General features: G+C 44.1%; 15 protein-coding genes and 1 non-coding gene across 32 annotated transcripts; 8 read left to right on the forward strand and 8 right to left on the reverse strand.

The window, feature by feature from the left end:
- Window positions 1-13284: 13284 nt before the first annotated feature.
- THUMPD3 (THUMP domain containing 3) lies at window positions 13285-23436 on the forward strand. 6 transcript variants are annotated; one of them, XM_054035343.1, is made up of 10 exons: window positions 13285-13303; window positions 13972-14302; window positions 15234-15311; window positions 15907-16419; window positions 17784-17914; window positions 18322-18391; window positions 18811-18926; window positions 19106-19216; window positions 20097-20220; window positions 21902-23436. In XM_054035343.1, exons 2-10 carry the CDS (start codon window positions 14045-14047, stop codon window positions 22031-22033), a joined length of 1533 nt encoding a protein of 510 aa, XP_053891318.1. In that variant the 5' UTR covers window positions 13285-13303; window positions 13972-14044; the 3' UTR covers window positions 22034-23436. The 6 variants fall into 6 exon arrangements, with proteins under 6 accessions (XP_053891318.1, XP_053891314.1, XP_053891315.1 ...); XM_054035339.1 differs by lacking the exon at window positions 13285-13303 and adding an exon at window positions 13310-13483; XM_054035340.1 differs by lacking the exon at window positions 13285-13303 and adding an exon at window positions 13310-13377.
- On the reverse strand, window positions 23437-102231 carry LOC128840852 (uncharacterized). Its single transcript, XM_054035337.1, has 15 exons — window positions 102166-102231; window positions 50312-50681; window positions 48687-48766; window positions 47849-47966; window positions 44827-44990; window positions 42939-43012; window positions 41382-41458; window positions 40744-40827; window positions 37170-37240; window positions 36577-36654; window positions 31756-31816; window positions 31572-31662; window positions 30513-30592; window positions 29141-29275; window positions 23437-24835 (listed from the first exon to the last, which is right to left on the reverse strand). Exons 2-15 carry the CDS (start codon window positions 50672-50674, stop codon window positions 24662-24664), a joined length of 1650 nt encoding a protein of 549 aa, XP_053891312.1. The 5' UTR covers window positions 50675-50681; window positions 102166-102231; the 3' UTR covers window positions 23437-24661.
- VHL (von Hippel-Lindau tumor suppressor) lies at window positions 55119-60066 on the forward strand. The gene is made up of 3 exons (XM_054035345.1): window positions 55119-55398; window positions 56199-56321; window positions 56847-60066. The coding sequence occupies exons 1-3, from the start codon at window positions 55206-55208 to the stop codon at window positions 57002-57004; spliced, it is 474 nt and encodes a 157-aa protein (XP_053891320.1). The 5' UTR covers window positions 55119-55205; the 3' UTR covers window positions 57005-60066.
- Window positions 73901-110657, forward strand: IRAK2 (interleukin 1 receptor associated kinase 2). Of its 2 annotated transcripts, XM_054035335.1 has the most exons (13): window positions 73901-74245; window positions 77836-78015; window positions 93209-93370; window positions 93825-93931; window positions 96274-96468; window positions 96860-96924; window positions 97447-97561; window positions 99990-100099; window positions 102175-102370; window positions 103731-103793; window positions 105912-106112; window positions 106258-106762; window positions 107184-110657. In XM_054035335.1, exons 1-13 carry the CDS (start codon window positions 74116-74118, stop codon window positions 107306-107308), a joined length of 2154 nt encoding a protein of 717 aa, XP_053891310.1. In that variant the 5' UTR covers window positions 73901-74115; the 3' UTR covers window positions 107309-110657. The 2 variants fall into 2 exon arrangements, with proteins under 2 accessions (XP_053891310.1, XP_053891311.1); XM_054035336.1 differs by lacking the exon at window positions 93209-93370.
- Window positions 110658-113311: 2654 nt separating this feature from the next.
- Window positions 113312-128251, forward strand: TATDN2 (TatD DNase domain containing 2). Of its 2 annotated transcripts, XM_054033699.1 has the most exons (7): window positions 113312-113406; window positions 113806-114247; window positions 116724-117215; window positions 120872-121783; window positions 122664-122791; window positions 124340-124523; window positions 125514-128251. In XM_054033699.1, exons 2-7 carry the CDS (start codon window positions 113819-113821, stop codon window positions 125652-125654), a joined length of 2286 nt encoding a protein of 761 aa, XP_053889674.1. In that variant the 5' UTR covers window positions 113312-113406; window positions 113806-113818; the 3' UTR covers window positions 125655-128251. The 2 variants fall into 2 exon arrangements, with proteins under 2 accessions (XP_053889674.1, XP_053889675.1); XM_054033700.1 differs by lacking the exons at window positions 113312-113406; window positions 113806-114247 and adding an exon at window positions 114283-114348.
- On the reverse strand, window positions 127490-131982 carry GHRL (ghrelin and obestatin prepropeptide). Of its 2 annotated transcripts, none has more exons than XM_054033703.1 (5): window positions 131855-131982; window positions 131492-131635; window positions 130926-131036; window positions 130248-130326; window positions 127490-127886 (listed from the first exon to the last, which is right to left on the reverse strand). In XM_054033703.1, the coding sequence occupies exons 2-5, from the start codon at window positions 131612-131614 to the stop codon at window positions 127840-127842; spliced, it is 360 nt and encodes a 119-aa protein (XP_053889678.1). In that variant the 5' UTR covers window positions 131615-131635; window positions 131855-131982; the 3' UTR covers window positions 127490-127839. The 2 variants fall into 2 exon arrangements, with proteins under 2 accessions (XP_053889678.1, XP_053889677.1); XM_054033702.1 differs by having other exon boundaries at window positions 130248-130356; window positions 131855-131978.
- A 5022-nt stretch (window positions 131983-137004) lies between these two features.
- Window positions 137005-147889, reverse strand: SEC13 (SEC13 homolog, nuclear pore and COPII coat complex component). The gene is made up of 9 exons (XM_054033701.1): window positions 147615-147889; window positions 145604-145648; window positions 144425-144540; window positions 143041-143192; window positions 141533-141666; window positions 140766-140899; window positions 140055-140175; window positions 138978-139124; window positions 137005-137862 (listed from the first exon to the last, which is right to left on the reverse strand). The coding sequence occupies exons 1-9, from the start codon at window positions 147615-147617 to the stop codon at window positions 137752-137754; spliced, it is 963 nt and encodes a 320-aa protein (XP_053889676.1). The 5' UTR covers window positions 147618-147889; the 3' UTR covers window positions 137005-137751.
- Window positions 147890-153001: 5112 nt separating this feature from the next.
- Window positions 153002-185814, forward strand: LOC128840001 (cullin-associated NEDD8-dissociated protein 1-like). The gene is made up of 15 exons (XM_054033419.1): window positions 153002-153232; window positions 156871-157014; window positions 163208-163362; window positions 164870-164993; window positions 165641-165897; window positions 166743-166848; window positions 167648-167799; window positions 169791-170083; window positions 173479-173620; window positions 175004-176506; window positions 178573-178668; window positions 179420-179589; window positions 179823-179987; window positions 182785-182892; window positions 184248-185814. The coding sequence occupies exons 1-15, from the start codon at window positions 153165-153167 to the stop codon at window positions 184473-184475; spliced, it is 3711 nt and encodes a 1236-aa protein (XP_053889394.1). The 5' UTR covers window positions 153002-153164; the 3' UTR covers window positions 184476-185814.
- Window positions 185815-186954: 1140 nt separating this feature from the next.
- RPL32 (ribosomal protein L32) lies at window positions 186955-191533 on the reverse strand. 2 transcript variants are annotated; one of them, XM_054033420.1, is made up of 4 exons: window positions 191426-191533; window positions 189957-190057; window positions 189476-189657; window positions 186955-187141 (listed from the first exon to the last, which is right to left on the reverse strand). In XM_054033420.1, the coding sequence occupies exons 2-4, from the start codon at window positions 190050-190052 to the stop codon at window positions 187012-187014; spliced, it is 408 nt and encodes a 135-aa protein (XP_053889395.1). In that variant the 5' UTR covers window positions 190053-190057; window positions 191426-191533; the 3' UTR covers window positions 186955-187011. The 2 variants fall into 2 exon arrangements, with proteins under 2 accessions (XP_053889395.1, XP_053889396.1); XM_054033421.1 differs by lacking the exon at window positions 191426-191533 and adding an exon at window positions 190647-190756.
- Window positions 190124-190263, reverse strand: LOC128841377 (small nucleolar RNA SNORA7). Its single transcript, XR_008445818.1, has one exon. It is a non-coding gene; the product is annotated as a small nucleolar RNA SNORA7 (small nucleolar RNA).
- A 4679-nt stretch (window positions 191534-196212) lies between the features above and the next one.
- On the reverse strand, window positions 196213-208320 carry EFCAB12 (EF-hand calcium binding domain 12). 3 transcript variants are annotated; one of them, XM_054034006.1, is made up of 10 exons: window positions 208237-208320; window positions 207385-207460; window positions 206614-207139; window positions 204563-204757; window positions 203218-203380; window positions 201056-201285; window positions 199545-199758; window positions 198809-198974; window positions 197472-197567; window positions 196213-196573 (listed from the first exon to the last, which is right to left on the reverse strand). In XM_054034006.1, the coding sequence occupies exons 3-10, from the start codon at window positions 207124-207126 to the stop codon at window positions 196327-196329; spliced, it is 1824 nt and encodes a 607-aa protein (XP_053889981.1). In that variant the 5' UTR covers window positions 207127-207139; window positions 207385-207460; window positions 208237-208320; the 3' UTR covers window positions 196213-196326. The 3 variants fall into 3 exon arrangements, with proteins under 3 accessions (XP_053889981.1, XP_053889980.1, XP_053889982.1); XM_054034005.1 differs by having other exon boundaries at window positions 207378-207460; XM_054034007.1 differs by lacking the exon at window positions 207385-207460 and having other exon boundaries at window positions 208237-208315.
- A 3148-nt stretch (window positions 208321-211468) lies between these two features.
- MBD4 (methyl-CpG binding domain 4, DNA glycosylase) lies at window positions 211469-220534 on the reverse strand. 3 transcript variants are annotated; one of them, XM_054034010.1, is made up of 8 exons: window positions 220455-220534; window positions 218412-218672; window positions 216620-217509; window positions 215643-215717; window positions 214686-214820; window positions 214203-214352; window positions 213593-213696; window positions 211469-211787 (listed from the first exon to the last, which is right to left on the reverse strand). In XM_054034010.1, exons 2-8 carry the CDS (start codon window positions 218657-218659, stop codon window positions 211710-211712), a joined length of 1680 nt encoding a protein of 559 aa, XP_053889985.1. In that variant the 5' UTR covers window positions 218660-218672; window positions 220455-220534; the 3' UTR covers window positions 211469-211709. The 3 variants fall into 3 exon arrangements, with proteins under 3 accessions (XP_053889985.1, XP_053889983.1, XP_053889984.1); XM_054034008.1 differs by lacking the exon at window positions 220455-220534 and adding an exon at window positions 220345-220436; XM_054034009.1 differs by lacking the exon at window positions 220455-220534 and adding an exon at window positions 220137-220314.
- Window positions 220439-269690, forward strand: IFT122 (intraflagellar transport 122). Of its 4 annotated transcripts, none has more exons than XM_054034001.1 (29): window positions 220439-220749; window positions 223165-223231; window positions 223970-224054; window positions 224582-224660; window positions 225685-225761; window positions 226250-226316; window positions 228303-228449; window positions 231218-231293; window positions 232269-232460; window positions 235617-235755; window positions 236424-236626; window positions 237123-237260; window positions 239354-239518; window positions 240406-240603; window positions 241955-242095; window positions 244765-244818; window positions 248404-248565; window positions 251536-251702; window positions 252629-252800; window positions 256949-257051; window positions 258345-258485; window positions 259515-259612; window positions 260210-260310; window positions 261571-261736; window positions 263794-263905; window positions 264933-265061; window positions 266349-266428; window positions 268175-268339; window positions 269104-269690. In XM_054034001.1, exons 1-29 carry the CDS (start codon window positions 220439-220441, stop codon window positions 269191-269193), a joined length of 3825 nt encoding a protein of 1274 aa, XP_053889976.1. In that variant the 3' UTR covers window positions 269194-269690. The 4 variants fall into 4 exon arrangements, 3 of the variants coding, with proteins under 3 accessions (XP_053889976.1, XP_053889977.1, XP_053889979.1); XM_054034004.1 differs by lacking the exon at window positions 220439-220749 and adding an exon at window positions 221356-221432; XM_054034002.1 differs by lacking the exon at window positions 232269-232460.
- A 6912-nt stretch (window positions 269691-276602) lies between these two features.
- RHO (rhodopsin) lies at window positions 276603-282273 on the forward strand. The gene is made up of 5 exons (XM_054036134.1): window positions 276603-276963; window positions 278222-278390; window positions 278546-278711; window positions 280850-281089; window positions 282151-282273. Exons 1-5 carry the CDS (start codon window positions 276603-276605, stop codon window positions 282271-282273), a joined length of 1059 nt encoding a protein of 352 aa, XP_053892109.1.
- Window positions 282274-288959: 6686 nt separating this feature from the next.
- Window positions 288960-295604, forward strand: LOC128841180 (protein B4). Its single transcript, XM_054035976.1, has 5 exons — window positions 288960-289022; window positions 291546-291829; window positions 292541-292679; window positions 294454-294512; window positions 294894-295604. The coding sequence occupies exons 1-5, from the start codon at window positions 289007-289009 to the stop codon at window positions 295356-295358; spliced, it is 963 nt and encodes a 320-aa protein (XP_053891951.1). The 5' UTR covers window positions 288960-289006; the 3' UTR covers window positions 295359-295604.
- Window positions 295605-302695: 7091 nt separating this feature from the next.
- Window positions 302696-442357, reverse strand: PLXND1 (plexin D1). The gene is made up of 36 exons (XM_054034801.1): window positions 437498-442357; window positions 408292-408468; window positions 404502-404633; window positions 402202-402302; window positions 401266-401395; window positions 398988-399162; window positions 397363-397471; window positions 395389-395491; window positions 385279-385383; window positions 382208-382297; window positions 380871-380964; window positions 377449-377612; window positions 375222-375373; window positions 373869-373968; window positions 370191-370330; window positions 368224-368391; window positions 365433-365523; window positions 364728-365003; window positions 363536-363685; window positions 355663-355777; window positions 354500-354607; window positions 353470-353582; window positions 352086-352193; window positions 350968-351098; window positions 349804-350002; window positions 339746-339892; window positions 337329-337485; window positions 335755-335858; window positions 334094-334157; window positions 331066-331100; window positions 328801-328905; window positions 327104-327267; window positions 325479-325626; window positions 313985-314125; window positions 307078-307152; window positions 302696-305546 (listed from the first exon to the last, which is right to left on the reverse strand). The coding sequence occupies exons 1-36, from the start codon at window positions 438818-438820 to the stop codon at window positions 305430-305432; spliced, it is 5811 nt and encodes a 1936-aa protein (XP_053890776.1). The 5' UTR covers window positions 438821-442357; the 3' UTR covers window positions 302696-305429.
- Between the last annotated feature and the right edge of the window lie 38607 nt (window positions 442358-480964).

The following is a 480964-nucleotide window of genomic DNA, read 5'->3' on the forward strand; positions in this document are numbered from 1 at the left end:
GCACTGATTGCTTTTAGCCCTTTGCAAGGGCCAGGTTTCCACACAAGTAGCCCATAGGGGCCCCATGCTTTGCAGCCCTCTGCTGATTGGGCTGGTCTGAAAACTGTTGAATCCATACCCCATCAGGGGAACCAGAGAGAAAGAAAATCCAGAACCAGATCCTACAATTTAGTGCCATTTCCTCAAGTCTAATAAGGAGCATATTCTCTTATAAAATATAACTATGATAACAATCCTGCCTTAGCACCGGGTGGGACTGGACTAGATGACTTACAGAGGTCCCTTCCAGCCCTACATTACTATGAGTCTATTATTCTAATCTCCCAAAATACTGCAATAATGCAACTACAAGCTAGAGCATTTGGGACCATTACCTAGTATAGAATACTGATGTATTTTTTTAAATAGGAGTTAAGACTGGGAATCATCCGTCTGGGAGGGCCAATATAATAATGATTAACTAAGGGACAGTTCATAACAGATTAGAACACATGCAAAATAAAGAGGCATCACGGAGCAATCTCTAATTAGCCTCATCTGGAAGAATATGCCTACTAGCTTGGCAGCTGAGAAAATCATGTCCCTAGCCCAGACGGTTTTAAGCCCTGTAACACCAAGCACCGTGTGGAATTTATACTACACATCACAGTTATACTGAGCTGAACTGTGCTGCTTACACCTGAACTCAGCCCTTGTTTTGTGGTCATGGACCCTAACCTGCAATGAGCTTGGCATGAGCAAAGCTCTCAATGCACGATGAGGGCTCACATTTTCAATTTACAAGAGGAAACCTGATTTCATCTCTTAATACGTAGTCTATTTCATCAGGGAGCTGCCGTGTGGAGAATATCCTCCACCTGAACCTGCTGCCTGATCAGGAAAGGTGCTTTTGAGCCAAAACCCATGTTATTTTAGTTTATCTGAAAAAACAAAAATTTAAATGACTTCAATGGCTGCATCCGTGCTATCTAAACTCCATTAGGCATCTCCTGCCATACCAGGGCATTGAAGAATGGAACTACAAGGATCCAGTAGAATATATGGAGGCAGAAATCACTGTGGAAAAAGCAAATCTGTCACAAACAATAAAAAGAAGTTTTCAATTATGTCAGTCTCTTTACAAAACTTTGTAGCCTTGTCTACATACAGAAGTTGCAGCATCATGGTACTGACCAGTGTCAGAGACAAGGTACTGGGCTAGACAGACCTTAAACCTGTCCCCAATTAACTTAACCTAAATCAACATATGCCAGGTTTGTATCAATGGAAGAGTGACCACACAGTCATTTGCACCAGTGAATCTATTTTACAGCACACTTTTCATTAAAGTGATGCAATTTTGCGTGTAGTCAAGCCCTGAGCTAATTGTGGACCATGATTTTGGACAAACATAGCTCTTTTCCTGCTTGCTAAACATCTGCGAACAGATTGCAGTTTCCTTTCATTTATTCCTTATTTGACAATTCTCTTTTTAAATATTTTACTTTCTGGATTGCTTGTGAATATTCAAAATGTGAGCTCTGTTGGTTAGTTATGACTGGTCAGATAAATCACATGGTATTGTTTCTGTTCCTCAACTGGAGGAGCTCAAACTATCAGTATGCAAATTCCAATTTTGGCTTCCTCATGTACTTGCTTTTGAAATTTGCTTTCTGTACACAGGTTTGCTTGTAAAGCTTGATCAACTACATGAAGAGAAAGCAAAGCCTAAAGGGGCACAAATGCAGCCAAAGGAAATTATTGTAAAAATTCAAATATTTTTGAAATTATTTTTAACATTTTTACCCAGCTTTAATATTAGAAACATCACATTCTTCCTCAATCTGAAGATTTAATGCACCTTGAAAGGTCAGATTCTGCTCTATAATCCCAGGTGGCCCCATCGGCTCCAGTAGAGTTTCACTTGTATAAGTGAGAATATTAGTTCCACTGAAATTCACTGAACTACTGGCGGGCAGCGATCGAGCCAGCAGGGATCAATTTGGGGATCAATTTATCGCGTCGACTAGACACGATAAATCGATCCCCGAGCGCTCTCCTATCGACTCCTGTACTCCAGCTCGTGGGAGGCACAGGCGGAGTCAACGGGGGCGCAGCAGCAGTCGACTCACCGCGGTGAAGACACCACGCTAAGTCAATCTAAGTACCTCGACTTCAGCTACCCTGTTTCCCCGAAAATAAGACAGTGTCTTATATTAATTTTTGCTCCCAAAGATGCGCTAGGTCTTATTTTCAGGGGATGTCTTATTTTTCAGAAATGAAAAATGCCTTATTATCGGTGGATGCCTTATTATCGGGGAGGTCTTATTATCGGGGGGATGCCTTATATTACAACGAGAGGCAAAACTGTAAGTAGGCCTTATTTTCGGAAGATGTCTTATTTTCGGGGAAACAGGGTACGTTATTCACATAGCTGAAGTTGCATAACTTAGATCGATCCCCTCCCACCCCCGTCCAGTGTAGACCAGGCCTGAGATGTTCTTTCCACTTCACTATGGCACAGATTAAGCAAGGTCCTTGAATAACTTTAATAATTTCAATGGGGCTACTCATATGCTTAAAGCTACGCATGTGCTTAGGTTCCTTGTTGAACTAGGGCCTATAAGCAGAGTTTTTCTATAACCAAAATAGATGATAATGACTAGCTTCCCAGCACAGAGCTGTATAAAATGCATTGCTGAATTTGATCACTGTGATATTTTTAGATTTTGTCTTTTCAATTCTTGCATATGAACTTTTTATTCCATTTTCTCCTTAACATACATATTGACTTTCCAGAAACACTCTGCGCATTGTTCTGCATCACTTGCCATACATGTTACTTTTCAGGAGGTGCTCTGATAGTGGCTCAGTTGTTTGTGTGCAATTCTCTCGTGGGTGGGGAAGGACAGAAAGATCATTGTCATATTTTAAGAAACAGTGCTAGTAGTAATTTGTTGTTATGGCAACAATTTCTTACTTTAAAGTGCTCAGTATTACTCCTTGCTCACGTAGCTAACAGCTTCAGTTCCTACCTCTTCTCTGATTCAAACAGGGATTTGTCAGGGTTGCTATGACTTAGTTGGTCTCCTAATTCTATTTATTCTCTGCAGTAAGGTAACCCTTATGTTTGTCAATCATCCCAAATTAATTCCTCTTCTGATCTGTTTCTAAATAATAAAATAATATTATGTGTTTATCCAGCACCTTTCATTCAACATCTCAAAGCGCTTTAAAAATAGCTAATTCATTCTCTATGAGAGTACTAAATTTATTATTCTCATTGCACAGTGGGGGAAGCTGAAGCCAAGTAATTTAACCAAGGTCATACAGTGAGTCGTTGGCAAGGCTGTGACTAAAACTCAGGAGTCCTGACTCCCAGCCCTGTGCACTAATTACTAGATTCACTGGAATGCCAGAAATAGGCTGTGATGCTCTGTACCTCGGGAGAACACCCAGCACCCCCATTTCATCCTTGTAAAATGATTATGTGGTATCCAATGCAAAGTTTGTCATGTTGGGTGTCTTCGGAAGGCTCATGATGCACTGACCATTGTTATAGTGATGTTATAGTAATTGTTGTTACAGTAATATTATAGGTTATAATTTTATGTATATATTTATGTGTCTTCATGGCTTAAAATAAGCCCAGGAAAAAACTCTCCAAAAGCAGAGAGGCAGTTCACACCTCATCAGGGCATGTATGGGACAAACCCAGCCCAGCCTCACAGAAATAAAGAACCCTGGCCTAGGCAGCAACAAAATGATCTGTTGGACTCTTGAGTGAGTCACCCCCCTTCCTTTGGTCAGTTTGGGACTGTGATGAGGTAATGCTCACCTGATGCTGAAGGGGGCGGGGCAAAACCAAGAGGGAAGAAAGACCATGATAAAAGGGAGAGACGTTTGCCATGCTCTTCCTCTCTCTTCCACCTATATCTACAGACACCACGCCAAGCGACTGAAGCGCTGATCAAAGGGGAGAGCCTGGCTGAAGAGCAACCAGCCAGCCCGTGGTGAGAAGCATCTAAGTTTGTAAGGGCATTGAAAGTGTTAAGATCAGCTTAGAATGCATTTTGCTTTTATTTCAAATTTGACCAGATCTGACTTGTTATGCTTTGACTTATAATCACTTAAAATTTATCTTTGTAGTTAATACATTTGTTTAGTCTACCTGAAGCAGTGCGTTTGGTTTGAAGCATGTCAAAGACTCCCCTTGGGATAACAAGCCTGGTACATATCAATTTCTTTGTTAAATTGATGAACTCATATAAGCTTGCAGCATCCAGCGGGCATAACTGGACACTGCAACACAGAGGCTCCTAGGGTGTCTGGGACCGGAGATATTGGCTAGTGTCTTTTGGTTGCAAGTAGCTGGGAGCAGTTTATATGCCATAGGCTGTGTGTGAACAGCCCAGGAGTGGGGGTTCTCACAGCAGAGCAGGGTAAGGCTGGCTCCCAGAGTCAAGGATTGGAGTGACCTAGCAGATCACCGGTCCTGATAACACCAGGGGAACATCACACAGGCATAAGTTCTAGACATCCCTGATAATAAGCCTGCCTGCTGTACAGTCCAATGCTTTCTTTGCTGAAGTGAGTTTACTCTGACATACCAGAGTGTTGGCACTACAGTGAAAAGCTGCTCCAAGAGTATACTGAGCTCTGCCAGCCCTTTCACCATTGGCACAGAGAGAAAGCTGTTCATGCAAGCTGTTTGATTCACAATGGTTTGCAAATACACAGTCATTTGGATCAAACAGTTACAATCCATACTAAAAGCAATTGCACAGTCCAACATTTTTTGCAAATATTTGGTTTATTACAGTCCATCTTGTCATAACATAGCACATTATTTTCACATTGTTCCAAAGCCAACAATGGGACCTTTTCTGCTTGCTTTTTACTTTAGAAATTCGGTTCTGTCTAGCCTGGAAGACCCTACAATGACCGGTGAAATAGTGATATGATGACATCACAGGAGTCAAAAGAGTGAAAGCAGAATCATTGAGAGGGGAAGAAATGTTTAGTCAGACTACTGTATTTAACATTCTTTGTTTTTTGTTTGCTTGTTTTTAAACATCTATTTAAGGTTACTGACTAACTGTTTGGAGAAAGGATGTCTTTTAAAAGATTCATCACCCCAATCCCTTCAATTAAAGTGTGAGATTAGATGATCTTTTGACAAATATAATGGGTCCCCCATCAAAACTAGAGAAGCCAAGAATATCCCTGATATTTTTCATGTTTAAAAAAAACAAGCAAAAAACCAAAACAAAGAAAAATGTTTCAGGTCTTCTTTATCCATCCTAAAGAAACCCAAATGGTCACAAGACCAATTTTTTTAAATAATTTGCCAAATACCTTTAAATTACTTCACCAAGGACATGCAACAAGTCAGTAGCAGAGCTGGGAGTAGAGCCCCAATATACTACTTTCAGGACCACCAGATCACAAGACTATCTTTTCTCCCTTAAACCAAGTTCCAAAATGGGACCCTCATTTTAGGGTAGTGGGAAGAGCCCACCTGTTATTTTCTCATGAGGGTATTAGAAAGCATATCTAGGTTGTGGAATCTCCATCATTGGAGATTTTTAAGAGCAGGTTAGACAAACACCTGTCAGGGACAGTTTAGATCAGTGTTGGGCAACCTGCATCAAGAGTTCCCTCTAGGTACAGGAGGGGCAGGCATAGGGGGAATCCAGAAACCATGCCAGCCACACACCTGTGCTCATGACTCCATGGAGGGGCCACTGACCGATGTCCCCAGGGGGCCACAGAACCAGGATGGATGACAATCCTGGAAACAGAAGTCCTGTATTTACCCACAGAACAGATAGAGCATAGAATCATAGAACTGGAAGGGACCTCGAGAGGTCATCTAGTCCAGTCCCCTGCACTCAAGGCAGAACTAAGTATTATCTAGACCATCCCTGACAGGTGTTTGTCCAACCTGCTCTTAAAAATCCCCAATGATTGAGATTCCACAACATCCCTAGGCAATTTATTCCAGTGCTTAACCACTCTGACAGTTAGGAAGCATGATCTAGGTTTGTTTGTCTTTTAATCTTTTCTACCGTGTTCATCACCACTGGGCTGGTGTTAAGTAGTTTATCCAGGAGAGGCTGCACAACACGAATCAGATGTTTTATGCCAGGTGAACTGGATCTGTCCTTTTGGAAGATACCCTTCAGCAATAACAGACTGGGCTCTTAGCAAGACTGAATTTCTCTTCTCTTTTCACCCTTGACTCCTTAAAGCAGTGGTGGGCCACCTGTGGCCCGTGCCACTTCCCGCAGCTCCCACTGGCCAGGAATGGCAAACCGCGGCCACTGGGAGCTGCAGGTGGCCGTGCAAATGTAAACAAATGGTCTGGCGGCCTGTGATCTAAGTCCCCCTTTTTGTAAATGGACTGTTCAGTGCAACAAAAATAAGTCTACTCACAGGACAGTAGGCTGGGAACTTGCTGCTTTATTTAACTGCATCACAACTGGGGAGGGGAACTCCCACTGACTAAAACAGGAAATAAGGGAGCATGGCTACATCCCATAATACTCTGGGTAACCCAGTTAATACTGTCATGACTAAATCACTGGGGATTTTTTTTTTTTTTTAACCCTGGAACTTCCATCCTGCCTGTTTTTTTTATTCTTTGTCCCATGTCATTAGTAGTTTTGTGAACTCTGTGGCCCATTCCCTTCACCTGAGGGGGACAGGCCTTTTGTTGTGTTGGTTGCCTCTGCTCACCAACCCACAACTCAAATAGATTAGTACTAATTTAACACACAAACCCCTGATAACAAAAGGGGGGGGGGGGAATAAATAAATAGGACAGCGGGTTTTTGTCTGAAAATACGAGATTCTCAGAGGCTATCTTTAAATCCAATGGTATTACCAGCACTGGGATGCAATTATCAGAAACCACGTCTACATATGTATGTTAGCCAACGTATATGTGCTAAAATATAATCCAAGTCAAAAGCAAATACACTGCAAAACAAAGTACAAATAAAATATTTCTTTGCTCCATGGCCAAAAAAAAAGGACAATACCAGTTAAGAGACCTTTTCCATCCTAGTTCTGTACTCAGTTGTACCCATTGCAATTCCATCGATGTAACTGAGGTAGCATAAGTGAGGGGAGAATTGGTCTTATGTTCGGTAAGGTACCATATAGATCCAGTTCTCTATTATTGTATTAAGTTTATACCTAATTTCTACACATGTAAGACTGCCCTCTGGTGGAGGAATTAACTTTACTCTCATGATAAATATCTTCGGGGGAAAACAATTATTTACTGAGCACTATTTACAGTCCAAAGCATCAAACTGAAATAGCTGATTGACTTTTTGAGGTAATATTTCCCAAGGCAATCAAAGAAGATCCTTTCACTCCAGTGCTTGTAATGATTTTGTCATAAATGTAGAGCTATTTTTAAAAAACTGTTCTAAGGAAAGGAATGGAGAAAAAGAGTGGTGGAAAGGCTAATGTATTTACAGCAAGGTCTTGTGTGAGCTATTGCATATTGTTGGAAACATTTTAATAGATTACGGTTTTAAAAAATATAATCCCCCTTATTGCCAAGTTGCACAGAAATGCCAACAAAGGGCCAATTTACAGATCTGAAAGCTATAGCAACCCTGCCCACATAGCTAAGGAGAGATATACTAGTAGAATAGAATTTGTTTTGGAGCAAAACCAAACAGTGAGAAAATACAGTTGCTATTATTATACGGTACATTGCTAATCACATCAAACACTCACACTGCACTAAACCCACAGACAGGCAAAATTCCCACTGACAAAAATAGGCCTGATTCTTCATTGCCCCCTTCCCCTTGTGAAGTAATTTACATCAATATAAAGGTAACGTCAAACACTGTCTTTCTGATTTGGTAGCACTTCTACAACCACTTTCCACAGGCATAACTGACTACACAAGGTGCAGGGCACTACAGAACCAGGCCCTATGCCTGTAGTAGTGCTGAACTTTTGAGTAACCCGTGAATAATAAAGTTCCTTCCTTATTACACAATGTAAATAATATACAGTATTTTGTGATATATCTGGAACATGAAATGCTCTTAATTTTCTGGTCATCCCTAATAGAGCACAGATAGTTCACTGTTTACATGCAGAGCACAGTTTCACCCATGTGGGTCTTTGGCAGCTGTACAGGCAAATAACCAGCTCATTTCCATTTTCTGAAATGAGGAAGATGCTTTCTAGGGTGACTAGAACAGAATTGTAGCATAATGCTGAACACAAACTATACCTAGCAGGAGAGAATACTGACTATTGCTTCATTAAATGTGTTACTTGGGGTTTACAAGCAAGAAAGTTCCAGGCCAGCTTCAAAAAGACAAATTGCAAAGCTAAATTGTCTAATTTACTGAGTGGGTTCTGTGAAATATTAACATGCTTATATTATACTGGAGGTTTGGAGAAGAGGGAACTTCTTGCGATTGAAGATTTTGGTTGCATTTGGTATCCTCCTCAATCAAAATGGAATAAACCCAACTACTTCACCAGTTCTCTTATTTTCATCCAGTTGCATAACTGGAATATAAGAATTGCCATAGCAGACCAGATCAGTGGTCCATCCAGTCAAAATGTTTCAGAGAATAGTGCAAGAAACCTCGCAGTGGACAATTATGGAATAACCTGACCATAGAGAAAGGGTACGTCTATACTTACCTCCGGGTCCGGCGGTAAGCAATCGATCTTCTGGGTTCGATTTATCACGTCTTGTCTAGACGTGATAAATCGATCCCGGAAGTGCTCGCCGTCAATGCCGGTACTCCTGCTCCGCGAGAGGAGTACGCGGAGTCGACGGGGGAGCCTGCCTGCCGCGTCTGGACCCGCGGTAAATTCGAACTACGGTACTTCGACTTCAGCTACGTTATTCACGTAGCTGAAGTTGCGTATCTTAGTTCGAAGTGGGGGGTTAGTGTGGACCAGGCCAAAGTTTCTTCCTAATCACCATCTATTAGTGACTAATTTATGCTCTAAAGTATGAGGGTTTATATCCCTTCTAAAAATAAAATGATTTTATCTAATGTAACTGTGCATGTTCTCATTAACCAAATAAACATCTAATCAGTTTTCAAATCCTACTCTTGGCTTAAATTATATCCTGAAGTCAAGTCAAGTGATGTTGCCTGTACTCAGCAATTCTGAACATCGGGTCCTAAGTGTCTCAGGCTGGGGCACCCAAAATCAGTGGCCACTTTTGAAAATTTGGCAGCGTAGTTTGTAAACCATTTTCAAATGCGGAATGGAAAGCACTCTAGCAGCATAAAATATTCTAATATAATTTTTCATTTCAAGTTTGGGAGTGGGGGTGTGTGGGCTCTGGGCGGAAGTTTGGGTGCAGGCTCTGGGCTGGGGCAAGGGGTTGGGATATGGGGTGGGGCTGAGGGGTGGTGCTTACCTCGGGTGGTGCGGCTCCCAAAGCGACCAGCACACACCCCCCTCCGGCAGCGGCTCCTAGGCGGGGGGATCAGGGGGTCTCCGTGCGCTGCTGCCCACAGGTGCCACCCCGCAGCTCCCATTGGCCACAGTTCCCAGACAATGGGAGCTGCGGAGGCGACGCTCGGGGTGGGGGCAGCACACAGAGACACACAATCTCCCCCCAGGGGCCGCAGGGACGTGCCAGTCACTTCTGGGAGCGAAGCAGCGCGGAGGGAGGCAGAGCAGGCAGGGATAGTGCTAGCTGTTGCATATTGGGGCCTCCATTGGTCAGCCGAATTCTGACCTTGTCAAGTATTATCTGGCAACAATTCTTCACTGAGTCCTCCATCCAGACACACTTCTCTTGTTCTGAGCCAGCTGCTCTCTTGAAGCCAGGTCTCCTACTCTCTCCACATATAGCTTGAGACTGAGAGTCTCAAGGGTTTGGGGCATCCTTTAATGGACTGAGCTAAAGGATTGTAGACAGCAGGCAGTGCAGTAACAGCTGTAATAGGAACAACTGATCAGTCACTTGAGCATGCAGTGATACATGGCCAGAGGGGGATGAGGAGAAAATGCATTACAGGGAGACGGATCAAATCTCTATCCAAGTGGGAACAAGGACAAATGGAAGAGGTTTCTATTCCCTATCTTCTCCCAGAAGATGGGAAGAAGAGGGTGGATAGTGAATAGGCCAGCAACAACAGCTGTCCTGCAGGCTGCCAGCACCTCTGCCACTGGGTGAATACTGAAGGACACCCCCATTTCCCCATGCACTTTCGGGTCAAATATTACACCAGTGGTCCACAAACATGTTGGATAAAGATTGCCAGGGAAATGAGAAATTAAATACCACTGTACTTTCCAATAGTTCTTTCAAGAGAACTCACCCCTCTTCATGACCCCCCAACATTCAGCACTGCAGAGACATTCCCTTGCAGGAGGGGGGCAGAACGAAAATTTGAAAAGGGTGTATTTGCATATGAGTCACCAAATGCAGGGGCTTAAAAAAAAGTGACGTTTCATTTATTTGCTGCAATCATAACAAGGTAGAAATGAAATTATCTCCTTAAACCATTTCAATGTTAAGTGGCCAAATAAATCAATTAAATTAATTAGAGACTGGTTTGGGGGAACAAGATAAATGTCAGATGGCTAAATCTTGACAAGGTTTCTCTGCAGAATAAATCAAACTGCCCTGCAGATTGAGCAATATAGTTGGCAGAAATGCATCCACAGTAGTATATAGTACTGTAGCACTAGTTTGTCCATATGATAATATCAAGTTGTGATGTGCAAAGAACAGGAAGGCAGGAATAAGATTAAACTGAAGAGGGCTAACAGTAAGTGGACTTCTACAATAAATTATCTGAATGGGAAAAGATCCCGCTCTCCTGGTCATGCAGTTAAATTCTCTCAAACTTACTTCTGTGTTCTCTTTCTACCTTGCCTCTCCACTTATAATAAATTGGAAGCCACCTAGGACCTGACTATTGTCACTATGCAGCACACTATGGAGACAGACAGACAGACACGCTCACATACACTCTTTATTTGTATTGTGGTAGCACCTAGGAGATTCAGGCTAGGTCTACACTACCCGCCTGAATCGGCGGGTAGAAATCGATCTCTCAGGGATCGAATTATCGCGTCTCGTTGGGACGTGACAATCAATCCCCGAATCGATGCTCTTACTCCACCAGCGGAGGTGGGAGTAAGCACCGTCGACGGGGAGCCGCGGAGGTCGATTTTGCCGCCGTCTTCACAGCGGGGTAAGTCGGCTCCGATATGTCGAATTCAGCTACGCTATTCGCGTAGCTGAATTTGCGTATCTTAAATCGACTCCCACTCCCCCGTAGTGAAGACCTGCCCTCAGTCATGAATCAGGCATTGTACAAAAACGTAAGAGATGGACTCTGCCCCAAGGAGTTTACTATTACTCCCAACACACCCTCAGTAACATGATCAGCAGTCACTTGGATTTACTTTAAAAAATAAGAAAAACTTGTACATTTTTTATTTTTAAAAAATGCTGTGTGTGTTTAACTTGCATTGAGTTGGAAGACTGGCGCCAGGATCCCATCCCCCATAAATGAACAATGAATTGACTAGAGAGAGTAGCATGCAGGACTATTGTGCTGGGGGGAAAAAGTTTAAAATCTAGTTCTATAAATCTGACAAATACTCAATTAAGCAATGTACTGTCTTCATAAAAATGTAAAAACCTGCTATAATGCTAAATATTGAAAGAAACTTGCCTCTCATCCATCTCTGAACTGATTTAATAACTGAGGTGACTAACAGTAGCAGGATTCTCACATGGCTCTGATGGAGGCTTACCATCTCCCTACCTCTACTATTGTGGCTGACACTATCACTAGGAAGGAATTTAGCCTACCTGTTTGTCTGATGGGGGCAGGATATTCATTTAAGTTTTTTTTTTAATGATATGGATAATCTTAAACTGTTGCCACTCAGATTGGCAGCTCCTTCTCAGACTTGACTATTAACATGTCTTCAAAGCCTATCTTTTTCTAATGCTTAGCACTAGCACAGCACTTTTATTCCTAGATAGGGTGACTAGATGTCCCAACAAAATCGGGACAGTCCAGATATTTAACCCTTTGTCCCGATCAATGTATGATCGGGACGCCATTTGTCCCGATATTCAGGTAAGGAGGTGAGCAGGAGGGAGGCGCCGACTCTGTGGGTGCTCCAGGGTTGGAGCACCCACGGGAAAAAATCGCGGCCAAGCTCCTCCTTCCTCCTCTTCCTCCCCTCAGCACACCACGTCCCCTGTCCTCCCCCCCTCCAGGCTTCCTGCTGCCTAACAGCTGTTTGGTGGCACTTAGCGTTTTCCAGGAGGGAGAGGGGAGGAGCAGGTACGCGGCACGCTCAGGGGAGGAGGCAAAGAGGCAGGGGCAGGGACTTGGGGGAAGGGGGTGGAATGGGGGCGGGGCGAGGGCGGTGCAGGGGCAGAAAGAGGCAGGGGGTGGGTGAGCACCCACCCAGCAGAGGGGAAGTCGGCATCATAGGGGTCAGGGGCAGGCAGGTGGGTGAAGAGGTGAGCGGTGGGTGGGGCACTGAGGAGGGACGCAGTAAGCCAGCAGGGGGCCGGAGATGAGGAAAAGCACAGTGGGGAGGGGGGAGCTGAGTGGGGAGGGGTAGGAGCCTGGGAGGAGCAGGGGTGGACTGTGAGCGGGGCTGATGGCACCCCAATGTGTCCCGCTATTTTAGTGCGGTGATCTGGTCACCCTACCCCTAGATCTACCAACACTACATACAAGTGGGTTTCCATAGCCATGCTTGGCTGATAGGGACACTGAGTCACAGAAGACTCACGAGCCCCGTTTGCACAAAAGCGCTGGGTGCCCAATACTACTGAACATCTGGCTCCCAAGCAAAGGCGGCCATTGATTTCAACAGGCGTTTTGATCAGGCCCCAGAATAACTTCTTGTATCCCCTGGGACAAGTCTACAGCAGAGCTAGGACGACAACCCCTGGGGTCTGCTGAGTCCCAGCTCACGTCCGAACTAGGAGGGGCCCGGCCCGGAGCGCGGCTCCGCGGGGAAGTCCCCCTCGGGACCCCGCTCTAGCGCCCATCCATCTACTCGATTAGCCCCAAGGCCACGTCTGCCGCGGGCCCTGCAATTCCAAGACGCGCTGAGCCGACCGGCAGGGCAGGCTCAGGAGCAAACACCCTTCAAGCCTGGTGGGCCGCCTGGTTGCCATAACAACGGGCCACAACCGAGCCCTGCGCGTGAGCGTGCAACTAGGCGCCTGCGTCGCACGCACTCACGTCGGGGAAGCAGAGGGAGACTGACCCGGAAGTGCTTGGCGGCACTTGACTTCCCGGAACCGGAAGTAGCGTTGCAGGTTCCTCAGGCGCTGCGTGCGCGGTAGTGCGCGTTGCCGCCGGGAACTAAGACGTGCGGTGCCTGGCTACCGGTGTCGGTGTCTCCCCCTCCAGCACTGGGGCGGCCAGAGCTGCGTCCTTGGCAGGCAGCTCGGCCGGGGGGGGGCAGGAGAGCAGCGTCCCCTGGGAGCGGGTTGGGGGTGAGCGGCCCTAGGGAAAGTGGGGAGCCCGGGAGGGGGAACCCCCCAGGACAGGCCGGGCGGCAGAGGGGCCCAGGCGGCACGGGACACTCGGTGAAGCCGGGTCCCGCCCGGTCTCTGAGGTGAAGTTTCTGTGAGGGGCTACCCGCCAGGCCGCGCGCTGCTCTCAGCCCCGTGGGGCGGGAAAGGGGGGAGCGCGTCCCGCCCCCTCCCAAAGAGCCCGGGGGGTGGGAGGCGGGGAGATCCCCCAGCTGCCCGGGCAGCATTACCCTCAACAAGCGGCTTCAAAGAGTGCTGGCTGTTGGTAGGAGTGTTCCCCTTGCATGGTGAAGGCCTTAGCTTAGTCCAGGCTCAAAATACATACGGTTTGACAGCTGGGTGACCCGGCTTAAAACACACTGGTATTTATTCAGCCCCTCCTCGCCCAGATGAGTAGCATTACAAGTTGACTCCTCTATGTCATGCTTAGGCCATGTTTTTCTTTGCAGAACTGCTACTGCCGCTACATTACAATCGTTCGGTACATAATAGACCCGCACGGGGGTCTGAAGTGCTGTCAAAATGTCAGATACTGAAGAGGCTTCTGACACCTTAGCTGAAGTGAACCTCGATGATACCCATAAACCTTTAACTGAAAATTTAGAAAGTGATCCCACCTCAAGCCTGAAAGATATCGTGGTCACTATTGGAGCTACTGTCCCAACTGGCTTTGAGTTGACAGCAGCAGATGAAGTGAAAGAGAAATTAGGATCACAGTCCAGAATAAGCAAGGACCGAGGGAAAATCTATTTTGAAATTTCAGTAGAGAAACTTTCACAGGTTTGCATGTTTTGTTCCTTGGGTAATTTTTCTAGTTTAGGAGTTTATTAGTATTCTTTTCTTACTCTTCAGGCTGGGGCTGGCCTTCTGTCCCCCCTAAAATACACATTTATCCTTGGATGTACAGGCATGTTCTAAATGGTCAATTAGTGATTTTCTGTATATGGATTGAATATTATGAATGCTAACAATTGAGTGTTCATTCTTCAGAGGTAGTGCTGGAGTCATTTCTAATGTTATGATCCTCTTCAATTAATGATATATACTGCTTTTCATCCTTTTTCACCCTTACTAATTCAGTATATTCAGCAAATATTTCACCTGCAGCTGAAATGCAGCCACCCCTGGACTCAAACATGACTTCTATTAAACTGCAAACTACACAACTTGTAGATTTTTAAAAAAATATCATAGATATCCTATTATTTCTATTCCCTTGACCGTTGTGACTAAACATGAAATGAATTTTTAAAAATATAAATTTGTCCCCCCCATCATTATCAAAACATTCTAGTATTAAAATCTACCAATTAATATATATTTGAATACAAATTTATTTAAAAACCCTTCCCTCCTTTACTTACAGTTCAAGAACTAAGTTCACATTTTTTTTTCTTCCACAACAGTAAATGAAGTCAGAAGCAAGTACCCTGAAACAGTGCAAGGAGTTTTTCTCCCTGTTCTAACTTACGTTTTTGTGATGATCACATGTGGTGCTGAAAAGGAGCTATGTGCACACAAACAATAGTAGTGGAAAAAGAATTACAGAAACTAAAAATATGTTGCGTTTTTACAATATTAAAGCATCAAATATCCAGCCTCAAAATAGTTGCACTGCTGTACCTTAAGTCTAGATATAACCAGACCAAGTTTTAATTACAGACATTTACATATGGCTACTAACATTACCATTGTTTGTAATTTATTTTAGGTTCATCGTTTAAGATCAGTGGATAATTTATTTGTTGTTGTTCAGGAGTTTACAGATTATCAGTTTAAAGAAACTAAGGTAAGCTGTCTTTGTACCCAGATCTTCAGATAGTTGTGATTATTTTTTAAATAAATGAAAATAAAAAATAAACATTCAGTTCTTCATAAGGAAATTCCTGGATGAGGATTTTTTTTTCCATGTAAGAATAGATTTAAAATTGTTTAGACTTGGGGGCTGGGATCATTTTTATTTTGTATGCCATATACTTTCTAGGTTCCTCTTAAATGTTTGTTCAAATGAAAGAACCACCCGGTAGTCTAGCACTATTCCATATTAGTTGCATATTTTGCTCAGGCAAAGTCCAGGATTGGAGTAGATGGGGTGTTGCGGGTCAGATTGAGGTGCATTATCAAAATTGACTATAGAAAATCCTTTAAATAATGACTTCTTAGTCCTTTAAATAATAATAATATGCATTCCTTTTCATCACTAAATCTCAAAGTGCTTTACAGGGGGAGGTAAGTCTCATTATCCCCTTTTCACCGATGAGGAAACAGACACGGGGGGGTGAGATGTGACTTACCCCAGGTCACCCAGTAGTATTTGAAAGTTGCCTATAAAATTTGCCAAAACACATTATTGAATATTCTGGTCGTCCTGTGATCTTGTATAGGAAGATGCTCTAAAGGATTTGGAGGACCTGGCTAAAAAACTGCCCTGGACTGACCCTTTGAAAGTATGGAAGTTAAATACCAGCCTAAAGAAGAGAAAGACAAAACATAAAAAACAAAATCAACAGAATTGTGCAAGCAAAGAAAAGCTGTATGATGATGGAGGAAAGGACAGAGCAAATCAAAAAGATGCTGATAAAGAGTTGCTTGACCACGCACAAAATACCCCAAGCTTGAAATCTGCTGAACAGAACACAGAAAAGACACAGGAAATGATCCTAGCAGATGACCAATCAGATGGCAAAGATGAATTCCTGACTATAACTGGAAATGAAAACCAAGCTGGCGACTGCAAGAAAGGTGAAGTAGAAGCTCAGGTGCTGAAATTCCGTGTTACATGCAATAGAGCAGGTGACAAACATTGTTTTACATCGAATGATGCAGCAAGAGATTTTGGTGGAGCTGTGCAAGATTACTTCCAGTGGAAGGCTGACATGACCAACTTTGATGTCGAGGTACAATGCACCAGTATTTTTCAATAATATTCACATATATTTACACCTATAAATGAGTTGCTGCTTTACTTCAGAGCCTTCATGTATCTTTGCTTAAGCCAATATGTTTATATGACACTTCCGCTCCAGGGGAGAAAGTTGTTTCATAGTAGAAGCAATGACATAAATTTGATTTCTTAGAATAAAATTAATCACAGTTTATAAATACCCACATAGATAACATAAATTTGATAGTGAGCTCTTCAGTCTACCGGGCAAAGGTATAATAAGATCCAATAGCTGGAAGTTGAAGCTAGATAAATTCAGACTGGAAATAAGGTGTAAATTTTTAATAGTGTAATTAACCGTTGTACCAATTTATGAGGATTGTGGTGTATTCTCAATCACTGGCAATTTTTAAATCAAAATTGGATGCTTTTCTAAAAGAGCTACTCTAGTTCAAACAGGAATTAATTCAGGGAAGTCCTATGGCCCGTGTTAGCAGGAAAGCAGTCCAGATGATCACAGTAGTCCTTTCTGGCCTTAGAATCTATGAATCATATGTGCATGAACCAGCTGGACAGGAAAAAATATTCATATCAGGTACTGAGTAGTTATTGTCAACTTGTGGTTTCTCATTATGGGAAGTTGGAGACTTGGAAATTAGGTTCAATCTTAAATGAACATTAATAAATAATGGAGATCTCCCATCTCCTAGAACTGGAAGGGACCTTGAAAGGTCATTGAGTCCAGCCCCCTGCCTTCACTAGCAGGGCCAAGTACTAATTTTGCCCCAGATCCCCAAGTGGCCCCATCAAGGATTGAACTCACAACCCTGGGTTTAGCAGGCCAATGCTCAAACCACTGAGCTATCCCTCCCCCCATTTTTTGTGTGTATGGGCCAGAGTGAGGGAGAGACCTGAAATGAAGCATTTATGTTGGCTCAGTATCCTTGAATACAATTCTCAGTGTTCCCTACTGGTTAGGGTACGCTACTGGAACCAGAAGAACTGGTTTTTAATTGTTGATTTGCCACTAATACATGGTGACCTTGGGCAAGTCACTTACCCAATATCTGCTTCATAGCCTCATTTTATTATTTACTTACTTCAGAGGAGCATTTAGCTTAATGCTGAGTGCTTTGAAATCTTGGATTTAAAAAAGAAAATGTATGTGCAATAATAATGAGCTTTAGACAGACCCCAAAATATTATTAATGAACTTGAACACTCACACAGCACTTTTCTTCCAAGATCTCAAAACTCTTAATAAACATTACTACTACTTGGAAAGAATCCTGTAAGACTAAAGCACAGTGTAAATATTTAAGTACACTATTTAAAATTTCTGTTACTCCTACATAGTAGTTGTTAACTTTATCCTAGGTTCTCTTGAACATTCACAATAATGAAGTAGTGGTGGGCATTGCATTAACTGAAGAGAGTCTTCACAGAAGAAATATTACACATTTTGGACCCACAACTCTTCGATCCACCCTTGCTTATGGTATGCTCAGGTCAGTGCAGTCACTTAGTTGTGTATTATTTTTAATTGCCATGTAATGTTGTTCTAGAAACTAAGCTACTTGATTCTTTTCTGAAAAGTCCTTTTTAATTATTAACAAACAGCGTTCAAACATCATGAACATTTTGTAATGATTTATAATTGCTATAATTTTGCAGCCCAGGGAAAAAAGTGTGCATTGACCATAGCCTGTGCTCGTAACACTTTGTTAATGGCATCCTTATATGTCACTGTATATAAAGTTAACTAAACATTGTTTCCAAGTGGTTACTAACATTTCCTTACTGTATGGGAATACTATAATTTGAAGAATTTAAGAAGTTCTCCAGTTTATCTTGTCTGTAGAAACTTTTGCATCTGTTAAAACTTTCCTTTAATATAGTTTCTTCTGTTCTTCAGGCTCTGTGATCCTCAGCCAACTGACATTATAATTGATCCAATGAGTGGAACGGGGGCTATACCAATAGAGGTAATACTTCTTTTGTTCTTTATTTAAATTAGGAAAGTGGCCTAAACAGTGACATAACTTAATCCTGTATATTTTAAATGACTCAAATACATGCTGGGTAGCTTACTGATACTCAGCAAGTGAAGCAGCCAAACATCAAAGATCTCCTCAACTTTCAAACTACTACAAATATACTTACTTTTAGTGGCTTCACCTTCCTCATGCAAGCTGCAGAGGGAAGAAACTAAATCCCAGAGTATTGTCAGGTTATTGAAAATGCATGATATATAAAATGGATATATTACAAGGAATATTGAAGCTGAAAGTTGACTGTTACTGCTTTATTCTGCCATTTACAGGTAGGTTGCTGTTTCTTTGGCTCATTTTAAGTCACCAATTCCAGCATAACAGATTTTAATCAATTTTTTTTCCATTTTCAGGGGGCTACTGAGTGGCCTAGCTGTTATCATATTGCAGGTGATAACAATCCACAGGCTGTGAAAAGAGCAGCAAATAATATCTGTTCTTTGTTGAAGAAAAATCAGAATAAAGAAAGGTAAGAAGTGTACGTGGATTTGTGGCAAGCTGGTTGTATAAAGAAATCCCTTTCTCATGGATTTGTTTCATTTTGTTTTTAATATATTCCTGTTTGACATAATACCATGGGTATTTTTTATTTGAAAAACCTTTTTGAAGTAATAAATCATGCCTGATATTGAATGCCTTTATTTGCAGTGGTACTTCCTGGGGCATACCCATCGATACCATTCAGTGGGATATCTGCAATCTCCCCTTGAGGACCAGCTCTGTGGATGTTATTGTAACAGACATGCCATTTGGAAAGAGGTGCAAATCATCATTTTGAAATAGTTTTTAAGGTTACTATATTTGACTGAACCATGCAGCAGCATTTCCTATTGCTACTATCACTAAAGGTCTGCTAGAATTTTCAGGCTCTCAGACTCTGCCATAATTCTTGTCAGTACTTTTATAGGCTTCAACAACTTCAAAACACTTCACAAATTCTGAAAATTCACTTTACTTTGAAACATGGTATACAATGTTTAATCCAAGCATTTCTAATTTTCAGACTAATCCGTGTAGCAGTTTTAAGATACAGATTACAAAAGCTTCTGCCAGTTTCATGGTGGCTTTTATATCATTGTGTTTTTGGAGGGTTTCATAGAACACCTTGACTCCTAATAAATATATTCAGGAAATATTGATAAAAGCCCTTATTTCATTAAAGTGCATACAGTTACAAGACATTCAGAATCACTTTTTAATTCAAGTAATGTATTGGAACCTTCCATGAAATAGCAGCAACTTATGTATTGCAGTGATTTGTCTGAGAGCCAGACCTGCTTATTAATTCAAGGACCTAGATTTGGGAAGAGTGGTTGGGATGGAGAGAGGATTGCAAGTCACTTGTAGTTGTTAGATGTTTGTAACTTAACCATGTTGCTGTTGCTATAGCTTTTAGAGAAAGCTGCCTTACTACTAGAAAAGGCACTTGAGTGCTTTTTCTATGAGGTAATTTAATTACTTGATAAACTAACTGATGCAGTGGAGCATTAGTAATATGTCCTTTTATTGGAAGTAAAGGTGGAAAGGAAAAGGAAAAATGATCGAACTAACCCATGCAAGAAAGACTAACTGAAAATGAACTGTTTTCAACTGCTCTGCAGCAGCCTGCTCACTGTACAAGTCGAAATTTTCGTTCTAGGATAGGATCTAAAAAGAAGAACTGGGATCTCTACCCAGCTTGCCTTTTGGAGATGAGTCGCATCTGCAGGCCTGGGACAGGGAGAGCTGTACTACTTACCCAAGACAGGAAATGTTTTGCCAAGGTATAGAATCACAGATGGTTCTTAGGCGTTTTTTAATGATTTTTTTTTTAATTCTTACAAACCCCCTCAAAGACAGAGAAAAGTCAACTTATGCATCAGGCCTAAAATTGTGTTCAAAATTAACTGATATTCAAATTTAAAATGTTCTTTCTAAACAGGATGCTAGACTCTCTTCTGCAGTAGTCACCTTACAGATTCACCTCCCTTTCTAAGGAATAGATTTCTGCTGTTTAAGTTTTAGAAGTGATTAGACCTAAATTAAAAGGATGAACTAAATAAAAAACATGTAAAAGTCATGCTTCTGACAGTACACCTCTACCCTGATATAACGCGGCCGGTAAAGCAGCACTCCGGGGGCCAGGGCTGTGCACTCCGGCGGATCAAAGCAAGTTGGATATAACGCGGTTTCACCTATAACGCGGTAAGATTTTTTGGCTCCCGAGGACAGCGTTATATCGGGGTAGATGTGTATATTGTCTGTATAGAAACTGTTGATACACCATGTCATCCAGGGCAAATCTGAATCATTACTACAAATTTAGAGAAATTTACCTTTCAAATTTGACTTCCTTTTCTATTGTCTTTCAGATTTCTAGGCATGTTACAAAAACTAAAAGCACACACATGCTAACTGAAATATCTTCAGACACTCTTGGGGAAAAAAATAATACACCCCACTATATCTCCCAGCTCCCTTAAAAAAATCAGCCCAATTCCAAAACTAACTGATTCTCTTCATATATTTGTCCTTTGCTCCTTCCACTCAAAAAGCCTAGGAAAACTGTCTTGCAGGTCACTGAAGCCTAATGGGTGAAGTGAATTACTAAAACATAACATATGCCACACTGTTCAACTGTGAATAGGTCAGAAAAGTAATTTAAGTGCAACTACTTACACATTCAGGATCCCCAAGTGTTTGACCTGTACATCCCAAAAGTGAAGGAGAATATAATAAACTTACACACAAAATGATAATAAGAACATTAAGGTAGCAGAGTCAAGCACGTAAGTTAGGAAATATGGGAATTAAAATTGCTCGTGCAACCTTAATTCAACCCCCTTGCATATGTGCATTATGATAGTCTTGATGCACATCATATAGGAAGTCCATGGCAGAGCCAGGAATAGAACACAGCTTTTCTAGACCTGTATCTTAACACAAGAAAACTTGCTTTCTCTTCTTGCATGCTTCTACCTAATTCACTGTCCATCCTGTGTACAGAAAGAGGCAAGGGTTCTGTACAAAAACAGTATGTGATCATATCAGAGTATCAGTGCACACACCCAAGGCACTAAATGAAGGTTGCATGGGCAACTTTAATTCTAGCATTTCCTAATTTTGCAACATTAATATTTTTACATTTCAAAGTTCCTGCTCCAATGCATGGAAAGTACTAAAATAAATGTTTGGCAGATTTTTTAACATTGGTGCAGCTATCACTTCCCCTAGCCTCAGTCTTGGAAATAGAATAATTTTCACTGAAGCTTTAAAAAAAAAAAAAAAATCACTCAAGGAAGAATGAAAATTGCCTAGAAAATTTCAGCTTTCAATTATTAAAGTTTGGCAAAAATTAGTCTCTGAACACAGAGGCTCATAATGGAAATTGTTAGACAACCTTATTCATAAGCTTCAGCTCCACCTATACTAATTTTCACTTTTTTTTTTTTTTCTTCATTGTAGGCCTTGTCAAAAATGGGACACTTGTGGCAAAAGGGTCATACAGTCTGGGTGAATGTAGGGGGACTTCATGCTGCAGTTTATCTTCTGAAACGTACCTTGGAAAGAGCAGGAGAGAAAAGATCATACTGGTAACCCACCTGTCAGCAAACATACCAAGCAGCATCCACTTGCCTGAATTTCTTGGAAAGCTGTTTGCTAGAGTGTATGCCGTAGATTTCTGTTGAGAATACTGGTCCAAGAATCAGCTTGAAAAGCGTCATTTCCACTGTGTACTCTGGAACCTTTTTATTTTATTTGAAACCAAGTAGAAAAAAAGCAAATCCACCAACAGAATTACTAATTCTTTCCTGTGTATATGAATCTGCTTTACCATGTTTGTGACATTTTTCACTTAAATGTACATGTTTTCATATTCACACGGGAACTAGCAGGGTAACTTTGCAAAATGGTAGAATGTGTGTGAAGATCTTAAACTGCTGATGTATAAGACTACTGAAGACTGTCTTCTTGGCTGTCTTTAGTTAGAGGAGTTTTTTGGTAATAGTGTTGCTTTATGGAAAGATTTTTTTCCAATGGAGAGATGTCTCCTTTTTGTTTCATTAGTTAATAGCATTGCCAAAATGTAATAAGACTAACACAAAGTAGTGCCTCCATTTATGTTTTGCTAGAAATGGCATCTGCTTTGCACTACAGTACCTTGATACTGCTGCCTCTGTTCTCACCTGCTACCTCAACTAAGTGCTAATTCAGTAAATGTTTACGTATTATGTATCCCTGCTGTAGGTGGGGTAGAGAAATGTAAAAAGGGGCCTTAGCAAAGTGTTTGTTTAATTTAAAAAATTGTGAAATACTGTAGCACTCTTCATATACTACTGCATATTTCTTATGTTTGGGTGGACAGATTTAGACTAGAACATGATGGCTGAGATACATTTGAATTCAACAGGCTGACTAAAAGATGCTTTAGCTGTGCCACCACCTCAACGGGAATGTGGTAACAGTTGGAGGAATGCAAGCTCTAAAAGTGATTTTTTTGTCCCTACTGTAAATGTACAGTAAGTGTTTCTCAAGGCTGCCATCCCTCTTGTACTGGGGTAAAATGATAGTTACCAGTTTGTCAATCATCTTCTTCAAAGAGTTCATGCCATCCTTCACTGCTGAAAGTCTTTAAGGGTGGAAGAGTAAATATTCAAGTTCTAGATGTTTTGGATAAGAGTTAGGTTCTTTAGGATTTTCCTGGCTTAGTTACATTCATTCACCATTTCTTGTTCTGTAGTAGACTTTCATGCAGCCCTTAATACCTACTGAACAAGACTCTTCATATAGGAAATAAAGCACCACCAACATTACAATTCTAATAAAAAGGGTATTCTATCCCTCTAGAATTCCTTTGCTCTTACGAGCACGTTTGTCCCATGGCAATGTAACATTCAGCCACAGGACACGGATGTTTTGTTGTTCCTCAAAAGTTCTTTGTTGCACTGAGCTTTTATTTTATGATTTTACCTGAATATAATAAAAAGTCTTAACACAGATTAGCTTGCATTTGTTGTAGTTTTATTTGCTATCATTCGCTGTAACAAAGAACAAGCTTAAAGTAACTTTAAATATTTCAAATGCAGAAGATGCATTTTTATCAGTTTTCTTAACAAAAGATTCAAATAAAATCAGTAACGTACCACTCATCCCTTCTCTCCTAGACTGAACCATCAAGTGAGGATATTTTCTTGAAAATATACACACTAACACCTGAGGAGGAAAGCAGTCCTCACAGATTTGAGTCCAAGGATAGAAAACAGGCATTTTACAATATTTTAAATACATAATTATAAAAACAGTTGCCAATGAAAGTGAATCAATTTGTTTTAAGTAAACAAGTAACTGGAGGTGGGAATATACTTCTGATTCAATTAAGTTACATACACTAAAGCATGATTTTGTCATGTTTGAAAATGTAAAACAATCACCTAACAGTAAAAGAAATAAGTACAATTGAAAAGGTTAATTAAGGCAGTTTATTTTAAAAATAAAACCCAGGGTGGCGACAACACATGATAGCAGCTTCTTTGCTGTTTTTTCAAGGCTGTCAGCCTGTTCGTTCATATAGACTATAGAATTCCACAACTTTGGATTCAACTTCTAAGTGTATAAAATAGTATTTTACTGCTTTTCACTACAGCAAATTCTGCATTTTTCATGCACTATTTTCTCCAGCAGCAAATATTCTGACCCTTTCCTGATTTCTGTCCCGGATGGAATAATAGCCTTTTTGTACAAAGGACACCACACAAGTCTAACTATGCTATTGTTAGCATCAGCAATAAACAGTGTCATTTATAATCCAATCAATCATACTTAATTGATGGTGCATACCATCAGTAGATAACAGCCGCAATGACACTCCCAGTCAGGGTGTATTAATTATCTAGAAGAAACTTACTTCATGCTCCTTCACCTGTTGATAAAATTGGGTAGAAGAATGGTACAGATACCAATCATTCAAAAACAGATGATGTCTGTCAGAGGGCGTTAACATGAAGGAAAGAGCATTTTAATGATTTAAGAAATACAGGGAAAGACAGTTCCCTGAAAGTTTTCACCATTGTAGCCTACCCTAAAAATGAAGAAACTACAGGCTTGATTTAATAACACCGCCATCTTTCCCAAGATTTTGGCATCTGGAGATGGACCTTTTTGCCGCTTTAGTGGGTACTGACTGGTATCTTATAGCTTCACTGTTGACAGAAATTTGTGCACACGTCAGTTCTTACACCATGGGTAAAGCCCTTTACTCATATAGGAATGTTGAAGCAGTTTGCGTTTCAATTCAATCTGTTGAACTGTGCTCTTTAAAGCGGCTTTGCGAAAAATCTGCCATTGTATCTCCTGCTGCAGCTGTTCCTTTAGCTCTGCCTCACTGGGATAGGAACGTTCCTGTGGCAAAGACATTAGGCCCAAATCAAAATCTCTCAGGCACAATGCATGGTGAAAACCTCCTCCCCATCTTCCTTTATGAAAATGATTCATTTCCATTGAGTGTATAGTGAAAAAATTCATATGAATTCACTAAATTCAACAAAAAAATTCAGATGAGACTTTGACTTGTAGTTGCGTCAGAAGCCAAACTTTAGAAGTCAAAACACTTATGAAAAACATTAAATATTCCACTAATGAGTATTTCAATCTGCATGTTCGATTGTAACAGTTATTTGTGGTGTTAGTTACATAAGCTAACCAATCAGGGTACCAAAAACAAGCCCACAAGACTTGTTATATAATGAGCTAACCACCAGCAAGTTTGAGTGTTTGCTATGAGCTAGTCTGACAGCAAAAATGTTGTAGAAATTTGATCAAATAGGCAAAATTCACCAAATATGTAAATTGAATATTCTGTCATCTAATTTTTTTCCATTATAAACTTATATGCTGAAGAATCTATAAATAAGGTAAAGTTTTGCTCTGAAACAGTTTTCTTCAGTGAAACATTACAAGTTCTTAAATATATATAGCCCTAGATGTAGGGTCCACATATAGCTTTTGTATTTTACTATCACTGACCTCTCGTTTTGGCTGTTTTGAAATCAGCTACTACAACTTTATAGCTTTTGCAAAATGCACATTTTAACCCCATGCATACTCAAGATGCTTAAATATTCTATTTATGTAGAGCACCTTTCATCTGAAAGCTTTTACAAATCATATATTACAGCTGACTGCTCCCATAAGAAATGCTGCAGATCATATTGTACTACGCTAGCAGGAGGGGAAATATGGTCAAGGACAAAGGAGCAATCTCATGGTGTCATTCTATATAGACTATTATACTGTGCTCATCATCATCATATCCGAGCACCTTCCAGTACTGCATTAAGCAATGTGACTAACATCTATCATGTCCGCTCATGCTCCCAGGTGGAGAACCACGTGAAGTGTCTTGGTTTGGTTGATTGGGGGGGGGTAAGTTGTGCCATGGGATCTCTAATGTTAACAGACAGCAGATAGTGATCTGTTTTAAACAAGATACTACATGGAATCAGTTTATCCACCACAGAAAAATGAAAAGGTGTGTTGACTATGCTTTCTCTTGGCATTTTAATACCTGAGCTTTAGACTATAATGCCACTCACTTAGATTTAAAAGACTGAGTGACTGAAATGCTGTTAAAGACTGAGACAGAAATCAAACAAAAACCCTAAAGATGTATTTACAATCCCTCAGAGCAGTTGGTCAGTGTCTAACACCAGTTTGACTAGATCTTATTTCCAATCCATATTGAAGTATTAGCTGATTTTCTAAAACAGACGACCATGCAACTTGTACAAGGAACAGCTACGAGTGCTAAATGAGCAGCATAACTGCTGGGACAACATTTTCAAAATCAGGTGCACAAAGAGTCTCCTGAATCCATATTCAGGTGCCTAACTAAGTGGGATGATTTTCAGAGGTGCTGTGTATCCTGCAGCTCCCAGTGAAGGCGCCCATTGTTTTAAAGGCTACAGAGTTAAAAAATAATGAGCACCCTCCCTAGTAGCTGCAGAAAGGAAGAATGACCTAGTGGTTAGGGCACTAGCCTTGGAGTTAGGAGACCTGGGTTCCAGTCCCTGCAACATCACAGACTTACTGTGTGACCTAGGGCAAGCCAGTTAGCCTCTCTGTGCCTCAGTTCCCCATCAGTAAAACGGGCATCATAGCACTTCCCTTCCTTAGAGGGCTATTACGAAAGTAATATATACTAAAGATTGGGATGTTTCCTAATACTATGGTATTGTGGGCCATATAAATACCTAAGATAGAGCAGATAGATTATATGAAAAAAAAAACATTTTATACTAAGAAAAACACCTTCAAAAAATGAAGAAATTATCAATTGCACCCAGTTCTGCTACACAAGCAGATATAACTATCATATGCATCATAGCAATCGGCCTAGCCTTTGAGTTTCTCCTTTTCATGTTAGTACAGAAAAAAAATTGAATAAGTTAAACTTCCTGTAGTTAAGAGTAACTACAATTTTGAGTTCTGTAACTGAGAAAAAGATAAGGCCAAAACCCTGTTCTTAACTTAAAGGTTTGCTACAAACTGCTGCCCAAGCAACAGTTTCGTTTCACAAAAGTAGGTACAACTGCCAGTTACAACACTGTGTGAATGAATGCTGCCAGAACTTGTGTCACTTACCGAAGCTTCCTGGAGCAAATGAAAAAGGTGGGCTGCCGTCCATGTAACATTAGAGCCTGTCTGCTACCAAAATGCCTTGAAGATGGGAGGAAATTCCCAAGTTCTAAAATAGCCCAACGTAGCTACCTTTTCCCACAAGCTCATGTTTACCAGGAAACTGCCATCAGCTCAAACACCCAGTGTTCTTCCCGAGTCTAAATCCAGAATGGGGCTCCTTGCATGCAGAAGGTAAAACCATGGTTTTTTGTTACTACATTGTTGAAGATAATAATAATAGGCCAACACCAGATACTGGCATGTCACAATAACCATCCACTTTTCATAACAAAACTAGGCAGGTTTATGGTACCTAAACAGCCCTTGTGGAAAACTCATTTAAAAAGGAAAAACTCAAACCAGACCTGACCGCATGTTACATAATGGAAGATGCTTACACTCTTTTTTGGCAATTCTTCAATTAAAAAAATTTCAAAAACAGACTTCAATGAGAAACTGCAGAACTGGAATTAATTTGCAAACTGGACACCATCAAATTAGGCCTGAATAAAGACTGGGAGTGGATGGGTCACTACAAAAAGTAATTCTCCCTCTACGGATATTCGCACCTTCTTGTCAACTGTTGGAAATGGGCAACGTCCACCTTGATTGCATTGGCCCCCCACTTGGTAAGGCAACTCCCATCTTTTCATGTGCTGTATATATATATACTGCTTACTTTATTTTTCACTACATGCATCTGACGAAGTGTATTTTAGCCCACGAAAGCTTATGCACAAATAAATTTGTTAGTCTCTAAGGTGCCACAAGGACTCCTCGTTGTTTTTGCTGATACAGACGAACACGGCTACCCCTCTGAAACCTGACACTCTACAGTGCCCCATCCTTTGGATTTATTTTTATGGGACAAAAAATAATCTAGAGCGCATGATTTTGCTTACTCATTCAACAAGGCCATCTTCACCCTACTGGTGAAAATTGGAGCTATCCTGTCTCCTAGAACTGGAAGGGACCTTGAAAAGTCATCGAGTCCAGCCCCCTGCCTTCACTAGCAGGACCAAGTACTGATTTTGCCCCAGATCCCTAAGTGGCCCCCTCAAGGATTAAACTCACAACCCTGGGTTTAGCAGGCCAGTGCTCAAACCACTGAGCTATCCCTCAAAACACTGTGTGCTTATAAATCAAGGCTTTGGAAGTGACATTCTGTGCTGTTTGCTAAGACTCCCAGAACTCACAGATCCGCTGCTCATGGGAGAGGAGGTTATGGTAGGTGGACCCTCTGGATCCTAGGCTGCAACAGGAGGCCTGTCTAGGTTATGGCATTCCCCAGGATCTCTGTAGTGGTTAGTGCTGTGGGCCTCTAAGCCAGCAAGAATAATGAGGGGGTCCTCAGGAGGCAGCCTTATGCTGAATACCACAGTGCCTGTGAAGGGCAATCCTTCCCCAGCTTGAAGCAGCTTTTAGGGCCCCTCTTACCCAGCATAAAGGGGTCAAAGGATGGGGGCAGGGTGATAAGGATACCTCCCTAGGAGAAAATTGTACTTGTGGTTTATGATCATGTCGATTGGCTGACAGGGTAAGCACCCTGGCGGGCCGGGACAGTTTGTTTACCTGCCGCTTCGGCAGGTTCTGCCGATCGCGGCTCCCACTGGCCGCAGTTCGCCGTCCCAGGCCAATGGGAGCAGCGGAAAGCGGCGCGGGCAAGGGATGTGCTGGCCGCAGCTTCCCACCGCCCCCATTGGCCTGGAACGGCGAACCGTGGCCACTGGGAGCCGCGATCGGCCGAACCTGCTGATGCGGCAGGTAAACAAACCGGCCCGGCCCGCCAGGGTGCTTACCCTGGCGAGCTGCATGCCAGAGGTTGTCAACCACTGAAGTAACTACTGCTATGTTCTGAATTACTTCTTTCTACCTCCTCAGATTTTTTGAAAGCACATTCATGATTTCAATGCCTAACATTATTCCACAACATGTGCAATTGTGCAAACAGTACAAGGTATGCAGATGCAAAGCTAATCCAATTTAGCAAGGATGGGTAGTCATAAAAACAAATAAATGTATACTTACTTTTTTTCGCAGCCTCTGCAGAAGATCTTTGGAGGCATGATGCAGGTAAAACTTCTTTGAGATCTTAAGACACTCCGCTCCATTGCTAACTACACACAAATTTGGCTGATCCTCAAAAAGAAAGTCTAACAGTCCCTTAAAGGTAAGAAAATTGAAATGAGCCAGACTTGTTCAAACCCACAATCCCAGCCTCTTGCCCCTATCCACTTTCAGCACCAGCCATGCTCATTACAATCTGTCCACTCAAATTCTCCTACCATTGCTGCAGTTCATCCTGATTACTGGTGGGCCATGTTGTCTTTTTATTTGTAACAATATTTTATTATATTGGATTAGGAGCCCAGAAGGCTTTGGCCAGAGGGTGCCAATATATTAATAAATGCATCGGGTGAAATTCAGGTCCCAATCAAGTCAATGGGAGTTTTGTCATTGACTTCAGTGGGGCCAGGATTTTATCCCTTCAGATCGTCTATCCTCCAAGACATGATGCAGTTGTCTAACCTTATAAGAGCTTGTGTCACCTCTGCAGTATGGTGTATACAGAAATGTCATATAGAAGTGCATTTCGCTAGAACACGTGTCTGAATGAACAGGAGAATCTGCCACCAGCTTAACATAATAAATCTAAGAAACATAGAAATCAGATATCTAGTATGTTACCGAATCTGCTCCCACCCACTGAAAGATTGTTCCCTACAATTGGTAGTGTTTTCTCAAGCTCAGTTTTAAATGTTTTAACAGTGCTATCTTGAATAAGAATTGAATTGCCATTATGTCACACCTATATAGTTGGAGAAATAATTCAAGGGAAACATTTTTTGCCATTACTTTGACAACATCTACACAATTATAATCTTGGACTGTCCAAAGTTCTAGTTCAATTACAGAGGCATAGTACCATCCACAATACAAATTTTAACCACGTTGTAACATGGTCAGGGAACAAAAGTGTTGTAACCACACCCCCTGACTCAGATATATTTAGAGTAGACAGGCCTTTGTTAAAAATTACTTAGAAGAAAATGAACCTTGACAAGAACCATATTCTATAAATTTAAATCCTATTTGTAAATGTCCCAGCTCAGAAGGATCAGAGATAAAATAAAGTAACAACAAGATTTCCTAACATTTTGAAAGACTGCTAAGGATGATTCAGAGGTATATCCCTGTGATTGCAGCTCATGTAGACATACCTAAGCTAGCTTTAATTTTGTTATCTTGAGTACCGGAGCAGTGAATCTGCGGCAGCACATCGTGAATGTTGTAAACCATGGATGGACAAAACGGCACCAGTGAGTGTAAACTGCGTCAGAGGCATTTTTTAATGGCAGCCAAGGCGGCAGGCATTTTTCTTTCAGTATGGAATACTCACAAACACAGATCCCTGCAGCAAGGTGTCTATGGCAATGATCACAGGAGTCTCTGTCCTGCTTGTCAACAAAGATTTGTGAACTGATTAAAAAAAAAAATCAAGAAAAAATTTACTTATTTAATTAGAATATATATGTACAAAATCTGCATTTTTATCTTCTTTGGTTTTTAAACTACTTATTTATAATGAATGTAAATACATATAAATTATTATAGCTGTCCCAGGCTCACGCTCAGCATCTTTCCACCTCCCGCAATGCGGGGGCTGAACTGGCCCCCAGTGTAAACCAGAGTAACCATAAGGCTGCTTTAACTTGCAATGGCTGTGGAGCTTATTAGCTGTTAGGACAATGGCTAATCTCCAGGAAAATGTCACCTAGGGATTTAGGTGGTGCTGTGTCGGGGTTTAGGCCAGGATTCTAAAATGGAGCAAAACCTGCCTCCCAGAGCAAGTCAAGACAACACTGGCTAAAATGCCAACAGCCTCCCTACACTAGAGTGCTTTCTGCTAAGAAAAAAGAGTCTAACATAGATAAGATCCAAGAGTTTTAGCTGAGCGGGACTGGAAAAGTGAAAGTCCACTGGGTAGCAGTGAAGCACTTCAGAACTTTCACTCTAAGACGAGACTCGCTATAACCAGGTTTCCTATATACAGGTACCACTGCATTGTGTATATACCCTCCTCTCTGAAGTCTGCATGAGTGCAAAGGTAATGTAGGCCATGTCTATACACAAAAGTTGTACCACTTTAACTACATCGGTATAGTGTGGATGCCGTTATACCAGTATGGCTTATTCTCATACAGGAAAGAAAATAAGCTTTATACTGGTACAACTGCATCCACACTAGGGGTTGCACAGTAAAACTATTTCATTACACACACACAAAAAATCACATATACCCCTAACAAAAATAGTTATACTGGTACAAAAATGGTACGCAGACCATCCTTAGTATGGGAACTGAGATTGCTAATGTTTACAAGCATGCCTAGAGGAGAATTCAATGGCTTATCTAACAATCTTGCTGAATATCATTAGGGTGTTTTGTCATACTCACTGCCAGCTTCAGCTTGCATTATTCTGTTCGTGGGTGCTCTGTTGCTTAGGCAAGAGTCATCTTTAAAAATCTTCAGTACAGAACAACTTCCCTTTAAGTACACGAAAGGTAATTTAAAAATAACCATCACCCAACAGCACCTCCCCAGATCTTCAAGCTCCATGCTAGCTTTGCAGATACTCACTTCTTTCACAATGTAAATCCATTCAGTCACATTACTGTTTCTCAGAATGACAGTTCCTCTTCTACAATAAAAACAGAAGGAAATTAACAGATATAGAAAAGGCATGAGATTCCTAAGATTTCTTGTGAGAGTCCAAATTAAGGCTATTTTCCATGAGCACTACATACATTCCCATTAAAAGGTCCATCGAGTTTAATGTCATGTTTTAAAAGAGTTCTTATAGGGTGACCAGACAGCAAATGTGAAAAATCAGGACAGGGGTGGGGAATAATAGGAGCCTATATAAGAAAAAGACCCAAAAAGCGGGACTGTCCCTATAAAATCGGGACATCTGGTCACCCTAAGTTCTTACCTGTTTCAGTAAGGCTGAAATAATTTTTTTAAAATCTTCTTGTTTTTAGGTCTTTTGTTTACTTTCTGTATTTCACTCTGTGATGGGTTGGATCACAGAAACCCCCTTGGGAGCTGCCACCTGATGTGCCAAGACTACTTCTATCCCTGTTTTCCCTGCCAGCTCAGGACTCCAGCACCCTGTCTTGCTGAGCCAGACACTCCCGTCTGCTCCAACACAGACCCAGGGTCTGAATTACTTGCCCCAAAGCTGCAGGTTTACCTGAAAACAGCTCACAGAAGTGTGCTTGTCTTTAGCACTCCGATGCCCAACTCCCAATGGGGTCTAAACCCAAATAAATCTGTTTTACCCTGTATAAAGCTTATGCAGGATAAACTCAAATTGTTCACCCTCTATAACACTGATAGAGAGATATGCACAATTGTTTACTCCCCCAGGTATTAATACATACCCTGAGTTTAATTAATAAGTAAAAGGTGATTTTATTAAATACAGAAAGTAGGATTTAAGTGGTTCCAAGTAGTAACAGACAGAACAAAGTAAGTCACCAAGCAAAATAAAATAAAATGTGCAAATCTATGTCTAAACAAACTAAATACAGATAATCTCACCCTTAGAGATGCTTCAGTAAGTTTTTTCCTCAGACTGAACACCTTCCAGGCCTGAGCACAATTCTTTCCCCTGGTACAGCTCTTGTTCCAGCTTAGGTGGTAGCTAGGAGATTCTTCATGATGGCTCTCTCTCCTGTCCCTTTGTTCTGTTCCCATCCCTTTATATATCTTTTGCATAAGGCGGGAACCCTTTGTCCCTCTGGGTTTCCACCCCCGCTCACTGGAAAAGCACCAATTCAGGTGACATGATCACATGTCACTGCAAGACTTCATTACCCACTTGCCAGCACACTCATATACACGAAGACTCACAGGTAAAACACAACCATCTGCAGACAATGGTCCTGGTTAATGGGAGTCATCAAGATTCCAAACCATCATTAATGGCCCATACTTTGCATAATTACAATAGGCCCTCAGAGTTATATTTTATATTTCTAGTTTTAGATACAAGAGTGGTACATTTATACAAATAGGATGATCACACTCAGTAGATTATAAGATTTGTAATGATACCTTACAAGAGACCTTTTGCATGAAGCATATCCCAGTTACATTATATTCACTTATTATCATATTTTTATAAAACCATATAGACTGCACAACGTCACACACGCATCTTAATCCAGGGAGCTAGTTTGTTCTGATTATCATGCATTTCATTTTTCAGGTCTCTAGCATGCACTAGCATGACACGGCTATGTTTGGATGTCCAGTACTGCAGCAGTATAGTTAAATTTTATTGTAAGCTGTTTTGTTTGATTTTTGTGTTGGTTTGTTTCATGAACACATTTGTGTTAATACTGGACCAAATCCTAGAGGCCTTACTCAGTCAAAACAATTGTGGACTTCAATGGGAGATGGCCTGAGTAAAAACACAGGATTTGATCCAGAGCTCACTGATGTCAACAGGAGTCTTTCTATTGACTCCAACAGGCTTTAGGATCAGGCTCTCAGAGAACACTAGTTATTTCAGTTGACCCTTTAGATTCTGAAAAGCTTTTTTATTGTTAATTGTTTATTGTTAATGTTCATCCTGAACTACCCAACAGCTGCAAACGTTAAAGTATTTCCTTATTACTCCAAATCTACAATGTAGTCAGCAGACTCTGATGCTGTTCCTGAAGTGCTGCAGCTTTGTCAGGTTCAGCTGTCGTTTAGCCTTTATGGCAACTTAAGGGCGCTCCGCAAAAGAAGCCAAAAAGTGATGAATTGAGTTACTTCTTGTAGGCCAGAAAGTCTCCCCACAACCTAGGTTGTTCTGAAAGTGGGGAGAGTCCTTCCCTGATCTGGAGAAGTCCAGTGAACACACATACTGGAGAATAAATATATGACTCATTTTACATCACTTGTGCTACTGCTTTTGCCATGTCCATCTGTTAAATTTGCCTGATAATATCATCAAACATTCCTGTGAGGATGGCTGAGATTTCAGGGTCAGGTATTTGGAGGAATGAGCTATTTTATTAAAATAACACTTTTGAACTCTTTCACAAAGTACTCAGCATGGTTTGTACCTACAAAATGAGGAGCCACCAAAATCAATTTTCCAATGTTATAGACAATTAACTAATATGCAGTTGGCAATTAACATTAAATCTCAGAGTTGTCAGGCCCAATGCAGGGTTTGATCCAATGCCCACTGAAGTCAACAGAAAGACTCACTGACTTCAGTGGTCATTTGATATGAGCCTGTGACAGTCTGTATTCCTATGTCCACCTCTTTTTCAAGACTATGATAAATTTTGTACAAACTATGCCTTGTAAGTTATCATTTGAAAACTCATGATTTACTGACCTTTATTGTCCTAGTAAAATGTGTGGGGCAATATTGTATGTAAAGTTAAAAGATTCTCCTGTATGATGTTACTAAGACATATTCCAAATCTGGGGAAGCAGTCATAAAACAGTTCCTCAGAGACAAAAGGCTAACCAACACTTCAGTCAGGTGTCAACAAAATCAAATGGACTATTACCTGTTTAAGCGGCCATTCTTTGGCAGGAAAAAAAGTGTAGCGAGTAATTTAGATCTTTGCAAACACTGGAGGTTCCCATCCTCACAGACTTTGTCTCCTGAACCCCAGCTGGAGACAATTCTCAAAGGAGAGGAAAAAGTATAAAGAATGGAGAACAGAAACCCCAAATCCTCACTCCCTTCATTGCTACTCAGAGCATTGACAATGTGTGAAGGAAAAAGGAAGCATTATTGGACTGAAGGGGGATCCTGGCAGAAAGGAATTCAGTCAGTAAGACTTCTAAAACATGGTGAGACATACTTTTGCTTTGAAATCATTTAGCTTGTTTAAAGCAACAAAGAGTCCTGTGGCACCTTAAAGACTAACGGATGTATTGGAGCATAAGCTTTCGTGGGTGAATGCCCACTGCATCTGACGAAGATTCAGATTCAGACTAACACGGCTACCCCTCTGATACTTAGCTTGTTTAGTTAGGTACTAGTTGTGTTTTACCTTTTATTTCTTTGTAACCACTTCTAACTTTTATTTCTCATTATTTCAGCTTCGAAGAGGCGACTAAGGAGGGATATGATAGAGGTCTATAAAATCATGAGTGGTATAGAGAAAGTAAATAAGGAAGTGTTATTTACTCCTTCTCATAATACAAGAACAAGGGGCCACCAAATGAAATTAATAGGTAGCAGGTTTGAAACAAACACAAGAAAGTATTTTTTCACGCAACGCACTGTCAACCTGTGGAACTCCTTGCCAGAGGGTGTTGTGAAGGCCAATACTATAACAGGGTTCAAAAGGGAGCTAAAGAGATTCATGGAAGATAGCCATTGATGGACCTATTAGCCAGGATGAGCAGGAATGGTGTCCCTAGCCTCTGTTTGCCAGAAGCTGAGATTGGGTGACACTTGATGATAACCTGTCTGTTCATTCCCTTTGGGGCACCTGCCATTGGCCACTGTCAGAGGACAGGATACTGGGCATTTGGTCTGACCCAGTATGGCCGTTCTTATGGTCTTATGTTCTTATTACTTGTGAACACTTAAAAACCAATCTTTCTGTTGTTAATAAACCTGTTTCATTGTTTTATCAAGACCAGTGTGCTTGGATTGAAGTGTTTGGGAAACTCCATTTGAGATAACTGGATTTGTGCATATCATTTTCTATTAAAATGACAGACTTTATATGAGCCTGTGTTGTCCAGGAGAAGGCTGGGTAATACAAGCCGCACATTTCTGCGGGAAAGTCTGGGACTGGGAATTTGCTGGTGTTGCTCTGCAGTGTAATACAGGAGGGGCTGGTCATAGCACTCATACAGTATGGCTGGGAGTGATTTACATGCTGGAAGCTGTGTGAGAGCAGAGCAAGAGTGCTTACTCTCACAGCAACCGTGTAAAAGGCACCCCAGGTTGGAGAACTGAGGGGTCAGAGCTGTTCAACGGTCCAGATTGCACCCTGGGAAATGTCAGAGCCTTATCTGTGGAGAGACTAATATTAACATAATAATAAATTCTAGTTTTGCCAAAGATTTTTAGTGAGCACTCTATGTTCATCCTTATTTAGATACCAATTCTGCAACCACATCTGTCTTAGCTGACCCTGCATCATGCAGATCTCAGTTCTGCAGGTGCAAAAGGATCGGCCAAAGCAGATCCAACTGCAGGATCAGGGCCTCAAACTAAATTCCTAGGGTCTAGGAACAGGTCTTCGGTGGTCCCAGTCCTGAAAACATGTGCTACTGGGCATGGTGCTTACTACTATGAATAACCCCACTGCCAGAGTACTCATTTGTAAAACACAATGGAAACTTACAGCACAATCTAAATGTTTTATAATAATGTTAATTCCACTGGATAGTGCTGGTTTTCTACACTGAATAAACTTTTCTTACCTGTAGTGACAGACAATGCATTTTCCAGGATTGTCTTCCAGCAGATTGATGGGCCAACCTTTAAAACAGTGCAGACTTCTAAGCAAATCAGAGAAAGAAATTGTGAGGACCATCCCATCTATTGAAGTCAAATAGCATCTGTAATGTTAAAAGTTCACTGTACTCCTGTTCATTTTATGGAGGGATCAGTAAGACGAATATATTGTTAAATTAAAAACTCTCAAACTATGCCAGAAAGTTAGTATGCCATTGTAATAAAAGAGAGAGGACATTTAGTGGACAGTAAATGATTCATTATTACTAAAGATAATAGTACTTCTAATAATGCCTTCAACATGAAGATCTCCAATGTGGCAAATCAGCAAGATTCACAACAATCCTGAGAAGAGTTATTGTGCCTATCTGCATATGGAGAAACTGAGACACACAGAGTAGTTAATTGACTTGCTCATGGAAACAATGTGAAAGAGGAGATAAACAGTAACAGGTCAAAAGGACTACAGTACTTTTCTGGTGATGAACCCTCCCCCAGTTAACAACACGGTTGATTCACAGATGTGGTAATTGAAAAGTCTGAAGTTCTTCCATCCTACCTCAGAAACCGCATCTGCTCAGGATCTCCAAACACTTTTTTCCCACCGGACAGGAAAATCTTGATAAAATCCTTTAAGAAAAGAAAAGAACCAGTTAAAAAATATTTTAAAAACAGAAAAACCTCCCATTCGCCTATTCATAATCAAACTCTTTCTTCTCTTATCTTAAAGTGTTTCCCTAAGCACTTAAAGGATGAGAATGGTAGACAGCAATGTTACAAGGAACAGAACTAGGGCCCCAGAAGGAAGACAGTTTAACCAACATTTCCTTTGCAGAAGGCTCCCCCTCCTTCCTTTATGGGCTTTTCCTCCCCTCACCCACACCTCCTTCGAGAAGCACACATTTCTGTAGCTCCCGAGGAAATATGACCTGGCACCTTGGCTGTATTATACGTGACATTATCATTCACTGCTTATTTTATATGTAGGATTTTCTATGGCACTTGTCATGGCAGTATCTGAGCATCTCACAAATATTAATGTCTTAACCTCATAGCCTCCCTGCAAAGTAAGGAAGTGTTATTATCCTGAAACTGAAGCACACAGATTAAGGCTGGGATTGGCACCCAATTCCTACTGGAATTCATTAGGATTTGGGTGCTTCATTCCCTTAGGCTCCTTTGAAAATCTCCCAGTTTATGTGACTTGTCTGAGACATCAGAGTGAGTCTGTGGCAGACCTAGGAAGAGAACCAAATGTCCTGATTCTCACTCTAGTATCTTAAGCACAATAATTACAAGACTATCCTTCTTTCCTGCTCTGATTTACAATACAGTGACTGCTCCAAAGGGCAGCATTATCTATAGCTATTCCCCAGTACAGTTCATGAGTTCTTTGAACTTGACTGACCATAACACAACAGTCAGAGACATCTTATAGCAAAGTCCAACATTGCGTTTCCCACTACCTACACTCCTCCCACCCTTCTTCCCACTTTTGATGCCACCCCAGACGCCTTGCTCTCTGGATTTAAATCCCTCTTGAATGCTCATGTCTTCCATGAGGTTTTTCCAACAATAATCAACCAAGGACAGAAGAACAAAACACTTTTTAAAAGTGAAGTTATCTACCATTCTAATCCAAAAGATGGCACCTTCATCTGGTCTAGTCTATGCACCTAGACTAGACGGTCAATCTATGATTTAGATTAGAAACTCTTCAGGGCAAGGACCTGTTTTTCCCAATGTATGTACAGTACCACAATGCCAATATTTTCTGCATATGCAATAAATTATTATCTGCTTTGTGGTGAAGCAGAGAAACAGTCCACCATCATGGAAGGGGTTAAAGAGAGCCTTTGGGCCCAGCTAGCCCTGGCCCGTTATACCTGCAGCCAATGCCAGGCTGGTGGGGAGAGAAGGAGGGAGTGTGGCTCAGTCCAGGGCTGACTGGCAAAGAGGTATGACCTAGTTGCCTCCATACCTGAGGGAAGGATCACTAGCCTGTCAGCCAAGGCAGCCACCAGGAACTGTCTTCCTGGCCAAAAGGGATGAAGGAGGCGGCCTACGAGCACCCGGCCTAAAAGGAACCCAGGTGACTGAAGCACAGAGACCTTGTGAGGGTTCCAAACTTACAGCTGCCCCACCCAGAGGAACCTTGGACTGCAGCAGGATGCTGCCCAAGGTCCAGCAGGGGGCACTTCTAAAGACAAGCCATCACAGGAACTTGGATTGTAGGGCCATGTTGCAAACTGAAGGGGCAACAGTAGAAAGGAGCCTAGGGCAGTGGACGTAGACTCCCCTCTGGGAGCTCCGCTACTCCGGGGTTGACTTACACAGGGTTCTGGGCTGGGACCTGGTAGAGTGGGAGGGTCTGGGTTCTCCTACTCCCCTGCCTTAAAGACTGAGTCACATTGACCACAGAAGCAGGGAGCAGGAAGTTAAGCACTCTAACCACTAAGCCAGTGGTCCCCAAACTTTACACAATTGTGCCCCGCCCCCCCCCCTTCCCCTGTCCACACACCCCCAAGCCAGGGCCAGAAGCAGAGATGCGGCTTCTGGGGAGGGAAGTGTGGACAGAGGTAAGGGGGCCGCTGCCAGGGGCCAAGGCTGGGGGCGGGGCTGGGAGCACAGCTGCAACCAGGGGGCTGAGGCTGGGGGGCAGGGCTGAGGCCAGGGCCCGTACTGGAGCTGCAGCCGGGATTGGGGGCAAGTCTGGAGCCGGAAAAGGAGCTTTGGCCAGGGCCTGAGACTGGGGCTGGGGCCGGAGCAGAAGACGTGGCCAGGCCGTGGTCGGGTGCCAAGGCTGTGGGGGTTAGAGGGGGGGCAGTAGTGGAGCTGTGGCTGGGGGCGGGCCTGGGGCCAGAGCGGGGCTGGATGGCGCTCTCTTCTCCTCCCTCCCAATGGGAGTTGGCCCGGGCCCTGCCGCGCCCTCCCCCCCCCCCCCACATTCCTCCGCGCCCCTTTAGGGGGACGCGTCCCACAGTTTGGGGACCACTGCACTAGGCCGACTAGTCCTTCAAGCCTCCTGTTACATGCTTACTTATGGATATCACAGCCTATATTTTTAGAAAAAAATTCTTGTGTATATGCATACCCAATACGTGCACGCAGTCACCGCCACTGTACTCAAGAACTGCGCACACACAAACAACTAAGGACATATGTGACCAGTTAATTTGATGTACAGTCAAGATAACTTTATTTTAATCTACCTCATGCTCCATTTTCAGATGTGGATAAGTAGCAAGCGCTTGGTTCAGATTCACCCTTGATGTAACTCCACTGAAGTCACTGCAGTTACACCAGAGATTAATTTGGCCCACTGTGTTTTAAAGTTTCTGCATCTTGTTGATGTATAGCAGAACTACAGGTGGATACATCTTCAAAGGTTTGGAGGGGAGAATCTCCCAGTTGTTGAACTATCAGAATCTGGTGACTCTCATGGAATTTCTAGCACTTCCGGTTTCCAGTCAAGCCAGGAATACCATAAGAACAACTCCCCTGGTGGTGTTTTGGCTTTGCCATGAGCCTCTTCCATTCCCAGCCAAAATCCAGAAGTGAAATAGTGCACAAGAATGGCAAAAAGAAATGTCATTCAAACTGTTCCAATCTTCCAAAAAAGGATGGGTCTAAATTCTGAACCAAGAACCTACGGAATTCTTACTTTATGCAAACTGGTTCTGTCATCGCTGCATAAAAATGGTTTGTTGACCTCACATTGTGTTAGCATTCACATGATCCACTGTGTGATCCCGTGAATCTGACACACACAACACCAATGTAAAGCATCTGATTATATAACATAAGGTGAGCATTCTCCACTTTTACCCCAGGCAGTTTTATAGTAGGGGTGTAGCAACTTGATCATCCATCAAATGCAGATGGAACAAATTTTTGAAGGATGATATGTAAGAACAGCCATCAGTGGTTTTTTGCTGCACATCAAATTATATTTATACAGCAGTGTCTGAAGAAAGAAGGCCAAATTCTGACCCTTGATTATGCGCACACAACAGTGCTGCAACTCAGTAGGGGTAGCCTGGCTGTAACTGTGGGCAGAATTTGGCCCAATGTGCTTACATATGTTTGACTATTAACCATTTTTATTTGTCATAAATGTAAGAAATATTTACCTCTCGGTCAATACAGAGAAACTCAGCTGGTTCCTGAATAATAACAGTTGTCTGCCAGTAGTCACCATTTATAATCTCTCTATCCTGAAAAATAATAATTAAAAGGGTGGAATGAGGAGAGGAAAAGTGTATAATTTTAAAATATCAATTCAATTTTTAATCATTCTTTAATTTCAAATCTTCTCTCTCCCCTACGTCTATATTTAATTAGGCAACAGAGAATATGTTTTGTGGTATTGAAAATAAATCAGCAGATAATAAGAAGTCACACATTATAAAAAGTCATCTTATTTATACAGGACTCTATATCCCACAAGACAGATCTCTCTCCACCGCTGAAACACAGCTGGAGTGCAGAAAAATAGCCAACTGGTGCACAGAATGCAACACTACAGTGCTAGCAAGTAGAAATGTTGCCCAAGGACACTTGGACAAACCTCAACTCTCAGGAAAAGTATGTGGAATTTTTAATTACCACAAGTGTTCAGGATTTCAATTTTGTGTCTCTTCTGTGACACACACACAGTAAATTGCATGAAACTCAATTTATCTACCTACCTTGCAAAAATAACAGGTTAACTCAACCCTATCTTGCTGTTGATGTATTTCAACACCTAGTGTACTGCTTGGTAACTCACCCCAAATGCATCCCCTCGACTAAAGAACCAGGCAGGCTTTACTTGGCCACTGACATCATTCCTCTTGATAACTGTTGCTACAAGGTAAACATCACCACAAATTAGCTGTTAACTTGTAAATCAAATAGGAGCTTATTGTGCAAACAAGTAAGCATTTTTTCTAGACCCCTTGTGAATGTGATGTGAGGCTCTTTAAGTATGGAAAATATATGTATCATTATCCTGCTTGTTGTGAGCTTCAACGTGATATTTTCAAGCAGTTTGAATCCAAAATGTATGTTTTGCAAAAAACAAAAAAAAACAAAAAATAGGGAGCGGAAGGTAGGTTTACAAAACATGACAAATGATAGGGACATAGTGTTACTGTTTGCTTGTAAACTTTACATGATCACACAGACTCTCACTCTTTTGAAGGGTACAAAAGGTCTGGAATATTTCTTGTAGTGCAGACTGGTATTAAGAGCTTAAAGAATTATTTACGTAACACAGGCATTTCCTGGACACTACCAAATATGCAGCTGAGAAGAGTCTAAAGTGCGTGGCAACATGTTTCAGATGGCACAACATGTTGCCCAGGAGACAGGAACCTAAACTCAGATCCTCTGAGATGTGTACTGATCTGATACAAAATTCCTCCTGGAACTACAGTTTTTATAAACACAAATAATACTTTGAAATATGCAAGGTACACATCTGTTTCATTGTTTCTACTAGGTGTGAGCAAATTATCAGTAGATGCAGAAGATATGCTGCATAACTACTCACATTACAGTGTGAGGAAATAGATGTATTTAAAACATGACTAGTGCTCTACTCCTTCCATTAACACATGCACCTGCACTCAAACGCACAATTTCTGTCAGGTTTAGTGAATGTTAACGTATGTGTAAATAGGGGAGAACAGACCCTCAGGACAAATTACTGGATCCCTAATTCCAGCTAATGTGGCAAAACTTTCCTGCCAGGAGGCCAAATCTTGTGAGAAACAGAGCACCATGGTGCTCAGCATCTCGCAAGATCAGGCTCAGTGTGCTGCAATTTGGAATTCAAAGGAACAGAGCCATAAGTTTTCAAGAGACAGAATAAAATAAATGTAAACAAAAAAACCTGTTTGAAATTCTAATGAATTACACTGAAGATTAAGTTTAAATCCTTCTCTCTGTCAGACATGAGAATTCTGGAGGAATTATCTTTGGGCAACATGTGTCTAATTTTTGGTTTTCTTTAACAAAATACTGATGCCTTATCTATGTTTGAAAGAGGCAAGGAAGCTTAGTATCACTGCTGATCAAAGGTCTCTAGCCACCAGTGCAGCAATTCCTGACTGAAGTCAGAAAACAAAGCTTTCCCTACATAAGGTTATTGCGCTATCTGCCAACTCCACTGAAGTTCATTTTAAAATGCTGTAAAACATTCAAAAGGCCTCTTGTAAAGAGTCTTAAGTAGAGGAAACACTGTACACCCTTCACATAAATAAACTGAACCTTAATTTAATTTGGCTCCCTTTGGCACAGCAATAAATATCACTTCTGATTTTTTTAATAAACTACTACCTACCAGATCCTGAGAGACAGATATAGAAGGAGTGTGGTATGTAGCCCTGTTGGATCATCACTTGGCAGGATTCATACCTAGAAAGGACAGATTCCCTGAACAATAAAGAGTTTAACAGTGCTGCTATAGTTCCAAGCTGTTCTGAACATCTTGACTCTTCAAAGACTTAAGTTCATTGCTAAATCACAGACCCACATCATCATCTCCTTTTGTTTTACATACTGTGGTCTACTGGAAAGAGCACTGGCTGGTGACTCAGAAGACCTGGATTCTATTCCCAGCTCTGCTACTGGCCTGCTAGGTGACCTTGGATAAGTCACATCACTTCTCCGTGCCTCAGTTTCCCATCACTACATTGATTATAACCTCCTTTGAGATCTATGGATATAAGAGCTATATACTACAATTATTATTACTAGGATTCCCACTTTTGCTAACACTGGTGGAGCTGCAGCCATGGCAGGAAAAGTGCTAATATAAGTAAGGCCTGGTTGGGAGATGTAACATATGTTTTATTTCCAAATTCCTGCCCCCAAAAGGGCAGATTTTCATCTATACTGTCACACAAACACACTGGATAGTATAAATGCTTGTACATAGAAGCTCAAGGTGTGAAATGTGAATGCAGTTTTGGATCCTGATTTGAATATACCAAAAGTTCAGGGCTGTTGTAATAATTGGGCCTAAATATTTACCGTAATTGTGAGCTCAACAGTGAAAAGAGAGTGAAAGTTCATAAAATGTCACAGTAACCTATAAGAACACATATGGAATGGAAAAGGTTCAAAGGCAAGACAGAAAGACTTTGAATTAGTCCAAACAAAAAGGACTAGTGATATAATGCAACGACTGTGTTAAGATCATGCTTGGTAAACAAGAAAAGTCTGAGAACAAAAATCAATGACCCAAAATTGGTGTGTTGGAAATTAGGCCTAATTGGTGGACAAAATTGGTGGCTATTCCACCCATCATTACCTTTTGGAGTCCTTAAAGAAAGAGACTGCAGGGAGAAAAATTGGCTACTGGTGCAAGCTTTACCATCATGGCTGCCATTCCCACTGTCTTCTGACACCCCAGGCCTTCGTCATCCTGATCCTGAGAGATTTCCAGACCAGGCCAGAGAGAGGGACCCATCTGACACTGACACTTCCACCAGCTCTGGCTGAATCCCAAACACTACCTGGGGGGTCAGACAAAAAAAAATGCCTTCCCCACCCCTTGTGTGTTTTCCTTCCCTACCTTATTTCTTCTCTTTCCTATCTTTGTTATTTCTTTCTCTCCCCTTTTGTGTCTGTCTGTCTTGTTTTGCCTTCTTAGTAAACTGGATTGGACTTTAACAGCAACAACACCACTCCAGCCCTCCTTAACTAACGTCTCTTTTCTCCCAAAAAAAACAGTTATTACCACCTTTGATACCATCTAAATGACTATCAAATGGGGAAGGGTCTTTTAAAAACCCTCTCCACCTAAAGTGAAAGGGAACAAAAATGTTAAAATTAAAGCCTTACTTAATACTTTACATTTCAAATGCTTGGCTGTATTTCCTCCTTTTCTGTATCTTTGTGGTAGTGTAAATCATGCTGTCTGTGACACCTTGGTGCTTGTCACTGGCACATGACATATTAGTCATGGTAAAGACTCTATATAAGACCACAAGTTATCGTAAAAATAAAACCAGTTTAGCAATTTTCTTGCCTTTATTCAACATCAGCACTATAGTGTTTATTGTCCTACACAAACTGGTTAGATGTGTCAGCCCATACAGTAACTCATACTATTGTTGCCTCTGATCTGTTGCCCGAAACACTGACCTGTTTTGCCTGTATAGCAGAGCTGACTATGACTTTACCAATTCAATCTCTCTCCCCATAGGATTTATCCTCCTTATTACCTTGAATACCATCCAGCCTTTGCCACCTCCTTCTGAATCATTGTGGAGTAATTTCCAAAGGCCTTCACGGGCTGCAGGGTGATTAGTATGTAGCTGATGTCCTTCTCACTTCGCTCCTGAGGACACTGATGAAGAATATGTATGGCACGCTCAGAGATCCTTGACTTTAAGAAGGGAAAGTCAATTATTATAAAGCAACCAGTACGGTTCCTCTCTACATAGATGCTGTTTGGTATCAACAAATTGCTACATTACAGTCAGGTCCAGAGTATTGTGGTAATAATAATAATAATAAGAATACCTAGTTCTTATATAGTACTTTTCATCAGTAGGTCTCTAAGTGCTTTACAAAGAAGATTAGTAGTTGTATCCCCAATTTACAGACTGGGCAACTGAGGCATGGGGAGGTGAAGTGACTTGCCCACGAGCACCCAGCAGGCCAGTGGCAGGGCCAGGAATAGAATCTAGGTCTCCTGAGCTGTGCTCCAATGGTAAATTGATAGATTAAGGATATTTTATATTCATTAGTGCAGTGGTTCTCAAAGTCGGTCCGCTACTTGTTCAGGGAAAGCCCCTGGTGGGCCGGGCCGGTTTGTTTACCTGCCGCGTCCGCAGGTTCGGATGATCGTGGCTCCCACTGGCCGTGGTTCGCCGCTCCAGGCCAATGGGGGCTGCAGGAAGGGCGGCCAGCACATCCCTCAGCTCGCGCCGCTTCCCGCAGACCCCATTGGCCTGGAGCGGCGAACCGCAGCCAATGGAAGCCGCTATCAGCCGAACCTGCGGACGCAGCAGGTAAACAAACTGGTCCGGCCCGCCAGGGGCTTTCCCTGAACAAGCGGCGGACCGCTTTTGAGAACCACTGCATTAGCGGACCATTATTTGATAGTATTATTTTCAAGACAAGTTTGTGAGCAATGAAGATTCGCAAGACTGATTAAACTTCATCAATGCTTGAGTGTGATAGTCATTAACTTCAATGTCAATCACACTTCTCTTCTGCTATCTGCAGAATATCTCATTTTAATCAACCAGTTTCAACACATTAATTCATTCTATAGGCTTCAACCAATTAAGTTAAAGGGAGTGCTTAAGAGCATATAGACATTGCATCAGTGTATGCAACTCCCATTCATGTTAATGTGAATTGCATACACAGAGGGAAGAAAAGGACTCAGAATTGTGACAACAGTAGGAGTTGCAAGCCTGGATCAAAGGCTGCAAATGGTCGTAACTGCATGAACCTAGGAATCAAACACGCCATCTCTCATGAAGAACCAGGTGAAATGTATGGCCTGTTAATTAGTAAGTGACTATAAAGCCAACTAATTATTTTAGACTTATCATTAGGGGTATGAGCACAGGTTCTGGGATTTGTAATAGCTTTTATTTCCCCTCCTCCGGGATTTGGTAATGCTTCAAAAAGCCATTTACAGAGCAGCAATAATACATAATCTCATCTTCTTGAAGGATTTCATTTCCTGGATAGTGAAGATACCCTGAGAACACTAGAGCTTGCATTATTATGGACACACAAATGGTTCCCTAAAGGGGGAAAAAAGCTTATTAAAAACAAACACAAATACTATGTGACTTGGGTTTACTAACTAACTAAATACATACTTAGGTTCACCCATACAGCTGTGAAATCTGAAGCACAATTCTAAATAACAAACCTTGCAAATAATCTACGCCATGCTTCACATTCAAGACCAGATTTTTCAGGCAGTTTTGGCACATAGGCACAGATCCTCAAAGGCATGTTTACATGTGCAATCATGATAACTTCACACCTGGCTGGAGTAAATGCATCAAAAATGAGGCACATTTGACACAATTAAACTGACTCTGGCCTTTACGGATTTGTTCAGATGGTATTTTAGCCATTTAAGAGTGAATTTCCAAAAGAAAAGTTGTTCATCTGCCTCACACTGAATATAAAAATGCACTTTTTAGGAATCTTTTTATCCTCCTCAGAAAAGCTCAAATGGTTCACAGTTCACTATAGCATACATCAGATTTGCAGCATAAATTAAAGCACATTTGACAATTTCCGATCTACATGTGTAGTATATGCCACTGCACATTGCAGGTAGGAAAGAGCACTGGTACGGAAGCAGGAATGCCAGAAAACTTATTTTCCAAGTTTCATGCAAAAAGAATGAAAATGTAAATGGCAAAAAAGATGAGCAGGTACAATAAAACTGATGAAACAGCTTTATACTTGTTGATATAAAGTGCCTGCATCAAGGCTCCCAGCCAGAATAGAGAGACTGACTGAACTGTAATTCAATTGCAACTGTTTGATTAAAACACTGATGAGGATTCAGCCACCTTGGATTTTACACATAAGAACTAGTTTCTACCATACTGTTCCTAACACTGCTTATGGTCTCAGTAAAAGGGACGACTGAAGCTCAAATGCAAGATAAACAATTCACAACAAATTTGCAATTGAACCTTTTTGATTAGGAGTATAAGATCCAGTCTACACTGGAAATTTTGCTTGTATAAGCAAAATATGCTATTCCAGCAAAAGCACTTTTATACTGGAATAACTGCATCTCCACTAGTACCAGCTCAGCACTAGAAACAGTTTGCTGGTATAGCTACCAGGCAACCCCTTCTAGTGCAGACATCTTATACTGCAAAAAAAACTCAAAACTGCTTTTCCAGTATAGCTTATACTAGTTCCATGACCAAATAAGCTATACCGGCAAAAGCACTTTTATGTCAGTATAACTGCATCTACATATACGTTTTTATCAGTATAGAAATGCTGTAAAGAAATCGAACCCCTCACCAACTAACAAAAAAAGCAAACATTTCTAGTGTGATCTGGCCTAAAATCAGTTTCTTAATAGCCCTAGGACCATATGTTTTTGTCAAGGCATTACATTCAAATTAACAGACCCTGAGATCACCCTTGTGTCAGTACATATGCAACTGATTTTGTTGGCTTCACTGATAATTATTTAGGCTGGATAACTTGGACCTAGAAGTGGTAACTCTGCTCTCCCCCTACCTGTTTTTTAGTCCTGAACAGTGTCACATCAAAGAGGATCTCTTCCTTAGACTGTTCCATATGGTTTGATTGGGATTTCCATCTCTTGACTCTCTCAATCCCATAGTTGAGGTTGGCTCTAACCAAAAAGACACACACTTGTTAGTGTAAAATCTTTCAGCTAACTAAAGACAATTTGAAGGCTTACAATTCTTGTCCACATCCAAACACCTAAGCGTGGGTCTACGAATTACCAAGTGTATGAAAGTATGGAGATTACGCTTATTAATTGTGTCTTAAATGACCAATTCAAATGGCTAACACTTTTCTAACACTAGGCCCAGCCTGCAAACCCATACACATAGCCTCCAATAGTTTTGTTACTGTCAATGGGCCAACCTGCATAAGTGAGTGTTTGAAAGATTGAGCCCTGGGTTATTTTTGTAACTGTGGCATCTCATCACTATACAAAACAAAAACGTCTCCTTTTCTAACTTGGCTGTAATTTTTGGAGCTGTAAATCTTCTGATCATTTACATATAAATATAGTAAACTAAATTCAGACAAATATGCAAAGAGGTTATGACGACTCATGAAGGTAATACCCAATAAGCTCTGGAAGATCCATAGACAGTAACTAAATAGCAACACATCCATATTCTATGCTGTCACATAACTTTCATTTACCTGCTCCAAAGTTAACCCAAAATTTCAGACTATAAGTGTACATGATGTATAATTGAAACAGAAGTGTTTACGTACTAAGTACAAGGTGCTCAGATACCATGGTAATGGACGTGATATAAAAGCCTAAGTAGAATAGAATAAAATGTATTACAAACAAATATTCATTACTCACAGTAGGTGGTGCTCTCTGTAAAGTAAGCAAAGCATAACAATGCTTTTAGCAGCTTTCTGAAATCTGAACAGAAGATTTGGCTGAAAGAAAAAAATAACCAATAGCCAGTTACTCTTGTTACCAGTTCCAGTGATTGTTAGTTACACAATAAGTATCATTACAAAAATCTTAGGGCTGAAGAATGCTTTTCATACTTGAAGCTCCTTATTAAAGCAATTCAGATAAAGGACTCACGTTTCAATGCAAAAGTGCATTTATTTTCCCTGTTATACTGTAAGTTGAAGTGTCAGAACTGCAGATCTACAAAACTGTACTATGACTCATTGTCCCTTCTCAAGTCTTTTATAGAAATCTAGAAATTACAATCCCATATAGCCTGACAGCCTGTTTCTGACCAATATCAGATGCTTCAGAGAAAACCTTGATAATGCGCGTAACCAGGCAATACTGTCCATGAGGAAAATTCCTCTTTACCCCAGTCCTGTAATCAGTTTATGCCCTGAAGTATGAGGGCTGATTGCCCTTGAAATGTTATCCTAGTTTGAAAATCCCCTACTCCTTTTGGGAGAAATCTGCATTCCTAAAGGCATGAAAGGTCATAAGCACAATCATGGTTCTACTGCACAAGAAAGTGGGGAATTGGCAAGGACACAGAGAAACTGTGCAGGGAGGTTCAGCACTATTGTTGTGTCCGTTTTCTGCAAAGCAATGCCGTGGGGGCACTTTGAGTGGCCAGTAGGTGAATAACATAGATCCACTGGTCAAACACTTCAGCAAGGGTACAGAGAAGCCACAGTACCTACTACCACAGCCTCTGTTGAATAAAACTTTGAAACACCTCATTAAAAACACCAAAAATCGTTTGTCTAAGGACTAGATTTTCTTTTCATCCTGCCCTCATTCTTTACTACTTAGGAAGTTTACGTGGAAATAGGATGTTGGTTTCTTGAGTCCTTCTGCCCCTGCTGCGTATTCCTCACCCTGTGACATTATAACTGGGTCCACAGCTCCCAACTGAAATGTCATAAGCGGAAGATTATGGACCAGATTCTCCTTTCATACACACCAGTGTAAATCAGGAATAGCTCCATTAAAGTCAATAGTCACATTAGTGTGAGATCAGAATCAGTTCTCCATTGAGTGAGGAATGAGTGACGGCAGCAGCAGCAGACGACTGGATAGAAGCAAAAAGCCCTCCTTCATGCAGCCATTCCTTTTAACAGAAGACAGAGAAAAGTGAAATACTGGATATATTTCTCTAACAAGAAGTTAGTTCTCAGTTTTCCACATGGTTTCAGTCTACAGTTAAAAGGTCAGATTTTTATCAAGATCAACTTCTGGCAGTTTTACATAAGGCTCAACATTAGATGCCCTGACATGAAAGCCTCTTTAATTTATATCACACAATTTTCACCATTGTATTGATAAAATCTTCTGTCAGTTTTTGTGCAAAAAAAAAAATCTATTTTTGCTTACATATATACAAAATTGCTTCCTTAGTACAAAGATAAGGGCCAAATTTATTCCTGGTGGAAGCCCATTGATGTTTATAATAGAGTTATATCGAGGTTAAATTTTTTCCTATCAGTCAGTCCCATATAAAACTATATCCTGCTAGTCCTCACCTGAAAGCATGCCTGGTCTTCCTGGGCAGAGTACATGACCTCCTGCAGAGATTGGGAAAGTGCCCATCTGCTGTCTCCTTTGCCTTTAGGAATTCTGAATTTTTTCCCCAGTTTTGCTTTTGTCAGTTTCACCCTTTCCAGAGCCAGTGGTCCTGTGAGATTTCCCCTTTGGAGGATTCTATCAGTGACTCTGGATCCATGCAGATGTTTCCCTGGGGGAAGGCAGCCACACACAGTAGGATTCGGACCAGAGATGAGCTTTCTTCTGTGATTCCTCCTGTTTCTCCCATTTGCAGAATCCTCCCCCAGAGCCTGGAGTGAGGCTAGGATGCTGGCTTTCCTTGTCTCTGTGTCTAGTAGCATCTCGCTGCTGGAAATAAAAGACACAAATGCACACCAATAGCCTACTGAAAAATTATCTAGTTTTAAGAGTTTAGTTGCAACAAAAGTCCCTGCATTTTTTGTGTGTGTGTGTGTGTTTGTTTGGGGGGAGAAGAGGGACAAAAATATAGGCCAAAAAATATGCAAAGTCTCCTCCACTAAGGAAATTAATACAATAAATATTCCTTCTCCCTCAACAGTAAATAAAGAGATTAGTGATAAAGACAATAGCAAAAGAGAGAATGAGTCTCATAAATAAATAAAAACTGCGACCAAATTTCCAAACGCTAAATCCTAAATGTGAGAGGTCCAAATTGAAATAAGTTAGCTAATAAATGTTGCAAAGGGAACTGTCAAATGTAGCTAATAAGATCCTGCCTCACTGATCTACTGGGAGAGATGTGGAAGGAGAGCTAGAAATAAAGCATGCCTCTTTCAGTTACTAATCCGTGCTCCATTGCCCAGTTAACTCATACAGACAACAGACACAGCCGGTCTTAAAAAGCTCTGATTTACATTGTCCAATAAGGAGGGGAGAAAGGCGGATCTTCAGAAGTTTTGTTTCTGTTGCTTTGAAAGTTACAGCTTAGTATCCAGGGAAATGCAGCTGACAGGGATGTGATATATGGACCTTCCGAGAAGGACCCACTCCCTCACGGGAGAGTACAGCACAGTGCATTTGGAAATAGAACTTTGAAGACTTCTGTCCACCACATGCATCAATTACAACACACACTCATTCATGCCCACACAGATTTCCTTACACAATAGAATTTTCATACATAACCACATACACACATCTACCCACTCCTACACACACATCCTTTCATTCACTTGTTTCATACACCATATGTACACCTATCAGACACATAGAACCATCCAAAGTAAACACCACACGTGCACTCCCAGACACCTCACATTTACTAAAACTTAGTCATCCCATAAAGCACAAATATACATTCAGAATTTCTCAGAAGTGCTTCCCTTATGGAGCTCTGCTGTCAGCAGCGGCTCCAGGCACCCGCGCTCCAAGCGCGTGCCTGGGACGGCAAGCTGAGGGGGGTACCCTGCCGGTCTCTGTAAGGGTGGCAGTCAGGCAACCTTCGGTGGCTTGCCCACGGGAGGTCCGCTTGTGCCGCGGATTCGGCAGCGGGTACGCCAAAGCCACAGGACCAGCGGTCCTCCCGCAGGTATGCCGCCGAATCCACAGGACTGGGGATCTCTCACAGGCAAGCCGCCGAAGGCAGCCTGCCTGCCGTGCTTGGGGTGGCAAAAAAAACTAGAGCCGCTCCTGTCTGCTGTAATCAAAACAGGTGGTGTCCTGTAATTTTGATAGTGAATTTTTATTTGTAAAACTATTAAAATATTACTTTAGGTAGAGGGCCTGATTGTTCTCTAGAGCAGTGGCTCTCAACTTTTCCAGACTTCTGTACACCATTCAGGAGGCTGATTTGTCTTGCGTACCCCAAATTCAATTCACTTAAAAACTACTTGCTTACAAAATCACACACAAAAATACAAAATTGTCACAGCACACTAGTACTGAAAAAATTACTTACTTTCTCGTTTTTGCCATATAATTATAATATAAATCAATTGGAATATAAATATTGTACTTACATTTCATTATATAGTATATAGAGCAGTATAAATAAGTCACTGTCTGTATGAAATTGTAGTTTGTCCTGACTTAGTGCTTTTTATGTAGCCTGTTGTAAAACTAGGCAAATATCTAGATGAGTCGATGTACCCATGGAAGACCTCTGCATACCCCTGGCTGAGAACCACTGCTATACAGACTAATTATTTTTATCGTTTCCATTCAAAAAGCATGTATGATGCTCCTCCCCTTTTCTCTCTCTCACAGACATTTCTTGATATTACAAGGAATAGCTCTCTAAACTCCAGGGATCCTGAGGGGAAAAAATATACTATGCAACTATGTAATTAAAAGCTACCATAATGAAGATGCACAAGGGGCAATTAAAATTGCACAGAAACCTAAATTTCCTAACTTTCAAGGGTTTCACTTTGCAATGTAAATAATATTCGGTGTAAATAACACCGATTTGTAATGTCATTTCATACATCCTTTCCAATACTTAGCAATCATTTCAACAAGGCTTTTCCAAATTGCAGTTGACACCACAGTGATAAAGAAAATTTCCACTGTACAATTTGAATGTTAATTTGCTTTTTAGCAAGACAAGGTGGGTAAGGTCTTTTATTGAACCAACATCAGTTGGGGAGAGAGAAAAGCTTTTGATTTATACAGAGCTCTTCATCAGGTCTGGGAAAGGTACTCTTAATGGCCACAGCTAAATAGAAGATGGAACATGTTCCCAGACCTGAAGAGCTCTGTGTAGGGGGAAAGCTTGTCTCTCTTACCAACAGAAGTTGGTCCAATAAGAGATATTACCTAACCCACCTAGCTTCTCTAATATCCTGAGACCAACAGGGCTACAAGAACACTGCATACAACAGTGTTGCTTTTTGGCAGACTATAGGGGACATGCTACTGTTACAAATCTATTGTAAGTGGTCAGTTTCATAGCACTAGTCAAACCTAATGATCCAAAGTAACAAGTATAGAATCATAACAGGAGTCTCGCAATGAAATTAAGGCCTAGTTTTTTTAAAGTCTTGCAAAAGACACATCCAGCTACTACATCCACAAACACCCAGAGGATGAACACCCATGAAATGAGCATTTAAATTACACCTAGGGACACCTAGCTTTGCAAAAGCACCCTAAGTTTTGGTGGTTTGGGAGACCACAGAAAAGGGGCACCTCTATAGTACTCAAGACCCAAACTGCACAGCACAGGGCTTTTTGGCTCCAGGTAGGGTGACCAGACGTCCCAATTTTATAGGGACAGTCCCAATTTTTGGGTCTTTTTCTTATATAGGCTCCTATTACCTCCCACCCCATCCCAATTTTTCACACTTGCTGTCTGGTCACTCTTGCTCCAGTGCTGCTCGGGGGGGGGGGAGCAAGTGGGGCAATTTGCCCCAGGCCCTGCAGGGGCCCCCACAAGAATATAGTATTCTATAGTATTGCAACTTTTTTTTATGGAAGGGGCCCCAAAATTGCTTTGCCCCAGGCACCCTGAATTAGTGTTATCATACGTCCGTTTTTTCCCGGACATGTCCGGCTTTTTGGTAATCAAACCCCCGTCCGGGGGGAATTGCCAAAAAGCCGAACATGTCCGGGAAAAATACCGGCCGGGCACTTCCCCTCCCGGGCTCCAGCTGCTCTGCTCGTCCCCTCACTCTTTGGCTCTGTTTAAGAGCCGAGCTGGCAGAGCGCTCCAGCTTCGGGCAGCCCCCTTGCCTCCAGACCCCAGCTGCCGGCCGGGCACTTCCCCTCCCAGGCTCCAGCTGCTCTGCTCCGGCGGCGCAGGATCCAGAGGCATGGGGGCTGCCCAAAGCCGGTAGCGCTCGGGCAGCTTGGCTCTTAAACAGAGCCGAAGAGTCAGGGGAGGAACAGAGCAGCAGGGGCCCGGGAGGGGAAGTGCCCGGCTGGCGACGCAGGGTCCGGAGGCACGGGGGCTGCCCGAGCGCTACCGGCTTCACGGTTTACCGGGCAGCCTCCAGACCCTGCACCCCTGGCTGGGCGCTTCCCCTCACGGGCTCCAGATGCGCTGGGGAAGCGCCCAGCTGGGGGCGCAGGGTTTGGGGGCTGCCCAGCAAACCGTGAAGCCGGTAGCACTCAGGCAGCCCTTTTCGCGTGGCTGGGAGGGAGGAAGGGGAGTTAGGGCGGGGACTTTGGGGAAGGGGTGGAGTTAGGGTGGGGCCAGGGGTGGGAAAGGGGCGGGGCCAGAACCCTGTGGAGTGTCCTCTTTTTTTATTTTTTAAATATGGTAACCCTACCCTGAATCCTCTAGGCGACCCTATTTGGCTCACAACCAGCCCTGCTGAATGGCACCCGGAACCAGCTTGGGGCCGGTGCCACGCTGGATGGAGCACACCCCTCAGCCTAACACGTCAGCAGCCAAAGGGCAGGTGGAAATGCTGAATATGGAGCCACCCCCTCCCCGCGCCTCCCATCCTCGAGCTGGGGAGGATCAGATCATGTGCTACGGTCTGATCCGCCTCAGCCCCTGGCCCGCGCTCAGCCTCTGCCTGCCCCGCCCTCGTTCCCCCCGGAGCGCGCCGCCCCTCCCCTGAGGGACACAGTAACACCCTCCCCGCCCACACCACACCCTCAAACAACGCCTCAAAATGGCAGCGGCCCGCCCCGTAACTAGCCAGGCCGCGGAGCAGCTGACTACACTGCCCCACACACCCCTCCGCCGCCAGGCGGCGCAGACGCAGTAAAGTTAGAGTACAAGTGCACTCCATCCCCCCCGAGCAATGGCCGACAGGCCGCGCATGCGGGTTGGAGTCGGTTTTCCGCCCAAGCACTTCCCCACAGAGTAATGGCGCCAGTGTCCTGCCGCGCATGGGCAGGAAGCACCCGTAGGCCTCCTCGCACCCCCGGGTCTGTGGTGGTTGGCGCGTCGGCTCGGAGATGCCACAGGAGCTGGCGGCGGAACAGCGGGGACGGCTCCTGCGCTCTCTGAACACACGGGAGCCCTCTCACGTGATCTTTTGTAATCGGAGCCCCCGGGTGGTCATCCCCATCTGGCTGGACTTCGAGGGCCAGCCACAGCCCTACCCGGTCCTGCAGCCGGGCACCGGCCGGAGGATGTACAGCTACCTCGGTGGGGACGGGCGGGGGGGTGCACATCTTCCAGGGGAGGGGTACATTCACACCTGCCAGCGTGGGGGGGGGGTGCACAGCTACCAGGGGAGGGTACATTCACACCTGCCGGGGGGTGTGTGTGTGTGCACAGCTACCAGGGTGGGAATGGGCACAGGCTGCACTACTAGGGTGGGATGGGCGGGGGTGCACAGCTACCTAGCTGGGGATGGGTGGGGGAGAGCATAGCTGCCAGGGTGGGGATGGGTGGCGGGGTGCACAGTTACCACAGTGGAGATGGGCACGGGGTGGACCTACCAGTGTGGGGATGGGTAGGGGGTGCGTGCCCACCAGGGTGGGGACGAGCGAGGGGGCATGTGCCCCCCAGGGTGAGGATGGACGCGGGGGTTTCTTGAAGCAGGGGGGTGAAACTGATGTGCAAAGGTGAACCTTGGATGGATTTATAGCCGTGGATGTCAATAAAGTATCTGATTCAAAACAGCAGGTATTACCCACCCTGCCTGTCCTGTGGCCACTGTTTTGAAGTCCAAAGGGTCCATGGCTGCCTGCGTGTGTTTATTTAAGGAACTGGCAACAGTGTTCGCTCCTGGGAAATCCCTAGTGGACTTCAGTTCAGACATCTATTTGAAAGCCACTGGCAGGCACACAAGCCACAAGAAGAATTGAAATAGTTACTAATTCCAGAGCTCAATTTCATTTTAAAATAAATTACCTTCCTCATATTTATCTACAATATAGATAACATTAAAAACAATTTGAAACATAGCTCCTTTGTTATATTTAATCTCTGTTTTGTTATAGAACATCTTTGGCTGTTCAGAGATGCAGAAACAGATGATGGACTTCTTGTCAATCAGACAGAGCTGTTTGTGCCTTCTCGCAATGTGAATGGCCAGCCCATATTTGCAAATATCACACTTCCAGGTACAATTATAAAAAGAGTTAAATCTGCTAGAATTTAAGGGGAAATTGATGAGCTAAGATCAGAGACCTTATTCTACTTTGGTACAAGGGAGGGTGTGAATGAATCAGATATTCAAGCAATTAATAAAAACTTTATATCTAAAATTGAAAACAAGGGATTTCTAAAGCAACATCATTGATTTCTCTTGAGTACAGCTATTTACAGGGTTTTGACATTATTTAAGTCTCCCTGCTCTCTGCATTTCTAATGTATCTTATGATATATTTCATGATCCATTGGATAGGGTACATAACTGCGAGTCAGAAGATCTGAATTCTGCTTCTCTCTGCCAGTGACTCTGTGATAGACCTAACCTTACTGAGTCTCATTCTCTCCATTTTGGGAAAAGTAATACCTACCTCACAGAAGTATTGCAGGCTAAATTCATGAATGTTTGTGAGATACGTTTGACATATTTGGCTGCAGAGTGCTAGAGAAGCTCAAATAATATTACATAAATATTAATCTTCTCTCTCTCTTTGCAGTATTCAGTCTGAAAGAGAGGTGTCTTCAGGTTATTCGCAGTCTGGTAAAACCAGTGGACTACAGGAGATTGGATATTGTTCGGTCATTATATGAAGATCTGGAAGATCATCCCGACATTAGGAAGGATCTTCAACGGCTGTCTCTGGAAAGAAGTTAAATGATAAGGAATGGTGTCCCTGATTTAAAGTGAACATCATTCATTCCAGACTCTTAAGTGGGGAAGAAAACTCTACTGGGAAACTACTGTGTGTAAGTGATGTTAACCACATTGAAACACATTTCAAGAGCTGAGTAGGTGTCAGGATTTCATGCTTTGGAAGGTGCCTGCTCTCATTTGGTTTCAATATATAAAATTTATTAGGATGGCAAGAGCAAGATTCAAGAGATCAAATAGTATGTAACATATACCAAGTTTATGATGTTTCAGTTTAAACATAGTAGACTCAATACTGCATGCAATTAAACCTATGCAATGCTATTGACATCAGTGGCCTTGTATAGGTGGAACTAAGGACAGAATCTTGCTCTTTGACTGTTTCAGAACAAATGTAACAAAAGGCGTTTCTGATATAGAGATATAACACTGGCTGCCCACGATCATTCTCTTTTGGAGGGTATAAATACAGACAATTTCCTTATCATTAGAAAGAATGCTACATCAAGGATGAAATTGAACTAGCTGCTTGAATGATCAGGAGCCAAACACAGCACTTGTAGAAGTGTGTATAACTCCATTGACTTCAGGGGATTTTGACCTCCTTACATAAGGACTAAATTTGCTCCTATCTTGCTCTTAGGGAACCTGATCCAAAGCCCACTAAAGTCAATGGAAAGTCTGTGTGTATAGGCATAAGGAGTTTTCTGCCCCTGCTCTCTGCATTTGTGTATCTGCATCAGGGTTATCAGAATCTAGCACACGGGTCGGCACATCCCTCACCTGCGCCGCTTCCCGCCGCCCCCATTGGCCTGGGACAGCGAACCGCGGAGAGTGGGGGCTGCAATCGGCCGAACCTCAGCAGGTAAATAAACTGGCCCGGCCCGCTAGGGTGCTTACCCTGGCGAGCCGCGTGCCAAACATTGCCGACCCCGATCTAGCACGTAGGGTTGAACAATATTTCTAGGTTAAAACACTTTTTGAAAGGTCACTTGCTGGATGTTTTTCCCTCTCCTGTTGCTGGACCTTTTTATTAACTTATGTGGACCTCTATGCATCACTTTGAGTTAATGTGTCCTGGTGTGGTGAGAGATTGTTTCTGATGATGAGTTGGCAAGGTTGGAGGGTTGTTTGAAGGCCAGAAGAGGACACAGACCAGGACATGCCAACTCTAAGCAGCACGAGACCCTGTCCCAACAACAGATGCAAAACCTGCAGACCTAACGCCAATGCTACAGTAAGCAATATCTCCCTGCAACGCACCTTTTAAGAGCCAAGTGTCATACACATGCTTATCACAACATGTGGTGTACCTCATCCAGTACATCAAGTGCCCCAGCAATAACTAGGTGGGTGAAACCAGACAATCACTGTGCTCTGAATTAACTCTCACAGAGAAAATGATAAAAGACAAAAACACCATATCACCCATGAACGAACACTTTTTCACAAAGCAATCACTCCATATCTGACCTCTCAAACTTCATCCTCAAAGGAAACCCGCACAACGCCTTCAAAGGATGAGCCTTGGAACTTCCAATTCATAATTCCATTGGATACTAAAAACCCTGGACTTAACAGAGACTGGTTTTATGGCTCATTACAACAATTTGTAACTCACCTTACTGCTTGCTAATTGCCCACTTCATTTTAAGTGGTCTGCTATAGTAGGAACGAACCCCTTATGCTTAACAATCTGTCCCACCTTGTATTTAGCTCAGGCACTCTGGTTACCTCTCTGAGACCTGAGGAAAAGTTCTGTGCAGCTCAAAAGCTTGTCGCTTCCACCAACAGAATGTGATCCAGTAAAATATAAATATTACCTCACCTACTTTGTCACTCTCAAAACCTGGGACCAACATGGCTACAACAACCATGCAAATAACATATGTGCAGGAATCCATCAAAGGTGTAAATACTATGCAAGGTGAGCAGCAGATCTTTGCATAATATTTTGCCATTGTTTAATCTTGCACATTTATTTCTAATGAAACAAAATATATACATTCTAGGAAAACTGCTGTGAAACTAAATGAGTAAGAAGCCACAGTGTAAATATTTAAGTGTCTTTTCCATTTTTGTAAATATTAGTTTATTTTTTTTCTTAAAACATTGTGAATTAACTGAGTTTTGTTCTGTGCCAGAAAATGTAAATACATATTAACTTGATATTGGGTTTTATTTTTTACATGGTTTTCTTGTGTATAGTTTACATGTTTTTTTAGCCATATATTCTTGCATACTAGAAGGAACCCCTGGAGGTATTTTTAATCAACCACAAATGTACACTTTGCAAAACTACTGAAACAAAGGCACAAGAAGTTAGCTGTAGCCCACGAAAGCTTATGCTGAAATAAATTTGTTAGTCTCTAAGGTGCCACAAGTACTCCTGTTCAGTTTACAAAATGTAACTAACCCCTTCCATAGGCTGTGTCTACGATAAACTTTTCCCCCTAAAATTTCCCTCTGTTGCTACTAAGATGAAGCTCCAATGTTGGGAGCTCTAGTGTAGACAAAGTGCCAGCAGTTTCCACCATTTAAAACCACCCTCTAACGTAGTTGTGGTAAAAACACCAGTACTTTGCCTACACTAGTACTCCACTCTTGCTACCTCTGATTGCTGCTCCACTAGTAGTAGTAACAATGGGAAATACTAAAAAAAAAAAAAAGAAAGAAAAAAGTCTGATGTAGACGAGGCTATGTAGATTGGATTCAGATTCGGACACTTAGTAATTTGTCCAGGCCCTAAAACTTCCTTTTTTTTGTTTAAAGTATGGCAAATCACATACTTTTACGGCTCAATTCTACAAACACTGGGACAGACTCTTTTTATCAGTGTTGTTCTTGTGTTATTCTATATTTGTCCAATAAATGTATTTAGTGTTATAATCCACTTACAAAAACAGCCTATTTTGAACTGATTGTTTTTCTAATAACTACTAGATCTTAGGTTTGAACATGCCTTTTTGGGTTACTCCTAAGCATTCTGTATAATATGGTTTAAGTTACGTAGATTTTATGTGCTCTTGTGACTATCAGGATTATTAAAGTTTGTGTTAAAATTACTCCCATCAGTCTGTGACTAGGTGCTTTGAAATTTATGAAAAGTAATATTTTCAAGTTATAAACATTCAGTAATTCTTTGTACAGGATTGATCATAATTAAAGGGCCAGATTCACTGGTCTGCTGGAGTGGTGTAAAGCAGCAGAGCATACTGGTGCATCTGCCCCAGAAACAACAACTTAGGCTAGGTCTACACTACCGGGGGGGGGTCGACCTAAGATACGCAACTTCAGCTACGTGAATAGCGTAGCTGAAGTGGCGTATTTTAGGTCGGCTTACCTGGCTGTGAGGACGGTGGCGAGTCGACCGCTGCCGCGCCGCCGTCGACTCTGCTTCCGCCTCTTGCCGCGGTGGATTTCCGGAGTTGACGGAAGAGCCATCGGGGATCGATTTTATCGCGTCTTGACTTATCGCGTCTAGTGGATCCCCAATAGATCGATTGCTACCCGCCGATTCGGCGGGTAGTGAAGACGTGCTCTTACCAGAAAATACACACTTAGAAGCCCAATGCTCTGACTTGGGTGACCTTCTAGAAGTATCTATAAGATACCAAGGCAACTTAATTAAACTTTTAGTTAATGTTGATTCTGCTAGGCAATTGATTTTTGCAGGTTTCTTGTCTTAATTTTAAGACATGTTTCACCATGGATCAGGGCCAGCTTAGCTGTTTAGGAAAAATACCAGACCAGAATATGTAAAGTTTGATACTCTCTTCTGGAATTTTCCCTGAACAGCCACGCGGACCCTGATCCACAGTGTACCTGAAAGGAGAATTTTTGCTTTAGGTTTAAAAAAAAAAAAATAATCTGGAGGGAAGTATAGTGACAAGCAAACAAACCATGGAACCACACGTAAAATGTACTTTAAATCAGTGGGAGTTTTGCCCAAATACGGATTAGAATTGAATTTTATACAGCCACTTGCACCCCATTTTGCATCTGATTGTGCAAACTGTCAAGCACTGTCAGCAAAGCCAGTGGGCGTTGAGTGTGCATAATACCTTGCAAAGTCATAAATACTCCTAAGGCCTTGGCTACATTTGCAAATTACAGCGCTGTAAAGCCTCCCACAGCGCTGTAACTCACTCCCCGTCCACACTGGCAGGGCACTTACAGCGCTGTATCTCCCTGGGTACACCGCTGCAGGTACTCCACCTCCCCGAGAGGAATAACAGCTGCAGCTAATCACCTTGTGAAGTGGCCAATCCTCTCCATTGTTGTGACCGGCTGCAGGAATGCGGAAGTGCCGGGTTTCAAAGCTCCTACCACAGAGAAAAGCAAACAGATTGCAGCTTGCTTTGAGTGAGCGAATGAATGAGCAGGGGGACGGAAGTTTGGAACTTGCAAAATAGAGAGCTGACATGCTCCAAAAAGCACTCTTTCTCCCCCCACACTCTCTGTCACAATCCACTCCACCCACCCCTCCCCCGTTTTGAAAAGCACATTGCAGCCACATGAATGCTGGGATAGCTGCCCATAATGCACCACTCCCAACACAGCTGCAAATGTTACAAGTGTGGCCACACCACTGCGCTGGCAGCTGTCAGTGTGGACAGACTGCAGCGCTTTTCCCTACTCAGCTGCACGAAGACAGGTTTACCTCACAGCGCTGTACAGCTACAAGTGTAGCCAAGGCCTAAGGTTCTTCCACATCCAAGATGAAGGGCTTATGTAACCTTTCCACACCTAAATGAGTCCAATATCTGCCATTTCTTTCATTCCTAATGCACTGAGGGCAAGTTTACGCTACCACCTAAGTCGATATAACTTATGTCACTCAGGGGTGTGAAAAAAACACATACACCCTCCAAGAGACACAAGTTTTACGCTGTCCACATTGGCGCTATGTTGGTGGGAGAGACTCTCCTGTCGACATAGGCCTTGGCTACACTCATGGATTCACAGCGCGTGGATTCACAGCGCTGCAAGTACTCCACCTCTCCGAGGGGAATAGCTTGCAGCACTGCGAGCGAGCGTGCAGCGCTGCAGGCGCTGATTACACTGGTGCTTTACAGCGCTGCACTCGCTGCACTCGGGGTGTGTGGTTTTTCACACCCCTGAGCGCAGCGAGTGCAGCGCTGTGAATTGCCAATGTAGCCAAGGCCATAGCTTCTGCTTCTTGATAATGTGGAGTAATCATGCCAACAGGAGAGCGCTCCCCTGTTGGTATAGCACGTCTTCACCAGACACACTCCAGCAGCGCAGGCTGCACTGATGTAGTGCTGCACTGTACACTTGCCCTTATTCTTCCCATGCTTTTTGGGAAAAGTGGTTTATTCAACACATCAGTGAGTATCTGTCTCTGAGGGTTATTTTATTATTTGTATTATAGTAGCATCGAGAAAACACAACCAAGATCAGGGTCTGACTTTTAGACACTGTTGCTGGGGCTGACCGCAAGTTACCTTGGGCTGTTATTACAGCATAGTTCAAGGGCAGCTAGTAGTGAACTGCTGGGCTGGCTTGCAGCCACTTGACTGATAAACTAGTAAAGAGATAAGGAAGGCTGGAGAGTGTTGAGTGTGGGAATAGAGAGCAGCAGTGATTTCTGCCAGAGCCTGCTTGTGGGTGAATACGCCCCCTCCCTTAGAAGGAGATGGTGATAAAAACAGCTATGAGGATTGCTTTAGACGAACAGTCTCACCTGCGAAACTAGGCCTTGTGGGTGCCCAGGAGGCAATAAAACTGGTTATACTTATGCACCTGTTGTGGCTTCATTGAGTGTATCTGAGCCCTCCCCTCTGGCTTGACAATTGTACGTAAATAGAGTAAGAAACACTTTCTGCCCTGAAGAGCTTATTACATATGTAGACAAAGAAAGTATTCTTACTCCCGTTTCACAGAAGAGATTAAATTACTTGCCTAAACTCTCAAGGAGGTTATGGCAGGAACTGAAACCAGAGCACCTGAGTCCCAGTCCACTGTCTTAACCACACACCATATTTTTCCCTTGTTCTCCACAATTGTTTGTTCTTTCTTCTTGTCATCTGGATTTAAGACCTGACCTACTTTCAGCTCCCATCAATTCAGCTGATGTAACCTCATTTTCCTGTTGCCAAAGCATTGGTAATATTTTTTTCTGTTACATCATTTTTTTTTAAATGTTGACTAGTTCCTCTTCAAAATAAGAAGCATATATAAATGTATCAGATATTAATTTATAAATATATTTTTACTGACTCTTGAGTCATGTGGCAATGTCATTTTGGAGACATTCACACTATGAATGTAACAGCAGGTCTGTGTGATACTGTCTATCACTATAATGTACATGAAAATGTCTTTCAGTATATTTAATACTATCCATTGCCTGACCTAGTCATAAAAATTGAATGCTAATATTGGCATTGAAGCTTATCACATGCTCACCATACCTTCTGCGCAGCAGTTCAGAGAGTGTATCTTTTGAGTGTATCTAATTTTTCATGGCCCAGAAACATCCTGACACAAGAAAGGATTTCATATTTATCTGCTACTGGAATTGCAAGAACAGTATTTCATAACAATTCCTCTCATCAGTATGATTTCATTTTTCAGCTAAACTCATGGTTAATATCAGGGATCGGCAACCTCTGGCACATAGCCCATCAGGGAAATCCGCTGGTGCACCAGGACGGTTTGTTTACCTGCAGCGTCTGCAGGTTCGGCCGATCACAGCTTCCACTGGCCGCGGTTCGCCATTCCAGGCCAATGGGGGCTGCAGGATGCGGCGTGGGCTGAGGGATGTGCTGGCTGCTGCTTCCCGCAGCCCCCATTGGCCTGGAACAGTGAACTGTGGCCAGTGGGAGCTGCGATCTGCCGAACCTGTGGATGCTGCAGGTAAACAAACCATGCCCGTGCACCAGCGGATTTCCCTGATGGGCTGTGTGCCAAAGGTTGCCGATCCCTGGTTTATATTATTAATTAAAAGTTAAAAGTATGGTCAGGATAAAGCAGGTCTTTTTGTTTTTCCTAATAAATTATTGAAAGAAGAGTCTGCTATTTGAGGGACCCTCTTTTAGACAGTTGTTCTCAAACTTTTGTATTGGTGATCCCTTTCACACAGCAAATCTATGAGTGCGACCCCCCCCTTATAAAATAAAAACATTTTTTTTTATATTTAACACTATTATAAATGCTGGAGGCGAAGCAGGGTGTGGGGTGGAGGCTGAGCTCACAACCCCTCCAAGTAATAACCTTAAAGTCATGACCCCCAGTTTGAGAAACCCTGGATTAGATGTGTAAATGACGTCTGGGTTATGGTAATTAAAGATCCTATGATGATATGATCTGATGGAAAATCACTACACCCAATGGAATGTGGTCACGTTCTACAAAGATAAGTAAACCACTGGCATAATCTTCAAGCTTCATGGGAAAGTATTTTTTCAATTGCAGTAAGTTCATGTATATGAGAATGAGTCCTGGTCTACACTCCTAAATTATCAGAGGGGTAGCCATGTTAGTCTGAATCTGTAAAAAGCAACAGAGGGTCCTGTGGCACCTTTAAGACTATCAGAAGTATTGGGAGCATAAGCATAAGCTCCCAATACTTCTGTTAGTCTTAAAGGTGCCAAAGGACCCTCTGTTGCTTTTTACTCCTAAATTAGGTCAACATAAATCTCCTTGCGTTGACCTATTTGTGAATGTGTCTGTATTCAAATTTGTCTTTGGCTTACATTAGCGCCCCGTTACAGCGACACAGTAAAACTATTTCCCTGAATGGCATAGAGCCATGATCGACATATTGAAGTTGACACAGTGTGAGTGTAGACACCGAATGACCTCTGTCAACCCTAACAGTTCTCCAGCAGCTGTCCCACAATGTCTCATTCCCTGTGACAGTGACTGGTCGGGCCACAATTTTAAACTGCACTGCCCAGGGTTCACAGAGACTGGAAGAAACATTCCTTTTAAAATCCCCCACATGTATTTGAAATGCCTTTTCCTGATTGCCCACCTTGGCGAGCACAGCTAGCTGCTCATCCTTGCATGCAACTGCCCAATCGACCATGCTGGCTCCATGCACTAGACTCTCTCCTGCCTGAAGTAGATGTGATATTGGCTCTCTTGGGCCTGCTGGGAGAAGAGGCTGTGCCAGCACCGCTACCGACCAGCTGTAGAAACATGGACATGTTCGAACAGATTGCACAAGGGCTACAGGCAAAGTGGTATGACAGGAATCATCAGCCGTGATGCGTGAAAACAAAGGAACTTTGTCAGGTATACTGCAAGGCCATGGAACACAATAGATTTGAGGCTGAGCATCCACAGAAAAAAAATGTTGGGTGCTCAGCACCCAGCAACCACCCGCCCATCAGCTGTTAGACTTAAGTAATGCGTCCCAGCCAATTGGTGGACATCTCCCCCAGTCAGGAGCTTCATAGGAGGGATTCTTTGTGAGCTAGAGCTTTCCTAGCTCCCTTCTCCACCAGTTCAGGGGAGCGACCAGGTGGTGGCCATGGTCCGAACACAGCCTGCGGGCTTGGGTTTAAGGCCCACGAGACCTCATAGGTAGTGTGTAGCACACTGAGATACTACCCTTGGTGCACTAAACTTTACATCAACATAAGCACTCCTGGTGGTGCAAGTAACCAAGTATGCATGCACCCGAATGATATACAAACTTCAGCACCTGTATGCTGACATACCTGTATCGACCAGTTTGTAGGGTAGATATGGCCTAAGGAACTAGGGAAAGGATGTAGATAGCTCTGCAGATTGATAATTGTATATAGAGCCTCTTACCCCTCAGTTATGTAGCCTGGTTACTCGTAGGCGCCGACTTCTACTGGCGCCGCTGGGTGGCCGACCCCCCCCCCCCGCCTCTGGCCCCGCCCCAACTCCACCCCTGCCCCGCCCCCTCCCACCCCATTCCAACCCCTTCCCCAATCCGCCCCCTCCCTGCCCCTATTCCGATTCCTTCCCCAAATCTCTGCCCAGTCCCGCCTCTTCCCTGCCTCCTCCCCTGAGCGCGCCACGTTCCCGCTCTTCTCCCCTCCCTCCTGGAGCTTGCTACCCCACCAAACAGCTGTTTGGCGGTGGCAAGTGCTGGGAGGTAGGCGGAGGAGTAGGGATGCCGTGTGCTCAGGGGAGGAGGAGGAGGTGAGGTGGGGCGGGGCGCTTGGCTGCCGGTGGGGGTGCAGAGCCCCCACTAATTTTTCCTCATGGGTGCCCCAGCCCCGGAGCACCCACGGAATTGGCGCCTACGTGGTCACTAGTGAATGAAACTGTAACTCTCTGAAGGCTGTTAAGTGAAATGACTGGGTGGTTCTCAGTCCAGTTCCTAGTTCCACTTAATTTAAAACCACCATCACAATTGAAAATATTGTTGACAGTCTCCAAGAGAACGAAGATTTGAGTGGGAGTAGTTCCTGTAGGTGAGGGTGGAAGAGGCTGTGGGATGAGGTGGGGTAGAGGACGTTTCACTACTGCTCCCCATGCTGCCCCCAGTTTCTGGTGGAACAGCAGTCTAGCCTGTGGGCCTGTCAGTGGGCAATTTTCATGAGCACCAAATTTATTTTTAACAGAGGATAAAGAAATAATATGCAATAGTTTTATCCTGGTGTTAAATTAGCCCAGCAGTCTGTCATACACTGTATATCAGTTTGGTTTGATTTGGTATGGAACCAAGGGGAATACATCGTAATTTGAAATGTTGAGAGACTGAAAGACAAGGAGTTCTGTTACTAGGTTTTTTTTTACTGGCAGGGATAATTGGGTTTGAAAAAAGCGTCATGCAAACAAATGGCTCCCTAAGACTCAACAGCAAAGAACATCCCTTGAACCGGATGTTAGTCCTGTTGTCTCTGCCAAATTCCAACTCAGAAAATTACATTCTGCCTCCTGAAATTCCCCTGCTGTTTCAATTGTACTATTCTCACACATTTCCTGCCCTAGAGCTGACCTGCCAAGTTCCCACCCACTTGGAGATAAACCTCCTTGCTATGGTTTAAATTATTATAACAATGATACTTTAATGATAGTTATGATGATTGATCTTATTCTAGTGATGGATTTTACAATATGTTTCAAGGAAACATTTACATTTTTTTATTTATTCATTCGTGTATATTTAATTTCTTAATTTGGTAGTCCCACCTTGATAACCTTGCCTAACCTGTCGTGTTCAGTGTTCGGTGTGTGCTGGTACACAGCTGTCACATCTCCCCTCCCCAAGAGGTGGCAGTGTTGGGTAAAATGATTCCTGTATCAGTTAAGGGATTTGGACCCTGGGTGATGACAGGCACTATAGAAATGACAATTATTCCTACTAAATCCCCCGCAGTAACTGTCCAAGGGATTGAGAGGAGCACACAGAAATATGGAATCCTGGATAATATGCCATTATTTAACCGGAAGAGTTATCAAATATGGCCACAAAATATATAGGGAAGTATATAGTTTCAGTTTTAAAAGTGATACTTCAGCTACCTTGTCAAAACCCCTGGATGCCAAATTCCATCATAAAGGTGGCTGCATTTCATTGGTGGGCAAAAGTTTCTTCCATTGTTTCCCCTCAGTTGCCCAATGAGGCAATGAGCCCACAGATCTCTCATTCCTGGCTTCTCAGGGGTGTGAATTTTTCAACCTAAGTTATAGGTCACTGTCCTTCGACTGGAAGGGGGCTGAGTCAGTGTTTTCGCCAGGAATTGAAATTAGGGGAGGTGTTGGAATATTCAGGGAGGGTGAGGGCCGACGAGGGTTAAGACCGTGAGGGCAAAGGTCGGCTGTATGGCACCACAGTCAAAACTGAAAAATGTTTTATGATCATTTTATTAGATTTAAATCATGTTTTAAAATCATCACAAAAACTAAAGTTGGCTACTCAAGCCTACTACAAAGCACTATATCTACATCCGTCTTGGTTTCTTGTTGTAATTTTGCACTCTTTGGTGTCTTCTTGTGTGTCCATTACTTCCAATCCTTCATAATATGCTCATGATCAGGCAGAAGGTGACTTCTTTCAGAACACAAAATTCTATTCAATGAGGAAAAAGTATGCTCAACTGTAGCTGTTGTGACTGGGAGTAGCAAGAGATGAATTCCTACTTCTTTCATCCCAAGAAACATAACACAAAGATTGGGTTGAACCACTAGTGATGAGAAAGAAGTTGAAGTGAAATCTTCATTTGTTCGTCATATGATATTCCACTCTGTGTTCAAAATTCACTATTCTGTCCTGATCACATAGCAGCCCTATTGCTGGTAGTGTCTCACTCCATTCAACTGTAGGTGTTTTATAAGACAGGCATCTGTAAAAGCTACGTGGAGGTTGAGTAGAATCCAGAAATCGTTATTGTAGATTTGTAAGACTCAAGTCTGTGTACTTTTTCAGCTGGCTTAACGAGCACTTCTTGTCCTCTTCACTTAAGGAGTCAATATAAGTATCTTCTGGACTGAAGTCTTTGCTTCTTCCAGTACATTTTCAATGGATATCTCTGATTGATCCAAGGGTAGCTTCTATTGCTGGACAAAGATCTACTACTGTTGTAGCAGATGCCTGGATGACATTGTTTAAACAGTAGACTTGCAAGAGAGAGAATGACGATAGTCTTCTCTGAACTTCGTAACAAAAGTAATCCACCAGCCTCATTACTTAGATCTGTCCTATCTTGGTGGATATTTTCCAAAACCAGTGATAATAGTTGCAGTAATTTTAAGACAGCAGCCAAGAATCGCTCATGAGAAAGCCAGCAAGTTTTCCCAAGTTGGACTAATTTGAACTTCAATCCCAGTATATCTTCTATTTGTTTTCAAGACGTTCAGTCCTTTTGGACTCTTGCTGAAAAAAAAGTGTATAAAAAAGCCATTAAATTTGTCTTTTTAATATCTTTTTAAGATTCTGCAGCTTGTACTAGCGTTAGCTGGAGTAGATGGCCTCTGCAATGTGTATAGGAGAGATTAGGGTTACACTTTTCTCTGAGCAAAGCTTGTACTCCACTATGTCTTCCAGAGAAATTTGTAGCTCCGTCAAATGCACAAGCAGCCATCTGTTTGGGGTTCAATTTACAAGCATTTAACTCTTCTAAGATGTCAAAGATGCAGCTGATGTGTCTTCTATAACCTGAACATCTAGAATGCATCTACTGGTCTATCATGGACATCAAGATAACATACGCAATGACTTAATGCCTATTTGAATTGGAGTGCCATCAGCCATGTATGCACATTTTTTGAATATGGTGAGAGAGTTCTTCACTTTTTCAACTACTGAGTCTTTCACTGTTGCACCGCATGCTTCTAGAGAGTCAGCTGAGATTTTTCAGAAAGATAGCGAGCATTTGCCAGTCTTGTTCTAAATTAGTGTCCAACTTCAGGATTAACAAGGAACAGTGCACTTAACATTGGCCTCCAGTTTGTATTGTGTGGTATCTCTTACTTAAATAGAAAGTATGGTGCAACAGCCATGTTGGTTCACATAAACTGAGTTGTGTCTCCAGCATTCTTAACAGCCTCATTAAGTTCTTCTAAAATTGGCTTTGACAGTGACTGGCTTATAAGGCTTTCTGCAAGTTGAAGCAGTCCAGAGGCATGGTGTTTTGCAGCCTTTTCATATAGGTTGTCAGTATTGGCTTAGCTGATCAGTCTGGCAAACCAAGCTCCTCCACTTTTACTATATAAATCCATGATATGCCCACATCTTGAATACTGCATGCAGTTCTGGTCACCCCATCTCAAAAAAGATATATTGGAATTGGGAAAGGTACAGAAAAGGGCAACAAAAATTATTAGGGGTATGGAACAGATTCCCTATGAGGAGAGATTAAAAAGACTGGGACTTTTCAGCTTGGAAAAGAGACGACTAAGAGGGGATATGATGGAGGCTTATAAAATCTTGACTGGTGTGGAGAAAATGAATAAGGAAGTGTCATTTACCCCTTCACTTAACACAAGAACCAGCGGTCACCCAATTAAATTAATAGGCAGTAAGTTTAAAACAAACAAAAGGAAATATTTCTTCACACAATGCACAGTCACCCGTGGAACTTTTTGCCAAAGATGTTGTGAAGGACAAAATTATAACAAGTATCAGGGGGTAGCCGTGTTAGTCTGTATCTACAAAAACAACAAGGAGTCTGGTGGCACCTTAAAGACTAACAGATTTATTTGGGCATAAGCTTTCGTAGGTAAAAACCTCACTTCTTCAGATGCATAGAGTGAAAGTTACAGATGCAGGCATTATATACTGACACATGGAGAGCAGGGAGTTACTTCGCAAGTGGAGAACCAGTGTTGACAGGGCCAATTCAATCAGGGTGGATGTAGTCCACTCCCAATAATGGATGAGGAGGTGTCAATTCCAGGAGAGGAAAAGCTGCTTCTATAATGAGCCAGACACTCCCAGTCCCTATTCAAGCCCAGATTAATAGTGTTAAATTTGCAAATGAATTTTAGTTCTGCTGTTTCTCTTTGAAGTCTGTTTCTGAAGTTTTTTTGTTCAAAGATAGTGACTTTTAAATCTGTAATAGAATGACCAGGGAGATTGAAGTGTTCACTTACTGGCTTATGTATGTTACCATTCCTGATGTCCGATTTGTGTCCATTTATTCTTTTGCGGAGGGACTGTCCAGTTTGGCCAATGTACATAGCAGAGAGGCATTGCTGGCACATGATGGCATATATAACATTGGTGGATGTGCAGGTGAATGAGCCCTTGATGGTATGGCTGATGTGGTTGGGTCCTCTTATGGTGTCGCCAGAGTAGATATGGGGACAGAGTAGGCAACGAGGTTTGCTACAGGGATTGGTTCCTGGGTTGGTGTTTCTGTGGTGTGGTATGTAGTTGCTGGTGAGTATTTGGTTCAGGTTGGGGGGTTATCTGTAAGCGAGGACTGGCCTGCCTCCCAAGGTCTGTGAGAGTGAGGGATCATTTTACAGGATAGGTTGTAGATCGTGGATAATGCGCTGGAGAGGTTTAGGCTGGGGCTGTATGTGATGGCCAGTGGTGTTCTGTTATTGTCCTTGTTGGGCCTGTCCTGTAGTAGGTGATTTCTGGGTACCCGTCTTGCTCTGTCAATCTGTTTCCTCACTTCCCCAGGTGGGTATTGTAGTTTTACGAATGCTTGATAAAGATCTTGTAGGTGTTTAGTATCAGGGGGTAGCCATGTTAGTCTGTATCTACAAAAACAACAAGGAGTCTGGGGGCACCCTAAAGACTAACAGATTTATTTGGGCATAAGCTGTCGTGAGTAAAAACCTCACTTCTTCGGATGGATAGGAATGCATCCAAAGAAGTGAGGTTTTTACCCACGAAAGCTTATGCCCAAATAAATCTGTTAGTCTTTAAGGTGCCACCAGACTCCTTGTTGTTTTTGTAGGTGTTTGTCTCTGTCTGAGGGGTTGGAGCAAATTCGGTTGTATCTTAGAGTTTGGCTGTAGACAATGGATCGTGTGATGTGTCTTGGATGTAAGCTGGAGGCATGTAGGTACATATAGCGGTCAGTAGGTTTCCGGTATAGGGTAGTGTTTATGTGACCATCACTTATTTGCACTGTAGTGTCCAGGAAGTGGATCTCTTGTGTGAACTGGTCCAGGCTGAGGTTGATGGTGGGGTGGAAATTGTTGAAGTCCAGGAGGAATTCTTCAAGGGCCTCCTTTCCGTGGGTCCATATGATGAAGATGTCATCAATGTAGCACAAGTAGAGGAGGAGCACTAGGGGACGAGAGCTGAGGAAGCGTTGTTCTAAGTCAGCCATAAAAATGTTGGCATACTGTGGGGCCATGCGGGACCCATAGCAGTGCCACTGACTTGAAGGTATAAGTTGTCCCCAAATCTGAAGTGGTTGTGGGTGAGGACAAAGTCACAAAGCTCAGGCGTGCTGTGGCCTCATCAGGGATACTGTTCCTGACAGCTTGTAGTCCATCCTCATGTGGAATATTGGTGTAAAGTGCTTCTACATCCATGGTGGCCAGGATGGTGTTTTCAGGAAGAACACCAATGCATTGTAGTTTCCTCAGGAAGTCGGTGGTGTCTCGAAGATAGCTGGGAGTGCTGGTAGCGTAGGGTCTGAGGCGAGAGTCCAAATAGCCAGATAATCCTGCTGTAAGAGTGCCAATGCCAAAGAGATGATGGGGCGTCCAGGGTTGGAACTAGACAAGTTCATGGAGGTTAGGTCCATCAATGGCTATGAGCCAGGATGGGCAGGGATGCTCCGCGCTAAGAGGGCTGCGCGCCGCAGCTTTCCACCCCACCCCCAGCTCACTTCCCCCTCCTCCCCTCCCCTGAACGCTCCGCCCCCTGCTCCTCCCCCTCCCCTGCTTCCCGCGAATCAGAGGTTCGCGGGAAGTCTGAAAAGAAGCAGGGGCGGGCAGGCAGCACCAGATAAGCTGGGATGGTGGGGGGCGCGAGAAGGGCTCCGGGGAGGCGCGGCCCAGTCCGGCCCCGGTTCTGGTCGAGCGCGCCAGCCCCAGCGGCTCCGGCCCGGCTTGACTCCAGCCCGGCCCCCGCGGCATGGCTCGGCTCGGTTCCAGCCCAGCCCCAGCAGCGCGGCTCGGGTCCGTCCCGTCCCGGCCCCTGTGGTGCGGCTCCGGCCGCTGAGCGGCTCTGGGCCAGACCCAAGCCCGGCGACCCCAGCTCGATTCCTGGGGGCGGGGCTTGCTGCAAGCCCCGCCCCCAGAAATCAGGCCCCGCTCTTGCTAAAGCCGGCCCTGCTGACAGGGCGAGTGGCTGGGCAGCCCGAGCTGCCAGGGACCTGCTGCCGCCCCCTCCTGCCCCCGAACCCAGCCCACCACGCACCTCCCCGCCTCAGCCCCGCGCTGCCTGCCCTGGGCGGGGAGAGGCAGAGTCCGGCTCCGAGCGGGACAGCGGGGGATATTGCCCCGCCGGGGGACCCCTGCGGATCGGGCACCTGGGGGTCAGTGTCTGTCCTCTCAGCTCTGCCTGCAAGGGGCTGGGGAAGCAGCTGTCAGCACCTGCTCCTCTCAGCCCTTGCACCCGCCATCCCGCTCACAGCCCCTCCACTTGTACCTCCCCCCATCGCTCCTTCGCCGCACCCCTTCCCCTTGTACTCTCCCTTCACCCGCACCTCTCCCCTTGTACCCTCCCCCAGCCCTCTCCTCCCACACCTCCCCCTTCCCCTCTTCTCCCACAACCTTCCTGATACCCCCTCTCCTCCTCCACCCTCCTCCGTGAGTACATCACACCCCGCCTCTCTGCCAGTGTAGAGCTCCCAAGCGCCCCCACACCCGCTCCTCTGCCTGAACCCTCTTTACTAGATCCCCATCCCTTTCTGGGTACAAGGTTTGAGGGTTAGTCCCTATGCCTTCCATGTGCATTTGGAGCACTACAGATGGGGTTGCAGGGGACGGAGGGGGGGGGCAAGATTTATACTAAAGTGAAATAAAAATAGGAGAAACGGTTTGATCCCCACTGCAAGTGTAAACGGGGATTGCTGTGGTGAATTAGGAAGTCACGTTTGGGGGGGGGGGAGCCCAGGGCTGGGGCGGCAGGGGATGCGGGTGGAGGGGGAAAAGAGAGCCCAGGGCTGGGGTGGCAGGGGATGTGGGTGGGGGAGGGCACTGGTGGGGGGTGGAGGGGAGAGCCCAGGGCTGGGGTGGGGGGCAGCCAAACATTTTTTTGCTTGGGGCAGCAAAAAACCTAGAGCCGGTCCTGACACGGCCTGTAACTGGGAGGGGGTGTTGGGGAAATTCAGGGGTGGTCTAGGAAAATCCCTGGGCTGTGAAAATCCCTTTCAGGGAAGCTGCTTTCGCTCACACTCATAACTTAACAACGAGGCTGGAGCAGCAGCCACCCACCCCAGCGAGGAAAAACCTGCTTCACGCTTGAGGGCAGGGCGGATGACGTCACCCAGGCAGGAAGAGGCTGTGAGGCTGGCAGAGCCAAATCGCCTCTCGGGCTGTACACATCGGCCTCGGGGCCAGCGGCCGCCGCTGATAGGGGGACAGGCCGCCAATGCCAGCCCCGGGGGAAGAGGAAGCCTCTGAGGCGTGTGGGATGAGAGGCAGCGCCTCCGCGCAGAGAGGCGCCCGAGAGCGAGCCCCGCACACGCCGCGTGCCGCTGGCGGCCCAGGGAGGTGAGGCGGCGGGCGCAGCAAGTGACTGCGACGGAATGGCCCAGCAACAGCCCGCCCTGGGCAGCGCCCCGCCGCCCGCGTACATTCACACCCTGCCGGCCTGCGTGCTGGAGGACTTCTGCCAGAAGATGGACTGTCTGAACGACTACGACTGGATGCGCTTCGGTGAGAGCGGGGCGCTGCGGGGAGGAGAGCGCGGAAAGGGGAAGGGGGGGCGGGTTTGCGGACGAGGAGCGACTCAGGCCGGGGTCTAGCCAGGCAGGTGACAGGACGGACAGAGGGATGGAGACCAGCCCCGGCAGTGAACTCTCTACTTTCTGAGATGGGCTCAGGCGCCAGTCGCCCAGAGGATTCCTGACAGAGGCGCTTTTTGGTGCGCGCTAAAGACCAGCTGCTGTAGCTGGATGCGTGTGGGGCTCCGGGCTTCACCTGCGTGGAGCCATTAGCAGGATCAAGCTGTAAATAACTTAGTGGTGACTAAACCTCCAGTCTATTCAGATAAGCACAGAAATACTTCGGATATCTAGTGTGACTTCTGGAAGTCCCTCCTGGCTCCTCCACCCCAGCCAGGCTCCCAGCTCCCACAGGCTTTCCACCCTTCTCCTCTCTTGCCACTCCACTACCATTGGTTTCTACGCTATTGATTCCGTTCTCTAATCCAGTGGTTCTCAAACTTTTTGTACTGGCGACCCCTTTCACACAGCAACCCTCTGAGGGCAACCCCCCTTATAATTTAAAACCACATTTGTTTATATTGAACACTATTACATGTTGGATGCAAAGCGGGGTTGGGGGTGGAGCTGGGCTGGAGGGGCTCCGGGTGACTGCCTTGCCCGCAGGCACCAGCTTCTTCTATTCTCCAGGGTGCTCAAACCCCACTTAGCTCCAGGCCCCGCTCCCACTCCACCCCCTTCCCCCAAAGCCTCATCCCCACCCTGCCTCTTCTTGCCCCTGCTTCACCATTGCCCCTCCTCTTTCTGCCCCCAGCGCCTCCTGCACAGCCTGGAACCGCTGATTGTGGTGGGCAGGAGGTGCTTCGGGGAGGAAAGCTTAGCACCCACTGATTTTTTTCTGTGGGTGCTCCAGGGCTGGAGCACCCATGGAGTTGGCACCTATGGTCTCACGCAGGGCTGGGAGCCAGCCAGCTGACAGCCAGAGCCCCACCATACGCAGAGCTGACAGCTCACAACCCCCTTGTAATAACCTCATGACCCCCATGTAATAACCTCACCACCCCCAGTTTGAGAACCCCTGCTCTAATCCCATCAGTCCCACCCTGGCTTGGAGATTTTATGATTCCCGTTTCTTTGCCCTGTTTCTTCGTTTTTGTTTATTCACCTTGTTTGTATGCTAAATTTACCTCTGAATACGTTGATTTTCCAACAGTAGAGATGGACCTGAATCAAAACTCCAGATTCGAATAACCCTGACCTGATTCCTTTGCTACTTAGCTTTTCTCTCCTAAGTGAAATCAAAAGATATAAAATAAGCACTTTCCTTACTATTCTTATGACATTTTCTCTACTTAAATTATTGTTTATTCAGTGCATGGACCCTTGGAGAGATGGGCATACTCGGATTATCCAATTCCTGGATATTCACATTTCAAATTATCCAACATTTGTTTCTATCCCCCAAATCCACAATTTGTATTGAAAGAGAAAATCGTTTATCCCAAACCCCAAGAGTCTGAAGGTCAAAGAAGAACAGGTCTCTGCAGCTTGGAGTCTAAATTAGAGAAACACAGTGAACAATGACAGACTGAGGAGAAAGGACAAAGGGTGTAGTAATAGAGGATCATGAACTAAATTCCATCCCAGCTGTAACTCCATTGGGCCAAATTAAGGGGAAATGTGTAAGCAGAGAAATTTAAACTCCCTGACACTAATTTACCAAGTGTAAGGGAGTTTAAAGCATTATGTACACTGGGTATTTGCCCCAGCTGCAGCCATTGATGACCACAAAACAGCATAGCTGCACATAGGTGACAGTTTACATCAACCTAACTATGTAAGTGTCTACACTAAAATTTCGCTCCCACTGATGTAACTGCTTCACTATGCCAACTTAATAACTCCACCTCCAGGAGAGGCATAGAGTCAGTGTTGATGTAGTTAGGTCAGTGCAGTGTCATGTAGACATTGCGTTGTTTATGTTGACTGTTACTGGCTTTCAGAAGCTGTGTCACAATGCCCCACACTCACACTACAATCGGTACAAGCGCTCCTGGTGAGGAGGCACACCGCTGACACAAGGATCATTGTGTGGACATGCAAAAGTGATTTAATTACTGCGGGTATATGCCAAAGTAACTGAGGTCGACATAATTTTGTAGTGTAGACATACCCATAACTATGCCAGAAAACCTCCCAGTACAGATGCAGCTACACCAACAGAAAAGTGCTTCTGGGGGCATAGCTAATGTCACCTGGGGAGGCAGTTTTACTATGCTGACAAAAAAACACCTTTGGTTGACATAAACAGTGTTTGCACTAGGAGGCTCTGCCATTATAGTTATATCAGCAACACATTTGTAGTGTAGGGCATGTCTACGCTACGGGAACTATAGCGATACAGCTGCAGTGCTACCGCTGCAGTGCCTATAGTGTAGATGCTTCCTACTACGACGGAACAGGTTTTTCCAACCACCTCCCTCAGCAGTTGTAGTGAGGCCGATGGAAGAATTTTCCCATCAACCTAGCTGCATCTACACCAAGGGTTAGGTTTGTTTGACTATGGTCCTCAGGGGTGTGAATTTTTCATACCCCTGAGAGAGATAGCTAGGATAAATGTCTATCTGGGATGGTCTAGACAGTATTTGGTCCTGCCATGCGGGCAGGGGACTGGACTCGATGACCTCTCGAGGTCCCTTCCAGTCCTAGAATCTATGAATCTAGGTTGATCTAAAGTGTAATTGTAGACCAGGGTATAGACAAAGCCTAAATTACAGTAACGTTAGGCCTGGTCTATACTAAAAATTAGATCGACCTAGTTATGTTGCTCAGGGCTGGGGAAAATATCTTTTGTCAATCTACCTACCATCTCTTGGAGATGTGGATTAACCACATCAACAGAAAAACCCCTTCCATCAATGTACAAAGCGTCTACTATGGCACTACAATGACACAGCTGTAGCGCCGTAGCTGTGCCAGCTGTAGTGTAGACATACTCTTAGATTTCTTCTAGCCTCACTTAGGCCTTCTGTACACTAGAAAACTGAACCATTTTTCCAGTAGGTTTAGCTGACCCTTCACTAACTATGGTTTGTCCTTGTCTACGCTTGCCACTAAACTGTAATATAGCTCTGGTTCGACTAAACTGAATACTGAAACAGTGATGTTTCCTAGTGTGCGTAGGGCCATGGACTCACTGCTGAATTTAGCCCATTGATTTCAGTGGCATCACACCAGGAATTTAATTTGGTCTCACTTTGGTGTAAAATATCAGGGGCACTGGAAGTTACATGGAAAATGTGGAGAAATGTGCAAGGAATTTTGCCAATTTGTTTTTGCGAGTCTCTAAAAATTTAAAGAAATGTTTCCATTTTTACAAAACATTTAGAACCTCTTACTCCAGGGAACTGATTTTTTCTTGAGACTCGCATTATGATCTCCTTTATTCCTAATTTATTGTGTACCTATTTTTTCAATTGTGCAAATGTAAACTAAATGAGCATATGCAATAGGCTTGGACTTCCCCTGCTTGTATCTGTTTCTTCCATTTTTATAAAAGAAATATCCCTTCTTTACCTTTAGCCTCCAATGTGATAACTGATCAGACAGAGCTGCGGAAAATCAAGTGCATGGAGAAGACGGGAATCAGCATAACGAGAGAGCTCATGTGGTGGTGGGGAGTGAGGCTAGCAACAGTCCAACAGTTACTGGAACTTCTCCAAGCACTGCAGCTCTACCGAGCGGCACAAGTGATTCTGGACTGTGAGTAGATGATCTTTCTCCCTGAGAGAAACTTATTTTATTTTATATTAGGCAACGTAAACCCTAGCAAAATAAATCCTCTTTTTAGTTAAGAAAACCTCTCACTGGAAACCTCATTCTAAAATTCCAACTACATTGATTTTCCACCCTCACAAATCATATTAAGCAATAACATAGGAAGTGCCATACCAAAGCAGATCATTGGTCCCTCTAGTTCAATATCCTGTTTCTAACAGTGATCAGTATGAGATGACTCAGAGGAAGATGCAAGAACCTCGATGTAGAAAGCAATCTGCCCAGAGAAGTTGGCTTATACTCTGAACCACAAGAATTTATGTCTCTAGCACAGAGGTGGGCAAACTACAGCCCACGGGTCACATCCGGCCCGTGGGACTATCCTGCCCGGCCCCTGAGCTCCCGTCAGGGGAGGCTAGCCCCCGGCCCCTCCCTTGCTGTCCTCCCTTCCCCGCAGTGCGCCACGTCGCCAGTGCTCTGGCCCACCTCTCCTGCTGGGCAGCACGGCAGCATGGCTGGCTCCGGCATGGTAAGGGAGCGTGGGATCCCGGGGGGGGCAGTCAGAGGACAGGGAGCAGGGGGTGGTTGGATGGGGCAAAGGTTCGGCGGGGCGGGAGGGGGCGGTCAGGGGACAGGGAAAGATAGGCATGGGAGTACCAGGGGGCCTGTCAGGGGGCGGGGGTGTGGATAGGAGTCGGGGCAGTCAGGGGACTGAGAGCAGGGGGGTTGGCTAGGGGTGGGGTCCCTGGGGGGCGTCTAGGGGCGGGGGGTCCAGGGAGGGGTTGGTCAGGGGACAAGGAGCGGGGGGGTTGGATGGGTCGGGGTTCTGAGGGGGGCAATCAGAGGGCGGGACGTGGGAGGGGGCAGATAGGGGGCGGGGGCCAGGCTGTCTAGGGAGGCATAGACTTCCCTACCGGGCCCTCCATACAGTTTTGCAACCCTGATGTGGCCCTTGGGCCAAAAAGTTTGCCCACCCCTGCTCTAGCACATCAGAGAAAATTTAAAAAAAATGTAATGGTGTCTGTTCTAATTCTAGTAAGCTGTGGGCCTTGGTGGAATCATGTATCATTCAGTTCTACTGGCTAATGATACACAGTGTAGAAGAATGTTGCCATTGGTCAGTTTTAAATCTGCTGCCTTTAATTTTCATTGCATATCCCTTGCTTTTGTATTATGAGTAAGCATAGGCGCGGACTCCGTGGGTGCTCCAGGGCTGGAATGCTCACAGAAAAAAATTAGCGGGTGCTTAGCACCCACTGGCAGCCAAACTCCGCTCCCACAGCCCCCCACTCCCGTCCGTTGGCGGCCCTGCCAATCAACTCCTCCCCCTCCCTCCCAGCACCTCCTGCACACGGTAGAACAACTGATCCACGGGAGGTGCTGGGAGAGAGGGGGAGGAGGAGTGGGGATGTGACGCACTTGGGGGAGGGGGTGGAAAGAGGCAGGGAAGGGGTGAGGGTGGGCCTTGGGAAAGGGGTGGAGTGGGGGAGGGAAGAGGTGGGGTGAGGACTTGGGGAAGGGGGTGGAGTGGGGGCGGGGCCTGGGGCTGAGCACCCCCAGGGGAAATTAGAAGCCGGTGCCTTTGTGAGTAAGGGTTAATAGGAATTTCTGATTTATTTTTTCTATTCCATTCAGTATTTTGTCTACCTCTATTACAGTATGTCTCCTCTTAGCGCCTTCTCTCAACTAAATAGTCCTAGTCTTTTCTGTGTCACCATATGAAGGTTTTCCCAGGCCTCTAATAATTTTTATCACCCTCTGTGAACAGCCTCTGTTTCTGCTATATCACTTTAGATATAGGGTGCCTAGAATTTGAACAAAGCATTGACTTATAAAAAGGCATTATGAAATAATCCAATTCCTTTCAATACCTTATGTACCCAAGGTATGTTTGTCTTTTGACTACACAGTGAGGAGATCTTTACAGATATTAACCAGCTCATACCCATAGTGCCCATGTAAGGAACTGTCCCTGTTTTAGAGATGGGGAAACTGAGGCATGGGGAAGTTAAGTGACTTGCCCCAAATTGCACAGGGAGAAACTGAGCCAAAACAAGCTCCCAGCTTCTAATCCTGCGCTAGATCCAGCGGGCCATGTTGCCTCTCAAAGCATTTTGGTGCCCTGGTCATAGGTGAATGTCTATTCTTAGTGTTATCAGGATTTATTCTTATCTGTCCAAGGAAGAACAGACGTTATCAATTAGAGATGGGCTGAACCAAAACTCTGATCCAAACATCACTCAAGTAAATTGCAGGAATGCTCAGCAATAGGCAGAAAGCACTCAGCATTTAGTAGGACGGGCCTGAGATAACAAACTTGCCTCTTGCTGTTTCTTGATGCCAGTCAGAATGGTAACAAGACAACACTTGATTGATGGATGGCATCAAGGCTTTAACATTATACACTGGATGTCAGTTTATTTATGGCACATCAGAGGAATGTTGATCCTGTTCTTGGCAAATAATGGTGTTACTCAGCACATCCATAGTGCTTCACAAACATTGACTACACCCTAGTGAATCAGCTATGTAAGTTCCTCAGATAAACTGCCAAGGTTTCAGGTACTTGGAGTCTGAGTTAATACTGTCGTAGACAAAAATAATAGCTCTCTTGAGGAGCCTGAAACATACATGTTAAACAGCCCACAGACATTCTGTTTTAGTTGTCCCTGAAAATGCAATTTTACTCTTAAAAGTGACTAAGGGCCAAAAATCTCACCTTCCTTAATCAAGCAAAATTACCATTGGTTTCAGAGGGAGTTTTGCTCAATTAACATCATTGGGCCAATGTAAAAATGGCACCTTCTTACTTAACAGATATACCCCCGGTCTGAATTCAGGATCACATCTACTCACTGTAGGAGAAAGAAACCTTACTCTATCCACCCTGTAGAACCAATAGAGCTATGGGAAAATGAGCTGGTATCTATTCTGACATGCACATCAGTAACACAGTTGTTAACTCAGGTTCTAAACTAAGGCTTTGCTTATAGTAGCACTTTTGTCGGTCAGGGGTGTGAAAACACCCTATCCCTGACTGAAATAAGTTTCACTGACAAAAGTGCCGGTGTGGACAGCACTATGTCTCCCATGTAGCCGTTCTCTCCCACAGGCATAGAACGGCTACATGGGAGCCTTTACAGCGTAACTGCAGCGGTTCACCTGTCAGGTTTGTAGTGTAGACATAGCCTAAGTTGGCAGGTCTAGCTGTTATAAATAAAGAAGATTTTTTTCTAAATGAAGCAAATTTGATTTGGAAGTCACTGAGACAATAAATGTGGAATCACACAATAGTGTTTTTAAAGTCACTTTTCACACAGTCACACTTTAAACTCTAATTAGAAGCAGCCATTAAAACACTGTACTCCACCACCTCCCCACAAAGGAATCCTGGATCCACCTTTGTTCTTGTGCTTGCTCAGTGCAGGGTGTTCCTGGCATTTCTGAGTAATCCCATTACTGCATGTATACCATGCTGTAATGATTTCAGAGAGAAAATCAGCTATATTCTTTCCTTTGGAGAAAGCAGTTTGGAACTGGACACAAAAACCTCTCCACACTTTCTTTAATTACATGCAAGGAACAGCAATTTGCAACCTGATTTTTATCTTTTCCAGAAAAAGTCTATTACTCAGCTAGGTGTTATGTCTTTTCTGTGGCAGGGGAATTTAATTTTTACCAGGCTTTCAAAAGTTGCATTCAAAGATTTTAAGGAAATGGATTTTATTAACACCTGAGATGATGATATCACTTTTGCCCCAGGGTAGAGATATTTGGCAACCTCCAGCAAAGCCTTCTGTAAACAGCTGGATGACCTCAGTGTGACTCCTACTCACTCAGTGCAAGGGGAACTCCTTTATTTAATCTTCCTTGTAGTCTGTAAACTACAGTACAGTCTCAAAGACTGAAACCCAGCCACAGTAATCTTCAGAGCAACTACACCGCAAACCCAGATGCATGATAGATTTCTTTTGTTAGTTAAAACTGCTCTAGTATTTGAAAATGGAAAGGGATCCTGGATGAAATCTTGAGATTCTGTTTTTACTCAAAAACAACTCAGCCCTTACTCAGGCAAAACTTCCACTAGTCAAGGAAAGCTTTGTCTCAGCAAGGACCAGGTAAAATTCCTATTGATGACTACACAAGGTATAAGGTAATGGAGAAACAGCCCTCCATATGGCAATTGTCTCCAGCAGCAGCTGATTCCTGACGTACGCAGAAAACATAATAATCTCAGCTACATAGTGACACCAACCACAGTCTTTCTGGATAATGATCGTTCTTCTTGTATGTATGCATGTTACAGCATTTTCTGTAACATGCAGCAGAATCCCAAGCATCCAGCTCCCTTATTAGGTACAGCTCCTTCCTATCTGACCTCAGTCTCTTCTGATGTGAGTGGCTTTCCTCATCACACCCTGCTTCTGTGATCCTCTATCTTTGTGAAAGTTTTTGAGCTTGCTGAAAGATTTTGGGGTAAACAGGACTGTTCTGTACTCAGCAAACACCAGCAAGTCCAGGGGTTTCCCCTGTTAAAAATAGTATCTAAATAACTTCCTTCCAAGTCAACTGGGAGTAAAATCTGCTTGTAAGCTCTGCTGTAACACTTGACTAATAGAATGAATTTGTCCAATGCAGCCATTCTCATGGAAGTCAAGAGGAATCTTTCTATTGAGTTTCATGGGAGCTGGATCAGGCCTTAGAGGAAAGCAAAGCTTGAGCTGTTTGAGTGAGATTAAAGGAGGACAATGAACTAGGAGTGGCATGTAGGGGGGGAGTAGCTGACTGTGGTCATAAAAGCCAGGAAGGTTAGGCAGTGGATTACTTTAGGGCATGGCTACACTTGCAGATGTAGAGCGCTTTGAGTTAAACCAGCCTTCGTAGATCGCAGTAGGGAAAGTGCTGCAATCTGTCCACACTGACAGCTTCAAGCGCACTGGTGTGGCCACATTTGCGGCACTTGCAGCAGCATTGGGAGTGGTGCATTATGGGCAACTATCCCAGCATGCAAGTGACTGCAACATGCTTTTAAAATGGGAGGCTGGGGTGGAGTGTGATAGGGAGTGTGTTGTGTGTATGTGGGGGGAGAGAGAGTGGGTTTTTGGGGGGCTGAGAGCATGTCAGCATGCTGTCTTGTAAGTTCAGACAGCAGCAGACCTCCCCCTCCCCCCCGCCTCTCTCTCTCACACAGCATTCCCAGTAACGGCTTGCATGCCGGCTGTCAGAAATGGAGCTTTGAAAGGGCATTTCCGCATTCCTACAGGAGTTCAAAACCATGACAAGAGTGGCCACTTGACTTAAGGGGATTATGGGATGTTTCCGGAGGCCGATCAGAGTGCAGTAACGCAACACCTCGTTCCCACTGACGCCCGGGCATTGTAGCCAAGACGCAGCAAATGTTATTCCTCTCACCAAGGTGGAGTACCAGCCGCGCTGTCGCCACGGAGTCAGAGCGCTCTACGGGCCTTGCCAGTGTGGATGGGGAGTGAGCTAGTGCGCCCGGGGCTCTTTTATTGCACTGTAACTCGCAAGTGTAGCCAAGTCCTTAAAAAGAACAGTTGCTAAAGAAGTAATTAAATACACTGCCTTCCTCCCTAGAGTTGGGTTGGGGCTAATACCCAATTTGAATTCAGGTGGACGGAATTCATACCTAGCTTGAGAGCCAAAGTTCACAAATGATAATCGGTCAGCCCAAGATGTGAAGAGACATACATTTGGGGGGAGGCGGCAAACTTGGAATCCAGAATTGAATCTCATGGTTCAGGATCATTGCTGTTTTGCCATAATCACCAAAGAAAATGGTGTAATGAATGATGGTCTTGTGGTTAAGGCACTGGAGTAGAATTCCAGAGATCTGTATTCAGTCTGCAATCAGCTATACTACTGATTTCCTGTATGAGTTTGGGCAAATTGCTGCTCTGTATCTGAAAAATAGGGATGATAATAATGAATGGTTTTGTGGGGCGTGTAGTAAGACTACATTTATTTATGTTCTATCTAAGGTATTTATATGGTCTCCATCACCGTAATATCTGAGTGGCTTACAATCATTAATATATCAGGTTTCATTGTGGTAGCTGTGTTAGTCTGTATCAGCAAAAACAACGAGGAGTCCTTGTGGCAACTTAGAGACAAATTTATTTGGGCATAAGCTTTCGTGAACTAAAACCACTTCATCAGATGCGAGTGAAAAGTACAGTATAAACATTACAGCACATGAAAAGATGGGAGTTGCCTTACCAAGTGGGAGGTCAGTGCTAACGAGGCCAATTCAGTTAAGGTGGAAGTGGCCTATTCTCAACAGTTGACAAGAAGAGGTGAATATCAAGAGAGGAAAAATTACTTTTGTAGTGCTAACGAGGCCAATGCAATCAAGGTGGACGTAGCCAATTTCCAACAGTTGACAAGAAGGTGTGGGTATCAGCAGAGGGAAAATTACTTTTTGTAGTGACCCATCCACTCTCCGTCTTTATTCAGGCCTAATTTGATAGTGTCCAGTTTGCAAATTAATTCCAGTTCTTCAGTTTCTTGTTGAAGTCTGTTTTTGAAGGTTTTTGTTGTTGAAGAATTGCCACTTTTAAGTCTGTTATTGAGTATCTAGGGAGATTAAAGTGCTCTCCTACTGGTTTTTGAATGTTACAATTCTTGATGTCTGATTTGTGTCCATTTATTCTTTGCGTAGAGACTGTCTGGTTTGGCCAATATACATGTCAGAGGGGCATTGCTGGCATATATCACATTGTAGTTATCCTCACAACACCCCTGTGACATACGGATTATCATCTCCATTTAACAGATGGGAAACTGAGGCATGGAGAGACATAGGATATGTCTATACTCCAAAATAACCCTGTGGCAGCAAGTCTCAGAGCCCAGGTCTACAGACTAGGACTCATGTTATAAATAGCTATGCTGACATTCCAGCTTGGGCACTGAAGCCCAGGGAAGGGGGAGTGAGTTTCAGAGCCCAAGCATTTATGTGGCTATTTTTAGCACCACAACACAAACCCCAGTCTGTAGACCCAGGGTCTGAGACTTGCTGCAGTGGGGGTGTTTGTTTGGTTTGGTTTTATTTATTTATTTTGCTGTGTGTGGATATACCTTAAGTGACTTGCCCAAAGTAACACAGAAAGTGTTGCCATGGAGGGAACTGAACCCGGGTCTCCTGAATCCTACATTTGTGCCTTAGCCACTTGACTATCATGCCAGTCTCATCCTTCCTCTTTGTGAGGTTTTCACATCTACAGTGATGTGGGGCTACTAAGCAGATAAAGCCTTATTTTAGCAATTAAGTATGGATACATTTTTTTGAAGTGACTAAGGGTATGTCTACACAGACAACGCTTTAGCGTGACTGTGTAGTCGCAGCTCCAGTGCTGGGAGAGAGTTCTCCCAGCACTGGAATAAAACCACCTCCGCGAGGGGAATAGCTCCCAGCACTGGGAGACGCAGCTTCCAGCGCTGTAACACTATCCACAATACCGCTTTACAGGGCTGAAACTTGCATTGCTCAGGGGTGTGGTTTTTTTCATACCCTTGAGTGAAGAAAGTTTCAGCGCTGTAAGTGGCAGTGTAGACAAGGCCTAAGGCTCATTTTCAAAAGTTATAAAACATAATAAATAAGAGGAACTATATTCTCCTGCATGGCTTAATAGCTAGAAACTGATCATTTTAGTGCCAGTTTTAAAAACACTGAACTAGTTTGTCCTGTGATCTCTTGGCTCTACTGTAATTGGTCATGTGCAAGACTCAGGTTCCATTTCCAGCTGCAGCTTCTTATTCCCTACCAGGACCAGCAGAGGTTAAAAATGCTGTAAAATCAGTTGCTCTGGCCATGGAATTTCTGCAAGTCTCCAGGCCAGTGATATTCAGAGTAATTTGGCTCCTGAATCACTGAGGTCTATCTAATTCTCACAGCAAAATGACCAAGTATTATTTTATCAGTTACAATTGGTTAATAACATATCAATCAGGATGCTTTTACTAACTTAGATCAGTTAATAATTAAATCACACAGTGTTTTAATATCATGTGCTACAAAGAGCCACAGAAGACACATGAAGGAGCCACTTGTGGCTCGCGAGTCTCAGAGTATCACTGCTCTAGTCAATGAAGGAGTGGAACTGATGGCCTTTGAATGGAGACTGGTTTAGATTTTGACAGAATGATGGGGGGGGAGAAAGAGAGAGGGGAGGATCTGAGAGAAGGGGATTAATGCTGGGGAAAAAAAAAAGATCGTAAAGGGAGGATTCAGAAGAGGGGTGAGAGGACAAATCCCCAGGATAATCTGTGGCTTAGTCAATATTTAGCGGTCAATTTTTAAACGATATTGTGGCTTGATCAATATTCAATTTTGAACACTGTCCATTATAATTCAAATGTATAGAATTACAGAACTACATTATGGTGCCCAATTGGTCATATAGTTAATTTTATTTGAATATCTTATCGCCTACTCCTACACTGCAGTTAATGGCAAAACTCCCCATTGCTTTGAGGGACTGCAGGACTGGGCCCTAATCTCTCTCTCTTCCCCCCCTCCCCCCCCCAGTGTGCAGTAGTCAGACTGGTTCATGTTGTTACCTCATTGTGGGATTTCCAAAATGTGTTCAGCTGTGAGCAGAAACATGGATGGCTTGCTTTTCAGCTGCATGTCAAAGAAAAGAAAAGAAAAGCTTTGAAGTCTTTGCCCTCACTATCTATGTTTTGTGCCTGAGTAATTTATTCAGCTGAGACTCCTCAAGCAGACATGACAGGGGATAATGTGCTACTTTTTTAGTGAGCAAACAGTTTATAAAACTCAAAGGGTCTGATTCTGATCTAACTAACACCACTGTAAAACCAGTTATTTCATGGAGTTATTCGTGACTTACCTTGGTGAGATCAGAATTGGGCCCCAAAAACTGATGTCCAAAGTTATTGGCAGATTGTTACCAAAAGGATTAGAACTCCATCAGGCCTGTTTTCTGCTCTCCTGAAATGCCATTTCTGAATGTCAGGAACAATGACTCCCCTGGACTCTTATGGTTACGTCATTTTCGTAGCTTCAGTGGTAGCATGTTTGCTGGGCAGAGAGGAAGTTACAACATTCAAAAAAGGCCCTCAGAAAACCAGTATCAGTGGGGAAAGCCATTCTAATTTTAGAGCTTTTCAGTTAGTTGAAAGAGCAATAAAGAAAAAGGGAAAAAAAAAAAAAAAAACCTAACCTCATGATGCAGGGATTATGAAGTGTTGTAGCCGTGTCAGTTCCAGGATATTACAGACTGGGTAAGGTAATCTTTTATTGGACCAACTTCTGTTGCTGAGCAGGGATTGTCAATTTTAACTAGAGAAATACAGAATGTTTTTTTCTGGTGCCTAATTCCTGGTGTCACACTGAAACCCCATAAAACGTTGGTTTCATGTGGTTCTGACACAGTGCCAGAGGAAACAATGGATTAGTCTGAATTTCAGACTGAGGTGCTTGGTTTCATTCAAATCTGAAAGTGAAGAAAAACTTGGCAAGAGCCAGGCAGATTAAAACCAAAGATGTGCATCTAAAGTGAATCTGCCTAGTTTTGCAGAACTCTAGGGCCCCATCCTACTTCCACTGATGTGATAGGGCCTTTGGTTTTCATACTTATGAAGAACATAGATTATAAATGGAACATCCTGTTTCCTAGTTGTTTCAGATACAGCCGCTAAGTAAAACACAAAGATATTATCTGACTTCAAAATTAAAAAGAAGGCTGTGGTTTGTCCTGCTGATACAAACCATCTTTAAGATAAAATAACCTATTATAATGGTGTGGTAAAATAAATCTCATATTGGTGCTTCCAGGTTTTTTTATCAAAAAGAAAACAATTTTCTATTTAGTAAAATTAGTGCAAGATGCCAGATTGACACAAGTTGAGATCATGTAGTCCAGGCAGGGTATTTCCAGGTGCATTGTTCATTGCAGTTTTAAATGTCCCATGCAATGAAGTTCCAGCTACTTCCTTGGGAAAACCTTTCACATCCTAATACACCCCATTGTCAGAAAGCTTTTCCTGCTAGCTTAAATTTTCCCCTTCTTTTCTTACCTTAATTCCATCCCATTGCTCCTACATATGTCCTTGTATAAAGTAATGCCTTTTTTTCCCTTGAGGATGCTTTTATCCTTCAAATTTTTGTACTCTGATAACTTGTCCACATCTAATGTACTCTAAACAGTACTCCATGTTTTGCTCTTTGAGGCCTGATGCCCAGTTTCATCCAACCTGTACTTAGTGCAGGATCTGTTGGTGCAGTGAGCAAAGGTGTTCCCCAATTCAGCTTTTTTTGTAAGTTAGAAGAGCCTCAGGGCTGCTCTAATCTATGTCCAGCAGCTATAGCTAGAGAGGAGAGGTATCCTAATAAGGCTCCTATATCAGAGGCTGCGAGGGGGATGGCAAAGAGCGGCTGCGCTGGCTCTTCATCATATGTGGATTCTCCCTGGGCTACAGAAATTCCCAGGTAGCAAATACTGCTGTATTTCAAGTGCTTTGCACTGGTAGAGCAGCACAAATGGGCTATAATAGATTAATAAATTGGTCCTTAATTTTTCTTTATACATCAGTTCTGACTATTGATCATTTTTGTTGTTCTCTGAACTGCCTCCAATTTATATTTCTTTCTAGTAATGTGGAACAATGATTTTCTATTTAGGCTGGATCCATATAGGATCCCAAACAATGGCTTCTGAAATGAGGAGGGTCATGGGATTACACCCACACAAGGATAATATAAAAAGAACAGGAGTACTTGTGGCACATTAGAGACTAACAACTTTATTTGAGCATAAGCTTTTGTGGGTTACAGCCCACTTCATCAGATGCATAGAATGGAACATATAGTAAGAAGATATATACATACAGAAAACATGAAAAAGTGGAAGTAGCCATACCAACTGTAAGAGACTAATTAATTAAGATGAGCTATTATCAGCAGGATGAAAAAAAACTTTTGTAGTGATAATGAGGATGGCCCATTTTAGACAGTTGAGAAGAAGGTGTGAGAATACTTAACATGGGGAAATAGATTCAATATGTGTAATGACCCAGCCACTCCCAGTCTCTATTCAAACCCAAGTTAATGGTATCTAATTTGCATATTAATTCAATCTATACATCTACCAATGTAGTATATGCCATCATATGCCAGCAGTGCCCCTCTGCCATGTACATTGGTCAAACCAGACAGTCTCTAGGCAAAAGAATAAACGGACACAAATCTGACATCAGGAATCATAACATTAAAAAGTGTGAGAACACTTCAACCTCTCTGGTCACTCAGTAACAGACTTAAAGGTGGCAATTTTGCAACAGAAAAGCTTCAAAAACAGACTCCAACGAGAAACTGCTGAGCTTGAATTAATATGCAAACTAGATACGACTAACTTCGGTTTGAATAGAGACTGGGAGTGGCTGGGTCATTACACATATTGAATCTATTTCCCCATGTTAAGTATTCTCACACCTTCTTCTCAACTGTCTAAAATGGGCCATCCTGATTATCACTACAAAAGTTTTTTTTCATCCTGCTGATAATAGCTCATCTTAATTAATTAGTCTCTTACAGTTGGTATGGCTACTTCCACTTTTTCATGTTTTCTGTGTGTGTATCTTCTTACAATATGTTCCATTCTATGCATCTGATGAAGTGGGCTGTAGCCCACGAAAGCTTATGCTCATATAAATTTGTTAGTCTCTAAAGTGCCCCAAGTACTGTTCTTTTTGTGGATACAGACTAACACGGCTGCAACTCTGAAAAGGATAATATACCCACTCTAACCTGTTCCTATAAATGTAAAGGTAAAAGAAATAAATGTTCATGGATGTCTGATGTGGGATTTAAACCTCTGGGCATGGCTACACTGCACTATGAAAACTTGGGACCTTTAAATTCACACCAGCAGTGTCCCCCCAGGAGAGTTATATTGCAGCACATGAGTGCATGCTGCTACTTACAACCCCTTACTCCAAGCTGCAGGGCAGTGTAGGTATGCCCTTAGTCGTCTTGCGCACGCAGTGAGAATTATACCACAGGATCAACAAGCCACCTAAGAACCACAAACATATAGACAACCCTTTCTTGCATCCTGAGTTCTGTATAAATTAGCTCAGCCTTTACGCTCATACTGGCTTCAAAACCACAAATTTTCTGGTAGGGTTTGGGTTTTTTTTTTTTTTTTTTTCCTTGCTGACCAACTTGTATACTTCTGCTATGTGTTAGTCAGCTGTGATTTCCTGTTTTCACCTGCTGAAGTGCGTATTTTGGAAATGGAATGAGATGGAAAATATCACAAGTTGACACCCTGGTCTAGAGAACCTTTTTTTTTTTTTTATTTTTTTTTTTTTTTTATTTTTTTTTTTAAAGTGTGACCTAAACCAGGAATAACCTAACATATAACACCCTCTCAAGGCAAGTCAGATATACCAGGCTGTGGTACGTGTTTCACTGGTGATATGAGTTTGATGTTCCATGCAATCACTTCACAACAATAAGGAACCGCTGAGATACATAATAATTCTCTAAACCTACACTTTACTATTGTGATGCATTCACAGGACAAAGTGAAATAAATAATTGGCAATAAAGGATTGTGGCTCTACTCCTGCTTTCGCCAAAAACAAGTGACTTTAATGAGAGCAGGATTTTTGTATCTTTTGAAATTTGGGGGCAAGTTCTTCTTTCAGTTTCACAGGTGTTAATCTAGAATAAATCCAGTGATACACTGTCATAAATCGAGAGAGAGCAGAATTTGGTCCTCAGAGGTAAAATTTTCAAGAGCCCCTAAATGACTTAAGAGACTAAGTCTTATTTTCAAAAGTGACTTAGAACCTGATCCAAAACCCCCTGAAGCCAATGGGAGTATTTCCAGTCACTTCACTGGGCTTTGGATCAGCCCCTTGGGCATTTAATAGCTAACGCCTCATTAACAACCAATGGGACTTCAGCCCCTAGATCGCTTAGATGCCCTTGAAATTTTTACCCTGGATCTTTTGTCAGAGTAAATATTAAATCATTTCATGTTCAGTCTGTTACCCCAATATCATTTAATGGGGTTGTTTCCCCTTAAATGTGGTTTGTGAAGACACTTGTTTAATCTTAGTCTCTCATTTAAAAAAGAATAGCAATGAAGAGGTAGGCAGTGTAATCCAATACAGTAATGTCTGGGAGATGCGGGGAGAAGACTAGGGCCCTCTTCCTGGCATTGCCGCTGACTTGCTGTGTGACCTTGGGCACATCACTTCACCTTTCTCTGCCTCAGTTTCCCCCAATTGTAAAGTGGGGAAAATGACACTGATCCTCTTTTGTAAAACATGTTGGGAAGAAAGCTATATAAGAGCAAAGCATTACTATTGTTTTACACATTGTTCATAAAAACCCTGAGAGGGTTTCTTTGCACACACATTTTTGTCATGTGAGGGGGTGATCCACCCCAAATAATAATTACTATCGGCATGGCATAGTCAGTCTCTCTCTCTACATCAAGATGATGATTTACCCCTGCATCTGACTAGAAAAGTCTTTAATAGGAGGAAACCAACAGTAGTCTATAGAAATTGTTCTCAGATCCTATGAAATTTAATGAAGAATTAGTTCATAACCTAAAGAAAGACTCTATCTTATGGAATTCTAAAACTGGAGCATAATTCTCTATTCAAATCTATACAATGATTTGAAAAGACTACAAAAAAGTTATCATTTTCTATTATGTTCTATAGGACTAAGTGCACAAGGGACATATAAAGAGATGCAAAACTTAGTGCCTGGATTCCTTGGTTTTGTTCCTACCTTTGCTACTGACTGGCTGTGTGATTTTTGGGCATGTCACTGAAATTCTGTGCCTCAGTTTACCCATCCATAAAATGGCTATAACAATACACTACTACCTCACAGAGGTGCTGTGAGGTTTAACTACTGTACCTAAAGTGTTTTGAGATCCTTGGATGAAAAGTGCTATGTCCCATATGATAAGAGCAATATATTATTATTGCTAACTTATCTTTTTAAGTAACAAGTTATGCATGGTGATGACTATGAAATACATTTGTTTCAAAAATCACTTTTTATTCATCCTCAGTAATACTTAAGTCTAAATCATGTGGATAAATGCAAAGTAATGCACACTGGAAAACCTAATTCCAACTATACATGCAAAATGATGGGATCTAAATTAGCTGTTACCACTCAAGAAAGAGATCTTGAAGTCATTGTGAATAGTTCTTTGAAAACATCTGCTCAATGTGCAGAGGCAGTCAAAAAAGCTCACAGAATGTTAGGAACCATTAGAAAAGGGATAGATAATAAGATAATATCAGAATGACACAATATAAATCCATGGTATGCCCACACCTTGAATACTGTGCAGTTCTTGTCACTCTATCTCAAAAAAAGATACATTAGAACTCAAAAAGGTACAAAGAAGGGCAACAAAAATGATTGAGGGTGTGGAACAGCTTCCGAAGGAGGAGAGATTAAATAGACTGGAACCTTTGTTTGGAAAAGAGACGACTAAGGAGGGATATGATAGAGGGTTATAAAATAGTGAACGGTGTGGAGAAAGTGAGTAAGGTAGTGTTATTTACTCCTTCACATAACACAAGAATCAGGGGTCACCCAATGAAATTAATAGGCAGCAGGTTTAAAAAAACAAAAGGAAATACTTCTTCTCACAATGTACAATCAACTTGTGGAACTCATTGCCAGGGGATGTTGTGAAGGCCAAAACTACAACTGGGTTCAAAATAGAATTAGATACGTTCATGAAGAATAGGTCTATCAAAACCTATTAGCCAAGATGGTCAGGGATGCAACCCTATGGTCTGGATATTCATAGCCTCTGATGACCAGATGTCGACGACGGCATTGATCACTCGATGATTGCCTGTTTTTGTTCATTCCTTCCAAAGCAAGTGTCGGAAGACAGGATACTGGGCTAGATGGACCATTGGTGTGACCCACTATGACTGTTCTTATGTTTTTATTTAGTTAATTTAATTTAATATGTTACACTCTGACTAAGTACATTATCATTAAAAATGCTAAGTCATTTTTAGGACATTTTGTCTCCGATTAAGAGCTCATTTTCTCAGTGTAGCTGTATGGTTTATTTTATTTTATTTTTTTTAAATAATCTACAGAGGGTTTTTTTTTTTCTTATTTGTTTTGCAGGGGTATCAGTCTCTAATATTACTAATCCTGCCAGAGTGCCATTAGAGTCACCTAAACAGGAGAACATACCCTGTTATCCCACAGAAAACAAAAATAAAGCCAAAGAAAATGAGATTGGACCATCACCAGACTTACCACACTTGTGTGTGTTAGCAGTACCTAGTAAGTAAAATAACATGAGATATATTTGTTTTAATGGTAGAATGAATGTGTAGATAGGGACGATTCGCACTCCCAACACAGCATAGACACACTGTATTATGACGCAAACTCACCCTTTCCTGTGGTTTGCCTTTATTCCTGCTTATGTAACAAAGCCCTGAACTTCCTCCTGAGCTGTCTGTTCCTGATGTTTTCCTGGCAAGACCTCGTTTCTCCCTCTCTCTCTTGTCTTCAAAAGACTGAGCATTTTATATCCCTGAGCTAGAACTAAAGAGTCCCACCCTGTTAGGGTGAGTCAGAAGAACAAATCTGCACCCTTACACAATGTGCCTAGTCCTGATGGGCTGTCAACTGGTTTAGGGGACTTGAAAACAATCACAGAAACTGAACTAGTCGTACTTTTAGTATCACAAAAATAATGCATTTTCCCCATCACTGTTAATGTCATTTTCAGATCCAGTTTCTGGAGGAATCTCAGACTCACTCCCCTATCCACTACCTCCCCCAGAGGACCTTATGCACTCCCTACAATCAAATCCTCCTCATTCATCGAGTGTGAAGGTAAACCACATAGTTTAAACCCCAATTTTCTGATGACCGTGAAAATTGCCTTTCATGCCATTCTGTGTTCCTTTAATTAAAAGGAATTTGTGTGCCTCCTTCTACCTGCATAAACTGTACATCTGTTGAAAACATGGTGCCTAATTTGGATCTCACTTACTCAAGTTCTTGTTTGAAGAACTTGTGCTGACTCTGCTGACTTCAGCCTCTGAGAAGAACTGTGCTCGTTAATTCCATTGCATATTACAAAGTCTGGTATGGGAAAAGAATCCGGATGGCAACTGATTGAGAGAATTCCCAGTGTGGTTACTGATTCACAGCAGTAAAGGGGGCTTTTCACATTGTATTGTGCTGTGATCACACCAGACATGAAGTAAGGGTGGGATATTTATTTTTAGAAGTTTAAGAAAAGTTCCTAAGTGTGGTGAATTTGGGGACTCTTTTTGAGTTTAGACTTTAATCAGTATGTCCCACTAGATTCTAAAAATTTTGAAGCAGTTTACATTTTAAACCTCTAAACCTCACTGGTAATGTCCAATATAACATGATACAAGTGTTCCAGCCAGAGGAGGAGACTGCTGTACATAAATGCAATGGTTCCAAAGCTCCTTGCTGGGGAGTTAGTGTTTTGCACCTTTGTATGTTGAACAGGCTTGGGGTGTGGGAGCTGCACGCTAATATTTAAGCTATTTCTTCCTTCATACATATTGGGACTTATAATATCAAATGGAGTTGTTCATTCAGTAAAAACAAATACACAGGAGTCGCCAAACTGGAACCAATATTGGACTGGAAGAACAAAATTAAAAAAAAAAAAAAAAAGTACATCTCCATATATATATATATATATATATATATATATCATAGAACTGGAAGGGATCCCGAAAGGTCATAGAGTCCAGCCCCCTGCTTTCACTAGCAGGACCAAGTACTGATTTTGCCCCAGATCCCTAAGTGGCCCCCTCAAGGACTGAACTCACAGCCCTGAGTTTAGCAGGCCAGTGCTCAAACCACTGAGCTATCCTTTCATAATTTTGCAGTCAATGCCAGATGCTTCAGAAGTAGGTGTAAAGCTCCTATCAAGCACCTAAATACAATATTTAATGTATAACATGGAGAATATTTCTTCTTGATCCAGCTGATGATCCATTTATGCCCTGAAGCATGAGGATTGATGGTTCTTGTAACTTGACTTTTGGGTATGTCTATACTGCAATAGAAGACCTGAGCCTGGCTCGGGTCAGTTGACTGGGCTTGAGCTGTGGAGCTATAAAACTGCAGTGTAAACACTCAGGCTCGGAGATCGTATGAGTGGTGAGGGTCCCAGAGACCAGGTTCCAGCCCGAGCCCCAACGTCTATGCTGCAATTTTATAGCCCCACGAGCCCGAGTCAGCTGACGCAGGCCAGCCACAGCTGTGCCACAGATCTTTTATCGCAGTGTAGACATACCTTTAGTGTCATTCCTGATGCTATTAATTCTTTAAATAAACATCTGATCATTTTAAAAAATCCTACTTGCTAAGCTATTTATTGAGAACAAGCCAAAGTAGATGGTTAAATTGTTTATTTTATAGCTGTGTGAAACTTTAGCAATGTAACTGAAAACACTCCATAGCTGAGCTTATTTACATATCTTTGTAAACTCTAAAACTGCCCTTTCACAAAAAAGTCACAACAAGTTTAAGAATGTTTCACTTGGAAATAGGATATTTTTCAGTGAAGGACGCATTTTTGAGGCAAAGGAGTGAAATTTCTCTCTCAAATGGGCAACATTTCAATCCAAACTAAACCTCTTTTACAAGCAAAGTCTGTGCCTACAACAAAAATCACATTTTCAACTGTGTTCAATGCAAAATCCCCTATTGTGAGAAATTTTGCACAACAGCAAAACTACCAAAACTGAATTGTGAAAAACGTAGGGACTGATCATGTAGAAGAGCAGTCACAATTTCACACAACCCTGGTTTATTTTGCTATCATGGAAAAGAAATTGTGGAGTAGAAAATGAACTCAGTAGGGATGTCAACACATCACGGACAGGGCTGAAAGGAATCCTGCATGTGAATTTTCTAACTTCAGGGGATATCCATATAGGACTCACATCCTGGAGTCCTAGAAGACAAAGGGAGTTTTGCCTATGTTAGAAATACAGGACTAGTTTTTTCAGAGCCTATCCACACTACTAATTGGCCTTGGACCTGTGTTGTAATCAGGTTAGGGGGCAACTGTGTTGTAACTGGGTCCTATGACTTGGCTGTGTTTAAAAGGCCCTTAAAGTCCCTAGCAGAGAGAGAAATCCATTGTTCCAGGAAGATAAACTTGTTTTTTTTGTTATTTCTAGCCCTGTGGTTCTTCCAGTCCTCGGCAGGAAACGATTGCTGATCTCCCTAGTGGGTGCCTTTTGTGGACCCCGGGGGAAGTGATAAATGCTACCAATGGTTTCAGTGAGGAGAACCGAATTAATGAAGGTATTTTTGCTGAAGTCTACAAAGGTCAGAGACACAATGCAGTATACGTCATTAAAAGGCTCAAAGAGGCAAGTACCACCCTTCCTCCCTTTCTTCATTTATGTTTGAAGGGGAATCATTTGTTAACGTCTCCTAAACATTAACAGTTATCATTTAATACACCACAGACTAGTAATCAGATGCTGCACTATGGTATTTTTAGGAGGGTAAATGATGTCTAGTTTAAAGCAAGATCCCACAAACATTTATGCATGAGACCTTTTACCCACATGAGTAGTCCTATTGACTTCAATGGGACTACTAATGTGAGTAGTTACCTGCATGCATAATTGTTAGCAGGATAAAGTCTTTAGTTATTTATTTGCTATTCTACATATAGAAAATGTTTTGGTTCTAGTTTAAATGAAGTCCGTGCTTATGACAGTTGATTTTAGTGCTTTTTTGTGGTGTTTTTCACAGCTGGAATGTACAAGCCAGAATTCAACACAAAGATTCTTTCATACAGAAGTACAGATTTGCCTTCGGTAAGTAGCTATTTGGAAATTGGTTCTGATCACAGTGTGTCTGGGGATTAATAGATCTTTTACAAAATAACAAGAAATAATCTGATCTGTGTTAAAGGCTAAATTTTGCCCTGTACACACCGCACTGTATTGAGGATGGTGTGGATCTGTACTGACCCAGCAGAAGCTCTGGGAAGCAGCATGCCTCCATTGCCTCCAAAGTTGACCTACTTGCTGGGAGAGTGGAGCCACAGTGCCATTCCTTAAGCAGGTCCAGGGCAGCTCCTTTCTGCAGCTGAGCATCCCCTCTACTTAGTGTGGAAGGGGATGGCACTATAGCCCCACTTCCTCTCTGCTGTATTGTTAGCTTTGTGCACGCCTCAACTCAACGATGTGCAACAATTGTGATTCTGCTGTGCTCCCACGGAGAGGAGTCAGTACACAGTCTAGTTTATATGTTGTCAGTTTGATCCAGCACTGGAATTTTAAATTTTCTGTTTATTCTCATTTTACTTGCTAATATTTGTTGATATTTGGCTTCAGGTGTTGTCACATTAACATTTTACAACTAGTGGGTTTCTCACTAGAAAGTGGATATCACTGTCTGATATACCCCTACATGGATAATGGATCACTTGAAAACAGACTACAGTGTCAGGTAAGCAGAGGATTTGGGTCCTATCAAAGTACTGTATGAAAAGCATTTGTATCTCTTTGGAAAATTTTACTACGTTATTTGCGTTTTATGTAGTATTCTGCAATTTGGGAAAGATCTATATTCACATTTTCTAGGAGAATTCAACACATCCTTGCCAGTACTCAGGTGGAGAGTCTCTCTTCTTTACCTTTCCCACAGGAAGGGTAGCTTCTCTTCTTTCCTTTTCTCCCCCACCATGTGACTCATTAGCAGCAGAAAAAAGGAATATGAACAGGGGGTGAGGGATAACTCAGTGGTTTGAGCATTGGCTTACTAAATCCAGGGTTGTGAGTTCAATCCTTGAGGGGGCCACTTAGGGATCTGAGGCAAAATCAGTACTTGGTCTTGCTAGTGAAGGCAGGGGGCTGGACTCAATGACCTTTCGGGGTCCCTTCCAGTTCTATGAGATAGGTATATCTCCATATATAACATACATCAGTCACAAGTATTGGAAAGGCTGCAAGTCTTTTTACATACAAATAAATCTGTTTTCTGCCACAAGGCAGGCCATCTGTACTGAGAGTTTCTGCCATGCAGCTTCTGTCTTAAGAAAAAGGAAGCTATAAAATGTGCAGCTATACAGCACTATATGCATTAGATGTGGCAATATGTTGCTGTAAAATCAACTACAGTAACTCCTCACTTAACATTGTATGTTCCTGAAAAATGCATCTTTAAGTGAAACAATGTTAAACAAATCCAATTTTCCTAAATGCAGGGGGTTAGGTTCCAAGGAAATTTTTTTGGGGCAGACAAAAGGTATTATATACTGTACAGTGGAGGGGAGGTGCCCCTGGCTTACCCCTGGGGCTCAGGGCTGGGGGTGAAGGGTCTGGGAGGGAGTTAGGGTGTGGGAGGATGCTCAGGGTGGGGGTGCGGGGTCTGGGAGGGAGTTAGGGTGTGGGAGGATGCTCAGGGTGGGGGTGCGGGGTCTGGGAGGGAGTTAGGGTGCAGGAGGATGCTCAGGGTGGGAGTGCGGGGTCTGGGAGGGAGTTAGGGTGCGGGAGGGCACTCAGGATGGGGATGTTGGAGGAGGCTCAGGGCTGGGGCAGGCAGGAGGTGCAGAGCACTTACCTGGGGCAGCTCCTGTTTGGTGCAGGTGGCTCTGCGCAGTGTGGCACCGCCCCCATTGCCTCGATTCTGGGAGCTGTCCCCTCTTTCCCCCCCCCCCCCCGCCCCCCCCGGGCAGGCAGGGCCACCTGGAACGCAGGGGCTTTAGGGGCTGCAGGGCCCTGGGCTAAGGTGGCCCCGGGCCCTGGTCTGCAGTTCTAAAGCCCCTTCCGGAATGCAGCCCTGTGAGCACGGGCCGGAGGACTCAGGAGGGGCAGCCGCGCAGCCAGCGGCTGGAGAGAAGCGGCGCTTTCCCCTTCAAAGCGCCACTTCTCTCTAGCCGGCTTTGAAGGGGAAAACGCCGCTTCTCTCCAGCCGCTGGCTGCGCGGCTGCCCCTCCTGAGTCCTCCGGCCCGTGCTCGCAGGGCTGCATTCCGAAAGGGGCTTTAGAACTGCAGACCAGGGCCCGGGGCCACCTTAGCCCGGGGCCCTGCAGCCCCTAAGGCCTCTGCATTCCGGGTGGCCCTGCCTGCTGGGGGCGGTGGGAGGGGGCAGCTTCCCCGCTTCCCCCCTCCCTCCCTCCCTCCCTCCCTTAAAGTCCTAAGCACCGCCAAACAGTTGTTTGGCAGCGGGGGAAGTGTTGGGAAGGAGGGGGAGGAGGCAGAGAAGAGGAACTTGTGCAATGCTCCCTTGTAAAGTCAGCCAAATGACGTTACAAGGGAGCACTGCACAACTTTAAACGAGTATGTTCCCTAATGGAACAGCAACATAACTTTGAAACAACATTAAGCGGGAGGATGGTAAGTGAGGAGTTACTGTACAGTGTTCGATTGTGTCAGAGTCCTGTGTTGAAATACAGTATGACGTCAGCTGCTTTAGGGGGAACAGCTTATGAGATGCTCAAATTCTTTGTTCGAGCACTGTGCAGGGGAACCAGCAGGGCAATGGAAAGGACACTTGTGAATTCTTCAATAGGAACATAGGATTTACTGAACCAGATTGGATGAGTGTCCTGCCTCCAGCAGTGGCCAATACCTTGTGTTCCAGAGGAAAGTGATCTCTGCCTCACCTGTACCATCATCATGTAATGCATCACGCCGAGGGTGCAGTGCTGTATGTGGAGGGCGGAAGGATTCCTTCCTGGCCCCCGCATAATTGGTTTCTGCCCTGAAGCATGAGATTTGTTTACTCCATCTTGCTTCCAGTTAGGTTAGTGAGTGTTTTGCCAATGCCTACAGCGAGGGAAGGGGAAGGTCTCTTGCTTGTAAAACTAACACTGTTTTATGCTTCCTTCCATAAAAAGAAAAACATACCAACCCTCTTCCTCCTTTTCTTCCAGGTTGGTTCCATGCCATTAACATGGGAGAACCGCATCACAATTTCTATAGGACTTATCCGAGCCATTCAGTATCTCCATAACTTTGGAATTCTGCATGGGAATGTCAAGAGGTAGGGTTGCTGGCTTATCGACATATCTGCAACTCTCTGTCATTCAACTGTTTCCAGAATTTCAAAAAACAGAAATGTCTGAAAGTCTTCCAGTCTGCATATGAGCTAGGAATCATTCCTCATACACATCTGCTTCCTGTTATCTCTTGCTCTTTTGGATGTCTCCCCTCCACATTTCATTTACCTCTTCTTTTTTTTTTTTTTTTTTAATGTGGTAAAAGTATATTCTTCTGAAGTGGGTTTTTTTAGCACATTCCCTTCCATTTCCCCCCATATGTAAAATTTCAAATATTCCCCATAACATTCCAGTATTGGAGAGTTGTTTGTTCCCTGAAAGTCTTAGGGCTGTTCTGTACATGAAAGTTGTACCATCTTAACTATATCTATAGATTTAAAGTGGTACCACCATCCACCCCTCTAGTGTGCATGCAGTTATATCACTATAAAGGTGTTTATACTGGTACAGCTACTCCCATAAGGAAGGGGAATAAGTTGTATCCGTATAAGGCACTTTGTTACTGCTGTAACTGTAACCATAGAAGGGTTATACTGATTTGGCTATTTTGATTTAAAAAAAAACTAAAAAACTTACCCCATGTGATATTAAATTTGTGCATAGACCCGGCCTTACTCTTATACAAAATAATGTTTACAGCTTTGCCTTAAAATACACATTCTGTTAGTTCTTTTTAACCTTTGTGTTTCCAAGTTTGATCAGAGTTTAGGAATGCAAGTTCAAAGACAGCTGATTTTTTTTTTCCCCTCAGATTACCATAAACTCCCCATTGTGCTCAACCATCTGTTTAACTCCACTCTCCAATGTTCTTCTCCCACTGGTGTTAATGGAATCCTAGAATTCCAGGTGAAAAAGACCTAAGGGGTGACTAGATCAGTCTACAAGTACCTACTTAGGGGACAGAAATTTGATAATGGGCTCTTCAATCTAGCAGACAACGATATAATGAGATTCAATGGCTGGAAGTTGAAGCTAGACAAATTCACACTGAAAATGGAGTGCACATTTTTAACAGTGAGGGTAATTAACTGGAAACGCTTACCAAGGGTTGTGTTGATTCTCATCACAGGCAATCTTTTAAATTAAGATTGGATGTTTTTCTAAGATATGCTTCAGTACAAACAGGAATTAATTCAGGGAAGTCCATCAGCCTGTGTTATCCAGGAGGTCAGGCTTGATCACAATGGTCCCTTCTGGCCTTAGAATCTATTAATCTATTAGGTCAAAATGTACATTTGCTTGTGCCCTACAGCATGCGACCTTTCATGGTATAACCTGTGATATATGCTTTTCCTGTAATAATCAGAAAAAATGCATTTCCAATTTTGTCAGGCAATGCTTTTTGTATTCACATGCAGCTGGAAAGCAGAGTGCTCCTGTTCTTTGTGATGGCAGAAAGGTTTTAAATTACAGAAATGCTGGTCTTTTTGCTTTGTTTTATATCATGGGGCCATGTCCTGAGTTCCTTACTCAGTTCTGATGAGGCAAAACTCATTTTGAGGTCATTTGGAGTCCATTGTGGTCGCAGAATTTGGACTGAGTAAATGCTGAGAAAAGAACTCAGGATTTGCCTGACACACTGTGATCTTTCCAGAGAAAGGGGGGGCGGGGGGGAGGGAGGAACGATTTCAGATCTCTTCAACAGAGGAGTTCACTATAGTCCGTAAAACTGTTTAACTAAAAATCAAATGGGCCAAATTAATCCCTGATGACCCATGGTTTTCGAGGAACTTAGACCAGGAATGAATATGACCCTATATATTTGCTAACAAACAATAAAATGTATACAACAAAACAATGTAGAATTAGATTAGATGGGAGGAAAACACTGCTATTGTCTGACTTTATTAAAAAAAAACATTCTGGTCTATGATAGCTTTACTAAAGCTTGATTTATATCTCAATTCACTAACCTTTCAACATACAAGACTGGAATCTAAAAGAGAATTTGCATAAAGAAGCTCTTAAATTTACTTTCTAAAATCACATATTACCATAAGACTCTACATTCAGGTGTGAATGGATTGATCACTATTGGTATTTGCCTTACTTTATGCAGCTCCAATGTTTTGCTGGATGAAAACTTCACACCAAAACTTGGACATTCAGGTCTCCGACTGTATTCTGTGGAAAAAAAATCAGACTATGCTATGATGAAAACCAAAGTTTTACAAGCTTCCCTCACTTACCTGCCAGAAGATTTTGTCAGGCATGGACAGCTAACACAAAAAATTGACATCTTTAGTTGTGGAATAGTAAGTTGTCCTTTTTTTTAAAGCTTTGTTATTACAGTTTGCAGATATCGAGTTATATTCTGTGCACATAGTTTTTTCTCATATATCTGATCAAGTTTTTCTAACATAAGACACTCAGATCAGCTGGACATTTAATATCCATTCAATAATAACCAATGCAAGAAATCCAAATTCTGCCCTGAAAAGTATACATGCGACTCCCATTTGGATAACATAATTCGATGGAATGGCTATTAGGGAAAAACCCAGTTGCAGTCTACAGGGTCTTTTCTGCAGAGTTTAGTGTTTATAAATAGGAACAAAAGGAGTTTAACATCATCAGAAAAAAACTTCCCAGCTTGTGGTGTACCCAAGTCCTGTGATCCTAGCTCTGGATCCCTGATCTTCCCAAAGGTGTTCTTCCTACTTTGTTTCCCAAGAAACCAATTGATACGCCTTCATATCAACACATGTGAAAGGAGAGGAGGAAACTGTGTTGAAGTAATCCATAATGAATATAGGTTTAGGTAGTGCCTTGTATCTTGTTAGAGAGCCATCCACACATATTCAAGGTCAGAGTATGACATATAATCTCAAAAGTGTGGTTATGATCAATTCAGTACCATGTAGTATTGTTGGGTGCTCGCAGTCAGAAAAATGGATATGTGAACGTTACCACCTTATTCAGTAAAGATACCAGTTTTGTCTGTGTGTTCAAGTCATATGTGCTGACTTCGCTGAATGTTGCAGACATGGTTTTTAATCCTGTTCATCCTCCAAATCCAATACAGTGTGGGTTAGAATGAGATGGATTATACTCTGCTTTATGCAACATCTACAAAATTATCACTACATTGAGCTGCAAAATCTTTATTACTGGTTATGATGGAAGAAGCAGAAAGAGCATACCTTGGTTCTCAGTTCCCTTGTTCAATTTGCAGTATTGGACTTTGGAAAAATCATCTTTTGATTTGAAAACTCGGCAAACGTGGTATAGAAGCCATTGAGAAAGAATAAATATGATGGCCTACAACATCATTTTTTAAAATTCAAGTTGTACTTTAAATTTTCATTTTTATATAGGTTATTGTTACATCTATTCAGTGAACCCTATAGAACAGAATGACCTTCTACAGCCCCTACAGTGTAATATATAAAGATAGGGCCAAACCACAAAATTTGGATTTGGATCTGTACCTGGTTCCAAACTCTCTCAAAGGTTATTCGGATCTGGAGTGTTGGTTTGTGCCCATCTTGTCTAAGAATGTAGGAAAAATGGCTTAAAATGCTCTAACGGGTAAATATTCCTTTTGTTAAAATGTGCAATTTTTTAGAAGACGCCATCTAAATAAATTGTCTTATCTATAAAAATGTTCTCTAGGTTTTAGCAGAGATGCTGACGGGCACTAAGGCAATGGATGAAGGAAGAACCCCTATTTATCTGGTAAGGGAGAAGCAAAATAAACAATGCTGGCCTAGTGTAACCCCTGCAAACAGTGCTACTGTCATGAAATTAGTTTGAGTGCAAAACCAAATACAGAGTTGTTGCATACTGTACTCCTGGGGAAATTCTGCACAATGCAGAATTTGCGCCGAATTCCAATTTTTTTCCAACAGAATTGGGGCTGCAGAGCTTCTGGCCGCCACTAGGGGCTGATGGACTCTGCAGAGCCCAACTCGCAGTGAGCAAAGCACCCAGCCTGGCGGGGATGGAGACTCTGCATGCTCTGGGTGCCCAGCTTGATCTCATTATCCTGGGGATGGGAGAGATCCCAGGAGACCCAGCTCTGGCAAAGGGTGAGGAAGGGCAGGGCCGCACCACACCATGTCCCCTGGCAGGATAGTAAAGAAGCTTGGGGGGGGGGGGAAGGAGTGTCTGTAAAGGCTCAGGAGGTATCTGGTTGGGGGCTGCCCCGCAGCTGGGCTCTTTGGGGAGGGGGTGTGGGTGTTTAGGCTCTTGGGGTGCCCCATAGTTAGGGTCTGGGGGAAGGGGTGTGTAGATATCTGGGCTCTGGGGGTAGAGGGGTGAGGGTATCTGGGCTCCGTAGGTGCCCCGCAGCTGGGCTCTGTGGTGAGGGGTGTGCTGTGTCTGGCTTGGGGGTGGGGTGCCCCATGGCTGGGCTCGGAGGAGGGGAGTGCTAGTGTCTGGGCTAGGGGTATCCCCATGGCTGGGCTCTGGGGGGAAAGGGTGTGGGTGTCTGAGCTGGGGGTGCCCCCACCTGGGCTCTGGGGGGAGGGGAATGTGAATGTCTGGGCTCTGGGGGCCCCACGCAGCCTCTCCAGCACCCCACAGTTGGAACTGGGTTGTCATAGGGGTTTCTTTAACTCTGTACTCCAGGGGAATCTTTTTTGTTGTTGTGTGTATTGTTGACATACTTGTTGACAGGTATTTTGAAATAAATTACCAAAATAATTGAGACCGGAGTGGTTATATTGTGTTGTTTTGACAAAATATGAAGAATTTTAAAATATTGTGGGCAGAATTTTTAATTTTTTAGCGCAGAATTCCTGCAGGAGTAATACTGTCAAATTTATAACTCCTAAAGAGTTGTGTAGAGGCCAAACCTTGGTTCCATTGAAATCAGTGGCAAAACTCCAACTGACCTCAATGAGAGCAGAATGAATGCTCCAGTTTTAATATTGCTCCTGATTGTGTATGAGCTGTTTCAACATCACTAGTGTGTAGATGCCCACGTATTTAGAGGCAGCAGCTCTGTTTTGAAATTGTGACTATTCATATTCTTGAATCAGGAAGGCATGCCCTGAATAGTGAAACGTAAATAGAAGGTGAATCATAATGGACGAATGTACTGTATTTATGGCTAGTTGTATTCACAAGTATTTTGTACACAGATACATCACTGAATATGTACTTGGAGTAGTGGAAATTACTTTAACAAACTCAAAATAAATTTGGGCCAGGTTCACCTAATTGTGACAAAATGAATGCTTTTTGTGTGAATAAAAACAGACCCTGTTTATTCCCTTGCACATGTGGTACTTTCCTTTTGTGCTGTCATGCCCCTGAAACATTGAGTAAGAGGGGAAGGAAGTGAACCCTCACCTTGTCATTCAATCCTCGCTAAATGCTTCAGCAACTTTCTAATGGATTCCAAAAGTGAAGAAGATGACAAATCTCAGTGATAAGTTCATTAGCAGGGACAAGAGGTTTCTGATTTGTTGATAGATGTTTAGAAAAGGTAATTAACACACTTCGCACTGATTTTTTTTATTTTTTTATTTTTTTTTCTATCACTGGCTTGATAATATTGAGAGGCCTGCCTGGAATTGCTGGAGCCTGCATGCATACAGACCTCATGAAGCACAGATTATCAGACTCTCTGCTGTTAAAACACAGATTTCTAACATTTGAGCTAAAGGAGAATTTCCTCCAGCTTTTTATCTTTTGTAAGCCAGTCACTAGAGAGCACTAGTATGCATACACAGGGTATGGCAAGTACTCGGGGAGTGCCTTAAGTTCTTAAAGGGTTGGATAGGAATTAATAATTTTCTTTGACAAATCATTTTCATCTTCACCAGTGTATCTCTTCCTCTTGAACAGAAAGATGTAATTGCTGATGAAATCCAAACAGCAAAAGCAAGTTCATGCTCCAAGCACAAAATCTTTGAAAATCTTGCTGCCAAGGAAATATGCTGTAAATATCTAGACAGGAAGGTGGGACACTTGCCATCAGAAATTGCTGTTCTCTTTGCCACTGCCATCTGCCTTTGTCTGCGGAAAAAGAATCCTGACCTAGCAGAGGTAAGTGTTGTATGCCCTACTAGTCTTAGATACCAAGGTCTAAGCCGCAGCACCCAAATATGATTTTGTTATTTTTTTAATGTCCACCAAGGGGAAGGACTTGGGCACTGGTTAACTGCTTACCAAATGTTGTTGTTCTGAACAGGTGCATGAAATGATGAAAATGGCTGAACATAAAATAAGAGATCAGAGCCTTCTTGAAGGCAGCACTTTTTCTGGATTCTCCATTAATACCCCAGAAGAAACAGATGACGAGACAGCTAGTCACAATTATAGTTCTTCAGGTGATAGCAATGAGGACAGTGCAACAGCAAGGTCCCTGAAGTGTGCAAATTCATCCCCACCTTTACTAAGAGTCATGCCACCTGAAATGTACAATGGACAGATGTCACGGGTCCCTTGCGAATCGGATGAATCGAGTAGTTTTGTATGGGATCCTGAGGAGGGTTCTGCATATGGCCCACCTAGCAGTGGCTGTACTGATCCAGAAAATGCCACATCCTCTCATTCTGGGAGAAACGTTGAAATATGTACTGGTGGCTTCCAAGAAAAAAATGTGGCATCCAGTGAAAATAAAAAGACTTTGGAAATGGTATCTCCTGCAGAAAGAATGGTTTCTTCAACCCTTGACCCTTCATGTTCTTCACAAGGTAAATCTAGGTATTTTTTGGGAGTGAGAGGCTGAGTTAAGATCATTCAATATGTGACCATTAAATTATCATGACACAATGTCCCCAATCCTGTTACCATGACCACAAGATTTATATAAGGTGCTCAGCTATCATGGTGATAGGCAAAATATAAATGCCTAGACAGACTGATAGATCACTCCTGCAGTCTTTGAAAAACCTTCCTTTTATACATTTCAGCATATTTTGTCTCCTTGGTTATTATGTTACCAATTAATTTATAGAGGCAATTAAAATTATCTAGTTTTTCAATTTAATTTCTTGTTAGAAGTCAAATTTAAATGTATAGAATTGTTTCGCCTCTCCCAAATTATATGTAATATCAGTGTGTTAGCCAAAGGTGAATTTTTGCTAAATATTTGGGCCTTTTTCCCCCCTGCAGGATTAGCCAAAGAAACCTCTTGGGAAATAAAGATCAATGATAAAAAAAAGAAGCTTATGGAAAATATTTTACTATATGAAGAAGAAAAGTTAAACAGCTCTGAACTCTTTGAATCTCAAACATGACTGAATTATCAACAGTGGCATCTTGGAAGAAGAAATTGGGAATCTTTTTCTGGTAGCAAAATGGTAAAAGCTAAACCACACACTTCATGTAAGGTTAAGTAGTATATTTTCAACAGACATGTTAACTCTCTTTAGAGAAAAAGAATAGCCACATATCAGGTGATTCCAAGAGAATGTCTGCTACAGTGTGGATTAAAGCAGAATGCAACTTTTACACCTCTAGCCCGATATAACGCTGTCCTCGGGAGCCAAAAAATCTTACCGTGTTATAGGTGAAACCGCGTTATATCGAACTTGCTTTGATCCGCCGGAGTGTGCAGCCCTGCCTCTCTGGAGCGCTGCTTTACCGCATTATATCCGAATTCGTGTTATATCGGGTCGCGTTGTATCGGGGTAGAGGTGTATGATCAGAAAAATTAGCATTGTCCTATTTCTCCTTGCCTTACTGTGCTGAAAAAAATTAAAAATTGCCAAACTGAGACAATTGGCTTAGGGCAAGCTCTGTTTTGCACTGCACTTCATAAAGCATTTGTGTACAGTATATTTCTTTTATGACAAATTAGGATCCTGCACACGCTACAGCAGGCATTCATTACATACTAGTTGGCAGTACTCTGTAATATCCATTGCATCTAATATTCACAGGGTGATCAATGGGAACTACTTTTCACTCTTTCAAAACAAAGTAACTAAAAATGTACCTAGTTTCATATAATCTTATTCCACATTCTCGATTGTACTCCATATCCTAGAAGATGTGGTGGGTTTTTGTTTTTTAAGGAAAGTTCTCTGCTGAATTCTGTATGATTCCATCTCCAGCTGCATTGCATTGAAAACGGATGTTTGGACAATTTTACATCTCAATGATAGAACACTCTGGAACTGTACATATATGAATATGTAATATCAAACAGTTACACTGAGAGATGGTGTACACTGACTCCCTCTGTAGCCTTGAGAAAGTCATTTAATCTCTCTGTGCCTCCATTTTCTCATTTGCAAAATAGGGTTAATACCTCACTAAGCTGTTTGAGAGTTATATAGCATTTTACAAACATTAGTTAAGTGCTATTAATATGATTACTTGTTTCATACTGTAGCTTTTGTTGTAAATGTATATTTTGGATTTTGATATGATTCAATATTTTAATTTAAAACCTATTTAATTTTTTATGGAACTCTTGAGTTTGGATTTGTAAAGGGCCTGAGGCAATGATTAAAACAATCAGCTAAAGATTAATTAGTTAAAGGGCTGGATCTTGAAGCCTTTACTCACCTGAGTAGTCCTAATGAAGTAGCTGATTTCAGTGTGCCTGCTTACTTGATCAAGAGCTTCAGAATTAGGCCCAGTGTTTGTGATCACTTTGAAGAGGAAAAAAGCTAGAAATTATAATAGAAAGCATGGATGCTTCTCCTATTTATTTTCAAGAGGAAACCTCCTCAAGAACATGTGACATTCTTACTCCTTTTTTCTTTACCTTGTAACAGAGTCTTTTAATCCAGCGTAAGGAAATAAAACTTTATAATAGGGGGGAAAAAGGACCTTCGGAACCATATAGCTCAGCTTTCTGCTGTGCGTATCTGCTATTTCTGGGCCTGATGCTTCTAATATATACTTGAGGAAAATTCCCATTACAATTTGAGCAAGCAAGGAATGCAGGATTGGGCCTTGTATGTGATTCTTCCCTTTGGAATTATGGAAAGATGTAATTTTCTTAGATGTACAATAAGGTCTCCACATTCAAGTCCCTCCTGAGGACCTAGTTCTATGAAGACTTCTACAAGAAACTAGCCAACTGACAATGGTAGGAGGAACTGTGGTAGACTATCTTAAAAAAAATTGCCCTTGTCCAAATACTGCCTTACAAAGTGTGGCAAGGCCAACTGTCAACTTGCATGATCTGCTCCAGTCCACTACCTTTCAGCTGCCTAGGGTGTTGTGTATGTTTGCTTTGGTCCTTTTATTGTACAAGGCCTCATTCTTGCATTGGTAGCAGATTTCAGTGGGTGTCAGTTCAGGCATAGCAGTCAATCCACACATTAAGAACATCAGAGTGGCGATACTGGGTGAGACCAAAGGTCCATCTAGCCCGATATCCTGTCTTCCGACAATGGCCAATGCCAGGTGCCCCAGAGGGCATGAACAGAATAGGTAATCATCAAGTGATCCATCCACTGTCGCCCATTCTCAGCTTCTGGCAAACAGAGGCTAGGGACACCATCCCTACCCATCCTGGTTAATTGCCATTGATGGATCTATCCTCCAGGAACTTAACTAGTTCTTTTTTTGAACCCTGTTATAGTCTTGGCCTTCACAACATCCTCTGGCAAAGAGTTCCATAGACTGACTTTGCATTGTGTGAAAAAATACTTCCTTCTGTTTTAAACCTGCTGCCTCTTAATTTCAGTTGGTGACCCCTAGTTCTTGTGTTATGAAGAGTAAATAATACTTCCTTATTTACTTTCTCCATGCCAGTCATGATTTCATACTTCAATCATATCCCTCCTTAGTCATCTCTTTTCCAAGCTGAAAAGTCCCAGTCTTATTAATCTCTCCTCATATGGAAGCCATTCCATACCCCTAATCATTTTTGTTGCCCTTTTCTGAACTTTTTCCAATATATCTTTTTTGAGATGGAGCGACCACATCTGCAAGCAGTATTCAAGATGTGGGCGTACCATGGATTTATACAGAGGCAATATATTTTCTGTCTTATCCCTTTCTTAGTGATTCCCAACATTCTATTTGCTTTTTTGACTGCCGCCACACATTGAGTGGATGTTTTCAGAGAACTATCCACAGTGACTCTTAGAGTAGTCTAATTTAGACCCATTACCCAATGCAGTATGAGAGCTTAAGTTTTTGGGGTCAAGGACCGCGCCTTCTATTTGTACAGCGCCTAGCACACTGTGGGCACTACCAGAACCAAATAAGTTAAATTTATTATACTTATCATTTGAAAGTCACAATCTTATACCAGTTCCTCAGGTAGATACCTACACTAGTAACTGATAGAAGTTCCTGGCTATAAGTGCCTAGATAATCAAATTACTATCCATAAATATATTGTCTAGATATTTTCTGGTATTGAATTTATATTACTGGTTTAAAAATACAAAGAAAAAACGAAATGATATAGGCATTATTTTTTATAAATAATTGTCTGTTTAAGATATTCACTAACTGTTCTGCAGTAATATAACCTGGATGTATAAACCTATTATTTTATACATTGGGGTATACATTGGTTGCCTCTCTATGTAACTTGCTTAGGGTAATGTACACTGGAATTTTATTAAAATCTATATATTTTGAATATATTTTTGAATAAACTTGGGGGAAAACGTCCTTTCTGTAAGTCCTGCCTTTACTGTAAGATCTGTAGGACAGCAAAAATTGTTCCAAACCATCTATTTTGGCAACTCCTGTCTTCAGAGAGCAGCTCAAAGTATCCCCACCTGTACAGAGTGCAATTATTATTTGTTTTGTAGTAGCACCGGGGCCCCAGTAATAGATCACGGTTTCATTTTGTTAAGTGCTATGCAAACAAGGAAAGAGAGACTATGAACTGTACTAAATTTTGACACAATTGCTCCTTCATGGTGAATGTCACAGGCAGGTCACAGAATAGAAATGGAAAATAAGTGATGATTTTGGAATTAATGTCATGTAGCTAAGGACGTTACAAGGGTGCAACTGAATGGAACACTAGGGCCTGAGCATCATTCTATGCCAGTGGTTCTCAACCTTTCCAGACTACTGTACCCCTTTCAGGAGTCTTGCATCCTTCCAAGTTTCACCTCACTTAAAAATTACTTGCTTACAAAATCAGACAAGAAAATACAAAGTGTCACAGCACGCTAATACTGAAAAATTGCTTACTTTCTGTATGAAATTTTAGTTTGTACTGTCTTTGCTAGTGCTTTTTATGTAGCCTGTTGTAAAACTAGTCAACTGTCTAGAGCTGTGTTGATGTACCCCCTGAAAGACCTCTGTGTACCCCAGGGGAACACACACCTCTGATTGAGAACCACTGTTCTATGCTAATGACTGGTGATGAAGTTAAAAATTCATGGACATATTAGGCTAATTGCAGTCTCTTGTCAATATAATATGAAGCTAAAAGTAAATGTAGATGTCCACTTGAAATAGCATTTCAAATGGTTAAGCTGGGAGGGTATTTAAATATGTAATCTAAGAAGAAAGTATTACTGGCCAGCTTTCCAAAGCTACTGATTGTTCTAGACTCTCACATGCATTTTTTTGGTCTCATAGTAGGCTATTTTATCTGCCCTCTGTATACAAACATTTTGCATCTTAAAATGAAACTTTAGTGTCACAAAACATGTATCTTATAAAATTAGCTGTGTGTGTGTGTGTGTGTGTGTGTGTATGTATATATATATTAATATTTTTTATTGGGCAGTGGTGGGAGGGGGTGTATATCATACAAGCTGACATTTACTAAGCGTCAAATTTATCCTTTCCTGGCCCCAATTTGCATTAGATATTATACAAACACCATCATTTATTTTAGTAACTAGTAACAAATTCCCTAAAGTAAGAAATTGAAACACATTATAAGGCCTTACACTGAAGTGAGAATACACAGAAAACCAAAACACACATGAAGTTGAAATATGTCAACCCTTAATAAGCAAAATAGTCTACTGCTGGCTATTAGCAAGCTAAACATTTAGGACACAGTACTGCAGTGAGTACACATGTAAAATTCCCATTAAAGTCAAAAAGAATTTTGCCTGCTTAAGGATTTCAGGATCTATCCTTAAATAGTGCATTTTTAAGGAGAAAAAATAACTACAGTACCTTTAAGGGGGGGGAAAATTGGCAGTAAATGATATATTTCCTCTCAATTCTGCCATTCTTTGATCAACTTTATAGAATTCAGGGTTTTTCATATACTGCTGCCAGCCCATTCACCCCTACACGCAGCTGGCTGGAGAATCTTGTCAGATGTAGCTGCCAATGGAAAATTTTGCTCAAAACCAAAAAAGCACAAGTGTGTGTGTAATGGACAGAAAAGAATAAAGAAAAAAAGATAGAAGTGGGAGCAGGAAGAAGAGGTAATGGAATGAAGGACTGGTAAGGCAAACAGAAATTATAAAGAATTTTCAAAGATTGTAAAAGCGTTAGCCCCAGTGCTGAAAATGTATCACTTTTATTTTGTATGTTATATTGTACATCATTCTCACATAAGCAGATGCTTGGGTGAGTATAAAAATATTTGTGCAGCTTCTGAGACGATCAGGTGTCTTCTTAGTGACACATCATATTTTGCTTTGCCTGTATTATTTTGTAATAAGGTATTCAATCACTAGGAATTAATTTAATAGCGTTTGATTATCACTCCAGCAGTCACAAAGCCACATCTCCAAAACCTGACCCCAGAAACTTTGTATAATTCCACAAAGTCACACCATAGGGCTCAAGCCTGCACCATCTCACCTGTAAATATCCAGGATAAGGTGTTGCTGATACATTAGGGCGACATCCAGTACAGGGAGGAATTCTGAAAGGTGGGCTCGGCGCCTGCTGTGCAGTGCTTTTCCCATAGCTTTTGTCACTGGGCCTCGGCATATATAACCCAGTAGCTCCTTTCCTACTGAACATTTTGTAAAAGCCACACATTTATTTATTTATTATTCACCAGGAACGTGCATGATGGCCCCAGAGGATCTTGCAAAAACCCACCCTGGGAACATTCTGAGCCACGCTCGCTCTCTGTGACTGTTCGTACGAGGTGTCCAGTGCAGGGCTAAGGACGGCCCACCTTTTTTTTTGAGGCGCACAGCTCGATCCCACTCGGCAGGGCACGCGCAACCTGCACTACCGCACACACACACACACACACGGGAGCTCACCAGTGACTGTGTGCGCATGGCGCGGGTTGCAGCCCGATGCTCTTCCCCCCGCCCGCAGGGCCACCAGCACGTGACACCGCCCCGCGACAGCCCAGTTCCCGCCACTTGCTCTCCCGCGCCGACCCAGCCTGACCGGCCCCGAGCGGAGGGGCGGGGCCAGCCGGTCGTAGACCCGCCCCTCCCGACCCGCGCCCTTTTTCGCAGCCTGTCCCTAGGTGATAATAGCGTCAGGGCGGGCGCGCGCCGGGGCTCCAGCGGGCGGTAGGGGCGGGGCTGGGCTGGGCTGGGCTCACAGCGATGGCGAGGGGGCGGGTGGAGAGGAGGGGGGCGCCCCTGCTGGACCCTTCCCTGGCTCCCTCCATCCACGGCCCGCACCTGGCCCCCCGCCGGGCGCATATCCCGAGCGGCCCGCCCCCGGCCCGGCCAGCGGAGCTCCCTCAGCCGCTGAGGACTCTGCAGGGGGCTGCCCGGGGCGCGCTGCGGTGTTTGTGGGGGTGGTCGCTCGCTCACTTAGGCTCGGTCCTGGCTGCCCGTGCTGCGGGCTCGCCCCCCGTCCCCCTCCGCTCGGCTGCCCCCGTGGAGCCGGGCTAACGGCTGCTCTCTCTGCCGCCCAGGTGCCGAGCCCCGATGGAGCCCGCCAGGCGCCGCAAGGCGAAGAGCGCCTGGGACAGCTGGTCAGACGGCTCCCCCGCCAAGCACCGCAGATGCTCCAAGGACGGGCCGCCGTGTCCGTCCTCCCGCCCCGGCTCCGCCACCGCGCACCCGGCAGAGGCCGGGAGCGCTGGGAAGCCAGCGGCGGGCAGGCGGGCGCGGCCCTGGCTGTCCCCACAGCCCGTTTGCCAAGGGCTTTCTGCCGGCGAGACCTCCAGGGCCGCGCTCTCTGCACGAGGCTCCTCCCCAGAGTCAGCAGACGCAGCAGAGGGGAGCAGCAGCAGCCTGGAAGAGGGGGGTAGGGGCTCTTCCCTTCCCAGGAGAACCCTGCTCAGGAAACATCCTGGCTGGGAAATTTCCAAGGCAGACATGGTCTCCATGCCCCGGAAATCCTTGAACCGGGAGGTATGTGATAAACAGAAACGGCTGCAAACTAGAGGCAAAAGTTGACCGAAAAAAGGAGGCGCTTGACAAAGCTTTGAATGTTTTGGTGCGCTGTGAAGGAAGTATGTGTTTGCCCCCTTTGTGCAGCTCATTACCCGAGGGGGCCTTTTTCTATTGCAAACATTTTAAAAAAATGTACAGGGACAGATTCCAGGTTGAGAGGCAGATGAGTTTTTTGAGCCGCATTTCAGAAGGCGTTGAAGAAGGTAACAGTAGAGTGGCAGTGTTTTCACTTGGCCTGCCAACCACTTTTTAAAAACACCACTCCTGTTTTGCCGGGGGCTGGCGTCACACCCCAAGCGTCTTCACTTGTCTTATAATATATAGTGCTTACTATCGTGGTAAAAGTGTGTGTTGTTTTAATGTAGTGCTCAGAGTGGTAACCGTGTTAGTCTGTATCAGCAAAAACGAAAGCTTATGCCCAAATAAATTTGTTAGTCTCTAAGGTGCCACAAGTACGCCTCGTTGTTTTTGCTCTGAAGCAAAGGTCAGTGAAGAGTGAAAGTTAAAGGTTCATCCTGTTGCACAGGCAAGTTTTGGACAACTGGCTTAATTTTTCTGGCCTCTCGTACAAAGCCCTAGTAAAAGTGTGTGTGTGTGTGTATGTTTTAAGGTAACCTGCAAAGGGAGAAAATAGGTTTGTGCTATCTGTGTTTCTTCTTGATGTATAAAAAAGGTCTAAAAAGTTGGTTTGTTTTGACAGGATAGGGGTAAGGGAGAAAGATTTTTAGCCTGTTTTACCTTGGAAATATCAGGAGCATAGTAATTGCCATACAAAATCAGACAAGTGGATAATTTTATTTGGTAGCCTGTCTCCAACTTCGGCCAGTACTAGATGCTCAAAGAAAGGTGCAAAAAACCCTTAATACTGTAGTAACTTGTCCATTAATGAAGTTTCTAGTTTAATCCTTGTTAGTGGTTATTTGTGCCTTGAAGCATGAGGATTTTCTATCCATGTGTTTTTTTCTTTAATGTAGCTACATGTTTTGATTGCCCATATTGATGTCTAATCCTTGATCCTACTAAATTCTTGGCCTCAGTGATATCTTGTGGCAGTGAGTTACATTGTTTAAAAGCGCATGTACACAAGGCATAAAGTTTTGGGTTTTTTAGGTAAACTCACTTCCACTGTCCTTGTTCCCTTGTATTGTAAAACGGATTAATCAGAGTGCCCGATTTATTTTCTCGTTACCTTTCATTATTAATTCATTTTGTACAACTGTCACATGTTTCCTGTTAGTTTAATTTAGAACTGTGTAAACTTTTCAATATCTCCCCTGGAAGTTCTTTCAAATCTTGTCTTCCTGTCTCTTACAGGAAAGGTGGAAGCTCCAGAAAAGTACGTTAAGAGCTTTCTTGACCTTTAGCTGAAGGGTTAGGATGTCAAATCTTTAACAGCTCTCTTTTCCAGCTGTTTCTTAAGCCTTTGTATTCAATATAGGAGTTAACAAAGCCAAACAAAATCCTAGAGTTTTAAATGGCCTGAATAAAAATCATTTTGGTTCTCTATCGGGTTTCACTTACTTTATATCTTTAATATTATAACCCAATTAATTATTTAGTTCTCTAGAGAATTTCAGGAAAAATGAGAGAGAGACAATCTGAATTTCTAAAGCAGTAAAACTCCTTTGGTGAAAAATCCTTTAGACCTTCATTTGACCTCAAGAAGCAAAATCCTATCATTTATTTTCATTAATATGCTTTGATCCATGTTTACAGAGACTGGCTTCTGGAGCTTAACATACTGGGTTTGTTTTTATATTAGCAAAGTTTAGGCCAAAGAGAGTTGGTCTAGCTGTGCAAATCAAAATATAATTTAGGTTGCAGCATGCCTGATTCTCTTAATATTATTTGAAAAGTGTATTCTTTTAATAGGCAAAGACTCCTATGGCTTGTTTTGAGTGGGGAGAGCATAGTTCCTGCTTGGAATGGGACCAAGCTGTTCCAAACAGTATCCTAATATGGCCTCTCTTGTGCTGACTAGTCTAAAGACACCTCCTGTGACACTACTGTTAGGAGACAGTTATTTTACTACAAGGGATAAGAGTGTAGTCCTCTGGAACAATGCAGAGACTATAGCAGCCCCCAGTGGGGAGAAATGATCCCCTACTACAGGGTTTCCACATTTTCTTGAATTATAGCTGGATTGGCAGCTTGCCAGAAGCCCAAGGGTGGCATTTACTTTGCAGAAAACGAAGCAGATTCTGGCCACTCTTTTCATAAGAGGTGTGGCCATACTCCAGCACGTGCGGAGACTTTAAGGCTTTGTGGGTGGTGCTGTAAAATTTTTTAGGCTGCCCATCTCTGTCCTCTGTGCTTTAGAGGGATTCTTATCCTTTTATCCTCCCCACCCCCAACAAAGTATACATGCTTTCTGATTAGTAAAATGTTTAGTACTTATGAGCACCTACATAATGCTGTTTCCTTTTTTATATAGCTTTATAAATCCAAGGGTGGTGCAGGCTGTAACCTCACACCAAAGACTGAAGGTAAAGGTGTCTCAGAAGAACAGACTGTGGATCATAGGAAGAAGAGAATGAAGGATCAGGGATCCACAGTAATATACCTTAAAGCTCTCCAGGATGCATTTGGGAAAACATTGGGGAAAAAGGTCAGAAAGGAGGCATGTACATCAAATGGAGATCAAGATCAAAGCCCCTGTCCTAGTAAAGAGTCTTGCAAATCAGATGGCAACTCAAGAAGTATCTGTGCAGTTTCAAGGCGTGAAGAAGATCAGCGACCTCAGCTAGATTCAGACAGACAGAAAACTTCAGTAGATGAAAACAATGCTTGTGCTAGTTCAGTTAGCACTGGACAGAGTAACCCCGAAGAACAATATGTGAATTACCAAAGGCCAGATATTGCAGGACCCTCTCCAAAGCTTGTATTTGTGGACGAACACAATTCGAGTTCAGAAGAAGATTATGAGGTAAGTGTGTGTGAGGCCATGAAGTAGTGTTCCTTGACTAGGACATATCAAAACATACCATATATACTCGATCATAAGCTGGTTCGTTTATAAGCCAACCCCCCCACCCCCTCCAAGATGGATAAGTAAAATTGGAAAATTTTTATGACCCGTTCATAAGCCGACCCTATAATGCAGGGGTCAGCAAACTTTGGCTCCTGGGCCATCAGGATAAGCCGCTGGCGGGCCGAGATGGTTTGTTTACCTTGCGTCCGCAGGCATGGAGGTAAACCTAAGTAAACAAAGTGTCCCAGCCTGCCAGCTGCTTACCCTGACAGGTCAGGACAGCAACTGGTGGGGAAATGTTTTGGGGAGGAGAAGCTGGGGGTCAGGGGAGTAACCGCTGTGACCACCCCCCACATGACCCCACCCCTAGCCTGGGACCCCCACACTCTCCCCATCCCATCCCTTCCCACTTTATCTGGAGAGGGCCAGGGAAGGATGTCTTTGGCCTGGCTGGAGCTGCTTCGGAGGCTGGAGGGAGAGCAGCGTGTCCAGAAGCGGAGAGACCCTTCTGGCTGTGCTGTCTTTGTTGGGGGGAGGGGCTGTGTCCCACCTCTCCCTCTTTATACCCGTTCATAAGCCAACCCCTCGTGTGTCACTTTTTTACAAAAAAAATCGGCTTATGAACGAGTATATACGGTATTTGGAATTTTACTAGTTAAAACTTTAAATGAACAAACCAAAGTTCTTTGTATTTTTGACCAAATTGGATACACTCAAAACACAAAGCAAGGGCCCAATATTGGGGGAAAAATCTCATAGATTTCTCTACTAGATCTTGATGTCATTTGAGTAAAATTCAATGGCAGCTCTCCATTTTCCCCTACATATAAAGAATATGCATTTAGGAACACTAAATACTAGCTGCTAATTTTGAAGGATCTATTTTTTAATGTGTAGAATATATCACTGTCAATTGTACAAACAAAGTCTTAATGTGAAGCATTTTAATATCACTATTTTTTTTAAGGAAAATGGGATTCAGTATAGCTAAACACTGAAATATAGTAACTCTGAACATAAAATGGTGGTAGCAATGTGTCTCTTGTTTCACACTTGGATAATAATCCCAAGATGACTGTAGAAAGCAACACATCCCTGTCTATGCAGTGTTAGTTTTATAGCATTATATCTTACATAACTTATATGATATTACCTTTGAAGATGCAAGTCCTGTTGTAGCCACAGATGAATATTGTTGCCCTTTATCTTTGTGTTCAGTCCCTTAGAATAAGAAGAGCTAATTAACTTAAATAGAGAAGTAATATATTAGCTGCAACATTCTTAATAATCATAATTTATTAACTTAATTTGTGGATTCTTCAGAGGCTATGGTTGAAAATCTTCCCTACATTTTTTAGGCACTGCTGTACCCCTTCCTTTCAAAAAATATTTAAGGATACAATCAAAATGTGTTCCTATGCATGATTAATATAAATCAGATTTAGGATCCTTTGTTTTGTTCTGTAGGGTGCATAAGGGATACAACTACTTATACGTGCCAGTTGGGTGCTATATGAGACGGATCTCTGTAGAAATCAGAGAAGAATGGGATTTATTAAATTCTTTTTCTGATTGGGAATCAGTCTTGCCTAGTGGATAGAACGCTGGACTGGGTCTCAGAAGACTTGATTTCTATTCCCAGCTGGCTTGTGCCAGATTTAGGTGATTTCTAGCAAATTGCTTTACCTCTCTGAGCCTCCATTTCCTCATCTATAAAATTGGGATAATGATACTTGTCTCCTTTGTAAAACATTTTGAGATCTACAGTTGAAAAGCACTATATAAGAGCTAACTATTGTTATTTTTGTATATTTTGACTACAGTAAATTAGAATGAAATATTTTCTTGTAGTCACTTCTGAAATCTTAACATACAGCTTTCTGTGATGGGGAGAGACTTTGGGAATCCACTTTTCTGCTAGAACCTGGGTTATTAACCTTTTAAGGAACTTTGAGGCTCACTTTCTGTCCCAGGTATTTGAAGGGGTAGTAGGCTGAGGGTCCGAGGGTTTTTATTAGTGAGATTTCTGTGGAGGTGGGTTAGATTTAGATATGCTAGTGGCAATCTGTACATTCATTATTGGAGTGGGATGAGAAATCTACTGCTCAATTTTACATTGAAAAGTAAAATAGGCAGACTGTGGGCCAAATCCAGACCACCAGAGGCTTTTGACCAGACCACAAAACTCTGAGGGTTAGTGCAAGGAAGGGGGTCTATGGACTGGCTGCATGCTGGTGGGCTTGGGGAAGCTGTTGTATGGGGCTGACTCATAACTGGCGGGGGGGAGGCACCCCTCCCTAAATAGAGCCCTGCCAGTGCACCAAGACTCTGGGCTCCCACTACCAGCCCCAGGCACCTGCCAGGGCTCCATTTAGGGAGGGCAGGGGAACACCTGCATACCTGAGTTACTTGTCAGCCCGGGCGCCAGCTCCCCCAAGCCTGCCAGCACGTGGCCAGTCACTCTGCCCACGCTAGACCTCCTCTCCCTCGCACTAACTGCCCAAGGAGCCCCCAGAATTTCATGATCTGGTCAAAAACCTCTGGCGGTCTGTATTTGGCATGCGGTCTACCTATTGACTACCCCTGCAATAAGCCCTGTGTATATTACACAACATTGTTTTTGTTCGTTGAACAGGGGCACTTGCAGTGGGAAAAATGTTTCTCTGGAGTCCAGACCTTCACTATACCTTGATCAGGAAATTTGGACCTTGACAAAAAAATAATTGACTACCCCGATCTAGAGACTAGGATAGGCACTTGTTGTATACATCTAAATAAATACATTTTTCTTTGTGATTACCATACAATTCTGTATTCCAATCGGATTCTCCTTCCAGTCTTTCCTTCTTTATAAAAGAAACTGAATCATAGACGTTAGAGATGGAGGTGATCTGTTAGGTCATCCTGGATTGCCTGAGAAAAGAATGACAATTTCATGTAGGTCAAATTTCGGGTATAAAGTTCTGTAGGGAAAAATCCTACAAAAGCCTGTTTATCCTGTCCAGATGACCTAATCTTTTACAGCTCTGATGTCTGTGAGCTATAGTTAGTACAGATCTCTGCCCTTATACTTACCTAGCCCCTCTCTTAGCAGCTTTCCTTGCCTTACCACATATTCTGAGCTTGACATCTGAAGGATTCCTTTTAGGCCTGCTCTATAGTTAAAAAGTTTTACCAGGATAACTGTCAGTTGGTGGTGTGACTGTTATTTTTTTTATATAATTGACATTATGCTGGTAAAGCCTCCAGTGTGTAGACAGTTATATTAATAAAGTTTATTTCATTTTGCCAAACAAAAATAAGCGATACCAGTATAATTGGGTCCATGCTAAGGGGGTTTTGCCACTTAACTATGTGAGCGTAGTTAAAACAGCAAAGCTTTTAAGTGTAGACAAGGCCTTAGTCTCATGTCAGTAATTAATTTGTTCAGACAGCAACCCTGTATATTAGTTCAGTCTGAGGTTTGCATGTGCTTACTGGAACAGCTCTGGTTTTGGTAAATAATAAACAGGATACAAAGTGGAACATCTAACTCTGACACACCTACAATTTACTATTCACAAAGTTAAGATTGTTTCGGTTGTATATGTTGTTTTCCATTTGACTTGCAGTTCCAAGAGCGAGATATGCTGGAAAAGGATCCCTCCGTGGGAAGTGATTGGTCTGATGTGGACGATGTAGAATCTTTAGCTAGGTTCTCCCAGGAGGATTCAGTTCCACATCACAATAGGTCAGTTATTTTGGAGAATTCACCAGTTATAACTGATTACGTAATGTACCCTGCTCATCTCTACAATCGCCCATGGGGTGACTTTGCGAAGTGCTGGACAAGTAGTCCAAAACCACCTAATCGTTCATTTTCAAACCCCAGTGAGGATACTACTTATTTAGGTGGCTCAAGTAGCAGTCATCTTTGTGATATTTCTGTAGAATTTGCAGCATGCACTCCTTCCAATACATCGAAAGATCTAGAGTCTGCAATTGAAGGTGGACATTGGAGATCACATTCCTTTGAGTCTTCCCTGGTCTCTGAGGAGAAAAGCAGAATGTCTAGCAAGGAAGCAGAATCATATGCTCCCATTATCTCTAGAGCACGGATGTCTGATTCTTTTACTTCTGAATATGTAAACCAGGAAGCAACTATTGAACTCCCTAAACATTTACAGGAGGGTTTCATTGATACCCATTGCCACCTGGACATGCTATATTCCAAGATGTCTTTCAGGGGTACGTTTGCAAAGTTTAGAAAAGTTTACAATAGCTCCTTTCCTAAAGAATTTCAAGGCTGTATAGCTGACTTCTGTGATCCTCGGACCCTAAAGGACTTCTTGTGGGAGGATTTGTTAAAAGAAGAAATGGTTTGGGGAGCATTTGGCTGTCATCCACATTTTGCACGTTACTACACAGACCTCCATGAAAGAAATCTCTTACAGGCACTGAGGCACCCGAAAGCTATTGCGTTTGGAGAGATAGGTCTAGACTACTCTTATAAATGCTCTACTGATATCTCCAAGCAACACCAGGTAAGGAGCTAAGCTTCTAATTGTATGGTACTAATTGGAACTTTTCTTTTAGGTCTACCTATGGATTCTAAACTTTTCCTTTTCTCTGTATACAACATACTTTAGCTTTCTACCACTTTTATATTCGTTTTGGGATAGGAGAGAACCCTGAGGGTGATGTGTGAATTAGACCATTTCAGATGAAGACTTATAAATCATTCATCGAATACTCTTACTGTGTCTTCCCTCCTAACAGTTTTCCAAATTTGAATTGGAGACATTGGATAAGTAAATGAGATTGTTGGCCAGTTACAAAGCATATTAAATGTGTATTCTAGTTATTTTTTCTTGCAGCCTCTGAAATGAATATTTAGAATGCAGGAGTTCTGATATGGCAGTGATGAGCATAATACAAATACCTGGATAGTTGGCCAAAAGCACCATACAGTATTGTAGGGGAGCATCATGGACAACACTGAAAGGAAGGAGAACTCCACTCTACTTCCAGCTTTGTCACATACTTCCTTTTTAACTTAGGAAAAATCTGCACCTTCAGTTTTCCCATTTGTTAAATAAAAATATCTATTCACATTTTGGAAAGTGCTTCAAAATACGACTTTATAAACGTATGGGTGTGTGATAGTTTGATCCAAGTAACTAAAACTGAAATGAATACATTTATTGGTGTAGAAAGCTAATGCACCGATCACCATAGTGCCTGGGTGTCATCTATAACAATTCATCTGAAAACGTGAATGGATTTACAGGAAATTGGCATAAATTAGGGGATAGATTTTTCCACCCCCCCACTCACTATCACCCCATTGTAGTCCCTTTGTTTCTAGAACAGTCCTAGTGGAAATTAAGGCAGTGCTCATTTCTTATTTTACCTTTTATTCAGGTATTTGAAAAGCAGCTGCAACTAGCTGTGTCCTTAAGGAAACCCTTGGTAATACACTGCAGAGAGGCTGATGATGATCTGCTGGGGATCATGAAAAAGTTTGTGCCTAAAGACTACAAGATACACAGGTAGCTGTATTTGCTAAATTAAATTCTGTCATTCATTGCTGGAGATCATATAATTAAATCAGAAATTATACCTACATTAGTAAAATAACAAACCAGGAAATATATGAAACTGTTCAGACCAGGTGATACTTTAATTGAAAAAGAAATAGGGAGGTAGCTGGATCGTCAATGCTTAAAATTATGGAAGCTTTACTGCAGAAGTAATGTTTTGTGGCTTCTTAAAAGAATTCTTAGGATGCCTTAGGGATGGACAGGAAATGATACAGCAGAAGTTGTTCTGATATAGGGGGAGAGGGATAGCTCAGTGGTTTGAGCATTGGCCTGCTAAACCCGGGGTTGTGAGTTCAATCCTTGAGGGGTCCACTTAGGGATCTGGGGCAAATCAAATCAGTACTTGGTCCTGGTAATGAAGGCAGGGGGCTGGACTCGATGACCTTCAAGGTCCCTTCCAGTTCTAGGAGATAGGATATCTCCATTTTTATATATATGTATATATGTATATAAACTGTCTTGTTCTGAAGCTGTGAATTTGACTTATTTGGAAAGGGACATCTAGTGTCTGGAATGAGCATTGTCAATTTGAAAATAGAGGTAAAAGTACTGTTGGCTATTGCACCTATCCCTGATTCTATCTGCCAACTTGTGACTCTTACAATCACACTTTCCTAGCCGTTTTTTTAATTTTAAAATCTGTTTCCTCCCCTTACTACTCTGTAAGAGATTTACCCAAAAAGAGGAAACTGACTATAAAGGGGAAACCATTGAACTGGTTAAACACAAGTTTGTGTTTAACACACAGTGTAGATAAATCCAGGGGGAAGGAAACCATTTTCTCTAATCTCTTTTGGTTCTAGTAATTTTAGGTGTTACTCTTGTTACAGTTAAATAAAAGGCCTTCAGAAACAAGTAATTTATTTAAATAGATGGTATCCATTTGAAACAGATCAGACTTCTCTTCTGTTAAAACTTTTCAGACTTCTCTTCTGTTAAAACTTTTCAGACTTCTCTTCTGTTAAAACTTTTCAGACTTCTCTTCTGTTAAAACTTTTCTGTTTTGTTTTTTTTTATAAGAGGTCAAACCTCTCAAAATCATGAATGAAACCAGAATTGTAATGCTGGGAATATCTAAATTGCATTTTAATGTGATTCGAAGTCCCCAGATGATGCATGATCTGTAGGAATGCATTGCACACTACACAGAACTAAATGAATGATCTACACAGATATTTTTATTCTAAATTGTTGGGAAGAATTCTATCCTTGTGGCAGCAACCATGTTAAGTATCATTAGCTCCTGGTTGTTGCTTTGACTGCTGTGCTGCCTGCCCCAATCCTTGCAGTCTTTTCCCTGTCTTTTTTACAATAATCCCACCCTTCCTGACCCCTTCAGTTTTGAGTCAATCTCCATTAAATACTGAAACTTTAGACAGGATTGGGTTAATCTGAGAACTGGATTCCTTGAATTCTTATCCCCTTAGTCTGTCTCCTATTAGAAATTTGCAAAACTGTTACCTTGGAGAATGACCAAAGTTTTCTGTTTATCTTTAGGCATTGCTTTACTGGTAGTTATGATGTCATAGAGCCATTGCTAGAGCATTTTCCAAACCTTTCTGTGGGATTCACTGCACTGCTGACTTACTCATCTGCCTTTGAAGCCAGAGAGACGATAAGAAAAATTCCTTTGAACAGAATAATTGTCGAAACGGATGCTCCCTATTTCCTCCCTAAGGAGGTAAGTATGTTTCTAAAAATGCTCAAAACGTTCTTTTCTGCCCGTGCTGTTAATGTTGCTCTATCAGAAGTGTGATAGGATATCTGCAAGAAGGAATGGATTAGAACAGGGTTGGCAACCTTCGGCATGCGGCCTATCAGGGTAATCCGTTGGCAGGCCGCGAGACATTTTGTTTACATTGACCTTCCGCAGGCACGGCCCCCCGCAGCTCCAAGTGGCCGCGGTTTGTCGTTCCCGGCCAATGGGAGCTGCAGGAAATGGCAAGAGCTGCAGGGACATGCTGGCCGCTGCTTCCTGAAGCTCCCATTGGCTGGGAATGGCAAACTGCGGCCATTGGGAGTGCGGGGGACGGTGCCTGCGGACGGTCAACGTCAACAAAATGTCTCGCGGCCTGCCAGCGGATTACCCTGATAGGCTGTGTGCCGAAGGTTGCCGACCTCTGGATTAGAATATTGCATTTGTAGGCCTGTGTTTTGCTTCAAATATTCAGAAAGCACGTGGATCTGGAAGCGAGTTCTAATATGGTATGTCTGGTGAAGTGTTCCCTTTACAAAGTAGCAGTGGTCTAAGCCTCAGATTTGAAATTATAAATTGTTTAGAACCACAGGTTCAGCTCTTAGCATGGCCAACTCATCCCTTTGTTTATCTGCGGTCAACATACTTAATTCTCTACATATAGGACTTTAAAAACTGAGGTCCTTTCTGCTTTGCGTGAATGGAGAGATGTTTACTCCAATGTCTCTTGCCAATAGTTTCCCTCCTCTGTTATGTAGTTTGTTTGCTTGCTGCTGCCCTTATAAAGAGCTCTGGGATGGAGGAAACACTGGGAACATCAAATAGTATTATTGTTGAAAGACACTTTCTGAAAAATATCAGTGACCATATTTAGAGGCTTTAAGTGTTAACTCCTGACTAGTTCTGTATACTACAGAATAGGAGGAAATGACCTGCACCATTCTTAACTCTTCCCTTTCATTAATGTTTGTGCAGGTTCCCAAAAGCATTTGCCAGTATTCTCACCCAGGATTAGCCCTGCACACAGTGAGAGAGATTGCCCGTCTGAAGGATCTGCCACTCTCCCGTACCTTGGCTGTTCTAAGGCAGAACACCAATCACATGTACAATCTATAGGATGGTGCTAGCAAATGTGGAGAAGAGCGAGGTCAGGAAAGCTACTGTGAAATGGTGAAAAACCCTTCAAGTGACATCTATATTATGTCTTCTGTGGCCCCGAAATGTTATGCTGCAATCCAACTTGGAGATGATGGTTAGTGTTAAGTACTCATGACTTGCCACCCCCACTCCTCCCAAAAGAGTTACACGTTCCCTTTTAATTCTCTACTGGCCCATTGTGTCCCTGTGGCATGCCACAAGAAAGGGTGTTGAGGTCTTTGTTGGGTAAATGGTTTTTCTTGTGGAGACAAAGAGAATCTGCTGTGGAAAATATTATGGGATTTTATTCAGCTTTATTTGTATTAGCCTGTTCGAGAGTGAACAGCTTATAATTATTGAGCAGATATGGATTACTTGGGTGTAGTTAGAGCCCAAAAAGGGGATAATGATCTTGGCTTCTTAAAGCACCTAATTGCTGAGGCTATACAGAGAAGAGTATGCATCAGAGCAGAGAATTTGATGCATAACTATGCACAGAGTTCCTCATGTCACAGAATGAAAACATACCCCAAATTGTTGTGTTGTTTGTATACCCGTGCCTTTCTTTGGATAAAGTATACAGCATGTAGGTGCCAAATAAGCTTTTAAATTTTTTCAGCAAAATGTTAAAATTACCAGTGTGTTGAATGGCCTCAAAAAGACATCAGTTTTTTTGGCTACAGTGAGGTTTTAAGAGAACTGAAGTGGAGTATGAACATAGAAGCCCACTGATCCCACTTTTGATGGATCCTGTAGTATGCAATTGAATGTGGAAATCTATTCTGAATGTTCTTATATGGGGTTGTGGCCCAGCTATGTTATCATGAAGAAAAATGCCTGTGTAACAGAAATGCAAAGCACTTTGGTGAATATACGTCTCAAAATAAGCGTTTTGTAAAAGTAAGTCTAATTTTAAACTACTTCAGGGCAGTTTTAATGTCTTTCAGAGGGCAATTTGACAAATGACAATGACTTAATTTTTCTGTAATATAGGTTACTTTTAGTGTACCTTGAAACTACAGTTGAAACTTTTTTAAAGCTTATTTGTAAATAAAGATCTCTGAGAAAGAGATACTGTTAAATTGTTGTTTGGTTTATACAGAACTATGCTAATAGTTTGTAGATTTATTTTAGTTATCTGTAAAACCTAGATTATTAGATTGGGACTCTTCCATTTATCAATCGGGCAACCCCTCCAAACTAATAAATGACACTGTGAAAGTGTTCAGTTACACCTTTCCACTTTGTACGTTGTCCACATCTGTATGCTAGTATCAAGCAGGTGTTGTGGCCTCATGTTCTGCACAAAGATTTTTAAATGCATAATTTTCTAAAAGTATTACTCCAAATATTAATGTAAGTGCACATAGCCTGTCTTAAATCAACAGACTGAAAGATTTGAATGTGAAGCTGTCCAGTATTTCCACCACATAAGTGTATATCTCAGTAGGTTTGGCTATACCACCGCCCCCCGTCATGGATCACTGCCACATGTGAATTTACTAATCTTTTTGACAAAGCAATAGTTTAAAAGCTTTCATGTTCTAAAGGGTATAATTTGCTGCTCCCCTTCCTCTTTAGGACCACTAAGGAGACAATATTGTCTTTATTGAAATTAACTGCAAAATTCTCATTTACTTCAGTGGGAGCTGGATAGGGCCCTTGTAATTATGTCAACTTATGCCTTATGTAATTAACTCAGCTATTAAAAGATGACTTCATATACACATCTCTTTATCATATACATAGGTGTATAAAGGAGACTGAAATTTGCATCTAGTGCCACATGTATATAGAATCAGTTAACAAATGACTGCGGTTTCAACACTAGCTTTATTTTCTGCTGAAAGAAGCATATGGTAAATTAACAGTTTTTCACTCACTTGTTTAGAACAGGTAGCTTCAGTCACATAGTTTTGAAAGGTAAGAAAACAATTTAGATTTCAGTGTTTGACCTTGCTTGCTGTTATCTGTCTACCATACATATACTACTTGCAACCTCCTCAAAAGATCTGTTGCACAACAAAATGTCATTTTTTAAAAACTGCGAACTGTTCAGCTTCATGCATTTGTCTTTTAATACATGCTATTATCATCTGTTGCACAATGTAAAGCAAGATTTAAAGCAATCCAAGCCAATGAGTGGAACTTTGTTGTACTCTAATCAGTTTGTAACATCTTCATGTTTCAACTCATGCCAATTTCGGGTTTCTGAAAGGGAAGAGGGTAGAGATTTTAATTTTTCCTTTTTTTTGTTTTACTTTTTAATTATTTAAGAGGTATTAACAGGTTTACAAATCCTTGCCATGTAACTTTCAGAAACAAAACAATCGATGTTTTGACAGACATACAAGAATACAGTGATCAGATCTCTCTAACAGGATATTACCATATTACAGAGTGAGATTCATAACATCTGTGTTGTAGTTTCTAGAGATTTTATTGGGTGAAATCTCTGATTACTCATTTAACAGACCAGACGTCTAAAAATATTCATATTCCAAAAAAAATTAGGCGTGCTGGATTTTTGCACGTGAATGTACTCCGAGTATTGAATAAAAGGTAACCAAAAAGTATCTTTGTCCTCTGTCTGTTTTGCTGGGTATGTAATTCATGTGTTAATTTTTCCATTCGTTTTTAATATTTACATTAGAGTAGGTCCCAGAGGCTCAACCAAGATCAAATTCCTGTTGTAGTCCCTGTCAAAAAAGGTTTATTTTATGTGTTACTAAGAGGCATGTGAAAAGTGGGGGAGAGGAAGACGTATACACAGTTCTATGCATCCTTGCTGCTATTAGATAATTATAGTGGCTGACTTCTTTTAAGAGACCTGGAAGAAGTGAGGCTTGAGAAGGGATTTTGAGGAGGACAGAATAAGTGGCCGTGCTGATCCATCCATTCAAGCTTAAGGAGCCATGCAGAAAAAAGCACAAAAACATCTGTAGTGGGAATGGACAATCAGACTATCAAAACTGGCATTGCTGGCAGAGTGGAGAGGGTGAAGGGCCAACACAATAAAAGAGCAGAGAGAAGCACCAGGGCCTTGAAGGGGAGGATAAGACATTTGGTCTTGATACGGTGGAATGGAGAAACAGCAAAATAGTATCTATGGCAACTAAAATGAGTTTTGTTTGCTTTTCACTGCTAATGCATAGTTTTGGTCAGGGTGGATTTGATTTAAATCATTAGTCAGGAAGACTAGATTTAATCATGGTTTTCTACATAAAAGTGCATTCTTGTTGGGTGTTATAACCTTAATACATATTATTCACAAGTCAGAGATAGATATAGGTTTCATTTTTAGAAGGTACACACTATACATTTTTAAACAGTGATTTATTTTGAAAACTTTTCCGATTAGTTTTATAGCTATATCAGAAAATGAATGGTTGTCTGCTTATTTCTTTTACCAAAGGTACTTGAAGCAGTTATTTATGAATTCACTGGGAGGTGAACTATCTCCAGTTCAACAGGTAAATCATTAGTATTTGGAGGATTTTCTTGCCATGCTGTATTAGGAGGAGAACATCACTAGACAGACATTTAAATTGTTTTATTTAACTAAAACAACAACGTTAAGTATTCTGGATTTTTTTCTTCAACAGCAAACCTATAATATTTTAACAAAATACGCATATGTCCCTCGCTTCTCAGATTTATCTCCAAACTACTTCCTTGTCCAGATCAATTCCACCCCCAACTATCTTCTATTCGCTGAACTTTTTGAAACTTTGCACTTTTAGAGAGAGGTAAGGGATTGACTCTGTGTACACAAATTTGCAGAGGGACAAAAGAGTTGAGGTCTGTTATTTCTCACCTCTATATATTATGTATTTAAAAACATTTTTGCTGTTAACAAGCATGTTATCTCTGGAGACACAAATCCACAGTTTGAGAACTGCAAAACTAAGCATCTCTGATGGTATCTTCTAGACTGAGCACAGAGTCCCATTGGAAATATTAACCTAAATAATCTATACAGAAGCCTGTGGAACCCCATCAGATTGGGTCCCTAATCCATGAACTATTGGAACTCATTTACAAAACTTTTCTTAAACATTACATGAGTATATTGTCTCATACTATAGAATTAGAATTTATAATCCCTATTCCATGATGAGATATCTTTGAGCTACAATGTATCTTAATTAAAACTATCTTTAGATAGGTTTTTCCTCAAAAAGCATTATATATATATATAAAAAAAAATTTAAATAAAATCTGATTTTTATCCACCCTGGTTTTGGTCTCTTTCACTGCCAGAGAGATGAAGGTGTTGGCTTTTGGGAGGCATAAAAAATGCTGAGATTTTCAAAAGTAATCCATGATGTTAGGTGCTTCTATTTTTGGATTCTCAAATAAAACACTGAGGGATCCTATTTGCCTAACCTGAAAATCGGGTCCCTTTACATAGTGTCCTGTTGGACAGCCAAAGTGGCTCTTGAAATCTTGGCCTAATGTTTTATATATTAAGTTAGATAATACCCTTTACTTCCAAGAACTTTTGCTGGAACACTCTTCTCCACCCGCCTGTCCCGCACAGAGGAGTTGGGATGTGGGAGGGAGAAGTACCTTTAGTGTCCTCAGCAAGAATGTCCTCTAGGATCTTCTCCAGCACTTGTCCATACTCCTGGTACTGGTCTTCTGTTATCTTGACACCAATTTCAAAGGGAACATTAAGCTAATGAAAACACCAAACCAGAAGAGCTCAGTTTAACAGTTTCCTTAAAGAGAGTTTAATTCTTTTCTGCTATTGGGTAAACAGGCTTTGTGGACTGATTACATTGATGGGATCAGTGTTTAGCGGAGCTCTCTGAAAATGAGGAAAACTTGTTCCTGCTAAGAACCCACCTGACTTGTGATTGAAATAACTATATACACAAGGAACCGCAATTACCCAGTGTATAGCTATTGTAAACAAAACAGTACAGCAAAATATGAGATTAATGAAGAAAGTCTACAAAGTAAAATTTCATTGCACATGTATCTTGAAATGGAAGTAAATCTTCAGTAGGAGGTTGCAGTTTGACCAGTTGCAATAAATTTTAAACTGCTTTAGATTTTTTTTAAAGATTAGCTATGGTTACCATTTTCAAGTGCTTTTTCTAACTGCTTCTCAAATTGGATATCAGTATAGCTTTGATTTGTACCACCTTTGTGTATCACAGTCTATTACATTTTGTATTATGTGGTCATATACAAAACAAACCCTCTTAAAAACTCATATTACATTGACTGTAAAATACAAACCTTAATCTCTATTTCATTGTTGTCTCCTTCTGCCTGCCTTGCATCTGCATCCAAAAATCCTTCTGCAGCCCGGCGGTTTAACTTTGTATGCTTTTTTGGATCCTTTCGTTGCTGGAAAGTAACCAAAACAAAGTGTAAATACTCTATCCATAGACAAACAATTAGGCCTTGTCTACAATAGGAAAGTTAGAGCCCATAATTCACCATATGGGCAGCTTCATTAGGTGGGAGCTGTAGTGTAGACAGGGTTTTTTGTCTACGCTGTTTTCTTACCTTGCTGTAAGCAGACAACAGTGGTAAAGTCATCAAAGTCCTGTCTGTTACAACATCCCCCTTTGTTGTCACCACTGCAGAATTGTGGGTCCTAATTTTCCTACTGTGGATGCAGCCCTATTGGTTTACGTTACTCATCTGGGAATTGGGATAAATCTCTTCTTTGGCAGAACTTGTACCTTCTTAAGTTGAGGCAGTCTGTTAGGTTTTTCTGAGTATTATAAAAAATTATTTTGTCTCAAGAAGTAGTTTTGGAAGAAGAGGGAACAAAAGTAAAATATACCTAATTTTACCTGTGTGTTTTGATATTCAGGGCTTAAAAAACTAGATCCAGCCATAGTAGTCTCTGTCCAGAGAATGCAGATAAGGAGAATTCCCAGCATAGTGCTTCTGAGAAACATGAGTGTCTTGGGCATAGACTATATCAAACCTGAAAACTTAATAAAGATAGGAAAACATAATATGCTTTTTAGTAACACTTCTTTTATTTCCTTGAGTCCAGATTCAACCCCCAATTTTTCATGAACTGATTTCAGATAAATTTGTAATGTTTACTAAAGGTAGATGTATATGAGGTAGTTGGTCGCCTTACAGAGATCCAGCTTTTATAGGTGAGTTTATTACTTTAATAAGAAATAAAATTGTATGAAACTTACCTTATTTCCCTCCACAAGTAGAAAAATGTAAAACTGTAGGAGCGGGGACAGGAGAGAGGAAGTGTGTAGGAAAACAAAAAAGGCAGTCACAAAGGTTACCTACCTGAGATTTCTTGTTTATCATATGGCTGCTGCTGTAAAGCATTTATATAGTGCCTGGAGTATTTGTTTTGTGCTAAAACACCTTTTCAAATGCAATCCAACATGTATTTGGAATTCCTTGGAAACTTGCTCTGCTCATGTCATTGTGACAAAATCAACAAGTGAAAATAATGCATAGATCTGTTGCTGCATTAGATTTTCTGCGGGGTATGGTAGTGACTCTTTAAAGAAGATAAGAGCATAATTTAGAGACTTTTCCATTTACTTAAAGATTAAATAGTTGCTTTTTATTCTCCTAAGAATACTTTTACGTGTAGTTGGACTGGTATAGTTCAATGGAGTGTATCTAAGATATAGAGCAGCTATGCTTGTGACCTATAATAGAAAATGAAATTGGGAGGTGTATGTTTTGTTTTGTTTTAATTTCCCCCTAGAGTTCTTTGCCTATGTTCTACCTTATCAGATGTTGCCTTGCTTTGTTTTGCTGGAGGGCTCAAACTTGGAGGGGCTTTCAGCCCTCAGTACCTGGGGTGGAATGTGTTTCTCTTTCACTTTTGCAAAACTGGGAGGGGGATTTGGAGAGGAGAGACAATAGTAATCCAAGGCTGGGAAAAACCTCTCACTTGAAGAGAAATTGAGAAGACTGGGATTGTTTCTCCTGGAGAAAGGAGATGAATGGGACATGATAAAAGCATATGGTTTAGAGACTACAGAGCTGGAGCTGGAGTTCTATCTCCTAACACAAGAACTAGAGGACATTCAATTAAATTTAAAGGTGGAATATTCAAAACCAATAAAAGGAAATACTTTTTCAAATAATGTGTAATTAATCTGGAACTCTCTAACACAGGAAGTCATTAGGGTCAAGAATTTAATTAGATTCAATAAAGGGATTGGATATTTATATGGATAAAGAATAGGCAGAGTTGTCATAATTAGTGACAAAAAAAAATTGAAAGTGATATTAAACCTCATGCTTCAGCCCTTAAGCCAATCTCTAACCTCTAGCGATCAAGGTGACTCCTGTGTAGGGAGTAGATTATTTCCCAGATGCCTTCTGGAGGGTTCTGGTACCTGTCAGAGATAGGATACGGGACTAGGTGGACTGCTATTCTGATCCATGGTGGGTTTTCAGAAAGCCTTTGCCAAGGTCCCTTAGCAAAGGCTCTTAAGGAAACCAAGTAGTCATGGGATAGGAGAGGATGTCTTCTCATAGCTCAGTAACTGGTTAGAAACAGGAAATAAAGGGTAGGAATAAATAGTCAGTTTTCACAAGGGAAACAGTAAGGTCCCCCAAGCATCTTTGCTGGGACCAATGCCGTTCTACATATTCATTAATGAGCTCGAAAAGGGAATGAACAGTGAAGTGACAAAATTGCAGATAATACAAAATTATTTAAGATAGTTAAGTCCAAAGCTGCTGACAAAGAGTTACATGGTAATATCACAAAACTGGGTGACTAGGCAACTACATGAATTATGAAATTCAACATTGATAAATGCAAAGTAATGCACAGTGTATAAAGTAGGGATTATTTTTCTCCAATGACAGGTTCTAATTTAGTTAGTACTCAAAAAAGAAATTTTGGAGTCTCATTGGCTCATTCTCTGAAAACTTCAACAAAATGCACAGCCATGGACAAAAACACTAACAATGTTAGGAACTATGAGGAAAGGGATAGAAAATAAGGCAGAAAATATCATCATGCCACTGTATAAATCCATGGTGTCTCCATACCTTCAATACTATGTCCAGTCCTAGTCACCCCCTTTCACAAAAGATATAGTGAAACTGGAAAAGGTTCAGAGAAGGGGAACAAAGATGATCAGGGGTATCGAATGGCTTCCATATGAAGAGAGAGTAAAAAGATTAGGGCTGCTTAGAAAAGAGATGAGTAAGGGGGGATATTGTAGAGGTAGGTAAAATCAGGAATGGTGTGGAAAAAGATAAATGTTTATCCTTCCCATAATACAATAACTAGGGGTCACCTGATGAAATTAATAGGCAACAGGTTTAATACAAATGAGGAAATACTTTTTCACACAATCCTCTATCTGTGGAACTCATTGCCATGGGATGTTGTGATGGCTAAAAGTATAACAGGGTTCCAAAAAGAACTAGAAAAGTTCATAGAGGATAGGTCCAACAGGGGCTATTATCCCAGATGGTCAGGGATGCAACCCCATGCTCAGGGTGTCTAAACCTCTGACTGCCAGAAGCCAGGAGGGGAAGATGGGTGGATTGCTCCAGCTTCCTTGTTCTATACTCTCCCCCTGAAGCTCTGGTATTGGCCACTGTCAGAAACATTACTGGGCTAGGTTGCCATTGGTCTGACCTGCTATGGCAGTTTTAATGTTCTTAATTCCTATGTTCACAGAGAGACCTTTTCTCTCAAGTGTTTTGGCAGAAGCTGGAGTGAAATAGGGTGCTAAAACTTAAAAAGTTTAAACAGACTGATTAAAAACCACTTCTCTCAGGTGCTTAGGTTTTGCTTGTAATAGTCACCCCATTAATTCACCAGCAAAAAAACATGTAAAATGAGTAATGGTTTTAATATAAAACAAAAACAAACTTTCAGGCCATCACAAATAAAAGGCACAAAACTAATTTTAATGTCCTTTTCACATTCTGCTGCAGGAGGGGGAAGGTGGGAGAGGGAGGGATAAGGATAAAAAATAAAGTAATTTCATTTATTTTCAAACATTTTGATTTTCATGTTCTGGATTTTTTAATTTTGTTGTGAAGTCTTCCATAGCTAAACTTTATCATGACATTTGTCTTAGGGGAAAAAAAAATTGACAAAACCTAATTTTTTGATCATCTCTAACTAGAACCACATATACATAACTGTGTATTTTTAAAGCTGTAAGCATATAGCAGGTGTGGCCAAACCACAGCTCATGAGCCACATGCAGCTCTTTTACAGTTAAAGTGTGGCTTGCTGAGGCACCCCCCCCACACACACCCCCAATTCTCCATCTACCAGACTGGTGGGGAGCTTGGGGCTTCTGCCCTGCAACAGGGTGGTGGGGCTAGGGGCTTCTGCCTTGCAGAGGGTAGGGTCTCACGTTTTAGCCCCATTGGGGGTGGGGTGTCAGAGTGAAGTCCTGTGCCCCAGTAGGCGCTGCCCTGCAGGGCAGGTTGTGCCGGTCTTGTGGCTTTTGAACTTCTGAAGATTATCATATGCAGCTCAGAGGGTCAGTAAGTTTGATCACCCTGGCATATAGTCACAGATCTTCAAAGGTATTTAGGAATAGGAGTTAGGTGCCTAAATACCTTTGAGGAGCTGGTCCATAAATTCCCATTCAAGAAAAGTACTTAAACATGTGCTTAATTTTATCTACAATTCATAAGTTTAACCACAATCTTTGAGTTGGGGACATAATGCCTGTGCTTGCAATTCAAGATCTAGTAAGCTTTAAAACTATAAACAGTCTGGGCCCCAGCTCCCTCAGAAAGCACCTTGCCTGTTAAGTCCCATCATGGTAAGATTAACTAAGGCAAACTTGTTTTAATTTCTAAACCTGGGGTATTAGAAAATCAGAGGTGCCCTGGCATGGTCTTTCATTCTGTGCTTGTACCTGTGAGCTCTTAGGAACCTCTTCTGCCAAACTCTCTGCTTTGGATGATTCAGGACCATGAAGATTTTGTGTGGCAGCCACAGCACAAATAATAGTTTGAGACTTTGCAATTGGTAGCTTTATATTCCAGTACATTTTCACTTATAATTCGGTAAGGAGCCAGCTTCCATGGCAAGGGTCCTGAATAAGTTACTAATTATGTAAGGGGCTTGGGTAGAGAGATTAAAATGCTTTTGCAATAGGCAGGTGAGAATCCTGGTGGGGAAAGATTGATGGTAGAGGATCTAAAGTGATGGCTATGGGATAAAAAGGTTTGCTTTCTAAAAAACAAGTCCATTTGAACACCTGAGGAGTGAGGCACAGACACTGAGTGCATGTGTTTTTGCAGAGAACCAGACAACATAAAAAGGAAGAAGGTATTTTAAAATCACGTACAGGAAAAATATCACTCCAGTCAGCTTTGGGTGTAAGTCAGTGTTAGTTTAAAAATGGAAATACTCCCTTGATATAGTGTTTCTAAAAAGAGTTTATCTGTAATGTCCCAGCAAATATTGATCTTAGATAACTCGGTTTCTCCTCTTTGCCTATGCCAACAGGAATGTTACACACCTCAGTGCAGCTATGTAAGTGTGTGAAGTCCCTCTCTGCCTTGTCTTTTCAGTGCAGTTGGGAAGGAGTAGCAAAGAAAGGAGGATTATGGCTGCTATAAGCAGAAATACAGCTCAAAGACCCAGCGCAGCATCTCTTGCTGATGGAGAAAGGGTATGAAAACTGCTCAACTCTTTCATCTGAAAATATCCATAATGAAACTTGTGTGATGCTAAAATATATTTCACTCCAGGAAAGTCAGCTAGTGGTTAGGGCTTTAACCAAAGCCAAGTGAGCAAGCTTTAGTTTCTGAGTTTTCTTCTTACTGCTTTCTCCCCCAACAACCCACATTACATCAGGTGAAGACCACAGAAGATAATACTAGCAGGGTGAGACACCCAATGCTGATGGCACATTCTAGTGCAGCTAAGAGAACAAGTTTTATTCTAACTGCCTCAGTCCCCCAGTTATTAAGAACAGTACAGCATATGCCCTAAGGCACATCAGGAAGGGTCTCCAGCAGCCACCTGATGTTACTGCTGGTCACAAATCTGAGTTTTTTGGCAATAAAAGGGAGGGACAGTAGTGGAGAATGGCTAACTGGATGCTAGATAGACACTCATGGTAAAACCACTGCAAAAGATAAGCTGGGTGGCCTAATCAAAAGAGCACTCCGACTCAGGGAGCTGGGTTCTATTTCTGGCTCTGCCACTGGCCTACTGGGTGACCTTGGGCAGGTCACTTCCCCTCCTTGTGCCTCTATTTCCCTATTTGTAAAATGGTGACGATAATACTGACCTCCTTTGTAAGGAGCTTTGAGATTTGCCGAGTATGAGAGCTACATATTATTTCTCAGGAGTTAACACAGAACACCAGGGTTGTAACCAATAGGACTTTATTCCATTTTTATTTAAACCAAAAAACACCTGAGGTACAGTACACAAAAGTGTCTAAAAAAAATAGTTGAAAATTAATAGCTTTGAAGATTTGGGAAATTTTTAAATAAGAGGTTTCAACCTAATTTAAAGGCAAATTGTAAAGCAATAATACCTCTGTATGCTTCACTGCTCCTTTGCATATGAAGGTAGTCTCTGTGCTGTCCTTCATCTTACCCCCAAGTTGTTTTCAATAGATATCAGGATCTGATTCTTTTTTGGTGAAGGACTCTGGCAAATCTTTATGGTACTTGAGTGGTGAGAGCACAGCTCAAGCTGAAAGCTCTCCCAGCCCTCCTCTGAAGAAGGGGATATTGAGCCTTGGTCAGAGGCTCCTTTCCACCAGTAGAGCCACAGCTCAAGTTTCAGCACTTATCTGTCATGTCCTCAATTTAGTCAGCCAAAGTCCTCCAGCAAAAAGAACAAGTCAGACCCTGCTCATGCAGGGAAAGGGAGGTTCTGAATTCGCATCAGAAAGGAACAGCACAGGACACGGTATTTTGCTATACAGTTCATCTTCAATTTCAGAAAACTGACATTAAGGCTGATGATCAATACTGTGTTTGTAGCTTTTACCATAAATGGTTACAGGATGTTCATCAGATTTTCATAGATCTAGAAGGGTCATATAAATCATGTTAAGTGATTAATCTCCTTGCATTGCAACTAGAGTGTTATTAAATCCATCTGTCACTGTTCGTTCTGCTGACCCTCTGTAATAGCAGACACTGCTCCTTGGCCCTTATTCACATCGCTGATGCACACCCATAGTCCGTCTACTGATTCCTTCCACAAAGTGACCTGAAAACAGATCAAGAAGGAGAAGTATTAGCCTTAGTAAAATACCAGTACTCTTCCACTCCCGTCTTTTGGAGTCCACTATACCCCACATGGTCTTTCCCCACCACTGTTCTTTTCGTACGCTTTTTAAAAACCTCTCTGCATATTGCTGATTCTGGTCACCTCTTGATATGGCTCCTTAATTAGCCACATGATTGCGCCTAATGATAAAAGGTTCTTCATAATGCTCTCAACCCAGACAACTATGGACATCCTAATTCATAAGTTCTGACAGTTATAACTGCACAAGGAAGGGATGGTATGTTAATATCCTACATAAGACGCTAACTGAAGTTATATGTATAAGTCTTATTCCACCTGCCATCAAACAATACTGGACCGCAATTCTAATTATACTGCATCCCACAGAATGCTGCATTTCAATGCCCAAGAAAGGATTGACAAACTGCAGTGCTAAGTAGTTGAACAGGAGTTTGGCCTTTCTGATGAAGAGAACAGGAAAGGTAATGTACAATAAATAGGTAGCACTAGAATACTTAGGATAAGAAGGTTCCAAGATCGGAAGAAAGACTTAAAACATCTCACTTAGATTCATATGTGACTGGTAATGTGAAAAATGAAACCTAATACAAGAGACTGAATTTCCAGATCAAGGTAGTCCTCTCTGTGTGATGCTACTGCTGACCATCTCAGTTAGGTCAGGGTAGCTGGTTAACTGACCAGCAGAATCTGGACAGTGCAATTCCCTCCAGAATAAATTCTAACTACACCCCTACTCAAAGGACTGTATTTTTCAAAATACTCCAAAAAATTTAGCTCTCTAGTGTTTTAAAAATCAGGTGTTTAACTCTTTCACTGAATGAAAGCAAATCTTATTTTCAAACTGGCTTTAAAGTATTTTGTTAAGAGGACTGACTTGTACATCCAGTAGAGACAAGAATGAAGAAAGCCCTTAATGCTGGACTGTAGACTACACCAGAAGTCATGTTCTTGATATGGCTCAACTGAAAATTTGGAAAAAGTACCTAACAGTTCAGAGCTTAGGTTAGCATTGTGCTCCATCAGTTAGCTCTACTGAGATGAGCCACATGTAAAGTTCAAGCCACAGCACTCACTTTATTGTCTCCTCCTGACACAGCAAGAATGTTTGCAGTAATAGACCAGCTAACATGCCAGACTACATCATTGAACTTGTGCAGCAATTTTGGTGACCATGAATTTCCAGAGGCATCGTCGCATGTCCAGATGAACACTCTGCCATCCTGGGAAAAAGCAAAACAAGTCTGTAGAACCATTGGTGGCACATCGCAATAATGAAACAAGATTATCTGGGCTTTATAGCTGCACTCTGCTCACTTCAAAAAGCAGCTATAACATAATCTGAAAAAACAGTCATTTTATGTGCATTTGTTTAAAAACACCATGACGACAATAGTTATGGACAGTTTTTTTTTTTTTTTTTTAAAGAGGTCTAAATGAAAAATGCAGAAATATTAAAGTGCCGATCGGGTCAGAAAAGTAGCTATTGACATGTTCCACCTCAAGATTTCTGCTCTCTGAGCATTCTGGGTCACATCAGCTGAATTTTCTGCCATAAATATGTTCTTGTTACTTTTTATTCTGCCAATCTTACAATGCGAGCTGGTTCTTCTCTGGCACGTGCAGCAATGGAACTGTCCAATAAATACCAGTTGGAAAATCTTTATTACTGCTGAGGGTATAGGAACCTCAAAGGAGGACTGGACCCTCAAATCTCAGGTTGTTTGCAGGGCTAACAATTAGGGGGGAAATATTTTTATTTGTGAAATGGGCAAGTCTGATCCCAAGTCCTTAAGAGCTTTTCAGCTTAGAACCACACTTCCTGATGGGACTCCTGTACCCACTTTTCCTTACTCTATCAAATGGCTGTCTTTGCTGCACTGATCTACTCCTTCACTCTTGTCAACTATTACGTCTGTTAAGCATCTGAGCTCTTCAACTCTGTAGAAATTTCTTAAGGGAAGTAGTGGAAGCCTAGGACAGCTAAGTCCTGATGGGGCATAACATTCTAGAACAATGGATTGGCATGACGACTGGTTAGAGATGAAAAGCTATTTTATCTCTCCTACTTGATTACCTTTCATACAGCACAGCAATCTTGAAGTGGGTGGCATTGTCGGAGCCACCATGTTTCTCACGGATGAGAGTCTTACCTGTGAACAGCTGGCAATGGTACTTGTTGGCAAACCTATGGAGGGAGCCCAGGCTACATCTCGGACCCAGTCACTGTGAGCCTCCAGCTTCTGTTCTTCCTTCCACTGGCCATCTTCCTCTCTGAAGGGATTGTAAGACATATTCATGCAAAGAAAGGAGCAGCGGCAACATCCCCAACTTCTCAGCTGCTTCTGCCTTTCATCTCCCATTTTGAAAGGTATTATTTTGTAATGCATTCAATACTCCTGAGAGGGTGTCTGATTTATCCATAATGCTGGTAACATAAACATCCCTTTCTTCTCCCCCTCAGTGTAACACAGGCCTGACTTGAAGGGACAGTTGCTCTAGGGACAAGAAGAGAATTCAGTTTCCGTGGTCTGTTCACCTCTTGGCTCAACAGAGTTGAAATTATAGTCCAATAACTTCGGACACAGACAGTGAAAAATAAGTTCAAAGTATATATGCTTCTCGCTATATGCAGTAGGATTGTGTTGAGTATTAACAACCGTAATAATGCAATAGGATGCAAAAGTCATGGAACTGTTAAGAGAAAAGCTTTTAAAACATGGAAGGCAATATGGAATTGCTTAAAATATTAATTGAGATACCAACGATGGCATATAAAGTCTATTTGGTGGGGGATCAGCAAAGAAACTGTTCCCTTTTACAGGAAGAGGAAAGTCTCCAATTCAGACAGGGCGGATACTTACTTCCAAATCTTGATGAGGTTGTCACAGCCACCCGATGCAAATCTTTTGATGTAATTTGGTTTTTGGCCAGATGGCTGGTCTATAAGGCTTCCTGGTACAACTGCAGGGGCCCAGCTAACAGCGTTACAGCCGATCTGTGCAAGAAGAGAATTTCACTGTTCGATTTCTTACCCTTTAAAATTAAAGATGCTGGAGTTACACGAGATAATAGCTCTACATTCCATACTGCTCCAGGGGAGCAGGTATCCAGGGATGACTTCTGAATCTAAGTTTCCTACACAATGCTGTATTAAAATCTGATGAGTAAGCAGACCAGCTACGGTCTAACCTCAACACAACAGTTACTGAGAAGGCCAGGAGGGCGAGGGGTGGGGGAGTTTAGTGGACAAAACTACACCTTTCACATGCAAGTGGCTAGATAAACCAACTTCTGTTTTTACTAAGACAAGGTCAAAGCTGCAGCATTGTACAGCTTTAATGACTATTGTGAAAGGCAGCATCTGAAGTCACTGGGCAGAGCTAGCACTGCAATCATATCTCATTTCCATTTTATTTTACTGTCCACAATGTACAATAGCTTCCCACATATATTTTACTTTTAACAAAGACTCTGCCATGTTTCATCTTGGGAAACCTCCTCTCCTCACCAGGTGTGTGTCACTTCACCTGTTCTCTGTCTTGACTTGGAGTCTATAAGCCCTTTGGGGCAGCAACAGTGTGCCTATAGAGCAACATGCATGTTCATGGAGCTATAGAAATACACTTACAGTATGTGCATTGCTGATCTTTTTGATTTCCCACTGCCCATCGCCGGTGTAGCTCAACAATGAAATGGCCCCATCAGAGCTCCCACAGGCCAGGATCAAACCATAGTCATGTGGTGCCCAGCAGACGGAATTCACTGTCAGAAACATATTGAAGATCGGATTACTATCTGGTGACTGACTGGTATGACACTTTGGAAGCCAAGGGAAGGCACTAAGATGAAGTAAGTTACCTTTTAAAATCAGCTTAAGGGTCCTTATTGAAGATAAAAATGCTGCAGAGATTTTTTAAGAATAGTTTGAAATCCTGAGTTTCTTCTGTGACAGCTGTGACCCCAGAACAGAGCCAGGAGCTGCGTTTTAGGCATCAACATCAGATTCAGAGGAAAACAGAACAGCTATTTTGCTTTAAACCATATTTGTTTGTGCCAGGTGAGTACTTAATGGGAGCACAGCATACTACTGTGGTCTTCAGTGTTCCAAAACCCTGTTCCTTCCTACCAGGAATGGGAGTGATGCAGAGACTGTGTGTTCAGCATTGGCAGAAAAGAGTACTTGAGAGATTCTGGCCAGCACACAACAACTAGTGTGACCCCTTGCCACAAACTTCTTGTGATGATCCCTGGAGGGAGGCGATGGATGTGTGCACAGAGACCTCTTCAGCCAAAACCGCCCCCAACACCACAAAATGCATTTATCTGTAGTTTTTGTAAGTCTAGTCATATTCTGTTAATGAGCTGGAATCTTAAACCTTTAGTGTAAGCTTCAAGTCAGGCTCAGCGTTAGAAGCAAGTACTTCATGTTATCCAACAGCAGCTCAGTTGGCCCAATAAAGAGAGGTACACACCAACGACCCGATACTGCAGTCCTTACTCTAACTAAACTGACAACGCATGAAGCAGCAAGATGGGGCGCCTATATCTTTTCCACTCTTCCTCAGGAGGCTGAGCACAGCAACCCCCAGGGTCTTGTGGGTTTTTTTAAAAAAGGGAGACGATGATCCAGAAAGGCCTGCCACTCTCACAGAACAGCCTCTTTATAAAAAGCAGCACTGTAAACCAACCCCACCTATTCTGAAAGCATTCCTGCTATAGTGACCATATACCATTCTGTTTGTAGTGTGCTGTATTATACCCATCTAGCATGATCTTCCTGTAAGCTTGTTCAGTTAGGGATCCGTTGTTGCCGGACAGCTCACATAGCACACAATGCCATTCGTAGGATGTTCATGTTATATATAATTATATAATGAACTATCAAGACAGAGATTGGTCATATAAGCATTATATTGTATAACTCTTCTCCATGCCAGTTTAAGATGGTATTTTAGGAAATGGTCCTTTTTTCCCCTTATTTAATAAAAATGTTAACATTTGAAACCCCAGTCACCTTCCAACACCCAAGACGGTTAAAGAACATACACATTGTTATATGACCGATGAACAAAAAGATTAATTAAGATACAACTTGATCCCCTCTGCCCATTTGCACGGTTAGAACACTCCACGTACCCGAGGAGTCATGCCCAGTGTACTCATATGTCTTTTCCCAAGTGCCATTTTCTTCCTTCCAGACAATAACTTTCCTGTCGTAGGAACACGAGGCCAGAATATTTCCATACATGGGGTGAGCCCAGGCAACCTGCCACACAGGACCTTCATGGCTATAAGAAACAACATTAGTTGGGAGAGATAAGGAAAGCATGGCATTTGAAGAGGAGAAATCCCTTTCAATCTTGCCTTTTTCACAGCAAATTGCAAAGCAAATTTTTTTCATAAGCGACCACCAGACACCTCTGTAGTGTCAAGATGAAAGTGGGAGAGCAATGACGGGTGCAACTTGGATGCTTTGGTTAAGATAAAAACCCAAATATTCATTCACACACTAGTTACTAAGAGCGCATATTTATTTCTAGACTACCAGAGATGTCAAGGTTTCAAGTTATTTTTAACTCCACTCACAGTAATACAAGGAAAGTTTAAAGCCAGCCAGCCAGAGTAACTACTTCCCAGGAGGATCTATAGTGCACACTGCATAGTACAGGTATGAATTATTATGCACATCATTTTTTTTTTTTTTAAAACCTCACCTGTAGAATAAATATAAAATTAGAAAATTAAAGTTAGTTTAAGCTTGGTTAAAGAAATGTGTTGTAAAGAAAGGCTTAACTAGCAAATAAAAGAAAGAGTTTGAAAGAAATTAATTATAAGGCCAGAAGCAATGAAGTGCAGAGGATGTCTGGTAGGGTTGACTGCAATACGACAAACAGAATCGGTCTTATAAAGAGCCAACACAGATCTTCTCACCCCACATGCCATGTTATTTCAAAAATTAGGGCCTGTGTGAACCCAGGTGCAAAGGAGAAAACAAAACAAAAAAACGTTGGTCAACAAAAAGGAGTGGGAAGAGGTAGAGAGAGGAAAGGCTGTAAATCTTATCTGGATTAAGACTGGAAATAAGGGTGAACTGTCTCAATTTGGTTTTTAGCTGAAGTCAGTAATTGGCAATGACACCTCTTGTTTGTTAAAGGGTATAAAAAGTAAACTCAAAGGGTTCATTACTAACACCTGCCTGACCATGCTGGAGCCAACCAATATGTGTCTAAGTCCCACCAGGTTTAGCCCATTTGTAAGAATTTTGATCAAACACTTATAAACTTTTTGTTACTGTTTGGATGTGGTAAGTTGCTCATTATTTACACTTTTTAGGCATGTTTGGAGCAACTGTATAAATATCATTTGGTCTTTTGTTTTAATAAAGGAATTTATGGTTCATTAGTGTCTTGATAATATCCTGCATAAATCATAATAATTCCAATATCATCCCACCAAACACTGCCATGCCAATAATCTATTGATTAGTTACATGAGATTCTTTTTCATTTCACTTACTCACCCTCTCAGGTCAGCTATGAGGATCTGCCCTCCATTCCTTACATCAAAGATTTTTACAGATCTGTCAGAGGAGCAGGTTGCTAATCGAGTACCATAATAATCCATCTGAGCATCATGCTGGAAGATAATGGAGATTCCCATTAACATCTGCATACTCTTGCTGCATTAATAAATATTATAGATTTTATGCTTTAAAAGTAGCTGTAACAATTGTGAACTGTTTACCAAATTAGAGCAGTAGGATAAAAAGGTTAGACAGCTTATAAATTATCTTGTTCACATAAATCATTTCATTCCCCAGAGATATTTTCTTGCACTAAACACAAAAGAGTTAGCTATTAAAATACAGATATTAAAAGTATTTTACACTTCTCTCTGACTTGGGTATATCACTCCACTACAGTAAAAAGTAGTAGTGTCTAGTAGTTAGAGAAGAGACAGGAAGTTGGTACTCTGGAGTTCCAATCTCTGCCACTGACTCTGTAGCGCTGGGCAAAGTTACTTAATTTTCTTTATTTCAGCTTCCCTTTGTAAAATAAAAAAATCCTGACCTACCTAACCTGTGTACTCAGAGGCTGCATTAATCAATGTTTGTAAGTCATTTTGAGATCCTTCCATATAAAGCACCAAAGAAGTGCAGAGTTATTGAGGGAAGTCCCTGGTCTTTTGGGTAGAAGACTCATGTTCTGAAGTGCTATTATATTCCTTATCTAAGGATGCATGTACACATTAAATCTTCCTCAATTTCATTCTTCCGAGTTCTCTAAGCAACAGCCTACATTCTTAGGGTTGTTAGTTTTGTTGTTGTTGTTTGTTTCTCAGCAGTAAGTCCCTGACATCACAATGAGAGCTCTACATTGTTTCTCCTTCCTCAGCCAGCTCCACTTCTCTAGTTATCACCAAATGAAATAGGCTTAACAGCTTTCCATACTGTCTTTTGCTTTCTTTCATCCAAAGCTGTAACACATCCCCTTACCTCCCTGTGTGTACTACTCACTCACTCAAGCTGTCACTAGGAGGTGCCATAAAGATAACCTCATTGAAGTCACTAGGATTGCACGGGAGCAATGGGAGCAGCATTTTCCCCACTACTACGCTTAGAACAAATCAAAACAGTTTTGCTTTACCAAAGAAAAAATCCTCAGCTTTTATTTAAAAAAAAAAAAAAAAAAATACTTACAATCATGTCCTCATGAGAGGTGTCCACAGTGTTAATTACTGACACCTGGGGAGGGGAAATAATTTATATTTAGTGCAAATGCCAATTTGGAGACAGAAACTAACCTAGTTTAATCAGAGGCGATTTTATATTAAAATACCTAGGTAAGATGTTTTCACCTATACTTCACTAAGATATAACCCATTTCCATCCAATAAGAACTTTGTCTCAAGTCAGTCTTAGTTTATCTTTGCAAATGTTGTAGTTAAGGTGGAGAAAGTACAAATAGGCATGTTTTGTTCTGGGTTTTTGTAAGTGTGAATTTAGCACTGACTCCTCGAGAATTAAGTCCTCTCTTTTATTAATGAAAGAGATAAAGCCCAGGCTCTGGCAGTGCAAGCTTCCCCACATTACCCTACCAATATTTTTGCCTCTGTCCTGGAAGAACCACGTCTAGAGGAGGAAGGACAGATTGATCTCCCTGGCTAGTCTTTGTGTCATAGTGCCAAGAGTTTGGAAAACTGAAACCAAACTCATTTCACAGCCATGGCCTGTACAGCCATCAGCTTCTTACCCAGACTGGACATGACGTAGCAGTGCAGAAGTAAAGGATTCTACCCATCAATCCCTTGAACTGTTCAGTCTCCCTAGTAAACTTTTTGGGGATGAAGGACAAGAGGGTATCTTCACCAGACATTCAGAATGCAGGACGTCCCCACATTCTGACTTCATTCACCTGGCACTGCTCACTTCAGAATACCAAGCAGGGTCAGCCTTTTTGCATCTTGCTAACAGTCCCTTTGTAAGAAGGCAACAAGACTACTAGGTAGCAGCTAAAATAAGGGGCAGGAACACCAGAGTTTTACTCCAGTTCAGACAAACAGGCCACAAATAAGTCACTTCACCTCTCTGTACCTCATCTGTAAAATACAGTTCTCCAGTCTGTGAAACAGGGTTAATGATACCAAACATCCCTGGGGTGTAAAGTGCTATATAAGGGCATGTCTACACTTACAGTGTTGCACCAGTGCAGCTGTAGCATTTCAGTGAAGACATGACTATGCCAACAGGCGAGCTGCTACTGTTGGCATAGTTAATCCACCTAAGTGAAAGGCAGTAGCTATGTCAATGGGAGAAGCCCTCCTGGTGGCACAGGGCTGTCTACATTGGGGGTTAGGTCGGTATGACTACGTCACTCAGGGCTTGTCTACACTACGCAGCTTTTAGCGACAAGGATGGGTCGACACAGCCTTCTAGCTAAAAGTCAGCATGTGTGAATGCACTTTTGCCGACAAAATACTTCGGCAAAACTTTTGTCTTTCGCGGGGGGGAAGCTTTTTTAAGTACCCGCAAAAGATGAAAGTTTTGGCAACTGTGCAGTGTAGACAAGGCCTCAGAGATGTGGATTTTCCACACCGACATGGTTATATCAACACAACTTGGTAATGCAGATCAAGCTTTAGGTATATAGCAGGCATATATCACCTGTCAAAGACAAAGTTCAATAGGGCTGTTAAAGCTTATGTATCTTCTAAGGAGGCCCTGTAGCTTGTGGGACAGCCAAGAGCAGCAGCCGCTGGGGCTACGCTTCTGCTTCCTCTTCAAATAAAAGATTTATGTTATCTTCTCTATCCTACACTCTACTCCCTCGAATTTTGTTATTTGCGACCAATCACACAACAGGGTAAACAGGAGCACAGGGGCGTAAGGGGGCAGGGGAACTACTGAACTGGAGCAGCAAGGGGCTGCTGGGGCATGGAGACATCCCCCGGCCAGGGCCCTGCAGGTGGGAGCTCGCGAGCCTACGACAGACGAGGAAGTGAGGGGCCCGCCCTCGCTTCGGCCCAGTGTGAAAGCGGCGAGACACCCCCCGTCAAAACCCCTCCTGGGATGCGGCGAGAAGGGCCCGTCCGGGGGAAGCCCGCGGTGGATCTGCCGCCGCGCGCAGATGCGGGGAGAGTCCCGACCCCTCGAGGCCCTGGGGTCATTGTCTCCCTCCCCGGTGGAAATCAGCCGCTCGCGGGAATCTTACCATGGCGGCGGCACTACGGCTGCTCTGGCGACAGGCCGGGCCAGGCTCCTGCGGCTGCTACCGGCGGTTCTCAGACGTGGCAGCTCCCGGTCCGGCGATGAAGCCGCCCCGGTCGGGCACATGAGCCCCAGGCTCTTCTTCCCGCCACGCAAAGGTTCCGCCTGCCGCTGAGGCCCAGCTCCCCTCCACGTCCCGCTCAGTGCGGTCACTCCCCGCTGCAGGATTGGCTTCCTTAGCCACTGCCGCCTCTCAGGCCCTGCTTCACTACTGCCCAGGGCCGCCTGCAGGCAGGCTTAGCTCCAGTTCCCTAGCCTGTGGGGAGTATTCGCCTCCCCAGTATGAAGTTAATGAGACAAAGGGAGGGGGGAAGCTCATTCCTAAAACATTCCTCGCAGTGACGTAAAACTTCCCAGGGGGCCAAATAGCATGTCCTGCTGCATTTCCCATTTCTCCTTTAAAATGGACCAGCCCCCTCAGGCGGCTGTCTCTTTACCCAGATTAAGGGCTTGCCTCCTATGTTTCCCAGACACAGAAGCCAAAAACCAGACAGGTGGCAATCCTAGGACAGGTAGGGTAACCAGACAGCAAATGTGAAAAATCGGGACGGGGTGGGGGGTAATAGGAGCCTATATAAGAAAAAGACCCAAAAATCAGGACTGTCCCTATAAAATCGGGACATCTGGTCACCCTAGTTGTTCCTGATTAACTCCAGGTGTGGACACTGAATCTGGAATAAAAATGCCTCGTTCCTGTTTCACTGAACCATAGAACAGTTAATTAGGAACAACTTCACATGTGGGCAAGCCCTAAAGCGCTTGTTTTGCTGTCCTGTTCCCATTAACTCAATGTCTTTGAGAGAGCAGCACTAGTGGGTTAGAGTTGGCATGAATTAACAGGGCCCAGCCATACTCTTTGAGATAGGACAAAATCTCAACTGAAACAGTCTCAAACTTATTGGAAGTTCACATCTGGCTAAAAACATCTTTATAATCAGCTGAAACAAAACCCCAGCTCCAAATATTTCTAAACTTTGGCCAGCATGCACTAGCCTCTCTAATAGGATTACCAACTTTCTACTCGCACAAAACCGAACACCCTTGCCCTGCCCCTCCTCCGAGGCCCTGCCCTTGCCCTACTCCTTTTCCAAGGCCCTGCCCTCCACTCACACCATTCCCCCCTCCCTCTGTCACTCGCTCTCCCGACCCTCAGGCTACATCTACACTGGGGAGGGGGGGATTTAAGATACGCAAATTCAGCTACATGAATAGCGTAGCTGAATTCGACGTATCGCAGCTGACTTACCCCACTGTAGGGACGGCGGCAAAATTGACCTCTGCGGCTTCCTGTCGACGGCGCTTACTCCCACCTCCGCTGGTGGAGTAAGAGCGTCGATTCGGGACGCGATAAATCGATCCCCAAGAGGTCGATTTCTAACCGCCGATTCAGGCGGGTAGTGTAGACCTAGCCTTAGTCATTTGCTTATTTTCACTGGGCTGGCTCAGGAGGCTGGAGTGCAAGAGGGGGTGAGGATCCAGCTGGGGGTGAGGGCTCTGGAGTGGGGCCAGGGATGATGGGTTTGGGGTGTTGGAGGGTGCTCTGGGCTGGGGGGTGGAGCTAAGGGGTTCGGAGTATGGAAGGGGGCTCCAGGCTGAGGCAGGGGATTGGGGTGTGGGAGGAGGTATGGGCTCTGGGCTGGGGGTGTGAGTTCTGAGGTGGGACCAGAAATGAAGGGTTCAGGATGCAGGAGGGGGCTCTGGGATAGGACAGAGGGTTGGGGTGCAGGGGGGTGAGGGCTCCAGCTGGGGGTGTGAGCTTTGGGGTGGGGCTAGGGATGAGGGGTTTGGGGTGTAGGAGGGTGCTCCAGGCTGGGACTGAGGGGTTTGGAGGGCAGGAGGAGGATCAGGGCTGGGGCATGGGGGTGGGCTCCGGCTGGGAGTATGGGCTCTGGGGATGAGGGGTTTGGGCTGCAGGAGGGTGCTCCAGACTGGGATCGAAGGGTTTGGAGGGCAGGAGGGGGATCAGGGCTGGGGCATGGGGCTGGGCTCCGGCTGGGAGTATGGGCTCTGGGGATGAAGGGTTTGGGCTGCAGGAGGGTGCTCCAGACTGGGATCGAGGGGTTTGGAGGGCAGAAGGGGGGGCTCAGGGCTGGGGCAGGGGGTTGGGGTGCAGGCTCTAGGCAGCCCGTACCTCAAGCAGATCCCAGAAGAAGCTGGCATGTCCCCACTCCAGCTCCTCCACAGAGGTGCAGCCAGCCAGCTCTGCATGCTGCCCTGTCTGCAGGTGCAGGTTCCTGGCCAATGGGAGCAGTGGGGGTGGTGCTTGGGGCTGAGGCAGCGTGCAGTGCTCCCTGGCTGCCTCTACACAAAGCAGCCGGAGGGGGGACATGCCAGCTGTTTCCCAGGAGCCGCATGGCATGGAGGCTAGCAGGGACCCTGCCAGCCCCCTGTGCGGAACTGCCAACCAAACAGTTATCAGCCTGGTCAGTGGTGCTGATCGGAGCCATCAGGATCCCTTTTGAACCGGGTGATCTGGTCAAAAACCGGACACCTGGTCACCCTATTCTCTAATACTACTGGTTGAGAGCCATGACTATAACCAGACCCTTAACTCCCAGTTTTTAAAATAACTGTTGAAAGTTTCTTCCAGTTATTAGAACACCACAGTTTGCATCTAAAAGGTTAGCTTCTCAAAATTGCTACCTGTAAGGCCCCAATCCTGCAATGAGCTTCCAGGCAGCCACACAGAGCTCATTCAGCCACACAGAGCTCAGAGCTTACAGGAGGAAAAGTCTCCTGGATTCTAAATAAACGTAAAGTCTGCTGGTCCCTAAGACAGACTTTTACCCTTTTGCATCTCAAACCAATCAATAATTGGGATTTCTGTGACCATTGTGTGCAGAATAATTGCAAATGTGAAACCCTAGATGGTCACAGATTTGTCATGCTATAATAACTAAATTTTTAATCCTGATCCTTACTCCCAAAGGTCTCAGAGCACTGCAATAATAAGAAGGGGGAAATAATATATAATAAAATCACTTCCCTCCTATAATAAAATATAATGTTACTGGGCATCTAACACCAAAAATATATACACGGGAGAAAAATAAATGTGGGGCAAATAGTGGTCATAGCAGAAATCCTTTTGTAGGGGAGGGGGAATGTTTTGAGTTATCAGTTACAAGGAGGGAAGGTCTCTGACAGATGTGAAGGGGTAAGATGCAATTACTTAACAACTTAAGATACAACAGTGGGACCTTAAGACGATGTTATCCCTTACCCCTAGGAGACAGTGCAGTCTAGTGGAGAGGTCCATGGACTGGGAGTTAGGCATTTCTAATTCTGGCATTCGCACTGATCAATTTGGAGAATTTGGGTAAGTCATTTAATGTTTCTCTGTCTCAATTTCTCCATCTGTAAGGTGTTGAGAATGATATTTATTTTCCTCTATAAAATGCTTTCAGATCTTCAGATGAAAACTGCTATCTAAGAGCTAATATTGTACCCCACGAGCTTTAAAAGCCCCAAAGACCTATTTACATTAATCTTCAACCCTACAGACACCCAACCTGAAGACTGCAGGGCAAGTGTAACATGATTGTAGATTGCTGAAAGCAGTGCTTTTGCATTCTGGACAGCTTACTAGTGAAGATGATCTATTAGGAGGGAATTAGAGGAACTGATCTTGCTCCTTGTACAGTTCATCAAGGCCACCTGAGTGTGCTTTGCAAAGGCAATCTTCTCATCATGTACTCCCACCCATGCATCCCCAGAGCTAAGGTCACTGTCTCTGCAGTGCTCTGAGACCAGCAAAACAACAGATTGGAAAAGTGAACCTGAGTCTGTTGTGGTTTTTGTGTGTTTTAACAATGCCTAGCACAGGTCAGGCCCTGGTCCATAACTGGAATCCCTAGGCATTATCATAATACAAATAAACAATAATTATGTAGCATGTAGACTTAAAAAAAGCACAGATATTTTTGTCTAAGCTACTAACAACACCTGAGATTATAAGTGAAAAATTTTAAACTAACTTTTTTTCCACCATTAATTTTATTTACTTTTTGCATTTCACTCAGTTTGGACACTGAAAACTATTTGTAGGTTTCTCTTTCTGGTTCTCATGCAATAACACAGTGTTTGGGTTTGTCCAAGGTTTAAATCCAAACTAAAAGCTTTTAACATTTTCATGAAATGAAGACAAAAGTTTTTATTGAAATTGTTGTTTGTAAAGAAAACCTACATTGGGCCTAAAATGACCTGACATGAGGCTTTAACATGTATAGCATTAGCATTTATAAAGCTCTAAAGTTTGTCTGAGGTTGTTAATGCTGTTTTTAAATTCTTTATTTGTTGCTGAGCCTGAAAGAAGGAAGGATGGTTTGTGGATAAGGCCTGGGACCTTGTGGGTTTAATTCCCATGTTTGCCATAGACTTCCCTTGTAACTTTGGCTAAGTAATTTTGTGCCTCAATTCCACATCTGTAAAATGGACATACTAATATTTCTTTCCATCTTTGACTGTGTTGTCTTTATAGAATTCTTTGGGCCAGAACTGTCTTAGTGTAAGTAAAGTGAGTAGCAAGCTGGGACCTCTAAGTGATTATAGAATATAATAAAGAAACAATCTCCTTATGAAAACTTGAATAGATTATAATATTGTGCTAGTGTGACAGCCACCAGCTTGGCCAACCACTAGGACCTCCAGAGCTAAATGGAAAAGCTACCACAGCTTGAGCTAAAGAGCCAGGTTCTGTGGGTTGTAAGACTCATATCCTCTGCGAATTGGGCATGGAGAGGGCTGTATAATACAATTGGACCAGTAGATTACAAAGGGACATATTAAACCATCATGTACATTTTTCAGTTTTTCTTGCCTCTTCTTTGCTGTAGACCAAGGTGTTGGGGTAGACAGAATCCTTCTGTTTTCTCAGTCAGCCCTGTTCATTTAGTGATAATAGCACATAAAACAGCATGTACAGTGTCACACTTCAGCACAGTAAAGCAACCATAATTTCACCAAACTCAAGATTATGGATGCCATGAATGAAACAGGAATGCCAGCAGGAGAATGTTAATCATAAAGGAGAATGCTTCTGTTCACCTATCAATAGCTTGGCAATCGGTAGTGTTGGGAGAGGGAACGCAGAGAAAGTAATGAGTTGAGAGAGAGAGAGAGAGTGTGTGTGTGTGTGTGTGTGTGAGAGAGAGAGAGAGAGAAAGAGAGCAGCTGCTTCTGCACCTTGTCCCTATTCCGCTCCCTGCTGTAACTTGAGAGGCTACAAATAACTGTCAGCAGGTGGCGCCCTTAGCTCAGTCTCTTGGGCTCCGGGCTATTTATATCCAATGATTACAGTGCAGGGGCTCAGCTTTTCCAGCGACTTCTAAGGGGGGGTAGAGAGGAAACCCTTCCCTCCCCCCCCAGCCTCACTGTGTCCCTTCTGTCGCCATATTCTCCATGCAGATCTCCAGCAAGCAGCACGAAACTTCAACACCCCCTAAAAAATCCGGGCTATAGTAAGGGGAGCACCTTCCAGGAGCTGCAGGGCAAGATGACTAACGTGTCCTATCACATCTCTAACCTCCTGGAGAAGATGACATCCACTGACAAAGATTTTAGGTAGGATCCCAGCTGCTGCTTGAGATTAGTTTGGGGGAGATCTTGTTAATCGCAACACACTAGTTAGGGGTAGAAAGGTGTATATATGCAAACCCATACAAGGGAGAGATCTTGTTGACTGCAACTAGCTCAACCCTCCTAGAGCAGAGAGGGGTTGTTTTATTAATTGCAGCTGGTACAAAACCCTAAAAAAGAGGAGATGCCAATTGCAAAATTCCTTAAGGGTCAGCTGCAATCAGCGCAACCCCCTGCCCCCCAAAGGGTCAGGAATCTGCTGCATGTTCCGGGATTGATTAGTAAACACATGAATGCCCAAAGTAAGGGCTCCATGGGTGGTGGTGGGGAAGCAAGCTAATTTTTTTTTTTAGTTTATCTTACAAGTGGTTAGAGATTTTGCTCTTATTTTTATAGTACTCTCTCCTCTCCTCTCCCCTCCTACCCCTCCCCCCCCCCCGCCCGAAATGAGGCCTGAGAGGCACTGGACAGCAGCTAGGGGAGAAAAATCTTAATCAGCTGCTATTATCTGGGAAAATATCTGCTGTGTTTTCTGTGCTGTTCAAGAAAAATAAAAAGGCATATGAGGACTTCTTTTAAAAGAAGTTGGATGGTGGTGGTCCTTCATCGCTGGTTTATTTGTATGTGTTTGGAGGGGGGTGAAGAAACCCACTTGGAGTTCAGTGTAGGTCAGGGGTAGACAACCTATGGCATGCGTGCCGAAGGTGGCACACGAGCTGATTTTCAGTGGCACTCACTCTGCCTGGGTCCTGGACACTGGTCTGGGGGGCTCTGCATTTTAATTTAATTTTAAATGAAGCTTCTTAAACATTTTAAAAACCTTATTTACTTTACATACAACAATAGTTTAGTTATATATTAAATACTTATAGAAAGAGACCTTCTAAAAACGTTAAAATGTATTACTGGCATGCGAAACCTTAAATTAGAGTGAATAAATGAAGACTCGGCACACCACTTCTGAAAGATTGCCGACCCCTGGTGTAGGTGAAGCATCAGTCATAAGCCGGGAAAGTTGATACGGAGTAACACATGTAGTTTCTATTGGCCTGAATAAATGATTAAGTAAAAGGCTAAGATATCCTAACCTGTTAAAGAGGAACTAAGGGTCACTATTATCAGGTAGTTAGGGTCCCAAAATCAGGGCCGCCCAGAGGGGGGGGCAAGTGGGGCAATTTGCCCCGGGCCCCACAGGGGCCACCATGAGAATATAGTATTCTATAGTATTGCAACTTTTTTTTATGGAAGGGACCCCTGAAATTGCTTTGACCCAGGCCCCCTGAATCCCCTGCCCAAAATATAGATATTTTTATGTTCAAAGAAAAAACAGAAATTAATATTTTTTTAAATATGCATCTGCAACTTAAACATTGCAGCATTGTGCTAGAGAACCCTAAGTGAAACTGACTAGAAGGAAACATGCAATTTTCTCTTTTAATTGTCCAAAAGGAGAGAAATGCCTAAACAGAACAAATAGTTTAATAATGAGATAAGCGAATTAAAACAACTTCTATTTTAATAATCTCAGGGCCAAAACTATGCCCTAAGTGACTTCTGTTGGCATCAGTGGGATTTGTTCTAGAGTATCAGAGAACCGATCTTAAAATAGAATTTGATCCTAAAATATTACTAGTAGCTTATTCAGATTTTTTTAATGATTTTATTTTAATTAGAGGTTCTTTAAATTAATTGTCCTATGTATGTATCATCTTACCATCCGTGCATGCAGTTGGATTTTGAAATACCTCTTTAAGGAGTACTTCAATTTTATTAGTCATGTTTTTGTCATGTTTTATGTGCAGCATTTTGCCTTTGAAAAGTGTTTTATGAAATTTCAGTAAAGTTTAGCACATGTACCCAAGGATATGGATACAGCATTACAGGTATTTGCTGTGCTCAAATCCTTTATTTTTAAACTATATTGGCATGTTGAGGAAATATTTTGTTTCTGCCAAAATACTTCTTTAAATGGACCAAGATGCTCTACTGCTTTTATTCTTTTGGGTATATATGTTTCTGGAAAAGCAAATAAACCTTGTTAGACTTTGGAGTCAGTGGTATTAAAGGTGTTCTATAAATAAAACGTAATAGGCGTGTTTAAAATCTTTCATAGTGAATCAGCAAATTTTTTACTCTATTGGAATTCTGCAAACTGTACCTCTGCCCCCAGCCAGGATGGGTAATGTTTATGCCAGATAGGAAGGTTTGAGGTACTTTATAAAAGAGTACCTATAAAACAGTATATTGCTGTTTTTGTTTACAGCAGTATAACTTCTAGAAGAGATGTCTTTTTTTTTTTATGACAAAATAGATTTTTTTTCCCCTAATGAAGCTGATGATAGAGTAGCTTCATTAGCTCTTAGTAAGGATGTTTACATGTGTTTTCCAGCTTTGTGCAGACTTCCAATTTAAAATGGAGCTAAATAGTCCTTGCTTAATCAAAAATAAAGTCAAATATTATTTAAATTGTAGATCAGTAATTCCTCTAATTCTCTCATCTTCAATTTCAATATTAGTAGCATTGGTGGGGCTACACTGGTTCAGAAAAACACACATTTTTTCAGTATAGGAAAGGCCTCTAAGGAGGAAGTAAACAAGAGAGAAGGTTAAATTTGCTGATGATACAACCATTCAGATTTTTGAAGAATACAAGAAACTCCAGAAGGATATAAACAAACGGAATGATTAGACAGAACAATAGAAGTTTAAATATAGCCTAGATCAGTATTTCTCAATGACCGATCCATGCGGCGCCAGTCCCTGAGATCTCCCTGACACAGTTTAGGAAGGCAGTGAGCTGGTCCCTGGTATCAAAAAGGTTGAGAAACACTAGCCTAGATAACTTTAAAGTGCACTTCTAGTCTGAGGAGTGATTATGTAAAAGTGGCACTTTCTTTCTCAACAGATTTTCTCTCTGTGTAATCCGCATACTAACTGCTTGTTTGAGTGAATAAAATAAGTTTTTACCCGTCAACTTTGCAAGAGAGTGAGCTAGATTTTATTTTTGTCTCGTGCATTATCAACAGAATTGTTAGCAAAGGTATAGTTGTTGGACCACGTTCTGCCCTCAGTTTTATAATTGTGCCTCAGAGTAACTGAAGGCAGAATCTGTCTGTCAGAAGTTTTATTACTTGTAATGAAGTGTAAGCTAGAAAGAACCTATCTGGATTTTCAGACCCCAAGCTGATTTTTGCAGGACTGGCAATTAGAAAACACATTTTGTTCTAGTAACCCGAGAACATTCAATCTGAAATCATTGAGACAAAGTACATGTGAAATGCCACAATACCATTTTTTATAGTCATGTTTCAGAGTAGATTTGAGGGGAGAGAATAACTTAAAATTCTCCTGTGTCTTGGCTCACTTAGTTCTGAACTAGTTGAATTCTTTGCCACCAATTTCTTCTGCCTGAGTTCCCCTACTTGTCCAAACCGGGGTGGGGAAGGGAGGGACTACTTTCTCAACTAACTCACAGGAGGGTTGTGAGGATTAATTAGTTAGTGTTCAAGTGCTTTCCCTATTCGTGCCATGTGAATACTAAATTTTATTCTCCATACTGATCTCTGTGAAATGTATCTGTGTTTACATACCAGTCAACCTATTGTTGATGTTCCTTGTTTCAGATTTATGGCCACCAATGACCTGATGATGGAACTGCAGAAGGATTCCATAAAGCTGGATGAAGACAGTGAGAAGAAAGTTGTGAAAATGCTTTTAAAATTGCTTGAGGACAAAAACGGGGAGGTGCAGAACTTGGCTGTCAAGTGGTAAGATCCTCTGTATGGGGTAACATACACGTTATCAGCCATGAAACTCAAATAATCCAGAAAATTCTTTAGAATAGAGCCCTAGGTATACAGTGTCTTATAGCTTCCACAGTGCCAGGTTTACAATGGCGCCAGTGGCTCCATGGAGCCGGGCCCATGCTCAGAAGGGGCCATGGCCTATTCCACTTGCACTGCGTCCCAAGACCCCGCTTGTCCCCCGGTGCACCACTTGCTCCTCTCGGCCTGCCTGCTGGCTGGCTGAGGACTCCTCTACGCCCGCTGTCCCCACCCCCCTGATCCTCTCTGCTCCTGGCAGGACCCCAGTGCACCTCTGGCTCCAGGCCTGTGGGGCCCTACCTGTCTCCCCAGAGCTGAGCCGCCTGGGACTGGTGCAGAAGCCTGGCCAGGCTCAGCCTGGAGGATGTGGGGGGCTTGTCTGGGCCGCTCCAGGCAAGTGCGTCTTGAGGGAGCCCCGCCGGGGCAGGCCTTGGCCTGGCTGATCACACCACTCCTGAAGGGACAGAGCAATTCCCGTCCCCTGGACCAGCCCTGGCTGCGCTGCTGGCTCAGCCCACCAGACACAGTCACCTCCCAGCAGGGCCAGTGAGTGCAGCCGGGAGTGTGTGTGTTGGGGCAATAGGGAGTGAAGGTTCTGTGGGGGGTGCTGGGCAGTTGTGGTGGGGCTGTGGGCAGGGGTGGTGTTGTGCAGGGCGCTGTGCATTTCTGGGAAAGGTCTGGGGGGGCACTGGGCATAGTGGGTCTGGGGGGACCCTGGTCATAGGGAATCGTGGGGGGGGCGGGCGGGTGTTGGGCAGGGAGCTCTGTGGCATGGCATGGGCCCACTCCCCGAGGGGAAGGGGCATGCTGGCATCACAGGGCCACTGTGGGTCTGGCAACTGCCAGTTTGTAAATAGTGCCCTCCCGCTGGGCTGGGCGAAGCGGAGCGGGGCCGCCCCTACAATGCCCCTGGCTGGCCCCTCAGTCTGGGGACTGACCTCCCTGCGCCATGCTCCATTGCCTCCATGGGGGCCCACAAATATGTTTGATGCCAGGCCCACAAAAGGTTAATCCGGCCCTGACTTCCTTGAATCTTCCTTATGAATACTTTCTGTCTGATACAAGGCAAAGACAGTCTCTAGTTATGGTGAGAGATGTGTGGAAAGGGGTGAATTGTAGGGATGAATATATAATAGTTTTGTAGGAACAGTAGATGAAACTATTGAAAGGCTTCTATTGTAGATTTTGCCATATCTAAACTTGCATCCGTAAAATTTTATTTCTTCAGATCAAAAAAAAGTTTGTGAATGATACCAAGCTTGGAGGGGTTGCAAGTGCTTTGGAGGATAGGATTAAATGACTTCCTAGGAAGGAGTACTGCAGAAAAGGGTCTGGGGGGTCACAGTGGATCACAAGCTAAATATGAGTCAACAGTGTAACACTGTTGCAAAAAAAGAAAACATTCTGGGATGTATTAGCACAGGGCTTCTCAAACTGGGGGTTGGGACCCCTCAGGGGGTCGTCAGGTTATTACATGGGGGGGTCACGCGTTGTCAGCCTCCACCCAAAACTCCACTTTGCCTCCAACATTTATAATGGTGTTAAATATATTTAAAAGTGTTTTTAATTTATAAGGGGGGTCACACTCAGAGGCTTGCTATGTGAAAGGGGTCACCAATACAAATGTTTGAGAACCAATAATGAGCAGGAGTGTTGTAAACAAAGACAGAAGAAGTAATTATTGCACTCTACTCTGCACTGATTAGGCCTCACCTGGAGTATTGTGTCCAGTTCTGGGTGACACATTTCAGGAAAGATGTAGACAAATTGGAGAAAGTCTAGAGAAGAGCAACAAAAATGATTAAAGGTGTAGAAAACATGACCTATAAAGGACAATTGAAAAAATTGGGTTTGTTTAGTCTGGGGAAGAAAAGACTGATGGGGAACATAACGGTTTTCAAGTACATAAAAGGTTGCTTACCTGGAGGAGGGAGAAAAATCGTTCTTATTAATCTCTGAGAATAAGACAAGAAGCAATGGGCTTAAATTGCAGCAAGGGCAGTTGAGGTTGGACATTAGGAAAAACTTCCTGTCAGGGTAGTTAAGCCATGGAATAAATTGCTTAAGAAGGTTGTGGAATCTCCATTATTGGAGATTTTAAAGAGCAGGTTAGACAAACACCTGTCAGGGATGGTCTAGATCCCTGATTCTCAACCAGGGGTACATGTACCCCTGGGGGTACGCAGAGGTCTTCCATGGAGTACATCAGCTCATCTAGATATTTGCCTAGGCTACATAAAAATCACTAGCAAAGTCAGTTCAAACTAAAATTTCATACAGACCATGACTTGTTTATACTTTTCTATATACTATATCAGCAGTTCTCTGAAACTTGTGGGCAAGTTCATTTTAATGGGGTCACCAGTGTTAGACTCGCTGGTGCCCAGGGCAGAAAGCCAAAGCCTGAGACCGCCACCTGGGGCTGAAGCTGAAGCCCAAGTTTTTAAGTGAGGTGAAACTTGGGGTACACAAGACAAATCAGACTCCTGAGAGGGGTACAGTAGTCTGGAAAGGTTGAGAGCCACTGATCTAGATAATACTTAGTCCTGCCCTGAGTACAGGGGATTGGACTAGAAGATCGCTCAAAGTCCCTTCCAGTCCTACGATTCTAGGATTCTATGATCACATGGTCAGTATCTTTAACAAGAGGTTCCTTAGGATGCTGACAGTCTGGTTAGGCCCAATATCTGATCTGTGTGGTCTATATAGGGCACAGGACTGGGATTCAGGAGACCTCTCGTCTATTCCTGGGTCGTCCATAACTTTTTGTTTGATCCAGGCAAATCACTTAATTTCTGTGTTTTGGTTTCGCTATATGTAAAATAGGGATAACAGGTACTTTGAGATTCATGGACAAAAAGCGCTTACGTTAGTGCTTAATGCTTATATTACTTTTCAAACTTTTGCACTTCAGAAGAATCATTTGGATTCTAAATATCTATTTTTGCCTTGATCACGGAATTAAAAGAAAAAAGTTCCTACCAAAAAACAGGTTGCACATGAGCTCACGTGTTAACTTTAATAAATGCTATATTCTGTCAGCAGGTCTATGCCCCATTCTGTCATGGTTCTGATACACCAAAAAGGAAATAAATGTAGATTCATACAGATTTTGCACAATTAGCATCACAACAAGGAAAAATACAAGGTTTGCCAAATAGACAAGGATAAAACACTGTAGGTAAAGATACTTTTTGTTTTTAGGCTTTCAGGGGATTTTATCAGCTATGGACAGTCATAAATATTGTAACAAAATACATAACAGTGACACTTTCTAATATAAAAATTCTTAATAGTCAAATTGTTACATGATGAATTCTTAATCTAAGGGTCCCATTCCGTTGCCTTTGAAATCAAAAGGAATGTTGCTGTTGCTTCAGTGGGAACCAGATCTGGCTCCAATTGTGTATCTGAATAAACTTTAGTAAGATTGGGATATGTTGATGGAGGCCACATGGTGCTGCACAGGGTTTTGGACTCTCCGGAACAATTGGCACTCTTTCTTCATGAGCTAGATACACAACTGGCTTTGAGAAGAGTCCCAAGGAAACAGCAGTCATATGGTTTTACCATAATACAGTGCAGGATACTAAGCCTAAAATTCCAGTCCCAGTTTATATGAAGCATTCGCATTCTTGAAAACTGAGTTTGTCTTACAGGTATTATCGACAATAGCAAAAATTGTGGCAAAGTAATCTTCTTTCACTCACCACGTGCACGTAGTTATGTTTGTAGCCAATTGAGAGAATACTATTGCTGAGTGTTAAATCTTTGGGGGCTGGTCATCTATGTATTTTTACCTTGGAATAACAGCTTGTCAGCGTTTCTTTACAACCCTGTTGAGCAAGACGGCTCCCTTCCCCGGCCAGCTGCTAAATTCTGATAAGTTTTCCATATGGAAAGCACAAGATACGTATTATTCAGATTGGATGCCTTACTTTATAATAGAGGAAAGAGACCAAGTCTAGTCTCTACATGGAAGATGGTGAGCACCATCACGCAGTGTGGGGGGACCCAAGGCCCTGCACCCCCGGCTTCCTGCGATTCACCATGACTCTCAGCCAGCCAGTAAAGCAGAAGGTTTATTCAGACGACAGGAACACAGTCCAAGACAGGTCTTGCAGGCACAGACAACAGGACCCCCTCAGTTAGGTCCATCTTGGGGACCCAGGGGCATCACAGGCCCATTGGAGGGTGCAGAGCCCGGTCTGGGCTCCCTCCATTACCAGCCAACTCCTGAACCTCTCTCCAGCATCTCCTCCCCCAGCCTTTGTTCAGTTTCCCGGGCAAATGTGTCACCTGAACTCTAACCCCTTCCTGGGTTCTCATGTTACATGCTCAGGTATCCTCCCTCAAGGCCAGTTTCCCATCCCCCAGTGCAGACCATCCTAGCCACACTCCCCTGCCTTCCCAGGCCAACACTCCCCACTCAACATTCAAAGACCACATTAAGAACAGTCCCAGTTCGTCACAAGCACGATGACTCCCTCTAACATTCTGCATCTAAAATGGAATTCAAAATGGCAGCTGCTGTTCCTGCATCGGACTGGGAGACTCCTTCACATTTAAAGATGCATACACAGAAAACAGTATGACATCATCTTTCATATACCACAGATTTCTTAATTGATAAACAGGTTACACAAAGGGGCATGTTATGGATTAAGTCCCCATACTATGTGATGTGGCAGGGCCAGCCCACAGGAAATATTAGAAAATAATTGGAGAACCTGATAGTTTAGCCAGTATTCAGGCCAAACTCCGATTGAAGTCATTCCCTAAATAAAGCCTGCAGAATCTGGCTCACAGTGTTTCTCTGTAAGCAAGATGCTCTGTGAGTTACTTTCTCAGTGAGACCTGTGGAAAGTGGAAGAATGCAATTAAGGCACAGGATTGAGGGTTTCTGTTATTGATGCTGTTGCTGATTTGTGTGAGCTTGAGCAAATCACTTAAGCTATAGAAGTACAATGTATTATTACTATTAGAGTTGGGCTAAACATATTTTCTGTGAATGTTCATTTCAATAAAAAATTGAATTTTCTTTGTCTGTGTTTGCATTCCTTTGTGTTTGTATTTCCTGAATGTTCTAGCAACCAAATTTGTTAGTGGAATGTTTGTGGAAACAACTAATTGCCATGACATTGTGTAAAATATTAATGGAAGATGAATGAATTTTGAATTCAGAAACTTGAAACCTGATTTGAAGAGTTACATTCATCTGATTAGAGAACTGAGACGTTACCATGTTACTTGTCTAACTAACACAGCTCAAACTTTGAATATCAAATATTTGCAACTAACTGCTTGTAAACACCCTACTGACAGTTCTTGCACATGTAATTTGGAATAGTGGATTCATTACAGAAAATCTCATGTTGTTACCGACATAAGAGAGGAAATTCAATACTGGATTTGGTTAATCAATTCTTGCTCTTACACTGTACAGAGGCAGAGTTCTCAGCCCGCATAGCAGTGGGCAACAGGAGGTAAATTACACGTGGAAATGTTAATGTTATTTTTAGACTGGTCAGTTTTGGCACCTTTTAAAACATGACTATAGACTTTGGTGTTAAAAGAACTAACATGGCTGCCTTGTCATAATTCAGTCTATTAGCTATTAAACTGCACATTCAATTAAGATAATCTTATTTGCTATAAATAACTTGGCCTCCCCCTCCATATTTCCAATAGACTAACTGATGTTCTCCACTGTGGATCTGATAATGACTTCAATGAGTCTCTAGTGATTTAGTTGGTGGTGGTACTGCTTTGAGCAGGGGGTTGGACTGGATGACCTCCTGAGGTCTCTTCCAATCCTAATCTTCTATGATTCCATTGACTTCAGTGGGTTTTGGATCAGATGCTATCTGATGTGCTAACTAGCTAGGAATACAAAGTATGAAGAGTATAGATTTCTGACAGACCATCTGACATCAGTTTTGGATTTTAAACATGTTTCAGTAATGATGGCAGTGTTTGCAACATTAGATCTGGTGCCCCCTTTATCTTAAAGAAATCTGAAGGACTACATCTGAAATCCAACACCAACCAGATCATCCTTCCTTTTGACATGAAGTGTAGTTTCTAGAGAATGGCTTTCTTCACATTTGGTCTGTCTTCTTTTTTCCTTCTGTAGTTTGGGCCCTTTGGTCAGCAAAGTGAAAGAATATCAGGTAGAAACTATTGTGGACTCTCTGTGTACAAACATGTTATCAGACAAGGAACAACTTCGGGATATCTCCAGCATTGGTCTGAAAACAGTCATCTCAGAGCTGCCTCCAGCATCTACAGGTAAAATTCCTCCCTAAAATCTACTACAGCCTTTAGGAAGCAGAGTTCAGAACCTGAAGTTTTATGGGATTCCCTCTCCCCCTGCCCAGTGCTGTTAGTAATGGTGGGCCCAGGGCTACGGAATTACAATGTAATGAATAAAGAGTTGAAGATGGTAATAAAATTGATGATTAAAGATAGAACTTGAAACAAAACCCTAGATCTTATCACCCGCAAAATGGGGGTGCTTGAAATCTGAACCTTCATCTTCTAACGTTTGCAAATGACCCCTATCTGCATAATAGTCCGAAATCATAAACCCTGGATTCAAATGTTGCTTGGGGCCATCACTGAGAGAGACTAGACTAAAGTCTAGCAGGGCTGCTCACTGTCTGGTTCCCACAAATGGTGAATCTAATGTCTTCTGGATCTTAGCAGCACTGATACATTCACTGCCTCCATGTATAGTCTGTTTCACTGCCTGTGTCTTTTTACTATTGACAGCCTCTCCAGGCTGCCTCTTTTGCCCGGTTTCTACAGCAAAACAACATATTGAGCTGGGTTTCCAGTAAACACAATAGTAGTTCTTCAATAATATATCTCTTAAGTGCACAGAGATTTCTGCTGTCTCTTCAGCAGTTTCTGTGCTTTGATGCCATCTTTCATGCATCTGACAACTCCCCTCTCCCCACCTCCACCCCCCGCATAGCAGGAGCCAAGGCAGCATTACTATCTTTGACTTGGAGCTGGCAGTTGTATTCAATGGAATTATTTTTCATGCAGATAGCTTTCAAGCTCTGTTTACAAACTCTGCTAAATTTTAAATACTTGAGAGCCATCGTTTTAGAGACCTTTCATTGGTGTATGTCACATGAACTGAAATAGTCCTATTGTAGTAACTGGGAATAGATCACCTGAGCCTTCTTCCCAAGGGTTGGGCCTAGTACTCCATATGTGGGGACAGAAGAAGGAGGAGGGGAGACTTCATTGCTTGCTTCTTTCACTTCTGACCCCACTCCATGTGGACATTGGTGCTCGGGTGTTGGATTGGGGTGGGGAGGTGATTGGGATTGGAAAAAGTGGACCAGGTCTGCCTGCAGCACGTTCCTCTCGATGCAGAAGTTAATGATGTTCCTAGCAGCATTTACTTCTGTTCTGGGCCTGCACCCACCTCAGGGAGGTCATGGTATTGCCTGGGCAGAGGAACCAATGGGAACATTGCTTTTCAGGCAGCCATGTTACTAGGAAATGGAGGAGCCCAGGCATCACCAGGGAGAAGCAGCCTTCTCCAACATCCCAGTCTCTTTCCTCCCTTCCCCACAAGGGTAGCATTAGTTGACAATTCCACTCCCTTTGCTTTCCTTTGGTGATTTTTGACTGGGAGAGACCATTATGGCCCATAGTAACTTAGTCACCTGCTGTGGACGAGTCCACATGTATGCTGCTGTGCATTATAACCTCTGAATATCAGAGAGGACAAAGTGGTTTTGAAAACAAAAAGTTGACCAAAGGTCATCTCTGTTCTTAGGTTCCACCATGACAGCCAATGTGTGCAAAAAAATCACGGCCCAGCTAACTGGAGCCATTGGGAAACAAGAGGATGTATCTGTGCAGTTAGAGGCTCTTGACATCCTGTCAGATATGTTGAGCAGGTATGAAAGGATTTCCTCCAAGCAGCTGTGTATGGCGGGGGCTGCACAGTGTGTTTGTTTGTGATTTTTGTGCTACTTTGAGGACTAAAACATTAAAGGATTGGGATTGGTGCCAGTTGGGAAGTGTCTGGGCAGGTCTGATTACCTAGCTGAGCTAAGAGAATGTGTGTATGTCTCTTTCTACACTTGGAAGGATACTGGTAGCATTGCAGGATCATAAGGAACTTCTGGGGAGGTAGGAAGGGACGGGCAGAAAGAAGGAAAAATATATTTTGGCACGTATGACCTGGTCTCACACACTTTTTTTGGCTAGCAGTTTCTTTTATTACATAACGCAAACATAACTCAGAATGACAGCACAGTGGATAAACTTGTCAGCTGCAGTCAGAATTTTATCACCAAAATAACAGGGCCATGCAAAGGTATGTTGTCAAAATCAAACTCTTGTTTCAGGGACAGGGGGAAAATGGTCACTCCCTGTCTTAGCCAGAGCAACTTTAGATTTAATCTAGAACACACTGTTTTTGCTAGAAATGTGCTTGTCCTCATTTATGTAGCTTTCTTTTTTTGCATTTCAGTTATACCAGCTAAGAGAGCCTTCATGCTGAAGATCTAATTCCTTTTGTGTGTTGCCTCTGTCATTGCAGGTTAGGGGGGATGCTTTACACTTTTCATTCCTCTATCCTGAACTGCCTCCTTCCTCAGCTCACAAGCCCCAGATTGGCTGTGCGTAAGAGAGCCATCATTGCTCTAGGCTATCTGGTTTTGACTTGCAATGGGAATATCTTCTCAGAACTCATGGAGCACCTGCTAGCTGAACTGAAGAGGAATGAGTCTACTTCTACCACAAGAACGTACATTCAGTGTATTGCGGGTATCAGCAGGCAGGCTGGGCACCGCACAGGTAGGCCCAGTAGCTTGGAATGATATCTACAAAGACATACGCACACATGTTTTAAAGCTGCTCCTTTTTAGTTATAAAAAGAAAGATACTTATTTGGTTTTAATAATAATAATAATAATATATGGAGATATCCTATCTCCTAGAACTGGAAGGGATCCCAAAGGATCATTGAGTCCAGCCCCCTGCCTTCACTAGCAGGACCAAGTACTGATTTTGCCCCAGATCCCTAAGTGGCCCCCTCAAAGACTGATCTCACAACCCTGGGTTTAGCAGGCCAATGCTCAAACCACTGAGCTATCCCTTCCCCCACCCTCTGGTATGCTAGTAGTTAGCACTCTGCAATTCTTTGCAGGGTTCCCGCTTCTGGTTCTCAGATCTCCACCCAGACCTAAGGGGAAGGCACACTGGATCTCAGTGCTTGGCTGTGCTTCTATAGGGTCTTTCATTTCAAGGTCTTGCAGTATTTCCAAAACACTAATTAATTAATCCTCACAGCGCCCCTTTTTGGAAGCTCAGCATTATTAACCTCATTTTACACGTGACGAAATGGAGGCACAGAGTATTCGAGTGACTTGCCAGAGACACTATCTGATCTGGGATTACACCCCCAGAGTTCCTCAGACCATTAGATCATCTCTGTCTCTCCATAACACCTTTGTATGAAAACAGGGTGGTTCTTCTGTTGAAATTGTTTGGCAGGCTGTTCACGATGCATAACCAGTGAGATCCAGGTACAGAATGCTCTGCCAGGCACTGGAACTGACTGGCTGGTAACTAGGCTCTCACTTTATCAGTCAGCTCAAGGGGGGAGCAATTTTCTTTGCTGTTTACTTTGTCTCTTTCAGGAGAATATCTGGAGAAGATCATCCCATTAGTTGTTCGGTACTGTAACGTGGAGGATGATGAGCTGAGGGAATATTGCTTTCAGGCCTTCGAGTCTTTTGTGAGAAGGTGTGTGCCCTCAAGAGTAATCTGTGCTTTATTTCTGTTTTATTGCCCTTCTCTGGGAAGTGCATGTGCAAAGTGGTCTGAGGACAAACTAAGCTGAGTGGAATATTTTCCTAAATGCATTATTGTGGGAGAGAAAGATACAATATCAGTCCAGGACAAAATCCATCCCTACAAAGTTGGGCTATTCATCTAGCACCTTGAATGTACGAGGTATTTTACCAAATATGTGAGAGAATAGGTTCTTGACAAATGATATTTGTAAATGATATGGGTATCGTAAGTGGCTGTTTAATACCCACTCTGATTGAACTTCACTTACTGCAGGTTCTTGGAGGACATTTGAGTCCTTCAGGTGACTGGGAAGGAGTTGGCTCAGACTTTTGATGTCTGTAGAAGGGGTGGGAGATGGGAATGGTGCTCTTGAGAAGGGACTGCTGTGAAGCAGTCTTCATACACTAATTCTGATGAGATGGTTGGCCTTGAGGAGAAGTGTTAGAGAGGTGCCTAAGAGGGGGAGGGGGGACTGAACTTGTGGGGGGCATATATTTTTTTGTTTTAAAGGGAGAATCTCAGGTAGTGGAGAGTGAGAGTCTGAAGCTCACTTCTTGGAGTCTCACATGGGTACATGACCCTGCTTCATGCACTATGGTGAAAGGGAAATTTTACCATTGAATGCATTTCAGTAATATGTGTGTATAGTTGTGTGAAACACTTTGGGATCTTGTGGGATGAATTATGCTGATTAACTGGAAATAAGTAATTTTTATATCAATCTTAGGCTTTGTTTTTGTCTTGCTAGGTGTCCAAAGGAAATTGGCCCTCACATCCCTAGTGTGATGGGATTGTGCCTGAAGTACATAACTTATGACCCAAATTACAACTATGACAATGAGGAGGAGGAGGAAGAAGAGGAAATGATGGAAACTGAAAATGGGGAGGATGAAGAGCAAGGTACCTGCTTGTGAGGATGACTATGCTTAGCAGAACTGTTGACATAGTATCCAAGGGGTCCAGTTCTCCCCTCCCCACTCACATTATATGGCATTACTTCTTCCTCACGATGTCTGCATTGACCCAAACTAGTGCACAGCTGCTTAGTTCTGTCAGTGCTGTAATTATAATGATTTCCAAACCTGGGACTTTACTGTTGTGTCTTTCCTGATCCACGTGTCACAGGCATCTCTTTTCATGGAAGGATGGCATTTGCTAGAACTGACACCATAAACTAGCCTGGCAGAGAGCAAGACTGAAGAGATGCTGCCTCTGCTGTTGTCAGTGTATCCAGGTTCCTGGCACAGCATGCCCACAGTTCACCAGCCCTAGCACTGGTGTATCTCGATTAGCTGCTGCTCTGCCGCTGTGATTGCCCAAATTCAAAACAATCCCCCCAGAATGCCAGTGCTGGCTGTAGTCTGCTAAATGATGCTCAGACTTCCGTTTCCTGCATTTGAGTGAGGCTATTTTATATGCATACTACAAGCAGCAGGCATCAACTCTGTGTCTACACAGCAGCTGGGAGGGTACTTCCCAGCGTGGATCGACAGACAGTGCTACCTCTGCTTGTGTGCTGCAAATAGCAGTGTGACAGTGGTGGCATAGGCAGCAGCTCAGACTGGCCGCCTGAGTACATGCCCAGGAGGTCAGGTGGGATTGTATTCGGGTGGCCAGCCTCAGCCACCACTTACATTGCCGCAGCCACACTGCAATTTTTCGGTGCTAACTCAAGCAGAATAGTGCACATCTGTCTACCTGAGCTGGGAAGCATCCTCCCAGTTGCTTTGTAGACATTTCCTGGGGCTCTTGGACCCTCCCCTGATGGTTTTTTATATATCTGATGGAACTGGTGACTTTAATGCAGCTGCGTGTCTGTATTCCTGCCTGCAGGGATTGTTTAGTGCTAGCAGCTCTGTCATGTATGAAGAGGGGAGCTCCTAGTAGCCAATATACAGATTTTGAATACATCCTGCTGAGGCACGGCATACCAAACTCAGACCCAAACAGAGCAGTGTAAAATAGTGAAACTAAATATAATCCAAAAAATGAAAAAGGCCTTGCTACCTTCGGGCTGACCTTAGTTACAACTGACACCGCCTCTGATCCAGGTCTTTTTCAGTAGCTTCTTTTTAAAGGAGTGGGGTGAGGGATAGATTGAGGTGGGCGTATGGAGAGAACAAGTTTTACGCTCTAGGCCCAGGTCGCATCAGTTGTGCACGTAATACATTTCAGGTATTGAATGAGTTCGACAATGTGCCAGTTCTGTCGCTGCACAGGGTGTCATGACTCAGAGTAGGAGCTAGAATAATTCAAATGGAAAGTAAGGCACAAATGTTTAACGGTGAGGGGAGTTAACCATTGGAACAGCATCCGAAGGGATGTGATACCTTTTCAATTCAGATGCCTTTCTAAAAGAGATTCTCCTGCTCAGCCACAAGTCATGGGGTAAAATGCAGAAATTGCGAAGTTCTGTGACCTGTATTATGCATCATAATGGATTGGCCTAATGGTCACTTCTGGCCTTAAAATAAATGGAACTCGGGACCTTATCCCCCCTTCAAAACACAAGCCCTTACAACGTGAGCTAAAGTGGACTCTCCAGTAGCTGTAGTTAACATTAGTGAGACCTTCAGGCACTAGAGGTCCATGGTATCCAATACATAGTGAATCAGTCAGACATTTTATTCACCACAGGGCAGCGGTGACACATACAAGCCACTATAATGCACTGGGTTCTGATGACTGACTGTGGAAATTTTCCAGAATAACCCAAATCTGATTTTTCCCAGAAACATGTTAATTATTGGCATCTGTTTATCTTGTGTTCACTTTTGAATTCAATAGGAGGAGAAATGACATGCGAGAGGGAAAGTCGGGGGCATGTGGTGATTCTCTACTTGTGTTTCTCTTGTAATGTGGTGTGTTTTTTCCCCACTCACTGTTTCCAGAGAGTGACGATGAGTACAGTGATGACGATGACATTAGCTGGAAAGTTCGCAGGTCTGCGGCTAAGTGCCTGGAAGCCATTGTCGGTACCCGCCATGACCTCCTTCAGGATTTCTACAAGACTCTATCCCCGGTTTTGATTGGCAGATTCAAGGAAAGAGAGGAGAATGTCAAAGCCGACATCTTCTGTGCTTATATCTCTTTGCTGAAGCAAACGCAGCCTATACAGAGCTGGCTACATGCTTCAGATGCAGGAGGCAAGGAAGAGATACCCCTCACCATGCTTCAGAACCAGGTGAGTGAGAAAGTGGTAGGCCAGATTAAGTTGAACAGGAGTGAAAAGAACTGGAAGACGTGTCCTCAACAAATGTGTGCAATAGCTCTGCCAGGGAACATGGCTATCAGACAGGGCCGCCCAGAGAGGGGGGCAAGTGGGGCAATTTGCCCTGGGCCCCGCAGGGTCCCCCATGAGAGTTATTCAGGGCCCCTGGAGCGGGGTCCTTCACTCACTCCGGGGCCTCCGGAAAACTCTCGTGGGACCCAGGCCCCCGGAGCTTCTTCCACTCTGGGTCTTGGGCGGCAATTCGGCGGCGGAGGGTCCTTCCACCCCGGGACCCGCCGCCAAAGCGCTGGGTCTTCGGTGGCAATTCGGCAGCAGGGGCCCCCCGCCGCCGAAGACCCTAGGCCCCCTGAATCCTCTGGGCGGCCCTGCTATCAGAAGGATCTTGTCTCTTAGTAAGAGTAGTATAAGGAAGATGGAAAGCTTTTCCGCCCCTGCTTGTTTGAGTCTTGGATTTATAGCCACATTTCAGAAGATCTGTTGTTTTCAGGTCCTGTGTCCACTCCAGATTTTCAGTAAGGTTGTAAAATTGTTGATGTCACATAGTCTGTGTCTACACACGGAACGGTTAATGTGTTTTCCAGCCATGTGGAGGTACTCTACCACAGGCAGAACTGTAACACAATTTTCAAGCTGTAACTGAGTTCTGGTATGGTGGTCTTGTTGTGTAGATGGAATGGCCTAACTGTGTGTCTGCATAACAGGGTTAGCCAGTCCTCTTATCTCTCACGTCACTGTGTGGGAGAACATCCCAAAGTGCATTATGCCATGTGAAAATATTGACAATCCTCTGTTCATTGTGCCAAAAACAGAGCCAGAATGGGATATCTGCCCAGGTTTACCCAGAATGGGCTCATATTGTGCAGGATGGTAGGAGGGGACAGGCTCATCGGGTTGCGCCAGGAAAAATACATCTGTGTTTAATGTGTCAAATCACGCACACAAGCTGTAACCATGTACATGTCACATCCTGGTTATACCTAATGTATCCCAGTTCTGTCTGTAGCATCTACTGTAGGATACAGTTGAAATCATGCTAGTAGCTGGGCTACACTGGGTGTTGAATTCGGTTCAAGCACTGTTCCAGCTAAACTAGTTTAAGACACTGTCTGGCCAGTGCCAACAGGGTGAGACTTTTTAAAACAATTGAGTTATCTGGAATTGTACTTAAGCGTGGATGAAAGATCCATTTTACAACAGGGCTGTGTCTACATTAACTATTTTTGAGAAATCTCCCTCTAGTGCAGCTCCCCAGGTGACAGTAAGAATGGGAGTGCAAGTGGAGCTGGTGCAATGATTCAGAGCAGGTCTAGAAAACATTGTGATCAAAATGCCAAAGCCTCATCAAGAGTAGTTTCCCAGTAAAAAAAACTGGAGTAGATGAGGTCTTGGAGGAAGGGGCAAATCCCGGTGTAACCAGATTTTTAGACCAAACAAAAAACTCAATGTGCTGAAACCATTTTTAACTGTCTGCATGGTTCTACAGTTTGGCTCTGGCCACCCAACCCAGAATTATAGCACCTTTGAACCCCATGATGTCAGCTTTTTAACAGTTGTTAAACCTGGTTAATTCCATAGCGTAGATAGGACCACAATGTTTAAATGCTAGCATGCTCAGTGACAGTTTCCTTGACCATTGTAGACAGGGACCTTTCCCTCATGTGATCCGTGCTAGGAAAGCTATCTAATTGACCTACCTTCCCCACTCCCACCCTATGATTCTCAGAAAAATATCAATCCATGCCGGACAGGGAAGCCATGCTAAGAACTATTGTACCAACAGCCATTTCGACTGTGTTTCAGCAGGATGGTTAACACTAAGCTAATCATAGTGTGGCCCTCCCTTAGTGATCACCATGACTGTTGGTAGCTTACAGGAGGAAAATGTGCTGGAAGAATGTTGTTAACTCTTGAAATGTGTACTTTTAAAATTAGCCAGAGCTGTAGCATGGCGGCATGTTTATAATTGTTTTGACTCCTGTAGCAGCAACAATAAACCAAAAGAGTGTTCTGAAGTGAACCCAGGGCCACTGAGTGGGATAATCTGTGTCAGGCATACTTGCAACCGGCTGCGAAGGGGTTTGCAGACACTAGGGTACCACCTCGGTCATTGTGTAAAATCCATCGGCTTTTGTAGCAATTGCTCCAGTTAAGCAGACGTGTCAATGTTCAGGAACCCGTTGAATAAATTACTGCACAAACATATCAGATTTAGGCCATCAGAAGTCAGATAAATTTCAGATGCAATGTATAGGTGTGGCAGAGCATTAATGCTGTATCAGGCTCTGATCATTACAGGAGCCATTAGCTAGTGTTTCATAATATCTTTGTATGCTTGTGTTCTTGTAACTCTGCAGGGTACACACTTCACAGTTAATTGAACTAAATAAAAGTTAGAAGCCATGGCTTTTTTTTTTACCAATTTTGTAAATTCTGAAATACGCTAACGGGGTACTGTCAACATACTTTAGCAATGTAGGAATGACCAGACCAGACCAGGGCTCCATCTAGCCAGTATCTTGTCTCCGATAGTGGCCAGTCCCAGGTGCTTCAGAGGAAGATGAAAGAAATACTGTAGTCAGTTATTATGGAATAAGGTGCTCATGAGAAAACATCTTGCTAGCCCACATCAGTTAGCGGTTGTCTTTTACCCTGAAGCAGAAGGATTTATATCCTTTCCAAAATGTAGTTTTCTGCCCATTTAAAGTAACTGATGTAAATAAATTCAATATTTAAAAAAGAAAATATCCGTGTGGCTAATAATTTATACCTCGTCCTGTAATTGGTTCTGTGTGGATGGGCTTTGCTGGAGCTCTGCAGAGGTCCACTTGTTCAGATCTAATTGCAGGATCAGGTCCTTAAATTTCTTTCAGGATTAATATTTAACTTCTAGCCTACTCTTCACCTTTGTTCAACTCAGATAGTTGAAACTTGACTAGTCAGTTTCACTTCCGTCTCCTCGTTAGAGACGCATCCAAGCATCTAAGCAATGCTGCTGTGTTTTGAGGTTGTGGCAACTAGAGGAGAAGCTTTGCCTTAAAATATTTTCATAGAATTCAAAAGAAAAAACTTAAAATATATGAATAGAAGAGTTTAAATTGCCACCCCTTCATTCCACACTCCCTCTCTCTCTCTCTCACTCAGTCCCTAATTTACTGTCCAGAGTCTCCCTTTAATAAACCATTGAACGTATTCATTTTTGATCGCTCTCTCTTCTCACACTGAATTATTAATGTGTGTAGCTAAGCAGGGTAAACTGCTGTGCTAGCATAGCTCTGTATCGAAAAGGCCTTGGTTACCTATGAGGCTTTTTTTTTTTTTCCTTTTCGTCTTGCTTTCTAAAACTGCAGGTTCCAAACATAATCAAGGCCTTGCACAAGCAGCTCAAAGAGAAAAGCATCAAATCGAGGCAAGGGTGCTTCAGTCTCCTTACGGAACTGGCCAATGTTCTTCCTGGCTGCCTGGCAGATCACATCTCTGCGTTAATGCCTGGTAAAACTGGTTTGTTGGCTGGGAGATGGTAGGGAGCGGTTGTCTCCGTGCTATAAGGTTTCTAAATGACGTGTGTTTCTCTTTCCTGCCTTTTAAAAAATGTCTGGATGTTTATAAACACTAAAAAAGTACAAGGTCTCCTCCTGCTGCCACTGAAGTCAATTGACTTTGAGCTCAGGATTGGGGCCATAGCAGTGACATTTTCTTTCTCTTTTAATCTCATGGAACATTTTAAAAATGTTTATTGGGGGAGGGTTTTATTTGCAGGCCCACAAGTTTTTCACCCAACTTTCCCTCCCTGTAAATTAGTGAAGGGTGCACATCGAAGAATGTTGAAATACTCCTAACATTGAGGTCCTACCAAGACCTTGGGCTTGTCCTTACTGTAAATGTTTAGGGAAACTGCCTTTTCAATACCCCCTGGCCCTGATCATCCCATGACCTTCAATTCCTGTATGTTTACACAAGACAACAGAAAATATGAACAATAAATTGCGTTGGGGGTGGTAAATGGGACTCTTGGAAATACTTTACTGATGGCTCATCTGAAAAACAATTTTCAGACTAAATCATAGAAGTTAGATATGGAAAAGACCCATTAGTGCATCCAGTCTATCTCTCTGCCAATGCAGGATTATTCTCTAAAGTACATTTTGTCTAACATTTTTGGCCAGTCTAATTTTGCAAAGCCCAAGCAGTTGAGTTTCCACTCCTTTCTTTGAGATTTCCACAGCTCGACATGTCTCACTGGTAGGAGTTCCTGATGTTCAGCTAGATTTTCCCTTTTCTTAATTTAATCTTATTACTTCTAGTTATAACCCTGTGTACCACACTAACTGGATAGCTATAAAACCACCTGTCAGTATTTGTAGGGTGATCTGGGGAGGAATTATTTAAAGTGCTTGTAAAATACTTTTGTAGTTCTCCAGTGCAGCCATGTGGACTGGCTATATTCTGACTTGCCACTTAGCTGAAAGCATAAACAGCTACTGAGAGAATGCATGTGTATCAAATTATGTCTACATTAGGAGCTTTTGCCAGCAGAGCTCTGTTGGTCAGGGGTGTGATGAGGTATAATCCCTTACTGACATACTTATGCTTCTACCTGTATAGATTGTTTTTCGTGTCGGGGGTGGCTTTACTATACTGGTACAAAGCAAAGCTTTGTTGGTATAACTGTGTCCACAATAGTAGTGCTTTGTCAATATAGTATATTGGGATTCCTGTATTGGTGAAGCACTCCTAGTGTAGATATGGTTTCAATGGGGTGGAGCAAAGGAAACTGTTTGGATTTGTATCCAACTATTTTAGAATTTGTTTTTTAGTCTTCGTGAAATCATTTGAAGAAATAAGATAATATATGTTAATATCTCGCCTGAACAGGTATTATTTTCTCCTTGGCTGATAAATCCAGCTCCTCCAACATGAGGATTGATACACTGTCTTTCCTCCATGTTCTTCTCTGCAACCACCAGCCAGAAGTATTTCATCCCCATATTAAGGCACTGCTACCTCCAGTTGTGACCTGTATTGGAGACCCCTTTTATAAGATCACGTCCGAAGCTTTGCTGGTCACTCAGCAGCTTGTGAAAGTTATTCGGCCCTTGGACAAATCTTGTGCATTTGATGCCAAGCCCTATGTGAAAGACCTTTTTTCTGGTACTCTAAAGAGACTGAAAGCTGCTGATATTGATCAGGAGGTGAAAGAACGGGCTATCTCTTGCATGGGACAGATCGTCTGCAATCTTGGAGACCATTTAAGTGGTGATCTCCCGCCAACCTTGAAGATTTTTCTAGAAAGGCTCAAAAATGAAATAACCAGACTAACAACAGTCAAAGCATTAACCTTAATTGCTAGTTCTCCACTGAAGATAGACTTAAGACCTATACTAGGGGAAGGATTCCCCATTCTAGCTTCCTTCTTGAGAAAGAATCAACGTGCCTTGAAACTGAGTACTCTGACAGCTCTGGACATATTAATTAAGAACTACAGCGATAGCCTCAAGCCTGCCATGGTTGAGTCTGTGCTGACAGAGCTTCCTGCTTTAATTAGTGAGAATGATTTGCATGTTTCTCAGGTGGCTATCGTGTTCCTTACTACCTTAGCTAAGGTTTATCCATCTGCCTTATCCAAGATAAGTGGTTCAGTTCTTTCTGAACTCTTTCAGCTTGTCCACTCCCCTTTGCTACAAGGAGGAGCACTGAATGCCATCATAGACTTCTTTCAAGCTTTGGTTATAACGAAGACAGCCAACATGGGTTATGCAGAGCTGATGAAACAGCTAACAAGCCCCATATATGCAAGTCCTGGTGGGGCGTCTGTGACTTTACATAAACAAGCCTATTATTCTGTTGCAAAGTGTGTGGCAGCCCTTTCATCAGCATGTCCAAAAGAAGCCACCAGGGTCGCGAGCCAGTTTATTCAAGATGTGAAGAACCCCAAGTCCAGTGCTGCTGTTAAAATGCTAGCCTTCCTTTCGCTGGCAGAGATGGGTCGCACCATGAACCTAAGTGCTCAGAAGGAGCTCAAAACAGTAATACTGGAAGCATTTGCTTCTCCCAGCGAAGAGGTGAAATCAGCAGCTTCCTATGCTCTGGGGAACATCAGTGCTGGAAATCTTAAGGAATATCTTCCCTTTATGCTGAAAGAAATTGGAAGCCAGCCCAAGAGACAATACTTGCTACTCCATTCTCTAAAAGAAGTCATCAGCTCCTCCCCAGCAGATGGCCTCAAACCTTATGTGGAAGATATTTGGGCTCTGCTTTTCAACCATTGCGAGTGCACAGAGGAGGGGACACGAAATGTGGTTGCCGAATGCTTGGGGAAACTGGCCCTAGTGAATCCATCCCAGCTGCTGCCCAGGCTGAAAAAGCAGCTGTCATCAGGTAATGGGAAGGACGAGGATAAGAATGGTAAAAGGCCTAGGGAAATGTTTTTGTTCGCTGTGTAAACATCTTGTAGAGTCCTATCTTTTAGTATCTTAATGTAGTACAGCTGTAGTTGGAGGGAGCAAAGCCAGGCTGGAGAGAAGATCAGCGAAAGATTAATCAAAAGAAGTGTCTTTGAAGGAGTGTAGAGTTGTGTGGTGCATGGTATTAACAAGGATGTTACAAGAATAGGGGGCTGCGTGACAAGAGATTGTGTTGGAGGCAAGATTTGGACATGTGATCTGATCCAGTATGGCATTCTCTATTCCTTTATTACATTTCCCCTGAGCAGCATGTTTTCTAATCCAAACTATGTAAAGAGTAGGGCTGTCAAGCGATTAACAAAATTAATCGTGCAATTAAACAATAATAGAGTACCATTTATTTAAGTAGTTTTGGATATTTTCTACATATTCAAATATATTGATTTCACTTACAACACAGAGTACAAAGTGTACAGTGCTCACTTTATATTTATTTTTTATTTCAAATATTTGCATTGTAAAAAAAACCAGAAGTACTGTAATATTTTTCAGTTCACCTAATACAAGTACTGTAGTGCAATTGCTTTATCATGAAAGTTGAACTTACAAATGAAGAATCATGTACAAAAAAAACCTGTTTTATTTTTGAATGAAATGTAAAACTTTAGAGCCAACAAGTTCACTCAGTACTACTTCTTGTTCAGCCAATCGCTCAGCCAAACAAGTTTGTTAACATTTGCAGGAGATAATGCTGCCTGCTTCTTGTTTATAATATCACCTGAAAGAGAGAACAGGCATTCGCATGGCACTGTTGTAGCCGGCGTTGCAAGATATTTATGTGATTCATATGTCCCTTCATGCTTCAATCACCATTCCAGAGGACATGCTTCCATGCTGATAATGGGTTCTGCTAGATAACCATCCAAAGCAGTGCGGACTGACGCATGTTCATTCTCATCATCTGAGTCAGATGCCACCAGCAGAAGTTTGATTTTCTTTTTTGGTGGTTCGGGTTCTGTAGTTTCCGCATCGGAATGTTGCTCTTTTAAAGCTTCTGAAAGCATGCTCCACACCTCATTCCTCTGAAGGCACTTCAGATTCTTAAACCTTGGGTCGAGTGCTGTAGCTATCTTTAGAAATCTCACATTGGTACCTTCTTTGCGTTTTTGTCAAATCTGCAGTGAAAGTGTTCTTAAAACGAACAACATGTTGGGTCATCACCGAGACTGCTATAACATGAAATATATGGCAGAATGCGGGTAAAACAGAGCAGGAGACATACAATTCTTCCCCAAGGTGTTCAGTCACAATTTAATTAATGAATTATTTTTTTAATGAGCATCATCAGCATGGAAGCATGTCCTCTGTAATGGCGGCCGAAGCATGAAGGGGCATATGAATGTTTAGCATATCTGGCAATGTAAATACCTTGCCATGCCAGTTATAAAAGTGTCATGCGAACGCCTGTTCTCACTTTCAGGTGACATTGTAAATAAGAAGAGGGCAGCATTATTGCCCGCAAATGTAAACAAACTTGTTTGTTTTAGCGACTGGCTGAACAAGAAGTAGGACTGAGTGGACTTGTAGGCTCTAAAGCTTTACATTGTTTTGTTTTTGAGTGCAGTTATGTAACAAAAAAATCTACACTTGTAAGTTGCACTTTCACAATGAAGAGATTGCACTACAGTACTTGTTTGAGGTGAATTGAAAAAATACAATTTCTTTGCCATTTTTACAGTGCAAATATTTGTAATAAAAAATAACAATATAAAGTGAGCATTGTCTACTCTGTGTTCTATTGTAATTGAAATCAATATATTTGAAAATGTAGAAAACCATCCAAAAAGATTTAATAATTTCAATTGGTATTCTATTGTTTAACAGTATGATTAAAACTACGATTAATCATGACTAATTTTTTTAATGCGATTAATTGTTTTGAGTTAATCGCGTGAGTTAACTGCGATTAATAGACAGCCCTAGTAAAGAGCATACTGTGTAAATGTACACACATTTTTCTATGTTCCCTCTTTGTTGCAGGTTCCCCGCATGCACGAAGTACTGTAGTAACTGCAATCAAATTCACAATTTCAGATCAGCCACAGCCTATTGACTTACTTCTTAAAGGTTGCATAGGTGAGTTTCAATTCATATCGAAATCTTGTGAGCTCTGCACATGAGGTCTGGTACACTATCAATGGCCCTACTACTGCCCTATTTGTATTGCAAGTAAGATATTTTTCAAATTGATTTGAGACTAATTTAACCCCAGAGAAATGTAGATGAAAAAGATCTAGAGTCCCATGCTGCGGTTGCAGAGTGAGTGTTAGTATATGTTCTGGTCTTCCTCCTTCAGGTATGTGTGTCACTCATGAATGGAAACCATGAATTTAGTGGAGAATGAAACCCCTGTGATTCTGGCTTCACAGACAAGTGTCTTGTAAAATATTTCTTAGGTTGGACACCCATGTCTCTGCATCTGAGAGCTATCAAAGAGAAACTGCAAAAACTCTGCTTCAGAGACATCTAGGCTGAGCATCGAAAAGAAACTTCCTCTACAAAAACTAAGGCTTCCACTTGGACTCTCAGATGAAGTCACTGGTGGCTAGCATCACGTTGGTATTTCTATACCCCTGATGTAGCCTGTTGCCTCAAATAGTTTAAATCCTATCCCAGAAAAAGGAAGGGAAAATAGATCTAAATGCATCACTATGTATAAGCTTTGCTTCTAGAATTATTTTTAATAATTGTGTATAAGATTTCTTCATATCCTGGCTCCTTCAAATATCATATGTTACTCTGAGGATCAGCAGTAGATAAATCTTGAAGAAATACTAAAACATTGCATTTAATGCTGTCAAACAAATGTTATGTTATTGTCCTGCAGGTGACTTCTTAAAGACTCTTCAGGATCCTGACTTGAATGTTCGACGTGTTGCTTTAGCCATGTTTAATTCTGCTGCTCACAATAAGCCTTCTTTAATCCGAGACATGCTAAACACTGTCCTACCCCACTTATACAATGAAACGAAGATCAGAAGGGAATTGATACGGGAGGTACGTAGACTAGTGCTGCTGCTTCATGAGTTCTGTATGTCAATGTCTTGGTCAACATGGAATTGACAGGAATATGCTATGATGCTCTCATGAGCAAATAGTTGGGTGGAACCCTTGGGGCTCAGGTAGGTGGGAGAAGAACATCTAGTAGGCATTAAGTTGGTAGCCCAGATGTGGCAGTAGGGAGCCTTCCTCACTGATAGTGATCAGGTGTATCATTCTTTCCTTTTAAGGTAGAAATGGGACCGTTCAAGCACACAGTGGATGATGGCCTTGATGTGAGGAAAGCTGCCTTTGAATGCATGTACTCACTGTTGGAAAGCTGCCTTGACCGACTGGACATCTATGAATACTTGAACCACGTGGAGGATGGACTTAAGGATCATTATGACATTAGGGTAACATCCTCTCCTTATCTGTTCAAGAGTAGTGGAAGTAACTGGTTTTGATCTTATTTACTATACTGAAGGCCAGGGCTCAGATTGCACCGATGTGTGATGGTTCAGTGCCTGGCGCCCTTTTCATGCTGCTCTTGTTCTCTAGTATTTAGCCTTCCTCTTATTTTAAAAAAAGGTTACTAGCTGTTACAGTTGCTGCGCTGGCCTTGAAAACATAACCCATATGCAACTGATGTACTGATGTCTGCATCAGTTTGCAAAACCTGAAACAATGGCTCTGAAAACTGCGACATGCCACAGTCAAGGAAGAAGGCCATATTGGTTTAAAAATCTGATCTGGTTTAGAGGGGAAGTGAAAGCAGTTATGAAATGGAAGAAAAAGGAATTTGATAGTAATGCATATAAATCAGAAGCTAGGAATTGTAGAAAATGTATAAGGGAAGCAAAGGGACAGGAGAAATCTATTGCCAGCAGAGTTAAGGACAGTAAGAGAGCGTATTTTAAGTATATGAGGAACAAAAATAATTCTGACAATAGTACTGGTCCATTACTAGATGGAAATGATAGTTAATAATAATGCAGAAAAGGCAGAAGCGTTAAATATTTCTGTTCTGTATCTGAGGAAAAAAACAGATTGCCTCATCATATGATGATGGTGACACTCTTTCCCTTCCTCTAGTATCGCTGGAGGATGTTAAACAGCAGCTTCTTAAGTCAGACATTTTGAAATCTGCAGGCCCAGATAACTTGTATGCAAGAGTTTTAAAGAGCTGGCTGTGGAGCTCACTGGATGGTAATGTTGATTTTCAATAAGCCTTGGACATCGATCCTGGGCAAGATAATGGAGCAACTGATATAGAACTCAATAAAGTATTAAAGGAAAGTAATAAAATGTAATGTCAATCAACATGAATTACTGGAAAATAGAACTTGTCAAACTAACTTGATACCTTATTTTTTTTTAAGTGAGATTACAAGTTTAGTTGATAAAGGTAATTAGCATTTGTAAGGCATTCGACTTGGTACTGCATTACATTTTGATTAAAAAACTGTAACGATATAAAATTAACAATGGCTCATGTTAAATGGACTAAAAGCTGGCTAACTGATAGGTCTCAAAATATTACTGTAAACGGAATCGGCGAGTGGGTGTGTTTCCAGTAGGAGGTTCCAGAGGTGTCTGTTCTTGGCCCTACTCTGTGTAACACTTTTATCAGTGACCTGAGAGAAAGCATAAAATCATCACTGATGAAGTTTGCAGATGACATTCGGGGGAGCAGTAAATAATGAAGAGGATTGGTCACTGATTCAGAGTGATCTTGGTTGCTTGTTAAACTAGACACAAGTAAACAACATGTGTTTTAAAACAGTTACATGTAAATGTATACACCTAGGAACAAAGAATATGGGCCTTACTTATAGGGCGGGAGACCCTATCCTGGGAACAGTGACTCTGTAAAAAATTTGGAGGTCGTGGTGGATAATCAGCTGAACATGAGCTGCCAGTGTGAAGCTGTTGCTAAAAGAGCTAATGTGACCCTTGGATACATAAACAGGAATCTTGAGTAGGAGTAGAGAGGTTGTTTTATCTCTGTATTTGTCACCGGTGTGACCCGCTGCTGAAATACCATGTTCTGTTTTGGTGCCCACGATTCAAGAAGGATGCTGAAAAATTGGACAGGGTTCAGAGAACCCTGGGTTATTTATTTATATTTAGAGAAGAGCCATGAGAATGATTAAAAGATTAGAAAATCTGCCTATAGTGATACAGACTCAAGGAGTTCAATCTATTTAGTTTAACAAAGAGAGGGTTAATGGGTGACTTGATTACAGTCTATAAGTACCTACATGGGGAACAAATATTTGATAATGGGCTCTTCGATCTACAAGCGAAAGGTATCATGAGATCCAGTGGCTGAAAGTTGAAGCTAGTCAAATTCAGACTGAAAATAAGGCATACATTTTTAACAATGAGAGTAACTATTGGAACAGTTTACCAAGGGTTATGGTGGATTCTCTCACTGACCATTTTAAATCAGAATTGTATGTTTTTGTCTAAAAGAGACATGTTAGGAATTATTCTGGGGAAGTTCCGTGGCCTAGGCTATATAGGAGGTCGGAGTAGATGATCACAGTGGTCCCTTCTGGCTTTGAAATCTTTGAATTTTGTGTGGATGCAATTGCACTAGAATAAATTGTTCATACTGGTACAGCTTTTTAGAAATAAGCTATGCTTATGTAAATACTTGTGTATTGGTTCAGCTCTGTCCACATTAGTTTTACTATATGAACTTCTGAAGTTTTCAATCCTTCTATTATTCTTTTAGGGTTGGTCTACACTCAATTTACTATCACTGGCATCTCTTACAGGAAAAGCTTGTAAGAGTACTATCTTTTCCCTCTGGCCCCCTTCAAATTTGACTTCTGCTGAGGGCCAGATCCTGTAGTACTCAGTGGGGCAAAACACCCACTGACGTCAAAAGATTTTGCATGAGAGAAGGCTTAAGGGCTGCAGGATTTGGCCTCTGTTTTTAAATACTCAGAAGGGTCCTGTGTATTCTGTAATGCTTTGGAATTTGATGTATGCTTATTTTCTAGAATCTAAACCTTTCTTTTGACTAAAAGACATACTCTTTATGAGTGCAAAGAAAACCATCCGACAGAGAACAATGCAATGTGAGGCAGTGATTTGTCTGAAATTGTTGCAATAGAGTGCATGGGGACTTGATAGAAGGGTTCTGGGTTCGAGGGGGATCTGAGAGTATTTTAAATCAGTCTTTTAAAAAAAATCCTCTAGATGTTGACTTTCATCATGCTGGCTCGACTCTCCACACTGTGTCCTAATGCAGTTCTACAAAGGCTAGAGCGATTGATTGAACCCCTGCGGGCAACCTGCTCTACTAAGGTAAGATTAAATGAAAGCTTCAGTTGAGTGTCTGCGATTTTGGAAAAAAAGTCAGTACTATGCTTCTGTGTGCAATAGAGATTTTCCAAGATCCGGAAAGTCTGCAAGCACCACTGCTTTGGTACTGCAGTCTGGGTCTTAATCCCTGGTAAAAGCAAGAATTTCACATTTGTAATAAAACAAAAATTAAATGTTTCTGAAAGGTATGGGGCCTTAGACCATTTGTCAGAACTTGCTGAAAATGAGCCAATTTGAGGCCTACAATATCTAAAATATTTGTTATGGAATGGAATTTTTGTCAAGTTCTTAAAAACTAGACCTTTGCAAAAAATATTTAAAGTAATAAATGGTACTGTGGTCTTGAGGTTAAACTCAACCTACTTAAAGCATAGTTTGCTTATTTCCATACTTGCAGTAAATAGCACTCAAGATCATTTGAGTTTTGAGACTTTAATTGTGGTTCTGCTCTGAAAAAATGACTATAAAAATGTTGTGATGTTCCATGTTTATGGGCTTTGAAATATTTCTATATCAGACTTGCTCAATTACTAAATAAAAGGATGGGTTTTCAAACTGCCATCCCTGCAAAGTCACCGTGCATGTTCCAACCAGTGACATATTTTCTACACTAGGAACTAAAACAGCTCTGTTGATGTGCAAGCCACAATAGAATCCAGCTCCCTCTCCCATAGCTGTGTTGGCTTTGCAGGTGTAAAAAAAAAAAAACTAATACAAAAGCAAATTTATTTTCAGGAAAGTATTCAGCGTGCATATAGCAGGGTGATGTTTAGTTGCCATTTTAACCTAATTATAGACTTTGTGGTGAAGAGACATTAAAACCAAGCAGTGAAAAAGTAACCACAGCTGCTAGATGTCATGTAATAGTATTAACTTCACATATAGGTGGAGCAATTATAATTGAGGTCATGAATACCTAGTCACCTTGGCTGCCAATAGGAAATTTAGTTTTGTTGATTAGTTTGGTCAGGTGTATTGTACTGTACCCTAGAATTTATTATTTTAGATGTGTAACTTAAACTGATGTATCTATGTAGCACTTGCTAATGGAGATGGGTGTAGGTATCCAGGCAGAAATAGCCTTTTGTGAATACATGTACATAATTTAGCTTGTTCATAATCATCTTAATGATGAAGTACGACTACGGTGGGCATTTTCAACAATGCTCAGTGTCCGTTTAATTCTGCTCTCTCTGAATCAGTTAAGTCCATGGGGATTGCTTTTGGAAAAAAAGCAAAAATCACCATCCCACCTCTCTGACTCCCTCCCACTTCGACTGTGCATATGTTCATCCTTTTCCAGATCCCATTTAAGGGCGGTGTTTTACATTTTTTAGGTAAAAGCTGGTTCAGTGAAACAGGAATTTGAAAAGCAGGATGAACTGAAACGGTCAGCAATGAGGGCGGTAGCTGCTCTACTAACCATCCCTGAAGTAGAGAAAAGTCCAGTGATGGCTGAATTTTCTTCTCAAATCAGAGCCAATCCCGAAATGGCTTCACTCTATGAAAGCATTCAGAAGGATTCAGCTTCATTACCTACCACAGAATCAATGGACATGAATTAAAGTCCTCTCTATCCTTCCCCCATTACCCTCCTCCCCCCACAACATGTAAGTGAAATAGATGCTGCATAGGCAGGTAGAAGACTGTCTCAAAGCTAGCCTCAGCTTAAAAAAAGTTTGCTGTTTAAGAAAATGACTGCTAGTTCAGCTATGTGAGTCAGACTTCTGATTAAATAAGTTGGCAATAAGACTAAGGTTAAAAGGGCTGTGTGCTGCAGAGGGAGTGAAAAACAAGTATATTAAATTATTCAGCATGTTATTAAAGGGCTTAAGTGAGGCCATCTGAATTTACTATTACAATTCAATACTGAAAAATAGAAACTGTCTCTTGGAAGTTCCCACCTTTGTAGCATTTCTTGCACTGCCATTTTGAATAAGGACAGTAGTTTAAAGGCAACTCAGTTTTCATTTTTGCCATTACACATGCATTTCTATCCAAAATAACTTGTCTGCAGAAGGTCTTTCTATCCTTTTCACTAGACTACACTAAAATTAAGAGCAAATGTCCTGAAACTCAGAACAAGTGGCAGTACCACAGCCGTCTTCAAAATTAAGACACCCCACACTAAGATGTTTACTATAAACTACACTTGAGCAGAATTTCTTTCAAGCTCTACTGGTTTTCAGTGTAGCTAAATTCACAATTTTATTGATATTCTAATAATTTTTATAGCAGCAAAAGGCAAAGCTCACTTGATATTTCATTCTCAAGAAGTTTGACCGTACAAAGTAACTAAAATCAAGTGTCTTCCCCAATAGAATGGCATCTGTTTTAAATTATGATTTTAATCTTTCCCAAAAAGTATTTCTTTAATCTTTTTATATATGCAGCAGTCTTTTCCTGTATTAAGTTGCCAGCAGTGTTCCACTGGGTAACTATAGACTCTTGGTTGTGACTGTCAGACACCAAAGCATTGATGTATTCCAAACTGTAGTCATTAGAACTAAAGAAATACAGCTGTAGAAGAGACCTGCCTTCAGTATTCGGATATCAAATATCTAGTAAAATAGTATAAGGCAACTACTAAGTTGCATGAATGTAAATTAGCTCTTTTGCACACCATGCAAGAACTTGTCAATAGTTGTCTTGCTCAAATCCTGCCCTCCACAGGGAAAATTCTGTAACAAGAATGACAGATGGAATAATGGTAAACCAGAGAATGAAGCCATAACACTTATTACAAATCCATGTCTGTAAGCTTTCATTTCAGGTTGTTTCCTGTTTTTGACTGAGTGGTTAGTGTGAAACATTTTAACGGTCCTATTTATAGTGCAAAGTGTGAGACCTTTCCATTTGGTATGAGTGGCATCTTAGGAAAATAAAGATGTATTTTTGAAGCTGTATCTGCTCCAATATTTAATAGAAGTAAAACACATTTGGTTAACCACACCATTTCAGCTATGCTGCTCCTAGTCCGTCCCTTAAACTACTTTAGGGAGATATACTCGTGACGTTTCAGAAGACCATTACATTTTTTTATTCTTTTTCTATTAATTCTCCCACTATTGCATTCCATATGCTATGCTCCAACACTGCAAGGTGCAGGTTTCCAATTCCATAGTTATAGCACAGAATCTTTCCTTTATCTAAAGCATTAGGTATTAACTACTACCAGAGAATAAGCACCAGAGGGTCCTGTGGCACCTTTAAGACTAACAGAAGTATTGGGAGCATAAGCTTTGCTCCCAATACTTCTGTTAGTCTTAAAGGTGCCACAGGACCCTCTGGTGCTTTTTACAGATTCAGACTAACACGGCTACCCCTCAGTTACTTGCTACCAGAGAATAGTACCTGTTAACTAATGCAAGTCATCTCTACACAGTATTGAGTTGCAGCACCACTGAATTAAAAAACAAAAAACAAACAAACAACCACTCACCACACACACACCCCCCACACTTAACTACAAGAACTTGCTAAAATAGTGGGCAAATGTCCTCATCAGGAAGATTTATACTAGTCTTAACCATACAGCATGGTGTACTACTATACTTCCTAGAAGATTAGTGTTCCTTAACAGAAGTAGCAGTGGAGCAATTCAAGGGGTGCTGTACTCCCATTCCCCTTTCAGCTTCCTATGGTGAGTCTTTAAATTCAAACATGCTATATATAGTTCCCCCACACTGGAACAGGAAGTGAACAGGCAGCTTAGAAATGCTCTAGACAAAGTGTAACAGCATTCACTGTAGTAGCCCCATTAGAGGCCTCCTTTTGAATTCAATAAGCTTTCTACACTTATGCATGAAATAAGGACCTTAAGACTTACAGTAGGAAAATGAAAGCTAATTCAGTACCAGTGCAATTTCACACCATTGCAATAGTGCAGTTCCTTCCCTCCACCTTTAAGAACAGCACAGAAGGAAAACTGAGGCACTCAGTCTGCTTTTAGTCTCACTTTTTCACTAATATTTCATAGGGAGATGAAATCTTCATTGAGGTCTGGTCTGATGAAGACTTAATACAACCATTCAACACGTACCATCACATTGTGGCTTTTTTGTATTTTATTAATTACAGTTACACAGAGGAGACGACCATTTATTCGTTTTCCTCACTGCGCAGTCTGGCATTTGGATTGGTGATCTTGATCGCAAGCTGAGCTGCTCGTTCCACGATTACCTTGCGGTTCTTGGAGGAAACGTTGTGAGCAATCTCTGCACAATAAGACCTATTAAAATATTAATATGGATAAAGAATCAGTATTTCAGCAGCATAAGGCAGGCCAGTATTCAATTCACAGCCTAGGGGGGGGAAAAGTCTCCCCCTTTTAAGCAGCACAGGAATGGAAATATTGAGCTAAGCGTGCATGCATTGTGTAGGGAAAGAACAAGCAAGCAGCTCTAATGAAGTATTTTTGAAAGAAAGTTAAAATAAATATTTGAAGAATCAAATATAGTATTAGCTGGTGTCTGATGAGAATTCAGAATGTAAGCAGTTACTCCTCTGCAACACTCTTCTGGACTATTTATAACTAGGACTAAATAGGCTTAAGTTTGAATGGAAACATTAAATCTAAATTCTGAACACACCATGTTAGTTGAAAGATGAGTAGGTTTTAATCTGGTATTTTAGCAAAATCTACAAAAAAGTTTAAACAGCCCAAATATTCCACTTGCACTTCATGTCCTTTCTCCATGTCTCATCTGCCCACTGCTGTAGAAGATTAACTCTTGCAGTAGGACAGTGTGTCAAATCACAAAATATTAGTACCGGCTTCCTGCTCCCAAGTAGCAACACACTCCCCTACCCTGCTACTGAACTGTCTACTATTCTCTTCTTCAAATGCCAACTGCATTTTCCTCTCCTGACCCCACTTCTCTGCATTATTTCTAACATCCGCGGATTGAGTTACTGCTGGAATAAGGCAGCGCAGATCCAATGAAAACAGCCAGGTTGCATCCACTCATGTCAGTAGTGACTCAAGCCCTACCACTGATAGTTTCCTTGTGGGGCTCAGTTTAGTTACAGCAAAACGTAACACGTAGTTAGAAAATGCAATTCAAAATATAACAGGGACCAAATATGTTTCCTGCAATACACAAGTCATCAGATGCATTTACAAGAATAAAAGGTTACTGTTTAAAGAATTAAGTGTCATTTTATAAAGCCTCTATTAGTTACTACATATGACTATGAACTTTTGCTTGTACAATTTAGCAAATACGGTATTAAGAAAAATGCAGTCTTAAAACACATTATTCCTAAATCATTACTGGGTTTCCACCTTGTCCTTATAGCACCTAAATGTCAAGTTGATGAAAGCAAATCCATCTGCCTAGTACTATTTTCTAGGATGCTGCTGCAGCAGTTTGTAGACATGGAGGTATTCAGCACATTGTCAAATCAGACCCTGAATTTAGTGTGATATTAAGATCAATCATGATACTTAAGTTAAAGAGAGGTTGTGGAATCCCCATCAGTGGAGGTTTTAAAGAACAGATTACACAAACCAGTCAGGAAAGGCCTAGTTATACTTGGTCCTGCTCAACATTAGAGTTAAGGAGGACTACATGACATGACTTCTCCAGGGCCCTTGCGCCATACATTTTTATGGTTCTATAATGTAGTTACTCAGGAAGCCTGTATCACAAGAATAAGATCTACAAAAACCTATACAAAGCAAAGTTTAGGGTTTGTTTAATCAAAGTTCAAAATTATTTCTACCCTTTGAATGTTTGATCATAAAATGATCTGATCATAAAGGCTGAACAGGACAATGCACTGTACTTAAATAGAATGGCTAATTCTGTTCTTTTAAGCCAGGTGTTCTTAAGCTCTCTCCACCTTGGACCCCAAAACTCAAATACAACCTTGTTTTTTTACCTCAATTCCCAAAACCCTTTATGGTCACATCTCACAGTCTTTTATTGTTCCTAAAAAAACATGGTATTACAGGAACAGCAAGAAACCATGGCTTGGTTTTGAGTTGGAGGGTACAGGCTGGTCAGCAAGTTGATATTGCAGAGGGATAGGAATGCTGTACAAGGGTGGCTAGAGCAGTTGCAGGCTAGGGCTAGTTTCAGTTCATCCCCTCCCATATTCTGCTCCAGGAAGGTTCCACTTAAGAGATGTCAAGAAGTTGACTACTTTAACAAGCAGGACTGCATGTTCATCCTCTAATGCATGTCAGTAGTGTCCAAAGGCCTAGAAACATGACTGAGGCCCCAATGAGCTAAGGCCCTGAATAATGGCATGGTACTTCCTGGGCACAAAGCATGGTATAGATGGGCAAGAAGAGGGAGCAGCTCCAGCGACAGGCAAAGGCAGGAGAAAAAGAACAGAGCATCTTGGGCTTAAAATCTAGCAGATTCTAACCATTTCACTGGATCTCTCCCTCCCCTGGAAACTTCCCCTGCACTCCTGCCCCCCATCCCACCCCCCCGAGAACCTTGATTTTGATCACAAAATCACATCAGAACTGAAGTGTAAACCTGCATCACAGAATACCAGGGTTAGTTTAAGACATTTTGAATGAGTTTTAAAGAGATCTTTCCCAACTTACTTGTTACTCATCAGCAGCACCTCAAGTTCTTTGACATTGTGGACCAGAAACTTTTTGAATCCTGTGGGCAGCATGTGTTTCGTCTTTCTATTGCTACCATAACCAATGTTGGGCATCAAGATTTGGCCCTTGAACCTCCTGCGAGCTCTGTTATCGATACCTCTTGGTTTACGCCAGTTGCGCTACAGAAATGCAAGGAAATTTTAAGAATACAATTGCACAATCGTGAAGAATAAATCCAAAGATTCAGGGTGGACGTGATCTTTTTCAAACAAACATTTCTCACATCCTACAACATTACAAGCACATCTGCAAGGAACCTCTACCATGGTGTTATTACAGAAAATCCACATTTCTGATTCTCGATAATTAAAGGTACTTTTTATGTTTGACCTCATCGTAGCAACTAAATATAGTCACTTCTGAGGCTTTAAGATTTAGACACTTTTCCAATTTTTTTTTTCTCCAGTGGGATGCGTACCTTGATCTTGACATAGCGATCTGATTGATGGCGGATGAACTTCTTGGTTCTCTTCTTGACGATCTTAGGTTTCACCAGGGGTCTGAGGGCAGGCATGGTGTCTATGATAGATAAAACACGGATAAGAAAGACCACAGAACAAGATGGCAATAAGTCATCTCACTCAAACCTGTAGCAGATTGCCTTCCATTAACTAACCACTTCCAAAGCTAGTAATGGAATGGGTATTCCTCTGCAGTAGTTCTCCCTCCTGCTTCCGAAGCTGGAAGAGTACTGTAAGCTCTCCAGATGCGGTCCTGGGGAGGTCCCATTTTGCCCACACGAGTCAAAGTTATTTGGGAATAAAATGTCTTTGCAAGTTGTATCATAGAACTTGCACAAGACGTTTTTAGAAGTTTAATTCCCAAATGATCCCACCCATCCTCCCAGTTCTGTGGCTGTTGATAGACTCCTTCCAGTTTGTGCCCAAACAGCTGAGTCTAAAAAGCCATCCTTGCAACATGTACTAGTTTCCATTCCATAGAAACTAGAAAAGTAAATATAATCTTGCCCCCCACCCCCCATACCAGCTAGATCTCCAGTATCGCCTCAGCAGATGCTATTTCAGTTTGAGTTATGTGTCCATTAAAGAACGTTTTGGTTTCCCCTGTGCAATGCAATAACTCCCTCTAGCATTAACCTTTCCCTTACCTACAGCAAGGCTCCCACTTCCACTGGCCAACACAGTGGCTTATGCAACCACTTTAAATTGGGATTTCCAGTGCGATCTTGGTTGACTAGAGGTGAACGATGCTCAGATACTAGGATGTTCAGCACAGTAGTATAAAGAGATTAGATAGCGACGTCCGCGTGATCACTCGTGTGAGTAAATTACCACTCAGTAGGAGGAGGGCATTTTGGAGGATCCTAGTAGGATTCCTCCGATCACGCTCCCCTCCTCCCCCTAAGCAGGCCTCTTGCCACTGGGTTTCCAGGCGCACAGCCGAGGCGACACTGGAGCCCCTGCAGGGGTGGGGGACGATGCCCCGTTTCCCCCAGCTGCAGCCCCAGCATTCGGAGACGGGATCCGCGCCCCCCTCCCCTGGCAGCCCGAGCTGGGGGGGGAGAAAGCTCCGGTCACCCAGCGTTGGGGGCCAGGGGGTCTCCTGCTCTGCCCCCTGCTTTCCCAGAGCCGGCGAATGAATCCACCCCTTCAATCGGGGAGCCCAGAACTCGCCCCTCCCGGAGCGGCCCACCACATCCCCGAGCTCGCCTAACCCCCCTTCCCTGCATCCCGCTCCCGAATCCGGCTCGGCCGCCAGGCAACCCCCCGGCTCCGCGGCCTGGGCTCCGCCGCCACAATAACCCCCCCGCCGGGAAATACCCCGGAGCGCTGAAGGAGGGAGCCGCCAACGGGCCTTGGGAGCCGGTAGGGCCGGGCTAGCGGGTCCCCGGGCACCGATGGCGACAGATCCCGGCGCGGCACTTACCAGTTCCTAATGGCGGCCACCCTGACAGGCAGCGCCGCTGAAAGAGAGAGAACGGGCGAGCGCGCGGGCTGATGAGGTAACGCCTGAAGGTCCTGGCAGGCCAGATCTCTGATCAGGACCCAGAAAGGGGGACTCTGAACCAGCCTCCTAACCCTAGTAACTACGATGATTAGATGAAGACCAGAGAGTATTTATTTAAGAGAATAACAGATGTTAAAATGACTCGTAGTTTTTCTACAATAATAGCAACTATAATCTGCCAGGACCTGTCTCCAAGCAACTTCCGTTAATGGCATAGGCAACAGCCAGAGGAGCGAGAATGAAGCTACTTCCGCCAGTACTGATACCACTAACTGCGGGCCATCTAGTGGCAGGTTTCGGATACTGCAGTGTTGATGCCACATGGCACCCAAGGGCAGATTACTACGTTTTTGGCTGTATTAATTTATTTATTTTTTTCATTTTATTGACATTTTTTTTCCTGCGTCTTCACGGGAGATTGTCAGGTAACAAAGCTTCAAATATTAATTGTTGGTTGCATAAAATGTTGCTTTACGAAATCAATATTTTTATAATAATGTAATATTAATAAATATACCTACGGTATATAAACTCTTTACAATGTATTTTCTATTAATATTAAGGATTTTTCTTAATTTTTAGGGACGTTTCCAGATAAAATATTTCTTAAATGTCTGTTTCTTGCTAGTGTTGACAACTTTTGCTGTTTTTATCACAGGACACAAACTGTTGGTGTTTTTTCTCAAAGCTCATCTTTTAGGCAATGTTTAATTTTCTGCGTTTCACTTAGGTTTCAGTAGGGTTACCATATTTCAGCAAGCAAAAAAGAGGACGGGAGGAGCCCCGCCCTAGCCCCGCCCCTGCCCCTCCCACTTCCCGCCCCCCTCAGAACCCCCAATCCTCCCCCCCTTCCTTGTCCCCTGACTGCCCCAACCCTTATCCCCACCCCCAGACAGACCCCTGGGACTCCCATGCCCCATCCAACCACTCCCCAGCCCCTGACAGCCCCCCCCAGAACTCCCAACCCATCTAAACCCCTCTGCTCCCTGTCCCCTGACTGCTCCGATCCCTCTCCCCACTCCTGCCCCCTGACAGCCCCCCCCAGAACTCCCAACCCATCTAAACCCCTCTGCTCCCTGTCCCCTGACTGCTCCGATCCCTCTCCCCACTCCTGCCCCCTGACAGCTCCCACCCAGAACTCCCAACCCCCCACCCCGCTCCTTGTCCCCTGACTGCCCCCTCCTGGGACCCCTCCTCCTAACTGCCCTCCAGAACCCCACCCCCTACCTAAGCCTCCCTGTTACTTGTCCCCTAACTGCCCCCTCCTAAGACCCTCCCCCAACTGCCCCCCAGGACCCTACCTGTACCCTGACTGCCAAAAACCTTCTCCACACACACCCCAAAAAGCCCCCCCCCCGTCTCTTGACTGCCCCCTCCAGAACCTTCCCTGCCCCTTCTCCTGCCCCCTGGCCCCCTTACCCTGCCGCTCAGAACATGGTGTTGGGCTCTGTGCAGAGCCGGACACGTGGCTGCGCTCCCCAGCACAACACACAACCCGGTCCCTGCCCCCACACAGTGCTGCCGGAGCGGGGCACTGGGCTACAGGGGAGGAGGAGCAAACGGCTCAGCAGGCCGGCTGGCTCAGAATGCAGGGGAGGGAGGGGCGGGGAAGAGGAGCTCTACAGCTGCTCCAGAGTCCAGTCTGGCAAGCTGCAGGGGAAGGGCTCTGGCTGCCAGAGCCCCATGCGAGCGGCTGAATTTCCTGCAGCCTTCCCAGCTGTGCCTCGCTCTGCATGGGGGGGAAATCCCGGACATTTTGAGTGATTTACAAATTCCCCCCCGGACGCTATTTTTAACACAAAAAGGAGGACATGTCCGGGTAAATGCGGACGAATGGTAACCCTAGTTTCAGTCCTCCTGCAACTGGATCCAGTTGGCTCATGTAATTAGTGATATTTTTGGACAGGATGTAAAACTAATCTGGGAAGTTTTGGCTGCCCTGGTAATTAGAAAAGACCTGGCACTTATCACGAGACTAGCTCTTTGCCCTGAGGATTTAACCAAATCTAGGTACAGTAACTGCATTCTGTGTCCCTGCATTGCCCTTGCAATTCTAGTTCTTGAAATGTATCCCTTAGTTCCCTGCTTAGAAGTAGGCTTGGGAGAATTTGACAGTCACTATAGGATACCAGCAAAGGAATAAATTGGTATTTTTCTAATAATTTTACTTTAGGGTGAGGTTACCTTATATGACTGGGATTAAGTCCACATGGCTATATGAGGTTGTTTGCTGCCTCTCTTATAGGATGCACCTGGGAGATCCAGGTACCTACCCCAATAGGGCTGAACCATAAAATGAAATGAGTCAATGGATTCTAAGCAGGGACTCAAGTGGGGCTCTGTTGAGTGGATGTACTTTTAGAGAACCTTGGGACTAGAATGTTTTTAAAGCTTTCAATGATATATCAAGTCTTTGGGAACATATTTTATCTGTTTATACCTTTTCCTTCAGAATCCCATTTATACCCTTGCTAAGCTTGTTTGAGGATCCTATCATATTTTTGTAAGATCCTATCTCTATCCTCTCCTGTAGGGATATCCTAGTTCTAGAATCCAGTCTTGCAAGTACCTATGTAACTGTTTTAACTTTAAACTCCTGAGTAGACTCTGGAAGTTAATAGGACTACTCGTGTGCTTAAAATTAAGTATCTGCATAAAGGGGGCCCTAATTATGGCTTTAAGCTCTGTGTGGAGCAGGGGTTATTAGAGGAGCACAGACGGAGAACTTGTAAAGACTACCACACCAACCCGCTTTAAGGTGTATTTCAATAGTAGCAGATGATGTCTGCAAAGCACTCTAGGATCTCTTGGGATGTTATACTTTGTAATTTTCTGTTAAAATGGCAGCACACTGCTGGTCATTTGCTCCTGGTCCCACATCTCCCCAGTGATGCTGTTGATCATCAGTTAATGTTCCACTCAAGCCTGATCAGTATTATCACATGCTGGCACATTCTCTTGAATTTCACTTGGGTCGCTCAGCAATGAAGTAGGTGCATTCAACCTGCTGAGCAGACATCACCGTTAGAATTGTGAACTCTGAAAGTTTCCAATGTGACTAGTGATTTAACAGTTTGAATAAACCCATTTATTGTTTCATATGTTCAAAGGCCAGAAGGGGCCATTGTGATCATCTACTCTGACCTCTTACACAGCACAGGCCAGTGAACTTCCCCAAGATAATTCCTAGAGCAGATCTTTAAAAAATAAGTAAATAAACCCATCGTGTACATTGTATTTTTATGAATAAAGCCACAACTTAATGTAAAAAACAAACTTGATTTTTATTTTTTGAGACATTTTTGTAACTACACTTTTCTGATTGGCACCAGCTATTCACAGTACTGTGAGGTGCATAACATTCAGTGTTCTAAAGCTTTTCTATTTTCTAACTAGCCTGTTCATAAATATTTTCAAGGAAAGATCTTTATGCCTGGAACTGTCTGGTTCAATTGTATACAGCATAGCTAAAGAACCATAATCCATGTTACTGAGAGATCTCCATAAATTCCATTTGATTGCTACCTGTGCTGTGTTTTGAAGAAAGAGAATACAGTTCAAAATGAATAGCTAAAACATGCATTCCGTATAGTATGAAAACTCTGTGTCAGAACCTGCTGTTGAAAAATGTTTTAAAATAAAATTCCCTTCTCTATGAGATTGGCCTTTTTTTTTTTTTTTTTTTGCAGGGGAGGAGAAAGGTACATTTATTTATTTATATCTATATTTATATTTAAATCTTTCATCAGCCTGTTAAATTAAATTGGGGTCACTATCCCCCCATCTCTGGCTGAGCAGGTGGCGGTTAAAGATCCCATCATGCTGCTCAAAGGGGCCGGGATAAGACCAGTGTCCCAACAACCAGTGTTCCTTCTCTCATAGTCTAGTGTCCCCGAGCTGTGTGAGAATTGGCAGGTTTCAAGTGTTGGTCCATCAAGACATTTTTATCATGGAAATCAAAATCCTTCTGAACAGGTACAGTGTGGGCAGCAGGAGAGCAAGTTTCCCCTCCCCTCCCACACCCATGTGCCTTGACCCTGACCTCTACAGGTGTGACAGGTTAGTTTAGTCACCATCATGGTCCACTCACTCTTCCATCCCAAGACTGCCAATAAGTGCGGCTAGTTGTGATGGCAGTTTTTGTGACTTGGATCTATCTGCTGGTGGAAACTAGACTGAGACTTGCCAAGTGCATTTTACATGGGTCACCAAAGAGCTGGATTCGAATCACAGGAACAGAGGAATTGCCAGATTCAATCAGATCTGAGTGTAATATCCTGTCTTGGACAGTGGCTACCACCAGACGCTCCAGTGGAAAGTGCAAGAAACTCTACAATAGGTGCATGTGGAATAATCTGACCCCCAAATTAGGTTTTATCCTGATCCTTAATAGTTAGTTTTGTTTTTGTCCTGAAATATGAGGTTAATATCTCTCCCAGAATTTTTATTAGCATTAACTATTATAAGTCTAGATATTCTTGTTATCTTTATGAATGCTCCATCCCTTTTTGAATCTTTCTAAATTCTTAGCCTCAACAATGTCTTATGGTGCTGAGTTCCACAGACTAATATTATCAGTTTTGAATTTGCCACCTTTCAATTTCATTGACTGTCCCCAGGTATTATGTTATGAGTCACAAGGAACAGAAACTTGCCAATCTAGAAGTCAACTGCTCCGTCAAGACCCCCATAACTTTGGGAAGGCGTACTTTCATAGCTTTGATAGCTTTATTTTGCTTATGATGGTGGCCTAAGTCCACGGAGGTGACTGAGGGATTACAAAGCTTTCATTATGCATAGCATTACTGTCCCAGACAACATCAATACTTTTGAGTCTCAGTATTTCCATAGGTCACGTATCCCTGGTCACTCATTGGCCAGCTGCGGTGTGGGTTGTAGACACCAGGATAGACAGGTGGTGTTGGACGAACATAGCTGAACAGGGCATGCTCCTGACTAGGCTCTATCTGTGGGAGGTAAATACGCAGTTTGTCCAGAAGGTGACCTGGCCAGAAGTTATTGTCGTGAGACTTGTAGCTCAGATTAGACCACTTCGCATGCAGACGTCTGAAAAATATGAGCTAAATAATCAATAACATATTTATATAATGCCTTTCACTTAAAGAAACCAAAATGCTCAATTAATTATATTCATTGTCCAGGGATTTCTTTAGCCATCACTGAAATGTAGCCAATTGTGGGGTGGAACGTGGCAGCTGTTTAACAGGAACATGGCAGAACAGCTCAGGATAGAAAGTGGCAGAGAGCCACATACTGAAATGAAACCACAGTCATGGGCGGCGGGTATCAGAGGCTGGGGGAGGCTGTGCCTTCCCAAACAGCCTGGCATGGCCATGGCCGCGCTCCATCCTCAGCCCCCCTCCTGCAGTTCCTGGCGCTCTGCCCTGGCCTGGGCGGCCTGCCATGGGGACTCGGGGCAGCTGGCGCTGGGGCCACGCTGCCCGCCTAGCGCTTGGACCATGTCACCTGGCCGCCAGAGGCTGGGGGCGCTGCGGCCGTGCCGCCCAGCGCTCCAGGGCTGGGGCACTGCGTCTGGGCTGCCCCGTGACCCAGCGCTGGGGGTGCTCAGGGCTCCTGTGGGGAAGGGGGAAGGGAGAGGGGACTAGCCTCCCCCAATGGCCGGGTCACCGGCCACCCACGACCACAGTACAAATGCAGGCAAAATTATATTAAATTATATGTATTTATAACCCACCATATGGCCACCCATATTCTGGTACAAGTGTATCTACATATGAGGTTATACCAGTATACCTACTCTGTAAAACTATATCAGTATAACTGGTAAAACTCTCCCATACTGACAAGGCTTCAGAACTCCAGTAGCTTCTGAATAAAGCTGTGTCTGACTGGTTGTTGGGAAAGAGTGTTCTTGAAGCCAACTTAGCCATTGGTTGCCTCTGCTTCGCTATTGTATATGGAGTAAACCATTCTCTGCACAGACCTTGTTAACTGTTCATAATCCTCAAATGACATCCAGCTGCCTCTGTATGCCTTCTGCTTTCCATGTAGTTGCCCCGTAATCCCTGTACCATGCATTCTAGCAGGGAATATCAAACAGGAATCCTTTCAAACTATGAATACACTTTTTGGTAGAGATCTCAACTAACAGACTGGAAGCTCATTGGGGAAAATTCCCTTATCTTTCTACATGTCTGTAAATTATCAGGTGTATCCATGGAGCTACATAAATAATAATGCAGTGGGGAAAGATGCTGAATAAGTAATTGTACATGTGCTAGATGTTCCGTTCAGGTTTTCACCATCATCATGGTACATAAGAATACTTAACATCTGTATAGCACTTGGTAAGTTCAAGGCACTGTACAGACATCAATGAAGCAATCCTCCCAATGCCCCATGAGGTAGGTGGGTAAGTAGCACTAGCCCCTTTGTACAGATGACAACACATTGACACCAGTGCAACAGTGTCAGTGGAACTGAGAGGAGAATCTGGGTCATTCAATGTCATGATCTTATCAGAGGCTGCCCCCGAATCTATTTCATCCCAATACAGATACACACCATATTGGATGCTGTATCATATCTCGCCAGAAGGGCCAGCAAAATGGGGTTTGGGCAAAGAGGAATGAATCACAAGATGGCAGCAGGAACGTTTCCGCTAATTGGATCTGATTTCTCTCTTACTTACACCCACGTAAATAGTTGACTTCAGTGGAGTTACTCTGAGTTACACTGTTGTCAAACCAGTGACAGTAACAGGCGAATTGGGCATACTGTGTGTGACTTTCCCTTGTGTCTCATGGACACTGGATCACAGGGCCAGCAGGGGAAACTGTATGCTCCATACCTAAAGCAAACATGGTCATCTGCTATAGGGTACACATGCCCTGGAAGAGACACTTGAGCTAGTGAAGGAAAATTCCCACACCCCACCAAAATCAACAACTTTTGCCTGCTTGTCTAAAAAAAAAAAAACCCGAAGCTGCCTACTGATGTTATACCAGCATCCCTTTTAATTATTATTAATAAACTAAGACTGGGGCATCATTGTGTTAGCATTTGACATACACCAAGTCTCTGCCGCAAAGATCTTGCACTCTAAATAGACAAAGGGCAAGAAGAGAAACAAAGGAACAGAAAAGTGAAGTGATTTGCTCAAGGTCACACAGCCGATCAGTGGCAGAAATTGGAAAAGACCCTGGTCTCCTGATTTCCAGTCCAGTGTTTCCACTAGGCCATGCTGCTGCTTGGAGATAAGTCACTATAGGTTTATAGCCCACTAAGTGGTCCACTACAGTAGAAACTCTTTGAACAAACCCATTTTTGGCGTTCCTTTTTAATGCATTTCTTAATCCTTGTCTGCTTAAAAGCAGTCGTCTTTGGTGGTGACTCCCATCCATTGTTGTATAGGGACCCCCCGGCTGTCTGATCTTCCGCACATATGCTCCTTCTTTTATTATTTTGTCTCCTGGGTACAGCAGGGCTGTCAGCAAAGAACGCAATAAAAACAAAGCAGTAATAATAACTATATGGCACATGACCTGCTAAACATTTTGAATGGATTATGAGCTCAGTGAAGTGAGGGACTAACAGAAATGGTTTGAGTCTGGCGTAGTGCAGGCAGACCCTGTGCAAGCTTAATCTACAGAGCTCTCCCAGTGCTCTTCAATCCTGACCTGCAGCACTCCTGCTATTCCAATCCTGCCAGTCCATCTCTTGTCTTCACCTGCAGTATCTCTTGCTAGGCTGAGCTGGAATCTCCTAACACCGCTCTACCCTAGGAGCCTCACTGGAGCACCGCTTGCTATTCCAATCCTTCCTTAGCGCTCTCAACGTATTTTAATCCTAACCAGCAGCATCCACTGCTAGACCAATCCTGTTGCTATACACGGAACTGCAAATACACCTTATTCTTCACCCATCTACGTTAGCGTCTGTTTCCCACCCATAGGAAACCCTAAAATAAGAGCCACGCATTTGGGCTAGAGGGCAAAGCTTACCCTGAATTGTTCTGAGGTAGCACATTTACAGCAAGCCCGAGGTTTTGCTTTACCTTTTTCCAGGACCTTTTCGGTAAACGGAATGTTATATTCTTTGCATAATTTGAGACACTGCAGATAGACCATGTAGCAGGTCCTTCGATGCTGATCAATTATTTCCCCCATTTCACTCTCCATTGTAGATGGCAAGCAATGTTCATCAATGGCCTTGTTTCCAGATCTCACTAGTCGACAGCGTTCCATCCATTGTATTGGATTGACCTTGGCCTGCAAGTAAAGGGCAGGTCCCCATTAGAGTAGCTGGATAGAACATTTTCATGGCCAAAGGGCTAAATGAATCCCTGGTGTAATTCCACTCACCTCAGTGAAGTTACGCCAGGGATGACTGTGGCTCAGAAGGCACTGTTTGTGTGTACAAATGGAATTCTGTGCATGCAAAATGGGTAACTGTGTTTTCATGAGCACAGGCACTGGTTTGTGAATGAAATCCATCTTGTGTAGAGGGCCAGTACAAGGCCCAGGCACACTCATATCCCACATAAGCCACATTTCGAGTGGTGCATTAGTTGTCTACACAGCAGTGAATTGCACAAGAGTTTGCACTAGAAAACACTGTAGTTGTATTTTTCAGAGTTCTTTTGAAAAAAATGAGCCTTATAGTTTTGTTCCCCTTGCTCCTGGCATGTCTTTAGCATTAATTTCCATTACAATGTGTGCCCAGGAGATTCATCAAACCCTGGGAGGTGAGATTGTTAGTTTCAGAAGATACAAATAGCTGGGCCAATGCATCCTGATTTTTTTTTTAAGAACCTCTCCCATCAGTAGTGCTACCTAGTGGTTAGAGCACACAGTGGTGGGAGAGAGAACTCCTGAGTTCTATTCCCAACTCTGCTACTGACCCATTGTGAGTCCTGCTGCGGGATATATAGAAAAGACAGGACAAAGTACTTGCAGATATCCCATAGGGATTAATCCTGTTTTGGTGAGCAGATGGAGTAGAAAAGATGACCTTGATGGACTTTCCATTCTGGGGTATGTAAATCACTTATATTTAGCTGTGCCTCTATTCACCCCTCTGTAAGGAAGGGAATAAAATACCTATACCTCAGAGTGCTGGAGGCAAAATTAATTGTTTATAAAGGGAGAGCGGCAGATAGAAGGTGTCAAGTATCAGGGGGTAGCCGTGTTAGTCTGTATCTACAAAAACAACAAGGAGTCTGGTGGCACCTTAAAGACTAACAGATTTATTTGGGCATAAGCTTTCGTGGGTAAAAACCTTTCGTGGGGCATCCGAAGAAGTGAGGTTTTTACCCACGAAAGCTTATGCCCAAATAAATCTGTTAGTCTTTAAGGTGCCACCAGACTCCTTATTGTTTTTTTTAGATAGAAGGTGCTATATACAGAAGGGCAGAAGATTACTAATCAATAATATTCACATTAAAAGCCCTTGTTTTGGTTTGTTTTTTTCTAAACTGCTATTTCATCCTCAATCTGTCAGACACATGGGAAGGCCTGAAATGCAAAGCATAAGTAAATGAATAATTTCTCTGCAGATATGCAGTACCTTCTCCCATCGTTTCCTATCTCTGCATCTCTTCCCAATCTCCTCCATTTCCTCATAGGTTAGAGGTCTGTGATCCGGTTCGGTGTGGATAGGAGGAACTTCTAACAGTGTTAACTTTGTTCCAGGTTCACTAGGAGCTAGTGGCTGTGTCTCTTTGGTTTTGCCAGCAGCAGATGCTGGACGACTAACAGTTTTAGAAATAGCTTTTCGGGTGTGAAATCGGGGACATGCTGTAGAATCACAAGAAACGAAGACATTAACTTAGCATGTAGCAGAAAATAAACTTCTGACCTGATCAGAACTCATGAAAGAATGAACAACGGGCTTTGCTTTCTGTGCAGATTTGAGTTAGCAACAGGCTTAGACCGGAGCTCAGGATCCAGATTTGTAGCCAGACCCGCATTTTACAGCTTAACCCACCTCTAGTTTGAAATGATTCCTTACAGCGTTTTATTGAAAAGTCTTGAAAGTAACTAAAGAGTTCCTGGGTTTATGTTGACCCTCCTCCCTCCACCCCCTTTACTAATGATAACACTCAATTCACAGAGCTTTACAAAAGAGGATGTGTCATTATCCACATTTTATACATCAGGAAACTGAGATACAGAGAGGCAGACTGACTTTTACAAGTAAATCTCTGCCAGGGCCAAAATCCAGATCCCCTGATTCCCCATCTCGCCGCTGGACTATGGTACCTTCCACCTTTATTTGAGAGAGAATTTGTTTGACATTAGGTAACGTTGATCATACAGCAGTGTTTCCCAAAGTGCCCATTGCAAGGAGGACTAGATGGGGGCAGAGGGAGTGGAGAGACCAGAACTAGCTTGGGGGGTGGGGGAGGAGCAGCCGGTGGCAAGAGCTCTCCATTATTCTCCAGACGCTGACTTGCAACTTTCTGTTTGAAAAAAAGGAAGTCTCTCGCTGTTATGATTTCACCATCAAAATGTGACCCGAACATAACCAAGGCAGTGGTGTCTGCCTGAAGTAGCAGGGAGCTTGAAACAATAGCTTAGCTGCATGAGCTGCCTTGTTCGGGTCAGTGGCTGCTCGCTCAGAAGCCAAGGATGATGCTTTAAACGTCAACATCGTTAACCATTTCAAAGGCCGTAAGAAAAGAGAGGGAGGATCATATTCTGAGGACTTAAAATAAGGGGAGCCCTTTAATGACACACAGCAGAGTTGGAGAGTGGTGTGGTGTCTGATTTCATTTTCCTGAATGGAAGCTCAACTTGGAAGTGCTTGGCAAATGCTGCCTTCTGTCACATTCCTTCAGAATCAGACCTTTGTTTCCCAGCAACCGTGATAGAGAGAGGCCCGAACTGGGGGAGAACTAAATTGTAACCCTCCAAATAAGTGTTTGTAGGAAACATCTGAGCACAGGACTTGTTGTGGGGCACCCTGAGTTCTATTCCGAGCTCCAACACTGACTCACCATTGGGCCTTGGGCAAGTCACTTAACCTCTCTTTGCCTCAGTTTACTCAGCTATACAATACAAATAATGATGCTTACCCCAGTGGGATATTTGTCTTTAATCCTAATACTTTAATAATACTGTGGCCTTCTCTAGTGTCTTTCCTCTGAGGCTCTCAAAGCATTTCAGAAATACCAATTAATTGCTCTGAGGAATAAGTTAATTTTTGCAGGGTATTTTGAAGCTGTAAAGTGCTACGTATTTCTCAGCACTTTTAGGCATTTCTCCTTTCACCTCTTGACTGGTGAGACTGTAGCATAAGGTAACACGTGTACACGAACAAGCTTTCACGTAGAGATGAGCCAAGGAAGTTGGGTTTTGCAAAACCAGGGGTGGCTGGAATCTTGGGTCCATTCTATCCAAAATCCCAGAGTTTGAGTGGAAGGGCATTTGTGTCAAAGGTTCTAGTTTTCAGCCATCTGGCTGGAGGGGGCCAAGAATGTCAACCAAATTCTGGAAAGGATATTAAACTTAGGGTTTAAGCAAATCTCTATTAATGACCAGGATGAGACCTAATGTGGGGGCAGATTATCTCACATCTGCTACTGTGGGCATCTTACTCTTCATGTGAAGCATCTGCTGCTGCCCATTGTCGGAGACAGGATGTTGTACTAAATGGACCCAATGTGGCGATTCCCATGCTCCTAAGAATGAAGAATAATTTTCCTACCACGAGTTCCTTTTTCTTACCTGTTTTTGCCTCCCCAGGTTGTTTCGTCTGATCTCTCATTGTATCCAGCCATATATTTTGACATTCAACCAGATCGTCACTGGTTATAAAATTCCCACGTTTTGAAGAAGTAAGGAAGATGATCACATCTTCCAGGTCATTGTCACTGATAGGGACTTTGGCCTTTAAAAAGAAAAAAATTCAAATGTGATCATAATAAGATTGAAGGCTGCCATAAAGCCCTTGGGACCAGTTCGGAAGTTGCTCCATGTGCACTACTACCATGGTATTGAAAGATGGTGTAGCCTGCTGGCTGGAGAATCACAGAATCATAGAAATGTAGGGCTGAAGGGATCTCGAGAAATTATCAAGTCCCACTCCCTGTGCTGTGGCAGGACCATATAAACCTAGACCATCCCTGACTTTCCAGTGATGGGTTTCTACAACCTCTCTTGAACCCTATTCCAGACATTAACTATTCTTAAAGTTAGAATTTTTTCTCTAATATCAAACCTCAATCTCCCTTGCTGCAGATTAAGCCCATTACCTCTGGGAATTAAGACCCATGGATTCTACTCCCAGCTTTGCCACTGAGAGGCTGGGTGGCCTTGGACGAGTCACTTTGCATCTTTGGCCTTCAGTTTCAACATCTGTCAAATGAGTATTGTTACTAGACATATTAGAGTAACATCTAATGGCACCAACTGAGATCAAGGCTGTGTTGTGGTAGGCACTGTACACATAAATTGTAAATGACAGTCCACAGACAAAGGGAGGTAGGAGAAATTGAGGTACAAAGAGGTGAAGTGACTTACTCAAGTCACACAGCAGGCCCACAAGACAGCCAGGAATAGAACTTAGGTGTCTGGAGTCCAGTCCAGCTCCCTCCCCACTGGACCACATTGCTTCTCCATTCACACACCCCTACCTCACAGCTTGGGTTGTGAGGCTAATTAATGGTCTGTAAAGCATCTTGAGCTCCCTCAGACTGAAGGAACCTATATTATCACTGTTATGGAAACCAACAGCAGATCTGCACATAGGGCAGAATCCGAATTGGCCTGTGAGTTTCTTTTGGACAATGTGGCTGTGGGTTTCGTCCTCAGCTGGGATTCACTCTATCTCTTGGGTCATCTAAATATGCAGCTAAATTCTCTTTCCCTTCTCCCTACAGATTTTCACAGGTTGTGGAGTAAAATCTCTGAAGATTAATTCCCCATAGATCATTTCTAAAATCAGTGTAACCATGGGGAGAGGAGGACCCATTGTTGTGAGATCAGCCCTTCTCGTTGGCTTCAGGGGAGTTACACCGACAGAACTAGGGCAGAATTTCAGCCTTATATGCTTAACCTGTTTTCTGCATACCCCCTTGATAACTTTAATGAAGTCTGATCTCATGAACTGCTTCTTGTCCTTATCCGCCTTCCTGAATAAGTCCACCATCTTGAGCTTTTGTTTGTGCAGAAGGTTATGCAGGGTGATGAGGGACTGGGGATAGGGAGCGTTGATAATGGGGATGACTCTTCTTCGAGGAGGCAGGTCGTGCTTTGGCAGCAGGTTCTGGAAGAGATTGAAGAATAATCATGAGATCAGTTTCATCCTAATGAGAAATTCAATCAGGACATAGAAGTGTGAAGAGTGTAAAGTGATGGAGGATCAGCTGGTATAAATGGGTACAGCTCCTGTCAAGGCTGCTTCCCCACTCTGAACTTTAGGGTACAAATGTAGGGGCCTGCATGAAAACTTCTAAGCTTAACTACCAGCTTAGATCTGGTCCGCTGCCACCACTCCCAAAATGCTAATTCCCTTCCCTGGGTAGCCTTGAGAGACTCTTCACCAATTCCCTGGTGAATACAGATCCAAACCCCTTGGATCTTAAAACAAGGAGAAATTAACCATCCCCCTCCTTTCTCCCACCAACTCCTGGTGGATCAAGATCCAACCCCCTTGGATCTTAAAAACAAGGAAAAATCAATCAGTTTCTTAAAAAGAAGGCTTTTAATTAAAGAAAAAAGTAAAAATCATCTCTGTAAAATCAGGATGGAAAATAACTTTACAGGGTAATCAAACTTAAAGAGCCCAGAGGAATCCCCTCTAGCCTTAGGTTCAAAGTTACAGCAAACAGAGATAAACACTCTAGCAAAAAGGTACATTTACAAGTTGAGAAAACAAAGATAAAAACTAACACGCCTTGCCTGGCTGTTTACTTACAAGTTTGAAATATGAGAGACTTGTTCAGAAAGATTTGGAGAGCCTGGATTGATGTCTGGTCCCTCTCAGTCCCAAGAGCGAACAACCCCCAAAACAAAGAGCACAAACAAAAAGCCTTCCCCCCACCAAGATTTGAAAGTATCTTGTCCCCTTATTGGTCCTTTGGGTCAGATGTCAGCCAGGTTACCTGAGCTTCTTAACCCTTTACAGGTAAAAGGATTTTGGAGTCTCTGGCCAGGAGGGATTTTATAGTATTCTACACAGGAGGGCTGTTACCCTTCCCTTTATAGTTATGACAGCTCCATTGACATTAATGGAGTTATATTGATTTACACCAGTAAAAGACCTGGCCCTGGCATGTTCCATACCCCTCAAGATGACCTTATTTTGTATTCAGTCTTTCCTCACCCTGACTAGAGGCCATGTAATCCCCTCTGCCTCCATGGTCAGCGGGAACTGGAGTCCAGGAGGCTTTTCCTGGAGACCCACAAGACGGAAGTGCTGCCTCTGCAGTACTGTTCCACATTTACCCCTGTCCCCAACACCGCCCAAGTCACTCCATGAGGACTATGCATAGTGCAGGCAGTGCTGATGGAAGAGGTAGGGACTGGATGGGAGGGCCAGCAATAGACAGTTTTGAACTTCCTGGATGCCCAGAGGTTGTATTGGGGAGGAATTCAGCAGCACCAACCTACAGGGTCTTTCACCACAGGGTTTTCACTATAGTTGCTGCAAAAGCTGCATTGCCAGGGCCCAGCATCAGGGGAGCAGGGAGTTAGTACACAGAGGAACTTCAGATGGACTGCTCTGTGCCCTGTCAGCCTGCAGCTTTAAGGGATGGAATGTCCAGCTAATTCCAGGAAAGTGCAGCTGCTGCCCCAAAAGGTAGAATTTCAGAGAAACTCCTCCAATACAGCCTGGCTGAATTACCTCTTCCTATGCAGAAGTAACCAGTCTCCAGGGGAACAATCTGAATAGGTTGGTTGTATAATTGTCTCACTTTCTGTAATTTTACTGATGAGAATCTGCAAGGATACGTGACTGATACTAGCACCCATAGAAAGAGAACTTACCTGACTGCCCTCCAATCTCCCTCTGTTTAGCTACAGTTGTTAAATTCAAATGATCAGTGTAATAGTGAGGTGTGACTTCCAGGTGCGGCAGTGCAGTAATTCAAAGGGCAGAGGAATGAGGCCTACACTTACTTCAAGATTTCTGGTCGCAGCTAACTGCCTTTCAGCCTTCCTCATTGCTCTGCAGTTTTGTAAGTTTTCCAGGACTCTATCTTCTTGCTCACTGGTGCAAAGTTTTTGACTTAGCCATTTTTCAACATCCACAAGGCTATCCAGTTGAGACCGGAGCTTTCTCCTTTCCGTTATCCAAGCTTCCAGCTTTGGTAGATCATCTCCTGCCTCTGAAGGTTCTTCTGGAGTGTGGGGACAGCTTTCTACCTCAGGGGTCACTTGCCAGGCAGAAGCTTCCTCCTTTTCATCGATGGCAGTGGTCTGAATGGGTTTTGAACCATCAGAAGCTGATCTTACCATTGGAGGTGCGATAATAATGCGACGTCTGGATTTGGGTGGCCCAAATTTACTTGGTTTCACTTTAAAGAAAAACTTTGGATACAAATCTCTGAGTTTGTATTGTTTAAAACAGTGCTGTAAGACCAGTTCCGGCTTGACGCTGGTAGTGTCTTTGAGCAAATCTTCCCCAGTCATGGTGTCCCCTTAACTAAAACCAGATAAATTGTTTCAAAATTCAGTGTGTCAAACTCAATGGTGTTAATTTTACTTCGAAATATTTGTGGGATCCTTAAAAAAATGACAATGAGCTGAAATCAGATATGGCCTTCCAAAGCTAAGATGAAATAATGCATGATACAATAAAAAGGAACCTAGATGGACACTACTGTGCAGACAGTGCAGGCCTCCTTTATAATAAAATAGAAGAAATTAATCGTGACATTTACATTTCACCTTTCAGAGCACTGGACAGGGACTCAGGAGATGTGGGTTCAATTCCTGGCTCTGCCACTGACCTGCTGGATGACACCTGTAAAATGGGGATAATGATACTGAACTACTTGTAAAGCAACTTTGAGATCTATGAATGAAAAGTGCAATGTGGAAGCTTCGTATTATAACTATTTCATCACAAGAGTGGTTGAGGAGGAGTGTCAATATGAAGTTAGAAATGGGCTGGTCTTGTATTATTTGGTAGTTTTGGTCCAGTAAAAGACAGTAAAAAACACAATAATTCATCACACAACAGGCTCCTGAACTCTGGGATCTCTCTAGTCCTCATATGTGTTTATTAGTATTCACAAAGTATAGGGCATGACAGCACAACCCTGGAAGAGGCTCAGATTATGCTAATTTTCTAGTGCTTCATATTGCTTTAGAGCAAGTATAAGTGGTAGCATCCGTTTTATTTGATATGTATGCACGCGTTTCCTGCCGCCATCAGCAAAATGAAATTTGCTTCATTTTATAAAATATTTAGCCGCTACCTCAAGAACCAGACCAGCCAGTTCCGTGTTCCTAATGCCAAGCTGACAACCTCAAGATGATGCTGGAATTTTTTAAAACGCTTGACTGGAGAGCAGGCATTACTATGCTGAGGCTGGAGTGAGTGACAGCGGCTAAGGTCCCTGCTGTAGCCATCAGACCCAACGTCTCAAGCTGAACTGTCTCAGCAGAGTCAAGCCAGAGTGGACCGGTTCTTAGCGAGAAGGGGCTGCTAATGGGCGTGGCGCTGGCACCTTTCCTTCCCATGCAGCTGCAAAACAGCGGAGACTGCCAGGCTGCCAGGCCAGAGTCCTGCCCTACCTGGCGGCTCCCGGAACAGGCTGGCCAAGTCTGCACCCAGCTCTACCGCGCCGGCCCGTGGGCAGGGAGCGAGGGAAGGCGCCGTTCCCAGGGGGGGCCCACAAGGCTGCCCCGGAGCTCAGGTAGTTGCGGCTGCCCCCCTCAGGGGCACGGGACGGGAGGCAGGAGCAGGCACCCGCCCCGGCTTCTCTCACTTGCATTGTCGCTGGTGCAGAGCCTGGGAAGTGTTGCAGTTTGGAGACCATAGCAACGGCCCCGCGTCCTGGCTCCTGATTGGCCGAGGAGGGATCGGGCTGGATGTTGTGTGGGCGACAAGTCACACACTTGCTGGTCGGCCACGCGTCCATCTCCCCTGACCCCTGAGCCAGTGCCCGGGGCAGGGGCAGGGCACACAGGGGCTCCGCTGGCTGGGAACCCTCAGTTTAGCCCCCCCCCCCCATGGCCAGGGTGAAGGGACCCCTGCCTGTGGCATCCCGATTGCTGTGAGACCTCAGGTTCTACGCTCCCTGTTTGCATGTAGGTGTTTGTGTGCCTTGTTTATAATGACCGAGGAACACATAGTCAAAGGCTTTTCCCAGCAGAGGGCTTTGGCATTTTATTAATCTCTATAATGCATAGCTTCTCCGCCAAGCCCCCATGGCAGCCAAAGAGGAGGGGGCAGTCCCTGTCGTTGCAAACAGTTGTTTTCACTTCATGCTGTACTCTTCTAGGGAAGGGGAAAAACAAATCTCCAGTACATGTTAATTTAATGACCAAGTCTGAATGGGTGATTCATTCATTGCCTGGGTGAGGCCTCTCAACTGATGCTAAATCTGCTAACTTTATGGACCAAATACCTACTATAATTTTATTGTATGTATTGCTGGGCTCTGTTAGTCAGGTTTTTAAGGTCCCCATCTCCAGAACATTTGGGCACCAGAATCCCTTTGAATAGCAAACTATATTTTATTGCTATGTTGTTGTTAAGAGTTAGTTGTAACCTTTAAAACAGCCCCACATTTTTCATATTATATTCTTCTTAAAATATCCCCCACTTAAATATTAATCCTGCTTTTCTTGACATTGTACCTTCATGTAATATGAAAGTACAAGCACTCAGATATTGCAAAAACTACTCAATAAAACAATTACCAAGTATGCCACAGATGTGGAAGTCTGGAGAGGTGGTTAAAGCAGGGAACCAGGAGTGAGGAAAAAGAGGATTCCATTCTGTTGTACATTAAGGAGTCATGCTATGGCCTTGGGTAAATCATTAAGGGCTTGATTTTCTGATGTGCTGAGCATCTCAACTCCCACTGAAGTCAGTGGGAGCTGCATGTGCCCAGCACCTTTGAAAGTCAGAACATTAACCTCTCTTCATCTCATTCTTTCCATCTGTAAAATGGGTGAAAATACACACCCAGTTTGAGATGCATAGATTAAAGCTGCACTGTATGTATAGTTCATTAGGTGCTTCACAGGGTGAAGGCATTGTGGATTAGATTAAAATGCAGAGCTTCAACCCGGTCCTTGCCCCAACCTTCACATGTTGTTTACATGCTTTTGTAATTATAGATGCATCTTTAGGACCCGTTTGACTCCTTTAAATATGGCAAATATGAATTGAGAAACAAGGATTTTACAGCAGCTCAGGTGTTTAAAAAAATCTTATTGAAAAATAAGGCTCATTAACCAATATCCCACTAGGTTGGGCCCCACTGAAGTCTTGTTCTGGACCTGATTTTGTGAAGTGTTTGACTTCAGCGGGAGTTAATTAGTGTTCCGATTTCTGCAGGATCAGGCTCACAGTATGCTAAAAGAAAGGTGCTACCTGGATGGTAGCAAGAAATGCTGAAAACTAGTCGAGAGAGTTAATCGCTAGTGAGCAGTAAAAACAAAACAATTATCAAAGGAAGAGTAGTTAGCAGGTCTGTAAGAATGCGCAGGTGTCGAAGTCCTGCTCAGCATGAATACAAACCGGTAATAGTCACAAGTCAGCTGCAGGAAGCTCTTTAAAAGTTAGCAAGTTAGGGTCTGATCTGGCAAACATAACACCAAGCCTAGTGCATACTTCCATGAATAGTCCTGTTACAGTCAATGAGGTTATTCAGCAGTAAAGCAGAAGTGAACTAATCTAAAAACCTTTGGTCTTTCCTCTAACTCCAGTGAACATTGGATTAGACGAGGGGTGGGCAAACTATGGCCCGCGGGCCAGATCAAGCCCGCCAGCCATTTTAAGTCGGCCCTCGAGCTCCCGCTGGGGATTGGGGTCTGGTGCTTGCCCTGCTCCGGTGCTCCAGCCAGGGAGCAGGGTCAGGGGCCGCTCCACGCTGCTCCTGGAAGCAGCAGCATGGCCCTGCTCCTATGTGTAGGGGCAGCCAGGGGGCTCCGCTCTGCATGTTGCCTCTGCCCCAAGCGCCGCCCCCGCAGCTCCAATTGGCTGGGAGCTGCAGGGGTGGCACCTGCGGATGGGGCAGCGCACAGAGCCGCCTGGCCGCAGCTCTGCGTAGGAGCCGGAGTGGGGACATGGCCGCTGCTTCCGGGAGCCGCTTAGGGTAAGTGCTGCCTGGAGTTTGTACCCCTGAGCCTCTCCCCGCACCCCAACCCCCCGCCCCAGCCCTGATCCCCCTCCTGCCCTCCAAACCCCTCGATCCCAGCCTGGAGCACCCTCCTGCACCTCAAACGCCTCATTCCCAACCTCACCCCAGAGTCTGTACCCCCCAGCCGTAGCCTGCACCCCCAGCCGTAGCCTGCGCCCCTTCCCGCACTGTACTCCCCAGCCCGGAGCCCCCTCCTGCACCCTGAACTCCTTATTCTAGCTGCACCCAGAGCCCTCATCCCCTCCCACACCCCAACCCCAATTTTGTGAGCATTCATGGCCCACCATACAATTTCTATTCCCAGATGTGGCCTGCAGGCCAAAAAGTTTGCTCACCTCTGGATTAGACCCTAAACTAATAGCTTCTACAGGATCAGGCCCTTAGCTTGCAAAGTTAGCAGTGGGAGTTTGAGTTCTAAGGACCTGCCCTCTTCTCTTCTGGGATCATTTGACTTGATTACTCACAAGTAGTCAAACAAAGGGAGTTGGATGTTTCCGTCCCACCACTAGATAGAAGGTCAAAAGCAATACTTAAGTGGCAAAAGAAATAATTGACAACACTTGGATGTCTATGGTAAGGTAGCAGGGTGTTAGTTAGTTAGGTGAAAGTATGATATCACTTTAGTTTTTGCAGCACTGAGGAATGGCCAACTATTAAAATAACTTATTTAAAATTTATTTTAAAATATCAATGTTTATCAGCTTTTAATTACAATGATTATGTGGGTTTGAAAACATGTTAAACACAATCAAATACTGGAATTAAGCACTCAATGATCAGAACTACAAATGTGTAAAGAGAATATAGGATGTTTCCATTTCATGTGTACCTATAGCCAAGAGCAAGGTGGTAAGTACCAAAAAGTGAAGCTATATAAAAACATATCTGCATTTTTCAATTAAGACTCATTTTTTCATGGTTTTCCCAGAGCCAGGCTTGGTATGTATTTAACTTGTGATCTTGTGGATGTACCTGAAAGAGAAGGAAGGCGTTAGAACTAATGTTTGTCATAAAAACGTCTTCTATAAAAAAAATCTCTTGCAGTACTGAAATAACTGCCTGGAATATCTCCACCCCCAGCTTGGAACCTACTTTATAGTTTAGGGTTATTACAGCATGCTGATACAAAAAAAGACCTAAACATGCATGTTCCTGAAATGCGGGAATATACTGATCACGCATGAAACATCACTTGCATCAACTGAGAAGGCAAGTCACACAATAACCTTGCTAAGTGGAGTACAGCTGCTGTTTGCAACAATCTGTAAACAAGAGAAGAGCCTGGTGAGGTTTTTGGGTTGCAGTAGAGGGAGGAGAGGCAAGTCAGAGCAGATGCTATGCTCTTGCAGACAAATAAAATAGGGGGTACCCTGACACATCACAAAGACCACTACCATTACCAGGATGGGGGAAGAGAAATCTCACAACCGATCCAAGAAACGTAAAAGGAAATTAAAGGGGGTGATTGTTGTGTCAGACTGACAACTGTAATATCCTGGATAAACCTTATGGAATTAAACTAAACTTTATTGAATAAGATTTAATACCTTTTGGAGTCCATTAAAAATTAAAATGTATGGACCTTCTCTAGTAGGAGGAAGATGCTAATGTATTTCCTTCATTATCAGCCCTTTGAAGCTACTCCCTTGCAGGGCCGAATTTCCAGTTAGGCACAGTAGGCATGTAGCTAGGGGCACTGGCGTTCTAGGGGAGCCTTACCTCTCTAAAACTGTGTGTAACAGAAAGGTCAGCTGTAGGCAGGGGGCGCTGAAGATGCTGTGCCTAGGGGTGCGTAAGGTATAAATCCAGCCCTGACTCCCCTGGGAGAAGTATGCATATACTAATTCAAACTTGATTTTCCATGGATGAAACAGACAAAGTGTTTCTAGATAAATATCCTGTTTATAAACTGGCTCACAGCCTTCTTCCTGATTCAGCGAAAGGACAGGATCTCTAGTCCGTGAAGGGCCCCAATCCTCAGAGGAGCGGAAGGACTTGGCCTACTGAGGCCCTACATGATCGTGTGCTCTTTGAGCTGAAGCTGTGACGAACCTGATCACAAAAGAAATCCTTTTGATGGGGTTTGAAGGTCTACTCCAGCCAGAGCCCATGTTAGTGTTGGCGTGGTCTGTGGTAAGCCTATTAGCATGCATGTAAGTTCTTGTATGGTTTTTAATGTTTTCTCTATAGTGCTTTTAGTTTAAGAAAAAAAATAAGCTTGCATAGAACTTTGTGGTAACTTATAGCTACTGACAAACACTCTGTAATCAGTCTCTGAAGAAGAAGCAAGCAGGCGTGCTTGGGCAGCCTGCCTCTGCTGGCAATAACACAGCGAAAGGCAGGGAACTGTGCAGCCTGGAAATACTCTGGTCAGAAGAGAGAGATACGCAGGTTTCCATCCAAGACAGGCAATGGCTGGGAAGCTGGAAGCCTGAGCAGTGGGTGCCCTTGCTGGACCACTGAGGGGTAATACAGGTGCAGTTGCCCTGAACTGAGACAACTGTTGCTAGCCTTTAGGTGCCTCCTTGCACACTGAGGCACAATTGTAGGACTAGCTCTTGGGCTATTCACATCAATATGGACTTGCAGGATCAGGCCCATAAACAATACAGGCCATGAACACTTCTTACTTAAAGTTGACAGATTATTTCTACTCTATTTTATTTTTAATCCACATGATTATATAGGGCTTGATCCAAGGTCTAACGAAGTCAGTGGAACCCAATGTGTTCAATGAGCGTTGGATCAGGCCCTTAGAGAATGACAGCATCACTTACCTCCTTCCATTCATTGACACAGAATATTCTGTAGGAATCATTGCCATACTTTCCAATCCCATGCAGCTCAATAGGATACCTCCATTGCTTGGTCAGATACTCATCTAGAGAATATAACCCCATACTAACATGTAGAGAAACATGCCAGAGAAAATATCTCAAGAAAATACTGGTACTCACTGCAGAACTGGAAGAATCCTGATTTTTACATTAAAACATCCAAATCCCCAGTTTAAAGTCTTTTAAACGCTACAATTTTAACTAAATGTATTACATTAGTAACAGGTGAAAAAGGAATTATTTCTAAGAAAATCTCATTGTGGAAGACAGGTTTAAATGACTACAGAGCAAAATCTACACAGTAATGTTTTTATTTTAAACATTAAAATACAGAAAATACTGTAGTATCTCATTGCAAAACATATCAACCTTGTTGATACTAATGAGGTTTTTAATTCTGATAGTCATCTCAAACCAAGGGCCTGCTCCTCCATTACACAGGTTGTTCTATCTTTGGAACACTGAAGGAAAATCACAGAGCTGGGGTTTATAATGCCACTTTCTTACTGACAGTTTAGATCATTCTACAGACATATTCAAAAGAAGCTACCTGAAAATTTGATAATGGTCTTCGCTCTGAGTTCATAGAGGCCAAGAGGTTTAAGTAACTCTGACATCTCTTTCCAGTCTGCGGTTCTTGCTACCTCAGGGGAAGGATATTTCTCCAGAAACTCCCAGAGCACAGGTATTGCCATCTTACCTAGGCAGAGATAATATGTTGTGAACAGAAAGGCTGTACAGTGACTTCCCCTGTGTGACTATCCGAAGTGTGCATTCTGAATGTTGTTGATGAGGAAGATGCAAATTATTTAAACTTGTTTATACTAATATATCTTAGATAGTATTAGTTTATTTAATCCTTTCAATACTGTAATGAAAAACTTAGTAGCTAAGGCCCTGATCTTTCAACAACAACCATCCCTAACAGCCACATCAGATCCAAATTCAGCATTTACATAAACCGATGCAATTCACAGACCATGAAACTGGTATGTAGCAGTTAAGCTTCATATCATATCGTATATCTATTTACCTGAGGTCTTATTGAGAAATATGGTTGCAATGAGGAGCTTCCACGGATCGTGGAAGAGCGTTTCTTGGACCAAATTAAATGGAGACCGAGGAGGAGTCCATTTCCTGAAGGCCTTCCTTCTTGGTGGGCTTGGAGCTACACACACAAAGATAATATGGGAAACTTTACTGAGCAGTAAAAGATGGATTTCTCCCTCCGCCAATCTTTTAAGAGACATTGGAGCAGACTCACCCCCATGCTCCCACTAGCGCATGGAGGGAGGGTAGAGAGTTTATCACTCGTGTTATGACACTGCAGGGGCCAGTGGGGCCCTGGCACAGGCTCAGCTAGCCCCGTGAGCTGCCCTAATTTGCTCCTGTATTTCTATGGGTGCAGAATTGCCAGGACAGAAGGTCTGCCCAAGCCATACTCACCCTCGTTCCATCCCCAGAATGCCTCCTGCACCCAGGGTCACTCTGGAGATAGTACAGAACTAGCCTGACATCTGGATGTAGAGGTTCCCAGTAACTGGGGCTGTTCTCTGGGGAGAAGGGGCCTTACAGCTACCATCAATTCCCACTGCAGCAACTACGTACAGAGCAGGCAGCAGATGTGTGGGCTTCACCGCTGATACAGAATAACAGCCTTAATGGGTAAAAAGGTAGCTCATTCTCAGAGCCCATTCAATCTGCAGCTTCTCTGCTGAAATAGTCACCAAGAATGCCAGTTAATGCAAAATGTGATGGTGGTCTGTGCAATATGGACACCTGTCCGGTAGGTTTAAAGTGAGACAACAAAAATCCTCTCACGTAGGCCACAATGCAACCATCAGGTGGTCCTACCTCTCAGATTAGTAATGATCAGGTATGGATTTGAGCTACTGATATAAAAATGGAAGGCTCCATACCCCATTACTAATCTCTTGAGCCTTTCAATCCCCCCAAAACACAGCTTTCTTTCCCATAGAGAATACTATACCTTCTTTACTGTATTTACTAGAAAAATATGGACTGGTTTTCCTTCTCTCTACTTGTGTTCTTGGGACATAGTCTTCTAAAAAGAAAAAAAAATACCTGTATGTAAATGAGAATTAGTTCCACTCAGATATCTATCAATATTTCAGCATCTGTTAAAAAAAAAAAATCTTCCAATGACAAGCCCTTGAGAAAAGTAGTCATATCTCAGTGAGTCAATGGATGCTGAACAGGTATAATTGAGGGCAGAATCAATGAACTATTATACTAACCTCAGAATGAAGTTAAACAAGGTTAGTTGCATATCTTGAATCAAAACCTGGCCACCTTTGCAGTAACTTAAGAAGTTAATTGACATATGGAGAGTAGTGATCATTGCTACATTAAATCAGAGAAAGTGATGGTGTGATTTCTAATTGTGAATAAATCCACTTCCTTGGCTTGAACTGGTTGGTTCATAGCACTTAGCTACTATAATATCTGATGCTCTGTATGGTAAATATTATAAACAGATTAGACAGACTTCAAGCTAGGAGATTTAGAAAGTTCTAACCCAGGGGTAGGCAACCTATGGGACGCGTGCCGAAGGAGGCACACGAGCTGATTTTCAGTGGCACTCACACTGCTCGGGTCCTGGCCACCGGTCTGGGGGACTCTGCATTTTAATTTAATTTTAAATGAAGCTTCTTAAACATTTTAAAAACCTTATTTATTTTACATACAACAATAGTTTAGTTATATATTATAGACTTATAGAAAGAGACCTTCTAAAAATTGTAAAATGTATGACTGGCACGCGAAACCTTAAATTAGAGTGAATAAATGAAGACTCGGCACATCGCTTCTGAAAGGTTGCCGACCCCTGTTCTAACCATACCCAGTCATGGAGTAGGCAGGCCTGAAACACTCCTTTTTTGTAATTAGTTTGGAAGTATCCCTGATGGAATTTTAGAAGAGTGCTCTGCTCTGAAATGTATATACCTTGCAGAATTTTCACCGATGTAAAGCTTTTCTTGTCACAAGGCTGTGAAATGCTAATGTCTGTTTCAGTGCCAGGTTTGAAATCCTGGTTACCCGAATGCACCCAATCCTTCTCTTTTGCAAATGCACCCAATCCTTCTCTTTCTGCAATGTTCTTGTCAGATTTTGTAGCAGCTGCATCATCAGAACTCTTCTCTGCATATCCTAATAGTTCCATGGTTCTTGACTCTGTTTCTGAGAGAGCAGTTACTGGTCCAAGATGCCTCTCTGATTGTGATCCTGAAGTCATTATTTTATCCTCTGAAAGTGTGTTTGCTTTTCCAGTATCTGTGGGGTTTAAGTTCTGATTGTCTATTCTGCCTCTATCAGAAACACAAACATTTTTCTTTTGCCGGATTTTTTTGATTTGGCTGCCCTCAGCCTCTTGATTATTACATGATGCTTTTCTCTGCCTTTTATTTTGGCTGTGATCTGGATTCCTCTTTTCTGAGCCTTTTCTAGCTTTCTTAATTTGAGCCCTTCTTCCAACTGCTCCTTTTTCTTTGGCCTTTTTGCAACAGTCCTTTGGCTTAATGTCTTTAATGACCAAGTCCCCCCTGCCTTGCAGATGGATGGAAATGTTTTCTAGCTGTTTATTACTGGTCTGCAACTCCAAAACTTTAAGTTCTTCTTTACTACTTTGCACACTAAGATCTTGCGCTTTACTGTTACATTCTTTATTCTGTAATCTTGGTCCCACAGCTTCTGCACCGAATCCTTTGGCTCTTGATCGCGTTTTGCTCTGAACAGGAGCAGTAAAGTCAAAATCTTCTGGTTTAAGAACAGTCTCTCCATTTTTACTAAAATACGCCACAAGTGCACGTTTGGATCTTAACTTTGCTCCTTGAGGACTATGAAATGAAAGAAAGTTAAATGATCAGTGGTTATAGTTTTCATTCCTTGCTCTTAAAACAAAACAAACAAAACTGCACCTCACATTTCGGGGGGGGGGGGGGAAATCAGTCAAAAATGTTACTTGCATTTTCCAAAAAATAATCTAGCTCAATATTTTTTTAAAAAAGGTTGAATAAATACCTTTTAGACAAGCCTTCTATTAATATTTGATCAAAAATGTTCATACAAAGAACTAATTTGCAAGTAATAATACTTTATACTTTCATTTAAGTATATTAAAGTATTTTACAGCCTCCTGCTACCCTCATGAGCCATGTAAATATTTTTATTTACAGATTTCCATATTATTAGTATGAAGTACCAAGAAGTTAAAAGACTTGCCCTAAGTCAGATTCAAAGGCTCCTGAAATCAACAGGAGTCTATGGACTTGGAGTGGGTTTTGGATCAGTCCCAGACTAAATCTATGTGAGGACTGGAACAGAACAAGGACACTTGACTCCTAGGCTTGGTCTACACTACCCCCCCTAATTCGAACTAAGGTACGCAACTTCAGCTACGTGAATAACGTAGCTGAAGTTGAAGTACCTTAGTTCGAACTTACCTTGGTCCACACGCGGCAGGCAGGCTCCCCCGTCGACTCCGCGGTACTCCTCTCGCCGAGCTGGAGTACCGCAGTCGACGGCAAGCACTTCCGGGTTCGACTTATCGCGTCCAGACTAGACGCGATAAGTCGAACCCAGAACTTCGATTTCCAGCCGTCGAACTAGCTGGTAAGTGTAGCCAAGACCCTAGACTCTGTAACACTTACTCTCCACTAAGCAACCAGTAGAATAAGTCTATGTGACATACACTGCTTTTACTTACTATACAGATTTCAAGAGTTGCATCAAATATTACCTGATGAAATAAACATCATATTTCCCTGCAGTTTTGCCTGACTGTCGTTGCTTTGTGATCTTCTCCCATCCATCTGGAATGTTTTTGAGACATCTAGAAGCCACTTCTGACAAAGCAGCTACATCTTCTTTGCACTGGAGTGTGTTTTCTGCTATGGTCTCAGTACCTTCAATCTGTAGACCAAAATATTCTCTTGTCTCTGTCACTAATTCTTTCCCCTCTTCTTTTGTTTTCTTTCCAATTTGCATGTCACTTTTGTCACTGAAAGTAAATGTAAAATAAAAAAATGATATGAATAGTTCCAGACAGATCTATTTCTAACTATAATATTTCAAGACCTGCAGAGATTTGGGGGAAAAAAATTAACTGAAAATATGAAGGTATTAGCTGGCTTGTTGCAAATATTTGTGCACTGTTATGTGTGAGACTTTGCCTCTTGTTCATTGGGACAGTAGATGCTGGGAGAGCTATGGAAACAGCACGATCAGCCTCTCTCCCATGTGGAACAAAAATATTTGCAATCTATACTATGTTTACATATTGGACTTCAAGTTAACATGAGGAGTGCATTGTCTTGTATTTCAGCAATAACCATATAGAGGATCATAGTCTGGAATACAAATGTGTGACTTTGCATTGTATATAACAGGGATCGGCAGCCTTTGGCACGCGGCCCATCAGGGAAAGCCGCTGGTGGGCCGGGATGGTTTGTTTATCTGGAGCGTCCGCAGGTTTGGCTGATCGCAGCTCCCACTGGCCGCAGTTCACCGTTCCTGGCCGATGGGGGCTGCTGGAAGTGGCGGCCAGCACATCCCTTGGCCCATGCCACTTCCCACCACAGGGGGGAAGGATAGCTCAGTGGTTTGAGCATTGGCCTGCTAAACCCAGGGTTGTGAGTTCAATCCTTGAGAGGGCCACTTGGGGATCTGGGGCAAAATCAGTACTTGGTCCTACTAGTGAAGGCAGGGGGCTGGACTCGATGACCTTTCAAGGTTCCTTCCAGTTGTAGGAGATGGGATATCTCCATTAATTATTATAATTATTTATTATAACAAACTGTCCTGACCTGTCAGAGGCTTTCCCTGACAGGCTGAGTGCCAAAGGTTGCCGATCCCTGGTATATAATCTTGTGTCATAAACAAACCACAGTAGGATGTTAGCCTTTAAAAGTAAGCTTCCAAGTGCATTTTTCATATTCTTTCTTTGAAACATAAATGGTAATCTTAATTAGAGCCCACATAAGTAACATACGCATTACTGGCGCTGCCAGTTGGCAGGTTTTGAACTGCCCTGGCTGATGTCTGTACTGTACCGCCTTGCCAGTTTAATGTTCATATGTCTGGGGCCACTTAAGTGTTATGATTGCTAAATCAGTGCAACAGATCAGAAAATGACTCCACAGCAGTACATCTCAGAACCTTATACCTGTTCTAATCCTATCCCAGGGCCCTCAGCCAGCTGAAACCCAGCCCAGTGCTCATCAGTGGCAGCAGGGATATAACTCAGATCCTCCTGTTCCAGGTCCCACCGTTCAAGCTAAATGAGAATCTCCCGGAGTGCAGCACCACAGAGCGTATGATACATAGCTGAGCAGTTCCAGTCCCAGCTGTCAGTGGCGCTCTCTAGGCAGAAGCTTTGTGGCCAGCACCCAAGAGCCAAGCTGGCAAAGAACTAAACAGGGCCCAGAGCGACCGACATACCCACGCAGAACTGGGTTTCACATACCGCACTATGCCCCGTGACGTCGTCAGAACGTGACATCATCACGCATTGTGACATCACCGCACCCTGTCATATGACGTCATCACATGGTGGCATCACCGCACTCTGCTACAGGACCCCACGTTATGGAGGCGGACCACTCTGAGGGAACAGACCGCGGCCTAGCCCTTCTGAAAGGTCTCTTGACCTCCTGTTGCTATAGTAACTTTACCGGCCCTCTTCTTGCCCCCGTACTTCCGGAGCCGCCATACTGAAGCGCCTCCCATGTCACGTGAGGGTGTACGCCATTCCTGCCCGCACTGCGCATGCGCTTACGCATACCTAGCGCACACCCCCAGAGCTTCTCGCCAATATACGATCCCGCCAAGGGCGCGCAGAGGTTCTCCCGCAAGAACAGCCCCGACTCAGAACAGTCCGCCTCTTGCGCATGCGTATTCCAAGCACAGTCCCGCCGAGAGCTTCACGCTTGCGCAGTACTTTCCCCCCTTGCGCAAGCGCAGTGCCCATGGGAGCGTTTGTGGCGCATGCGCATTCCTGATTCAGCGTTTGAGTTTCTATCCTTTCCCTTTCCGCCTCCTCGCGTCGTACCGGTTGATTCCAAGCAAAGGGCTTTGGGGTTAGTGCGCATGCGCGTTGCCTGGGGAGGTTGGGGGAGCTTTAATCTTGTGTAAATAAACAAACAGCGGCCAGGGAAGGGGGAAAGTCAGGGCAGCGCCAGCGGTGCCGCGAGACAGCAGAGGGGGCTGAGAGAGGCAGGCAGGCAGGCAGGCAGGAACACGGGCACACACAGGCGGGGCGGGGCAAAGCAGGGCAGGCGGTGAGGGGAAGAAGCGGTAGTTAGGGGTAGATGGGACAGGGCAGGCGGTGAGGGAGGGGGTGTTAGGGGCAGGGCAGGCAGTGGGGGAGGAGGTGCTGGGGGAGAGGGTGGTGGGGAAGGGGGCAGGGCAGGCGTGAGGGAGGGGGTGGTGGGGGAGAGGGAGCAGGGAAGGCGTGAGGGAGGGGGTGTTGGGGAGAGGGGGCAGGGAAGGCGTGAGGGAGGGGGTGTTGGGGAGAGGGGGCAGGGAAGGCGTGAGGGAGGGGGTGTTGGGGAGAGGGAGCAGGGAAGGCGTGAGGGAGGGGGTGTTGGGGAGAGGGGGCAGGGAAGGCGTGAGGGAGGGGGTGTTGGGGAGAGGGAGCAGGGCAGGCGTGAGGGAGGGGGTGTTGGGGAGAGGGGGCAGGGCAGGCGGTGAGGGAGGGAGTGTTAGTAGGAGAGGGAGGGATGAGGGCCGCACTGACCTGGAGGGATAAGGCCGAGCAATGGTAAGAGGCTGAGTATGGTTTATGTTGCTATTTTCACAGCATCCCAAAGCACATTGGGCACTTTATGGGGCACATGGAAAGATGTGGTCCCAGCCTTGGGGAGCTCATGGCCTAGTAAGGAATGTGAGGGGGGGATGGCAGGGACCCATCTTTTGATTTGCCCCAGGGGAGGGTTTGGGATGAGGGTCACTGTAGTATGGGCATGCTGATAATCTGATCAGGCATGTTGCATCTTTGTCAGTCCGTTTTTATTTAATAGAAAATTTCTTATCAGTTTAAAGCCTCACAATCTGTATGAACCGGTAAGGTCTCCTGGGTTCTTATTGGGGTCAGGAGAGCAGCAGCCTGTGGTTTATAACCATGGTTATTAATGTCAATGGGAGAAACATCAAATATGAGTCCAATGGGGATGGTTTAATAAAGTAAGCATTAAATATGGAATATACAGAGTTCCCAGAATCCTGAGATGGGGGTTCCCGAGGGGTGGGAAGATGCAACTTCAGCCCTTCATTTAAGGAAAATAGATACATTGAATTCCAGGTAGTTTACTCTGTGGGTGATTTTCCAAACTATGGTTCTCTTTGCTCTTTGTGCATGTTAAAGATCACTCCACATTTTTTTTCTAAGAATACACCTCTACCTCGATATAACGCTGTCCTCGGGAGCCAAAAAATCTTACTGCATTTTAGGTGAAACCGTGTTATATCGAACTTGCTTTGATCCGCTGGAGTGCGCAGCCCCTCCCCCCCGGAGCACTGCTTTACCGCGTTATATCAGAATTCGTGTTCTATTGAGTCACGTTATATTGGGGTAGAGGTGTACTTCCGGTGTGCTTGGCCAGACTTCACCCTTTACCCTCCCTGTGGAGGCTTTGCTAAACGAATGAGTGGTTAATTTCTCCAGTGTTATATATTCAAGTGGTAGGAAGTGCTTTGGGAGAAAATGCCCTCCCACTCCCAGCCAATACTAATTAATGTATATTGGCAGCTTTTTAATGTTCTGTATCATTGTGTTCTACTGAACTGTGCTATGGTAGGATTGACCTCCTGGAAATCAACTGTATATCTCAGGAAAACTTTACTGAGGAATGAATACAGACCATTTATTTCGCCTCTCCAGCCCCTACCCCTCCCAACACCAAGTGACAGCAAGATTAAATATGGTGCCACCTTTCTATTTTGATTTTCTTCATGTCATTGAACAAGATCTGTTTTTATTATCCATATAACCATCAAAATGTATACTGTAGCTTGTATATAGTTGGTTCTCATAAACTATAGGTAATATAATGTCAATAATAATGGTTGAATAATGCAGGATTTTCCCTATTTTTTAAAATTTTCATCCACCCATGGCCCTGATCTTGCAACTGCATATGCATGGTCACAAGGATCTGTCTACAAGGATGCAGTTGCAGGTTAGTGACCTGGTCCTGCAGCTGGATCTGTGTAAGCATACTTCTGTGCCTGGACAAAGCCAATTGCAGGATGGTGGTCTGTTTGCAGAACTTCTTATTACATGTGGGGAAAGCATCATAAAGCTATTTGGCTTCTGGAATTTTCCCCAAAGTTAGATATGTTCTGAGGTGTGTAATAAATTCTATTAAATTAAATCTTGACTCCTTTTTTTATGGCATTTAAACAATGTTGGAAATAGAAAGTATGTTTTCTGGGTATTTCTTGTAATATTTAGTGTTCTGTCCTTAATTTTCCCTTTTTGTCTCATTGTCCAGTATATATGATCTTGCTTTTAAACCTGATGGAACTCAGCTGATAATTGCAGCAGGAAACAGATTGCTGGTAGGAGATTGTTTACTCCTCTCCACACCATACCATCTGAATCTAATCATAATAATATATATATTTTAAAAGACCCCAAAATATAGCTATGGAACATTATATAAACTATAGCAATATTTTTGGGGTCTTTTAAAATTTCTTACTACTCTCCCTAATGGGGACTCTTTCATGTGACCTTTTCTTCAGTTTAAAAAGATGTGGTAGAAAGAACAAGTGATAGTTTTTGATATAGGGAGGGAGTGGGATTTTTTGAAACAGGCAGGCCAAGTGGGTGTCTGAAAACAGCATATGAATTGAATGACTTTCATATAAATGATTGAGTAACCTCTATTGTCCTTACATGTAATGCCTGCTTCTCCATGCACAGAAAGAAGCAAGTATGTTCTAGTATTTTAAAAGGATGCCATCAATTTAAACTAGTCATTTTTAAAAGACAAGTTAAAAGTAGTTTCAGGTACTACACCTGTTTCAAAATCTCCCTGCCAAATTTTGTCATATAATTGTATTTTCCTTTCCTTTTTTTTTTAATTGTCTCCTTTTGCTGTGTGGACTTAAATAGGGGAAACTAACTAACTATCCATGAGAAATAGTGACATTGACAATATACAAAGTATTGTCAAATAAGCAAAGTATACAAACAATTATTTTGCTTCATATCTTGTTTAGTTCTAATTATTCTAGTCCCTGTGGAGCTTGTTGAAGGATTGTGGTCTTTACATTTTCCTTTTATTGATACAGGTGTATGATACATCTGATGGAACCTTAATTCAGCCCTTGAAAGGGCACAAGGACACAGTGTACTGTGTGGCTTATGCTAAAGATGGTAGGTGACACCTTTGGGTTTCTTAGCTTCCTTGTTTGTGTTAGTTTGTAGAAAGCATGGTAATTGGCCTCATCCCTTTCTTGTTGTAAATTTAAAATTAGGAATGTTAAGGTAGTTTTAATAATAATACTTTGCATTTAAACACTGCCTTTTATCTCAGGTCTCAAAGCACTTTACAAATATCAGCTGCAGAAGAAAATGCTGTTCTCTGGATATTACAAACATAGGCCCCAATCCTGCAGTTGATGATACGAATAGAGACCTATGCATCCCATGAACTTTAGTGGGGCTCTGTGTGAAAGCAGAGGTCTACCTGACAGCATTCCATTGAAGTCAGTAGTACTTTGTGTGGGTGCAGAAGTGCAACCATATGGAGTCAGTAGACCCATACTTACTTGATCCTGTAGAGCTCAGACATCTACAAAGTACTTCCTGTTTTCTATTTTGCTAAGATGAGTGTTTTTGGAGGAAATGTGATAATTAAATGTGTGGGTGTTTTGTTTTAAAATATTATTATTAATCCCTAGGCAAGCGTTTTGCATCTGGCTCTGCTGACAAAAGTGTAATCATTTGGACTTCAAAGTTAGAAGGCATTCTGAAATACACGTAAGTGAACCCATTCACTTGACTGCTTCCTTTAAATATATACTTTGGTTATGGACTTCTGCTGTTAATATAAGTGAGTGATGCTAGGAGAGTTGAAGGAATGTGAACTAAGGTCAGAGAAGAAACTAGTAGAGAGAGGAGAAATGATGGAGGAGAGCAGTCAAGATATAAAAAGATATTTGAGAGGGTTAGGAAAGCAGTTAAGAGAATGAGGGGGTAGTGGGAGGGCTAGATAAAGCACTGGTGTTACTCTTGTGAAGACATTGCAGGGCTGAAGGAGCACCAGAGAGCCTCTCTCACTGTGTTAAGAAGCTGCAGAAGTTCAAGAAGAACAGAGGAGTGTCAGGAGAGTTTTGGGAGTTATATTCTGCCTTTGTTTCAACAGGAGTTATGTGTACTGTATGTCCAAGACATGAGCCTGGTCTTGTAAAATAAGCCAAATTAGAATAGTTGTAGTTTGAAGCCCAATCCAAAGGTGGTTGCTAGTATTTGCCTCCACCAAAAAGTTCCATCTTTTTCTGCCCTGCTTTATTTGTGTGCATACGGAATTCTGTTGGTATTTTTCATTGGATTAATACCAGTCTTCCACAAGTCATTAAGAAATATAGATATGTAATTGCTAGTATCTTACATCTTCAAATCCTAATTCTGCTTTTTGATAAGTTTGCATGATTCTTGTTGAAGTTATTGAGAGAGATTCACGCATACATATTATGGAAAAGTTTGGTTAATAACATTTATTTCTTTCACAATGCTTCCCAAACCAATATCCGCCTATGCCCTCATACCAATGCAGCCAGTTCTTGCAATCTGATGAAGCCTCTATTTAGAGACTACGTAATTTAAAAATGTTTATTTTTAACTTAGTTTAATTACATGTTAATTTGAAATAGTGTAACTTGATCTGTTTTTATGCAATATTTGTCCTCTAAGCTTAGCTTTAAGATATCTTGTTATAAAAGATAGAAAATGTGGCATTTAAAACAAAAGATTTGTTTGAAATGTGATGATTACTTTGTTCTAGGCATAATGATTCTATACAGTGTGTTTCATACAATCCTGTTACTCACCAACTGGCATCCTGCTCCTCCAGTGATTTTGGTATGTCTTCTTCCTCTGATGTTTTTCATTGAGCTAGTAAACATTATTAAAATCAGAGAATTAAACATTACTAAGCCAGTAATGTATAGGTACAGTTTCTCCACTATGGAGTATACAGATGAAAATTTAGAAAATACCTTGTTTAGCATAATTTAATATTTTACTTTTAAAATCACTCCCCCCTCAGTTGGAAAAGGGTTATGTACTCCAGCTCCTTAAAGTGTGTTATCTTATGGTGATATGGTTTTTCAAGAGTACTGTTTTTTTTTTTTTTTTGCCCCACTTTAAGAAATATTTCATTATAGTTCTTATATTTAGATATTTACTCCCCACTCCTTCCATATATGAATAAACAGCACCTATTCAAAACATTGACCCTTCCCAACACTGAGTAAAATCCTGGCCCCTTTAAAATCAACCACCTTTTTTTTTCTAATCTAAATGCTGCTTGTAATGATGAAGAACTTAGTCGGTTTTTGTTTTTTAAGGCTTGTGGTCTCCTGAGCAGAAGTCAGTCTCCAAACATAAATCAAGCAGTAAAATCACCTGCTGTAGGTAAGTTTTAAGGACTAGACGTGTCATTCAGATTGGGTTTTTTCCTTTATGAATAAAAATATAACAATAAAGAGAAAAGTATATGTAATTAAATGTATGCAGAAGCCATGATTATGGGCATGAACAGGGCCCCGGGGTGTTTCCTGGGCAGGTCCAGCCCTTGGATTGTGTCAGGGTTGGGCGTAGCCTCACCGCCGAGTTCGTGTCCTGGGGGTCGGAGGTGCGGCAGGGTGATCTCCCACCTCCGTGCAGCCAGTTGCCTGTGCTCCCCACTTCCATGCTGGGGCTTCCACAATTATTTATTGACAAAATTTTGCAGAATTTAAAAATATTGTGTGCAGAATTTATATTTTTTTGGCACAGACTTTAATTTTTTGGCACATAATTCCCTCAGGAGTAATATTATAGAGCACTGTAAAGCATGAAAATTTATAAATATACAATCTCCTCCAAAAGCTTGCAGTCTCAGACAAGAGCATGCACTACAGCTGCAGTTCTCAAACTTTAGCAACCCGAGGACCCCCATTTTGATTTAAAATTTTCCGGGGATCCTAGGACCCCCTGCTCAGCCCTTGCCCGGCCCACTTCTCTGAGTCCCTGCCCCTTATCCGAGGCCCCGCCCCCTGCTCATTCCATCCCCACTCCCTCCGTTGCTTGCTTGTCCCCACCCTCACTCACTTTCACCCGGCTGGGGCAGGGAGTTAGGGTGCAGGAGGGTGAGCAGGCTCTTGGAGGGAGTTTGGGTGCGGGGTGCAGGTTCTGGGCTTGGGCAGGGGGTTGGGGTGCAGGAGGGGGTGAGGTGTACAGGCTCTGGCCGGGTGGCGGTTAATTCTGGCGGCTCCCGAAAGTGCACATCCCTCTGGCAGCGGCTCCTAGGCGGGGGTGGGCAGAGGGTCTCCACACGCAGCCCCTGCCTGTAGGCTCTGCCTCTGCAGCTCCCATTGGCCACAGTTCCCGACCAATGGGAGCTGTGGAGTCGGCGCTTGGGCCAGGGCCAGCACATGGAGACTCCCTGCTCCTACCGCTAGGGGGCGCAGGGATGTGCTGGCTGCTTCCGGGAGCGGCAAGGAGGCTGCCTTAGCCCTGCTGCGCTGCCAGAGTTTTAGCATGCAGGAGGCGTTGGGAGGGAAGGGGAAGAGTTGATCAGCAGGGTCCACAGACCCGTTTGAGAAATGCTGCACTATAGTTCAAGTAAGGGAAGGTGAGGAGAAAGAGATAGGAAGGATTGATGATAATGTGTTTTTAAGGAAGCATTTGAAAGGGTAGAAGGGAGGCAATTGGCAAACAGGTAAACTGTTCTACATGCAGAGGCAGCAGCATTGACAGTTTTAAGGAAGTGATGTATTTGATCCCGGGGGGGCAAAAGGATATACTCAACTGGTAAAGTCAGGGGAAATAATAAAATAATACCTAGCACTTGTGTAGTTCTTTTCATCAATAGCTCTCAAAGTACTTTACAAAGGAGGTATCATTATTTCAATTTTACTGATGGGGAAACTGAGACACAGAGCAGTGAAGTGACTTGCTTAAGGTCATGTAGCAGCCCAGTAGTGGAGCTGGGAGTAGAACACAGGTCTCCTGAGTTCCAGTCCAGTGCTCTGTATGCTAAACATCACTATTGTCTCTTCTATGTGATCACTATTCTGAATGAAGATTATACAGTGTGGTATGTGGACACACAATCTTCACAAATAATGTAGATGTGATTTTCCATCATGTGTTAGCAGGTGATATCTTTTTTGTTCTCTTTATTCTTGCACTTATTTTTCACTTAGGTATAACAAAGAGTTTCTCCCTAGGTTGCATGTTCCTGCTATAAATATGAATGTGACTGTACATTGCTGCAGGGTAAATGGCTAAATTCCAGTACTCTTTCTCCTTACTTAGAGACACATTCTAAACTATCATCTGCTGATTCAGTACACTGTACTTTTAGTAGTTTCCTTGTGTCGTGCTGCTTTTTCATTTTGTTTATTTTGTTATCAGCTGGACAAATGATGGCCAATACCTTGCTTTGGGGATGTTCAATGGCATTGTCAGCATAAGGAATAAAAATGGTGAAGAGAAAGTCAAAATAGAACATCCTGGCAGCTCTTTATCTCCAGTATGGTCAATTTGCTGGAATCCATCAAGGTAAACCTCTTACGTCCATCCCTTTTGTGCTGAATAGATAATCCTTGTTTTATTGATTCCTGACACCACAGCATGGCCAGGCCATTATCCTTCTTCCTTAAGTGGGTTTCTTCTGCACTTTACTTAGGGCTGGTCTAAACTATGGGGTGGGATCAATCTAAGTTACGCAACTTCAGCTACGTGATTAACATACCTGAAGTCGACGTACTTAGATCTAATTACCGCAGGGTGTCAATGGGAGATGCTCTCCCGTCGATTCCCCTTGCGCTTCTCGTTGAGGTGGCGTACCAGAGTCGACACTAGAGTGATAGATCTATTGCATCTATACTAGACACGATAAGTTGATGCCCACTGGATCGATCGCTGGCCATCGATCCGGCCGGTAGTGTAAACAAGCCCTCAGAGTCCTCAGGCTCTTCACTGGTGAGCACCTTTTCACATCTGTAAAAATCTGGAATTACTCCATAGAAGAAAATGGAGTTACTCTGGATTTAGACTGGTGTAAATGAGATGAGGATTAGGCCTGTTTTTTCTCCCAATCCTACTCTTCCTTCACTTTGCCGTTGCTATAGGAGTCCCTCAACGACACATCAAAATTCACATATGTTACTTCGGCTTAAAGAAAGTTTTGCCCCATCTCTTGAGGCTTATATCCCTCTGTGACTGACCCAAGAGGGCTTTCACAAACTTCGTTGGTGCAGATTTTTCTCTCTTTCCACCTTTGGTTTTCTCACTGCTATATACAGTCCAAAATGGAGTGCATTTTGACTAAGGGATGGATAATTGGCAATTTGAGTTTTAAGATCAAGTGCCCCATCTCTCTGAGATTTGTATCTGGGATAAACTGAGATTCCTGTGGGACAAGCTACACCTCTTTCTAGACATCAGCTGCCTCCTACTAGGCTGTCTGTTTTTTTAATTATAGAGTTGCACTGTTTTGATCACACTAATTCAGATGCTGGAACACACTAACGGTGGGTGCATCTCTTTGGTGGCTATATGTAGCAATTGTACTTCATGGTCTTTTTTGATAAATGGAAAAACTGGGTGCAAAATCAGCTTGGATGCCAGGAAAGGTGGTGTGGTTTTTCATTTGTGTATTTTTATGCAGTGAAGTTTATCTTAGAATAATAGATTTTGAAATGATAGTTTCACTGTAGTTATAGGGAATGTGAATGAACAATTAATATTGCAGTAGGTGGGAGAATTTCTGGAATCATAGAGCAAGTGAGGAAGAGGAGGAGTCAGTCCACAACTATTTAGAGGAAATACCAGTTTTGAAGTCCAGCACGTGCAGTAGTCAGGGTAGTGAGACAGAAGAAGAAGAACATGAGGAAGAGGAGAGCCCTAGGGACACCAGCTCGTGAGTGAAATTTCAAGGGAATAAAATTTACTGTTCTACAGACAACGTAGACATCTACATTTATGTCCCAATTTATATATGTAATTATTTATTTCTCCTCTCTGTCTTCTACCAATGAACTTCAGCCCTTACCTGAAGGAAACACTTCTAGGAATGAGAAGATATCTCAGTCTCTCGAGCCCAGAGATGCTGATGAGACTGCCAATTGCAACAGTAGTAATACTGAGCAGGAGCTTTTATGAGACTGATTTTTTTTTTCCGAGTGTCAGGCTTGTGCAGCAATATCTCAGATCGTTGAACGCATTTTATAGATTATAAAAACTCATAGTGTATGTAAGTAACAAACCAAAACAAATAATCAAAACCTAAAGAACCCCAAAACCCATAGGGCCATATTCATTGCTGGTGTGTGGGTTTCTGTTGACTAGATGGAGTTGCATCCTTTTTTTTTTTTGTGCCAGCAGTGAATTTAGTCCCACAATTTTTTAAACCATAATAAAATTTTTTACTTCCAGCCCATCCCTGCTCCCTATCAATCTTAAATACCATCTTTGCTCTCCCGCAGGCAAAGGAATGGGAGGAGGAGTGATGGTCTTTGTGTGGTGTCCTAAGGTGAACAGACTCTCAGACCAGCAGTAATAATAATACCTAGCTGTTTTATATAGTACTGTTCATCAGTAGATCTCAAAGGACTTTACAAAGGAGTATCACCCCCATTTTTCAGATGGGGAAACTAAGGCATAGAGAAGTGACTTGCCCAAGGTCACCCAGCAGGCCTGCTGCAGAGATGGGAATAGAACCCAGGTTTCCTGAGTTTGAGTCCAGGGCTCTATGCATTAGAGTACACTACCAAATTCCAGAGTTGAGACCCTTCTCAGAGAATGCTTTGCTACCAGCTTCCAAGGACAACATTTTGTTCTTGATTATATTTATGTAAATCAGGTGTATCTCCACTCAGGCCCATTGACTTTGGATTTACACCCCTGAAGCTGAGATCAGAATATGGCCACAGATATTTAAGTTCAGGGACTCTTAGCTAATCAGCCTTGGCTGATCATAGACTTTCACTGCAGTTACGAAGTGATGTATTAAGTCTTTGGAGGCAAACAATCCATGGCATAGTGATGTGTGGGGAGGAAATGGTGGACTCCCTTACACCCTCCCTTCCCCTGCCCTCCCCCCCCAAAGCTGTCTGTTCTCTGGCTGCAAAAATTCATTAATATTATAGTTCGGATGCATATGTTTGCTTTTCTCTCAGTTGTTGTGCCTTTTTAAAAAAAAATCATTATTTGCTAAATGTAGTCTGACATAGTACTTATTTTTTGTCTGTAGCTTTTATGAGTTTTGTACAGAAATCACTGTAGTGCACCACATGTCTTAATTGTCTGTTTCTTCTACATGTTAGAGATGAACACAATGACATCTTAGCTGTAGCAGACTGGGGTCAAAGGCTTTCCTTTTTTCAGCTCAGTGGCAAACAGGTAAGTTGAAGTTTAATGCTTTGGAAAGTGCATTTGTATTTACCCTCAGGAGTAGCTGAATATTTTTGACCATATTCTGTATATACATTGTGTCTTGTATAAAGCTTTTTGTTTGGCTGCTTTTGGCCATCCTCTTTTTCTGCTCCAGTGTCTCCCAACCAACAGAGACACTTCCTGTCACTTCTTCTAGTTTTGCAGACTTTTGTGACCAGGGCTGTTCCCAGCTATTCTGGGGCCCTACGCAAACCCCCCACGCGGGGTGTGTGTGTGTGTGTGTGTGTGGGGCCCCAGGCCTTTGCGGGGAGGGAGCACGGGGGCTGTCCCCAGGCCTCCATGGGTAAGGAGCGTGAGGGGCGGGGCTGGCTTGGGGGGCAGTGGGGAACCACTCACCGACGGCGTGGCTGGGTCTGGGTCTGCACTTCCTGCTGCCGGTGAGCGCAGGCTCATTCATGCTGCAGTCCTCGGGCGGGACTGAGGCAGAGCAGGGGCGGGAAGAGGCGGGGCTCGGTGGGAGCCCTGGGGAAGAGACGGAGCAGGGGCTGGAGCAGCACGCAGCTGCGCAGGGCACCAGGAACTTTTTGTATGGGTAAGGACGGCCCTGTTTGTGACAGTTTACTGGCCCAGATCCTGAGCTGCAGCTGTGGAGTCCTTGGCACAGTTCACAAGAGGGAGACTCATTACTGTTTTTTAAATCACCCTGATTCTGAGTGGACCTGTGTTGGGCTAACCTGGTTCTCAGATGCAACTTAGAGTAGCTTCTGAGGGCTATTACAACTGTCAGCTGTTGCTGGGTGTAGGGAAGTCTTTGCCACTAGCTGAAGGGATGGTGGTATCATAGGAGCCTGTATGATAGAACTTTGGCACCTGAGGATCCTTGTACACTGGGGAGATCCTCTTGCTAGTTTCCAACTACTTTTCATGACTCAGAAAACATGAAATGACCCTTTTCTTTGATCTCTGTATTTTGTCTTGTAGATTGGGAAGGGCAGGGTGCTGAATTTTGATCCCTGCTGTGTTAGCTATTTTTCCAAAGGAGAATATATATTAATGGGAGGCTCAGATAAGCAAGCCTCTCTCTACACGAAGGATGGAGTGCGTCTCGGTACCATAGGGGATCAGAGTAGCTGGGTGTGGACATGTAAAGTTAAACCAGACTCCAATTATGTGGTAAGAGGGGACATTTTATTGCTTTTCTCTTAGACCTTAGATACATATGGTAGGGCAACAATTTTCCAACTTGGGTACCTAAATGTAGGCACCCAAATCCTTACTGAGGCAGCTAAATACAAGTGGCCTAATTTTTAGATGTTGCTAAGCATATTCAACTCCCATTGAAGTTAAAAATAGTCATGGAGAAATGTATCCTGTGCTGCAAGAAGGTGATAAATGGGGATAAAGCTTACTGGTCTACGTAAGGCATCTACTGCATTTTATTTTTTAAATGGTAGTTGATTTATTTAAAAATAATTTTGATGATATATATGAAATAGGGTGACTGTAGAGGCTATGCAATAGGATGAGTGGAAGCAGATGTGCAAGTAGGCTGTCTGGTTCAGAATTTCTACTGAAGAGCCTTGTGGAGAACATGTGTGTTACCATTTGGGGCAATATATACTATAATCTGTCAGTGGCAGAACTCCTTTTGAAATCAGTAGGCCAAGAGTGGTGATTTAAAAAAAAAAAAAAGTAAGTGTCCATGTTTAAGGCTGTGATTTAGTCATGGAGGTCATGGAAGTCACGGAATCCGTGACTTCCAAAGACCTCCATGACTCCAGCCAGTGTCGGCTGGGAGCTGCAGGATCCCCTGCCGCCTGCGGAGGCAGGGGAGCCCCACAGCTCCCCATCGCCACTCTGGGCTGCCATAGGCGGCAGGGGACCGCCGCCGCTCCCGGCCATTGTGGGTTGGCACCCCTCCCCCTCCCTGCCCCCACAGGCAGTAGGGGGGACCAAGGGGTAGGGGGAATCCCCGCTGCTTTTGGACGCCACGGCAATCAAGAGAGACCACGGCCACTCCCTGCCCCTGCCTGTGGCAGGGGGGATCCCTGTTGCTCCGAGCTGCTGCAGGCATCAGGGAGGACCTGGGCAGGGGGGAATCCCCGCTGCAGGAGATGGGGGGGACCCACTGCTTCCGGCTGGCGTGGGTGGCAGAGGTGATCCCCACTGCTCCCATCCACTAGTGGTGGCAGGGGGGATTCCTGGAGCTCCTGGCCCCCACGGGAGGCAGTGGGGACTCCCACAGCTTGAAGCTGCCAGTGGAGGGGACCCCTGGAGCTCCTAGTCTCTCCCCAGACTACCCATTTTGTCATTGGGTATTTTTAGTAAAAGTCACGGACAGGTCACGGGTTTCCGTGAATTTTTCATTATTGCCTCTGACCTGTCCATGACTCTTAGTAAAAACATCCATGACAAAAACTTAGCCTTATCCATGATCATATAGGGCCTCATCCTGGATCGTTAAAGTCGATGGGAGTTTTGCCATTGAATACAGTGTGAGCAGGATCAGGGCTAAAGTTGGTATGCTATTTTGGAGAATGTAACGTAAGGGATTTAGTGTTCATTTAAATGTCATGCATTTTTATTGGGGCTGTCAAGCGATTACAAAAATTAATCGTGATTAATCACACTGTTAATAATGGAGTACCATTTATTTAAATATTTTTGGATGTTTTGTACATTTTCAAATATGTTGATTTCAATTACAACACAGAATACAAAGTGTACAATGCTCACTTTATATTTATTTTTATTACAAATATTTGCACTGCAAAAAAACAAAAGAAATAGTCTTTTTCAATTCTCCCATTACAAGTACTGTAGTTCAATCACTTTAACATGGAAGTTGAACTTACAAACGTAGAATTATGTACAAAAAAAAACCTGCATTCAAAAATAAAACAATGTAAAACTTTAGAGCCTACAAGTCCACTCAGTCCTACTTCTTGTTCAGCCAATCACTCAGACAAACAAGTTCGTTTACATTTGCAGGAGATAATGCTGCTTGCTTCTTGTTTACAGTGTCATCTGAAAGTGAGAACAGGCATTCGCATGGCACTGTTGTAGCCGGCGTCACAAGATATTTATGTTCCAGATGTGGTAGAGTCATATATCCTTTCATGCTTCAGCCACCATTCCAGAGGACATGCGTCAATGCTGATGATGGGTTCTGCTCAATAATGATCCAAACCAGTGTGGACCCATGCATGTTCATTTTCATCATCTGAGTCAGATGCCACCAGCAGGTTGATTTTCTTTTTTGATGGTTTGGGTTCAGTAGTTTCTGCATTGGAGTATTGCTCTTTGAAGTCTTCTGAAAGCATGCTCCACACCTCGTCCCTCTCAGATTTTGGAAGGCGCTTCAGATTCTTAAACCTTGGATCGAGTGCTGTAGCTATCTTTAGAAATCTCACATTAGTACCTTCTTTGCATTTTGTCAAATCTTCAGTTGAAAGTGTTCTTAAAATGAACAACATGTGCTGGATCATCATCCGAGATTGCTATAACATGAAATATATGGGAGAATGCGGATAAAACAGAGCAGGAGACATACAATCCTCCCCCAAGGAGTTCAGGCACAAATTTAATTAACGTGTTATTTTTTTTAATGAGTGTTATCAGCATGGAAGCATGTCCTCTGGAGTGGTGGCTGAAGCATGAAGGGGCATATGAATGTTTAGCATATCTGTCACATAAATACCTTGCAATGCCGGCTACAAAAGTGCCATGTGAATGCCCGTTCTCACTTTCAGGTGACATTGTAAATAAGAAGAGGGCAGCATTATCGCCCATAAATGTAAACAAACTTGTTTGTCTTAGCAATTGGCTTAGCAAGAAATAGGATTGAGTCGACTTGTACACTCTAAAGATTTACATTTTGTTTTTGAGTGCAGCTATGTAACAAAAAAACCCACTAAATTTGTAAGTTGCACATTCACGATAGAGATTGGACTAAAGTACTTGTATGAGGTGAATTGAAAAATACGTCTTTTGTTTATCATTTTTACAGTACAAATATTTGTAATAAAAAAATAATATAGTGACCACTGTACACCTTTTATTCTGTGTTGTAATTGAAATCAATATATTTGAAAACGTAAAAAAACATTGAAAAATATTTAATAAATTTCAATTAGTATTCTGTTATTTAACAGTGTGATTAAAACTGCGATTAATCGTGACTAATTTTTTGAGTTAATCGCATGAGTTAACTGCGATTAATCTACAGCCCTAATTTTTATGCGTGTTTTTTGTAGTTGCTTATAAATTATCATTGGTTGACACGTAGGTGATTGTATGAGTTTTTGAGATCTTTCTCCTTATGTTCAGGCGATAGGATGCCAGGATGGAACAATTTCCTTTTATCAGCTGATTTTCAGTACAGTCCATGGACTCTATAAAGATCGTTATGCTTACAGGGACAGCATGACTGATGTTATTGTCCAGCACCTAATTACTGAGCAAAAAGGTAGTGTCACTCTTACATTGAAGTCTTAGCTTCATTTTCATTATTATTTTTTATTAATAGCTGTTAGCATGTTCAAATGTATGGTCCCTGTCTCGTGGAACTTCCTGTCTTTGATAAACACTGATGGTAAGGTTGAGGCATACAACTCATGGGGTGAAAATGCAAACATGAAGTAGAGCAAATATCTCTGGAGGATCAGCATGGAAGGACTTAATGGAAGAAGTGGGGATTTGAAAGGTCATTAGGAGAGGGAAGAGCTATTAAAATAAAGTCTCTCTATCTGAAATCATAAGATTCTGTATAGTACATTATATCTGTAAAGGTGGTTCTTATTAACAGCATCGAAGACTTGTGCTAACATTTTCTAAGCACAATTTTTTAAAATATTCTCACCCAGTTTTCTAACAGGGAAGAGACATTGGAACATGCATCATAGTACATCATTCACAAGTAATGAATGGTAGTAACTTGTGACCTACTGCTAACCAGTAGCATGTATGGGTAGCCTATACTTGACGTGGAGCCACAGACTCGATTCTAGTAGAGTTGATTGTTCGGTGTAGAAATATTTTGTAAGGATTAAATTGTGATCATGGTTTAACATGGTATTAAATTATTTCAGTTTCACCCTGCACCTTATTATGTTTTCTTATTTTCTTTCTTTTCAGTTAGAATAAAATGCAGAGAGCTTGTAAAGAAAATTGCAATCTACAAAAACAGGTTAGCAATCCAGCTGCCAGAGAAAATCCTGATTTATGAATTATATTCAGATGACTCCTCAGACATGCATTACCGTGTGAAGGAAAAGATAGCAAAGAAATTTGAATGCAACTTGCTGGTTGTATGTTCAGATCACATTATCTTATGCCAGGTACGTACTTGAAAGTTAAACATAGTCTTGATAAGTAAGAGAAGGGTACACATGTTTGAAAGGGATGGCAGAATAAGATTAACATACTGAAAAAACTGTAATGGATTATGCAATTATGCAATTGAATGTGTACTGTAATGTAATCTCAAACCAGTTAAACAGCTGCTGTGTCTCGTTTCACTGAGGGCTATGTTTTAGTGAAATTATCTCTGTATGTAGTTTGCGTATCTGTTTATAAAGTGCTGTGGGATCTTTTGGGATGAAAGGTGCTAGAAAAAGGGTTTTTGATATTCTGCTTGATACCATCAGAAATTTTTAAAAATATATTTTGTCTGCTAGATTGATGTGACATGTATCTCACAGTCTTTTGTTTTCTATGTACATATATGTAGACGGGCATATCTGGATAGATATGAACACATTTCACTAAAGTGACATGATTTTCTTTTTACCAGTATGTAGTTTATTGTACATCACAGAATTGTTTATTTTTTAGGAGAAAAGACTACAGTGCCTCTCATTTAATGGTGTTAAAGAGCGGGAGTGGCTGATGGAGTCTCTCATTCGTTACATTAAAGTAATTGGAGGCCCTTCAGGAAGAGAAGGCCTCTTAGTAGGTCTGAAGAATGGCCAGGTGATGCTTTATGACAGACTTACCTCTTTTTAAGTACAGAAATACATAGGGCTGACTACAGAAGCAGCGAAGACTTTTATAACCTGAATTCCATGGGCCCAGGCTGAGCCTAATCCTGAATCAAAAAAACTCATTTATTTGTATCTCTCGCCTGTGGGCTCACGTTCTTTCTTTTTAGCTGCTCACTTGTAGGTTACCCTGGAAGACAAAAACATTGCTCCCCATTGCCCATGCTTTATAGGTGGGCCTCAAGAGAAGTGTATATACAGAAAATGGCTCCCTACAATTCGCTGACAACCCCGCTACAGCTGATTCCCCCAATAAGAAATGGACCTTTGGCATTTGTCATATAGCTATTTTATGATGATCACTGTCAATCAGACAAGTTTGTGCGTAATTCTACATTGAAACCATATCCAATGCAGAGAATAATACAAAAGATATTTGTATATAAAGGTGCTTAGTTTCTTTGTAAATTAAGCATACATTTAATACTTCCTTGCAGAGTACCCATTTGATGGGTTTCCACTTAATGCAGTAGAAAATCAATGGGATAGCCATGTGACCATGCAATGGTAAAATTGCCTGGCAGATGGCATTGTGACTTAAGAGCTTTCCTGAAGAGTAGTTAGTAGCTGTTATTGGGCCTCAGGGCCAGCAGAAGAATATGAGAGTGGTAAATATTGGTGTCCCACTATTTATCTGTTTAATGGGATCCCCTATCACACTTTTGAAAGTCAATGAACTTCCATCAGTCTTAATATTTTGTTTTAAAATAATGATTATATTTAAAAGAAATGGAGCAGTATAAGTAGCATATTTGGCTTTAGTTTGCTTACAAACCACACATGAAGTTATCCAAAGCCTTATATTACCAAAACTTTACATCCCACCTTCTGAATACCAGATTTATGGAAGAAGTGAGAATCTGGCAGAAACTGATACAGTAAAAATGTTATCATCATCTATTGAAGGCTGTTCAGTAGTTTAATTGCCCAAAATATACTATTATATTGTCACTGAGGCTATGCTTTTTTTCATGGAGGTTGCGGAAGTCATGGATTCCGTGACTTCCGCAAAGTCTGTGAATTCACCCCTGGCGGCCGGGAGCTGCAGGGTTCCTCTGCTGCCCACAGCGGCCAGGAGCTGCGGGGTACTCCCACCACCCAGTGGGGATACCCCACAGCTCCCTGCCACCATGGGTGGCAGGGGCCCCCTGGAGCTCTGAGCTACTGCAGGTGGCAGGGGTACCCTGGAGCTCCCAGCCATCCCGGGCAGTGGGGGGGCCCCCCACAGCTCCTGGATGCTGCTGGCGGCAGGGAGACCCCAGAGCTCGAGGGGGGACCCTGGAAATCGTGGGCAGTGGGGGGACCCTGGAGCTGCCCAGTCTGTGCAGGCAGTGTGGAGACCCCGCAGCTGAGCTCCCCATTTTATCATGGATATTTTTAGTAAAAGTCTTTGACAGGTCACGAGCTTCTGTTAATTTTTCTGTATTGCCGTGACCTGTCCGTGACTTTTACTAAAAATGTGACAAAATCTTAGCCTTAATTATCATTAGCGAATGTTTATATAGTACTATATGTGTCCTAATGTTAGTAAATTACAGTTATAAAAAATTGAATAATACCATATGTGAGTTAGTTAATGGGGAAACTGGTATCCAAACTGTAGACTGTCATACAACACAAATGACAGTTTCTTTGTAGTTCTGGAGTTACATACAGCATAGAGGCTACAAAGAGGGTGCAGCACAGCAAGTATTTAAATATTTAGGTTGTTGCCCTACATAGTCTTTGTTCTATTTATATTTATGCTCATCACCATAGTATAAGTGCATTAATGTAACTTTTACAAGTAGGTTGTCGCATATATTTTGTTTACATTAGCTTGCAAGCTAGCACACTGTAAAGAAGCAAGAGTATAAGCCTTTGAAAGCATTTTCAAGCTGCTTTAGTTCTTAGATATACTTATTTCTTCTTCATAATATGTAATCACAGTTCTGTTTTCAACAGCAGAGTTAATATCCCCTGTTCTATTGCTAATTTTGGTAACTGCAACTTTGACTGACTAACTTTGACTTCAAATATGTCCAGATTCTGAAGATATTTGTGGACAATCTTTTTGCAATTGTCCTGTTGAAGCAATCCACAGCTGTGCGCTGTCTGGATATGAGTGCATCCCGAAACAAGTTGGCAGTAGTAGATGAAAATGACACCTGCCTAGTATATGATATTCATACCAAAGAGCTGCTGTTCCAGGTAAGAAATCAAAACCTTTAAATGTTTGTAAAAAAGAGAGAAACTTCCTAGGGATTCAGAATATGATTTTTTGTTTCTTACATGTAGATAACATCCATAATAATTTATACAAATATAAATAGATCAACTGTGGAATGTTGTAGATATTAATACATTATGCTCCCTACAGAGAGTGTTGTCTGGTGGGAAGGGAGTGGGAGCCAGGAGATGTGTGTTTTTTACTCACCTCATCCATGCACTTGCTGTGTGATCTTTAGCAAGTCACTTGGGTCCATGTAATGTTCCCTTTGAATTATTGAAGTCAGTGGGGGGTCTTGCTGTTGATTTCAGTGGGAGCAGGATTAGACCCTAAATCACTTTGTGCCTCAGTTTTGCGTAATATAAAGGGATTATAATACTTCCCTCCTAGGGAAATTAACATAGTCCCTCTATGAGGCTTAATCCATTAATGTTAGTAAAGTATTTTCAGGTAGATCCTTGGATAGAAAGCATGAAGTATTATTAAGATAGGACCTATAAGATTCTTTTTATGCCAGAAAGCAGAACTAAAGATTAAATGATTCTGAGAGCTAGGAACCAGTGTCCATTTGTGGAAGGATTTTAATTTAATGTACGAGTAAAGGTGATGAGCAAGATAAATAAGAAACATATTAGACAAAATTATTGCAATTTAATAAGCATAAAGCAAGTGCTGTGAAAATGTGGCAATATTTATAACTTTTAAGTACCAGTATATTCCTAAACATAAAGAATTAGTGTAAAAAATACATACATTTATACAGGTTATAACATAATCAGTTGTCTAGCTGAAGGCCATGTATTGCTTAGGGGAAAAGATCTAATTTTGTTGCACGGTAATTTAATCACCCATATAATATGCTCATTAGGAACCCAATGCTAATAGCGTGGCTTGGAATACACAGTGTGAGGATATGCTTTGCTTTTCCGGCGGGGGTTACCTCAACATCAAAGCTAGTAACTTTCCTGTCCATCAGCAAAAACTTCAAGGCTTTGTTGTGGGATACAATGGCTCCAAGATTTTCTGTCTTCATGTTTTTTCTATGTCAGCTGTTGAAGTTCCTCAGGTAATTTTTAATCTAATTAACCCATGTTTTGTGTTTTCTGAACAATATGGTTTAAAAAAATGAAAGAATGTTTCTGAAACTTGTCTGCTTCATATTATCAGAATTAATGTAATCTAAACTCCTAGTGTATTCAGATCTGTCAACACTGTCTAGTTCCTTTTGTGTGAGCTGTGCAAAATTTAAAACTGTTGGACTCATTAACTTTAAGTGTCTGAGTTTTTCCTTCTCTTTTGCTGAAGTGCGCTCTCGTATTATCATAGTTGTCCCCCCATTTTGTTTACAAATCCATTAAATTTAAAAGTACTGAACCACAATGACAATGTGGTTCTGTACAAACTTATTTTGCCTACAGTTTCTGCACATCTTTCCCCCCCATGCGCGCGCGCATACACACACACACACACACACACACACACACTTTTTTCATGTTATTTTTCAAATGTCCATGTTCTACCCATGCCATGTACCCTCTTATTAATGACCTGCTGTTGCTCCTTTTGGATATGTTTAGGCAATATTTAAGTGGTATAAAATGTTCTAAGCTGTAGGTATACCCAGTTTGTAATGTACACCTCAACCCCGATATAACGCAACCCGGATATAACACAAATTCAGATATAATGCAGTAAAGCAGTGCTCCGGGGGGGCTGCACACTCTGGCGGATCAAAGCAAGTTCGATATAACACGGTAAGATTTTTTTGGCTCCCGAGGACAGCGTTATATCGGGATAGAGGTGTATTTGTAGATTCTGTGCCAGTCAGATGAGTGATTCTTCATGCATTATGGGAAGGACCACAAACAATGGAAGTAATATAGTTAGTGGGGTATAACTGATTTGTCCGTGGACACTAGAAATGCAGTCTGCTTTTTTCATGTTTTCATCTACTTAACAATGGTTTAAAAATGAACACCAAAACCAAAAAATGGGAGAATCAGTGTAAGCACTGGACATTATTCTGCATTTCTTGTGTTCCCAAAACTGTCATCAGCATCATTTGGAGTTGTGGATGAGTAAGGAATGCACTACATCAATACTTGTACTGAATTGGTAGGATCTCAGACCCTAGCAAACAGTGCCCTCAGGACAAAAGGGTTTGGAATTCAATTATCCTATTCTGTATTGTACTTATGTTGAAGAGGGATGACTGAATTCACAGAATAAATTACTGTATTGTCAAAACTATCATTATACCTTGCACACTCTTGTTTATAATTCAGAAAGTAGATTGGTTACATAGTGGGTTTGTAACTGTTGGGGTTGGAAAATGAGCAGATTTATCCACTAAATACATTCACTAATATATCTCAATATTTTGCTTTTGATAAATGTTTCCTAATGGAAATCCTCAGTCTGCTCCTATGTATCAATACCTGGAACGGAAAATGTTCAAAGAAGCCTATCAGATTGCTTGTTTAGGAGTAACTGACACTGACTGGAAAGAGCTGGCTATGGAGGCCTTAGAAGGTCTAGAGTTTGAAACTGCTAAAAAGGTAAAGCATTTATTTATTTGTGCAACAGGAATTTTGAAATTTCGAATTAACCCATGATTGAAGTGAAAAGTGGTATACTTACATTGTAACCTCTTCATATTTAACCTTTCTATTATATCACCAGGAGCTGTGGTTCATGTATCTAACATACTTTTTCTATTTTTTTTTAAAATGAAGTATCAGCTCAAGATCTTATGCACATTATGAAAGCCAAACTATGATGCTTCATTTTTCTTCTTGTCAAAAACATGTAGAATATCTAATGCCTACACCAGGGGTAGGCAACCTATGGCACGCGTGCCACCTATGGCACGCGTGCTGATTTTCAGTGGCACTCACACTGCCCAGGTTCTGGCCTCCGGTTCGAGGGGCTCTGCATTTTAATTTAATTTTAAATTATAGAATATCAGGGTTAGAAGGGACCACCGGACGTCATCTAGTCCAACCCCCTGCTCAAAGCAGGACCAATGAGGAAATGAAGCTTCTTAAACATTTTAAAAACTTTATTTACTTTACATAGAACAATTGTTTAGTTATATATTATAGACTTATAGAAAGAGACCTTCTAAAAACGTTAAAATGTATTACTGGCACGTGAATCCTTAAATTAGAGTGAATAAATGAAGACTCGGCACACCACTTCTGAGGTTGCCGACCCCTGGCCTACACTAAAGAGAAATTTATTTTATATTTTTGGCTATTTGAACTCATAAAGAAAAACTTGAAAAAAAATTCCATTTCAACTCTAGAAATGAGTTTAATAAATAAATTAGGATACAGTATTTCAACAAGAAGAATCAGGAATTAGTGCTGTATTACATGTATTGTTCACTAGGTGGCAGCAAAGAATCATTTAGCTGAAATGTATCTGTTGTCTCCTAGTTTTTGTCCTGTAATACTCTGTTGCTAATATTCCTATTCTTTTGTCTCCCTCCTGTTTAGAGCATGGCACTTTGAAAGTGGAGACTGTACTTTCTTTATGTTGGTTCATCACTCAGTTCTTTGCAGATAGAAAATATGTGGCAATGCCACACTTTCTGCCTGCTAGAGTAGCCCTGTTTGGGAATGGCCTCTGGAATGGGAGATGCTGGAGTACATGTTTTCCATGGAGTAAAGTCTTTGTACCACCATCTGTGAAACAAAAAGGTCAAAAGAAATATAGTGCCATCAATATCATATGAAACACAAAATTATTTTAAAAATACACTGGAAGTGGGCATATAATCAGAGGCATCCTTTACGTAATGACACAAGATTTCATAGGAAGCTAAACGTTTTTATTTTTCATTTTCTCATAAATGGAGGCATTGGACTATACTTTTTCTGTGCAACTTTATAGATTATTTTATGCAAATAGTTCTTAAAATGAAGACGTTTTCAGTACCGCCGTGGAAGGTGAGTACTGTCATCTTCTTAGGGCATGTCTACACTTACCTCCAGACCGATGAATTCAGCAGGGGTCGATTATGGCGTCTAGTGAAGACGCGATAAATCGACCGCTGAGCGCTCTCCCTTCGACTCCAGTACTCCACCGGAGCGAAAGGCGCAGGCGGAGTCGACGGGGGAGCATCAGCAGTCGACTTACTGCAGTGAAGACACCACGATAAATAGATCTAAGTGCATCGACTTCAGCTACATTATTCACATAGCTGATGTTGCATAACTTAGATCGATTCCTCCCTTCCCTTCCTCTCTCCCCCTCCCCCACCCCGAGTGTAGACCAGGCCTCTGAATTAGAGCTGATTAACCTGAACAAAAGCAGCTTCTAGAAAATTTGACATTAAAGACTCATTCTTCCTCATCTGATCTTGGGTAAGCAGAATATGTATTCCTCCTAAGCATTTAATTGGCTAGAGGTCTGGAACATCCCAGTGTCTGAAGAGTTTAATTTCTGGGTTTTATTGTATGTCAAAAGTAAGTGCTAAACTGCTGTAACCAGAGGCGAGTTTGCCACTTGGCGACTTTTGTTTGCATATTTATCTTAATTGGCAAAGGATATTACACTGTGTCACAGTACTTTTATCTTATCCTGTTAGTCTCTAAGGTGCCACAAGTACTCCTGTTCTTCTTTTTAACTTTCTTTTCTCTCTGTATTGTAATATGTTTGTTCTACTTTCATACTGAATTTTCAGAATGATCCAATAAATTGTCTTTGCTATAAAAACTTTAAGCATATGTAGAATACTTGATCAACATTGTCACTTACTTGTGTTCTGCCTTGTAGCATATGAGCAGAGCAGTTTTCCTTATTTTGCTTAAAAGTGTGCCATGCTTAACTATGGAAGTGAAAAGTCCTAAAATAGCCAGAATAAAACTGTTCAACATTTTAGCTGGTGGTTTGTGTCCCTTCAGGGGACTGACCTGCATATGCCTGCTGGCCTCCTTCTGTGCTCTTTCTTTTAAATAATAAACGGTTGGATAGTACCCTGTTGTTGTTTATTGTGGTGCCCAGGGTCCCCAATCATGGTCAGAGCTCCATTGGGTTAGGCACTAAAACAAACAGAAAGTAAGACATGTTTTCAGTCTCCCCAATATACACAAATATAAATATATTGTTTGGTTGTCTATCCTGATGTTATTTCCACAACTTGATTTATATATAACACAAAATCAGTAAACTTGCTGGCCAATAAAGTGGCTACTTTTTTCTTTTCTTTTTCCTTTAACAGGCATTTACCAGAGTACGAGATCTTCGGTATCTAGAACTGATCAGCAGCATTGAGGTAAAACAAAGAATGTTAAATATAATATAAAATATAAAAACATAAATTAAGCTTAAGTAAGCTACTTTTGGAAAGATTTTCTGTACAATCAGTATTCCTGATTATTAAAGGAATGATGGATGTATGAAAAGTGAAAAATGCTGACTTAAGGTGTTAAGTCAAATTCCCAACCATATGACTGAAACTTGTTGAAAAAAATATGAAGAGGAAAGTGAACTATATGAGAATATTGAAAACTTCTTAAGAAAAATCAGAGAAAGCTTCTATATCCAATTAATAACTGGTATACTACTATAGACTGTTGCAGCACTGTTCAAGGCACTTTACAAGCATGAGTTAATTAAACCTTACACCACCTGCTGGAGGAGGGTAATTATTATTCTCTCTCTTTTGCAGATGGGAAAACTGGCATAGAGAGGTAAAATGACTTGCTCAAGGTCACATGACATGTCAGTGATGACTGGAAATAGAATTTAGGATTCCTGACTTCCATGCTGTGCTCAACCATTAGGCCATATTTGTCCCCCTACTACTTGATAGAATTCAGTTGTACGATAACTATGTATATAGGCATACATAAAAGAATCTCTGCACTATTCTGACCTTCCTCTTGGATATTATGATGATACAAAGTGTACAGGTCTACAGTGAAATGACATAAAGGGAATTTCTCATGCAAATATTAATTGAGGTGCATGCCCCTTGTAGAAGAATATAATCCCCTTCTTCCAGCATTGCAGAGCTGTCCTTTTTCTGTCAGAGTGCCAGGTAAACGTTTATCACAATCCCCATGATTGGCATACAGGATGAAGTGCTGCACTCGGAACCCTAATTTTTTCCGAATCCATGGGAGAAGTGGAAACACTTTCTGGCCACCTCCATCCTCTTTCCTTTCTATAGATGCTGTTCCTGATCCTATCCAGAGTATTGCAGCATTGCAGTTTGTATTTATTTGATTAGCAATCTCTCCCTTTTAAATAAACATAGGCTTACCTTTTAGTCTCCTTGACATAGTTCCTTCATAGAAATAGTTCTGGTATGCTGCATCACTGCTTACTCTTGCTTGTAGTTTATGGGGACTCCATTACAGGTTAGTAAGGGGGTAACTGAGCGCATTAATTGCATTAATATGAAGCATTCCTCACACCAATGACACATTCCTCTGTCTGACTGGGGACATTAGGTAATGCAAGTGCCAAACTCTAAACCTGGCAAGCTCGTTGAAGATTCTGAAGGATCTGAATTCCAAAAGACTTAATGTGTAAAAACTCCTTTGATTGATTATTCCTTTAACCCAAATTGTATAAACGAAACTTTCAACACCAGTCAAATAAATATCAGCACAGTTAATAACTGTGATCTTTAAAGATGTTGGTTGTATCTGCTTTGGCAGTGCTGGATTGAATTTATACAACAGGATGAAGGATTTTGCCCCCTATAATGTAGCTTATTACGGAAGTCATGTTCTTATGTTATACAAAACAGACTAATATACATTTCCAGGGGCTAAATCCTCAGCAGAAGTAAATTGGCTTAGCTCCATTGAAGTCAGTGGAGGCCAGATCCCCAGCTGAGTGTCTGGATTATAATTTTATAAATCTAGATGCCCACACCCTAAATTTTCAGAGCGGTATAAATTTGCCACACAACTTGTATTATGTGAAACGTATATTACAGAATGCAGCTTAATTCTGTTCAAAATTTGGGGACATAGGTATTAACTAATTGTTTTATGTAAAAAGTAGGGATGCTTTAACTTGAATTGGCATGATTTAAAAAAAAAAAAATGAGTCCAGGTGAATGGATAAAGAGAAATGGACAAAATAGAAAACTACATACCTTTTCTTGGACCCATAAAATATTCTGAAAGCCGTTTAAGGGAATTGCATTAACTATGTTATGACTTCCAATTAAAGGATCACAATTTGATTCAATATCTAGTATATCCATACAGCCTGTTTTTGGAAATACTGTACTGAGGTACAGTTTCATCACTGTAACGGGATTTATCCATATAGTGTGCATTAAGGAAATTGTGTGAATAAAGTCTTGTGCACTGCACTGAAAATTGCCCTCACTAAATGCAGTGTATCTTACATGTGACTCCATGAGCATAGGGAGAGGCAATTTGCCAAGGATAAAAGGTTTATAAGTGGAGCATTTGTTTTAAATGACCTAAATACACGTAAATCCCCCTGTCTGTCTCTGCAGAAATGAGAGATTAAAATAAAACTTTGAAGAGTTAAAGATAACCAAGGTGTTCTGGCCAACCTTTCTTCTCAATTAAAATAACTTTTTTGAATGGTGAAACTTATGTTCAATGTTGCTATGGTCAATGTTTTTAAAGGCAGTTGAGATACCTAGAGTAGGTATCATAAATTGTAGATGTTATTTGTATTCTAGTAGTGTACACCCAGCCATTCACCCACCCACCTAACTACCTAACCCCCAACGCTTATGATCCGTAGTATACAAACCAGTTTTTTTGTCTGGTAGCTGGACACATGTTTCATGATAGGAGGCAATCAATTATAACAACTCTCATCTCTCAGCTTGAATCTGTTTCATTGGATAGATTTGTGGTTAAATTTATATTTGTTCAAACTGTTGGAGGGTTTTTTTTTTTATTTTAGATTACACTGTGCGTTGACTTTGAAATTCTTAGTTGAAATTTTCTTCTCTTTGTCTCTTAGGTAATAGGATTTCAACCAGCTTGTATGTTATGCTCAATGCCATGTAACAATTAAATGTGCTGGGGTAGGCCTGATGCAAAGCATGAAGTATTTAATTTTTTTTTAGATTGTCATTTTTATGGTACTCGCTATGGTAATCCACTAGCAATAAGAAAGTGAGCCTTAATTTTAAGGAATAGAAAATACTACTTTTTTAGTGTTTCCAATTGTAATACTTGATGATCAAATATTGAATATATTCTAAAATGTAAGCAGACAGTTATTGACCTCCAGAAATTTCTTCATGGTTTTGTATGGATTTAAACATATGCTTAAATACTTTGCTGAATTGACATTTTAATTGGCTGGACAGTATATCCAGCTGTTTCCAAAGTTATTGAACATATCTGTGTCTGGTAATGGGCTTTTATGCATGATGGGCACACTGTATTACTGAGCATTCCTGATGCACTGGCAGGTTGTCATACTTTGTGAGTCTGTTTATGACCTACAGTACTATTGTTTGTTCATTGTTGTGCCTTTTCTGAGCATATATTGCTAGTTTGGCCAGATTTTGTTTTGAGTTGATTTAGTAAATTTCCACTAGAGAAAATGGCGGATTCTATCAAATACTCATTTAAAAAAAAAAAAAGATAGCAGAATTTTGAACTTCCATATGAAATCTGTAAAAATTAGTTTCCATCATGTTTTATCCTTCCATTTTATTTTGTTTGTCTTTAATTTTAACTGTTAATTGTAAAGAATTTCTACCAGAAATCTAGGTGAGACTCAATTACTGTATCTTATTAATAGTTAAACTATTAGGCTGACTATTTTAACTTTTCAGTGGCTGTTTCCAACCTGTGTCCTGCCTGTAGCTATCTAGAATATTTCCTGTCCTAATTTTTTCCAGGAGAGGAAGAAGCGTGGAGAGAGTAACAATGAGCTATTTCTAGCAGATGTTTATGCCTACCAGGGAAAATTCCATGAGGCAGCTAAACTGTACAGAAGGAGTGGACATGAGAGCCTCGCTCTTGATATGTACACTGATTTACGCATGTTTGATTATGCAAAGGTAATTAATGTTTTCAACTGAGTATTTAAATACAGAAATATTAATGTAATGCTAATGCAACTATAAATGTTTACAAAGTATGGTTCTACTCTAAAAAGCATTGTGTAGAAACTTAAGTGTGGGGGTCCATGTTTATTGCCACAGATCAAATTTGTTTGGTTTACAAGTGAAAAAGATGGGCCTCTCCTTTATAAAAACTCTGTACATCATGACCCCTTTCTAAAATGGAATCTGCAGATGCAGCAGTGCTGTGTTCTGTATTTTCTCCAATATGCTGCCATGAAGCTGTTTTAGCTTTTTCAGTGGGTGATTTTGTCACATCCCCTGGATGTTACCATGGGTGGGTTTTTTCCCCATTTGATTGGATGGAATGTTAAATAGAAAATTATGTAGTTAAGGCCTAGAGTTAATTTTTATATCTCTTGCCTTCATTCATGTTACTTTACTGGAAAGAGCCCTTTATCCTTAGTTTTCTCCTTTTAAGAGTAATCGATTGTTACATGGAGAAATTAATGAATCTACATGTCACAAATCCACCTTTGTACTTTACTTTAAGAAATTCTTTTAAATCTTTTTTTTCCTTTCAGTTTGATCTTGAGTTAAAGTGTAGCTCTTATGGTTGTTTTTCTCTAACATGTTTTGCAAAGGGCACAGTGTACTAATCTAGTTCATCTTTGTTTACCCAAAAATTTGCTTTCCAAGATTAAATCTGTTTTTTGCATTTTTTTTAATTGCATTCCCATACAGAAATAAATTGTGCAATTTGAAAGAAGTGGCATTTTTATGTGGTGATAAGAAAGCACTATTAGGCTTTCAAGTTTTATGTAGTATTTTCTTATCAAATCCCTGAGAATGAGTACACTGTTTAGTCTCATGCGTCACTCATCACAGCCTCATTCTATACACCACAGGACAAAGACTTTACTATGACACACACACAAACTATATGAAGCTCATGGAAAAAAAATTTCTCTGTAACAGGTTGTGGAGTATGCACTAAAAACTGTGTAGGGCTTTGCTCATGAAAGTCTGACTCACTGTTTTCGGCTGCAGAGTTTTGGCTCTTCAGAAACATACATCTAATTTCCCATCACTGCTCCTATGAATCTTTTTGATTCTTGGCAATAATCATGGCCACTTAACTAGTATAGAGTAAAAAGTCTTGTCTCTCCTATCAAGAGTAATTCCACGTAGAGGAAAATAAATGTACTTAACAGCATATGAAGAAAGCCCATAGTTGATGGTACAAAGACGAGGGCTCTGAATGGAGAACTTCCTTGCTTGCCAGTTATCCATCCATGGAAATGTGATTTGTATGCCTACCATCATTAAGCATTTGTAGGGTCTGGCTCCTTATGACTGAAAATGATCACTGATTGGCTACAGCTAGAAAACCAGTACTATGGGCGGAGTTCTTTTGAAAATGTGGCTGTGGGCATTTCATTGGAATGTCAGATCACAAATTACTGAAAATTCACAAATAATTAACTGCAGCTCAGGAAACTGAACTTTATGTTTCTAATATATTTCAGTGATCTGAGCTAGAACTCAAATTACACCAGACAAAATATTGTTTCACTCATTTCTGTGCTTTGGCTTTTTAATGTTCAAACAAGATCAAGTGATCTTTGTAGCTCTTATCTTCAGCAGAATTGTGGGTGCATCTTAAGCAGAATCAATTTGTGCAAAATCTTACTAGCCTATGTTCCGCATGCAAAGATGATATATAAAAATCATAATTCTGCCCCTTTTGGGTGGCTTGCTCAGGCAAGATACTCGGTTGGTCTTCTGACTCTGGTAAAGTTCTCCTTTGGTGGTTCAGATTTTCCATTACCTCAGGATCTGCCAGAGAATTGTTTTTTCTTTTCTCCCCCTTCCTTGCCCACTTACATGCTCCTAATTTTTTTACATCTCAAGTGATATTCATGATTACTAGAGGGCTGTTGTAATATACAGTAGCCTATTTTGTTAACAGCCAGAAGTTGCCTTGATCTGACTTGCAATGTTCAGGTATGCTTTATCTGGCACATTAATTTCAACGAATGTTGTTGTAAAGGGTCCTGGTGCCTGGGCTTTATTCCCAGCAGAGGAGATTCATCAATCAATCATAAGTATTTCTAGAGTGGTCATCATCGTAGTATCTATGTGTAGTATCTAGAGATGGCATTTGCATTATTATGTAAGAGATTCAACTAGACAAGTATTTCAGAGTCCCAACTAATTTATGAGCAGTTGAAATGCTGTCCTTGTAAAAGGTCATCATTAAAATATCATATCATCATATGTCATTGCAAGATTATCAATTATCTTTGTTGAAGAGAAGATTCCAACCTCTGATGGTCTTGTGACTAGTCATCCCGAGGCTAAGCACCTGTGATTAAGATGATGTGCCATTACTAATCCAACAAGGAACTGGATTTATTTTCAGAATTAAAGTATGCCTTCATGGCCAGCAAAGGAGACTTTGGATTTGACCTGACTGAACTGTTTTGAGAGCAATACTACTACTTTTTGAGTCTCTCCTGCAGGTTCCTGGAGAACAGGCAAAAATCAAATTTTACGTCCCCTTCAGTGGGGAAAGGTCAGTCAGCAGAGTGAGAGAACTTTCCATGAAAGCAAATGGATGTATATACATTACCTCTGAACAGAGGCACAGTTCTATATAATCCTTCCTTTGATCTTCCCAGGGTGTCCCATCTTCTCTGATTTGAATCTGATTGGGACTAGAGATGTATCTTCACTTGTTTTATACAATCTCAAGTGCATTAGTTAATGATTAATCATTCCTGCCTTCAGATATGTGCTTGGTGCTCTGTGTACTGTGAGTTTTAGCTGAGGAGGCAAAGTTGTGTTAAATTTTGTTTTTCCACACTAAGTTATTTTTGCTTAACATGCTTTAAAATTAGGACCATGACACAGTGTTTGCTACAGAAAGCTTAATCCAGAATGTTATCTGTTGCACTTCCTTAGGATTTCCTTGGGTCTGGAGATCCCAAAGACACTAAGATGCTCATCACAAAACAAGCAGACTGGGCCAAGAATATCAATGAACCAAAAGCAGCAGTGGAGATGTACATTTCTGCAGGCGAGCACATGAAGGCCATAGAAATCAGTGGAGACCATGGCTGGGTTGATATGTATGTTTTAGCTCTGTCTCAGAGATACAGATCACAGTGTCTAATGTGAAGTTTAATGCATTCTGCAGAACCTTAAAGAAAAAGAAATCTTACTAGCTTTGCTCCCTTTTTGGCTTACATATGTTGACTGCAGTATAGCATCACCTATCCTATAGTTACAGTAGATGAACTTTCATTATGTTAGAAAAGTTATTTGGGTTTAGAGGGCAAGTACATGGATACATTACAAAATGAGTGGATAAAACAGTGCAGGGATATGCAAGGGTTTATCTGTGAGATGAGAATGTTCCCAAAATGTGCACATCCTGGGTCTCTTCAGAATAACCTTCACAGTAGCACACAACTACTCATGTGAACTTGCCTCTTTCTTTTATTTTAAACTATGAAGGGATAATAATCTAGGACTCAGAACTCCTGGGGCAAAATCCTGTCTCCTTTCGAAGTCAGTGGCAAAAATCCCATTGACTTCAGTGGGGCCAGGATTTCACCCCTGGGTTCTAGTCCTAGCTCTGCTGCTGACTTGCTTTGTGATCTTGTACAAGTCACTTAACCTTCCTGTTTCTCTGTTTATCCATCTGTAAAATGGGGGTAATATTGATTGGATACTGCTTTGGATGTTGGGTGAGGTTTGTATAGGACCTGGTTCTACCACCCCTATTCATGACTCTGTGATGGAGTAGTCTAGTCCAATTGAAGTCACTACTCACAGGAGTAAGGAATTACACACTGTTTCAGGAACTGGTCTTGTGTTCGCAAAGCCTTTTGAACACCCATTGAATGTTTCCCAATAAGTTCATAGTATAATGTCATCAATATAGTAACTTTTAAATGATAACCTATTAATATTTCCATTTTTTCAATGTAATAAGTATGAAGAGAGAAAAATGCTGCTACTAAAGTAACTGCATTTCTTTTGCTGTCTCTAGGTTAATTGATATAGCTCGGAAGCTTGATAAAGCTGAGCGTGAACCTTTGTCAAAATGTGCCTACTATTTTAAAAGACTTGACAACCATGGTTATGCAGCAGAAACCTACATGAAGATAGGTGACCTAAAGGCCCTGGTACATCTCCATGTGGAAACTCAGCGTTGGGAAGAAGTAAGAATACCCTGATATCCAAACTTAGATGTTTAGAATTCCTATTTCGTATTGCCTCTGAATGCATCTGGTCTTAAAGGTTTATATACAGCTTACTCAGTATTTTGGTAAGCTACATTGTAAAATACACTAATGTGGTATTTTTAAGAGAGTGAGCTATGAAAACATTACAGTTTCATACATCATTAGCTACAGGGTTTCCTTCCACTCTTTTTTAAGTCTTTCATAATCTAAATAAGCACAGTTAAAAAAATCTCACTTTAAAATAATTCTTCACTAGTGTTTCAGTAATGAAAATTGTGTGGTGGTTAGAGCACAGGAGAAGGAATTGGGACACTGGACAAGGAGTTGGGACACTGGGTTCTTTTCCATGCTCTTCCACAGACTTTCTACCTGATCTTGAGCAAATCACTTGGACCTAGCTTATCAGACGTGGTCCCTATTTCTGGGTGTCCTGGTTGAGATTCTTTTGGCCTGATTTTCAGAGCTGTTGAGTACCCACTGCTACCTTTGGCTTCAGCTGGAGTTGTGGGGGCTCAGTGCCTTTGAAAATCAGGCTATAAGTATCAAGATGGGCACCAAAAATTATTCACCAATCTTGAAAATGTAGGGCTTAAATCCTTTGTGCTTCACTCTTTTTTTTGTCTGTAAAATCAGGATGAGACTAATACTTCACTACTGATAAGGGTCTCTGTGGGTATTTGACTAATATTTAAGCATAAATGTCTGTTTTGTAAATGTGATACGCTCTACATGACACAAAATTGTGAGACAAATGCATGGCAGGTCAAGAAGAATAATGAAATCTTTAACATGAGAACATCAGAATGGCCATACTGGGACAGACCAGTGGTCCAGCTAGCCCAGTATCCTGTATTCTGACAGTGGCCAGTGCCAGGTGCTTCAGAGGGAATGAACAGAACAGGGCAATTATCGAGTTATCCACCTCTGTCATCCAGTGCATGCTTCTGGCAGTCAGAAGCTTAGGGGCACCCAGAGCATGGGGTTGCATCCCTGTCCATCTCGGCTACTAGCCATTGATGGATCTATCTTCCATGAATGTATCTAATTCTTTTTTGAACCCAGTTATATTTTTGACCTTCCAACATCCCCTGGCAATGAGTTCCACAGGTTGACTGTGCGTTGCGTAAAGAAGTACTTCCTTGTGTTTTGTTTTTTAACTTGCCTATTAATTTCTTTGCCTATTATTCACTTTTTCCACACCATTCATGATTGTGTAGACCTCTGTCATATCCCCCCTTAGTCATCTCTTTTCTAAGATGAACAGTCCCAGTCTGTTTAAGCTCTCCGCATGTGGAAGCTGTTCCATATCCTTACTCGTTTTTGTTGCCCTTATCTGTCCTTTTTCCAATTCTAATATCTTTTATGAGATGGGGTGACCCATCCTGCATAAAGTATTCAAGGTTTGGCATGCCCTGGATTTATATAACAGCATTATGATATTTTCTGTCTTCTTATCTATTCCTTTCCTATTGGTTCCTCACATTGTTAGCTTTTTTTGACTGCTGCTGCACATTGAGCAGATGTTTTCAGAGAACCATCCACAATGACTCCAAGATCTCTTTCTTGAGTGGTAACACCTAATTCAGACCCTATAATTTTGTATGTATAGTTGGGATTATGTTTTCCAGTGTGCATTTCTTTGCACTTACCAACATTGAATTTCATCTGCCATTTTGGTGCCCAATTATGCAGTTTTGTGAGATCCCTTTGAATCTCTTCTCAGTCAGCTTTGGATTTAACTATCTTGAGTAATTTTGTATAATCTGCAAGCTTTACCAGCTCACTATTTACCCCCTTTTTCCAGATCATTTGAGTATGTTGAACAGCACTGGTCCCAGTACAGATCCCTAGGTGACCCTGCCATTTACCTCTCTTCATTGTGAAAACTGACCATTTAGTCCCACCCTTTGTTTCCTATCTTTTGACCAGTTACTAAAAGACCTTCCCTTTTATCTCATGACTGCTTACTTTGCTTGAGAGCCTTTGGCGAAGGACATTGTCAAAAGCTTTCAGAAAGTTCAAGTAAACTATATTCACTGGATTACCCTTGTCCACATGTTTGTTGAGCCCCTCAAAGAATTCTAAAAGATTGGTGAGGTATGATTTCCTTTTACAAAAGCTGTGTTGACTCTTCCCCAACATATTGTGTTCATCAGTGTGTCTGATAATTCTGTTCTTTACTGTAGTTTCAACCAATTTGCCTGGTACTGAAGTTAGGCTTACTGGCCAGTAATTGCCCGGTTTGCCTCTGGCATGTTTTTTAAAAATCAACGTTACGTTAGCTATCCTCCAGTCATTTGGTACAGAGGCTGTTTTAAGCAATAGGTTATGTACCACAGTTACAGTAGAACTTCAAAGATACAAACACTAGAGTTATGGACTGAGGGGTCAACCGGACACCATGTGAAACTGGAAGTAACGAATCAGGCAGCAGCCGAGACCCCCACCCCCCCCACCCCCAAAAAAAGTACTGTGCCTGTATTGCATCTTAAAGGTAGGCACATCTGGGCTGCCTGACCCCACCCCTACTCCACCACATGTGAGGGACACACATACACCAAGGAAGTGAAGATGCTGAGATTAGCCGGCAAAGCTGTCAGCCCCCACTGTCAGCCCAAGGCAACCTGAGCAGGAGCAGCACTGGGGTCTGTGCTGCTTTCCTGTAAGCCGGGGTGCTGGGGGGGAGAGGGGCGCTATTTTCAACACACACACACACACACACACCCCTGCTGGGAGGGGGACCTGCTATTTTCACCCCATCCCCTCTACCCTTGCCAGGAGGGGGACACAAACTTGCCCAGGCCAGGGAAGGAAGCTGCCTCGCTGCCCTGAGGTGCTACTTTCTGCAATTTCATATTTGAGTTCCTTCAGAAAACTTGGGTGAATACCATTTTGTCCTGATGACTTATTACTGTTTACTTTATCAGTTGTTTCAAAACCATCTTTATTGACACCTCAATCTGGGCCATTTCCTCAGATTTGTCAACTAAGAGGAGTGGCTCAGGTACGGGAATCTCTCATCCTCTGCGGTGAAGACCGATGCAAAGAATTCATTTAGCTTCTCCAAAATGACCTTGTCTTCTTTGAGTGCTCCTTTAACACTTAAATTTGGCCCCACTGATTGTTTGGCAGAGTTCCTGGTTCTGACATACTTACAAAAAAATTTTTGCTGTTAGTCTTGTGTCTTTTGCTAGTTGCTCTTCGGATTCTTTTTTGGTCTGCCTAATTAAACTTTCACACTTGACTTGGCAGAGTGTACGCTCTTGTCTATTTTCCTCAGTATGATTTGACTTCCAATTTTTAAAGGATGTCCTTTTTAACTTTCACAATGTGGATTTTTATTTTGGGCTGTGTTGTTTTAGTAATTTGAAAGTGCCATTTCAGTGAAATTTCCTGTGTATACTCTGGATCTGGTGAATTCAGACTTTCCTGATGGGGACTTTTGATCCTATAATCGGATTTATATTTAGGCAAAGCCCAGCTGACTTCATTAGGACAACACTTGGTTACAGGGGTCTGCCTACACATAAGCATTGCAGGATTGGGGGCTGTGGTTTGTACTGGCAGTCTTGGTTTTGGTTGTGAGTTTGTTTATTTTTAACATGAAGTTTATGCTGGATTTAGGTTGTTAGGTGCTTTTGAAAATTTTACGCTAAGAAATGTAGGCACTTAAATCCCATTGAAACACTCAGTGGGACTTAGACGCTTAAGTCACATAGGTGCTTTTGAAAATTTTATGCTTAGTCTGTGATTGTTCAGTGCACATGTCAATACTGCTTTTTTAGAAAATATATTCAATAAAAATAAATACATTGTATTGTGCTGTGAAACCCACTCCACCCCCTAACTAATTTATTGTTTTCAGGTTTTCCACAGTTTTCTGCAGTTCAGAAACTGGACTGTTACTAAGTATAGCTGCTTCTTCACAGATGTTGTATTTTAAAAGAAAGGCAATCATTAGTTTTGAGTTTCCTGGAGAAAACACTGGTTGGAATTTTCATACTTCTGTATAAATGATATTTGTATTGTAAATTTTATTTTAACTAAAGTATTTATCTCATGCAGTGTTCTGATCTACCTTAAACCATGCAATATTTTATTAATGAATTCATTCTGTATCTTAGGCCTTTTCTTTGAGTGAAAAGCATCCTGAATTTAAAGATGATGTCTATGTCCCTTATGCTCAGTGGCTGGCAGAGAATGATAGATTTGAAGAGGCCCAAAAAGGTAGGACTGTACATGACTTATATGCTGGTAGCATGCAAAAATGGGCTAAGCATTTTCCAAATGCGGAAGATGCAATCTCTGCCCTGGAGAACTGTCAATCTGTAGAACACAAACCATTTAAAGGGTGAGATAACTGGAGAATACATGTGTTCTTGCTGATCACAGGAGGTTATATTCTGGTTATCAGAGAGGTCTTATTTATTTGGTAAGGAAATATAACAAACTTAAAAGTAATAGCATCTATAAAAAAGGCTATAATTCTGGATTTTCTTTCCCACTCTGTGCTTGAGTATAGCAAGTGTTTTGAAAAGTGATCTCATACACTATATACCCTGTATTATTATCAATGTTTTCCTTTAAAGTGTCATCCAAAATGTACTGGACACTGAACAAATACCAAAAGAAGGGGTGAGCCTGGCCCTTATATTTAGGCAGTATGTAGTTCATACAAGATGGAGCATCAGCCTTGCTTATGAAATTCCTTGCTTCTTATGGGTTTCTATCATAAAATATTATCTGCATGTAGTATTTGTAAAATATACATTTACCAAATGGGAATTCAGGGCTGAACTTCAGTTTCTGCACAGGAGCCAATGTAAAGAAACCCTGTTAATAAATAATATATGCTGTGGTTTTTCTGCCTCTCAAGATTCTTTGATATTAGTGTTGAGCATTGTAAGAGTGCTGCCTTGAAATATTACCTTAGGTTATGTCTGTACTTTAGTGGCTACAGCAGCACACTTTCTACATCTACAGAAGAGGTTTTTCTATCAGTGTAGTTAATCCACCTCTCCGAAAGGTGGTAGCTAGTTTGATGGAAGGGGGGGGGGGTGTTAGGTTGACCTAACTACATCACAGAGGGTGTAAAATTTTTTACAGCCTGAACAGCTAGGTCGATCTAATTTTTAGGTGTAGACCAGGCCTTAGAAGATTTGAATTTTGACTTGATCCCACAGTGTTCAGTAGTTTCCCCTGTTCATAAATGTCTGGTCATCAGGATGATGATTTTCCTCTGTCCAAATTTTTTTTAAAAAGTAACTAGCCTCGCGCTACTTATGTACATGGTAGTTGTATTTCCTACATTGTGTCCTGACACAATACAAAAGCCACAAAGTACCTGCAGATATTTCTGTTTTCCATTAGTGTCACCACTTTCAAAAGTAGAAAAATACAAGTGTAGTCCTTTTCATCCTGTTCCAGCTTTGATGAATATCCTGTTATTAATTTTAAAAAAATTCAGTTAATTGATATAATCACACTGTAAAATCTTCTTTGTTTTGGTCTCCTTTGCAGCATTCCACAAGGCTGGCAGACAGAGTGAGGCCGTAAAAGTGCTGGAACAGCTAACTCACAATGCTGTGGTAGAAAGCCGATTTAATGATGCAGCGTATTATTACTGGATGCTCTCCATGCAGTGTTTAGATATAGCCCAAGGTAGGTAAACACAAGCAAGTTCAAATTTGTTACCTGCTCATGCATGCAGATAAACATTGAACCGTGATGGCTTAATTAAAACCTCTTGCTCGCTCATTAATTGTGCTATATACTAATCTGATATACTAATACTTATATACTGCACTGTATTGTAATCCAATATTGTATTGTACTGTAATTCTATCTCTCTAGTCTTTGTGTGCTTATAAAAAACCTACATGTCTCATTTTTAAATTAAAATGGAGTCACAACCATATCTCCTAATTCCACAATATATCCCTTAGCCCCTTTCCTGCGCCTCACACCTTGGATAAAGTGATGACTGGAGGGCTAAATAATAATAAAACATGATCTTATAGTGTAGTCTACTCCTAATATTTAAATGTGGATGAGATTAACTGGGGAGACACTTCATGAATTATTTTAGCCAGACAAAGAAGAAAGTTAGTGTTCATTAGTTCTTTGCTTCTAAATCAGTTGCACTGGAGGAGAGGTGGAGCCAGTGGAGATGAGATGTAGATGAGTGATAATGGAAAAAAGAGATTGATGGCCTATTGCCTTGCACTGTGTAAGCATCACTTCAGTTTTGCTAATGCATGATAGTGCTGATCTGTAGCCCTTCATACACTGTACAAACACTGCAAATGGTTCGATTGTTTAGTAATGTGTTAATGTGGATAAAAGGAATGACATTAGACTCATTTTACTTTAACCTCAAAAGATGTGGATCAGGTTTCTAGTGGTGGAAGGCTAATATGTTCCACCTCTAGCTAAGCCATTAACCTCTGGCTGTGTTAAAACCACTTGCCATACCATCCTGCATTTAATATGCTTTATGTTAAAGCAGAAAATTGCACATAAAATGGCAAAATTACATAACCCATATTTTGTAGCACACTTGGTCAGGTATATTAATCTGTTGGAAGTGGTAACGCTGCAACCATGTTGTATTGTGATCTTTCTAGCTGAGTAATACTCTTATGTTTTAGTATAGAATGACCAGAGGTGTAATGACTTTCCCTCCCACAGAGAACGAACAGCAGAAGACTGAAATGTTACAGAAGTTTAACCACTTCCAGCACTTGGCAGAACTTTATCACGTCTATCACTCTATTCACAGATACACTGTAAGATATTTTCACTAGCAGTTGTATTGTTCATTTAGCTGGCACATTTTCTGCAAATAAATCAGGAATAATTAGAAACAATTAATTACTTTTAAACTAAATATTGAATGGAAGCTGGTGTCACTGCAATGATCTGATTTTGGTTTTGGGTTTTTTTTGCCCTGTGTTGTACTGTACTGGACCTACCACCATTCCACCCCTAAAACCACCTTTCTGTGACATAGAAAGAGCCTCTGCAGAGCTATGCTTTGCAGCACACAGTGGATGTGGACTTGAAGGCTTTCCTTCACCACCCCATCTGCATACTGGTTCCACTGTGTTCTGGGCCCACTACTCCTATGGAGGAGGTTGGAACTGGATTATCCTTTAAGTGCTTTCCCTCTACTGGGTGAATCCCTTTCCTTTTTTCTTCAGTGGCAAAGATGAGCTTTGGCAAGAGGGACATGCAAAATCCAATTGCTCTCTTTTCTCCATCTCTCCCATTGTTGTGACTGTGTGAAAAGCACAGTGTAGTGTCAGAGATGATGGAAGTAACGTTAGTGATATGAAGTGTTGCTTTTCTAGCTTAGAAATTTTTTAATGTTCTTTTTACCACAGGAAGAGCCGTTCAGTTTCCATTTGCCTGAAACACTCTTCAATATTTCCAGGTTTTTACTTCACAGCCTAACCAAGGAGACTCCGTTGGGTATCTCTAAAGTGTATCCTTGTAATGCAAAGCAAAATTCAAAAATTATGATATGAATTGAAGGGAATCCTTGGCACCAATCAGTGATGCATAGTCTTACTATTAGGGTATTCTTGTTCCTGGTTTTAGGGGTTCCCATGCTGTTCATCTATTAGAGAAAATAAATGTGGGGCTGTCTTTAATCCCTCAGATGATGATAAACACCTCAAAACTATCACAGATTTAGGCACATCTAGCCATACGTGCATACATTAGAAGAGGCTATCATAAACTATCAAACATGTTCCTCACCTTTGTAAGAGGAGTTCCTTCCAAGATGCCAGTCTCCAAACAAGATGTGTGGCTGTAAATATTGACAGTGCAGTAGCCACAAGTTGAAAGGCATTGGGAGAGAAACTCTGAATGTTGTTGCTTCTAACTGATAGATTCTGATTTTCCTCAGGCTAATGTAGCTATGTGTTTCTAAATGGTAGATTCAGATTCTCATTTTCAGGTCTGATGTAGCAGTGTGCCAGGTACAAGACCAATTTTTTCATGGCTTCATTAACAAATTTATATGCTGCATCTCTTCAAAGTCTGTCACAAACTACATATGAGTCCCACTGAAACATCTCTCTTTCTGCACTGGAGAATAGCAGTTAAAAGGAGTCAGGGCAGTTCAGTGGATAGGGCCAGTTAAGTGGGACTCAGGACACCTGGGTTCCACTTCTATCTTTTCCATTTGCTTGGATAAGTCATTTTCTTTCTCGGTGTCTCTCTTTTCTCATCTATAAACTATGTAGAATAGTATTATTGTCCCTAAAGTGCTTAGAATTTAGAGTGTTTTATCCATACATCTCTGCTTATTTGTTACCCCCTGGGGTCCACACGAATAAGGGGAGGAGACATTTTGGTATAAGATATGGGAGCAAGTTCCTGGAAAAGTGCCATGGGATCTGAAATATCCACACGGTGCCAACAGGATTCTGATGTTTCAGATTATCGGCGTGGGGGATGGTCCTTACAAGCATTAATGTTGGTGGGGTCAGAATATTACCTGAAACTGCATTATCCATGGGCCAGTTCCTTATCTCTCTAAAAATCATCCACTCTGGTATTTTAGCAATCCTCTCACATTTTGTTTATGTAAACACATTTATGTGAACAGATTTCTTTAGTTAAGTCCTTTTAAAGTATTGACATTTGTTGTGCTTCAGTGCATAACTTCTCTGATTAAAAGTAACTGTGGTTTTTCCTGACTGCTAGATATGTTTGTTCCTTAATTTGATTATAGCAATACATTATTTGCACTAGCAAAGCAGAGCAAAGCTCTGGGTGCATATAAATTGGCCCGTCATGCCTATGACAAGTTGCAGGGACTGAAGATCCCAGCTAGATTTCAAAAATCAATTGAGCTGGGCAGCCTGACAATCCGATCCAAGCCATTCCATGACAGTGAAGTAAGTTCTGATGTATATTATTTTAATTATTAGTACTTGACCTGATACAAGAGGCTACTTTGTTATACGCACAAAGATGCTTAAAATGGATTATGCACAGATTTGCGGTAATTGCATTTCTGCAGGAAACAAAATCCTCTCGCCATTATTCGCCATGTCAGACTTTCTCTCCCTCTTCATTCCCAATGAAAATGATACCTCTCTGTATGGACAGGTTCCTTCTTCACTCTCTGATATCCCCCTATTTCCCTGTCTACTCACTCTGTTCCTTCAAGCTGCACCGTCCCTCAATTCCATATGCTAGGGTTACCATTCGTCCGGATTTACCTGGACATGTCCTCCTTTTTGTGCTAAAAATAGCGTCCGGGGGGAATTTGTAAAGCACTCAAAATGTCCGGGATTTCCCCCCTCCCCCGGCAGAGCAGAGCGAGCGGCTGGGAGGGCTGCAGGAAAGTCCCGGGCTGGACTCCGGAGCAGCTGTAGAGGAGCTCCGCCCTGCATTCTGAGCCGGCAGCTCTCCCCTGCAGCCCAGCTCCGGCAGCACTGTGCAGGGCCAGGGACCGGGTTTTGTTGTGCTGGGGAGCGCAGCCACGTGTCCGGCTCGCACAGAGCCCAACACCCTGTTCTGAGCAGCAGGGTAAGGGGGCCAGGGGGCAGGAGAAGGGGCACGGAGGTTCTGGAGGGGGCAGTCAAGAAATGGAGGGGGGGGGTCGGGAGTTCATGGGGGGGCTTTTTGGGGGGAGTGGAGAAAGTTTTGGGCAGTCAGGGTACAGGTAGGGGGTAGGGTCCTGGAGGGCAGTTGGGGGGGGTCTTAGGAGGGGGCAGTTAGGGGACAATGCACAGGGAGCCTTAGGTAGGGGGTGGGGTCCCAGGAGGGGGCAGTCAGGAGCAGGGGTCCCAGGAGGAGGCAGTCAGGGGACAAGGAGCGGGGGCGTGGGGGGTTGGGAGTTCTGGGGGGGAGCTGTCGGGGCAGGAGTAGGGAGAGGGATCGGAGCAGTCAGGGGACAGGGAGCAGAGGGGTTTAGATGGGTTGGGAGTTCTCGGGGGGGGGGCTGTCAGGGGGTGGGGAGTGGTTGGATGGGGCGTGGGAGTCCCAGGGGTCTGTCTGGGGGTGGGGGTGTGGATAAGGGTTGGGGCAGTCAGGGGACAAGAGGCAGGGAGGCTTAGATAGGGGGTGGAGTCCTGGGGGGCAGTTAGGGGCAGGGGTCCCAGGAGGGGGCAGTCAGGGGACAAGGAACGGGGGGAGGGTTGGGGGTTCTGGGGGGGCGGGAAGTGGGAGGGGCTAGGGCGGCGCTCCTCCCGTCCTCTTTTTTGCTTGCTGAAATATGGTAACCCTACCATATGCACTTACTCCACAGAGTGCTTACTTGGGTCTTTCTCTGTGTCTGTCTACAGTTGGAGGTCACTTGTGCTTGCCGCAACTACTAGAGCTCCCTTTCTCCAACCCTTTGAATGGCTTTCCTTCCTCAAATCTTGCTTTAAAACCTTCTTTTTTTCTTTAGCTGAAGTGTGACTGCAGTGTTCTATAAAACTGTTTTTGACGGGGTGCTCACTAAAACAAATTGTACTGTGAAAATGCTTAACTGCAAATGAATATGCATCTTATCTGCAATAATGTTAACACAGTAAAACCATTGAAATCGATAGAGCTGCCTAAGATAATTGTGCAGTTTAGAAAAAACAGAAATGCATGAATCAAAGGACCTAAATTTGATCCAACTTCTGAGCAAAAAGAATTGCTTCGGTAACCTTTATTCATCCTTTTGGCAATCTGTATGTGGCCCAGGACTCTGCTGCAGTAGAAGCAAACAAAATTGCAACAGAAGAGTGGTAAAACAGCTATTTTTAATGGGAAAACTTGTTGATTTATTGAGAGAAGGAAAAATATTTGCAGAAGTTAAAACACTTGATTTCACCATTGTGTTACTCCAGTTTTTTGCTGCTATGTGAACTCTGTTCGTGTAAAACTGGAGCAGTGCAGTGTGTAATCAGACCCTATGTGTTCAGAATGGTCTGTTTGCAATTACGCTGCTTTGTGTGTGTGTCTGTCTTTGCAGGAGCTTGTGCCCTTGTGTTATAGGTGCTCCACCAACAACCCCTTGCTAAATAATCTGGGGAATGTGTGCATTAACTGCAGACAGCCCTTCGTCTTCTCTGCTTCATCTTACGGTGCGTTGGAAAATAAAAATCGGTTGTACTTTCTGTGCAGATAAATCTGTGCTTTCTCCAAAGGCTCAGCTAATTGGTGTTAATTGTACATTATCAATATTTAATCAGTAGGTTGGTGCCCAATAAATTCTGTCACCCTAACATTTCCTGTGTAAAAACAACAAGGAGTTCGGTGGCACCTTAAAGACTAACAGATTTATTTGGGCATAAACTTTCGTGGGTAAAAAACCCACTTCTTCAGATGCATGGAGTGTCCTCTGTAGTGTCACTTGGAGAAATAATTTTTTTTCTTTAGTGTTGCTTGCACTGAATTAGTGCCACATCCCACCCCAGAGATGATGCATTTTGTTGGTGGATGAGAACACCAGTTTTCTAGGCAATTAGTCGCTTTCTGAATAGAACAGATTCTGGTGTCCAAGACTGTGTGAGATTTTTTGCTGCAAAATGGCCACTGTTTTGCTTCTGATGTCACAGCCCTGGCAGTATTGAATTATTACTTTGTGGTGAGGCACCACGAAGATATGAGGCACTTTATTAACCCAAAGTCCATCCTTTAAGAAGCTTTATTTTCTGGATATGATATATTAAGTTGAATAATGAGAGTGTGGAGGTGAAAGAATGCCACTGTAGAGATCTGAGGACACGTACGTCTTTAAAAGACTTAGGCCTGGTCCACACTAACCCCCCCCCACTTCGAACTAAGGTACGCAAATTCAGCTACTTTAATAACGTAGCTGAATTCGAAGTACCTTAGTTGGAACTTACCGCGGGTCCAGACGCGGCGGGCAGGCTCCCCCGTCGATGCTGCGTACTCCTCTCGCCGAGCTGGAGTACCGGCGTCGACGGCGAGCACTTCTGGGATCGATTTATCGCGTCTAGACAAGACGCGATAAATCGATCCCGGAAGATCGTTTGCTTACCGCCGGACCCGGAGGTAAGTGTAGACCTACCCTTAGGCAAGACCTGCTATAGATATCCTGAGTTCTTGCGGATAACTGTTCTCTCCTTTTTCACGTGTGTCCTTTAGAAGTATTGCATCTGGTGGAGTTCTATTTGGAAGAAGGGATCACTGATGAAGAAGCTGTAGCTCTTATTGATCTGGAAGCACCAAGATTAAATAAGAGAGAGGATAAATGGCAAGAGATGGCAAGCGATGGTATCCTTTCAATCCAGAACACACTCTAGTTTCTTAGGGAAGGAGCAGCAGTTTGGAAGACAGAGTTTTTGGTTGTGGGTTGTTGGGTTTTTTTTGGATCTGTTATGCTTTTGTTGCATTTTAATCTGCTTCTCTTATGACTAGGGGACAGATTCATTGCTGACATAAGTGGGTACAATTCCATTGTGTGTTTCTTTTTCAATTGCTGTAGCAACTAAAAAAGTACAGGTATATTAACCAATCCTAGTAATTGTAAAAGGTTTTCTTTAGAAAAGTCAGTTTCATAATCTTGTCAAGTATTTTTAGGTTAAAAATAATACAGTTCACTTATTTTCATGTAACTCTTTTACTTTCTATAAAGGATGGGAGGTATTTGGCTATCCATTATTCTCCTCTTGTATCACAGCTTTCTATCTTTGGTCTGGTCTATACTACCCGCCTGAATCGGCGGGTAGAAATCGACCTCTCGGGGATCGATTTATCGCGTCCCGTCGGGACGCGACAATCGATCCCCGAATCGGCGCTCTAACTCCACCAGCGGAGGTGGTAGTAAGCGCCGCCGACAGAAAGCGGCAGAAGTCGATTTTGCCGCCGTCCTCACAACGGAGTAAGTCGGCTGCAATACGTCGAATTCAGCTACGCTATTCACGTAGCTGAATTTGCGTATCTTAAATCGACTCCCCACTGTAGTGTAGATGTACCCTTTCTTTCTAAGGAAGAACTGGATTGGGCTCCCTTTGAAGCCTGTCATTATTGTTGTCTATTTTATAGAATCCTCTAATTTTGTATTGCTGTGGCACACAATGGTGCCAATTGTTGTTGGGGCCTGATAGTAGTAGATACAATACAAATACACAAGACAACATAGTCTTTGCCTCAGAGAGCTTTAAAATAGGTTGCCCAAAGTGAGGTGTTCGATGTTTACAGGAGGGTAAGGAAATGAAGGATGAGGGTACTATTAAAGTCACATGCGTTTATGTAGATTAGTTACTGCTAGTAATTTGGTAGTTTTAAGCTCTGCTGTTCCACAGCAATTGCTACTTAGTGAGGTGTGGCACTCCAGTCTTCCTGGGCTAGAGTAAACTTCTTCTGCAGCACTATCTAATATAATATAGGGATTACTCCAGTGGTATCTGAGTACTCCTAGTCTGCCTGACATGATGGGCATTGGGTGAAGCAAGGAGTGAGAGCCCTACGACTAAGCCATAAGACAAGTCCTATGAGTGCTAGGGTAAAAGGATTTGATTTTGTAGGAGTTCTTGTTTCTTCCATAACAAACCTCTCTAGGAGCGCAGACGCTGAGATTTGATGACAACACAGACATTATTGAAGAGGATGATCCCTTTACAGCAAAATTGAGCTTTGAGGTGAGGATACCTCATTTGGGTTTTCAAATGTTGCTGCCCTTGAGGCTGAAGATAGTTGAAGAGAAAGCAAACCCAGGGTGACTCTACCTGCAAATGTTCTTTCAGTGCTATCATATCTCCTTTTGAGCTGGCATCCCACAGTTCGTTCCTTGTCACCATTGACTGATCAATAGCCAGTCTCGACAGACCACAGCCTCTCTGATTCCTTTACAAAGTGTTAATATGTTCTGCCGACCTCCCACAAGAAATGGAGGAAAGTGGGTGACTGGGAGGCTAGGAGCAGCAGTTGAGGGAGAATGGCATCTTTCTCATACAAAGTGATTAGCCCACAGAAAAGAAAAACCTGGAGAACCACTTATTCTATCTGAATGTCTTTTTCAAGTAAACTGTTTCTCTCTGGCCTCATCATCATCAATGGAAGAATAGTCTCCTGGGGTGCCAACCCACCCACTGCAGAAACAGATTTAAAAATTACAATGTTTTCTGCATGCTGCAGTTATGTGGCGTTAAAAAAATCAAACTCTGAAGTTAGTTTGAACAGTCCTTTACTTTTTCATAGTAGAGGGTTTCCATAACACACAGATATAAACATGCCCAAGAGAGAGCCTCTAAGGAAGACATCCAGGGTATAAAATGAGCAGGATATTCATATATAGGCAGTCCATGTTACCGTATTGTAAATCTGAAAACAATAGTTACTCTGAATTTACACTGATGTAACAGAGAACATCAGCTGGCCAAGATTGTTAAATAAGGCCTGGTGGTATTATTACTATTATTATTTGTATTATATTAGTGCCTAGGGAGCCCTAAACATCATCAGGGCTCCATTGTGTTACATGTTTTTACAAATGTAAGTAATAGATAGTTACTGCCTTGAAGAGCTTGCAGTCTAAACAGACCAGACGGATGAAAGATGCAGGGTAAAGAATATAACATGTGAGCAGATGATCAGTGTGATAATCTGTAAATACCATATTAGTTCCACAATATTTTTATTTCCTCATTATTTATTTGGATGGGCATTTGTTGGGAAGAGATTGAGATGAGGCAAAGGAAGGGAGAAGAGACATTGCAGAGAGGGGAGGTAAGGGACCAGGGAAGGGGATAAGAGGAATGGGGGAAGGAGAAGAGGGAGCAGTATTAAGAGTAGATGGAGTGAGGCAAAGAAACTCGATAGAGCTGGAGCAAACAGCCTGTCAGCATGGGAGAGAATGTCTGGAGAAAAAGCTGTAGACAGCAGTGGGCCCTGGATGTCATCTGTGCACATAATGTCCCTGTTCAGCTTCTTTATCTCTGTTTCTCCCAGCTTGAGTTTCTGGTTGACTCCGCCCAGGAGTTTCTTTAGACCCTAGTTTCAGATGGCTGGGGCACGGGTGAGTCCAACTGGAGTCTGGTGTTTCCAGCAAGCAGCAGGGAGATTGTCCCCTAGACAGCTCAGGGTCTGGGTGGGTGCAGTTAAAAATAGGCATTTTCAGGGAAGTTTTTGTAAATGGCTTTTTTTTGTTTTAAATAAAGAATTGTGTTAATGGGAATGAGTGAAGCGCAGTGAAAATACCTTACTCACACCTGGCTTACTCCCACTGAGGACAGTGACAAAACTGCCATTGACTTCAGTGGGAGCAGAATCCATGCCTATTCTGTGTTAGCACTTTCTACTGAGTAATAACACTCCACTCTTTATATTTATGTCATCTTTAAAATGCTTTGAAATTGTTAAGCTTCATTCTTTTTTAAACGCTGCAGCAAGGAGGCTCAGAATTTGTTCCTGTGATAGTGAATCGTGCAGTTCTCCGGTCAATGAGCCGGAGGGATGTCCTGATTAAACGCTGGCCAAAGCCATTACAGTGGCAGTACTTCCGGTCCTTGCTACCAGATGCTTCCATTACCATGTGTCCAACATGCTTTCAGGTATAAGTAAAAAGTTTTCATTGGGGTCTTTAAAAACTCATTCCTAGTGAGAAACGAATTGTAATGACCCTGATACGTTAATTTCTAATCCTCGATACATACGTTCTGAAGTCCTGAATAGTAAATAAAGAGAGCAAAATACCCTGTGTTACATGCAGAGATGATAGGCCTTGCCAGAAGGGCTGACTTCAGAATAGCTAGTGGTAGCTGAAATTGTAGAATGAAGTATTTGGGGACTTTGCAGGGATGACAAGAATTGTAGCCACTCAAGAAGACCTAAAATGAACTAAAAGAAGGGAAACGGTGATTTCCCCCCCCCCCCCTCTGCCTTTCTAACCTTATAGCCTGGTTTAGTGGGGGCATGCAGCAAGTAAAAGTTTTTTTTCATTGTAGTTTCCCTCACCGCAGGTACGTTTTCTTCAAAATATTCAATAGTTTGGTTATTTTTGGTTATGTGGTAGCGGAGAAAGCATCCTGAAGTCCACCCTCCTTTCTCACAGAGCAGCTGGGTTTCACTGGTTGGGTGAACTGACTTCCATAGCCTCCATGCTTATTTAATGAAATATTTGCTCTTTATATATTCCAAATTAGAGCTGTTACAAACAGCTGTAAATAACTTCTTGTTGTGGAAACATTAACTCTGGTGTAACAGTAGCATCCAATATTCTGAGCCCTAGCAAAACCATTCCATCTCAGTTTCCTTTTCCTAGATGTGAGCCAGTAACAGTGTAATAGATATGCCTAAATCTGTTCCTAATTCACAGATGTTTCATTCGGAGGATTATGAGCTCCTGGTGCTCCAGCATAACTGTTGTCCGTACTGTCGGAGAAGAATTGACGAGTCAAACCAGTGAAAAAGATCTATCCAAGAGATCTTTCTGCGATCACAGTGAAATGCATTGTAGAGTAATCAAGCTTTCTTAACAGCTTGGTTATGTTGTTACATATATTTTCTCACTCTGGATGTTTCATAAGCAGTGGAAAAAGAGAAACCGTTAAATGTCACATGTGTCCTATCCAAACAAAAATTTATTTTTATGAGCAATGTAATTACAGAATTTCTATTTATTGCTCTTTGTTTTGTATATAACCACAGACCCAATTGGGGAAAAAAATGTACATATATATTTTTAAGGAAAATTCCGCTTTTACTTTCAAGTGTCCTATGTTTATCATGGCAACCTGCCAGTGTGCCACAGATTCGATAGGAACATTTTAGGGTGAGATTCAGCCTTGAGATAATTCAGTTGACCTCATTGATTTTGCCCCTCTTTATGCCAGGGCTGAATTTGGCCCTTAATATGTACTTGGTTGTTGACAGAACTCGAAATAAAAAGGGGAAGTTTTTGCATCAGTGTTTTATTTTCTTTAAGAGTATTTGCTGTAGCCAATGGGAATGTACCTTTTTATATCGTTTTGGCAGAGAATAGCATTACAGTTAGGAGCTCTTACACATATTGACTCACACGTTAATGAATACATGATTAAAACCCTAGTGTGGACAAAGCAAGTTGTAGTTTTAATATGTGTTAACAGGCCAAGGTAAACCCTAACCTCCCCACCAGGTTTGCCATAGACCAGCTAACACATGTCCAAACAAGTCACCATGTCTACTAGGATTTTCGTATGTGTTAGCCAACGTGTATTAAAAACACAGCCTTTTTCCTAGTGAAAAAATAAAAGCCACCAATTTATCAGGTGTAATGACTATATTGGAGGGTTTGTGAAATGTGCCAGCTTGACAGGCATGGAAGGTAAAGGCTGGCCTCTATTTATCCACAGACTGGTACATTATGGGCTTGTCTTCACTGCAAAATTAACTGCTTTTGCTCAAGTGTTGCTCCTAACCTGGCTCCCATTTGAACACACAACCTTGGGCCTGAGTATGGTGCTGTTTTTAATTCGGGCTAGCTGGCCTATCCTAGGATATAGGCTAAAGCCCGAGCGCATTTTACACTCAAGCTGGTAATCCACCCACTTTTCAGGGAGTGCGTAGGCTAAACCATTCCGGTACTGATAGGTCTCCAATGCCGTCCTACAGTTTCCCCTGCATGCCCAGAAGGACAGACAAGTTCTCCCACAATCCACTGGGAAAGAATCATAGAGCAGCACAACTTACTGTAGCACTAAGAACCATGTGATATGACCCCAGAAGTCCTAGAGCCTCATACCGGTATGTGCACCAGGGTGGACCAATAACTCAGACATGGCTTCACAGTGTGGTTGCTCATATCTGGGCTAGGCTAACCCAGGTGCTGATCACCTGAGTTAACTCTGCAGTGAAGATGTGCCCTAAGAGTAGTTGCTGTGCAATCTTTCTCCACCACTATGTTTCAGCCCTCACCTGTGGGGAGCAATTCTAGGAGGAGAGAAAGTAGTTCATCTTGTATTCCTATTCTGTCCTTTCCTCTTCTGCTAATACTGACCTATAGGATGCTAACTGAAGTGATGATTTTTCATTATACGTATACTGCACTAAACTAATAGTTGGACTTCGGAATAGGCCACTGAACAAGCAGTTAGCTGTTAACAACTATGGGTAGGTAACCACTTGGGCTGAATTTGAGCTAGTGACCTAGAAGTGATAGATTTCTTCCAAATGTAGATTATTTTTAGTCAAATGTAGATAACAGGTAAGAGTATGCACACAGCATGCATGGTTATTATAATCATGCCTACCAGTTTCCCTGTGTTTTCAAAGGAATATGATATTCATCTTTGCTTACTGTCCTAAACTATTGGACAGTGTTCCTGCATGCTGTTAAACAGCTACCACAGAGGCAGCTGAATTTCACTGGTGGTTGAAGTGATTCCTGTGTGTACTTTAAATTGCTCTAAAAAGTGACTGTAAAAAAAAATAGCTTCAATGGACTTCAGTATCTCTGTGATTCTGGATCAAATTTTGTTTGACACTTTAAAAATATGCTGTTCTGTCTACCAGCCTTGTAAACGTACTGATCTAAAAGTCCTGCTCGTGCTTTCTTACTCGTAAATTACTGTATGCAATGAAGACTGCAGTTGGAATTAATAAACAGTTCTGTTTGATACGGGAACCAGAATTAGAATCTAGCTCATTCTCCCATAATTGTGTTTGCTTTGCAAAGCCAGCGGGAGTGAAAAGCAGTAAAAATAAATAGATATGATTTGTAATGACAGACAGGCAAAATGTATTGAGTACAGAGGTTTCCATTTTTTACAGACCCACTTTTCTGACCATAGATGCATTTTACATTTGAAAAGCACTTTTGGTGTCTTCCCGAGGAAAGATGCTGTATTAAAATAAGTCATGATGTGTAAATAAATGTTAGGGCCAATGTATTCTGAATTTTTAAAATACTGTAGTAGTCCCAATTTGCCTTGTGACATTGAAGCGGTTCTTATGTAACTTCAGCATCTTCTAACAATAACATATCATGATAGAATAAAACTCTTAAAATAGAATTATCAGCATACACGATGGTACCAAAAATGACCTTTCCTGCTCTGTATCCCCTCAGCCACTTACTCTTCACTAGACTTGATGTGGGTAGCAGCATAGACCACTTTCTGAAACTTGTCCTATGCTTGTTTTTTTACCCTACTACTACTTGCCTTCTCTATCTGTGACGCGCTTCAGGCTCTAAGCTGTGGACGGCAGTTGCAATCTCAGCAATGGCTTATTGCATCAAAGCTTAATGTGACAAATTTGAATATCTGGAAGGATAAACCTTTAATCCTACTGTATGCCCAGGTATATGTGCTAACAACTACATTGGTGCTTAGATAACTGCAATACAACTTGAAAGTTGCTTTGGTAACAAGAAAAGTTAATAGAGATGGAGTTTCGGGATGGGTAATCTATTAGAGAGGACATGGTGCTTTAGTTCAGAGTATGGTATTTGCATATAAGCATGTAGAAAGACTGTCTCATCAACTATACAAATGTCACAAGTGCCCATTTCCCTAGTTCAAGTACTATATTCTATACCATCTAGTCTTCCTCTGATATTGTGAGGCATTCCATTTCCCATGACAGTATGACACTGTTTTCAATGACAAGCTGGGTGGGATAATATCTTTTTTTGGACAAACTTCTGTTGGTGAAAAAGACAAGCTTTCAAGCTATATAGAGCTCTTCTTCAGGTCTGGGGAAAGTGTCAGCTAAATACAAGGTGGAACAGATTATTTAGCATAAATAGTTAGCACATCTGTTTTCAAACATTTATGACCACGAGACATTCCCTTCTGGGACTGAACTTTTCCATGCATGGTCTCCTGAGAGCAAATGTTTGTGCACCCCTGGATATAAAACTTGAGCAAAATCCCTCCACTGCCTCTTTAACATAAGGGCTAGAGTTTGAGGCTGATGGAGGAGGAAGTCAGTTTACTCCATTTTCCTGTAACTAAACTGTATATACTAGGTTAACACAGCATAGGAGCAGGCTGGTCTGGAGAAATAAGAGTAGGATGGGACACAAGCATTGCCCAGCATTCTCACTCTAGCCAAAATTGCTGTAGGGCCTTAAGCTAGCCTCCGAGCCTCTACTTCCCTATCTGTAAAACTGGGGAGATGATCCTTTCCCAGCTGACTGGAGTGGTGAGAATTAGTGAATGTTTATATAGCACTCCGAATGTGTTAAGTGCTAAGTTTATATTGTTTACCACTAACAAAATGTAATAAAAAGGCAGAGGAAAAAAATAGATTTGGGATTTAAGTAGTAGTAATAATGGTGGTGTGATTCTTGAGAGAATCGCATTCTCCATAAGAGATTCTCTCTCTCTCTACTGTTAACTTCAGTATTTTCATCCCCCCTGTACATACTGTCCCATGGACTCTCTAGACTTAAAAACACCCAATGTCCAATTACATTTTTTCAGTCTAAATAATTACTTTAAAATGATTCTCCATGTACGGAGAGGGAAAACAGAGAAGCATGGAATATCTGGGAGTTTCAAACAGCAGATTTCCCGGTAGCTATCGCCGCCTTATCAATTTAGTAAGTTGCTGCTTCAGAAAAGTTTCAGCGTGACAGCTTGAGAGATTGAAGTCCCCTGACTTCCTGCAGAGCAAACAGAACATTAGCATTAGTTCTGTGAGAGTTGTTAGGTGGCCCTGCCAAATGTGCCCTTCCCCACTGAGCAAGAGGGAGATGGGAATTATTTGCTAAGCACTGCCACTGGTGCTGGAGAAATAGCAAAGAAAGACAAGCTTTGCCAGAAGGAGTTGAGAAGATGACACAACAGGAGACCCAGAGGCAGGTGTTAATGTTTCACTTTTTCATTTCTCCCATTATGGCACAAGATTAGGGCAGACAAGGCATGTGGCTGATGTTGGCTAAAGGTTGTAGGCATCATAGAACAACTAGCTCATTCAGTCCTTGGCCTCTTTCACTTCTCCAGCTGGGATGCCCGTTATGAAGCAGATATGTGGCTGCTGGGAACTGTACTGAGACCGCCAATTCATTTCACGTGGGCCACAGACCAGCTTTCAGATGATAACAGGGCTTGGGCCAAGCTTCAATTGATGATCTAGAGTTCAAAGGCTGCATATCCCATTATCAGTTCCCTGAGTCATCCAGCCTCTATCCCACCCTACGTAATGTGGTTTTTACATCATAGTTACACATTCCTTTGAGGAGGAGGAAAAAGGGCTCAAAGCTCATCCCTGCAACCTGCCTCCACCGTGCTAGCACTTCAAGAAAGTACGATACGGGTACTGGACATGCCTACAGTAAAAAATAATTACTACACGCCTACCCCTGCTGATAATTATATTTCTGCCTTCTCTAGTGCAGTGGTCTCCAAAGTGGGGTGTGTGCACTCCAAGGGGTGCGCAAGAGGATCCTTGGAGGTGCGCGGCAGGAAGAGCGTGCTCAAAAAATTTGTACTGATAGGGGTGCGCGATCAAAAAAGTTTGGAGACCACTGCTCTAGTGCATTCCACCGGAGCAACCCAAGGTGTCCTACAGCCATTAACAAATTAAACGTCACAACACCCCTGGGAGGTAGAGAAATATTCTGATCCCCATTGCGCAGATGGGGCAACGGGGGACAGAGCAGCTACTGCCTATGAAAGTGGCCTATTATTTGGGTTCCTCTATTTTCTGCCTGCCCAGCTTTAGCCATGTGGGATCCAGCTTTCAGAAGAAATCAATGCAAGCTACTGGTGACCAGCCCTACATCTCTAAATGGGGCATCCAAAAATGGAGAGACCCAATCTTAGTGATCAGTTCTGAAAATTTGCGTCTCAGTGAATTGCTTACGGCCACGCAGCAAGCACGGGGCAGAGCTGGAACCGGAAGCAGAGGTTAAGCTTGCTATCTGGTTTCCCCTCTATTCTGTACATGATATCTCTTGAGAGAATCACGTTCTCCATAAGAGATTCTGTGTGTTATAGATGAACAAAGGGACTTAGTTCACACTCTCAGGCACCTACAAAATCCCTGGGATTCACAAAGCCTGAGTGTGGCACCTAGGCTCCCTTTACTATGAATGGGGAGAGACAGCACCTCAGAATGGGACCTCAAAAACCAGCACACTAGAGGCTCCCTGCTTAAGCTAGCCAATGGGAGACACCGAGCCTAGAGGTGCCTAAATCCGGGCTCCCTCTGGTTGGGATTCTCAGCTGCCAACCCCTTCTTGGGGTTAGGCACTTACGCCATTTTAGCAAGAAGCCAGGGGAAGAGGGTTAGGAGGAGGAGCAGCACCTCACTTATAACTGTTAGCCCAGTGGTTAGATTACTCACCTGTAGTAGGGTTGCTACCTGGGAGGTTCAAGAGATTGAGACCTCCAGGATGATCCTGAGCCTATAAAACTGGACAGCTGGCAGTGTGTACTGAGCACCCTTTACAGCTTTCCCAGGACAGCTACCTCAAAAAAGGTGGCAACCTTACTGGGATGTGGGACACCCCTGGTTTGTCCCCCCTCCCCACCTGAGTGGGAGAAGGGATTACCTTTGATCCACCATTTCTTAGGTGAGTGCTTGAACCACTGGGTAATGGGATAGTCAGATGGCGGGGAGAGGGAACTCCCTCAGTCTTCCGGTTGAAGAGATTCCACTTTGGATAAATAATGAAAGGCCCATTGGGCTAGAGAGACAGCGTGCAAGCATGAGAAAGACTCTGTAGCCCTGTGGCTAGCGCAAAGGAGATTGAGGATCCAGACCTCCTCTTCCAATGACTTCTTAAAATTATTTATCCACAGTGGAACAGCTGTGACAGGAGACTGAGAGATCTCCACCTCAGAATAGCCCATAGCCCAGTGGTGAACGCACTCACTTGCGAGATGGCAGATTATAGTTCAAATCCCTTCTTTCTCCCTCAAGTGGAGCGACCAGGGCCGGCGCTTCCACTAGGCAACCCTAGGCAGTCGCCTAGGGTGGCAGGATTTGGGGGGTGGCATTTTGCCGTCCTCAGCGGAAATTCTGCGGTGGGGGGTCCTTCCGCGGTGGGACTCGCCGCTGAAGTGCCCCAAAGACGCGGAGCGGAAGGACTCCTGCCGCCGAATGCTCAGAGGAGGAGCGCTGCCGCCGCTCCTGGGAGGGACTTAAACTGGGGGTCTCCCACAACCAGCTGAGTACCCTCCAGTGGGCTAAAAGTCATGAAGGGGTTCTTCCTCTGCTGCCATCTTGTGTAAGCTCATCTATGGAGGGACTGGGCCATAGATGAGCTCAGCGCATGCTTACTCGATCCAGTCCCGCAGGTGAGTTAGGTGGAGAAATGCCTATTTCCCCCTCATTCATGCATGGCTCTGGGGCTTAGGTATTGGGACACTTAGCATGGATCTGCAGTACCTATGCCCAGAGGTGGAAATATTGATGCCTAGGGAACTTTTATTGCAAAAACTTAGGCGCCAAGTGAGTTTAAGGTTTGGCAGCGGCTGATTGGGGATTTGGGGAATCCCAGTGGGGCCTCATTCTAAAATGTAGGCAATGGAAGTGATAGGCGCCTAAGTCCTTTTGTGAATCTAGCCATATGAGTTCAATGTTCTCTGGTAACCATTTTGCAGCCCAGAAACAGGTGTCACCATAACACCTTCCTGGGAAAGCCAATTAACAGTTGAAATCCTAGCTTGGATTATTATGATCAATAATGCCATAAGCCTTAATCATGCTGACACTGACGTTGAAAGCTTACCCAAGGTGGCACTTTATAAAGGCTGCAATGCTGAGAATAGCATAACCAGCTTCTGCTCAAATGTTAAGAAGGAGGTGAATTTCAAGAGGGGAGCCTCAAAGGAAGCAAAACATACTTGTAAGATCAAAAATACCTCTGGAACTGCAACCATGAATGGAACAGAGGGTCCAAATTTCTATGTGCCCATGTCCAACAAGACAGGGATAGTACGGAATCCATTTGAGTATCCTCAGTACTACCTTGCTGACCCATGGAAGTTCTCTGTACTGTCTGCTTACATGTTTCTGCTGATCCTCCTTGGCTTCCCTGTCAATTTCCTGACTCTGTATGTCACCATCCAACACAAGAAACTCCGGACGCCCCTCAACTACATCCTTTTGAACCTGGCCTTTGCTAACCTCTTCATGGTCTTTGGAGGATTCACCACCACCATGTACACCTCAATGCATGGTTATTTTATCTTTGGGACAACAGGCTGCAACGTTGAAGGTTTCTTTGCTACACTGGGTGGTAAGTTTTCTACATGTGTAAATAACCAATCCTTACTTTAGACGATAGTCCATTCTGTGCTTTGCTGCACATTGGGCTACGCACATTTGCCATCCTTGCCTTTCAACTCCCTTTCTCTCCAAATCTTCCCATTTCATGTTGAGATGCTTGATTTCATTCAGACCTGTCCGTTTCCATGTTATTCGTGGTCTTCCTCTCTTTCTTCTTGCGTTTTCTGGCGTCCATTCAAAGGCAGTATTTGGTGTAAATAACCAAGAGGCAATTTTAAAATCTCCTCCTTTTGGGTTTCCCCCAAGATTTTTGGAAAGAGAGAGATCAGATTGTCTCAATGTGCACCCTAAAAGGCAGCTGGAATAGAGAAATTACGTTGTAATTTGGACTAAGTTAAAGTTGCAATATTTCAAGGCAGGAAATAAATGAGGGAGAAGAAATAAAGCACCATTATTTTCCACCTTCTTTTAGCACTTTGGGGGAAGCCCAGCTATTGAGTATCCTGAAAAATGTAGAGTGTAGGATTGACAAGTGACCTGCAACAGATTTTAAAATGTTCGGTTTGTATCCTTTTTGCCTTGTTCTTTTAACCTTAGAAATAACAAATCTGGTTTTCCCTGGTGTTGCCTGAGGACTTTCTGAGACTCTCAGATCATGTCTGTTGTGAACTCTTATACTCTCATTGAAGAGGCCGGGTTATTTAGCCTTTAACAAAGTCATCCTTTCTTCCAATATCAATCAGGCTTTAGGCTAAACTGTGGGACTAAAAAACCCTTCCCCTCTCGGTTCAGTTCAGTTTTCAGATATCTGTCTTGTGAGGTCATTTAATTAATTCTCCAGCTACCATACAGTCTTCATGTGTAGACAAGACCTAAATTTATGACAAAATAAACAAGCACTAACAAAATGATGGGTACAATGATCAGTAGTAGAATAAGAGACTTGTGCATTCCTTACTATATTTTAATTCAGACCTATGATATTAACATTCCTTGAAACCTTACCTAGATTTCTTTGCCATTTAGAGATTTCAGTGGAAATCATAACATACAAATTAATCCAACCTCAGTCACCAACTTTAGGAATTATTTTGGAGAAGTTCTATGGCCTATGCTGTGCAGGAGGTCAGATTAGATGATCATAATGGTCCCTTCTAGCCTTAGAATCTATGAAAATGACTCATTTACATGGCTACGTGTTTTCTTTTTCTTCTGTTGTTGGTAACGGTCTATGTGTGTGTCTCTCTCTCTTTCTCTCTCTTTTACAGGTGAAATAGCTCTGTGGTCCCTAGTAGTCTTGGCCATTGAAAGATATGTGGTGGTCTGCAAGCCCATGAGCAACTTCCGATTTAGTGAGACCCATGCCCTCATGGGTATCATTTTCACCTGGGTCATGGCCCTGGCCTGTGCTGCTCCTCCACTGTTTGGATGGTCTAGGTATGGATTGACATTTTCTGAAATGATGCCCCAGCTAGCACGGTGTTAGCAGCAGTTATTGAGGTGTTTTACATATTTCTCTAGCAGCATTCCAAGTAAAGCAACCTCATTCACCAGTTCAAGAGCAGACAGTAATCTCATTGGTTTAACTGCAGGTACATCCCAGAGGGTTTGCAGTGCTCATGTGGAATTGATTATTACACTCTGAAACCTGAGGTCCACAACGAATCTTTTGTCATCTACATGTTTGTGGTTCACTTCCTCATTCCACTGATCATCATTTCCTTCTGTTATGGACGCCTGGTCTGCACTGTTAAAGAGGTAGGTAGACCTGTTAGAGATGACCAAAAACCTGCATCTGAAGCCTATTCTCCCCTACCCCAAATGCTGGGAGACTTCAGATCCAGATCTGAACTCCACAGCTGGCTCGATTCCTGTGGTGGAATGAACCATAACCCCAGAGCCAATCAGCCCTGACATTTGCTACAAACATTCACATGACCTGGTGTGGTCATGGGTGATGTGAATTTGATGTTTGTAGCTCATCCCACCCCTAAAACCTTCACAAACTCCCTGGACAGTCAGTTTCAGCATGTCCCCTAGTTACTCCTGGGGGAATTCTGCACCACGCGTGCAGAATTCATGTCCCCCGCAGATTTCTTTGCTTCCCCATAGAAAATGGTGGGGAAGCAAACAGAAGCTGTAAGAGTGATCACATGCCCCTCCCCAGCAGCACGAGTGCATCATTTCAGGCTCCTGGAGCAGCCAGTGGAGAGATAAATCATCGCAGAGGGGTGAGGGTGCTCCTACCCCGCGCCGGGCTCAGCTGTTAGTTCTGCCTGGGCTGGGGGTGAGGAAGGACAAAACTTTCTACTTCTTCCCCTGCAAGGAGCAGCCGGGGCTGGGGCTGGGGCTGGGTCAGACCTACTCCCAGAAACCTCCCCCGGCTGCTGCGGCTCTGGACCCTCCCCCCGCTTCCTGCCCCCATCGCTCCTCAGAAGCAGGGGGAGGGGTCACTGTATGGAGAGCTGCTCACCTGTCTGCCCAGCTCCCTGTGCATCTGGACCCCCCCAAACTCCCACCCAGCCCCTCCTCCCTGCATCTGGACCCCTGCATCTGCACCCGGCCCCTGCACTGCACTGAGCCCCAGCCAGCTGCACCCAGACTTCCACTCCACCAAGCCCCACTCCTCCAGTATCCAGACCCCCCTGCTGAACTCCCACACCTATGGAAAACCTGTCGTATGAAAAGAGATTAGAGGAGCTTGGGTTGTTTAGTCTGACAAAACGAAGGCTGAGGGGGGATATGATTGCTATCTTTAAATATATCAGAGGGATAAATACAAGGGAGGGAGAGGAATTATTCCAGCTTAGTACTAATGTGGACACGAGAACGAATGGATATAAACTGGCCGTGGGGAAGTTCAGGCTTGAAATTAGACGAAGGTTTCTGACCGTCAGAGGGGTGAAATATTGGAACGGCCTTCTGAGGGAAACGGTGGGGGCGACGGACCTGTCTGGTTTTAAATAGCATAATGGCCAACAAGGGCCAGGCTAGAGACTCTTGCCTACATGCTCGGGGTAGTACTGATCGCCATATTTGGGGTCGGGAAGGAATTTTCCTCCAGGGTAGATTGGCTGAGCCTCTGGAGGTTTTTCGCCTTCCTCCACAGCATGGGGCAGGGATCACTAGCAGGAGGGTCTCTGCCGATTGAGGTCACTAAAACACAGGATTGGGGACTTCAATGGCAGAGTCCAGGGAAGGGTCATGTGGCCTGCAGCATGCAGGGGGTCAGACCAGATGATCATAATGGTCCCTTCTGACCTTAAAGTCTATGAGTCTATGAGTCTATGAGACCTAGAACCCCTGCCAAGCGCCATCCCCCAACACCCAGACCCCCACCCCGCTGAGCCCCAGCCACCTTCACCTGGACTCCTCTGCAGAGTCTCATTGCCCTTGCACCCAGAACCCCCAGTGAACCTCTGTGCATCCAGATCCCTCACTGAGCTGCCCGCACTCAGATTGCCCCACACAGAACCCTCTCACCCCACACCTGGATCCATCCGCACTAAGCCCCTCCACACTTGGATCCTGCCGGGCTGAGCCTGCCGACCCACACCGGGATCGGGGACCAAGGCTGGGCATGCATGTGAGACTCTATCCCTCGCCCTTACTATCTTGGTGCACCTGGCATGGTGGGGCAGGGCTCCAGGGTGTTTCTGGGGCCACCAAGTCCGGGCCCCAACGGGGGCTGCAGGGTGATCTCCCACCTCCATGCAGCCAGTGGCCTGTGCTCCCCACTGCCATGCTGGAGCCTCCACATCTATTTATGGACAAAATATGCAGAATTTTAAAATATTGTGTGTAGAATTTGTATTTTGTTGGTGCAGAATTCCCTCAGGAGAACCCAACATGTCCCCCGCAGCGCCATCGTCATTTCAGTGCTCTTATCTCTTTAGGCTGCAGCTCAGCAGCAGGAATCTGCCACCACCCAGAAAGCCGAGAGAGAAGTTACTCGCATGGTCATCATCATGGTTATTTCGTTCCTCGTTTGCTGGGTCCCCTATGCCAGCGTTGCTTTCTACATTTTCACCCACCAGGGATCTGACTTTGGCCCTGTCTTCATGACCATCCCAGCTTTCTTCGCCAAGAGCTCTGCTATCTACAACCCGGTGATTTACATTGTAATGAACAAACAGGTAAGTGGCAAATCTCTGGTCTTTTTCTTTATTGTATTTAATTTCTTATTAGCTTACAGAGAGTTATAGCACCTAGGTCATCGTTTTAAAGCCCTTTTTTGCTCAATGTGGCACAAATGGAACTTTTTCAAGGCAATTTTGTTTCTGTAATAAAAAGGGACATCTAATCATTGTCTTGCTGTCCTTTAGTATTACATAAATCCACTGAACGCTACTGGAAGTCATCAGGACTGTCTATTTGAAATGATCAATGCATTGATTTTGTTAAATATCTAGGACTGTATTCTGCTCTCATTTACAATGGTGCAAGCATTTTGATTCAGTAGAGATGCACTAGTCTAACAGAGCCAATAATAAGAATACTCAGTAAGGTTAAGGTAATCCTAAATAGAAGTTGTAGCTAGTTCTAGGAAGTGGGAAAGGATAGGAACTTAAGATTAGGCAGAGCGAATAAACCATTGGTGTAGCAAGTCTAGTGTTCTACCTCCAACAATGAGCAGCACCTGGTTCTTTAGGGCAACTTAGTCCACAAAAACCTCCCCAAAATGCACTTGGCCATCTGTACAATGCTACATCAGGAGCAGAAACTCCTTCCAGATCCCCGGTGTGATCATCTCATACTGCAAAACATGAGCTTTGGTTACCCTTATTTTTTTTCTTAGCATTTTTTATTATTTTAGTCAAATATTGAGCTGTTAACAAATTGTGATCTTTCAAGGGTCAACCCCTGCTTGCCTCAGTCAGATGAGAAACCCCATTCACTTCAATAGGATTGTTCAGCTAAGGGATCCAATGCAAGTCCCACTGAAGCTACTGAGAGTCTTTCCATTGACTTCAGTGGGAGTTAGATTGTTCCCAAGGTGTGCAGACTTTCACAAGGGAGCATCTTCATTAGCCACAGTTCCTTGAATTTCCTCCTTCGTTGTGTTAGTCAGGAGTCCCTCCACGTGCATTACTGACCCATTTAATGTAAGGGTATTCACAATGCCTAGGGTTGGCTGACAGTTGTCACTCTGCCTGCATCGGCTGCTTACCTCTGCCGACCTTGTTTTCTTCTCTAGTTCCGTAACTGCATGATCACCACCATTTGCTGTGGAAAGAACCTGCTGGGTGATGACGACGCTTCTGCTGGCACCAAGACAGAGACTTCCTCAGTCTCCACCAGCCAGGTTTCTCCTGCATAGATCTCTCATGGAAGCCGCTGATCTCGGAGCTGGCATGCCTTGTCAGCAAGGGCACGCAAGTCCCATTTGCAGGCATGTAGTCATGTCCACCATCACCACCGCCTGCATGTGATTCACAGTTAACCCAGCAGAATGGACTTTTCAGTTCTGACAATAGAAATCATTTGAACAAGGCTGTACATATTTTTTTTTAATTAAATATAAAGGGCTAGCTCCTCAGGTGGTGTAGATGTGTGTATATCCATTGACTTGTGTAGAGTTATCCCCATTTACACCGACTGAGTATCTGGGTCATACAGAGAGACGAATGTTCTCCTTTCACAGAATGGAAAAGATTAGTGAGGCCGCAGCCTTGTGGATTCATCCCTACCATGGCAACTGTTCTGGATGTGAACCACAGAGGCTATGGTTAGGAAAGCCCACTGTAAAGACCCAAGACACAGCAATCTAGCGAGGGATGAAGTATACCCGTGTTACAAAGCTGGGATCAGTGGGGGCGCATGAAACCTAGTGAGCAGTGGGTAGGGTTGCCACCTCTCTGGGTTTTACCGGGACAATCCGATTTTTGGCTTCTGTGTCCGGGTACCATTTAGAATTGCCAGGTGCCCGGTTTTCAACTGGAAACTCCAGTCGAAAAGGGGACCAGGCAGTGTCTGGTCAGATGTACTGACCAGACACCACAAATCTGGTTACCGCAAGGCATGGGGAGGCACCAGGCCGTTAACCCACACCAGCCCCTGCTCAGCTGGGGCCATCTCCTACCTCCAGGGCTCCTTGTCAGGCTGCAGCACCTCCTGTCCCAGCCTTAGAGCAGAGGGAGCCCAGCTGGGGGAGATGAGAGGAGGGAAGAAGAGGGAGGTGGAGATGATCCAGTGAGTGGGGGGGGAGTAGCGAACGACAGGGGCGGGGCCTTGGGGGGAAGAGGCGGAGATGGGGTTGGGGGCTGGGGGAAGAAGTGGAGAAGGGGACAGGTCCTCAGGGGTCTGGTTACCAGCAGTTAGAAAGGTAGCAACCCTAGTGCCAGTGAGATTTAAGGGTTTACAGTGTGGTAAGATTTGACCATTAGTAGCATCTCTAGAGTGATGTTGGGGAGGAATCTGGTCTTTCCCTTGCCCCCACCAAACTCCCCTGCACACAACCAGTTAGCTACGCGGTGCACAAAGGATAGGATTTGAACCGTAAGCAACAGCTGATTTGCAGTGTCTTTTCCGTAGCATGTGACATTATATTTCCATGGTAACGTATATAGTCATTTGGCTTCCCCCTGACTCCTCCTACATGTCCATAGGCCACACCCCTATAGTTTGAGCTCTTTATGGTTCTGCTGTGGTTCACCTACCAATTTTCAGCAGTAATTTGATTTGGCATCACACCAAGTAAGAGGTTTTGGCCAACGCTTGTGCTTTTTGAGGATTGATTGGTGGCAAATTGCTACGCTTTTCTTCAGTTCATAGCAAGCAAGCCATGGGAGCATATGGCCCAGAGACTTCAACATATGTTTAAAGCGCTAAAAGATGGCATAATGCAATTGTACCAATGTTCTTTATTTTTATTTTTAGCTCAGTTATACAAATAAGATGTTTTTCTCGCCCTTCTGTTATCAACATTTGAAACTATTCTTGTACAGTATTATCCTCTCCGATTTCTAATTCTGTGCAGCTTTGCAAGATCTGATAGAGAAGGTCTATAGAAACTATGTAAGTTAAACCTTTAATAAAGAGCAATTTGCAAGTACAAGTCTCATTATTTATTTTTAATTGATACTTCTACATATTCAGTGAAATCTGAAGATCAAAGGTTCATGAATCATTCAGTGGTTAGGTTGAAGACTCATTCATACGCTCAGAATCTGAAATCTTTTTTTTGGTAGGAAAGAAAAAGAAGGGTTGTTTTTTTTTTGTTTGTTTTTTCTTCCAGTTGTCCAGTTATACTTTCCTCTACAGAAATAATGGAAGAGTTTAGGATGGCTGACAATAAACCATTGCAGTTTTGACAGAGTCATGTGGCTGCTGAGATATCCAAGTTGTGGGGAGGGGGGAGGGATGGGTTTGTTACTCTAGTTGTTTTGGTGTCTGATGAAACACATCACACCTAGAGCTGGATGAGAAATAGTTTTCCTGTCCCATGAACCTTTTTGAGATTTCAAACAATTTTCCTATCCCCAAAAAGTCAAACTCCCGAACATTTTCTGAACTGAAAATTGAAGAAAAATGCAGTTTTGGGTCAATTGAAATATTTCATTTGATAATTTCAAAGCATTTTGTTTCTATTTTGACCATTTAAAATTTGTTACAAGTTTTTTAGCTTTAATTAGCTTCAATGTGGACACAAAAAGTCATCTAAGCTGACCCTTTCCTGAGGGAAGTTTTGGCTTTAATGAATCAGCCTTTTTTGATAAAAAAACCATTTAATTCATAATTTCTCAACCAGCTCTAAGCACACCTTTTTCTGCCGTGACTCCGCTTTTCTGATTTCATAAAGTGGTTCTGCTCCAATGTTAACTGGAGCGTTTCGTTTCTTTTGCTCATATTGAGACAAATATTTTGACGCACTAGCAAATACAGAGATGATATTGCCCTAATTCTCAGGTAAATAGTTTATTCCTCCAATCAGAGTGAAGTTAGCAACAGCATCAGGTAGCCAGCTCACCGCCCTGTTTATCCACAGAACCACCTGGGTCACAGCAGTGTAGCTTTCCCCATGCCTGCTCTATATATGTGCCCTGGCACTGGCCTGGAAGGACGGCTGGCAGGATTAAAAGAGCAATTCAATCCCATAGTTCATCCAATTACAGGCCTCTCTGTTGATGACACTTCCAGTTGTGAGGGTGGTGATTTTGTGATGTGGACAATAGGCATTTGACTGAGAACATCACCTTTGTTATATAGGCCTCCACCAGCCATCAGATGGTAATTCCTGCCCTAGCAAAGGTTTAAATCAGTGACCAGATGTGAAAGGTTTAAAGTGCTCAGTGATCTGAAGGGGAGATGATATCAGCACCTAGGGTGACCAGATGTCCCGATTTTATAGGGACAGTCCCGATTTTTGGGTCTTTTTCTCATATAGGCTCCTATTACCCCCCATCCCAATTTTTCACACTTGCTGTCTGGTAACCCTATCAGCACCTAGCTATCTAATGCCTCCTTTAGGTGCATCTTTGATTTATTGAAATGCCCCTGTCTATACTGGGAGCTGTGGTGAATCCAGGATTTTGAGAACAAAGCACTATTCATGCTGAAATCCCAGCTGGGAGAAGCGGTTGAGCATTCTGTTGAAATGCTTTCCCTTTTCAAACCCAGTGACCTGCACGACAGGCACTAACTCTCTGCACACCTTCCCGCCACCGAACGTTGTCCTGAGCATGGTCACACAGCTCTCCGAATGACCGTGGAGAGCGCGAGAGAGAGGCTGTGCAGTGAAAGGCCCTCCATCAAATCCTGATATAGTCACATCATTCCTGCCCCGACAAAAACTCCTATTGGACTTGATTGAATGCTGCTGTCCTGGAATATAAAATAATGACTCTAATCCATTCAAAACAAAAGAATTAACTCATCCAAATGAAGAGAGGAAGAGAGAGACATTGCTCTTTTGTAATTCCAGTCCTTGTAAGACGCTGACACTATGGTGATGGGTGAGCATGAGAGCTTATCATTTGTTGTTTCTCTAGTGGTACCCCATTGCACTAGGGGCTGTACACACGCAACCCACTGGTTAGTGAGTCTGCCAGGGCCTCCTCTGTGCCCAATCTGCAGAGGATATAACTGCTGCAGCTCCACCAAGAGAGCATCTTGGCTCTTTAAACTCAAGCTGTAGCTCATTGCTTTGGTTCTGGAGATTCCCTGGTTCATGCTCAGCCCAGCCAAGATGGTGGCTGTCATGCACACATGGAAAGGTCACACATTCCCAGTGCGAGGTGATAACCTAGGCTTGTAACTGGGTGAGGCAGGCAGCAGCCAGGGGGTAACAATAAAATGAGCACGCTTGCATAGCAGGCAGTAGTGAGTAGGCTCTGGCATTAATCCTGCAGTTCTTACACCTGCCTTCCAGAGAGAGGGGCTTCAGACTTTATCCCGGTGAGTAATGAAATACAAACGGCTGCTGCCTGGCAATGTTCAATTCCAGTTTTGATATGTGAGCTCAAAGACTACCGTAATACTAGCTGAATGGCCCTCTTGTCAGTCTTTCCTTCACTGCCATGGAGAGAGTAGTTCTGCCATCCTCAGTCCAAGCTGGTCTGAAGCAGAGCCCAGGACACCTGCTCCTGATGCTGGTTGAAGATGGTCACCCTGATTCTCTCCAGCCTGCATTTCTTCAGAATGATACCTGTGTTCTGAACAAAAGATTCTGAACTATGATTAATTGAAGGGGCCGCATCTGCTGGTTTCTGGCTGCTGGAGCGAAGGCCAGGATCTAACTCAATTACTTCTGATTACATCAGCTCAATTGTTTCCCGCTTTTACTAATTCTTTGCAGACTTTAAAAATAAGATATTTCCAGACAGATTTTTGCAAGTTCTTAGGCGCTTTAGCAAAGATACCTAATTACATCCTGTATCAACAGTTCTGTCAAATAAAACTTAGCTAGTTACTGCTTGTAAAAGCACTTTGCTAAAGCCTTACAACCATTCCTGTAAAAACTCCCAAAGGATTATGTAAGAATATTTTTATCAATCCCAGAAATGCAGCCATCTCTAGTGTGAAACACAGAGTCTATTTAACAGCTAACAGCAACACTGCACAACAATTTAAACCAGGAAGTGAAGAAGCACAGAAACTGGGGTGGAGGGGAGGGGAATATGTTAGGGTGACCAGATAGCAAATGTGAAAAATCGGGACGGGGGCGGGGGGTAATAGAAGCCTATATAAGAAAAAGATCCAAAAATCGGGACTGTCCCTATAAAATCGGGACATCTGGTCACCCTATATGTGTAGGGAGAATGTAATGATCCAATTTGAATTTGGCCAGGACACTGGAATTAAAGCAGGACTCCTTACCAAAAAAACAAAAACAAAAAAATGCCAAGTGTTCTTTAGTGACCACAAATGATCAGTTTTATATCTCATTGACAAGACAGTAAGTACCTCCTACAGCACAGTTTCCCCCATCGTTCTGCTGCAGAATTAGCTCAGGCAGAGGGAAGAGAGCTAGAAACACCCAGTGGGAGAGAATTAGAGCAAATCGTTGTAGGCATCAGAACAGCTCAGATATTAACATCTGACTTTGTTATTGTGGACGAGCAGAGCTTATTCTTTAATTTCAGCAGAAAGACCCAAGTGAGGGATGAAGCCATAATTCTGCTCACGGTGCAGCAGGTGTGTCCTCTAGGGAGCAGACCCTGGCTCCTTTACAAACACCTGGGAATGCTAGCTTGGAAGAATCATTTGCTCCATCCATCATTAGTGAACAAAGACTCTTTTCTTTTTCCCTCTTCGACTTATGGAACCTCTTTGTTTTTCCTTTATAAACTGATGAGTGAAGTTAGTGCTTATGAAAATGAGGGGCTGAAGAGCACTAGCTTGAGCCAGTTAAAGACGAGGCCAGCCCAGTAAAGGGTTTCTCTCACAATCCTGCCAGTGTACCTCTGCCCTGACCCCCAGCATCCCTTGCTGCTCCAATCCTGGAGCGTATAGCTTGCCAATATGCATTAAAATGAGGCTAGCAAGCTCATGTGGGGACTAATCCTGTGTGGGGCTGAGTGCCTCCTGTGAGGTGCCCAGGGCCTTGCATGTCTGCTGAAGTTAGTGGTAGGAAATGTTACTCAGCAGGCTCAGGTCCCTTGTGCCCTAAAGCAGGATGAAAACACAGACCACCGGGAATGTATAATGAATCTTGGTGCTCGACTCCGTGGCTTCATCCAGCCTAGGGAAGCCTTTTCACAAACAATCCGTTGCTCATGCTCCATTTCCTTGATTTTGCTGGCTGACTCGGTCGCACAATGCCAGGTGGGTTGCCAGGTGTCTGGTTTTCGTCAGAACACCCGGGCGAAAAGGGACCCTCCCAGCCCAGTGCAAATGAGCAAGTGAGTGAGGGTGGGGAGAGTGAGTGACGGAGGGAAGGGGGATGGAGTGAGCGGGCTGGGGCCTCAGAGAAGGAGCGGGCCAAGAGTGTTCGGTTTTGTGCGATTAGAAAGTTGGCAACCCTCGCGCTGTCCCTTTAAGGTGTTTGTGCACAAAGAACATGGGCTCAGTATGTCCAGCCATGTATGTATTCCCATCACCCGTACACTCTGAACAGTGGGATGGTCCATTCCATTCAAATCAGTGATGCACCACCCACATTCCGCCGCCTACTGCCACTTCGGCACATGAGCTGACACAGTGCATGGTTTCACTTGTAAATTACATTTCCCAAATGAGGGGCTGCTGCTTTAATCTGTAAATTGAAGGCGATTGTTAGACTAACTCACAAGAACCTCTCTCATCTGTGGAATCCTCCCCCTGAATATTCTCCCCAGCACCCACCAGCCTGTTGCAAAGAGTTGGCAAACTAAACTCAGCTCTGCTGCCACCTGTTCCTAATCTCCTTGGCACTGGGATTTGAACAAGAATAATTAGCAGCTGCCAACTGCAGCCCTCTCAATTAAGATGCTAATCAGAGGAATTAGCAGGAAAGTGAGATGAACCTGTCAATAAAGCCTGCTTTTGCAGCCAGCTTAGCTAGGCCTCTTTTAAGATAAAGTTTTGTTGTTGTTTTGTTTTAAAGGTTAGTGTCAGTATTAGAGCTTCTTGCAATGGACCTCAAGCCAGGTAAGGAAAGACACTTAAACAAACACTTTGAATGTGCATGCCTCTTCCTTGTTTATTTTTTGGTCTCCACTGAATGTGAAGTCAAAGTTCTGATCCCCTTTGGTACAAATGAATCCTCTTAGGTATCAATCTGTGTCACTCTTATTTTCTTACTAAACTGTAGCCTCTCTGGGAAGGGGCTGAACTTGGATTCCCTTGGTTTATTTAAAGGAACTTACTTAACCCCCTGAACTCTTTTGGCTTGATGAAAAGCTTGGAGCTCCACTTAGGGCAGCCTGTGGAGAAGCTGGTGTGTATGGAGCTTAAGAGAAAAGGTCTAAATTTCCTGGAGTCTGGCTAGTGTGTAAGAGGCCCTTTAGCATCTTCATGCTGCTCTGATAAATAACATTACCAATGTATCAGGAGGTAGTTGTGTTTGTTCTGTATCCACAAAAACAAGGATTCTGGTGGCACCTTAAAGACTAACAGATTTATTTGGGCATAAGCTTTTGTGGGTTTAAAAAAACCTCACTTCTTCAGATGCATGGAGTGAAAACTACAGATGCAGGCATTCTGTAATGAGACATGAAGAGAAGGGAGTTACCTCACAAGTGGAGAACCAGTGTTGACAGGGCCAATTCAATCAAGGTGGATGTAGTCCACTCCCAATAATAGATGAGGAGGTGTCAATTCCAGGAGAGGAAAAGCTGCTTCTGTAATGAGCCAGCCACTCCCGGTCCCTATTCAAGCCCAGATTAATGGTGTTAAATTTGCAAATGAATTTTAGTTCTGCTGTTTCTCTTTGAAGTCTGTTTCTGAAGCTTTGTTGTTGTTGTTCAAGAATAGTTACTTTTAAATCTTGTCCAGGGAAATTGAAGCATTCACCTACTGGCTTTTGTAGGTTAACATTCCTGATGTCCGATTTGTGTCCATTTATTCTTTTATGAAGGGACTGTCCGGTTTGGCCAATGTACGTGGCAGAGGGGCATTGCTGACACATGATGGCATATATAACATTAATAGACATGTAGGTGAATGAGCCCTTGATGGTGTGGCTGTGTCCTCTGATGGTGTCGCTAGAGTAGATCTGGGGACCGAGTAAGCAACGAGGTTTGCTACAGGGATTGGTTCCTGGGTTGGTGTTACTGTGGTGTGGTGTTTAGTTGCTGGTGAGTATTTGCTTCAGGTTGGGGGACTGTCTGTAAGCAAGGACTGGCCTGTCTCTTAAGGTCTGTCACAGTGAGGGATCATTTTCCAGGATAGGTTGTAGATCATTGATCATGCGCTGGAGAGGTTTTAGCTGGAGGCTGTATGTGATGGCCAGTGGTGTTCTGTTATTTTCCTTGTTGGGCCTGTCCTGTAGTAGGTGATTTCTGGGTACCCGTATCGCTCTGTCAATCTGTTTCCTCACTGCCCCAGGTGGGTATTGTAGTTTTAAGAATGCTTGATAAAGATCTTGTAGGTGTTTGCCTCTGTCTGAGGGATTGGAGCAAATTCAGTTGTATCTTAGCCCTTGTCTGTAGACAATGGATTGTGTGATGTGGTCTGGATGAAACCTGGAGGCATGTAGGTAAGTATAGCGGTCAGTAGGTTTCCGGTATAGGGTGGTGTTTATGTGACCATCGCTTATTTGCACTGTAGTGTCCAGGAAGTGGATCACTTGTGTGGACTGGTCCAGGCCGAGGTTGATGGTGGGGTGTAAAATGTTGAAATCCAGGTGGAATTCTTCAAGGGCCTCCTTTCTATGGGTCCATATGATGAAGATGTCCTCAATGTAGCGCAAGTAGAGGAGGGTCGCTAGGGGACGAGAGCCGAAGAAGCGTTGTTCAAGTCAGCCATAAAAATGTTTGCATGCTATGGGGCAATGGGGGTACCCATAGCAGTGCCACTGTTTAATGGTACCTTCTCATAGGCAGCAAAATGGCTATGTGGTTAAACATTGGACTGGGGACTCTTGGGTTCTCTACCTAGCTTGCCCCTAGGTTTTCTGTATGACCCTAGATCACTCTCTGTGCCTCAGTTACCCACCTGTAAAATGTAACTAATAATGCTTCCTTTGTCTATTTAGCCTGTCAGCTTCTGGGGCTAGGGTCTCTCTCACTAGGTGTCTGCCTACACTACAGTTGGAGGTGTGACTTTCATCTAGCAAGCTTGCTGGAAATATTAGTGATGACACAGCAGCGTGGACTGCATAAGGCTGCCTGGAACTCTGGGAGTTACTTGCATTGCTAGCTCATGCTGACACCTGCACCATCACGTCCTTACAGCTATTTTTAGCCACATTTGCTAGCTTAAAGCTAACACAAGTATGTCTTCCAAAACTGCAAATCCCACCTCCAACTACAGTGTAGACATACTCTGTGTGTTTGTACAGTGCCTAGCACAATGGGATGCTGGAATTGTAGATGCTACTATTAAAAACTGGTTTGTCCATCCTCCACCTGCGAATTCACTTTAGCTTTCCTGGTAACTATGGTGAGTTAAAAGGAAGATTCATGTTGGTGCTTGGTTACAGGTAAACAACCTCTTCAATTTACTTTTCAGCTGACGTAACAAGAGTGGCCAGAATATCCAGGATCTTTGACCGTAAGACAAGAGCTAACCACCCGCCAACTCTAAGCATGGTGATTGAAGCTCTGAAGGCCCAAAATGAGAAAAAGGGCACTTCTGTCATAGCCATCAAGCGCTACATCCTTGCCAAGTACCCAGCTGTTGACCCAATAAGGCTAAAATACCTGCTGAAGAAGGCCCTGACTAAAGGTCTTGACCATGGCTACCTGATCAGACCCCAGAACTCTTTGGCATTAGGGGCAACTGGAAGGTTCAAGGTGAGTGAATTGGCTTTCTACAAAGACAACCTTCAGTGGAAACTTTCTGCTAAAGAACCTGTAGCTTTAGGTAACATTATAGCAATTGTATGGGCCAGGGCTGTCTTACAGATAACTGGGTGGCAGCACACTTTGCATTGTGGGACATGCCTCAAATGCCCTCTACAGCAGTATTTCAAAGAGGAGGCTGGACGGGTGACAACTCTGGGCTAGGGAATGTTGTTTGTTTTAAATGGACAGGCAGGGTTGTGAGCAGGTGCCATTGTCTCTGAGTGGGAGAACACCGTACTAATTACTAAGTGCTCCGCAAAGGAGCTTGTTGTTGGCTAAAGGTGGATGTGGTATCTCTGCCCTGAAAATATTGATTTCCTTCCCTGACTTGAATTCTGGGATGGCCTGGGACAGCTAGATGTTAAAATGCAGCTGGGTGAATGGGACAATAGGAAGTGACTTCCATCCCCAACCACTTTCCAGCCTTGGCTGCAAGTCCTCTTGTGATGTCGTGTTACGGAGGATGCTACACAAATTCTTACAGCCAAAGGGAAAGGCTCGTGTAAGCCACCTGCCTCTAATTCAGTCAACACTAACACCTGCAGACAAGCTTCTGTTCTTGTTTAGCCCTGGGTATAGCACTACTAAGTTGCTTGGTAGCAACCCTCAATGCATGTGCTGGAGCAGAGCAGTTTCACTGTTCTGTTCTTGTACTCCTAGCTAGCATCAGAAAAGCCCAAGCTTAAAAAAACCTCTAGAAACATGGATCCAGCTGGAGAAAAGGCTCCTAAATCAGAAAAGAAGGTGGCAAGGAAACCCAAAGCCAAGGTGACTGCTGACAAAAAAGCAGGAAGTAAAGGTAAGGGCTGCTCCTTCCTCTTCTTCCCCTAAACCCACATTCCCTGCTGAGATGTCAGCTGTGTGCAAGGAGGTCAGACCTGTGAATTTTAATGCCACCCAAGAAGACACATGTCCATGTTCAGGGAGAGGGCTTCAGGATTCCCTCTACAGCCGTGAACTTGACTGACAACTGCAAGCATATAAGCTAGACTCCAAACTGCTGATTGCAGGAAGCAGTGGTGGAAAGACAGCCTTGCTTTGAAAACTAGGCATCTATTCTGTGTCTGTGGTAGGCCTGATCTTATAGAAGTGCAGAACATTTGTAGCAGCCACTGACTTCAAAGGGGGCTCATTTATTTCTGAAATATTGGGATCAAGGTGGGCACCCATAATCAGTGGCCAATTCTGAGAACATGGCTGGATTTATTGCCCAGAAGCCTGCTGCCTAGTTGCCTCGAGTTAGGAGAGTCTGTCGCCTAATCTTCCTAAAGAACACGTGGCAATAGTTAAAGCCCATTGACTTCAGTGGGAGTTAAGAATCGAAGTGCCCTTTGTGGATCTGGGCAATGGATTTCTCAGAGCTGGGGAGCTGGCTAAATTAGCCAGGGGCTTAGGTGCCCAAGCGGCTGACGTGGTGCGCCTGCCTGACGGCCCAGAGAGCCGTGCTTCCCTCTCCTGGGTGAGATGCTGACACCTGGTCAGCTGCGTAAGTTGCCCATGCCCTAGCAGCTGAAATGCTCCGTACTGCTCATTCTTCCTCTTTCCCCGTGCCCCCAGCTGTCTCTATGCAGGTGCTGTGCTGCTAGGGTGACCAGACAGCAAATGTGAAAAATCGGGACAGGGGGTGGGGGGTAATAGACCCAAAAATCAGGACTGTCCTTATAAAATCGGGACATCTGGTCACCCTATGTGCTGCCCCCTTCCTATTGACCTGCCTCCAGCCCTGCTGCTGTGGGGTTTGACTGCTCTTAGGCATGCTCGGAGCACGGCCACAGGACTGGGACCTGCTGGCGATACAGACATTCCTGTGTCTAGGTTGAACTCCCTCTTCAGGACCTCTGGCGCTTTGGTTTAAGCGAAGGCTCCAAGCATCTCATTGGCTGTGCTGCACCTAGACTGCTTTGGAAATTCAGATCAGTGGAAACTTAAGTGCCTGGGGCATTTACCCACTGAGGTGGGGCTTGGGCAGCAGTGCTTTGAAAACATCAGTGTTGCTTGTTAGGTACCTAACCGCCTTAAAAATCTGACCCTAAATCCAGGGCCGGCTCTGGCTTTTTTGCTGCCCCAGGCAAAAAAGCCTCCGGCCGCGCCCCCCCCCAGCAGCGCGGCAGGGGAGGGTGGCCAGAGCCCCGGGGGGAGGGCAGCGAGCCCCGGCCGTGGCCCCGCTCTCCCCGGCTGCCGGAGCACCGTGCCGCCCCCCTCCAGGTGCCGCCCCAAGCACAAGCTTGGTGGGCTGGTGCCTGGAGCCGGCCCTGCCTAAATCAATGGTGCAGTGTTCAAGTAGCTTGCTCCACCTATCTTCAAGGTGGAGTCAGCGTGCCAGGGCAATTGCTTTGTAGATGCTATTTGATATCTGATAGATGTCATAACTGCCTTTGATCCCATACGAGGCATTTTTCCTATTAAATTAGCAGGGGCACTTCTAAGTCGGCACTAATAATACCTGAGCTTTGTTCAGAAGCTTAGGCCAGGAAGATCCAGAAGCCATTAAATATCGTCCTTGTACGGAATTGACAATCTTGTAAACATAAGTAACTGACTCATCCATGTCGTTTTTCCCATCTTCTCAACAGATGCGAAGGAGGAGAAACCAAAACCTGTGAGCAAGAAACCCAAGGCAAAATCCACTAATGTAAGTATTGGTTGCCAAATGAAGGATTCCATCTGTCTACCTTGCCTAGCTCTGTGAGCTCTAACTTGTGACTAGCTTTAGGAGCTGCCGCTCTTGTATGTTCCTGTTTTAAGGAACTTGCCTGACTCTGTGGGGAATGTTCGAATGGGAAGCTGTTTCCTTTCCAGAGTCCTGAAGCATTAACTGTTCTTCACGCTGTGAAGGAAATCGGCACTGATTGATTGGCTGTTTCTAAAACGCATGTCTTGCTACGCGGAATAAAGGCCACGCTTCTGAATTCAAAGCTGCCGCCTATAAGAATAATAAACTAACTTTGGCACAGGCTTGTGGGTGATCTAGTACATGCTATTGCAGTGACATTCATCCTCCTCTCTCTTGTAGGCCCAGCCCAAAGCTCCTGCTAAGCTGAAGACACCCAGTGATGCTCGAAACATTGTGAAAGGTGACAAGAAACAAAGTACAAAACAGGCACCTCAAGCCAGGGTGGTTGGGACCAAGAAAGCCACCTCCAAAGGGAAGCCCGCCTCAGAAGCAGATGGTGCCTCCAAAGCAGAGGCAGAGCATGGAGACAAGATCAGCACTTCCAAAGCCAAGGGGGCAGCTCCTGGGGCCACGGGGGCTACAAAAGCAAAGGTGGCTAAAGGTGGAAATGGGCCGGCCAAAGCAAAGGCCGCTGGTGGGACAAAGAAAACCTCTGCCAAAGGGAAGCCTGAGGCAAAGGGCCCTGTGAAAGGCAAGGGGAAGAAACCTGAGGCAGCCACAGGCTCTCTGCTCAGCAAAGAGAAGGATGCAGGAGAAGATAAAGCCTCTAAAACCGGCAGCAAGTTTAGCAAGAAAGCAAACTAGGGCTTCCCTGCACTGAAGAGACAACTGCTTTGGGTGGGGGAAGGGGCACGTGTGCAAAATGGCTGTCCCCAGCCTGAGGAACATGGCAGCTCTGTCTCCCAGTTCCAGATGGGGCCCAAACAATGTTTTTAAACTATGCTGAAGTGTGCTCCAGTCACTGCTGTTAACATCTCTTTTAATCTCTGGTGAACTAAGCTAACTGATTTTAATCTTTTGTGTCTTTTTTTCAATAAAGTTACTGTATCCTAATAACTAAACCCTGTTACTGGAGTCATGTTCCTCCTGCCTGGCAGGTCATCTTGACACACCCTGTCATAACCCTGGAAACTGCAAAGCATCAATTCCTTCTGCCTCTTCCCTCCCACCCCCTGCAAATCCAGCTAGGTTGAAACCTGAGCTTGAGCCCAGCTGTGGTGGATTCCAGCCTCATAATTAGGACAGTGATAAATGCCAGTTGGGTGAAAGGGAGCAAACTGCGAGTGTGGCAGCCGGGTGGGGTGGGGAGAATAACATCGGGCTAATGAACAAAATACAGTCAGGGATGGAGTTCCATAATGTGAAACTGCAGCCACATTCTGCAAACATGCCCTCTGGCTCCAGCTGGTGTTGGGTGTCCAGCCCTCATGAACCCATAGGTCGCTGGGCTACATTAGTTATACAAACTTGAGGAAAGGGCCCAAGCCATCAATCACAAATATAGCGCTGCTGTAGTGACGTTCAGCCTCCAAACTTCTGCAGTCTAGTGCTATGATTAGGGCAGAAAGCCTCCAATTAAATCCTAGCTTAAGGACCAGCCAAGCTAGCACTTGCTAAAATCCCACTTGCTAAAGGTCTGAACTCTGGTGTCTGTGTGTGTCCTTCTTAGCAAGGCCACCAATGGATGCTGGCACCGTGTGGCTTGTAATTTCTAATAGGAATAGCACCAGGTAGTTACAGATGTCCTAGGCCCCCTTCATCTGTGCCTGTTGCACCAGTGTGGAGAAACTTGTGGTGGCTAGATTTACCCCACCAGTGTGACCCAACTGTACAGCTGGTTTCTCTCTCCCTCCTCCCCCCCCCCCCCCCCGAGAGGCATTGGATAGACTCTGATTGACCTGCTCAATGCCCCATAAGGCTCCCACCTTCAGGCAGAATAACTGCTGTTTGTCCTGCTATAGGGCTTAAGGGAGTTGAGAGAACAGTCCCCAGCTCAGAGACTCTTCTCCTTTCTCCCATGCCACTCCCCTTCCAGCCCCCTCCCCCGTACTCCCAGAACAAGTCCAACAAGTTGATGTGAATGAAGCTAGCCGGACAAGCAAGTTCCTACTCTGCAGCCTGTTCTGGAAGGGAATGCCATTCATTGTACAAATGCATCAAGAACCAAGAAAGCAGACAGTGGGGGGAGATTTATTCGACATTGGTGAGGCCTCATCTGGAGTACTGTGTCCAGTTTTGGTCCCCACACTACAAGAAGGATGTGGACAAATTGGAAAGAGTCCAGCGGAGGGCAACAAAAATGATTAGGGGTCTGGAGCACATGACTTATGAGGAGAGGCTGAGGGAACTAGGATTGTTTAGTCTCCAGAAGAGAAGAATGAGGGGGGATTTGATAGCAGCCTTCAACTACTTGAAGGGGGGTTCCAAAGAGGATGGAGCTCGGCTGTTCTCAGTGGTGGCAGATGACAGAACAAGGAGCAATGGTCTCAAGTTGCAGTGGGGGAGGTCCAGGTTGGATATCAGGAAAAACTATTTCACTAGGAGGGTGGTGAAACACTGGAATGTGTTACCTAGGGAGGTGGTGGAGTCTCCTTCCTTGGAGGTTTTTAAGGCCCGGCTTGACAAAGCCCTGGCTGGGATGATTTAGCTGGGAATTGGTCCTGCTTTGAGCAGGGGGTTGGACTAGATGACCTCTTGAGGTCCCTTCCAACTCTGATATTCTATGAACTTATTTCTCTTCTCTTTTTTTCTCCCCCTCCCCCATCCTTCCAATTGACTCAAGGGCACATGGACAAATCCTTCATTGGATTTGTATTCTCTGGGGGGAAACTCCATAGTAGTAATGGCAGCTCCTGCTCTTCCTTACCCTCCGCTGTGCTTAAACCTGTAGTTAGTACTTCTCAGTGTCATACCACAGCCCCCACTTGCCTTTCCTTGTGCCTGGGGGTGTGGGGCCTGAGTAGGGTTACCATATATTAAAAAAAGAGGGCACTCCACGGGCCCTGGCCCTGCCCCAACTCTGCCCCTTCCCCAAAGTCCCCGTCCTAACTCCCTCTCCTCCCTCCCAGCCACGTGAAAAGGGCTGCCCGAGTGCTACCGGCTTCACGGTTTGCCAGGCAGCCTCTAGACCCTGCACCCCTGGCCAGCGCTTCCCCAGCGCAGCTGTAGGCCGGGAGGGGAAGCGCCCAGCCGGGGGTGCAGAGTCCGGAGGCTGCCTGGCAAACCGTGAAGCCAATAGCGCTCCAGCTTTGGGCAGCCCCCTTGCCTCCGGACCCTGTGCCTCCAGCCGGGCACTTCCCCTCCCGGGCTCCAGCTGCTCTGCTCCTCCCCTGACTCTTTGGCTCTGTTTAAGAGCCGAGCTGCCCAAGCGCTCCGGCTGCGGGCAGCCCCTGTGCCTCTGGACCCTGCGCCGCCGGAGCAGAGCAGCTGGAGCCCAGGAGGGGAAGTGCCTGGCCGGCGGCTGGGGTCCAGAGGCACGGGGGCTGCCCGTAGCGCTGGCTCAGGCAGCTTGGCTCTTACTCAGAGCCGAAGTCTGAGTCAGGGGAGGAGCAGAGCAGCCGTGGGAGAGGAAGTGCCCGGCCGGTATTTTTCCAGACATGTTTGGCTTTTTGGCAGTTCCCCCCGGCTGGGGGTTTGATTGCCGAAAAGCCGGGCATGTCTGGGAAAAACCGGACGTATGGTAACCCTAGTCCTGAGCCCAGTGAATGAGACACTCTCCAGCCTTTCCTAGTGGAGCTGGCTGCCCTCTAAAACAGAAGCCAAAGGGGCTCTGCTTTTGCCCCCTGCCTGTGGTACCCTTAACTGCTTCGCTGTTACTCCCAGTCAAGTGGAACAGTGTCAGGTTGTGTCTCAATGACTGGAGCAATAAGGACCCAGAGGAAGGAGGGTTTCCAGGTGTCCAGTTTCTGACTGGAATGCACAGCTGACCGGATGTTAAAAGTCCAGTTACCTGCAGTAACTGGCCTCTGCCATCAAGCCTGACGGAAAGAACAGGCAGACACACACAGCCAATCTGCTGCCTTGATTTCCCCTCTCTCCAGGGACTGACCTCCCCCAACCTCCTCTGCCTCAATTTCCCCTGCCTGGCCCCTTGTTCCAGGAATCCTTGGCCCTGCTGAACCTCCATTTTTTTTCTCCCCCCTCTCCAGGCCTTCACTGCAGCAACTGCCCTGATTTACTAGGGTTACCATATCTCATAAATAAAAAAAGAGGACCCTCCACGGGCCATGGCCCCGCCCATTTCCCCACCCCTAGCCCCGCCCCAACTCCGCCCCTTCCCCCACACTAACTCCGCCCCCTCCTCCCTCCCACTCCCAGCCAGGGGGAAAGGGCTGCCCCAGTGCTACCAGCATCACGGTTTCCCGGGCAGCCCCCAGACCCTGCGCCCCCAGCCGGCGCTTCCCCAGCGCAGCTGGTGCCCGGGAGGGGAAGCGCCCAGCCGGGGGCGCAGGGTCTGGAGGCTGCCCAGCAAACCGTGAAGCCGGTAGCGCTCGGGCTTTGGGCAGCCCCCTTGCCTCCGGACCCTGTGCCCCCAGCCGGGCACTTCCCCTCCAGGGCTCCGGCGGCTCTGCGTAACACTGTATAAGTTACTCTTATACACTGTATAAGTTACACAGAGCCGAAGAGGAGCAGAGCCTCCACAGCTGGAGGCTCTGCTCCTCTTAGGCTCTGTTTAAGAGCCGGACTGCCCCAGCGCTACCGGCTTTGGGCAGCCCCCGTGCCTCCAGACCCTGCGCCGCCGGAGCCCGGGAGGGGAAGTGCCCGGCTGGGGGCACAGGGTCCGGAGGCAAGGGGGCTGCCCGAAGCTGGTAGCTCTCGGGCAGCCCAGTTCTTAAACAGAGCCTCCAGCGGCTGGGGCTCTGTGTAACTGACACTGGGTCAGTTACACAGAGCCCCGGGGGCTGGAGGCTTTTCTCCTCTTTGGCGCTGTGTAACTGACACTGGGTCAGTTACACAGAGCCCCGGGGTCTGGAGGCTCCAGCCGCCCCCGCTCTGTTTAAGAGCCGGGCTGCCCAAGCGCTACCGGCTTCGGGCAGCCCCGTTCCTCTGGACCCTGCGCCCCCAGCCGGGCACTTCCCCTCCCGGGCGCTGGCAGCGCAGGGTCTGGAGGCACGGGGCTGCCCGAAGCCAGTAGCGCTCGGGCAGCCCGGCTCTTAAATAGAGCCGCGGGGACTGGAGCCCCAGCCGCTGGAGGCTCTGTTTAAGAGCCCGGCTGCCTGAACGCTACCGGCTTCGGGCAGCCCCGTGCCTGGAGACCCTGCGCCGCCGGAGCCCGGGAGGGGAAGTGCCCGGCTGGGGGCGCAGGGTCTCCAGGCACCGGGCTGCCCGAAGCCGGTAGCGCTCGGGCAGCCCGGCTCTTAAACAGAGCCTCCAGCGGCTGGGGCTCTGTGTAACTGACACTGTTACACACAGCCCCGGCGACTGGAGGCTCCAGTCCCCGCGGCTCTATTTAAGAGCCGGGCTGCCCGAGCGCTACCGGCTTCGGGCAGCCCCGTGCCTACAGACCCTGCGCCCCCAGCCGGGCACTTCCCCTCCCGGTCTCCGGCGGCGCAGGGTCTCCAGGCACGGGGCTGCCCGAAGCCGGTAGCGTTCAGGCAGCCGGGCTCTTAAACAGAGCCGCCATTTTCCCGGACATGTTCTGCTTTTTGGCAATTCCCCCCGGACGGGGGTTTGACTGCCGAAAAGCCGGACATGTCCGGGAAAAAGAGGACGTATGGTAACCCTAGATTTACCCACCCTGACCTCTTACTCTAGGGAGCAACCCCCCTGTCCTGCTGTGCCTTGATTTTTCTACCCCAGCCCCTTGCTCTGGGAACTAACCCCTGATGAAGGCACTAAACCTAGCTAGTCACTAGAAGTCAAAGACATGTGGAGGGGGGCCAGGGGCCTGCTTTTTGACCGGAAAGCCTAGTTGGCAAGGGAACCTTACAGCATCTGCTTGGATCCACTGAGTGGACCCCCGAAGTCTGGTTACTGTGAGTGGGGAAGCAGTGGGTCATCACCTGCTACAGCCTCTACTCAGCTGGGGCACATCCTACTTTCGTTGGGCGTCTGCAGCTTGGGTTGGCAACTTTCTATTTACACAAAATTGAACATGCCCTGCCCACTGCCCGTCTCCTCATCTGAGGCCCTGCCCCTTCTCTGAGTCCCCCCCCACGCCATTTCCCCCCTCTCCTTTTGTCGCTTGCTCTCCTCACTTGCTTGCTCATTTTCACCAGGTTGGCTCAGGGGGTTGGGATGCGGGAGAGGGTGAGGGCTCAGTGGTGGGGCCAGGGATGAGGGGATTGGGGTGCAGGAGGATGCTCTGGGCTGGGACTGAGGGGTGTGGAGGGTGATCAGAGTTGGGGCACAGAAGGGGTTCAGGGGTGCAGGTTCTGGGTGGCGCTTACCTCAGGCAGCTCCCAGAAGCAGCATCATGCGCCCCCTCCGGCTCCTACGCGGAGGTGCGGCCAGGTGGCTCTGCGAGCTGCCCTGTCTGCAGGCGCTGCCCCTACACCTAGGAGTGGGAGAGGTGACACGCTGCTGCTTCTGGGAGTCACGCAGAGCCATGGCAGGCAGGGAGCCTGCCCGCCCTGTGCCACCAACTGTGCTGACCAGAGCCACCAGGGTCCCTTTTTGACCATACTTTCCAGTAAAAAAACCCAAACACCTGGCAACTCTAGCTGCAGCTCGCAGCCCCAGCTCTCCTGACCTGGGCAGTGGGGGGATGAGAGGGGAAAGCAGCGAGTGATTGGGGGGAGGGGCAGAAGAGGAGTGGATGTGGGGTAGGGCCTTGGGGGAATAGGCAGGACACGGGTAGGGCCTTGGGGGAAGAGGCAGGGCAGGGGAAGTTCCCCCACTCTTGCTGGTGAGTTTTTAAGTATTATCAAGGTGGCACTGCTCGGTGTCACCAGCATTCTCAAAACCACTGCTGAGGTGTGGGTGCTGCCCACAGCTAACAAGCTGCGTGGAGTGCTCACTGACACCACACCCCCTGGCTCTTGGGTGCTCCGAAGTAAGATTTTCCATCCTGGTGCTCCCCTGCCTAGCTCAGGGGCCAATCCTGTAGGTGTTCTCAGTGCATACCTATGACCTGCTACTTGGCACAAAGGCAGCCAGTTCTGGAGTGTGTGTGTCAAAAGTGATGAGGGGCCTCAGCTGGGATGTGGGTGACTAAGTTCAAATCCCTGCTTTATGTGGAGCAGGGACTTGAAACCCGGCTGCTGTGTGCATGTGTCTTTGCAGGTTGGCTACCTAGGCCAGGTCAGTTGCCAGGAGTGGGCTCACAGTTGAGCACTCAGCACAGGGAGGCACCAAAAGCCCAGATCAATGGTAGTCAGGTACTTAAATACCTTTTGAGGCTCTAAGTCTAAGCTCTTCTTTGTTCTTCTGCATTTCACTCTGGGCTATCTTAATCATCTCCCCACTCAGCCTGGGGGCTTCTGAGGCTCCCAGCCTTAGGTGCCTAGCTCTCCTCCATGCTGTATGTGGGGACTGTGGGGGTGCCTAACTCAGGGCAGAGGAGTCTACCAGGCGGCAGGCTCCTGGGTAGATATGGCCACTGGTGTGGGGCTGGCCCTAGCTGACAGGAAATGCGTGGACGGGATCATCGCCTTTTTATGTTTGCATGAGATTTCATAGTAGCGTGGGCGCTGCACACCCACTAGTGTTTATAAATGGATGTAGCTATAACCTGGCCATCATATAAATCCTCAGATATGATGAAAATAGGCAGCATTATGCAGTAGAATGCAGCCATCTTTCTCATTTTTGGAAGCGTAAAATAAGGTGACCAGAGAGCGTGTGTGAAAAATCAGAACACAACTTTCCCCCTGCCCTGGGGTGGGGTGGGAGAAGGGCTTTTACAGTTGCATATATAAGATACAGCCACTAATAGTGGAACAGTCCTGATGATAGTGGGATGTCTGAGCACCCTAGCTTAAAAGCCACAGAGTGAGAGATTCTACCTCTGATCCAGGGCTTGATGTTGTAGTACTGTATGTGACACCACTCTTCACTCAACTAGTGTGCAAATAAATTCCTCCACGAAGGTGTAGGAGAAACCTGGGGCTGAAATCAGCCAGGCAGCGAGGCAACTGTTATGGTGTATGCCCTGTGCAGAATTTTTTTCCCCCAAATGCTGTTGGCCAAAAACTTTCCCACACATTTGATCACCATGTTTTATTACAAAGATAAGTTTTCAAAGATTCCACCAACTAGCAGATAAGAGAACCACACCGACAAATACATGACGAAGTTAAAAATATATTACAAAGGCTCAGGGTTCAAGGCGATACAGCCAACCCTCAAGCTCTGTTGCTTCCAAAGGTTGAAGCAAAGAGCATGTTGTTTCCTTTTTTTTTTTTTTTTTTTTTTTGCTTTGGAGAAGAGATTAAATAAGCACAGGCCATAAGGCTTGCTCGCCAACCACAGCACCTGGAGCAGCTCCATAGCCTCACACTAATTAGCCTGTTACCCTCCCAGTGTTTCAACACAGGGATCACCATCTCATGGGAACGTCCCCTTGCACCCCTTCGTCACACCCCCGCCCTATGCTCTGACACGTCTCACCTTCAGCTTCCCCACATCGGCCCTGTGTGTATCCAGCAGCTGTTCACAGTTTTTAAAGAAGAAAAATTAAGTTTTTTTAAAAATCTCTTTCAAAATAAAATGTAGCCCAGCTACATTTGTAACATTTCTAGGCTGAAGCCACTTTTTCAGCAACTACAGTTAGACTTCCACAGTGTATGTACTTTTCTGCAGTTCTGGTTAAGCCTTTCTTTCCCCTCTCCCCCCCACCCCCCAAGTAATGTGTGTAATTTTTAAAATATATATAATATAAAATCAGCTGTGATGCTCCAAATCCCCATAGAAATAGTCTATACTCAAGGCATTTCTGAAACATTTGTGACAGAGGCCCTGGCAATGATCCATCCAGGGGATTTTTTTGGTTGAACCAAAGTAGCTCACTGCCGGGTTGATTCTTAGCCAAGTGCTCAGATGGCAGCCATGTGCATTATGGAGATTCCCCTTTAAACCCTGCCTTGGGTGAGGTAGTAGCTTTTTTTTGTATTTTTGGTAGTATGAAAGTTTGGTGCCAAACTGGATTTGGAGTTCATGGGCAGTTTGGCTTTTCTTGCATTCATGTGCTGGCGTCTGGTATGTGCAGCTAGCGAAGGCTCCATCTCTAAAAGGGAGCCATGGAATTGTGTTGTGGTCCAGCACTGGTGGGCAACAAGGAAACAAGAGAGCTTGTATTCCAAGGTGCTGCCCTTCTGCAAGCAGCATAAAGGAATCTGGGAGAGCGAAGTTAGGGTGACATTTTTCTCTGTTATACCAGTGTAACTCCAGAGGCAATGTAGCAAAGTTGCTCCAAGTCACAACAGTTACTCCAGCTTTACAGGCATGTAACTCCATTGACTTGGAGTGACTTAAATGGAGTTACTCTCCATTTACACTGGCTTAACTGTGGGCAGACTTTGTCCTGCAATAGCCTAAAATAGTTGGCGTCATTCCACCTTGCAGGGATTGCTAGCTAGGCTAATTCTGTTAAAGGCGTTTGGAGTCACACTACATTTTCTTTGCTGCTGTTTGGGCTGATACAGCAATAACCTTCTATTCATTTTAAGTCAGCATGCCAGACACAGCAAGCCCAGAAGCTGTTTTAGGAACAGACCCATAATCCTGGCCTTGATTTAGTTTATTTCCATCACAACGTCCTACATTTTCACCAATCCCATGAGTATAACTCACAGCTGTTGAGCACCGTGTGAGCGCCAAAAGATGTTCACAGGGACTACCTGACATTGGGAGCACAGCTTTGGCCAATTCTGCACTGTTCCACCAGTGTAGATACTAAATAACAAGTTAAACTCACTGGCATTACTCCAGATTTACACTGAGAAGAATTCAACTGTGGGTTGTGCATGCTGGAAGACAGGGACGATGGTATAAAGGGAAGAAAACTTTTCCCTTTGACCCCTAACGTATCTTTTCCTTTTACTTCTAGGTAAAATTATTCCTGTGACCAGCTGGATGAAAAGTGGCTATTTAGGGGAGATTTGTCAACTCCAGTTCAGTGTGTGCACAAACATCTGGGAAACTTGGGGAAGTGGGAACAGCTGCCCCGATTTGTTCCTCTCTGACATTGTCAAATGGACAATACAATCCTTCCAGCTAGATAATTACCATTTGCGTTAGGGGTAAAGTGCTTTCGCATGTCTTGACTACTTTGGAAGCAATCTCACTGTCTAGTCCATGAGTTCCCCACCTGGCACAAGTTGCAGATGGAGTGGTTATGTTTACACATACAGTACAAAAATAAAAGGCACAAAAAACATCTAATGCAGCAGATAGTGTACAGTAAACAGGTTCCCTGGTATTTAAAACATACAGAAGTAAGCGGGGTATAGTTACGGGAGTTCTGCTGCTGCTCCAATAGCCTTTGAAATCTCCATTCATCACTCCCTGAGGCTTCCCCGCTGCTTTGCATCCACCATTATCGCTTGCCTAGCCTGGGCTCTAGTCTGCGAGGAGTCTCTCGGGAAGCAGGAATGCAGGGAGATGATAGCTGCTCACACGCAGGTTAAAGGAAAATAGAAAGTGGCACGTCTCTAGTTCTGGCTTGAAAGAGCAAATAAATTATGGGCACCACGCAGTGCAGATCAACAAAAGGGATTTGAAGCTATTTGAAACGTTGTCTGGTGGCTTCTCATCCCTTGCTGGCTCATCTCACCAATGGCCATGCCCACCAACAATGTGGTGACACAGTAACCGTAAGAGACCCAATCAAATATATATCTACATGTATATATTTTGTTTAAAGGCATGTTCCCTAGTGGACAGTGCACTACAGAGAAGGTCACTTCCAGGAGCAGGTTCGGTCCAGAGCACCCCCTAGGCCTCACTGCAACACTCGTAAATATTGTCCTCCATGAGCGCGATCACTTGCTCAAACTTGTGCTGCAGCTGCGTGCGTCTCGTGGTGGGGTTGGAGTCCAGGGCATTCACTATCTGTAGGAGCAAGAGCAGTGAAGTGATTAAATGCAACATGCGCCAGCCTTGCCCTCTCTGTGTTCCAGACAGGTGGTGTGGGGAAAGGATGAATCATCTGGGCCTGATGAGGTGTGGAGGAGGGGGCTATTTGCCCTGTTACTGGATTTTTTTCAGCATCCCCGCCTCCCTCCCCAGCCTTTTGTTAAGCATTTTTGGAGCCACAGATTGCTGACTGATCCAGGCTACATTTCACTTTCAGCCATTCTTGCCAAACAGCACTCAGATCAGATGAGAATAGGTTACTGGTCTTCCAAGCAGCCAAGGGATTGGAGAGAGAGAGAGAGAGAGAGAGAGAGAGTGTGTGCGTCTGCAGGCTGCCACCTCAGGGCTGGGTCAGCTCACTGTAAAACAAATAGGACTGCAGTAGGACTGCTCTTTAAAGGGGGGGCTCACCTGGGCCTCCTTTTCCACGCCCACAGATTTGTGGGGACAATTAACTGTGGGTGGAAGTGAAGGCACATAGACATCTGGCTATCTGATTTGTGGGCACAACAAGGAGCCACCTACATGCTCTCATTTGCATCCACAAACACTTGCAAGAGCAAACTTCAGGCCAGAAGAAGGGAGAATGACTTGTAAATTGAGACCTGTTCTGAATTCGCTGGTGATCTGACAAAAGGGCTGAAAATGCACCTAGGTTTTAAAAAATCAGTAACTGACTTTACAGAAAGGAGAGAGAGAGGGTTGAGTGGAGACAAAGAGAGAGAGAGAGACACCAGACAGATATGGACATCCTAGATCCTCAGCTAAGGCCATTCCATCAGTAACAAAGAACAGTTTCTTCCTTGTTCAGACTCTTTTTGGTGGGACTGAGGACTGATAAATCACAAAAGGACATCAGAGAGACAAGGTAAGGAAGGTAATATCTTTTATTGGACTAAGTTCTGTTGGTGAAAGAGACAAGCTTTTGAGATTACACAGAGCTCTTCTTCAGGTCTGGGATTGTTGTAATCCAGTGGCTCTATTCGGTCCATGATTTTTTAGAATCTAGCAAAGTTATGAATCTAAGTTTAAAGCATAACTCTGTTAGACATGAAAAATCATGGACTGAATAGAGACACTGGATTTATGGCTTATTAAAACAATGTATAACCTACTAACAGCCCCCCTCCTAGCTACCTCTCCCACCCCTCCCGTTTCTTTCCCCCCAACGTCTGGAGGGGTGTTAATGCGCCACTTCACCTTGAATAATTCCTTGAAATATGTGTTTACTTATGCTGAGCAATCTGTTCCACCTTACATTTAGCTGTGACACTCTGAGTACTTTTCCCAGACCTGAAGAAAAGCTCTGTGAAGCTTGGAAGCGTGTCTCTCTCACCAACAGAAGTTGGTCCAATAAAAGATATTACCTCACCCATCCTGTCTCTCTAATATCCTGAGACTGACATGGCTACACCAATGCTGCATATAAAAGGACATCAGATATTTCCCCACAGTTACCTGGAATGCTGAGTACTGACTTCACCTCCAGACAAATGAAGCTGCTTACCTGAGTGCGGTATCTTTTGGCATATTTGTATATTTCAGCCATGGCCACGTTGGTGTTAAACTCATTCCGATATTTCTTCATAAAAAGATAAAACAAACAGGGGAGGAATATTAATCCAAATGCAGGAATCCAGTTCGTTCAACAAGAAGCAACTGGAGTAATAAAAGGCTTAGATCTGATGTGCTGTAAGTTAACACTGGATCAAAATGCTTGGACTCTTGTTCCCGTCTACATTATTCAAGATATATGTTATACTTGTTTAGTGACTTCAGAGGCAAAGGCCAAAATTTATTCCTGGCACAAACAGGGCCCACCTCCATAGATTACAGTGGGAGTGGCATTTGTTTATGCCAGGGATGAATTTGGCACCATTTTAATAATACTATATAGCACCAGGGTGTATGGGGTTGTCAGGGAGGCGTAGTACCTCTGATGGGGGAGCAGTCGTACTCCTAGGAGTAGCTCATCCACTTTGGTCCCCACTTGACACCCAGCTCTCACCTGTGGCTCCAAGTAGATGTCAGCATGTGACAGTGGCCACACCCCGGAGACCATCTCGACTGGCGGGCTAAACCAGGTGAGGGTAGCCGATGAGTATGAGACTCTCGGTGAGTTAGGGCCTGTCTACCCATTGCGTGTGAAGGCTGGATCTGGCTGACTGAGGCAACCTGGTTCAATGGTCAGGAAGGCGGTGACAGCAAGCGTTGTGGAACGCTTAAGAGCACGACAAGACACTTAGGCGTCCTGATCATCCACTGCGCCCTGCCCTATCTCCAGCCATCTCGACTTCTGTCCTGCCACTGGATACAGATAAGAACTGAGAAGAGAGAGTGAGGCTGACGTTGCGCAACTCTCCCTCACTTTAATCCAATTCACGCGCAAGTCTCGACATATCATATCATATTACGTCATATCAAGTCCTGTGGCGATGGGCGAGCGACGAAGCAGCAGGTGTGGATACACTGGGAGCTGTAGCCGCGGACATAATGGTCGTTACTCACTAGGGTGACCAGATGTCCCGATTTTATAGGGACAGTCCCGATATTTGTGGCTTTTTCTTATATAGAGGCCTATTACCCCCCACCACCTGTCCCAATTTTTCACACTTGCTATCTGGTCACCCTATTACTCACTGACCGAGGCAGCAGTGGAGCTCGGCATCTTCTTGAGCGACTGAGCAGCCCTATTCAGGATTGCACTGCTCACCTCCGTAGAACGAGGAGGGGGCTAGAAAAGGTGCCCTAAACATTGCCAGCTTCACCTTACCCTGGCCAGCATACCGCGGCTGGCGGGGATCCCATAAAAGCAGTCGAACAAAAACAAAACTTAGAGTGACACCGATCGCTATTGGCACATGGAATGTGCGCACGTTACTGGACAACATCACGGCAGACAGACCGGAGAGAAGAACAGCACTCGTCGCTAGAGAGCTCGCACGCTACAACATTGACATTGCAGCCCTTAGCGAAACTCGCCTTGCTAATGAAGGACAGCTGTCCCAGTCAGGCGGTGGCTATACATTCTTCTGGAGTGGCTGCAGCAGTGACGAGCGTCGCGAATCTGGAGTTGGCTTCGCCATCAAGAATCATCTTGTTCGGAAACTTGCCAGTTCCCCCGAGGGTCTGAATGACCGGCTCATGACAATGCAGCTTCTGCTTCAAAAAGGGAAACAAGCTACTTTGATCAGAGCATAGGCTCCTACAATGACCAACCCAGAGGATGTGAAGGATAAATTCTACGAAGAACTAGATACTCTGCTATCGTCAGTGCATCACACAGACAAGCTGATTCTGCTTGGCGATTTTAACGCAAGAGTTGGATGCGATGTTGCAGCCTGGGATGGAGTCATCGGGAAAAATGGAGTGGGAAAGTGTAACAGCAATGGCCTGTTACTGCTGAAAACTTGTGCAGCATATGACCTTCTGATCAGCAATACGGTCTTCCGCCTTCCTACCCGTAACAGGACTTCGTGGATGCATCCCCGTTCCAAGCACTGGCATTTGATCGATTATGTCATCATCAGGAGAAGGGACAGACAAGATGTCGGGGTTACAAAAGCTATGTGTGGCACTGACTGTTGGATGGATCATAAGCTCATAGTATCCAAAATGAAGCTCTGTATCATGCCGAAGAGACGACCACAAGGCTGTAAGGCTCTCAAAAGAATCAACGTGTCGAAGCTGAAGAACAGCTGCATCACTGAAAATCTAGTGGAAGACCTAGAGAATGAGCTTGCTGATCTTCGTATTGAGGATGATGCTGAGAAAGACTGTGAGCAATTCTGCAACACTGTCCATACAGCTGCATCGAAGGTATTGGGGCCCTCCACATGCAGGCGGCAAGACTGGTTTGATGAAAATGATGCAGAAATCCAGGTCTTACTTGCTAAGAAGCACTGCCTGCATCGTGTATATCAAAACGATCCATCCTCAGCAGCAAAGAAGACCGCCTTTATAAACGCTCGCAGAACAGTACAGAACTGACTGCGCAAAATGCGGGACTTGTGGCTGAGTGCCAAAGCAGATGAAATACAGGCATATGCGGACAGGAACGACTATAAGCAGTTTTATGAAGCCCTTAACACACTCTATGGTCCACAGTCTTCTGGGAGCTTTCCCCTCCTGAGCTCTGATGGTACTGTGCTCCTTACAGAGAAGTCGCAGATTCTCCAGAGATGGACTGAACACTTTGAAGCAATTCTCAATCGCCCCTCAGTCATCAATGATGAGGCCATTGACAAGATGCCCCAGGTTGCAGTCAATGACTCCATGGATGCTTCACCAGAAGAGGACGAAGTGAAGAAAGCTATCAATCAGCTGTCAAGTGGCAAAGCCCCAGGGTCAGATGCCATACCAGCAGAGGTGTACAAAGTCGGTGGACCCGTGCTGCTACGGAAACTCACTGAGCTGTTTCAGTCCTTCTGGAAGCAGGGAACCATTCCACAAGAATTTAGAGACGCATCCATCTTACATCTCTATAAGAGGAAGGGCAATCGCCAGGTATGTGACAATCACTGTGGAATCTCACTGCTTTCTACAGCGGGGAAAGTTCTTGCACGGGTTCTGTTGAACCGATTGATCGCTCACCTGGAGAAGGGCTTACTGCCAGAATCACAGTGTGGCTTCCGCAAGGGCCGTGGGACTATTGACATGATCTTCGCTGTGCATCAGCTACAGGAGAAATGTCAAGAGCAGAATTGTGAACGCTACACAACTTTTGTGGACCTCACGAAAGCATTTGACTCTGTCAGTCACTAGGGCCTGTGGAGGATCATGTCGAAATTTGGCTGTCCAGACAGATTTATACGACTGGTACGTCAATTTCATCACGGTATGATGGCTCGTGTCCTGGATGACAGTGAAATATCTGAAGCCTTCCCAGTCACCAACGGCGTCAAGCAAGGGTGTGTTTTACCACCCACTTTGTTCAGCATGATATTCTCTGCCACTTTGACTGATGCCTTTCAACACTGCACTGAAGGAGTAGGCCTGAAGTATAGAACTGACACGAAACTATTCAATCTGAGGCGACTGCGTGCCATCACCAAGGTGAAGGAAACTGTACTTCGAGACTTTCTCTTTGCCAATGATTGTGCTCTGAATGCTAGTACAGAGCCAGAAATGCAAGCCAGTATGGACAAGTTTTCAACTGCATGCAACAACTTCGATCTCACCATTAACATCAAGAAGACTGAGGTTATGCACCAGCCAGTTCCACATGCTCCGTACTCAGAACCGTCCATCACTGTAAATGGACAGAGACTTCAGACAGTGGACCACTTCACGTACCTGGGCAGTACCCTTTCCCGAGCAGTGTCAATCGATGATGAAGTAAACTGCAGAATTGCTAAAGCCAGTTCTGCATTTGGCCGATTGCGCTCCAATGTTTGGGAACGTCGAGGGATCAGCTTACCAATGAAGCTGAAGGTCTACCGAGCAGTGGTGCTTCCAACTCTGCGGTACGCCTGCAAGATGTAGACTGTCTATCGGAGTCATAAATTAAATAAATTAATAGAGATATCCTATGTCCTAGAACTGGAAGGGACCTTGAAAGGTCATCAAGTCCAGCCCCCTGCCTTCACTAGGCAGGACCAAGTACTGATTTTGCCTCAGATCCCTCAGTGGCCCCCTCAAGGATTGAACTCACAACCCTGGGTTTAGCAGGCCAATGCTCAAACCACTGAGCTATCTCTCCCCCAAAGGGATGCATGAAGGCTCAATCACTTCCACATTTCCTGTCTGCGAAAGCTTCTAAAAATCAGATGGCAGGACATAGTGCCCGATACTGATGTCCTTACTAGAGCCAGTCTGCCGTCAGTTCACACATTGCTGATGAGAGCCCAGACCATGTGGGCCGGACTTGCTGTGAGAATGTCAGATGAACGTATTCCTAAACAGCTCTTCTACGTAGAACTCACTCAGGGAAAGCGCTCCCATGGAGGACAAAAGAAGCGGTTCAAGGACACGCTGAAGACCCCTTTGAAGTCCTTCGAGATCAACACCGCCACATGGGAAACCTTCGCACTGAACCATTCAGCATGGCACAGCCTCATTCATACAGGCAGTAATACCTCTGAGGCGAGGCATATTGCTGAGGCTGAAAAAAAGCGTGAGCTGCACAAGTCCAGAGCTGCTCGTACATCATCGACAGTGCCATTACATGTCTGCCCGACGTGTGACAGGACGTTCCACACCCGAATCGGACTGATCAGTCATCTTCGGACGCACAGAGCCCGGTCATCGAAAGAATGAGTTGTTGAGGTCTTCATCGATAACGATGGACGAACATCATCAATATAGCACCATTCATCTGTAGATCACTGTGATGGGGTGTATAACCCAGCCTGGCGTGTATATCCCAATTAATCCACCTGGTTGCATGTGAAGGGTGGGCCAGGACTCATAAAAGCTGAAGCCCAGCTGGGGAGTCAAGGGCAGAAGGGGTCTGCAGAGAGTGAAGGAAGAACGCTGTAGTCACTCTTTTGGTGGCAGAGAGCAGAGGAACCGCATATAGCAGTTGGCTGTAGCAATTCTGATGGTGTTGAGTGTCCCTGCTGGATAGCTGAGCCTGGAGGTAAAGGGGAAGAACTGGCTCCACCAGGGAGAGGCCAAACCCAAGAGCAGGTGGTGATCCTGAAGCAGCTTAGCAGAGATAAAACTTGTGGCCATGGAGGCCTGGGGAGTTTAATGCTACAGAGAGCTCTGATGCGAGGGTTGTAGTGAATCGGGAACACAGCCAAGAGCAGGAACCAGATCCCCAGGGAGCGAGCCCTGGGAGGCACTGGCACTATTAGAGCCTGCAAAGGGGCTGGGGAGAAAGCTTGGGGGGAAAAAAGGCTATAGTAGGAAGAGATCCAGGGAGGCAGCAGCAAGGAGGCTGGTGGAGCAGACTTTGGTTATAGGGCTATAGGGTCCCTGGACTGGGTTTCCCTACCAGCCACTGGGCAGGTAGTATGAGGCCCCTGAGAAGGGGCGAAGGATGACTGAAAACCCTGAGTGAAGGGCTGTAGAGATGATGCGATGCATATTCAAGGACCAAAGACCAGATGAAAGGTTTAGACTCTGGTTGGACTTCTTGTTATCCCGGAAAGGGTGGAACTTAATGGTGACCTGGCCAGAGGGCTGAATTGTGAGATGAGACAGATCACAGTGAGAGCTGAGTATCTGCTGGCAGAAGCGCTAGGGAGGAAAAAGCCGCTATGCCTGTCCAGCCACGAGAGGGCATGCCAGCCGCGTGTCAACCCTTCCACAATCTCCAAGCACATCACAGAGGTGGGTCAGAAAGAGCTGGTTGGGAAACTTCTGACAAAATATCTTTCATTGGAATTTGCAGATTCGTTAACTGAAATGCTTTTGTGGAGAGGGTTCTATTTTGATGAAGTGCCGATGGAACCCAGGCAGAAAACCTGACTGTCAGGCAGGTTTTGAAACATGCCTGGTTTCCTAGCTCACCTGCCCAGTTTCCCAATAGCTCATCAGACAGATTGCCTCAGAACTGGGGACCTCAGGGCTTCTAGACTCTTTGGGAAGCTGGCTCCCTCGGCTTCCAACTCCCAAGAGCAGGGTGCATGGGTAGCCAGCTGGCCTCGGAGCCATGGGAGACTTGGCTCCCAGCACCCTGGCAGCCTGCCAGGCAGAGTTTTGTTAAAAAAAATCTAAATGGAATGTTTCAGTTTTCCAAATCAATTTTTTTTTATTTGTTGCATGGAGAACATCAAAATTTTGTTTTCATTCCAAATCCTCTGCAAACTGGAATTACTGTTCTCAGGCCAGCTCTATTATCCTCATTTTATAGAGGGGGAAACTGAAGCACTTAGCAGTGGAATCACAAACAAAGACACTGCAAACCTGGCACCGAGCCCAAGTTTGTTCACTCCCAGTGCAGGGAAGCGCTGGTCCACCCTGATGTGCTAGACAGGGCCTTAGCTTCAGAGTCAACTGCCTTTTGGTTCATTAGAATTCTTCTGTCTTCACAGCAGCACACCACTCATTCCTACCATGCTCCTCTTTAGGGCAAATAAACAGGGCCAATGCCTGACAATTTGAAGGTTGCAGCCAGAGAAAGTGAAGTTAGTGGATCTGGCTGTGTTTATATAGAGCGAGGAGAAATGATTTGTCCTTTTCTGTTCCTCCTTCAGCATTAGCATGTATGATGCTTAACAGCAGTGCCCTGTGCTGCACTACCCAATGTCCCGTATTGCAGACAGCTGATCCCTGCCTGCTGTTCCCATAGGTTACCTACCAACCTTGTAACCATTACGGCAGCCAGAAAAGGCATGCTCAGCAGCTTGGAGAACAACCACACAGTCCCACAACAGATTCTGTGGGGCTGCTCCTACTCCAGTGGACACCAGTGGGTGTATGAGTGGACCCTCTTTAAAGCTACTGTGGCTTTGCGGATTTCTTACCCGTGACTCCTCTGCAAGATGTGCATTCATTTCCTGCTCACTGAGAGGCGGCATGTCATGGATCTGTTTGTAATAGCGCTGCACTATTTTCCTATACTCTGGAATCTCCTTGGCATACAGTAGTTTATTGGTAGGTGAGTCCTAGAGAGAGAGAGAGAGACAGATGGATACTTCATTGGCTCCAAGGCTCATGGCTTATTCCCTGGTCATCCGGGCTTCACATGGGAAGGCTAATACGAAGTTTTTAAAACAAGAACTTCAACTGTGTTAAGGAAAAAGCTAAACTTTTGGGTCTTGGTTTTAACCAGTAAGATGCACAAAATGTGTGCACTATGGCATGACTAATGTGCACAGACAACTGCTAAGACTGCATGTAAATCAGGGTACTGGGTACATACATGATGAGGTGTTGCCCAAATTTACACATTCATTTTGGGCATGCAGACTGTTTAAAAATCAAGTTCTTTATGTCACGTTGGTGGGAGGGACTGAGCTTTGCAGGTTGACATATTGGCCTTTGGATTCTTTTTCAATAGAGGTTTGATTTATTTTTAGTTGTCTAAACCAATGTGTCCAGCTCACATTGTGTCTGATCGAGTGCATGTAAATTAATAAAGGGAAAATACCAAATTCACTTTGTTTTGTCCAAGTGGGACATTAATCATCTCATTCTCCCTGCCCAGCTATCAGGGATGGTATAGCCCCACCAACACCCACTCAGGCAAAAGTCCGAGCAAACTGGTGGGATCAAACTGATCCTCCAGGTAGTGCCATTCCTTTCAATAGTGTTACCCTGGGAATGACCTGGGCCTATTACCTTTACACTGTGCCCTGAAGGTCAACAGACTGTCTGTTGGGACAAGGAAGGGAGCAAGTTCTAGACTGAATGACACTGTACTGAGACTAGCCTGTCCCAACCCCCAGACACACAAGTTCAGGGACTGTTAGCAAGAGCACTCTAGCTGACCCCAAATGTTGCAGCTACACAGGGAGGGGATGGGTCCTTCAGCTAGAAAACCAGGTAAGGCCTTCAAGGTTGATATCAGCACTTGAAATGCACCATGCCATAACCAGGAAGCCAGGGAAGCCTTTAGGGCACAGTTGCAATATGCGGTCTGGCTAGCACTGGTAAGGGTATGTCTACACTTTTTCTGGAGGTGTAATTTCCAGCTTGAGGAGACATACCTGTGCTAGCTCTGGTGTCGCATAATGGCAGTGTAGCTGCAGTGGTGGGAGGGGCTACCCACCCCGCATACATCCCTAGCATCTCCCACGGGATAACACTTGGGGCAGCTGGTCCTTTCCACCACTTATGCTGCTGTGGTAGCACTTCTATTTTTAGGGTACTAGCTAGTGCAAGCATGTTTCCTTGAGGTGGCACTTATACTACCAACTCAAAGTGGAGACATACCCTTACTCAATGGGCACCAGCATTCAGCATCAGCTGTAGGGTCTGTGGGGTTTCAACCCCACAGACTGCATTTGTGCAATGCCTTGCATATTTATATAACCCGTTTATAACATTTCCTTTACAAAGCTCAGAGGGAACCAAACTTCCTCTTAGTTATTTCTCAGTTTCTGTATGCATATGTATTATGAATTGCATGTTGGCACAGGGACTGCATGTTACAGTTTATTACATACATGGAACACAGATATATATGATCTGATTCTAATCTCATACCAATTTAAACTGGGAGTAGCTCCACTGAAGGCAGTGCAATTACATCAGTGTCAGGCTGGTGACATACTGTATATACAGGCCACTTTACTTTTATGCGGGAGATTTATTCTTCCCACATTACTCAACGATTCCTTTCTTATGCTATTGTGTTTCTGAAAACATTTCCATCTGCTGTCTGACCCCAGCTGACCCCCCTCTTCTCTAATCGACAGTTTGACAAGGACAAATTATAGGTGTTTCGTAACAGACTTAAAAATGTTCAAAACCCAAACAAACAAAAATCAAGCACTCATTAGATCTTCCTCCAGTATTAAATCTCTCCCAGTAAAGACTTCCTGATGCTTTTAATTTAGGTGGAATGCTCTGCTCCGACACCCAGCCCCCACAGGGTGTGCTCTGAGTCACATGCTGCACCATGAGGACATGATTTACAGCACTCATGTATAAAACTTATTTATGTCAGGAAGTTTCAGATGTCAACACCAAACTCAGCGGAGCCAAAGGGAGGACAATAAAACACACACAACCTCTCTTCCTTCTAGCTGCTTGAGCTATGGAGTTTGAGGATGATGTGAGTTACATGGGGGTAAAACGGATAGCAGTGAGAGGAGACCCAGGCCCATACTTTCTAGACTGCTGTATATTTGCAGTCCGTTCCTTGAGTCCTTACTTCCATGATTTCAATTAAACTGTTTGTGGGATAAAGAGCTGCAGGATTAGGCCCATAAAGACCAATAACTGTTCTGAAATACTAACATTTATCTGTGGTAAAGTGCAGAGGGTAGCCTCAGCAACATCAAATCCCAAGAGGAAGCTAGATGCTTGGGCCTGATTCTGATCTCCCTCAAATCAAGAGTAACTCCACTGAAGTCAATGGTGTTACAGCGAGGTAAAATCACTGACTGAGTAGAATCAGATGCCTAGATACTAGGGTGATGGGCATATTCAAAATAGTTAGGGTAGAACTAAACTGATTAATCCTATGTGAATTGATGGTGCCTAGATCCACCACCTGATCTTCGCAAAGTCTCTGAAGGCAAAAATACTCACTCTTGCTTAGCCACATGCAGTTGTAGAGTTACATAAAAGACGGTTACTCACCGTTGTAACTGTTGTTCTTCGAGATGTGTTGCTCATATCCATTCCATTAGGTGTGTGCGCGCCGCGTGCACGATCGTCGGAAGATTTTCTACCCTAGCAACACCGGCGGGTTGGCTGTGGAGCCCCCTAGAGTGGCGCCTTCATGGCGCTGAATATATACCCCAGCCGACCCGGCGCCCCCTCAGTTCCTTCTTGACGGCTACTCCGACAGTGGGGACGGGGGGCGGGTTTGGAATGGATATGAGCAACACATCTCGAAGAACAACAGTTACAACGGTGAGTAACCGTCTTTTCTTCTTCGAGTGCTTGCTCATATCCATTCCATTAGGTGACTCCCAAGCCCAACTTAGGTGGTGGGGTCGGAGTGAGACATTGCTGTGTGCAAAACCGCTGACCCGAATGCAGCATCGTCTCTGGACTGCTGCACTAGTGCATAGTGAGCTGTAAACGTGTGGACTGATGACCAAACCGCCGCTCTACAAATGTCCTGTATCGGAACATGTGCCAGGAAAGCAGTCGAGGAGGCTTGGGCCCTCGTGGAGTGAGCGGTGAGGTGCGGTGCTGAGACGCCTGCCAGGTCATAGCAAGTCCGGATGCAAGACGTAATCCAGGAGGATAGGCGTTGTGAGGAGACCGGTGAGCCTTTCATTCGGTCGGCCACTGCAACGAAGAGTTGCGTCGTCTTTCTAAAGTGCTTTGTGCGGTCAATATAGAAGGCCAGGGCCCTTCGTACGTCCAGGGAATGCAAACGTTGATCCTGGCGAGTGGCATGTGGTTTGGGATAAAAGACCGGGAGAAATATGTCCTGGTTGATATGAAATGGAGAAACCACCTTAGGGAGAAAGGCAGGATGTGGACGAAGCTGCACTTTATCCTTATGGAAAACTGTATAAGGGGGCTCGGATGTAAGCGCCCTGAGTTCAGAAACGCGCCTTGCTGAGGTAATGGCTACGAGGAAGGCTGTCTTCCAGGATAGATACAAAAGTGAACAGGTGGCTAGTGGTTCAAATGGAGGACATGTCAGTCTGGAGAGAACCAGATTAAGGTCCCACGTCGGGACGGGCTGACGCTGTTGTGGGTACGTCCGGTCTAAGCCCTTGAGGAATCTAACGACCATCGGGTTAGAGAATACCGAGGACGTGAATTCCCCTGGGTGAAAGGCTGATATAGCAGCCAGGTGAACTCTAATTGAAGATATCGCCAACCCCTGCTGTTTTAGGGAGAGGAGATATTCCAATATGAGAGGAATAGGTGCCTGCAACGGGGGCGTGGCTCGTTGTTCGCACCAACATGAGAACCGTTTCCACTTGGCCAGGTACGTAGTCCGTGTTGAGGGCTTCCTACTGCTCAGCAGAATCTGTTGGACAGAGTGCGAGCATTGCCGCTCTGCCTGGGTGAACCATGGAGCAGCCACGCTGTGAGGTGGAGTGATTGCAGGTCGGGGTGACGCAGCCGACCGTGGTCCTGAGAAATGAGATCCGGACATAATGGAAGCGGGATCGGTGTTTGAACCGGGAGTTCCAACAGTGTGGTGTACCAATGTTGTCTCGGCCACGCTGGAGCGATCAGAATTACCTGTGCCTGGTCTCTGCGCAATTTGAGCAGTACCTTGTGGACCAGAGGAAACGGAGGGAAGGCATAAAACAGGTGGTCTTTCCAGGGAAGGAGAAACGCATCCGAGAGGGAGCCCGGAGCTCGACCTTGTAGGGAGCAGAACACGTGGCACTTCCTGTTGTCTCGAGATGCAAACAGGTCTATCTGGGGAAACCCCCACCTCCGGAAGATGGAATGTATGATGTCCGGACGGATAGACCACTCGTGCGTCTGGAAGGACCTGCTGAGTCGGTCCGCTAGAGTGTTCTGGACTCCAGGGAGGAACGATGCCGTGAGATGGATTGAGTGGGCGATGCAGAAGTCCCACAGGCGAATGGCCTCTTGGCATAGAACTGACGAACGTGCTCCTCCTTGCTTGTTGATGTAAAACATGGCCGTGGTGTTGTCGATGAGAACTAACACACAACGGCCACGTAGTTGATTGAGAAATGCCTGGCACGCCAGGCGCACCGCCATCAGCTCCCGAACATTGATGTGCAGGGCTAACTGGGGTGCAGTCCACAGGCCCTGGGTATGGTGTTCGTTGAGATGGGCGCCCCAACCCAGAGATGAAGCGTCTGTGACCAGATGCAGAGAGGGTTGTGGGGCGTGAAATGGCATCCCTTCGCAGACCACATTGTGATCTAGCCACCAGGTGAGGGAGGTCAGGACCGAGTTCGGGACCGTGACCACCATGTTCAGGCTGTCCCGATGTGGACGGTATATTGATGACACCCAGGTCTGGAGTGGGCGAAGCCGAAGTCTGGCATGCCTGGTTACGTACGTGCAGGAAGCCATGTGACCCAGCAGGGTAAGGCACGACCTCACCGTGGTAGTTGGGAAGGCCTGTAGACCTTGAATGAGGCTCGTGATGGTGCCGAAGCGGTTGTCTGGCAGGATGGCTTGTGCACGTCTGGAGTCTAGAACTGCGCCGATGAAATCTATTCTCTGGGTAGGTTCTAGAGTGGATTTGTCCTTGTTGAGTAGGATGCCCAACTCGTTGAATGTGTGCACTATTCTGTGGACGTGAGCTTGAACTTGCTCTTTGGTGCGACCGCGTACCAGCCAGTCGTCTAGGTACGGGAACACCTGTATCTCCTGCCGACGAAGGTACGCTGCCACGACAGCCATACATTTCGTGAACACTCTTGGGGCCGAGGATAGGCCGAAAGGAAGGACTGCAAATTGGTAGTGCACCGTGTTTACCACGAATCGCAGGAAGCGTCTGTGAGGTGGGTAAATTGAGATGTGAAAGTATGCGTCTTTCATGTCGAGGGCGGCGAACCAGTCTCCAGGATCGAGGGAAGGGATAATGGCCCCCAAAGAGATCATGCGGAACTTCAACTTTACTACGAATTTGTTGAGTCCGCGCAAGTCCAAGATGGGCCGCAGACCTCCTTTGGACTTGGGGATCAGGAAGTAACGGGAATAAAATCCCCTGCCCCTTAACTCTATCGGAACCTCCTCTATGGCCCCCATGGCCAGGAGCGTAGAAACCTCCTGTATAAGAAGTTGCTCGTGAGAAGGGTCCCTGAAGAGGGACGGGGAAGGGGGATGGGAGGGGGGGATAGAAGAAAACTGGATAGCGTATCCCTTCTCCACCGTGCGGAGGACCCAGCGGTCCGAAGTTTATAAGGGACCAAGCACGGTGGAAGTGGGAGAGGCGATCCCGGAAGGAGGGGGCTGGATCCTGGGGGATGACTGGGGCGCCGTCCTCGACCGCACCTTCAAAAGTTCTGCCTGGGGCCTGAAGGTGGTCTAGGTGGCCCTTGGTTTTGGCCGGGTTGAGGGCCGGTCCACCTTCTTCTACCACCTCGCCCTCGCCTCCGGGTCGAGTCCTGTCTCTGACGAGGCGGGGGGGGGGGGGGGGTAGAAGCGCTGAGGCTGCGGCCTAAATGGTCTGCGCTGAGGGCCCACAACATGCATCCCCAGGGAGCGCATGATTGTTCTCGAGTCCTTGAGGCTCTGCAGGCGAGAGTCCGTCTTGTCCGAGAACAATCCATGTCCCTCAAAGGGCAGATCCTGTAGGGTTTGCTGCAGCTCCGGAGGCAAACCCGAAACCTGAAGCCAGGAGATCCTGCGCATAGCGATACCCGAAGCCAGGGTCCTCGCAGCTGAGTCTGCTATGTCCAAGGAGGCCTGCAAGGAGGTCCGAGCCACCTTCTTGCCCTCCTCTACCATGGCTCCAAACTCTTCCCTGGACTCCTGGGGAATCAACTCCTTAAACTTCCCCATAGAGTTCCAGGAGTTAAAATTGTAGCGGCTCAGTAGCGCTTGTTGGTTCACCGCTCTAAGTTGCAGCCCTCCGGCTGAGTAAACCTTACGGCCAAACAAATCGAGCCACTTAGCCTCTTTTGATTTAGGCGCTGCAGCCTGCTGGCCGTGGTGCTCTCGTGCGTTCACTGATTCCACCACCAGTGAACACGGTTGGGGGTGGGTATACAAGTACCCGTAGTCCTTAGACGGGACAAAGTATTTCCTTTCCACCCCTCTCGCTGTGGGTGGGATAGAGGCAGGAGTTTGCCATATCGTATCCGCATTCGTTTGAATCGTGCGGATCAGGGGTAACGCCACCCTCGATGGGGCATCCGCTCCAAGGATATTCACGATCGGGTCGTGCACCTCCACTATCTCCTCCGCCTGCAGGTCCATATTACGGGCCATCCTGCGCAGAAGATCCTGGTGAGCCCGAAGATCTATTGGAGGTGGGCCTGTGCACGATGTGCCCGCCACTGCCTCATCCGGAGAAGAAGAGGAAGATGCCTCCGGTGGAACAGGATCCAAGGGCTGGTCCTGGTCTCCCTGTTCCTGGGCTGGAGCATCACCTGTGCCTGGGTCCAGGGCGTCAGGTGGTGCGGACCCAGAAGCCTCCATGCCCCCTGGCGGAGGCCGAGAAATGGTGGACTCCGGGGCCCCTCTGATGGAGTGACCGGAGCGAGAGGTCGAAGCAATTGGAGCCCCTTGCGCCTGATGGTACGCCCACGGGGTCCAAAACGACCAGTGAGATGGGCCATGAGAATGGTCCCCTGTGTCCTGCCAATGTCCCAAGTCCTGTTCCTCGGCATGCCCCTGAGGGGGGTATGCCGATCTCGAGAGGTCCTCCGAGGAGTGGGACACCGATCTCGATGGCCACGGCGGTGCCGAGAGCGTCGAGACGATTCCCATTGGCTGCGGTGCCGCACGGTGCCGGTCCGGAGATGATCTATCTCTACGCGGTGCCGGTGATCGGTGCCGGGACCGCGACCGGTGCCGATGACCTCGTCGGTGCCGGGAGTCAGATCTGGACCTCGACGAGGACCTGGAGTATGCCCGGTGCCGGGAGCGGCCTCTCGACGTCGAGCGTCGACCGTAGCGGTGCCGAGAACTACGTCTCGACGTTGATCGGTGCCGACGATCATAGTGGTGCCGAGACGTAGAGCGGTGCCGCGAAGAAGATCTTGGCCGCGAGTACGACCGGTGCCGAGGCAATATTCGGTGCCGGGACTGCGAGCGGCGTGGGGACCTGCTTCGGGACCTGGATCGGTGCCGAGGTTCCAGCCCTTGCGATGGAGGGCGCATCAAGGCAGGTTTCCCCCTTGACTGGACCGGGCGAGTCAACGGTGCAGTCGGTGCCGGTGGTTGAGGCGGTGCCGGCTCCGTGAGAGCTATTAAGTCTCTCGCCGCCGCGAAGGTCTCTGGAGTCGACGGGAGTCACTGTATCACCGCCGGTCTCGGTGGAGACGCTATCTGCACCGGACTCAACGGCCTCGGCGCCGGAGTCGACGGTGCTGGAGGCACCTGTTTCCGGTGCTCCACCGGCGGACGCGGCTCTACCCCCGGCACTGGGGGAGCCGGCGTCTTCGGCACGGATGTCCCCGTCTTATGGGCTTTTTTATGCCCCGGGGATAATGACCGGCGCCGAGGCACTGCTTGCGGTGCCGACGAGGTCCGGTGCCGGGGAGGCTTGTCTGACGCCACTCGCGTGGTCGTCATAGCCGGTGCCGCCGGGGCACTGCGCACCGAGGTGCTAGGTGCCGGGGCCTGACTTGTAGATGGAGCGTCCGGACTAAGTGCCGCCTCCATCAGGAGTTGCCGGAGCCGAAAGTCCCGCTCCTTCTTGGTCCTTGGTCTGAAGGCCTTACAGATCTTGCACTTATCTGTTTGATGGGACTCTCCCAGGCACTTCAGACAGGAGTCGTGCGGGTCACTCGTGGGCATAGGCTTAGCGCAGGAGGCGCACTGCTTGAAGCCGGGAGCGTTGGGCATGAGCCCGGCCCCGCGGCCGGGGGAGACGACCCCCTTAATCCCCTGAACTACTTAGAACAACTAGAACAACTTTTAAACTATTTAACTATTTAACTATAAACACTATAACTATAACTATAACTATAACTGTGATACAACAAACTAAGCTAGGGAGAGTGGAGAACAGCTAAGCAGCGCTCCACAGTTCCAACGACCGTCAGGGGCGGTAAGAAGGAACTGAGGGGGCGCCGGGTCGGCTGGGGTATATATTCAGCGCCATGAAGGCGCCACTCTAGGGGGCTCCACAGCCGACCCGCCGGTGTTGCTAGGGTAGAAAATCTTCCGACGATCGTGCACGCGGCGCGCACACACCTAATGGAATGGATATGAGCAAGCACTCGAAGAAGAATCAGAGCACTGCTCACCTGAACAAACCGGGACATGTAGCTTTTAGTTTTACAACACTGAAAATGGTCCCTTTTGGAAACACCACCAGAACTTAATAAAGAATGATCACTTTTCTGTAGGTGTGGTTGAACTGCCTAGAGACCAGAATACCCTATGATAGCCCTGCTAGAAATCAAATGACCTATTAAAAAGATCAGATGCTCTTTAGGGCAGGGACTGTGTGTTTGTATATGTTTGTAATGCTCTTAGCACAATGGGAGCTGATCCTGATTTCTGGCTACTATCATCATAAAAATAAATAAGACCCTGATCCTGCAAACAATTACACGTGCTTAAAACAGAAGTCGATATCTCTGCTCGTGTGTAAAATAAAGCACACGTGTAACTGTTTTTCAGACTTGGGGCATTAATAAATAATCTCTCTCTCTCTGTCATATTTTCAGAGTATTTTCGATAGGCTCCTGTAAGGTTTCATACCTGTTTGATTCCACGGGACTTTTCTATACAGGACAAACAATACCTCATGCTCTTGGGCTGAGCAACACAGAGATCTTGCTTTATAAATGCTGGAATATGTGCTAGGGGCAGGATGAGAGCCTCATACTAACAGTACTTATATAGCATTTGATATTTCCAAAGAGCTTTATATAAGTGGATTTGGTAACCCTTTAATTCCTGAGGTAGGTTAATATTATTAGCCCTATTTCACAGATAGGAAACCTGAGTGGTTAAAGCCTAGATTCCTCAAAGTGCAAGTGAACTGCCACATAGACCTCACCTGCCTGTGGACTATGCCCGATGCACGCATGCAAGTCAGGGCTGATTCTGTGTGCACAGCTCTATTTGTACCCAACCCTGACATTGCAGGTCACAGGTGTGTGCAAAAAAGGACCACACATGTGGCATATGCACCCTCAGTTTGGGGAGGCGAGCCCCCTGCCCTGCCCCTTCCGCCCGAGGCTCTGCCCCCCCGGCTCTTGCTGGCTGGCCAACCAGCGCTGTCCTGAACCCCAGCCGGCCCCTGGAGCACAGGAGAAGCCTCGAGCCTGGGCTGGCCTGCCAGCACCCGGAGCAGTCCGGAGGAGCCCCAGCTGGCCAGGACTGAGCCCCTGAGCCTGGGCCACCCAGAAGAGCTCAGAGCTCCGCCATGGCCTAGCCCCGGGGCTGCAGCAGGGAGCATTAGTGGATGTTTGGGAAGGCTTAGCCTCCCCCAGCCTCTTTCACCCACTGCCCATGCACACACACGTCAAAAATTTAGGACCAAGGGCTAGAATCTCAAGTGATTTATGTACTTAACACCTATTGATTTTAGTGGGAGTTAGGTGCCTAAATACCTGTGATGTTCTGGGTCTAGGTCACTTGGCCAAGGCCTCAAAGAAAGTCAATGGTGGAGCTTAGATGAGATTGCAGTAGTGTCTGGCTCCCAGTCTTGTGCTTAGTTCACTAAAGCCTTGTCTATGCTAGAAAAAGGACTATACCAGCAAACCCTGCTAGCGGAGACCAGTTTATACTGATTTTGTCAGTATAGCGTCTACCAGTTCCCTGAATGGAATAGGCAATATTGCAAAAGGACTTTTGTTTTGGTCCGTATAATTCCGTGTCCACCACGGCTTTTGCGAGCATAGCTCTGTCTCTTGGGGGGTAGGAGGGGGGATTTTTCACATTCCTAACAGATGTAAGCTAATCTGGCAAACCAAAGTATAGATCAGGTCTCCATCGTGCTGCCCAACATGGAACAGACCACAAGCCAATTTTCAACCTGTCTTAATGTTTTCAGTGTTAAGGGCTTGATTCTTCTCTCTCTTCCACCAGGGTCATTCAGAAATAGCTTTGTTGAAATCACTGAAGTTGAACTGTTGTAAGTGAGATGAGATTCTCACTTCTATTTGAAGTTGCATTAAGATTTTCCTTCTGACTCTTAAACTCTTGTTAATGCAGGTCAGGAGTTGGTGCACAGCCTCTGCATGGGACTCTCAGACAGAGTGTCACAGAAAGCTGGAGATGGGGCCTACTTGCAAAACTGGGATTTGGTTTGGAGACTGCCTGAGATTCAGGAGTGTCAGCACCCCAGGTTTGATAGGGCCCATCCTTACACTTTTTAGTCCAATGGCTGCCATCAGTCATTATGTCAGCCGTAATTAACACACATACTGTCATAAACCCATTTCTCTGTGTACTCATGGTGACGGCTGTTTCTCAGTTTATCCTATTGGGCTCAGCAATACAGATTTCCTTGAAGAAGGGGAATAATACACAGGGCAGCCCACCACCTAGTCTACTGATGAAGGACCCAGAATAATCCATTCACCATTTAGGCCTCAATTTCCTTAACTTCACAGACTCTGGCTCTCATGTTGCCTATCATTCCAGCATGCCTACAACCATGCACTCCCATCACCCAATCTCAATTCTTGTAAGACCAACCCTGAGCAGAGAGTGGGGTGAAGGGAAAGGTCCATCTTAGTGGGAGCTGCAGATCTGTACCTTGCCCAGCTGTAGGTCGGAGATGGAACAGGCATCGATGAAGGCCTGGGCTATGACAGAGAGACAGGCGTCTATATGGTCAGTCTTGTCGATGTCAAAGACAAACTGGGGATTCTTCAGAATGTTGACCCAAAATCTCAGAGGTAGGCTGCACGGGAAAGCATCAGAAACAGACTGGATGAGCTTCATCATTCCCAGATCACTCCAGAGTGATTTGAGAATAAGAAAGAAAAAAGCAGAAGGGATGATGGAGGAGAAAAAACACAAGAAAAAAAGAAAAGGGAAAACTATGGAGACAAGGTTATTATTTAATTATTGTTACCATCCCTTGCCCTGCCTCACCTTGGCTAGAAGGGGCAGGCATTTGTTTCACAGATGACGGGGTGTTTCCCTTAGGGTGCAGTGTGAGGATCAGGCATGGAGTATGTATGAATATCCCTACCTACCTATGATCGCTGCATTACACCTTGAGTAATTAATTGAGCCTTGCATCGTCCATGAAAGATCTCTGTGCTTTTGCCTGTAAATTTAGAACTAACTTCCTACAAGTGGTGCTGATCCCTGTTCATCCGTCCCAGTATCAGAATGTAACTAGGGCTTGATGGGTGGGCATGGTCCTGGGAAACATCCCTTGTGTCTGACCTTCAATACATTTTTTCTCTCTCCAAGGGCATGAGCCCAGATGGCCACTGCTGTCCTGCTCTTTTTTGTTACTTTCAACCAGTCTTCCTAGCACAGATGTTTGGAACACCTTTGTGGCAGCTATTTCTGTACTGGTGAGATTGCCTTGCAAACACAACTTGTCACAAAATGGCTACAGCACAGACAGCAGCAGTGCAAACTTCTCTTCACCTGCTCCTCCCCGGCCTAGATGGACCAGTTCCGTGGCTCATGTGTTCCTTGGCTTTGCTGCTGAGGCTGCCAGCTCAAAGTGCCAATGGGGATGGAGAGGCCTGCCCACGAGGCATTGTACTGAGACCACCAACCAGAACTCCAAGCATCTGATGATAGCAACTCTGGTTCACAACCAACTTGGACTGGATTAGAACCAGCGGCCAAGAAGGGAGAAGCTCTGTAGCCCATTAGCAGCCCTATCTATTGGCGCATCAAAAACCTGGAGATAAAACTTCCATACCCTAAACCAAACAATTATGCTAATTTGCATACCCACTGAGCTTCCCTCCCAAAGCATGGTCTTAATTTCCATGAGTTGGGGTTGGAACAGCTGGTCCCATTGCGGAAACTTCAGGGCCAGCTGCCCCTCTCATCTGAGAGGAGATGAGCCTCTCCTTCAAGCTCCCCCTCCCCTTTCCCTTTTTTTTGGGCCAGACTCAGGATTTCTGAATACCTGAGGTTGGCAATATTGCTAGCTCTCTGTCCCCACTTGCCCCTCTGCTTTTCTGTCCCCCTTTCTGCCCCTTTTTTCTCTGTCCCTTAGTTGTACCCCCCAGCTCTCTGTTTGTGTCCCCGCCCCAGTTCTCTGCCTTACCAAGCACTCTAAATCCTGTATTCGTTACCAGCTCTCTGCATTATCACTCTAATGATTATTTCAGGGCACTGTGGCTTTGCATCTACTTGTCCTGTGAGCTGGAAAGGAAGGCAATAATGGGTCGCATCTTCCAAACCTGTTGGTTTTCCAAATGTGCAAAGTGTCAGGGTCAGAGATCCCTCTTTTCTCCGCTTGCTCCTCCAGAAAGTCAAAGAAATACTTGATAGCCACAGGTGGCTTGTCCTCTCGCATACAGAGAATGGCTTTGAATAGGTCATCCAGGAACTTCTGCAGCGTTCCCTAGGGGACAAGCGCACATAGCATTGGCCAAGGTGAAGCAGCAACAACTAAAACAAAGTTACTATTCTAAGGGGATTGGGTTTGCTCATCACAAGTGGAAGAGACTTTGCTGCCAGTTTAGTAAATTGAGGGAGGGAGGGGATGCAAAACGGGAGAGAGAAAGGTTAGTTTTGTGCATAGTGATATAATTAGCTCCAGTTTGGATTTAATTTCTTTTGGCATAAAGGTCGCTTTTTCTTGCTGCTGGAATCTCAGAGCACATCTGTGATTGTTCTGCACAGTAAATAGAAAACTAGAGACTGTTGGCCATTCTTATGATCTCTGGTCCAGCTATACATCACACTGGGATTAAAGACGGGCTTGAGCCCAAGCCCTGGATCCAAACACTCTTGAAGTGTAGGGAAGTTCCAAACCAAATGCAGATTGAACCAATGCTCTTCCCCCTCCTCTGATCTGAACATCCCCAAACTTTGGGGAAGTCTGTGCCCAAATCTTAATTTTGGGTCTTGAGCCTCTGTCATAGTCTGAATCCCTTTCCTAAGTGTATAGGCCAGGCCAGGCCACAGGGAGGTAATGTGTGGCTTCATTAGGCAGATTACCAGCTAGGAAGTCAGAGAAAACTATAGAGTCTGCTTATATCCAGCAGCCTCAGCCTCTTTATATTCGGTATGGCAGAGTCCCATCTCTTCTCTACAGTGAGGGATGCTACAGCACTGTAGCAGGGTAAGCACCTGCTCCTGCCTGGAAGGGCCTGAGAGAGCCCAGGGAGCAGGCAGCGTGAAGGCTGGGCTGCTTGGAGGAAGTGGCTGCAGCTGGGGCCATGCCCCAAACAGACTCAGCTGGCCCTATATAAGAGACTGGGAGCCGGCGCTCAGTAGAGTCTCTCTCTGTGTTCAGGGAGAGAAGGGCCTGGCTGCAGGGAGCTAGCCATAGGGTACCTGTAGTGGAGCAGGGCTGGGGAAAGGCTGAGGAGCTGGGGAGCTCCAGCCTGGAAAGCCCCAGGCTGAGGCCTAGTATTAGGCTAAGGGGTACTGGGGGTTGCAGAGAGCAGCCCAGGGCTAGTCCAAGGCAGCAGGTCCAAACCCCCCTTGCCAGTGATGAGTGGCCTATACTGCAGTCTGCCCCAGGGAGCGGGGGCTAGTTGGTGACTGGCAGTGGCCTAGTGCTGAGGCAAGGTGGGGATAGTGGGTGGGGGTTCCCCAGGGAGGGGAGACCCAGATCTGTGGGGTACTGCCAGGGGGCAGTATCCCAGTAATAGGGGCACTGGGTCCTGGGAGGGACACAGGGGCCAGAAGTAGGGACAAGGCGGATCACCGGCTTGCAGAGGACGCTCCAGATGCTGGATGAGCTGATTCCCTGAAGCAACCAGTAGGGGGCGCTGCAGGGGTGAGTCCGTATCCTTACAAGCACCCATCTCTACTCAGGGCATAATGTAACCTTGCTTCAAAATAACAAGTCACATTTTATGACAGAGCTACCAACAGAAATCCTATTTCCCATAAACAAAACTCACGCTGCCCCAGCTTCTCTTACCTTAGTAGATAGTAACCTGGTCAAGTAGATCTCAGGTAGGACTTTTTTCCTATGGCTCTGTCTATGGGACTTCTTATGTTCAATCAGTTCATCAGTTGGAAGAACCTGAATCAATATAAAAAAAAAATATGTTCAAGATTCCTGCCTTCGGGACATCTTTTTACTGAGTAAAAAGGGATGTTACCAACACACAATTTATATATTAAATAAAACATTATCTATGCTGCTAAACACACAATTAGATTAGTTAAAACTGAAAGAAACTTAAAGCTCAAACTGACTTTTTGCTATTTGTGCCTTTTGTTCTATTTCTCTTAACTTGAACAATGAAAATGAACCGCTCAATTTCATTTAAGTTTTTGGTCTGTTTCACTTCTTGAATTCCCCCAGCGCTGCTGTAATTTGGGATACCAGCAACACAAAGCCAGGCTTACACAGAAAAAGCCGCTTGCCTTGAAATGTGGAAAAAGCACAAAAACATTGTTTGATTTGTTAACAACCCCCCTGCTACCTTTAAAACAAAATCTAAATGTTCCATTGTTCAGATCATTGAATGAATGCCCCGGCAGTGCCCTAGCATGTCACTGATGTACCTCTTCTTCTTATTTTCGATGTGCACTTTCGCCCTCTCTCTCTTCTCCTGCAGTGCTCTAATATTTTTTATTTGGAAAGATGTGAAGTTCATAAAATATTTCCTGATGCTCGAAATGCCCCTTTCTCCCTTATAACGTTTAACAATACATCACTTCAGACTTTCAGAGTGCTGACCAAACATGGACTCATAAATCCTCACTACCCCACTGAGATGGGTGAGGAATAATATTTATTAAGTGACTTGCCCAAGGCTTCCATGACAAAGCTGGGATTCGGAAACAGGCATTTCTCTCCTAGCTTCCTGCTCAGTCCATGCTGTTGTTCTGAACTCTCTAATGGTAACGGGCAGCTAGAGCAGGCCACAGATCTCTGCTCTGTTTCCATTGCAGCACCGGTTTTATGTTCCATACTGGTAAGGCTGTCTTATATGCAGCCTCTCGACCCCGCTGTTGGTCTCTCTGAAGGGAAGGTATCATGGGGAGCCAGCATCTCACTGAGTGCAGTGTAAAGGGGTTCCTCTGCCACTACCACACATAGTGCTTCAGCCCCACGGAGCTGGGTTACGGTAACATAATCAAGGCTGAAAGAGGATTCTCTCCTCTTCCATCACGTACATGGAAATGACATGGGCCCAAAAGCAGAAATACCGTGGGGGGAAGAGGTCACCAGGAATATCATAATAATATAGTCACACTGAGTAGGGTTCTCCTCTCCCATCGAGTTTCATACCATTGGAACTTACCTACCCCTACTTTGGAATGTAACTCTTTGGGCCAGCTCTTTAGCTGGTGTCAATCAGAACAGCTCCATCGACATCAATGGAGCTATGCTGATTTAGGCCAGATGAAGATCTCTTGTTATAACAATTCATGATCGAGCAACAGAATAAAAAGGCTGGAATCCTTCTGTGTGGCAGAAACGACTTCCTTGTAAAGATTAAGTTGATAGGCTTGCAGTGAACTCCATTTTTTGAAACATCCCCAACTAGCAGGGTTTTGCTCTTCCTGCATCTGTAGTTGGCAGCCATCAAAAAGGTGAAATATGTTTGAGACTATGATCAAGATTAAGATAAAAACTGAATTCTCTCTGCCAAACATACCGTTTGTTCAAGTATTACCTTCTTACACAAACAACGCAGTAACCACAGGGGGTCAGCCAACCCCCTGGGCAGGTCTGATCACCAGCCAACAAGCTAGCTGGGTGACAAATGCATCCGCCTGCATTTACTGTACATATGGAAAGCATTCCTAGCTTTGCCTTTGACAAAAAAACTCCACACAGCATTACTGCCCTTTGAGTGCACATTAATACATTGCTGCAAGGCAGGCTCATTCCACAACAATTGTACATTGCAAATTCCATCTGGCCAGGCCTCCTTCCCACCCACTACACTCCTCTAGCTAAGTAATTCTTTTCCCAGCCACAAGACAAGGCTCCAGGGAAGTTGTTGTTGGGATTTGTGTGCACTGATTGCCTTTTCCTTAAGTTATCAGTACCTCCTTTCTCAGGCAATTTCCTGGTGAGAGGGTCCAGTTCCCAAATAGACATTTCCTACAAAGGAAATGGGGAGGAGGTGGGAGATGGGTGAAGTAACCCCCGAAGGAAGGCAGCCTTGGCCACACACAGTGGGAGAGTCATTCGCCTTGATTGCTTTTGGAACGGGATACTTACTAAATGAAAGTATTTTTCGGTATCCAGATCCTTCACTGGAAAAAATAAAGAAAAACAGAACAGCTTAGTTTGCTATGTTGTGCCGCAGACAACTTCATACAGAATCAGCTAATGGAAAACTTTGGGTATGGGTGCTGTGTTTTGGGGAAGGAGCAGCAAGGACAACACTTAGTGATTCCTGTACAAGGCACTTTAGCTAATCCTGACAGCCTTTCTGTGAAGTTGATATTTAACCCATTTGACAGATGGGGAAACTGAGGCAGAGCGGCACAGTGACTTGCCTGAAGACCGTGCCAGAGCCAGGATTAGAACTCGTGAGTTGCCAAGTTCCAGTCCTGCACTCTGATCACTAGTTATGTTTGGCCTTGTCTGGGCTGTACTTCAGCATTTATCATTACTGGACAACATACTGTTTGACTCAGATTTCAGAAAGTCTCTTATCACCCAGTCTCAGAAAGGAAACTGATTTCTATATGCTGACTAAATCTGGCGGCCAAAAGCTGCTGTAACTGTTTGTTTGCAGACAATGATTTCTCTTTCAGACTCTGATGGTCAATAGCTACAGGGAAAGACCCAACAAGACATACATTTCTGCAAAGGCACATTTGATTGGGGCACCATCCTGGATCTACTCCATTTATTCTGTGAGTGTGTCACTCTGAGTGGCAGCATCTCTGTGGGGGAGAGGGAGGGTAGGTGTGTTGCTTCTGCTGCTCTTTGAACTTGCTCTTGCATGGCAGTGCAACACTTTTCCTCCACCCTCCGCTCCATCCAACACAACCTTCCTCCCCCATCAAAGCAGTGCAACGATCTTCAACATTCTTGCGGCTTAAAAGTGATCTCAAAGGCAAATGACATTGGACCTGTGACATTTTTTCTTCTTTAGCACGTGTGAAGGCCTAAAAAAATTGGCAGCTTTTAAACTTTATGTTTGATTTTTTCTTCATATGAAATTCTTTTCTACCCTGCCTTTGCCGGATGACTCTATGCAGCACTTGAGAAGTAGACAAATGCTGACATTAAAAGAGACTGACCCTGCATAATTGAGAGGCAAAGGGATCTTTGATTAGAGAGTTTCAGACTCCTCCTTTTCTGTTTTGTTTTTGTAAACACCTATTCAATGCAAACCTCCAACAAACATCTGGGAGAAAAAGGTTCTTTGTGAAAGATTCAAACACCTTCAAACTGAGGGATATATAGGTCCCAGCCCATTTTCTACACAGTACTTGAGCAAACACAGGAGGAGACTTTATAATCCAGATGTTTAAGGTTAAAAAAGAAAGAAATCAGAACCCTCCCCTCTCCTCCACCCACAAATTTCACTAATAAATAAAACAATAATAATAATTAATTATTGTTATTATTATTATTTGTATTACCATAGCGCCCAGGAGCCCCAGTCATGGACCAGGACTCCATTGTGCTAGGTGCTGTATAAACAGATTAAAACGGGGCTTAGCACAAAAGGACACAAAATCAATTGTTTTTCCTTTTTACAAGTGACCTATAAAACCCCTAGTGTTGGAATGAAAAGTTTGGAAGTTTCATCTCAGGATGTCAGAGTGACACATGAGGATCGACCATAAACCCTTGATCTACTACTCGTACACCACTCATCCAACTAAAAGCTCTTCACCCGTGCCTGATGTGAAGCATTCAGCTGAAACTGGGAGCTGAGCTGTCACAACACTAAACAGCAGCCATTCAAGTACAAAGCGTGACAAATGGGCCTATTCAGCAGCATTGATGGAGATGACCTCATGCTGTCCAGCCTGATGACCAACATATTATATTCCTGTCAGTCTCCGGTCCTGGCCCCCCACAGCTCTGCCAAAATACTGCAGCAACACTGCTCCTAGCTCTTTGGATTCCTTTTTTTTTTTTCCAGACTGTTGGCCGCCACATAGAAAATGTCATGCACTGCAGTCAATAGAGCACTAAGTGTCTCTGCTCTGTCTTTCTGTCTCTTTGTCTAGCCATCAATTCTGGCTGAGGGTGCTGCACCGTTCATATATAAATGGCAGGATTCAGCCACACAAGTTCCTGTAGCATTAGCGTTCTGTGACCAGTTGAAGACATTTGGGGCTTGTTGTATCTCAGTAGTAAAGAATCCAATGGAAAGGGGGCATTTAAGAGCTGATTGCTCATTCTTTATATATTTGCCACAGTGCCATGAATGCCTCTTCACTGAATGTAGGACACAGTTTAATCATAAGCCCCATTGGGTAAAGAGCACCAGCTGGAAAAACAATTGGAGATCCTGATATACTGCGCCATGAGCTCGGCACTCCAGAGGGCGCCACAGCCGGCCCTACAGGTAGTGCTGAGGCAAAAGTCTTTGACGACTGAGCACATGCGCGCGTGCACACCCACAATGGAATCGACATGAGCAAGCACTCGAAGAAGAACAATTGGAGATCCTGTTGGAGCTCTGATAGCTTCCAAAGGACACAATGATCTATTCCATTGTCACAGGCTCACTTAAAAGTAGCCAGGCCACCCTGCCTAGCAAAGCTGAGATCACACTACGACTGTGAGGCCAAATCCTCAGTTTTTACTCCCACCGCATTTTACCTCAGGCTCTGGGTTCCAGTGAGGATCACAGCTCGATAGCCTGCCATGCTGTGCAGCACCACAGAAAAGAGACAGATGAAGCTGAAACTGAGGGCACCCAGCACTGGGGCTGCAGGCATCTCAGAAATATCTGCCCTGTGTACTGATGGGGGCTGCCCATGTGTTTACAGCATTCCCAGGCAAAGAGGAGGCGTGTCATAGGCTGAAGCTGATTATCATCACTGGTTAAATGCTTGATGCATTTCCGGGGATGGTGCTCCAGGAATGATGGGAACCACAATATTCTAGCTAGCAATGGGGCTAACCCCACACTCATCTGTTCAGCGAGAAGTCTGAAATGTGCAGTCTGCAGGCTCTTTGCACCTCCTCAGATCTAACCCTGATCCCACTTCCCATCTCTAAAAACAAAGGTCACCTGTGCAATCACTGTGAAAGAGAAAGAAAAGCAAATTACCTCGACTTAGCGTGGTGTCCTTCTTATCTGATAAACTCATTGCCAGAGAGGCACCTTCAGGAATCTGAGGAGGGGGAGAAGAACAAAGGTAAGGGATGTCAAGGAATACTTGGGATTACAGCTAACCGAGGTAGCTCTGTAGCTGGGGCAGCCTTGTACTGGTGATGCAGCTGTGTTTGAGCAGCAAACATAAACTGCCATGCTCAAGATGACAACCACACCTCACGGAATAAAATGCTCTGATGTTAGCCCCAGATTTAGATGCCTAACTCCCAATATTTCAATGACATCAATGGGAGTTAGGCACCTAAATACCTTTGAACATCTGGGCCCTAGTGACTAATGACACAGGTGCCTTGCCACTTTCAGGGGAAGGCCCCCACTTCATCTCTTTCTCCAGGCTAAGAAGATGGATGGGAGAATGGCCTTCGCTAGGAGTGTGAAGAAATACACTATCTGGATTTGACTGATGCCAAGCAAGAAATGAAATGCTCTGTGTGTGTGTTTAGTGCAAGCTCATCTCGTGGGGGAACTATTGTAATTTCTAAATAAAGAGAGAAAGGATGGTCCAATGGTTAGTGTGCTAACCTGGGACTTGGGTCCAATTCTCTGCTCTGCCACAGACTTCCTGTGACTGTGGGCAAATCACTTGGTCTCTCTGTGCCTCAGTTTCCTATCTGTAAAATGGGGATAACAGTAATTCCCTTCTTCGCTGAATAAACACCTTAAAGACAGTGATGTGCTCCAATACTATGGTACTGGAGGTCATATAAGTATCTAAGTTAGATAAATGGTTCCAGACACCATAGTGATGGACACCTCAGATTTATGTATTAAAGTAACAACACATCAGATTATTCAAAAGAAAAGAAAATTTTCACATTTAGATGCTTTCACTCCCAAGGAAGAATGCCACCAAATTTAGATGGTCAGCTCTTCAGGGCAGGGACGGTCTTTTTGTTCTGTTTTTGTGCAGCACCTAGCACAACAGGACCATGGTCCCTGAATGGGGCTTGGAGGTGCTACCACAGTAACAGCGATCATAATGTTTCACTTTTGATTTTCCATGCACTGTGCAGCAGTGCAGGGTGGTTGGTGCTTCCAGCATTCCAGGGGTATGTGGAAATCAAGAATCCAATAAAAACTCCAGTTTTCATTTAGTTTTAAAAGTAAAAAGAGCCAAGAAAACATCTCTGTTCAGATCCATTTTGGGTGAAATCACATGTAACCTACATTTTAGGCTTCAGCCCCTTGACAGCATCACTTTAAGTGGAACGCCCTGTTACAAAAACAAACAGCTCCCATTTGTGGGCCAGAGCCTGCTCTCAGGACAGTCCATGGCAACTCTATCATAGATTTCAGTGGGAGCAGGGAACGGGAGTGCTATGATGTTAATCAGCATGGATGGTGGCCATTGGGAATAGGAGCCTTTTATGTTGTCAGTAATAACTTGTTTTGCATGAAGAGCATTTAATTAATCTCAATGTGTTGCAATATTAATGAGTTTCTTGCCAGGGCAGATGTCTGTTCCCCGGAAGCTCTCATGGAGCTATGGCAACCTTCCTGCTTGTCTCTGCTAATCCTCCTTGGAAAGGGAATGTCCCTGAGGACAGACTGGCTGGAAGGAAGGGAAGTCCCTCTGTGAGCACTTGCAGTTTTACCTTGTAGTGGGCTAAAGTGTTGAGCTTCTTTCTGCCATCCTCCATCACCGAAGTGTCATCGAGGTCCCGCAGGACGTAGCTGTCAGTGCTTGTGGCAAACCATTCTAAATACAGACAAGGGAGTTAATGCAAAACCAGCCTGAGCAGGGCACGTGTACCTCGGCTTGGAGCAATGTGTGCTTAGACGCCACATTCAATGTAGAGAACAGGTGCTTGGAGGTGTTGGGGGCTCTGCTGTGCCATGTGACTGGAACACAGCTGCCTCTCACAGGCCTGCGGTAGGAAAGCTGTCGGGATTAACTCGAGAAGCGGGAAGTGCAATTTCCTGGTTTAGGGCAGGAAGGTGAACTGGGGTGAACTGGGGCTGAGCCCACACTGGACTGTATGGTGCGGAGGGAGGTGCAGAGGGTTCTGCCCATCTCACCAAGTGCTCGGAGACACTGCAAGTGTGCAGCCCTGTCAGTCCCCATCCGGCATAAAATTCTCCACTGCGCCCAGTAATCTGACCCACTCCCTACAGCGCACGAGAGGGAGGGCTGTGTGGTGTGGGCAGAGAGTGGGGATTGCTATGCCTGGGCTTCATTTTACCAGATTCCGGGCCCCAAATGCCAGTGTGCATCAGCCAACGGAGAAAAAGCAAAGTGTTCCCGCTCTTCTGCAGGATTACCTGGAGACATGTACCGGTGCACCAGCTAGTGGTGAGCTGAGTGAGGGGCACAATTGCTACTTGGTACACATCTTGCCTTTTGCATGGGCATTGCTTAGCGAGGCTTTGGCCAGGGTGAATGTCACCCCTTTGTGGCTACCTGTGACATTGAATTCCAATGGCCATGTAATCTCCTCCTCCATTTTTCCCTGAGTGCACTTGCCTAGTATGTCACCTATGGCCACACTCACCATTCCAAGTCAATCGGGATGGGGAGCAGGGCCAGGCAACACCTTGGCCAACTACTGACAAAGAGCTGAACAGGACACAGCTGTTTCCTAACTTTCCCTTTCATTGTTAGGGCGTGGATCACACCTGGCTCCCTGGAAAAAGAGATGGCCCATAGGTAGATAAAGGAAATGTCTGAGTTTATGCCCACACTAGTGCCGGTAAGGTGATCAACATTACCTATTAGTATGCAGATACAAGTGTCCGTAATTGAGAGTAAGACAGCCCATGCTGGGCTGAGCAATACACACAGGGGCCAGAAGAGAGGAGGGCAGGGTTTAAGAAGGTGCAAGTTAAAGTACCTCTCCAATGTCTTCAGCTTTTCTCCTGTCCACTTGCTGTGTACATAACACCAGCTTCCTCTGTCCTAATGTACAGCACTTCACACATCAGTCAAACCAACTGGAATCTGGCCCTATGACTCATTACCAGGGATCACTGTTCCCCCAGGGATCACTGTTCCCCCATTGGCTGGTTGGGTGGATAGAGAGGGGGCTCTACTTCCTCTGGGTATGCCCCCTCTCTATCCACCCAACCGGCCAATGCCGATGCCAAGAGCTGATGGCTGCTCAGTGTACACAGTGAGCTCCTTCACCCTTAAAATAAGGACTGGCATTTCTCAAGGGAAAAGAGTCTTTACCAAGGTCAACATCTTCTACTCTTGGCCACTGGGAGTACGGGACATTCTTGCAAAAAGCTTCAAGGATCTTCTCTTTAACTTGACTTAGAGTATCTGTGTCCATGACCCGAACACTCAGGGAGTCCATGCCGCAGCCTTGGAAAGACACATTGAGGTTCTGTGGGGAGAGGCAGAGTTAGGGTTGGGGTGATCTGTAATGGATGGGGATGATCCGTAACGGGCTGTTGATTCCCAAGGACACTGAGAGGTTGCAGGGCACGTACAGTTTTTATTGGTACATTCCATGCATCGTGCTGCTAGAAATCCCACTGAACAGAATCTCTGTCTGAGTCTCAGTGCTGGTGAAAGATGCTGATTTACAGCCCTGGAGACTGAGGGCCCCTATTTATTCACAGAGCTAGGGGTGCATGAGGAGCAACAGTGCAAGCTTCCCCCACTCTGCCCTGCTCAAGGGCCTTAGCCCTGCCCCACAGGGACCACCTCTAAGGGTGACAGGGTTGTTCAGTCTCCATGGCCCATTCATGTCCTACTGAGACTGGTGACAAGGGAGACAGTCAGTGCCCATTGTTGTGGCTTCCTGCAATGCTATGAATGGACTCCCTCAGTTGCATAAAGGTTTTGTTGTACCAGACGTTGGGCCAAGTTTAGTACTGGGGTAAGTGGGGGCAGTGACATGGGAGTCGATGAAGCTGTGCTACCTTATGGAAGGGGTAAATTGGCCCATTGTGCATGACATTGTGAAAACGTTCACATCAGCCAGACACAGGATAACAAAAGTGACGCCTATCTTCTGGGAGAACAGGACAGTGTAGAGCGTATCCTGTTCTCCTCTCTCTGGTGAAGCTACCAATGAAGTCAAAGGAAGAGCAACAGAGGCTCACATTCTGGGTGTCCAATCACATCGCTCCTCCCAACACAAGCTGGGCTGATCCAGTATTCCGATTCAAATCCCACTTTCCAGTCAATATTGCTCCAGCGTCTCTCTCACCCCCCTAACACCACCAGCTTGATTCCAAACGAGCTTCAGCACCACCTCCCATTTTGCACCCACACTGTAATGGGTGTTGTTTTTGTGTCTCTGTTAACAGCAGGCCACTTAAAATCACGCCTGAAAATTACAGCTGGAATTTTCACAGGAGCCCAATGGAGTTAGGTGCCCAACTTCTTTTGGCTCCTTTGCAAGTCCCAGCCTAATGTGTCAATGGAAGCATACACACCAAGAATGCCTGGCAAAGAGCGTGGAATACGTGCATACATAGGCAGAGTCAAAGGGAACAGTTTGCCCCTAGCATCTAATGACAGGTCTTTTTTTTCAAGGTGAAATTTCAAACCAGCTTCAGTTACCATCATTTGGGGGCTTGGCAGTGAGTCTGAACTAATCCAGGACTCACTCTGCTTCCAGCTGACTACCTTGCTCTGGCTTATTTCTGTTACTTGAAAGCAAAGGGTCAGCAATTCTCCCCCACTCAAACTCAAGACGTTACCATCTCTGCTGAGAAAGTTAATAGCTAGAGTCCTGCTGCTAATCCTCCTTAGTCTGCGCAGTGAATTACAGGTCAATTGGTAAAAGGAAGCTGCCGAGATGCAGCTAAGGATATAGGGTCAAAACCTGCTCTCAGTCACACTGGTGTACATCTGGAGTAGCCTCATTGATTTTAGTGGAGCTGCTCCAGGTTTTCCCCATTGACATCAAAAGCAGAATTTGGGCCAGGCTCTGGATAGGCCTGTCTACTGCATTCTCTGTCAGGCTGATGGTAACGAAGTCTCTTTGAATATACATTTTTGTCTGACTTATTCCTGAGAGGCATTTTACAGGATTACTTTTCAGCAGGATTCCTATAACATCCTGTACAAAAGCCTTCACACCAGACCTGCAACTTTATAGCTAGCAACTTCTCATTGGCACTGAAGTCACTGACTTGCCAGAAACTGTAAAGAGGAGACACTCTTTGTTCTTTAACCCTCTGACTGCCAGAGAACAATATCTATCTATTTAGCATCACCCCGATCTGGACCAATCAGATGGACTCTGCAAGAGCCAGGTTCGATATGTTCCTTGTCTAGGTTGTTGCAGGCCTGCTTTTGAAACAGTCATGGTCACCACTGCACATGAAAAGTGCCTATACCACTGCATGTCTAACATGCACGATTATCACAATTATATGTGCAAACTGGGTAACAGCGTTTGCAGAGGAGGGTGAATCATTTACACGCCCAATAATCTGATCGGACTGTGCGATCAAAGGAATGACCAATGCAAGCAAAGGTGCACCATTACACACATACTTTGCGAGTACAGTTGCACAGCTATCGCTTTTTAAACATCCGCCTCTACAGTTTTCTTGGGCAAACATTTTTAAATAGGCTTTTGCAGAATCCTGACATGGCATCACGTGAGGGGTTCAAGACTCACTTACCCTTGGCTTTGCCTCAATGTTCTCTCTCAGCAGCCATTCTTCATTGAGAGTATACCTGGCTTTTCCCGTGATGGCATCAATGGAACCCTTGTTGATCTGTTGTTTGATAGCACAGAGCAACAGGAAGAAGGGCTCCCCGACTGTCTCCTGGGGAAAGAAAAGGAAAGGAAGTGGATAACCAGGAATCAATTAAAGTAAATCCTTCAAACTACATGGTCCTTTAAGACAGGGTCTGCACAGATGCACCAGGTAACACAGTGATTTCATTCTGCAAGGTCCCAGACACCTCTGGAGTTGGAAGTGCCTGCTGTTTAAGGGACTGATCCATGCCAGGTGCTGAGAAATCCCTGGAAAGAGCTCAGTGCCTCAACTCCCACTGAATTCTTGGGAGCTGAAGTCATTCAGCATTTCACAGTAACAGTGCCTGGCAACAATACACAACACATCAGTTTAGGACAGGAAGTGAAGAAGGATGTCACACCCAACTGAAGTCACATGGAGGGAATTTTAGAGAGGCAGGATGTGATAGCCCAAATCAGGCTGACTAACTCCTACAAGAAGTGCTGCAGGATCATGAATTACCACAAATGGGACATGACTTTATCTCATAACTAGAATGCAGTGTTTATATGGTTTAAAATATATTGACAAAATAGATAGTGTATCATATAGCACATTGAGCACAAATATAAGTTCTGCATTCACACAGTCCCTACCACAATGGAGCCCTGATCATTATAGTACTATCCTAACAACAAATAGCAATACTTTCCTGCTAGTCTCAACCCAGTTCATCTAAACATATTTACAGCAACATTTCTGATCCAGTCACTCCAGTGACACAGATGCACTAGAGAACTATTATCTATTTCCTTAAAAAAAAATGTCAGTGCTGGAGTACATCCCATCCACCCTAATGTTCATGTGTTAGTTCTTCCAAATGAAGCAAGTGCAAATTATTGCACATTTATATTGTTCTGAGCATCACATATACACATGCACGCACAGACATACATATATGCACAATCCTGCCATCTGAAACTCTACCCAAGACAACTGATATCCGAGTATTCTGACATTTCTGAACCATGAGATGCTAGAGCCTGTTCAATCTGCTTCTTAATTAAGACTTGGTGAGTCTTCTATTCCAAATTCCTTATAATTGCTAAAGCAATTAGTTCAATGTCAGTTCTGATTCTGCTGCGTTCAGTGCAGCTGATGATACGACACTACAATATGGGTGTAGGTGGGCACACACCATCTGTGCCACAGTGCATATATTTAATTTTCCAAGGGTGACATTTCTAATGAAGCTGGAAAGTTTACTTGGGGCTGCTGTGGAAGTTTAACAACTTTCTGTCACATTCCTTCTGAATGGGGTCACATGCTAGTCATCCCAAAGGCACATGCAGGAATGCATGGCTGTGCACTGGGAAAGGTGTTTAGGAGGAACTGGTTGTGCTTTTAAGGATTGGGAAAAGTTGCAGGGCTTGATTAGAGACGTGAAAATCAGAAGGCATGGAGATGACTTTGGTGAAAGGTGAATTCATAGCCGTCATTCAAGAGGATGACATTGACGCTGAGAGAGTGTTTTGACAGGAACATGCAAATGTCACCTGCTTGCATCATTATGTGATTTGGAGTTGGGGCGCCTATAAATTAACCTCATTGCATTCCGTGCTCCCAAAGCTGGCCTTGCTATGATGAATCAGGACTTTCTCTGTTTTACACAGCATGTGATCATGTATTTATAGGGCACGGTCACAGGTGCTCAGTTCAGATGTGGGATTTGAACTCCATCCCCTGAAAGGTTGGAAGGTGCTTGAATCCTGGATTTAGATTCAGCCTATTACAGAAAGAAGGGCCAGTCATGAAAGCTGTATCTGGATCCTGATTCAGATTCAAACCCTCCTCCCCCGCCAAAGTTTAGGACAGGTGGTTCGATTTGGTTCAAGGCTCATCTCTATCCACATATCATGACTGCATTTCTTGCTTCCACGTCTCAGACTCTTCAAAAACCTCAGCTAGAGTTAAATTACACCTTAGTCATAAAGCTGCCTCCAAAGTCAGCAAAAGCTTATTGTGTGAGAGTGCTGCTGGTAGATTAGCTATTTACTACTTGGTTCCAACCTACTATAGTGTGTTGAGTGAAGCTGATCATGTGGCAAATTTTTGTGTATATGAACATACCATGGAGGGAGAATGGCCCAAGAAATAATTGAAATGGGTATACCAGACTCTGCTGTAGCATAAAGGATCATGGCCTAACACCCAAGAGTAATAACACAGAAAATAAACTACAATGCTCAGCCTGCTAGATTCTATTTCTGTGTTCGGCTCTTAAGCTTTCAAATCCAGAAACCATGGGCTGTTGTGGAAATCTACAAAAACATGAATCAGACAGAAAATTTCAAAGATGGGAAAAGGAGGCTGGCAGGCAGGCACTGAAGATAAAATGGCTAACTTGGAAATCTGGACTATTGCTGGGAAACCAGTTTGGAAATGAGTCAAAAACTGCCTTTGGACTCAGCTAGTTTTGGGGGAAGAAATTGAACTAGCAAAGATTAGTGCTGATTCAGGAGAAAAAATAGATTTTTTTATTTCAAAAAGCACATTCCCGCCTTCCCCCCCATTATGAATGTATTTTAATTAGACTTTTAAAAAAAATTTCTGACTGCAGTGTTATGGGCTCTTAAAATTACCTTGGGCACCAAAATAACTTTACAGTAATAGAAAGCACAGTAAAGGCTGGCATCATCTGAACTGTTCCATGCATGATGCATGGGGCTTAGTTTTTATATGCCTGGATTTCAAAAGTGACTTGGAAAAAAAATGAAGATTCAGAGCACAAACGGGATTCACATGTTACTCCTGCATTAATGAGCTGATGTGTCATTAGAGCTGTCCTCTTGGTAACATATTACAGACATTTCCAAAATGCTTGAGCAGAACAATGGAAAACTCCTGTTTATTCCAAGTGCCCAGTACTAGGAAGTTCCCACCAAAGTTTCAGGCTAAACGAGTGCTTGCCATATGAGGACAAAGAATACTGGATGTTAGAGATGGACCCAAACCAAAACCCCAAATCCAAAGACACCCCATGCTGTTTTGGATTTCCACTTTTGGACTGACTCGCTATCTGTGTCATAGAGAGAACCAAAACCCAGATCCATCCATCCCCACAGGTTTTGGGGAAATTGGGATCGGGATCCAGATCTGAACATTGTATTCCAGGTCCATCTCTAGCTAATTATCGTGCCATTAACTTTCATTTTCACATCCTCTCCACACTTCCTGGGTCTATCAGGGACTAGACAGCAAAGTGCTGAAATAACACCCGGGAAAGGATCTTCTTTCAGTATTTCCTGTATAATCATAAGTGTGCAGTACTAACATGGATAATTTCACCTGGCTCTCCAGCTCAGTTCTGCAGTCAATTCAGATCATTTGGATAAGCTTTGCATACACATCCAAACTTCTAGATACTTCTCTGACCCTCATCCAAACTCCAAACCTCCTGAGATTTTGCCGTCATAAGTCCCGAATCTACCAAGGCAAATTCCCCCTTCTCATAATAATAACTCCACTCACTGCATTAAATTTAGGCTACTGGTGTCTATGCTCATTCTGAATTTTGTAAGGATCTCTTCTCCATTTGCAGACAGCTCCTCAAATCTTTCTTTGCTGCAACTCAAATGGATGGGCTGTTCGGCAGAACATTAATATAAAACAAATGTTTAAACCGTGTAATGTTAACTTACGAGGGAAAATACAAGCAGTTGGAATTTTTCCGCTGTACAGTGTAAGGGGCCTTTTATAGCAGCTGTTTCAAATAGACATTGTGATTAATGGGGATAATTCAGGAACTAAAAACAGACCCATCGTCACATAAGTCTCATGGCCCAGTGCTACAAGGGGGCTGGTAAATTTCTTTACCAAAAACCGGCTGTGTAAAGGGAAGCACATTTGTTTCACAGACATTAGGTGCACAATGGAGGTGGCTGTCTATCACTGGTAATTTAAATCTCAGACTTTGGGCCAAATCAGCATAGGTGTAAAATTTCACCTGACTTCAGAAGATCTGCATTCAGTTATGCCAGGATTTGATCCTGAGACTCTCCTTTATTCCTGCCCTACACAGTCTACTTGTCTGGCTTTGGGTTCCTCTCTTTCCTATGCCACAATCAGGCCAAGGCTAGTGTGGGAGCCAGGGCCAGCTTCAGACACCAGTGCAACAAGCCGTTGCTTGGGGCGGCCCATGGAAGGGGGCGGCACGTTTGGGTCTTCGGCGGCAAGTCCCTCAGTCCCTCTCGGAGGGAAGGACTGGCTGCCGAAGAATGAAGCGGCGTGGTAGAGCAGCCGACGAAGTGCTGCAGATCGCAGCTTTTTTTTTCTCTTTGCTGCTTGGGGAGGCAAAAAAGCTGGAGCCGGCCCTGGTGGGAGCATTCTCCTCTGGAACTCCTGCCACTTAGAATGGACTCTCTAGATCTCTTCTCTCTTTTCACTTCTCTGTAGGAAACACACTGTTTTCCTTTGACTGTCTCCTAACTTCTGTCTCCCACTGCAAAGCATTCTGGGAGGGAAATGATTAGAAAGATACTGTAGAACAAAGCAGTGTTGCACTGTAACCACAAATGTTTATTTTTCAGAAAGAGGGAAACACTCTGTTGTGAAAAGTAGAACAATAGCTTTTATTTTCATAGCTTCAGGCACACCACATAGATCAAGTGGTGGAACAAAGCCACAAGTGAATTACGTTAGCCTGTCCCGAAGGAGTGAAAACCAAAAGGGTCAGTCTACTTCTCATCACAGAGCCTTTTGTGTTATGAAGCACAGTCAACACTTTTCATCTTTTCATGCTGGAAGTCAGCTCTCTCAAGTAGGCCCAAACTTGTTACTGAACTCACCGGTACCAAGAAATTAAACCCTTTAAAGAAATAATAGCTTCTGATAGGGAACGGAACGTCCGAACCACCAACATACACACATCACAAACCAGCCTCAAGACTCCATGATGCAGACAGAAAAAAGCCTCTAGCACAGCACCACCTTCTCTTTCTTAAATGCCAATGTCCCTGTGATTGAGAGAAGGACACAAAACAGGTTTATTTTTTCTACGTGTCCTAGGGCATGGATGCCTGTTTAAGTGGCCTGTTATATCTGAGGCTTCAAAAGAAAAGTTAAATAAGCAGCATTTGAAAATACTGTATTTGTGGGTACTTTAAGGGCCAAGCTCCCCAAAAGTAACTAGTGATTCTGGACACCCAACTTGTGACACCTTAAAGCGGCCTGATTTTCAGTAAGTGCAGAGTGCCCTCCCTTTAAGGTATCTCAAGTTGTGCATCCAAAAATGGAGGCACCTAAAATCACTCGGCACTTTGAAAATCTTCTTGGCCAAGGTATTGATTGTTGTTATAGCTGAGACTAGACCAAACCTCTAGTAGATCTGGAACCTAAAACATGGCCTGCAGTATTCAGTCTAGTGAGGTGGTGACCCTGTCAGATTTCATAGGTTCAAGCCAAATCAGTACTTGGCTAAGACACCTAGATATTGCAGAAAGTTGTGCTGTTGGGTCACTCTTCAGAGTTGCTGCCACAGTGTGGGGTAAGGGCACTGTGTGGCTGGAGGGCCACATTTTTAATGAGATGTCACACTTAGGTGTTAATCACCCAGACAGACACAATTTACAGCAACTGTGATAACTACTTAGACGGTTCGCCTGTTTTTCAGATGTGCTGAGCATCCACAAATTCAGCTGAAGCCAATTGAAGCTACCCTTCACATTTATATTGCTAAGTAGTACATGTAAAGGGACTGGACAGCATCGGTGGCTTGCTAGCTTTTCTTCCTCTTCATCTGCCCAATAGCCAAGAGCTATACTGCAGCTAAAGGATGGCTATTGGGCAGATGAGGTGGTACCATCCCATTTCAGCCAAAGCAGCTCGCTCTTCAGTTTCTTGCTATCTGCAGGTTTGCCCCAAACTCCACCAGGTCAGGTCTTTTCCCCAGAGCTCCACACAATTATAGCATTATCACAGTCCTCATTCAGTATAAGTTTCTACTGATAACATCTGTCTTTTATCTTCCTCTGTATTGGGATAAAGCCAGGGTGCAGATGGAAGGAACAAATCATTTACAAGCCAGCTTCGTGTTTTATATTAACATCTATGAATCACAATCTGTGGCTCTCTCTCCTATTACAAAGAGCTGGATCCGTGGACCAAGCCCTATCTTCGAGATAAGCCTCCAGTCCAATTTGATGAGCAGAAGATGTAATCAGTAGTCTCAATTCGTACGGGTGCCAATTGGTAGCTCTCTCACCATTTGTACCAGACACATAGCCACTTAAGAACCATAAGCACTTTTAATTTCCTTTGTAAGCCATCCAAGACCCAAGTCCCATATGATAAAACTCAGCTTTTTTCTGAGAAAGCTGTCTTGCACAATGTCCATTTCCAGCAGAAATTAGGCAGTTGCTCTGGGTTGTATCAGACACCGGCACATTTTCTTAGTCTCACATGTGGTCTTCACTCTCCAAAAGGAGAGATCAGTAATTTTTTGCATATGGTTTAACTATATGCACAAAACCAAAAACCTAAATGTTTGCACTTTACAATTCCTGGACTTCCATCACCAATCACAGGTATAGTTTGAATTTCCTTAAATTAGTGATATATTTGACATCCTGGGTATGTCTTTCAAACTCGTTTGGCATGCCCCCCTCAGAACTCCAACCCCCCCTGCTTCTTGTCCCCTGACTGACCCCCTGCTGAGAACCCCCCACCCTAACTGCCCCCCCCAGGACCCTACCTGTCCCCTGACTGCCCCGACCCTTATCCACTCGCATGGGTGGCAGGGTTGTAGAAATTTTGGTGGTGCCCAGAACCCACCCACCCCCACCTGCCTAAGGCTCTGGGAGGGGGGTTGGGTGGGGGGAGAAGGTCTGGGGTGCAGGTCCTGGGCTGGGGATTAGGGTGCAGGAGGGGTGCAGGGTGCAGGTTCTGGGATAGAGTTTGGGTGCTGGGTGCAGGCTCCGGACTGGGGCAGGGAGTGGGTGTGCAGGAGGGGGTGAGGGGTGCAGGCTCTGGGATGGAGTTTGGGGGTGGGAGGCGGTGCAAAGGGAGGGGGTGCAGGCTTTGGGAGGGAGTTAGAGGGCAGGAGGGGGTGTGTGGGAAGGGGGAGGGGGTTTGGGAGGGAGTTTGGGGATAGGAGGGGATGCAGGGGTGAGGGCTGTGGGTCTGAGGATGAGGGGTTCATGATGCAGGAGGGAGCTCAGGGATGGAGCAGATGATTAGGGTGTGGGGGAATGAGGGCTGGGGCTGAGGGGTTTGGGGTGTTGGAGAGGCTCAGGGCTAGGGTGGAAGGGCAGGGCAAGGGCAGCCTGTCTTCCCGTTAGTGGATGGGGGCACTAGGACCTGGGGGCAGCAGACAGCAGTTGCTGCTGGCTCTGGCAGTACAAGCAGACAAGGGAGAGGCGGGGAGGGGGGCACGGGGAGGGGGATGCGCGGGGGTGGGTGGCAGGTGGAGGCCGGGGACCCATCCAACACTCCTCCGTTCCCTGACTGCCTCCCCTGGACTCCCCTTACCATTCTGGCTCCATGTGTTTGCAAAATATGCTGCACAGTGGGTCAGTTTGTGTGTTACACAGGGCTGCAGACAGAGGGAGGGGGGAGCAGGGGAGGGCTCTGGCTGCTGGAGGCCAATGGGAGTGGGTCAATCAGCCCAGCCGCCCAATCAGTAGCCGCACTCTGCATGGAAGGGAGGGAGGGAGGTGAAGGAAAAAAAACCCCGGACATTTTAACTTTGTTACCAATTCCTCGCGGACGGCTATTTAGAGACGCAAAAGCCGGACATGTCCGGGGAAATACGGATGGATGGTAACCCTAAAAGAGCTGTTCTAAATTATTTCCTAGTGGCCAGTAGGTACTGTATATATTTAATTGTTTGATAAACAGAGATAGGCCTGGACCTATATCTCAACAACCCCTGAAATCTGGTCCAGATACAGCTTTGGATTTTGTACATTGAGCCTCTCTAATTTAAAATAATACACAATTGATGATGATACTCGAAATATAGGTAACTACACTATGGGTCTGAATCACCAGTATGACACCAGTGTAACTTCATTGACTTCAGTAGAATAACTTCTGATTTACATCCAAGTTCGTGAGATCATCATCAACAATATATTTTACATATACTGAATCTATCTAGGACAAGTTTTCAAAAGCAAACTACAAAATTGCAGGCACAATTTTTCATCGCTAAAGTTTGTGTGGTCAAAATCCCTGACTTGTTCATGCAGGCAGCATTTGTACACCGCTACACCTATATAACGCGACCCGATATAACATGAATTCGGATATAACGTGGTAAAGCAGTGCTCTGGGGGGGGGAAGGGAGGCCTGCACACTCCGGTGGATCAAAGCAAGTTCGATATAACGCGGTTTCACCTATAACACGGTAAGATTTTTTGGCTCCCGAGGACAGCGTAATATCGAGGTAGAGGTGTATATGGAAATCCAGTATTTAGCCATCGAGCCAATTTGCATGGACAGATGCAGTGTGTATGCAGAAGGCTATGTTTCTTCTGTGGATGCAAAAATTGGACTGTTGAAAAATTAGTCCAGCAAATTTGCAGTTTGGGTTGAAGCCTCTTGGAAATGAACAAGGAATGACAATGGTCTCAATTATCAATATTATGAAATCTGACTAACTCTCAACTGAAATCTCAGAGCCAAACACCCCGGAATTTTGGTGAGGTTCAGATCTGGAGCTGGATCTAACCTTCTCATCTTTGGTGCCTCTCTAGTTGGGAGTCACTAATGTTCCCATGGTCTTGGCTAAAGAGCACTTCTTGGGCTACCAAAACAGATTTTCAGGGGAATAATCTCATCTTGATGCACTGCCATCCCTATTAATTCCAGTACTTTTTCTGATTGCAATTATGTGGACTATCAATCCTCAGGCTTCAGGTAGGGTGCCAATTTAGGTTGGATGTATTCCTGGAGGTTTCATCACATGACATAATCTTTAATTAAAGATTAATCTTTAATTCCTGGAGACTCCAGGACATAAAATGATCATCAGCTGGGACTGAAAGAAATTATGGTATGCATGGGAATATTATAGTACTGATCCCATGGTGAACACAATCATTATAATTATTATACAATTGGAGGAAATCTAGGGGGTGCTTTTCAAAAACCCGTAACTCTACTCCCACTGAAGTCAAGGTCCCATTTACTTCCATGTGATCAGAGTTAGGTTATTGCTCAGTTCTTCTGAAAAATCCTGCCGCTGAAGCATCAGAAATTGGCAAGTGTTGAAGATAGAATACGGAGCACAGGGACCACTGGTGTGTTCTGATATTGAAGTTATGTTCTTTTTATATTACAATGGGTAGATCCTTAACAACAGGAAGAGGAGAACGCTTTCAGGGATGGAAATCCAAGTCTCCAGCCTCTCCTGCCTCTCAGGACAGGCTCTGTTTGACAGATTCAGAATGGTAAATACACTTTGGGCTTAAGAATATCAACAAGCAATTCAACAATGTTTCTCCTCATGTGTTACAGGCTTCTCCTCAGTACTCTGTGCCCTTGTATTCAAAACGGAGAGGCACTGAACCATCAAAGAATTGACTGGAACTTCTGTCAAAAACTCAAACCATTTTGGCAAACTAGCTTTTTTTTTAAAAAATTATTCCCTCATGACTGCTCCACACCTTCCCAACGTATGGTGAAAAAACTGTTCCACTGGTGATTCTGGCCCTGAAAAACTAAGCCATACCAGAAAGCTCAAGGTAACATTTGATCTCATGAGATTCCCAGCCCAGAGACAGAGATAAAAGTGGAAAAAAAGTGGAACTTTTGGCTGCCTGTTCAAACTGAACCTTGGAGTCTATTGAGGTTCACCCATTGCAAGTGACTAGTCATTCAGATGACTTGGTTTAACCAATCTCGTAGACAGCGATCACCAGCTGACCTGTGTCTCCCATATTACACTCAGATGGGCTATTCATAGCTAGAACAGCATCCATACTTATTTCTCTTACTCTGAGAAAGCTGTACATGCAGATGGACATCCAGTTGGTGAGCATCTTTTCCACCACAGACTCGGTCCTCCTCAGCATAAGCTTAGGGTTTTTGGAAGCTGAAGCATCTATGAGATCCACCAACAGGTCCTTCATGATGCTGGTGTAGTACTCCAGTTTTCCATGTAATGCAATAGTGAGCAAGGAGGCCAAGTTACACCTGAGAAAAGAGTTACAAATGATCCTAGGTTTGATTAGACAAGACAATACAGTCAATTGGCATCAAAAGAATTCAAGGCCATTGCAATATACCAGATCTTTTTCATGACACCTCTCAAGTGCGTTGAAGTTTCAAACTCTTCCAATGCTACTGGTTCTCATGTTGGCTCATGCCACTCTTTAGTGGTATGAGATGCAAATCATACAAGACTAAACTAACCACTGTACTTTTTGGCGCTCCCCTGTATAACAGTGCAGTTTTACAGTAGAACTTCAGAGTTACGAACTCCTCGGGAATGAAGGTTGTTTGTAACTCTGAAATGTTCGTAACTCTGACCAAAATGTAATGGTTGTTCTTTCAAAAGTTTACAACTGAACAATGACTTAATACAGCTTTGAAACTTTACTAGAGAGAAGAAAAATAGTGCTTTCCCTTTATGTTTTTAGTTGTTTATGTTTAATACAGTACTGTACTGTATTTGCTTTATTTTTTTTTTAGACTCTGCTGTTGCCTGATTGTGTACTTTTGGTTCCAAATGAGGTATGTGGCTGACTGGTCAGTTTGTAACTCTGGTGTAACTACAGAGACCAGATGGTTTTGGGTTTGGCAACAGGCTACAGAACCTTTCATCTCCCAGGTTGTATAGCCTAGGTCAGCAGCGGCAAAAACCTGCGCGCAGTGTCCTATGTGAAATGTGTTCATAGATCTCTGTTAAGTTCCTGGTAGGACAGGTGTCCATATCCCAAAACTGCCACTAACTGGCACCCTCTGGTAGTCGCAGCAGATAAGCCAGGGACACCGTGGAGCCTGAACTTCCCTATGAGCCTGAAAGTGCTTCTTCTGGGTCAGGGTTAGGCAGGCGCTGCTGTAGCACACCTGTTCTGTGGGCACACAGAGGACTTCAGTCTCCAGGGCTGGCTGTCAATGACTCTTTCAATGCTGCCCTTGCCCCAGGAAGTTCTTACCTGTCTCTAACAGCAAAGTCCTTCTGCTGCTCGAGAGCATGGACGAATACGATGAGGAAGTGCTTGTTGTTGAGCAGGGTGGAGAATAATGCAATTCCTTCTTCCATGTTGGGCCTGCAATTTTCAGGAATCTAAAGAAAGAGTGGGGACTTGGGTGAGAAAGCCACAGTTCATTGCTTTATCAACCTTTATCTTATCTGACACACTCTGATGTGCCTGGCAAGTGTAAAAACACTAGGCTGGAGTTCCCTCTCCTTGAGCCCCGTCTGATGTATGTTTCTTATCTAGATAAGAATTGACTGTGGGGGAATGTGCAGCAACTGCACTTACATCTGGGCCTGCGGGAGTCGCTCTCAAACTCATTTACAAAGAGACTGTAGACTGACATTGGGAAAATATGGCAAACCTCCAATTAGGAAAGCCTAGGGATGGATCTCGTCAGCTGTGATTCTGCAGCCATGGAGCAGAAGTTCAGCAGCTCTTGTCTCCTATCATCAGCAAAAATTGATCAGCTGACACACGCCTTGTTTTTCTGGCTGTTTGGCATACGCAAACCTCTTTTTAAGCATCACAAAAAAGGACGATAGCTCAAGCTGAGTGAAATTTTTCAACTGAAACTTTTTGGGAGGCAAAAAATGCAAATTTGGTGACACCAAAACATTTGATGAATTCGGGTTGATTTCGCAAAATTGTTTAGGTCGGAAAAACAATGAAAATTAAATTCTGAAAAATTTGAAACGTTCTGGTTTGACATTTACAAAACAAAATATTTAGATTTTGTATTCAAAATGAATGTTTGCTTAAAAATTTCCTTTAACTTTATTTTTTTAAAATTATAAAAAGTAAAAGTAAGCTCAAAATCAAAACAAAACGTTTCATTTTGAGTCGAGCAAAACTTTTTGTTTGACCCAAAATGAATTTTTTTCTTGACTTTTCTATTAGCTGAAAATTTCAAAAAAAAAAAATTGTTTTCAGTTTGACCTGAAATTCCGATCCCCTCCCCCTTTTCTGGAATCACCAGCACACCAAAAAATCTGTTATTCACTAGCTTTGATATAAAAAAATAAGACTATTGTTAGTGACAGTTAATAGCAGTTGTTTATCTCTGGGCTACTCACTTTCCATTCTCCTGACAGCAAGGGATGAGTTTCTTGGACCTGACACCCAACCTGTGAGTTGAGCTGCTGGGAAGGCAGAACGTAACGCTCCTCATAGAGTGAGGAACACTGCAATAAAACAGAGCCATGCGGAGAAATGGGTAAGCAAGATCAGATTCTTCACCACACTCAGAGAGGGCAACATTGTTTGAGACATGAACAGGAATGTCATCAGGACGTGAGGCCACCCATCAGGAATGAACACTTTGGTATGTTTTAATAGAGCCTTTAAACAGTTGGCAAGAGCCTTGTGAATGAACAGACACCAGTCAGGGGTAGGCAGATGTCTTAGCAGAACAAGATTGTTACAATAAGGAGATTATGAACAGACTAATATGACATCTACAGAATCTTGGTAGAGAAAGAATTACGGGGGAATAAGTCCAGGTAGAGCACTATGGGGTGTTTAAACATATGTAACTTTTGAAGCAGAATTGAAATATACTGAAATATCTTGCATTCATATAGCAGCCTACCTCCGAAAGAGTGTAGTGCCCAGATACACACAGGGGTGGACATCTTAGAAACATGAATAGTAATTAGCTACAAAACCCTTTGCAAACAAAAATCATCATTTCACTCTCCGCCACTGAAATGTAATTACTTCTGGGGTGAAATATGGTCGCTACCTAACAGGGCACAGCAACACTCCACAGCAGCTGATGACTGGAAGTAAGGATTGCATCGTGTCTGCTGTGAAACTGGAGGGCGGGATTTAGATACGCAGACTGGCACTGAGCCAGGACACTGGGGATATTGTTTTTGCACCTGTGAAAAAGTGCCAAGGGAATTTTAAGGCCAGTGAGCACTATCTGCTTGTGCCCAGAGGGGCATCTCAGTGAAACAAGTTGTCCACATCCTCTGGAGGACCCTCCCCAGGCGGAATGATAGTGGGAGACCACCTCAGTCTCTTCCCCTGCGAGTGAGACCACGCCTGGGCTCAGTTAGTCCCACCTGGCACAGTGGGGTGCAACTGGAACCAGTAGGGGTGTCTCAAACCGCACAGCTAAGGAGGACTCTGGTTTTGCTTCTCATCTTAGAGACAGCACCTGCAGCAGCACGGCGGCGCCCAGTTACGCCATGCTGGTGCACTGGTTCAGTGTTGACTCAGAGGGGAGTGTCTCACCAAAGCGAAGCTCCCATCCAAGTACTGACGAGGCCTGACCCTGTTTCATAGCCCGAGGTGCTGTGGCTACGGTTATTATGATAATTAAGGCTGAAATAAATGATAGCAGCTGAATAACTGTGTTGTACTGTAAGCCTTTACTGGGAGAAGGCAGAGCCATGATTTAGTTGAGAAGGAATTTGAGTGATTAGGTGTGTATGAAATGTGGGATTGTCTTACTTTGGGGAAGAATGTCCGTGTCACAAAGTGCTTGTACTCCAGGAACGGGATCCCCTGGCTGCGGTTTAATTCCTTGGTCAGGTCTGTCATGTCAGTCTGAAGCTCAGCAAAACCTGATCCAAAGAGACCCACAAACTGAAAGGGCTGAAATAATCTAACAGCCAGGGCATCTGAGTGACACGCCTGGCATTGGCATACAATATACTCATCAACTCTGCCTCCTCATACCCCTTTCCCTGGGAGGCAATAAACTGTATATGGGGCTTGGCTGTCAGCATTGTGCACCAAACCCTGCAGTTCTTACTCAGGCGAGACTCCCACTACCTCCAAAACACAGGCTCTGCAGGGTTTGGTCTATAGCACAAGGGTTCCAACATATTCTATGGAGAGTCAGACTGAGAAGACAATAAGTGAAGGCGCCTGAAGCTCTTGTCCACTGTTTCTCCAAGCAGTAGCATGTGGCATTTCTATAGCTCCCTGCACTGTAGGCTCATAAAGCATTTTATAAACATGAATGTGATCTCATACATATCATTATCCCCACTTTACAGTTAGAGAAAAGGATGGCACAGAGATTAAGTGCCTTGACAAAGGTCACACAGCAAGACAGTGGCAGAGCTGATAACTCTAGCTCTACATCTCCTGACTCCCAGGTCTGTGCTTCAACTATAGGCCATGCTTCCTCCCACTGAGAAGTACACTTTGCTCACAAGTCCCACACAGCTCAGGCGATTGAAAGGAAGCTACGGAAATTCAGGTTGTAGCTCCCAGCTTTTAACACTATTATAAAGCACTAAGAGAGGCTGTTTCAATCAGATCACTCAATGGGCTGGGCATCCCTATCTTTGTGCGTGTGAGTATAAGGTGAAGGGAGCCCCTTTCCTTGTACACATCCCTGGTTGGTTCTTACAAATCCAATTTCAGTTTTGTGGCAAAAGACAAATAAATCTGGAAATTCCAGGAGCGGAGCTTCTTTGCCTCCTGACTCCCGCCCCTATCTCCTCCTCCTTCCCCAGTGGCAGTTACCGACCTTTGCGGATTTCCTCTCGGATCTGGGACTCCATCTCCTCCATTTGGAGCAAGGTTTTCTGCCAGTAGCGCTCTGCCCTGCGGCTCTTAGTGCAGAACACAAACAAGCCTGGGGAAGAAAAGCTTAGAAGGTTAGGCCCAGAAGTGAAGAAGAATACTGTAGGAAATTGAAACTGGGAGTAGAGAGGAGTTTAGGGCAGCAGAACACACACTGTGAAAGTACACCTACACAGAGAAAAAACAATATTCATTTTTGGTTTAACAACTATGAAATAAATACACATCTGATCAGGCAGCTGCTGATTATCTATAAATAAGTCAAACCAGCTGGAATTAAATGATCACTCAACGACTATCATATTAAATTTAGGCCTGCACATTACATACATTACCAGACTTACTGTATGTTAATAAATTCCATCTGATTAATGAAAATATGTGTGAAGAGGTTTAACACCTGCTTTGTAACGTGTGTGTCCTTCAGCACTATTATGCCTCCAGAAATATGTTTCCAATGATCAGTAGATTATTTAATAAATAAAGTATATAATAACTTCTATTAAAAATAAATGAAATCCTTATTGGAAACACTTCATTTTCAGTGACCCAATGTTTTTCTTGCTGCAGTCATTCTTGGCATGTGATGTAAAGATGAATTAGCCAGATGACACAGATCTGTTTTAAACAACTTCCAACAAGAATGATGTCCAGGCTGGTAGACTTTGTTGTGTCTGCTCCGGATATGCATCCTTTACTATGGTTAGTAGGGTCTCCATGATTGAGTTCTACCTCTTTTCATTTTTTCCTTCCCTCAGTTATTATATTTTATTTGAATTTGTGTGACAGAGAAAGGGGCTTTAAAATTAACGAAGGGCTCACATACTACAAAACTGAGCTCTAGATACAGTTTGTGGACACTCCACAATTCAGGGGAGTTTGGATTCAGGGCTCAGTCCTGGCCTGTTGTAAATTTCCTAAATTTGGATCTGGGATCAGACTTTAAACAGCCCCAAAGCTCAGAGTTTTTGGATGTGGGGCTTGGGGTGGGACCCATCCTCATATAAAATAAAGTTGGGAGTGTAAATCATCTGAACTTCCATGTGTGCACGCAATGCCACAGAGCTGAAGGGATCAGTATGGCTCAGGGATGTTCCATTCCCTTACCTACGACAGACAGAAGCAGCAGGATACTGCAGATGACTATGGAGACTATGATCGCTGTCTCGCCTCCCCCAAGGTGCAGCATAGCAATCGTCTGGTTGAATTTTCCAACCTGGATCTAGAGAAGAATACAAAGGAAAAAAAGTCACCCAATAAGTTAACAAGCAAATAGGAGATCAGCAGGAACTTGCTACAGGGGGCAAAAGATCACAACAAAAGAACAGAACCGGCAATTTGCTGGCTCAGACGTCTTTAGTCCTCATGTGCGGGTCCAATGTCAGGGCCCATGAGCCAGGCCTGCAGGTGCTCTGTGTGTGTGGAAAGGGCGTGACCTAACAGGCCTGATTCTTCTCCCACATACATCAATGTAAAACAGGAGTAACTTCAGCGGTGTCGCCGGTGTAAAGGGCATGACATACAGCAGATTCAGACCCCCTGCCTCTGTTTGGCCAACTCGCAATGACACACACGTCATGCTGAGGCTCTTGGTTACCAGGCAATATCAGGTGTAAAACTCATGTGGATTCTAGAGATAGTGACCACCATCCAGTGTAGTCAGAGAGAAGCTCCATTAGGTTTTATACAAATTTGATAGGTTCTATCCAGCAGGGGTCCATGGGGCTAAGACGCACAATCCCATTCACTTTATATAGTGAAACCTACCCAAGAGACCAGCCTTATTAAAGAGCTATCTGCTCATGTGGCCAATGCCCAACACCCTCATCTGCATTAGTTATCATTTATATTGTGGTAGTGCCTACACACAGGCTTGAATCAGGGTCAAGGCTGCATTGTGCTAAGTGCAAAATAAAAGGCAATCCTGCCCTGAAGAACTTCCAGTCAAATAGTTACAATTCTTAACCCAGTTCCATAGTACTTTCCACCCAGACCTGCTGAGAATGCAGAACTGCTGCCAGTCAGTGAGAGAAGCGTAAGGAGAATTGAAAGATACTGAGACAAAAGTAAAATTAAAAATGAAAATAACTAATCATAGTACTAACAGGGGACTGATTGTCTTGTGGTTGTGGCACAGGACAGGGAGTCAGGAGACATTGGTTCTACTGCTGGGTCATATGTCACACTTCCTGGGACACCATGGGCAGGGCCGGTGCAACCACTAGGTGAACTAGGCAGTGGCCTAGGGCGGCAAGTGGTTGGGGGCGCCCAGGGCTGTCCTTAGGCATAGGCAGCTGGGTAGAGCACCTGAAAATTTGGGGCACCACTGGGTCTTAGTGTCCACCCCTCTGGTTTTCCTATCCCCGTTCTGACCCTTCCTGCAGGCTCTGAGTCTTTCTGGGAAGGGGATTTAGTAGTTAAAAGAGAAACAAGAGTACTTGTGGCACCTTAGAGACTAACAAATTTATTAGAGCATAAGCTTTCTGTATGCATCCGAAGAAGTGGGTTGTAGTCCACGAAAGCTTATGCTCTAATAAATTTGTTAGTCTCTAAGGTGCCACAAGTACTCCTGTTCTTTTTGCGGATACAGACTAACACGGCTGCTACTCTGAAAAGCCAGCCTGCCAGACCTATTAGCACAACACTGAAACTGTTAAAGAGCCATTCAAGGGGTAATGAAGACATTTAACAGGCATTTGCCAACCCCCAGGTATCTACTGTCAGTTTCTGAATGTACTGACAAAAACAGTTGTGCATGACTGTAATATTTACTCAGAACATGTCAGTCTACAGGACCTTAGTGTAAAATTTGCTTCAAAAATATTTCATTAGTGAGTTGAAGATTATAAAATCACATCTCTAAAAAATCCTTGCATAGATTTTTAGATGTACAATCATCTTTAGCCTTAAATGCTTGGATCTTCAGACATATGGTTTTTTAAATAAATTCTTCAAAAGACCACCCTTATCTAAAATACACTTTAATTACTATAGTAAAAAAACTTACTTCCAAAGTCTTCCTGTCCTTTCTGTCCATCCATTTCTCCCTTCACCTCCTCTCCACCTCCCCCAACCCCCCCCCCCCCCCCCCCCCAAACTGAAGGAAGCAACAGCCCTTTGCTTCCAGATAGCTGGACAAAGAGTTTCCCTTTCTTTACTTCTGACTATCTGATGAACTAGTTTTAAGCAAAATCAGTACCTTTGTAAGATATAAAATCCTTTGTTATGCCTAAAATCTTTGGAAACATATTTTTTAAAGTTGGTGACATTTCATAAACATGTGTATTGTTATGGAGATCACACACAGTAAATTAGTGTTTCCTTTTTCTAAAAGTAATGAACATTGTTATGAACACACTAAATCTCTGTGACTGATTAATTTAAAATAATGTCTGTTTCAGTGAGTTAAATATGTAGTAATCTGGAATGATTACTTTATGAAGGCTTAAGAGAACATTTAAAATATAAAATCAGCTTAGAAATACTGATTAAGAAAATGTAAAACAGAGAAGAGCTGCATCATGGATTCCATAATATTTAATGTCGTATTCAGCAAGACAGTTGACTCACCCTTACTACAAAATTTTTGCAAATAAATGTCTGATAAACTTCAGGGCATATCAAAAAAACCTGTGACTGACATTTTTTTTATTCCCAATTTTAGTGCTTTTAATTAGGTACCTTCTGCACGTCCATTCTGCGTGAGGGAGAGGGTACAGGGGTCTCTGCGGGGAACTGTGACTCTCTGCCACCGTGAGGCAGGCTGGGTGTCTTGTTATTCTTTCTGCCTTGTCCCTCCGCCCACGCCCCCGCAGGGCTGCAAGCTCAGGCTGCCGTCGGGCATAGGGGCACCAGTCTAATAATACTGCATAGGGCCCCATAAATCCTATGGATGGCCCTGAGGGCGCCAAAAAGCGGTGCCCTGGCTCAGCAGGGAGAAGCCGCCTTCTGGAGGCACCAGAGAGCCAGAGCGTTGGCTTGCGGGGCTGGTGAGCCCCAGCCATGGAGGAGCCGGCACAGCACAGGGGGGCAGGAGCCCTGCAAAGGCGGTGGCGCCGCTAGCGGGGAGCAGCCGCACCCCCTGCCCCTCCTCCCCAGGCTGCAGCCTGGCGCCCACCCCAGGGGCTCCTGCAGGCTGCAGCAGATGCATGCGGGCAGAGGCCTCTGTGCGCCCTCCAGGTCCCCCCTCACCACGCTCGGGCTCTACGGCTCCTGGGCATGTGAGCCGCCGCCGGGCCACAGGGCCCTGAGCCTGCTCCGGGAGGGGCAGCGGTGGCTCACACTCCCGGGAGCGGCAGAGCCCGAGCGCGGTGAGGGGGGAGGCCAGGGGGACGCACGGGGGCCTCTGCCCACATGCATTTGCTGCAGGAGCCCCCAGAAGGCAGCTCCTCCCTGCCGAGCTGCTGCAGCGGCCCAAGCCCGACAAAGCCGCTGAGTGGACTCGAGGCAGGGGCCGCCGGGGTGGGGAGGGCTCACAGGAGGGCTGTGCACCCTCCAAGGGAGTTCAAGGGGCGGGGAGGGGGGAACCTGGTCTGGGGAGCAGCCCCTGGGCACAGCTGGCCCCTGGGCAGGCGTGCCCCTGGGGTCTATAAAGGCTTGTTGGGATTTGCCCCTCAATGAACTGATGTTATGAGGGGAGGGGGCGCAAGGTGGAAGTTTCGCCTAGGGCACAAAATATCCTTGCACCGGCTCTCACCATGGGCAATCCCCATGTACCTTAGTTTCCCCACTTGTATAATGGGGAGGCTAAACACTGACCTCATGAGGGATTGTGGGGTTAACTCATTAATGTTTATGGGATAAAAGGGAAAACTAGCATCTTTACAAGAAAGGAAACGTAGGCTCATACCATGGTTTCACTTCTGGAAGCTGAGTTTCACTTCTCCAAAGGAATGAGAAGAAGGAAACTCCAGCAAAAAACAAAGTGAGCTTGAGGAGGGCGGGGTGCAGTGATCTTAAGAAGATCCACTGAACAAACCCATATGGAGAAATGGTTTGAAATAAATCGGATGAAATTCAATAAGGACAAATGTAAAGTACTCCACAAGGAACAATCAATTGGACATATACAAAATTGGAAATGAATGCCTACGAAGGAGTACTGCAGAAAGGGATCTGGGGGTCACAGTGGATCACAACCTAAATATATGAGTCAACAGTGTAACACTGTTGCAAAAAAACAAGCATAATTCTGTGATCTATCAGCAGGAGTGTTGTAAAGACATGAGAAGTAATTCTTCCCCTTTACTCCACAGTGATAAGGCCTCAACTGGAGTATTGTGTCCAGTTCTGGGAGCCACACTTCAGGAAAGATGTGAATAAACTGGAGAAAGTATAGAGGTGTCATAACTATAAAGGGAAGGGTAACAGCCCTCCTGTGTACAGTACTATAAAATCCCTCCTGGCCAGAGACTCCAAAATCCTTTTACCTGTAAAGGGTTAAGAAGCTCAGGTAATCTGGCTGACACCTGACCCAAAGGACCAATAAGGGGACAAGATACTTTCAAATCTTGGTGGGGGGAAGGCTTTTGTTTGTACTCGTTGTTTTGGGGGTTGTTCGCTCTTGGAACTAAGAGGGACCAGACATCAATCCATGCTCTCCAAATCTTCTGAACAAGTCTCTCATATTTCAAACTTGTAAGTAACAGCCGGGCAAGGTGTGTTAGGTTTATCTTTGTTTTCTCAACTTGTAAATGTACCTTTTGCTAGAGGGTTTACCTCTGTTTGCTGTAACTTTGTACCCAAGGCTAGAGGGGGTTCCTCTGGGCTCTTTGAATTTGATTACCCTGTAAAGTTATTTTCCATCCTGATTTTACAGAGATGATTTTTTACCTTTCTTTCTTTAATTAAAAGCCTTCTTTTTAAGAACCTGATTGATTTTTCCTTGTTTTAAGATCCAAGGGGTTTGGATTGGTGTTCACCAGGGAATTGGTGGAAGAGTCTCTCAAGGCTACCCAGAGAGGGAAAGGTTTTTGGGAGGAAGACAGAGTTTCCCAAATAACTCATAAATCATTTGGGTGGTGGCAGCAAAAGCAGATCTAAGCTGATAGTTAAGCTTAGAGGTTTTCATGCAGGTCCCCACATCTGTACCCTAAAGTTCAGAGTGGGGAAGGAACCTTGAGAAGAGGAGAGAAACAAAAATGATTAGAAGTCTAGAAAACATGATCTATGAGGAAGATTGAAAAAACTGAGTTTGTTTAGTCTGGTGAAGAGAAGACTGAGGAGGGACATGATAACAGTTTTCAAGTACATAAAAGGTTGTTACAAAGAGGAGGGTGAAAAATTGTTCTTCTTAATCTCTGAGACTAGGACAAGAAGCAATGGGCTTAAATTGCAGCAAGGGAGGTTTAGGTTGGACATTAGAAAAATCTTACTGTCAGGGTAGTTAAGTACTGGAACAAATTACCTAGGGAGGTTGTGGAATCTCCATCATTGGAGGTTTTTAAGAACAGGTTAGACAAACACTTGTGAGGGATGGTCATGTTATGACTTAATCCTGTCTTGAGTGCATTTAACCCTCTTATCTATACTCCTATTGAATCCAATGTGCCACCAGGTGGTTTTTTAGATGAGATTTATTTCAATTACAAAAGACGCCAAAAATCAGTGGTTTTCGATGGCAGGAATTTACTAGTACCCTGGTGGTGTAAAATGTTCTTGAGTAACATGATAGCCCTGTTGTAGCTGGCAAGGAAGGGACTCTAAAGCTGGCTTTCTTGCTTATATTAGAAAAAATGTTTACAGAAGGCAGAGATTCCCTGAGCACATACACACACCCCTCTTTACAGGCTTTATGCATCTATTGAGGGTGTTCATCAGACAGCCACTATAAAGCAATACACATTGTAGTGAGGTTTTCATGTGTTTTGTCTAAAAAAGTTCATTTTACATTCTGGATTTTTTATTCTAGCCAACCTGGCCCAAATTTGCATTATTGCCAGGAGCAGAAATCCCAGTTTCAGTGTTTAAATGATTCTGCAGTGAACTAAAATGGGTTTGAAGGTCCCTTAAGGCCTTTTGGATTTTTTGTACAGATCTATTAAAAATCCATTTTATAGGTACAAACTATTGGCCAGAGTGCATTTGAGTCAGGGTTAAATGTGGTTTCCTTACTTTACCACAGAGTGGGGGTGTAGAGTTCGATTCTGCTGTAGGACAAAATTCTGCTGTCAGAGCAACATCTCTGACATGTTGCTCTCCCTACGTGGGCAGAACGTCCATTGACTTTATGGGAGACTTGCAGTGAGGGGTCATCATCAGGATCAGGAGAATTTCACCCATACTGAGCCACAATTTTAAAGGGCAGCCTTCCTTTGTGCAGAAACAGCTGCACTCACTCACAATTAATTATGGGTGCAAGTCCTACCATTTAGACAGCTGTATGAAACTCATATTTAGCCATCCAAATGGAAGGATTTGCCCCAGTATCTATTTGCACCTCTACTGCAGGTACACTGCTAATAACCAGATGTGACTTTAGTAACATGTATCATCCCCTTGTTTATCTACATTCTGGGCACCTCCAAGGCATTAACCAGAAAGCTTGCTGTTGAAACCAAAGCTAGCAAGATGTGTATCACAAGACCAGGATTTTTCTAAAATAAGAATTTTCTGTTTTTCGGTTCCCACTAAAAAGAAAAAAAAGAATTTCCCTGTTTTCATTAACTATGGCTTAGGAAATCCTGGGTTCTGCTACTTCTGCATTTGTTTGTTTTGATTTTGCATAGAACGTCAAGCACAAAGGCCATAAGCAATGAATAAAGAGCCTCCCCCCACAGAAGCAGTGGGGTTTCTTCTGAAGTACTCTGTTTCTGTGGAACATCAGGCCACACATTCTTCAAATCTCTCTGCACTCTTCCTACCCCCTAAGCCACAAGTCCCTGCAAATTTATTATGAACACATTTACTGGAAAAAGCATCAGCGGGGATGGAGTCTACAGGTTCTCAGGCGGGTGAGACAGGTGGAGACATTGTCTCCAACTGTGAACAGCTTTAATCTCACCCCTGAGGAGCCAAGGGCTATAAATGAAGTGAAAGCTGAAGGCAAAGGCATACAATTAGGGACGCCCTCTGGAAAAAAGGAGTAAGGAACAATAGTAAAGCCACAAACGCAAACCCTCCCAAGAACAGTTGAGAGCTGCTTTGACATCAGAACGGCCTTGGAGCCTGTCCCTGGAGTTCCATCAGACCGAGACGGGCCAGTGAGATGATCTAGTGCTGGGGAAAGATGCCAGATCGATGGCCCTGGGGACGACTGAATTCCTCTTTTTATCTGCAGAGCTGCTGCAGATGGGCAGTGGCAATGTGAGCTTCCCAGCACTGCCCCCTCCACTGCACTCCTCTGCCACTACAGGACTGAGAGGGGCATTCAGGTCTGCATTCCCATTCAATCCTCGCTCGTCTGCTGACACTGATAACAAAGGGGCCCGACAACTAGTAACTGGGCTGGCAACCATTAAACTCATTTCACATGAGCCATTCAAAGAAAAACCTTTTAGTGGAGAAGGATCAAGTGACAGTGGGATTTTACACTCATTGCTGGAACTGTGGGACTTCCCTCTACAGCTTATAGTGAAAACAGTCAGTTCTCAAATGAACCCACCAGGACCAAGTGCCATCATTTGGCTGTCAGCGCCCCAGAACCTGCAGGGAAATGGCTGCCTTCTCCATGCTTTAGATGTCACAGAATCATTAGGCCAAATCCTGAGAGGTGCTCAGCCCCATGGAAGGCACTGGTGCTCAGCACTGGCCAGTATTTCACCCACAGAGAGGAGACGTGGAAAAGACCTCTCCATTCATCTAGTCCACCCCTCTTCAGCCATTGCAGAATTGTTCCCAGCGGTGTGTTCACTTCGTGCTTTGCACAGGTGAGTGCTAAGGGAATCCTGAGGCTAACATGAGGGTTCCCTGGTATATTAAGTTCAACACACTGAGCGCTCTCGTCCTGCAAGCTCAGACGGTCCTGGCTTGTGGCACTCACCGTCACGGGCAGCTGTCTTTCCGATGTGCTCAGTGACTCGTTGACTGAGCAGTGAATGACTTTGTCTGAAACAATCTGTATCTCACAAGAAAGGAGGCCAATTTTCACTTGGTACTCATCGCTTTCCAGGCTTAGGTTGTCAGGCTCTTTCTAATTACAAAAACAAAACCAGGACAACAAAGTGAATTAGTCAGTCCCCAGAGCGCCAGGCCCACTTGCAATGGCTTCTTTGTGGAAGCCCTAGTAAACTTCCTGTACCTCCTGCCACCAGTCAGCCCTGGGAAAGCCCTCCCTCTTCGCTGACATCTTCCATTTTTCCAACATTCCATGGGACATCCAACCTCCGCCCATTCCTCATTTTCCTGTTTCCAGTCCCTCGTTGTCTCTCAGTGTGGCGCATGGAATGGACAAACGCCCTGACAAAGCCTGGAAAATACTGTCTTTGATCTGCCCTGGTTGTGCATGGCAAATACATATCAGAGAGACTATATAGGGAGGGAGAGAAACGGGGTGGGAAGTCCTAGATAGCTTGTGGATGGCTGCATTATATTAGAGAGAGAGGCAGAAAGTATTTTTGAAGTATGCTTCACTCAGTGAGGACATTCTACAACAAACGAGGGTTTTTAAACTTTTACATTGTCCAAACCACTCAGTCTTGGTTTGCTCCGACTTCCTTGTTAATTTAACTCAGTAGCCATCAAAGATGAATTCAGAGCCCATTTCTACAAGAACCAATCTCTACAATCATGGACATTAGATATGGAAAAGACCCTTTGGTCACTTGGTCTGTTCCAACTATATCCAGTGCTTTATCTCCCTCCTTGCTGCTACATCCTTCAAATACAGTACGAGGGTATCATAATCCATCTCCCTATGGTATCACTTGGTCAAGCTACATACTCCAACACCATAATTTGTTCAGTAGGAGACTGCAGGCTCATCAGAACTTAGTATTACCTTTGGGAATGAGCTGTCCACTCCTCTGTGAGTTTCTTCCCCCTTAGCCCCTACCTACACCCATCCTTCCTTTAACCCCTCAGACCTTCTCTCTATTGCATTTATAAGGCACTCATCACGCGCTATGGTATCTAGGCACCCTACCCACTGAAGAACCTCACAGTGAGAAAATGGTGACATCCTAGTGTAAAGTCTTATTGCCAAGAATCCAGGATGCCCTGTGTTAGTCTCTTACATGTATAACCAGAGTCAGGGGTTCCCCGGGATGATGCTTGATCCATTTCTCCTTCTTGGCTGTGAAGAACTGGGGGTCGGCGTAGTACTCCAGGCTGAACTTGCTGGTGTGCTGGGCCTCCTCGGGGTACATGTACTCATCGGGAGCCAGCCTGTCGTCCGTGTAGAGGCGTCCATTGATGTAGAAGTCCACCGGTGCTGGCTTGCTCCCCACAGTGAGGTTGGAGGCAGCTGGAGAGGGGCAGGTAATCATAGTGTCGGTGTGAACCTTACAGTTCTGAAAGCAGGAAAGAGCATGCGCATCAAAAATGGATAAACCCAAGTCTCAGTCATGTGTCAGCAAACGTTCTGAGAGACCCAGAGCCCTCAAGCAGCTGCAGCTACCTCAGATAGGACAGCTTCATTTAGTCATTGATTGACAGGCAACTGTGTGCACCAACAGCCGGACACTATTTAGCACCAGGCACCTTGATGGCACTGAAAACATTAATAATAATAATTACAGTGCATGGGCATAACTTAGGTCTGTCATTCTTCTGAGCTAAGGAACTTAACATTCATCCCAGTCACAGCCCCATCAGCAGCAAGGGTTAGAGACCAGGTCCATTGCTTTTATAGATGGTACATTATTATTCAGAATGTCCCCAGTCACCAGGCAGACAACCTGGTTCAGTGTCTTTGTGCTACATTAATGCAGGACGCTTACTGTTTGTTCTTTCCCGATGCTGTGAACCACCATTGACACATTCTGAACCATCAAAAATCCGTGTCCTTCCAGAGTGATGATCCTGCCTCCACTGGGAAAATAAGAAAGAGGTGAGAAAGGGAGTGCACGTATCACTGACAACATATATGCTGCCGAACTAACTAGATATAGGCAGGAAAAATGCTGAATATAATATATATATATAAAAATACTGAAAATCCTGTGCTGCTGCTGAATATTCAGGGAATAGCATATTGTTTCAGTAATGGACATGTGATGATTACAGCAGAGCAGGTTACCCAGGGACCAGTAATGTAAGGGTTAACACATAACTAGCTCAATACTTAGATGAATTAGGATTTACTCTTTTTTTTAGCTCAGCAAAGAAAGGCTAAGTCCTGGGCGGGCCAAGCAGCCCCTTAATGCATTAATGCCCATTCTGCATTTTTCAAACAGGTTTTTTTTATTTAGGGGAAAAAAACTGTGACAATTCGTTTGTGTTTTGGACCTGCCACCTGTGGCATGAGGCGCTGTCAATGTGGATGCAATTAAAGAGCGTGATGAGATGGCTGGGGCACACGCCTCTCTGGGAGGGAGGGAGGAGTGGCTTGTGTCTTCAGTTGAACAGCAATTGCACCCAGGCTTTGCCCTGCATGTGGCTTTTCATTTCCCCCATTTCATGTTCTATTTGCTTTAATGACACGGTGATATCAAGTAACTAGTTTGGGAAGTCGGGGGAGGGTAGTGATTTATCCCCTAATCTCCAACAGGCTCAATATATTCAGTGCCTTATGTCTCGTGCCTTTATAGTCTGGGCCTTCTTAAGCCCTTAAAACTGCTATAGATCGTAGTATATTGTTGTTACAGATGTTTATTGTCCCTGTTAAGCTCTTGCCACGTCTGTGTAATTGTTTGGGATCCGTGGCCTTTTAAAACAACTTTACTCCTCATCATACCGATCATTTTAGCAATGCCATAAATGAAATGAGATCTAACTATTTGCTGAGTTACTGGTACTTCATGATCACACCTACAGCAACATATTAGTATTGAGAGAATTCACAAGTAACCCTACAATAACAAATCAGTGTGAACAATATTCACAAGTAACCCTACAAAACAAACCACTATGTACAGCCCAACCCTTGTGAGTAGCTCTGCATTAACAGAGAGTGTAGTGTGTACGCACCAGGAGAAAACAACTTCCATCAAATTTCCAACATTCTATTATTTGGAAACCAAAGAAAGTTTAAAAAACAGTTTCCAATTGAATGAGAAATGCCCTGGTGGGCTCCTTTTTGGATGTAAGCCTCTACATTTTGTAGCTGTCGCTCTGTGTTTAGATACAACTATTGCCATTCATCAGTCTTGAGACGGATAAAACTCCACGTGAGAAGTTGAGGGTTGGGTGTATCACTGATGTGCATGCTCAGACAGCCTGTAACCTAGGTATTGCACTTGTGATCTGCGTCATGGTTCTGCTAGGCAGGCTGTAGATAGCATTGGACTGTTGTAGTCTTGGTAGCCTGCATTTACTTTCTGAGGGTGTTGCTTTCATGGCATTTTGGAGAGGAAGCTCAGGTGCTGGATTCTCAGATTTCTGTGGTCAGACTCAGGCTCTGCATTTTCAGATTCTACTGCTAAGTGAGCTGGGATTTCACAGAGAAACCCAAAAGCAACAGGAAGTTTAGAGGCTCTGGGGAGACCAATGAAACCAAAGTAACATGCTTTAAAGTGAAAAGTGGTGGCATTCGGAGCCATTTAAACCCAAAATTACAAATCTCAGCTGATGGCCTGCAGTGTTATTGCCAGTCAGAATCCTAAGACTCAGAGGGTATGTCTGCATTGCAATAAAACACCCATGGCTGGCCCATGTCAGCTGATTCGGGCTTGCAGGGCTCAGGCTGTTGGCTATAAAATTGCAGTGTAGATGTTTGGGCTGCAGCCCAGGGGGCTGGGACCCTCCCCACTCTCCGTGGGGTTTCAGGGAGGGATAGCTCAGTGGTTTGAGCATTACCCTGCTAAACCCAGGGTTGTGAGTTCAATCCTTGAGGGGGCCACTTAGGGATCTGGGGAAAATCAGTACTTGGTCTTGCTAGTGAAGGCAGGGGGCTGGACTCAATGACCTCTCGGGGTCCCTTCCAGCTATAGGAGATATATACATTCATTCCCATTTTATAGCCCCGCAGCCTGAGCCGGTTGATGTTCCAGCCACGGGTGTTTTATTGCAGTATAGACGTCGGCCCCCACTTGAACTTCCACAAGGCACCTAAACGGTGTAGAGGAAGACAGGTAGTAAAGTTACTAAGGATGACAGTCAATGCTTTTCTTCCATTTTCTGTGTGAATTTCAGAGAAACTTGCTAGAACTAGGCCCACAGACAGCAGGTGTCTGCATAACTCCTCTATGTAGCTCTGCCAATGCACCACAGTCCTGAGCTGTGATAGCTCCTGGTATTCCAACCCTGGGGACACCACACTGCTCTGCCAAAGCACCTCAGTCCTGACCTGCAACATCCTCAGACATTCTTCCCCTGAGGTCACTGTTCAGCTCTGCACCTCAGTTGTGACCAGCAGCACCCCACTTCAATCTCAGGGTCAAACAGCTGTGTCTATGCACCCTCACTCAGATCTGCAGCACCTCTGTTGTTCCAGTCCTGCTAGCTCTTCACTTTGATGAGTACTACCTTCACGTTTGCATTCAGCAAAATAAACAACACATTTCAATGACCACACAGGGAAGGGGAGGGTCTCTAGAGACTCTGACTTCTCCACCAGTGCAGGGATCTCACCTGATCTGACTCCTTGTCGGGTTGATATCTGTTATAATCGGGTTTCTCTCATACTTGAATGTGATGTTATCATTGATGCAAGACTTGTTCTCAAACTGGACGCAGAGTCGCACAGCCATAGTGAGCTCCACGGCCGGCATGGTGCATGTGATGGTGGTAGCAGTTCGGCTGGAAAGAGAAAGACATAGCAAGCTGCAGAGCACAACAGCTGAACAAAGAGTGCATGACATGAGGCAGCAGAGACCTATTCCCACAGCCCCAATGTTGGCAGCGAGGTGAAGGCCTCAGGTTTGGCATTCGGCTGCAGCAAGCAGCACAAAGCCATGTAGCTGCTCCACACCTCCAATAATGGCTTTGTCTTTTGAGAGTGCTTTTAACAGTGGAAATACTTTGCACTCTAGATGCTTCCCACTGGAGGATATCAAAGCACCAACGAACAACAATGGATTTCATCTCACAATTCCCATTCCCATGGGAGAGGTACTATGATCAGCATTTTGCAGGTGAGGAAACCGAGGCACAGAGAGATTAAGGCCAATGATATAAAAACTGGCAGCTGATTTGGGATATCTCCTCTTTTGGCAACCTGACATGAGACACCTTGGTGCTCCCAAAATGGAGGCACCCAACATTGTTATTTTTTACAGCATCAAATAGTGTGCCTTGCAGTACAATAAATAGCATAAGGTCCTTGCCCTGAGAAGCTTACAATTGAAATGACAAGATGCAACACAGAGACAAGAAAACGGTGGGGTGGGGATGGCAAAGGACAGACAGTGGACCCTATAACAAGACCACATGATTACTCAGCAAGGGTGCGTGCACAGAATGGCTAAATTTATTTAATCTGGGGTTAAAATATATATAGAATTTGTTTAAAATAAGTACATTTAAAATTATTGGCCGCTTTAAATTTTTTTTTAGCCTAGGCAGCTTGACCAATGCCCCATTGCAAGTGTCTGACAGAGCTGGGACTAGAAGCAGGACCACCTAACTCCTAGGGCTGTGTATAACCACAAGACTACATAGGACCCAGAGTACTTTACCAACTGTACGTATCACCTCTGCCACTGCTGAGCCACTGCACCTCAGTAATAACTGGCAATATGCAATATACAAAAACCTGTAGGAGAACACTTCAATCTCCCTGGATACACAATAGCAGATTTAAAGGTAGCCATCCTGCAGCAAAAAAACTTCAGGACCAGACTTCAAAGAGAAACTGCTGAGCTTCAGTTCATCTGCAAATTTGACACCATCAGCTCAGAATTAAACAAAGACTGTGAATGGCTAGCCAACTACAAAAGCAGTTTCTCCTCCCTGGGTGTTCATACCTCAACTGCTAGAAGAGGGCCTCATCCTCCCTGATGGAACTAACCTCATTATCTCTAGCCTGACTCACTCTTGCTTGCATATTTATACCTGCCTCTGGAAATTTCCACTACATGCATCCGACGAAGTGGGTATTCACCCACGAAAGCTCATGCTCCAATACGTCTGTTAGTCTATAAGGTGCCACAGGACTCTTTGCTGCTTTTACAGATCCAGACTAACACGGCTACCCCTCTGATACTCAGTAATAACTATGACTCTTAACTTCCTGCATTTGTCCTACAGGAGAAACTCACTACATCCTTAAGTCAAGTGGCCACATGACAACTCAATGTTACCACACTTGCAAAGCACAAGGCTGCTCATGACAACTGGGATGGAGGAGGGGGCAGCTTAGTGGATAAATTTGGATGCTACTTTTAGGAAGGTGACATTGGCTCCTTGGCTGTAAGCCATCATGCCAGCTGGCAGCATTGCTCAATGGACTCCCTCTGAACGCCAACTCTCTGATCAATTGCTATAACAATATGATCCTTCCTAGTAGCTGAGGCTCTTAGACTCCTGCTCACTGGTGCATCTACAGCAAGTCCTAAGTGCCAGCCCAATAACACAGGTCATCTCCAGACAGCACTTACGTGAGGTTTGTGCACTGTTTAGTGCTATTGACCAGGATGCGGAGATCAGATCCTACGCTGAGATTACTCCCTCTGATGGTTACTTTGGTGCCTCCAGCTTTAGGGCCAGCACCTGGAGCCACGGACTGCACCTCAGGGAGCTAGAAAAAGAAAGGGGAAAGAAAGGTGAGATTTTTCAGCAGTTTCCTAACCCCAATAACCCTATTACGTGGCAATCTGGACGTGAGTTCCATTTTAGTGTCAGATGTTGCCAGTGCTGTAACACCACCACAGAGAGAGATCTATCTGGCTCATTTTCCAAACAAAGAGAGAGACCAAATCACACAGGCTACTTACACCTCTCTGAAGCGAAGAGCGGAGCCACCCTCCAGGCCTCCAATCTACAGATATACCTGAGTCCTAGTCTAAAAACCACAGATGGGCCCAAACCAGAACCCTGAATTCAAATCCCCTTGAACCTTGGGACTATGTGGATCCAGATCCGAATGTAATGGCTTGTGTCCAATCAATAAGGAAAACATCTCCCTTGGTCCAACTCCCACCTGAGTGGGAGGCTACCTATAAAGCCATGTTGTATGGCGATTTTGTGATCTGGGCATGCATCCATCTGGGTCTGGATAATCAAACATCAAATTTATTTCCCTGAGTCAGGATTCAAAGCCAGATCTCCAGGGGTGACAGCTCCTAGCAGGGAAGCCACTGAGTTGGTTTGCCCCTCAGTGTTTCCCTCTGCCTTCCTCTCTCCCCATTGGAAGCTACTGAAATTAACAAGTGCATTTTTTATATTTGCAGCCCCTTGGAAATTTTATTGAGATTCAAGGTTCAAGGCTTTGGTGCCCAATAGAATTCTGAGAACCCAATGGATGCCATGTGGCTCCCATATACAGTTCCAAAGAGAAGTTCACTGGGTAGCTTCCCTGCCCTGGCATGAACAGTACACATGGCATGAAAAATAAGTTTTAAATCCTTTTACAGAGCATTCTGTGGTTCCCTGTAAAAGAGCTACAACATCCTTGAGGAACCAGATGTGCAGGGTTTCAGAGCATATACGATCCTGTGGAGACCTCAGCCCTACTACAGTCGTTGTATATTGCTGAGAAAAATACATGCAAGCTGATAGCAGCAAATATTGTTAAACCGCTTACTGTCCCATGGTACTAATGTCTTTTCCTGTCAATTCCAGCCATACTGTCCTGCTATATTACAAGTTCTTCTTGTCCTTGTCACACACTGGGATGGATTGTATTCCTCTATAGCCATTTCCCCTGGGGTTTCTGATTGTCTTCCATTTCTACAGTATTTATTTTGTTAATTTACATGGATCAAAGCCTTTAGGCAGCTGACCCATGCATCGGGCCTCTCCCTCATATATTAAACTATATAATACAAAATATAACATAAAGGATTATTTGTGCCCACTAAGCCCCTCAAGCTCTCAGCCCAATCCCGCCCATTAGCTGGGGTCTGTCACTTGCAGCTTGATCATCAGCTGGTAGCATTGTTACTTTCCACAGTAACTCTTGAAAGTTCAGCTCTACTCACAGAGACCTGGTTGGAATGCCCTGGCACAATCAAAGGGCCACATTTATCTCTGGTGCAAGCTCAATGGAGTTACAGTAGAGATGAATTCCCCCTCTTTTATGTGTTCCTGAGTAGGACTTTGAAACCCCCAGAACAGAAAAATCCCTGTGGAAGCCATTTCAGCTTCTTACAAAGGGTTTTCTGAGAGTCAGACACTGTCAGATAGATCACTAGTAGTTCTGGCATTCAGATCTCACCTAGGCCAGTTTTACATGGTGAGATCTGTTTTACACTCCATATTCACCCTAGCATATGTGAGAACAGAACTGACAAAGAGGAATCAAATCACTCAGCTCTGCAATGCAGCTACCTCTGGGGTGGAACATGGTTGCTGTTTCAGCTACAATACCCTACACTTTGTAGGGCATTATTTAACCCAATCTTTTCTTTACATACATTCAGGTCCTGACCCTGGGATTTCAGTCTCCACATCTTTTGTTCCATTTCCTAGCCCAGGCTGAGGAAAGCAGCCGATGATGAGAGAGCCTCCTTCCGGTGAGAGGAACAGAAAAATGGCTCCTCCTGTTTTCTCTGCCTAGCGGTTTGGCCATAGACACAAGTCTGGGCAGTGGCTAGGAATGCAGGGCTCTCATGAATGCAGGGTTCCAGCTCAAGGTGCTGGCAGTCGATTTTCTTTCTTTCGTTGGTGTCGCTTTTGCAGATGTTTCCCAAGATGTCTTCCCCCCACACACCAAAAACAACTTAAAAAGAAAGAGCACATCTGCCTCCAATCCTTACCCTCTCACCTCTGTGTCACCAACACAGCTGATGTGCTCTGAGGTCTAATTTTCTGGATTACAACAGACTCATCCTGGAGACTCATGATTCTCTGGAAATCCCAAACTCTGCAGGAAAAGCAACTGGATCTTACCAGCATCTGCAGCCTGCACTACCCTTATGATATCACATGAATATGCCTCTAACCCGGCTAGCTTTGTCCTTGTGGGACATTTTGGATGTGAAAAATCTAACACCTACTAGAACCTGAACCTCCTGACAATAGGATCCCAGTGCACTTCCACTGAACTGGAGGGGAACCAAAATCAATTTGGAAGTAATGACAGGTGACATCTTATTTCAGGCCTCTAGAAGCTGGGACAATTATATACTCTATTCCAATCAAAACCACAGCACAAACCCAAGGAACTATAGTAAAGTAGCTTGCACTTGGTATACGAATCATTCCAGTGGGCTTGTTCTAAACTGCATTGGGCTTCTCACTAATGGGTTTGACCTGAGACTTGGTCTTAAAGGTAAGAGAAGCACTAGTCTCTTTCAGACCACTAGAGAAGGATGACCATCTCCATGGGCTACTGTACAATGTTAACCAAGAGAGGTCTTGAGAAACACCTGCTATACATCACACAGGTTAGCTGACAACTACACCTGCACACAACTAACCTTTAAAAATCTGGGCGTAAGTACTTGCCTGTGAAGTCACATAGCTAAGGCCTCACCAAATTCATGGTCCATTTTGGTCAATTTCACAGTCATAGGATTTTAAAAATCGTAAATTTCATGATGTCAGCTATTTAAATCTGAAATTTTATGGTCTTGTAATTGTAGGGATCCTGACCCAAAAAGGAGTTGTGGGGGGGTTACAAGGTTATTGTAGGGGTGGGTTGCAGATTGCTACCCTTACTTCTGCGCTGCTGCTGTGCTGCAGTTGGAGACCAGTGGCTGCCAGCTGGGAGCCCAGCTCTGAAGGCAGAGCCACCAGCAGCAGCGCAGAAGTAAGGATGGCATCAGGACCGTCCCTATCCATACGCAAAGTACGCCGCTGCGTAGGGCACCAGGAAATTTGGTGCCCCAAATTTCCTGGTGCCCAATGCAGCTGCATGGTGCTCCAGCCCATGCTCCGCCTCTTCCCCATGGCCCCTGCCCCAGCCCTGCCTCTTCCCAGCCCTGCCCTGCTCCACCCCGCCTCTTCCCACAGGGAGCTAAAGTCAGCCAGACTGAGGCTCAGAAAGTGAATAGCTGAAAGCATCGCTGATGGCTCCTGACTCCATGAGCTAGGTTCTTCCTTCATGTAAGCCAGTGGAGCATCAGAGTTTCACCAGAGATGAACTGGGACTCAATGAGATGGTGGTAACTTACCACATAGGAGTACCGCTCCCTTGATTTCCCTTCCCTGCTCACGTTAACTGTCACTACATCGGAAAATATAGAGGGAGCTTCTCCAGTCTGGCAAACAATGCTGCGGAAGAGAGAGAGATGGAAAAAGAGAGGAGACACGTGGTCAGAACAGAGCGAGAGCAGAGCTAAGTAAGACTGAGCTTTCCCTTGCAATCCGCCATCATTGCATTATATGCAGCTCCAGTGGGCCTAGTAATGGTGGCAGTGCTAGCACAGACCAGCCACCTGCATTTTTACCACCACATTGTCTACAGGTGCTTTGAGGAGGGTAAGGCAACACTGGTCAGGAACGTCTGCATGCTGTTTACACGGCAGCTGCCACTGCGCTGCCCCCACAATAGTTCTGCAGAGGGATATTTCAAGGAAAAGCTCAGTGGAGACACAGCCAAAGGCTCAACAAACAATACTGGTCTCACTGATATATGTGGCCTTGTACAGGGATCCCTAGAAGACACTGTTATTTAGCCAGTACCTGCTCTCGTTTTCAGCTGCATAGCAGAGCATGGGCTGAGCTTCTTACTAGTAGTGTCTAGCTATTCCAGCATGAGGGGCAAAATCTAGTTCTTTGTCAATCAGGCACGGAGTTGTTGGTGCCAAGAGACTCTGCCTCAGAGCGTGGGCATTCTGGACTGTCTGACCTGCTGCTCTTCAAGACCTTGGTTCGTAGTCTAATATAACCATCTCTGTGGGCTGGCGGAAGGGGGGTTTTGAGGCTTTTGTGGAGAATTTCACAACCAAGGAGGCTGGAGACAATCACCTCAGCTTTCCTCTGAAGCCTGTCTGGAAGTGATAATGGGGAAGGCTAGAAAATAATGAAGTGAGACAGTACTGATGTGACGCGTAATGAAGGCGAAAGGTTTGACAGCTTGGGGGAGCAAAGTTCTACATTCAGTCTCTGACCAGGTTCTCTGCAGGCAACAGCTGTGCACACTTCCCCCACCCTGTCCCACCAAAGGGCCTCAGCCCTTGGCTGGGAGTCTCCTTGGCCCATTCAGTCTTTGGCGGAGACTGCCAAGGAGTGGCCAGTTAGTGCCTATTGTATGGGTGAGGTTGTGTGTCATGTAGACACTGGGAAGCAAAACGGAGACCCCCACCAAACTTGTCTCATTAGGTTGAAAAGCAGCTCAATGCTGGTAACTATCAGTCCCCACTATGGGTGCATGCATGCACACCTGAATGGGTCACTATCAATGTCACCCGGCCAGCCATTTCCCCAGGGGCGGGGGGGGAATTGGCTAACTGAAAAAGGGAAAAAAATAAACAATCCTTAAGCACAGTCTCCTGCTTTTCAATGGCTCAGCCTGAATTACTCACGCCTCAGAGACCATGTATCTGTCCCAGAGTGGTGCACATCTCACACTCCCTATCTTGACAGCATTAACGACATCACTGAACCTACGGCCCAGGTTCCTTCCTCTTATTGTGAGCAGAGTTCCTCCTTCCAGGGGCCCGCTCAGGGGCTCAATCTGCCAAGGAGCCAAAGGAAAAGGGGAATGGGTTAAAACAGAACTGCAGAAAAACCTTTTTGATTTGATTCCCAAATAATGTCTGTTTGTGTGTGTGTGTACACTCCGTTTAATCTGATTCTGTCCTGCCTCTCAGGCTCCAGCGTCACATGCATGGGCCACCTCCTCAGTGTGCTCTTCCTGCAGCTTTGTCAACAAAAAGGCCTTACAATTCTCAGGTGACTCTGGTGCCCTCTGTGGGCATAGAGATCACTGCATCTGCCATTGAAAATGCAGCCACCTCTGGAGAGAAACACAGCAACTCTGCACAACAATTTAGGAGACAGAGTGGAGCAGCAGAATCTTCTGAGACTGTTAGTTCTTTGGGGCATTATGTGTGTGGACAATGCCTAGCACAATGGAGTCCTGACCTTTGACTGGAGGCCTCTAAGCTCAACAAATAAAAAAAACAAATAAATAACGAGGTGGACATTGGCCAGGGCACAAGTACCCCTCCCCTAATATTGTGCTGGGGCACTGGTCCCTTGAATCAGTCAGAGAGCAGACTGCCTCCTACTGAATTACTTTGTCTCATCTGAATATGACACCCTGCTTAGTTGGAATGGGACCATTGCAAACAGCGTAAATGCTGCAGGCTGTCATGCTATTTTACTACACATCCATGGGAGATTTGCTTTGTTACTGTCTGTTTTGCAGTGGGCCACTTGGCTGCTTTGATTTTGTTATTCATCTGGTCTAGTTAAATATGCTGCCCTTAGAAAAGCTCCTTTACATTTAACAAACTTATCAACAAATAAAGCCAGCAAAAGCTGCCTTGTAACATCAGCCTTTCTCAGAGTGTATTTGGAGAGGTTGCAGCTTGCCACTCACTGTAGCTGCTGCCAACACAACATGACGTAAGCCAGGGGGTGGAAGGTCAAGAACGGAGGCTCCGTCTTCTGCCAAGCTGGTTATGGCTGATAATGTTCCACTACTATGCTCAGTGCCCCTTCCCTATACAATTGTTCTTCTCCTGAGGATGACTCTGTAAACACTACAGCAAAGCTGGCATGTTTCTGTGATGGAGGATTTAGATTCAATGCCCAGTGTCTGCTAAGGAAATAGCATCACAATCCCGTGACAACCTGAATTCTTGTGGTTTGTTTCCATTATTTTTTTGGCAAGGAGTTGATAATATTTTATATGCAGGCGGGGGGAGGCTCATCAGAGAACATTCCCTTCCCACTGTTGGGCCTGTGATAGTGACAAGATGGAATTGGCTATGGGAAACACAAAATACACACACACACAATGTTACAGCACTCAGCTTATGAGCAGATAGCTGTATGCTCGTCCCTGCTTTGGTGGGCTCATTAGCTGTTTTCCATAGGATCTTTGCTCTCCAGATTTTTGCCCATTCCCATGAAGCTGATCCTGGCATTTTCCGAATACACACTCTTCTCTGGGACTCTGCATCTGGAGTGGAAGTTGGTGGCTAGTCCCCTATCTCTAATCAAAACCCAGGATTCCAGAACATCCCAGAGCAGTGGGAAAGTTGGGATCCAGATCTAGACTTTGGACCAGCTCTAAAACACACTGACATAAAGTTCACTCAGACACTGTGAACCTCACTATAGCTTCAGGGCATGTGTGGATGGAGTTTTGGGTGCAGGTTATTATTTTATCTGTACCCATTCTAATGACTATTCCTAGCTAATGAATCTTCTGATTGATTCTGAAAAATCACTCAGCATGAATCCATTTGATTTTCCCATCTCCCCAAAACAACACATGGCTTTGGAGAGTCTGACAAGCTCTGGTTTTCCCGCTAGAGTGATCCCGATTGGATCCTATTGTACCTAGATATCATCTGCAGCTAGTCTGGAGTTTTCAGGTGAATGGGCAGCATAACAAATTGGTGAACAGAATGGTGCCAGTCTTGAGGATTTCTCAGTTGTCCCGACTGAATGACTGGTAGTAGATGCTACACCTGTGACCCTCCCCTTGGTTTTGAAACTCAGGGCTGTGTTGTTTGTTACATTATATGGAGTGATGCTGACCAACAGAATGCGCTCTCTGCTGCATTCAAGTCTTACCTTCCTAATCTCCGGAGCAGGACACATGACTGGGATCTGTGGGGATTCAGTGTTTAGTCTGCAAATGGAGCTGCTCTCACTCCAGATGCATCGGTGCCCCATGTCCTCTCTCCCCAGGCACTGAGAACAGTCTGTGCTTCCAGTTGCACAGTTATAAACCTCCACTAAACCACAAGAGACAAAAGCGAGTGTGAGTTCCCAAGCCTGGGTCTTTCATGACTGTGCTTAGCTTTATACAATCAAACACCAAACCAAATATATATATTAACCCATATAGCATATGAAATCCAACAGGCGAGGAGGACGGTTTGCACATAGAGGAAGCTGAAGGGGCCTTGGCTGCGATCCTAAGGATTTCCCAGAAGTACTGGGCATTCATTCCCACTAAAATATGATTTAGCATTAAAAAAACAACCCTTTTGTCAGTTTATGTTACATTTTTCTAATTCTCGGTATCCACATGGGAAGCAGCTCGGTACAGCTGACTCCATCCTGCTGCAAAACAATCATATTGCTTCCATTTTCTGTGACAAAAATCTAATCGTTACAATGCTCTGTACAATGTTTACATTCCCCTTCCTTCCCTTTAGCAGCTATGAGCTCTCTTGACTCACTGCTCCCATTAGGTCTGCTTGTCTCTGTTTCCTAATGATTTTCCTACAGTGCTTTCACCTCTTTATTAGCTGATGCCCGGGTTACGTAACCTTCTCAACCCTCAGGCCCTTAGTTGTTGAAATGTGGGTACCCTATGAATCAACAGTTAGACATGTTCAGGAAACATTATTTTCACTTCCCCATTCCCTCAAACCCACACATGTTTGCAGGAATGTGCAAAACACAGAAATAATCATACTCAGGAATGGCACTTCTCTTGCATTGTTCACCAGGGGGAATCTCAAAGAACTTTATCACACAATTAACAAATCCCTCCAAGCCTTCATATGCAGATCCATCACCCCTTTACAGAGGGGGAAACTGAGGCACCAAAAGGCTACATTTTCAAAAGTGCCCACTGATTTTGAGTTCCTCTGCTTTGGAGCACCCTACTTGAAAGGTGTAGGGCCTGGTTCCAGGGGCATGCATAGCTCTTATTGACTTCAGCTGGAATTGTGTATGCTCAGCATGTCGCCAAATCAAACCTTGGCTGTCTCAAACTGAACACTTTGAAATGGAGACCTCTAAAATCTATGAACCTTTTTGAAAACATTGGCCCCTGTAACCTGCCTAAAGTCACAGAGCAAGTCAGAGGTGAGACAAGAAGAGAACCTAAGAATCTTATCTCCCTGCTCCAACCACTTAATCAAATTGTTGTCAATTTTTTGTCTGGGGTCCAATGCCCTTTCCCAGCTCCCCACATAACGCAATAATCCACCTATGCTTAGGGTATTGAGTCTTCACAATTATGCATGAAAATTTCCTATTTTCCATGCAAGAATTGCTGGTTTAGCTCCCTGACTTAGTGTGTCACACTGGGTACTAATACTAAGGTAATGGGCTTACACGTGATATTTGATATTTTTGGAGATTGAAACATGGTTTAGAATAAAGACTGATAAAGAAAGGTGGGGAAAATGAGCGAGAGTGGGGAAAATCAAAAGTAGCTTGACCTAGGCCAATAGAGGAGTTATACTGTTGTATAACTGGCCCCATACATTTTGGTCTTGGTCTGCAATTGCTTTTGTAAACCTCTCTGTAGTTTCAACTGTACCAATCTGACTAAGGTAGAGTGGAACCAGAGAAGTTGGTAGAGAGGTTGATTCAAATTATGCAAACTTGAATCCAAACTTGGGCCACATAAACTAATAACTCCTCCATGCAACTATAGGTGTAGATTCAATGCTCTTTGATGAACTCTGTGATTTAAGAGGCTACAGGTGTTCGCCTCCCTGTCTTTTCTGAACCCAACAACACTCATCTTGAGACTCAAGTATCCTCTATTATGAAGAGAAGTGACCCCAGCCCAGTGCCCCTTTCCCTCTGATACTCACCACCTAGATTAGTTCAAGAAATTAAAGTGCCTTCATCCTGATCCCCTTCAGTAGTACTTCTCTGCCCCTGGGAACCTCTCACTCAATGTTTTCCCCACTGCCTGATTCCCTTGCAAGATGCCTCTTTCCACCATGCCATACCCTACCAGGAAACCTGTCTGTCTGGGTTTATAATAGATGTGTTTCAGTGTTTCTCAGCCTAGTCAGGATCTTCTCACTATAGCTCATGCTAACGGCCTGATTCTCCTCTCACACCAATGTAAATTAGAAGCAACTCTAATGAAGTCATTGGAGTCACAGTGATGTAAAGCTGGTGTTAGTGAGAAGAGAACCTGCCTCATAGATGCTACATGCAACATTAACACAGGTTTAGCTGGAGAGTTCAAAGCACGGCAAAGGCAGAGAGGCAGGACAGAGGAGGCGGTCAGCATGTGAACAATAAGTCTTGGCAGGCCCGTGAGCTTGTTCTGCACTAATCTAGGGGCCTGTCTACATATGGGGTAATGCACACTGCTGGGGGACGTGTGATTTCTAAAACGCACTAAACAGGCTGTGCATTAATTGGCCCATGTAGACCCTGCAGGTACATGCTAAAAGCTCCTTAGTGTGCTTTAACATAATCCTGTTTCAGTGCTACACTAAAGCTCTCTAGGGAACTTTTAGTGCGCACCAGCAGGGTCTACATGGACCAATTAATGTGCAACATGTTAGTGCACTTTAGAAACCAGACCCCTGTGGTGCGCATTACACCACCGAGTAGACAAGCTGCTAGAGTCGGGCTCCACTCCTCCCCCCACTGCTTTGGGTACGCTTTTAATCTGACTTCTTTGCTCCTTGTTTAGTTTGCTGATGCAGCAAGGAGCTTTTCAAAGAACCCTTGTATTTTTCCCAGAGATACAGCGTGGGTCTGGGGGAATTATGTTTATACATTCTATTCCTTCTCAAGATTTTTTTAAAAGTGAATTTTTAAAATGCATTAAATGTTGATCCCAGTTCCCATAAAAGCTTCTGCAAGGGCCCTCCCCTATCTATGCTTATCTCCTTTGAGCTAAATTCCTTCACTGACCCTGGGAGACACTTCACATTTTCTGTTGAGATCTATTATTTCAGAATGTTCTGTTCTATACACTACTGACAAGCAAGCAGTCTAAACTAGGGTGTTAGCCTGAGGGTGATCTTGTGTGTGTGTGCAAGATTTATGTCTATGGCTTTGTATGCATGTTTGTCTGGGGGGTATAAATGTATCTGACATGTGGTCTGTGTGCACACATGCTCGTGCATGTTAAGCTGTGTGTATAAGATTTGTGTGAGTTGTGTGCATGCATCTGATACTCAGAGCACTCTCTCTCTCGTGACTCTAATGTTTTGTTAGTTTTCTAGGAGCCTTTAACCTAACTAAATTAAAGTAGAGTGAAAAATATCTTCAGCCCAAACCTGTCATCATCTGTGGACTGTCAATGAATCTGTCTGGCTTATCCTTCAGCTGAAGGTTTACCGGGAAGATATGGCTTTTTTCTGATGTGTGGAGCTGCATGAAGAAAGAAATGAACATGTTCTAATGAAATTTACTAAAATAGCAGATTACCCCCTACACACACACACGAGATGACTAACATCCTTCATTATAACAGTGCTCATATACTTTATAGTATTGTTTCTCAGAATGAAAGGCTCCAATCTTTAATAAAGGAAGCAGGGGAAAAGGAAAGGAGGGGTATTTTTTCTGTCCTCCTTAATTATTTTCACGGAGACCTCAGCAAAAGCAGAACCATCCATTGTGGAGGTATTATTTAACACAGGGGCCTGTATCTGCTGATCTCTAAGTGGAAATGAGTAAGAAAATGTAGCAGGCTGCCCTGTCTACATATTTTAAAATGTTCCACCAAAATATATGACTAAGAGAAAAGTCTTCCCTCAGCCTTCTTTTTAAAATGTTTCCGTCAGAACCCTGTTCTGCAGGGGTGGCACCTAACTCTATAGTGACACTACGGGAACTTGAATATTTTGGAGACATTACTAACGGATACTGAGATCAATGTATGTAAATAAGGGATTATTCTTCAGGCTACAGCTACAGCATCCTTTTCTTCACGGTTATTATAAATTCCCCACCATCCCCATAGCTGATACAGTCTCTCCACAAATCTCTGACATATGTTCAGCGGATACAGGGCGAAAGCCTGCTCCCACTGAGGCTAAGGAGATTTTTTCCATGGACTGCAGTGGGGGCATGATTAGGCCTTGTAAAGGCTCAATTCTGCAAGATGTTGAGGGTCCTCATCTCACACTGACACCAACAGGAGCTGAGGGGACTCAGCACCTTGCAAGATTGAGCCCCAAGTGACAAAATGCTCTTTCCTGCAATACTGAGCATTGCCTATGGGCAGATTAGAAGCAACAGGATTAGATGAACCCTGTAATAGGAACTCTCTAAACAAGGCCAGTGAAGTTTATTGGGACATGCTGGGAACTAATGTACTAACGCGGAGACTGGGTGGGGTGAGAGCTGCTAGACAGTCCCATGGGATAATGCAGAGAAGACAGGAAGCAGAGTGCCTGTGACTTTGGAATGCTCTCCCCAGCCATCAGCATATGCAAAGAGCACTCTGGGGCATCTTTCTGGCAATGCTAAAAGCTGCTTTGTTTCCTTTCCAGTTCTGCACTGTTTGCGGGGGAGGGGTGTTTTATTTGTTGTATGTTAGGGAGCTGGAGGGGTGAGATGGGCTCTATCCAAATGCCCCTGTTTGCAGACCCTCTGCCCAAATACTTACCAGGACACTGCTGCACTGAACGGTGGAGGTGTTCACCCATCTGGCTTCAAACATCCTGTCAGTTCCAAAATGACATTCCAGAACAGTATCCTAGAAACAAGAGAAGAGAGGAGAGAGTTTTTTCAGCAATATACTTTTCTATTTTTTCCACCAGAATCAGAGATGAATGGAGCTGCAGGGCTTGATTCTGACCTCTTTCTCCTGTGAACATCAGAAGCAACTCCATAGATCAGTGGAGTTACCAATGGGATAACTTACTCAGACATTGGAATAGGACCCAAAGGTTTGAATTTTGGGATTACAGATCCTGATTAACCCTGGTTAATCATAAATAACAAAGGGAGTAACCGCTTAATCGCCACCATGTTAAACATCACACAAGGGACAGATCCTGGCCCGTCTGCTACAGGAAAGCTGCTCTGGCAGGACAACTGAAGATTTCCCTTGGAGTGAGGGAATCCACGGCTTGAGCAGGGGTGGAAGGTGGCATGGCCACAGTGTATAGTACTCTGGAGATCCTCAGCCAGCACAATCACTTGTAGGGGGCTTTTATAAGGGTGGAATTTAGAGTTGCTCTGAGGCTGTTCTAAGTAACAGGACGAGCCAAACTGGTCTCTAGCTGTCTTGGTTAAGCTGAACTGTAATGTGGCCAGTCATCTGGGCTTAAAGCCACTTTTGGCCCCCTAGTGTCAACTGTGCTGAGCAGAGCTATGGTACAGTTAAGGATCTGGCACACAGTATTTTTCAAAAATAAATTTCCCTACACTATGTTACTAATAACAGCAGAGACCAAATTCTGCTCCCTGTCTTCCTCGTGTACACATCCTGTGTGAATAAATCCCGTCTCCGAGGCTCAGTGCAGCACTTTTAATGAGCACTAAATAGACCCTAAAAACCACCGCACAGATTTGATAAAACAGCCTGAAACGTGAAAGAAGCTCCTGATTCATGGCAGGAGCCAACTGACTCACACAGCACACGTGCGGCAGCAAGAGCGAGGCTGAAATCCTTTCACTGTTAATCATTACACCAATCTGTAACGCAGGGGTAGGCAACCTATGGCACGTGTGCTAAAGGCGGCACGCGAGCTGATTTTCAGTGGCACTCACACTGCCCGGGTCCTGGCCACCGGTCTGGGGGGCTCTGCATTTTAATTTAATTTTAAATGAAGCTTCTTAAACATTTTTAAAACCTTATTTACTTTACATACAACCATAGTTTAGTTATATAATATAGACTTATAGAAAGAGACCTTCTAAAAACGTTAAAATGTATGACTGGCACACGAAACCTTAAATTAGAGTGAATAAATGAAGACTCGGCACACCACTTCTGAAAGGTTGCCGACCCCTGCTGTAACGTATGCTCTTTAAACCGATCCATGCCCTCTCCCTCTTTCGTTAACACATTAGTAGTCTCAATAGCAGCAGCAATGGATCTCGCTTCCTGGATCTCCTCTGTGCTGGGAATGATCATGAGTTACAGAGCTTCTCCTGAGAAATGCGGCAGAACTAATCTTGCTCTGTTGCTCCAGGAGGATTTTACAGACTGGAGGAGTGAGGAAATCAAACTGCAAGGTAGTCGTCTGGGCTGCCCTCTGGGAATTGAGGTGCCTCAATAACCTTCCTGTTTACTCCATTGCAGATCAGGTTACATGTGCTATGTCTTCCTCTTTAGCCACCTTGTGGCTCCACAGAGGAAGCCGGATTTTCTCCCATTTTGCTGACAATACAGGGGCACATCCTTATTTACAAATGCCAGACCTTAGACAGGAAACTGCAACCAAGTTACAGCAGAGAACAGTTTTCTTTGCTGGTGTAATGTACAGAACAAGGTTTTCCCAAAGCTTTGTTAACATCACAGCCCTGCAGCCTGATCCTGCTTGCCTGCTGCCCAAGCCCTTTACGCCTGAAGACATGCCCAAGATCTGCTCATCACTCTGAATAAAAGACAAGATAAGTGGTCATTGGTGTGCACATTTCCCCATTTGGCATCTGCTTTTGTGGTAACTGCGTAGATGAATTAGGCCCACAATTGCACATGAAGGTTTGAGAACCTGACCCAAAACAACACAAGACAGTTTTCCATAAATACCAGCATTTATTATATTTCCCCACCCCTCTGTTATTTCCTCTGTCCCTTCCTGGCTTCTAAAATACATCCCAGAATGCATCACTCTGTGGACACTGCTATGATTTGCATTTGCCCCATGCAACTACCTACCTGCCAAAGAAGTGGGCTGTAGTCCACGAAAGCTTATGCTCTAATAAATTTGTTAGTCTCTAAGGTGCCACAAGTACTCCTGTTCTTTTTGCGGATACAGACTAACACGGCTGCTACTCTGAAACCTACCTGCCAAAGGATTTCACAGAAAGGGACATCATTTTTTTAAAGTAAAGTTAAAATATATTTCTGTGCCGGTCTGGTTAGTGCGGGGCTTTCTGCCTATATTTCTGGACTTAACTTGGTCTTCATGCTAGCTTTCCCTTTTAACAGTGTTTCTTTCTTTTCCAGAAGCAAGGCCCTGGGGATTGCCCAGCGCACTGATTGGTGAGCATTCCCTCGTGAGAGCCAGACACCTGCATGCTCACAGGATGGAACATGGAAAACATATCCACCAAAAGTGTGAATTTTATTTTCCCCAAACATTTTGTTCTAGTGGATATTTTACAATGTGCATAAATCCACATACTGCACGCATGCCATGAAAGGTCTGGCATTAACTATAATAGGTCCCTATAGAACGTCCGTATGCAAGCTGAATTTTCCCTTTGCATTTTCTATTTCAACCCACCCACCCAGGTGGCTACTTTTCATGAATGTCCTCTGCTAGTACAGCTATCTCTGCATTTAATGAAGGTGGAAATGGGTAAGCTGCTTAGGACTAGACTTTAATGGGCATTAGGTGCCTAAATACCTTTGAGGATCTGGGATTTCACTCCTGTATGGGCAGAGGGTGGCACTCCCTCAGCAGAATCCAGTAGTCTGGCTCTTGGACTTGTTATGTGCCACAGTAGGATCACTTGGTTAGCTCATTTGAACCTTTTTGCTTTGCCTACAAATTCAATTACCTTGGAGAAAGCAGCATTAGCCAGTGAGATCATGATGTCCTGAGAAGCCCCCGTGGGCATCGGTTCTAGCGAGGCAGGTACAATCCGGGGACAGTCAGTGGTGCTCTGTAATTTAGAAGACAAGAAAACAAAGAAAGGTTAATGGGAAACGTTGCTGAGAACATGTTGAGCATTCTTATCACAGAGACAGAAGGAAACACTGAAAAGTCATGAAAAAGTCCTCTTCAGTCATACCTTAAAGTCAGCCTGAAACTTACTAAACAAAGTGAAAACACAAGCTGACCCCATGCTGTCGGGGAGACTGCATGGCTCGTAGAACTGGGAATGTGACCTTAACCTTTTACCTCTGGGTCACCAGTTTAAGTCCAACCCAGGAAGGTGGTGACCAAAAATCAATACCATCTGATGGCTGTGTGATAGCAACAAGATGGTCGCCCCAGTCCAGTTCCCAGCAGACAGCTGTCCCCACCACTATCAGCACTAACTGGAACCCTTGCTGGTGATCTCAGTCTAAGACCAAATGGGAATGAAAATTGAACAACTTTCTCGCCTCGTCTTGCAGGGCTGCTTCCCCTTCAGTACCTGTTCAGCGGTTATATAGAGGACTTCCATCTCCCCGTGACATGGCTGTCAATCTGGGACTTTTCACTTTGCACAGTAAAAAAATTGTTTGTAAATCAAAAGCAAAACCATATGCTCTCATCAGGTGCCACTCTGGGGCTGTAACTACAGTGCCATTATTATAGTCACTTAAGTGCTAGAGGAAAGTGCCAGAGGGACACTCAAAAGACATACTGAACGGTACAATGGCAAAGCTTCCTGCAAGACCCCCTCTTGTCAGCAGAAAGCAAAATGTCTTGTAAATTGCAGTGCACATTTCTATAAGCCCCTGCAGAGATTTCACTTTACAGTGGTCTCCTATGCACATAGGCATTTCAGATGTGTGCGTGCACGTGAGAGAGACAGTGTGAGAGTGTGTGTGTGTGCATGTGTGAATGAGGGTGGGGGACTATAAAGGGTTGTAAGAGGCATTAGAGAAGGAGTAGCCAAAGCAGAATCGCTGAATTTAAAGATCCAAGTGAAACTGAAAAATGATTTTTAAAAGTCATCCATCCTGTGTCATCCCCCACTTTTCTTCTCACTTGAGTGTGATGGCTCAGAAATTGGTCTGATTCTAAGCCCAGATCTTTATGACAAACCCATCCTGTTCTTTCACGAGATGTAAACTGCACTGCAAACAGCAGCAACAAACTAGGCCAGATTCTTCTCTCCGTTACCCCAGGGGACATCCAGAGTAATGCCTTTGACAATGGAGACATTGGGGTAAATGACAGCAGAATATTTGATCTGATATGCAGAATAATTTATAACAAAGGGCATGATTCTCTTCTCACTTACTGTAGTTTTACTCCAGTGTAACTCCACAGACTTCAGTGGAGATATTCCTGATTTACACCACCGTGAAATTAGAATCGGGCTGTATAACACTAAGACACACAGCTGAACATTTTCATATTTCTGGAAGCTCTCTGTGCACTGGGAACTCTTAGCACTTAGAGTGCCTCTCCTGGCTCTTCTAAGCATGGCTTCAGGGTCAATGAATTATCTTAAAGTGTTTGTTTGACTGTGGAAACCGTGTTTCAGTTCTTATCAGGACACTGATCTTAACCAAGCACAGTCAGTGCTGCCTCATCATGAAGATTAAATAACAGAGAGAGAGAGAGACATGGGAGGGGGAGAGAAGTAAAAACAACAAAGAAAAGGGTTTGAGGGAGATTTCAGTCCATAGTCTCCTTGAGTGAAAAGAGTTAAAGCGAATGCTGCTGGGGACTGAAAATTTATGTGAAAGCTCCTATGGTCTTGTGCGTCCTTGCATGTCACAGCAACCAGCTTGGCTTGCCAGATAAATACTCTCACATGGCTGATTAACTCGTTGTCCCACAGTCCCTTCTCCTGCTGTTCAACAATGACTGGAAAGGGAACTTTCCAGCTGATTAGCTCATTCCTGGCTGGATCAGGGAGAAGGGCCTGAATTTTTAAAATGCTCCTGTGTGGAGCTGATGTGGTATTTTCTTCTCAGCAGCGATGCCACAGGTGCTTGGTTTTTACATAATGTGGAAAGATTTGTAAATGTTTAATTCAGGGTTTTTCAAACTTCAGTGCACCATGACACCCTTCTGACAACAAAAATTACTACACAACCCCAGGAAGGGGGACTGAAGCCTGAGCCCCGCCACGCAGGGGCAGTGGGGCCAAAGCCGAAGCTTCAGGGCTTCAGCCCTGGGTGTTGGAGGAGGGTCTGTAACCTGAGCCCTGCCGCCCAGGACTGAAGCCAAAGCCTGAGGGCCGCCGCCCAGGACTGAAGCCCTTGGGCTTCGGCTTCAGCCCTACGCGGTGGGGCTTGGACTTTGGCTTCAGCCCTGGGCTCAAGCAAGCCTAACGCCAGCCCTGGTGGCCCCATTAAAATGGGGTTGCGACCCACTCTGGGGTCCCAACCCACAGTTTGAGAACCACTGGTTTAATTATTTCTGCTCAGGTTGCAGTTCTGAGGGCCTCATTCTCAGGCCTGAACAGTGCCTTGATTTGCAAGAAATTCTATTAAAATCAACAGGAACCTGAGTAAGAATTAGTCCCCTAGTTATCAGCAATTCCAAGGGGGCAGAATTAGAGATGTGCCTGAACCGGATAGAAGATCTAAATCTACTTGAACTCTGGGGAACTAAGGATCCAGATATGAGCTTGCTGCAGGCCTAGTTCTAGTCTCCATGCAGTTACCCATGTCAGATAGGATAACACTTCCTCAGCTCCTTTGGTTTTGATACAATAAAAGTGTGGCGGAAGCCAGAGTGTGGGAAAGACTTGGTGAAATCTTCACCAAGTGTCTTAACAAACCTCAGTGAGTTCCAGGTCCATCACGATAATTTTGTACCTTAATCTAGAAATTAATGATTAATAAATAACAATAATGATAGTAAGACAAGTGTATTTGTTTTGTTCCCTACAGTTTAGGACAACAATCTACCCTGCGCACCCTTCTGACCAGGTTATTTCACTCTCTTTAGATTCCTCCACTGCCTTCCTCTTCTCCATTTCATCAAATTCAAGCTTCTCGCCCTGATCTTCAAGGCTCTGTATAATGTCCCCTCAGGAATTCTCTGCCTTCATCCCCTGCTCACTCATCACGGCCAACTAGACATCATCTTGTGAAAAAGGGTTTTGGTTTTGCAAAAAGCAAAAGCAAACCCAGATGTAGTTTGGATCTGGGTCCCATTTTATCTGATGCACCCAAATGTCAGAGGTTCTGGCATTGGCATCTCTTAACAATACTTCCCAATCAGTGGCTCATGAGCCCTGCAAGGCTGTTGAAGAGCAACCCATAAGAGGGATTTCCTGCTCTCCCTTTCTGAGCAAGTGAAATACTGGATGGGAACAAACATGGAGGCAGGAGAGAAACAGACATAAGGACTCAAAGGGAGTCTGTTCCCAAAATATCAATCAAAAGGAAAAAATAAAAAAGATGACCAATTTCTTTCTGGATGTGGTTTGGCAGAGCCACCACTGCTATTCAGCTTCAAATTCATCCCAAGCCACAGAAAACAAAATTATCACTTCTCTGCAAACTAATGCCTGCTCTCCTTGTGTCAAGAAGCAACTACTCTCATGTCAATGAACAAGTTTCAGTTAGGGTTACCATATGTCCGGATTATCCTGGACATGTCTGGATTTGGGGGTTTTAAATAGCCATCCGGGAGGACTTTGTAAAAATCTAAAAAAGTCCGGGATTTCCCTCCCAGTGCAGAGCGCGGCGCGACTGACAGACCGGCCGGGCCGGATTGAGCCGCTTGCATTGGGGCCTCCAGTAGCCAGAGCCCCTCCTCTATTCCCCCCTCCCCTGCAACCTCAACGTGCCGTGTCGGCAGCGCTCTGGGGAGGGCGGGGGGCGAGGCTGTGTGCTCCACGGAGGAGCGTGGCAGCGTGTCTGCAGCAGCGTGTCTGGCTCCATGTGGAGCCAGACACGCTGGCCTGAGTGGCATGGTAAGGGGGTTGGGGGGTTGGAGAAGGGGCAGGGAGTCCCAGGGGGCAGTCAGGGGACAGGGAGCAAGGGGGTTTGGATGGGTCAGGGGTTCTGGGAGGGGCCTGTCGGGGGCGGGAGTGTGGAGAGGGGTCGGGGCAGTCAGGGGACAGAGAGCAGGGGGGGGTTGGATGGGTCGGGGGTTCTGGGAGGAGCCTGTCAGGGGGCGGGGGTGTGGACAGGAGTCGGGGCAGTCAGGGGACAGGTAGGGGGTGGGGTCATGTGGGGGGGGCAGTCAGGGACAAGGAGAAGGGAAGCTTAGATAGGGGCAGGGGTCTCGGGGGGCAGTTAGGGGCAGGGGTCCCGGCAGGGGCCATCAGGGGACAAGGAGCAGGGGGGTTGGATGGGTTGGGGGTTCTGTGGGGAGCAGTTAGGGGGCGGGAAGTGGGAGGGAGTGGATAGGGGCAGGGCTACCCCCCCCAGGGAGTGTCCTCTTTTTTGAAAGTTCAAATATGGTAACCCTAGTTTCAGTGCAATTCTACATTTGCCAGTAAAGCTGCAGGTTCCATGCAGTGATTTCTTAGAAAAAAGTCAATCCAATAATACTGTTTTTTTTTTTTAAATCCTTCTACTATCCCAGGAATTTCCTTTGGATTTAAGTAGAAATATCCTGTGTACAAGCACATGGTGATTATTAAAAACATTAAGGACTAATCTGTTGGTTGCTGATTTTCAATCATCTCCTCTGCACTCTACTGTCATCCACAGCCAGGTCAGTGAAATCAATGGGATATTAGGGTCTACACTGGTACATTCAGGAGTATGTCCGCGTGCCTGGTACATTCAGCAGCACAACAGATGCATTCTACCTGAATGTACCTGGAATATTCAGCACCAATAAGGAGATCAGAGACGGATGTATCTTTTCCACTTGGGATAACATTTTCAATAGCACCTAAGTGACTGACTTTCAGTGAAATGTAGGCTCCTCAGGACAGATTTTAAAAGGTATTTAAATCGGAGGTAGGTGCTTTTGAAAATCCTACTAGGTACCTATCTAGAATGTTAGGTGCCCAAATACCTTTAAATATCTGGCTCTAAGTGCCTAAGTCATTTTTGAAAATCAGATTTAGGTGCTTCTGACAATTTTACCTTTGGGATTTAGTCCTTAATAAATCTTTTAAATTATAGTTATGCATTTATAAAGCACCTACCATCTGAGGATGTCATGGAGTTTTACAAAAAGGAAATAAGTCTCATTGGTAGGTACTATTATTATTTTCATTTTCCAGGTGGGGAAACTGAATCACAAAGGAAAAAAGTAAGTGACTTGCCCAAGGTCACACAGCAAACCAGTGTTGGGGGCAGGTACAGATCCCAGGAGGTCTGATTCCTAATCCCTCGCTCTCACCACTGAGCAAAGCTTCTTACATTCTCCATGATTAATCAGCAGTGTGAGCCAATGAAAAGGGCCCATATAATTGAAAAAAAGAGGGCATGGCTTGCTAGCACCGTGTATGTCTTTATTTGCACACACAATTACTGCAACTAGGCACACAAATCAGGTAACTGTGTGTGCAAAAGGGCATTTATGTGCAGGCAATAGCCTGATATTCATGTGCAATTGTGCACTCAAATGTGGGTACACATTGGCACACACTTTTTTTTTGATGATTTGTCCCTTAATTAAAACTAAATTGATATCCCTGAAGCATCATTCAAAGACTTGCTCTAAATTTTTCAGTAAGTAACAGCTGTAAACTCAAGAGACTCAGTGATTCTCAGATGCATCCAAATCTGGAGACAAATCCTCAGGGTTCTTACCCAGCTTTTATTCTGTCCCTACTGAGGCAAATCTCCCATTGACTCCAGAGGGAGTTTTGCCTGTGTAAGGACCTCAGGATCTGTCTCACTGAGCCTTCTGGAGGTGATTGCCTTTGGCAGCATTGAGCTCATCTGATTACTTTAATCCTCAGTGGTTCAGGCAGTTTGTTCCTTTGATAGTCCAAGGATTCTGGAGGCTGAAAAGCTGTGAGGTGAGGCTGTGGTCAAGGGGTCACTGAGACTGCTATACTTTCCCTAGAGAAGCAAAATCAAAACGATCAGGCAGTAGGTGTAACATGCTCTGTGAATGTTTTTTTCCCTGGAGGAAAAGGGGTGGTGGTGGTTGGGGTTGGGGCTTTGAGTTTCCCTCCCCTGTGCATTCAGGGCTGTACAATTCAGGCTTTGTGGAGATACAGGGCTGGACTCTGCTCTCATTCCCAGCAAGGCAGTGTGAATCTGGAGAAGTTAGTCCACTGAAGCCAACAGAATGACTCTGGATTTACACTGGGAGCAGAATGTGGCCCACAGAAGAGAATTTGCCTGTGAATGAGGGACAGGCTCAGAATTGTTCCCTGGAGTGTATTGGCTGGTGTTTTGGCCTGTCTAATTTTAAATTCAACCTAGTTATTGTTGAAAAAAGATCCTTAATATTTTTTTTTAAAGAAATGTGGAGTATCAGCTGGCTTGGGGAGCTGAATTCATTTGATGCATATATCAAGAGCCCAATTGTGCCAGCTGCTTGAATACCCTTGACTGAGAGGTTTTTGTTCATATGCATGTTTGGGGGGGATCACTGTTTATTCAAATACCTGCATTCACATGGAAAGAAGGATATTCATGAGTGTAATGAATTTCATCATTGATCACCACTAGGAAAAGAACACAGCACCTTCAACACTGGCCCTACTAGTAGCAGTAGAAGACTCTTATCATCTGTGTAGACCAGCCACTAAAGGGGGACATCATACACTTACCTAGTGGTACAGGAGCAAGAATAAAGCTATATCTACACCAGTGTTCTCTCTAATTTTTCCCACCTATGTGCGGAATGAATTTTGTTATGTGCACCAGTATAGAGGTGATGTGTGACACATGACTTTCATATTGGTGCACGTAACAAAATTCATGTGGTGGGGTGGGACCGAGGGGCTCGGAGTGTGGGAGGGGGCTCAGGGCTGGGACTGAGGGTTGGGATTCAGGGGTGTGAGGGCTCCGGCTGAGGGTCCAGGCTCTGGGGTGGGACCAGGGATGAGGGGCTCAGGGACTCCCCCCAGATCTCTCTCCCTGCAGCAGCACCTGGTCTGATGGGGTGATGCGCCTCTCCCTGCTGCAGCAGCTCCAGGACTGGGGCCGCAGGATAGGCACCCCTCCCCTGGTCCCGGTAGGTCCAGGCCAGGGCTGGGTTTGGGCTGGGGAAGAGGCGGCACGAGGCCGGGCTGTTCCAACCACGACTGGGTCCAGGCTGGGCAGCCCTGGCCGCAGATGGGGCTGGGCTGGGTTCCGCCGCCCTGGCTGGGGCCGGGCCGCGGTGCCCCAGCTGCAGCACCCCGGCTGCAGCTGGGGCATCTGGGCCGTGGCAGGTCTGGACTGCAGGAGGAGTTCCCCAGCTGCGGCAGGTCTGGGCTGCCCCGGCCGTGGCAGGTAGGGGGCCAGGCTAGGTTGGGGCTGGGCCAGGAGCTCCCGACCGTGGCAGGTCCCCAGGAGGATTCCCTGAGCACCTGCGCGGTGCTAAATAGGCTGCTGCACAGCTTACAGGGAACTTAGGTCTACACTAGAGACCTTCCAGTGGCACAGCTGTACAGACGCAGCTATGCCGCTGTAAGATCTCTCATGTAGCCACTCTATGCTGATGGGAGAGTGCTCTCCCGTTGATATAATTAAACCACCCCCAGGAAGCGGCAGTAGCTATGTCACCGAAAGAAGCTCTCCTGCCAACTTAGCGCTGTGCACACTACCACTTATGCCAGAGAAACTTATATCTATCAGGGGTATGTTTTTTTCACATCCCTGAGCGACATAAATTTTGCCGACATAAGTGGTAGTGTAGACATGGCCTAAGTCGCTGTTTGTATTTATTTATTTTCCTTTTTAGAAAGCTTCTCTCATCCATAGAGCCCTGCATGGATACAAAATTTGTATCTGCATCCAATCTACGATCTACAAAAATGATCCAGGGATATAAAGTGAATATCTGCAGATTTTCAGGACTCTACTCATTCAAACAGCAGTAACAACATCATGTGATTTAGTGACTAGTCCCGCACACAGAATAGCCAAGAGTCAAAGGGTCAGATTTTCAAAAGAGCTCAGCATGTTTGGTGCTGAGAACTTTTAAGAATCTGGCCCAAAGTGAATGATTCATGAACAAAGCAAGGGCTACAGATTTATACTGTTCATTTAACAATTACAAAATGCTAAGAGATTTGGAAAATCTGTTCACAGATGAGTCACAAGCAGAGAAGAAGGTTAAATCTGCAATGAATATTATTCTCAAAGAACGATTTGACTGGCTGTGACTCAACAGATGCATGAAGCCTTTCATACTGTTTTTATATGGAAAGAACTGTATAGGATAAAAAGTTGCAATGTATCGGTCATATCTGCCTTCCTTCTTTAATGAATTACATGAGTTCCAGAGATTTCCACAAAGTGAGGCAGGGTATGAAGGGGCATGAATGGAAATCAATCAGATCTCTGAGGTTAAGTCTGGAAGAGAGAATGGAAAGTCTAATATATGGCCGAGGTCCTTGTATAAAGGTAACAAGCAAGGGGAATCTCTGTCTGAATGGGCTTGAAAGAGGCTCAGAGTGCTAGCGCCAAAGAAATATTCAATTTAACATGTAAAAGCTTGGCTTCGAGGTCCAATAAATTGATTGCTAAAGGCCAATTTTATTTAAATTAGCTTCAGTTTAAATTTCAGAAGCTTGACTATGCCAAGTTCCTGTGTTATTAGGAGCTGTAATTTGGATAAAGGCGATTTTCTGCACTCACCAGTGGCGCTCTAGCAAGTTAGCTGCCATTTCATTAATGTACCACAACAGCCTAGTAAAAGCTAAAGGAATTGTAAGGTATTGCTAGATTTATTTTATTGCTTAAATCCAGGCATCCCAAGGTGCGTGGAAATCAAGGCCTTGCTCCAGTTTGAATGGTAATAAAGAACCAAGGGACAAAGCCTGCTGAAATAACCAGGAAAGTTGAACATGTACCTTGGAAGAATCCCACACATGAACAATTCTTTACTCTGTTACAAGATACACAGACACACACAGCTGTGTCAACGGCAAGAAAACCGGAGATAAACTGACGAAAGGTGTTGGACTGACCGCCCAGGAAACTGAAGTCCTCTTTTTAGCTGTAGAACAGGTACAGCTCAGTGTCAGTTTCCCCCACAATGCTTCCTCCTCAATCTAGAGGGACCACTTTAAGAATGGAGAGGGCAGACTAGACTCCATCTCAATACAATTTTTTATGCCTTCTGCTGAAGCTGCTAACATAGGTACTAGTTGGGGCCAACAGATTATGTAATGTTGACACTTATCTACTAGAAGCAGGACTGCGACCACAGAACCACTTTGCACAGCTCACTGAATAGCCTCTCACTGTAACCACTTTCAGTCACTACCTGGAGACGCCATGAGATCAAGCACACATATGGGAACTAGCAACTGCTCAGTTCTAACCCTGGCTCTGCTACCAGCTCTCTGCATGCCCTTGGGTAAGTCACTTCACCAACCTTAGCAACAGTTTCCCCATCTGTGAAGAGAAGGCAAGAATACTTACTTGCCTACCTCACAGGGGTGTTAATCAGTGCTGCATAAATGCTAAGTATTCTTGCTACTAATTGGCGAGAGATTCAAACGGTGACAGGCTCTGTATCCCATTACCAATCCAGACAGAAGCATTTTCAGAACTGGTGAGCTTGCTAGTGTCTAGAAAGCCATTACTCCTATGCACTAACACACAGCTTTTTATTTCCAAATCTCAACGCTCTTTAAAAAGTGCAGGAACATTATCTTCATTGGGGAAACTGATGCACAGAGTGAACAAGAGACTTTCTGAAGGCCACACAGCAAGTCAGTGACAGAGCCAGGAACAGAGCCTCAGTGTCCTGAGTCTCAGTCCCATAGCTGACCCCATATATGTTCAGTACAGTATTCTAAAACCAATGGCATCTGGTCAACACAGGAAATTCCTCCAGGAAAAGACAGGATATAATAACAATAATGCAGCCAACTTACAAAATCTACGAAATAACAAAGCCCAATGTGCCTTACATTCATCTTTAGTGAGTCCTCACAATCAGAGTAATTGGAGACACACATGTATTTCTTAGTGCACCAATAACACTTCCATTTGGTCGAGAGGCAGCTGGTACATCTGAAATGCATAAAAAGCAGGTGCACTTAATTTTGAAAGGCCATGCAGATTTCAGCCCCCTCCGCAGAGCCCAACGTCAGTGTCAGGTTATAGTTCTTCACATACCTGTAGACTCTGAGTTCTCTATTTTATGGTCCCTAGGACAAATCCATTCAGAGAAGGCTCTGGTCATTCTATCCATTCTTTTATTGTCAGGGCTATGCAAAGGCCCAAAAGCTCTTGAGGCTGTTCCCCTGATTCTGCATCAGGTTGGCCCTTTGTGGAGAATGACCTCTCCACAAGCAGAGAAAGGTGTCAGTTCCATTAACAAGTTCACCCTGGCTCACACAGTCAAAGCTTCTAGACCACAGAGTGACTTTAGGCAGCCAGGGAGTATTTGAGCCCCTCTCCCATTTTTAAAAATATGTCTTTTAGACCCTGTAAATTTTCCCATTAAATCAGGTGATGCTAAATCTTCTGGTGGCTTTTTCAATGGCTTTGTGTAGAGGCTGTGGAATCCTGCATTGACTGGGTCATTGGGTCACATCATTATATCCTGTAAATGTGCATAAAGTTCCATGGGTTGAAACCAGCATCACAATCTCATTATATCCAATGAGAGATACATGGCTATTCCCAAGCAGTTCTGGAAATGTACGGGATGGGACTCAGCGTGTCAAATGTATGGATTATTTGTCTGACTGTTTCTGTTGTTTAACCCTTAGAATCAGAAGACAAATGTACCCAGCCTGAAGGCTTTCAGCAGAGAGTTGGGACCCAAGTATACCTGGTTCTCTTCAATCCCCTCTTCTCCCTCTAGCCTTACAGCTGTCTGGCTCCCTGCTCCTAACTCCCTCCTTTCTCTCCAATGAGGTTCCTCCGGCTTTCTTAGTCCTCTTCTGGACCCTCCCAGAACCACTGTAGCCCTGCCCCATCCAGCAGCCCACAGCCACATGCTGCTGGTCCATATCACTGCACAGAGCTGCTCTGGGCTCCAGGCCAGTTTGTTTGCACTCCAGGCCTCACCTCCTGCTGTGATTCCCCCTCATACCCTGCTGGTTTTTAGCTTGAGGAAGTGGTCAGAAACTGGCAGTGGAATATGTCATGAGGTCAGCCACGAGATGATGGGCTTGTTTCTGGGGGATGTGGGGGTGGGGTGATGACAGGGCCATTTGGGAATCTGAAGGCATGAGTACATATCTGTCCTCACTTCCCTGCAGCCAGAAACCCTCCCTCTCCTTGGCACAGCAGCCTTTAGATACCTCCATAAAACCCTTGGAAATTGTCCAGTCCCCAAGGTACGATGCTTCCAACATCCCCTGACACTATGGTGATGGATTCTCTATAAATACTATAGATTAGATTAAATGCAGTAGACTGACTAGATACATTCGATGCACACACAGATTAGCATGCAAGTGCTAAAGAGTTGGAGATTAGCCAGCACCCGAAGGGTTAACACAAAAAACTTTCAAATAAAAATATTGTTCATGGTTTTTTTTTTAAAAGAAAAAGATAAGCCAGGCTCCATCAAAATGTCCAGATGGCTTGAGAGGCTGCTAGGACCTTCCTGTATAAATCCCTGGCAATCATCATCCTCAGTCCTGCCAAATCCTGCCCAGGACTCAAACGGTCCCGCTGGCAGGGAGGGCTTTTCCTGCTCAGTTAACCCCACAAGCAAGCATCCTCAGATGATGCACATACACCATTTTGAATTGCTCAATTTACATCTGTTCCCCGGCACAAAGATTTGGGAGTTTCAAGCACCAGGTTCTAAAGTGAGACACTGCAGAGCAAGCTACTATTTGTCAACACCCTGCCTTCTCCCCCAACTCTGACCTCCCCCCAAGCTGCTTTGGTTGCTGTAATTTATGGAAGGTGAGATCACTTACGCTGTTTTGGGGTAAATATTTCCAGTTCTTTTGCAATCATAGATGGTGAAATTGGCCCAGACAATATTTTTGCCGTTGACCCGTATTGCAGTTTGAACAATCACATGGTCTGAAACAAGCAAGCCAAAGAATATTGGATCACAAGAGAGTTTCTATTTTTTGCTCAATCTTAGAGGGCAAGACAAACTTCTGAGTAAATAATATCCCAGCTGCTGAAATTTTTTCTCTGGGGTTTCCTCTGGGTTGCCTCACAAAGTTCATATGTTTCTCCTCATTTAGCCCCCCTAACTTTAAACCCCTTGCCCCCAAAGTTAAATTAGTATCTTTGTCTACACTAGGTCCTAAGTGGTATTTTTAAATAAGTTAATTAAATCCGATTAGTCAATATGTTTTAAAACCTCATTAATTTTCTCAGTGTGGACAAACCAACAGAGAATGGTGAAAAGTCCCATTTTTGGCTACCAACATTTGTAAACTACATTTCTCCTACTGTTTGCTTAATTGCTTAATTTTTTTAAATCTTATGATAAACACCCCTGGGATGAGAATCAAAGCCTCTTCCAAGAAGTGCATAAAAAATCAAAAGATAGGCTTCCAGAAATTGGCTTGGACATTACCATAAACAACAATACAAAGCAGTTCAATCACTACCATTCTTCCTACAGCTGGGGAGAACATCAAGGACATCTTTTAAAACTGCCTAATATGAGTGGGATTTTCAAAAGTGCTCAGAGTGTTGGCCTAACTCTGCTCCCACTGAAATCAATGATTAAACCCCCATCAACTTCAGTGGAGCAGTTAGACCAATGGTGAAGACTTGTGAAAATCCCACCCTGAAGTCTAGAATGTTTAGGTCAAAATTTTCAAAATTGGCTACAGATTCTGGATGCCTCACTGTTTGGGTACCCAGCATGAAACAATCTGGGCCCAATTTCCAAAGGCATTGGGCGCCCACCTGCCCTGGCTTCAAGTGGGACTGCAAATGTGCAGTGTCTATGAATGTCAGGTCCCAAGTATCTCATGCTGAGCATCCAATTTTGGAGGCATCCAAAGTTAGTGGGCAGGTTTCAAGATTTCAGTCTTAGTATTTTGGAAAGAGCAGCATGCAGTGGTATTAGGATTCCTGAGCTGTCTCAGACCACACTTCACTTCTTCTTTTGGATTTTTTTTTCTGAAATGTAGTTTTGAAAGGAAAGTAAAATAGTAATGATTAGAAATACCAATAATGCTGTTATTTATAAAGAGCTTAAACTTGTAGATTTCTGTACTCATTAAAAGAAAATTAATAAACAAATTTTATCTAGGCAACATAAGCAAAACCCAATAAGCTACATACCTGAACTGGTTTTTCCATTCCACCAGTAACAATAGATGGATTCGAAAATACTGATTGACAACTCATGCTAGGATGGTAAAAAGATTTCAGGAACTTCCAGCAGTGATTAGAATGTGACATTTCATATACTAGAGAAGCTCCTCAGCTTTCCTTTTTTCCAATGCTTTCTATAAATAGTATTATTTGCAAAAAAATGACCTTTAACCCCAGAATCAATACAACAATTAAGCAAATTAATTCCATAAAAGAAGTTTTGGAATGTAAGTTGAGCCCATTTTCCATTACATACCTTGATTGGGTGGGAATGCGGGATATTTCTCTCTTGGAAGAAAATTACAATAAATAAAAGAGTTTACATCATTTCTAGGGACTCTGGCGACAGTGTAGATATTATTTCCATAATCACAAGACATCTCCATTCCACTGAGGCTCGGGATGTTCCCATTTATTTGGATGATCATGCCCTTAAATTTGGACAAGAAGTTCAATTATTGCCATAGAAAGTGATTTACAGAGTTGGACAAGGTGATGGAAGCATATAGACTAACCAGTTCAGCAAAAATGTCCACTGACAGCTGATTTTTTCAATATTTATTTTGTCATATGCATCACATGGTGTACAAGAAATTGCTACAGTAATACACCTTTGTCACTATAGAGTTCCATTGTTTCCGTAAGTAGATATATAGGGTATGTTTATAGTTTGACACTCAGAACTAGCCATGTGCTTTATTCAGATGGTCGTCCAAACACAAAGCCAATGTAAGAGCCCCACTACACAAATCTCAACTGCTCCCTTCCATTTGGAATGTGCCACCTAGCCCACTCCAACCTAAGCACCTTACTGGTTCTAGCCCCATCTTGTCTTGGAGCACACCTCTTCCCTTTGCAGCAGCAGCTCCTTGTGGAACTTCAAATACCACCAGGGTGGGATTATGCCCATTAAACAACAAAAGGAGAGTGGGGCAAACCAACTCTGGATCTGAAATTCTTGAACTTTGGGGAAATTCTAGTCTGTAGCCAAACCTTCAGGCCGATGACTAGCTGTGTTATAGGCTCATAGTGAGAAGACCCTTCTGCCCCAATAAGGAGTCCATGTGATCTTGATGCCCTCCACCCCACCTGGGAGAGAGGAGCCTCATAGGAGCTCAAGGAAAGGGGGCAGGGTAGCTGCTTTAACTTACTGAAGTGTATATTAAAAGGGCCATTCCAGCTGAAGGGCTGGTGGTGACTGGTGGAGAAAATATAGCTCTGCACTCCTCCAAAGGGAACTTCAAATGCATTTTTGGTGGTTTATTTTTTGTTGTGAAACTTTTTGCCTAAGCAGATGCAGGAATTGAAGGTTTTGAGGTACTGGCTTTTCTTTTGTACATGATCTTAAAATAAAACCCCAAAGACTAAGTTCTCTGCAGTTGTGACTCCACGGCACAGTCAATAGGGTTATGCCAGAAGATCATTTGGCCACAAGCCTCTGTTTCAAAAGAGCCAAATGAGAGTTTTCTGTGGCTTTGTGGATAGGACTGTGGGTCCCAGTTCTGCCAGACCCAGACCCTGAACTGAACATCTCCCCTGAGCTCTGGGGAAGTTTGGAGATGCAGCCAAACTCTGAGATTCACACCAATCTCTAAACTTAATTAAAATACAAGTTTGCTGCCGATTCAACACTGTGATGAAAACTAAGTACATAGTCAGTGACCCTCTAACCCAGCTGTTTCCAGCCACTGAGAAGCAGTACCAGATGTGGTGTTTGAGGTTTTAGGGACTGGTACGCTGGGTTCCCACTCCCCACCTGTGCTGGGCACTGGTCCATTTTGCTGCCTGCTTCCCACTCAGTAGCTCATTCCAACACACTGGAGCTGATCAAAGTTTTTTAAATGAAAAAGATTTTTTGTTGTTGAAAAATTCCCCTTTTTCAAAACCAAAACTTTTTCCATAAAACCTATGACATTATCAAAAAGTTTAGCAAATGTTTTCATTTACCAGAAACTTGGTTTTTGGTAAAGAAACCATTTTGATACGAATTTCAAAAATAGTTGATTTTGATATAAATGTTGGTTAAAAAAAATATAAAAAAAGTCATGAAAAACAGATGAGTTAATTTAGAACCCCAGGAAAGGGAACAAAAAAAAAATTTTTTTTTAATTGTTTTTCCTATTTTTTTAATGGTAAAATTTTCAAAAGCATTCAAGTGACTTAGGAGACTAAGTCCCATTTTCAAAAGTGACATAAAGGCATTTCGGAGCCCAAGCCCTATTGATTTTCAATGAGACTTAGGCTCCTTTTGAAAATGGGACTTCTGTGCTTTTGAAAATTTTGCCACAGCTCTGTAATACACAATGGGGCTTGGCCTGCTCCAATGACCAGTCTCACCACTGAATGGGAAGCAGTGGACAGTAACTGGTACCAGCTAGAGCATATGAGGTGGGAGTCTGGCAAACTGGTATTATTGCCCCCCAAATGTTTGGAACCATTATTCTAGCTAGAGCAATGACATCTGTGGGCACCGAGAACAGATGGTGACCTGTGGCCTACAGCACTTTATTAACCTGTATCCACATTAGATGTACCTTGTCGTCATTGTCGATATTAATTTCCAATGGCGTGATTGTCATTGAAGGACACTGCTGCACTCCCTCACTCGCACTCGTCCAGAAATTTGGCTCAGTGGAATTAATACACTCATGCTGCAGAGAACACCTGAAACAAACAGAGGCACAACTTATGGTGGGATGCCTATTGAAATATGGATAAAACTGTTGTGACAATTACGAAGAAGGTCCTGTAGAAATCTGGAGACTGCCTCCCATTTCTCCAACTTCTGTATATCAGCCTATTGTGCTACTGCTATTGTTAATGGGTACAGTTGTCATGATATCAGCACACCACTCCTGTTAGCATCAATGGGAAATATGTGTGTGTGAGGGAGAGAGATTAGACCGCAATGACTGAGTGCAGAACAAGAGAGAAATAGCTGTCATGTGTGTTTGGTCAAAAATCCTGGACCTGATTTGGGAAGACAGAGTCTAATTTTGCGGCCTGATTTCTGGGTATGCGTTGAATTGTGCCCACAAGTAACTGCAGCTGCCAATGACGGGCCCAAGCTTTCTTACTAGCCGTTTGCACTCACAGTCAAGTGATTGGTTTCAGAGTGGTAGCTGTGTTAGTCTGTATCATTAAAAACAATGAGGAGTCCTTGTGGCACCTTAGAAACTAACAAATTTATTTATTTATTGATTAGATGACTAACACATCTTCTTTGCATTCACAATTAGCTGTAGTCATAAAAATGCAGATGCAATTAAGTGTAAGCAAAAAAGAACACTCTCACAGATTGAGACTTGGTTGAAACATCTTTAAAAGGATTGCCCTGTATTTGGTAAAATTGGGAAAGATCAGGCAAAGGTTGTAAGCTAGCATGACTGTGTAGCAAACCATCAATCTGCTGAAACTCTGAGGAAGAGGTCCAAAGACAATCACCCAGGAGAAGATACAAGAAGTTCTACCTGGTCTCCATTGTACACCATCCACAATAAGCATCAGCTGCAGCCAGGCACTCCGTACATGTTGTATACTGGTCACAGGCAGCCACCTTCACACGGGTCATCTGTGCAACAAGCAAAACCCAAGGTCACTATCATTCCCAAGGTATCCAAACGTTTTCAGATGCCACAAAAAAACCCAAACTCTATGGTGTGTGTGCACTTCTTGACAACGGAAAGGAAACCTCTAGCTGACACTAATGAGGTACTGATGAGATACACGTGGTGAAACACTTTGAATAATAGACTAGATAATGTATTAGGAAATGTACTAAGAGGGAACAATCCTGGACTTTTCCATTACTCCAATTTATGGTTCTGTGAGTAATGGGAGCACTAGGTGCAAACAGAAGACTATATGTCTCTGTTCCTTGTTAGCCAGCATCTTCGGCATAACTGCAAGATAAGGGACAGCAACATTACTAAAATATAAAACCCCTTTGATGGTTTAGATGGGACCAGTTTTTGTCACCATTTCACCACACATTGCTTGGGTCATGATAAGTGTGAGAATCTCAAGATTTCATACTTGCCAGACCCCTTCTAGAAGGGGGTGAACAATGTTTGTCTATTTATGAAGTGACCAGAATTTACCTAGGAATACAAAATCATTCACATGTAGGGAAATATGATTCCTGGAATAGCAAGTAGGACAGCAGTACCTCTGGTGACTTGCTCTGTAAGAACCACTTGGAAGGGGAGAATGCAGTCATTTGTATGCTTTCTTTCCTAGATTTTTAAATACTTGGAAAAGGAGACTGCGTGGAACTTGATAATTTAGAGTCTGACAATGCAAAGTGCTGAGAGCCCTCAGTTCCCAAAAGGTACTCAGCATCTCAAACAACCAGTCATCTGGGCCAGTTTCTCCTCTCCTTATCATCAAACACATGCTGTGCACAGCTTCCACACATGCTTGTCAAGATTCCCAACATGTAAATTCCATTGGCAAAAGGAACTGATCTGGCCTAATTTAAAGGAAAGGGCCAAGCTATCTGATCTGAAGTACTGCACATGGGGTTTTAGTCAGCCCAGGATAAAGTTCACAGCAGGTATCTTTCTGTGCTCCAAAGTGTTTGTGAGGCGTTTAAAAGGTCTGAGATATTAGCTAGACAGAGACCCTGGGAGAGTTATGTGAAATGATAATGGCCAGTCTGCAGGGAATTACTGCTGGAAAGTATAAATACAACATATAAAATTAGTGGTTGTGCGTCTGTTTCAACAAATTAAAATGTAATTCAGGACAGACCACCACAGCTTGGAGCAAGAACTGAACTCTATTCCTCCTCAGCTGTTCACTTAATAGAAGGCAAGGAGAGACCATTTGTTTCTTCCTGCTGTGGAATTTTCAGGCCTCTCCAAAGAGAGAGCCTTCCACGCTGGATAGTGCCCTCCTATGAGATGAGGTGTGTGAATTTTTAGGTATAGTGAAACCTGCCCTGAGGACCAGCTCCAACAGGCAAACCATTTTCTTGTGTGACCCTTTAAAAGTATCCCCAAAATTTCTAGTACAATGTTATCCAGCTTTCAGATAAAGACCAACATCTTCTTATTTTTGCCAGCCCTGTAGGTAATTCCTTAAGGCATGTTTCACTGTAGCTTTCACCTTTAGTTGCATAGAGATGGGTGAACCAGTTCAGATAACAGGAATCAACCTGAACCCTGGCCCCAAACTCCAAATACTCATTATGAGTTTTGGAAAAGTTTGGGAAACTTTTTTATTCATTTTCACTAAGAGTGAAGCTGACATGAATCATGCATCCAACCCCCCTGAAACTTGGGAAAGTTCAGATCCAGAACTAAACTTTGCAGCTGGATCTGGTCTCAGTAACGGGTCAACGCAAACCTCCAGATCCAAATACCCCCAAATTTGGTGATATTTGGATCTGAACTTTGAGGCTAGGACCTCTCTCTAGTTTTCATGTCCCTCTGCATTTCCAAGTTCTGTTCAGAAGTGCCCATACCAAAACTTTAGACAGAAGGCTATTCTCACAATATTTTTAGCCTGGCCAGAAGGAAATGGTACCAGAAATCTTGCAAAGAAGTTTGTTCCTATGTGACTTCCAGCCCAGCTACATAGACCCAAAAGGTATGGATGGTTCTGAAAAGGTTTGATCTAAACTTTGGAGTGATTCCTAACCTTTACAAGTCTGTGCATAACTGGTATTAAAAGAATATTTCTGCTCCTCTCTGTTCCTTAAGCCAATGCTGATTGTAAATATCATATGAACGCACTTTGACAAATGTATGGAGAACAGAAGTCCTACCTGATAGGAAGTCATGAGATAGAGGTAGCTGGAATCAGAAGGATCAAACTGCATGATGGGATGAACGGATTCCCCATAAGCCACTGAAACTGACTTCCTGCTAATAATCTTCGTGGCACTGTTCAGATTAATCTATATAGTGAGAAAGAACCATTTGTTGAGATCAAACATTGTTATGGGGGAGATGTTTTTCTCACTCTTTTTATAAACTCAGAAGTAAAATGGTAACTAATAATGCCTTATATTTTCACATCAGCTTTAATCCCAAAGTGCTTCATAAACTGCACAAACACAGCACCACTGAAATGCAGCCACCACTGGGGTGGAGGGAAGCAACTCTGCCTGCAACACAGAACACTTGTGAGGGGAAGGGAAATACTGGTTGGTGAAGGGCAAACCCCGTCGCTGATGGGAAATGCTATGGGATCTTTTGACATGATCTCCATTTTTAATGTCTCAAGCCAAAGACTCCTACTTAGCAAGCTGCATGGAACTCTTTTTTTCTGCCATGAAAGGGTGAAGATCCTGCCACCGCAATGACTTACAGGATCTAATTCCGATCTCACACTGATGTTATGTCAGTCTAATTCAGATCATCTCAATGGAGTTAGTCCTGATTTAAACCAGCATAAATAAATTCAAAGTTAGGTCTTCAGATATATACAGGCAAATTCATTGTTATCATTATTATCATCATCATCATCATATTGGAAAATTATTTTATTTCCAAATCTTTATTGAAATAGTTATGCTCAGAAAAGTGTTATTTGTATGGCAGCAGCATTCAGAGGCCAACTCAGGTTGAAGCCCCATTATGCTAGACATTGTACATATACATTGCAAGCTACTAACTAAATAGATAAGAAACATGGAAGAGAAGAAATATTATCATCTCCATTTTACACATGGGGTCAAGAAAGATTAATGACATCCTGAAGTCACACTAGAAGTCTACAGATAGGAACTTAACCCAGCTCTCCTGGCTCCCAGTTCGGTGCCTTAATCACAACACCATCCTTCCTCTCTTCCAGCAAATTTCCCCCCTGCCCCTACAAGTTTGGCTGTTCCTAGTGTTTTTCTTCACAAGATATCTCTCTCTGTGGAGCCTGATGCCTCACAGGCCTTGCTACACTAGCCTTTTTGCCCTGAAAAAAATTCCCACCAATGCTAAGCACTGGTGTAGTTCCACCAATGAAAGCATTGGCAGGAGACCCAGTACAGACAAGGCTGCCAACCGTGTTACCATTGTGTAACCCTCAGAGCAGGGCTGGGTGACATGGTGGTAATAATGCTGATGGACAGCAGTCTAGCTACCTAGTCTAGAGCTTCCCCTATTGCAGCTATGCTTGTGTTAGCAACAGAGGGAAATTTTTAGGGAAAAGGATAGTGTAGATACAGCCATGGGGAGCTCTTATATTTTTGGACTGGAGCTGTCTAGACCTAACCTGGTCTAACTTCTGAGTAATTCAGCAAAAATACCTCTGTATCTGTGTACTGGGTTCCAGCACCTGACATCAGGATGACTTAGCAGAAAATCCCTGTATCCCAGGGAGGGTGCTAGGCTCTGCCATGCTTTTACACTACACTGTAAGCTTAGCAGCTTTGAAAGCATTATTTTTCCATTAACAACTCTCTTGATTGTGGCACAGATAATGGTCCCTATGATATGCCATCCGATCCTGCAGTATGTTTGATTCCCCATGTGACTGGCAGCCATCATTGCTGCTGGGGGAGCCGGTCAAACACTACTTCTGCCCTCCTGCCGTCTTTTCTTGGACAGCAAAGATCTGAATTATAACCTACACAAAATATTCTGTATGCCATGCCAAGTAACAAAGAGCCCTGAAGGTACAAAGGCTTCTGGTTACGCAGCTGTGTTGCAGAATTAAATTATAGCTATCTGAGCAAATTATCCCAGTCAAGGGTAGTCAGGAGCCTCTCTCTAATGGACGTTCAACAGATAAGGCTGCTTTCTATGATACGATAATGGAAGCAGAACTGTTAATACTGTGTGAACGGGAGCTGCATGTGGGATGTGTTTTCACCCTTGGCCCTGTGCACCTGGCTATGACGTCAATTGCCTACCACCCTGTTGGATTACCTCCCCCTCTAGGCAAAAATGAAACCAGAGAGCTTCTCTGAGATCTTTCCCACTTTTCTGCCAGAAGCACTTGGAAGCAATGAGAGAAATTGGATTCATTTTCTCTTCTCCAAGTATTTTGATCCAATATTCCAAATTATGTATTATTAGCTCCGGGCTGAGATAAAGCAGATTCCAGCCATGTCTCTCCTAGATGGTCTTTTTCTACTCTATGGGCTTACTGAGGCAGGGACTTTAATGAACTGCTGTGATTGGCTGGAACGTAAACCTTCCTTTGGCAAACTCTAAGCATTGAGGTTATTGAAACCTTGGCCCTGCACCTTGGCTCTTGACTGAGGCTAGTGCATTGCCCTACATTGCCTTCAGTGCATTGTTTCAACAGAGACACAATATTACATGCATGGATTCACACCTGCTTCAGAATTTAGCATTGGGGAATGATCACTCAGTGATTCTTCAGTCTATAAGGAGCTTTTAAAAACCATCAAATCAAGGGAAGAATTTATTAGGACACTGCTAATAAAAAAATGCTGTAAAATAGCATTTCAACTGCAGTCTTTTGTTTCTACAGTATATTACGGTAAAAACAACACAATCACATTGTAGCCTTAAATACTGATTAACAGATACCAATTACCAGGCAATGTATATCATTGTATAGATTAAAGTAACATCCAGTTACTTCTTTATTACAGAATGAAAGCCTGTGCTCAGAGCGAGCTTGTCAAATGATATTTTTTTTCTATTACTGTGAATACAGTAATGGATAAATGGGCTGTACTGAAAGTCCGAATGACTGAACTCTTTATTCTCAGTGCAGTTACAGCGTGGGCAGCACCAGTGCACACTTCCTTCACATTGCCGTGTTAACGTGCCTCAGCCCTGCATGGGAAGGGCCACTTGTCAGGGTCCAATAGTCCTCTCGTTCAGCTGAGGCTGCCAACAAAGGTGCCATGTGATGGTGGTTTGTGCGAGATGGACACCTCTCTACTGCAAACTGGACTGGGACTGACAACTTATTTCACACAGGCCACCGAACAGTTCTGAGATGATCAACAATAACAACACTTTTCTAGTGCCTTTCACCCAGGGATCACCATTTGCCCACATTACCCAATTTCCCTGCAGCCAGCTCTGGGGTGGAATATATCAGCTAGTTAACAGCGCACAGTGATGTGACAACATTTGTAGGATGGGAAGCAAATGCAATGTATCCAGCTGAAACTGCCAGGGGAATTTAGGTAGGCAGCGTGCAACTTCAAGTTGGCATTTAACTAGGACACAAGTAGTAACAACCCTATTCTTATGAAAAATGTCATGAGATATTTAATGACCACAAGAGGTCAAAAACTCTGTTTTATGCCTCATCTGCAAGAAGACACTTCCAGTAGCACACTGCCCCATACTATTATGTGGGGTGAATCACTAAAACCACTTCCTGTTGCATCTAGGAGCAACCTGGTAGTCACCCATCCAAGAAATGAGCCAACACCCCTGCTTATTTTGGGAGGCCTGCAGAACTACACACTGTGAGGTGGTACAGCAACAGCCTTCAGTTACTGCCATCCTGAGTACTATACAAACCAATGGTCCGAGAGGTGAAAGGCTCCAAACCCCACCACCCATCCCTGAACCATCAACTCCCTTCAGTGCTTCATTCTTATCTCTCTAGTAACATGCTAATTTTACCTTCAGGAGTCTTCCATTTGCTGTGCCCAGAAACACAACGGTGTAGTTATTGACACTGGAAACGGCCACCGAGGTGAGGCCCTGGTATTTGAACACTGGTGTTGCCTTTATGGGTTGCAGGATGGCCAAAGGGTGTTGGAGATGGGCTGCTCCACAGTCTAATTGCTCTGGCTGAAGCTGAAAAGAAAATTCATGTCAAAGTGTGGCAACAAAATAAAATACTTCTCGCTGAGAATATACCCTCTGAACAAAACAACCCATTGAGGGTTCTATGCCATACCATTGGATAGTAAATAGTAAATATTAGTGAGTAGTTACAATTGAGAAAATGGCTGTAATAGTGGCACCTTCTTATTCATTAGATCTGCTCTCTGTCGGCCAAATCCTGACCACTGCACAGGCTCAAGAAAGAGAGCTTTGTGCTACAGGGCTTCATAGGAGCTGAGGGAAGAGAATCCTTCTGCCCATACTGCAGGGCACCAACAGAGTCGCTTGGAGATCACCACTACAGCTTCAAGTCTCCACAAGTGTCTAAGGCCTCTGCATTCCCTACATCCACTTGCCAGAGCCTTATTCCTGAACCTACTATGCAATCCCCTGTGGTAATAATGTGGAAAGAGCCCCATGGTACTCAGGAGAGCAGAGTTCCCTGTCCAGCCTCTGCATGATTGGGATGTCAGTTCCATGGACTTTGAGACCTCTAAAATCCCTCCTGCAGCTCACAGCATTTGTCCCTGAGGGTATGTTTACACTACAATGTAAGCCCAGGGTTAGCAGAACTCAAGTTACCAGACCCAAGGTTTGTTAATTTAGGGCTTGAGCGTCTATACTCATTTGTAACCCCAGGTTAGGCATTGTTGAACCCTGGGGTTTGCCATTGTGGAATGTATTGAATCATTCAGACCTGAAGACAGCTGGCAACCAATTGCAATTTTTTCTCTTTTTCTTTAAAATGAAAGGGTAGTCAGGATTGTTTTTAAATAGAGTGACCCTGAATAGCATTTTCATATGAGCAAACTTCGCTGAGATTGAGGGCTGTAAACTCAGGGCCCAATCCTGCTCCTACGGAAGTCAAGGGCAAAGTTTACACTGATTTTAATGGGCTGGATTTTGATACCCCTAATCATGTTTAATAGTACATCACTCCATGAATGGCCCATTGACTTCAATGGGACTATCTGTGGAGTAAGGTGCTGCTCACTGTCAGTACGGGTGTCAGAGGCTGAATCGGGCCCAAGGCTACAGTGGCACAGATAGGCCGCAGGATACTGGAATGACAAAATTAGATCAGAGCAGAGAGAGTGAAGATTTTAATTCTTAAGGGTTCCTGATGGTCCTATGACAGCCCAAGGGGATACTGGAGTCCTGGGCAAGGAATTTTCTAGCATCCTCCTTCATCTGAGTCCAGAGAGAACAAGCAGCTGACAATAGTTAGATTGAAAAATACTTGTACAAAAAATTCACTTCCCTTGCACTCTGTCTGCAAAGCTTGTTATCCTCTATGATCTTTATAGATCCTCTTTGTTTTGCTGTCCCATAGGCCAGAGAGACTTGCTGCTTTAAACTGAGTGTGTGGGAAATCCATCCACGTAGTTTAAGAGTCTTACACAACTCAGCTACTTCTCATCAACCCCCACATGCTGCCTGGCTGGGGTGGCTGCCTAACCACAACATGGCAAAAAGCCCTGCAAGGAGAGGAATCAGCGTTGGAACTTCTTGGCTCAGGGATACTGAGTGGGGAGGAGGGGGCGGCTGGCAGTGAAGCGGTGCTGAAGGAGCACGCAATGAACTGGAGGACAGGCTGGGTCACAAAGGGATCGGAGACAATCCAGGTCAGGGACTGGGTTGCTTGTCACTGATGGGTCCCCATTGCTCTCTATCCCTCTGAATGGCTCCAGGCAATATGACTTTATGGCTAGAATGAGGTTTGGGGACAGGGTTAGTGGCAGAGGGAGGGACTGCATAGGCGCCGACTTCCCCTCTTTCACGTGTGTGCTCGACCCCCCCTCTGTCCCTGGTCCCACCCCCACTCCACCCTTTCCATGAGGTCCCGCCCCGTCCCACTTCTTCCCACCCCTTCTCTGCCCCCATTCCAACTCCTTCCCCAAAGTCCCCGCCCCAACTCTGCCTCCTCCCTGCCAATATTTCAGTTCCTTCCCCAAACCCCCACCCCCGCCTCTTCCCAGCCTCCTCCCCTGAGCACGCCACGTTCCCGCTCCTCCCCCCCTCCCAGAGCGTGCGAACGGTGCCAAACAGCTGTTTGGTGGCAGCGGGCGGGAAACACTGGGAGGTAGGCAGAGGAGGTGGGGCGGGGTGGGGAGGGGAGCTTGGTTGCCAGTGGGTGCAGAGCACCCACGGAGTCAGTGCCTATGTGGTGAGCCAGGTGGAACAGCTCCAGGGACCCTGGGGAGAACACACAGGAGCTGCTACATCCTCTCAAAGGGCACAAAGCATGCCCCTGCCTCCTGCACTGACAGCACAGGTGTGTACAGTTGCAGAAAGGGATGGCCAGGCCACTAGCCAGGCTTCTTGCCCCTCAGCCATGTCCCCTCTGGGGCACGGATTACCTCATGCTGCCTTGCCTGCCATCCCCAGGGCTCAGGTAGTGCAAGAACTAGCTGCCCCTTGCAAGTGGAATATTGCCAGACCCAAGCATTCCAAAACCATGAGTCAATCTCTAAAAAAATCATGAGACTGACTTAAAAATAATAAATTTGGGTCATTATATTTACCTCCTGGTTCAAAAGCCTTTGCGGATTAATGTTTTTAACTTTTTTTCCACAACCACAATGGGTAGAAACTTTCAATAAAAAAAAAAAGTAGCTATGATTCACCCAACATAGCATGACTCCAGGAGCTGGGGCTTTCAGTGTAACCAGAAATAACACAAGAGTTGGCTACACCTTCCAAAGGATTGGGAAACGACTCCCCTGCACTTTCCCTCTGCCATTGTGCAGGTGGACACGAGCAGCCACAATGTAGTCCTTCCTGATGCCCAAAACAATGCTGGGCTGGGGTGGCCAGCACCATACATGATAATTGGAGAGCGGTGAGTCAGTGACTTGGCTGCACTGCCCACCACAACTAGCCTGTCAGAGAGTTAAGGCAGGGGGGAATCCCACCTCTTCATGACACCTTGTGAAACACAGCCCACACTTCCCCACCCTGGCCTAAAGCTTTGAGTTGGACATCCCTAAACCAGGAGAGACTTGCCCATGTTACAACTTTTGCTACAAAACCTCACCTGCCAGGATTACAAAACTTTTGGCAAGCAAGGGCCCAACACCCAAGTCTAGCATCAGCCCAGCTCCCTCGAGTTCGGAGTCCGGGGATCCCCCCATTATAGCTCCATGCAGAAACCACACTGAACTGTGGTTTCAACTGATGAGGGTGGCATTTTCAATGGAAAAAGAACAGGAGTACTTGTGGCACCTTAGAGACTAACAAATTTATTAGAGCATAAGCTTTCGTGGACTACAGCCTACTTCCGAAGAAGTGGGCTGTAGTCCATGAAAGCTTATGCTCTAATAAATTTGTTAGTCTCTAAGGTGCCACAAGTACTCCTGTTCTTTTTGCGGATACAGACTAACACGGCTGCTACTCTGATTTTCAATGGAATTTCACTTTGACCTTTCAGGTCTGGTTGAACCTTACATTAAAAGCGACACTCGAGTGGAGTAAAGGCCAAGGGGCTGAATATACAATAGGTTAAGACCAGATCTGCGCAAACCAGAGACAGACCAAAACCAGGGACTTTAAGTTGCCCTACTCCACAAAGACAAAAATTTGGTGGTTCAGATTAATTGGAAACTAAAACTGAAACCTGGGCCTGATTTTTCCTCGTTTTGCACCTTGTGTCATTGATTACAGCTGTGCAAAGTGGGTGTGGAATGCTCCCATTCTGATTTGTTAGTGCTTTACACTCAAATAACAATAAGATGAGCAAAGGCAGGGAACAATCGGCTCCATATATGGTTTTGTTTTTGCCTAATTGGAATTTGGCCACCTGGACCCATCTGTAGAGCAAGCCAACACAGCCAAATTCCCCCAGCTTCACCAACGTTGCTCTCGGAGGCTCTTTCTCTGCCACACAGTACCAGTATTTGGAGGCCTGGCAGGGTTTACACAGGTTGCCTGGTTCCTCCAACACATGTCCAAGATTTATGGCCTTTTTCCCTCTGACTCCTGAGTGATTCTGCTTACAATTTCTTCCCTGACAATGTGGATGGATTTGACAGCATTCAAATGTCACAACAGCAACGCTGTTAAAAATTTACCTGGAGACTCCCCCCCAGAGGCTTTTATGCAATGCCCTGGCTGCACCTAAAGCCTTTTGAATGAATGGTATGTTTCTACAGCCATTATAATGTCATCTGTGATGTCACTTCCATTGCTCATCTTGACGCAAGAAGCCATTGAAATGCCACCTCTGCCGCTTATTGGTATGTGGCTATATATGAAACAGCAGGAAGGGTGCAGATATGTATGGAGGTGACCTCCAGCTGTTACAGTAGCCTAAAAGAAGAAGAATCAAGGTCCCAATTCTGCAAAGTACTTAAGCACGTGGCTAACTTTAAGCTTGGGAACAGTCCCATTGACTTCAATAGGGTTACTTACACGTTTAAAGCTGGACATGTGTTTAACTACCTTACTGAACTGGGGCCTAAATGCAAACAACTCCTTCAGAATAACACTGGGTGGTGCTGATTTAAACAGACTAAATGCAGGGGTCTGAAGATGCCTCTCTCTTATTAGCATACTGTTTGGGCCTAACAAACTGCAGCTCATTCAGCGCTGTCTATCAGGATCTCAAATCTCAATGGAACTCATACACACACGATTCTCAATAGCCGCAAAATGCTGGGTTAAAGAAAAAAGCAATTTTACAAGTGCATTACACTTTGCTTCTTTGGCAGTTTATTACCATTATTTTATTACGAGATCCTTACTGCCAGTGTAAGGAGCTGCTTGTGCCCCATAGCAAACATTGACAATCAGCCTGTTTAGGAACATTCCTGCCTGAAGAGTGTATCTTTACTGTAGATTAATTCCTTTGGCTTTATTAACAGAAATGGGCCCAAACCAGATCTCTGGGTCTGATCACCCTCCAACTTTGGAGTTATTCAAATTCCCAATCCTGCTTTGCTTCTGGGCCCATCTCTAGATGCTAAGGGCCAAATCCTGAGCCTATCATGCATGCTGAGTAACTAGGCTGCGTGGACAGGGGTCTCTGTGGAGCTAGGGTTGCCAATTTTGGTTGGATATATTCCTGGAGGTTTCATCACATGACATAACCTTTAATTAAAGATTAATTTTTAATTCCTGGAGATTCCAGGACAATCCTGGAGGATTGACAACCTACGTGGAGCTAAGGAGGGAAGGAATAGTCTCTCCAGGGAAGGGAGAGGCAGAAGTGCCCTCTGCAGCAGCTGCCTCAGCCCTTCAGTAACTTCTACAGCTCCTACACCCCCTGCTACACAGCTGGAATCTACAGTCACAGATCTAGTGCTTCCCATGTATAGCTGTGCAGTAGGGCATAGGTAGCACAGCACCCATAAGGCTGGAATGGATTCTCTAGGGACTTGGGAGCAGTCTGTTCTTTGGTCCTTCCAAGTGCCAGGTCAGGAATCCCGAGCGGACGTCCATATGACACTGGTGTCACTTGCACAGCTGGCGTCATCACTGCCATAATCTTAGGGTACGTCTACACTGTGACTGCAGCTCGTGTAGACATAATCTTGTTGGCGCGGGTACCAGAGCAGTGAAGCTTCCGTGTGGGCTAGCTTGTGAGTAATTATCCACGGTTTGAGTCAAGTCTGTACAGCCCGCTGTTGCTTCACTGCTTCAAGACCCCAGATAGCTAGATTCCAGCTAGCTCAGGTATGTCGGCTCCAGCTTCTGCAATCGCACCTCATGACTGCAGAGCAGACTCTTGCTTAGAGATACTTTTAGCAATTCTATGGCGAAGACCTACAGTGTTGTCCATGCACATGTCACTCACAGGAGAATATTCCCTTCTTGAATAATCCAGGGAAATCTTAATTCGCTGTCCACACAGAGTAAAAGGCTTGCAAACATTTTCTAGTATTCATCTCCACATTGCTGCTCACAAGTTTATGGCCACACGCTACAGACTAAGTTTTGTCCAAGAAAACCAACATGATACTTGGTTCTCCCTCCCCCACTGGCAGACACCACGGGTTCACTAGCTTTGTTGGTCACCTCAGACAGGAAGTAACGAAGCCTGATCTGAAAAACTTTTCTGCTGGAGCATGTGCCAAAAAAGGGGACAACATATACTCAGAGTTATGGTGCAGTTTGTGAGCGACCAAGCAGAAGGGATGAAGTGCTGCAAATGTGAATGATTTTGCTCAATGTATTTTGCATTTTTACACCATTAAGTTCTGTTAAAAAAATCTCAGCCCAATCTCCTAAAAAGTGTTTAGATTTCTCCCTGAAACTAGACAACACAATTCCCTTTTAATATACAGAGAATATGACAAGCCATTCATTTTTTCCTATTTAATAGTCCCTTCTATGTTCAGCCAAACTTTTACCAAAATGTATCTGACTAGATACATGTATTTGTCATTGTGATAGTAATTATCCTTAGATTTTTCATCCTCAAAGCTCTTTACAAATATTAACTACCCAGAGCTCATTACTCAGAAGTGTGGTAATCCTCATTTTACAGATGGGGAAACTGAGGCACAGAGCAGTTAAGTGATTTGACCAAGGTCCCAGAAGGAGTCAGACACACACCTCTTCAGAGAAGCAGTCCACTAATATGATAGGTACCTCTATTCTTGCAAAGATCACCCACTCCCAATTAGAAGGATTTCTGTCTTTCCTCTTGCACATTGCAGAGCAGAGTGGAAGATCCTTTCTCTTCTGTGTCTACATCTTTGTAAATCATAAGTTGCTGAGCTAAGATAGTTGCCAAGTGGTTAATGGTAAACAGGATGTGGCCATTCTAATATAGACAGAAGTTTATTTGGATTTGCACACATCCTTCCTCCCTAAAACACCTTTCTTCAGATTACATCATCTCCTCCAAAGGAAAGCCATCAGGGACAGGAAGTATTCCCCTTACTTGGATTCTAGGGTGGGGTCATCCCTTCTGTTTTGCAGTCTGTAAAGTGCAGTACCAAGATGTATTGTAGCTTTGTTATTTTATGATAAACTGGAAGTGACCAAGTTACATCCTTCTCAGTGAAATATCACTTTAGCTACTTGAATCACACTCACGCAAACACTTAAGTCATGAATACAGGGGTAAAAGTGATTTTAGGTACAGCACAGGCCAAATTCTACTCTCAGTTATACAAGAGTGACTAGAGGGTAGGGGCCCTGAACACAGAATTTGTTTCAATATCTACAATATTTTATCTTTTACCTATCATAACAAATCTGCGACCATTTGTATTTCATCATGTCTCTGCTATACACCAGGGCCACTCAGAAATTCACAGGAATAGTATGGATAGAATTTGGATCCTTCAGCTCCAAAACACAGCACCCTGCCACTTGAACTAAAGGAAAATCTCCACTATCAGTTAACAGTATGGGACCTATGATACATGCCCAGCTAAGCAGCTCTGTTTCCATCCAATTGAGGACAGAGGTACAACACACATATATTCTCTCCAGCAGGGCTTTTACAATAGGTATTTTCACTATTATTCACAAATGGTACAAATTGACTCAAGTCCTAAATAAAGTCTAAGAGGAGGTTTAGTTAGATTAGCTCTTGAGTATGATCTCAAAAAGAAAGATAAAAGATTTAAAATCCTAACTCATCTAAAACTACAAGCTATTATATGTCATAGATTCAGTTCTTCTTTATCTCAACCTTAAAATCGGCCATGAACTGAAAAATGATTTACCAAAGTTTCCATCACAACTATTTCATCCCCAAGAGCTCTGAATGAGAAGCTAGATTGCAGGATGTCAGCTTCGGAAGGAAGTCTGCTGGAAACAGAGGGAGGAAGAGGATTGGTGAGGCAACACTCAGGAAACCCATGAAATGTACTGATTTTTGTTTCCTGTGTTTGTGACCTTAAAAATAGTTCTTGTGCAACTTGAAATGCCGGGTTTATGAATCAAAACCAGGCTGCAGCTTGAAAAACCTGCATGCTTCTGCTTAAGCAAGGCTTCTTCTTCCTTTGCCTCTGAAAGCATTAGAGTGGAACAGTAAGTGGACACAGTGTCTAACTCCCTCATGCATCTTATCAGAGTGGATTAAACTGCTGGCTTCTAACATGCCTGGAGTCCTGGGAAAATGACACAGCGAACATCAGATAATCCGCTCCAACTTGTTGATTTGTGGGACTTACAATCATCTTCAGAGGCTCAATATTTGGCAGTTGCCCCTACACAACCGACATTTTCAGGCCATTAATTCTGTGATAAAAGGGCCCTAGCTTTATCTCTGGCCTTTCTTAATGTAAACCATTAGCTTTTATTAAAGTTTAGGTATAACTCAGGAAGAGCTATGATATGCAGAGAGAACATTCCAAATAATTTGGGAATCGTCTGGGGAGAACAGAGGACTATGAATTCGAGCTAAAAAATACACTCCAGGGAAATACTCTTCTTCAAGGAGTTGTAGATACTAAAGCAAAATGGGCAAAATTGCGGGCAGAGTCAGCCACATTACAAAAACAAAAAACACAAGCTCTCCTCTGTTTACAGCAAACCCAGACCCAGCCACAGAGTTCTTCCCAGGAGCAGTCTATTCATTATGGAGGGCTCTCAGTAAGGCTAGCATTTTTTACACACAATCAAGTGTTTATCTGCTGGAGTGTTGCAACCTGAGCTGTCAAAAATCAGGCTTTTAGGATGCCTGGATGAAAATGTAATCCTCAGAAGAGGACTTTACTGCTCAGGGTGCGTCTACACTACAAGCGCTACAATGGCACAGCTGTAGTGCTGTAGTGCAGACACTTGCGACCTTGATGGAAGAGGGTTTTCCATCGCTGTAGTAAACTCACCCCGTGGAGAGGCTGTAGCTAGGTCAATGGAAAAGTCTTCCGTTAACCTAGCGGTGACTACACAGGGGGTTAGGTCATCTTAACTACATCTTTCAGAGGGATGAATTTTTCACAGCCTTAGTGAGGGGTCAACCTAAGTTTTATGTGTAGGCTATGGCAACGTAACCAGCCACCTCTGAATGTAGCGCTGCAGCACAAGGAAGCATGATCAGAAAGCTGGTGTAATGTCCCACCAGTTTTGGTCTGAAAAAACTGGAGACAAGTCACCATGCCCTCTCAACCATTTGATGCATTTATGACGTTGATTCCAGCTCAGGTTGAAAACCGCTGATAAAAAAATGAATTTCTCCAAGAATCGGTGAACAGAAAATAACCATCCCCCACCCTTTCACAAGAACAACAAATTTCCTCTAAAAGGACGTTAAATGGAACTTGCGCCCAGTTCACAAATATGTCTTCCCTTGGAGCTGGGGCTGTGATTCCCAGCTCCAGGAGCCAGACTGCACTACCTCTCATCAAGCTAGCATGATTAAAATAGCCACAGCAGTGCAAGCAGCGGGAGGGACTAGCTGCCTTGAGAACTCGCCTAGCATCTCCAACAGGTATGTATTTAGGGCAGCTAAGGTATGAAGGAATACATACCTTCCTGCTGCTGCAGCTATGTTCCATTTTTAGTGCGCTAGTTCAATGAGAACTTGCACGAGTACGTCTCCTCGAGCTGGGAATTACACCCCAGCTCAAAGTGCAGACAAATGCTTGAATTGTAAGCTCCTTGGGCCTGGGACTGTCTTTCTGTGGTTTTGTGTGTATGTTCGTACAGCGCCTAGCACAGTTTGGTCCTGGACTATGATTGTGGTCCCTAGGTACTCCCATAATACAAATAATCAATCAATAATAAATAACTGTCCACTGCCAATTCCAGCTGGATCACTTCCTCTCCATGGGTCACTTCTCAATCATCATAGTCTTTTTTTTGTGTGTGTGTGGGGGGGGGGTGTCTGCACGCCTACCAGTGAGTCAGATCCTTGGCTGGTGTAAATCAGCATAATTCCGTTGATGTCAATGGAGTTATGCCAATTTACACCAACTGAGATCTGATCCAGCGTTGCAACTCAAGTGTCCAAATAATAAATGGACACTATGAGACCACTATGAGAAGCTGTTAGGAGCATTTTAATAAACATTTGTGTTTATTTCATGCCTTTTGAAACAACTGATCTCTGCTCAAGTCTATGCAGTTACAGTTCAGAGAAACATGAAGCAATGCTTCTAGGATGCAAGTTTTAATACTGAAAGAGCTGTAGGGGATAGGTCAGTAGCTCTAGGGAAGCAGGAGGGAATGTAAATGAAACCGCATGAAATCTCAATTGCTGATTTCTACCCTGGATAAAACCATTCTGCTAAGTACTGTAGATCCTTCTGCTATAAATCCCCAAGGAAAAGACCCTTGCCAATACTCATTCTTCCCAATAAAGGGAACTGTCCTCAATTTTTATCATCACATAGTTGTTCCAGATGGAGAACAAGGGGTTAATTCTAGTTAAACATTAATCCAAAAAAATGCCATAACATCCAATTAATGAATGGTCTAAAGCCACATTTGCTAAATTGCTGCAAAGCCAACTGCTGGAAAGTTGGCAGATTGAAAGACAGGTGGTTTAAAACCTAAAAAAAAAAAAAATACCCACAGTTGGATCTAGAGAGAGATTTTGGGAGTAGTCACTCCATGCTTCATATCTGTCATTGGTTTGTTTTAAACAGTTTTGCCTCCAGCGCTTACATCTTAATAGATTTAGGCCTGATTCTGATCTCAAGAATCTTAATGGACTTTTTAGGACTGATTCTAATCTCATGTACACAGGTTTTGCACTAGTGTGTAACTCTATTGTCTTCAGCAGAGTGACTCCTGTTTAATACAGATGACAGTGAAGTCAGAATTGGGCCCATAGTCTCCAGCATTTTGTTTCACAATGGAGTTTTGAACACATAAATCCAAAGCATCAAATACTGCCACATCTTTTTTAGGCTGACGGGATTTACCTTTTTGTGCCAGCTGTGCTTGTGCTAGAATGAATGGCCCACATGCTTGGGAGTGTCCAGCACATAGCTTGGCTAAGACTTGAGAAGGGGAGCAGAGGTGAAATTAGACTACATTTTTCTGCCACACCAGTTCTGGAGGCAGCTGGGGGCTAAATCAATAAACTCATGCTGGCTGGTAATGACCCTGAATGTTGGGGGGTAGGTAGCACAAAGCCAGCTGTGCCCGCTTTAGCCCCCGGGGGATTCCACTATGGAAAGGGAATCAACCCCGCTTGGCTGCGTGAGCCAGTGTTTTGGCCATTTCTGCACAACTGGAGCAGTGCAAAGAGGACAGAACAGGACCAAGGATCTGGAACAATGACCAGCTTTGCCAGGAACATCACTGGGCCTGTGAGTTTTTTCAGTGAAATTCTAGACATTTTTAATACAGAAAACACCAGTGTCCTTAGCTGGCCACCTCTGTATGTAAAATAAACAGGGTCCTCCCCCCCCGCCGCCCGCCACACACACACACTTAGAATAAAACCTGGACTCAGCAGGACTCCCCACTGAGAAGCAAGAGTGCCGCAGTCACTCATTTAAATTGGGAGTTTCTAGACCCAAGTCAGGAGAGCTAATGGCTCACTGAATGGATGTAATTGCGCATGAAAAATCATTAACAGATTTCCTCTGTCAGACCCTGATGACTCATCATTTTGTTTACAAGTGAGCATTCACTGTACCAAAGCCAATGACATCAAGCAGAATAGAAGCATCAGTTGAAAGGGAAGAATAACCACTACATCAGTTCACCAACTCTTTCCATCTGCCGTAACGGACTCATGTAATCCTCATGCTGAAAATGGACCCTTCAGCTTCCATAGAGCTTCTCAAGTTTAGGATTTCTTTCTTTCTCCTCTCTTCAGTTTTCATTTTCTTGAGAGCTTCTTCTCCACTGATAAAACCCCTCTTTCCCTCTTTTGACTCACACTCATTTCAGTGAAGTTCTTTCTTAATGGTTTCAATGGGAGCTTGCCTGACTAAAACTGAGGGAGGATTTCAGGATACGGACCTTAGATTTAAGTAAGCCGAGCAAACAGAGAGCAAAGCCGAGAGTGAGCAGCAGCAATCTCAGTTAGGTATTTTGTAGAGGGATGCAAAACATTCTGGAGTTGAATAAGTCACCAGCCATCATTTTTTCCAATCAAAGTATTTTAGTTGAATGATGACTCTTTGGACAATAAAAGAGGCAAGATTGCAGGAGGCCTTTTGTGATCAGCTCTGGGATACCCACATCTAGTCGGTAGTTTTGCCATTTATAGACGTTTGGTATTTGCTGACAAAAGAAACAATGCTTAAGAACTGTTTGTTTGAAGAATAATTAATAAAGTTGCCAAAACTAATAGGCTGTCTTTATTGCTCAGCACTCAGAGCAGACCATGAGGGTGCCCCCAAAGTAAGCAGGGAATGCACTGGGTGAAAATGAAATCTTCTAAATTGCCTCACCAGGTGAGGGAAGATGGTCCACTGGTTAGGCTGAGATTCAGGAGAGCTGGGTTCAATTCCCTACTCTGCCACACACTTCCTTTGGGACTTTGGGCAAGTCACTTAGCTTCTCTGTGCCTCTGTTTACCATCCATAACATGGGGATAATGGCACTGCCTTACCTCACTAGGGTGCTATAATGATAAATACATTAAAGACTGGGAGGTGCTCAGACACTATGGCGATGGAGGCCAGATACATACCTTAGACAGATAGCCATGCCTTGAACTAGGATTCAGGGCCAGAACCTGCACTAATGACCAGAGCCCATCCACTCCCTTAAACCAACAAGCTATCCTGGGGCAAGATTTCTAAGTAGAGAAAAATCAAGGGCAATCTCTAAATATCTCTCATCGCCAATTTCAAACCAGATTAAGCAGCTGCAACTTTGTTGACTTCAGTAACAGCTGCATCCACCCTTAGGGTATGTCTACACAGCAAAGAAAAACGCATGGCTGGCCCATGTCAGCAGACTTGGGCTGCGGAGCTGTTTCACTGCTGTGTACATTTCTGGGCTCAGGCTGGAGCCTGGGCTCTGAGACCCTGCGGGGTGGGAGGGTCCCAAAGCACGGGCTCCAACCCAAGCCCAGAAGTGTACCCAGCAATGACACAGCCCCACCACTCCAGCTCTGCAAGCCCGAGTTGGCTGGCACGGGCCAGCTGCGGGTTTTTCTTTGCTGTGTAGACATACCTTAAGTATCTGAATTTGACACTCAGACTAACACTGGAGAACCAGGAGAATGCTTGATCACATGAGGCCAAAATCTTCCAGTGAGTAGAGACCTTTAGATACTGTCTACTGACTGTTCTAAAACAGGGAATGATTTTATCTCCTACTGTCCCAAATACTGATTTCATCTAGGAGGGAACCCAAAGCTGGGACAGAAAATGTCCATAAACTCTTGGGTGGCACAGTGGAAAATGGCAGATCCCATCAAGGCTTATTCAAGATGTTATAGTACATGAGCTGAACTGGAGAGTGCAGTGAGACAATGGAAACAAGTGCAACGATTGTATGAAAACCACACAAAATCGCCAATAGCTGGTGCAGTAAGGTTAGGGCGCAGGCATCACCCAAACTGCAATAGCTTAAATGAATAAAGTACCAAGGTAGCAGAAATCCACCAAGCAGGAGGCCTTTCTATTAGAGGTGTTTTGTATTTAAAACATAAAGGCATGTGGAGGCCTATTGATGCCTGAGAAAGGAGGAAGAAGAGAGCCCTTCCCACCACCAACCTTACATTATTTCTTTAATGCAAGACAGTCTCCTCCACCATCTTTTCTTACGGGAATTGCTTAGAATCCCAACTACCCATCAATCGCACAAGTCTCAAACACTTTATAGGTGACTCTAGAGTTATCTTAGCAGGGAGGCACGCTAACCCAGACACTTCCACCGGTTCTGGAGGATTTTAGCAAAGCAGCTCCTCTTAAAGTCAAGGGGAGTCATGTGGTTAAAACCCAGCGACAAGCTCTGACAGTGTAGGTGCCTGAATTTCTAAAGACAGTGTTCAAAGCAGGCCTGAGTATGGCGCTAGCACAGAAGCTCCATGTTAGCACATGACCACCATTGATCTGAATTTCTGTTTCTTTAAAAGAAAGGTCTTTCGTTATTTCCCTTGAAGGAGAAAAACGTGATCCAAAGACTAAACGTAAAGAGAGGTGAATGTTAATTTGAGAGTCTTATGGGACCTGTTCTGCACAGCTCTCTCCCCGCGTTACCATGAAACTCATATGCCCCTCTACTCCCCCGCTCAAGCCTGGACTGCAACATTACACGAGATCTCCCCTCTCCAAGTACTGCTAAGGTCCAAGGGTGTTGTCAAGGCAGGTGTTTTATGTTGCAAAGGAGCTGGGGGAATGGACGTCATCTATATGTAATGAAGTAGTGAAGTTATTAATGCTGGAAAATTTTTAAAAAATGCCTGCCCTCTACAGAAACTCCACATCCTTCATGCTGCTAGGAAGAGTGGTCAAGCTTATTATGTTAGTCTTCATCCTGTGTTAAATTTAATACTTCTAGATTATACAATCAAATCCCTGAAGAATGGGCAAGATGAAGGACTAAAGAATAACAGGCTCCAAAGAGACCATCCTAGTCAAAATAGTGTATATTTAAGCAATGAGATCCTGTATGTCCTTTAAAAATCACCCCTCTTGGAAATGCTGTTCTTCTGCCTGTGTTCTCCTGGGAGCAGAGAATATATCAGTCCAAGAGTGTCTCATTCCAAGGGTATTCACACTAGTTTTGAAAGCTATACTAAAATGTCCTTCTTGAAATTGTTTGGAATAAGACGTCTGATCTGTTCAGACTATATTTTGTTAGCTGCTATTTCCTCAGGAGAGTCCCCCTTGCACCACTCAAGCTGTGTTTCTCATTTATGTTTAGCTTTGGCAACAGATTTCAAAATATTCTAACTCCTTCCCAGAGGCAGGAATTGTGGATTGACAATAAATTTGGCTCCTCAATCTTCAGAGGTTATTTTCTTAATACACTACTACTAATACTTAGCACTTCACATCTTCAAAGTGCTTTGGAAGCATTTCAGTGCGGATCTGCTCTGAAAAATGGCCATTAACAAATACTTTGCACATGCTTAGTCAAATCTGCTTAGTCTAGTAACAAAGAGGCATTTTACTCATCAGCCCTGTAGAACAACAAAGTTATGGGGAACAAGCAGCATTCTCTTCCTTTTTGTTTATTGAATTCCAATAGTTCCCCCTGTGCAAACCAATTGAAGACAACTGTACTGCACAAGTGTCACTGAGGACATAGTTTGCTGTGCAGAACTTTTACTACGGGTGTTAATGTCCAAGAAGGAAACCACTCAGCTTTACTCTCGGATCCCAGGGGAGTTTTCAGGTCTGATAGGGGAAAAAATTCTTTTATTTGCTAACTGAGTCATAGAGTTTAAGGTCAGAAGAGACCACCAGATCATCTAGCCTGACTTCCTGTATATAGGTCACAAACAGCACCCCACACCCACACACTAAACCCAACAACCAAAATTCAACCAAAGTATTACAGCCGACAGGAGACTAGACTTTTACTGGCAGAGAATAGGAGGGACCAAGGTGTACTAGTGCCCAAGGCCCCCACAACTGAGGCTCCCACAATGGCAGGGAAATGATTAAGTGTGATATACCCAGATAATCCTGGCAAGTGAACAACACTCACATGCTACAGAGGAAGGCAACTCCTATACCAAGGTCATTTCTAATCCGACCTAATTCCTTCCCAACCCAACATATGACAATCAGTTAGACCCTGACTATGTGAGCAAGAACCAGCCAAGCATCTGAGACAGAGACTACTCAGTGCCACCTCAGAGCTCTGGCCCTCCCTCTCCAACATCCCATCTTCAGCCATGGCCATCCCACAACAACAAAAAACAGAATACACTGGGGGGAGGGGCACTCTCTTCCTGAACCCTGCAGGTGGCTGGCTGCAACTTTGAAGCATGAGCTTTTAGGAACATAAGTGACAAACTGAAAGTGAGCCCTGTTGAGCCCTGGCCCATATCATCACAAGTTACCCCATCATTCAGTTGCGCACACACTTGATACGTAAATCACTGAGACAAGAAACATGAAATCCAATTATGCCTCTTCTATAAAGTCACTTGGTAGAGTACAATTGAAAGGGCTCAAAAGGTCAAACCCTGCACTTTAAGAGCCAAACCCTGCTTAACTTACTTTGGGACAACTCCCATTGACTCAGTCCTAACACCTCTATCTTAACACACCTCTAAAGTAGGTGATATTAGCCCCATGCTAAATATTGAGAAAACTCAGACAGAGAGATTAAATGGCTTAACTAGGGCCACAATGAATAAGAAAAGCCACCAGAATTAGAACTCAAGAATACATAGCTCCCAGCCCTGCCCTCAATCCACTACATTACTCTTCCTTCTCCTCTTACAGAAGGCATCTGTACAAGACAAATGACATTCTCCAGACTGTCAGGAGTAACAAGGCTGATTAGCTCTGTAGTTATATAAATCCAAATCAAGGAAAAATCACTGACCTCACTGGATTCAGCAGTTGGAGATCTATTTTATCAAGTCATGATGATGTAAAGTACTTTTTTCTCTACTTTCTCAGTACACACTTTGCCCTGCCATCTCTAAGTTTTGTGGAAACAGATATTTCCAAGAGTGTCTGGAAAGATCTAGCAAATATATTAAAATCCACTGGGTGTTGTAGTGGTACCAAACCACAATTAAAATAAAAATCAAATTAGCATCATGAGGTGCATAGGAGGTAACGTTAAATTTCAGATTCTCCCCAAAACTTTAAAACTTAACAGCAATGAGAGTCTTAATAGAGAGCAATTATTTCAGTGCAGATCTAGTTAACAAACTGCGTAAGAGTGACTCGCTGCAGTTCAGAAACTCGAGAAGGGAATATATCTAGTAGCAAACATGGCCCAACTTTCCCTCCCTTTCATTTGTTGCAACCCAGTGGGAAGAACTTGATTCAAAACACAGGAAAAAAATAATTATTAAAAAAAGGGTGTCTACATCAGTTGTTCTCTAAATGGGGATGCTTCTCCCGGTTAGCTGGGATCTAACCGAAAGCTACCGCCCATTTTACCTCTGACACCTGTTTGTGAAAACATTATCTAGATCAGGGGTGGGCAAACTACGGCCCATGGGCCACATCCAGCCTGTCGGACCTTTTCATCCGGCCCTCGAGCTCCCACCGAGGAGCGGGGTTGGGAGCTTTCCCCGCTCCAGTGCTCCAGCCGAGGAGTGGGGTCAGGGGCATGCCTTGCTCCGCTCTGCGCGTGCAGCAGCTCCGCTCAGCTCCCAGAAGCAGGAGTAGCCAGGGGGCTCCTCACACTGCCCCTGCCCCAAGTGCCAGCTCTGCAGCTCCCATTGGCCGGAAACCGTGGCCAATGGGAGCTGAGGGGGCAGTGCCTGCGGATGGGGCAGCGCACAGAGCGGCGTGGCCCCACCTCCGAAGGGGGATAGGCCGCTGTTTCCAGGAGCTGCTTCAGGTAAGCGCCGGCTGGATCCTGCACCCCTGAGCACCCCCAGCACCCAAACCCCCTGCCCCAGCCCTGACTGCCCTCCAAACCCTTTGATCCCAGCTCGGAGCACCCTCCTGCACCCCAAGCCCCTAATCCTCAGCTCCACCCCAGAACCTGCACCCCCAGCCAGAGCCTCACCCCCCCGTGCGCCCCAATCCCCTGCCCCAGCCGGGAGCACCTTCCTGCACCCCAAGCCCCTCATCCCCAGCCCCACCCCAGAGTCTCCACCCCCAGCTGGAGCCCTCACCCCCCCCCCATGCGCCCCAATCCCCTGCTCCAGCCAGCCCTCCATACAATTTCCATACCGAGATGTGGCCTTCAGGCCAAAAAGTTTTCCCACCCCTGCTCTATATCAAAATGTTAGTCTTCATAACTCCTCTTTTTAATAAAGTGCATCAACTGCCATCAATTTTTACCTAGAACTTCTCCTATATAGATTTCTATGAATAGATATTTGCCAGGATATGCCCTAAAATCAGGAAACCCTGGTTTCCACTGGCTCATTTCACTACGGCTACCAACCAGACAGCCATCAGAAAGCAATGACTTTTGATCACTATGAGCCCAAAGTGCTTTAGAAGCTGGGAATAGTCATCTGACTGCAGGATAAAATCCAATAACTAAAAAGTTTATATTTCAGAAACAGAAAGGTATGAAAGATCTGAATATTTTATACAGAGATGGGACAAACATTCCCTTGAATAACAAGAAGGTGTGTGTTTGGTTGTGTCCAATCCCAGCATTAGGCAGTTTTGTTTCTGGGTTGGAACCAAAACAGGCTTATTCTCCAATTCTAGTTCCAATTCACATGCCTCTGAAATCTTGTAAGAATAGCTATTCTTGAGCAATTCTGGCCCAAGATGTTGGCAGTTTCGATCGAACAACTGGACTCATATTGCGCGATTTCCACCATTCAAGAACAACTGTCCTGCATTTTGGCCCACGCTGCCATAACAATAGCTGGTGAGATTTTGGTGGCATCTAATTCAAGCCTTGCTAGGGCTTAAATCTGAACCTGGATTTGTAGCCTAAATCTGATCTGATCATGCTTCCTTGGCCCATCTCTAAAATACAGTACCCTTTCAGCTCATGGAGAGTCGTGATGTGTTTATCAGTGCATGGTCTAAGTTTCTGGAAGTATATTAAGTAGCTATTGGAATAACATGTGTGACTAATAATAAATCACATGGACCCTATAATCCCCTTCACTGTGTAGTGCACAGAGGAACAATACTGGGAAAAGAGGCCTGGATATAGAAAAGATGTAAGAATGAGCAGACTATTCCCCATTTGCTTGATAACTGTGTCCTTGTTCCCCAGAGAAGCTCTGTATGCCTAAAGCACCCCACTGAAAAACAAGGAGGCAGAGACCCAGGGGAGGACTCAGGGAATGGCTGTTTTGTAGAGCATGTTCCCCCCTCTATGTGACCCAATATCCATATAAGAGAGAGGAAGGTTAACAGCCCCTCCACACTCTGTAACCCTGATCAGATGGGCCAAAGAGCACAACCAAAGCATAGGGCCCAGTGACAGCACTGCCACTAATACCATTGCTCAGAGCGGGGCTAAGAGGAGCATGGGGGGAGAGGCCCTCTGTGCAGCTCACCAGGTATCAGTGGGGTTTGGCCCAGGTTTTCATGGGTATCCCTGTTTTCCATCTTTATCCCTTGCCACAGCCCCAGTCCCTGTTGCACTGCTGAAAACTCCATGATCCAGAGTGGGTTATTCTCAAACACCAGATCTACAGCAGCCATGGGGAGGTTGTTTTTTGTTTTTTTTTAACATGTGAGGGGAGCATAGGTGCCATGATAGACATCCTGCGCCAGCCTCATGCCTCGTGCATCTCCATTAAGTTCAGTGGAGATCCAGCAGGTGTAAATTTGCCTCACTCCATCTGTAAAGCCTACAGGACTATGTCTGTGTGTAATTACTCTATTTCCCCTTCTCCTGAAAAACAGTACATTATAAAATTTTGTGGGGGCAGGAAAGAAAGCTGGAAATGGCAGCTTCATTCCTGTTCAAACCACTCACGACTGTCATTGAACTTCTGGCCATTGCTGGCCCACTGTGTTTCAAGAAAAGGTGGCCTGATTATTCACCGCTCCTACAGTGCTCTGTACCTCTGGGCTCCATTGTAGACAGAGATTTGCGTGAGAAATGATCGCATATTCCCCCAACTGAGCATTATTATGGACAGAACAAGAGTAATGAGGCACGATTATCAGGAACAGCGCTATCAGCCTTTCTGATCGGCTTGTCACATCTAAAACAGCCTCATCTAGATTCAGCCTGAGATCAGCCTCTTCTAAAGCAAGCGCTCCAGAGATTCTGCTCAACCTCACCCTGTCAGAACGGGGGCTGCCAGCAGAACTGTTATACAGCTGCTGGATATGAATACTGTTCTTTCTGCTGAAAAATGTTAATAAATTCTAGGGCCTCCCTTAGTGAGGGATCATTTCAGCCAGTCTGCTGCCTCCTCCACTTGCTCTAAGCAGTTACTTCCCAAATTGTAATGAAAACAGGGAGCTGCAATCATTCTACCAACCTAGAAACAGGGTGGGGGAAACAGCAAAGCAGAGGACACTTGCAAATTAGCAACTCTACTGCTAACTTCATGGCTAACTTCCCCTCCTGACACTTTGCTCATGCATGCTGGATTATTTATAGTGTGATATGTTATACAGGCGTTGTCTAGTGGTAGAACAAATGACTGAGCGGTGAGGACCCTTGGGTTCTATTCCTGACTCTGTCACTCACTCGCTTTGTGACAATGGGCAGGTCACTTTGCCTTTCAGAGCCTCAGATTCCCGACCTGTAAAATGGGGGTATTAATTCTTACCCCCTCAGGTGGGTGCTGTGAGACTTAATCTGTGAATGTTTGTTAATTTTGCACTTTGATTTATGGCTGGACAGAGCTACAGAAATGCAATGTGTTAAGTACTGTTCTTCCACTCCCTTCTACAAAAACAATTTCAAAGAACCATAGGGAATAAAGTATACAGGCATTAGCCATGTGCTCTTTTCTGCTGAACAGTTTCTTTTCTCATTGTCAAGAACTTTTACTATTATTAGATACTATCCTTAATGCAGTAAGTGCATGCACAAATGACACGTCGGACTGCTCATTTGTGCACACAATTAGTGCAGCTGTGCATGCAACTGCAATAACTGTGGGCAAATTACCTACCTGTGCCATTCTAAAGGTCTGAACCATTACTTGTAGCCATATGCTATCAATAATATTGACGATACTATTACCTGGGAGCACGTAGCAGTAGGTAAGTGTGATGGGTCTCAGGTATTTTTAATTAACTGTTTTCATGTCTCTCTTGTGCTTGCTTGTTCAATGTTTGCATTAAATTACCTTAGCCAAGGCTTTATGTCTCTGATAACCCTTTCCAACAAGCTATTGGGCCAGAACAGCATAGGTATTTAGGCACCTAAAGACCTGGACTGATGCCTAGTAGGATTTTAAAAAGTCCCTAAGAGAGCTGGAAGTGGATTAACCTAATCCACAAAAAGACACTCTTAATGCAGAATAAGAGTGTCCACATGGGGAGTTAGTGCAGAATAGCTTTAAATTTAAACCCTAGCTATTTTGTGCTAACTACCCTGTGAATCCACCATGTTGACAAGCTCTTAATCAGGCAACATTTCTGGTTTTGGTGTGAAGCCAGGTGAACCTCATTGACTTAGACTGAATTTCCCATTGCAATCTGGGGTTCATTTGGACTTGAAACTCAAAGCAGGTGTGGGCACAAGAGGAGTTCTCGGGTGGTTTGAGACCAGCTGGTAAGAACCCAAGCAACATGAATCCCTTTTAGATAAGATCAGTGAGTTTCACATAGCCTTTTTACAGGTTTTTCATCTTTGCATATGTCTTGAAATTGCATAGATGTGTTTCACTCTAACCTCCCACTGTTACCTACTGTTTAGTAGAGATGGGCCCAGGACGCTGCGTTCAAATCCAGATTCAAGTCTGAACTTCTCCAAAGAACAATGCAAGTTGGAGCCAGGGCTTTGATCTGGACAGCTAAGTCCTGATCCTACAATCAGATCTACACAGGCACAGAGCTCCACCCACACATAGTGGAGGCACACAGAGTGAACTCTTCAGGCCAGGGACACTGACTTTTATTTTCTCTGTAAAACAATATTCATAATCAAAGAAAAAAAGATGAATGTGATATAATGACATACTGTAGTTTTGGAAAATTGCAGTATTTTGCAGCTTCAGATACTGCTAGCAACCTCCAAAAGCATCAGATTATATAAAACTAAAATGTATTACAGGAACTTTTGCTTTATTTTTAATGTATAAATTAAGTGTAAATTTGCAGTTTCCTTTTTGTGGCTAGTTCTCTGGATTTGTTTGAATAGATGTTAAGGTTAGAGGAGATTTATTTTCATGTTTGGAGTTTCTGAATTAGTATAAACTAGTACTTTAAAGTAACAAACCTCCTTTAAAACCCAGTCCTACTGAGACGCTACAGTATGTTTGGACAGTAAGTAGATGCTTTGTCATACTCCCATGTGGATACAAGTTTTAGTTTCGGAACATTTTCTTACTGGTTTTAGACAACATTTCCAAACCCAAATATACACATAGTGAAATGGTTTATATAATTCACCCAAACAGTACATTTTATTTAACAACTCATTATCATAAAACTCATTGATGGCTATCTGATCATTAAACCACAAAATATACTGTTCAGCTACCATGCAGAGTCTGACATAAAGCCACAAGAGCCAGAAAATTCAGAGTTAATGCTGAAACTCCAGCATTATCACATGCCACTATGCCTAAGTATGTCAGCATGTAAAATCACAGTAAATCAGAAATCCCTGGAGGTCCCCACAAAAGAATTGGGTTTAGATTGGTGTTTCAACCCCCATTCCCCTGTTCTGTATGTGCATTAGACATTACATTTTATTTTAACAGTTATTTCTCCTCATGGTTTAGGGACAGATCCTTAATAATGACTGCAGCATGCAGAATACACGTGGGTGCACAAAGATGGCTTAATGTTCACATTTGCGCTCCCCTGATCCTGCTGCTGCTGTGAGGAGGACTGAATTAGAGCAGCCTGGAGGCTGCTCTATTTCCTCTTGCTGCAAACAGCCCCCAGGCGCTTGAACGGTGGCATTACAACAATTTTTATAGTGGGGATGCTGAGAGCCATTGACCCAAACTGTAAACCCTGTATATGATGGAAACCAATTCAATCCAGGGGGTACTGCCAGACCTCCCAGTACCCCTCCTTCCAGCCCCTTGGGCTTGAAACATAACCAGGAATGAATGTGGGACACAGGAATCCCAGCCATACCTCCTTCCCTCTGCTATGACAGGATCACAGAGAGAGAGGGACATAAGAGCCCATACATTGGCTGTACACTTCTGGATGATTCCCCTTATACTAAGGCAGCGGTTCTGAACCTGGGGGTTGGGACCCCTCAGGGGGTCATGAGGCTATTACATGGGGGGTTGCGAGCTGTCAGCCTCCACCCCAAACCCCGCTTTGCCTCCAGCATTTATAATGGTGTTAAATTTATTTTAAAAAGTGTTTTTAATTTATAAGGGGGGGTCACACTCAGAGGCCTGCTATGTGAAAGGGGTCACCAGTACTAAAGTTTGAGAACCACTGTACTAGGGTAATTCTCAGCAGGCCAATTAAACCAGCTTTATGGCCAACCTGCCCCTTGTGTGGTGTCAAGTGGCCACACCACAATAGAATATCATGACCTTAATTTCCTTTTTTGGGGTTGATCATCTAAGGTGCAGAGCATCTCCTGGGAATTACTGAGTGCCCTCAAATCCATGTGAAATTACAGTACTCAAAGCACAGTGGCGGATTGGGTCCTTAACTAATTATCTTTCAAAAAGGAAATTAAAAGGCATACCAGGCACATGGCATGAGGTTTAAGGGTCCTTCAAATTTAATAGTCCAGAATCCCTACCTGTTACAATGGTGTAAATATGGGGTAAATATGGGGTTTCTCAGGTTTAACACCAGCGAACCGGAGATCGGAATTTGATCCCATATAGCAATGGACCCATTTACACTTAACGTGTTTGCTAAGCTCTGACAGCACCCCACCCTGGAAGGTATCCACTCAAGAGAGCACACATATTCATCATCCTCTTTGGAGACATGGATTCAAATCCTGTTGAGGTTACATGTGATGAAAATACATTAGTGGTCCCATTCTAGCACTTCACAGGGGACAGTTATTGTCCCTATCACAAAAACAGCACACAGTCTGAGACAAGTCAGGAGAGGCAAACCTGGAACTTCCCCACTAGCCTTTGGTGCAAAAAATGACCACTTTCTCTTTGTTCCAAAATCCCTCCACACACATGCTTTCCACTAAACCTCCCAGTCTTAACCCACCTCTTTCATAAGTGCTTTTACAGAACCTTTCGTTAACAAAACACATAATAGCAACACTCTGTTAATCTTCCTCTGCTTATCTAGAGAATCTGCATAGGTATTTTGTCTGGCCATTTAGACCCCAATTCAGCAGAGCACTTAAACTTGTGCTTAGTAAGTCAATGGAACTACTCAGGGGCTTAAAGATAAGCACTATGCTGAATAAAGGCCTCAATGCATTGTACAGCAGTGAGCACACAGTCAAAACATAAATAATATATTTACATAATAAATAAAAAATCTGCTAGTAAGATTTGAGGTACTCTGTGGAGGAAGCATAAGCAACACCTACCCACACTAGACCTGTCTATTTTTCTCTCTGGGCAATACATCTGTCCCCCAAACGTATATTATTTATTCATTATTATTTCTACAGCACTATAGGTGTACATGGTGCTTTACAGACAAGCACAGTCCCTGCCCCAAAAGAATTTACAGACTAAGGGCCTGATCATGCAATCCACTTCTCACACAAGCAGTCTTTACCTCCATGAGTCCCACTGACTTCAAAAGGATTAGTCATATGAGTAAGGGTTGCAGGACAGGTCGTTTGATTTCTTTCCAAACAACAGCCCCCATAACACTACTCATTACATGTTCTGTAATACAGAATCTTTTTAGCCTAACCTGTGTTTGGAATGAATCAGCCAGTCATTTCATATTTTTTCAAACTCATTTAAAAAACAACACCCTAATCTACAGAACCACTTTTTAAAAAAAAATACTTGAACTCATTTGAGTTATATGGGACGGGGGGAACACCAACAAAACCTGGGAACCCACTAACTGCTGAAAAGTGGAGCTTATAATAGAAACATGGATAGACCCTTAGCTAAAACACCATGCCAGCTGCTGCTGTAATATATTTTCCTGCTGTGTTCCCAGGGCTGGGACATAAAATGTATTAGAATATTTCATTGTCTCGAAGGTGGAAATTGGTGTTAGATTTTTTTCAGTGCAAAGAAACATTATATTACAATCCTCATCTTGATACAGTTGCTCTGGGAGTTGGAAATAAAAGCAGCTTGTTAGCTTGTTGGCAATTCTAATGATTAAGAAAAAGGGGGGGAAATTGAAAAGCTCTTCTTCCAACTAAATGGCAGGTAAGAGGGCTTCCAGCCGACTAGGTCAACGTTTCTAGAGCTTCGCACTTCAAGTGAATGGGAAATGAACAAATATTAAGCGGGAAGAAATGTTAATAGTATGTTGCATTTATGTATTGCTGAACCTTCCATGCATGGAACACAAAGCACCTTCACAACCATAGTCCTTAACACCCAATGAGGTAGGCTCAGTAACTACAGGAAGATCATTTTATAGATTAATTTACTGAGACACAGGGAAGCGACTTGCTCAAGGATATACAGATAGTCAGAGTCAGGATTAGAAGCCGGTTCTCCTGACTCCCAGCCCTATGCTATAATCACTAACTTACACTGTTCTCCTTGTGTAAATATACATTTTCTAAGAGCTTGATCCTGTAAGGTGCTGAGTGCATTCAACTCCCACTGACTTCAATGGAAGCGGAGGGGACTCAGAACCTTGCGGCACCCACCCCTCAATGCCACATACATCATTGTTTAACCACACTTCTAATGACACACCCATTCTTAATATGCTTTCATTCTAGAAATGACAATCTTCCTAGTCATCGCTGTGTATAGATAAGATCCTGAATACAGCATTCATTTCTGCAATCATTGAATCAATACAAAAATTAATTACCAAAAAAAAAAAATGATTATTCTTGCCAGTCCCTACAGAGAAGTCACTTGCTTTACATTATAAACCCTAGTTTTCATCCTTGCTCAGACACTGACTCCATCTGCAGACTAGGGCAAGTCTCATCATCTCTGCTTCAGTTCCCCCACGCTATGAATAGCAATAAATATACTTACACAATTGCCTCACAGAGCATCAAGAGGAGGCATTAATATCTATAAAGTGCTTTACAGAAGAAAAAGACTAGATATTTTAAGTGCTGATAAATGATGGCTTATTCATTGTTGTTAATTGTTGCCCCCAAGTGACTGTAAGTTAGAAAAACCTGTACTATTCACACAGGCTGGTATTTTCAAAGGAGGCTGAGGAAGTTAGGTGCCTTGTTGCCATTGAGTTTCAATGGAAGTTGGGCACCTAACTCCCTAGTACACTTGGAGAATCTCAGCCACAGTGCCTAACCCTGCAGTGATTACTCACTGGTAAAAAGCGTGCCCCTGCAAAGTGCTGTGGTCCTGACTGTAAGGGATGCTGAGCACCCAGCACATCAGCCGAAATCATCGAAAGTGGAGGTGTGTTCAGCAACTGAAAGTCAGGTCCTCAACTCCCACTGACTTCACTGGGAGCAGAGACTGCCTCAGGACTGGACCCACACGATTTAACGCACTGAGTCTTTTTGTGGCCTTAACTTAAAAGCCACAATGGTTACCAGATTTCCTGACGTCTAGGAGCTTGTACTTTGCCACAGAGGAAAACAATTCAACTTCCCTAAAGCCGATCTGTGAACTACTCCATTGAGGCTACCTATTTTAACATAGCGTGGGGCTGCCGTTGCCAGACACACTGGTTACCATAGGAAACCTTTCTATCATTGCCACTGTAAAGCACGGAAGCCCAAACCCAAGTGCTCTGTCTTGCCTGTGAAATCAAACAGACGTTTTTATAATCTTTGATGGAGCCGAGTGGTGCCTCTTTTCCAGATGAAGAAAAAAAGATATAGTGCTAAAGCAGCTCCATTGTTTAATAGTTTGTGACTTTTACTAGAGGGGAATATAGGCATCTTTGTCTGGCATTAAAATTTATATTTCAGTGTTGTTGTTGCCATGTTGGTCCCAGGATATGAGAGAGACCCGGCAGGTGAGGTAATACCTTTTAATGGAACAACTTTTGTTGATGAGAGAGACACACTTTTGAGCTTCACAGAGCTCATGTTCAGAACTGGAACAGGTAAAAAGCTAACTACAAGGTGGGACAGATTGTTAAGCATAGGGAGTAAACACATGTTGCGAGAAACCACTTAAAATAAAGTGGGCAGGGGTGTTAATTTCCAACCCTGAAGAAGAGCTCTGTGAAGCTCAAAAGCTTGTCTCTTCCACCATCAGAAGTTGGCCCAATAAAAGATATTACCCTCCCACCTTGTCTCTATTAACATTTATGTCCACTTGGTAACAAACTGTGACAATGGCAAACTTCCACCCCAAATGCAATGGAACAATGCAGCCTGTGTCCCCTCTCCATGCACTGTACACATCCTGCACTGTCCTGCTGCAGGAATACACAGAGGGACGTGGGAAGAGAACAGTTACAACCGAACACACATTCTTAGAGCTGCCTTCCCTCCGCGTCTGTACAGAGAGCAACAACCGAAAGGAAAGAGAAAAATAAAGACTGTGAGTCACCACTGGTTCACTGGGAACAGGGGACGTGGGAATAAAGACGCTCCTTGATAGAAGAGGGGGCGGTTATATGTGTGTGAAAACCACTGCATGTTTGACTTCATAGTAGTAAACCAAGTAGGAATCCAATTGACTTTCACAATGGACCTAAATTTATACATGGGTACTGCATGAATGTAAACCCTTGTGAAAAAGAGGAGCTTACTGTACTCAGCATGTTTCTCCCAACCTCCTAAATACTCTCTAGTATAAGTAAACCAGAATCACTCATCAGAGAAGGCTATTTGATGGATTTGATTATGGTCCTGGGAGTGCAGAATACACATACAAATTCTGACACCCACGTCAGTCCTGGGCAGAATTTTGGCTTCATTCAACTGCAAACCTCGGAGAGAGATCTGGGTTTGGCTGCTGACACCCTCTCCTCACCCACCACACATACCCAAAGTCTGATGGGGTTTCGGGTCCTGGGGTTTGGGACAGACCATTAAAGAAACAGAGCCTGATCTGCACCACTGAAGTCCGTGGAGCTTTGCAACTGATTTTGATGGGGTGCAGTGTGCACGCTCACGCCCATAGAGACTAGTTACAACATTCAGATCTGGCTCTTGGTTCTGATTCCAACCACCACCATCCCAAAGTCCAGTGGTTCTCAAATCCAAGCTTCTGACTGAATCCCATCTCTAATTTGCATTTATGCCAAGGAGGCTTCTGTCAGATACACAGTGGTGTGAAAACCATATCACTTGAGATGTTTAAAACTGGACTAGACAAAGCACTGGAGAATAGACTGACAGGAACAATCCTGAGGGACAAACTAATAAATCTTTTCCACCTCTAACTGCCATGATCCTTAGATTCTCAACCCCTACAGACTTCAGCCTAAAGGATTGTTATCGCTTACCCAGCTAGTCATGAAATTCCCAGGTTATTATTAGTCCAAATTTGAGACCCAATCCTAAAGTCCTTACATTGACTTTAATGGAGTTTTGCCTGAGTAAGAACTTCAAGATTGGGACCATGAAGAGTCCAGCCCCAGCCAAGCATTCCAGTCCATGTAGTCTAGCTTGATACCAGAAGGGACTCACCGCACAGGCTTTCTGGGGTGTGCTGAGCCCTGTCCTGCAGAGCTCTAGGTTGCCTTGCAGTCTCTCACCTACTAAACAGCTAGGTTTCTCTCAGCAGGTGGTTTCTCCAAAGTAAAATCTACTTCTTTGGTTCCACCGAAGTGCAGTATTACACGGATTACCTGACATTTCTCCCCCAACCGGTGGTTACTGTGCCCTCCATTCAAAATCTGCTCCCCTGAGCGGCACTTTATCAGGGTTAGGGGTTCTCCCCAGTGGGGGGTTCCCCAACTCTGCACTCTGGTTCTCCATAGGGGCAAACCTGCTCCCTGCACAGCAGCACTGCAAGGGGACCTTCCAGTTTCTCCCGCTCCACAGTCCAAGAAAACTGAGCTGCAGCATCATCTGGGGCACCTTGGGAACTTTTCTCAGTGGTTCCCCTAATGCTGGAACGCTGCTCTCCTCTATTCCCTGGGCCCCCTCTATTCCCACCCCTACCAGCCACAACATTAGGGGGCATCTCCATCCCACCAGAGATCCCCCCCCAATCCTGAAAGCTCCCCTGAGCTGCAGCATCACTGGGGGGAGGTTCCCCTCTCCGCTCGCGGGGGGTTCCCCACTAATGAGAGGCAGCATTACAGGGGGGCCTCCGTCCTACCGGAGGGGTCCCCACTCCTGAGCCAAGAGGGGGCCCCGATCCCGAGCCGCAGCGCCCTACCTGGATGTTCCTCTTCTCGCAGGCGGGCCCGGTGCCCTGCACCACGCTGTCCAGCACGGTCACCAGCCCGGAGTCCGGCTCCACGAAGCACGAGTTCCTGGCCTGCCGGATACTCCGCTCGATGTCGGCGAAGCGGAAGGCGCAGAGCGCCGAGGGCTGGCGGGCCCCCGGCGGGGCGGCTCTCTCGAAGACCCCGAAGAGCAGCTCCTGGGGCCGAGGCGCCGCCGCGGGTCCCAGCCGCAGGGCGGCGGCGGCCGGGAAGACGGAGACCAGGCGGGTGAAGCCGTCGGCGCCCCCGGCCCCGCACTGCAGCCCCACCTGGATGTAGGACTCGGTCAGCTTCTTGGTCTCGCCGGCGCTGGCGTTGCGGCCGGGCTCGGCCAGGCAGATGCGGGCCAGCAGGCTGTGCGCGTGGCTCTCCTTGTCGCCGGCGTTGGCCTCGCTGTTGAGGGCCAGGTAGGCGTAGGGGGCGCCGCCGGGGCCCCGCGGCGGGGGGCGCGGGTGCAGGAAGGCCCGGACGAAGCTGAGCTTGTGGCGGGCCTTGGCCCCCTGCTTGATCTTGAAGATGTTGTCGTCGGAGGGGTTGAGGTCGAAGGTGAAGAGCTTGGCCAGGTCGCCGCGGGCGTTGAGGGCGCGGATGGCGATCTCGGGCGTGTTCTCGAAGCGGTGGTCCTCCAGGCTCTGGTTGCGCGGGAAAAAGGGGCTGCCGAAGCCCGTGTAGGTCGCCCCCACCAGCAGCCGCGTGTCCGGCCTCCCCTCACCCGCCGGCCCCGCGGGCCGCAGCACCAGCCCCACGGTGGAGGCGTTGGGGTGGTTGGCCGCGATGTTGAGCATGCTGGGGAAGACGGTCACCGGGTCCCCGCCGCCGCCGCCGCCGGCACTGCCCGGCGGGAAGCTCACGGCCACGGCGGAGATGTTGGCCATGCTGCGCAGCTGGCAGAAGCCCTGGTAGATGGAGCCGCACACCACCACGATGCCCTGCTCCGGGTCCGGCTGCAGGATCTTGTTGTAGTTGTTGGTCTCCACCTTGAGGTGCTCGCAGGAGGCCTGGGGCAGCTGGGGCGCGTGGCACAGGGGGTTATCCAGCACCGGGCCCACCTGCTCCTCCACCTCCAGCGTCAGGTTGGGGCCGGAGAGCTGGTAGAGCCGGTTGACAGCCGCCAGGTAGATCTTGCTGCCCAGCCCATCCAGGGCGAAGTTGTTGGTCAAGGTGGGCGAGAGGAACTTGTGCTGCACCTCCAGGCCAGCGCTGGGGCTGCCGAGGAGGGCGAGCAGTAGCAGGAGGGGGGCCAGCACCTTAGCGCCTCTCTCCCGGGGAGCCATCCTGCCGCCTGGGCTGCTGCTCTGCAGAGTGCATGAGGCTCCACGGAAAAGGGGGCTTTGCAAAGCCAGAGGAGGAAAACCTGCTTCCTGCGAAGCCAACACGCCTCAGCACTGAGTGACGCCAGGAGGGAAGTCCTGGGCTTTCGTTGCAATCCGCAGCCCTTGCCTGGTTACTGGACCTTCCCCTCTCTCTCTTCTCGCCAGCCCGGAGATCGGATGGGGTTAAACTGCTCCCGATCTCGTCTCTGCAAAGGCTGCACCCTCCCCTCTCTCTGACAGCTCCGCGCTGCCTGTGAAGCGATCCGCTGCTCTCAGGCTTCTCCTCTCTTTCGCTTCTCTCCTTTCTGCATTACTCATGGGTTGTTGGTTTTTTTTTTTAATTTAGGGTTTGTCATGTGAATGTGATTAAGTTAAAGATATTTTCCAAAAGCTGGAAGGCAAGCCTTGCACCAGCCAACCACACAAAGAGGCAGCCCTTGTTCCTTGATAGCAGCTCCTCTTCTAACAAATAACTCTTGTGTTTGTGGGTTTTTCATGTTTCTAATCAGAATATGGGACTGGGACTGAAGGGGAGAGGCGAGATAAGAACTTTTCTCCTCCGGACACAAAGCAAGACTGCAAACAAAAGTAAAAATAGCCCTAACCAAACAACATTAATTTCAGCCAACCCCTCCCATCCAGTGCCCCCCCCCCCAGCAGTCAGAATAGGTTAACTCTCACTGCTCTTGAAGTATTGCACTCTCCTTGAAGAGAGTTGTACAAGAAAGGATAACAAAGAAGAGGAGGTCAGACTGTCTGGGGTTGGGGGGTCAGGAATAAATTAAGTGGACAAATATTCCAAGTATGTAAGGGGGGGGGGGGAATCTCTCCCAATCCCACTGTATTTCAGTCACTGGCGCCATGCACTGCTTGTTTTAGTTCCCTCTATTCCAATGGAGATGTGTTTGCATTGGGCTGCTCTTTTTTTTAACGTGCTCAAGAAAGGCTGACATCCCCAGAGACTGAAGTCTTCTGTTTATTCCCAGAGCAGGTATAGCCCAGGCAGCAGCAATACAGGATTCCGACACTGCTCCGATAATGTTCCTGAATCCTATCCAAGAGGACCTAGGAATGAGAGCTCAGCAGGGATCAGATTGGTACTCTTCCACCTTCGCCCACAAAATAAGCTCTTCTTCTGTGAGTTGCTGCTCCCAGTAGATTGTGCAGGTGTTCAAATTATGATTGTGCATGTTCTTTGAGCTCCATTAGGCACCTTGTGCTTGGTTTATTTGGGTTGGGCACCATAGGGAGACATCACTCAGTAAATTGTGCAGGTCAGTGATCCTCCCTCTCCTTCAGAGGGTTTTTCTACACAGAAAAGTTATGCCACTATTAGCTACGGTGTGAAGTTAAACCAATATAGTGAAAGTAACATAACACCCATGCGGCCACATATGCCAGTGTACAAGTGCCTTTTTAGAATGTAGATTATGTTGCTTGGGGACAGGCTTAAGAGAAACTAAAAAAAAAAAGCAACTCTGATACTGGACTACGTGTTTACATTTAACTATATACTTACACCACTATAACTGGTAAAACTTTCCCCTGGAGACAAGCTCTTACATGTGGAATGAAATAGTTAACAATTTTGACACGAATTATCATCACCAGGCATCTGAGTTAACCCCTCACTGGGATGAAGGGTTCATACCTTGTAGAACTAGTGTTGCAGGCTTTCTGCAGATTCAGGTAGAGGTCTCTGCATCAGTTACTCTGAGTGCACATCTGTGAAGTTTACTGCGCACCCATACCAGCTAGAGACTTAATTTTTAAATTAAAACAGATTCTGGAGATACAGATATTTGTATGCCATATTGGCTGAATCTATGCCCTGGCATTCAATCTCTCTGCCACTTCATTTGTTGGCCTTTCTGCTGAGATTGCCAATACAGAGAGGGTTTGTGTGTGTGATGTGAGCACCTGTCCTTTGGGAGATAAACAGACCCACACCAAATTAATTTCACATAACCACTAATTGCTAACTATGGGCTAATTGTTTTCTCCCTCAGGAAAACTGACAGGAGGACAGTAATGGGGAGGAAAACTCAGCAAGATTTCTCCCTAATTGTTCCATCAGGGGAAGGAGGATAAGATTGTCCTGGGACTGGGTTGTCTTCCCATTCTGTTCTCCTTGGGTTGGTGGGGAAATGAGGTAGCACCAAGCCCTGTTCCTTGTCTGCCCCCTCCCAATTGTGGATCCACAGACTTGCTGAGCACCCTCTCTGGGGCCAGAGGAAGGGCTGCAGTGTCACTCACTGTAATAGTTTTATAATGTCACAATAATTGCTGTATTTCTTAAAGCCTCAGTTCCCGGAGTCCTGTGAATGTGTGAGAATCTTAGCTTTCAATAAAAAAAGAAAGTTTCTAGCCCTCGTGGTTCTGAAGAAAAGCTTGAAAACGTGACCTGAGCACAACCTAATGGAAAGGGTGTGAGCTGTGCATGGAGAGGCCTTCCCATGCATATATCACATGCATAGATCACATGGTGGCAGTTAGGTCTCCTGTTTGGTGTAGCCTATAAGATTAACCTGCTTGTTTGTGTAAATATATATATATATATATATATATATTCTTATATTTAAGTATTTGGTTTATTGTAATAGGTTTATAGATTTATGTTAAAGTAAGTTTGGCTGTAATGCAAGAGACCTACAAGTCATATCCTGTATGTTAAGCTAAGGCAAAATTAGCATATCTATATTAAGACCTTTTACCCAGAAAGCAAAATTGACCTACATCTTGTTACCTAAATAGATTACCCACGCCTATGTCTAAGACCCTTTATCTAGACCAATAGACAATGGAGAATGGCATGGGGGGGGTTCAATGTTGTACCCACAGACTTAACAGGTACACCACAAGGAAACGTATGTGGGTATGTACATGTCATCAATATGCACAAACATACTAGCCAATGGGGTAAGTGTACCCTAACATTTTGTGGGTGAGGAATGAAATTTGGGCATAGGAGGAAGGATTTCACTTGTGCCCTATAAAAGAGGTGACCCACCTTGCTAGCGTATTCTCACTTATTCTATCTTACTTACTTTCACTCACTCTTTCTCTTTTATTTTATTTTATTCTATCTATCTACTATGACTACCACTATTAGTAGGCTGTACTTGTTCTTTCAAACCTTAAGTTCCAAGGGGACTAGGCTAAGCTTGGGTTCCCTAAGCTTTTATTCTTAGTTTGTTTATTAGGTTTTGATTTTAAGTTTAAGTTAGTCAAGTAAACCCTAAGTTAGTTTGGATAGTTCTTAGTATTAGTTTCTTCTAAGCACTGCATCTCACGCTCAAGAATTAAGAAACCTGAATTGTGAGGCTGGTCCTGTGTCTCTTACCACCAGGTTGTCGAGGAAGGGTGTAAGTATATTAACCAAAGCTTTGTTGCATATAATACTATATTAGCATAGGTATCTTTTGAATAGCAGTAATGCAATTGTAACTTTGTAACTCTGATTATTTTACCATTTACTTACTATTTCATTGATTTTAATAAAAAGTCTTTAAGGCTATATCTGTCTCAGTGTGAGCTTCCAGTCATATCCCCGAGGGTCCTTTGTAAATTCTGTGAAGCCTGATTTGGGACAAGAATTTTTATCTTATGATCAAACAGATCGGCGAGCCTAAAACCCATACTGATTAATATGAATAATTATTAACATTAATTAATTAATTAAAATTAAAATAAGACTGAATTGATACATTAAATTAATATTATTAGTACACCCTAAATCAGGCTACATTGGTCACTAGTCTCCTAGCAAGCTCATGCTGATAGGCTCTGTGTCCCACTTTCAATCCCCCGAGCCATCCCTGTGCCTGGGTTGTTCTCATGTAACTTGAGTTATTTTCACTTATACAAAACATATCATTGAGGCTGATGGGGATTCTGGATGACTCGTATTCTGGATAGAAACATCCTCTGTTGTTGTCTAATCTCATTTCTACACCTGCCAGCTCCCTTCACCCCTTTCATGTCCCTTTCTCCCATTTCAGAGCACTAATTAATACATAACTGCAATGGCCATGCCATGTCCACTGAAGATGTGCATAGAATTAAATACAGTGCTTTCTCATTAACTCATTGTCCTTGCTAATCATAACTATCCATTAGGGATATCAGTTCTTTTTAAAATATGGGATTCCAAGATTGTTTTGGGTTTTTTAATTTTTCAATACTATTGTGAGTTTAACTGCCCAGAAATAAACTCATGTTCTAAATATACCACCACGTTGTATTTAGCACCATCCATTCTAGGACGTCAAGGACTTTACAACTGCTGGTTAATTAAGCCTTAAGTGTGAGCCAGGTAAGTATCATTATCCCTATTTTACAGAAGAAGAATAGGAAGCATAGAGGTCTACATTTTCAAAAGTGACAAGTTACTTAAATGCCTCCGTTTTGGGGCGCCCAGCCCCATAATCTATCTATTTTAGGGTTTTATAGCACCACTCATCATCACAGTATCTGGTCTCCTTCCAAGTGAGATCACCCTTTTAAAGCACCTCATATTGGACACCCAAAACTTGAGGCACCCGAAATAACTAGTAATGTTTGAAAATTTAGGCCAAAGTAAATAAGTGATTTGCTCAAAGGTACACAGTCCCTGGCCTTGTCAGGAACAGAACCCAGGCATCCTGACTCCCAGTTTACTGTTCTAACCACTTAGCTACACTGATACAGTTTGGGCCAAAATATTGGTGGTCTTGCAGGATTACCTGGTAAATATTTCATTTTGTTGTTGTTGTTGTCAGGAAACAATCCTCTGATAAATTGCTTTGAGGATGATTTTTTTCCAGAAATGCTTCACCCTCCCCCACCCCCCGCCCATTATTATTAGTGGAATTAGAATCCCTAGAGAATATGTTCGGATAATGCTATTAATAGAGGAGTTTTAATCTCCAATATGCAGCTCTTAGTATTCTTCTTTGTTCTGAAAGGAAGGAAGGTCTGAAAAAAACAACAAAAAACAGCCTATGCCTCCCCCTATGGACAATTGCCCCCTGCCAGAATCCTTTCCTGTTTGACGCTTATGCAGGTTTAACTATAACAGCTTTTTAGACATGGGATGGGGGTGGGGAGAGTGTGTGGGGGCAGAAGGGGTGTGTGTGTAAGAACTCAAAAATGTTTTAATATATTTACCCAGGAACAGGTGCTCTATAGAGGGAACATGAGTTACTCATGCACATACTTGGGTTATATTGACTCAACATTGTCAAAAAGCAGGCTCTATTCCCTTTAATATGCTGAGTACAAACATCTATTTATTCTCCTGGTTTTAGCAGCGAGCTAACAGAGCACAGCTTGGCTTCAGGAGGACGGTTCACCATCACACGTTGGAAATGGACTGGTTTGACTCAGCAGACCCAAATAAATAACCCACCAAGCTGACAATTGGGAAGGGAAGAAAGGGGCTGGTTTCTAGATATAACAGGTCATTGAATGTGACAGTGTCCCCCTGCCTAGAATCAAGTGAGTTCTCCAGCATCCTGTGTTGTCTGTCTGTCTCTAACACTATGTCTTCTCTAGCATGGGGACTGTGTTAGGGATAGAAATTCTAAGAGGGTGGCTCTTAGCTCAATACACTGAGCACCTGGAAATCAGAAAAATAAATCTTTTTTTTTGTTTATTATACAAATAGTATCTGGAAATGGTTGGCAGTTTCCCAAGCCTGATTTAAGTGTTGCCTGGTGTGTGTGTGGGAGGGAAGGAGAGAGGTAGATAGAGGTGTTGTGAGTAGATCTGTGCAAAACTCAGCAGTTTCTTTTTTTTTTCCTCCTTTTTTTGGTGGCAGGGTAGGATGTTATGCTGATCTGTCCTTTGAGCTTGACACGAGCTCAAAGAGCCCTTTGGTTTCACAAGCTCAGACAAGCTCAAAGAAAAAGTTCACTCAAAGTTGATGAGTTTCACGCAGGAAGGTGAACATTTTAATTTGTAAAAAGAACAGGAGTACTTGTGGCACCTTAGAGACTAACAAATTTATTAGAGCATAAGCTTTCGAGGGCTGCAGCCCACTTCTTCAGATGTATAGAGTGGAACACACAGACAGAAGATATTTATACATACAGAGAACATGAAAAGGTGGAAGTACGCATACCGATTGTAAGAGGCCAATCAATTGAGATGAGCTATCAGTAGCAGCAGAAGAAAAAACTTTCAAGTGATAATCGAGATGACCCATAGAAGGTGTCAGATTTCAGAGTAGCAGCCGTGTTAGTCTGTATCCGCAAAAAGAACAGGAGTAATTGTGGCACCTTAGAGACTAACAAATTTATTAGAGCATAAGTTTTTTTTCTCTTACTTAATTGGCCTCTCAGAGTTGGTAAGACAACTCCCACCTGTTTATGCTCTCTGTATGTGTGTATATATATCTCCTCAATATTTATTCCACTCTATATGCATCTGAAGAAGTGGGCTGCAGCCCACGAAAGCTTATGCTCTAATAAATTTGTTAGTCTCTAAGGTGCCACAAGTACTCCTGTTCTTTTTGCGGATACAGACTAACACGGTTGCTACTCTGAAACCTGTCATTTTAATTTGTTAGTCCAATTCTACCACTGGAAGCCCCCCACTCCACTCTCCCAGGGTATGTGTGTGGGGTATCAGTCGGAGCTATATTGATCAGTGAGGGAAGGATGGCCACAAGGGAAGCCTCCAACCCCCGCAACCCCTCCAATGTGCACACACACTAATTTGGACTGGCTAAGGTAGCTAGACAAATTCAGATTGAAACAAGGCATACCTCTTCAATAGAGTAATTATCCACTGGAACTATTTACCAAGAATCATGCTGGATTCCCACCACTGACAATTTTAAAATCAAGTTGGGGTGTTTTTCTAAAAGATCTGCTCCTGGAATTATTTGGGGGAAGTTCTGTGGGCTGCATAATACAGGAGGTTGATGATCACAGTGGTCCCTTCTGGCCTTGGAACACCCTTGCTCTGTGTCTATAGGTTACGATGGAAGGGGGGCTCATTGATAGAAGGAGAAGAGCAGGAGTAGGGAGGGGAATGTGGGTCACAGGGGAGAATGGGGATGGAACAAGAAAAAAATGAACCCAACAGGAATTGTCTCTAACATGGCTTTGGTCACTGTGCTTACCTGCTGCTCCCAGGTCCTCTCTCCTTGGCCTGTCTTTGTGCAGTTAGACTGTAAGCTCTTTGGGGCTGAGACTGGCCTCATCATACATATTGTATCTGTGAAGGACCGGTCTATTCCACTTCAAGGCACTCAGAAACAACAGAGAGGCAGTAAATAGACCAATTGATTTGCAATCCTTAGCAAATCTTTGAACAATCATGGACTGAGCTTCTAGGTTATTATTAATTTGTATTGCAGTAGCAGTTTACAGTGCAGCCAGGCAGATTTCATGTAGTTATTATAGATGATTTATGTAGCCCCAGCAGTGTGCTAGCTGCTTAGCAGAAAGAGTAAGACAGCATCCCTTTGTCACAGATCTTCCCCTCTAAGCAGAGTGGGCTAAGGTTTGCTGCAACCATACCTCGCAGCTGCAGCTGTGAGTGCAGAGGAGTCACGTGTGAACACCTCACTGTTTCTCTGAACGAGATAGTGATTTATTGGGACCCTGAGAAGTTTTCTGAGTGGAATCATGTTTTTTCCTCAAGCCTCCTGGTGTTCAAAGATGAGCCTTTCCCAATGCAATACGGAGCATCACAGACCGTGTAATGCAGGGAGTCAGTTGTAGCCTCCTCTCCAGCACCCATCAGGCTAGCATTTAGCGTGCTTTGGCTGCTGAGATGAGCTGCCTAAATACAGGCTGTTACCAGGAAACTACTTCCTGTGTTAACAATGGACTCGGTGGTGGTGAAAGTTTGCCGCCCAATTAATGATGGCACGATTTGGCAGACCTGACATCTTCGAAGTTCTAGTATAATGCAATGGAAAAACTTTATAGGTTATAAGATCACTTAGCACAGCTCTTTGGGGAGAAGAAAGAGATGGTCTTGTGGATCAAGCAGCAGCCTAAGACCCTGGTTCAATTCCACTGGCTTCCTCTGTAAGCTTGGGCAGGTCAATCTCTCTATGCCTCAGTTCTTCACCAGAAAAGATACTCCCTTGGCCTGTCTATTTAGGTTGTGAGCTCTTCCATTCAGGGACTATGTCTTCTTCTGTGTATGTACCACCTAAAGGGGTCTCATTTGCAACATGATTACTACCAAAAGTCCTGAGTGTCAGGAGCACTGGCTTCTAATCCAAGCTCTGATACAGATTTCTGGGGATGCTGAAGCATAGAGATGCTAAGGCCCAGATTCCCCAAAGGTATATATAAACACCTACTGTAGTCAATTCACATGTATTTGCTCAGATGTAGTTTAGCGCCCCCTACCAACAGTTGCTCTAGTAGTCTAACAATCATCTGCTGTGGTCCGGCCATCTAATCACATCACACTTTAGTCCCTACGTTTCTAGGATAAAGTCCGGCCAAAAAAAAAAAACCCCAAACCAGCTGTCCAATCTCTGTATCCAGTCTGCTGCTCTCAGTTCTGGGCCTAAAGGTTTTCTCAGGGCTTCCAGTGGCCCATATTCCTTCTCAGGAGCTTCACACACCCATACCATTAGGGCAGGAATGGCAAACTTTTTGGCCTGACGGCCACATCTCAGTATGGAAATTGTATGGCAGGCCATGAATGCCCGGTGGGGGAGGGGGACTGTATAAGAGATGTTGCCGAGGTGCAGGGGGAGACTCATGGGGTATGGCATTGGGTGGGGCTCTACAGGAGCGGTACCGGGGACTCCTGGGGTCCAGCCAGCAGACACACCAAGGCAGCCATACCAAGCACCGCCATGGGCAGAGACACCCTAGCTGGGACGGGTGCAGCCCCAGGGTGGTTTTGAGGCTCTCGTGGGTGGGGCCATAGGAAACCGGGAGGGGATTGGGCGTGCTGCCGCATGGGGGAGGGGAGCTGCCGTGTAGGGGCAGGGTTCTGATCCCAGAAACAGCACGGTGAAGTCGTGCCTGCGCAGTGTGGCTCTGCGTGCCGGAAGATGGTGCTTATCAAGGGAATTGTGAGTCAGGAGCTTGGGAGTGCTGGGCAGGCGCAGCAGGGCAAGCCCCTGACCCCGCTTCCCAGCGGGAGCTCAAGAGCCAGATAAAAACGTCTGATGGGCTGGAAGTGGCCGGTGGGCTGTAGTTTGCCAACCTCTGCAGTAGGGGAACCCAGGCCATCCTCTACACTGGGTCCCAGCCCAGGGACTCTAGGACAAGTACTCAAGATTCACTGCACCCTACTCCTTGCTGCCACCTCCCTGGACTTCTTCCTACCAAGCCTTTCTCCTTACCCTGCCAGAGCCTTCTGACTGACGGGTCTTTTTGCTTCTACTATCAGTGGAATAACTACAGAGTTTCTCCTTGCAGCCCCCAGCTGTACTATACTTCCTCTGTTTATATCGCCAGCCAGCCCCTCCCCAGCTATTTTTCATCATGAATTAGTCCTGGCCCACCCTCCATGTGCAACTAGGTGGGCTAATTGAGCTCTCTGACCCCTGTTAACCCATTGTTCACCTGTCTGGGGTGGATACCCCATCACAGTCCCCCATCGCCAACACCAGGGGCGTTCCATTGGTAATTGGAAAGAGGAGTTCCAATGGTGGCAACTGCTAGTGTAGATAGGGCATCTGGTACCAGTGGTGTTTTTAATGCCATATTGTCTAAACTTGCTCAGCACAGGCCTAAGCATCAGTTAAAAATGCTGGTGGCTGCGAGACCCTTACCACACTAGCACTCCTCACATTTCCATCACCTGTGGAGCTGCACCAGCATCAACAGTAGTGGGAAACATTCCCTAGAACCCTATTCTGATTTGACAGCATTTTACACCCATTCTGCATAGCTGTACATGACTATACAGGGTTCAGGGCAGAACAGAATCAGGCCCAATCTCTGTGGACCAAGTCTTGCATCTTAACTTAGGCTCTGCACCTTTTAGCTTCATTGGGTGCAAAGGACTGTGAGCGTTGGTCCTTTTGCGAGTGTTGGTCCTTTGTACAGGAAGCAAAACCAGCATATGCCAGGGCATTCCTAATGGAAACTCCCAGCCCAGTTTCACCTAGTTTTCACATCTAGATGAACACAATTTGTTGAGGAAGAGTCAACATGGTTTTAATAAGGGGAAATCATGCCTCACCAATCTACTAGATTTCTTTGAGGGGGTCAACAAGCACGTGGACCAAGGGGATCCAGTGGATATAGTGTACTTAGATTTTCAGAAAGCCTTTGACAAGGTCCCTCACCAAAGGCTCTTACGTGAAGTAAGCTGCCACGGGATAAGAGGGAAGGTGCTCTCGTGATTTGGTACCTGGTTAAAAGATAGGAAACAAAGGATAGGTATAAATGGTCAGATTTCAGAATGGAGAGAGGTAAATAGTGGTGTCCCCCAGGAGTCTGTTCTGGGACCAGTCCTATTCAACATATTCATAAATGATCTGGAAAAAGGGGTAAACAGTGAGGTGCCAAAATTTGCAGATGATACAAAGTTACTTAAGATAGTTAAGACCCAGGCAGTCTGCAAAGAGCTACAAAAGGATCTCTCAAAACTGGGTGACTGGGCAACAAAATGGCACATGAAATTTAATGTTGATACATGCACATTAATGTACATTGGAAAGCATAATCCCAACTATACATATAAAATGATGGGGTCTAAATTAGCTGTTACCACTCAAAAAAGAGATCTTGGAGTCATTGTGGATAGTTCTCTGAAAACATCCACTCAATGTGCAGCGGCAGTCAAAAAAGTGAACAGAATGCTGGGAATAATTAAGAAGGGGATAGAAAATATCAGGTTGCCTCTATATAAATCCATGGTACGTCCACATCTTGAATACTGTGTGCAGATGTGGTCGCCCCATCTCAAAAAAGATATATTGGAATTGGAAAAGGTTCAGAAAAGGACAACAAAAATGATTAAGGGTATGGAACGGCTTCCGTATTAGGAGAGATTAATAAGACTGGGACTTTTCAGGTTGGAAAAGAGACGGCTAAGGGGAGATATGATTGAGGTCTATAAAATCATGACAGGTGTAGAGAAAGTAGATAAGGAAATGTTGTTTACTACTTCTCTTAACACAAGAACTAGGGGTCACCAAATTAAATTAATAGGCAGCAGGTTTAAAACAAATAAAAGGAAGTATTTCTTCACACAACGCACAGTCAACCTGTGGAACTCCTTGCCAGAGGATGTTGTGAAGGCCAAGACCATAACTGGGTTAAAAAAAGAACTAGATAAATTCATGGAGGACAGGGTTAACCATCAATGGCTATTAGTCAGGATGGGCAGGAATGGTGTCCCTAACCTCTGTTTGCCAGAAGCTGGGAATGGGCGACGGGATGGATCACTTGATGGTTACCTGTTCTGTTCATTCCCTCTGGGGTACCTGGCACTGGCCACTGTCAGAAGACAGGATACTGGGCTAGATGGACCTTTGGTCTGACCCAGTAAGGCCATTCGTATGTTCTAGATCCAGCTTTCAGTCTAAGGAGACAACCAAGATATACTAATTCAAATCAAACTATGGATACACTGGAAGTAAGTCTGATTTCTCCTGAGGCTTCATAGATCAATCTAAGTGCTGTCAAAACCCGCAGAGCCCATAAATGACATCAAGTGGGCTTAATCCTGCCAGCTTTTGTTCAGACATTCTCCACTAATGCCAAAGGGAAGTTTTCCTAATTAAATCCTACAGGATCATGCTCACATATTTTACAATTAGCAGTTGTTCAATATATGCTTAAAGAGACAGTCAATTGGTGAAAGTTAGTCAAAGCAAATAGGCACCAGTTTTAAACTTACTAACCTGCAATCATTCTATATACTTTTAATTACAGCAATTATCTAATGCCAACATATCACCAGTTTTTGACAGCTTACATTTTAACTGTTTGTGACTTAAATAAGTTGTGTTAAATGCAGTATAAACTAGACATAGATTCAGTCCCCTCTCCAACATAATAATCAAGCGTTCAATGTGGTTATTATTACAATAGATGCTGTTGTTTTTCTGTAAAGTAAATTCAAACTAATTTGACTTACCTGATTTCTTTATCATTATACTTACCCACATCACATAGCGGTTTGGTGAGGATTCATGAATTAATGTTCGTTAAGTGCTTTGAAAGTAAAAGTGTTAAATGTATTTAATTATAATCAGTGCTACTTGCTTTGGGCCTCTCACTCCAAACATAAAAGTGTTTTGATCCAAAAAGTCAAAGAACTTTTTAAAATACAGCTTCCTGATTTGAGTCCTGATTCAACAAGTTTCAGAGTAGCAGCCGTGTTAGTCTGTATCCGCAAAAAGAAGAACAAGAGTACTTGTGGCACCTTAGAGACTAACAAATTTGTTAGTCTCTAAGGTGCCACAAGTACTCCTGTTCTTCTTTTTGCTGATTCAACAAGGCACTAAAGCACATGGCTAACTTTAAGCATCTGTGGTCCCATTGAAGGTACCTTGCAGAACTTGGCCTTAGGGACAAATTCTGCTCTCAGATACGTGCATGCCACTTCCACTGAAGTCAAGTGAAGGCAGAATTTGGTTGTTACAGGGGAAAAAGTGCTAACTTCACTGTGCTATACATAGGTCTAATCATGAAGTCCTCATTCGGGTAAAAGTCCTGTTGTTTGAAAAAGGGGACAGGATCAGCCCCTTTCAGAGTATATTATTATTGTGCTTTAGTTATAAATGTATGTGTCTACATTATTTTTAGTAGGAAACTTGAAGTGTTTTCATTCCTAATCTTGAGAGACTCTGTTATCTGCAACTGCAAGATAAATCCTTGACCTTTTAGTCCAAGCAGCATGTGTTTTACATTCCCACTAATAGCTGTCTCACATTTAATGTCATTTGTAGGGTATCATTGGGTACTGCATATTTTTGGATGTATTGTAGCAGTTTGATCCTTTCCCTGACATTGCCTCGGTGACACAAACAAAGTTGTGAATCATTTATTGAGACTAAGGTTTGCATGTTTTTCACATGTGCATCCAACATGTTCATTAATGAGGCAAAGGTAGCTTAAGTTGTATGTTTATGTATATGTTCTGTTCAGAAATGAGCAGGATGTCAGTGTCTACAAAAAACTAAAATAAACCATTCATCTATATAATAAAGAGTGTACAAAACCTACCAGTAATAGGAAAAAAGAGTGATTTTTTTTCTCCCTTTAAGTGAAAACTATTTTTTTCTCTAGATTTAAATATTACTTTGTGGTGTTGGCAACCTAAATTCTGCAGCCCATGAAAACCTGGTAATCAAACTGATCAGGACTAACTGTAACCAAAAGTGAAATTGACTAATCTACATTTATTTTCTAAGGGGAGTGAAATACAAAACGCAAACAAACAGCATAAATAGTGAAAAAGGAAATTAGACTGTCAAAAACCTTTCCATTTTAAAATATGAAGTACTGGTGACTGTACTGGTAAAGGAATTTGATGGGTTTTTAAAATATCTGTTGTTTAACTTTATGCTGTCCCTTTTATTTTAGTTCCTCATCGTTATAGCTGAGCCATGGCTTTTTTCTGATGTCTCAAGTGTGATGTTTCTAGAAGACGGAACCTATGTATAACATTGCATGCGTGTGATCCTAAGGGTTATGGATTTACTAATTGTTTTTCTCCAGTTCTAAACTGTGTTTTTCTTTTTTAGAAATCTGTGAGGCTCGCAAGTTTGTTCTCCAACAAATGCTGACTTAAAATAACAACATTGCAAATTCTTTTTAGCTGCTCCTGAAGAGCTCTGTGTCGCTTGAAAGCTTGTCTCTTTCATCAACAGACGTTGGTCCAGTAAAAGATATTACCTCACCCACCTTGTCTCCTGCGTTTAACTGTAAGTTAATGTAATTACTTATAAAAGGTGCCAGATCAATCGCTCCATAGAGGTAAATCCTCTGCTTGGGCACAGAACGCATGCAGCATGAGTAGTGGCAGTGACACTCCCCCATTGTGCTTCATCCCTGTTCTGGAGGGGCTGAGAGGGTAACTCAGTCTCAGTTCCTTTAGTCTTTGGCTCTCTGCTGAGATTAAGGGTGCTGAACTGTACCCACTGTAGTAATGGGGTCTGTTATACGAGGAAGTAGACTAAGACCAACCCATTTCACGTAGACCACCAAATGACCATCAACTAGTAACAACTTTTGGTTACCATCAGTTTGGGTCAGTTTTGAACCAACAACATAGGGCATGCCCCAACTCCCACTAAAGTAAGTGGCAAAACTCCTAGTTGGAGCAGGATCAGGCCAATAGAGGTGAAAGGTTCTGTATCTCATTGTCAGACCACAGAGCCATCCAGTCCTGGGCTTTTAAATTTTAACCCATCACTACATAATTCATTAATGCCTAAAACCTGGGTCACATGAGACACAGTACAGAGCTGGGAGCAAAAGTGTATGTCAGAGGTTATATTATGAAAACACACCTTTCACTGGATGGCTCAGAGTACATGTAATGAGATATGGAACCTTTCTCCTCTATGTCAGTGATTACAGTTCAGCCCAGACTGCTAAGTGACCAAAATTTGTTACCACCCGGTTATAGTTCAGTGACTTATGAGAAATTAGTTGATGGCCATAGGTCAGTTCCCAGTGGAGAGGTGTCAACAGCACCAAAAACATCACAGCTGGCATAAATTAGAACCCTGGCAACCGTAGCAACGAGGACCAGGAATTGAGTGAGCCACAGAGAGGGGAATGCTCCGTTACCTGGAGTCCAACCCAATACATCTTCAAGATCTTCATCTCACATTCTGTTCCTTTTGTGCTTTATGTTCCGTCACACAGAACATGCTCGGTCATCCTCGTATCAGGGCAAACTCTTTTGACCTACATAATAGTGCTTTTCACCTTCAGGCTCCCACTAGGAATTGTTTTATCATTTGATCTATGTTCTTCTTCTAAACTTTGTCGACTTAAGCCTGGGTTTAAAAAAAACTCACCTCTTCAGGCTTAATAATTTTCTAAGGTGTTGCTCAGTTGGCCTCCTTCATTTCAATGTTTGTTTATATTTGTGTGTGGAGAGGAGAAGCACTTACTGAGCTAAGTCTTTTAACACCGGATTCTGATACCCTTACTCATGTCAAGTGGCTCTCTCCCTTCCTTTAATGGGACTACTTGTGGAGCAAAGTACTATTCAATGTGAGTAAATGTGGCTGAATCTGGCCCTTAAATAACAAATAAACCCCTTCCCCCTGAGAAGCTCACTCCATGTCAGTGTTTAGGCCCTTTCCTGGGACTGCCTGGTGAAGCTTATACTGCCAATGCCCATGCTGGACCTAAACTATGGATAAAGAGAGGATTTGGTGTCAATCCAACACCTACCTCTAGCACTAAATCCTCTTAGATAAAAAATAAAACTGCACACACTGGGCCCAATTCTGCAATCCTGACTCTTGTGCGTGAAATCAGTCCTAGGACCAATTCCATTCAACTTATTCATAAATGATCTGGAGAAAGGGGTAAAAAGTGAGGTGGCAAAGTTTGCAGATGATACTAAACTGCTCAAGATAGTTAAGACCAAAGCAGAATGTGAAGAACTTCAAAAAGATCTCACAAAACTAAGTGATTGGGCAACAAAATGGCAAATGAAATTTAATGTGGATAAATGTAAAGTAATGCACATTGGAAAAAATAACCCCAACTATACATACAATATGATGGGGGCTAATTTAGCTACAACAAATCAGGAAAAAGATCTTGGAGTCATCATGGATAGTTCTCTGAAGATGTCCATGCAGTGTGCAGAGGCGGTCAACAAAGCAAACAGGATGTTAGGAATCATTAAAAAGAGGATAGAGAATAAGACGGAGAATATATTATTGCCCTTATATAAATCAATGGTACGCCCACATCTTGAATAGTGTATACAGATGTGGTCTCCTCATCTCAAAAAAGATGTACTGGCACTAGAAAAGGTTCAGAGAAGGGCAACTAAAATGAATAGGGGTTTGGAGAGACTGCCAGACCTTGAGAATAAAGCCTGCTAGCCACAGAGTAGGTACATCACAAACTGCCTCAACTAATTATACAGGAGGTACTTATGAGGAGAGATTACCTCCTCATAAGTACCCATATGAGGAGAGATTAAAGAGACTAGGACTTTTCAGCTTGGAAAAGAGGAGACTAAGGGGGGATATGAGAGAGGTATATAAAATTATGAGTGATGTGGAGAAAGTAGATAAGGAAAAGTTATTTACTTATTCCCATAATACAAGAACTAGGGGTCACCAAATGAAATTAATAGGCAGCAGGTTTAAAACAAATAAAAGGAATTTCTTCTTCACACAGCGCACAGTCGTGCGTTGTGGATCTCCTTACCTGAGGAGGTTGTGAAGGCTAGGACTATAACAGCGTTTAAAAGAGAACTGGATAAATTCATGGAGGTTAAGTCCATTAATGACTATTAGCCAGGATGGGTAAGGAATGGTGTCCCTAGACTCTGTTTGTCAGAGGGTGGAGATGGATGGCAGGAGAGAGATCACTTGATCATTACCTGTTAGGTTCACTCCCTCTGGGGCACCTGGCATTGGTCTCTGTCAGTAGACAGGATACTGGGCTAGATGGACCTTTGGTCTGACCCAGTATGGCCGTTCTTGTGTTCTTATGTCTCTGGGCACTATTCCCATCAGGAAGGTCCAGGGTTTGGCCCATTGTCTATTTAAATGGCAGAAGGGTAAGTAAATATTAGTAGCTAAACTAGTTATTAACCTGCCAGCTGAAATATCCAACACATCCCATGTTTTCTTCCTGGTAGATGCAAATGAGACTGGATTGTAAACATCTCATGCCTAAATTATACCTCAGAGAATCCAAGTAACACAGTTTGCCTTGTCTGAATTAGTTCAGTAAAAACAAGGCAGATAAATGAGTGTAGTTGTCCTGAGTTCTCTCACTCTCCAGCTTTTTCCCTGCTTGGGAACGCCAGAAGTTTGAGGGATAGACCAGATCTTGAATGTAAATATGCATCTTGCCTCCAGATTTGGCATGAAGAGCAAACCAGATGAGTTTGGGGGATTTTTTAATATAAAACCATGTACAAAAATGAACTAGAAATAAGAGCTCTTTTGTGGACTATATTTCAAAGGCATATGAAACTCTGGCTCCCAGAAGAGCATTCTGGAATTAGTGGCAAATGCTTTTATTATTATGCCGAGGTCTCACACTTAATTGGTTTCAGATCTAATAGCTATGATCCTGAGCAATGGATAGTGGTAGAAAGCATGTAAATTATATCAATTCCCCTACCCCACCTCACTTGTTGCATGAAACTTTGCATCTGTTTTATACTAAGGCATAATCAGAACAACTCCTGGCCAGGGCTTTTTATTCCAGAATCACACAAATAGTGTACCTCTACTTCCTCCCTAAAGGATCAGTTCTACACTCCTTACATATACATAACCTCCGTAGACATTAATCAGGGGGCAACCCAGGCAGATGGAGAGGGAGGAGGGAAGCCCCAAAAGAAGTAGCTGAAAAATGAATAGAATTAGGAAATGCGAAGTAACATGGAGAATATATTCATGCAGTTGTAATTTGCATGTGTTGTTGTGCCTATGAGTACTCATGAAAGATTCCAGACTGCCAGACCTTGAGAATAAAGCCACAGAGTAGGTACATCACAAACTGCCTCAACCAATGATACAGGAGGTACTTACATGTCCCCTTATCACAGTGGTATCTGAGCATCTCGACCTGGAGAGGCCACCTGGATTGCTGTAAGTGTTGCTCAGTGGCTTTCCCACTTAGTCCTTAGCTTCCCCACTCATACTGGCAATCAGAGGGCAATTAGGGCTAATTGACTTGGTGCTTTCTGTGATGTGCGAACTGGACTCTGAAAGCAACAAACATGTTTATGGTGACTGTAACAACTCATCATCTGTATGTGTTGTTTACAAGAAGAGAGACTGCTGCGTGTATCTGATGCAAAGGTAGATTAGTAGTTTGTTGTGTATAGTTGTAGGGATTTATTGTTATACGGCCAGATTTCTTGTCACAGACAACTGTTTGGTGTGTATAGTTATTGGCTATAGAGATGATTTACAATGGACAGGGCCGGCTCTAGGTTTGTTGCTGCCCCAAGCCTCAGGAGGGGGGAGTTGGGGACAAGGACCATTGGGGCTTAGATAGGGGGTGGGATCCTGGGGGGCAGTTGGGGCAGGGGTCCCAGGAGGGGGTGATCAGGGGACAGGGAGCAGGGGGGGTTGGATGGGTTGGGGTTTCTGTGGGGGGCAGTCGGAGAGAGTGGATGGGGGCAGGGTGGGGCTACCCTCCCTCCCCATGGAGTGTCCTATTTTTTTAATGTTAAAATATGGAATCCCTACTCACAGTGCAGCTCTCCATTCATAGCAGGCTGCAGCATGAGGTCTCAGCTTCCTCACTCCCTCCCCCTTTCCTGTTGGTAGTGGCCAAGGGAATGCTGGGAAATGTAGTTCTTTCCCTGCTCCAGGTCTGGCTCTATAGGCAGAGAGCTAACCAAGGAACTACAGCTCCCAGAGCCCCCTGTTGGTTCTCAGCTCCCATGCTGGATCCCTGCCGCCCCTGCAAATGGGCTTCCCCAAGCACGTGCTTGCTTTGCTGGTGCCTAGAGCCGCCCCTGACAATGGAAGGTTAATCAGTTGCACCAGCAAAAGCCAACATTTACACGTGCAAATCCAGCAGTTAGGTGAACATTGACCTAATGTGCCTCATCAGTCTCTGGTTATGTATGTACAAAGATGCAATGTATTTTAGCCCACCCTCTGTTGCCCCTTCTTTTGAAAGCATGCATTTAGGCTCTGCATAGCAAGGCATTTATGTATATGCCTAACTTTAAGCACACAAGTAGTCTTATTGATTTCATTAAGGCTACTCATGTACTTAAAGTTAGACACTATGGTTAGGTACTTTGCTGAGTCAGGGACTTGCCTGAGAAAGGAAGTGAACAGTACATTTCATATTTAAACACAATTTGTGACCTTTTCCATTAAAAAAAATAAATTTTGAAATTATCTTTCCTCATTTCCTTAATTATGAATTCATTGGCTGATGAATTCAAGTCAGCTGTACCATGTGTTTGCACCCTTAAATCAACCTTGCAAAAGTCCACTTGCCCATGGTGAATACATATTTTGATGAGTGAGTAATATGTCTCCATGGAAAGGCTTGCATGTTTGATTTAAATTTTTGCTGCCTGGGATGATGTGCATGTGAGTCTGATTATTTTGCATAACTATATATTTTAACTGTGTGTCCAGATGCCCAGAGTCTCGGATGGGTCCTTTTGTTTTTATTCTGTCAGTGTTAACTGAAATAAATACAAAATCAAATAACTAACCTTTTTTATGATCATCAAAGTAAAGTATGAATAGAAAGATTTTATGCCTGGGTTAGAAAATTTCCATGTCAATTTTGCAAGTGCTTCCTTAAATGTTTTTCTCTGGGCGTACCTAAAGGCTCAGTGTCATGAAATGATTAGAAGGAAGAGAAATTGATTTTTTTCTGCTAACATTCTCATGGACACTTAAGATGAAGCAATCCACATTTTCTTATAGAATGAAGGAAACACCATCCTTCATTTTCGCAGTTCATAAGATAGACAGAGACCTTTTGGCAAAATGTTGGTATGTGTGTGACTGATAACACCTCCCATCATTTCAGAATATGGACTCCTGGCCATGATAGACTCAGATGTGAAAACAAAACCTGTGTATTTTATGTTGGTCACTGTTAGTTCCATTCTATTAAATTATAACCAGTTGCTAAATACTGAAAAGAAAGGAAAATCTGTATCAGAAGAATTAGACAATGGTGCTACAGTCTGACAGCCCCTCGCCACTCAAACTCCCTGGCCTTTTGCCTCCAGAGATATTGGTGTGAAACCTGCTCAGATGACAAGTTAAAGTGATTCTTAACTCTTCTTTTTTGATGATCCACATTGCAAAACAATCATGCAGATTTCATGCACCCAAGAAGCAGAACCGAAGCAGCATAGGTTTATGTATATACTGTTCTTTTGAGAGAGAGGTCTGATACCACTTGACAGCATTTTGTATGTCTCACGTGCTAGCCAAATAGCAGTCATTTGACAGTGATTAATAATTGATTTTTAGAATAAATTTTGGTGGCTAAATTAAATTCCCAATACATTACCTGTATCTTCAATCTAATCTTTTATTCTGGAGCTAGAATCTGTTTTATTTTTTAATCTACATCAGTCCTCAAACACAGCAGGAGATATTCTGTGGATAAGCCAGTAGCATGATTCCTTCTAACAACCTCTTGTCAATCATTGTTAATTAACTGGTGGGTCTACCTACAAGGCACTTCAGTGGCAATTGTGCTTTCATCACCATCAAATCAAATCAAAGGGCAGGTGGCTTTTTAAAAATATGCCATCTATTTTCTTGTAGTCACTAAAGTAAGAGTGTATGGAGCAATATATAATAATAGACACTGGCTCCCAACTACTTGCTACATGTTTGGATACTTATTGCTGTGGGTGCTGAGCGAGATTCATAGATTCATAGATTCTAGGACTAGAAGGGACCTCGAGAGGTCATTGAGTCCAGGCCCCTGCCCGCATGGCAGGACCAAATACTGTCTAGACCATCCCTGATAGACATTTATCTAACCTACTCTTAAATATCTCCAGAGATGGAGATTCCACAACCTCCCTAGGCAATTTATTCCAGTGTTTAATCACCCTGACAGTTAGGAACTTTTTCCTAATGTCCAACCTAAACCTCCCTTGCTGCAGTTTAAGCCCATTGCTTCTTGTTCTATCCTTAGAGGCTAAGGTGAACAAGTTTTCTCCCTCCTTCTCATGACACCCTTTTAGATACCTGAAAACCGCTATCCTGTCCCCTCTCAGTCCTCTCTTTTCCAAACTAAACAAACCCAATTCTTTCAGCCTTCCTTCATAGATCCTTATGACACAACCTATTCTCTGCAAAACTCTATGGTAATGAACATACAAATTCAATTAAAAGTTTCCAATCCATGTACATACCTTCTGTGCTCACCTTGTACCTTCCTAGTGAGGGCTGCTTTGCCCATTTTATGCCATGTCATAGCCTATTGCTAGGAGGAGGACAGATTTCAAACAGTTTTAAATGTGGTTTTGCACATACACCCACAAAGTACGCACCGCTGGAGGCCTAATTTGTGTGCACAGTTACTGATTATCACCACTAATGTGTCATACGAATTAGACATGCAACTCTGTGCCTAGAAGCAGTGGAAAATTTGGCCCACAATGATATCCCTTGTATGATCTTATAAAAGTAGCTGGATCGGAGTGCCTGAAGCCATCATTCCTCATGTTGTGATTCCAGTCAGAAGGTATAAATTAAGTCAGATTGGACTGGGTCAAACTACTACAGTGTTTCCATGTGATTCAGTGGAGGATACTCTGGTTCTGAATTATCTCACAGACCTTGGGAGGCAGGCCAGTCCTCGCTTACAGACAACCCCCCAACCTGAAGTAAATACTCACCAGCAACTACACACCACACCACAGAAACACCAACCCAGGAACCAATCCCTGTAGCAAACCTCGTTGCTTACTCTGTCCCCATATCTACACTGGCAACACCATCAGAGGACCCAACCACATCAGCCACACCATCAAGGGCTCATTCACCTGCACATCTACTAATGTTATATATGCCATCATGTGCCAGCAATTCCCCTCTGCCATGTACATTGGCCAAACCGGACAGTCCCTCCGCAAAAGAATAAATGGACACAAATCGGACATCAGGAATGGTAACATACAAAAGCCAGTAAGTGAACACTTCAATCTCCCTGGTCATTCTATTACAGATTTAAAAGTCACTATCATTGAACAAAAAACTTCAGAAACAGACTTCAAAGAGAAACAGCAGAACTAAAATTCATTTGCAAATTTAACACCATTAATCTGGGCTTGAATAGGGACTGGGAGTGGCTGGCTCATTACAGAAGCAGCTTTTCCTCTCCTGGAATTGACACCTCCTCATCTATTATTGGGAGTGGACTACATCCACCCTGATTGAATTGGCCCTGTCAACACTGGTTCTCCACTTGCGAAGTAACTCCCTGCTCTCCATGTGTCACTATATAATGCCTGCATCTGTAACTTTCACTCTATGCATCTGAAGAAGTGAGGTTTTTACCCACGAAAGCTTATGCCCAAATAAATCTGTTAGTCTTTAAGGTGCCACCAGACTCCTTGTTGTTTTTGTAGATACAGACTAACAGACGGCTACCCCCTGATACTTGATACTAAACCTAATGCCCAACGTGGTGATAGGGAATGCTGCGTTACAGAGAATGCTTCGGGGGGACTCAGTCAAGGTATGTCTACACTGCACAGGCAACGAGCTGCCCAGCCTGGGTGCACAGGCTTGTGTTGGTGAGACTCATGCTAAATATAGCTGTGTGGATGTTGCCGCACCGACAGAGGGTGGGCCTGAGTGCGGGTGGCTAGCCCAACTTCCACCATACCACAGCATCCACACAGCGGTATTTAGTGCACTAGCATGAGCCTGCCCTGCCAACACAGTCTGTCTACCCAGGCTGGGGGAGACACTCCCAGCTGCAGTGCAGACAGCCCAAGGAGCACGCTTCTCTAAGTCAGCTCTAACCCTCAATGCCCCAGCATAGTTATACAGGGCACTGTGTTGTTGAAGATGCCATGTTTGTGATAGGATGTAAAACAGAGGATGTTATCAGTTGAAAATCCTCTGGCACACTTCACTAGAGCAGGAATGTTAGCTCCCCTCTCCTGCTTGGATAACTACATACTGGCTACTTAAATCTCCTTGTAGTTTCCAGTGGACGCAGCATTTTTTTTCACTTCCTCTCCTAGGCTATTGTGTAGTGATGCTCTGCATTCAAGAACATGCTACATTTCATGCCCAGGAGCGCTGTGGTTCAGGGGTGGATAGTTTTTCATGGTCCCCTTCCCTGCTACTGTTCCCCTCTCCCCAGTCTCTCTGGTCAGGCCCCTGTGGACACAGAAATTCAGACTTTGAACCCCAGAGCTGTGGACGCTGCCTTAATCTTCCTGGCTGTTAGCTTATAACAATATGGAAGAACATCATCATTTTACTGGACTTTAGTTGAATATTTCCAGAGGTGATAGTAAAAACTACAACAGAATATATAAGATGGATGCATAAGAACCCTGAAAACTTGGAGACGAATCCTCTGCCCCACTTCCAACACATCTTTTCACCCCTTGTGCATGGGCCACTACACACCTTGCAGCTATTTCTGGGTTCCAATGTGGCCTCGTATCTTTGTTCCCTCATATAAGGTTGCTTCCAATATTGATATCGCTTCTAGTGCTCATATTTCAAGCAACATCAACCTCCTGAGCTGTCACACTTTTAATTGTGCCCAATAGAGAGGCCAGCTGGAGTTGCGTCTAGAAATAATAAATAAATTACTCTCCTGCCCCCAGACAAAGACCCTGGATGCAAAATGTCAGCCTGGAGCAAAAGGTTCTGGTTAAATTACAATCCTGGAGAAGCTTGGAGCAATAGTGTCAAAATTACCATGTTCATGAGCCTGTAGGAATGGATGAAGGTGGCAATGAGAAAACTTGTTCAGAAAAAAGTTAGTCTCCATCTCTCCAGGCCAAACCTTCACCAAGGTTTAGAGCCAAGCTCCAAGGGACACTTCCCTCAGGCTCTAAGGTATTTAGAGAGACTTTTTTTGTGGGCGGGGGGGAATACAATCTGAATAAAGATGTATTTGAACCAATGACCTTCAGATCAAAGTCTGAATGTCACTCTGAGCCTCTCTGTCTCCATGCTGGCCGAATCAAAAACCCAGGCTCTGATCGTGCCTGAACTTTGGGAATCATTTCTGATACAAATGGTAGGGGCTGGGACATTGCTGCTTATAAGTTCTGGTCAGCACTGGAAGAAGAACTGCTGGAAATCTCCCAAGAAAGGTTCTTCTCACAAGATTTCCAGCCCTCGTTTGTAGACTTTAGAGCTTCAGCTGAAACCTCTGATCTGTATCTACCACACAAACCTTTTAAGGGTCACTTTGATAGAGGCATGGAACGTGCCACTCTTCCTCTTTGGGGGTCTGGTTCTGCATCCCTTTCTTATGTGAGCAGCCCCGTGGGTCAGAGTTGATTTTTTTTTGTAATATTCCCATGGATCTTTAGGACCAAATGACCTGCATTTTACTTTATAGAATGGAAAGAACAGCAGAATCCATTTCCACAGTTCAGAGGAACAGACAAGGAGATTGTTTGGCAAAATGTCAGGTGTGTGACTGATAGCCCTCGCCAGCCAGTTCAGAGTGTCACCCATGGCCATGGGGCTGCTCATGAGTGACAGGAGTAGTTGCATGAATAAAGGGGGCAGACACTATGGGCTCAGTTTTGCAGATGCTCCGTGTGTTGAACCCCCATCGACTTTGGGGGAGTCTGGAAATAGATTAATGGGAGAATTGGACCATTCTACCTTCAGATTCTCTCTGGCCTTTGTGACCCTCCCAGACCCTGAGGAATGGGATATAACTCACCTTGTTTCCAAGATACTGTGTCACACTGAAAAGGGGTTTGGAAAGGCAGAAAGCACACGGGAGAGGTACAAGTGTGCAGAATTATTGTCTCTGGGTTCTTGGGACAGGAAAGAGGGCCTTGGTCAGAGGAAACAACCCAGAGCAAGGAGAGGTAAAAGCCTGGGTATAATGGAAGAATGAGAGTAATTTGGTGTTTGCTTTGTGAAAGCCCTACGGGAGGGAGCGCTTGCATTAGGGCCTGCATTCAGCACAGAATAAGAAAAGCAGCAGCAAAAATACAGAGAAGGAAAACAAGTGAGTTCAAAATAATGACCCGGACTGATTCCGACTCCGAAGTAGATGAAGGAGACTGAACTGGGATCCGCTCCCATCAGATGGAAGCAAGTTGGATTATTTCCCGGACAGATTGGCCCCAGCTGGGAAAGATAGAAGAATGAGAGGAAGAGAGATGGCTCAAGTAGGAGAACAGCAGCTCCAAGATAAAAAGCATTTTCAAGAAAGCCAGATTAGATATATTATCAAATCAATGGCATTAGACCTGACAGGCAGCATCCGAGGAGCCAAGAGACAAAGCTTGTCAAAGCCAACCGTAAATCAAGGTGAAAAAGCAACCTGGCACTGTGTGGTCACCTTCCCGTTTGCTCTGACCAGGGCAGCTTGAAAAGCCTTCTGTCTCTGCCCATTTCTCTTGTGGGGTAGGTGCTTTGATATTGAGTTTGATTAAGGTTTTCCCTTCTTCCCCTGACTCCACAAACAGATCTTCAGCTACTGTGGGCCAGAACCTCAGCTACTGTAAATTAGCATAACTCCATTGATTTGAATGGCGTGATACTGAGTTACAGAATCTGAGAGGATCTGGCCCGGTGGATTGTAACTGTACAAATACAATACACAGACTCAACCTAAGATTCTAAACATCTGCTCCTGTGGGGTGCTGAGCACTCTTAACCGCCAGACACATCACAGGGCACTGCCCACCCTGCATATGAGGCCTTGAGACTCTTCTCCAGCTGTGCATTGTCATCATTAAGATTGAACTTTGATCCAGTATTTCTATCCAGCAGTAAGTAGAGGCAGCACAGTCTAGTACTTTGACCACGGGCCTAGAACCTAAGGAACTCCAGAATTCTGTTCCCAGCTCTGACACACCTTGGACAAGTGACTTTGCCGCTATGTGCCTCAGTTTCCCCAACTGTTAAAATAGGGATAATAATTTCCCTCTCTCAACGGATGCCATGAAGATTAGTTAGTTGAGCCACAAAGAGAGTGTTGAGTGTGCTAAGTGCGTCTTTTTAAAGATGTGATTTAGAAAATAGATTGCTATTTGAAATACCCTCAGCACTTCTTCACATCAGGCTCTCAGTTATTTTTTTGGAGAGGGCGGGCAAGGATTGCACATATGTTATGATAAATGTCTGTGTTGTCTGAAATTCCCAGGACTTCCAGATGCTCCAGACAAAAGTCAAACATCCGGGGCCAGAGCCCACAATAAACCAAAACAAAGACAACAATAAAAGGAAACTAACAAATTGAAGCACTAATCATCATCAGCATCGTCCTTCTTTAGAACCCTGGGAGTCCAGGCGTATAGAATGCCGGGTATATCCTGATCCTCTCTTTAAATGTGTGACCTAAAGACTTACTTAAACTGTTTGTTGGTAAAAAGAGAAACAAACCAAGACAGGTCGGTAGCTAATCTGCCAAACTCTTGGATGGGAGCTCTGCAAAGGGACTTATTTTAGAATTCACAAAAGATTGATCGACAGTGGGAAAGGAAGTGAATCAGAGCTAAAAACGCATCAAGAAAAAGGGGAAAACAACACCTTTAAATGCTGTTTGATCTGGCACTTCAGCGGACAAGGCTGCTGCAGATGGAGGAAACAGGAAGTCTGCCAAGGAAAAAATGTGAGGAGGCAGCCATCAAGCCTTTCCTCCCCACCCCAAAATAAAATCCCAACCCAGCAATATGGGGTTGCCTCTCATGATTGGGGTTAAACTCTTGATTTGATCCCATAATTGCGTTCCTGTCTATCTAGCCCAGTGATTAGCTGTGAAGAGTATAGAGCTCTATTCTCAAGCTTTGCAACTGTCTCACTAGGATACCTCAGGCAAGTCACTTCACCATTAGGGATAATAAATTAGCCCTGGTCTATAAGTGGCTACATGGGGAGAAGATTTGGGGTAGCAGAGTGTTCTTTAGTCTAGCAGACAGTGATATAACAAAATCCAGTGGCTGGATGCTGAACAAATTCATATGGGAAATACTGTGCACATTTTTAACAGTGAGGGTAATTAACCACTGGTGCAATTTATCTAGGGAGGTGGTGCATTCTCTGTCACTTGCAGTCTTTAAATCAAGATTGGATGCGTTTCTAACAGATGTGCTCTAGCTCAGCCAGAAGTTATGGGCTTGGTGGAGGAATTACTGGGTGAAATTGTACAGTCTGTTTCAGGAGGTCTGATTAGAGGATCATCATGATCCCTTCTGGCTTTACAATCTCTGAACCTATGAACATTCACCTTTGTTAGCATCCTAGCGAAAGGTGCATGCAAAGTGTGCTCGTTCTTTAGTGGGAAAGCACCTTCCGACACATAGCAAAGCGCTGTCAAGGAGCTCAGCCACCCACTGCAAAAACACAGCATGAAATTAAAGAAAACAGTGGGGGAGAACATCTTAAAAATAGCAGGAGCAGGAGTGTGTGCCAGTCCTGCCAGGTGCTACAGCATCAATAAAAATAACATGCAATGCAAGACAACATGGAACCATGTACAGAGATATGTAGCCAGAGCCTGCTGCAAATCTGGAGTTACTCTACTGAATGCAGTGAGCCTCATCTCCTTTCCTCTGCCCTGTGTGTCATCATTTAACACCAGGGCAAAGTGAATACAAAGCGCCACCATTCTGCTTTGGTAGCATCAGTAGCATTACTCTGCATTTAGAGACCAGCATTTAGACCCAGTTTGAACTGTAGGAATGCAGAGGCATAAACAAAATGAATATTAAAAAAAAAGACACAAAGGTGAAGATGGCTGTTGTAAAAGTAGGTCGCAGTTATGGATCTATGCTCTCCTCTGAACACTCTTCTCTCTCCACAGATAGACGTATAGTTAGGTCTATGTCTCTTCTCCTAGCTAGGTAGAGAGAGGAGTAAGATTTCCCTCTCGTTCACATAATCATGTTGTATACTCAATATAGATAAAGCATTAGAAATACTGATGCTTCCCTGAGCGCACCATTCTGCACCAAATACCCATGAATCTACCTGCATATACAAACTATTTGTAGACTTCCTAGGGCATGTCTACACTGCAAATAAACACCTGCAGCTGGCCTGCATCTACTGATGCAGGCTTGCAGGGCTCGGGCGAAGGGGCTGTTTAATTGTGGTACAAGACATTCAGGCTGGAGCCCGGGATCTGGGACCCTGCTAGGAGGGAAGGTACCAGAGCTCCAGCTCCAGCCCGAGGCCAAATATTTACACTGCAATTTTACAGCCCCACAGCCTGAGCCCCACAAACCCCAGTCAGCTGATACAGGCCAGCTGTGGGTGTCTAACTGCAGTGTAGACATGCCCTCAGTGTCTAACTATAGTTCACCAAATGTCAGTGTATACTCCTGTATGGAACAATCCTGCACCACAGGACAGATCCAAGCCCACTTCAGTGGCTAGAAAGATTCTCACTCTTGTCAATGAACTTTGGATCAGGGCCCAGGTCTCTGTTTTTACCTAAAACTCATATACATACCTCGGCAGGGCCGGCTCCAGCATTTCTGCTGCCCCAAGCCAAAAAAAAAAAAAAAAAAAAGCTGCGATCGTCGGCGGCAGGTCCTTCCCTCCTAGAGGGAGTGAGGGACCTGCCGCCCCAGAATTGCCGCAGGTGCTGCCCCTCTCCCTTGGCCACCCCAAGCACCTGCTTGTTAAGCTGGTGCCTGGAGCCGGCCCTGTACCTCGGGATTTTATTTACCTGTAAATAGCCCCTTAGACACAGCTGAATGGTTTGTAGGGGAGAGGGAAGACCTTCAGCCTTTCGTTTTTAAGTCGATAAGTGTCTGTCATGCCCAAAGCATTAGCGGCACCATGGGGCAGATGCTGAGATCTTTCTGTCAGCCAGGAGGTACCAAGAGGATTCCCTGAAGGTGGTTTAAAATATATTTCTGTGCTGACTGACCCCTGGAGCCTGGCTCAGCCCAGAAATTGGTGCTTAGCATTTCAAATCGATGCCCCTTCACTTGCCCTGTGCAACATCTAGTTACTGGGCCTGTACATTGGAACAAAGCCTGACACAGGCCAGACTGTGAAACTGTAATGTGCCCCGTGGTTATGGAGCATACCTGTCGACGTGTGAACGCTATCAATAGGAATGGCTGGGAAGAAGGACAGGGATGCAGATTGTAAATCCATTGGAGGAGGGAGGGACACAGTAGAAAAATGATAAATTGCTACAGTATTAGAGACTGAGCCCCCATATCAGGTAAAGTTGGCTAGGCAAGAGCTGAACTGCAGATGGGGATGCTGAGCTCTGCATTCTGCTAGCTGTGCTGGTGTGGTCCCCGCTGGCCCTACTCTGGAAAGGGACCGTGATGGCAGAGAGCAATGCAATAGCAATAGCAATACTGCCCTGAGCTCTTATCTAGCACTCCTAAGCTTTAGCACTGAAAGCACTTTACAGGCCTGTGTGTCATTAACCCCATGTTGCAGCTGGGGAAGCTGAAGCCCAGAGAGGTGAAGTGACTTGCCCAGGGTCACCCAGCAGGTCAGTGGCAGAGCCAAAGTGGATGAAAGAGCATATAAAGGATTTGCTAGCGGGAGGGGAGAGAATGAGGTCACAGGGACCCCCTGAATAAACATAATGGACATAACTCCACAGTTCTAAAGCCAGCTCAGCTCCATTTCATACCGGCTCTCTCCTCTTCCTGCTCCACTAAGGACACCAGGATAAAAGGAAAACTTGTGCCTGAACTAGTCTGGCCTCTTCGCAGTAATGGTGTGTCCCTTCCCCCACATGTTGGCATGCAGATTAGTGGTACTCGGAATAGACCAATGGTTGAGTTAGTCCCATCAGGGCACAGCCCCATCTGTGGAGTGAAGCCCTAATGCTAGCTCAGTGACCCGGTCATTCCACCAAAGGCTTCCACAGCCACCTTTGACACAGCGGGGTATTATCGCGTAGGCCGACAAAGCCAAGGCCTAGGGCGGCAAATTTATAATAGCAGCATTTTTGTAATCGCGGCATCAGTGATGCCGCAATTCTACCAATCATAGCGTGTATTGAAACCACCAATGATGGCGCGACGCCATTTACTAAACATACGCGCGAGAATCCTAAACATTAATAATATGACTGAAAGGAAGAAATTAAGCAGTTCTCAGTTTTGGATCCATGCGCAGTTCCCGCGCTATAAGCGAAATCGCACTATACAGACGCGCGTTCAGGCGAGGGTCCGCTGTACTTGTAATTTTATTTATAATAAAACTTGTAAATGTTCAATTATTTTAATGATATTTAGATTCATTTTAGTTCAAACAAATTTGTAAAAAAACTAAAACAAGTTCATATGGGGTCGGGGACGGCAATTATTTCAGGATCTAGGGGCAGCAAAATCATTAATCCGCCACTGCTTTGACATGGTCCTCCTTGCCCTTCCTGTGGGCCTTGATTGCCATGCAAGTGTTTATCTGCTATTGCAGAAAGACATGGTCTTCCTGGAAATAACACTACTGCTGTCTCCAGCCACTGCAGATACCCAATGCTCTGCCACTACAAGGGTCCCCTCCCTTGTAGCCAGCTGCAGGAGAGTTTCGCTTTCTCAATGCGGCCATTGTTTCTGCAGTTGCTTTTGGTTTGTCCCCAGAGAACATTTCACTCTCATATGATTTTTAGGAAGCTGACCCGAGGCAGAGAAAAGCCTCCTTTGTTTGTGACTCCGCTATCTGAGTCGTGGCCATGACTGATCCAGGGTTAGCTCTTTGGGATCCTGGGTTAGGGTGCGTTCTCCTCTGCTGGAGTTGGGCACTTCTGGGGAAGGTCGTTAGGGATGACACCAAACTGACTGGGAGCCAGCGCAGCCTCAAACCCATGATGGACCGAAGCAGTAGCACATGCACATCCCCTACAAGGGAGTGGGGGGTTAATGAGCAGAGCCAAATTCATCCTTGGTGTGACTCCACTGACTGCAGTAGTTGCACCAGGGATGCATTGGGCTGAGCAAGGCTATTGCTTTCTCTTGCATTTTTTCCCCCTTTGTTAATGAGATCGTCAGATGGTAGCCTGGGAGTTTGGGGACCAGTTGAGTGGTTTCTTCTTTGCATCAAGTGCCCCATATTTTGAGGCTCCTCTGTTGCTGGTTTGCTGCATGTCTCTCCAGGCAGCTTTGTAACGCGGAGGCCAGTTGCCAGCTGGCTTTTGCAAGTTTGGGGAAGCTGGTTTGCTCTGTGCTACAGAAATGGTGGAGTCTGGCTTGGTGTTTTTAACTGCCCTGGGAGTCCTAGAAGCAGGACAGTCATGACATAACCAGAGGTGGCCATAGGGTTAGGTTAAGTAGGCAGTCCCTAAAGCACCCCCTAGAGGCATAGCACTGGTAGAACTTTCCATCAATAGGCCAGCCTCCAAATTCTCTGTTCTGGGGGCTGAGTTTGGACTTTCCTAGGTCCCTCCTCCACACGGGCTGGCCTGTATCCGTTCAGTCAGGTGCAATGGGTTCAAATACATCCTCAGCATCCATTGCCTTGGCATCTGCTAGAGGAAGGTGTAAAAACCCTCCAGCAGGAAGATGTGGGGTAATCTGCCCCCTACATTAAGGCACAGGATGAGAACACACAAGCATATGCTGTCAAGCCAGCCTGGTGTCAGATAAAGGAGTTAAGTAAAAAACAGGCCTCTATTCAAGCCTAAAAACTATAACTGTCTATACACAAATGCAAGAAGTTAAAGGCATAACCAGGTGAAATAGAATGGTTTGTGATGGATGAGGCCCTTGATATACTAGGCATTACGGAAATTAAGGGAATGACAGAAACCAATGGACTAGCGTAACACCAGTGGGTTACAAATGTACAGAAAAGACAGAGGAGACTGAAGAGGGGGAGCAGTAGTGCTGCATCTAACAGATTCCATAGAATTTTTATCTGGTTAGATCCTAAGTGGAAAAGAGACTCTACAGATACAAATCCCAACTATAAGAATGTAAAAATATTAGTGGGGCTGCTTTGCTAGCCTCCAGACCAAGAAAAGGAAATTGAGGGCACAGTGTTGAGAGAGATCAAAGAGCCAGCGAAAGCTAACACAATGATAACAATGGGGACTTCAGTTACTCACATATGAACTGTCATATGGCACAACAGGTCAAAGTTTAGAAAAACAATTTCTTGACACTTTAAGTGAATGCTTCCTGGAACAGCTAGTTCTAGAGCCCACATGAGGAGATGCTATTCTTGACTTCGTCCGAACACACCAGAGCTAATCCAAGAAGTGACAGTAGCAGAGCCAATCAGTAATAGTGACTGCAATATAATTAGGTGCAACGTCCTAGGGACACAGGGATGCTAAACTTTAGAAAGGAAGGTTTCAATAAAATGAGATGCTTGATCTGAAAGATCCAAAAGCTAAAAGTAAAGGATGTTAAATCCTTAAAGATGACATGGATGGTACCTAAAAAAACAATACTAGAGGCACAGAAGACATGCAAATTACTGAACAAAACAGGAGCCAGGGAAGCAAGGAGAAAACCATTAGGGCGAAATGGCAAGGTTTGAAAGGCTATTTGAGTTGAGCAGAAATCTTTCGAAATCTGGCCCTAGTGAAGCCAATAAACAGGAGCATACATTACAGCACGTAATAAGAAAGAGGGAAACTAGAAGGACCTATATGGATTTCGAAGAGCAAACATCTTAAGGTGTAAAAACAAACAAGAGCTTCGTCAAGTGTATCAGAAGCAGCAAGCCTGCAAAAGAATCACCACCCAGGAATTCAGGGAGCAACTGGGGAACATACGGAGGACAGTGCTGAGAAGCTAACTGATTTCTTTGCATCAGCTGAATTCTTTGCACCAAAAATGCTGGACCAATTCCTAGCCTGGAACTGCTCTTTCCTGGTAGCTGGTAATAAAGATTAGGTGCTGTCAGAGAACTGAGGGGACAGAAGAGAAGGGGCTGGAGCAAATTAATAATTTTAAAAGGAATAAGTCACCAGATCCAGATGGTCCATTCAAGGGTTCTGAAGGAGCTGAAGTATGGAACAGCTGGGCTGCTAGTGAAGATAGGCGATCTTTTATTAAAAACAGTCACTGTTCCAGAGGATTGGACAGTAGCAAGCATTGTGGCTATATTTAAACAAGGCTCTAGAGGTGCTCTGAGGAATTATACAATAGTAAGCCTTACAGCTGTATCTGGCACTTTGGTTTGGATTACCCTACATCCACCTACTGCACGGTTCTGACACCTTCCTCTGAAGCAGGTGTAAGAACTGCTAGAAACATATTGGACTATATGGACCATGGCTGGATGGACCCAGTGTGATGAGTCCTATGTTCCTGTGTCCTATGAAGCAATCCTGCAGCAAGTGCAAAGCAATGTGGGAGGAGCTTGGGAACTAAAATGAGCAGAGGGGGCTACCTCCTCTGGCGGGGATAGTGACACATGTAGAGAGCCAAGTGGGCTGCTGAGTTGGGTGGGAAGGAGGCAGGCAACAAGGAAGGGTAGATCCCATTATCCCCTGGGGTCAACACTGCTGCTGGCACTGGGATGAATTATAGAGCAGTCAGTCTGACTTCAATACCTGGAAAGATACTGGAACAAATGATTAAATAATCAGCTTGTAAGCGCCGGGAGGGATAACAGCATTATAAGGAACAGCCAGCATGGGTTTGTCAAGAACAGATCATACCAAACAAACCAAATTTCCTTGTATGGCAGAGTTACTGGCCTAGTGGCTGGGGGGAGTAGTGGATGTGATATAGTTTGATTTTAGTAAGGCTTTTGACACAGTCCCACATGACATTCTCATAAAGTAAACTAGGAAAATGTGATCTAGATGAAATTACTATAAAGTGGATGCACAATGGTTAAAAGACTATACTCAAAGAGTAGTTATCAGTGGTTCACTGTCAAGCTGGGTGGGACGGGGGACGTAGCTGGTGTGGTCCCACAGGAATCAGTCTTGGGTCTGGTACTATTCAATATTTTCATTAATGACTTGCATGCTTATAAAATTTGCAGATGACACCAACGTGGGAGGAGTTGCAAGCACTTTGAGGACAGGATTAAAATTCAAAAGGACCTTGATAAATTGGAAATTTGGTCCGAAATCGACAAGATGAAATTCAGTAAAGACAAGTACAAAGTACTTCACTTGGGAAGGAAAAAATCAAATGCACAACTACAAAATGGGGACTAACTGGCTAGTTGGTGGTACTGCTGAAAAGGATCTGGGGATTATGGTGAATGACAAATTGAATATGAGTCAAAACTGCAATGCAGCTGCGAAAAAGGCTAATATCATTCAGAGGTGTGTTAGCAAGAGGGTCATATGTAAGACACAAGAGGTACTGGTAATTGTCCTGCTCTGCTTGGTACTGGTGAGGCCTCGGCTGGAGTACTGTGTCCAATTCCGGATACCACACTTTAGGAAAGATGTGGACAAACTGGAGAGAGTTCAGAGAAGAGCAACAAAAACGATAAAAGGTTTAGAAAACCTGAGCTATGAGGAAAGGTTAAAAAACTGGGCATGTTTAGTCTTGAGAAAAGAAGACTGGGCGGTGGGGGCGGGGACAGGATATCAGTCCTCAAAGATGTTAAGGGCTATTATGAAGAGGACAGTGATCAATTGTTGTCCATGTCCAGTGAAGGTAGGATAAGAAGCAATGGGCTTAATATGCAGCAAGGGAGAATTAGGTTAGATATTAGGAAAGTCTTTCCAACTATAGGGGTAGTTAAGCTCTGGAATAGGCTTCTGAGGGAGGCTGTGGAAGCCACTTCATTGGAGGTTTCTAAAAACAGGTTGGACAAACACCTGTCAGGGATAGTCTAGGTTACTTTGTCCTGCCTCAGTGCAGGGGGCTGGATTTGATGACCGCTTGAGAGTCCTTCCAGCCCTACATTCTATGAGTCTATAAGCTGAGCACAAGATGCCAGCTGAACTCGGGGCCTCCTACAAAGCATGCTAAACAGCTACTGGCAAGTGTTTGGCTGATGAGTTTGGTAGCAGAAGGGGGCAGGTTTCCAGCAGGTTAGAGTTGGTGGCTGATACGACTCTCTTTAATCATCAGCGGGTCAAGTCTGGTTTGATGCTATCGAAAACCATTCATGATCATTGATGCCTTATTGATGCGTATGGGGCGTGATACCACCAGTATATTCCTAGAGAAAGCAAGAACGCCACATTAAATTTAATCACAGGAAACAAGCCATTCTCAAGGATGTGGGGAACATACCAAAAAACTTAACCCTTCTCCTGAAACAGACAGCCACACATCCCAGGCATGGAAGAACCTCGCTCAGTTCCGGCTGCCTAGTGGAAATGGCCCAGCCTATCTTCCGATGTGCAATCACGGTATATTCCCGCGCGGCCCGCCGACAGGAAGCAGAAGTTCCAGGCATGTTTGTACAGGCAAGGATGCTTCAGGGCTTGTGGAAACGTCAGCAAGATGTTTGGATAACATAACGGGTCAAGGCTCGAATGTAATCAGTGTCTCCGAGCTCCTGCACCAAAAGGAAGAGTGAATAATAAACAAGGGGAAATGGTTCTGCTGGGGAATTCTGCGCTCATGGGTGTGTTTGCTCTGTGGCCAGATGGAACTGGAAAGGGCTGTCCTATGGATTCAGTCCCTCTTCCCTCACTTTAGATACAGGCTCCCTCTGGAGCTGAGGCTCGGAAGCAGAATATTTGCCCAGAGGTAGACATGAGCGTGGAGTGGGGATATAGGGCTGGCCAGTAAAATTGTTTTAACTGTGACAGCCATTCCAAAGTCCCCTCTGCTGACGGTGCCCTGAAATGCAGCTGCCTGGGTGTGGTTTGAGGCTATGAACCATGTGCTGTGTGCTTGAAGAGGAAATTCTAGCCAACAGAAACAATCCCGTGTTCCATAAAGGGCTGCTACACAGGGTTACTCTCCCAGCTTAGGGGGCTGTTTTGAAGCGGGGCACTTTATTCCAATGTTAGCCATAATCCAACACCCTCTCCCCCACAGGTTGTACAAGCCCTGCAGCTCCAGAGTCTTCCAGGCACACAAACTCTCCCTGACCACCCCCTGCTCCCCACAGCTGTGTCCCTCTGACTGCAACAGCACAGTGCAAAACCTTAAGGGACAGCACATAGGCAATATATAGCCCTGGCCTCCCAGCCAGTTCTTACACAAAAATACTCACATTTACAAGAACTCCAACACACATCTAACTAATGAGATAGGATCAGCAGCACCACACAGATAAACAGGACCTCCATTTCCGAGATCTCATCCAGAGAGCCCCAAAAAGCAACCCACATGGTGCTCTGTGCCTCAATCTCAGAGATTGCCTTGACCCAGTGGGATTTTTCCTGGTTGGGCATCCAGATATTGAACTCTCAGAGTGAATGGCATCTGAATCGAGGGCTGTGGATTGGCCTATTATAAGGAGAGGGATCACTGGTGAAATTTGGATCTGAGTTTGGATTTCCAGCACCCCAAAGTGTGGATCCAAGGATTTGGTCCCATCTCTACACATCAGGAAGCCATGATGAGCAGCCTGACACACTGCATCATGCAGGTAAACACCCAGCATGCGTGTCTCGCTCATTGCACATGGTGCACTCTCTTGGCCAGACCAGCAGGATGGAGGGAGAGCGGCCTCCTGGTGAGAGAAGAGGACTGGGAGTCCTCTGGGCTCTGTTCCTAGCTCTGCTCCCGACTTGCTGTGTGACCTCTGCAAGTCATGCCACGTCACTGTGCCTCAGTGTCCCCGTCTGTAAAACAGGCATAAACGTTGATTAGCAAGGGTGTGGTGAGTGAAGCAAAGCACTTTGCGATCATTGGATGGCTGGGTCGTGAGATGAGCAAAGGGCCGATGAGACAATGGCTCTGCCCCAGCACCGGCAGAGCTACCAGTCCCAGCGCATACTCCAGCTCCCCAGTTTAAAAGCCCATCTGAGTTTTGTCCTTTTAGAGATTTTTCCCTCCCTGCCTCCCGCCACCGTCACCCTCTTTTTATTTTTCAGCCAGCTCAGCCGGTTGTGTAGACACTGGGCTTGAGGTAGGGAACACGGTCCAGGCCCTGTCAAGCCAATTCCCACGTTAAAGGCTGAGAAGGAAACCGGGGAGCCAGGCTCCTACGTGGTGCTTCGCCTCAGAGTGTGGGGCCCAGCTTGGTCCCCTTCCTTCCTTTAATCCTGCCTCCACAGTGATTGCTGCTCTGCTCACTCCCTGCTAGTGTGAAAACAAACAGCCCTTGGGCTGCCCCCTGCTATCTCGCAGGCCCCAGAACGCTACCTTATCACTGTTATTACCATTATCGGCCACTCCCGAGGCCCAGCTGTGGGGGTTTGTGCTCCTTACTTCCCAAACACTACCTATATGTTTCCTCTGAGATAAAGAGCCTCTATATGCCGCTGGAAACCTGATGGAAACTTATTCTTAGCATAAAGAGGATGGCTCAGGGCTTGCCACAAGGTTTGTGGCTGCCCTGGGTAAACCTCTGACTCTTGCAGACTCACTACACACCGTCATGGACGGAGGGGCAAGGATTGGGGGGAGTCTGTATAACCAGCCCCACTCGAATCACAATTAAACCTGGGACCGTTAGAGAGAAAAGCACAGCCCCCTACTGCTTGAGCTGCAGAACAAAATCTTGTAAGCAGGAAGCATTAACAGATTCAAACCTCTTACATGGACCAGCCACTAGAAGGACTTGCGGAGTTGGGGCCTATTCTACTGTTTGAGAGGAGGGAGACAGAACCAGGCCCCCATTGTCTAAAACTGATGGGGGACGCGACAGCCCCAGTGCAGGGAACCAAATCCCTAGGATCTGTCATGGTTCTCCTGGAACTAAGAAAATATGGACCTTTGCTCTCCCTTGTTCCTGCATGGGGTTTGGCTGCAGTGACAGCAGCCCTGCCTGGTAGCAGCCCCACTGGTTGCTCCAGTCAGAGATCTGATCGGGGGGAATTTGGTTGAGGATAAGATCAAGTTCCACAACCTTGGGGGAGGACTGTGAAAATGCCCCACTGAGGTCCCCCCCGCATCACGCCTTGGTGAGCTGATGCAGCAGCCTTGGTAACTAGCCATGCTCATTCTGCTCCTCCTCTGAACCCTGGCAGCCCTGAGACAGACATGTCCGAAGCACAAGCTTCCACTCATCCAAACTCAGCCCCCTCCCCGCCCCTTCCAGGGGCGGTCACGGGCAAGACTCAGCAAAGAGCGAGATGGGGGCTAATTAACTGGTGTAGACTTGGGGAGTCATCCTGTTCCTGACCCCTTGGTGACTCTCACACCAAGTGACAAAGGGGCGGGGAGGGGGGAAAGAGAGGAGGGAAGTGAGGGGAACAAAGGGATGGAGGAGAAATGGAGAGAAAGAGGTGGGGGGAAAGGGAATAGGGACCGAAGTGGGGAGGAATAAAGAGGGAAATAGGGATGGGGAAGAGGGAGAGACTTGAAAGAAAGGAGCACGCTCCCCATTTGGCAGGGAAAAGATGGCCCTTCCTCTCCCCAGCCAACAGCCACCCTTCTCCTATTCCCGGCTGGGTGATTCTAAGGCCCCCTCCCCAGGTTCGCATACTGGCCCCCTCACTGCGTGCCCTCGTGGTGGAAAGAGTTGGAGCTTCCTGCTCCCAAGTGACCCGGATGTCACACTACTTCCCTTCCCATCCTACCCCTGTGCCTTTCGGTCAGTTACCGCAGCTGCTCTCTGCTCGTAAAGCTCTGGCCAAGGCCCGGGCTCAGTTGGTGCCTATTTGTGTCCCTTACCTTTGAGGCTCCTCGCCTGCGGCTGTGGGGCCTGAGCACTGTTCCAGCCAAACTCCAGCCTTATCTTTGGAAACAACCCTCTGCTTAGCCCAGCTGCCTTGGGATCATTCCCTGTCTGTCCGCAAGGCTCTTGGCAGCTCTTAGCAGGGGCATCAAGGACTGTGTTGATGTTGGGTCCAACCTGTACCATTAGGGTGATTTTACTGAAGGTGTTTTTCCCACTGGCAAACCCTCCCCGTTCCCCCAATAACCTCCACACCTCAGCGGGGTCACAGCTTCTTCTCTGTCTCCAAGAGCTAAAGAGTTCGATCCCAAATTTCCAGCTGGTATCTCTGCCCTCTGTTACCCAAGTCTTTAGTGGTTGTAGAATCACAGAACTGTAGGACTGGCAAGGACCTCGAGAGGTCTTCTAGTCCAGTCCCCGGCACTCAAGGCAGGACTAAATATTTATTGATTATTACTGATTACCAATTAATCACTAATTGAAGAGCAGGGGACAGTAGGGTTTAGTCCCAGAATCAGGTACAACAGCATCAAGATTGTCAAGTTCAATATTGGGTCGGGAACGCCAATGTGCACAATGAAGAGACTCACCCTGAGGGCAAAGCAAACTATAAGCAATGTTATTAGCACAATTAGTAAAGACACAAATGCTCCAAACCACATAAAAAGATCACAATAAATAATGAAATGCTAAGGTAACCGCTTGTACCATTCCTCACATCTACTCACACCCTTTCTTGGGGAGCTGGTGGTAACAGACAGAGGTCCTGTGCTGTCCCTAGCATGTCAACCAAGTCTGATGAGCCACATCCCTCCTTATGTGGTGGTCTGGCCTATTACAGGGCCTGGAGCTGTCCTGAATATTCCTACAATTGCCCAGCCTGCCTTGTCCAAACCTAACTTCCTCACCCGAGTAATGTTGGGGTGTCCTTATCTTATAGGTTAGTATATTAATAATCTTATCATATACGTCAATTAGTTGATGAAGCAAGTTTGTGGTTAAGCGTTTGCCAACGTTTCCATCCTAAAATATCCAAGCCAGTCCTGTGGTTACCTGGTACCATTGTGTACAGACTCTCCCCACAGATTTCCCCCTAAGTACAGTGTTCCCAGTTCCCCAAAACTCAGGGTCATGGTTAGGCTACTTATTTAAGATACAGTTCACAGGCCTCAAGGCCTTATGCTAGCTGCTTAAGCATATAGGTCTGTAGGTTTCTTGCCTCACTGCTAAATAAAAACACTAAGCTAGCTCCATGGGTTACAGCGCCAGTTCTATAATCTGACTGAAGGAGAGGTACAACTCAGGGCTACGTCCCAGCCCTCTCTGAGCACTGGCTACTGGGTGGCATTGGGGCGACGTGGAAAAAGTAGATCTGTCACCGCCAGAGAGCGGCAGGTAGGTAGAAAAATAGGCACCAGGCTTTTAATACCATTGAGATTTTTGGACCTGATGAGAGTGTGAGGAAAACAAACATAGAAGCAGCTATTTTGGTTAACCTTGTAAAACAAGGCTGGTCTAATGGTAAAGGCAAAAGACTGAGTCAGGAGAGTTAGACTGTCCTCCCAACTCTCCCAGTGACTTTCTGGGTGACCTGGGACACAGCCCTTCATCTCTGTGTTGCTCAATTTCCACATCTGTTAAATGGGGTAATACCACCCTATGGGAGGCTAGCTTGATTCATGGCTGTAAAGTGCTTTGCAATCCTGATATCAAAGATTCTAGTGAACACGGTGTAGTCCAGTGCCTAGGATATTGGGTTTGCATTCTAGTTCCAGCTCTGCCACTGACGTATTGCATAGCCCTGGGCGAGTCACTTCTTCGCTCCATGCCTCAGTTTCTCCACCTGGAAACGGGGAATTCGTACGGACCCTCCTTTGAAAAACACTTTTGAGATCTGTGGATGAAAATCCTACACAAAGTGAAGTTTTGCCATTTAAACCACAGGGGCAGCTCCTCCTAACTGGGGACAAGAGGCATATACAGCAAGAGGGGGTGGGGGGGGGAACTAGATGTTAGGGACAGACATTTGTCGTCTGTAGTCTGACCTCCCTGTATTTGGCTGGATCGTTTGCTACATTATTCTGTGCAGACCGTACTCATCTACAAACCAGGCTTAAAAATGTGATACTCCACCCTGCCTTGTAAGTGATCTAGCCCCCTCCCCACCCCCCCGGTGTGGGCCAGCAATGGCTGCATCCTTCACTGAGAGCGCTTGATCCTTGGGTAGGGGGTGCCTCACGCTATGCGGTTAGACGCTACCAGCTAATTCAGGAGGAACGTCGATGACCTTCGAAGTCTAGTCCTTGGCCAGGACCGGCTATGACACATGGGGAAGGAAATGATGGAAGCCCAGACATGGGTATAATTTACAGCTAGCCTGGACAAGGCACCACGCCAATTGCTCATTGTCCTGAGCTTGAATGACCTATTTTCAGCTCCAATTCCCACCGGTCTCTGATGTGGTGAAAGCAATAGAAAAGGTGAGACACAGTCTATATTCTGGGGGGAAGTAGGGAGAAAATTAGCACCTGTTCCCCTGCAATGGTTAGTGTGGCTGGACCAGGGGGGCTGCTAGAGCATGCAGGGGGCTGCCAGGTTTAAGAATCAGGTGCTTTGAACACCAGGCCTGAAAAACAAGTCTTCAAATTCCAATCCCAAGGGACGATCCTGGGGGAGAACAGAGGGAAATAAATGCACACAGGGTTATTAACAGCAGCAGCAGATAGACTTTGCTTTATAGTTGTACAGTAGGATTCTCTGTCCATGAGTCACTAGATGGCAGCATAGGCCAGGATTGGAACAGAAAGGGAAGCGAGTCTTGTACAAACTGGGTCCATTAAACTGCAGATTAGGTTCTGAGAAGCAGCTGCTGTTCTAGCTTCCCTGGGGAGCTTAGATCCACGGCTAGGGGTGGTGGAAGGAATTCCACTGCAGATACACATGACCAGGAAGAATCTCAGAGTCACACTCAGTTCCATGGAAAAGTTCATTTTATAAATGTAGGCAAGATACTTACACATCTAAGCAATGACTTACCTGGGCTTGCAACAGCAGGTCCCCCAGGACACAGCTCCACCACTGTAATACATACACCTCCACGAAGTCTGCTACTGTGACCAGGTTAGGGCTAAGAGGGAGAGATGGGAACTTGTTACTCATGCATAGTACATTTAAATGATTGCACTGGCAACACCAGCTTTCTGCCTTTGGATGGCACAAAAGACCCATAGGTGAAAATGATCAAACCCCACAAGACACTGTACACATTTGATTGGCTGGGAAAAGGACACAGACAACTTCATTCAACCCCCAAATTAAAATTCTGTATGCACATGGTAGTAGAATGTATGGGGGACAGGGGGAACAAGTTCATAGAATGAAACCTAGCACATGGGTACCAGAAAGTGAAAGTGACCTTAAGCACGTTTGACACTGACCAGTCTAGTTTCACTGTCCAAGCTGAATGAAGGGTAGAAAGAGTAAACCGGCACATAGGGTGAAAAATTAGATATGAAGAAATGGGTCCAAGTTTAACTGTCTCCGGCTGAACAGAGAAGGACGTCGCTAAGTATGATTTTTAATTTGACAGTGGTTCCTTTCACATGGGTGTTATGCAACCTTTTTAGACACGGGGAAGTGATTATGGA

The sequence above is a fragment of the Malaclemys terrapin genome, chromosome 7 (genome assembly GCF_027887155.1).
Source record: "Malaclemys terrapin pileata isolate rMalTer1 chromosome 7, rMalTer1.hap1, whole genome shotgun sequence".
In the NCBI taxonomy this organism is placed as follows: Eukaryota; Metazoa; Chordata; order Testudines; family Emydidae; genus Malaclemys; species Malaclemys terrapin.

What these genes read in the sequence shown, in the direction of transcription:
- LOC128841180 (XM_054035976.1), top strand. An exon ending in GGGCAACTGGAAGGTTCAAG is followed by an intron (nt 291,830 to 292,540) that starts GTGAGTGAATTG and finishes TTGTACTCCTAG; the next exon opens with CTAGCATCAGAAAAGCCCAA. An exon ending in CAAAAAAGCAGGAAGTAAAG is followed by an intron (nt 292,680 to 294,453) that starts GTAAGGGCTGCT and finishes TCTTCTCAACAG; the next exon opens with ATGCGAAGGAGGAGAAACCA.
- VHL (XM_054035345.1), top strand. Translation starts at nt 55,206, where the DNA reads ATGCCACAGGAGCTGGCGGCGGAACAGCGGGGACGGCTCCTGCGCTCT. An exon ending in GAGGATGTACAGCTACCTCG is followed by an intron (nt 55,399 to 56,198) that starts GTGGGGACGGGC and finishes GTTTTGTTATAG; the next exon opens with AACATCTTTGGCTGTTCAGA. An exon ending in TGCAAATATCACACTTCCAG is followed by an intron (nt 56,322 to 56,846) that starts GTACAATTATAA and finishes CTCTCTTTGCAG; the next exon opens with TATTCAGTCTGAAAGAGAGG.
- RHO (XM_054036134.1), top strand. Translation starts at nt 276,603, where the DNA reads ATGAATGGAACAGAGGGTCCAAATTTCTATGTGCCCATGTCCAACAAG. An exon ending in TGGTCTGCACTGTTAAAGAG is followed by an intron (nt 278,712 to 280,849) that starts GTAGGTAGACCT and finishes TTATCTCTTTAG; the next exon opens with GCTGCAGCTCAGCAGCAGGA. An exon ending in ACATTGTAATGAACAAACAG is followed by an intron (nt 281,090 to 282,150) that starts GTAAGTGGCAAA and finishes TTTCTTCTCTAG; the next exon opens with TTCCGTAACTGCATGATCAC.
- PLXND1 (XM_054034801.1), bottom strand. Translation starts at nt 438,820, where the DNA reads ATGGCTCCCCGGGAGAGAGGCGCTAAGGTGCTGGCCCCCCTCCTGCTA. An exon ending in AGGACTCACTAAAGATGAAT is followed by an intron (nt 385,384 to 395,388) that starts GTAAGGCACATT and finishes TCTAAATTACAG; the next exon opens with AGCACCACTGACTGTCCCCG. An exon ending in CCAGGTTACTATCTACTAAG is followed by an intron (nt 327,268 to 328,800) that starts GTAAGAGAAGCT and finishes CTTGTCCCCTAG; the next exon opens with GGAACGCTGCAGAAGTTCCT.
- EFCAB12 (XM_054034006.1), bottom strand. Translation starts at nt 207,126, where the DNA reads ATGACTGGGGAAGATTTGCTCAAAGACACTACCAGCGTCAAGCCGGAA. An exon ending in TCATTAAAGTTATCAAGGGG is followed by an intron (nt 203,381 to 204,562) that starts GTATGCAGAAAA and finishes TTCTTTTTAAAG; the next exon opens with GCCAAAGTCCCTATCAGTGA. An exon ending in ACCTGGGGAGGCAAAAACAG is followed by an intron (nt 201,286 to 203,217) that starts GTAAGAAAAAGG and finishes GTGATTCTACAG; the next exon opens with CATGTCCCCGATTTCACACC.
- RPL32 (XM_054033420.1), bottom strand. Translation starts at nt 190,052, where the DNA reads ATGCCTGCCCTCAGACCCCTGGTGAAACCTAAGATCGTCAAGAAGAGA. An exon ending in ATCGCTATGTCAAGATCAAG is followed by an intron (nt 189,658 to 189,956) that starts GTACGCATCCCA and finishes GCATTTCTGTAG; the next exon opens with CGCAACTGGCGTAAACCAAG. An exon ending in GTGCTGCTGATGAGTAACAA is followed by an intron (nt 187,142 to 189,475) that starts GTAAGTTGGGAA and finishes ATATTTTAATAG; the next exon opens with GTCTTATTGTGCAGAGATTG.
- THUMPD3 (XM_054035343.1), top strand. Translation starts at nt 14,045, where the DNA reads ATGTCAGATACTGAAGAGGCTTCTGACACCTTAGCTGAAGTGAACCTC. An exon ending in CTTGCTTATGGTATGCTCAG is followed by an intron (nt 17,915 to 18,321) that starts GTCAGTGCAGTC and finishes TCTGTTCTTCAG; the next exon opens with GCTCTGTGATCCTCAGCCAA. An exon ending in GACATGCCATTTGGAAAGAG is followed by an intron (nt 19,217 to 20,096) that starts GTGCAAATCATC and finishes TTTTCGTTCTAG; the next exon opens with GATAGGATCTAAAAAGAAGA.
- LOC128840001 (XM_054033419.1), top strand. Translation starts at nt 153,165, where the DNA reads ATGACTAACGTGTCCTATCACATCTCTAACCTCCTGGAGAAGATGACA. An exon ending in TTCGAGTCTTTTGTGAGAAG is followed by an intron (nt 166,849 to 167,647) that starts GTGTGTGCCCTC and finishes TTGTCTTGCTAG; the next exon opens with GTGTCCAAAGGAAATTGGCC. An exon ending in TGGGGAGGATGAAGAGCAAG is followed by an intron (nt 167,800 to 169,790) that starts GTACCTGCTTGT and finishes CACTGTTTCCAG; the next exon opens with AGAGTGACGATGAGTACAGT.
- TATDN2 (XM_054033699.1), top strand. Translation starts at nt 113,819, where the DNA reads ATGGAGCCCGCCAGGCGCCGCAAGGCGAAGAGCGCCTGGGACAGCTGG. An exon ending in GTTCAGAAGAAGATTATGAG is followed by an intron (nt 117,216 to 120,871) that starts GTAAGTGTGTGT and finishes TTTGACTTGCAG; the next exon opens with TTCCAAGAGCGAGATATGCT. An exon ending in CCTATTTCCTCCCTAAGGAG is followed by an intron (nt 124,524 to 125,513) that starts GTAAGTATGTTT and finishes ATGTTTGTGCAG; the next exon opens with GTTCCCAAAAGCATTTGCCA.
- GHRL (XM_054033702.1), bottom strand. Translation starts at nt 131,614, where the DNA reads ATGCCCAAGACACTCATGTTTCTCAGAAGCACTATGCTGGGAATTCTC. An exon ending in ACAATGAAATAGAGATTAAG is followed by an intron (nt 130,357 to 130,925) that starts GTTTGTATTTTA and finishes TGTTTTCATTAG; the next exon opens with CTTAATGTTCCCTTTGAAAT. An exon ending in TCTTGCTGAGGACACTAAAG is followed by an intron (nt 127,887 to 130,247) that starts GTACTTCTCCCT and finishes CTTCCCTTTCAG; the next exon opens with AAACCCGAAATTGGCATGAG.
- MBD4 (XM_054034008.1), bottom strand. Translation starts at nt 220,382, where the DNA reads ATGGCGGCTCCGGAAGTACGGGGGCAAGAAGAGGGCCG. An exon ending in TATGATGTTTATTTCATCAG is followed by an intron (nt 217,510 to 218,411) that starts GTAATATTTGAT and finishes TTCATTTCATAG; the next exon opens with TCCTCAAGGAGCAAAGTTAA. An exon ending in ATCGGTGAAAATTCTGCAAG is followed by an intron (nt 215,718 to 216,619) that starts GTATATACATTT and finishes TTTTCTTTTTAG; the next exon opens with AAGACTATGTCCCAAGAACA.
- IRAK2 (XM_054035335.1), top strand. Translation starts at nt 74,116, where the DNA reads ATGGCCCAGCAACAGCCCGCCCTGGGCAGCGCCCCGCCGCCCGCGTAC. An exon ending in GTGTGTGTTAGCAGTACCTA is followed by an intron (nt 93,371 to 93,824) that starts GTAAGTAAAATA and finishes TGTCATTTTCAG; the next exon opens with ATCCAGTTTCTGGAGGAATC. An exon ending in GAAGTACAGATTTGCCTTCG is followed by an intron (nt 96,925 to 97,446) that starts GTAAGTAGCTAT and finishes ATTTGGCTTCAG; the next exon opens with GTGTTGTCACATTAACATTT.
- SEC13 (XM_054033701.1), bottom strand. An exon ending in AGATCAGCAATGCACATACT is followed by an intron (nt 140,900 to 141,532) that starts GTAAGTGTATTT and finishes CTTCTTGCACAG; the next exon opens with ATCGGCTGTAACGCTGTTAG. An exon ending in AACCTCATCAAGATTTGGAA is followed by an intron (nt 140,176 to 140,765) that starts GTAAGTATCCGC and finishes CAATCCCTTCAG; the next exon opens with AGAGGAAGATGGCCAGTGGA.
- IFT122 (XM_054034001.1), top strand. Translation starts at nt 220,439, where the DNA reads ATGCGCTTACGCATACCTAGCGCACACCCCCAGAGCTTCTCGCCAATA. An exon ending in GTGTTTAGATATAGCCCAAG is followed by an intron (nt 258,486 to 259,514) that starts GTAGGTAAACAC and finishes TCCCTCCCACAG; the next exon opens with AGAACGAACAGCAGAAGACT. An exon ending in TGTGTCCAACATGCTTTCAG is followed by an intron (nt 268,340 to 269,103) that starts GTATAAGTAAAA and finishes CCTAATTCACAG; the next exon opens with ATGTTTCATTCGGAGGATTA.
- LOC128840852 (XM_054035337.1), bottom strand. Translation starts at nt 50,674, where the DNA reads ATGCTACTAGACACAGAGACAAGGAAAGCCAGCATCCTAGCCTCACTC. An exon ending in GTCGAGGGGATGCATTTGGG is followed by an intron (nt 40,828 to 41,381) that starts GTGAGTTACCAA and finishes ATTATTTTTCAG; the next exon opens with GATAGAGAGATTATAAATGG. An exon ending in GAGCAGATGCGGTTTCTGAG is followed by an intron (nt 36,655 to 37,169) that starts GTAGGATGGAAG and finishes TGATTTGCTTAG; the next exon opens with AAGTCTGCACTGTTTTAAAG.